Below are 576716 nucleotides of genomic sequence, written 5' to 3' on the forward strand. Positions count from 1 at the left end.
GTTGCTGGGGGTGGCTGTATGTGGAAGAGCGCTTTTGTGTCTTTGTAAATTCCATATAGTCTTTGCTATATATTTTTTAAAATTTCATCCAGACATAACTTAAAAATTTGTGTCTTTAGTTCTAATTCTTCTTCAAGAAAGCAGTACAATAGACCTACAGAACTTCCTGTACAAACAAAGAAAATTGTGTGTATTTAGTATCAACGCTTTACAAGATGCCTTCACCCACTTTCACTTGATATTAAGTGGTTTTAAATTACAGAATATGATTACATAGGTAGGCTTCTAATCTTCCTTCTTCACCAACTAAAGCAAAGATGTCTTTACACTTGGCAAATCAATTGTCCATGAATTCATTGCTTTGCATTTTTAATTTTTCCTTTTCCCACTATTTTGTCACCCTCTGACCTGACCTGCTTTGTCCCCCTGGGAGTATGTCTTATCTCCATGTTCATGAGCGACCTCATTTTTGTTTTTCATTTTTTAATGTTTTATAAAATTAAAAGAAGAACTATCATATTATCTGGCAACCCCACCTCTGGGTAACTACCAAAACAATGAGAATCAAGAGATAGCTGCACCCCCCCCAACCCCACCCTGTGCTCATGGCAGCATTGTTTATAATAGGCTAGATATGGAAATAACTCAAATATCCATCAACAGATGAGCACATGAAAGTGTGGTGTATCCATACAATGGATGAATATTAATTCATCTTAAAAAAAAATAAAGATACCCCACCATTGGCAGCAGCGTGGATGAACCTAGAAGACATTATGCTCAGTGAAATAAGCCAGACACAGGACACATGCTGTGTTAGTCCACTTATATGAGCTGTGTAAAATAGCCAAACACGATTACAGAATGGTTTCTCTCATCTGCGGGATATAAAGAACCAAAACAAACAAAACAGCATTGTTTAGACTCTATGAAAACTATAGTGGTTATTGAAGGGGTTGAGAGAGGGACAGCGGAATTGGCACTAGAACTCCATGTTGGGTGAAGTGAAGAGGAACCCCAGAAATTTGTAAAGAATCATACCATACAAATCCATAGTAATTCAACAAAACTTTATTTAAAAAATAGTCAAACACATAGAAGTAGAGAATAGGATGCTGATTTCCAGGCCTAGTGAGGGACTTGTCACTGAGGAATGTGACATTTCAGCCAGACAAGATGAACGTGTTGCAGAGAACAGCTGGACAACACATCACCTACAATCAGCAGTCAGTAATATATACTTTGATTTGTGTGAGGAGGGTAGACGCCAGGTTGTTTTCTTACCTAAAAGCAAATCAAAACAAGCAATAAAAATTAAAAAAAAAATAAAAGAAAATAATCCAGTCAAAAAATGGGCAGAAGTGCTAAAAAGAAACTTCTCTGAAGAGGAAATGCAAATGGCCAACAGGCATATGAAAAAATGTTCAACATCACTTGTCATCAGGGAAATGCAAATCAAAACTACCATGAGATACCATCTCACACCAGTGAGAATGGCACGTATTTAAAAAACTAGCAACAACAAATGTTGGCGAGGGTGTGGAGAAAAAGGAACTCTTCTGCGCTGTTGGTGGGAGTGCTAACTGGTCCAACCACTATGGAGAGCTGTGTGGAGATTTTTGGACCTACTAAACATAGAGCTTCCATATGATCCAGCAATTCCACTCCTAGGTATTTACCCAAAGGACACAGAAACATCAATTCCAAAGAGCACCTGCACCCCTATGTTTATAGCAGCACTATTTACAATAGCTAAGCTTTGGAAACAACCTAAATGCCCAAAAATAGATGACTGGATCAAGAAGATGTGGTATATATACACCATGGAATATTACTCAGCATTCAAAAAAGATAAACACATGCAATTTGCAGCAACATGAATGGCGCTGGAAGGGATCATGCTCAGCGCAATAAGCCAGAAAGAAAAAGAAAAATACTGGCTGGTCTCACTCATAGCAGGAATCTAGAAAACTTAAATAAGGGACCAGGAAAATGAATAACTATAAGAAAGTGAAAATCAAAATCAACAAAAAACTATGAACCAGAGACACTCTAAGGGGGGGTAGGGGCAGGAGGGGAGGGATTGGGGTCAAAATAAGGGGGTTGCAATTGTATGGGGAATATAAAAATAAAATTTATTATTAAAAAAATAAAAAAAACCTCAAAAGAGAAGAGGGAAGTTTGGGAGGTTGTGGTTTTAGCATGGTGGCTGTGTGCCTGTGTCCAGCCTCATCACAATGTATCGTCCAATATGCATGGTTTATTTTTTTAATCAATTACATGTCTATAAAGCTGAACAGTAAAATAAGAATCAACCTTTTCTCCATCCCCCCATCCTGGAGGAATATGTTCACCCTCTGGAATGTCCAAACAGAATCCCTTGGTTTCATAGTTTTCTGCAGAGAATTTGAACAGTCTCATCCTGAGATAAGTAATTTCTGTTTTATGTTGTGGAATCTTACCTGGGAATTTAGAAAAATTGTGAAAGCATGTGTTTTCTAGCTTTTTCATTATAGCATTTTTCAGTAGTGAAAAGTTGGAAATAACTTAAGCATATACCAGGGAAGATTATGATACTATGGTGTAGATGATGGTGTAGCCATAATGCTCTATTTACATAATGTGAAAGAGCAGATTGTAAACTAGTGTGAATTCAATCATGCAAAGTATATTTATGTGCTTTGGGAAAGGAGTGATTGGACATATAGAGGACAAAATGTTAGCAGAATTATATGAGGATGGCGAGACGATGTATTTTATGTGTAGTTTTTAACTTTGTATTTTATGTGTAGTTTTTAACTCATTTGTACACCTGTCTCTGATTTATAAAAAACACAATACCTGTATTTTTTGTCTTGCAGTTACAACAACTTATGTCCAAATGGAACAAAAAATCAGTTGCAAGTCACAGATTTTGCAGTTGCCTTGCATAGTACTTTGCTTTCCTTTGTGGGTTCTCATATATTACCCATAACCCCTCACATTTATTGTCATGTTATTCATAAGATTTGTCTGTTTTCACAGAAGTATTTTTCTTCTGAGAAGCATTCCCTTCTCTTAACATTTTAATGTAGTCAAATAGGTTTTTAAATTTTTTGCTGACTTACCATGATTGTTTGCCATATTAAAACCAGAAGCCATTCTGGAGTGGTAATTTCCAGGCTTACTTCTAGTGACAGCTAAAAGAATTTTCCATGTCTATAAGCCTGGCATGGATGACCTGTCGGTGAAATTATATACCCTCCAGTAGGAGGCAAACTTTCTATGACCATACTTTCTAAATTAAGTATTATTAAAACCCAAAAACTTTATATACCCCTAATTCTATAGACAATGGTATGGATTTTTTTGAAAACTGAAGGTGTCAGAAAATCTCTTGCTAATTATAATATATTGTCATAGAGATGATAGGATCCATTGAATAAAGATTTTCATATCTTAATGGGATTTTGTTTTTTAATTTTATATATTTTTTACATAAATTTTCATTTTTGCACTATAACCAAGATGCATTCATCTTGTTTATAGTCCCCATACAATTCCCACCCTCCTTGTTTTGATGCTACTCCTCCTGTAGTGTGTCGCGGGTTTATAGTTGCTTGTTGATTTTGATTTTTACTAATTTTGATTTTTACTAATCCAGGAAAACCAGCTCACTTGACAAATAACTCAGTTGCAGAAATGTAACCTATTTGGGATCTCATGACAATTATTATCATTTGACAAAGGATTATTTATGCGAGGTACTATGCTGGATAGTAGGGATATTTATTGTTTCCATTTAGTTTTAAATTAATTCCAGTTTCTTTATAGGAAATATTTCTTTGCACTGTAAGTCATCTCTTTATTCTCTGAAAACCTGTTGAATGTTTACACAGTAGTAGTTCACCTTCTGTTTGTTTGATATCGATGTTCTTTGTTACATACTACCTTCTGCTAGTTTCTTATGTAAATAAAATACCTCTCATTTGAAAATACATTTTGTTTCTAACGACAAAATCATTAAAGGAACACATTCCTACTGAATGTGTACATACACATGCACATACACACCAGCGCAACCACAAGTGTGTGCTCACTTCTTGGGGTAGCCCTTGCCATTGTTAACTTTGGCCTGCACTCTTCCTGACAGTTTTTCTATGCATTTAAATTTGCACACAGGGCTATGATGACTACACTTGAAGGGGGAGATCCTATACTTCCAAAATATTAACAATGACACTTTCAAAATTTTTTTTCAAAGATTTATTTATTTATTTTGTAGGGTGTAGGCCAGAGGTGTGGGTTTGAGAAGATTCCACAGAGACAGAGTGGGGAGCAGAACAGGTGAATCTGCTGAAATACACTGCTGAGGGAAGCAGTGGGTGAGACAGGAGAGGATGTGGATTAGCTGCGCCATGTGGATTAGCTCCTTGCCTGGGATAGAACGCAGGTCTTGGCAGTTATAGCAATGAGACTTAACCCCTAAGCCACCAGTAGGCCCTCCATAAAAAAAAAATTAAAGAAAGAGTAAACTTGCACAAAAATAAATACATAAGTATATATTTTACATGACTGCATTATCACATAATATTTTACTGTACAATCTGCTTGTCTTAAATCTTATAGATATTTCAGTGTCAAGCGCATAAGCCTATTTTTCTTCATAAGTGAATAATATTTCCTGGTCTGATTGGTAGAATAACATTTTGACTGCTTCTCATTAATAGGCATTTGGAACAACCCCAGTGTTCACTGTTGAGTGTATCTACCATGAACTCCTTATATGTATCAGCTTTGCACAGTATAGGGACTTTTGTATAAATGAATGCCAATGGAATGATAAGTGAATTAGACCACATTTTCAGAACTGATTTTTAAGGTCTGTTAAATTTACCTCAAATAAATTAGAAAGAAAAATGAAAAAAAGAGGTACCTCAGATTGTGACCGAATATATCCCTACTTCTTTATCTATGTAGCTTACTACCCACTGACCTACAACTTCCACAGGAAGATCTTGTAATCAGATACCTATAACTTACCTTTGCTGGTTGAAATGTGTATATAGAAAGACTATAGTAATTTCTTTTTTTATATAAATTTTTTTATTTTATATAATTCATACATCTTTTTTCATTTTTGCATAATGTATGTATTTTCATTTTGGTTATATTCCCCATGCAATTTCTACCCCTCTTATTCTGACCCTAATCCCTCTTCTCTTCCCTCTGACCCCCACTGACTACAGTAATTTCTTAATAAGTGGACATCAACTGTAAATTTGTGTAATGAAAAATGCTGTAGAGCCATTAAAACACTTCATATATTCGCCACATCTGTCAAATGGCTTTCAAGGTGGGGGGAGGTATCAGTTGACTAGGAAAACAGCATTGCCAGAGGTAATAGACAGGTAGCTTTATTTTCATTCCAAACTTGAGCTTTGATTGCCCATGTATAAGGAGCAGGACCCAAGAAGAGGGGTTGTCTATGTATTAGAACATATTATTAGCTGATACCACTTTGGGAAAAACTAGTAATTCATCCATTTGATGAAGTTCCTTAGAAATTTTAGTGATCAACACAAAGCTTTATTTTTATCAAGGGAGGCTTTTTTCCAAAGCTGCAGTCACACAATTTGCAACATTTTCTTCAGTGTTAATTTTGAACTCAGATTAAAAAAAAATGTTTTTTTCTCCTTAATTTGTTTCTGGGGGAAACTGTGCACACACACGCACACACACACACACACACTCACACACACATCTTCTATTCCAAATTAAATTTCTCACTATTTGCAATTTTCAGTTTTATAAGTAAGACTTTTTTATTTTTCTCTCACTTTGCCCTCAAAGTTCCTGCCAAGTGAGAGCTCACATGCAGATGTACCAAAATCATCCTACAAACCTGTCACTTCACCCATATTGTTTTCATAAATTTGCTACTTCCCTCTGTGCAAACATATGATTTTCTTCTTCAGTTCACCTGAACATTGCTTCTTCAAGCCTTCATTCGAAACGGTATAGATTTGGGTGTTGTCAGCAGTCCAGGGATATATTTGAATAAAGTTATACTCCCTGGATCTAGGGCAATGTCATCAATCACAGGCGTGCTGGGGATTCGTTTTGTGCCCCCACAAATCTTTGGTGCAAAATGAGCTACGTCCCTCACCTAGGAGCAGGGTCCACAGCTGCACTTGATGCAGTCTTTCTATCAATTTCTAGGTGACTGGAGCATAGTTTTTCTGAGATGAAGTTTGTACGTGTGGATGTGTTCATTGAATGTAAAGTTTTTTTTTTTTCTGAAAAGCTTTAAGTATTGCAGCTAAAGATAATTTTATCTGAGAACCATTTTTATAGGGAACTAAAAGTTAGGGTATAAGTTGATTATGGGAAGAATTTGTACTTCTCCCAAATTAGGCATTTGAAAGGACGCTGAAAGAACATTTCAAACAGACAGTAGTTTCTTATGACATAGATTTGTCCTAAGCAGAACAGTTTTTAGAGATGAAGGAAGGGGGCATCCCCAGTGGCGCAGTGGGCTGAGTGCAGCACTGTGAAGCTGTCTGCAGCCTCTGCAGCGCAGGTTTGATCCCGCTGGCCAGGGAGATTCCCACATGGTGGGGCAGACCTCTCCTGCCTCGCCCACTGCTCCCCTCAGCAGTGCATTTTGGTCAGTCTGCCTGTTCTGCTCCCCTCTCTGTCTCTGGCGAATTCTCTCACCCTCCCTCACCTCTGGCCTGTACCCCCATTCTTGTATAAATAAATAAATCTTTTAAAAAATATTATAAAGATGAAGGAAGGACCTCCCTGGTGGCGCAAGGGGTTAAGTTTCAGTGCTATCAAGCTATCACCAGCCACTGCACCATGAGTTCAACCTCCGGCCAGGGAGGAGACCCACATGGCACAGCAGACCTCTCCTGACTCACCCGCTGTTCCCCTCAGCAGCGTATTTAAGTCAGTTTGCCTGTTGCTGCTCCCCACTCTGTCTCTGGTGAATCCTCTCAGCCCTCGCACCTCTGGCCTATACCTCTGTTCTTGTATGCATAAATAAATAAAAATAAAATCTTTTAAAAAAGATGAAGGGAAACCACATTATCTAGGATCATCACTTTTTTATGTGTTTTTTAAATTTTATTTTTTATATTTTTTACATCATTTTTCATTTTTGCATAATGTATGCATTTTCATCTTGGTTCTAGTCCCCATACATAGTATCATCACTTTTTAAAGTATGAAGGCAATACAGTAGTCCACTCTATGAAAAATTGGAAAATGTAGAAAAGGGAAAATTCCTACTTCACCTGTGAAGTACATATCTGTCTTTATATTAGCCTGTTTCCCCCCAGTGTCATTTATATATTTATATATATGTCTGTTTTAAATTTCATTAGTATATTATGTATTAATACTAATAACTAATATCAAGCACTCAGATAATATGTTTTCCATTTACTTTCTCTTTCAGTTGTAGTGGAAATGTAGCATATATAATTTTATTGACTTCATGGAAATACAGACTAAAGCTTACAGTGGTAAATTTTCCAGGTCACAAATTTAGTGAATTTGGTCCTTTGCCTATGCCCAGTTTTGCAGCATTGTCCCTTTTAATCTTCATTTTGGAATCAACATAACCATTTACATTCATTTTCCAGCCATTGCTGCTGTGTAGTCTTTATTATTACAGTAAACTCTAATGTCTATTAGGTGGAAGTGCCGTTATTCTAGAGTTGAAAATTGTAATTACACTCTAAAAACTCAATAGAGCACATCGTTAAACATATTTGTACACGTGGTCTTTTCCATATGTTGGATTATTTTCTAGGATATATTGATAGGTCCATAATTAAAATGTACCCCCCAAAAGGAGAAAAGGTTCACATTTTCTGCACCTTCAGTGAGTATTTTTGAACTGTTTTCCAGAAAGGTTATACTACTTTAAGCTTTCATTTTTGACAGTAGTAGCTTCCCCCCACCTTTATCAGCATCAACATATACAATAATATATAATGAATTTAGTTTTTACAAAACATTTGAAGTAGAAATTTACTGAAATAATTACTCAACTATTGTAGTGATGATGTAACGCTTCTTACCTATTTTCCCTCTAAATCCACTCCCTCAAGCAGAAAATGCTGGTACCCTCACCCCTTCTCTCTGTCTCTCTCTCCCTCCTTCTCCACCCCCCTACCCTTGGGAACAGTGACATACATTCTTATTTGTTAGCCACTCAATTAATAGCTGTTAGACTTCTCAAAGTATGATATCGTTATCTCATAATCTGGTCTCTTTCCATGTTTTTGCATTTCCCTGAGCTGTAAATTGCTTCCACTGTTGCTTGTGTGGGGTAACCTCTTTGGGAAGGCAAAGGGAGTCTCTGATTTATTTATTTATTTATACAAGAACTGGGGTACAGACCAGATGTGCGGGAGGGTGAGAGGATTCACCAGAGCCAGAGCAGGGAACAGAACAGGCAGACTGTCGAAATACACTGCTGAGGGGAGCAGCGGGCGAGACAGGAGAGGTCTGCCACGCCATGTGGGACCCTCACCGGCTGGCTGGGATTGAACTGGCGCTGTAGAGGCTTTGAACAGCCTCACAGCGCTGTGCTCAACTGCCTGTGCCACCAGGGGAGGCCCAGGGAGTCTCTGATTTTTGAGTCAGCCTCAGTTTTACACGGATCCGAGTCCCTGGTTTGCAGGAGCGGGGTTCTCTCAACCATCCTGCCACTGCCCTGTAGGTGGCAGCATCTTGTGGTCTGAGTCCAGGATGGTTTCCTGACCCTCCCCAAGGTACTGAGATGCTTTTCCTTTCCCTTCTCACTTGTCCAGGGCACAGTGAAGCTTTGCCCTGTCCTCAGATGCAGGTTTGCTGCCCTTTTACGAAATGGGGAGCAGGCACGAGGTGTGCTTTGTGTATCTTCCCCTGGCTGACTTCAGTCCCACTTTGTCCTGTAGATTTCTCTCACACTTGGCGGGTCCAACGGACAGATTCTTTAGGTAGGTGCAGGTGGCCTTGTCCCTGCAACTCTTAGGGCTTCTAGTCTCAGACTAGCTCTCTAGGCTTTTCACAATTCACTGAACATTCAGCCTGATTCTCGTTTTCTCATGTGAAGAATTCCATCTTGCTCCTGCTCCAGCTGTGGTGAGGGCACGTGTTCCCTGGCTCCCTTTGCTATTGGAGTAGTTGGTCCTACTGCCTCAGCTTTTAGCTGTGTTCAAGAAACATTATAATTTTGTAGATTATCTTTTTCTTGTTATGGAGGGGGGCGGTGCAGTGAACCTCTAACTATGTCCCTACATCTTAGGTGAAAACTGGAAGGCAGCCCACATTTATGAAAAAATTTTGTGAAATGTAGACTTCTTGGTCAGTAGGTTCTGGCGCTGTTGGTGGTGGTTTGGTTTGGTTTGGTTTGGTTTGCCATGTGTTAAAGATGTTCCAAGGTTCTTTGCCCTCAGTCCTTTAGGATGAGAAGTCAGTGGTATTCAAACCTGGTTCCCTCTATGTAAAGTTAAATACTTTTTGTGTTCACTTGTTTTCTTTCTTTTCCTGACTGCTTTCCGTGTTTCCTCTGCAATTTTTGTTTTTGACTATTTCCCAGTGATCTTTTGGGAGTGCTTTTCCCTCCTGCCAAAGGTTGTCTCTTCTGTACCTGCTCAGTTTCCTCCACTGTGCCATTTTTTGATTTATCTTTAGCAATTTCTCCAGCTTTTGTAAATGTTACCCACAGGATAGATGGTAGGCGTTTTTGCAGTCATATCAGAACAATTTGCTTTGGCTCCAGTCTTCATTTTGTGCCCATGGGTGTCTATAGAGGGGGCTCGGACATGGTATAACCTTAGCTTTCTGCTTCGTCCTGTCTTGCTCTGTGCCCACAGATCTTAGTCCTGTGGGTCCCCCAAACCAGCGGAAGCCGTTGTTGAGCTGGTGCCACAGCAGCATCAGGGAGACTTTCTTTTAAAGTTCATAGGCTTCAGAAACACAAGCTCTGTTCTGTTAGGGCCTGAGGATATGATCCCCAGTATTGGTTAATTTTAATAGCTCCTTAGGTGATTCTAAGGCCTGATCAATTTTTTAAAAACCTCTTGATACAAGTTCTTATTCTACAGTTTTCATGACCTCACTCAGTAACAAAACCCTTTAAGACAAATTGAGTTTTAGATGTTGTAGAGGATTTAGGATTGTAGTAAAAAGGGGAAAAATCATTCAGGATGATGGGAATAGTACAGTCAAAGAAACAGGCAGAGAAATGAGGTGAACGTAATTACCAGTGCATTCTTGGAACTGAGCTGGGTTGTTGGAAATTAGTTTTGGGCTAGATTTTGAAAGACCTTGGAGGTCAAACTAAGGATAGCCTGGATTATTCACTAGATACTAAGAACTCAATGTTTTTGAAATGGAAAATAACATTATTAGTGCTGTCCACAAAAACGACTGTTCCACTAGCTTGCATAGCCCTTACTCACATCAAGAGACTAGCAGTGAAAGAGTGTTTGTAGTAAGCCAGAAGAGACTAATTGTGGACTTGAAGGAAAGGTTGGTCACTGTAATGTAAAGGTTGTGATAGATGTGAAAGCTAATAAGGCAAAAGGATCAATGGAATAGAGAGGGCAGTGCTGAGGGTAGCACTGAGGTTTTAAGTGAAAATGATCAGGGAACCAGGCTGTCATTTATACCAATGAGGAACAGAGAAACATAAACAGCTTTGGGGAAAAGATAAAATATTTAATTGGGGTTAAAATTATTGGAGGGTCTGGTGGTACTTCCATTTGGTGATAAGGGAAACTAGTCTAAGTTCATTATAATGCAAATATACAGTCCATCAGGCAGGCAAACTTTCTATTTTTAATAGTAAAATTCTATAATTGAGATTTTTCTCATTTAATCCAGAATACCCTGTGGATATATTGAATTAATACTCCAATTTATTCAGTTTGGATTTAATATGTAATATTTCATAATAATAATAATTTGATCTTTCAAAGTGTTTGCAAACTTTATTTAGATCACTTAAAGAATAAGTCAAGAAACTAGATTTTTCTTTGTAGTTCAGTCTTAACTCCATTCTGTTTTCTTTTGTGAATAATTTGACATTATATTTTAATTTTAACATCATTTTCATTATTTTAAACCTGTATGTAAAAATATTTTTACTACAGTTTTAATGTACATACAGAAAAGGACACAAATAAGTATAGACCTTGAAAAATTTTCAAAAATGTCCTTCTGTGTCATCTTGTTTCACTACCTCCCTCCTCCAAAGGAAGCTACTTTCACTGTAGATATTTTTGCCTGAGTGAAGTCATGCACTATATACTGGTAGGTGATTGGTTTCTTCCTTGCAAAGGTATGTGTGTTCTGTCTCTCCATTCCGTTGCATTATATTTATTCATTGGTACAAATACCACTAATCTTTACTAAAATTTGTATCACTTCTGGTTTGTAGATGTTCAAATAACGCTACTGTAATGTAGTTATGCAAACCTTTCCTATCATTTTTGGGTTTGTATTTAGATTCTTGTGCAACTATTTACATTTTTCTGGTTATTAAGGAGGCTGAACACTTTCTCATGCATTTATTGACCCAAGTTGACCTCTTTTGTGAAGAAGTTGCATACTCTTGGCCAATTATTATTAGTTGCCTTTGATATATTGTTTGGTATAAATTCTTCACATATTCTGACTACAAGCCTCTTGTTTGTCAAATGCATTGTGAATATATTCTGATCCTGGGGCTCATGTCTTTACTCCTAGTGGTCTCTTCTGACAGGGATTCTTTATTTGTATTTATGATTGTAAGAAAGCTTGACTTCTTTCAAAATGCCATGAAGATATCCTCTTATGTTAAGGTCAAAAAGTTTTATTGTATATCTTTTACATTTTATTCCTTTTATTCTTTTACACTTTCCTCTTTTATGTGATGTGAAATAAGTTGTCAAGTTTAATGATTTTTCATATGACCTGACCAAGCACATATCCTTCTGATAGTGACCAGACTCCATTTATTGAAGTATTTTCCAGCTGTCCTGGAACAATAGTCTGCCACTGAGAGTACATTTATATGTAGTTCTGAATCTTGACTATTCCATTTCATTCACTTGTTTTCCTGTGCTTGACTCATATAGCGACCTCTTACATAATGTATCTATAGTAAATGTTGATATCTGGCTGTGCAAATCCTTCAATTTTGTTTGGGCTTTTAAAAGATTGCTGTGACCTTATTAGTAATTTACATTTTCACAGAAATTCTAGAAAAACATTGTCAGTTAAAAAAATTAATGTACTGCATTTTTTTTGGCAGTACATGAAACCTATAGATCAATAAAAATATCCTTGCAGTGTTATCCTCCATAAAAAGGTTATTACCCTCATTACCTTAGGTCTTCTTTATTTTCTTTTTCTTGTTGTATATAATTTGCAATTACAAACCTAGATACATGATTTTTTTTAAAGATTTATTTATTTATTTATACAAGTACTGGGAACAGTCAGAAGCACGTGAGGGAGGGTGAGAGAATTCGCCAGAGCCAGAGCAGGGAACAGAACAGGCAGACTGATGGAATACACTACTGAGGGGAGAAGCAGGTGCGGCAGGAGAGGTCTGCGTGCCATGTGGGACCCTCGCTGGCAGCCAGGGATCGAACCGGCGCTTCAGTGCTCAACTGCTGCACCACTGGGGAGGCCCCTAGATACATGATATTTTTGATATTAATCCTAGTTGTGTTATTGTAGACATTTTCCAATTTGTTGCCTTTAAATAGAAATAAATTGCCTTATATTGACCTCTTACTCCATACAACTTCTAAAATTGATTATTAAGGTGAAAATTTGTCTTCAGATTTTTCTTACATGTTTAATATACATAATATGTTAATTTAAGAGAAAGTTTCATTTTCTTCTTTGAGATCATTGTCATTTAATTATTTTTCTTGCTTTATTTCTCTGACTTGGATCCTGAATGGAATTTTAAACAAAAATGATAATGGGCATTTTAGTCTCTCTTCCAATTCATGAAGAAATCTTTGACCATCCATCCACTATTTTATTTACATTTATTCTTTCTCTAAATATGCCTTTATATTTAGGTTATATGTTTCTGTCCTGGAATCTTTGAATGTGTCCCAGAAGATTCAATATGATTTATGTTTATTGATGTGATGGTTGAGGGGTCAAGGTTAGCTCGGCATGACTTGTGGAAGAATCCACAAAGACTGAAAGGTTAGAAGTAAAGCAAAGTTTTATTGAAAGTATTTTCCAAGGGAGGAGAGGGCAGAAGTCAGTCACTGTCTGCAGAAGTCAGGAGATGGAATTGCCTGTTTATACTTGAGTTTCCTTTGCCTTGTTGTTTCTTTTTGCTCACTTAACAGGAGCTGGGGTAGCAAATGCTGGGTACAAAGACTTTTTGTTAAGATCTTGGCACAGGAAATGTTGCAGGTGGTTAGGAAGTCGATGGTGCTGATGTGGGCAGCTGGCTAACAAGAAACATTGCTGGTGTCTGGAGTGTTGGTGGGGGCAACTAGGTCATAGGACCCAGTTTAATTTAATTTAACTTCATCATTTACTATTTTTCCATCAAACAGATTTTTAAAAAGTAACATTGCAACTTTAACTTTGTGTCAAACACTGGGAGATTTGTATTTATATTTGGGTCTGACTTAATTCCACTTGATCACAAATGCATGTAGAATTATTTCAATCCTTGTAAATTCATGGAACAGTATATTATCAATTTTGAAAAATACTCCATGTCATCTTGGGATACACATGCATTCTCCATTATTTGTGATGGTGTTTTATATGTTGATAGGATCAAAATTTTAAAAAGTTTGCTCCCCAAGACTGCTTTATCCTTCCCAATATTATTGATTTATTATTTTATTTATTATTGAGAGTAGTGTGTTAAAATCTACTTTGCTTATGTATTTCATATACTGTCTTTATGAGGTGCCTAGATCTGATGAATTATATACTCAGGATGAAGTATAGTATCTTACTTTTTTTCTCTAATACTCTTGTCTCGGAGCCAAGTTTTTCTGTTGTTGCAGCAACATATACAGTGTAGGAGCAGTGTTGGCATTATATATCATTTTTTCCTTTTTTCACGCTGAAGATCTCTTTATCTTATATTTAAAGCATATCTTGTTGTTGGACTCTTTAAATATTGGCCATTAGCTTCCTTTCAGGAAATATTGAGTGTGTTTATATACAGTTGAATTTCCTATATATTGTAGGTCCTATATAGTATCTTACCAATATTTTCTGAAGATGTTTTCATAGCATTTGGATGATTTTTCATTTGATGTGGTTTTGGAAGAATGCTTCCCACAAGGCACAGCTCTCTGAGTTGAAGTACTTTTCTTCCAACACTTTGGCGCTGCAGTTCCATTGCCTGCTGACTGTCATAGTTTCTGTCTGAGTGCTAACCATTAACATTATTGTTATGCCTTTGAGAGTAATGCATCTTTTAAGATATTAAAAGATATTAAGATTTACACCTCTGTGCATGTTTAACTTCCCAGTTCCCTGAAAATGTTAAAATCTCTGTAGCTTCCTTGGGGTATGTAGCTGATGTTGTTAGGGTTTACTGCTGTCCATCAGACTTATACCTCATTACAGGATTAGATCTGCATATCTTGTGGGATAATCCTGGGGAAGATGTTTGATACCATTTTTGTACCCTGAGTTTTTACCCTGTGGTTGTAGCTTGCTAGATGCGTCTTTCATTGCCCTTCCTTACCTGTACCACCTCCTTTAACTCATTTAATGCTCCTTTAACTCCCAAGTAAACCATGTGTCTTCAGCTCTTCATCTTGGGAACTGAGTTTACAGTAATCCTGGGAGACTGAAAAAGGTCTCTTTGTCCCTCCTGCCAGGGAGGGGAATGTGGATGTCTAAAGCATTGTTAACTGAGTGTGAGTCTTTTGAGTGTTACAAAAGGCAGGCCAAAGCAGACACTGTATCTCCACATTTTTCCATATCTGTGAGCTCTCGATAATCGACTTTATGCTTTATGAGCTCTTCTGGAAGACTACTCTGCTGTACCCATGGAAGGGTAAAAGTGTCTGGATTTAATTAACACCTTCAGGAATATCACTCTAACAATGCTTTATAAGAAAGGATGTACAAAATTCCTAGTCCCATCATCTCTTGGGTGGGTTATATCTGAAGTATTTGCTTTCCATTTTCCAGAGATACTCCAGGGTTAAGTGTCAACTGTCCTCTCTATCTTACTTAACAACTTGCTCCTTACTGGTTGCTTTACTTTTCTCCCATAGTTCCAATTTTCATCTGTATATTCCTTTCATTGAAAATAAATGATGTACACTAAGATCTACATCTCATGGTCTGCTGCTGGGAAAACTCAAACCAAGACAGATTTGTAGCCTCCACTTTTTGCTAGGTTCTTCTGCCTTTTGGCCACTGCTTGGAATGAGGAAATGCCTTGTGGGTAAAAGCACTTCTAAGTATCGAGTTTGATTCTCTGCACCTCTTTTCTCCCTGGGCTCTTGACCTTTCATGTCACTTCTGATTTGATAGCTCCCTCATGCCTTCAAGCAGACTTTAAAAAATGTGTCTAGCTATTACTGTTATTCTCAGTGGGACAGTTGGTCCGACATAACTTGATAAGAGAAATCAATTTTTTTCCATAAACCCATATGTGAATTAAAGGAACTTTAATGAGAACTAAAAAGCAGCTACTGTTTTCTTTTGTGACATTTTGAAAACCTGAGGAACATTTAAAAAATGTAACATCCAGTTTCATAGAAGTGAAAAAGTAACCATGTCAAGCTCAAGGCATTCCTACATTATAACTCTTTCAATCACCTTTGAATCTTTGCTTTCTGTCAATCTCCCATCTTTTTGTAGTTTCTTTTATTTTATGAAAAAGAAATAGACTTTCAGTTTTGCTATTGTTTTCTTATCTTGTTTAGGGAATAATTATTTGGCTTTTCAGGATCAATCTCCCATTCCTTTGGGGGCAAGGAAACAAGTATAAAATATTCGTTTTTCTCTTCATTTTATATCCACAAATATATTAAAGAGAGGTGCAGAGTAGTATTTTGAATGGAAAGAGAGGTTAAAAGAATGAAAGAGTGCTTGCTTGAAGAGTTCACCATTAAGACTCATTCTGTAGATTAATAGAGAGATCACCAGTCTCCAGGGTTAGCAAGTCAACAATTTCATAAACATTAAATTTACATGAAAATGTGGAGAAAATGAGTAACATTTCCATCTTTGTTGGCAGGAGGTCAAAAAGTCACATCCCCATTGAGTTTGGAACTTTCTTTACAGTGACTTTTACTCTGACCTACTTTCTACTTCTATTTATTGACTGACATAAGGTTTCTCAAACCAATTGGTTTATTTGTGATCTTCAGTTCTACATATTAAGGAAACTGTGCCTGTGAACTGGGTTGAAAATATCATGCTTTATGTGACTTGTCATTTAGTGAGTGCCATGATGTTTGATTATTTCCTGAAGGATGACAAATTTTTTCGAATTAGTCGTGTCTCTGTTCAAGAACTGGACACTGCCAATATTGTTTTCTGATGTAAGGAGTGTCTCTTGACAGCCTCTTGTTTGTTGGAGAAAAATAAAGAAGGTGAGGAGATTAATGTCTTATTGATCATAAGGATGTCACAATCTGAATATCCCATAATATCAAAAAAATAAAGATAAAGCATACCCAAATTTTCTCAACATGCCAACTAAATACATACACAAAAAGAGTTTATTCTTTCTAAAAAAGAATACGAGTTGTTACCTCAATATTTATTCCCTTTCCCAATGAGGTGCTACTCTGAAGTTGAGGGGTATGAAAGTATTAGCTTATTTCTCTGAGGTTAAGCATCAAAAATGCTTTTAGGTTAATATGTAATGTGTAAAAACAGAGTAAAGGAAGCTGAACTATTATCTTTTTTTTTTTTAAAGATCTATTTATTTATTTATTTATTTATTTATTTATTTATTTATTTATTTATTTATTTATATAAGCACTGGGCAGAGTCAGAAGCGCGGGAGGGTGAGAGAATTCACCAGAGCCAGAGCAGGGAGCAGAGCAGGCAGAAGGACCAAACTACACTGCTGAGGGGAGCAGCGGGTGGCAGGAGAGGTCTGCGCACCATGTGGGACCCTCCTCCAGTGGCAGGGAGCAGCCGGGGATCGAACCGGCGCTGCAGAAGCTGCGGGCAGCTTTGCAACCCAGTGCTCAACTGCTGCGCCACCAGGGAGGCCCTATTATCTTTTTTTTTTTAAATAATTTTTCACCATTTTTTTTAAAGTATTTATTTATTTATATATACAAGAAATGGGATACAGGCCAGATGCGCGGGAGGGTGAGAGGACTCACCAGAGACAGAGTGTGGAACAGAACAAGGAGACTGATGAAGTACACTGCTGAGGGGAGCAGCAGGCAAGACAGGAGAGGTCTGCCTCACCATGTGGGGCCCTCGCAGGCCAGCCGGGATCGAACCCACACTGCAGAGGCTGTGGACATCTTCACAGCGCGGCGCTCAACTGCCTGCACCACCAGGGGAGGCCCTGAACTATTATCTTTATGTTTCCTTTCCTTAGTGTTTTTGTAGACATCCTACCCAATCCTGCCTTGCTTCAACTTTATAATTCCTTGAGAAAAGATGTAAAGCAATTTTGATTATAGTTCTTACCACCACTGAATTGATGCATGCTTAATTGGCAAACAAAACCTGAAGCGATTTGAACTCTGAAGCACAGTTCAAACGAAGTGCTCTGGGGCATGGCAGTGATCTTGTCTAAACTTTTTCTTGGTGGTTGTGATGGTGGTGGGGTGGCTCTCCAAATGCAGCTTGTGGAGGTTTGATATGATCAGGACAGGTTTTAAAAAAATTCCCATATGGTTAGGTGATTTCAGGTATGTACTATATTTACCAACTGTTCTTTCTAAATGTCATGTAAAATTTTAATGTACTTGTTATCATTCATTCAGTGAAAATATACATGCTAAGAAAATTACTGGGGGTTGATTCAAAAATATTAAAAAAATAAATGATTAGCTTTCAAAGAACTGACCAGATACTGATCATTTTAACTTCTAAGTCATGCACTTATTGCATTAGCATTTGTCTTTCAAAAACAATCTCCAGATGAGGGCTAGATATTTGTGACTATATATGAATATCATGTTACCTAATTTCTTCAGACCAATATTTAATATTTATCTCAGGAACATGCCAGAAAAGAAAAACTAATGGCATTATCCTGAGATCAAGATGACATTTTGCTATTTTTATCCAGTGTGCACCTGGAAGCATCAGTCAATACAGGTTGCCACTCTCATCCCAATTTTTTTTTTTTCAGATTGTGAATTAAAATTTATTTTTTTAATTTCATTTTTATATTCCCCATACAATTACAACCCCCTTATTTTGACCCCAACCCCTCCTTTCCCCAACCTCCACCCCACATAGTGTGTCTCTGGTTCATAGTTTGTTGATTTTGATTTTTTCTTTCTTATATTCTTTTTCCTGGTCCCTTATTTAGGTTTTCTAGATTCCTGCTATGAGTGAGACCATCTGGTATTTTTCTTTTTCTTTCTGGCTTATTTTGTTGAGCATGATCCCTTCCAGCGCCATCCATGTTGCTGCAAATTGCATGTGTTTATCTTTTTTGGATGTTGAATAATATTCCATGGTATATATGTACCACATCTTCTTGATCCAGTCATCTATTTTTGGGCATTTAGGTTGTTTCCAAAGCTTAGCTATTGTAAATAGCGCTGCTAATAACATAGGGGTGCAGGTGCTCTTTGGAATTGATGTTTCTGTGTCCTTTGGGTAAATACCTAGGAGTGGAATTGCTGGATCATATGGGAGCTCTATCTTTAGTAGGTTGAGGAATCTCTATGCAGCTTTCCATAGTGGTTGGACCAGTTTGCACTCCTACCAGCAGTGCAGGAGAGTTCCTTTTTCTCCACATCCTCGCCAACATTTATTGTTGCTAGTTTTTTTAATATGTGCCATTCTCACTGGTGTAAGATGGTATCTCATGGTAGTTTTGATTTGCATTTCCCTGATTGCAAGTGACGTTGAACATTTTTTCATATGCCTGGTGGCCATTTGTATTTCCTCTTCAGAGACGTTTCTTTTTAGCTCTTCTGCCCATTTTTTGACTGGATTATTTTCTTTGTTTTTGTTGAGTCTCATCAGCTTTTTGTAGATTTTTGTGATCAGTCCTTTATCATTAGTGTTGGGTGCAAAAATGTTCTCCCAGTCGGTGGGGTTTCTCATTGTTTTGGTTATAGTCTCTTTTGCTGTGCGGAAGCTCTTTAATTTGATGTAGTCCCAGCTGTTTATCTTTGCCTTCACTATCACTGCTTTGTCATCCCAAATATTTTTTTTCTCCCTTACTAGTCATTAAATGCTGACAGCGTACTCTAACTATATTATTGCCTTTAAACTTCATGGTCCCTTTGGTGCTGCTGTTAATATTCCAATTTTACTCATCAGGACACAACCTGTGAGAGTCTTGGGTTACCTGGCTAGCCGTGTCAGAACCATCACTCAGCCTCTCCACCTTGAGTAACTGTGTTGTCTTATGATCAGGAATATTTGGAATTTGTGTGAGGACTTCTTTATTAATTTACATATTTTAGTTTTTTTGATGAGTTATAGTCAAGAAAACTATCATCGCTGACTCATGTGCCCATCAAAATGCTTAATCGCTTGGTGCATGGGAGAACACCCCATGTATTGACATTGCCCTATATCTGGTTCCTGCCTGATTCTTCTGTATCCACAGGAAGATGGAGTAAAAAAATGAGACCCCTGGCAAAAGTGAACAAGTACTTCAGGCCATCTGTGGGATCAGAGACATGTCCCTGTGTCCTCGAATCTCCTCGTAGCCATCTATTTGTCCTGAGTACCATGTGCAGGCATCAGTAGGATTTGTGATTCTTCTGATTTCGGGATTTGTCTTCTTACTGATTAGCCTGAGGTAGTAAAGAGGGGAAGTGACACAAGGTAAGGGAAGGAGTGAAATACCTTGGCAGGGAGAGTGATACTGGACAGGAAGGTGAACAAAAAGATGCATGTGGAGAGGAGCCATCTCCAACACCATCATGCTTGTTGGGCTGTTGGCAGCCAGCTGCCTGTTCTGTCAATTACTCCCTCCCGCTCTGGTGAGGAGGGATAGAATTCATCACTCGCTCCTTTCTTCTAACTTCCACATTTCTCTCTGGGGTTGGGAAAGGTGAGCAATTTGTTGCAAATGCATGATGAATTTCATTAAGTATTCACAACTGCTGTTAAAATCACTGGAGATCTGCAAAATAGAAACCCAACATGCCCAGAACAGGTTTGACACACGAAGCTAAGATGTGAAATTTGCTAGAAATTAAAAGCTGTGCTGGTAAATTCAGGTCCTTTATGATTCTTTTTTTTTTTTTTGCTGGGCATAACATGATTTTATTGAAATTATGACAGTTACATGTTTTATTAATGCGCTTTTTAGACAGGCTTCATAACATGATCTCATCATAAAATCCTGGAAGGTAATGGATTTATCATTCAAGGAGTTAATGCAGTAGAGTGCTTTGTAGCCTGGAAAGTGCTAAATAAATATTAGTTATTGCACTCATAATCTGTATGGCATTTTTTCATATAGATTTTTTAATTTAAAGTAAGCTTTTTATTTTAAAACAATTTTAGATTTATAGACAAATTACAAATAGTCTGAAGAGTTTCCATATACCCTCTCCTTAGTTTCTCCTAGTATTAACACCTTCAATTGTGTGGTATAATTTTTATATTAATGCACTAATGTTAATACATTCAAGTCCATATTTTATCCAGATGTCCTTTTTATTTTTTCTCTTTAAAAAAATCTATTGTGCTTTTTTTCTGTTCTGTGGACGATCTAAGATACACCGTACATTTCATTTTCACATTTTACTAGGATTCTTACGGCTGTGATAGTTATTCAGGCTTTCCTTGATTTTGATGACCTTGGCAGTTTTGAGAAATACTCCTCAGATATTTTGTACTTTGCCTGTCATCTGGGATGGGTCTAATGTTTTTCCTATGATTAGACTCGCGTTATTGCTCTTGAAAGCATGACCATAGAGGTAAATGCTATTTTCATCCCAGAGTGTCCGTGTCCATCCATTCAACGTGACTTACCTCTTAACACTCACCTCAGTGATCTGGCTGAGATTGTATCAGTTTCTCCTCTGTAAAGTGACTCTCTTTCTCCTGTCTCCATACTATCCTCTTTGGAAGGAGTGACTGAGCATGACCCACTCTTAAGGATTAGGACCTTCTTGGACATGGAGTACCTATTTAAATTAATTGAAATTCTTCAATTTGTCTCTCCTTCCTATCTATCTATCTATCTATCTATTTATTCATTTATTTATTTATTTATTAATTTATTTATTCAGTCATTCTTTTTTTTTTTAAGAATTTATTTATACAAGCACTGGGTACAGTCAGAAGCGCAGGAGGGTGAGAGAATTCACCAGAGCCAGAGCGGGGAGCAGAACAGGCAGACTGATGAAATACACTGCTGAGGGGAGCAGCGGGCGGCAAGAGAGGTCTGTGCGCCATGTGGGACCCTTGCCAGATGGCTGGGGATCGAACTGGTGCTGCAGAGGCTGCGGGCAGCTTTGCAACCCAGTGCTCAACTGCTGTGTACCGGGGAGGCCCTCAGTCATATACTTTAATGTGTCCACATGGGATTATAAGCTTTTATTTTATACTTTGCATTATAATCCACATCAAATCAATGTTGTCCCCCAAATTAGTCCATCTTTGGCCATTAGGAACCTTCAGATTTTTAAATGCTTTTGATATACCCCCATTGTGGGGTGTTTATTATTTTGTTTAGCTCTTTCTGGCACTACAAGATGCTCCAGGCAAATCTTTTAGATACCCTGCCCCAATGCTGGCATCAGCCTTTTCTTCAAGGAAACCTAGTTTCTTTTATGGAAGAATGACATTTGAAACCAAGATCTAAGAGTTAGGTGTACTCACTGCTGCTGAAATGTTTTCTTCTTGGTCTTCTCAGCTGACAAAGCAAGGAAATAAATGTGAGTATATGAACCCACATATACACACATATCTGTCAGTATTCCATTTGTAGCCCTCTCCATGTACATTCAGATAAATGCAATTTGATATTAATGTCTGTAATCCATTACCACATGGACTTTTTGGCCTCCCGCTCTTGCTCATCTGCAATCTCCCCTTCCAACAGGGAGAAACCAACTTTCAACATCGACATTAATTTACTTAATTGCTTTCTTATGGATTTTAGCATTTACTATTAATATGCTCCTTGGTTCCAAGAAGAGCCATCAAGTCAGAATTAGACATGAGCAAGATTTATTTAGGGGTAAGGTCTACATAGGAAAAAGGAGAGAGAGGGAGGGAGGGAGGAAGAAGAAAAGGGGGGGGAGAGAGAGAGAGAGAGAGAGAGAGAGAGAGAGATAGTGCAAGCGAGCTCGAGTGCCTCACACTATGGTTCAGGTCTGAGAAAGTCTCAACCAGGTCAATGAGGAGACAGAGAACTGTTACCACTCGGTGAAGGAGATCCATTGTAAGCAGAAATGATTTGACTCTAGTCCCCACTGAACTCAGTCTCTAAGTGGGAGCAGCTCTGAGACAGCTGGGCCTTGGGGTAAGCCCTGCTGCAGATCTCACAGGGGCTCCCATCCAGTGACAATTCACTGCAGGAGAGTTGTAAAGAGAGAGCCAATTCACACTTTTCCTTGGGCTCCCCAGCCCCTGTCTTTGTGTAGTTCTGTTGCGTGCTGATTAGTCTTCCCCAAATTATGTGGTAGCTCTAAGCTAGTACCTCATAATGTGCTTATAGTTGGAGATAGGACCTTTAAAGGGTAATTCTGGTAAAATGAGTCATGTGGGTAGGCCCAATTCCAGTGTGACTCATGTCATTAAAAAAAGAGGAAATTAGGGCACAGAGGGAAGACTCTGAGAGAGGATGGTCATCAACTTTATCAAGCAGAAAGGCCCCAGAAGAAGCCAACCCTGCCAGTGCTTTGAACTTGACAGATAGCCTCCAGAACTGTGAGAAAATTTCTGTTTTGGCTACTGAAGCTCTTGTACTTTGCTGTGGTAGCTCTAGCAGGCTAATATAAGGTCCTAACATTTAATTAAAAAAATCCATTTTAAGTATTTGCAGGCACAGTGCTATGATGTCTGGAATTGATTTTGGCATATTTGACTCCCCCCCCCACCAAAAAAAATACAAAAGGTGGATAGATGATAATGGCAAAATGATGACTGCAGAAGCTGTTTTGAGTACATAAGAATTCATCATCTTACTCTCTTTGCTTTACTGTATGATTGAAAATTGGCATAATAAATAGTTTCAAAATGTAACCAGCTCACTCTATTAATTATTGATGAATCTACTGGGTACAGCATGCCAGGATTTGTAGGGATTTTAAATTGTTAAATAACCACTACAATAGTAATAGCTACCCACGGAAAGTCACGAGTTTTACATTACCTTTTTTGTAAGGTATTCCAGTAAGTTAACTGTTATCAGCACTCTTTGACAAGCAGTAAATAACTTAAACTTAGTTTGGACTCAAATAGCTGACTGCTTTTATTTCCACTATGTTTTTTCATTAGTCCTTGCCTCCCATAATATAATAAAAACTACTTTTATTGAATGTATACTATGTGTCAAACATTTTGTTAGGAGTAATAGACAAAAAATTTGCATCTACTGACCTAGTCTTACGGTTATGCTGATTAAGTCTATTAGTGTGCTAAAATGTATTGATGTTTAATAATTTTATTGAGTATAGTTGATATATAATTGACTGTATATATTTATTAGCTTTAATGTTTTGTTAGATTTGCTAGACTTGAATGCTTTTGGATTATTGCATTCTTGGTTGACATGATTCCTTCCCCTCCACTGCACAAATGCTTCGAATATGTCATCCCACTACCTCCTGGCAGCTATAGCATCTTCTGGTAAGTCAGCTGTTAGTCATGGTGTCCTTCCTCTCTAGGTGATGTTTCTCTTACTGCTTTCAGGCTTTTGTCTTTGTCTTCTAGCAGTTTTGTTATTGTATTAGCTCCCAGTGCTTCTGTAACAAATTGCTACAAATTAGTGTTTCACAAAAATAGAAATCTTTTGTCTCCAAGTGCAGAGGCTGGAAGTCTGAGACCAGAGTGTCAGCGGGGCCATGTTCTCTCTGAAGACTTCACAAAGATCCTTCCTTGCCTCTCCCTAGCTTCTGGCAGTTGCTGTAATTACCCCACTTGTATCTTCAAATCTGCTGTCGTAGTCACCAGGCATTCTCCCTGTATGTCTCTGTGTCCAAATTTCTCTAATTTTACCAGGATGCCAGTCACTGAATTAAGGCCTACTCTGATCTAGTCTGATCTGTTTAACTTGATTATATCTTCAAAGATCTTATTTCCACATGAGGTCACAGTAGCTGGTACTGGGAGTTAGGCCTTTAACATATCTTTTTTTTTTGGTGGGGTGGGGGGACACAATTTAACCCTTAACTACCATGATGTGTTGAGGTGTGGCTCTCCTTGTGTTTATCCTAGTTGGAGATTTGTTGAGCCTTTTAGATGTGTGTATTAATGTTTTAAATCAAATTTAGGAAGTTTTGGCAATCATTTCTTCAAAAAATGTTATCGCTTTCTCTTTATTCTTTTTCCATTACTCCCACTATGCATATGTTGGTGCTATTTATTGTGTCACACGGCTGTCTGGGGCTCTGTTTAAGTCTTTCTTTAAATGTGGTTTCCTTTCACTCTTTCAATATTTTTATAATAGCTGTTTTGCAACCTTTATCCTCTTAGTCCAATATCTGTGCCACTGTAGACACAGTTTCTATGAACTGCTTTTGTTCTTGAATGTGGATCATAATTCCCTCTGTGTGTGTGTGCATATGTTTGCTTTTGTATTATCATGTAATTATCTTTTGAAAACTGGGGATATTAGATCACATATTGTGGCTACTCTGGCTTCTGACTGCCCCTCCCTACCTAGTGATTTCTGTTGTTGCTTATTTGTTGAGTGACTTAACTGGACCAATTTTGTGGGCCCTGCAGTGTGTGGCTGCTGACATTTTACTCATTTTTTGGCTCATTTTTAATTGTGGTTTCCTCAGGATTGCCTGTGTGTCAGATAGACTCACGGACAGACAGTTATTGGCTAGAGTTTGAACACTTTGAGCCCTTATAGCTTCCATCTTTGCCCATGGTTTTGTTTGATATAGTCATACAGTCATTGTGACTGGAGAATACAGCCAAAGTTTAGGTAATTTTGAGTCTACCTGGCTTTTTTACTTTCTGCTGGATCTCGGTGTATTTTCTCTGCCAATATGTAAGACCTTAGGATCCAAATAGTGATATTTGGATAGCTAGGCTCTCTCTAGTCTATCATGTCTGTACAGCTCTGCACATGCCCAGTCTTCCAGGAAGCTAGAGAGAAATCTGTGGGAGCTTATCAAAACTCACTAATACGCTCTCATTCCATGATCCTTATTAAAATTCTAGCTAATCAGTCAATCTGCTGTCTGAAGCAACCAGAATTGCAAACTCATGCTAGCTGTGAGTTTAGTCTCCCCATTTATTTGCCACCAGGAATGCTACTGTTTTGGACAATATCCAGGAGTCTGGATTTTTCTTCTTTCTGATCCAAATTAAGTCACTGGCCTCTAGCAGTGAAACTGCTGGTTCCTGCTGAGCAAACTGGTGGGCTAGGAGCCAGGTGGATGGAAGCAACCCTCAAGCTACAAGGCTCTAAATGCACACACTCCTAACCTCAGGTTTGGTAGTTTTTCTTGAATCAACTCTTCATTTTTTCATATGCCCTGATTGATCTCTCGAGTAACATTAAAATGGTTGTTTTGGTCAGCTTTATCCAGTTGTAGCACTGATTTTCAGAGGGCAGGTTTTATAGAGGTCTTTACACCACCACTGCAGAAATCCTGCCTCCTCAAAGCTGTCTGTGTTTTCATTTATTTAGAATTTTTTTTTTAATTAATAAATTTTTTAATTAAGCACTTTTTCTTTCTATTGAGGTAACATTATTTTACAACACTGTATAGGTTTCATCTCAGCAACTGTATATATCATACCATATCTGTCACCAAATGTTCAGGAACCATCCTTACCCCACCAGCCTGATGCCCTCTTTGTGTTATGATTGGCCTAAGAGATCCCTCATTCTCCCCACTAACTTCTCCCTTCTAGGGGATGTCCACTGTAATTTTAATTTTTTTTGGCAAAGTTAAAAAAATGTATGTGACTGTCTGAAAGGAGATAGGTTGCAAGATGAATGATGAGTCTGGTGTGTAATCTGGGGCAAGGGTGTTTCAGGAGAACTCCAAGGAGAAATATTTTCAAGTCGCCTTGTAATGCCATGTAAAATGATAGGCCTCAATTCAGATGGGTGAAAGTGGTAAGTAGAGGCAAAGGCAAAAAAAAAAAAAAAAGGTTAGAAATTGTTACAAGTATTAGAAAACTAATGAATGTTATTCATCCAAATTTGAGCATGTAGGTAACATTTGCTGCAGAGCGTTGTATATAATGAAATTACTTTTCCCTCTTTGGAGTTTCAAAAACACAATTTCATTTTACATTCCATCAATATGTTGAAGGTTTTTTATCTTAGTTTTAAACTAGATACTTGAACTATTGAGTTGGAGGGAAAAAGGACTCAGACATAATTTTAACATGTTAATTTGGATTGGCTAATATCTTTATTCCTCATGCTGTCTAGATCTTTCATGAACAAAGAACAAAGATGCATTGACACAAACACTAGCTTTGTTTTTTTCCTCTCCCCTACTGACTGAGTTAGGGAACCTAATGCAATCAAGGAGATTTTCTTATAACAAGTGTATTAGGGTCCTTGACACTGAAATCTGGTGAAAATTTACAGTCTCATGTCCTTATTTTTCAAAATGGGATTTTGTCCCAGCTGAACAATAGCCAGGGGATTTACATATTGTGTGGTGATGGCAGATGTCAAGAGCGATAGTTTTTAGAGCTGCAGCTTGATTTTAGTTTCAGTAAACATTAAAAAAAAAAAAGAAGAAAGCAATTCACTTTGAGATAGGAGAAATAAATATTTAAGCAAGGTCAGATAATGAACTGTTGTTTGGGATTGGACATTAGCAAATGCAGATTCAAGTAATGGCTTCTGACATGAGAATATTCTAGAACTTGCACACAGTGTCCCAGATAGCTAGAGAAGAGAAGAAATATTAAACTCTTTGAAACACAAAGAGACTTCTTAATACATGTGACTTCTTAAGAAGCATTATAATTTTTGACAATATGTGACACTTCATAGGTATCACACTTTTTAGATATTTGTGAAAAAATGGAAGCAGATTAACTTATTCTTCCTAGGATATGGATACATATTCTTCAAAGGATGAACATACTCTGTTTTAATACCCATTTCAGCAGAGAACTGAAATAAAACAAGTATTTGTCTTCCATAAAAATGATGAAAGCTGAAACATATGAAGTGTTAAAGGAATCTTTAGAAGAATACATTTTTAAAAATAAATGAAGATAATTATTAACAGATAAAAGTGTGCTATTTACATCTGCATTTCCCACCATTTTTACTTCTTTGTTTGTATCATACTATGAGCAGTAACTTTTCCATCTCATTAAAAAAATGAATTATGTGCCCACCTCAATCGAAAGCTAACATTTATAGATACGAGTGTCCTTTTTTAGATAAGCTCTGGGAACTAAGCAAATAAGTTATATTCAGATAAATAGGAAATGAAGGAAAGTATTTCAGAGTATTATACAGTGTTACAACAGACAGAAAAATATTACATTGCTCAATTAAGAAATTATCATTAGGTTTTAAAAACAACTACCATAGCATCATTAAATCAAAAACACTTAACATAATAATGTAAAAATTCCACTAACACCAAATGTATCATTTTTTTAATAAAATTTTTTTTAGAGCAGTTTTTTTAGTTTAAAAGCAAAATTGCTCCAAAAGTCCAGGGGATTTTCCTGCATACATGCCCCTTTATCAATAACCTCAACCTGAGCTGAGGACATTGATAAACCTATATGGAACCTGCATTTCTGCCCAGATCCCATAGTTTCATTAGGGGTCAGTCTTGGTGGTATATAATATGTAGGTTTTTGATAGAGGATTGTGACACATATCTACCCCCACAGGACAGGAAAACTTTCATTTTCCCAAATAGCCTTTGTGTTCCTCCTTTTCTCCCTTCCCTCCTCATTAATCCCTGACAACCTCTGATTTTTTACTCTGTAGCTTTGCTTTGTCCAAAATATCATTTAGTTGGAATCACACAGTATGTAGCTTTTCAGGTTGGCTTTTATCACTTAATAATTTGCATTTAAAGTTCCACCATATATTTTCATGGCTTGATATTTCATTTTGTTTTAGCACTGAATAATTTTCTATTGCTGGGATGTACCCACTTACTTATACATTCAGCTACTGTGAGGTATCTTTATTTTTTCTAAATGTGGCAGTTATGAATAAAGCTGGTATGAATGTCCATGTACAGGTTTTTGCATGGACATATTTTCAACTCACTTAGGTAAATACCAAGGAGCATGAATATGGATCATGTGATAAGACAATGTTTAGTTTTATGAGAAACTGTTAAACTGTCTTCTAAAGTGACCATCCCATTTTGCATTCCCATCAGAAATGAATGGGAGTTCCTGTTGCTCCACATTCTCACCAGCCTTTGGTGTTGTCAGGGTTCTGGCTTTTGACCATTTGAATAGATGTGTAGTGGTATGTCGCTACTGTTTTAATTTTCACTTCCCTAATGCCATATAGTTTTGAACATCTTTTTATATAACTGTTTCTCATCAGTGTATCTTCTTTGGTGAGGTGTCAAGATTTTTGTCTATTTTTAAGCTGAGTTGTTAACTTTCTTATTGTTGAGTTTTAAGAGTTCTTTGTATATTTTGAGTGACATTTGTTTATCAGAAATGCCTTTTGCAAATATTTTCTCCTAGTCTGTGGCTTGTCTTGTCTTTTCATTTGGTTGATATTGTCCTTAGTAGAGCAAAAAATTTTAATTTTAAGTAAGTCTAGATTATCACATTTCTTTCACAGATCATGCTTTTGATATGTCTAAATTGTCATCACCTCACTATATCCTTGAACAGCTAGAGTTTCTTTTATGTTATCTTCTAGGAATTTTATAGTTTTGCATGTTATATTTAGGTCTATCATTTTTTTATTATCATTATAGAGACTTTTTTTTTTACCGGGTAACATTGTTTACAACACTCTATATGATTCATAGATGTAGGCTGGCAACTCTTTAGATGTATGTCACCACACCACACCCACCACCAAGACACTTGTCCTCTGCCATAGTCCTATGGGCCTCCCTTCCCCTCTGATAGTCTCAATTCTACAGTCAGATTTTTAGGATTTGTTTTTGGTTTGATTTTATCTGACCCTTTGTCTTATTTCTCTATATTCCACAGATAAGTGAAATATCAGGTATTTTTCTTCCTCCTTCAGAATTATTTCACTCAGCACAATTCCCTCCAGTTCCATTAATGTTGTCTCAAAATGCAAGGGCTCATATATATATATATATATATATATATATATATATATATACACACACACATATATATACATATATGTATATATATGTGTGTAAATATACATATATGTGTGTGTGTATATATATATATATATATATGGATGAATAGTATTCTATTGTGTATATATGCCACATCTTAATCCACTTCTCTGTCATTGGGCTACTTAGGTTGTTTTTTATAACTTGGCTATTATAAATAGTGCTGCAATGAACAGGAGTGCATCTGTCCCTTTGAATTAGTGTTTTTGTCTTCTACAGATAGATACCTAGGAATGGAATTGCTGGATCACATGGTAGATTTGTTTTTAATGTTTTGAGAAACTACCATACTGTTTTCTAGAGGAACTGGACCAGCCTACATTCCTACCAATAGTGTAAAAGGGTTCCTTTTCCTCCACATTCTTTTTTTCTTTTTTTAAAAAGATTTATTTATTTATTTATACAAGCACTGGGTACAGTCAGAAGTGCGGAAGGATGAGAGAATTCAGAGCCAGAGTGGGGAGCCCAACAGGCAGACCAATGAAGTACACTGCTGAGGGGAGCAGTGGGCGTGGCAGGAGAGGTCTGCGTGCCATATGGGACCCTCACCCGGTGGCTGGGGATTGAACCGGCATTGCAGAGGCTGCAGGGCGGCTTTGCAACCCAGCACTCAACTGCTGCACCACTGGAGAGGCCCTTTCTCCACATTCTTGCCAACACTTGTTGTTTCTGAGAAGGTCCTATCATTTTATTTATGTGTGTCTTCCTAGGCTCTCTTTTTCACTGCTTTAGTGGCTTATCCTTTCAGTAATATCACACCATTTTGATTGCTATAACTTACAGTAGTAAGTCTTATAGCCAGGTACTGTCTGTCCTCCAACTCTGCTCTTGTCCTTCAATTGTGTTGATTATTCTGAGTCTTTTTCCTCTCCTTGTAAACTTTAGAATCAGTTCAATATTCACAAAATAGTTTCCTGGTTTTGACTGGGCCAATATATAATTTTCTAGCCTTTTTATATCAAGATCCAAATGAAATTCAAGTATTGCAAATTGTTTAAATATCTTTAATGATCTTATAATCTATGAGTTCTGCAGTTCTGCCCCCATGTGACATCCTTGTGGCTTATTTGCAAAAGGAGTCAGTCATTTTTCATGTAGAGTTTCCACAATCTGGATTTTGAATAGGCTTTCTTTCTGATGTATTCGACAGGTTCCTCTGCCTTCTGTGTTTTCAGTAAGTTGTAAGTTAAATTTATAGGTGTGATCAAATTTAAGTTTGCATTTTGGGCAAAATTGTTTCATAGATAGCCTGTGTACTTCGATTAGAAGGTACTAATCAGGGCCTCCCTGGTGGTGCAGTGGTTGAGCACTGGGTTGCAAAGCTGCCCGCAGCCTCTGCAGCACCAGTTCGATCCCCTGCCACCGGGCGAGGGTCCCACACAGTGTGCAGACCTCTCCTGCCGCCCTCTGCTCCCCTTAGCAGCGTACTTTATCAGTCTGTCTGTTCTGCTCCCTGCTCTGGCTCTGGTGAATTCTCTCACCATCTCCCACTTCTGACTGTACCCAGTGCTTGTATAAATAAATAAATCTTTAAAAAAAAAAAAATGAAGGTACTAATCATTCTCACTTTCATTCTCACTGTCTCTATCACTCTCTTTGGCCACATGTAAAATAGCAATACTCTAATTCTACTATTTACTCTTTAATTAGTTGGAGTGTTTCTAGAAAAAAAATTCTCTTCTGCTAACTATTTGGTTGCTTAAGGGTGTAGTTTATGTAGAAAAAATTGGATATTTTTTATTCATTTACCATAATAAACAGTTGGTTCCTTAGCACTCTTCAAGTTTATTAAGAGAGAATTCAGGACTAGTTATGGAAGTGCCTTTACTTTAATTAAAGGACAGTATGAATAAGCTTATGGCAATAAATTTTATAATGCCAATGAAGTAGGTTGTCTAGAATTTTCCCTACAAATATGTAATGCACAAAGCTAAAACAAAAACAAAGGGAAATACAAATATGCAATAGTGGCTGGAGACACTGATATTTATAAACCTGTGAAGAAGTTCAACAAACACTTTTCTAAATTCTTTGCATTAATTTACTACAGTAGGGAATGTATGGATTTTGTCCTCAATTCACAATCAGACATCAGTATGTCTTCTTTGTATATCTAAAATGCTCTTATAATATTTTATTTACCAGGCACAGGAACAAAATTCACCCTTTCCTTCTAAAGTTTGCAATTAGATTTTATGTGTAGTAGAAATGACCTGCCATAAACAGAGCTGGAAATGATGAAAATTAGTGCATCGTGGTGCAAGGATAAAAGAGCAAATAACATTTTGTCTCTCTTCAAGAACGTTGCTTGCTTCTGAAATTAAACCCAGCAGGTAGGAAGATTCTAAACAGACTTCAAATTGTTGAACATCTGCTCACCCTAGCACAATCTAAAGCAAGGAATGCATAACATTTTACAATGCTAAAATTCATGTGATCTAGTTAGAATCATTACACTATTAAATTTTTTGGAAGCATGTCTCAACCAGAATCCAAAATGTTTCCACTTCTCAAATTGTAAAATACTATTAAACTGACCCAAATAGCTTTCATTTCATTTATTATGTTAAAAATAGTTGAATATATTCTATTAATTTAGGTTTATATCGTTTTCTAAAATTTCTCAAAATGAAATGTGAAATTAATAAACCCCAGGGTCAATTATATTTAAATGAGATGGAAATGTGGATTTCAACTTTAAAAGGAAACTGCCTGATTTTCTTCTTTAATATCCATGTGGCACTAAAACATGCTTTGGATTGCTGCAGATAAGAGAGAACTCAGTTCATTTTGGGGTGATAAATGTTTCTAAAAGTTTATTGTACTTACCTAATGAAACATTTATTCAAAAGAGAACAGAGAGGTGCTTCTGGCCCTGCTGTCACAGCTCACAGCCGCTGCAGATTCTGAGTGCAGACTGCTCTGTCCAGACTCCCCCCATTTGAATTTGCCCAGTTCCCAATATATCCTCTGGTATATACCCTTTACTTGGCCTACTGAGTTTAAAGCACACTGGGTGAGCAACTGACTTCGATGGCTCAACAATTTTGTATTTCACATCTGATTTCTTTGCCTCCTTTCATCTTCTGCGCAGGATAAGTCATAAGTCACCCTTCAGCTCTCAAGTCGGTCATCTTCCTAGTCACAGACAAAGCATGTAGCACACTGTATGACAGTCTTGGAAAGACAATAGCATAGTGATGAATGGATCAGTGGTTCTTGGGGCTTCAGGGAAAGAAAGAGTATGTGATTACAAAGGGATAGTGCACGGATTTTTATGGGGTGGTGATAGAATTGTTCTGTAATCATAGATTTTACATGAATCTCTACACGTTAAAATTCATAGATGTGCACACCTCCAACATGTCAATTTTACTTTATGACAGTTTAAAAAATAAAATCGTCCTAAAAGAAAATGCAAAGTGTCTTTATCTGTAGAGAGGTTCTGTGGCTGACCTCAGATCCACACCCACACAATCCAGTTAAGTAAAAAGTTTTCTAAGCACGGGCTTCCATGCTACTGTGTGTCTTAAACAGAATGATTTAAAAGCATGCCAAGGCAATTATCCCCTGTTGATGCCTAAGGAGAAGAAAAAAGCTGCATTTTAAAAAGCTTTTAAACAACATTTAAAGCAATAAACAGCCTTTGAAAAAGCTATTTTCTTTTCTTAAAACAGCCCCCCTCTCCACCACCACCACAAATGGTGCTTTTGTTGGTACCTATATGAGGTTGTAAGGGAAAGCAATACTTGCAAAATTCTGTGCTTTAATGTAAAATTGATTTGAGATTGCCCTTTCCCCTTCCCTTTGTCTAATCATTGTAACGTGAAGATCACGTATCTTATCGTTATTCAACAAGTATTAGAACAAAGAACAATTCAGTCCTTGATTGCACAGCAAAATAGAAAAGGAAATTTAAGGTTCTTGTGACCGTGTTTAGTTGTACCGTGTCGGTTATATTTCGGTTACTTCAAAATTTTTTCAAGACATGAGAGTTACCAGATAATAGAAATGTAGAGACAAGCTGAAGCAGAGCTATGATTCTATGATTTGTCTAAGAGAAACAAAATTACAAGTTTATTAAATTCTGACAGTTATGTCTCTGAATGTTTTGTTTGTGAAAGGATAATTTGTAGAAGAATTTGTATGATAAAACTGCAAGCATGGCTATAAAATTTGAAGTTAATGGACAAACCAAATGTGTCTCAGGCCTTGTAGTGGGGACTTCAGCTGTGTTTTGCTGCTCTCAAACTTTGATCTTCGTGGAATCAAAGGAAAGTAATCAATTATCAAAAAAATAGCTAGATATAAAGAAATGTTTTTGTGTGTATGTAAATTTATTTCAGTGAAACGAATACTTGCGTTCCTTTCGTGAAAAATCATTTATGTCCTAGGTAGAAACGTGGCTTTTTACTGGGTTTGCCGTGAGCTTGTTCACTCAAGATAAATTGTTTCGAACGAGACACGAAACGTGCAGAACCATGTGTGGACCAGGTCATCCTGTTTCCTGGGGACCACCCTGTTATAATCCTTGGCTTGCATCTTTCATGGAGGTGCTACAACCCAAATTACTCCCTGCTTTTCCTTAGACTGATTTCCTTTATGAGTCAGAGAATTGAAAATTTAATGCACTGAGACTTAGTTTTAAATCCAATTGAGAGTATTAACATTCTGTGATTGCTTTTCTGCATTTCTTTGGGCAGCTCTTGGAAATATTTCTGTTGGCGCATTGCATTACCTGCCTCAGAACATTGCTTTCGAGATCGAATGGGGCCTATGTAGAGACAGAGGGACAGAGATAGAACTTTGCTGTTCCCACAGGCTAAGTGGTTCAACAAAAAGTTAAAAGACGGCAAAAGGTTTGACACCTGCTGCCATAAACTTCTTTGGCTCACTGTTTTTATTCCTAGTTTCTCCCTAGCCTGTGCATTCGTGGGCTATTTTTTAATAGTGTATAGAGTCCCTTGGCTATTGCAGAAAAAGGGATTTACAGACCCTGAGATCAGACCAGCTCAAACTGAAGCTGTGGGCATCTGCATGCACACAGTGCCCAGGAGATGCTCACAAGCCCTGTATGACCAGCAACTTGCTGCCGATTGGTGCCCACAATAAGCAACAATAAATGGATTTTGACCAAGTCTACTCTCCTTGCTTATTTAGGCAATAAAGTTTAATTTCTTTGTTCTCAAACCTCAGTCCTAAAAATCTATATAGACCTCTAAGCCCTGATACCTTGGAGAGCCTCTTATGTCCAGAGAAGTCTCCTCAGCACTCTTTGTCCTTGCTCTTTTGCTAATCAATAAATGCTGACTTCTTGTCTGCCCTCATCAGTGACTGTGGAGTCCTTTTTTTCTGTCTTGACCAGAGGGTCTCAAGAGCCCTTTTCCATGGCTGGGAGAGGGACCCGCCTTGGTCCATCTAAGTGGGTGGAGTAGCAGACATGGGCTTGTATGAGCTTATCCCACTGGTGTTATTGGGTGGGGGGGGTTGGACTGAGGGCTCTGAGCACCCTCTGTTGTCCAGTGCCACTGTCACATTTTTTTGCATTTATTATAAGTCAAATTTGGGTTGTAGCTTCTTCCAGACGTAGTACTAAATACTTTTCAGAATTAAAAAGCTAATGATTTATGTCATTTCAAGAAAACATTCGTGTAGGTTTATATTACTGTGGGTAATTTGTGACCCAAAGATAATCTTGGCATCCATGAAACCCGTGAACTCTTCGGTAAAGTCAGAACAAAAGGGATTTGAAAAATTAGTGAGATTTTCCTTATGGTGATTTTTCTTGGTGATGAGAAATCAGAATCAATTAGTAAAGAAAATTAGTAAAATATATTAAACTATATTTAGATCAGGGCAACAGAGAGAAGTCTTAAAACTAAGCAGATCAACGTGGAAACTGGGTTGTTTATCAAATGCCTGACTTCTCTTATAATATGATTTTGCCTGAATTAATTAATGCATTTAAGGCAAAATTTTCTCTCAGTAATAACTTTCAAATTTGCTGTGAAAATGAAGTGAAATTGCCTATTGCTGTTTTCCCTTACCTTTTCCTTTCTAGTGTCTCTTTATCATCTTTAGAATGCTACCATAATCCGTCAAACTGCATCTTTAAAATAAAGAAACCCAGGGTAGACATTTGAAATTTTGGCTTGTTTTCTGTCTATCAATTTTTAAACACATCTGTTTGTTTTTTATTGGTGACAGATGTTCTATGTTTAGGATCAATGGCCTTAACTCACACTTTATGAAATCAACTCTCTTGTGCCACTTGATTCTAGGTTATATTTTTTTCTCCAAAATTTCATTTTTGAAGAATTCAATTGCATATTTTCTTGCATATGTAAGAAAAGTGAGAATTCCAACTTCATATCATACTTCTCCAGGTTATTCTTGATTTTTTTTGTTGATTCTTGATTTTTTGTGTGTGTGATGTGCAAGATTACATCACAAAGATAATGTCTATGCATTCTTGGAAGGAAGCAAGTAATCGAATACCACCAATTATTCTGCCACCCTTAAATGTGTTTGGGGTTTCAGCTTAATGTGGTGATGGTGCACAGGTGCATCAGTGAAGGAAAGTCTATGAGGATTACACCTGAGTGGAGGGGGGTTGGGGAGGGAATTATTGTTTACAAATGAACAATGATGTAAAAAATAAACCAAACCTGCTATGTAATACGTAATTTTGGCATCTCATCTTTGATGGGTGATTAGGCCCTGTAAGCTTACTCAAGCAGATGTACTGTACTGGCCACAAGTAGGTTCTGGTCTCTACATCAATAGTTTTTTAGCTCAGGAGTCTGGGATTTGGTCAGTATATCTGCCTGGCCCCTGCTTCTCATCAGCCAGGATGGCTTGACATGGGAACAAGTTTCAATTTTAGCAAGTTTCCTTCACCTGGCTGTCAAGTTGGCACCTTCTTCTCCTCTATGTGCAGAGGCTTCGTAAAGGCTGCCCTGGCCTCCAGACAGCATGGTATTTGGGGATCCAAAAGTGAGAATACAGAGAAACAGGAAGTGGAAACTGCCAGTTTTCTAACCAGAAACCAGCACAGATATTTCTTGCCTTAGTCTACTTTTAAAACTCAGAGCCTAGATTCAAAGGGAAGGCATGTGGAGGTCATATGAGAGAGATCAAAAGGAGTTTGAGGTCATGTTTGAAAACTACCACATCGGTTTTTAAAAAATGTGTTTGAATTTGAATTATGATTCCTTCTTGACCTTTAAGTTAGTCAAATAGGAATTTGTTACTTTAAAGTATAAGAAACTCTTGTGCAGGGTTTTAACCGCCTATCATCAATTCTCAGAATGTTTACAACTTGTTTCATGTTTCAGGATATGAATTTTTTAATGGTTCTTTTGGGGGGAGAATTAATTTCTTTGAAATTATATATATTCAAAAGTTTTGGACATACTGTTCAGTATATGAGTAAGGTTAATACTTTTCTAATTATTGTTTAAGTCTTCTATAGCATTACCAATTTTTATTTGCTTCTTTAAGCAGATACTAGCCTCAATTAAAATCATATTAATGACATTTTTTCATTTCCCTCTCTATCAATTTGCAATTCATGTTTTGCTTTATATATTACTTATGTACAAATTTAGAGTCATAGTTTTTCTTGGGAACTAAAACATTTATCACATTGTGTTTCTCTTTAGATTATGAGAAAACATCTCCTAGCTTCTTTGTATTATTTTTGCATGTGTACATATATGTTTCTGTCCTTTTGTTTTAAGTGTCCTTATATTTAGACATGTTTCTTCTAAATAGTATGTAGTGATTTGTCCTCAATCTGATAATATATATTTAATGTATTACATCATTTAAAATTTACTATTCCAGGCACTTTATCATCTATTTAAAAGTTTGCAATGCCTTATTATTGTTGTTGTATTCTGTCATCATTCATTTTGATTCACCTATTTTACATTTTCTCTGAGAATACTATAGCTTATTGACATTTGTTTTTTTAAATATCACTTAGAGATTTCATTCTATGTCTCTTTGGTTCCATAATTTCTGTTGAGAAGTCTGTTGTCAGACTTAAACTTGGTTCTTTGACGTTACTGTGTTTTATTTTTTCTTTGTGCCTAAAATTGTTTTCTTTTTATTTGGTTTTCAAAAGTTTGCAATGATCTATTTATAATTTTTTAAGAAAGATTTATTTATTTATGCATACAAGAGCTGGGGTTAAGCCAGAGGTGTGGGGGAGAGAGGATCCACCAGAGACAGAGTGGGGAGCAGAACAGGCAGATGGACTGAAATACACTGGTGAGGGGAGCAGTGGGAAAGACAGGAGAGGTCTGCTGTGCCACATGGGTTAGCTCCCTGGCTAGGAATTGAACTCAGGCTGCAGTGGCTGGTGATAGCTTGATCTTGCTGTGTCTTTAAGCCCCGTGCCACCATGGTGGCCCTATTTATAATTGTTTGCTAAGACTTTCCCCCAGCCATTGGTTTCTAGAATTTGTGACTTGATGACTTTTGTCAGTTTTAGAAAATTTACAGCTAATCTGTTTTTTTTTTTTTACTCTTTTCTCTTTCTTCACCTTCAGCTCTTCAATAAGATATAAGTCCTTTTCACCCCTAAAGTAACCTATAGTCTAATTTTTTTCCTTAGTCTCTCTGCTATTTAGACCATTATATTTTCTGCTCTATTACAGGTTACTGATTTTTTCCTTTGCTGGTTATCATCTGCTGTTGAATAAATTGTTTTTAGTTTCTATAATTAATAATTTCCCATTATAGAAATTCTATTTATGTATTTTTATAGTTTGCTGTTATTTGCCAAAGTTGTCTATCTGGCTTTTTATCTTAATATTATACAGAGTTATTTTAAAATTCATATTCTATTATCTGAATCCTTTGGGTTTATGTGTGTTCTCTGTTGTTTCTTTAATTTTGTCATTCAGTATCACTCCTAGTAGTGATTTTTTTAAAAATTCAGTGCTTTATATTGTAAATGAGAAATTGTCAAAATAATTTGCATCCTAAAAGGATATACTTTTTCTCAGAGAGGGTTTAAATTTGCTTCAGATGAAAGGTAGGAGTCCTAGCAATCAGTGATCCTGTGAGGGCTGATGCCCAATGTATCCTTCTCTTATAGTATGATTCTTTTGGCTCCAAATCACAACCTTTGTGATTTACTAAGGATTTCTCTACTTTGGAATGCCTTAACCCTAATTTTGTACTTACAAATTTGTAAATCTGTCAAAAGCTTTGTCAGTCTTTTCAACCTCTTAGCCACTTTTTTTTTTAAAGAAACCATTTTTTTTTTTTTTTAATTTATATAGGCACTGGGGTACAGGCCAGAGGCATGGGAGTGTGAGAGAATTCACCAGAGAGACAGAGCATGGAGCAGAACAGGCAGAAGGACCAAAAAAACTGCTTAGGGGAGCAGCGGGTGAAACAGGAGAGGTCTGCTGCGCCATGTGGATATCTCCCTGGCCGGCTGTGAGTTGAACCGGTGCTGCAGAGGCTACAGACAGCTTCACAGAGCTGCACTCAACCTGCTGCACCACCGGGGAGGCCCTCTCTTAGCCACTTCTAACAACAGCATTAGTTTCCATGACAAACATTACCTGTCACAAAGAGTTTCATGAAGAGTCCATCGCACTGAGTTTCTTAAGCTGGTTGTTTGCCCTCCAGTTTTTCTTTATTGCCTCATTTGATGCCTTTACACATGTTTGTAATTCATTATTTTTTTCTTTAAGCTTGTCTGTTTGTTGTCTTAGAAGTTATTCTCAAGGGTAAGGTTGTCCAGTACCAAAGCCAGAATTCTTATTTCGTTTGTTTGCAAAGCAGAAATTTTACAGAATTGTTTCTTAACAAATATGTAAATCTGTAATTTTTAAGTTCTTATAGTTTAATCTGTGAAATATAGGCATTTTTTTATAACCCATGAACATTTTCATCAACTCATCTACCTGCTCTTGATCGAACTTCTGATGACTGTCCACTTCATTTTATGACTGTGCTTAAAATTGAGTTTTAAAACATTATTAAAACTTGGAGCTGAGGGGATCTTTAAATATGAGTAAATCTCTCTATTTCATAAATGTGGCTACTGAAATTCAGGGCAGTAGCAGCAGCAAGAATATGAGTTACACTGAATGCACAATACAGGGCCATATTGGTCCGTTACTGTGTACTTACGTAGTATGAGTGTATGTCACAAGAGCACTGTAGTTCTGCGGCCAGTAGGACTCTGTGAAATTCATATTACAATGTCCCCAATAAGTGTTCTGTGATGATATATACATAAACTACAGATCTTGCTATGCAGAAGGAAATAGTTCCCATTTTTCAAGCAAAATCTATTGGGTTAACCCTTGTATATAATCCAGAGACCATCACTCAGAGAGACCAACTTTTTGCTTAAGACAAGAAGTAGATCAAATGGGGAACAAATCCCATTCGATAGCCCAATCTTTTTTATTTAATACCTTAACACATCTGATTCAGAATCACAAAAAAACTTTAAAAATAATCTCTGAAAAATCATGTTACTGAAGACTTAGAGGATTGATAGTCGAGGTCCTTGTTAAAGATAATACAACATTTAGACGCCATATCAAGAAAGATTATTGTTGAAAGAAGTGTTAGTTCTACACTCCAGACATTTTATTTCATCTTCCAAAGTAATAAGAATCTAATAGGTTTTCCTCTTTTCTACACTTTACTATTATATGCTGTCTGGCAAATTTTATGAATTTCTATGACATTTTATACCACATTTATTTTTTGGTGTAAATATACACTACTAAAATGTTTACCATTTTATTTCCAAAATAACCTTATTTTGAGACATTAAACAAGATTTTCTCTGTCTTTAACCAAACTGATTTATATTTTAATTCTATAAAATTCTGTAAGTGAGATAGAGTAAGTCTAATTCAATTTGATGCTCTGATATCAAGTATTGTACATGATTTTTTTTATTGCATCTTGATTATTAAACATGAGTTGATTTAAAGGGAGATATATTTTTTAAAAGACTGAGAAACATATGCTGTACAATAGTTTCTGTTTTTAAAAAGCAGGTTTTCAGATCAACATAGGCAGTTGGCTTATAAGCACTAAACTAATTTCATTACCCATTGAATCAACAAAAAATGCGACTAGTTTATGAAAATAAGAGAAACATATCTCATGTAACATGATTTCAATATGTCTAGCTTTTGTCTTTATTACTAATATGCGTTGCTTGCAATTCACAGCCATTATATAATGCCATATAAATTTAATATGCCCTAAAGGGAATTTGCTCTAGGGACACATTAAGAAGGCTAAATATGATTTTGAAAGCTATAAACTATGCTTTCCAATTTAGTGTTATTCAATCAGACCTAATTTATATTTTCAGCATAAGCTAGAAATGGAGTTTGCCTGGTTAATGTCCAAGGCAAAGAAGAACTTCTAGCAAAGCCTCTGTTGTATATCTAATTGATACTTATATTGATAAAAGACTGACAAGGTTTATTAGTATCCCTCGGGAAAAAGAAATACTTCTAATAGCATAAGTGTGTTTGCAAAAATCACTCTGTGTTTTTTGCATTGGTGACCTTCAATCAGCCAACTTATTTCACTGGGCATCACTTCTTAATACAAGTTTATGAATCTGTTAATAATAAAAGTTTCTCCGTAAGTCTGATTCAGTAATTGTTCTTCCATCTCTGGCAGTGAGCCAGGAAATATGTACACCATACTCCTTTGTGCCACCATTAACACAGTCCTGGCTAACACAGTACACTTTCATAGACCTGCCCAGCAACAGAAACACAAAATCCTTCAGTTGAAAGAAAGCACTTTAGAGAACACCAAGCCAAAAATACATCTCATGGATCTTTGTTTGTTAGGAAAACCATAGAATGTAACCTTGACCATGAAGACAGAAATGTGTGCATTTGCAAGACATTGTATGTGCATTCCCTACACCTTTGTGTGTTTTAAAAACAGCACGGTTGAGGCATAACTTACATACTCTAACTTTTACCCATTTTAAGTGCACAGCATTTTCTTTTTCTTTTTTTTTTTTTAAGATTTATTTATTTCATTTATACAAGCACTGGGTACAGTCAGAATCGCAGGAGGGTGAGAGAATTCACCAGAGTCAGAGTGGGGAACAGAACAGGCAGACTGACAAAATACACTGCTGAGGGGAGCAGCGGGCGCGGCAGGAGGAGGTCTGCACGCCAGATGGGACCCTCACCGGTGGCCGGGGATCAAACCGGCGCTGCAGAGACTGTGGGCAGCTTTGCAGCCCAGCACTCAACCGCTGCGCCACCAGGGGATGCCCAGCATTTTCAAATAAATGTGCAGCTTCTCACAAATAGCCACATAATCTCCTATTTCTGTCTACCTAGAATGATTCCTTGTGCCCACTTGGTGTCAATCTTGGTTCCCACTCCCCAGCCTGATAGGACCTACCCTTTGTCTTTATACACTTTCCTTTTCTAGCTATTTCCCATAAATGGAAACATTTCCTGTAGATGGTAACATGCAATGTTTAGTCTTTTGTGTCTGACTTCTGTGTTTTCACTTAGCGTATTAGTTTTGAGGTTTATCTGTGATTTGCATGTAGAGGTAGTTGACTCATTTTCATTTCATCCCACTGCACAGATACTTTTTATTCATCCATTCATTAATAAATGGACATTGGATTGTTCTCACTGTTTGGCTACTATTAATAATGCTACTAGAAACATTCCCTTACACGTCTTTATGGGGATACATTTTCAGGTATCCTGAGAATTTATTAAGTATAATTGATGGATTGTATTTAATTTCTTTAAGGAACAACCAGAGTTTTCTAAAGCAATATCACTTTAAACATTCTTCAGAAATTGGTGAATATTCTGTTTGCTGCACCTTCTTTTTCAAACTTGGCTGTCCTCTGTTTTATCATTGTTTTTGGCTTTAACTGTGGCCCTTCTGAAAGTGGGAGTGACACATCACTGGGGTGCTGTTCACCTCTCTGATCATGACATTGACCCTTTAATATACTGATGGACCCTTTCATATACTGGTCATGATGTCAATCTACATTTTTTCTTAAAGATTTATTTATTTTGCATACAAGAGCTGGGGAACAGGCCAGAGATGCAGGGGGTGAGAGGATTCACTAGAGACAGAGTGAGGAACAGAACAGGCAGACTGAAATACACTGCTGAGGGGAGCAGCGGGTGAGACAGGAAAAGTCTGCTCTGCACTGTGGGTTTCTCTCTGGCTGGCCAGGGATTGAACTCATGCTCAGAGGCTGTTGGATTGCTTAATAGTGCAGTGCTTAACCCCTTGTGCCACCAGGGAGGCCCTCAATCTACATTTTTGTCCATTTTTAAATAGGTTGTTTTCTTATCCCTTAGTTTTAAGAATTCTTTATAGTTTTTGGATATGTCTTTAATGAAATATTTGATTTGCAAATGCTTTTTACTACTCTGAGACTTTTCTTCTACTAGCCTTCTAAATTTCTTAATGGAATCTTTGAAAACAGATGTTTTTAATTTAATCAAGTCCTATCCATTTTTTTTTTTTTCCAGTGATGGATGGTGTTTTGGGTACTGTATCTAAGGAGGCTTTGGGCAACCCAGATTATAGATATTTTCTCCTGTGTATTATTTTTAAAAACCTATAGTTTTAGCTCTTTCATTTAGGCTGGGATGCATTTTGGGCTAACTTGTTAGCTAGCCCCCTCCATCACCACAGCCTTCAGTAGAGATATGAATCTCTTTCTCTAGAAAGAACCTTGTCTATTTTTAGGACTTATCTGATTAGGTCAGGCCCAGGGAGGATCATCTCCCTTTTTAAAAGTCAACTGTGCCATATACCAAAAGTGAATGTCAGTCTGTCATATTCCCTGGTACCTTCCACACTCAACAGGAGAGAACAATGCAAGAGTGTAGACTACAGAGAGTAATTTGGAGCTGGCCTTCTATACTACTGATATGTCTATTAAGGCCTTATACGGGAAGGAAAAGCAGACTAATCACAGTTTCACTCACCGTTCCCAAGATGATTTTGAATATTTAACAGAAACAAAATGTTTACTTCAACTTTCATTTGGGTATTAAAATGGTCTCAAACTATGTTTTGGGATTAAAACATTCTTAAACCTATGAAATTTCAAACCTATTTTCTAACATCTGAGGGCTCAAACTAAAGTAGGTACAGTCATTTAATTGAATGTCAGTTTCAAATCTTATGATTTATGGAAGATGTGTTTATTTATAATATTTACTGTCTCATTTTCCATTAGCAGTCTCCTAAGATAAAGATGAACACAATGAGGTAACAGAAAATAAAAAGAGTTCCATGATAAATAAGAGTCAGTGTGCCTGCTGCCAGTGCTAATGTGCAGTTCGAACTAGTTTCTTTGAAATTCAAGCGCGTGATAAATTACATTGATTGCATTTTCATGAAGATACCTGTGCTCAGAATGATGGCCTCACAGGAACTATAAAATGCTGTACTTGAATGGCTTTGAAAAACCAAAACACAATTATTTGGAAACTGATGTGTGGAGGGGTTTAGAATACATTTGGCTTTAGAGGCCCTAACCTACTCTAATTCTTCATTAAGGAAAATCGGGAAAATCAATCACAGGATGATAACATGAATTAGATATCCCTAAATGTCATAACATTTATATATTGGATTTTATTTTTACTTCATTAAGAAACCAAATAGGACTGTAATTAAAGAAAACGATAGCATATGGTAGCGAGACAGTTCCTGGTTTCCCTGACTTTAAACACCATTAGAAATTCTATGCTGAGAAGGACAAGCCTGGTGAACTATATACATAATTGATTAGAAACTTACTCCACTTTTAAATCACAGGAAAATCTACTTTTATTTAATTTGAAATCTGTTACACAACCTTGTTTGAAATTGAATGCCCTAAAATTTCCCATGAAATTTGCAAGGGGATGAAAATGAATGAAGGAGCATGAGTTTGAAAAGTCCCCTAACAATATTATTTAATTTTATAGACTTCTTTGGAGTAGATATATCTTGAAATTACATTTTTATTACTTCCATAACAACAAGTTAATCTCCCTCTTCAAAGCTGTGATTCAATAAAAATTATTTGAATGCCTACTGTGTGCCAGATGTTGGGAAACTTTCTGAATGAATAAAATCCTTTTTAAAAATTTATTCCTGCTCTCATCAAGCAGGTTGGAAAATAAGACAAACAAAATAACATAGATAGTGTGTTAGTGAATCGGGGTTTTCAGGAGCAGGCCTGAAGTCCGAGGACCCCAGGCAACTCTTTATCAGTTCTTGTCTTCAGTGAAGAAATTCACCATGGAGACCAAAGTTACAGAAGAGTGGGAGATTTGTGGATAGACAGGAATAAGGCCAGGAAAGCTCTCTGAGCAGAGCAGGATCCCGAATGAGTAGCTGATTAATAGACGAGAGGAAGGACAGGAAAGCTCTCTGCACTGAAAGGGATCCTGAGTGGGTAGCCACTGAGTGGCTGAAAAGCAGTTTATGTTGGTATAGGGGGCAAGGAGTGGGGGTTCAGCTGTTGAGGGTCTCCAAGTTGTGTCTCTTGCTGATTGCCCTGGCCCATGGGGGTCTCCTAGGTTACCCAGGCCCACTGCGTTTTCCCACCTTACCCAGTGGGTTATTATTTTGGTGTTCTGAACATTCCATTTCTTAATCGAATTGGAGGTGGGGGAGCCTTCCTGGTCAGCAATTTTTTCTCAATCAGGCTGATAAATTGATTTGGCACTAGGGGCACTGGGTTCCTGACTGCCTGTACCCTTTTCCTAACTTCCTTCTTCATTATGATAAATACTACCTGGCTTAAGCAGAGTAATTGGGGGTCAGACCAACACATGATCTTAAAAGTCACTCTGATCACCCACAATTTTCTTGGATTCAACTTAATTTCCCTCCTTCTATCCCAGTTTTCTGGTTTGCTTGCATAACTACAGTTTTTGTTATAAGATTTCATGTACTTTTATAAACATGGGCATAAATCTCTCTGGAGTCCGTAATAATTTTTATTTAGGTCATCATTTTATATTCATGAAACAGTAAAACAACGAGACAGTCCTGCATCTCTGCTTACCCTGTTTTCACTTAGAATTTGCCAGTCCCAGATGCTCAGCATCTGGATAATTTAATATGTAGGTTTGGTGTGGGGTGGATGGTGTAGTAAGTACATGGCACATTACGACGGTTGAGTGCAGGGTGGTATGGGATGTGGTTTATTGGAAGTGACGTGCTGCATTATGTGCTCAGTGTCATGTGGTGTGCTGAGGATGGTAGATGTGGGGTGCATGGTGGAATGAGGGTGTAAATGTGTGTGTGTTCTGTGGTGTGGTGTGGTGTATTAGGATGTTAGGGGCATGCCGTGTGTGTGTGTGTGTGTGTGTGTGTATACATGTGCACACGCACACTGTGGGAAGTGGTATTCAGGGTGGCACCTAATATAGGATAGAGGTCCACGTGGTGTGCAGACAGGGATTCTGAGATGTGGCATGTCATGTGCAATGTGGTGCTTTGGAAATGTTGGGTGTGGGATGTGGTGTATAATATGGTGCTGATTTTATGCTACTTTTTGAAGCTCCATGATCCTAACATCCTGCAAATGTTGAAGGAAATATACATTTCTGAGAATTAGCAAGGAAACTGGATTACACTGAGATCCTATGTACTATGTGAATGTGCTCAGTTTCAGTGTGTGTGGCGTGATCAGTGCAGCAGCACGTACATACAGAAGGCTTGTAGGACACAAGGCAATGACCTGGGTGTGCTAGGATGAATAAGACAATTTGAGAATGTGTCGTCCAGGAGCTGTGGGCTAGGAAAGTATAAATGTGCCGTTGGTTTGTAACTTCTATTATCTTGACAGCAGACATGAGGCTTCTGTTTAGGGGAAGATATCTTTTTTTTTTAAGATTTATTTATTTATGCATACAAGAACTGGGGTGTAAGCCAGAGGTGTGGGAGTGAGGTGAGAGGATTCACCAGAGAGAGTGGGGAGCAGAACAGGTAGATTTACTGAAATACACTGCTGAGGTGAAGGTGTACTGCAGGTGCAGTTAAGGCCTAAGATCAGTTGATTTTGAGTTAGCCAGAAGGGAGGTGATCCTTGGTGGGCCTGGCTTAATCAGATGAAGGCCCGTAAAGACGGGACTGCACTCTGCCTGAGATGAAAGACTCTCTATCCCTGCTGTGAAGAGTTAAGCTCTGTGTTGTGAGGGGGCTCGGGCGACGGGCATGTAGCCAGGAGCCATGGTGGCTTCTTGAAGGTTAGAACGTTTCTTGGTTGACAGAAAGATTATGAACTCCTCAGTCCTACCACTGCCAGGGGGTCATTCAAACATCCTGAAAGTATTTAGGGGCAGATCTTTATCCATTTGTGTCTCTAAAGAAATCACAGCCTTGGAGGACACCTGGATTGTAGCCTGGTGAGATCCTGAAGCAGAGACCCCAGGTCACCTGTGATTGGACTTTTGACCCATGGAAACCAAGAAGTAACATGCATTAATGTAGTTTTAAGGGGCCAAATTTATGGTGATGTGCAATACAGCTCAGAAAACTAACATACTTGAAGGGGCGGAGCAACATGGCGGCGAGGAGACGCTGCGAGTAAGATCTCCCATTAAAAAAAGTGAATAGGGAGGAAAAGCGGCAGGTCCCAGTGAGAACTGGGACACGGAAGATAAACGGGTGACGCCAGCGAACTGCCCGAAGAAGAAAGTGGCCATAAAAGAGGACTAGAAGGGAGGGAAGCGCAGAACCCTGCTCCCTCCCCCGCCCACAGAGGCGGCACTCTCCGACCGGCAGAGAGGAGGAAACAACAAACCAAAACGGCCCACAAGAACAAACGACACAGCAAGCGGGACTGTGAGTGGAAAGGAACTATTGCAGCCACCACACCCCGTGAACGGGAGCTGAGGCGAACCCTGCAGGATCCGCCGCAGCGGTGAGCGAACGGCTCCTGGCGCCATTAGAGAAGAACAAAGACTCCGGGAGACGCGCACACAGCCCGGGCTGCCGGTAAGCTGGCGCGGAAACGCGGCGCTCTCGGGGAGCTTGAAAAGCAAGTGCAGACCTGGATCTCGGCTGCCCAGGTCCCCGCGCCTGCGACCTAGGCTTGAGGGGAGACGCACGGAGGTCCTCACTGAGGTGAAGGTCCCTCCCTGAGTGAGCAGGAACCAGGCGCCCAGGCAGGGGAGCGGGATTCAAAAGGCGCCATTCCCGCGCCACTGAACTGGGCTACAGCCGCGTCCTGGAACTGAGGGCTTTGAACTGAGACCCGGGGCACGAAAATTCGGGGCGTGGTTTCTCCACGACGGTGGGGCACAAGGCAGACACAGCACCCCAAAGCTGTTGAGGTGTACCCTACCATTCCCGCTCTGTTCTCTGTCCCACGGGTGGGGGGAGGTGAAAAACAGCCCCCCAAGGACAATAGGAGAGATCTCTGGCGCCACCTAGCGACCAGGAAAAAAAAAAGTCACTAACACCCTATAAACAGGACATTTCTTAAGACTGCTTGAAAAGGGCAGAAGGTTTCTGGAGGACCCAGTGGCCAGCCGGGAAGTTATTCCACGCCAGGCCCCTTCCGACCAGCAGTCTGAGCCCACAGAGGGAGCAGGCACCCACGTCCGGGGCAGACCGGGGGCGCAGAAGAGTGTGCCTGAAACCGGAGGCGCAGGGACTGCATCCCGCTTCGCCATTTGAGAACAGGGACATTTCTTCAGTAAAAACTGCCTAAAACCAGCAGAAAGCTCCCCCAGAAGACAGAGATGGCTCCTGGAAGAGCCAGAGGGGAGCGGAGAAGTTCACCCAAGATGTCAGTCAGTCCGAGCAACACAGTGTCCCAACGCATACGACAAATTAGAAAACAGACAGTAGGGAGTAGAAGAACCACACGCAACCTAACAACTCCTCAGGAAAGAAGCACACCACAAAAAGAAAACCACTCCCCAGATTGCAACGACAGCAACTTGGAAGAACTTCTGAGCCTTCCAGAAAGAGAATTTAAAATTGCCATGATTAAAAAAGTGATAGATCAGAAGAAGGAAATTGAGTCCCTAAAGAGGGAAGTAAGAGAAATGCAGGAGATCAAAGAATTAATGGAGGAACTAAAGAACTCTGGGAAAAGCAATGAAAGCAGAATAGATGAAATGGAAGAACGAATAAGTAATCTTGAAGACACAGAAATAAAAAGAACCAAAACAGAAAAGGAAAGAGAAGTACGAAGGAAAAAGAATGAAGAAAGACTTCGGGAACTATCTGACTCCATGAGGAAAGGAAATATAAGAGTTATAGGAATTCCAGAAGGAGAGGAGAGAGATGTAGGAACAGAGAAAATATTCATGGATATAATTGAAGAGAACTTCCCAAATGAGAAGAAGGAGCTGAAAATTGATATACAAGAAGCAAGAAGAACACCAAACTTCCACGACGAAAGGAAAAACACAGCAAGACACATAATAGTAAAGCTCCCAAGAATCCAGGACAAGGAAAAAATAATGAAGCTGACAAGAGGGAAGAAACAGATAACATTCAAAGGAAAACCAATCAGGCTGACATCAGACTTCTCTGAAGAAACACTACGGGCAAGGAGAGAGTGGAGGGACATAGTCAACAGACTCCAAGAAAACAGATGCCAACCAAGAATACTCTATCCCGCAAAGCTCTCTTTCCTCCATGAAGAAAGAATATGGACCTTCCCAGACAAAGAGAAACTCCGGAATTTCATTGCGACTAAACCCCCACTCCAAAAAATACTACAAGGAATCCTAAAGCCAGAACCTCAGAGGGACGAATAACAATGAAAGAAGACCAAAAAAAAAAAAAAGTTATTAAAAGAATAAATAAATAAAATCAAAGGAAAGACAAACATAATGGCAAATACAGATGCTAACATATCAATATTAACTCTAAATGTAAATGGACTAAACTCTTCAATAAAAAGACACAGAGTTGCAGCCTGGATTAAGAAACAAAACCCAACCTTTTGCTGTCTCCAGGAAACACATTTAGCTACAAAAGATAAAAATAGGCTCAAAGTCAAAGGATGGAAAACAATCCTACAAGCAAATGGGCCAAAAAAGAAAGCAGGAACAGCTATACTTATATCAGATAAAACAGACTTCAAACTCAAAAAAATAAAAAGAGACCCCAATGGTCACTACATTATGATTAAGGGGACAATACTTCAAGAAGAAATAACACTCATTAACATATACTCACCAAACGAAAGAGCACCAAAATATATCAGACAACTGTTGTCCTCTCTGAAAACAGACATCAGAGAAAACACATATGTAGTGGGAGACTTCAACACACCACTATCAACAATGGATAGATCAACAAGACAAAAAATAAGTAAAGAAACTAAAGCTCTAAATAAGGACCTAGAGCATTTGGGCTTAACAGACATCTATAGAACACTAAACCCAAAAAAAACGGAGTACACATTTTTCTCAAGCGCACACGGATCATTCTCCAGGATCGATCACATACTGGGGCACAAGACAAACATCAACAGATACACCAAGATTGAAATCATACCAACCATCTTTTCTGACCACGAAGGCATCAAACTAGAAATAAATCATAAAAAGAAGGCAAGGAACTATCCTACCTCATGGAGATTAAAAGCCACACTACTGGAAGACCACTGGACTAACGAGGAGATCAAAGAAGAAATTAAAAAATTCTTTGAATTGAATGACAAGGAGGACACCAATATCCTAAATGTATGGGATGCAGCAAAAGCAGTAATAAGAGGAAATATATAGCAATAGAAGCTCACATCAAAAAACAAGAAAGAACTCAAAGAAACAACCTAATCTCGAAGCTCAAAGATCTAGAAAAAGAACAACAAAAAAACCCCAGAACCAGTAGAAGAAAAGAAATAATAAAAACCAAAGCAGAAATAAATGAAATTGAAACTAAAAAAACAATCCAAAAGATCAATGAAACCAAGAGCTGGTTCTTTGAAAAAATAAATAAAATAGACAAACCCCTAGCCAGGCTCACAAAGGAAAAAAGGGAGAAAGCACAAATACACAGAATCATAAATGAAAGAGGAGAAATCACAACGGACACAGCAGAAATCAAAAGAATAATCAGTAACTACTATGAACAGTTATATGGAAACAAGTTCAACAATCTAGAGGAGATGGACAAATTCCTACAACTCTACAATCACCCAAAGCTAGATAAAGAAGAAATAGAACACCTAAACAGACCAATTACAAGCAGCGAAATTGAAATGGTAATTAAAAACCTCCCCAAAAACAAAAGCCCAGGACCTGATGGATTTACAAATGAATTCTACCAAACATTCAGAGACGAATTAGTGCCTATCCTTCACAAACTCTTCCAAAAAATTGAGAAGGAAGGGACAATACCAAACACGTTCTATGAAGCCAATATTACACTAATACCAAAACCGAATAAGGACAACACAAAAAAGGAAAACTATAGGCCAATCTCCCTAATGAACACTGATGCAAAAATCCTCAATAAAATTTTAGCTATCAGAATCCAACAATGTATCCATAAGATAATTCACCACGACCAAGTTGGATTCATTCCAGGGGCACAAGGATGGTTTAACATCCGAAAATCAATCAACGTTATCCAACACATCAACAAAAAGAAATATAAAAACCATATGATACTATCAATAGATGCTGAGAAAGCTTTCGACAAAGTGCAACACCCATTCATGATAAAAGCCCTTGAAATTCTTGGGATACAAGGAACATACCTCAACATCATAAAGGCCATCTATGACAAGCCAACAGCCAGTATCATTCTCAATGGTGAAAAGCTGAAAGCAATTCCATTAAGATCTGGAACAAGACAAGGATGTCCACTCTCACCACTGCTTTTCAATATAATACTGGAAGTCCTAGCCAGAGCAATAAGACAAGAGAAAGACATCCAAGGAATCCAAATAGGAAAAGAAGAAGTCAAACTATCACTATTTGCAGATGATATGATAATATACATAGAGAACCCCAAAATCTCCACAGAAAAACTAATTCAACTCATCAATCAATTCAGTAAAGTGGCAGGATACAAAATCAACACGCAAAAGTCAGTAGCCTTCCTATACACAAACAATAAATCTGAAGAAGAAGAAATCAAAAAAACCACCCCTTTATTATCGAAACAAAAAAAATCAAATATTTGGGAATAAATCTAACAAAAGAGGTAAAGGACCTATACAAAGAAAACTATAAAACACTGTTAAAAGAAATAGAAGAAGACACAAAGAAATGGAAAGACATCCCCTGCTCATGGATTGGAAGAATAAACATTATTAAAATGGCCATCCTACCAAAAGCAATATACAGATTCAATGCTATTCCAATCAAAATCTCAATGGCATTCTTCAAAGAAATAGAACAATTATTGATGAATTTCATATGGAATCACCAAAAACCCCGAATAGCCAAAGCTCTACTGAAAAAAAAAGAAGGAAATGGAGGCATCACACTCCCAGACTTCAAACTCTACTACAAAGCCATAATCATCAAAACTGCATGGTATTGGAACAAGAACAGACATACAGACCAATGGAATCGAATAGAAAATCCAGAAATAAACCCACAGATTTATGGTCAACTAATCTTTGACAAAGGAGCAAAGACTATGCATTGGAGCAAAGAAAGTTTGTTCAATAAATGGTGCTGGAAAACTGGGTCGCTACATGCAAAAGAATGAAGCTTGACCACTACCTCACACCATACACAAAAATCAACTCAAAATGGATTAAAGAACTAGACATAAGACCTGAAACCATAAAATACATAGAAGGAAATATAGGCGAAACACTACGGGATTTGCACATCAAAGACATCTTTACAGACACATCACCCAAAGCAGTGATAGTGAAGAGAAAGATAAACAGCTGGACTACATCAAATTAAAGAGCTTCTGCACAGCAAAAGAGACAATAACAAAAACAAAGAGAAACCCCACCAACTGGGAGAACATTTTTGCACCCAACACTAATGATAAAGGACTGATCACAAAAATCTGCAAAGAGCTGATGAGACTCAGCAACAACAAAGAAAATAATCCAGTCAAAAAATGGGCAGAAGAGCTAAAAAGAAACTTCTCTGAAGAGGAAATGCAAATGGCCAACAGACATATGAAAAAATGTTCAACATCACTTGTAATCAGGGAAATGCAAATCAAAACTACCATGAGATACCATCTCACACCAGTGAGAATGGCACATATTAAAAAAACTAGCAACAACAAATGTTGGCGAGGATGTGGAGAAAAAGGAACTCTTGTGCACTGTTGGTGGGAGTGCAAACTGGTCCAACCACTATGGAGAGCTGTGTGGAGATTTCTGGACCTACTAAACATAGAGCTTCCATATGATCCAGCAATTCCACTCCTAGGTATTTACCCAAAGGACACAGAAACATCAATTCCAAGAGCACCTGCACTCCTATGTTTATAGCAGCACTGTTTACAATAGCTAAGCTTTGGAAACAACCCAAATGCCCAAAAATAGATGACTGGATCAAGAAGATGTGGTACATATATACCATGGAATATTACTCAGCATTCAAAAAAGATAAACACATGCAATTTGCACCAACATGGATGGCGCTGGAAGGGATCATGCTCAGCGAAATAAGCCAAAAAGAAAAGAAAAATACCGGATGGTCTCACTCATAGCAGAATCTAGAAAACTTAAATAAGGGACCAGGAAAATGAATATAAGAAAGTGAAAATCAAAATCAAAAAACTATGAACCAGAGACACTTTTTGGGGGTGGGGGCGGGAGGGGAAGGATTGGGGTCAGAATGGGGCGTTTGCAATTGTATGGGGAATATAAAAATAAAATTTAATATTTAAAAAAAAAAAAAAAAAAAAAAAGAAATTATGTGGTAGAAACAAGTGTATAAATAACAAAAATAATACTGTTTGACCTTATTGAAAATTGTTACCTTAATACCACAATATTCATTAAAATTCATTAAATCTGCAAAAAAAAAAAAAAAAAAAAAAAAAAAGAAAACTAACATACTTATTAATTTTATGCAAAAAACAAAACTGTACTGAATTATCCAAAAATATCCCAGTGGTTTGAAATGATCAAATCCCAAATCTGGTCAAAATACCATATACTGCTGGCTTAAACAGCAGATATTTTTTCTCAGAGTCATGGAAGCTTGGAGGCCAACATCAAGGTGCTGGTCAGTTTATCTTTGATGAGGGGTCTTTTCCTGGTGCAGCCACCTACCTTCTCACCACATCCTCACAGGCCTTACTTCAAGCTTACACGGATTGATTGCTCTCTCTGCTATCTTTTCTGATGAGGACATTAATTCAAACAAATCAGGGTCCTAGCCTCCGACCTGATTAATCTTAATTACTCCCTTACTCCAAATAAGGCCTCACTGTGGCTTCAACATGAGTTATGGGGGTGGGGGGGAGACAGACATCCAGTCCAGAACAGTGCTTTTTCCTCATAGGATTTCATGTCCTCCATAAGTGATATATCACACACAAATCTATAATACATAAAAAAGCTCTTAGAAAATAAACAAAAGAATAAACAGAGCAATAGAAAAGCTTGGCAGAGAAATCCCTAACATTACCTAGAAAAAAAAAATCATTGATGTAAGAACATAAATGTAGAGGGAAACCAAAGCATTGTTTTGCCTATCAAACTTTGAAAGATGAGTTAACAGATCTCAGCGATGAAACAAATACACGCATCATGTTGCTGACTTGACAGTTTCTTGAAATTTGAAATGCACATGCAATGGGTGCATAGAGAAAGAGGTCTGGGAGAACCTCACCACATATTGGTGCTCATCAAAAGGGTCCATTGGGATGATAATAATTAAGTAAATGACTGACTGTTACTCTAGCAATTTGAAAAAGAGCAGGTGGATGTATATGCATTGGTTTTAAAATAAGGCCATCGTGTAGTATGAAGTAAGGGTGGGGTCGAGAGTCATTTCTTGTGTGCTTTCCTATGTGACCCTCCTGACAAAGGACCCAGCATTACACATAACACATCACTGACATAGTTAACAGTATCTGAATACAGAGATTTGGGCATTGTTTTTGTGTTTAAAAATTCTATCTATGATTGATTTTTTTATTAATAGAAACTTTTCAACCATAACCTTTTTACTTTTTAAAATGTTGGCTGAGTCAGGTTTCTTAAGAACTTCTATATAATTAAAAAGAAAGCATATATAGATATAGATATAGATACAGATATAGATATAGATATAGATTTTTGTTTTGTTTTTAACCAAATACAAGGAAATTCATTACTGATCTAGCAGTGCTAACGGTTGCCAGAAGAGCTGTACTAGATGATTCAGCTTCTCTGTTATTCACTTGGATGCAGTACTTTTTCATGTTTAACAATATCTGTGCAGTTTGTGATTCATTTCAATTGTTTGGGTGAGTTATGTTCTATTGCGCTGGCTACCTCTTTACAAAAAGGGAGGACAAACTTTAAGAGTTGTTGCTCGTTGAAATTAAACAAATCAGTCATTTTTTTTTTTTTTGCAAGTGGCCAAAACATCAGATATTATTTTGGTAATTTTGGGCTTGATTCTGTTGCTGCAGAGCTACAATTCTTGCATATGTAGAGGAATTCTGTCTATTTGATTATGCAGATAAGACCTAAATAACATTCCCTCTCTCATCTTAGCCATTATTCTTTTATCAGTGCATTCCTCTATTACTTCATTAAGAAACAAATTATTCCATGATTATGTTTAATGAACATGTTCAATCACTATGTGTGCAGTCACTGTGAATGTTCCACCCGATCAATCCTTTCTTCATCATTCTTTTTTTTTTCCTTTAAGGGCCGTCTCCTCTTTGAGAGTTTAATCATGATCTGTTGTTCATCACTACAAAATAATACAACTATCTGGCTCAAAAGGAAATCCTAAAAAGGCCATATGTTACTGGTCCTAAGTAAACATGATTTAGGATGGCACTATGTAGATGATCAGGCGAATGTGATAAGACAGCATGTGATGGCGTTGGGGAAACATCTCCAACACATATGAACCTCCCCACTAAGCGGGACACAGACTCTTCCGTGAGTCACGCTGAGTATGGCTCCTGCTCCTGCCCTCTTCCTCCTTGATGATGAAATGTTCACAGTTCTGCAGTGGACTGGATACAAATGACCTGTGACTTCGGTTTGAAGCTACACAAGCTTTGTCTAAATGTCTCAGCAAATAGAAATAGATATGATATTTAAGGCAATTGCTTAGATAACAAAGACACCAACACATTTTCTCTTAAAATATCGACACTCTAATGCCTGTGTTGACTAAATTGGTCTTTTTCTTTGCTGACTGAGAAAACAATTTATGTAGAAAACACTTAAGGAAAAAAAAAATATCTGAAGGTGGAATTTAATCTTGTGACCACAATCAGTATGTATCTCCCTTTGATCTCTTTCACATCATTAGTTATATTTTTAATTTAAAAAATTTGGGGGACTCTTTGAAAACGAGCCTCCATAGAATTTCCAATAAGTCACCAATGGCCTCTTCTAGTTATGAGCCTTTTCAATAACGAGAAAGAGTGCGCACCTCATCTTTCTCGTTCTGCTACCTCTCTTTACAAAGTAGCCCAAGATATAACCTAATTCCCAAAATGGTTGAGATAAATGGAGTTACTTTGCCCAACTTCCCATACTGAATTTAAAAAAAAATGCATTCTTTCAGCAATAAAATTTAACTTTGAAAATCACTATTCCTTTTTTATAGTTTAATGGATTTTAATAGCAAACTTACAGGAACAGCAGAGAAGACAGACAGCATTAAGGCATGTTTTTGCATGTAGGACAGCACAGTCAGAAAAATATAGTGAATGGATGGAACAGCATTTAGTTGCTGTGAATAAAAAATTTACTTGTTTTTAAAAAGTCCAAATGCTGGTGTTGTGGGGAAAAATTTACAAGTTTATTTATAATTGTAATAAAGTTGAGCAGTTGAAGCTTACTCATGAAAATATTTTGACTTGCACAAATGCTCTGTCCCAGCATTTATAGTAAAAATTCACACATACATAAAAATAGGAAAAACTGCCAGTATCTGAGTTCTATCCCTTATTTTTCCATTTGTCACTATATTCTTAGGTGCCTTTGACCCCATAGGGGAAAAAATACTCAACTTTCAGAACTACCAGTAACAGGAAGCAGAGATTTTTTTGGGGCGTGGGGCATGGACACAGAATGAAATGTTTCATCATAGTGGATCTTAACTATGTGGGCATAGTGCTAACTGGGTGTCATTTGGCATAGTTACACATTTGGCATGGGTAAACTCAGGTTGGTGCCTTCAAAATGGCTAAAAGAACTCAGCCACGTAGGTCTAGCTTGCCTCCTGCAAAGCACCAATAGCTGCAGGATCAGAAATTCAGTGGATGTGTGTAAGTTTTGGTTTCACCAAGTGCCACAGCACAGGCCTGTATTGATGAGTTCCTTCTCCCCTCCAGTAGGGGGCGCACTTCATCAGCAGCTTTGATAGCCATGGCTGCCCCGTGCTTTACATCCCAGTCCACTTGGCCTGTAGTCAGCTTTGTGCCAGCCTTGGTATAGAGACCTCACTTGCTTACTCACTCACCCCTTTCTCCTTCCCTGGAGTTCTGCGAGCTAGAGCTGTTCTTTCACTGATGGTGCCTGCCTTGACATAACAGTATATGTTGTTAAAATTGGTACTAGCAGAGTACAAACTGATGTTCCCCCTTAATTTGGATCCATCATTCAATTCCAGTCATATTTTATAACATTATCTCTGCTCTCAGTAAGATTCATCAACTCCTCTGAGGGTCACGTGTGACCTTGTTCACTGGATCTTTCTTTGAGACCTTGTAAATGAAATGACCATGTGTGCAGTAAAACACTCCATAAGACTATCGGAGTGTAAAGTTTGTTAATTAATAATAGTGGTAAGAACCTTAAAGTATGAAATCATAAGATGATAGTGGACAATTTTTGAGGTCCAAACAATGTATTTTGTATTTACTAAACTTAATCTTATTAGTGCTGACTTTTAGGACTCTACCACCCAGGTCCTTAATAATCATCCATCTAATAATTGATTCAGATATTTAATGAACATTTATTATATGTCACACAATACACTTAGCTCAGGGAACACAAAGACAAATAAGAGACCACACTGCTCTTGGGAACTCACAGCATTACTTGGAAACCAGCACAGAAGCTGGGTTTTAAGGAAGTGTGGCAGTTACCACCGTGGAAATGCAGCTAGGATATTAGTGGAGATCTGAGTAGAAGAGTGAGCCTACTGGGGCTGGCCTCCGAAGTCACAGACAGCCTGAACTCTGTAAGACAGTCAGCAAATGGGCTAGGACACTCTTAGTCCAGGTGAGCTTAGCACCTAGACTTAGCCCTGGTTTCCCTGGGGAGAAGCAGTCTAAGGTAGGGACAAGCAGAAGGGAAAACAGGTCTGTGCTGTCTCCTGAGAGGAGGTGCTGAGGCAAAGAGAAGCTTCTCAGTGTGCATAGAAAGGCACATTGTCCTAATAGAATAATAAACTCTTCACATCTGATGGCAAAACTGAAGCAACCAGAGGGAGAGAGAAGAGGCCTGGTGGAGGATTGTTGGAGTGAGCGTAGTGGCCAAGGTGTGAAAACATGCATTTGTAGAGAATGAACCTGTAACCCCCAGAGCAAAGGGGGTGACAGAGATTTAGACCTCCTTTGCCTCAATAGACGTAATTTGGAAACAAACAAGAATGCACAACTCTTGAGAATTCCCTTGGCTAAGAAAAACCGGTATTTCTGACACCAATCTTCTAGTTACTTTCTTTTGAAAACGTATCTTTTTCTGGGGAAGGTTCAACCTCATCAAGATAGAAGCTGAGCTGATCCACACTTGAGATTGCCTCAGCGCTGGTGCTGGCCCACTGCTCTCTCTCCGAGTGACCTGACATCAGAGCAGGACTAACAAGCAGCTTCAGCAAGAGGCCTGCAAAGAGAATGGGAAGGAATCCTCTCAGCACATCAGGACAGTTGCAAGAAGGGAGCCCGGGTTGTGAGGCAGAATTCCGAGGGAGAAGAAAACACACTGATTTTTTGGGGTGAGGGCTTGGGAGGAGCGTGTTATTTTCTTGGAGAGAAATTATAGAAGAACATCGCGACTCATATACAGATAAAAATCCAGTTTGCAGCCGTGTAGAGAAGCAGCACAGTGGTGACAGACGTGCACAATATTTAAAGCATCGAGAGTGCCTTGAAGCCCGAGCGAGCCTGAGAAAGGGTGGTGCGTGCATGCTTATGATTCATGGGGGTACGCGTGTTTCCCATTTTAATTTAAAGACTTTCTGGTGCTGCGTTGTGTTCGGGTTAGGATCAGAGGTAAATTCAAGCATCTGAAATGTTGTCATTTGTACCCCTGGAGTGATCTGTGTTCCATGTTCTCCCACTATGTGAAGTCTTCCCACACTGCTGGTCAAACTGTCTGGCTGCACAGCCCCGGCTTTACAGAGGATCTATTTCAAGTTGCCAGTGCTGGGTGAGGCAGCTGCCTCGCCAGAGCCACCAGCCTCCATCTCACAGAGCTTACAGATTCAGCTAAAAATAAGCCCAAGGAAACATAGGTTGGTGTTTATAAAAGAATTCTGGAAACATTCTACCGGGGACGTATTTAGGTTGGAAGATGTCACACTCCCCCAGAGTCAATGTGAACACCCATTTTCTTCCACTGTTACAGGAGGGATAGGAAGTGGATAAAATAAAACATCTTACACTGTGGGTTTTTTTTTTTTTTTTTTTTGTTAACTATTGTAGCCTTGGTTCCCATTCTTTTCTGGTAAATTCATGATTTCTTACTGTCTTTCCAGTACAAAAACCATTTGGTAAATATATTAGATCTGAACATTCTCGGCATAGAGGGGGGCAAGAGAAACATAAAACAGTGGTCTTATTCTCTGTGGACTTGAAGATTCCATGTATGTAAAATCCCTCCAAGTGCATTTAGGATTATTGCATATCAAGCCAAATAATATTACCTTCCAACTATTACATCAAAGAGGAACCATGTATTAACTTAGAAATGAAGTAATTTCTTTCTTTGAATGAGTAGAATTAAGTAAGAGGTGATTTTGATGTCACCGAGGAAACCTAAATCACACTGTCTGCTTATGTTGTTTATCTAGATCTTTTCATGAGAATTTCTAAGGATGCCTAAGGATACCCCCCCCAGCCCCCATTACTATACAATTGGGAAAATATTAGATCTTAATAGCAAGCCATGCTGGTACATTTTCTACGAGGATCTTTTTTTAATCTGGAATTTAATTTAAGGATTTAATCTAATTTTCTTTTGAATTGCTCATTTCTTTTCAACAGTGCTGAAATGTGGGCTGCCTCATTTAAGGAAACCTCCTAATTCTTCAGTACTGTGTGAATACATAAACCAACATTCAAATAAAAATTAAAAAGGAGTTTTGGGAACTGAGATTTCTCTTACCACATCACTTTTATTGAAGATAAAATTTAAGCCTGAATATAGCAGAAAATGTTTCCCATTTGCAAATATACTTAGAAAAGATAATAATAATCCCTGGGATTTAGTGAGCACACACCATCTGCCAGGGATTGTGCAAATAATTTGCATCTATTATATTAGCTATCTCCCCCAGAAACCATATAAAAAGTGAATGTTATGATCATCTAAACACAGTGAAGTTAAGTAAACTAAATAAAGTCACACAGCAGGTGAGAAGGGAGACCTGAATCCAAACTCAAGCGTCTGATTTCTGAGCTACTGCCGATTCTCAAAACATAGTCCCTGAATAGCATATTTCACTGCCCAACTTTTGCTAGAAACTAGAATTGGTCTTTAAATGTCATGTGAATTTTTGGGAATCAACAAAAATGGAGGAATAGTTGATTACCTAACCGTGGTGCTTTACTTAAAGCTTTCTCCAAATTTTGTTTTAGTAGATAAAGTTCCATATGTGAACTTTAATATATTTTTCTGTTTTCTCAAATGTTGTAAGCATTTTTCTTGATCTTAACTGAAATCATCAATAAGATGCTGAGTAGGACAGCTGTGGACAGAGTCCCCTACGGAAAATGTAAATGTCACTCATGATAGAAAGCAATCTGGCAACTTTGGCAAATGATAGATAAATTAAAATGAGAGTCACCGAAGAGTCCACGTGTCACTATTTTGCCAGTCCAAATGCAACGTTTTGTCAAAAGTCTTGGTGAAATTCAAATGCCCGTGTTACATTTCAAGAGTGAGCTTCTAATAGGGTCAAGACACCTCTTCTGCCAGGCACCTATAATCTCTATACTCCACCTTTGCCATGAGAAGATGCTCTAAGTGTAGAAAAATGAACGTGACACAGAAGCAAGTTTTTTATTTGAAGGTTGTTTTTTTTTTTCCTTTGAGTTGACAGTGGAAGGATTGTCCTTTTATTCATGACTTTCTGCTTAAACCATAAGAGAAGGCAGTGGTCTCTTCTCACTGTGCAAAAAGGCTATCAGCTGTCGGGGACAAAGTACAGATGACTGGGCTTTCAAGATATATACAGATGTATACAGACTTCAATTGGGATTCTATTAGGGGAAAAAAAATGTGAATTTTGTGTTGGAGAAACCTCAACAGAGAACATCAATTGATACATGCAGTGTCCCCTAAATACATTATTTACAGTAGGTTTCAGGAGCTCACTGAAAAGGCAAGAGAAGCAAAATTCACAGAGGAGGATGCAGAAAATATAAGGAAGGGGAGGTGCAGAAAAGAGACAGCTCTAAATAAATGACAGCTCCAGCACAGGAACAGGTGGAAGCGGCACGTGGTACCTTGCTGAGAAGCCAGCAGAGTGCTGATGCAGCCAGCCCGAGGAAGCGCTTCTTCTAGCCCCTAAATAAAATTCCCGTGAGTGGTTGCACTTTTCATTTAATTACCCAGTGCATTTGTTTAGAACTTTACCTAGAGGGTCATTAAGTAATTCTTTAAATAATGATCTTTGCTTAGAGTTCTGATTGAATTATTTGGTGGAAGCAAAAATACCTACATGGTAGAAAATTGTATATGGTGTTTCTAGTCCCAAACTGACGTCCAGCCCCAGAGCATTGTCAATCCCTGCATCTGTCTGGTCTCATACTTATAATGGGATGAAAAAACCCCAGAGCATAAAATCTGTGCTCATAAAGGGAAACATTAGAGAGATCTATGAGGTTATTTTACATTAGAACGTTTTCTCATATACATATTTTTCTATTCTTCAAACCTCCAGTGGCTCAAGCTAACAAGACTGGTAATAGGATTTTGCACACACACTTGTGCACACAAAGAAGTGTATTCTTGGATTTTTAAAAATAAATATAATTTAAAAGAGAATATTAAAATATTTCAGTGACTGATGGAAAATGCTGTTTCTATTTTGAAAAAATTTTCCAAATGCCATTTAAAATACTCTTCCAGTGACATGTTATATTTCCTTTCACTATCCACATAAAGCTCTAATGTCTCTTCAGTGGGAAGCTGTGGTCATGGAGCTTAATAATCTCACTTATGACTTCAGAAATAGGCAACTGATTTTAAATTGTCCTTTTGGAGATATTTTAATAAATAAAACTTTGCGATCAGTGTCAGAATCTGTCATGATAATAAATCATTATGTACTGCCTACCAGTTTTCCTTTAAGAACAATCAAAATTGAATGTGGAAACACACATCTACTGGTACATTTCAGTAATGAAACCCCTTTTAACGTGACAATCTGCATTTGTGATGTTGATGACAGCTGCTTTTTGCCACAAGAGCTGTCTCTAAAGTTGGTTGCATTTGACAGATCCTGCGAGTCAGGTGGGGTACCAATGAAGCCCTGAACAAATCATGAGAAGCTGGGTCTCTGCAGTGATGCTGGGTTTTATCTTTGTGATATGTAGTTTCAAGACCACCTTGAAATTTATATTTTAAATTCTTAGATGTATAATGATATATGGACAGCTAAAGAAAATGGCCATTTTATGCCTTCCACCCACCATTTTTTGAATATTTTGTGCCTAAGATAATTAGATCAGATAAAGGATTCTGTCAGTTGTATCCATCATTAATTCCTTGCCCCTACATTTTAGCCTATTCTCATGACATACACTGTTAATCAGAAGATGGTTCTTCCATCGAACCTTCGAAGGAAGTACTGTTTCCATAGCAGAAGCTTTTTAGACACCTGGTTTGGCTCTGCATCCTGTGAAGAGTTTTGGGGTCTTCTCCAGCACTGTGAGATCACACAACTCTCCAGGAGTCAGCTGAAGTATTGAGATGCATGCATCGAAGAACACCTAAATTGAGAAATATGGCCAAAGTCGTATGAAATAAAATCAATAAAATCAATCAGGAACTCACAAAGCATATATGCTGGGCTGTGAAGCAGAACATCTCCCCCTCAGCTGTAGAGAAATTGTCAGGAAGTGGCCCAGATTAAGAATAAAGCAAACAAGAGCCAACAATTCACAATATGCTGTGAAGAAATGACTTGGCATTCCTCCTCAGTGTTCAGCCACTTTGCAATGTGTTCTAGAGATAACACACTGAAGCTGGAAGAAGGAAATGCACCCTTACTGGGCACTCACAAAGAGTAGGTTTCGTGTTAGGTCCTCTGGATTTCACGGCCCCGCTCTGAGTTGTAATTATTCACACTTAGAATTAAAATGAACGATGCTCAGCCACAACAGTCATCGTGACACACTGAAGTCAGAGCTCACAGCCAGGGTTCTTCCCAAAACTCCATGCTCCCCAAGAAGCAGACACCCTCATCCATGTCAGCAGAAAGCAGCCAAGCTAAAATGTAAGTGAAAAATTATCTGGGAGCTGAACATGTTAGTCTATGACAGTGTTTTTAGTGTAACAAGTAATTACCTAGGAAGGCTCCAGCACGTGAGGACTTGTCTCCTGAGGTTCTTCCTCAGCTCTTCCTCTTGATACATCTCTTAGATGCTGTGCTCCTCAAGATTCTGTCTTAGAGCCTTTCCATCCATCCTATGTTGTGCTTTCTTCCAGGTGCTTGCCTTCCCTCCTGTGGATGCACTTAGAGTAATTCACAAAATAAGGAGTAGTGCAGGAGAGGCAAGGATGCAAGTGGGCAGAGACCTCAGCTTGTTTTGATATTGGATAGGATTTAATGATCCCCAGAAAGGATAGCATGTGATATAAAGCAAAGCTGAAATAGGAAGATTTTACTTTTTTGAGCCTCTCTAGACTTAACTGTTAGGAGCAAGGGGATGGAACAACTTCTAATGGAGGCTAATAGTAGGAAGAGAGCTACTTCTTTTCTTAACTACCAGTCCTCTATTAGAGAGAGCTTTACCTCTTTTCAGTGAAAAGAGAAGTGGGGGAGGCAAGACAGTCTTCCTCTTTTTGGTTCTTTGTTTTGCATGTACATGCCTGTGGGCGTATGTGTGCCTGCACAGGTGTGTGTGTGGATCTGTATATAGATATATGTCTAGGCATTTTTAAAAAAACAAACATTTTAATCAGTTTTGGAGCTCTCTAAATACTGAACAAAAAATAATGTGCATTCTTCAAGAGATATTGAGACATGAAGAAGAAATTCAAATAAAGAAGATTTCATTGATATATAGAAAACAATATGGGTTGATTATTGACACATGCTGAAAAATCTGTAGGAAAATATTTCATAGACTATCTAGAGTAATATGGAGAATTTTATTATGGATAATTGTAATCACTTCATAATTTCCCATATTTTTCTCTATCAAAACTCCTCTTTGGAGTGTGTTCTACATATACATATAGGAAAATACTCTCTAGGTATTTCATAGTTTGTAATTGTTTAATCAGAATATTTAATGTAGAAAATCATGAAAAAAAGAGCAGTGTCCTATGAAGACTGTTTCATAATGTAAATTATACTTCCATGAGAATCACTCCTGTAAAACTCTTTTCTGGAAAGATACACACACACACACACACACACACATTTTTAAAAATTGTGGATGGTTCAAGTTGACTTGAAAATTTAAATGCAAGACAGTCTTTGAAATAACCAAACACACTAGGCGTTGACTACAATTTGACCTAACGAGGCTGCTTCAGAACTGTGAGATCAATCAGTTCCTTGAGAATCGTTGCTGAATCTGATATATAGGATTGCACTTTTGATTTTACAGAATGAAATTTCTTGTTTTAATTACTCTGCATTGCTCAGGTTAGAAAAGCAGCCTGATGAGTTATTTTTATTTATAGTGCTCCCATTCAAGGTGCTTATAATTATATTTCAGTGCAATGGAAATATGCAATCATCTACTTCAGTGCCTTTAAGATTTTTGAAATTGAGTTTTTGCCAAAGGTTAAAGAACTGTTTTTAAAGATAAAATATTTGCTACGATGCTAAAGAAATTTGCATATATGTGTGTTACAAGATCATTACAAATGGATGAAGTTATCATTTCTATTTGCAAAGTCATTCCGTTTCAGAATCATTAAATGTTCACTGAGTACCTTCTGAGCGGTGCGATGCATTTTCACATGACACCTATACTGAGTGCTCAGAAATGTGTAAGTTTGATGTTTTTAAGGATAAAGAAGTCTCATCTTAGCAGATATCCGTGAACAGTGTAACCACTGGGCAGCGTAGATGCATTTGAGATTCTTTAGCTTGACTTTGAAGCTCTCACACTGGATCCGCTTCCAGCCCCTCTCTGTCCAATGCCCTGGACACAGCCCCTGGGACAATGAGCTGTCCTGATCTCACTCAGTTCCTCCAACTGCTTACCTGGGTGTCTGGTTTCCCTCCCTGCGCATGTCTCTGCCTGTCTTGTTCTCTGTTCTTGCTTTGTCACCTGTCCACTGAATTAAGTCCAAGTATCAGTCTCAATATCATCTTACTCATTTAATGATACCCAACAAATACTTGTTAATAACTTATCTGTCCCACCTTGACTCAATTAAGTGACATTGCTACATATTCTTTTAGCCCCTTCAAATTTGGCCATAGTACTCATCAACTATTCTTATACTTCCTTTTTTTTTTTAAAGATTTATTTATTTATGCATACAAGAACTGGGGTGTAATCCAGAGGTGGTGTGGGGTGGTGGAGGTGAGAAGATTCACAAGAGACAGAGTAGGGAGCAGAACAGGCAGATCTACTGAAATACACTGCTGAGGGGAGCAGCAGACGGGACAGAAGAGGTCTGCTGCACCATGTGGGTTATTCCCTGGCAGGCTGGAGATCAAACTCCTGCCGCAGTGGCTGGCAATAGCTTGATAACACTGTCTTTAACCTCTGTGCCACCACAGAGGCCTTATTCCCATACTTTCTTATTTAATAAACCTGTCTCTCTCACAGGATACTTAGCTCAGAGAAGACCAGGAAATGAATGTGTTGCTTCTTTAAATTCTGCCATCTGTCACCAAGACTTATTAGATGCGCATAAACATTTAGGTCAATGAATCATTGAACAAATCAGACCAATCATGGATCACAAAATACTTTAAGGAGTAGTATAGGAGAGGCAAGGAATGCAGGTGGGGCTGAGACCTCAGCTTGTTTTAGTAACACAGCATGTCCTGGCTCGTGGAGACGGTCAAAGCTGGTGAAGAAGCCAGGCCCTTATGTAATATGAGCCTGGTGCTGCCATTGGGCTCTTGAGACAGAAGACCTCAGCTCCTCACTCTTCTAAAGTGTGCACATGACACAAGGCTTCAGAGATGATGCATCAATTGGTTTTTGCGTGGAAAGAACTCCCACCAAGGCATTAGCAGTCTGCACAGCCCGTTCATGCGCACAGCTCGGGGGCTGCTGGAGCTCCTCTGCTTGGTTCACACACTTGATCTTTCTGCCTGGAAGTCACGGCAGTAAGTGTGTGGAGGACTTATTTTTTATACTAATGAAATCAAATATTATCAAGAGCCCTCAGGTCAGAAGTGACCCATGCAATGATGGAAATGCAGCAATGAGAGATCTATATGCGAGAGAAGTAATTGTCAATTTGGTAACTATAATTTCCCACTTGGTTTAAATGAGATTTTCCTCGCTCACTCGGTCAGCATGTGAACCAGGGCCCCTGCGGCGGGCACAGCCAGGCTGATCCATGCTGGCTGCACGTGCTACTCGGCATCCTTAAACATTCTTTTTCTTCCTTGCCCATGCCTTATGCCAAACTCTTTCATCTTTAAATCCAGTTGTTGCCGTCAATATTACAAGAACAAACCATACCCTGTCGATCGTCAAATTCATTTGCAAAAGACTTTGTAAAAGATCTCTAAAGTTTGGGGGTGGAAGAGACAGTTAAAGACTTGTCAGAAGAATAATTAATCAAGTTAAATCAGGTTTGGTAAGTCTTAATGAAGGTACCCAATCAAGTGATGCTGAGCGAGCTGTCACCTTCTGGCAGAGGGGAAGGCAGGGAGCAGGTTTCAAGACTTACCTACTTGTGAGTGGTTCAGGTAGTGAACTACCCCTCCCCCCCATCATGTTCATTTCCTTGTGAAAATTATCTATCGATGCTTTGAGGAACAGAATACCAATTAGAACATTGGGGCATGAAGGTAATTTAGTGGGTGAAGAAACAAAAATATCATCATCAATTCTGTTGCTTAGAGCAAATTAGCAGGTGGTCCAGAGCATGAGAGCTGACAAGCCCGTACATTCACCAGCCAGTTCCCCCAAGGTGGTACAGGGACCCACGTTCCTTTCTGAAAGCAGGCATAGCTTGTGGACATTTTGGTGCTCAGTTTTAAAAGTGTGAAAATAACTTGCTTTAATATGAGTCGGAGCTGAAGCTGGGTAATACTTTTCCTGCCTGATTTAAGTTGCCTTTACCTTGCAACTCAAGCTGTTAGGTTGACTATAAACATACAAAAATCAAATGATTTGTCATGTGCATTTTGTGACAGGTTAAAGCTACTTTCTGCTTTGCCTCAATGACGGCAATTTGAAGGCGTTTACAGTACATTTGATCTCCTTAGTCACTGGATACATGTGCTTGAGGAATAGGGGTTGATAAATTGAATAAGGTTTGAGTTTGCACAGAGAGTTCTTAAGATTGTTGGTATTTTTTTTCTTTTTTTTTTTTAAAGATTTATTTATTTATGCATACAAGAACTGGGGTACAGGCCAGAGGTGTGGGGGGGGGGTGAGAGAATTCACCAGAGACAGAGTGGGGAACAGAACAGGCAGACTGACTGAAATACACTGCTGAGGGGAGCAGCAGGTGAAACAGGAGAGGTCTGCTGCGCGATGTGGGTAGCTCCCTGGGTGGCCGGGGATTGAACTCATGCTGCAGTGGCTGCAGACAGATTCACAGGGCTGTGCTCAACCCCCTGCACCACCAGGGAGGCCCAGAGTGTCTTTATTTTCTTATTCTGCACCCCAGACTTCTCAGCTCAGTATCACTACTGGATTTCCTTTTTTGTGAGTGAGAAATGATAGACAGGAGTCAATGAAGGCCTCAGTGTAAAAGATAAGCATCAGTGGGCAAACCCATCTTCAAAGTGACTTGCCTTATCAGAAGCCAGAAAGGGTAAGTCTACAATAATTAAAACAGTGGGATGCTGGCATAAATAGATCAATTAAACAACTTACATAGTCCTTAAAAAAGACTCTTATGTGTTGCATATAATGAAATAAAAAGGATTAAAAATTTGGCATAATTAGTTATATAAATAAGCACACACAAAAACATCTTAGAATTTTTGTAAAATCTTACCTGAAAAAAATTGTTCTGAGTGGTTTAAAAATTTACATAACCTTTATATTTAAATCATAGACATCACAAAAAAATCTCCAAGTATATTAGGCTAATAAATAAGGATTTCTAATTAAAAAAATCTCTAGTAGAAATAATATAGTCAACCCTAGTAAAGTTAGGCCCACAAAATATACCTTTCCTACACCACAAGTACTGTGAAAGAGTAAAGATCAAATGACAAACTAGGAAATAAATTTACTCTCTCTTTCTATATATATATATTTAGAGAAAGAGAAAGTTTATTAGGGATAAAAGGAACAGAAATAAAGTGGACTCCCAGGCTGGTGGAACCAGGCCTGGAAGGAACAAGGAAGCTCTACAATATTTTTAAAAATTTTTTTTTCATAGAAGAACTGGGGTCTAGGCCAGAGGTACAGGGGTTGAGAGGCGTCAGCAGAGACAGAGTAGGGAGCAGAACAGGCAGATGGACTGAAATACACTGCTGAGGGGAGCAACAGGCCAGACAGGAGAGGTCTGCTGAGCCGTGTGGGTCAGCTCCCTGCCCGGGGATTGAACTCATGCTGCACTCATGTCGAGTGACTGGCGATATCTTGATAGCGCTGATACTTGAACCCCTGTGCCAGCAGGGATGCCCATGAGCAGATAAAATTAACTAGAGATAAGACCTGTATCAGTTAACACCAGGCTATATAGAACCCCCAGAATCTGCGTGTAGATTGTGTGTGTCATGAGATAGAAGGGCGAGGGGATACTGAGCACCCTGCTCACCTGGCTGACTGTATCCTTCTGTCCATAGCCACAGCTCCTGCTCATTTGTCAAGTTCCTCAGATGTCAGACAACCTGGTGGCCTTTTGCTGCTATAGAAAAAAGATGCTAGAGATTTTTTTATGTCACCATCCTCAGAGTACTGCACCACACTCTATTGGTTGTCTTTTATGTTTAATGTCTTTGGAAAGGGTGTCTCCATGATCCTCCTGAGTTTTGCATCCATTTCCTATTAGATGTATCAGGATGAATATGAAAGCCTGTTTGCTGTTGTTACTGGGACTTGATATTGGCCTATGAAAATTACTTTTTTGTCCCATATTCCAATTTGATTTCCTTCTCAGACTCTTTTTACTTATTTATAGAGTTTTAAACAGATATTAAACATTAAATGAACATAGACATTTATTTCCCATTACATCAGTTTCTTTTTATTGCAAACAGTAGAAAGGAACTTTTACTATCCATTACCTGCACTTTGTATTAATTTATTATTATTAAGCTTTTAATCTAATATTATTGCTAATTCAGAAAAATACAAGTAAACTAAGCATTAGTAATACATGCTTGGGGAATACACTTTTTATATAAAAATTTTAATTCATTTTCATGAACTCCATCAAATAAAACATGAATATCCACTAACTAGATGCTGCAATAATGATAGAGAAGAGCACCTTTAAATTAGAATACTTATATTCTATAATAGTTATGTAAAAACACTTCAATCCAACAAAAATGAGCAAGAAAAATATGAGGTCAACTTATATTTATTGCAGAAAGTTCCCCCTGAAAAATATAATAAAACATAAGTAACTGTACAATTAGAATTGAAATGGAATTAAATATATTCACAAAAGCAGTTAATATGAAGCAACAAACAAACAAGCTCAGGAAGGGAGAGAGTTGATTGAACAAGGAAAATAAATGAAAGAAAAAGAAAAAAAGAATATCAGAAATAGATAATATATTACAAGATAATATATTACAAGGTGTCTGAGTAAGAATAGACTGAAATTTATTTTAATTAAATCGTAGTTATGGACATTGAATAAAAAATACAAGACATCAACCAAAGAATAAAAATAATTTTTTAAATAACAGTCATAAGGGCAAAATAGAAAGCAGTAGGTATGGAAGATAGGAAAAGAATGACTTTTAGATTATTTTACTTTCAGAAGACTGAAACAATACAGCAACAAAAATGATATTTAAACTTTAAGAAAAATATCCACCCCATTTATTCATACACACAAATGTTTTGTGTATGTGTATATGTATAAACATTATGTATTTGCATTATATATACACATAGTATCACCTTATTTAATGGGAAATAGTAGTGATATTTCCACTAAGCACAGGTCAAGTATACCCACCAATCTCTGCTCCTGTTCAGCACTTAATGCAAATATTAGTCAATACATTTGTTCACAAGACATGACTTAGAGGCATAAGAATGTGGCACAACGTGTTGAACGCAGCGCTGTGGGGCTGTCTGCAGCCTCTGCAGCGAAGGTTCGATTCCCAGCTGGCCAGGGAGGTACCCACATGGCGTGGCAGACCTCTCCTGTCTCATCCGCTGCTCCCCTCAGCAGTGCTTTTGGTCCATCTGCCTGTTTTGCTCCCTGCTCTGTCTCTGGTGAATCCTCTCACCCTCCCTCACCTCTGGCCTGTACCCCAGCTCTTGTATGAATAAATAAATCTTAAAAAAAAGAATGGATAATTCAGTAAGGTATTAGGATATATAAATTAACTTAAAAATTAATAGAACCTTTTAGAAGAATGGTTGAGGAAAAATTTGAAGTATTTCTAAAAGGCACAAAAGTAGACTTGAATGGATGGGAAAAAAAATTCCCTATTCTTAAGGTAATGTTATATAGATGTTAGTACTGTCCAAGTTATTTTCTACGTTTTAACTCAATACCCGCCAAAGGAAAACTAATCATTTTTCATAGAGTTAGATTAATTAGTTAGAGAAAAGAAAATGTAAGAATGACAATGAAAATACTGGAAAACTATGAGGGGGACAAACCCTACCAGATATTGCTATAAATTCTCTGTGATTCAAATAGTTTGGTATTGTTTGGTGCATTGATGTACAAATAGAATTGTACACTAGAATAGAAAGTCAAGAAAGAGATCCAAATTCATATGGAAATTTAGCATATGGTAAAGGTAGCAGATGAACTTTATAACAAACAGCTTTAAAATTGAAGAGAGGGGCCTCCCTGGTGGCGCAGGGGATTAAGTCTTAGTACTATGAAGCTATAGGCAACCACTGTAGTACAAGTTCAATCCCAGGCCAGGGAGCTGACCCACATGGCGAGCAGACCTCTCCTGTCTTGCCTGTTGCTCCCATTAGCAGTGTATTTCAGTGGATCCACCAGTTCTGCTCCCCACTCTGTCTCTGGTGAATCCTCTCACGCCCCACACCTCTGGCCTATACCCCAGCTCTTGTATGCATAAATAAATAAATAAAATAAATCTTTAAAAGAAATAAAACTGAAGAGACATTTGCAAAAAGATAAAATTAATTTCATAATAGCCAAATGCATTATTCCCTAAAAATATGACTCAAAGAGCATATAAATTAAATTATAATGTCATATAAAATATAATTTAGAATAAAATGTCAGAAAGGACAGAGAATTATGTAGCTTGTTGAGAAATGTCATAGGAGCTTCAGAAGCAAGCCTGGATACATGACATTACAGAGACTGTGACATAGGCACATGGATGCAGATGTAAACTTAAACATATATAAATGACAGAGAAGTAAAGATATCTATTGTAGAATGCTATTAAGTAAGCATGGAAGGAAAAATCAGGTTGCAACCATCATCGTTACAGTTTGCTCAGGCAACATTGATCAGTTGAGACTAAAACTAATGGGTGAAAGATAGATAAGAAATAAGAAATTTCCATTCTTAGAAAATAGCTCCACACAAAAAAGAGTGCTCATTGAATGACAGAGACAAATGCTAACAATACTACAGAGGAGAAAGCTGATAAGCTATACCCTAATCAAGTGGCCAATTTAACATTAGCAGTGTAGAGAAAAACCATCACGTGATTCATGAGATGTGGCACTGAGTAGGATAGCACCACATCTGTGTCTTTTTCATTACAAATGCATGCACTTAATCTAATCATGAAGAACCATGAAACAAACCCAAGTGGAGAGCTACTATACATCCTGGCTGGCTTAAATCCTCCAACATGGCAATGCCATGAAAGACAAAGATTATCAATGAATAAAGAATGAAAGAAATGCATTGTGTGGTTCTGAATGGAACCTTGGACTGGAGAAAAGTTATTTATAGGACAGAATTGTGACCCATCATGAAATCAAAACATGGATGGGATATTAATTAGTAACATTTATCAGTGTTAAATTTCATGATTTTTATGATTTTCTGAGTTTATGTAAGAAAATATCTTTGTTCTTAGAAGGTAAACGTGGACGTATTTATAGGTAAAGGATAAGGATGTATACAAACACAAGTGGTTCAGGAAAAAACTGTGTGTGGAGTGTGGGGGTTCACATATGTACATATACAGAGAGAAGAACAGAAAAAGATGGTAAAGAAATGTTGCAATTATTAACATTTAGTGAATTTGGCTAGAGAGTGTATGGAGTGGCTCTGCCCAGTTAAATTCAGCATGCCCAGTTAAGCTGGAACAAAAATGTTTTTTTAGGATGAATATATCCTAAATATTGAAGTGGCATTATTATTCTAAATATATTATTTATTTATTTGAAACTCATCTTCATGTGATAGCTTTCTCTCCTCCTACTACCATCAGTTTGGATGGTGGCTTTGCCTTGTAAATAGAAAATACTAGCTGATGTGATCATCTCTGTACTCTCCTTATAGATTATCTGGTGTTCTAGATGATTTCAAAAGAAATTAAATATGAAAGCTATCTTTCAGGTCAAGCAGAATGAGTTTTGGTATCTGTAGCTAATAATTAAGAGATATTTCCGTCTACATTTATTGGAGTAATATTTATAAACTTTATATCAACAGAATAGAAACGAAGCAAAATTCCCAAATAAGAACTTTTCAGAAAGTACACTCCCAGGCTAGATAGGTGAATACTAAACAAAACTTTAATAAAATGGAATATGAAGAATTTCTTTACGTAATCTATATTTAAGTAGGACTTAATATGGACATCATGTTCTTTATGAAATTATATTAAATAATCATTTTGTTCTCAGAGAATATACTACCTACTGTTTCAACCCTTAAATGCTCATTTATAACTTAAGAAGTCAGACATTTGCCTGTGGCGAGGAACCCAATCTGCTAATTACTACTATTAATTTGATAGTGACTTTGCCTTTGTAAATATGAAATATTAGCAGATGGGATACACAATGCATTTTGAATCTAAAACAGCAACAATAAATATATAAATGCTTTTTACAATCTCATTTAAATATGCCTCTATATCAAAATGTCTATATACATTTGTAAGGAAATAAAATTTTCTCAGTGTTTCAAATAAAAAAATATAATTTATATATACAACATATAATATATACATATATAATGTATATACACTTATATGTGTATATATATAATAAGCACACACACACAGAGACATGCATGTATCTTCTCATTCTCACAGGGTAAAGTAGTGACATTCTCCTGAAATATCTTCAAAGATTTCAAAAATGGATTTATTGTTTTTACTGTTTAAAATTTATATACTTCAAAGCTTAAAGTTAAGAGTAAACCCATTCTCAACAGAACAAAAGCACACTCTAACAGGAAGAAACTTTTTGAGAGAACCGTTGAAGTTGCTCCCCATAGTCCCTTCCTCCCAGTGCTCCTGTCTCTTGTGATCCCTCGCCTTGAGTGTGAGCACAACTGTGTCTTGCTTCTAAGCAGGACAAATGTGATGGATATGATGTCCTACTGGGACTTCCCTCCCACTGTGAATTACATTTTACAAGACTCATCTTGCTGGCAAATTTGCTCTACAGTTTCTCCTCCTGATTGCTGGCTGAAGTAAGCCCCTATGTTGATAAATTCCACAAGGCAAAGAACTCTGGGTAATCTCTAGGAAGTAAGGGGGTTGCAACTGTATGGGGAATATAAAAATAAAATTTGTTTAAAAAAAAAAAAATAAGGGGGAGGGTGCAATTGTATGGGGAATACAACCAAAATGAAAATGCATACATTGTGCAAAAATGAAAAATGATGTAAGAATTATATAAAGTAAAATAAAATAAAAAAAGAAAGAACATCAAAAAAAAAAAAAAAAGATCAAATCTTGCCTGAGACAAAAATAGATAGGCCTTGAATGGACTATGCTAAATGAAAGTCATAAGGAAAAAGGAGAAAGAGTTAATAATTTCACTAATGTATAGAATATAAAGAAACAAAGCAAAAGAACAGACAAATCAAACCAAAACAAACCCTAGAAATCTGATGGCAGAACTGAGGCTAGCAGAGTGGGAGGATGTGGGATGGGGAGCAAAGAGGTCTATGGAGGAGGGATATTAGTGCAATGACCGGGGGCATGCTGTGGTAACACACATTTAAGAGCATAAGGGACCATGAAGATGGTTCACAGGTGAATGGTGGTAGGAATCTCACAGGGACTATAACCTAGATGAAAATGTGTACATTGTACAAAAATGAAAAATGATGTAAAAATATATATAATAAAATATAATAAAAAAAAATAAAAGGTGCGAACCTACACCCCTAAAACACTAAGTGCTGTAAACCCACGTTACCTCAGTAAAAATAATTTCATATTAAAAAAATAAAAATAAAAACTAAGGCAACTTCTAGGTGCTGAGGGAAGCCTGCAGCTGACAAGACACAAATAAATTAACTCAGTCTATAATCTGAGTGAATAGAAGTAAATTTTTTCCCATTCTAGCTTCCAGATGAGAATGCTGCCCAGTATGTACTTTGAATCAAGCTTTGTGAAACTGAGTAGTAGAGAACCTAGCTGAGCCACGCAGCAGGGGCGGGGAGAGAATTTTAACTGCTAACCTCATGGTAGTGTGTTGCTAGCAATAGACAATGAACACAGATAATTTTCATTTTCTATAATGTTCCTCAAAGAGTTTTGAAATTAGAGAATGCTTGTATGACTAAAAAGAAAATAAGGCAGACTTTAACTGTAAACTATCAATCTGAAAAGTTTTTGGGATTTGGAAACAGCAAATAAAAACAGACATTCATGTGTATTCGATTTCTGCTAAAAGATGAGGCAAAAACAAAAAGAGCTCATTCTAAAGTAATTTCAAAAAAGGGTTAGCTTCATTATAATTTTGGGAAAATTGTTAATTTAGTATTCAAACAGTGAATAGAATATTAGACAATCTCTGATATGGCTTTATGCAGAAACTCCTGTGAATGTTTAGTATTATCCAAGCACTGTGGGTGGTATGATAGATACTGCTCAGAAAGATAATGGTTTTGAGTGACTAGGTTTCACCTCATCCCACTATCATAAGCCAGGTGTCCCACCATCACAAAGTGAGTATAAATGTTCTTGACCATGGCACTGGCTAGCCAAGGTCCTTCAAAGCACAAGGAAGAGTATAAAATATTTTTGACTTTAAGTATTTTTTTTGCATGGTTTACAAACTTCTGCAAAGACACTTCTTTCAGTGTAGTATTGTAAATATTATGTCCTCTTTGGTGTTTATTCACAACCTAGATATATGATCTTAGAGCAAAAATGTATGTCAATAAGTCTTCCTAAAAATATAGGATTAGGGGGCCTCCCTCCTGTCCTAGACGTTAAGTCTCAGAGTTATCACTGCTGGGGGCCTGACTTTGATCCCTGGCCAGGGAGCTAACCCACATATGGCGTAGCAGACCTCTTTGTCTCACCCACTGCCCCCCTCAGTAGCGTATTTCAGACGATCCTCCTGTTCTGCTCCCCACTCTGTCTCTGGTGAATCCTCTCAATCCCCCCCGCCCCCACCTCTGACCTATACCCCAGTTCTATGCAAAAATAAATAAATAAACCTTAAAAAATATATATGCTTAGAAGACGATGACTAATTCTTATGAATAATTTCTCCCTTCAAACTTTACACCTCTCTGTAGGCATGTTAGAGATTTCACAGCAGATTTAGGTCACCATTTGCGTTTATGTTTCACATACTCTGTGATTGATTAGACTTTTTAAAGCTTCATCCAGTGAACTATTCTAAGGGGTCTGCGGTGTCCTCAAAGGGTGCAGCTTTTCCAGAGGAACCGTAAGATGTTACTGTGTGGCTCACCCCCTCTAGTGTGGAAATAAGACCACATTAGTTCAGACTATTCAGCTACTGAGACTCGGCCTTTGTAGTTCAGCACCGTGGTAGCAAATGAGCTCTTCAAGTATGAAGATCATCGACTCACAAGCGCTTGGGGGATAACCTAGTGAAGGTTACCCCATAGTCTGCCTACCCCAGACCTTGCAGCAAACTGAATGTTAATTAGCAGAAACCAAAGGGGAGTGTGACCCTCAGGACACTGACAATGTTAGTTTGTGTAGATATTGGTGATCCAGCTTCTCCCAGCACAATGTGTATAAGTGAGTGGATACTTTATCTCAGGCACCTCTGATGTGTCTGTGTGATTTTCTGTGATGCTTTTCTAGATGGAGATTGATGATGTGCAATCATGTCTCAAAAGCTTCTTGAGGTTATATTTGTAATTTGGCAGCTTGACTCTTGGAAAAGTAGCTGAAAAGTTATTCTGTTGTAAGTCTAAGAAAAGGAAGAATATGTTATAATTAGCTTATATTGGCCCTTTCAAAGAAATGACGCTAAATGTATTTTATGAAAGTTGAATCTTAGACTTGGCTGGCTAGATTCAATTTCAGCCCCTTTCCTTTCCAGTATCACTGTGCATCTTTTTCACATCTCCGTTTCTTAGAAATCACAGTATATTTTTAAAGATTGCCATATGTTCCTTGAGGTACAAAATATGTTCCATAAAAGAAAAGAAAAGCAAGAAAAGCCTGATGAAGTCATTCTAAGGATTTAGTAAATCTGCCATACCAGGAAAAAGAACGATGATGTTGAGGTACTTCATGTCAACCAAAACACTCATGTTGATGATATAAGCCAAAATTACTACGATAAGACACTTAAACCCTCATATCCCTGAGAATGCAGGTGGACAGATGTTTCCAGTAGCTAAAGCCACAAGGCTAAAGTGGATTTTACTAGTGATATTTCCCAGGAAATCAGTGTTAGACATCCAGCCTTTCATTCAAATCAAATTTGTAACTGAAATAAAATTTGCAAGTAGAGTCAGGTTGTTTTCTACTTTCATCAACAAATTCAGAGATTTTAAATGGGTATGTGATTTTATCAATGACAGGCAATGAATAGAACTAGAATATAATTAACTCAAACATCATATATGCTTGATTGTATTAATACATGTAATACTGCTAACATAATATTTGTTTATTCCTATGAAATTAAGAAATGCATTATTAAGCAGAAAATTATAAGATTCAAATTGTGTTGATAGCATCTTGTACTAACACGCGAAAGGTAAATCAGATAAAATTACTTTAAAAGAATAAGAAATCAAAAAAAAAAAAAAAAGAATAAGAAATCCCTCTATGTTCACATAGAGAAAAACACATATGTGCAATGTTTTATGTATTCCTAAAAGTTGACTTTATTATTTGCCCTCATTTGCAAAATATAAAACATGGCTTAAACACTTAACATATTTTTGGTACAAAATTCCTATGAGTTAACTCATTAAAATAGAGTAGTTTAAATCTTCTCCAAATATTTAATAACTTTGGAAGTAAAATCCCTTGCACAAACAGGGAGTTGACCAGTGCTGCCTGTAATATAATTAGTGTGTGGGTGTGTCCCCCATGTCAGTCTTAAATGGGTTCTGCTGTGGGTTCAATGACTATGTGGAATACATACTGATATGTACTTTTGTTTGTTTGCTAGAGAAATCACCAGTGACTCTTTCTAAAGTCTCTGTTCATTTATCTGTGTTTCCAGAAATTTCTACCATACTCTGGGTAGCTTTTATAATATGGAATAAGGCTATATCCTAATATAGCTATAGAAAGCTTTTGAAATCAAGAATAGAAGGCATAGAAAAGAAAATTTTACTTTTTACAGAATTAACATTTTCTTATTAAAATTTCAGGAAATGAATATTCTGGGAGATATTCTGGGAGAATGCTTGAAATCATAGGATGATAAATACATGTGATTACCCATGTAATATGAATTTAAGGCCATCGATATCTGTTCATTCAGTACGTGGAGCTTATGTTTCCTGTTATTATTTGAAAACATATTGGTAAGATCTGTGAGAACTCAGTGGAGATTTGTTTAGCTGAACCTGTTATTGTCATAAACTCATCAAATGGTCAAAGTCTTGAGATAGAAAGTGTCCCCATATTGCTGTTGTCACTTTTACCTCTAGCTGTTGAGATGATCTGTTCACAGCTAAGCTGACATGTCTCAACTATTTGGTCACGATAGCTGCTGCCTTTTGCCTCCCATGGTTTTTTCCATGTTTGGTCTAATACATTCGTTTATTTCTGATTCTCACAGTTTATCTAGGCAGAATCAACCTTTCCTCAAAGCTGAATGCATAGGTCATTCTCACCTATCTCGTAGAATGGTATTCATGCCCAGCGAGGTAAGCAACCCATCTCTCTCCCTAAGGATATTCTCGACTTCGGGTTGTCTACAAAGGGTCATTTTACTCCTTCCTGCCATCCCAGTGTCCTGCTCAGTGATTGACAGAAACCCTGCAATCATTACTGATTGAATTAATGAGCAAGACTTTTTTTAAATGGGCACAGATCTAGACATCTAAATTGAAATGATGCTAAGTTGTGTACCCAAGATCCTTCAGCTTGTGACAGAGAGTAGCCTCAAACCAATGTCTTCTGGCTCCAGACCTCACCTCATACCAGAAACAGATGGTCCTGGAGTCCTACAGGTCAGAGTCTCCAATGCCCCTGTGCTCTGCGGGTCAGAGGGGACCTTCTATCAAAGCTCTGAAGCAGGAGGTCAGAGCCTGTTTTGTAAATAAAAATTTTCAAGTGATAACACAGTGATCAGCTAAGTCGGGATACATTCATCCTGATCTAGAGAAGCCACACTTAGTCTTTGGCCTTTACTTACAAAAACATCATTTATTATTTGAAAACATATTGGTAAGATCTGTGAGAGCTCAGTGGAGATTTGTTTAGCTGAACCTGTTATCATCATAAACTCAGCAAGTGGTCAAAGTCTTGAGATAGAAAGGGTCTATCTTTCTAATAAATGATAAACATCATTTATTAATATTTTGATCTGAAAATAAGAATGGGGTTGGATCTTTTCTAATCTCTCCATTATTTTGCAAGTGATTTAAGTCTGGAGGTTGTTTTATATGTGAAAGCAGTTTCAGGGTTTGCATACAGTAGGTGCTCATTTTCTTTTTCAAGAGTAATATTCTACTGCAATAACTTCTTGCTGTTGGTGACAAGGACTGAAGCAAGCATGACCCTTTGGCCTGGCCAAAACATAAACATCGTTCCAAGGTATACACGTAAAAGTCGTCCTAAACACTGAACCTTTCAAAGGCATTTGTCCAAAATCAAATCAGTTGGACCTAAAAGTGAAATCAGTAAGAGATGAAAGTTTTTATGTCTATGTGGGTTATCACTAACATACAAGATGCTTTAAATATGTAAATAATAATGAAGATACAGCAAACAATTGAGGAATGTAAAGGAATCATTGCTGAAGAGGATGAGAATCAATGGTAAGGCAATTTTGGGTAAATTTTAAGGAGTGTGTATGAAGGTAAATACCAATGTATAGCATTAAAAGAAGGAAATGAAATACAACTACACAAAAAGATCAAGGAAAACCCAATTTTACAATTAAATATCCTTTCCCTCCCACAGTCAAAAGTCAGATTCTGTATACATTTTTTAATATAACATAAATGTAAAATATTTTTCCTACACTATCTTTTTGAATAGAGGATTTTAGTGAAAGATTAGCTCAGATCATGGGCAATTTTCATGGTGCAAATTCCCTTGTACTATTTTTCCCAGGCTCTCTTCCCATGTACAAAGTCCCTGTATGCTGTCCATTAAATTTATATCCCAAGGTGAATTGTGAACTTATCAAACATAAAGCAAATGCATCATGCTCCTTGTCACCAGCGGGCAGACTGGGAGGGGACCTGTTGATCACACAGAAACTGGCTTTGTGCCGCTCAGCTCTGCCGGAGGGCAGAGGACCGAGAGGGCCATCCAACTCCCAGCATCATGTTTTAGTTGTACAAAATCGCCACATTTTTTTTCCAGCCTTGAGAAAGTTAAAGACTGCACTTAACCCCATTTCCGGACATTAAGCACCCAAGTATGCATGTATATGTCCTCTTCCTGCTGATCCAGGTAAGAAGCAGCCATTTCAGAAATGCTCATTGCCTCTTTGCTGTAGACGAAATCCAGTGCAGTGTGAGTGACGCTTATGCTAAATTTGCTCTCTGGTTATAACACAGAAACTTCTTCCTACTGCTGGACAGTTTGTCCTTTCATTTCAAAGAATCCAATTTTCTTTTGTTTTTACTCTGCTGAATTGAATAAAGGATGAGTAGCTCTCATCATCATCATCATCGTCATCATCATCTGTTTGTACATTTCCCTTCTTGTATCTTGCATGATATTAAATAAGCACTTTCAGAAAAGACCAATCTCAATTAATTTCAATCACCTTTACTCCAAATTTTCTTATGAAGGACTAGCTGGAAATAAACAGGCCCCACAACAGGCCCCTTAAGCAAATTATACCTTTTTAAAATCAGTGTCATCAGATAATTCAAATAAAAAAGCAATTAATAAAAAAAAAAAGTCTACTTGGTTTTGAGTATGGGTTTCCTGTTTTCACTGCTCTATAAATCAGACAAGGGTTTCTAGTTAAAACCAGCACAATGGAGAACACATTGATCAGGGGGAAAAAATGTGCACTCAGAAAACTGTTCCTGGAGCAAAAGTGGTTTTGAACCACAGGCTATCTTGTGTTTAGTCTATTTCAATAACGCACTAACATTTAGCTCGTGACTCTGGTGCCCACAGCTTTTGTGTGTGGTAAGGTACTTCTTCCTGAGAAGTGATCCCTGCCATAGAAGTCAGTGCTACAGTAGTCACAGATCCAAGGTTTTCTCATCAAGAAGAGTTTGTCCATATCAGTGACGCTATTCTTGTCTCACACCGTATGCTAAATACACACAGTTATGAGTCATTTCATCTCATGAAGCTTTTATAGAAACAAATTCATTGCCAAAGGGAAAGAATTTTATGATCAAAAAGTCTTTGTGAAGACTAAGTTTTTCCTTCTGCCCTATTTCATAAAAACTTTTCCCCTTTATGTTTTCTATTAATAATCTACATTTATACACAAATATTAGTATGGATCAGAGTTTCTAAGTTAACATACATTTTAAAGCCATTTGAAAAAGCAGACTGTGGTTGCTCTTTTTATGAGAATGGAGATTGAAGGCAGCTTTTTTCCAAAACACTAATGTACTTCAAACAATGATGTAATAGCTAATGTACATAACCTTTTAAAGCCTTGTAATATAAAAGACATTTAGATTTACTATGGAAATATGTTTCAATTTTATTTCCTGCCCTCCCCCAAAATAATTCAGGGAGGCATGTCAAGTTTTGTTTTTCCATTTGGTGTCTAAATACTGTAGCCCATAAATAAACCAGTATACTATCCAGAACTGGGGTAAATTTAGAAATTATCATCTCAGTTTAACAAACTGTATAGAAATGTATTCAGCAGTCGCTTCAATATATATTTTTTGTAAGCCTGGCTTAATGGTGAGGAATTCTTTTAAATTTTTATCTGAAGAGTTTTTATTCTTCAAATTCTGAATAATAACTTCTGGGTAGAGTATTCTTGGTTGGATGTTTTTTTGTGTTCAGCACTTTGAATATATGATGCCATTCTTTTTTGGCCTGAAAGGTTTCTCTTGAGAAATCTGCTGATGGCTTTAGGAGGGTTCCCTGTATGTAACGTGTTTTTCTCTTACAGCTATATGATTCTACACCTTTAGTTTTTTCCATTTCAATTTAAATTATGTATTAGTGTGAGTCTTTTGGGGTTCATCTTGAACATAATTGTGGTTATTTGAAGGGGAAGGAGGGTGAGTACATGAAATGAAAGATCAATTGTATGGAGGTGGAATAAACTAGACTTTTGGTGGTGACCACAAGTTAGTACCTACAGATGTTGAATGATAATACTGTACACCTGAAACCTACATAATGTTATAAATCAATATTATGCTAATAATTGTATTAAAAATAATTACTGTGAAGGGCTAATCTTTTGAAGGGTTTATTTCCCAAGTGCACTTCTGGTCATTATTAGTGATATGTTATGGAAGGCAATGTTCAGGTTATTGAGTTGCCAGAACTACCCCATGCTAGACAAACATTAAAGTGAGATAATGACCACTCATAAAAATTAAAAAAAAAAGGACTGTTTTGGAGCATTTAACATCATAAATGGGATTACTTTCACAGGATTAAAGATAGATATCCTGTTCAAGTGGGGACTAATTAAACTGTTTTGCTCTCAAAGAGCCATCCTTTCTATAAATATTCATTGAACATCTAATTATTTCCAAAGAAGTCTGTGGGAAACAAAGTAGACTCAGCGCCATATTCCATCATTTTGGAGCTTCCTATGTGGAAGGGAGGACTTGTAATCAATATAAGATGTGTCAGCTCCCTATTGCAACCATTACAAACTGCCACAAACTTAGTGGCTTAAAGCAACACAAGTTTATTATCGTAATTTTCTGGAATTCAGGAGTATGAAACAGTCTGGTGGAGCAGTGTTGCATCTGGAAGCTTGAGGAGAGAATTCATTTCCTTGACATTTCTTGCCTCTAAGGTTCTGCATCTCCTGGATTATGGTTCCTTTTTTTTTCCTTCTTCAAGCCCACAGGATAACATCTTAAAATTACTCTGCCTTTTTGTCATCACATCTTATTTTCTGGGTCTGACCCTCCTGCCTCCCTCACCTAATGACCCTGTGATGACTTTGGGCCCACCCAAGTAATCCAAGGTCATTGCTCTCTTGAGATCCTTGATTTTGTCACATTTGGAAAGCCTCCTTTTGCTATGTAAGGTGATACATTCAGAGTGGGTGTCTTTTGTGGGGAGCGGTGGCATATTCTGCCTAGCTCACAATGCTGTGTTAAGTGCTAGAGCAGTGATAGAAAATGATATAGAAATGTATAATGGTGGGAAAGGGATTGGAGCAGGGTGAGAGTAGCTAATGTTCAAAGAGATGGTATCCTAGAATTTAGCATTTCTTGAATATTTAGAGCTTATTAGGGGCATATGAAGAGAGGCAGGTATACAGGAGGCAGTACTGATAGAACGAACTATATAATGTGTCTGTGAAGATGCTGAGCATGAGTTTGTCCTTCAGATTCCTCTTTGAGGGGTTCACTGTTGACAGTAATCTAGAATGATGTGGCATGTGCTCATCTTGGTGGAACACGGGGTTGCCAGATGATCAATTGGGGTGAAGGGAAAAAATGTATGAATTTTTACTTATTATGCTTGTTTTAATTTCAAATTATGTTTGTTTTATAAATCACAGAAAGTTAACTGTAGAAGAGTATAAATGACAGTGATGTCAATATTTAATATATGTGTGTTTACAGTGCGTGTACTTCCCCCTGTACTCAACAGTAGCAGTAAGAGTGACACCCTGCCCGAGGAGGGTGGAGAGATCTGGGTCAGGGCTTGTTGGACTAGGGGAGAAACAGGGTCTTGATCAGTCAGAATCTTCAACAGCAAAAGAGCCAGAAGTTAAAAATGCTGTCATTTGATATCTTCTACTACTGTGTAGAGGTAAAAGCTACAGAATTTTGTGAATCATTATATGTGAATTTTTGGGATTGTATATCTGGGTAATGTGGATCGGGAGACAATTTCAAAATTTTAGAACTTAATGACTGATGGCATAACCTGAATCAAGGCATGGGGTATGTAATAAAAGGAAATCAGGGGAGAAAATAATAAATCATAAAGTAAGGATCTTAAAAGAAATTTTGCTCTATATTCTCCTTTATCTGCTAACCACAAGGTTTTGGTGGATAAAAGGGTAATTTAGCTGAATGACATTATGTTCTAAGTTCTTGTAATCAAGAGATGGAAGTTACTAAAGAAGAGTAATTCACAGGGAAAGGTACACTTTCCAGTTTTGACATTTATTCATGTCTAAGCCTTAAATACTGCTGTTCACACAGCAGAGTTGCCTTGTCTATAAGGTATGGATTTCCCATCTTAGATTGTTTCTAGAAACCACGGAATCAATTCATATATAACATTTAATTACTAAACAGTAAATATTAGTCATTACATAACACTGTTTAAAAATAATTCTCACCTTAGTAGATGGTAAGCACTTGTAAATGTTCATTTATTCCAAAATGAGGGGAAAAGCAAAATATTAAAGCTAGTTAAAAACAATCAAGAGGGGGCCTCCCCGGTGGCGCAGTGGTTGAGCGCTGGGTTGCGATGCTGACTGCGGCCTCTGCGGCGCCGGTTCGATCCCTGGCTGCTCCCCGGCCACTGGAGGAGGGTCCCGCATGGCGCGCAGACCTCTCCTGCCGCCCGCTGCTCCCCTCAGCAGTGTACTTCGGTCCTTCTGCCTGCTCTGCTCCCAGCTCTGACTCTGGTGAATTCTCTCACCCTCCCGCGCTTCTGACTGTACCCAGTGCATGTATAAACAGAACAAACAAACAAACAAATAAATAAATAAATAACACATAAAAAAAAAAAAAAACAAAACAATCAAGAGGTAGTGATATATAAACAAAGAAACAAACATGTTGACATACTATCACTAACAATCATATGAGCTGGTCAGGACAATACAACCTCCAATTTAGGAGGTTATGTTTCCTACTACAAAGAAAATCATTGCATACAAAAATCTACAAGTTAACATGAGATTTCTTAGAACCTGGACTATAATAAATAACAACTACAAAGCAAAACAAAGGTGCATTCCTTTTAGCATCAGTAGTCACTGTGTTATGGAGGGAGCTCGCAGTGCACCAATAGGTCCTCCAGTAGGCTATTGACATGACACAGAGTCATCCTTGTGCCTTATTTTTAATTTTTATCTGCTCATATTTTTTTAAAGATTTATTTATTTATGCATACAAGAACTGGGGTACAGGCCAGAGTTGTGGGGGTTGGGAGGATTCACCAGAGACAGAGTGGGGAAGAGAACAGGCAGATTGACCAAAATACACTGCTGAGGGGAGCAGTGGGTGAGTCAGGAGACTTTTGCTGTGCCATGTGGGTAGCTCCCTACCCAGGGATCGAACTCGTGCTGCAGTGGCTGTGGATAGCTTCGTAGGTTGCGTCCTAACCACTTTCACCACCAGGGAGCCCCTTATATGCTCATATTTTATATTCGTTATGTAGTGAGGAAACTCAACTTTAAAAAGTTATCCTAGGTTTAAAAAAAAGGTATATAAATGAAGGAAACAGGATTTCAACACATGTAGTTTGGATGTAAATAATTGTGTAGAGCTGTTACTAAGATTCTTATTATATTGTGGACTAGCATAGATGTTTTAAGAATGTTATCTTTTCATTCTTGCATTAAACTTGAGGTAGGTTCTGATACTATCCCCATTTGCTAAAGAAAGCTACTTTTGCCTGCTCTGTATATTAATCAGAATGAGAAAATGTCGGAGCCACTGGAAGTTCTTATTGCTTTGAGTGCTGATACATCTCCATTCGGCTGTGTGACTTGTCTATGGATCTGGACCTTGGGTGGAAACATCACACTACTCGCAGAGCTCATGAAAGATTCTGTGTCCTGCAAATCACCATGAGGAAGAGACTAAAGAGAACATATGGGTCATTTGTTTTTTTGAGTGTTGATTTAGTGATTTCTATTGTCTCCCTGGATTTCCTTCCTTTTTTTTTTTGATTTTTTTTGTTGCTTATACATACCATAGCAATTTGATTCATGTCTAACCTCAATATCATCTCAAGTTTTCCACCTTTTCCACCTATTTAATTATATGTATTTATTGACCATATCTATTAGTTCAACATTTCCAAAGTAAAATAAGCTTGAGCTTAAATTGAAGCATTTCTCTAACTCATCCAGGCCCCATCTGTTCCTTTCCAAACCATCTTCTTTATCAGTTCACTATAATCTCAACTAAGACAAAAACTAGGGCTGTCTTTGGTATTGATGTTATTAATAATATGCTCGTTCTCAGGGTTAAAGTTTTTGGGAGAAAACAAAGAGTCAAAGATAGTCTATGTACTCTCGTACAAATACAAATTTATAATTTATCTACATAGTCTACTGCTCCGGAAATAGGTACATTATATAAAACATCAACACATTTGAAATTACCGATGTGACGTCAAATCACGTCTGGTTGATTTTCTCCCTCCCCTGCCCCTTCCTATCCAGCCTGTGTGCATTTCCCTTAGGATCTTTCTGATGCCTTTCCCCCCACCAACGGGATCTTTCTCAACTTGGTATCCGATGCCCTCTCAACACTCAACATCTTTAAACACAGGGCAAGAACCAAAGTACATGAATTCTGCCTTTCATTTTATAATGTTTCCCTCTGTCTGGATAGTCCTTTCCTTCCCTGATCTTTCTCCATTGCCATCTATCAACATTAATTAAACACGTGCAAGGTAACACAGACTCCTTCTTGATCTTTTGCCATCCTCCTGCTTTCACAATCTATCGTGCACTTATTTCTATATGAAGTGCTACCTTCGTTATAATAGTATGACAGCTGACACTGTGAGTCACCATCAAAGTGTGTTTACCTATAGGAGACACTCCAGTAAGACAGACTGTGGCCTGTTTTGTTTCTTTGTTTTCTTAGTAGTATTTTGTAAACAGTGGCTGTTCAATAATGGGATGTAAAATAAATAGCTTGTTTGGGAACAAAATAGTCAGGCTGAATTAGTTCCCACTTCAACAAGTATTTTTATATTTATTCCTGATGAAGTCCCAGAAATCACCCTTTATGTTTATATGCTGCTCCTGATTGGTTTGTCATATTTTTGCTCGATGGAGATAGTGACTTGCAGAGAGATTCATGCTGTTGCTAGCAGGTGGGTCTCTATAAATGAATCAAGATATTATTGAAGAAAGAGTTCACACAACTCTCAATTATTTTCTCCAGGAAATAGACTTGAAACATGGCCTCACACTCCATCTAAACAGTCTCTCACTATATTTGAAATTATTATGTTTGAAGCAGTTTAGTAATTTTTAAAGAATTTTCTTTTCTCTCCACTTACATAAAAAGAGCGGCCACAGTCTTTTTGTTTTTTCTAATGGTTTTAAAATTTAACCTAGACATTCTAATACACCGTCATGTTTTCATAACATGATAAATATTTAATGTAAATGGGAAAGAGTCATATATTTTGATCATAAATGTGCTAAAATCTTCAAAAAACAGAAAAAAGAACTTTGTTGCCAAAGATATTTTATTTTTCAAAATGCTCTGCTATTGCCAAATGAATCTGCTTTTAAAAACCTTTATGATACAAAATCACTAATGAATGTGTTTTTAGCACAGGAAGAAAGTAAAGATTAAGCACCTGTGTTTGAAAAATCTCTTTACAGAGCTAGGGGAACATGGTTTCCAATTCCATTTATGGCTGGAGCTCATGTGCAGTTTAAGAATTCACATGTGGGATTCCCTCAGTGGCACAGGATCATCTTTTACCTAAAAATGTTGAAATGTTAAACATTCATGATTTCAAGGCAAAGTCTTCCCTGGTACCAGGTCTCACAAAAGAATGAGCACATGTCCTCTGTTGGAAGGATATAATCCCCATGGTTCTTATGTCACTGAAAAGTGATGAAGGAGGCCAGCCTCTACCTCGCTTATGTCACAGAAGGCTTCATTAGACAAGACACACGGATTGAAATAAACTAGTGATTTTTATTTTATTTTTTATTTTTTTAAAGATGTATTTACTTATTTATGCATATCAGGACTGGGGTAGAGGCCAGAGGTGTAAGGGGTGAGAGGATTCACCAGAGACAGAGTGGGGAGCAGAACAAGTGGATTGACTGAAATACACTGCTGAGGGGCGAGACAGAAGAGGTCTGCTGCACCATGTGCATAGCTCCCTGGCCGGGGATCGAATTCATGTTACAGTGACTGCGGATAGCTTCATAGAGCTGTGTCTTAACCTCTTGCGCCACCAGGGAGGCCCCAGCAATTTTTATTTATTATTTAAAGTCTCACTATTCTGGAGAGAACACACAGAAGAAAGACAGTTCACTTGAAATGGAAGTTTAAACTTGCAAAGGATAAGTCATGGTGGTATAATCAGAGAGAAAAGGACTATTTCTGTCCCCATCCTAGATTACATTTGTGTGCCTCAAAAAGGCAGTGAACATTTTTTTTTTTCAGGCCCTGGACCTTACCTGCTTTCCCAGGGAGAGAATATATGTGTGGATTTATGAACTTCATGACTATAAAATATGGGGCCACATTCTGCTCAGGGGTACTGATACTGAAATATGTTGGGATAATTAAATGCATGATATCAGGAGCTTCGAGGGCCTTTCTTGTTCCTTTATCCTCATGCATATCCGAGAATCATTATATCACAGTAAGCACCATGGCCTGACTTGCTACCTCTGCTTTCCTACTGTGGTACCAGGACTGATTTCATGAACTTCACAGTGCACTTGTTCTGGTTCTGACAAATTTATAGCATACCTTGGGATATAAATTTAATTGACTATCATTTCAGGCTTTGTCATCAGAAAGGTCACTGGAGGAAAATACAGAGGGACATTCTCAAGTATGAAAATTGTCAGTTAATCTGAGCTTTTCTTTTAACTGAGTTTTTATTTTTAGGTCCATTTTTATAATACTTGCCAAAGGCCATTGTAAAATCGGTGGAGAAATAATTTTCTCTCAAAATGATACAACATTTAATTGTAATTCTAATTATATTCAATGTAATGGTAAGAAGGTATATTTTGAATGGAGGCCAAGAGTACTTTTTGCTTTCCTCCTTGGCAACTGTGGAATTGTGAAGCTACTGGAGTTCAATGGCATTTGGAATTACGTACTGACCACTGGATGCTAAATTCGCTGCCCTGACTTGTGTGAAAAAAATGTTTAAACATATGCACTTTAAAGATTCCTTGCATTTCAGATCATAGGAAGGAAAGATGTATAATTAGAAATGCGATGTTCTTGGACTCAACTATTTATTTTTATCTTAAGCTATTTTTATTGTTTATGGGTGGCATTTTCCTCCCTAATCATTCCCTAAAATTTATGCAAAATTATTGTCTATATTTATTTTTCCTCTTTTCTGCAGTGATTGCTTAACTCATATTCTTCAATAATTTTTCTTTTTATGAGTAACTAGAGGTAAATATTAATTTGCTGTCTCAAAAGAAAAGTCAACATAGCATTCAACTTACATTCACATGTTCATTGTTTTATTTTTCAATAACTACAGAATGCTTCTTGCATACACATAATTTGCTAAGTGCAAGAAAGAATTGAAATCAGCTATGTGTTTTAAAGAATGCCTGAAGAATGTAGATACTCCAGGGTTTGATTGCACATCAGATAACAAGAACAGAAAATAAGAGGTGAATAGTTTTTGTTAAAGGACAAGAGAGACTCAGACTGGAAAAGACTTTTTCATATGTTCATGGAGAAGGTTCCAGAAAGACAGGAATTTAACATGAGTTGAAGAATGAGAGGTCAGAAGAGTCAGAAGTCAAGTGGAAGGAATTACAGGAAATGGGATCAGCAGGAGGCAAGGCAGCAAGAAGAGCTTTTGTATGGAAGGAAGTTATTCAAATGGAAGAGAAGATTGGGGGTGATTTTGCAAGATTTTGATTCTGAGCTCCTTCTCTCATAGGGATAAGCAATGTTCCTAAAGGACAGTGATGCAAGACACTTCAGTCTCCTATTTAACAAACCTACCGAACTCTTGATTCGTTTGTACCACATTAAAGACCACTTGACATATTTTGAGAAATTGCATTATGCTTTCTTGAACAAGTTATCAACACAGAATCCACTGGGGAGTAGGGAACCTCCTATAATGTGCAGATAGACTTTCCTATCAATGCTTTTAATCATTTTTTATTTTATTTTTTTAAAGATTTATTTATTTTTATACAAGAGCTGCGGTACAGGCCAGAAGCGCAGGAGGGTGAGAGGATTCACCAGAGACAGAGTGGGGAACAGAACAGCCAGATGACAGAAATACACAGCTGAGGGTAGCAGCGGGCGAGACAGGAGAGGTCTGCCAAGCCCTGTGGGATTCTTGCCAGCCAGCTGGGATCGAAACTGCACTGCAAAGGCTGCGGACAGCTTCACATTGCAGCGCTCAACTCGCTGCGCCACCGGGGAGACCCTAATCATTTTTTAAAAACTACCAATTGTTGCTTCAGTCCAGAGGCTTTGTAAAGGAGCAGTGTGAGCTGCTACACCTAACTGTTCTTCCTTCTCTTTTATATAATTCCATTTTACATTTTAAAAATAAGTTTTTAAAACTTATTTTTTTTAAAGATTTATTTATTTATACAAGCACTTGGTGCAGTCAGAAGCATGGGAGGGTGAGAGAATTCACCAGAGCCAGAGCAGGGAGCAGAGCAGGCAGACTGATGAAGTACACTGCTGAGGGGAGCAGCGTGGTGGGCAGGAGAGGTCCGTGCACCATGTGGGACCCTCGCAGGTGGCCGGGGATTGAACTGGTGCTGCAGAGGCTGCTGGCAGCTTCACAGCCCAGCGCTCAACTGCTGCACCACCAGGGAGGCCCTTTAAAACTTAATTTTTTTAATTGTAAAAATGAGTCATTTGATTTTCTCATTTTCGAGGGGGAACTTCATTATGTTATTCTGCAATGCTCTCTTTTTTTTCTTACCTTTAAAGAGTTAAACAAAATGCTTATTGTACTTTAAAAATACAGCAAAGTTCATTTTGATGGCCTCTGGGTTTCTTCCTCTTTGACCTCCTGCTGGCTGTCCTGTAGTGACTGTCTCAGGAGGCAGCTACTAGAAATATAAAAGCACATGTGTTTTATTTATAGTCTTTTTAAGTCAGATTTCATCTGCTAATGGGTAGCCAAATTATCTGATGTATTTAAATACGACTGGTACTTTCAATGTTCCTTTGATAGATTTACTCATTGCCATCATTTAAGTGTCAGTAACAAGTGTCTCTGATTGAATTAGTCACCTTTGTCATTCAAATTATTAGTCTGTTCATTAAATCAACTTCAAACGGTGTTTTTTTTTCTATCCATACCTCTGAATCATATACAGTGTTGTAAAGCAATGTTACCTCAATAAAAAGAAACTGCTTTTAAATCCCTCTGAAATTTTTGAGATATATTTCTAGAAACTGACTGTGGATTGTGATCCAAATTATTGGTCATCTATTCCTACTCAAGAAACATATCATTGCTTCATATTTCTGAGATCAAGTACACATCAAGATCATGTGTAAATCAACCAGAGGAACAAATACAAGTCAATGATGAAAGGTCATTAAGATTCTCTCCTTGGGCCTCCCTGGTGGTGCAGGGATTAAAGTCTCAGCACTATCAAGCTATCACCAGCCACTGTAGCATGAGTTTGATCCCCCGGCCTGGGAGCTAACTCACATGGCACATCAGACCTCTCATGTACAGCCTGCTGCTCCCCTCAGCAGTGTATTTCAGTTGATTTGCCTGTTCTGCTCCCCGCTCTGTCTCTGGTGAATCCTCTTACTCGCTCCACCTCTGGCCTACACCCCAGTTCTTGTATACATAAATAAATAAAAAAATTCTTTAAAAAAAGGTTCTCTCCTTTAAGATAATAATTTTTCTGTAGACTAAAGGTGTAAATCAAACTAAAGAATTCATAAAGGATCACTTGCTGAGGGAGTGAAAGTGACAAATGAGGCCCACCCATTCTTAATGATTGGCAGTTATCTAAAACAAGAGATAGGGAGAAAATGGAAGTAGGAATAAAAGAGTACCTACTTGACTTTTTTAAGAAAGAGGAAGCTGTATTTCTATGTAGATGAGGAAAGGACCAATTAAAGAAGGGCACCTGTACCCCTATGTTTATAGCAGCACTATTTACAATAGCTAAGCTATAGAAACAACCCAAATGCCCAAAAATAGATGATTGGATCAAGAAGATGTGGTCCATATACACAATGGAATATTACTCAGCAATCAAAAAAGATAAACTCATGCAATTTGCAGCATCATGGATGGAACTAGAAGGGATCATGCTCAGCAAAGTAAGCCAGAAAGAAAAAGAAAAATATCAGATGATCTCACTCATAGAAGGAATCTAGAAAACCTAAATAAGGGGCCAGGAAAAAGACTAATTATAATAAAGTAAAAATCAAAATCAACAAGCAACCATAAACCAGAGACACACTAAGGGGCAAGGGAGAGAAGGGATTAGGGTCAAAATAAGGGGTGTGGGTATTGTACGGGGAATATAACCAAAATGAAGAAATATTCCAAGTATATTGAAAAATAGTTAATTATTACAGAAATAGTATAGGGAATGATGGAAGGTAATATAGGTCAGTGGTATAAAGAGAATGGAATGAAAGTTATTGAGAAAGTAGAAGTTAACAGAGAGAGAGAGAGATAAGATTATAATTAAAGGTGAAAATTATAATGCTCTTGAGAACTTATAGTTACAGACTAATATATATGAGTGAATAGCTGTTTGAGGGTACACCAGAGAATATAAAATAAGCTAATAAAAAAACTAGAGGGGAGATGAAGGCTCAGGGAATGTTAGATCATGCTTTTGTAATAATACACTATATGTGTGTGTCTATATATAAATGTATACACACTCAAATACATATGTGCATGAACACACATACATATAGTGATGAAAAGCACATAATATATACCCTCTTAACAAATTTGTAGGTACACAGTATAGTATTGTTAATTATACGTTCAATGTTTTACGGCAGATCTGTAGACCTTTTTCATCTTGCATGGCTGAAGCTCTGTACCAGTTTATCAGCAACTTGCCATTTTTCCCTTCTTCCAGCTCCTGGCATCAATCATTGTACTTTCTATTCCTATGAGTTTGGCTACTTTAGATACCTCATATCAATGGAATGATGAAATGTTTGTCCATCTGTGAATGATGAAGTGTTGTTCCAGTCATCTATATATCTGCCATTATGCTGATACCATGCTGTGTTGATTAATATAGCTTTGTACTATATTTTGAAATCAAAAAGAGTGAGGCCTTCAGTTTTATTCTTCCTTCTCATGATTGTTTTGACTGAGGTACTTCATGGTTCCATTTGAACTTTAGGTTTTTCTTTTAATGTAAAATGTTACTGGGATTTTAATAAGGATTGCATTGGTAGTATGTAATCTAGAGATTGCTTTGGTAGTATGAACATTTTAACAATATTAATTCTTAGGATCCATGAACACAGGATATCTTTCTATTTTTGCCTTACTCAATTCCTACCAAAGTCTTTGCACGGACCTTTTCCTTGTTTAAATATATTCCCAATCACTTCATTCTTTTTGATGCTATTGTAAATGGGATTGTTTTCTTAACTTCCCATTCAGATTGGTCATTGCTAGTGTATAGAAACACAACTTAATTTTGGATAGCTATATAATTTTTTACATTAAAAATACTTTGAGGCATAGAATCAAGGGAAGCGAATCAGCAAATTGCAAAGAACAGGTGGAGGATGTAGTGGAAATGAGTTATGGCAGAAAACCAGAGGAGATCAGGAGTCTAACAGGGTAATATAAGCTTCAGTGTCATTGATAATCAGATTCAGACCTTCAACAATGACTTCATTCATCTTCCCTGAGCCCCTGCCATCTACCAGGTGACAGGACCTGTGATGTGCACTAGAAACACAACAGTAAGAGCCTGAGCACAAGGTAAAACTGAATATCTGAATCTTTCAGGGACCAGAGAGAATTTCACTATAGCTGACATACAGGGTGTAAGGTCCAGGCAATAGAAAATTTGAAGGAGAGAGGGGTCAACCCTGCCACGTTGTGAAGAGATATCGGTTAAATTAAGGGAGTAGGGCCACTGTGTTGTGATAAGACAAACATTGGTGAATTTGACAAAGGCAGCTTAGGTGGATTTATTTTGGGCCAGGAGTTGTATTATAGGACATCGCAGGTAAATGAAAGAAAAGGAAATAAGAGGAGAAATGAATCGAAATCAGATGAAGACTTTAGTATCTATAAACATAAAGACAGTAGAGCCTGCTCTCTTAAGGGGTATTCTAAATGCACATTGTATATTTCAAAATGACACAAAATTTACGTGAGTTCTGGTTCAGAGCAGCTTTCTCGAACATGGTCTAATTGTACAGTTCTGCATGAATGCACTGTAATGGACTCTGGTATTTTTGTACCTTTCCTTTCTGATGCCTCACTGTTAACTGCTCAGCATGTGTGTGCTGGTCCAGCACTGATGGGGACTCATTTCAACTGGACTTCACAGGAGAGGGATTTAGATGGATTGAAAGTGAGTTTGGAAATTAGGACTAAATGGTTCGGTGGGAGGGAAAAATAAAGTGTCATTGTGTTTTTTTGTTCAGTGAATGCTCAAGAATACTTAAATGTTGAAGGAATGCAATGTGGATATGCATGAAAATGGTTCAATCGATGGAGCACAGTTTGCCGAAAAATTGTAAAGGATAAGATGAAGAGAAGAAAGAACTAGCATTAACTAGCAAAGCAACATACCATCCACAGGAAGTACAATAGGAACCTGAATTGTCCGCCTATGGTAGAGTGTGTTGGAGGTCAATCGGTGATGCAACGATATAGAACATACAGTAGTTTAACACATACGTTGTTACTACTTCATTCACTTCACAGAAGTGTGCTTTGTGTCTTCTGTGAAACACCTGCATTTATATTCATTCATTTTTAGTGAAATGCATTACATTTTTAGGAATTTGATCAGAGAAATCAGTTGAACTAGATCTTACATAGTGTTTAGAGTAACAGTAAGTTTTTAGTGCTCCATGTACCACACACTCTGCCAACTTCTTTATAAGCCTCCTCTTATTAACCTATGGGTTAACTACAATTAACCAAGGATCATGTATCCAGAGTGTAAACCAGAATTTGATTGTTAATCTCCGGCTCTTATCCACAGTGACATATTGTTGTCTATCCATTGCCGTATTTAAAGTGAGATGGAAGGTGTAGCATTTGTTTCTGTAACCAGTTCTATTATCATTGTGTATCAGAAACTTAGGTGCAGCTAGATTGGACCATGGAGGCAGAAGACCAATTGGAATTCAAGAATGATTAGGTCACACACATCCACACTCAGCCACTGAGTTGCAGCATTAGTTGAAGGGAAGCTTGATGAGCAACTGATATAGATCAGTATAAAAAGTGAGATTTTTAGGGTAAGCACAGATACATAAATATTAAAGTGAAATCTGCCACAAAAATATCTACTGATACTTGTGGAACTTGTTAGAAAGGGGCTCTGCAAAAACTCAATGACATATATTATCGATGGTTTCTTGTACCCATAGCTTCCTTCTGCCTCCTGGGGATCCACCTCAGTGATGCTGTTGCTTTCTCTCTGTCTTCTCGAAGGTGATGTGTCCCTGAGTTGTTTTTCATTGCCTCCTCCTGCCCAATATAGTCTCCAAAATCTCTACCCCTCTTACTTGGACAAGTCTGCATTTCAGGAGTGATTTCAATTCAACCTCCAGCTGGGGACCCTACTATATAATGATTTTATTTAGGCACATAACATTTCTAGGAAGTCCAGCCTACTGTTTTCATTTTCTACCTGAGAAAATGAAATGTGAGAGTTATTTTTTCAAGGTCCAACCAAGAATAACTAGTGTTGATGGGGTTTGCTTCCTAATGCCAGATGTCATCATACTGTAAGATAGTTCTACCTGGGTGTAGCATTCTCCCAGGATAGCTTGGCGACACGATGTAAATTGCTTTGTGGATCTCACTCATTCACATCATAATTCTTAGGTTTGACAGGTAAAGATGCTGAGCTGTAAAGAGTGATGGAAACAATGTGTGAGTATAAGGAAGGGCACAGATGGTGCTGAAAATTATAAAATCAAGGTGCCAGGGCTTATGAAGAATCATACTCAGAGAAAGCACATTCCTGACTGTTCTCAAAATGACAGAAATGTATGTTAAATATAAGAATGTGTGGTGGGCTTGACATTATTTTTTAAATATCATGTTATTAGTAAATGCTTTTAATGTCTGATTTATCACTATAAAATCTCAATGGATTTCAGTATTGTAGAATACATAAAGAAAAAATTTCTAATGCAAAACCACTATGACACAATGAAAAATCACTAATATAATAGCAAATTTCCTTAAGGAAGCAAAGAGCCCATTAGGAGCATTTGACTGTGCTTTTCTGTTGCTGTGTGTTTTCTATTTTTACTTTACTTTCTCTATAATTACAAAGAGAAGAAACTACTATTACCACCTACTTTAGAGGCGAGAAAGGAAATGAGTGACGGAGATTTGTATTCTTCTTTTTCCTCCACATGCAACACACCAACTTTATATGACTTCTGTTGTTTACTTAATAGGTGTTTTCCAATGACCTCACAATTGTGTTTTCCAATGAACTCAAAATTGTCACACAATTAACACAATAATTTTAAAAATAGAATGCATCCATGTGATGCTATCTATGAACTTGCTTATTGATAGCTTTCTATTCCTTTAAACAAATCCATGTTTCCCACCCCCCACCCCAATTTACTTTTCGGAATACTGTTCATTAGTCAGTCACATAGCTTGGCAAAGCTTCCTGGAATAACAACTCTCCCTGTGAATTTGATGCGCTGATTGTATGCACTGCTTGCCTTCCATCTGGCAGCTATTTAGATAACAATTTTCCATTCTAAGGCTTCATTTTGAATATTCAACATTTAAAGCAAACTTAATGTAAGGGAGTCCCTATTAATGCCTGCTTAAAATGGAAGGGCAAAATACGAGCTCAGTTATTAATTTGTAAACCCTAAGGAAGTTAGTTAACTCTGAGATTCAATTTTCTCCACAAGAACAGCATAATGATGTTTTTCATAAGGTCAAGTATTTTAATAATCCTTGTGACCTTGTATTAAGCAGGGTTTTCAGATATGACACCAAAAGCACAATCCATGGAGGGATAAATAGCAAAATCTGACTTCAACTTTTAAAAAGTTTTATGTTTCAAAAGACATCTTTAAGGAACAAGAGACTGGGATAAAATTTTTGCAAATGATCTGTCAAATAAATGATTTGTATCAAGATTTTAAAAAAGAACTCCTACAACTCAACAATTAAATAAATAAACCAGTAGCTCAGTTTTAAAACCTAGAGGGAAAGGGAAGTGGGGAGATATTCTTAATGGGTACAAGCTTTCTTTTGGGGATGACAAAAATTTCTAAAATTATGGTGATGGTAGTATAACCCTGTAAGTGTACTAAAAACAGTTGAGATGTTTATGGATGAAGTATATCATGTAAATAACATTTCAGCACACTTAAAAATGGGCAAGATATGGGAATAGATATTTCAGTAAAGATAGTATTGAGTGACTAATGGACACATGACAAGATGCCCAATGTCATTAGTTATTAGGAAATTTTGAATTAAAACCATAATGGGACACTACTTCAAAAACGAGAACTAACTTAATTTAAAAGATAGAAAGTTGGCAAACATGTATAGAAAAAGGGATCCTCAAACATTACTGTTTGAAATGGATAATGATACAGCTTTTGGAAAATTATAGAGAAAAAGTGGTGAGACTAAAACAATGTAGGAACTGGTGAATTGATAAAGTCAAGTGTGGTATATTTATATAATGGGATACAAGTCATTGGTTAAATAAACTACTGAACAAGAGTGAATCTCAAAAACTTCTGCTAATGATACTCCCAAAATAACCATAGACTTGAAAGAAGATTTGTGGTTACCTGGGTTTGGGGTGGAAACAGAACTGAATGCAAATGGGCAGGAGGAATCTTTCTGGTGTGATGGAAGTATTCTAAACCTGGATGATAATGATGGTTGTGCAAACTATGAATTACAAAATTGAATTTTACCTTCAAATTAAAAGAAATTAAATGGCACCTAAATGACACTTCAATCTAGATTAAAAAAATTAAACAATGGAAATAAAATAAATTGGAGGAGTAATTTAGGGCATTAAGAAATGCCAAGAAAATTATTCATTGTCCATGTATGTATTTCAGACAATCAGACTAACTATAACAAATCTATACATACGTATGTGTGTATGTATATAGTATGATATGCATATCTATATGCAGTGTTACATGTATGTATACATATACATATATGATTGATCCATAGTCTGATGTTAATATGCTATTACTTCTATATTTTGACAGGAGCACTGCTGGTTTAACAATGGAAAACTTCTTAAGAAAAATTATAAATGAGAGTAGTTTTCTTTAAAGTAATAAAATCAGGAGGTCTTGTAACACAGTATACAGCCAGTTACCATCTTTGCCATATGACTTAATGAAGGATCACTGTTGGTAGAATGATCAATTAAACAGTCTCCTGGGGTTCCCTTCAGGATTGCAAGTTAAGTAATTACGATGATTAAGAAAAGATGTCTGTTTATTGAAATAGCGAGGATTGCTCATTTTTCTTTTATTGTTCATTGCTAATGATGAGGGATAGGAAATTTGAAAGATATTGTATTTAAAACTAAGACTTCCTCCCCTTCCCTTGAGTTGTATTTTGCTTATTAATTGCAGTGAGATGTAAGAATAATAGCTAAGTGTTGGCCTGTATAGCAAAAATATAATCTTGTGATTTTCTAAGAACTAAAAGACATTTTGGCTCTTTGGAAAGCTCTAGAAGTCATTCACAAGGTGGTGAGGAAGAATCTGATGATGAGAGTCTCCATTGGGAGTCGGCTATGGATCAGAAGATGAGGGAGGACATAGACAATTTAGTATATCTCACAAATTATGTCTTTTGCCTACCTAATTTTTCCAAAAATGGAAATAACACATCCTAACAGGAACATTTCATCTTCCCTTGGGAAAAGAGTCCCACTGTTTAATAGAATGGTAACTCACTACCCACCGAAGAATTCCTAAGCCATTGAAGTGGTTCTGGGGCTGAGTATTCCAGACCACACAGTTCTCATCTCCATATGTGAGCAATTCTCCTGACCTCATTGTCTTATGATGATGAACTTGCTCATCAAGAGCATGCACATAGTTGACTTCCTGACACCAAATTACAAATTCCCCCAAAGATGATAGAAACACACTTAAACTCTATGCCGATAGGGTACTTCATCAAAATGGGGTAGAACATGCATTTTATAACATTTGCTAGAATTCTATGAGAGTAGAAGGACATTTTCTAAACTGAAACTATTGGTGTGTAATTTTCTGGCAATGTATAGACACACTATATAGTGTGAGTAGGAATCGCAGATTCAGCTAAATTGCTGGGATAACATAACAGGGCCCATCAGTCACTATGCTTTAATTGCTGAAGGTAACAGCCACCTAAGGCTGGAATAAATTATGCCCAATTGTTAAGGACAATTATGTGCCTTATCAGCTGGTCAGCAACAAGAGACTTGAATATATGGACCATTAATCTGTGTGTGAGCAGCTGTTCTAATGTCCCTTTCAGAGAAAAAGAGAGAGACCTCTTGGCCTCCCTTGTCAATCATTAGCAAATTAAAAACAACTTAACTGGCATCTTCTGTATCACAGGTCATTTTTTAAAGGAGACTATTAGCCTAGATAATAGATCTATATTACTTTTAAAATCACTCAAGATTTCAGAGCTTTTATCACTCCATACTTCATATTCTGTAAAATAAACATCTCAAGGAGCAAGAGATCGCCAACTGGGAGATTCTACAAGTCTTCATAAATCTTTATTCTCTATTTTCCTATATTTGCTTGTTTGCTTTTGTGTTTCAACCATGATCCTAAGATGATATGGAATCGATCAAGTATATAACTAGACAAATACATATTTTTAGAACAAGCAAAGATGGAAAAATATAGGTATAAAAAAGGGATGAAGCCAGGGAGGTTAATTGCTAAATTCATATACTCCAAAGTTTGGTATGTTTTTCTCAGTTGAAGTTTTAAAATGACACTTTAGAAAGCTTTACCACAAACTTACCTGATTTTATGGTCGCAAAGGCAAGGGGAGAAATGATTCACCCTGTCTTTATGACAGAAAGAACCAGATGATATGAAAAACACAATTCTTAATACTGCCACTGGAAAGAAATTCATCCTGAAGAGACCATTGTTATGTAGTGACTCACATCATCAACAGCCTCCTTAGCCATAAATACCCAGAGCATCATGATTGTCTTTTATTTTCGTTTCTTGTAACATCACTCAGTTGGGATGGCATCGTATCAAAAAGTTGTTAGGTAAAATAATGGGTTCTGGGGAATACTTGGAAAGCAGACCTTGTTTCTAATGAGTTCTAGGGGAAGGGATTGGCAAAAAAGAACCTTAATAATGCATGTTGGCTATGTATTATAGGAAAATCAGAACGTGAGGGCAGAGGGCTGTTTTATAAACAGGAAGGACTGTGCATTGCCTGGGTGGGAGCTGCAACCAGGGCCTGGGTGCCCTCTCTGTTGACCCCTTGGAGAGAATGTAAGTGTCTTTGAGGTTGGTGAGAGAGTGTCAAGTTACTGGAGCAATCCAGCTCATTGCAAAACAGTATCATCAGTGAAGAAATAAATGAGAGGCAGGATTTTACTTATCTTTTATTTTTACTGTCATTAAATCTAATAATATTTAGCACTTTCATTTAAGTGTAGTATAATTTCACACTTAAAATTTGCCTTTTGTTATGGTGAGAATTTTCTTTGCTTTCAATATAAGAAGATACAGATATATGAAGTGACCTATGCCAAACAGAGTCCATGAAATTAGACTTTTTGATGGAAATTTTTGCTTTTTGATGGAAAAAATTGCTTTTTGATGGAAATTTTTTTTTTTTTTTAGTACAGAATGATTTGGTAGTGTTTTCTGTTTATTATTTGGTAATATGTTTACATTATATATTTTATGGTGTCATTTGTAGGTTTTTTTTAAAAGATTTATTTATTTATACAAGCACTGGGTACAGTCAGAAGTGCGGGAGGGTGAGAGAATTCACTGAGCCAGAGCAGGGAGCAGAACAGGCAGACCAACGAAGTACACTGCTGAGGGGAGCAGTGGGCATGACAGGAGAGGTCTGCGTACCATGTGGAACCCTCGCCGGTGGCTGGGGATTGAACTGGTGCTGTAGAGGCTGTGGGCAGCTTTGCAGCCCAGTGCTCAATTGCTATGCCCCGGGGAGGCCCTGGTGTCATTTGTAGTTTTATTATATTACTGTTATGTTTTAATTATATTTTCCTAGATCACCATCCAGTTCATTAAAGTTTTTAAGTTTATTTCCATAGAAGTTAAGCATGTATTACAACATGGTACAAAAGTAAGCTGCTTGACCTGAATGGGCCTGTCTCCACCATTTAATACCTGTATTAAAATTGATAGGTCCCTAGAAATGACTAAAATCTCTCTGCTGTGCATTTTCTTTCTTTCTTTCTTTCTTTTTTTTAATAGAAAGGGTAATACTGGTGCCTAATATACACTCATTATGAGAATTAAATATATAAAGTCCTTTGAACCCACTAGGAGGTCAGTGAATATTAAGAGGTATTACTGTTCCTTGGTATCTCAAGCGGTTTTCCTATTTTCATGATTAGTTGTTTTCATTTGCTCTTTCTCTAACAATTGTTTATTTACTTCTTTTTGTTGTTGGTCTAAATGTAAGTCATTTCCCTAAATCCATATCCCCATACCCATTCTCTAGCCAGATGAGAAGTCCTTCTCTGTGGCAAATGGTGGATGCACTGAAAGCAGATATGGGGGAGTGAGGTGCAGAAAATACTATCATGGATTCGTTTTTGATAACCTGTGGTCTTTGAAACAATGAATATTCTTTTTGTTGAGCAGAGCAAAAAGATAAATAAAGAAAGCAATGGGAGAAGGTGACAAAGATGAATTAAACCTTTGTTTTGGAATCTCAGTAACAAATTCTTTTTTAAAATCTACATTGTGGAGAATGGGTAATTAGAGGGATGAGAGTATAAATATTAATTTCTAGGAGAAGGGGTTTGATTATTTACATTTGAAAAATAACAAATTTAATTCACTAACAGTCTTTGTCTTGGAATCTTAAAACAAAAATCAGTAACTTGTCTTAATTAGTAAGGATGCTTAAAACAGAGAAGGTATTTTAGGAAGTAAAGGTTTTTTTATAAAGGTTGGGAAAACCAACTCTCTATATTGGTAAAACAATATTATACATTGATTGAACTTTCCCAGCCCTGCTATTTATTAACTATATAACCTCAAGCAAATCCTCTGATATCTGTGCTTCAGTCTTTTCTTTAGTAAAACAGTAAATATAATAATTTTAATGGGATTTGGAGTCACAATATAAAAACACTATATATAGTACCTGGAGGAGAATAGGAGCTTAATGCATGTCAGTATTCTTTCTCTTTATTATTCCTTTCTTTTATAGATAGACTGACATAAGGTGAGGGTAATATAGAAAACTGAGCTTGGCTATATATTTTAGCAATGCATAAGAGAATAATATAAATAGTAAGCTATTAATGGAATTTTGATTCCAACTGAAATAGAGGTCGTGGCATAAACACTGAAAGGTAGAAACTCTAAAAAACAATTACGATATGGTTATGGGCAGAATTTTAATTTATGTTTTTTAGATTCAGAACGCATGATTATGCACAGGGCCCTCAATGTCTGAAAGTAAAGACAAACAAAAAATACTAGCTGAAGTATCTTTTCCATAAAGAAAGCAAATGCACTAATAGAATATATAGAATTCTTTTCTTTAGGGAGCATTCAAGGCAGAAGAAAAATCGGTTATTTGGAAACATTGTATAGACATGGAACTTTCAAAAAATGACAGTTCTTTTTAATATATAATTTTAAGAACTGTATTTTAGAAAACATATGCATACTCACAAAGTTAAAATACAGTCCTAAAATTAAAAGAAAATAAGCAAAATGTAACTGCTCCAAATCTTTTTTTTAAGATTTATTTTATTTATTTGTGCATAGAAGAACTGGGGTACAAGCCAGAGGTGCAGAGTGGGAGGATTCACCAGAGACAGAGTGGGGAGCAGAACAGGTAGATCTACTGAAATACACCACTGAGGGGGGCAGCGTGCAAGACAGGAGAGGTCTATTTTATGATGTCTTAGAAAGAATAAGTTTGCTTGTTTTCATGGTTTTTCTTTCAGTAAAATTCTCTTTAAAAAAACATTCTTTTTGAGGTAACATTGGTTTATGACATGACTTGTTCGGGTGTACAGCATTATGCTGCACCAGCATCCCCATAAAAGTCTTGTACCATCATCCTCCATATACTGAGCCCTTTGCCCCATTCACCCACATCCAACTTTTCCCCTCTGGGAACCATCATTTCTTCTCTGTAGTAGGACTTTGTTTTTGTTTTATTTTATTTGTTTATTTGCTCTGTGTTTGTATATTCCACAAATGCATGAAATCAGATAGTATTTGTTTTTCTCCTTCTGACTTATTTCACTTAGCATCATAACTGCAGGATCCACCCATGTTGTTGCAAATGGTGAGATTTCATTTTTTTATACCCAAATTGCATTCCATTGTATAGTATCCATCTCTACCATATCTTCTTTATCCATTCATGCATCAAAGGACACTTGGGTTGTCTCCCAGTTTTGGCTCTTGTAAATAATGATGCATTGTATTATAGGGGTGCATATATCTTTTTGAATTAGTTTTTAATTTCTTTGGATAAGTACTCAGAAGTAGAATTACTGATCATACAATATTTAAGTTTTTGAGGAATTTCCATACTAGTCTCTACAGTGGCTGCACCAATTTACATCCCTGCCAACACTGTAGGAAGTCCCCTTATTCTCCCCCACTGCTTGCTGGTTCTTGTCTTTTTGACAAGAGCCTTTCTGACAGGTGTGAGGTGGTATTTTTTTTCAGCCTGGTGTGCTGAAATTTTTTTATTGTGATAAAATATATGTAACAGTTATTTGACAGTTATCGTTTTAACCATTTTAAGTATGTAGTTCAGTGGTTAATTGCATACATACTGTTGTGTAACCATCACCATCATTGACCTTCATAACTTTTCATCTTATAAAACTGAAACTCTCTGTGGGTCAATAACCCTGCACAACTTCTTCTCCCAGCCCCTGATAACCATCCTTTTACTTTCTGCTATTTTGATTTTGACCACTCTGTGTATGTCATATAAGCGAATCACACAGTATTTATCTTCTCAGGATTGACTTACTTCATTTAGCATAATGTCTTCAAGGTTCATCTGTGTTGTAGCGAGCACCAGAATTTCCTTCCTTTTTAAGCCTGAAGAATATTTCACCATATAGTTCTGTTTATCCATTTATTTGTAAATGGACACTTGGGTTGGGAAGTGGTACTTTATTGTACCTAGTGTTACAAGTGAATAAAGGAAATCAAAGTAGAAGATGTTTGAAAGTAAACATGTAACTATCTTTATTTGCAAATGCCATAGTAATTTAAGTGAAAAATTGTAAACCATATATTGATAAAATAGGTAGAACCAGTAAGTGAATTTAGCAAATCCTAGCATATAATATCAACAGAAAAAAAATTGTTTCCATATACTAAAGCAGTTAGAAAATGAAACGATTTTACCTCATTCTTGAAAAATGTTTACTTAAAATGCAGGAGATAGTTTTTGTTTGTTTTCTGTTTAAATATACTTTCTATCATACTCTTGTCACCTGGTCTCTTTAATTTTTAATGAGAAGTTCATCATTATTTGCATTTTTATTCCTGTGTGTTATTTTCTCTGATTTCCAAATTTATTTCCTGTCATTGATTTTTGTTTAATTATAATGTACTCGGTGTGATGTTATCTTTATTTTGCTTTGGATTGGCAGAGTTTCTGGGATTTCTAAATTTATGTCTTTTACCCAATTGGGATGATTCTTAGTCACTGTTTCTTCATATTTTTATTTTCACTTTGTCTTTTCCCTCTTCTCATGAGAATCCAATTACACATGTTAGAACTTTTTATATTGTTTTCTAGGTTCCTGAATTTCTGCTTATTAAATTTTTTAAAGATCTCAGATTTTTGATTGGATAAATTCTATTCATCTTTTTTACAGGTCCATTAGCTATCATCTCTAATCACTATTAAGAACATGCAATAGATTTTTAAAATTTCAGATGTTATACTTTTCATTCTTGAAATTTATTCCTTTTAGTAACATATTTCTATGCTAGAATCTCCTGTTTATTCATTACTTATATATTTTCCTTGACATTTGTGCATTCTTATGATAGCTTAAAATCCTTGTCTGCTAAGACAACACACTGGTCTCATTTTCCACTTTCTTCATATCTGTAATAATTATAGAATATATTTTGTACAATGTGAATGCTAAGTTTTGGTTAGTCTCAGAATTTAGACTGGCAAAACTTTAGAAGTTTGATAGGCCAACTGTTGGTGAATTAAATCAGTAAGCACACTTCTATTCCATTAATGAAGGGATTTATTGAAATGTCCATTTCTGAAAACAATTTGTACTAACTTATAAAATTGAATTGTTCACATGCTTTCTGGCCCAGTAATTTCCATCCTGATGTATACTCACTAAAAATATTAATTTTATGCATTCGATAGGCTATATCAGAATTTCTATAATAGCATCATTCATTGTAGTCTCAAACTGAAAATAATTCAAACGTCTACATGTTCTAGAAAGACTAAATTATAATATATCTTTTTAGCTTATGATTCCATAAATCATAAATCTTATGATTTTACACAGTGAAATATTATGGAATGTGAAAATACATGAATGACTGCAATATAAATAATGCATGATTCTTTGAAATATAGCATGTCATTTAAAAAGCCACATAGTAATATGATGTCATGTAAAAACAAACATAACTGAGCAATGTATTAAATACAAGTGCATATGCAAAAAATTATTAAGAAAATAATGAAGGGAATAATAACATTCTGGGTGCTGGTTTCCTGGGGGGGGGCAGAGGACTAGAATAAGGAAGGACTATAAGTTGATATAATGACTTTGCTAATATTCTATTTTTTGTACTGTATTCTATTTCTTGTATTTCTTGTATTGATTTCTTGTATTACTGCTTCATAGTTCCCTGTTTGTGACATGCATTTTTCTACATATCAAATATCATATAGGATCCTTAGACTTTAAGGAAAAAATGAATTATAGAAGTTCTAACATTAAACTTTTATTTTTTGACTAAGATAAATGTAGAAGTAAAATACAAATAGGTCTGTCTACAATTTCATTCTATTAGTAAGTTCAATAGCAATTTAAAACCTTTCAATGTTCTCTAGTTATATTTGGAAATAAAGAGAAATGTGTTTTCTTAGCTGGGCCAGGGAACTGTATTGCTGGATGTTTTTTAAGCTCAGAAAAATATTACTGAGAGGGAAATAAATTCTGTGCCATTGGAATTGTTATTTACTCTTAAATATTTGGTGAGTTTGGTTTTAAGCAAGGCTAACATCATCGACCATTTTAAGAAAGGCAGGAATAAGGAAATCCATCCAGACAGTAAAGATGCCAGGGGGTGACTCCCATGGTCAATCCTGGAACATGAGCTCCTGTGGGAAAAGGATTTTCAGTAGGTGAAAGGTAAACTAAAACTACAACCAAATGTTCAAGTAACAGAGACTTCATATCATTGTTATTAGTTCAGATTAGAGCAAATATAAGAAATTGTTGCTGAGATACATTAGGCATGTTCCCACATCTTTGAAACCTAGCATGTTTTGCATACTTGTAAACACATGAATTTGGGCTAGTCACATGCTGAGCCCTCAGTGGCCACATGTGACTACCATATTAGATGCACATATATCGATAGAAATCTCGGTTAAACTGCAGGCAAACTATCAAGGTTGAAATACATATTTTTGTCAAATTAAAGATGAGATGAGACAAATGAGCTTACAATTTTGAAGTATTTACCTTTGTGTCTGCCTCAAAAATCCATTATGTTTTCCAGCTGTTTCTTTTGAGATAAGAGTTATAGATTAATAAGTGTGCTGACAGGGAGGTGGGTCCCTCAGGCTGTTGTTCTCTCTGGACTGACCTGTAGGTAAACATCATCAACTAAAAGGAAATCCACAAAGATAAATAAGATAGAAACCCCAAGAACAACTAGAGACAATTAATGCTGCAGGTTGGAGCAGTATCAATTTTGATGGGGGTTTGGGGGTGAATGTCAAACACAGAGAGAATTTAGCCACTGAGGAGAAGAGAACTAGACAGAAAGAGTGGATAGATTTTCACTACAAAGCTGGGGGTATTGTTGAGAATGATTCTGTATTATTTGGTGAGCAAATAATACATACCTTGTCCTTTTTCCGTCTTCAAATGATCTGTACATGGGACTCATTTCCTCAGTCTTTCTATTCTTGTTTATCAATATTTGATTTCCAGATAATGAGTGATTTTAATTAGAGTTAAATAGAAAATGGAATTAAGTGAATCTTTTAAATGTGTTGATTACTTATGGCTGCCAAGTGGGATTAGAATTTTGAATCTTATTCCTAAATTTTTAATAGGTCTATTTTCCTGTTTAGAATGTTGTCTAGATTATCTCCTGTTTGTATCTTATTATTTGAAATTAGATCACAGTGAGTGCTTTTTGCAGTGTTTCTATTCCCACACACTAATCAAGGTACATAAATCATAATAATTGACCTGCGCTTAGTTCTGTTCCTCCTTCTAGCTAATTAGAGATATAGTCATCATAACTAGATAAAAGAAGTGGAAAAGCACTAATCGAATGATTATTTTGAATATTAAAGACCCAGTATACAATCTTGGATGGGCTATAAAGTCTACTTTTACTTGAGCTTCAGAAATAGAATTTCAGAAACTTTTTATTTGAAGATTTAAAATAAATACCCTTAAAATCAACTCACATGATGAATCATGGACTTAGAATGACTTTCCCTTAACACTTTCTGAAAATAAAAGAAGGATACATGTTTCCAGGTAGAGTGATAAGGAGTAAAAAAGTAATTTAAATCAAAATCAGTTGAATAGGAGAAAGAAAGAGTTCTACTTTAATATATGCCATTTTCTCTCCAAATATGGATAATAGATTAGAATAACAGCTATTATTATTATCATGGTAAAAACCATGAAAGGGATGTTATATAACTGATTTCAAATGATATAAAACATAAAAATAGTTTGAAAATCAGAATAAACTGTTCAGTGAAAGGTTTTTTAAAAAGCTAAGCCATTTTTGCTTTGAGAATTCATAAACAAACATAATTAAATATATGTAAAATATTATGCAATATAGAAGGAGCATTACCTACAGAACTGGATGAACCTTTTCCTTCACTTTTGCAAACCCCTCTTTCTGTGATTGTAGAATCTGTTTCAATTATATCAATCAGATTAATGAGAATAAAAATATATTTAAATTTTCCTCTTCTTTAATTCAAATTGTTTATCTTGACATAATTATAGTTTCTTTTCAATTGTAAAATACTACTGCACAACTCTGTGCTGTCTTTCCTCACCTTTAAAAAAAGATTATTTATGCATAGAAGAACTGGGGTGTAAGCCAGAAGTGCAAGGGGTGAGAGGATTCACCAGAGACAGAGTGGGGAACAGAACAGGCAGATCTACTGAAACACACTGCTGAGAGGAACAGTGGGTGAGACAGGAGAGGTCCACTGCACCATGTGGGTCAGCTCCCTGGCTGGAGATCGAACTCAGGCTACAGCAGTGATAGCCTGAACTTTCTGCAGGTGTAGAAAATTAGAGATGGTGTGGACTTCTCCTTGAATTAACTTAACATGCAATTTACAATAGCTAAGCTATGGAAACAACCCAAATGCCCCAAAATAGATGAATGGATCAAGAAGTTGTGGTACATACACACAATGGAATATTACTCGGCAATCAAAAAAGATAAACTCATGCAATTTGCAGCAACATGGATGGAGCTGGAAGGAATCATGCTCAGAGAAATAAGCCAGTGAACTCTTAAGGAGCAGAACGAGCAGTCTCTTGGAGCATTTCCACACTGCCCTCCTCTGTCCAGGAGGACCAGGGCAGAGGGTCTAGCTCTGGCACCCTTAGTAAGTTTAATTATTCTCTTTCCTCCAAAAGGTGACTGAGGAATTGGCATGGGTTGATCCATTTCTTTGTGTTATCCTTGTGGAAGGAAATAATAACCAGAGTTAGAAATTATTGTTCCCTACCTCTCAATGAGCTCATAAAGCCAAACATTGCAATGCAGAATGAATACCATTTTGCTTTTTTTGTTTTCACTTTTTATCCTACAAACTAATACTTTTGTAAAATACAACAAAAAAATAAATTACTGGCAAGACTAAATTAAATAATACAAAGCACACAGCCATTAAAAGAAATAATTAGATTCAACAGACATAAAATTACAATTCAATGAATATGGTCAGAACAAACATGGGCAAAAGAAAAAAAAAATTACAAAAACTGTGAATGCTGTTCATTGAAAGAATAGGTAGATGTGATTAAAACAAAATTGCAATTACATTTACAAATTTGTTTTCTGCAATTTTAATAAAAAATTCATGAGTGAAATAACCCACATTAGACATTTATATGCACACTTAGAACAAATCCCATCTATATCAATGTTTAAAGGATTTTTTTGGTAAGCATTTTTAAAAATTAAAATAAATGTCATTTTGGTTCCCTTTAGAATTACTTAACAGTGTTTTTAAATACTGAAGAGTATGCCTCTGTTAGGCTAAGGGACCAGAATTCGCTAGGACTTAGCACTATTTACCAGAGACTCACAGTAAAATTGACATCTCTAGAACTTGGAGAAATGAGCATAGATGTTTTCAGAGCATTCCTTGTGTTGTTAATAGGTAAGGAACTCAGCAAACTAGTTGAATAAATAAAAGCATATTGCTCTCCTCAAAAAATAAACAAGCCACCCAGAGATGTGGCCTATTTCATTTTAAAATTTTTTTCCCAAAGTTTTATCCATTTACACAAGAATTGGGGTACAGGCCAGAGGTGTGGGGGCATGAGAGAACTCACGAGAGACAGAGTGGGGAGCAGAACAGGCAGACGGACCGAAATACACTGCTGAGGGGAGCAGCGGGTGAGACAGGAGACGTCTGCCATGCCATGTGGGTATCTCCCTGGCTGGCTGGGACTCAAACTCATGCCACAGAGGCTGCAGACAACCCCACAAAGCTGCACTCAACCTGCTGAGCCACCAGGGAGGCCCAGATGTGGCCTATTTTAAAAAGAAAGCAAAGTTAGAAACCACAAATTTTGTCGCCACCAACCATTTACTTCCTCAGGTAGCTGTATTTCTGCAGACCTACAAAGGAAGGGAAAACTGGAGCCTTCCACTGGCCCAGCTGCCCTCATGTTGTCAACCAGATGGACAACAGTAAGCACGTGTGTGCATCATCCCTTTTTCATTCCATTTGGAAAAGGAAGCGACCCCCCATCTCCCTGCCAGCCTGTGTGTCGGGGCTGATGTCCTAAGTTGCCCTTCAGAAGCGGGAACTGCGGGTCTTTGTGTTAAGGTCATTGAAGGCGCCAAACCCTGTGATTTCTCTCTTTCTGCAAATTAAACACACTCCCCGTTGAGTTGTAATAGATTTCAGTCCTTTGTAATTAAAGATCCAACTGTTCACCTCCTGAAACCAAGAGCTTTTTACCACTTTGTTGCTTCATTTATCTCTGGGGAAAGACACTGATCCACCCATTTGCTGTCGAGTGACGCTGCGCTCTCGCTGTGGCTGGCAGTAACGCAGTAATAAAAGTGAGCGGTAGACATTTTGGAAGAGAACCATTACCTTAACTCTCTAATGAGTTTTGTTTTTCAAGAGCTCCCCAGTAAAAAAAGATTGACAACCGAGGAAACCTCACAGCTAGATGACAGGCTCTTCAGCGTCTATCACAGCGACTCAGATATTTCCTCTTGGCTTCTTCCGCGGGACTGTGCCTGTCCTTGTCTTGTTCTTTCCTCTTCCATAGCAGAATTTCATTTCTTGCTTATTTCTTTCCTTCCACCTCTAACTCTTTCTATGGCTCCGTATTACCTGTGGCAATTTCCTCTTTTATCATGTCTTCCTTTTGTGTTCCTGCACCCAATTCCAAAGTGTGTACAGTGGGTGGGTGGCTTCCCCCCACCCGAGCGAGCAGCTCTCTGACACCTGCTAGGTGTCCTGACACTGTCTGCACTGGAGGTAGCCCTGGACTCCACAGGTAAAGGGTCACCCTCACAGGCTGCGGCCCACCCCAGCCCTTTACAAGCCAGTCCCGAGTCCAGGTTGTGATCTGTACTCCTCATGGAATTTCTGCAAGCTGGGCTCACCCCTGACACCCTCCTTCATTCATTTTATTTGTTAGCTCACTAGTTTACGACTCAAGTTATAACTTGGGAATAGCCAGATGGAAGAGATGTACAGGGCAAGGTGTGGGGGAGGAGCTCAGATCTCTCTCCAGCAGCTTCAGTCCCAGCGCCTTGGGTGCTCACCCACTGGGGAACTCCCTGAACTTGTCCTTTTGGGGTTTTGTGCAGGCTTCACAAAATGGCCATTTGTGACCGATTCGGCCTTGAGCCCCTCCCCACTTCCTTCCCCTGAATTCAGGGAGCTGAAAAAAATTTTTTAAATATATTTGATATATTTTTTACATCATTTTACATTTTTGTACAATGTATGCTTTTTCATCTTGGTTATAGTCCCCATACAATCCCTACACCCCTTATTTTGACTGTAATCCCTCCTAACCACCTCCCCCACTACCCCGTAGTGTGTCTCTGGCTTATAGTTGCTTCTTGATTTTTGATTTTTACTTTATTATAATTAGTCTTTCGCCTGGCCCCTTATTTAGGTTTTCTAGATTCCTGCTATGAGTGAGACCATCTGGTATTTTTCTTTTTCTTTCTGGCTTATTTCACTGAGCGTGATCCCTTCCAGCTCCATCCATGTTGCTGCAAATTGCATGAGTTTGTCTTTTTTGATAGCTGAGTAATATTCTACTGTGTATATGTACCCCATCTTCTTGATCCAGTCATCTATTTTTGGGCATTTGGGTTGTTTCCATAGCTTAGCTATTGTAAATAGTGCTGCTATAAACAGGGGTGCAGGTGCCCTTTTGAATGAATGATTCTGTGTCCTTTGGGTAAATACCTAGGAGTGGAATTGCTGGTCACATGGAAGCTCCATCTTTAGCAGGTTGAGCAGGGAGCTGAAAATTTTAGCCCTCTAATCAGGTGATTGGTATTTCTGTCCTGAGAGCTACTCCCCGACCCCATGTGATTCTGGTCATTCTAGACATTCTAAAGTCATCTCATTCACATAACAAAAGACATCTTCATACCTGTCATCACTTAGGAAATTCGAAGGGTTTAAGGAACTCAGTGTCAGAAATGAGGACAAAGACTAAATAAGTATTTGTTATTATAAGTCTCAAAATCATGGTCCCTTTTTGGGTCCCCCAGAAAGCATACCCTGGGCAGAGGCATATGTGCTCTTACTAAAGGAAGCATGAGCGCGTGAGGAGGAGGGAAGCAAAGGTGAAGATTCATTTTTATGTTGGTGCTGCTAAATTTGTCTAGTGTGATTGGTTAACAGATCCATGGTAACAAGCCTCCTTCCTGCTGCATCCACCCCCCCAAAGAAAAGTTGCCTTGCCCCATCTTTAAGGTTGTAGGAGGAAGAACACATTGATTGGATCCCATTTCTCACTGTTTGAAGGTTCAGCCTGTGGGATCTTGTGTTTCTGGTAGTGCAGATATGGATATGGGCATCCCATTGTTTCTCCTGGAGCAGTGACCTAGGAAGCCCACACCAAAGTGGAACTGCTGGGGTTGGGGGTAGAGGGGCATGGCTTAGAGAAGCCAGAGTCCATGCAGAACTATGTGTTATAGCAGCAGTTGAAATAGAAGACAGTGAAAGGGCGGCCTCCCTGGTGGCGCAAGGGGTTAAGACACAGCACTGTGAAGCTATCCACAGCTACTGTACCTTGAGTTCGATCCCCAGCCAAGGAGTTACCCACATGGTGCAGCAGAGCTCTCCTGTCTCACCCACTGCTTCCCTCAGCAGTATATTTCAATCAGTCCACTTGTTCTGTTGCCCACTCTATCTCTGGTGAATCCTTTCACCCCCTATTCCCTCCACACCTCTGGCCTGCACCCCAGCTCTTGTAAGCATAAATAAATATATCTTTAAAAAAGAAGACAATAAAAGCCTAGAGGATCTAAAATGCTGCCTCTGTGTGTCTAAGATACACAGCAATTGCTTCCTAAAGAATGTTGGTCCCTTGGGCCTCCCCGGTCGCACAGCAGTTGAGTGCTGGGTTGTGAAGCTGCCCACAGCCTCTGCAGTGCTGGTTTGATCCCGGCCGACGGGCGAGGGTCCCACATGGCGCGCAGACCTCTCCTGCCGCCCGCTGCTCCCCTCAGCAGTGTACTTCGTCAGTCTGCCTGCTCTGCTCTCCCCTCTGGCTCTGGTGGATTCTCTCACCCTCCTGCTCTTCTGACTGTCCCCAGTGCTTGTATAAATAAATGACATAAATCTTTTTTTTTTTAAAAAAAAAAAAAACAATGTTGGCCCATGTAGAAGCACATTGCACTTAAGAAGGATTGGAAATAGTCTTAGAAAAATGATCTTGGAATTATATTTCAAGAGATCATTAATTCAGTCCTCTCTGAGCAACTAGATAACAGGGATCATAGATGATTCATTCTGCACTGCTGAAATTAAGCATCGTTTGTCACAAAGCAGATGCTCAGTATAGTTTTGGCGAATAGTGAGTATTCAGGCATAGTTTGCCTTTTAGGAACACTTTGATTTACAAGTTGGTCATTAAAAGAATAATTTCATCATACATGTATGACGCTAATTGATATGGCCTGGACATTCGTAATCAGAAATTCAGGCTCTGACATGCTAAAGCTGTTTGAGAGGTCCGCTTTTAATAATCATCCTTTCAACTTAGTAATCTCTGGAGAACATAATGTGTCCATTTTCTTCTGACTAGCCTGGTCTGATACAAGAGCTTGAAAGCACTTCTGATAGTTCCAGTCACCACTTATATGCTTTTTTTGTATTGATGATGTCTTAAAAATTTTTAGTTAAGATGACTCACTTAGAACACTGGTCTACTACAAGCAAATAGATATTTAAAAATAATCATTTAAGTAAGTAAAGCTATATAGGAGTGGCCATGTTTATTTGACTTTCCTTTATTTTGTTTGTTGCAGTTGAATTTTATTTTGAAATGTAGGTGAATTATGTGCAGAGTGCATCTATATTTTAAAAAATCACCAAATCCCTATTGCTATAGAAGTATTAATTTGTATTCTAGATTAAAGTACAACCAAGTGATTTGCATCTCTTTCCAATACAATCCCAGCAACAGATTTTTTTTTTCAAATCTGATAATAACAGACTCTTTACTTACATGTTTGTGTTCTTTTAAAATTTTGGTTTGCAAAATACAACTCACACTCATTTAAAGGGATAGAAGGATTTTGAAATCATATTCTTTGGATAATGGTTAAGATGAAAGCCTTTTTGATTTGTCCAGTAGCAAAAATGAAAAAAATAAATTTGTACTCCCAGATCTTTGTTTCAAGACTTAATTGTCTATAACATATGCTGAATCCACCCATCCAGTTGATATGAAATTACTTTCTTCTTATTTCTGGTTAATTTGCTGTTTTAGAAATAAAGTAGTAGAATAAACAAGCACTCTGACGGAGCATTAGCACCCAGAGTGAGAAATGTGGATATTTATGTTTCTACTTCCTTACTTAACTAGCATCTACACCTCTTTAGTCAAGAGACTGCAGTTTCTCCTGCATTCATTCATTCATATTCTCTCTCTCTCTCTCTCTCTCTTACTTATTCTCCCCCACCCACTGCTCTTTCTCGCTCTAATTTTTTTCATATTTCTTGATCCAGAGTCAAGATCTCTAGAACACTATCAGAATCAGGAACTCTAGAACACTAATTTCCAGAGTGGGAAAGTTTCACTTTTGACTCAAACCAAATGCATATAAGCCGCAAGATGAATTTATTGGGGAAAATCTACATTACAATAATATAAGCTCACAATTTAGTTGGCAGCCAAAAAGAGAAGATAATGAATCTTTTGGCAAAGCTTTGGGAGGTGAGCAAGGCAGAGCAGGCAGGACATGTCTCATGGAGTTCCTTGCATCTGTCCATCTGCAGAGAGGGGAAGGTCTTAATTTTCCACAGGGCGCTCTGTGAATTTTCCCTCGTCTTTGTCCTGGTTGGGCTCATCAAGTTTGATTTTCTTTCTTGAATATCCTCCTTCCTAATAGTGTACTGCCTGGGGAATCAGCCCGCCCTCTATGGCTGTGGGTGTGTGTTTTCTTCCTGTCCTCTATCAAGTTCTCTTTTGCTAGTTAACAGCACACAGAGTCCACCTCCTTGTGGAAAGGCTGATGGGAATGTAAATAGCTTTCTGAGGAGGGAAGGAGGCCATGTGTGAGAAGAGGCAGGACACTGTCTCGGCATTTCCCTTGCAAATAACTTCACCACCTTAGACCCTCAGAGAGATCCGTTTGAGAATAGATGGCCTGAGAAAGCATCTAGTGCATTCTATGCCATAATTCAGCAGAAGAATCACAGAAACATTGCACTATCAATAGTAAATGTGACTTTCTTCACTGGTAGGGGACAGACTCTGGAGAGTCCTTTGAAAGCAAAGCGTAATTTACCTGGATACAGAATGCTCCTGTCTGCTTAGTTCCCTAAACACACCCCGTTTCCAACTCTTTTTTTTAAAGGTTATTTATTTATTTATACAAGAGCTGGGGTACAGGCCAGAGGCGCGGGAAGGTGAGAAGATTCACCAGAGACAGAGTGGGGAGCAGAACAGGCAGATGGACTGAGAGCACTGCTGAGGGGAGCAGCAGGTGAGACAGGAGAGGTCTGCCACGCCATGTGGGTAGCTCCCTGGCTGTGGAATCAAACCCATGCTGTAGAGGCTTTGGACAGCTTCAGAGTGCTGCGCTCAACCCGCTGCACCACCTGGGAGCCCCCCCGCCACTTCCAACTCTTCATTTGGTCACATCAGGGAAGAAAACGCAACTGTGAGCTGTTATGACTGGTGTGGTTTGTTCCTATTCTGCTCTCCTCCTGGGCCAGGGGACATTAGTGTCACCCCATGGATGTAGTAAGGATTCCTTTATGGGGCAGAATTCCCAAGGTCCAAATCCTAAATGTAAAAACAATGCATGGTTTTTATGTGCTCGGTTGACACAGAGATATATTCATAGTCAGTTGTCTTTTTTCTCATACCACCATGGGTTTGAGCTAAGTTTTTTCCTCTGCCTCACATCAGCAATGGTGACAGGACAGATCCTGAAGGTGCAGGTGGATCCTGTAGTGCTCCTGTGACGGGTCGCTCTCTGTTCCAAAATATGTTTCCTAGACAAGGGTTGAGGCCAGGAGAACCTAAGTAGCATGTTATTATTATTTTTTAAAGATTTATTTTTATTTATTTATGCAACAAGAAGTGGGGTGCAGGCCAGAGATGCGGGGTATGTGTGTGTGAGAGGATTCACCAGAGACAAAGTGGGGAGCAGAACAGGCAGACTGACTAAAATATACTGCTGAGGGGAGCAGCAGGCAAGACAGGAGAGTTCTGCTGCGCCATATGGCTTAGCTCCCTGGCTAGGGATCAAACTCTTGCCATAGTGGTTGGCGATAGCTTGATAGCGCTGAGACTTAATCCCTGCACCACCAGGGAGGCCCTCAGTAACATTTTTAAAAGTATTTTTTTTTCATAGAGGCATGTTTTATTTATTTATTTATTATTTGTTTGTTTGTTTGTTTATACAAGCACTGGGTACAGTCAGAAGCGGGGGAGGGTGAGAGAATTCACCAGAGCCAGAGCGGGGAGCAGAGCAGGCAGAAGGACGAAAGCACACCGCTGAGGGGAGCAGCGGGCGGCAGGAGAGGTCTGCGCGCCATGTGGGACCCTCACCGGCCAGCCGGGGACGAACCGGCGCTGCAGAGGCTGCAGGCAGCTTCGCAACCCAGCGTTCAACCATTGCACCACTGGGGAGGCCCTTAAAAGTATTTTTTAAACACAGGACATGTGAGAATCATATTTTTATAACCTGAGTGGATTTAATGAATGAATTTATAATGATTAGCTCCAAAGTGAAAAACATCAACAATGGATTATCATCACTTGGGCCTCAAGTGATTAACAGTTTGAGATCCAGAAACTTGTCTTTGCTGATGTGTATCTAAGGCATTTTACCTGGTGGATGGCCACAACCTCTATTACATTTTGTTACAGATCATAAAACGGGCCCGAGTGCCCTGTATCCACTACAAGAGGTGGATGGAGTGCATCAATGCAATAAAAATAACATCTGACAATTCCCTGCTTTGGTCCTACTCAGTATCACCAAATCTTACCACACTGCAGTGTATTCTTCATTCTTAAAATTTTGGTCAATGGTGTGAATCAAGATCTTGTGTCCTGATGAACCTGACCCCCACATGCACAGATGAACTCGCTCTATCATCCAGTTGCTTGCACTCCTTTGTTAGGATTTCACTCTCTTCTGTTCAAAACTGTGAAGAACAAATACGTTTTCTTTGATGAAAGAAGCATTGTGATAAATAAGAAAAATAAGTTTTGATGTCATTAACACTGATTTTTTAAAAAAGATTTATTTGTGCATACAAGAACTGGGTGTAAGCCAGCGGTACTGGGAGTGAGAGGATTCACCAGAGACAGAGCGGGGAGCAGAATAGGCAGATCTACTGAAATACAGTGCTGAGGGGAGCAGCAGGCGAGGCAGGAGAGGTCTGCAGTGCCATGTGTGTAAGCTACCTGGCCAGCTGGGGATCAAAGTCATGCTACAGTGGCTGGCGATAGCTGATAGCGCTGTGTCTTTAACCCCCGCACCACCAGTGAGGCTCCCAACACCGATTTTTAATGACTGAGAAATCATTTCACCTTTATTCCTTCAAAGAATTCGAACTTGGCCCTCAAATACAATGCCAGAAAAAGAGAGTGCACAGAGGCCTGTGCACTCACCAATTTTCATAACAGTTTGAATTTTAAAACATGAACCTAACATAGTCAATGTAAGTATAGTGTCGTTCTAATATTATAAAATTTGCAAGTCATCATGAAAATTTATCAGAGTAACTCAAAGATCATTGCAACATAGACATTCAGATAGATGTTTCACTATCTATTTGATATATGAGGAACAATCCCGAAATGTTTTAAGCCTGATAAAAAAGCTTCTATTATGTAGTTACTCATTTGCCAGAGCCCTGTATCTCATTACTTATAAGCATCTGCTAATGGGTTGACTCATCAGGATTGTTTGAGACAGAAAGAACACCCTTGTGAATTTAACCTGAGTTTCCTCTAAATAAGGTACCTTTTGTTACACTCCATTATGTCATTCTTGCAGATTCTCCTAACAGACTCATCTTTGAAGTCAATTAAATACAGGCACAAAACGGGTTGCTATGATGTTGGCTGCTAAGGAGACATTAGTGTGTGCAGTTATATAACATGCCCATCCATCCTTAATGGCACTGCTTTATCACAAATCCAAGAAAGGAAACAACAGTATTACAGCAAAGCCATGTCCAGTAAAATTTGATACTCTCTCCTCCTGAGAATTGAGTCACAAGTAAAAGACATGATTATTATTATATATAAATTAATAGATAAGGTAATATGTAAATTAACAGATAAGCTTTGGAAATGACTCAATCCTTAATTGAAAGAGCACATATAGAATTTAGTAAATTTATTTTTCTTCGAGTCAAATGCTCCTTAGTGTGTAATGCCAGGGGAGAGAAACTCAGCTAAACAAAAGAAGTAAGATTATACAGAGCTCTTAAGAAAAGGCAACATTTTATCAAAGCTGGATTCCCCAGGCTCCTGTTAGATACCTCCTGAAGTGGACTCATTATCTTACAGGAGTTACAGTTACCCATTTTGCAAAGGTCAGTCACTAAATGCATCTTGGAGACTGGAGAAGGGTAAGTAACATCAAACAGACTCTGTGCTGAGCAACTCAGAAAAAAGAGGAAACAGAAGCCGAGAGACTGACAAATCTGGCTCCAGATTCTAGTTTTTGGCTTGTAAGCCAAGGATATGAAATAATTCAAATCAAATAAATAATATTTTTTTTGTTTGAAAAACCCATTTTGGAAAGAATATGGCCTGGGTTTAATACATTCAAATGCCCTCTGCTGATTCTTGTGCCATTTTAACAAGATATAAAAGGCAAAAATGATTCAACTTACAATCAGATGGAACAGGGACCAGGAGTTACCCTCCTGGAAGCAAGGTCAGAGCAGAGTGGCTTAAAACAACACAGATTTGTTACAGTGCTGAAGGTCAAAATCTGAAATTGGTCTTACATAGTTAACATCAAAGTATCAGCAGAAATGCATTCATTCTGCAGGGTCGAAGGGAGACCACAATTTCCTTGCCTTTTCCAGCTTTTTGGTGCTACCTGCTTTTCCTGGCCCATGGTCTCTTCATCCACTTTCAAAGTTAATCATGCAGCATCATTTAAAAAAAATCTTTGTCTCTGTGCATCCCCCCTTTCTTCCCCCCCTCTAATACCCCCCTCCCCACCTCCCCAGGTATTATCACCTTTTCTGACTCTAACCCTCTTGAACCCTTCTTGTAATCACACTTGTCATGTTCTGGCTCCAATCTGGTAATCCAGAATAATTTCCCCAGGTCATGTTGCTTAATTATACTTTCAAAGTCCCTTTTGCCACGTATGATAACACATTAATAGGTTATTGAGATTTGGACATTGATGTCCTTCAGGAGACATTATTCAGTCACCTAGATCTATTTTCAGCTGGATTGAAGTGGGACTTTTGTCCGTTTGATACAGGAGAATCCTAATGAAGACACAATGATTCTGTTTTTTAAATTTCCCTTAGAAGTCAAGTTCCTGTTAGTAATATATCCTCTCCTACATTGAGTGCATATTGTAAATTCTAAAGAGCAGAGATGTGAATTATAAGTATTCTAACCCTTCCTAGATCAAGTTACATATTTACTTTCAGTCTTAGTTTATTCATTTATAGTATGCAGATAACTCCTAATTTGCCTGATTCACAAGGTAATTGTGAAAATCAAATGAGATTTAAAAAACCCAGTAAATTCATGCTGCATACATATCCAAATTACTTTTGTTATTTTATCTCCTGAATGTGTCAACTTTTAGGGTAAGTCATTCACTCAACAATATTAACTGGAGTTTTTGAACATGAATCTCACTGTAATTGCTTTTACATATTCCTCCTGCCTAATAAAAGATGTGCAGGTGCCCTCTAGTTAAAGAAAGCAGAGAATAGACAATTTTCTCCTGCCTCAACATCCACTGGAAAAGAAGCTATAAAATAAGAAAAAAGGGAGAAAAATATCAGTTTTAAAAAGGCAAGGAAATGACTACATCCCAGCTATAAGTCAGGAAGAAAATGCATTGAATATTGTGAAATATACTCAGAGACAAATGAAGGAACCAAAATATTCCTTTTCAGATAACAGGGAAGTTAAAGATTCTTTTGATAACCGGCGCCTTATTTGAGTTTAGCTATTCTTTGTTTAGGTCAGAGCAAGGATATAGGAATAAGAGTAGGCGATACTTCTGAATGTTTGAGAAAATACTAGAAGGAATGATGTAATATGCTATGTTTTTATCATTTACAACTTGGTTACAATCTAAGGGGGAGTGTTGATTAACCTATCAGAAGGTACTCAATGGTCACCAGGTCAAAAATATATATACACTTGCTGTGAGCTCACCGGCATTGTGGATATTAAAACTGAAAGGAGATATACCCCAAAGACAGAAGAAACAACAGTTTCAATGAGAGTGTGCTTGAAGTAGCATACCCGAAATTTCTATGAGTGTCTTATGAGATAGAAGAAGAGATGATCTGGTGAGAATCAATCACAAAAGCACCAGTATGATTTCTGAGAACAGTTACCCATCACCACCAATCAAAAGACAAAGAGAAATAAAATATAGGAAGAAAAAATATATACACACATACGTATATATGTACCCATAATGAACACACACACACACACACACACACCTCATAAAAGCTGTCTGGAGGTTCCTTAGTCTACTAAAAATGGAGTTATGTATGACCCGGCAATTCCACTCTTAGGGATCTACCCAAAGGACACAAAATCATTAATTCAAAAAAATACCTGTACCCCTATGTTTATTGCAGCACTATTGACAATAGCTGAAACCTGGAAACTACCCAAATGCCCAAAAATAGATGACTGGATCAAGAAGATGTGGTATATATACATAATGAAATGCTATTCAGCAGTCAAAAAAGATGAACTCATGCCATTCATAGCAACATGGATGGAGCTAGAAGGGATTATGCTCAGTGAGATAAGTCAGAAGGAAAAAGAAAAATATTGTATGGTTTCACTTACAGGAGGAATATAGGGGAACCAAATAAGACATCAGGGGAAAAATAATAACAGTACAAAACACAACAAAACAAACAAAAACAAAAGACAATTATAAACCAGAGACATCCTGCAGGGGAGGAGGTGGGAGAGAGATCAGAGGGAGGGAAGGAGGAGCCCAGGGGATTGAGGTGATAGTGCACGGGTGCATTGGTGAAGGAAATTCTATAGGGACTACACCTGGTTGGGGGGGGGGGTAAAAAAAGCAAACACTGTTTAAAAATGAACAATGATGTAAAATATATATAAATTAAAAAAATATATTACTGGCTTAAGTGTGAGAGCCTATTAGAATCAGGTTAGTGAGGTTATTGGAGTAAGGATTTGGCATGGTGGTTTTGCATATGAAAAGCATGTTTCTGGAGGAGTTGCTTGGTAGCTCTAGGAATTAACTCTGGTAGGAGCAATCTTTTCCAGTGTCAGCAAGTCCCAATATATCAAAGTATCAGGAAACACAGAGAGAGGGAAAAAATCATGATTAATGCAGTGGGTAGTTGGATTCTAAATAGATAATGAATTGCACTCTGAAAGAATGCTTTGCCATACTATGCCAAAATTGCATTTATTGTGTGTACTGTATATATTTATTTAATTAAAGCCTAATGAAATTACATTATATCAGATCATTAACAGGGGAATATATTTTTGATGATTTCATATTATGGTGTTCAACAGAAAGCTGTTTGTTTTTCCTTAAAATTGGATAGTCTATGAATGCTCTATTGAAACTTTTTATATTTTCAAGGCAGAACATCCGTAATGCCTATCCTGAAAATTTGTATTTCTCTTTATGTAAATGAATAGCTTAACAAAAAAGAAAGACTAATAAATTTTAACAACAAAAAAATACTAAAAGAAATACATAGATGGATGTATTTTATGCTTATGTCCACAGAGACTCCAGGATCACAGAGTCTGCATGTAATTGGCACCCGAGATGTGTGACTGTCTGGCTCCCAGCCACAAGGATAAAAAGGAATTTAGGATTCCAGACAAAAAGGTAAAAGACAAAGGGAAGGAATATTTAATAAGTCAGTGGGAGAACTTTTTGTCCAGACTCAGTAACATAAACACACTCACTCTGAAAATACAGACTTTTCCTTTTGTTAGAATAGATGCCTTTGGTACTGAAAATCTTGGAACTGTTCAGGTGCAGTATTAGAGAAGGGATTTGAAACTAAACTAATTTATAGTGCAGAAATGACTGGTCAGTTTATAGCACCATGTAGAGCATGTAAGGTTGCGGTAACTATCATAAGCTATCACTCAGATACTTGCCAACGAAGTGAAAACCATTCCTTGATATAGTTCCACAGGGGGCGAGTATTATTTCAAAAAGACTTAAAGGAACACATTGGGGATTTTTCTCATTAACATCACAAATAGCACCATGTTGGATGGTGTGGGGACATACATTCTGTATTAGAGAAATAAGATTCAAAATTTCCTTTATAAATTGGAGAAATGAAATGAACCATCAAAACAAAATGAAATTGAAGAGGGGCACCATTGGCTCATTGCCTGTGCACTTCCATCATTAAAGTTTCTCATCTGAAAAACAGACATCCAATCTGTAAACAGACAAAGGGTAGAATCCCTGCTCACAACCTAGCTACTAGTAGCATGAGAATTTTTGAAATAAAACCTATACATGCTTGACTCATAAATGCCATGTGCACTCAATTCTTTTGCAACCCCTTGGAGTCAGTTTGAACTCTTTAATTTTTGTGGAGGATAAAGACGGCTGTACTTTCAACAACCTTGCAAAACCTTACAAAACCTGTAAGACAATTAGCACGTCTTACTTTTAGATCTGCACATTTGTTTTGGAGAGGGGAAGAAAAAGATCATTCAAATGTCTAAAATAGTTGATAGCAGACATTTGCTTTTTCATGTACTCAATTACACTCTTGGTTTTACTTCAGCGAAGTCTCAATTCCATCAATTTACACTGAAATGCGATCAATAGACTAATATATGGAGGAACATTGGAATGTTCTCAAGAAGAAATGGATGGGATGTAAATGTAGGTCCTATGGGGGCGAGGCATACATTTCTATGTACATTTTAACCATGAATTCTGATGGTCATTTCTGTTGCTTAAGCAACTTCCAAAACTTATCTCATTTGCTCCTCATAGATCTCAAGTAAGGAAGACAAGGTAGGTATTGACATTCACTTAAAAATGAGGAATTTGGAACTTAACAGAGAAACTATGGACTGAAGCAGGATGGTATGAAAAAGAGGTCTAGGTCATTAACTGGGATGATATCTCACCTGTGTTTTGGCGCCAGCTGGGTGAATGGCTATCCTTGGTATCCCTTGGCCTTAGCTTTTGCTCGTGTGGATCTTAACCTACCAAGTATTTCTAAAATGTGTAATAAGGTGAGACTTCCTAGCTGTTTCCTTGCCTCTGGAGTACATCCTGTCCCATGTGCACTTCCCAGCTTCACTGTTCATGCGGATATTTAGAGGAATACCACACATACTGGAGGGTGTGATCAGTATCAGTGCTTAATGCTGTCAGTCATTGTTAGTACTAGTATTCATTCAACAAATACTTGCCAACAAGTATGTATGATTATTCTGTGCATCATAATTTAAAGGAGGAAAATTCATAAAACAGACATAGTTTCTGTCTTTATAGGCGTTATCCTGTAACAGAGCTATGAAAGACATCTATTTAAAATCCATTTCTCCCTTCATGCTGCAATGGGTGCTCATTTTTTACAAGATAAAGTCTGTTCCTCTGACATGTCACCCAAGGTCTTCCATGAGCTGACATTTCCCTACAACTTCAGCCTCACTTACTGCATTTGCTCTTTTTCAAATTTTAGCTTTCAAGGCCCCAACATTTTATAATTCTCTTATCCCATCTGCGCGTTAATCATGCAGAATCTCACCTCTGTGCCTATGATATTTCCCTTCAAGTTTTCTGGAAACAATATAAAATTGGCTCATGGATGTATGTCCTTTAAGATTTGGCTCAAATTCCACCTTTTCTACAGAACCCTCTCTGATCTTTTCTCATCTGCCAACCTGGGGCTGTGTGTTACCACTGAGTCTGGCACATTGCCTGTAACAGTGGTTCTCAGCCAGGGGCAGTCTTACTATCAAGGGGGCATTAAGCAATGTTGGGAAACATGTTGGTTGTCACAGTTGGGGCGATGCCACTGTCATCCAGTGGATATAGGCAGATAGTGCTAAATGTTCTACAATCCACTGAACAGCCTTCCACATCAAAGAACAATCTGATTCCCTGTGTCAGGAGACTTCATGTTAATGGTTCTGCCTCCACCAGTAGGTTGCTAGCTTCCATGCCAGGGGCCCTGTCTTAATGTCTTTATATCTTTGAAATCAACTCCAAAGCCTGTGGCATGCTTCGTTGATATTTACTGAATAAGTGAAAGAAGGCAGGGAGTAAAGTATGCATGACTATATGAGATAATTAGAAAACATTAATAATAAGGACATAGACTGGACTTAGACCATCAGCAGTGCTTCCCAACTTGGGAATAAAACTTTTGAATAGGGTAAGAGATGGCAAAGGAAATGGGGAGAAGGGCAGAGAAATCCCAGGAATTGAGGATTAAAATTTTAATGACAGAAAAGAATATCAAAGAGAAATTATCAGAGAATCATATATACAATGTCATTTCCAAAAGTTTCATCTCTTTCCTATATGGAAGAAAGTATTTGAATACTATTTATTATTACAGCCAATCAAGATTAATGATATGCATAGTTTCAATAAACAAGGTTATTTATCCTATTATTAAAACTTATCCTTTTATTAAAATTAGAGTTAATGTAATTTATCTAAATATGAACGCACCATCGATTATTTAAGATGTACTGTCTCAGTCATCTTTATCCCAGGTATGAAATTCTGTGTAAGCAAATGCTTCCTTTTTACGATATTAGTTGATGGTAGGTTAAAAAATTCTTATAAAATAAGAGTTACTTTATACTGAAATATAAAGTCAAAACTAAAATCAAATGGAAACAGCTCTGAAGTTTAAATAGTTCTTTAAATTTTCATGCTTTTCTGAAGTGTATTATTTCAATCAATATCAGTCAAGAAAGCATTAAATTACCACCAAAAGCAGTTCCAAGTTTTATAGGAAAAATCCCCCCAAAACTAAAAGGGCTAGAAATCTAATGGGAGACAGGTAGGAAGAGACGGTTAAAAAGTCACCAGGAAACAGAAGCTGAGATCCCCAAATGCCTTAAAAATCATTGACACTTGAATTTTAATAACAGTACATTTTTCAAAATAGGTTAACTAGAAGTCTTACAGGAGTTTCCCACTCTTGCTCATAGTTAATTAGAAAAACACATGTCAAAATATATTTTTATAACATCCATTCCAGAATTGAAGATCTTCTACTTCTGTCTTGTAGGTTCTTATACCTTTTTTAATCTCAAAAAAATCGTGACGTTTCTCCATATAAATATGGCATATGGAACCCTCTTTTTCCCTTCCCTTTGAAACACTTTAACTAAAAACTGTCCATCAGTGAAATGCTCTCCACAGAGGACTCCTACCGTCTTTTTTTCCTTCTTAGTTTTTTTAAATTGTATTTTAAATCACCATTTTTATCAGCACTAAATTTTTATAAACAAAATATTTTCTAAAGCTCTTTCTTTTTTGGTATAAAAGAACATGAGAGAATCTGACTACTGGTAATCACTTAATTGCAAATACATAGAAATTTCTGACCCAAAATTTGTACATGCCTGGATTATAGTTAAGACATACTGGCTTATGGTAATCTCCATTATGTCTGTAGGGGGCTGATTAAAGGTCCCATGGATATGAAGTTCTAATCCTCCAGAACCTTTAAGTAATACCATATAAGGAAAAAGGATCTCTTTTGAGATGTGATGAAGTTAGGAATTTGAGATGAGATTATTTGGTGTTATCAGTAGGAACCCTAAATGCAATCCCAAGAGCTCTTGTAGGACAAAGATGAAGATATTTGATAAAGACATTAGAGGAAAGACACGCACATAGAGGAGGAGGCAAAGCAATCATCAAATCAGAGATTACAATGATGTGACCACAAACTAAGGAATGCTGGCTGCTACCAGAAACTAGAAAAATTAGATTCTCTCTCTACCATCTGTGGAGGGAATATGGCCTGCTGACAACTTGATTTCAGTCCATTGATACTGATGTCAAACTTCTGGCTTACCAAAATCTGAGAGTATACATTTCTATTTTTTGGTATGCCCCTAAATTTATGACAACTTTTGACAGTGGTCACAGGAAATTAATATGTAGTACATAACATTAAGACATATCTTAAGGGTTAGTTTTTTAGTTTAGCTTAATCTGACCCTTTGGTTTTTCTATTTCCCACATATAAGTAATACCATCCAGTATTTGGATTTCTCTTTCTGACTTATTTCAATTAACATAATCCCTTTCATCTCCATCCATGTTGCCACAAATGGCAAGAGTTTGTCTTTTTGATGACTGAGTAGTATTCTATGGTGTGTGTGTGTGTGCATATATATATATCATATCTTCTTGACCCACTCATTCATTTTTGGGCACTCAGGTTGTTTCCATATCTTGGATATTGTATATAGCACTGCAGTGAATATAGGGAAAATAAATGGAAAAAAGGTAAAAAATTAATGTTCCATTCTTTGTTCCATGTATGAATATGAATGAAGACAATTCTGACATTATATTAGGAACTACAGAATCAGGCTTGAAGGTAATCTAAGAAATCATTTGGTCTAGGACCTCCCCTGGTGGCGCAGCAATTGAGCACTGGGCTGCGAAGCTGCCCGCAGCCTCTGCAGTGCCGGTTCCATCCCTGGCTGGCCGGCGAGGGTCCCACATGGTGCCACAGACCTCTCCTGTCTTGCCTGCTGCTCCCCTCAGCAGTGTATTTCATCAGTCTGCCTGTTCTGTTCCCTGCTCTGGCTCTGGTGAATTCTCTCACCCTTCCGCGCTTCTGACTATACCCAGTGCTTGTATAAATAAATAAATCTTAAAAAAAATAAAAGAAATCATTTGGTCTAAACTGATTCACAGTCTAGGAACTCTACAATAACCTTTCATTTTATCAATCTTCAAGCATTTACATGATCCCTTTTCTAGACAATGAGCTCATTATTTTTAAACCAGTATATTTATTGAGTGGTAAACCATAATTCCTTATGAAAAATATATGCTTCAGGATAAAAATAAAGACAAGACCCATTTTCTCATTTGGCAAACATTAATTGAGCATCTGCAATGTGCCTGGTAACCCTTCAAGACACTTGGGTAGGGCACAAATAAAGAAGAAAAAGAGAAGATCAATTTGTAATTTGTTACAGCAGCCACAGGAAACTAATACATGCCTGAGATAAATTAAGTGGAAATAAAGTAGTACATAGTGCACAAAGTAAAAAGCCAATATTGAGAATAGGAAATACTAAAAAAAATAAGGAAAGAAATAATGCAAGGTTATTGATAATAAAATGATGAACTTCATCCCTATAACAAGAAGTTGATGGAGCTTAAGTTTTTTTAAAAATGGAAAACCAGTCATAATATTAAAGCAGTGGCTTTGTCATTCATATTGAGAAGCCATTAATAACCTCTGGGCAATGGAGAGTAAATGGGTTTTTGTGCAACTGCAGTTGTTTTATAAGAGTGAATACAAATAACTGATGTTAGTTAATTATATCACTTTAGTTCTATGAAAGGAAAAAAAAAAACCTGAGCTCTATTTAATACATATTAATATAGTTCACTCATGTGTTTAATTTCCATATACCTATTATCTCCTTAGTTCAGCATAGTGCTGAATAAAGTTGCTTAGAGTCTCACATCATGGTCTCTGAAAATAATACAATAGAATTTTATAAATGGAAAGAGTGTGTAAGGAATTCATGGGGAGGGCCAGGAGGCATAAGGCTGACAAAGCAGGTGTTGTATTATTTGGAAAACCGTTAAAGCTATTTAAAGCTGCTTAGTTAAGGGTGAGGTATACATTCTACCCAAACTGGTTAAACTCTAAAGCAACATGCATTGAGAGGACCCTCAGTTACCTAAAATTATCTTAGTTATCAGTAACATCCATTTGTGTACTAGTTCCCACCCAAGGGTTGCATTTAGCCCCCTTTTCCTGAACATGCAGTCCATGCACTGGCATGACCTGGTCATAAATCTACACTTCCCCTGCAACCAAGATTCTGCATGTTCTACCCAATAGTCCTATAAAAATCCTAACTCTCTTTAGGAAAGAGAGACAGGGGACTCCCTGGTGGCCTAGGGGTTAAGTCTGAGCGCTATCACCGTGGCAAAACCCTGAGTTCGATCCCTGGCCAGGGAGCTAACCCACATCTGGCACAGCAGACCTCTCCTGTCTTGTCTGCTCCCCTCAGCAGTGTAGATCTGCCTGTTCTGCTCCCCACTCTGTCTCTGGTGAATCTTGTCACCCACCCCCTGCACCTCTGGCCTACACCCCAGTTCTTCTACATTAAAAAAAATATTTTAAAAAATATTAAAAAAAAGAAAGGAGAGACAGGGCTGTGAGAGCAATCTCCCTGTTTCCTTACTGGATTCAAGTCATAAAACTCTTTGCTGTGATTCTTCCCTGGTAGCGCAGCGGTTGAGCGCTGGGCTGCGAAGCTGCCTGCAGCCTCTGCAGCGCCGGTTCGATCCCTGGCTGCCAGCGAGGGTCCCACATGGCACAACGGGCCTCTCCTGCCACTCCCCTTAGCAGTGTATTTTGTCAATCTGTCTGTTCTGTTCCCTGCTCTAGCTCTGGTGAATTCTCTCACCTTCCCCCGCTTCTGACTGTACCCAGTGCTTGTATAAATGAGTAAACAAATCTTAAAAAAAAAAACCAAAAAACTCTTTGCTGTGAGAATCTCCAACTTGGCTTCGTCAGCTGGGTCATGCATGCCCAGTGGCGGACCCTTTGTGTTTGGTAATAGCTTTACCAGCAGAAAAATGAGAATACCTGTGCCTTATAGACTCAATAAGGTAGAGGTGAGATTTAATAATTGGGAGACTGAAAGAAACTTACATTGGAAACTAAGCAAGCAGAAGAAGGACAAAGCAACAGTGTCATTAACCAAAATATCTTAAGGCAGATGAGAAATAGACTGGGAGGGAGAAGGTTAATGAAGGAATTAGTCAGTGAGAACTTGAACTGTTTTGTCTAGAAAGGAACACAGGGAGAAAGAGACAGAGGCAGGAAAATACAAATGAAGAATCCACAGGCTTATTAACCTGGATAAAGGGGAATAAAGAAAGATTAAATCAGCATTTTCTAGAATTTTCATAGTAGATGATTGGGGAAAGCATGAGAGCAGGAAAAAAATTATGAAGGCAGGATATGGTAGGATGAAAAATAATGAATATGAATTTCCATATGGAAATATTCACTGGGTAATTAGTCATGCAGAAATGGAATAAAATAAGAAGCCAGATTTCTGAATTTCCCAATAGAAACACTCCTGGGGGCATCGATCAGTTTTATATTCTGACTTGTTATAGTTGATGGGTTTAAATTTCTTTCTGTCTCTCTTTCTCTGACACTGACTAATCGTGCAAAAGATGGACATATGAGACTGAGCACAGAAAAAAGACATGGTGTGGCTTTGGTGAAGTGTTCTGCTAGTCTATAGATGAGAAAGAATTCTAGCGAACTAAAACTGAGAAACAAAAAAAAAGTGCCTGTGATTGATGTGAGGAATAATGTTGGTAATGGTTAGACTCATTAGAGCAATCCCAGAAAAGGAGCTACTAGAATTGGTTTATTTGATCAGAGCTATGATTTCTATCAGCAGCCACCTGGGATGATAGAAAAGCAGAGGGGTTGCCTTGCTATTCGAATTCCAGGGCTCTGCCCACATGGTGTGGGTATTGGGCAACATACAACAACTGTCTGTATCTCAGTTTCCTTCTCTATAACAATAAATCTTTTCTTCCTAGGGATGTTGTAAGCCTGCAGTATCACTACTTTGGAAAAACAACATGACAACGTCAAGCAGAGTGTCTGGCCATTTACAGGTACTCAATATAAGTTCATTCCATTCTTTATGTCCTATCCGCCTGACTCCCCTCCACCTGCACCCACACACACCTAGAGAAAAAATACCTATTTTTAATAGGTAATTCCTAGTCAAGAAAAATGATTGTATTGCTTTGTGAACAAAGGTGCAGATCAATATATAGGTAATAAAACACTACCCTCCAGCGTACACTGTTGTGCCTTTGAATCTCATGGTATTGACTGAACATTTCTCAGATTGTACATTACATGGACACACAAAGAACTAGGAAAAATGTAACGTAATACAGAAGACTTTTTATTTGGAGATGTTGGGGTTTGATGTTCATATTTTAGCCTTTAGAATTTATTGAACTATAAACTTATTATAGGAACACTTCTCTGCATATAGGGCATCACTGAAGAGAAAATTTAAAAAATGTAAGCTTTCTTAATTCAAAAACTTAGCCAAATAATAGCTGCCATGTGCTAAGTCTTTAATATGTGTCAGTGATTGTGAATACATTATTGCAGTTAATCCTGTGAAAACAAACATTTCACCTTCAGGTTGATGAAATAGTCTAGTGTTGAAGCACACAGTGGAAAAGTTTATGTGTTAAGCCTTGGATAAAATAGCCTCAGGATGCCCACACACTTATCTAGGAACCATGGATGTATTAAAAATTGAAATATACCATAATAGACACTCAAGAGGGGAGACATGTTCGGAACCTGGAAGAGAACTCTTAACAAGTGGCACCATGAATAAGAATTATTTAAAATTGACTTTGAGTGGTTGGAATCAATCTGAATGGTCATTTTAATTTATTTAATCTAGACTTTCCTCTGGCATTTTATTCCAGGTAGATTTGGGGAGTCTAACTTCAAAGGGGCCATGGATTAGAATTCTCTAAAAGGGTACAGGCATGACTCACATTAAGAAGTGTAATGTAAGCTGTTCAGAAAGTGCTGTATGGCGGGTCCAGTTAGAGTTTATCTCTGTGTCAAAGACTCCCATCATAGGGAAATTGAGGCAGAGTGTGACTCCCAGATACAGCTTTAGCACATGAAGCCTGAATTCTTAGTAGGAATTGAAACATATGTCTGCCATGTTTGTGAAACAAACTGTATGCTTGCTTTTTGACTTGACAAAGAGTAAATCACATCTCCCTTTTGGTGGTCTCCTCTGTTTTGTTATTTAAACGTAATGGAGCAGAAGCATTTTATACCAGTTTTGAGTTGACCTTGGGATAGAGCTCGAGGCCAGGGTAATCAATTGGGATTCAAGTTGCTCTATGACTTCAGTGTTTGAAACATTCAAAGGCGAAAACAATTTGAAATCAGGTAAACTGGCACCATTCTTAACAGAGTTTGGTTACAACATTCATTAAGACAGACCATTAAGTCAATAATGTAGTGGCTCTGCGAACCTGTTTGGATCTCCAGCTTCTCACAAGCAGTTTTTTGCTTTGTAGTAATTTGACTATTTTTTTTTCTACAAACCAATACAGTAAATCAGCCAATTTGCAGATAATGAAAAATCAATGCAATCTGTCATATGCTCCTACCTCTCTTCAGATAATTCTCACTTTGGAACGAAACTAAAGTATGAGAATATTAAATTCTTAAAGAAATAAAAGAGCAAATCTAAGAAAAAAATCCACAGGATTTGAGGTCAATTCAGGAAATGTATTTGTCTCAGACCATTACTAATGTCTTCTCGTACACTGAAGTTATTTTTATCATTCTGATTTGCATTCCTCTTCATACTCTATTTTTTCCCCACATAGATGCATTCTATCTTTAAAATGATGTGGCTTAAAACTCACAGAAACTTTTTTTTTTAAATCTTCTTCCAGTTTAAAATTTTTCATTCAATAAAAGAGCTTTAAATTAAAATTTTTAAATTAAATCTTTATAACTTAGATCTTTAAATCTTCAGGGATCTGTCCTCCTAGCCAGATTTCTTTTATTCGTCTGTATAATCACTTTAGGAGTGTCACTAAGTACCTAACAGTTCACTTAGTGGATATTCTTATCGTGTTAGCTATTTGCGTTTAAATCTAATAGTTTAATTGAAAAGGACCCATCAGGAACAAGAAACCATGGAAAATCTTTCATCAGGAGTGTATAATGTGAAGTCTGTATCCCATAACGACTGACTCCCATAGGTAGGTGGAGGTTTCATGTAGCACTCAGCCAAAATACAATCTGAGGGCCTCCTTGGTGGCCTAGGGGTTAAATTTCAGCACTATCACTGTGATGGCCTGAGTTTGATCCCCACCCAGGGAGCTACCCACATGGCGCAGCAGACCTTTCCTCTATCACCCACTGCTCCCCTCAACAGTGTATTTCAGTCAGTCTGCCTGTTCTGCTCCCCACTCTATCTCTGGTGAATCCTCTTACCCCCTGCACCTCTGGCCTACACCCCACTTCTTCTGTGTATAAATAAATAAATAAATAAATAAATAAATCTTTAAACAAACAAACAAACAAAAAAACCCCAAATATAATCTGAATTTATTGGTGGGAATCCAAGTTACAACAACATAAGCTTACAGTTCAATTAGCAGCAAAAGGGAGAGGGATAGGAACCACTCAGTGGTGGGGGTGGGAGGTTGCGGGGGTGTGCAAAGACCAACCTGCCCCAACAGTAACTTGAGTCCAGAGAGTCCTTTGTCATGGATTCTGTGGCCAGGAGATCACCACCTCTCCGAAATCTGGAGAAAGCGCTGGAGGTCCCAGGGGCTTGGAGTCTAAGGCATCTTAAATTGACTTAATTTGGCTTCTATGTTTCTACCTCTTCAGACTGAAAGGTTCGGTGCAGTAGAGAAAAGGAGAGCCAGGCTAAATTTCTCAAAGGAAGGGAAAATTTATTGCGCCCCGGGCGGACCTCATGGACCCAAGGTGGGGGTCAGTGAAGCCACGCCTGTTATGGGGAGAGATGTCCCTTTTATAGGGTGAGGAGAAGTTAGGCAGGAAAACTGGGTTGGCAGTGGGGGAAACAGGTTTAGGCGGAACAAAGTTGTTTTTCATGGAGCTGAGTTGTTTTCTCATGTTTATGGCTTCAGTTTCGGTTTGATGGTATCAGTGGTACTAGTGTCAGGGCCATCTTGTTTTTTTCTATGTGGGCTTCCTCATTCCTGGCCCCTGCATCGACCTTTCACAGACCACCTGCTAATTTTAATTGGGGCTTGGCTTCTGGGCACAGCCAGGCATTTCTGTCCTTCCTTTGGCGTGTGTCTGTTTATCAGTGTCTCCTTAAACAAGTGGTTGTTTTTAAATTGATCATTCAGGACATTCCTTCTCAATTGCTCCTACCTCTCATTCAATCAGGATCATTACAATATCAATACATGTAACAGCTTAGTAAAATACAAACAAAATTGATTTCAATAATATGCCATGTTTATTTAAAATATGTGTGCACTCTCAGAGTTGATATATACCAAAAATAAAAAACAACCCATGTTCTTTTCTCACCTCTGTCTTATTTTCTAAACAAAAATCTGACAATGAGTTCTGGAGAAAAAGCGTTTGTGTTTCCACGAAGTAGAGAAAGCATCTTTCCTTTTTATAAAACGCCAGACTGTGTTCATTATTCTTGTGACTCAAAATTCTAGGATATATTTGAAAAGCTTTAAATTAACTTGATGAAAGAAGCATGAAAAGACTTTTTAAATTCTATGGCATGCGAAATTTCTAGAATACAATAACTGACTACTTGGAGATGCTTGACACCCACGAACTTCAGTGTTTATTTTAATATTAGACCATGCAGGAGGTAATAAGCTAACTTTTCAAGAAACTAAAACAGATACCCGTTACCCGGCTTTCCTTATGTATGCTGAAATTTTTAAAAAATACACATCTTGTGATTGTTGGGTCATATAAATAATCTTATGTTTCTTTACTAGAGACTTGGAAAAGATTAGTTCCTAATGATGTCTGTTCATACTCTTGCAAGTTCCCATCACTTTATTGTTTGGCTAGGCTAAATATCTTAATTTACATATCTTATATTTCACCTAACAGTGTTTTAAGACTGTTGTTATATAGAACTCTGCTTGCTTTGCTGAATTCATAACTGTGAGGAGCAACATATTTCTGATTAATGTTGGAAATATGCTTCCAGGATGTTTTTATTTGCATTTATAGATATAATTTGCTAAAGGATTTATGTGAGCACTACTCATAAATGTTCTGATCAGATGTTTGACTATAAAACATTGCTAAATGCCAACCTCCACAGGCTAATGATCTATTTATCTGAAATAGTATTCTGACTTGCGTAACTGACATATACTTTAGAATTTCCAGAGGTACCCTTTATATCCTCCTGTTGAGCACATACCTAGACCACGAATAAATTCTCTGGACAGTTAGGACAATTCAGAGGATACAGCTGATGATGAATCAAGATTTAATGGGAGCTCTGGGTGACTAGAGGTTAACCTCCATAGTCCATGTCACAGAGTTCAGGAAAGCTAAGAGCAGATCGAACATTCAAGTAAAAAGGAATGTAATGAGGAAATCACTTACAAGATGACAGAGTATTACATCTGATGAGGGACATCCATGAGAAAGTAAAAGCTATCCTATCCAGACAGATAAAAATGTGTGATATCCTGAACTATCTCAATTTATTCATAGGGTTGGTCACTTCAAGGAGCTATTTGTAAATTCATTATTGCCCAAATAAAGACTGTTACCTCAGACTAACTTGTAAAATCCTAATTTATCTTTCCTCAGTAGAACACCTCATTTTCTTTTCCTTCTTGGCCTCCTCTTCTTAACATTCCAAGGTGATTTGATCATCCTCTTTCTTTTTCCTTTTTCTTTTATCATACACCTCATGGTTCTTTAAAAAAAAAATTAAGTTTTACATTGAAGTAATGTTGTAACATTATATAGGTTTCAGGTGTATATATTATATTTAAATTTGTGTGTGTGTGTGTAGAAGATATGGGGTGTAGGCCAGAGATGCCTGGGGGTGAAAGAATTCACCAGCGACAGAGTGGGGAGCAGAACAGGCAGGTTTACTGAAATACACTGCTGAGGGGAGGAGCAAGAGAGACAGGAGAGGTCTGCTGAGCCATGTGGATCACCTCCCTGGCCAGGGCTCGAATTCAGGCCACAGCAGTGATAGCACTGAGACTTAACCCCCAGGCCACCAGTGACACCCATTGTACATCATGAATCAGCATCTATATATACTAGTTCAAGTTCACTACTTAAAGTCTAATTCCATCCTTCACTGTATAATTGACCCCTGGCACTGTTTAAGTGCCCCACCCTCTCCCTTTTCTTCTGGATGCACTTCATTTTTATTATTTAGTTTTACTTTATTGCTTCCACTATTTTTGGAGCTAGGAAAATTATGTGTTAAAAAACTGTCAAAGCATGTTGATTTTGGTTTTTTCTTATTATAATTAGTCTTTTTCCTGGTCCCTTATTTAGGTTGTTTGAATTCCTGCTATGAGTGAGACGATCTGGTATTTTTCTTTTTCTTTCTGGCTTATTTCACTGAGCATGATCCCTTCCAGCTCCATCCATGTTGCTGCAAATTGCATGAGTTTGCAACTATAAACCAGAGACACACTATGGGGGCGGGGTGGGAAGGAGAGGAGAGATTAGGGTCAAAATAAGGGGGGTGGAATTGTATGGGGAATATAACCAAAATGAAAATGCATACATTGTGCAAAAATGAAAAATGATGTAAGAATTATATAAAATAAAATATATGAAAAAAAAAAAGAAAAAAAAAAACTGTCAAGGCAAAAAGTACACCTGACAAAGGTAAGCAGGGAAGACTATTTGGGCTATTATAATTGGGGAGAGAGACTGACCTGAGCTGCGTAAACAAAGGCTCCTGGAAAAGTGCTTGAGGTCATGAAGCTGAAGGAGGAGATGTTCCTCAGCACATGAAGCTGTTCCCAGTTTACAAATGTTTTTGTCTGTGATTAGAACATTGTGTTTGCCAAGGGGGGCCCATCAAGTCTGCTTCTCATTTTCCCACAGAAACTACCAGATAGAGGTGCTGTCTCTCTATTTCAAAGAGATGGTTCCCATGTTCTGAGAACACATTTCCCAGGTTGTAAAACTAGGAAGAGACTAGGAGAAGATTTACATGCTTTCCAAAGGGGCAGGGAAAGAATTTACAATTGCAGGTTTTCTAAGTTAACCGTAAGGAAAAGGCAGACAGGACCCATAATCAGGAATAAACCTATTAAAGCTTAATGAAATGAAGGGACATTTGTCTTGTTTGAGTATTTATTAATTTTCAAACATTCGTGTTTCTAAACCCAGAGTGTATCAGTTGTGTATTTTATATTTGAGCATAAATTCTGTAACACAAATGAATGAAAGTAAATATTTCATGCCAGTCTTTGATCTTCTCTTTCTATTCTTAATTCCATTTCCTACTTGTAGCCCTCCATCACCATTTGTTATTTATTTATTTTAAATTTATTTTTTTCATATCACTGTTAACTTTTCGACAGTATTTGATTTCTCCCCTCGGGTGTAGTCCCCTTAGCTCTCCAACCACCACCTCTTTTGACCCCTCTCCCCTTTCTCCCCTGCTGTATGTCTCAGATCTATGGCCAACTTGCAAGTTTTGTTTTTTCCTGATCCTTTGTTCGATTTCTCTATATGCCACATGTAAGTGAAACCATCTGATATTTCTATTTTTTCCTTCTGACTTATTTCGCTGAGCATAATCCCTTCCAGGTCCATCCATGTTGCTGTAAATGGTGCAAGTTTATCTTTCGTGATTGCTGAGTAGTATTCCATTGTGTATATATACCACATCTTGATCCATTTGTCTGTTTTGGGACATTTGGGTCATTTTCATATCATCGCTATTGTAAATAGTGCTGCCACAAACATAGGGGTGCAGATTTCCTTTCAAATGAGTGTTTTTTGTGTTCTTTTGGTAGATTCCTAGGAGTGGAATCACTGAATACATGGTAGATCCAATTTTAGTGTTTTGAGGAACCTCTACACAGCTTTCCATAGTGGCTGGACCAGTTTACATCCCTACCAGCTGCATCACCATCTATTGAGCCAAAATTCACTCGGATACCCCTGGTACCCCACACTGAAATAGCTAAGACATAGCCCCTCTTCCCCAGGGCCTCTCTCCACAAGTTACTAAGTTGCTTAGACCTGTGTCACCGAGGGGTAGCTTTGGTCATAGAATATAGCTCTCCAGTGACTGCTGCCATCTGAATGAGGGCACATACACTTTGGGGAACACAAAGCAGTCATGCATCTGCTGCCCGTTTTGTATATTCTGGTGCAGTAGGCATCCTTAGTGGGGAAATGCATGTTCCTCCTTTACTGTGCTTGGCTATTCCTGGCTCCACATACCTGGGAAATCTCCCAAATGCTAGAGCTATACTGTCAATATGACTATTGAGCACTTGAATGTGAGTGCTCACATTCAAATAGAGAAGAGCTATAATTACACATTCCACACTGAATTTCAGACAATTGACATGTGAAATATAATGTAAGATATCTATGATTATTTCTATAGTTTTTTACTTCTTAACTAGATTTTGGAGATATTGGTTAAATGTGAATATGAGTTTTAATTTCTATAATGTGGGTCTTAGGAAATTTAAAAAAAAATTACATATGTGTCATGCATTCTAATTTCTTTTTAATGTGTTTATGTGTTTTTTTATTGTATTATTTTTATTGAGGTGACAGGGTTTGTAACAGTCTGTGATTTGGGGGAATATCTTCAGATATATGCTAAAACACCACACTACCACCAAAGCACCCATAATCCTTGACCATAGTCTTTCGGGCCCCCACTGAAATGATGCAGACCAGGTTAGTGTTTGTCAACAAGCATCTAGAGAGACAGTCTGTCCCCTCTTTCCAACACCTGGGATATTTCTCTCCTTCATTTTAGTCCCTATGAAAAGGCCTAGCCTCTTCCATTCCTGCCTATCTCTCTTGTTCAAATACCAGCTGAAATGCCACTTTCTCCCTAAAGCACTGGGTTATTTAAAACTAATTTATCATTTATAATGGTTATATATGTCTCATCTTACTCCTCACACTAAAATGTGTTTCTTTTTATATCTCCCCTCCCCCACTGGAGTTTATAATTAAACACATAGTAAAGCTCAGTAAATATCTACTTAATGTCCTAAATTCTGATCAAACAGCTAGTTGAATACCCACTGTCTGCAATTTCTCATGGCATTCCTATCATTTCACTGGGGGGAGGAGGAAAATGTAAATCAGACCTTTAAGTAAGTGCTGCTCTGAGCTCAAGAGCTTGAGAAATACCCAAACTTCCTCCCTTCCCACCCACCATGAGGCCTCTGTCAAGGTGTTGGAGCAAATTACCCTGTGGGGTCTGAACTCTTGCTTCTCTGAAGGTGCTAATGCTGAATTCAAGTTTAAAGTGAGTAGAATATTTTTTTACTGTGTAAAAGCAAGGAAATGATAATGAGAAATACATTTTTTTATTGATGTGCAAGTTTTTTTTTCTTCACAAAGAATCTTACTCAATGTTGTGATTTTCCTTTCTTATCAAAATGATGTCTACAGGCAGGCTTCTAGTCATACAAACTGTCAATAAGCATCCTTGATAAATGAGTGAAAGAAATCAGAGTATTTCACTGAAAAGAATTTCCACCCCATGCTGACTTCAAGCAAGTACAATTTAATGGAAACATCAATGACAAAATATTTTTATGGTCAATGTGCAGACCTATAAATTATTAAATTCTCCAAGGCTGTGAAGGAATGGTAAAACTTGGTTTTCAAAGTGTTTTAGGTAAATGTGTTTTAAAAGAGTTGCCGCTGGAGGCACACACAGAATAGCTTACTTTGTTCCATTGTAAAAGGCTAATCGAGTAGCTGAGACCATCCTAAGGATGATCTTCTCCCTGGGGAGCAGAAAGCACCACTTTATCTTTCATATTGTCCATTCTGGGCACACAGGGAATTATACTTGCCACTAATGCAGAAGATGAGTAAGCCCTTCCATAAACACACTGAGAACAAGGATTTATGGAGGCAGATTTTATAGTGGACTTTAGGATTAGGCTTTCGTTCACATTCACTATCTTCTAACAGTGGGAGCTGCAGCTCCGGACGTGGGGTCCTCCCTGTCCTGCACGTCCTATAGAACCTGCCCTGAGACTTAGTGAGATCCCTATATGAGGAGCAAAAGCCAGAGACACAGGCTGGAAAAATAAGTGTATTTCACTGTCCTCCAGTGTCAAGGATAACATTGACACTATCTGGATTGCAGCCTTTTGATGATGCTAAATATTTCAGTTCTAACGCAGGGAGCCAATACATTACTTGCTCCGAATAATGACAGAAAGGATCACACATTTTAACTCAGAAAAAAAAATTCATTACCCTGTTTCTGTGTTTAAAATGTAAAAGTTATGTTTTAAGTCAGGCTGTCTCACTCTCAGCATCATTAACATTTTGGGTTGAATAATTATTTTTTTTGAAGGGGTGGTGCCCTGTGCATTGTAGGATGTGTAGCGGCATCCCTGGCCCACTGGATGCCAGTAGCTCCCGTCTGGGGGTCATAACAACAACAATTATTTCCAGACATTGCCGAATGTCCCCTGAGGATGAAAGCAAAGTTGTCCCCATGAGAACCACTGATTTCAATTAATATCTTGAAGAGCTCATTAATTTATGTGTACATATTTGGATGCACACATATGGGCACTTTATCAGGGTGTGCAGAGTGCACATGATCACACAAAAATTACAACATATCTAAATATAAAATACATAAAATAAAACTTCAGTATCAAGGCAAATCAGGAGGAACAATTGCAATCTCAAATGATGCAGTCATACTACAAAAATATTAGCTCTACTATGTTATAATAAGAACTATAGTTGAAATACACAGATATAGACATATAAGATTTTAAATAACAGTTTTATTTGGTAAAAATATTATGTTTTTTGATTTATATATATTTTACATCATTAAGCTCAAGGATTTTAAAGTTCAGAGTGTAAAAGTTCCCGGTTAGCAAGATTGTTTATATAGTAGCTCTTAAACAGGAATGATTGGGGTGTGATCACATTTACCAAGTATCTTCTGAGTGAGTACCCAGATTCCCATGGAACAAATGTCATGACCATGATGAAGACTTTTCCTGGCATCTGGAAAGTATCTCTTACTCCTGCTGTAGTCCCATGCAGGTGAGGATTCGGTGGTTGGGGGAACACTGGTTCACATATTTGTCAGATGGAAACTCTACTGTCTTGTAACTGGACCTATGGGAACACAGACTCCTGGTTATCATGACAGGGCCAGGAAACCCAGGAGGATCAAATCCCAGCCTTTCACTGACCATTTTGCTAGATACTAGAGTCTCATGGTAATGCCTAACCACAGAAGGGGGAAATAAAATATTTGCAAATGTTGCTGTGCCTGCTACATATACCAGATACTATTTGCAGAAGTCTTTGGCACTTTATAGCAGTGTTTGTATTTAGTACTTTGGTGTCTGTCAGTGACAGAAACAGAAAAAATAGTACATAGATGATTAACAATGCAGAGAAGTGAAATGCAGCCATAAGTTGAAACGCTAGGGGGTGTGTGTCTTCCTGTGTTTACATGGAAAAAGCTGCAAGATGTATAGTTAAGAACAACAACAAAAAAAGAAAACCAACAGCAACTTTTATCATATGAAGTCTCTGTTAGTGAGATTTGTGAGTCGAAAGAAAGACTTTTTTTTTTTTTTTTCACTTGAGAGCCATCTGTACTCTTTGGCTTACTCACTTTTTGAATTTGTCATTTTACATATGCATTTAATCAAGCATGAATGAATTAATAGGTTAAGAAAATATAATAGTTACACTTTGACTACTCGAAAGAGAGACACATTATGAATGTAACGATATCACTAGAGCCCATTCAGAAATCACAGTGCATAAAGGAAGGAATCTTTGGAAGTAATAGAAGCTTGGAGCAATTTTACTGTGTTCTCTTTTTTGAGCCCAAAATTGTTCAATGAGCTCAAACCCCGACTGGCATTTTGACCATCAATTATCACTATATATTTATAGATATGCTCTTTCCCAGCAATTTCAGAAGGTTAAAGTAAATGTATATAATCAGTCTAGTTTTTGCCAGAAGATAAAGTGCCATAGAGGCTTGTATGATCACAGGAAAATGGTTCCAAAGATAACTTTAGCCCTGGCTGGTGTTAAAACGTTGAAAGAGAGAGCTTTTCAAATATAAGATAAATGTATATATTTACTTTCAAATCTAGCCATATTGGGACTTAAAAAATACAACCCTCATGTATGAATATGATATTATTGATGCATCATCACAGGAGTAAATTATTGAAATTATGTTTTGTAGACGTGATGGATTTGCTTTGAGCCAGCCTGGGGCTGCCTGGTATGCTCTGAGGTAATTCTCACCCCTAAGAGGTACTGCTTTTGCTCCCAGGGTTTCCTCTTTGACCTAATCAATACTTATGGTTTAGATAAAAATTCAGAGTCACTTCCCCTGGGACACCTTTGCTGACCCCAAGACTGAGCCAGGTCTCCTAAATGGACAATTTGAGCCTGCCTTACAATTTTCCTTCTCTTTGCTTATATTACACCACCCAGTTAAAGATTTGTGCTTGACATGATTTGTCTGCCTCATATGACCTGCTGTGCTCAGAATGGTAAACACATCTCTGATCACAGTGGCTGAGGCACAGGAGGTTTCCAACATTATCTACTGAATGAATGTGTGCAGGCAAATGTGTGTGTGTGTGTGTGTGTCCATCCATCCTGTCCAGAATAACCTAGAAGAAGCAACTGGGGATCCTGCTAGCAGAACAGACTTGTGTTTCTCCCTCTATGTGAAAAAAAAAAAAAAAAACCTCAGAGAATGACATGGTGTATTGGAACCTGCTCCAAGCCATTTTGCAGGACCTGGAGAGCTAAGGCAAACCCCATGGTGACTTTAATATAAGGGAGAGCAGACCATTAAATAACATGGAGGCAGAAAATTAGAATAGCAGTCGGGGTCATTTCTGTGGGGGTACCTGGAGAAAAACTTACTCTCGTGAATAGTTTCATGTGCTATCTCGTAATTTCTCCTGGACTTCCTTAAGCCATCCATAGAGTCTGCTCCTTGTATCTAGCCTTCCCCCCGGAGGTGGGCTGAGGAATTAAGGATAGCATGTAAAGCATATGTTCATGTTGGAGCTCCAGACTGGCATATATCAGAGTCATTGGGGAAGCTGGGAAGATGTTTACAGGTGACTTCAGGGCTGAGGACTGATCCTGGGGGGCAAGGGATAGCACAGGAATTGCAGGGATGTGATGACAAGAAATCACATGGCAAGAACAAATGGCACCAGGCTCTGCCCTCGGCATGGAGTTTGAATCATATTCTGCGAGCAAGGGGGGGTCATCTATACTTTCTGAGCAACTGAACCTTCTCATTCATCCAGAGCTCAGCAAGATGACTGGAATCAGTGTGGACGGCAGAATCAATGCACAAGTGTTAGAGCAGGAGAGTCATTTCTAAAACAGGGCGATCCTGATTTCTTACTTGCTATTTTGCTCATATGAAAAGTTAACTGTTTTTACTATTGAAATAAAAAATATTAGAATAACAGGAAAGTGATCAGCTTAGAAGAAATACAGTGGTCAGGAGGGGTTTATGACAGGTGTGAAGATCTAACTGAAACACACCTATTCCAATATTAGAGAACAGGAGAATAGAAAACCATCCAGTACAAGCATAGGACAAATGAAAAAACGCAGAGCCACACATTTCATCCATCAGCCAACACTGGTCTGTATTATTGAGTCAACTGGGTTCATGCAAAAAGATCTATTTGTATAGTTAAAGAATGAGGATTTATTATACCAGTGGAGGGTGAGTGTGTGTGTGTTGTGTTTGCATATGTGGATGTTGTATGCATTCATAAGACACACATGCATGCATTTCATGTGTCTCTACCAAATTCATCTCTTCACCAGAGATTTTTAAAATCTAAATACTGTGGCAATGTTAATTTTATTATCGGACAGAACTTCTTTTCCAAATAATTGCTCTGCAAGTATTAAATGCTAAATCAGCAAACTTCTAGAGTATTCAGTTGATCTGCTATTATGCAAGATTATGCAATTTCTGGTAAGTGGTTCCCAGAGGCTTACAAAGCAGGTTAACTTTATCCTAAATGTAGATTAATTTCTTTACTGTTTTCCAGCCTCATTTAACCTCTTTAGCATGTAACATGATTAGTTCACCTAACATTTTTGATTTAAATTACCAAGAAAATTAACTCTCAGAAAATGTTAATTCCTTTGATACATTTTAGGAGGTATAGCTATTAAGATTTAATATTGATTTTCATAATAGTTTTTTTGGGGGGTGGGTGGGAGGGATGAGTCTTTCACCTCCAAATACATTTTATTGGTATATACATGCACATTTGTATAATTTCTGATGACACTTAGGAAAGATTATTTCATGTTCCTATAGAGCTTCTGCTGTGAATAAAGGACATTTGTTCAAGGAAGTGAAGACAATAACTGCAAATCTGCAGTAACACATGTATTTTATTTGGCCTGTGTTTCCTTTTGGTATTTAAGTCCCTAAAAATATGGGACTATCCCAGCAGCGCTGCTTTCACTGGGATGGCCAGGGCAGTAGGCGAGGGTGGAGCAGTTCAGCAGAGAATGGAAACTTCCGTGGAGAGGATGTGACTGTGATGAGGGTTGAGGCACACGGCCTAGTTGCAACCTCAGGTTCCTCCACTCCAGACTGGAGTCCTTGGCTCCAGATGGTTTTGCTGCCTCTCTCTGTTCCTCTCCCCTTCCCAGAGCACTTTACCATCTTCCACAGCACACTTATTAAATACATTGTTTACCAAGTTGCCAAAATTGAGCTATGGACAAGAATGGTTTCATTTCACAAAAGACAAACACTTTAATTTTAAATCTACGTTACATCCATAACTTGTACGAAGTAAGACTAGTTTTTAAAACATTGTAATGTATTCTTCACACCTGTGTAACATCTTATAGTTTTATTTGAATACAAGAAACTTTAATAAACTGTAAATAATGGCTCCAAATCTCACCACCTAGATAAACCCTGGATCCCCCTTTGTAGGTGGCCTTGCCTTTGACTTACACCAGTGGGATGTGGGATATTATAAAGCCTTTTAGCTTTCTTGCCTTTGTAAAGTGGGGAAAATGGCGTCTCGTTTTAATTTGTCTCAATGTCAGTGACATTCTCTATTTGCGTTTGTTGGCTCTTGCCACAAATGCTTATTACATCTAATTTATGTTTAAACATAAAATTTAAATATGCATGTTGGATAGCAATATATTACATGCAACTTACAGGATATGGGATAATTTCAATCTTGTTTATACGTGTAATAATTAAGCTTTAATAGCTTATTCTTCATAATAATTGGTAAGAATCTGAGAAAACATGAATTGTATCAGTCATATCTATTATTCATCAAAACAGTGTTTTTAAATTTTATTTATTTTTATTGAGGTAGTATTGCATTATATATAACATTAAGTTTCACGTGTGCATCATTGAGAATCAACATGTGTATACACTATATTAAGCTCACTGCTAAAAGCCCTGTTCTTCACCACGCCACTGTTCCCTTGTCCCGATTTACTCAAACCCTATCCCTCTTTTCTTCTGGTTATCACTAATTGGCCTTATTTTCAAATATTTATTTTTGTGTTATTCAGTTCATCTGTTTGTTTTCTCTATATGCTACAGATGAGTGAGATTGTACTGTGTTTGTCTTTCTCTGGTTTATTTCACTAAGCATAATTCTCTTTCGATCCATCCATGTTGTTACAAATGGCAGGATTTCATCTCTTTTTTATAGCTGATGAGTATTCTCTAAAGTGTGTGTGTATTTACAACATCTTCCTTACCCATTCATCAGTTGATGGGTACTGAGATTGTTTGCAGGTATTAACTTATAAATAGTGCTATAATAAATATAAGGGTACATATATATCCTTGAATCAATGTTTTTATGTATTTTTGTTTAATCCACTTGAAATGGGGTAACTGGGTCATATGGAATTTCTATTTTTAACTTTTTGAGGAGTCTCCACACTGTTTTCCATAATGACTGCAACGGTTTACAATCCCAACACTGTACAAGGGTTCCCTTCTCTCTGTCCCTTCCCCTAACACCTATTGTTTCTTGTATTTTGGATTATAACCATTCTCAAAGCAGAGTGGCGATATAGTTCAATGTTGTTTTGGTTTGCATTTCTCTAATATTAAGAGAGGATGATCATCTTTTCTTGTGTCTCTTGACCATCTGTATAACTTCTGTCTGAGAAGACAACACTTATTTTATTTTTTTAATTAAAAATACTTTCTTGCTAAAAAATTTTAATCATCATTTGGACCTTCAGCAAGTGATAATATTTTAGCTGATGGACGGTCTTTCCTCTGTACTGATGCTGCTGACTGATCAGGGTAGTGGTGGCAGTAGCTTGGAGGTTGGGGTGACTGGGAACTTCTTAAAATATGACAACAATGAAGCCTGCCACCTTGATTTTCTCTACCTTGATTATAAGTGATGGTGAACAGTTTTTCATGTACCTGTTGGCCATCTGCATGTTTTCTTTGGCGAAGTGACTATTTAGCTCTTCTGCCCATTTTTCAAAAGATTATTTATTTTTGTGTAGAACAACTGGGGTGCAGGCCAGAGGTGTGTGTGGAGAGGAGGAAGAGGTGAAAGGATTCACCAGAGAGAGTGGGGAGCAGAACAGGCAGATGTACTGAAATACACTGCTGAGTGGAGCAGTGGGCGAGACAAGAGAGGTCTGCTGTACCATATGTGGGTCAGCTCCCTGGCTGGGCATCAAACTCAGGCTGTTGTGTTAGGCCTTCACAGTGGTAGCACTGAGACTTAAGCCCTAGGCCAACAGGGAGGTCCATTTCTGCCCATTTTTGATTGGATTATTTGGGATTTTTTTTTTGGTTGACTTGTATGAGTTCTTTATAAATCTTGGATATGACCCCCTTGTTAGATGTATGATGTGAAATATTTTCTTCCATTCAGTAGGTATATTATTGTTTCAATGATAACTTCTTTTGCTGTGCAGAAGCTTTATAGTTTGATGTAGTCCCATTTGTTTGTTTTTCTTTTGTTTCCTTTGCTATTGGAATGGAGTCCCCAAAGACATCTCTGAAGTCAGTGTCATATAGTAGTTTGCCTGTGGGTTCCTTAAAATATTTTATGGTTTCAGATCTTGTCCATTTTGAATTCATTGTTGTATATGGTGTGTGATAGTGGTCTAGTTACTTTTTTTTTTTTAACATGTGACTGTCCAGTTTTCCAATACCATCTTTCCTTTCTTCGTTGTGTACTCTTGTCTCCTTTGTCATAGAGTAACTGTCATGTAATTGTGCATTTATTTCTGGGCTCTCAATTCTACTCCACTGTTCTGTGTATCATACTGATGAAAAAGAAAACACTGTTTTAGATTTCCTTATGAAACAGACAAATGAAGGAACAGGCTGTCAATCTATTTTGAACTTGACCCATTGTTCACAAAGCGGAGTCCCCAGACTAACAGCGTGAGCATCAACCGAAAACTTGTTAGAAAAGCAAAACGTGGGGTCCCATGACAAATTACAAATCATAATGCAAAGGTGGGTTCCAGGAATTTGTGTTTAAACAAGTCTTCTAGAGGATTCTGATGAGCCATGTTGAAGTTTGAGAATAACTGGACTAGATCAGTATGGAATGTCATGCGAGATGCTGCTTGAATTACTTCTTCCACCCTCTGTGCCATGTCATTACCATGCACATTGTCTGATAAGACCTCTCCCTCCTCCCCCCACACACAAACATACACACACAAACACACATACATGCACATGTACGCCCTTCTTCCTTTTGTGTCTTTATTCTTTAATCTTTCCCAGATAATAGCTTTACTAATGCATTGCTACATGTGGAGAATCTATTAACTTTTAAGATAAAAAGTTCATTTGCTAAATTTTCCCCATATGTTCAAACTCATAAAGTGCTTACTCTGATTACTATGTATAAACAAGAAGCATATCACTCAATTTGGCATAACTTTAAGAATACTTTTGTGGTCTTGCATTAGCACAGAGTTTTGAACATGCTCTATTAAAATCTAAAATCTTCCATACTAGATGTCATTATAGAAGCCACAGAGTATGTCAAGTTTTATAGATTAAACATCTCAAAGTAAAACATATTTATTCCTACGGCAGTAAAGGGAATATAAGCACGATTACCGCCACCACTATTATTATTAAAATTGTGTATGTTAATATCTTTATATGCATCATTTCCTTCAGTCCTTTCAATAACTGTATTACTTTTGTTGTAACACAAGTCTGATTACAAAAATGTATTGGATAGACAGTTAAAATTTAATATTTGTATAATTAAGTTCTACTCATCAGAACATATTCTAAATAGACTTTAGATTAACCTCGAGACTTGTAGTGAAATAAAACCTTATTAAGCAATTTTCATGGTTAGTATTTACAAAATTTCCATATGATCTAATATTGTACCATTGAAAAAGGATTTTTTTCTAACAGGATTTTTAAAATTTCATAAATCTTTGAAATGCCAATTTTTCTTCCTATTTAAATACTTATTTGGAAAGATTTGTTTATGTCTAAGGAACTCTAACTATGGTGTTGTGAACTTGGGCAGCTTCTAGACTAGGGAGTTCTGGAAAATTCATGAAAATCTTTTTTTATAGTGCATCTGACTCATTTTCTAAATGTTGAGAATCTGTACATTCGTGACTTCAAAGAGTGGTATGTCAGGGAAAGTGCAATAAAGAATAAGAAAAGCATCTATTTTGGGGCATTTGGGTTGTTTCCAGGTTTTACCTATTGTAAATAATGCTGCAATAAACATAGGTGTACAGGTGATCTTTTGAATCAATGTTTTTGTGTCCTTTGGGTAGATCCCTAGGAGTGGAATTGTTGGGTCATATGGTAGCCCCATTTTTAGTAGACTGAGCAACCTCCAGACAGCTTTCCACAGTGGCTGGACCAGTTTGCACTCCCACCAGCAATGTAGCAGAGTTGCTTTTTCACCACATCCTCGCCAACATTTGTTGTTGCTTGTTTTTTTGATATGTGCCATTCTTACTGGTGTCAGTGATATCTCAGTGTGGTTTTGATTTGCATTTCCCTGATTATAAGGGATGTTGAACATTTTTTCATATGCCTGTTGGCCATTTGCATTTCCTCTTTGGAGAAATGTCTTTTGAATTCTACTGCCCATTTCTTGACTGGATTGTTTATTTTGTTTTTGTTGAGCCCTGTGAGTTCCTTGTATATCTTTTTGATCAGTTCCTTATCAGTTGGAGTGCAAAGATTTTTTTCCCAATCAGTGGGATGTCTCTGTTTTGGTTAATGTCTCTTTTGTTGTACAGAAGCTTTTCAGTTTGATGTAATCCCAGGCAAATAGATGACTGGATCAAGAAGATGTGGTATATATACACAATGGAATATTTTTCAGCAATCAAAAAAGATAAACTCATGCCACTCATGGCAACTTGGATGGAGCTAGAAGGAATTATGCTCAGTGAAATAAGCCAGAAGGAAAAAGAAAAATATCGGATGGTTTCACTTATAACAGGAATATAGGGGAACCCAATAAGGCATCAGTGTAAAAAAAATAACAGTACAAAACACAACAAAGCAAAAATAGACAATTATAAATCAGAAACTTCCTGCAGAGGAGGAGGAGGGAGAGGAATCAGAGGAAGGGAGGGGGGAGCACGGGGGACTGTGGTGATGGTGCATGGGTGCTGTGGGGAAGGAAATTCTATGGGGACTCAATCTGAGGGGGTGGGGGGAAGCAAATATTGTTTAAAAATTTAAAAAAATGATAAATGTCAAAACAAAAAGAAAAAAAGTATAGACCTAAAAAAAAAAATAAGAAAAGCAAATGGAGTCCATTTAAAATTTACTCTGCCATTGAAGCTAATCAGAATTTAAGAATAATGGAAGAACATAGCACCTATTCATTGTTATTTGATGAGTGACTCTTTTAGGCATAAACTTATAAAGAAATATGTTTACTTCTGTTGTGGAATCTTAACTATTCAAAAGTCAATGCAAAGAAAATTGTGAGCACTTGTTTGCTCATTTGCAAAAATGGAACAAAAAGGGAGTTTAGCAGAAAGTGTAATATAAGATGGCACTTTTCAGATCAAAGAGTGGAATTTGGGGGGCTTAACATTGAGATATTTTAAGCATAGATAACTAAGAAATGTAGATTTCTATAAGTTATTAAATGGAGAGAATACTGAGTTATATGAATCATCCTTCATGGGAAATTTAATTAACTAATATTCGAATGACAGAAAAACGGTGATTAGGCACAATGATTCATGATAGCAGTTCATGTTAAAAAATAAATTTCTGGGTTGGAAGTTTGAGGAAGTCATGCACAGATGAAATGGACATGATCCAGGGACCTTGGATTAATGGGAACTTGGGACATTTTGCACAGTTTTGTTGGCAAAAATATGTTTTACTACATTCAGGGAAGTATCCCTTATTTGAAATATAATGTGTGATAAGGTAGTGTGAGGTTATTGGACAGTCACATTTATTTATGCTGACTCAAAATGTACCCCATCCTGGTTTGGGGGATTCATTGACTGGAGAGAGGCAGATGGCTTCCTACTTTTATGGAAGCCAGAGGGGCTACACTTCCATCCCTGACACCCTGCAGCCAGTATTTGGATATGCATCTAAGAGCTGGCTGGGGCTGGCTTCCACCTCGGCCAGGTACTGGCCAGGCCAAGACAAAGGACAGCTGCTTCCTATCTCTTGATTTCTTGTGGCTGCCTTGGCTTCTGTGCAATGTCTCACCCTAATCCTTGAGAATCCCATAAATCAGCATTATCTTTCCACCACATTTCCTATTTTTGCTTATGGTTTCCAGCATCCATTTCTTTTACTTACAACCAGGATCTCTTATTTTGAAAAATATATTTGCATATATTTCTTAAGGGTTTGCTACAGTTTTAGTAATGTGCAGATGTTGCAGTTTTATTTACTAAGGAGAATCATGCTTTATGCCTCCAAAAATTTATAACCTCAAGCAGGAGGGGAATCAGTATGGAAAGCGCTAGGTACAGAGTCATAAAATAATCTGAGTGTTAATATGCATATTAAAAACCAAAGATATGAGATTTTGAGCAACCCCAAAGTACCAAGGACTTTTTCACACCTAGTAGCCCTACTTTGATGGGGGAAATCTGCACAATAATTTAGTGTGTGTGTTTGTGTGTGTGTGTGTGTGTGTGTGTGTGTGTGAGAGAGAGAGAGAGAGAGAGAGAGAGAGAGAGAGAGAGAGAGAGAGAGACTTAGTTTTAGGTTGTTATAAACGCCTATGTATGACTTCCTCAAAGCCACCCAATCCAGATAGGTATTTTTTTTTTAAAGATTTATTTTTATTTATTTATACAAGCACTGGGTATAGTCAGAAGAGCCAGAGGGTGAGAGAATTCACCAGAGCCAGAGCGGGGAGCAGAGCAGGCAGAAGCACTGAAGTACACTGCTGAGGGGAGCAGCGGGCGGCAGGAGAGGTCTGCGCACCATGTGGGACCCTCCTCCGGTGGCCGGGGAGCAGCCGGGACTTGAACCAGCACTGCAGAGGCTGTGGGCAGCTTCGCAACCCAGCGCTCAACCGCTGCGCCACCGGGGAGGCCCCAGATAGGTATTTTTTAACACAAACTCTTATCTCCAGAGACAAATATAACTTGCAAAAGAAATTTAAGATTAAGATCCAATGAGTGACTTCATCCATAAAAATAAAAGCCATCCACCTTTTCTCCTTCCTTCTCCTTTCTGGAAAAACTTCTCATTTTAAGTACTTATGACTCAGGTCTTTGGAACCTACTGAAATGTTGGACAATTTGTTTTGCAAATGTGCTGACAGCCAAGTGCGTAGGTGAGTGTACATAACCTACCTGATAGCAGTGGCCTAACCTTTAAATGGATATAAAGAAACTAGATATATTTTAGGCTCTGAACTTAACACTGTTCTTGTGCAAAGATAAAAGGGAGACAACTGTTTCTGGACACTTTCATCTAAAATAGATAAAGTTACAGCTGCCAACTTTGATCCCAGGCTCAGTAGAGAGACCTGGTTATAAGTTTACTAGTGTGAAGTTTTCTGGCAGCAAAACTTTCAAAGAAACAAGTACTTCATAGTTTTTCAGAATATGGCGTTGGGATAGTGGGGTAGGAACTGTTCAAACTTGATAAGGTTTAATCTATAACTAAATCTAGAAATGTATCATTTTCATCCCAAGCATACCATATCATATTTTATTCTTCAGTAGGAATAAGAAAATATCTTTGTCTTCAAAAATGTTATCCAGGAGTAGACAATAGGGTACCAAAGTATAAAGGTATTTTAAAATGTCTATTTTCTATAATGCAAAACCAAAAATGCTGACTTGAAGGTTGGAAAAAACTTAAAATTCAGATCTTGTAGCCACTGCCCAATTATCTAGTGTTAATATCTATAGCAAAACTATTTTCACACTACATCCATAGGGAGACAGAGTCACTAGGACTTTCCAGCAATGGGTGCTAGAATAGGTAGTTGGTTTTAGACAATATTTATGCCTTGGGCAGCCTGAAGTAGGGTTGGGGTTGGGGATGTTGCTCTCGTGACCACTACAACATCCTGACATACTGGCTATGTGGGCATCAAAGGGAGTTTTGTGATGTGCAACATACAGTCTCTCAGTATATTACCTAATAGTAGCACACCCCTCCTTTGGGGTTAACACCACAATTCTCTTCTTTTATCATTCATCTTGACTAGGTTGAGTCATTTTCAGAATCCACTTAAAACTGTTGCCTTGACTGTTCTGATTTATCTCTTCTTAAACTCCACTGCAGTGACAGAAATGTAACTCTAAAAATCATCAACACATAGGGAAAACAGAAGGAGTTCTGAGAGTCCACCAGCGAAGAAAGACATCAATAACTTCATAGGGAATCAAAAGGCAGCTGAGGAATGGCAACTAATTTAGGAAGCAGAGTCATTCAGACTCAGATGAGAGGCCAAACCATTAGCCCAGACAACCCCCAAGTAGCTCAGTGCCCAGGGGTTTCCAATACCCTTGGAGGCACAAGCCAAGCGCTGAGCTGGAAAGAGAAAAATTGGCTGGAATCCTGTTGACAGAGCACATGTATCAGAGGAAATCTCCTTTCACTCTAAACATGCAGGAGTTTGGTCTGGAGCTAGCTCAAGGATCTGGTTTCACCCTTTGTTTGCACTACCTTGCTTTCCTGAATGTCATATCTTTGTGAAGCAGAATCCTTAGTGGTTGATGCAATACATAGAAAGTACTGCATAGAAATCAGTATGGAAGAGGAAATCTGATTTTGGTGTCTCATCTGATTTTGCAATGAGAAGTTGTGCAGTGCCCAAGAGGCACACACTTGTCTTTATTAAAAATTATTAGTAGTAGTACCAATTTATGTATCACATTTACTGAAATGGTGACTAAGTGTTAAGCAATTAAGGACATGTAAGGAGATACATTGTTTAGTTTTAACTATTTAAAAAATGGGATCATTTGGCATTTCTTTTGCCTATGAGCATTGGGAAAATAATCACAGAAATGCCAATGGAGCTGTGAAGTGAGAAAGTCCAGGACCTTTGATCTAAGCTAATTAAAGTGATGCTATCTTTGCATGTGTTAGATTCTAACTACCTCAGTCTGCCTTGGAGTCAAGAGCCATTGTAGGATTCAGTGCTGGTCAATAAGATGTAGGAGGAATTGTACTGGGTAACTTCTTAGTTATTTCTCTCCCTAATGAGAACAGTCCATAGGAGATGAAAGGATGCTGCCCCCTGGCCAGCCCCTGCCACCTGCTGCCTGCTATAGAAGGTGGTCTTGTTGCCTGAAGCTGAGTCAGCGGTCGTCATGCAATGTGATTTGACAGCTCCAAATATACCAAGCAAAATACTGAGGACAGCAGGGAAGAACAGCAACCTTCTCCCTCCAAAATTCATGTTAGATAAAAATGTATCCTCTGCTTTTTAAAATCACTGTGGTTAGTTTTATTATTACTAGTGTCTGATGTTCCTGATATAACAAAAATGTGAACATGGATCTCAACCAAAACTAGTCTTTTATTTTTTTTAAAGATTTATTTATTTTTACATACAAGAACTGGGGTACAGGCCAGATGTGTGGGAAGTTGAGAGGACTCACCAGAGACAGAACAGGGAACAGAATAGGCAGACTGACTGAAATACACTGCTGAGGGGAGTAGTTGGCGAGACAGGAGAGGTCTGTTGCGCCATGTGCGTAGCTCCCTGGCTGGCTGGGTTTTGAACTCAAGCTGCAGAGGCTGCAGACAGCTTCACAGTGCTGCATTCAACAGCCTGTGCCATCTGGGAGGCCCCAAAACTAGCCTTGATCTAAAAAAATTAAACAGCCAGTTATGTTACCAGCAAAATGGGTGCACTCAGCAGTAGCAGAGCATTTGCAGCACAGGAATTGAACAGGACAGGTCAAATGGCAAATCCAAAGTATGAAGGAGAAAAGCTTGCTTCTGTAGACGAAATGGGGAGGGACTGTACTTAAGAGAGTTTATTGGTGAGGAAGAATGGTCCAGAATGGTAAGGGGTTCTTATTGGTTGGGCTGGGCTGCTTCTGATTGGTGAAGCTGTTGCTGTTGGGGACAGATCATCCCTGCAGTCAGTTTTAAAGCAAGCCATGACAATGTGTGCTAAGGGTGAGGGGACTACTGTGTACTTCCTTTCCCCACTCACCATGGGGCAGACAATGAGGACGAGTGCCTGCAAACAATGGGGAATGAGAGCCTTCTCCACACACCTTACTTACTTGAGAGCCTTCTCCACACACCTTCAAGACTCTAATTTTAATTAAGGTTTTCTTATTAAAAATTTCACACCAAAATAGCAGCTTAATGGACAGTTGGAGAGCATTGAGAAATGGTAAAGAAAGTTATCATCAGTCACAGTCAAGAGCAAGTGAACTGTGTACTAAAGTAGTCACTTCTTAAAATACAGAGGTAAATGCCAGGGGAGAGATTGAGGTTGTCTGCCAGGAGAATTAGTACAGAGAAGGGAGGGACAAAAATAAGAATAAGTCACCTTCATTTTGCACTCAGAATACTCCAGGCACCCTGCACATTGTTTTAGACATACCTGTTTACAGCAACTCTCTAAGGCAGGGATTTTTTATTATCTCCATTTTACAGATGAAGAAAGTGGAGTAGAAATAGAACAATTGTCTTGACCTAGGTCATAGAGTGAATAGAAGAGACGAAAGAAGGGAAGACTACCCTCGTTCATTGTGAACTTTTTTAATGAGATTTTGCTTTTTCGCAACGTACCTTTATTGAAGTAATGAAGATAAAGAACATTTACAGATTGTAACTGTTAAGGATTTATTCACTTCTCTTTTTCAATTTATTTTATTTTTTAAATTGCCAGTTTTATTCTTGCTATTAGATCTAGTGATTTTGTGAGTGATCAGAGAAGATGGTCCTTCTGTTGTAATATTATGCTCTTAAAATTTACCATTGGGAATGCTGGATCTGAGGAGATGACACAGGTATTTACGTGGATGTCAGTGGTCAGGCAACCGTTTTGGAAGGGGGTTTGTGTGGTGAACACTGTTTGGAAATTGTCAGGTGTCTTGAAAGAGCATCATGGGTCTGGGTTTGGCGAATTTTGTGTTTACACATGGCTTAGGTGATTGTTTCTACTTCTCTGTAGCCAAATAGATGGCCTTAATTTTAAATCAAAGTGAGATCAGATAAAATTAGGAACAGTGTAAAATAAATTAACTTCATTTTAATGTTTACCTCAGAGAAAACAGTGTTCTTTTTTTTAAGATAATTTCTCATCATTTTCTTCAAAAATACTCAAGAACACATGTACTTGGAAAGACAACCATTTATTCATTTCAGAAGAACCTAGAACCTTGGGTCTAAATGAGTCTTCCAGGAAAGTCCAACTTAGATGAGGTCTAAAGACATGTCTGCAGGGCCTCCCCAGTAGCGCAGTGGTTGAGCGCTGGACTGCAGAGCTGCCTGCAGCCTCTGCAGCGCCATTTCGATCCCTGGCCATCGGCAAGGGTCCCACATGGTGCGACAGACCTCTCCGGCCGCACCCGCTGCTCCTCTCAGCAGTGTGTTTCGTTAGTCTGCCTGTTTTGCTCCCTGCTCTGGCTCTGGTGAAGCCTCTCACCCTCCTGTGCTTCTGATTGTACCCAGTGCTTGTATAAATGAATAAATAAATCTTAAAAAAAAAAAAAAAACATGTCCGCAAATGTACAGAAAATGATTGACCAGGACCATGTACCAGGTACAAGGAAGTCAGATGTCTCCAGTTTATCCACAGGCCATGCAATGGTTTGTTAGGGACTCATACATAAGAATCACCTTTAAAAATTAATAATCTCGATTAATAAAGCTTGAAATAACATAATTCTTCAACTAACATATAAAGATAATCATATGAAAGTCATTATGGACTTTTTAAAGGCTCTTTCCTTTTCTATTAGAGTTATCCAAATCACAGTGGCTACTAGGTAGGGCTAATCACTGTACCTAGTAGAAAACTCTCTTGGCCAGGTGGGAAAAGGGCATCAGTCTTTGCTGTTGCTGTTCATGAATGAACTGGAGTAAATGAATTTGTTGTCATAACCTAACTCTTGATAATTTAACTATAACACCAAACTTTGTTATAATCATTTGAAAATTATTGTCATGAGGTCATTTTCTGGATCCGGTAATACCTTTTAATTCAGCAACATGTTTTACTCAGATTCTTGTCAGGAGTACAGCATAATCCATGGATATGCAATATCTAAATCTATTTTTTATGTGACATATCTTTTAGAATGATGAAGCCATCATGTCATGACCTTTGTTCTTGAGTATGTTCTTTGACTTTACTGACTGTGTCCAGTGTGATTATCTGATGACATTTTACTCACTCAAGAGAATGCAAAGGAAGGGAGAAAAGAGGAATTTAAAAAGTTTTATGTGGTATAAATGCCATGTATTAGACTTTCAAAAATAGACATTTGTACATGGGAAAGACTTGTCCTTTAGATTTTACATGGACTTTTTTTTCAGGAGCAGGAGAAATAACTTTATTCAATGAGCAAATAAAGCTTCATGATTCTTTCTTTTTTAAAAACTATATTTTGTTGAGGACACATTGGTTGACAACTCTGTATGTGCTTTAGGGGTATAAATTCACATTATTTCACCAGACCATAGCATCCACCAAAACACCAACAACTTACCATCATAGTCTGCCTCTGTCCTCAACCTCTGGTTTAGCTTCGATTCTGCAATCAGATTTTTTTTTAAAGATTTACTTATTTATTTATACAAGCACTGGGTACAGTCAGAAGTGCGGGAGGGTGAGAGAATCCACCAGAGCCAGAGAGGAATGCAGAACAGGCAGACTGACAAAGCACACTGCTAAGGGGAGCAGCAAGCGTGGCAGGAGAGGTCCGCGTGCCATGTAGGACCCTCACCAGTGGCAAGGGATCGAACCGGCACTGCAGAGACTGCGGCCCAGCGCTCAACTGCTGCGCCACCAGGGAGGCCCCCTGCAATCAGATTTATAGGGTTTGTTTTAATTTAGTTTTGTCTATTCCTTTGCTTTGCTGCTTTATATTCCATATATGAGTGAAATCATCTGGTATTTGTCTTTCTCTTTCTGGCTTATTTCACTTAAGTATAATCCCTCCCCTATAGACATGGTTTTTTACAAAATCTTTTAATCTGATAGAATGAAAATTTAGATCTAGAAGGAAAGATGACATTTGGGTCTGAAAGTGGTTTTCTATTTTCACACTTATTTTTCAAGCAGAATTATTCTTGTAAATGTAGTATGTTGAAAATTTTGTACTGTAAACTACATATATATTGTGCAATCATAATGCTGCTGGATAGTCAAAATTATAACAAAAATATCAACACAGTAAACCAACATAACACTAGAGTTCCTTTTCTATCATCTTCTTCCTCCTTGTGTCCATTTCTATAATTAGAAATATGCAGAATGACCTACAGTGTTGTACCATTTAATTGGCAGAAAATGAGGGAAAACATCCCATGATTGAGAACATGTGAACCAATGGAATTTATTCTTCATTACTGACAGTGATTTCAATGGACACAACTATGATGAAAACTAGTTTTATATTAGCTGATAAATTTGAACATTTATACAGTTCCATCCCTAGCTCTATATCTAATAGAAACTTTATACCTTGTACCGAAGTCAGAAAGAAGACAGTTCATAGCAGCAATGTTTATCATTTTTAAAATCCAGAGATGACCTCATCAATTTTTAACAAATTATAGTACATTCACGTAATAGATAGCAATGAAAATGAATGAACCACTCTCCCTGAGGGCAGAGGACAGCATAGATTATTCCTAGTATCAGCCTGTTGAATAAAAAATAAAAAGCCAGACTACAGGCAGTATGGCTCTTTTGATGTCTTCAAAACCAAGTGAAACTAGGACTCTTTTATGGGTATGCCTTATATTAATTATCTTCTGTTCATTTTTTTTAAATTAAGAAATAGACTAACAATCAAATTAAAGAGAGTCATGTGTGAACTTGGGAATCGTGAACCAAAAATGATGATTAATCCCATTCTCTAGAGCTGATTAAAAAAAGAAATTAGAGATCAGAGAAGTTAATTTATTTCTCCGATGTTACACAAGTACAAAACTACAGAGACTGAATCCAGTCAGTGGAATTTAAATCCAGTATTTTCCCACCCTGCCCACTTACCCCGAAGAACAGGGGACTAGAAAAGAGAAGCTCTTTTAGGCAATTTTGCATAAAAGTTCTAAGATTATAAAAGGTAATTCCTGTCAACTACTTAGCAACATAGTTCTCAGAGACCCGTCAGTCTAATGTATACGGACTTTGTCTCTTCTAATATTTTTCTAGCCTCCTTTGAAAATACTGCAAGAAGAAAATAGATACACAAAACTGCAGAGAAAAGCACCGACATTCTCATTATTTACAATCAACTGAAAGCAAATTTTGTAGCACTTTCTCCCCTGACCTTTGACTCACACATCTCTTCAAGCATTTTCATAACATCTTCCCTTATCAGAGTTGAACGGAGCATTTGAGATCATCTATTCAAATCTTGCTTTACAGATAAACTTCCCAAGGTTACAATTTTCAAAGCCCAGCCTGGACTCAAGGTCACTTCTCCTGGTGTCTCAATCCCATGGTGGTTTCTAGCCCTGATCCAGTGACCTGAGGAATTTCCAGCATTCTGGACAGAATGATGCTTTTAGGAGCAATTTGAGAAAGAGAGAGTGAATGCTAAATATTCTAGTGTATTCTTCACACTGGAGATAGCTCTACCACAAATGTATTATGCTTCTACATAGTGCAATCTCAGTGGGATTTAGCAGCTGCTCCCCACTGAGACAATCTCTCTGATGCTTCAGGTAAACTTCCTTAAAAGTTAGTGAGGACAGAGGAGAAAATCGGTGTTCTCTTACAGTATAACGGAATAAAATTCACGTGAGAACATGGGAAGTATCCTTAGTTATCCCTGTCTAGATAAAGTTTCAAAATGCTTTGTTGATAGATTTGAAAAGAATTGCCCCTTTTTGAAGAAATTCGAATTAAATCTAACTCCAACCTAGTCCAAGTTTTGTTATTCCTATTCATAAAAAGGGGAGGGGGGAAGCAAATATTGTTTAAAAATGAACAATGATGTAAAAAAATAAAGAAAGAAACAAAAACACCCCAAACTACTGAAAACTAAAAAAAAAAAAGACATGAAAAGAAAGTCCCTTGAATGCTATCCAATCCAAAAAACAGCTGAAAGGCAAACACATTTACATTTATAAACAAGCCAACCAGCAAAACCCCAAGAGTCATTTCTTCTATCTGGAAATCCCTCCTTGTGATGTACATTCCTTCATCAATGAAACCCAGTTTATGTTTTACCTCCTCCCATCTCCCAACTTACTATGTCTTTCCTGGACCCACCTTGTTTTCACCTTATCATAGCACTTGCTTTAGGGTTACTCATGTGCATACACACCCTGTCCTGCGACCCCTGAGGGCTGTGACTGTTTCTTACAGATCTAATCTGCCATTTTGATCTGAGTGCCATTTTTTTTTAAAGATTTATTTATTTATTTTTAAAGATTTATTTACTTATCTATTTATTTATGCATGCATACAGGAGCTGGGATATAGGCCACAGGTGTGGGGGGTGAGAGGATTCACCAGAGGCAGAGTGGGGAGCAGAACAGGCAGATTGACCGAAGTACACTGCTGAGGGGAGCAGCGGGCGAGGCAGGAGAGGTCTGCTGCGCCATATGTGGGTCAGCTCCCTGGCTGGGATCCAACTCATGCTGCTGTGGTGACATTGCTGACTCAACTCCTTTCTTACCTTACTATGTTCTGCCCTGTTTGTAGAAGGCTGGGGCAAGAGGGAGAACTATTCCTTTCTTGGACTTTCTGGTTAGAACAGCAATGACAGGGCCGGTTGGTTTGGGGGTGGTGCCGCAACAGCAGAAAAGCCTGCGAGAGCTGGTCCCTGCTCGCAGGCTCAGTTCCAGCTGAGGTTCCCCAGGGATGCAGGGCTCTGGATAAAACCATTGAGTCCTTCGCTGCTTCTTTCCCAGCGTGGAAGTGCTTTCCTGCAGTTATTAATCTTTGGATAACCTTTTCTTCTGTTCCCACAGGTCTTTCAATGCCCGTGTAAGAATATTTTGTATTAAACTCCTTGCTTTTGAAATTCATAGGAATAGTTCTATTTATTTATATTTGGAACTAGTGCAATGTTTTTAATACAAAATAAGGAACAGAAAAGTAGTTCGAATGACAGAGGGTCCTAACTAACTAAATATAACTTTAGATCTGCAAATACAAGGCTTGGTATGGACATAAGGCTTGGTAGTTGCAAAGCATTTGTTAATAAATATATTATTTATACAATTGGGCACCTCCCAACTAGCATTTTTACTTAACACTGGCATAGACCACCCCCCTCACTCATCTGTTAAATTGTTTGGAAGTTGAGTTTATTGTTGAGAATAAGATGTTGTCAACTATATGTACACAGCAAATTAAATGCAAATTTATTTCAAATTTCGAAAGGTAATGATTTGAATATCAAGAGACTCAGAAAGGCCCCTGGAAAACTGATGAAGACCTCAAATATTTCTGCAAATTTTTCCTTTTGTGTTTATGTTGTTAAAGTCAAACCAATGATGCCAGCAATGCATTACCACACTGGCCCACAGGTTTGTGAGAATTATGCAAAGATAAGGAAATAGAGGACTCAGCATGAGTTAGCTTGTTTAATAGATACAAACTTCTCCTGTCCCACTATGTCCCTCTCTTTGCACTGTGACATTACCACTCCTGCCATTGCTGAAGTGGCGTTTCTTTCTCCATCCATTTAACTCACCTCTGGATTTGAGACTTGGGGTGACCTGGTAGAAGTGATATATACCGTGTGACCTCCTGAGATTAGACCTTGCAGGTTATATCCTCATTTTTGGTCACTGTCCTGAAACCTCCATTTAAGGAAGCCAGTTTCCCCATGTGGAGGAGAATTGAAGGTCTCCATCTGCCCCTAACACTGGGGTGAGGCCAGCTTGGATTTTGGGCCCAGCTAACCATCCGAGATAGCAAATCAGTATTATCATCAGCCGCTAAATTCTGGGGGTGTTTTTTTCAAACTGAAACATAATACCTGCTTCAGGCTTAGATCATTTTAACTAAGCAGAGTTGCAGTTTTTCATAATTTTTACTGTTGTTTTTAAAGGTATTGTTAACTTTTCCAAATAAAACAATAAATAACTGGAGATTTTGCTAATCCCTAATAATTTTTCTTGCCACTTTTATATTTCCTTTGGACAGTATTTCTTTGGACAAGACAGCTGTGATTGTCTCCTAAGCCTCACTTTTTGAGAGGCGAGAGGAACTGGCAGGTTTTCAGGAACAATCAAATTACTTACCCTGACATCCGTTTATATCTGCAAGGGGAAAAATGACTTATTTAATAAGAAGCCAATTATTTTGAGAATATATATCATGCCTGAGATATTTTCAAGAGAATTTGTGATTTTCATAAACTCTCCCTTATGTGTTTAACAAAATCAGCAAGGTCATTGGTTAAAAGTACAGTTTACTAAAGAATGGGCTGCTTTATAATTTATATATATCCTTTTGAGGGAGATTCTGCAATACTAAAATTTCCTTCAAAATGAGTCAAGTGAAGAGATGGTAACTATAAAACCTCACACCCAACATCTGATGTCACAGATATGTTGTTAAACCATAATTATAATTTTACTACATATGTATGCATGTATAGTTATGCAACATATGTATCATAAACTGTGTTTTACTACTTACAAGAAACATGAAGTTAAGAGAAAACTACATATAAAATAAAATTAATAATTTGAGCCTGACAGTGGAATTGTATTCAGTGAGTGGTTTTTAAACGTGGGTCCTTTTGCAGGAAATGTTCGACTTTCTTAATTTAACCAAAAGCATTTCACAAGGACTTTATAACTTAAAATGGCTCATATCATTTTGTGGATTTTTTTTTTTTACAATAAAGGGATCATGAATATAATGGTTTTCAATAACATTTTTAAAGTGTGAAATATATCTGAGCAAGCATCATCTGACTATATAGCAGATAAATGCAGGAACTTGGAGGAGTTAAAACTAACATTCTTGGGCCTGCCCGGTGGCGCAGTGGGTAGAGCGCAGCACTGTGAAGCTGTCCGCAGCCTCCGCGGTGCCAGTTCGATTCCTGCCCAGCCAGGGATAGATTCCCACATGGTGCTGCAGACCTCTCCTGTCTCACCCACTGCTCCCCTCAGCCGTGTTTTCCTCGTCCACCTATTCGGTTCCCTGCTCTGTCTCTGGTGGATTCTCTCACCCTCCTGCGCCTCTGGCCTGTACCCCAGTGCTTGTATAAATAAATCTTAAATAAAAAAAACTAACATTCTACCTCACTGCTCTTTAACAAATATTCAATATATCTATGACATAGGTTTTAAAATTTCATGGTGAATATATTAAACCTTTGGCTTGGGCTGAGCACTCACATCAAATGCATTTAAAATTATTGGAGTTCTTGAAAATAGTTTTTTTAAAACAGTCTTGGATTTATTTGTTTTTCTTTGCAACTTTATTGAGGAATCATTGACATATATAAAGCTGTGAGTATTTGATATATACAACTTAATACTTTTTCTTGGGTTTATTTTTGTATTAATGATGGGGTCCATCTATATAACTTTCACTGTGTTACAAAAACTAGTTATTTTGTACTAATGGTTCTCATATAATATTCACAACCCATCTGGAAGGCAGGTCTAAATGCCAAGGGTTAGAGAAATCAGATGACTTGCTGATGCAGGGGAAGGAGTTGAAATTTTTGCTCTTGGCTTAATCCCTTCACAGTTTTGTTAACTGAGCCACACTGCTCTGTAATTTTAACTATAAATTTTATTATATTTTTAAGCCTCTTTTTTTTAAAGGTTTCTTTAATTTCCTTATATCCAAATTCCATTATTTTAAAATGTGAACCAGAGTACACAGACTATTTGGTATTAGAGGATATTATACTTCAGGAAATTATGCTTCATGTAATCTTTCACCTATTTTTTCATCACCTCAGTGGAATATTCAACATACACCACTAAAATATTATCTATGAGCACTCTGGTGGTTTTTTCAGGCAGCTGAGTTTACTTTCTATCCATAAAGAGCACAGAGACTTTCCCTCCACTTTTGAGACTTCACAATTTGAAATTTTAATGCACATAACTCCAGTTAGATTGGAAGGTAAATTGCTTTTAAATGCTTTTTATGAGAATACTAGGCACTGAAATACTGGCATCTTCTCAAAACCTTGCCCAGTTTTTGCATATACCCAGTGCAGCACGGTCCAGGATAACTCTGTGCTTCGATGGAAATGTTCCACATCTGCGTTGTCTGGACCTGCTGCTCCTCTGGCAGCCACTAGCTCACATATTGTCGAGCCCTTGAAATGTGGCTGCTACGACTGAGCAGTGGACGGATATTAATATGGCTCAAGGTCTTCCTATTGGACAGCAGGTCAGAATGAAACAACTTCATGCATCCATCTCTGGGGCGGATCCCCCACTCCTGTTCAGTTGGTGCACAGTGTGTGAAATAGTCTAAGTAAGCAGAGGAGCTATAAAGCTCGATTCTTTTATTCTGCTTCTGTAAAGGTGGCACCATTTCTGTTTGCAGAAGTAGCGACCAGTTTTACTTGTAGGAGATTAACCCCAGCTATCTCACTCTTCTATAAAGCTAGTTTTTTACTGAAGACTTGGAGAATTGCTCCCTTAAGGCACTTTAAGGCACATCAGCTGCTAGGCATGAAACTTGCCACATGTTGTGGATCTGAAGATCTAGGTAGTGGGTGGATTTGATTTTCCTGGACCTGCCCGAGGCCAAAATTGTTTCTGCTTCATTATTCTGAGAAATGGAAGCATGAGGCATGAGGCAGTCTAGAGTTCTGAAACAGAAATGCTGGTAGATAGAAAAAATTTTCAAAGTCCTTATCTACAGAATTCTTTGTTTTCTACGGTAACTGTTCCCTTGTGCTTAAATCAGTTCACTATGAAGATATCACAAGTCTAAGCATAGCATTTCCTAACACGATGCAGTCCTACAGGGATAAGCTTCTTGTATCACAGAGGTAAAACTGAATGCAGTAGTCACAGGGACAAAATTGGACGGATGGCAAAGCTGTCTTCCACATGTAATTATCCCTTTTCTCACTATCCCCTGTCCTACCACACTTTTCTGTTCAACCCTCTTGTGTCAGGTGACATTGGCCCCCTCCAAAATCATGGTCAGTTCCTAGGAAAAAGACTAAGATTTAGAGGAGGTGATCAAAGAACATCCACCTTTTTAGTGTACTTGAATTTCCAGCATGATATTATATCTTGTTTATGGAACTGAATATGTTGTTTTATGGCAAATATATTAAAACGATTTGATGGAGTCAAGGACATTTTTTTCTGGTTCTTCAAATTTCACCCTATTTTTTTGTGCCTAGTGTTTTTAAGTATAAAGATAGCTTTGCTCTAGGGTCAGACTAATATGTCCATATCATAGAAGACACTTACGTCAGGAATGATCACATGAGGAAAACTCTATGTTGTGTGGTTTAAATCCAGGCAGGCAAAGAAGTAGAAAGCACAACCATAATGCAGAAAATAATCAATATTAATCTAATATGATTGTAATCTAACAGATGCCGGAATGCTAAGAAGATAAGGTCATTATAACACTTAACACTTTATAACAATTAACACATTATAACACTTTGTATCCCATATCCTCACATGGTTAAATCATATAATGGAAGAAATAAAAAGGATGCAAATTGAAGTTCTTGAGATAAATTACAGTGCTTAAGATGAACAAATATGGTAGATGTAATAATAACACATTAAATATAGCAAAACAAGTAAACTTGAAGACATAGAAAATTAAGCTGTATAAAATAAAATATATAGAAAAAACTAAAAATGAAGAGTGCCTGCAAACTGCAGGACCACTTATAAGGGCACAAAATATGTGTAATTGGAGTCTTTTAAGGAAGGGGGATGCAAAAAATCTGAAGAAATGATGGGCATCATTGTGCAAATTTGACAAAAACAATAAAATGTAGACCAAATACACAATAGTCAGGGAATGGAATACTATATAGTTAAGATGTCATTCATTCCCATCTTGTACATGCAACACAATCCCAAATAAATTCTAGCCTCTTTGCAGATATTGGCAAACTCATTCTAAAGTATATAGAGAGACAAAAACCTAGAACAGGCCAGACTATGCTAAACAGGACCAGAATCAGAAATGAACACTCTGCAACTTCAAGGCTTACCATTAAGCATGGTCATCAAGTCAGCATGCTATTGGCAGAACAGATATATGGATTAATAGAACATAACAGAAAACCCAGAAATAGGCCCACACACATATCATTAGCATGAAAAGAAATAATCAGCAGAGTGAAAGGCAACATATAGAATGGCAGAAAGCCTTTGTGAATCATGTGTGATTTGGGTTAATATCTATGTAGACTATGTAAGCAATTTCTACAGCTCCAACAATGAATAACCAAATAACTTGATTAAAAATTGAACAAAGGTCTGAACTACACAGTTCTCCAGAGATGACATGCAAATAGCCAACACGTACACGAAAAGACACTCAACATCACTCATCCTAAAAGAAAGGCAAATCTAAACCAAAATGAGATGGTACCATACATTGATCAGGATTGCTCCTATAAAAAGAAAAGAAAATTCAGGCAAGAATGAACCCTTCTCTACTGTGGGTAGTAGTATAAAAATGTGTAGTCATTATGGAAGACAGTGGGAAAGTTCCTCAAAAAAAAAAAAAGAAAAAAAGAAAAAGATCGAAAAATCTCACTTCCGGGTCTATAGCCAAAGTATTCAAAGCATGATCTTGAAGAGATGCTTGCACACCCATGTTCGCTGCCGCATTATTTGTAATAGCACAGAAGAAAGTTATCCAAGTGTCCATTGACAAATGACTGGATCAACAAAATGTCACCTTAGAAAAGATTAATGCAATCTTGACAAACAGGGAAACGCTGCCCAATACAACAGCAGGATGAGCGTGGAGGACATCGCGCTAAGTCAAGTAAGCCAGTCAAGAGGACAAATGCTGCATAATTCCACCCCTATCAACTACCTAAAGTAATTGCCACCATACAATTAAAAATGAGGAAGACAACTCTTGCAAGTTATTCCAAAAGGAAATGGACAGTCTTATTTTACAAATTATAACATTTTAATTTGATCTATAATGATTTCCCACGCAGGTTCTGGTCCATAAGTTGCACATGCCAAACCGAGAGTCTCAGAGGTTGTTTTTCTTTTAATCGCTGGAAAATGTAATCACAAAAGCACACCAGGGAGCAGTGATTCTTGGCTCCTGAGTCAGCAGTAACGTGCAAAATTAGTTCTCTCCACCTTTCTAATTTTTCCTGTTCAACTTATTATTTTTTTTTTCTGACATTACACATCACTTGAGTGGAGACAGAGAAAAGAAACACAAGCAGGTAAATTATTGGTGACCAACACTTTTCTGCCACTTACGGGTCCTGTCCTTCTGGCAAGTGGTAATTGCTCTGCTAATTGGTAGAATCTGTGCAAAGGGGGCCATAGTAACACAATGATTACAAAAAATGGCAGTGATTGTGTAACTCCTAGACATAGTCTCAGCTGTGATGTGCATGTTCTACTTATCATTGATGCACCTCTGAGGAAACTAAGAATCACAGACCATGAGCTTGCCCAAGGGCATGTAGCTGGTTGGTGGAGGAGGCAAGTAGATGTTGAACCTGGGCTGCCAGAGTCCCACATCACCCACCCAGACCACTGTTTTGTTCAGTCAGACTGCAGAGATCTAAGGCTAGGAGGTGACTGAGGACTTAACTAAGCGCTAGGCGCTCAATAGGTGTTTGTCACAAAATATCGCAATGGCTCATTTGTCATAATTTATTTATTTTTGTAAGAAGTAAATGAAAGACCAGAACTATCGAGTGAGTCCCTGAATCAGAATCACAGTGGAAGCTAATCTCTCCCTAGACCTCTCTGTTTACATTGTCCATGGTTTCTCCACACTTCTACCTTGTCTGTGCAGCTCTGTTACCCTCTGTGGAGAGACTGCCCCACAGGAATTGTCATGCAGTGATTTGAAATGCTCGGTTCTTCTAATCAGTGCCAGCTTCCCACTCTGTTCTCTTAGCATAGCTCATGACCCTGGAAAGCTCCGTCAGGAATGAATGCTGTAATAATTGACGTTTTGTCCTAAAGCAATTATGATTGCCATGGAAGCTTCCGTTGTCTTTCATTTTAATGTGTGTACAGATTCTTTTAACATGTACTTTCTAATTCATTTTATGGAAACAAGTGTACAATTTTAATAGGAAGATACCTTTTCTCTTCCTGAGAGTCCGACATCCTATTTCTCACCGTGGGGTGTTTGAAAGTAATAGTTTCAGAGCTTTGTAGCCCAGAGTGCTAAGCCCAGCCCTCTCTCCAACTCACGCTAGGCCTTTGGACATGCTCCTTAACTTCACTGAGGTTCAGCCTCTCAGTCTGTTGAAAAGGCACAGGGTATTTCCCTCAAGGATTGCCATCATCATTTGGTTAGGCAACAAATGGTATATAGTGTGTGTTCAATACAACTGAATCCCCTTCAATAGTCCTTAACAAGAAGCTGTCCATTTTTATCTGCTTTCACTTAAGATGTCATGGTGGAAAATACAAAATCAGGAATGTAGGCAGAGGAGTAAGAGTAAAAAGTGAAGCTCTGGCGTCTCTGCTGCTTTTACTGATGCTTTTTCTAGGGTCACTCTCATAGGTCAGAGGGAGTTGAACTCTGGTCTGAGCAAGGGTCAGCGAGTCCCAGGGATGGAGCAGATTTGGCATCAGAAAGACCAAATCCAGCATTGTACTTAGTAACTCCATGATCTGCTCAAATAGTTTCAATTTCCTGTTCTTGTTTTCTCATCTGCAAAATAGGAGAAGCAAGAAAATCTTTTCTGCTTTGTTTAGAGACAAGAACTAAACATTTGTTTAGCTCTGAGGGTTATATCTGAGGAGGATGCTTCTGACATTTTCTCCCTCTTTATTCATTCCATGAATGAAAACTCGTCTCTGCTGCAAGCTTGGGTTTCTTCTAATTTGCCATCACCAATAGGTGTATAAGGACTTCAATATTCCCATTCAGATGAAAATCTAGCACAGTATCAACCGAATTATTTATTTCATCTTTTTTTATTTTTTACATTATTGCTCATTTTTTAAATTATATTTGTTTTAAAAAGATGATCCTCAATGACACTGTGTGATACAGTTAGCATTCTACATTAACTCCGTTATTGAAATATTTTAATATTCTGATGAGAAATAGTAGTATCTAGGGATCACCCACTGGAAGAGTGATTTTTTTGGTTGTTTTTGATCTTCTGAATTCAACTTTATATCTTTGCACTGTTTCGGTTTGGTGTGAGTGTGTGTGTGTGTGTGTGCGTGTGCGTGTGCATGTGCATGTGTGCACACGTGTGCACACGCGCCTTTTCTTCAGTGTCCCATCATTTTTCATTTGGGCCTTTTGGGAATTGTTATGAAGGAATTTGATGGTCGCCTGCTGCTGCGTGCTCACAGCATGATGTATTCATCAAAATAGATCCATCCACAGCATTCAATTTGTGCATTTGTACTCCTGATGCACTAAAATAGGAAATGCTAATTTCTTGCACACTATTCCTAGATGATTTGATCTATCTGCCAAGCAGGAATGTTTCTATGTGAGGCATTTCCATAATAAAATCCTGGCACCCTCGCTGAAGAGGGTAGTTTTATATAAATAGAGAAAAACAACAGCAAGCATTTTCCCTGGGGAGAGTTTCAGCCACAATTTACCAATGCTGCTTAGTTATTTCTGTCTTATTCCATGCTTTTGTTTTGAAACATAAGGCAGTTTTACCTGGATGCCCTCCCGGATATTCATGAATTAAGCTTAGTATTTTGACTGACTCTGCTAAAGGCAGGACCTACAGGAAATCAGAAGACTCCACCGCCTCGTGCCTTCCCCCACCCACATCTCCAAAGGGGAGAAAAGGGTTAAGGATTATTGGAGAACAGAGGAGAAGGGAGGGAGCCCCGAGGAGGCCCAGGAGCAGCAGGCCGCGCCTCCGGTCCAGCTTTCATCGGCAGCGGCGCAGCAGCGCAGTGGGGCTGAGAGCGGGCTGCGAATTTGCAGGAGAGGCTGCTGTCAATTTCTGGGATCGCTACTGCGAGGGGTGGGCGTGGCCTCGGCGGTGTGGATGCTTGTTAGGAAAGATGCGGGGTGCTTTTCAGTGGTATTTGTGAGGAGACAGGGCTGCGTGTTTGTGTGTGTGAGATTGAGAGGGAGAGAGAGAGGGAGAGAGAGGAGGGGAGCGAGAGACTCAGAGGTGCTGAAGATCCAGACAGAGCTGCAAGAGCTGGGAGAGGGACTAAGAACAGGACCGGACCACTCCTGAGAGCTACTGAAGATCTTTGGGGGAGCCCTATAAATGTGAACATGGGGTCTGTCACTGGAGCTGTCCTCAAGATGCTACTTCTGTTATCTACTCAAAATTGGACCAGAGTCGTAGCTGGGAATTCCTGTAAGTATACAGCAAAGGATTTAAAACTTGCAGGGGGGCTCTCTGCAAAACTTTAATTCTGTTGTTTTTATCATTGTTATTTGCATGTGGAATTGCTGCAAAGCATATTGCTATTAAGGAAGGATCACTTAGAAATCTTGCAGATAGGACTGGATTTACACATGTCTTTTCTCTTGGTCTAGTCAAAATATGCAAAGTGTCATTTCTCTTTTTGTCTATGAGCCGAGAGAATCTTCTCCTCTGGTCTTTGAATATTCATTGAAAAATCTCAAGTTCTAGTAAGACATTAAATTAGCATCTTAACCAGGAAAGAGCCTACGAATGTTTTCATTTTGCCCCTTTTTTTAGGATTACTGAATTTTATTGGAATTATGTTGAGCAGGAAAAACAACTGGCAGACTTTACATTCTGCTGCATTAGCTTGGATTCCTGAAGTTTGCCATTTGGCGGACCGATGGCTGGCTGCATCTTTCAAATGATGCCCAGCTAATAACTGAAAATGTACTGCAGAATTCAGGAGCAGAATTGGTGGAGATAAAGCTCAATGTGAAGGACTGTGTCCTCCCTGGTAAAAGAGTAAGAATTGTGCATTCCTAAAAGAAAGGACTTGATTCTACATTTTGCTGAAAGAAAAAGCATTCCGGCGATTTTTCAAAACTAGTCTTCAGTGGTTGGATTTTTTAACTTTATAAGTTTGTGATTGAATATTCTGAGTGAATGGATTCAGGGTAGATTTAGTAAGACCTTATATTTCATTTAAGAATCATCCAAAATAATGGGGAAGGAGTCCCTTGGTCCACTTTCCATTAAAGTTCTCAAAGTTACATTTGGGTGTTTGGGTTAAAATCTCTAAATGAGTGAATTTTCTCCTCCTTGATGAATGATAAATAAGCTTTGCAAATACAACTTTTTACTTCCTTCTTGGATTTTAATGGAAAAGCTCATTTGCTTTTCAAGAAAAGGCTGAGGCCTGTTCAGGAATCGATGTCACTGCTCTGTGACCAGGTTTTGGTTCTGGGGGGAGTCACAAATAAGCCAGGAGTCAGGAGTTCTCTGTGGCACATCCCTTGAAGACATTAAAGGGCCCCGATGTGGGGGGAACGCATTGATGACCTTGCTGGCACAAGTCAGATTTCCAGGGACACTGCAGGGCTCTGTGACTTTGTGCTTCCATTCAGTTTTAGCTCATTTAAAGCCATGGTGTAGCTCTCTCTCTCAGAGAGGGGACTCCACTCCACATGCTGCACCGTTGTTTCAGATTCCATCTTAATTTGGGTTTATGAGAATCCCATGAACCCATAAAACATGCCTCTCTTCACTGGGTCAACATCTGGGAATGCTGTAACGGTAGCATTGGACCAGCCTTTCAACAAATAGACAGCAATAGAGACACATATCCGCCAAGTTGGGTCGAAAAGGAATAAGTAATTCATCCTCCAACTACTGAAGTTCAACAAAAAAGGAAGGCACTAGAGGTCACTCTTACAATGTGAAGCACATCTCTGGAATTATCCTTGCCTTAGGAAAGCAGAGCTCAGTCTGCCCTGGAAGCACTTTTGTCTTTCTAATCCTCTGGCCAGAGTGTTTGGGTCTGCAGCATACTCAGAGGGTTGATTGGGCCTCTGGTGGTTTATGTTTGTTTTCTTAAAGTCCAAATAAAAGGCAGACTGACATTACATGGCTTTCTTTTGTAATATATGTTCTTAGTAAAGGAAAGGTGCACTGTTGAGCTCTCAGGAGAACTGAATACTCATGGCTCCTTGTCTGTGGCTGGACCTCTGTCATGAACACTTAAATTTTCCATCCATTTTTCTATATTCTTTCAGCCTTGGTTTGTTCAGGCAGTAATTTAATGTTCTCTGAAATATGATAAACATCAAGATCCTGTAAACTTTTAAATTACTTGACACATCTTGACGTATCAAAATGCAATGAAATGACTTCAGATGACTAAAGTGTCTAGTAATTTTCAACTAAAATCACTTTCTGTGGTTAAAAGAAGATGTCCATACCCTAATTTTTATTTTGTTTTTCAATATTTGGTAAGTTTCTTTCTTTATTATTTTAAGGAAGCAAGGTCTATTTATTACCAAGTCATGGTACTCCTTATGTTCTATCCTTTTTGGAAGAACAAGCATGTAAGTTTCCCAGCAAGGATGGAATTTAATGTATGGGCGTGCGACCACCAGCAAGCATTTGAAATTTTCAGGTGTTACTACTAACTACAATAATTCTTCTGGACAAGACTTTATATTAAAACTTGAATCAATCTGGAATGCCAATATTGAAGTCAGGGAGAACTGAATATAAATAAAGAAAATTAAAGGTTTGTATGTCAGATGAATACAAAGACCTTCTCTCTTTTCTGAACAGCTCGTTTACCAAGAGCTTGTCTATCACCCACTGAGTCAGCTCAAAGCTGCCAATGTAACAGCTTCCACAGGACAGGCCTCTGTCCCCTAGGGCCAGCTCAGGGACTCGGTGAACTGTAATTTGAATATTAGTTGATCTAATTAACCAATGGGGTTTCTGTGCAAGCACATCCCCATACATACACATACATACACACGTGTGTTCATATATGTGTGTGTGTATATGTATATACATAAGTATAAGCCACTAGACCCAGGCATGCACACATTTTTGGTGGCTTTGCTTACTCTACCTCTGTCTAAAGGTGAAATATATTAAATAGACCACATCCTTTGCCTACTCATACCCTTTCAAAAACTGTGAACCAGTTCTAGATCTGTTCTCTTTGTATATGTTGAGGTGTTCCTTTCACAAAAGTTTTAAGCCAATCCTCCTTGTAGGTCTTGGTCTTTGAGAAGGTGTAGAGTCTGTTGTTGACATTTTTACCTGCATCAAGAGAAATGCACAGAGAAGGGAGCCATCTCTTTATTTTAAAACTGCTCTTATCGATCTATAGTTTTTTTCCTAAACATTAGACGCTGCAGAAGGGGTTGACTCACCCCAAAAGATGGAACAGGTGTAAGCAGAAGGCAAATAAAGTTTTGCTTTTATTTTAACTCTTGCAGATCATGTGATGGAGGCTCCCAGGTCTCAGGTATGCTGAGCCTTGCTCAGAATTTTAATGCTCACCAAATGGCTTAGGAATGACTTAATTAGAAGTTAACTTCTCATTGGGTTCTTGCTTTTCTCTAATTGAAGCAAAGACTGCGTATGAAGTCTACCCTGAAAAAAGCATTAAAGATATCTTAAGGTCAGCAATAGATGAAGATAACTGCTTGAGTAGATGATCACTCTTGCGGGCTCTGGGTTGCAACTTGAAGGCTACTGGACAGATTCTGAAATTGTTAACGCAAAACCTTGCAATGCTGCCTAGAAGCTTCCTTTTTGTCCTCGTCTTTCCAGAGCAAAAAGTAACTAGAATACAACAGTAAAGCAGTGATAAAAGACAATTATATGATGCAAAACATAACTCACTAGCCTTTAGATATGAAAATGAGCATGCACTTTGGCTCACTTTTCTAGCAGCAATACTGATTTGTTCTCATCAATTTGGTGCATTCTGCCCACTCCTGACTGTCACCATCCCAACCCCTCCTGGTAAAGACAACACAGCTCAAAGCTAACATGGGGATGGAGATCAAACATTACTTCTACATGACACCCACTGCTTACTCTAGGTAATAAACTTTTAAATGTCTTCTAAGATTAATGTCAGAATTTGTATCATATATAAACAACTCCTTTATGGAAGCCAATCTCTATATCAAGATGGAGTGATTTACTTCTGCAGTGAAAACAGGCTAATGAAATTGTGTAACCTCAGTTATAAGGGGATATAATGTTTAGTTCAAAGGTTGGTAAAATGCTGGCCATGGGCCCAATCTGGGCCCCTGCCTATTTTGTAAATCTTGTGAATTAATAAAGGCCTTTATATTTTGAATTGTTTGAAAAGAATGAAAAGAATTATTTGCAGCTCAAAATAATTATATGAAATTTAAATTTAAGCTATCCATCCCTCTGAGAAGATCTATCTGACAAAAATTTATATTCAGTTTTTACTCTTATGTTTGCGACTTTGTCAATACAATTTTCTTAAAATTGATTTCCCTCTTGTTTTATAAGGGCCTACATGATATTCTTCACTATCTGACCCTTAATAAGAAAAGCTCATCAACCCCTGATTTAAATACAGTATAAATAATGGTGAGACTTGGAGATTGTATACATTATATTGCTATCACACAATTTTGTCTTAGTCAGCACATAAATGCACACTTGTGGGTTTTTGGACCCAAAGACAACACTGCTTTTGCCAGGAATGATACAGAAGAAATCTTCAATTTAGTATCTTTCTTCCTGTATTTGTTTTTAGAGACTTACTGTGCAGAATCCTTCTATTTCAGTGGTTATCAATTATTTGCAACTGTTTGTGAAGTGTCCGCAGTTATGGTTATGAGAGGGCCACTTTCAATCTCATGTAATCCCCATTAATATAAGAAGTTTAATGCAGTGTATAGGTAGTTGCAGCTGAGTTTTTGTTTTTTTTTTTTTAAAAATCCTATTGTGATTGTATGTTGCCATGAATGTAAAACATTCCAGTCCATACTAATCAGAAACTTGCATTTGGAACCTCTGTTTGTCCGAGGGAGGTGATCACACTGGAAGAATATACTGTCCTCCATCACTTTTATAGCAGCAGTGTCCTAAAAATTCTAAAATTGTTAAATTTTCTATAATAAATTAAAAACTGGCTTTTCACTTAAGCACTGCCCACTGAGAATTCATAATAATGAAGCAGGTGTCTTTCACTACTCATGCCAACATAATTAATTTTTATGTAAATACCGTGTCCATTTGGGATTGTGTTTATTTTTCATTTCCAAGAACTGATCACTGGCCTCATTTTATTTACACTACATTGTTAACTGCAGTATTTTTTAAAGTTATAAAATATACTGGACTATACATTTAAAAAATTCTTTTCAATCCAAAATTCATGGTTGCTTTTTTTTTTCAAACTAAATATCCATGTTAAAACAGTTGTTCATAATGTTTTTAGTGGTTCTACTCTAGTGAAGATTTCTGCCTTATCAAAAGACCAATTTTCAAATCAAAGCCAACCTGAAACTGTCCTATAGAGCTCACTGACTTGGCGTCAGCAAAAATTGTGACTATCTCATGACTGCCCCTGTAAACAAATGACTCCGGGCAGAGATGCTGGCATTACAATGCCTCTGATTTTCTTTTCTTTCTTCTTCTTCTTTATTTTTTTTTACAATAGAATATCAGTGTTATTTTACAAATCATCTATTTTTCTCATTTCCTTACTGTATTTAGACTTTGAATCTAACTTATCTCACATCAATCAATACTGGGGTGTGAGTATTGTCCACTAATGAGTCATATGACCTTTAGTTTGCCAGTTAGGTTTTCTAAGAAGTTCTTCATTACCCTTTTCGAAAATCTTTTCCTTTCCTTCTTAGTGATTACAAGTTTTCCTAATGGCCCAGCCTCTAAAAAACGGGAGGAAGAAAAAGTACAATTTATGTAATATGCTACTAAGTCTCAGACATGCATATTCAGATTGGTAGGTAAATGTTTCTGGTGAAATATTAATTAATGCCAACATTAATCTGATTTTCAGTGGCCTGGTTTTTCCTTATTGCTTACCTGATTTTTTTTTTCATTTTTATCAATTCAGAACTTTTGGTCTCAACTTCATATTTATTTAGAATAAATGGGTTTCTTCTAGCTGACTAGTATGCTGGGAAGGGGTGGAGTTTCACAGTGTACATGCTTAAAGTAAGTGTTTCCATAGTTCATCCTGTTTGTGAGATGAAGTGAACTTTTTTGGTGGTGGTGGCAATGGGGTGAATTTTCATAGAATATATGAATAATTGTTTTTAATGGGTATTTCAATAGGTACTTTTAGTAATATTCTTTAACAAGCAGATCTTTGAAAGCAGGTCTTGAATTGTGGTATCAAAGGCTAAGTAAGGTTAGTTCGATCTTGATCACTTTAAAAGTCTCAGAAAGAGAAATAAATACTTAAAACTAAAAGTAGACAGAAATTATGGAGTCTTAGGAGACCCTGTGACTCTCATTGGCAGGCCTTTTAAAGGAAGAATGAACTCATTAAAAAGCCTCAACTCACTGCATCTATTTAAATGAAGTGATTGAAGTTTAATATTGTCATTTCAGGATTTTGAGATTCCTTTTCAAAGAACAGGTTTAAAATTTGCCTGAACAGTAATAGTTTACCCATAACTCTCAATTATAATAAATTGCATTTCTAAATAACCAAGATGTCATCGACTATGATGACACCTTCCAAAATGTTGATCACTCTGGAACCTGGGGGCTTGGTATTGGTAAACACCCAAAATAAGAGGCGATTTTTGTTTCCCAATTGACTTTTAGAAGATAATGGTTTTGCCAGGATGCTGACATGCGTGTTAGTGAATGAAGCTATACTTTCTATAGTGGTAAAGAACATACATACAAAATTCATTACCAGGGATAGTTACGGCTTCAGCCCTCCGGTGGAAATTGGTATTTGGAAAAGGAAGAATGTGCTTGGTTGGGTGTTTTTTCTTCTCCCAATGAGTTTTTGTCATGGTTCATGGGAAAGTGGTACTCTGGTAATAAAATGGGAGAAATAGCATAACAGGAGGGAAAAATGAGCCTGTTTATGTTACACTTAATGAGTCATTCCAATGTAATAATTGGAAAAGTGAGTGAAGCCTGAAAACATTTGACATTTTAAGTAGTTTAAAATTAGTAACTATAAAATTTTTTAATGCCATAAGTATTTAATAGAGCAGTGATGAAATTTACCTCTAAGGATTTTAAATCACAAAGGGAAAAAAAAATGGTGTGATATGTATCAGTTGGCCTATAGCTCTAATTACTTTTTTTTATTAAATACCTCTCATTATTTGGCAATGCTATCGAATAAGATGTTATATGCTTTTAAATCATAAAAGACATATTTGTTTCTGTAACCATTTTATTTCCTGCAGGCAATTATGGTACTTACAAGGGAGGTCATAGGTTGATATTAGTTTAGAAGCAGTGTGTCAATATATAAATTCACCTGCCTTCCCAAATTACATTTATTGTATAGTTTTTAGACACCCCGTGACCTGTAATTCCATTACTTGACTTACTCTGCAGTTATAATCTGTTGGGAGTTATTTTTTTTTCATGTCCTTCGATTCAGGGCACTGATAAACTCCCTAAGAAATTGGTCACAAGCCTTAGAATTGGTAAATGCCTGGATGACATTGAATAAGTGTTTCAACCCTGTGGCTTACACTGAGGGTCCCACGTACTGTTAATATGAACCAATTACCTTTGCTGTTCTAGACCCAAGAGAGACTTCTTAGAAAATTTTAGAGTTAAATTTCTCTGTGGAATAATAGCTGCCCTACGAGATTGAATGTATAGTTGGCTCTTTAAGACTCATCTTTAGCTTTCAAATATAAAATATATTGGCAATTATGTCGATCAGCAGATAACCAAGAAGAAGGAGCTACATTGAAAATGATCTTTAAGGGAAATGAGTTGTTGAGATGAAACTGTCATTGTGTGTGTGAGAGAGGGAGAGGGAAGGAGAGAATGTGTGTGTACATGTGAGAAAATATTGTGTGTTTGGGAATTGGGGAAGAGCCTATGTTGGTTGTCGAGAAATGGAGACTTTGCTCCTCCTGGATGTTATATTTTTAATTAAGTACGGCTGGGAAATAGAATGAGATTGTTTCTTATTTGCTACCCATACCAAAATAGTCTCCAGTATAGTGTTAAAACAGAGGATGGAATTTAAAAAAATAGCAGGAGATCTTTCTGGATGCAGTTCAACTCATCCCAAAAAGAGGAATAATGTTGCCCTTTTGTGACCCCAAAGTGCTTTGTTTTCTAGGATGTGACACGAAGACCGCAGAGTCCCCACATATAACACAATCTCCAGTCACTTCCAGCATGCCTGTCTTTTTTTTTTTTTAAAGATTTATTTATTTATTTATACATGCACTGGGTACAGTCAGAAGCGTGGGAGGGTGAGAGAATTCACCAGAGCCAGAGCAGGGAACAGAACAGGCAGAAGGACCGAAGTACACTGCTGGGGGTAGCAGCAGGCACGGCAGGAGAGGTCTGCAGGGCTATGTGGGACCCTTGGCTGGCTGGGATTGAACCAGCACTGCAGACGCTGCGGGCAGCCTCATAGCCCAGTGCTCAATCGCTGCGCCACTGGGAAGCCCCCATGCTTGTCTTTCTCAACACGGCCATGGAGACAGAAAATGGCAGGAGAGGTTGGGTCTTCAAAGGCCACTCAGTAAATGGAAGCATATTTTAACTCTTGAAGACAATACAGTAAAGCGATACTAGCACCAAGAGAAGGGCATTATCAACAAAGTTTAACATTTTTCACATCATTCACTTTTATCTCTCTATTCTGGCTGATTTAAAACAAAAAGATTCTATCTCCCAGGCATAAGTCTGCATGAATGCTTCACGATCCTCATAATTAAGGATTTATAATTCATATTTACATTTGCCATGTTTTAGATGTTTAGGACTTAATTAAAAGAACATTGCTAAAATAAAAGCCATTCTCTCTAAAGTGGTGGTGAGGGAATTCTGTGCAAGGTTATAAAGCTGCTCAATTAGGCGCCTTTGTTCCACTGTGTGTATCATTTCTGTGCCACTTCAACACAGGTCCTGAGTCATGATCCCGTGAAGAAAACTTCATACACCTGTGAAGTGTCGGCATGCTGCCTCTTAAGTATCATAAGATGGGTAACCTTCCTGAAAACAAACAGAAGAGGGAGAGAGAACTTGGGACAGGCACTGGAATAGACATAAGAAAGAGATAACATTTTTGGTTGCTTGAACTCATAGCATCTTGTTGGAGCTTCTCACAAAATGGAACCTGAAAAAGTAAAGTAATTTCATAGTTAAATATCTATGAGAGAAATGGAAAACATAGGCTAATACAAAATTCAAAAATCTATGAATAGAATTGTGATCACAACACTATCTGTGCTTCCCCTGTCCATCTGAGCCCCTTCCTGGTGAGGCCAGTTTGTTTTTTGGAAGCTCTGTGTTCGCCTGTGGGGTGGTTTCTGTCTCCCTGTATACCTATACTTGCAACATGAAATAGATTAGCATGAAAAGAGTGTTTTTGGTCTCATTAATCACTGAAACGTTCTCTAGAGAAGATGCCGGCAGCTCTCTGTTTTTCTGAGTTAGCAAAATCGAGCCTCCCGTGATCATTTTCCTGTTTCATTTTCCTGGATGTGAGATGATCTGGCTGTGGCATCTGTCGTCTTAGTGATTGCCAGAGTTGATTTGGCTGATACGACTGGCGAAGCAGCTGTCCCCTCCCGCTCTCACTTCCTATGACTTTCACCCCTTCCATTCCATATCTCACAATATTTTTTAAGTACTATGGATATTATTGTGTTTTGGGGGAAGTCTCCCATTATGCCCTGATACCTATAACCCACCTTAACGTTTCTATAAACAAAGCACGTCTTGCCTAACATGATTAGGTGTTTTTAAGTTCAGAATTATTAGCCAAGCAAACAAATCTACCTACTGTGTGTGTATTTGCTGGTCTTTTCTCATTTGTCAGTTGTAACTGTTTTCTCTCTTTATAACTGTTTTCTCTCTTCTGTCCAATTCTTGAGTCCTCTAGACTCTGTCACAGGGCCTTTGCACCTGCTATTCTCATAGCCTAGTTGTCCTCAGTCACTTTTTTGAACCTTTCTGGAAACCGTCTACTAAAGGCAAAACCTCACCTCCTCCCTCTGTGGGGACTTAGCTGATCAAACCACTCAACTTTTACCATTCTTTCCAAAATTCCTTAAGACCTTAGGTGTTCTATTTCTTTCCTTTCCTGACCATGAATCAGAACTGATTTTTTTTTAAGTCTCCTTTACAAAACTATGAAATCTTTGATTCTTTTGATCATTTCTATGTCTACAACATCTGGTAGTTGCTGTAATAAAGAGGAGAGGCACTACAAGCGAAAAGAATACACCACTAGGTGGCTTATTCTTTTTTTTTTTCAATTAATTCACCAAGGAAAGTGGAAATGAACAGAATCAAGCCCAACAAAATGGAACGTTGTGCATGTTGGTAATGATACAATCCGTCATTTTTATTTAGGGGCTCATTGTTTTTGCTACCTTTTAAAAGCCTTTATTTGCCTTTGTATTTATCTCTATTATATTTTATTTAGTTAGGTCAAGCACTTGATTCTGGTCTGTCACAATCCATTACAAGGTGTATTATATCTTACTGTGTCTTGCTCTTTCTCTTTCCCTCTCTGCTCCCCTTTTATACTTAGAGAAAATGCAGGTTGATAGTCCACTAATGTAATCATTTTGCGATTGAGGACTCTCAGCGGGCAGGCATACAAAGAGTACATCCGGAGCATGAAGCTGGAAGGGAATCTGCCATCTTCCCTGCCATCTTCAGGCCCCCACACCTTTACTGACTCCTGGGCCTTCCCCTTCAGCTTGGTAAACTACAAAGTTCTCGCACATTCCAGGGAGAAATTTTCAATTCCTTTGTTTCTCTTGGGCTTCAGTTTTTTTTTTTTTTTTAGATTTTTTTATTTATACAAGAACCAGGGTATAGGCCAGATATGCGGGAGGGTGAGAGGATTCACCAGAGACAGAGCAGGGAACAGAACAGGCAGACTGACGAAATACACTGTTGAGGGGAGCAGTGGGCAAAATAAGAGAGGTCTGCTCGCCATGTGGTTATCTCCACGGCTGGTGGGGATCAAATTGGCACTGCAGAGGCTGCGGACAGCTTCACAGTGCTGTGCTCAACCACCTGCGCCACCAGGGAATTCCCTCAGTTTGTTTATATTGTTTTTATTTTACATTTTCCTGTTTGGAGACTTTTCCTCTTTACAGAGGGGAGAAGACAAACAAAATTCATTTTCTATATTTTCCTTTTCGTCATTAACTTTATAAAGTGTGGGCCCTCAGCTTGCTCTTTTGTGTATAAACGCTCACAGAACTTGTTCAACCTTTAGCATTTTTGTGACCATTGCTTTTTTTTATGTAAGAACTTGTATTTTCCTCTTCCTTTACACACATCTTCTTAAAATTATTTCTCTGTAAACCTTCATCACTTATTTAGATTCCTCTCCTGTTTCTTCCTGTTCATGTGTGATTTGGATTGCTAGAGTTGTCCATACATGTCGGCACGTGTTATTAACATTGGGAAATATTCCTTTGGATTGGGCTCTATGGACTCTTGGGTACCCCTCAGGGGGCTGTGAGGTAGACATCTTTATCACTATTTTATAAAGTAGGATATTGACATTTAGAAGGTGCTTTCAAAGTTAGGAGGAACTTATTCCATTGAGTAAGGAAGAATCAAGCTGAGACTTGAACGTTCAGCCACCTTTCATAGTGCAAATCCATTGTCTTTGGAATGGAACAAACATACATATCTTCTCCATGAATTTTGAAATCATCTCCCCTGAGTGTTAGAACCATATAGGTTTCTTCTCAGGATTTCCTCTCTTGGCAGGATTAATTCTAGAATAATATGCTCACTCTCTTCCAATGTCCACAGATTCTTCCTTAGCAGGCAGCGTGAAGGGTCAGATATCATTCACTGTGTGTGACTGTAAATCTTCTCTGAACATGCTCTCCTCCCTGATACCCCAAAACTTAATCACCCCATCCAAAGTCCTTTTTTGAGTCAACAATTCCAAGAATAGATTATAAGATTATAAGGGGCAGAAACAGCTCAAATCACAAAGCAAAAGCAACTCCTTTCTGCAAGATGGCCACACTGCCTGACCAAGACACTCCTCTAGTTTTGTTTCTCCACAAGACCTTCTCCTTCCCCATTTCAGGGTTATGCTCCCTCTGGGTATTCTATTAGGCTGCTAGAGCTGCTGTAATAAGACACCACAGACTGGGTGGGTATACAATAGAAATTAATTTTCTCAAAGTTCCAGAGACTAGAACTCAATGTGCAAGGACTAGTTTCTAGTGAGACTTCTCTTCCTGGCCTGTGCCGGGCCACATTATTGCCAGTCCTCAGCTGTCCTTTCCTCTGTGAGTGTCTTCAGAGAGAGCTCTGGTGACTCTTCCTCCTCTTCTCTGGACTCCTGTCCTAGGCTATCAGGACCCCTACTCTTAAGATCTCATTTAATCTTAGTTCCTTCTTTAAAGGCCTGTGTTGGTCAATTGAGACCAACTCCCAGTGGGGGTATGTGGAGGCTTCCCCCACATCAACAAGCAGTTCTCACACATCAGCAGAATATCTGCAAATTCAACTCATTTCCACCTCATTCTGATACTATCTACCTACCTGAGTAGACAGACTCAGTCTCTCCAGACTACCCTCCCCTTTAGCATAGTCACAAGCACCTCTGCTACTGTCCAACTGGCCGCAATTCGGGGATTCCCTGGGCACCATCCTCAGGTTTGATTCTTTTTGCTTGAACAACTCAGAGAATTCAAGAAACCTTTTAATTTGATGTAGTCCCAACTGTTTATCCTTTCCTTCACTATCGCTGCTTTGGGTGATGTGTCTTTAAAGATGCTACTGAGGTGTATGTCATGTAGTGTTTTGCCTGTATTTCCTTCTATACATTTTATGGTTTCACATCTTATGTCTAGTTCTTTAATCCATTTTGAGTTGGTTTTTGTGCATGGTGTGAGGTAGTAATCAAGCTTTCACATGGATGGAGCTGGAAGGGATCATGCTCAGTGAAATAAGCCAGAAAGAAAAGAAAAATACCGGATGGTCTCACTTATAGCAGGAATTTAGAAGACCCAAATAAGGGATTAGGAAAAAGACTAATTATAATAAAGTAAAAATCAAAATCAACAAGCAAGAGACAAACTATGGGGCGGGGGTGGGGAGAAGGGAGTAGGATCAAAACAAGGGGGGTGGCAATTTTACAGGGACTATAACCAAGATGAAAATACCTACATTGTGCAAAAAATGATGTAAAAAATATATGAAAAAAGAAAACCATTTATTCACTAGATCACTGATTTATTGCAAAGGCTGTAAGTCAGGAACAGCCAGGTGAAAAGATGGAAAAGCCATGAAGCTTCCATGCCCTCTCCACGGGGGCTCTTTTCCCCCAGATCTTCATGCAGTCACCAGCCTGGATGCTCTCTGGAGCCTCTCCTTTTGGGTTGTGATGGAGGCTTCCTTACATCGCTGGTCACTGACAGTAGGACTCAAATTCCCAGCCCCTCTCCTCTCCCTGGAGGTCAGGGTAGGGGTCACAGGTGGGGAATAGGGCCCTGAAGGTTCCAGTCCTCTAATCATATGTTGGTTCCCTGACAAACTGTCCTCCTACCTAGGTGCTTCCCCAAAAGCTTACGGTGTTAACATAACAAGAGACACCTTTGTCAGTCTCAACACTTAGGAGATGCCAGACCTTCTAGAGGCTATAGGCCAGGAACTATATAGATGAAGGCCAAATTTGTATGAGAAATGTATTTATTTGGCCACCTGAATAACCAAATATATAAATACATATATGTGTGTGTATATATAGATATATTTTTTTCCTTAGAAAGCTCACTATTCCAAAGATCTATCCCCAAGTAAGTCACGTTTAGAGTGATGGCTTCAATATATGAATTTGGGAGGGGTGGAGACACAATTCAGTTCACAATAAACGTGCTCTTTTTCAAAACTACCTGAATAAAGTGACTTTTCGCTTTGGTGTTTGATAGAATTTTTCAAAGTTCAACAGCAGAAATAATACTTTTACTGATTGAAACTTACCCGGTGAGTGATGTATCTTCCAACTGAATCCATCTTCCAGGGCGTCTTCTGTTCATCCATTAGCTCCTACCGCCTGGTGCCTGGGGTTGCTACCACCATCCAACCTTCCTCTTGTTCTTTCCTTTTCTCTGCACCTGGTCCTCTCCCCTAGAAAAACCATCTTAATAAAACAAACAAAAGAACCTTCCCATCATTTCACAAGTTTAATATCTTTGACAGAAGTCATTTCCTTTGTGCGCATGATTCTATTTTAAATCCTCCTTCCAACAAGACTTAGGGTCAAAAGTTACTACCTTTTATTAAAATCACCTCTTTATTTATCACCCACGTGCCCACAACTGTTGTCACAAATGTTACTTTTTTGCCCTTCAAATGACATTCTCCTTTGTGTCACCCAGTACTCTGTACTTCCCAAGAGTTGGTTTTGCCATTTGTTTTCTTTGACACTTTCCTTTTATGATCTGTAAATTCCAGGGCTCACAGATTTCCCCTTTTTCCCTGTGATGCTTTTTATGTCTAGCCAAAAGCAAGCAGACCCCCCCCCCGCCCCATCACACACACACACTCATTGTCTAATAATTTCTTTAGATTCAATTTGAAATTTGTCTAATCTGCCGAATGCCCTCCTAGCTTCGGGAACTGGGGCAGATGTTTGCCATACATTATTTCACTGCATCTCCACACAGCATCTGTTCACCACCAGTCTTCTCTCTCACGCATGCCTTTCCATCCTCTCCCGTGCATTCCCCTGCTGGCTAAATAGTCTTTGTATTTGTCCTTCTTAATCGCTCCTAGTAGCCCATTGGGTGGTGGTGCTCTTGTTTAAAATTCTTCCTTTTTGGGAACAATTGGTGGTACATTGATTTATTTTTTAAATTCTCTTAGTCTACCAGTATCTGCTTCTAGTAGCATATGGCCATCTTAAGATTCTTGTAATTCTCTAAGATCACGGTATCTTAAGCCATTTACAAATGTCAATGTCATGAAGTGTTCCATGTCTTTATACCACTTTGGGGGGAAGAAGGTATTTAAAGCAATAGCTGTCTCATACCCTCCCCTTTCTTGATCCAGAATTTATAACACTTAAAGATGGTTCTGTGTTTCTCCTAGCAGTATCATTTGTTCAAACATGAATCAGCGGTGGTGGGTAGAGATTGCCACATCTGACAGATCTCAGAAGCGCATCTGTCACCCTCCAGGAAACCAGCTCCCTCATCAATTGGTCTTGTCAGTTACACATAGTCATCTGGCCTCAGCCCTCAGCAGCTCACCCATCATCCCTACCCACGTTCCGCTCTGGAGTTCCGTGCCTGTGGCCTCTGAGGGCAGCTGCAAACATAGGTTTCACTTGTAACCATGAACCAAGTATCTTCTCCAGAAGGCAAGAGTCACTATTTATGGGAGAACTTCCTAACTGCCCTTGCACTCCCACCTTGGCCCTGGTTTTGATTTCTTCTGGTGTCCCAGAGTTTTGTCTCTTCTTTTAAGAAGAAAAAAAAAAAGTAATGTCTTCAACCTTTTGGAGAAAAATTTTAGCATCCCAGGGAAAATGGACTAGGATTCTTCCAAGTTTTTATTCTGTCCTTCAAAAGAGTAAGCAACCTACCTTTAATGAAAATCAACACGAAAAATAAATTACTTTGGATTGACAACTTTGAATGAGAATTGTTTCCCTTTTTAAACCAGCATCAATACTGCTGGAGCCAGTCTCTCAGAACAGAGATAAGATTTCTGGAAGAGATCGGATAGGCTTTTGAATGGTGTTCCTCATTAATCCCAACTCCTTTTTTAAAAAAGAAAATATCAGAGACATTCAGAGACTCTGTGCCTCTCACTCTCTTACACCAGATCCCTCTTATCTAGCCTGGCTCTCTTGATGCTGTGCCCCAGGCTCTTAATATTTCCTTCTTACTACACTACAGCTTTACATATTTGCTCTATCGAACAAAGCAATGAGATAATCATTTTAATATTTTCTTTGAAACGGCAGTATTGATGAGAGGCTTTCCAGTCCTCTTCCTGATTACACAAGTGAAAATTATGAAGAGAAAGTGATTTCATAGGGCATTAATTAATTGGTTCTAAAGTGGGTTTCTCCTTAATTTGTAAAATAAAAAATTTAAGGCAGGCTTCTGTGATGGCACAAAGGGCAACCTTTCATAAAGTATACCTTCCTAGTTTTATAGTTATTTGCTTGAAACAAATTGCATAGTGTTGAAAATGAATGTGCTTAATCACACATTTCATGTGCTAGGCAAAATACCAGGTGAAGCACTACTAGCAATTGGCTAATGAAGGACTTGACATTAATTGCATCTTTCAGAATGAACTTTTTTTTTTTAAATTAAAAGAGAGTTGATGCCCCAAAACTGAATGTAGCATGTTTAGTGGAGTGAACTGTTCAGTGGTTTAGCATGTTTAGTGGTTTGAACTGAGACTTGTGGGCAGCTTGTATACTGTATGTTCAACAGTTTTTAAACCATATATTCTTCTAAAAACCACTAGATACAGAGTAAGCTCATGTCTGTCTCCCCTCTTGCCATTTCAAGGGTTCTCTTTATTTTTCGAATGAGCTTTCCATGTAATGTATAGAAAAATAAGTATCACATTTACCTTAGAGTTTCCAGAATCTGGAGGGTGAGTGGAGTGGGCAAGGGAATTACCCTTCCTTCCTTCTCAACCTGTAAGCCAGTGACTAGTGATTTTCTTGTTCTACTCAGGCTAATAAGGTAAACTCAGAACCCCTGCCATTCAGGATCCCAAACCATATGAGGTTGAGAGAAAGACATGACTTAAAGTAACCCTAATAAAAATCAAACTATGTTATGTACCCCTCTTCAGTCTAGATTCCTGTTGCGTTACCATTTAGTAACCCATGTATTTCCTGTCATGTCCTTAAACAAGGGGGGTGGGAATTGCATGGGGACTATCAGCAAGATGAAAATGCATACATGGTGCAAAAATGAAAAAATGATATAGAAATATATAAAATAAAAAATTAAAGTATAGAGAAAAATGGAATAAAATAAATAAAAAAAGTCATAAAGGTATGAGAAAACAAAACCAAAAAAAAAAATCAATAAATTACCAATAATATTACTAGAGTTAAAGTCCAATGAGGTTTTTTTTTAAAAATTTTTCCCTGACTGAGAATTGACAGTTTGAAAATTTATCCCATGAATTATACTGAGTGAATCTGTTCCACGGTAGATGAACCCTGTAAATGTTCCTTTGGGACCCTGGCTATTTTTCAGTTGCACCTGAAAATGATGATGATTCAGAGAATTATGCCCCAAAAAGAAAAGAACACTTGCTAAGTTTGTCATGAAGATTCTTTGGGAAATATCATTTCCATTTTTTGCATTATTTGGATTCATTCAAACAATTCTTTGCTATCAACAACGACTCTTCTTTGGACAGACTATTGTTCATTCATTCCACGAAAGCATCCCTTACCCTTGCAAGGAAGGTTCTGGAGACTTCTGAGGATTTCACCTTACTCAGCTCATCTTATTCATTTATTCACTCAACAAATATTTAGTAAGCCTCCCAGTGTGCTCTCTATCATTACACATGTCTTCAGCATCAGTGGTTTTGAAATGTTGTAGTGCTTGGAATCACTAACTTCTCCCTAACAATTGAGAATGGAAGTTTTGACTCCCAGATGCATAATGCTTTTGTGGTCCTATTTTATGCCTAAGGTTTTTCTTTGCTTGAAAACAAAATGTACAGAAATATTCAGGGTGCTATGGGGTGGCTGCTCTTACTGCAGGCAAGATGCGGAATGGCTGCTTTGGACAGTTCTAACCAGTTCGCCCAGGACTTGCAGCAAAACTCTGCCACTTCCTTAGGAAAGCCCAGCACAGAGTGAGAGGCATGATGAGAGGCATTTGGGGTGGCTGTGGGCAGAGTACCAGAGAAAGCTATTACTTGGGCAGACAAATAGTGGGATGAACAGGGGAGCCACGGGGGGAATGCAGTGGGAGGAGCAGCCAGTCAAAAACAAACCACCCAAAAATGCACCCCGGGCCTCCCTAGTGGTGCAAGGGGTTAAGCTTCGGCACTATGACATAATCTGCAGCTACTGCAGCCCAGTTCAGCAGACCTCTCCTGTCTCCCCACTATTCCCCATAGCTGTGTATTTCAGTGAATCCACCTGTTCTGCTCCCCACTCTGTCGCTGGTGAATCCTCTCATTCCCTGCAACTCTGGCCTGTACCCCAGTTCTTGTATGCATAAATAAATAAATCTTTAAAAAAATGCACCCAAATAGTCCAGAAGAACTGGCTGGAGATAAAGACAAAGAAGTTGTCACAAATGAGGAGTCCTGGGTGTGAAGTGAAGGACTAAGTTGTTTATCCAGATTACACAAGGGGTCATCTTCATATTGTGTGTTCTGTGCCTTTGATTAGACTTGCATTTTATAAAGTTAAACCTCTTGGTCCTATCAAGGATGGGGGTGTTGAGGGACGGGGGAATCAGTCCCTCCTGTGAACACAGAAATCAATATTTAGCAGGTGAGTTAATTCATTCATGTGAGAAGTAACAAGAGCCACAGAATAACCAGACAGTGATAATGGCAACAGAGAATGAGCTGGCCCCAGACTCGGTCCATTGTGACCACATAGGATTGACTGGATGCCATTGACTGAGAACAAGAAGAGGTCAATTTCTATTGGTGACTTTTACTTTTGTGTTGAGATAAATGGGGTTAGAACCCCAAAAGTATCATAGGTTAATTTTATGTAGCTACTTTCCTTCTGAATAGGATTTGTAAGTGCTTTCATATTTATTTCTTTGTTTTTTGTTCTCTTCTCCAACCTCCCTACAAAGGGTATTTAAATCTATGAGGTGTGTGTGTGTGTGTGTGTGTGTGTGTGTGTGTATACAATGCAATATTTTATGGATTCAATGCATTGTGGTATGTTGAGTAAAATATTACTGACATAAAGCTCGTACAAAATATTTTCTGGGGTGACATATTAGATTTTAATGACATATCTTACTTTTTTAAAGTACATTTTTATAAACTGGTTTGACATTATGTAAGTTTCAGGTGTACAGCATTACAACTCAGCATCTGTGTACACCACCTCATGATCCCCACCAACTATTTAGCTTCCATCTGCCATTACACAATTGTTCCCTTTACCCATTTCACTCAGTCCCCAGCCTCCTTCCCATTCCATAACCTCCAGTCATCCTCTGTATCTAAGAGTTGTTTTTCTTTTGTTTGTTTGTACTGTTTCTTTATATTCCACATAGGACAGGTCTTGTTTTTGGCAGAAACAAGAACACCCAGAACTCAGGGTTTCATAGAATATTCTTCTCTATCACTCTGAGATTGTTGATTTTTTTTTTTTTTTTTTTTTTGGTCTCCTACTCAAATACCTACCCCTGCTCCACCCATTTATCTCAAATAGTAGAGATTCAGCTCTTGCCCCTTATAGCAAAAAGCAGAATTCCTATTGTCAGGTTGTTGAAATGTTTCAGGACAAATGTATTCTAGGTTGAAGTTATTTGTCACATACAGAAAAAAGACCTAGATGGGAAAAAGCAAAGTTTGATCACAATTTTGCAATGTGCTCTTCAGGTTATTTTCAGCATAATTAAACAAACATTGACCAGGTTCCTGTTATGCTGAGTCCTGTGTTGGAAAACGGTTCTGCTAAGCTGGAGAGACTAAGCCGCTAGAATGCAAGAGAGAGGGGGCAGGAGGAGAGAGAGGGCGCACAGGTCGTTATGATGGAACTCTTTGTGCTATTTGTGGAAATGCCACATCATTCTGAATCCATTTCTTTCGCTCCATCTAAGAATTCAGAAGCCCATAGATGAATGTTATTGAATTACTGACCATATCTGATATCTGGGTATTGAGAAGAGCTGAGGTAATTGATCCCCCAGAGAGCTGCAGCTCTCCAGTATGTTCTGTAGCCTGACACAAGCTCCCGAGATTTAAAAATCTGTGCCAGGAAACATTTGAGACTTTGGGTTGCTCTCCTGTTCAACTGTTACATTGTTAAAATGTGCCCCTGGACATATCCAGCCTTGAGGAAAAACCCGGAAGGTTTTTACTCAACAAAGTTGTGAAGAGATAACCTTTGCTAATTTATGAGTGAATTCAGGGAATTTATGAAAAATAAGGAGACTTCACCTTCAAGAATGTTCTAGTATTTTGAACATCAGAATTTCAATTGCAACAAACATAGCAACTAGTCTTTAGAAACCTGTTGTATTATTTATATTATACAAATAATAATGGTACAATATTATAATAAATACTACTACTACTACTACTACTACTACTAGTACTACTACTATAATGATATTACAGTATTATTTAGCTAACTGCTCTTCACCATTTAAGAGTTCCCTATTACTCCCTTTAGCTTTGGTTTAAAACCAGCAAACAAATATTCAAAATTCTATTAGGAACGAATATGCCCTACCAATACTTATTCTCGACATTGTAAATTACTAAAGGTATTGAATGAACAATAATAAAAGATGATTATTTTTATTTAACCACAATGTGGTACAGTTCTGTCCTGCCAGATGTGTATATGTGTTGTGGATTAATTTACAATGAAAATTAATTTCTTATTTTAAAAAAATGAGATAGTAATTCTATAGGAAAAATCTTAATCCTTTCTGTCACTTAAAATTCCCCTAAATTAATTGAAATGTATGTTCTTAGGCTGTGAAATAACTGGCTGTTATCCCTTCAACTTATCAACTTTTATTAAATGAAAAGAAGCACAGAAATTTGTGATAGCTGATAGACAGACAGACAGACAGACAGACAATCTTTCCTCTGCTGGTGTAAATCCTCCAGGATGCTCTTTTCAGATTGCTTTACCCAAGAACTCTGAATAACTTGCCCTTTCTGATTTTGTTTGGCATCTGCAAGATATAAAAATGTCTGCTTTAAATATTTCTTTTTTTAGTTTTATTCCTACTATAAATCAGATACTAAACTAACACCAGAAATCAGGTCTGCTCTTCTCTCGTCTCCTTTTTATATCGAATGCATTATCTTTTTCTGATAACTCATAACCTTTGGAACTGATAACTTTCAAAAACCCTAAGGGACACATCTATTTTTCTGTACCTCCACCTACCTATTTGAACCATCACAAGTTATGGGTACTTTCTCCTCCTGTGTCCCTACATCCACCCCTTCCTTTTCTTCCACTGCCTTAGTTGGGAATGTGAGACCTTTGCAACTACACTATGCATCTGAGCATTTAGACAGGGGCAGAAACACGTGGGTCTTAGTGTATTATTTCAGTCTCTGTGCAAGCATCTGACACAGGGTGCCATGAGGACAAAGAGGATGTCTGAGTTTGAGGAGATCAGCCAAAATTCCTTGTGTGGAGGCTGTGCCAAGCTGACTGTCTCAGCAGTGACCCAGAGCACTGGACCCAAGTTGTACTGCTGGTTTGATTAAAATGTGACCATCCAGGTGCCTCCCTGGTGGTACAAGGGGTTAAGACGCAACTTATAAAGCTATCCACAGCCTCTGCAGCATGAGTTCAATCCCCGGCTGGCCAGGAGGCTACCCACGTGGCTCAGCAGACCTCTCCTGACTCACCCGCTGCTCCCCTCAGCAGTGTATTTCAGTCAATCTGCCTGTTCTGTTCCCCACTCAGTCTCTGGTGAATCCTCTCACCCCCCACATCTCTTGTATGCATAAATAAATCTTTAAAAAAATAAAGAAAAAAATGTGACTGTCCAGTTTAACCAAAATGTCGTCATAACATAATATTCCCGGTGCCTTCATATGAAGGGGTGGTGGGTAGGGGGAGGCAGAATTGAAATGAGTTTAGAATGAATTTCACAGGTGGCGATTTGATGAAGATGATCCCATTTGTATGTGTAGGAATAAGACGGTGGGCAGTGCTGGGCAGCTGCCAGAGCCTCAGTTCCAGGGTTCACCTAAGGGGAGAAATTCAGTAGGATCTGGTAAGGGAGCAAGTGAGTAAATTTCAGCAACATAAGCTCTTCAAGAACCCAATTGCATGCAGAAATATTGGCCAACTGGATTGCAAACTCTCTCCAGGCCCACACTTCAGTCAATGCAGGCATTTTCTGATATGCAGATGGAGCAGAGGAATGGAGTAACAGTTTTGTGGGTGGTGGGCTTTTAATGCCATTAGTGGATTGAGGAAGGGTAGGTAGGGCAGAATTTGATGTCCAAGTGCAGTTTGTACTATACTAATTCCTTTTTACTGAGTGTGATTCAATGTCCTCTGGAATCTGGTAGAGATTTTTAATCTCACCAATTATAATGTTTTATCTTCCAAAAGTTAAATAAGCTAACCTTTTTGCGGGTGATGTCTGGAATATCACTGGTGCACTTTGAAAGAAATCTCACCATAGAGACTAGAGCCTACTGTTATCAGTTTTATAGGGAACCCTGCCCATCCCATATCCTTGTAGGATAATGTACTCAAGATACTTACTCAAATAACTGTTTAAAAGTTCAGACAATAAAGTAAGAGTTGTGCCGGTAGCATAACTTAGTCATTAAAAGTAAAGATATTAAATGGGAAAAAAATGCCTAAAGCCTTCAGCAAGAAATTTTAATTCTCTGACCTTCAATTGCCCCTCTAGAGGAATGGAGATCATATCTTCCTTGCAGAGTTGTTAGGATTTTACATGGCTGGGATGTAGCCTGCAATACATGTAACTATTATTGTTATTAGCATTTTTCTCTAGAGGGCTCCAGTTAAACTATCAGTGGTACATTGGCATGGATCAGTTCACCCTATTAATAACTTAATTGCTAAGCATGAAGTCGATTTGCAATAGATTAGATGCAATAGATCTCACATATGTGAGAGACACACCTGAGAGATGGGTCAAGGAGAGGGCATCTTTTATATTGGAGAACTGAGGGTACATTTAAGTATTTGGTCATCTCAATAGTATTTTATAAGGACTAATATAAAAATGATAACTTATAGTCACTAAAACAAAGTAAACTATATAACATTCTTCCTAATTCCAGAGAAGTGTAAATAGAAGTAGACAAAGAAAATTCGCACAAAAAAGAGAAAGGGATAATAAACGTTTTGAATGAGACTTCGAAATTTTATATTTTCCTATAGCAGTTACTAGCTTTTAAGTGTGGGATCTCAAAAAGGCAAAATGATATGGCTACTTTTAACACCATCATCATATTAAAAGCTCAAGGATTATTTTAAATGAATTACTTTAAGTTCTAAAGTCAAATGATAGGTATTTAAAGATTCTTCATGGTGGGATATGGAAAGGAGTCAAAACATGTTTTCTACTTTTAAGTAGTGGATGATCTAATGCAACATCAAGATTAACAACTAATAGACTGTAATTTGTAGGCCTCCCTGGTGGCACAGAGGTTTAAGTCTCAGCACTATCAAGCTACCTCCAGCCCCTACTGCCTGAGTTCAATCCCTGGCCAGGGAGCTGACCCACATGGCACAGCAGACCTCTCCTGCTGCTCCCCTCAGCAGTGTATTTCAGTAGATCCACCTGTTCTGCTCCCCACTCTGCCTCTGGTGAATTTCTCAACCCCCCCTCACCTTGGGCCTACACCCCAGTTCTTCTACGCAAAAATAAATAAATCTTAAACAAAAGAGAATGGAATTTGCAAATAGTAGGTAAACTCACACACACTATTGACTTAGGATAATCTCCTTTTTGAGCAAGGAAAAGTCAACTAAATGAGGAACTTATTAAAATTACATCTACAGAATCCCTTTTCCCATGTCATGTAACACAGTCACCAGAGGAATATCCCATCATATCATAGGTTTTGCCTGCGCTTAAGGATGGGTGCGGGGCTGGAGGCGTTCTACAAAGTGCCTGCAAGCAGGGGCTGGAATCTGGGGCTCCGTTTTCGAAGTCTGCCTACTGAGGGACTCAAGCCCTGGCTGAGGAGATCTGGGGGTGGAAACATCCACACATCCCTCTAATTAGGGTTCCCTGGTGGGGGTGTGGCCATGTTGGAAGAAGGAAGGCTACAGAGCTTAGAACCACTACAGTCTATTCTCCCATTGGGCTAACTCACACCTGCTCAGCCAGCTTTGTAACTAAGCTGCCAAAAAGCTGAATGGAAACGAGCCCCGGAGGCCAGCCAGGCCTGTCCCTTGCTTGATTATGAAACCAAACACAATAATCTTAGCCAATGAAATGGAAATATCCACCACCTCATTTCATGTTATTCCTCAGAGAGGTTCATTGTTTCTAGTTGGTTTAGTACCCCACCCCCTCTGGTTAGAAATAACTTTATTAAAATAGCTTTATGGGCTCACCTATTAAAATGCATTTATCTGCGGAAAAACTCCTTCTCACTAGAAAGCCTTTGTAGAGGGTGCTACTTGGAGAAACAGATAACAACACAAAATAATTTAGTAATGCAATGGAGGTTTTAATTCAGAAATGTTGAAATATTATCTAACACGACTAGAATGGGAATTGAATTGAGGCTTACCCAATTTTCCCTCCAGGAGCCAAAGTCTAAAACATGGCAGTTTCAGATTGGGAATATCAGTGAGTGGACCTAGCACATACCTAGGTGCCGTGGTTCCATGCAACATTCTAGCAACACCTTCAGATGCAACCAATAGAGAGGTGCCCAATAGAGGTGTGCCCAATAGAGACACGCCCACCAGGGACATGCCCACCAGGGACACGCCCCTTTCTGCTTTCCTGGTCAATCCTGGCCGCTCAATTTCTGCACCATACTCCATCTTGAATTCTGCTTTTCCCAGCAGATGAAACAAATAACTAAATCTCCAAGAGGGGGAAAAAATGGCCTCCTGAAACATTTTTGTATCTTAATAGGAAACATAATTGTTTCTTAATAGGAAAATGACAGATGAGAAGGATATTTTACTTCTAAGTTAATACCTCTGTGCCAATTTTTTAAAAATATTTTTCATTGCGTTAGTATTGGTTCACACCATTGTTTTCATAATAGCTGTGTAGGATCCCCCCTTTCCAGGGCCAATTTTTTTAAGAGGGAAGGATAACAGTGTGGCAAGACCCTTTACATGCTGCCCTCTCATTCCGGTAAACTCACCTGGGCATAATTCTTATAGTAAGATTTTGCAAGAGATAGCCAGCTAAATTTTATTCTGTTCCAACACTTGAAGTTTTTCAGTTTATTAAATAAACACAAGAAGGCAGCAATCAGACACTTACATAGTACTTACTACATACCAGCGACCAGGAATCTCTGTGCTGACTCATTTAATTCTCAGAAGGCCCTGCTTACCCTAGTACTATCATTAGTCCCACTTAGAGACAGGAGTGGGGAGGCAGTTTAAATAAAGTGCCTCAGATTGATCAGTAATTGGCACAGGCAGGATTTGAGCCCAGGGAGGATGGTTCTGGAATGACATTTATAATCACTATGTCACACCACATTTTGGCTTCTGTGTGAAGTGACAGGTAATTCATGATGCTGACCCTCCAGACACTTTCATCTCAGCAAGTAGAGACCCAGACCCCCTGAGAAGTGCCTTAATGGAAGGCTGTTCAGACTTAGGAGGAATTTTCCAGAAGATGGGAGGGTGTGGCAATGGAGGGACTAAGGACTGAGACTTGAAGAATAAGCAGGGCTTATGATGGGGGGACGAACATGTCTCAGTTTTGTGCATTGAGAGGATTGAGATAATCTCCCAAATGACTTTGTGAATCACTGTCTTGGCTCGCTCAAGTTATCACTGTACATCAGTTTCCCATTGTCAACCCTAGTGGCTGACTCAAAACGGGAGTTCTCGTCATGAAAGCAATAGGTGTGTGTCACTACAATAGACTTAGAACTCCCCTGTCACAATCAGTGAGCAATATTTTGAGCCACAGAATGGGAGAACTTTTTCATTCCTTGATTCTACAATCACAGTTTGGTAACTGTGGAAGGCAGAGTAATGTCCTCTCAAGGATGTTCGCATCCTAATCCTCACCATCTTTGAATTTGTTACCTGGCTAAATGGACTTTATAGGTGTGATGAGATGAGGCTCTTGAAGTGGGGAGGTTATCTGTTACAGCAGTGACGACAAACTAACACAAACTAGTACAAACTAGATATTTACTTCCCTGCCTTTCTTCTTGGGTTGTAAAAAACAAACCATTGTCAATAGAAATTCATCCAAAAATTTTTAAATAAATCTATTTAAAAAAGAAGGAAAAGAGGGCCTCCCTAGTGACCTAGGGGTTAAGTCTCAGTTCTTTCACCACTACAGCTTGAGTTCATTCCCAGCCAGGGAGCTAACCCACGTGGTAGAGCAGACCTCTCCTGTCTTGCCCACTGCTCCCCTCAGCAGTTTATTTCAGTAGATCTACCTGTTCTGCTCCACACTCTGTCTCTGGTGAGTCCTTTCACCCTTCACACCTCTGTCCTACACCCCAATTCTTCTATGCAACATAAATAAATATTAAAAAAAGATGGAAAAAGAGAAGACAAATTCCTCCTACTATACATTAAGCCTATTTGCTCTTAAAGCATAGCCTTTATTATTTCATTAATACTCAAAGAAGATAAAGAATTTAGCAATAGTTTGTACTCAGTTGGTAATTGAGTTGGAATGTTATTTATGGTAATGAGGAACATTAAGAACAGGATAGTCACATGTTATGGCACCTGCTCTTAGGAGGAAATTGAATTTAGCTGTTCTAGCATAGTTGCAAAGTTAAGTTAATTGGTGGTGTTCGCAACAAATGGAGAAGGAAGCATATAAACTCCTGTGCCTGACTCACGTGATGGACATTTCTGAATCTGCATGTGCGCTAATGTAGATGGAACCTCACTTCATCCTTTGGACATGGTTTTTCTATATCTTTCATCCTTTTTCTTGCTTGACTCTGTTATTATGTGTCTAGATTGTCAATGGCATAGATCCATTGATTAGCATAGCTATTAGTTTTAACCTCACCTTAATGCTTTCTTTAGACTAGACTTCATCTGTATTGATCTCAAGTGTACTTTTTGTTTTTCAAGTTACACACCTGTTAATGTTCTAAATGTCTCCCTACCCCTGCTGACCCCCATATCCTTACTTTGTAAGGGGACACTTTCTATCACTCTGTTAAACATCGTATATTCTATAATCTATTATTTGAATTACTTCAAGTTTGTCCTCATTTAAAGTTCCTCTTAAGTCCCTTTTAAATCAAAAGTCAGTTCTGAAATTTAGATTTGGTCATAAAAGGACCTGCTTTGAGATATGTGTACAAATCTTAAATCTACTCATCATTATGTCACATGGGGCCATCTTATCTGTCAGTAAAGTCTGGGATGTGTGTGGATTTCTAGAGTTTGGATCCTCTCTTGTTAATTACTTCTTCCACCCCTTTACCTTTGGTAGGTTTTGTTTGGCGGGTTTGTAGTTCTCCTTGTCCTAATATCTGGACTTTAAATAGTTGCTATTAAACCTCTAAAATCAATCAGCCTCTAGCTGTGCTGTCATTAAAAGTTAACTGCCTTCCCATTAATCCATTAATTGTGAAGATTAATTGGGAAAGCTATTTAAACCAAGGCTGTAACTTGGGGCACATAAGCCAGTGTTTGCCTCCGAGTGGAAGCTTATCCCATTAACATCGCATAGTATTAGCAATTATATATATGTGTGTGTATATTTATTTGTAATTTAGCCTTGACTTATGTGGCAGAAAATGCATAGAAACTTAAAGGCTGCTGCCAAAATGAAATCTTGACAACTTAGAAAATAATTCCCTGTCTTGGATGCAGCTTTAGGAAAAATAATGATAAATATTTACTTGTTTTAAATGGCTGCAATATGTTATTTTTTTAAGATTTAAGCCACTCATCGACAAAGTTAGAGGCTCATGTTTGTCTCTATCTGGGACTAGTATCCTCAGGTGAATGTGATTTCTCATGTCAAAGTCAAATTAATACTCAAAGAAGATAAAGAATTTAGCTATAGTCTGTACTCAATAGTATGTAATTGAGTTGGAATGTTGTTTAAAGTAATGATTGGTGTTAAGAACAGGGTAGGCCTGTATTATGGCACCTGTTACTATGAAACATTACAGCTTATTCATGTCTAGTTGTATCATAACTATTCCTTAAAACTTACTCTTGTTCTTACCAGAATATTGGGGTGTGGTAGCTTTCTCCAGTCAGTCAACATGGCTTCCTAGGGAGAAAGGGTGAAGTGTGAGACCAAACCTCTTTTGTTTCTGGTTTGAGAAGTCCTCAATTCTTGGCTAGGAAAGAATTCAAAGCCACGTCTCTCTGCTGACTCATTTAATTCTCAGAAGGCCCTGCTTACCTTAGTTAGGACCTCTTGGAGATAGGAATGGGGAGGCAGTTTAAATAAAGTGCCTCAGATTGATCAGTAATGGCACAGGTGGGATTTGAGCCCAGGGAGGATGGTTCTTTATAATCACTGTGTCACACCACATTCTGGCTCCTGTGTGAAGTGACAGGTAACTCATGATGCTGACCCTCCAGACACTTTCATCTCAGCAAGTGGAGACCCAGACCCCCTGAGAGGTTCCATAACGGAAGGCTGTTCAGACTTAGGAGGAATTTTCCAGAAAGGTAGGGGAGGTGGCAGCTCTCAGGTGGGGGACCATGGAGAAGGGGGACTAGGGCTGAGATGTGGAGAAGCAGCAGGGCTCACAATGGGGGGAAGAACGTGTGTCAGCCTTTGTGCTTTGAGGAGAGGGTTCGGATTCTTTCCCAAATGATGATGGGAATGATACTGTCTTGTTTGTCTCAAGTTATCTTTCTACATCTGTTTCCTACTGTTATTTCTAATCGTCAGCTCAAAATGGGAGCTCTCATCATGAAAGCAAAATGTGTGTGTCACTACATCAGACTTGTTTGACCTCATTTTGAAATAATTCAAATGCCAAAGAAACATGTTTTGGGGGGGCTTGTTTTAAACATCTTGGGCATGGGGAGGAGAACCTATTCTGAACATCTTAGAAAAGGCTAAATTTAGAATAAAATATTTTGTTTAAGGGGATGGATTTCTTGAAAGGAAGGTCATTCTTTAGTACTGAATCTGGCACTGGAATATTTGGATTAAGTCTTAACTATTTTTTTTTTTTTAGAAAATACTAAGATTTCAAAGTTTCCATGGCTTAATGTCAAAGGTCCCACCCCTACCTCTAGTGTATATGAATCTTTAAGGAATCTTAGCATGTTTGCTGGCTAGTCTATTCTTCCATAAATATGCCTATGGCGATTCATTAGCAGGCATGGAACTGAATTTGGTAGATCTTCCAAATAGCAGAGAAGGTTGTTTTGCTCAGTGGTAACAAAGGTGAATACTACTGAAAATTAATTTTTTTTTGGTTAAAGTATATTTTAGATTACCAATACTTATTTCATCATTGTACTGGTTCAGAATAGAAGCTGTGCCCCTGACTAAATTATTGAATCAGGTGTTCCTCTCTCAGTTGTCCGATGGACTTAATATTTTTTTTTTTTTTTTTTTTTTTTTTTTTTTTTTTTTTTATAGAGGCATGTTTTATTCATTATTTATTTATTTGTTTGTTCATTTGTTTTGTTTATACATGCACTGGGCACAGTCAGAAGTGCGGGAGGGTGAGAGAATTCACCAGAGCCAGAGTGGGGAGCAGAACAGGCAGAAGGACCGAAGTACACTGCTGAGGGGAGCAGCGGGTGGCAGGGGAGGTCTGCGCACCATGTGGGACCCTCCTCCGGTGGCCGGGAGCAGCCGGGAATCGAACCGGCGCCGCAGAGGCTGCGGGCAGCTTCGCAACCCAGCGCTCTACCGCTGCGCCACCGGGGAGGCCCATGGACTTAATATTGTCAAATAATATAAGGTATTGGTCAGGCTCAAATGACAAATATATGTAAAGCATTGAGAACATAAGCAGCCAATAATATATACCTATTATCTCAGTACAGGTAGTATTACACAGAGATTAGGAAAATTGAATTATTTTTATTAAAATCTGAGCAGCTTTTACTTACTCATGAGAATTATGCATTAAAGCCCTTTGTAAAATAAAATTAAATTACTTGCTATTGAGCTGTATTAAAATACTTTCAATACAGCGTGCATCTTTATTTTTAAGAGACTGAGTTTTTCATATACACAATTTGCCAGAGTTCTAATGTATCATTGTCTTTTGAGTGATAACTCTCAGTTTTCTCTCGAGTGAAGAGTAAATGGTGATTTTTCCTAGGTATTGACTGAAAGTTGTTGATTGTTTTCTCTCTGTGTGTGTGTGTGTGTGTGTGTGTGTGTGTGTGTGTAGTCATGCTCTAGTTTATTACTACTCACTGAACCCTAAGGCCTCACCACAAATTTCGCTAGTGGCTAGCGTCTTCACTCTCCTCCAAGCATCCTGTCCCACCTGCCGCCTGCTGTGTTTGGGTGCAGGGGACCACACTGGGACCTAGCTCTTGTGGGCGGGGCGTGGGCTGAGTCCCAGCATACATCACTGTAGCCCCACACCTGGATCCTGCAGGCCAGGCCAGCTGGGCCCCTGCGAAGAGGCAGGAGCTGTGGTGCTGGGAGTAGTCAACCCAGGGCACTGTCCAGCTTTGTGGGTCCCACATGCAGCTATGTAGGGGGGCTTACAGCAGCGCCTGAAGGGGTGTGGCGAGAGAGGAATGCCCCATTGTTCAAGGGGCCCAGTCTGAAAGTTGGAGTGGGCAACCTAGAATCCCCCTCCTGCTCCTGCACTTGAGAAACCTTATTGGTAAGAGTCAGGCGTGTGAGGGGCCTGGTGGCGAGGTCCTCCCAGCTGCAGAAGCAAAAGCTGAACAGGAGGGAGCCCTGCGGGCCTGACACCACAGAACAGAACCTGAACCTGGGGAGGGGCGCACACGTGCCAGCAACGGGCTGGAAGAGGAGAGGGGGCAGCCTGTACCCTGGGAAAATGGGGTGCAGTGAGGCCTCAGCCTCAGCTACTCATTCTTTCAGGTTGGAGAGCTGCAGGTCCGGGCCCAGCCTCCCCCTCCACCCTCGCCCTGCTTGGCAGCTACTGTGCAGACACTCATCTGAAGACCAGCTGGCCTGGGTGCAAGGGTACGTTGTTCTCACAGTACACTTTGGTGCACACGCGGTGTGTGTGTGTGTTGGGTGTGCAATGTACATGTGATACAGTATATTACATGTATATAAGGAAAGAGCTTGTAAGAGTTAGATCTTACAATAATTATATGTCTATACATATGGTATAGCATATTTACATGTAAATACATGTGTGTTAATGCATATATACACAATATTTATTTGCACATTTATTTCCTCAGCACACGAGGGCTTATAAATTATATTACTTGTCAGTCTATGTAAGTGAAATCATTCGTATTATATGCATATGTATACACAAAATCATCTTTTCTTACCAGCGTATTTATATGTATACAAGGACACTCTAAATGGATGCCATCATTTCCTGTCACTTATTTGTACGATTTCATTGCCAACTTAGATTTATGCAGTCACCTTATATGCACATTATACACATGTTCACATACACATCACACATGTCTATATGCACATGCATGTATTATATTTTTACATGCAATTATAATGCATGCATATTATGTATAAATGTACACATAAAGTATAATGTTTATGCATTATGTGTGTATACTGTTGTGTGTGTATATATATTGATATATATGTAATATATATCTATATGTATTTTACCCATTCCCTGGTGAAGAGACCAGGATGGTGTTATACAGTAACTGAAAAGCAATGTTTTGAGTGGAAGTAGTGTGCTATTTCAGACTTCTGAAACTCCTTAGATGTCGATATATTTTATGTACTGCAAATGCTTATATATTCTTTGGAAAACTGTTACATAGAGCTAATAAGCAAGGAAATTTGAGGGGCTGCTGAGAGTACTATTGATAGTTGAGGCATTAGTCCCAGAGACTAGTTTACTGGGTTGCTTTTTTATCAACCTCTGTACTGTTGACATTGGTGACTAGAGAATTCTGTCTGGAGGGCCACCCTGTGTGATGGTAGGACATTTAGCAGCATCTCTGGCCTTTAGATTCCAGTAGCACTCCTGTTGTGATGACCACATACTGTGGTCCACATACTGTGTGTCCACATACTGCTAAGTGACTGGTGGGGGCACCATCACCCCCAGTTGTGGTTCTCAGCTTTACAAGACCAGAACCCGAATCTTTGTTGCGTTCAGAGAAATTATTTTCTGGAATTAAATTCAAAGAAGACTGATAGTTCATCTAGATTTCCATTTCATGAATGTCTAGAGGGAAATACTTCTTTTATTCCAGACTCATTGCTATGTGAGACCCCTCACCCCATGTCAATACTATTGAAGATCAAATTGGTAATAAAAAAATAGCTTGGCCAATATGGAATTGAGTACACAACTTCTTGAGAGAGATTTTATTCATGTCATGGTACATGATGGAATTCCTACACTCCAAACCTACAGAAATAATAAATATGGTCAGGTGTTCTTACATACTTCATTTCTTTGTCAATATCATGGTCTTACCACAATAAAGACAGCAAATTAACCCAACTCAGTGTCTCAGTGATCTCCTTGTAACAGCAATTAATACCTTAAAGAGGAGTCCTAAATATTAGTAACTATGTGAAATGGTTGTAAGTTCTTAGCATAGTGACCACTGAATGTGTGTTGGTTATTAGAAATTTTATCTAAGAATCACTTAAAAATATTATACTGTAAAATGCAATTGTGGGGAAATGTAATTGCTCATGGTAAAGTATGCTAACTCCCTGTCACCACCCCTCAGGCCAACAACTAGAACTTTACCAAAACCCCAAACCCCCTATCTACCACTCCCTCATCCATTTCCTACATCACAGCTCCCTCTCCCCAGAAATGGAATGCACTCCTTCTCTTACTTTAATTCCATTCTTTTAAAGCTAAAGATAGAACGATATTGATTCTCAATTTATAGTGGCAAAAACAAATGAGCAATAAATAGATGCCCTCCAGATTTCTCTGGAGAGGCATTTTACATCTGAAACATCGATTAGAATCTGCATAATTGATTGTGAATTGCAGTTAAACATTCTTTTTTGTCACATTGACACCCAAATACTGATGATTCAAAAATGACTGTACTTCTGGTGAACTTACACCCACCCATGCACCCTTCCCACCCCCATAGTTAATGCACTTGTTCGTGGGATTGGTGCAAAAGCATTTTGGTTGTTGCTTGAGATGGGCAGCATCAGGATTTCCTTCAACACACCATGGATCGTATATCTTTTTGTGTTAGCTCCTTCGTACTTTAAGTTACCATTAAATTGGCAGTGTCAGTACTTAAGCCAATCAATAGACACGCGGGAACTGTGGGCCAGGTCTCAAGTAAGTTAGCTAAAGAATTGATGGGGTGAAAGAAGAAAAAGTGGACTTTAAATGAAAATGAGTCAGTCTTAAAAAATAAAATTTTCGGGCCTCCCCAGGTGGCGCAGGCGGTTGAGCGCAGTGCTGTGAAGCTGTCCGCAGCCTTTGCAGCGCCGGTTTGATCCCGGCTGGCCAGGGAGTAATCCACATGGCATGGCAGACCTCTCCTGTCTCCCCGCTGCTCCCCTCAGCAGTGTGTTTCGTCAGTCTGCCTGTTCTGTTTCCCACTCTGTCTCTGGTGAATCCTCTCACCCTCCTGCGCATCTGGCCTGTACCCCAGTTCTTGTATAAATAAATAACTCTTTCAAAAAAATAAAATAAAATTTTCTCCTGGACAAATTCTTGTTAAAGGCATTCAGGTGTTAAGTTGGCATATTTTTACTTATCACTTATACTTTAAACATTTAGCTGTAGAGAAAAACATGTATTTCAAATAATAACAGGACTGTAGAAAAATATTAGAATATTTAAGTAACAAAACTGCTAGTGACTATTTTTAAGTAAATGATGTTCAAGCAGAATAACTCATAAAATTTCAGATGAACCTAGATCATTCTAGATTAATTGATACTCAGTTGCTTATAGTTAATTGAAAACTTGGTTCAGTAACTGCCTGATTTTTATTACCAATACATATTAAGTCCTAAATGTGAGAGAAATACTTTTCTGATTAAAGCAAAAATGGAAACAATAATAATTGTATAAAATACAATACAAATCCTTTAAAGGTTATTTTGAATGAAGAAATAGCTGAATAAAATAAGTGTGTATAGATAGTATGGTCAATTTTATATCTTCCTCTCTCTCTGCCTTATTTTTCACTTTCTTGTGATAGACATAAAAGAATAAGTGATAGGTATGCCCTTTTGTATATATTCTTATGTACATATGTATATATTCTTGTATATGTGTGTGTACATATACTCCCTCCCTCCAGTTGTATGATTTTCATTTTTTGTTGTTTAAAAGTTAAAAATATTACATGTCCCTAAAGGACATAGTACTTATCTTTGCTTGTTTTTTAGATTCTCAAAATTATCAACAAGTGCTATATGGTCTTCTCTAACTTGAATTCTGTTCACCAAAAATTTTATTTCTAAGTTCCAACCAATACTTTGGAGGGGGGTAGCTCCTTTTTACTTCTCTATGTTATTCCATCGTGGACAGCACTCTGACTTACAGATGTGTTCTTTGGTCCTTGCTTATTTGGATTGTTCGTCATCTTTTGCTGAGTATGAGTAATGTCACCAGAAATTGCAGGTCTCCTGGGGCACAAATACAAGAGTTTTTCTAGGTTGGTGCTTTCCATCCGCCTTTTTCTTTTCTTGGGACACTGCCAACTACTAAGATTTGCATAGCACCTGGAGGTAAGAAGAGAAAGTTTCTTAAGACCAATGGTTGTCACGGAAATGCTATCCAGGAGGAACAGATGTATCCATGGAATTGGTGGAACCTGGGATAAGAAAGTTCACATATATAAACTAATGACAAAGTGTTTTTAAATGTAGTTGCTCACATTTACACTCCACCTGCAGTATGTTGCAGCCTCTCTTGGCCCACATTCTCTAGATGATCTGGTGTTCTCTGAAATCTTATTGTGGCCTATCAGTGAAACAGTATTTAATTGTAGTCCTAAATTACAGTTCATTTTACCAATGAGTTTGTATAGATTCTGCTTATATAGATTCTGTTCTGTGAATTCTCTGATCTTTTCTTGTGTCCCTTTTTTTTTTCCTAGTAGGTTTTCTGATAGATCATTTTTATTTTACTTTGTTTTCCTTAATTTGGAATACTAATTGTTACTGTTTTGTAAATGCTTTCTGTATTTTACTATGTTTTGCTGTGTTTTTCCTCATTTTGTGTAGCTCCTGGCAACTGTCATTCTTAGTCTTACTATAGTTAAATTTATAAACCTTATTTATATAAATTTATTTATAAACAGGGTATGCTGATTTGGTATTTTTATTTCTTGTTTAAGTAAACCTTCCTTCTTAAGATGCTCTTATAAGCTCTGTGAGCTTGTCTTCTCCATTTCTATGTTCTCTGCTCTTTAAGTTCCTTTCTTCTTGAACTTATCAGGCCTCCAGGGGACTATGGCGTGACCCCAGTGGGAGCACTGTGAGAGCTCCTGGCTTTTTTGTTTCATTTGGTTGATTGGTTCGTTTTATGTATCAGATCCAAGAATGCTGTCCTCCATCCACTGACCTGAATGTGGGGTGTTTCCTTTTGGCAGATGACTGTGATGCACCTCTGGTGTCTGCCTTGTCTCCGGCTTCATTCAGCAGCTCGTCCGACCTCTCCAGCAGCCATGGCCCTGGATTTGCAAGGCTAAATCGAAGAGATGGTGAGTCTGCTCTTCCATCTGATTGTTTTATGATGAATCTCATTAACTTCCCATCCTCCTGAAATAAAATCATTACACGCAGTACATTGAAAAAGGAAGTAACTTTCTAAATAAGCTAATGGCAGAAACTCGTGGGATGTGCATGACAGGTAGAGCTGGCTCCACCTTGGCCAAGGGATGCATCTCATTTCAAAATCCCATGTCATCTGTTCAGCACCCCATGAATTGAGTTCCTTCAGTGCTGCGAGCTTTTTATATAACTTACACAGTAAACTTTCTGACAACAAAATATGATCATTATGTATGCAGTAGCCATGAAAATTTAATTGGCCCTCTGTTTCAAGTTAAACAAGGAAGTCTGCAAGAAGAAGTAATTTTAAAAGATGCTGGTTATTTAAAAATAATAATCCCTCAGTTTGTTTAATTCTCAGTGTGGATGACATGATTTTCTCTCCTGCTAAGGAATGGGAATTTAATAAAGCTCTCATGATCCTTCAGGAATAGTCAGTTCATATTGTTGACTCTCTCTTAGGTAGGGTGTGTTTGATTGCTTGAATATGCTTAAAGGAAAGTGCAGATAATTAAATGATGACTTGCTGTGGAAATAAGGGAGAATTTAAAAACTGCAGTGAGAGAGCAGCATTGTGGTCCCTATTTTTTGTAATCGGCTGAGGCAATCGCCATCTGCATCTACATTCTACAGAGAGGGGCTTGGCAGTACTAACAGTGAAAATATTTTTAACAACCATAAAAATATAGACACCTACATCACATATTATCGAAACTGTGATTCACTCATTATTATCCCCGTCACACATGCCATATGTCAGCCACTTCTTTTAATTTTTCTCTCTTGATATCATTCTAGGTGCTGTTGTTTGAATACATTGGACATGGGACAGAACACATAGATCACGTGTGTGTGTGTGTGTGTGTGTGTGTGTGTGTGTGTCTGTATCTTACCATCTGGTATATAATATAAAGATTTAACACTGTCGTGATTTTACATTGAAGTTTATTTTTAAAATTGTGTCTCATGTTATTGGAGACAATCACTCATGTTTCTGGATATGAGAGTATCAGTGTGTTGGTCAAGTTTTGGTCACATTGGAATGTCTCTCCCCGTTTTCAATTCTGACTCCCTTATTGACCACAGACAAGAGGGCTTTCTACTTCCTGTGAGGGCCAGTTCCCCAGTCCCCATGGTCTTTCCAGCAGGAATTCCATTATCACAATACTGATCTAGAATGAGGTCTCTATCTTGTACCCATTTTTTGAAAGTAAGGCAGAGTTTTAATTTTTCCTGACTCCATTTCAGTAACAAAAGCTTTCATAGCATTTGGCCCATGGAAAGAAATACAAACTTTAACTGTTTATTTCATTTGCTGAGATTCAACAAGTCCACAAAAAATGTATGTTATTAATTGGATCAAATTGTATTTTTCATTAATTTATATACTCATCAGGCGCCTTCATCAGTGGGACTCATTTTCATTCTTAATTCCTTTCTGTGGCTCTTGGTGAAACATAGTATCAAACTTCATGAATCTCATTTCCATGTTAATGAAATAGAAACAAAACAGGATCATTTTAATTATCTTTTGCTCGTTGTCAACCTACTTGATTACATTTTTTCTTTTTTTATTTGTTTTTCTTTTTTTCCCTATTAATTACATGAAATGTTCACTAAGGAAATGTCAGGCATTGAGTGATTTACTAAAGGCAATATGTTATTTTTAGTATTGCAGCATTCCTTGTGGTAAATAAATAAAATCAGTAAATAAAGGCCTCAGTATCGTAGAAGCTCAGATTTAGTGACCTCTTTCCTGTGGAATCTGGAAATCCCAAAGATTAGAGAATCAGTCCATGAGGAATCAACAGCCCTCTGCTTAAATGGATGTCACTGGTGACATTGCAAAGAACCAGTCCCCTGCTGGACACAGCCAACAGGGAAAAACTGTTGTTTGCATAATGACTCCATTTTGACCAGTAGGGAGGAAGAAAAATTAATTTTTTTTAAGCTATGTTAGTTTCATTTTGCCATTTGAATACCGTTGTGGGTTGAACTGTATCCTTCAAAAGGACAGGTACGAAAGAAACAAAGCAAAGGAAAAGAGAAAATCCCAGCCAAAACAAACTCTTGAAATTTAACTGCAGAACTGAGGCTGCCAGACTGGGGATGGGGAGAAACAAACATGCCATGCAGTAAACCACTCAGTAAACACACACACGTGCACACACACACAGTGCAATTTGCAAAACCCACCCACCAACCAAGAATGCATGCAAGTCCTAATTCTGATACCAGTGAATGGGGCCACCTTTGGACCTTTGGACACAGAACTCCACAGATGAGATCCAGTTGAGATAAGGTCGAGGTAGGCTCAGAGTGGACTTCGTCTAAGACTTCATATGAGAAGAAAGTGAAGATGGAAGCAGAAACTGAAATGATGGAGCTAAAAACCAAGAGATGCCATGTTTTGCCAGCAACCCCAGAAGTTAGGGTGAGGCAAGGAGGGAGTCTGTGGAGGCGCCATGAGTACACTCACACCTCGATGTTGGGCTTCTGGCCCCCCAAAACTGAGAGAATAAATTGTGTGCTGTTAGGCTGCTCATTTTGTAGTATTTTGTTGCATCCATCCTGGCAAACTCACACAAGTGCTATTGAGTAAATGACTTCTTTTTCCTGCTTCCTCTGCACAGGGGGAGAGGCATCTCAATTTGAACCTGAAAGATTTCTTAGCTCAGAGGAATATAATCCAACCTTAGCTGTAAACAACACAAACAAACAAAAGCCAATCCCTGCTAATACTGCCTAGTTAACAGGATGGAAGCTCTTTCTGCCTTTATATAATATTCCCACTGCATAGCTTCAGTATAGTTTGAATTGTAATAGGCAATAGTAAACAGTCAATGTAAATAGATTCTCTTGTATCCTTTGAGAAGCCAGGTGTGTTCTTAGGGCAGGATGTGGGGAATCCAGGTTGGTAGAACTTTTCTCGAGGTTGCAATATAATCCACATGAAGACTTTTGTTTTCATGTAGTTGGGAAACCTTACAAATGGGTGAGTGATTGAAAACTGATGTAGTTGTACATTCAAGTAAAATAACAAAGCAGTAAATAAAACCAGAGTACACAGCAAAAATCAAATGTTTATATAGATGAGAGAAGGCACATATAAACACAAATTTATTTATGAAACAGATTGCTTCCTTAACTGGCAGATACTCTGAGTTTTCTCTCATTTATTCTGTAAGATCAAAATATTTCCTATGTAGCTAAAAAGTTGAATGTCTGTATTTTCCTATTGTGTTTTTTACTGAGTGGCTGCTATCCCTGTTCGTGCTAAATGATCATAGAGCAGTGCTTCCCTGTGTCTATAAGATTTGCTGTTAAAAATCAATCAACCTATCTGTAGAGAAATTAGCAATTTGGTTAATTATTAGAGCGAACTCCCATTCTTGAATGTACTTCTAATGAGAATAATTATGACACACTATACAGAATTATTTGGTGATTCTTGCTACCCAAAATCACCGTGCTTGTTTACACACAACTATTACGTTTAAATTAAATTCCCAAAGATAAATTCCCAGGGAGTGCACGCTGTCCGTCAGTGCTGGAGAGGACAGATAGCAGCAGGTTTCCTGCTGTTAAACAGATTGCTAAAATCTTTTGTCATTATCTCATTATAAACGATGATATCAATGTATTTAATAACCAATACTTTATAAGGAAAAGAGTAGGAGATGATTTCTGTATGGGGCTAAAAAAAATCAAGCCTAATGGGGAGCCTGCTGGGCACAGTAGGTGTGAGTTTGAAATGGACCTGAGAAGAATCTAGACAGAATTCACTGGTCTGGGGATGCCTCGGCCTTGTAGACTTGGGTAGGGACCCACAGACGTACAGCTCTTCCCATGGGGGTGGGGGTGGGAAATCACTGAGTCCAACTAAATCCCTGAATGGTCGGCGGTCTGGGCATCACCCTTACCGTCACAGAACCCAACCTTCCTTGACACTTTTCATCCTCAGCTCACCTACCTTCTTCTCTCTTTTGTATTCTCCCAGTGGGGCATAAAATTTTAGGTTAAGAGCAAGCATTTCAGTATGAGTCGTATCTGGTATGAGGTCCTGGCTTGCCTTTTAGTAAAGCAAAACACCTGCTGCCATCCATTAAACCCCCTCCACCCTCACTCCCATCCCCACGCTGTACCTCCCTGGTGACCTCAATTTTGTTGTCGACATCTATGGGTTTATTTTTATTTTATTTTGTCCATTCACAGCTTTGTTTCCTTATATATGTAGGTAAAATTATCCGATATTTGTCTTTCTCCTGACTTACCTCACTTCCCATAATCCCCTCAAGTTCTTTTCACCTTGCTGCAGATGTTAAAATTTCACCTATTTAAGTAGTGGAATAATGTTCCAGTGTGTGTGTGTGTGTGTGTGTGTGTGTATATATATATATATATATATATATATATATATATATATATATATATCTTTTTTTTTAATCTTATTATCCAAGATTGGCACTTAATTTGTTTCCACGTCTTAGCTCTTGCAAGTAATGCTGCAATAAACATGGTGGTGCATGTAACTCTTGGAGTTAGTGATTTCATATTTGTCAGATAGATACCTGCAGTGGAATTCTCTGGACTACAGGGTAGTTCTATTTTTAGTGTTTCGAGGGAGCTTCATCCTGTTTTTCAAAAGGATTACATCAATTTACATTTCCACTAACAGCATACAAGGATTTTTTTTTCTCCAATTACTGGGTTAAACCACTGCTTCTTCTTACTCAGGTAAGGAGGGGAGTGATATGTAACCTCTGTGTTATAATTCAACCCCTGATTTCCTGTTGGAAGAACCAGGAGAACACTGACATGGAATTGGCTTTTTTGAAAAAAGAATGTGTCACAAGTGTTGTGGCCACAAGAATCACAAAAACATAGATCCAGAAGAATGCGAACCAATTTCAAAGTGTTTCCTGTCAATTCACTCCACTTTAGCAACCTCACAGGACCAAATACATACGTTAATTTATACCCAGGTACTTTCAGGGAATTCAGGCTTCCACATAACTCAATAGGAAGAGTCGATTTATTCCTGATTAATTATAAAGGAAAGCAGGATCAAAGAATGATAGTTATATTTTATATGTTCATTATTGGCTTGAAGTCAAGATAATACATTCTCCTATATCCCTAGTCAAAGTCTGTGAACTAGAACTTGTGACCTAATGGTTTTATTTAAAAGAGTTTTACTTTTTTAGCCATTGGAAATTGGCTTATGGAGTTAAAGAAAGGCTTACTAGGAGATTAACATTTTGATAAAGGTTTGGAAATTGAAGTTCCAGATCAATTTTATGGTCAGTGGCATGTCACTTGTGCTTATAGATTATATTTTGTGTACTGGCCTTGAGAAGGTGAAATAAAAATGAGTCAAGATTTACATCTTATTTCTTGATATGACTAGATCCTCTATTCATTAAACCATAAGAGAGGTTGCTGTCACTTCTGGGATTAATATAGAATCACTTCTATTCTTCTATCGATTCATTTGATTTACCACCAGAGATGGTTGTCCTGCTGACCGTCTGGTTCTCTCTTGACTTTGAACGTTGCTCTCCCTTCCGTGAGGACACGTCATCCTTTCTCCTGACCTCTTGCCTGAGTGACACCACTCCCTCTCTCTTCCCCTTTATTGACCTTGTCTGCCCTGTAGCACACTTTTTTTCCAACCCTAAATCAACCTGATAGTGTGATCTGGGTGAATATGCTGAGTAGCTAATCCTAAAGAATTTATGGTGCTGAAAAATGCTAGGATCAGAATCAAAAACACTGTATTATAATATGAAATTGTGGGTAAACTTGCCTTCTTTTTTCCCTTCCCTATGAAAGTATGGGGTTGACTGTGAGGAGCTCTAACTTCTATGGCATTGCTCTCTTCTAAGGCAAGATAGCCATGCCTTCAGCATGAAGATCCTGGCAAGAAGAGAAATGCCATACAATGAGCCTGACATAGCTGCACCAAATAATAGTCTCAAAATATATAAAGAAAAATGGGCAGAAATAATAGGAGAACTAGGCAATGCAAATTGAGTCACAAAATAGAGAGGGGCTTAAAATGTCTCAGTAGCTTACTGAAGAAGTTGTCCCACATCAATAGAAATACAGAAGAGTTTAACAGCAAGATTACATTTGACAAAATGTGCAGGTATGTTACTTGTATTTACATAATGTCTAGCATACATAAAACTCTGCCTCCAACAATTGCAGCATGTACATCCTTAGCCAGTGTACCTAAAATATTTTCTTAAATTTATCCTGGGTCATAAAATTATTCTAGCAAATATCAAGGGATTTAAATCATAGAGAGTAAGTGTCCTGGGTACAGTTGAATTAAGCTAGAAATCAATAATTAAAAAATAGTTACAAACCCAGAAAGGTGTGGAATTTAATTAATATGCTTCTCAAAAAGAAATCTCAGTGGAAATTAGAGAACATTTTAACTCAGTGATAACAAAATATGATAGGTCACAATTTTGAGATGCAGTTTAGACCAAACTGATAGCTCTCTCAGTTGCACATATGACAAAAGAAGCGCCTACTTCTTCGATTTCTTAAGAAATTAGAAAAAGAACACAGATTAACCAAAAGTAAGAAAAAAAGAAAAGGGAAGGAAATGTGCATTAATTATTAGAAAAATGCTATACAGAAAATAAGGCCAAAATAGGATATTTTTAAAACTTCTTGCTAACAATTGTAGAAATTTAAATAAATTGAAAAAAAATCACTTGAAACACACAATCTAAAAACTGTAGCAAAGAAAACAAATAAAATTAAACATTCCTTTCTCTGTTGAAGAGAGTAAATCCATCATTCACATGTTTCCAACAGAGAAAATTCAAAGCTAAAATGCCTTCAAACATGAATTCTTCCAAATGATAATTCCTCTTTTAAGGGAAATACAACTCTAATCTTACACATTCTCATCCAGAGAACAGAAGAAAGTAAACTACTCCCCAACTCTTCATATGATGCCGGCATAACCTTGATAGCAACCTTGTCAAGGACAAACAAGAAAGGAAAATTAAAAGCCACTCTCTCATGAATATAAATGCAAAATTCTCTAAACAAAATATTAGCATACATGTGGGAAGGGACTCAGACTCGGCCTCAGAATGTGAATGTCCCGCTGAGCTGGGACGGATATGGGATCTGAAAGCAGCTTGGATTGTGTAAGCAAAGGATCAGTGGAGGCCTGGAGCTTTCTTTTCTGACAACACGCATCCCAGTACACTGAGCACCTTCCCCAAGAGAGAACAGAGCTAATGAGGGAGGACAACTAGCAGTGGAAAACCATATTTTTTGGTATCTATTCATCTTGGAGACTGTCATCATTAAAGATGTGCTGTTACATATTGGCCCTCTTGGGTGACACATACCTCCTCTTGGTCCCACCTCTTTCTCCAGTCATTATACTGAGGACCAAGTCCAGCTTTTCACAACATCTTGGGCTGTTCCATTTACTTTCCCTTCCTGCCTCATGACTCCTCAGACTTAACCCTCCACCCCCTAAAACATCATCAGTTCTGATGGTGGATCTGGGGACTGTTGGTCTGTGAGGCTGACTTAATAGTGATGGCTGCTATCTTCCTTCTTTTGTCCTTATGGTGGGAAGTTCAGAGATGCAGCTCATAAGCCTGCTCAGAAGTATTTAGCCTCTCATTTTCTGTAGATGTTGTATCCTGACTTGGTGTGGTTGTCAATTTCTGTTCTCTTGTATCAAATTGAGCCTCTTGAGGATGATTATTTTAAATTCTTCATAAGGCCTTTGGTAGTTCTCCATTTCTTTGGGGTTGGCCCATGGAAGTCTGTCATGGGCATTTGTGCTCTGTGCAGCTTTGTATTGTCTGTGCATTTGAAAGTACTCCATGGGTAAGTCTCTGGGCAGGCAAGACTGGTTTCACATATGTTAGAAGGAGCTGGAACCCATTCATAGGGCTGCTTTTGGATCCATAGCTGGGATCAACATGTGCAGGCTGACCTTGGGGGTGTGGGTGAGTGTGACCACTGCCAGGGGTCTGGTGGGCTGGGCTATCCTTAGACTGAGGCAGTATAGGCCAGGAGATGAATCACAAAGCTGCTTCAATTCAGAGTCCCACCGTGGCCAGCAGACCTGCCTTCAGAGGCTCAGAAGAACACGTCTCCATCTAGGTCCGGGATGGGCAGAACCACCCTCACTGTGGCCAAAAGGGGCTGGAGCCACATCACAGAGCCCCTTTAGTATGGGAGTGGGGTCAGTGTAGGCAGGTGTATCTCTAGAGGCACCCATGGGTGTGTCTCCCTTCTTCCCAGCCCCCGAGTAGGCAGGACTGCGCCTGACAGGGCTGGAGCTGGCTTACAGCACTGCTTCAGTATCCACATATTCAGTACCCACATTTTCAGATCAAGATTTGAGAGCTGCCCCTTAAGGGACTGGTATGTTTCCTTCCCAGTTTCCAGGCGGGCAGAACAGCTCCCAGCTGCCTCTGAGAGGGGCTGCAGACAAGTTACAGAGCTGTCCTGGATCTTCTTCCAGACTGAAATTGGAGGGCCTAATTCTGGGGGCAAGGTCATGTCTCCTAGGTCCCTGGGAGGCCAGGTGAGCTCCCGACTTACAGCTAGATCCCAAGTTCCCCCAAAGGCCTTTGGCCCGAGGCTGACTACTAATGGGGATGTGAGCAGAAGATTTTTATTCTGCCATCTTGCTAAAATCTCTTCATAGGATGTTATATGTCTGTCCATCCATCCATCCATCCACCCATCCATCCATCCATCCATCCATCCGAGTTTTGTAATTTAAAATATATTCCCATTAGTTATCTCACCTGAGCTGTAGCTGCAACCCTTTGAATCCTGCCCTGCAGATGTACTTCCACAAGAAAATACGTGGAAAAATTATGTGGTTTTGTAAGAACCTCTTTGTGTTTCTTCTTAAATGGGACTTTATATCAAAGACTTTCTTCCTCAGTGGGAATTGTCAGGGCCCTAAAGTTGTAATAATTTAGCCAGAAAATTAGCTTAAAATCATATTTATGTGATTTGAGGATTATTTATTATTTTTATCTTTTTCTTTGATACCTTTTTAAAAAGAGTAACATAATGGATATTAACAATAGAAAATAAAAGGGACACATACAGAATTGACTGTATAATTGGCCATAAAATATATAACTGACTTATTAGATTATATATCTGACTGTATACAAATGAGAAATAAGAGCAGAGACTGCATGCCAAAATGAGAATGTTTATGTGGCTTTTTCCAAAGCTTTATCCTTGACCTTGGCATTGTTCTTGCCCTTCCTGAATGAGCTGCTCTGCCACCAGAGCCTCAGGAGGAGGCCTGTGCAGACACTGCCCACATTAGTGTCGGAGCAGAAACATGCCTAACAATCTTCTTTCTTGTATTTTCAATTGCCTGCTGGAATTTTCCAGCTGTCTGCTACATAGATTGTCTAAGCAGGACAGCTCACATATCTAAAGTTAAATATATCACCTCTAGACCAGCTTCTGTGTGCAATTATTTTACTTTTCTGGTTCCTGGTGGTTATCTTAATCACCATGGCTTAAAATCCTTAGAATTGCCTTTTATTTCTCCCTTGATCTCTCCTCCTGAAGATGATAAGTTCTATGCATTCATGGTTTGAAATCTCTCTCTCTCTCATACTATTTTTTAAAGATTTCCATTGCTATTACCTTTATGCAAGTATTTAATTTCTAACCAAGGTTATTTTAATAGACCCATAAATAGTTATGCAATTTTGAGGCTTTCCTCAATAAATAAATTGAGAAGCAGAGTTTTGACCTGTTTTTTTTGCCTCCTTAAGACTATCAACCTCACTCCACAGCATGCATAGGCATTTCTGACTGAACTTTCCAAAATGCAGTTAATATTCTGCAGTGGTGGAGTAGATAATTTGGTAATTTCAAGGAAAAAGTAATTAAACATATTCAGAAATTTTCCACAAATTAAACTGTAGAATAATTTATGAGTTGTCTACCATTCACAAATAGAGTAGTTTCTCTTAACTAATTCATCATGACTTTGTTTGCTATTTTATTTGTTCCACAATTCTAATATATAAATAAATATAAACAAATCTATTATAAATCTAAATAAATGTAAATTAAATACTGTTTCACATTAAATCAATAATAGTACAAATACAAAAAGAGCTCATTGATGCATAAAAGTGTAAATAAATGGGTGAAATGGGCAAAAGGGGTCAAAAAATACAAACTTCCAGTTATAAAATAAATACATCATGTGCAAGGCTAATCTAATCTACTTAATAATTTTGTATTGTATATTTGCAAGTTGCTAAGAGAGTAGATCTTGAAAGTTCTCATCACAAGAAAAAAAAATCCTACAATGGATGGTGGCAGACTTATTTAACAATATACACCTGAAACTAATATGTTATATATGAGTTATGCCTCAAAACAAAACAAAAAACCAAAAACTTAAGGAAAAGCCAACGTATGCTTTAGAATCCCTAGCGCATAAATCCTGTATTTGAATACTTAACGTGTGACTGGAAAATCATCTAGCATACTTCAATCTTTTCCAACTGAAAATATAGGCTATATAATTTTCAGATTTGTACTAATTAGATTATTATGATAATATATCTTGTGAAGCACACTGTGTATATGCACTTATACATAAAGTTATTATTGACAAGTATTTATTATATACAAAGCTATATTTCCTTATATAAACACTTGTTTTCTTTCTAGTACTTAGGTAACAAAGTTTGCCTGTAATAATAAAAATATTTTTCTACTTTGAAAAATAGTATAAATGAAAATTTAAAAAGTAAGATACAGAAATTCAGAACATTATCAATAGCACAAGGGTTGACTATAATTTTAGCACAAAGAACAAACATATGATCTGGGATATGTGAATATTTGATTGTGTTGATTTCATATAAGCATCTAACTAAGAAAAGCACTGGATAGACAAAGTAAAGGCTTGGGACTTACTAGACAAAGACTTTAAATCAACTCTCTTAAATATGTTTGAAGAGTAAAAGGAAAGCATGGGCAAAGATTTAAAAGAAGCCAAGAAAATGATATCTCAACAAATAGAGACTGTCAATAAAGAGTTAGAAATTATAAAAAGGAGCTAAGGAAGTGTTATGAATTTTTTCATAATGGAAAAGAATAGAACTACATATTTATCAAAACTGTGCACTTAATAGCAAAATGTCATCTCACTATTAATGTGCTTGGAGAGCAAAGTAGAATAAACTGGAAAATACCTCCATGAAAAGACACTGTCAAAACTATGTTTTTTTTTTTTTTTGGTACCTCTGAATATGGAGGAGTAAATATGAGAAAATGTTAGTGGAGTTCTGTTTTTTGCAGTGAAAGAACCTGCTTGATTTCTACATTTTGATCTGCTCCTGCCTGTATAAAGCAAAATACCAATCCTTCAGTCTGTTCTGCTTGATGCCTCATATTCTTTGGAAACAAACACTTCTCCTTATGTCCTGGGTCATTTAGTATACCTTGTTTGTAGATTGGAAAATGCCTTAGATGCAGACTGGGGCAGCTCCTGATCGATACCAGGCGCCTTGTTCACAGAGGAGAGTTCACAGTTAGTAGCAGGTCTCTCTGTTACAGTCTTACCATACTGAGGTCACTGGCAAGAACAGGGTGGTGGGGAGTTCATTTCATTTTACTGTGCAAAAGTGTGGACAGTAGGGTTTTTTTTTCTGCTGGTTTGTATTGGAGTTCAATATTTTTTCTGTTGGTTGATACTGGAGTTCCTTGCATGAGCTCCTGTAAGAAAGGATGAAATAGAAACATTTCAGTGACAATAATTTCCTTAGAAATTATTTAAGAGACAACAGGTTTCCTTAGAGGTCTGTGTGTGGATAATGTGGGGAAATGGACATGATCCCGCCATTGATCCTTTGTTTCCTCTCCCAGCTCATGGGCATCAGTTACCAGGGTCTAAGGGCAAGGAGTCCCTGCATAGCCTGGGAACAGGGCTCAGTGGTGATCTTTTAGGTATAAAATTGAAACAATTAGAAAAGGGAAATGAATAGGCTGAAAGAACTCCTCTTCCCCATACTAGATGAGAAGAAAGTTTAGAAAAGAATAAAAAGGGTTAGACCTGAGCAAGCATGTGTGAGAATCACCTGCCCTGTAGTCTTGTCTTTAAGTTAAATCCACAGTGGGGAGCTTTTTGGACAGTTCATCCACTGTTGGGTGGAGCATGAGAAGGCTTGCTTGGAGAGGAGACTCGTCACTGTGTGGCTGTGGCGCCTCTGAGACTGGCTTGGCAAAGACCCCGTCTCAACCCCAGGTGAAAATGAGGACAACCAGGAGCCACCACGGGAACCAAGGATGGTGCAGAAATTAGGGAGGGGTGCAGTGGATGTGGGCAACGTGGCTCCTGATAGGAGGAAGAACATCAGCATGTTGTCAACAGCACCCTGGCCGCCCCCACAATCCTCACTGCAGAGCAGAGTGGTGTGTGATAGGGCCATTCACCCCCATGCAGAAGACCCACAAGCATGCCCACTCCCCTGCCCCTGAGCCAGCTCCAGGGTTGGCAAGGAGGGGAACCGTTCCCTGTGAGCATTTTGAAGCTGAAGGTGGCAGAAATAAAATCCTGAGTTGACTGTGTAAGCCTCGAACTGGACTGAGTCCTGAAATGGGGAGATTGATTTCCAACATTAGACAGAATAGGAACTCAAGAGAGAAAATTAGATTGAGTTAGGGGAAAAAAATGCATTTTTCATACCCGAGGCTGTAACTTAGAAATTCATAAGTGTGAGATGATTCCAGCTGCTCTGCTCTGGTAGCTCATCTAAGCTGTGGTCAGTAACCTGCTGGCTGGCGGGAGCCGACTGCGAGCAGCTCTTCCCCGCTCAGCACTATCTAGTGAGGACCTTGAAATCTGCCACAGAGGGAGCATTTACACCACAGGACTTGACAAATGCTCTAAAGCAGGACTTTCCCCCCACTAGAGAACAAGTTATTAAACACTTAGCAGCATGTCGTTACCTGAACTTCTCTCTCATGAGCCAAAATGTAATGACATTGGGGAAAAGGTCTATTAGCATTTTTTTCCCCTAAAAATTGGACTGTGATGCAAAAGACTTGAGCCAGAAGAGTTTGATATATTCCCAGTGCTCAATTGTTTCTTGCTTTAAAAAAACTGTAAGTATGTCATTTTACATGTTCACAGTGCACATCTGGGTTCTCTAGCATGGCATAAAAAAAAAGTCATTTCCAGAACCACATACATTAGGTCAGTGTATTAAGAATGCATATCCCAAGGTGAAACATTCAAACCACTCACTTAGGAGTTAGACATACTGATTGACAATGTGATCTCATGCTAAAAGGACAACATCTCTCTATTCAATGTCTATTTTTTGATCTAAATATCCAGAAATCTCTGACAGAACCACAAAACTGTTATTCTCAGTGCCCTATAAAAACATGTTAGGATTTTTTTATTTAGTGAGTATCTGGAGTGAGAGATGGAATATGCCCACACAGATCAAACTGCCCATCACCAAAGTAAGTCCAGCTTGGCAAAAGATTGCAAGTACTGTCTTCTGTAAAACAATATGAATATAAAAGAGTATGAATAATCATGAATGTTATTAGTGATCTTAAGTGTTCTTTATTCTGTGCATTTAAAATGGTATGCGCTCTCTCTCTTTCTTAATTTATGTATCTAACATTGGTGATCCACAAGTGTGCCCAACACAAGCACACACTCTCAGTGAGCCTCCGATATTTGAAGTCTGGCGGTAGTTTTCTTAGCTTCAAGTGAAAGGCTTTCTCCAGTCTGGCTCCACTCTCCTTACTTGTCTTAATGACCACTGCCCTCTCCACGCACCTCGCTCCCTCCAGTCCAATTACTGCCATGCTGAAAAATGTGCCTTGCATTTGTCCGTCCTCGTCATTCTTCTGCTTGGAAGACTCCAACCCTTCACTTTGACCTTTCGAAATCCCTTTCTAGAAGCTGAATGAAATGTTTCGGTTTCCTAAGTCACTCAGCCAGCAGTACTCTCCATGCCTTAAACTTCTTTAGTGTATTCTGTGTCAGTTCTTCATCCAATAGGTATCAGCAGCTGATGTGACATCTTATTCTTTCATAAAAGATAAAGCTCTGCGAAGGTGGAAGCAATAGCATAAGTGCAAAAGATCAGGCTCTGGAATCAGAGCTGACTTTACCGCAGTGCGGTGACCTTTCCCAAGTGCCTCTACCATCCTTGGCCTCAGCTTCTTCATGTCTAAATTAGGGAAGATGATAGTTCCATTCCTTAGGCTTATCGTGAGAATCCAGCTCATGTGTCGTTGAATATAGGTGATTTCTGTTATAGCTGGCAGATCGCAGTTATTCCTGGGATTTCCTTTGATTTTGTATGTGCTGATGGTTATGTTGATCACTTTTTTTTTTTTTTTTTTGTGGGACCCTTGCCAGCGGCCAGGGAACGAACTAGCGCTACAGAGGCTGCGGGCTTAACCACTGCGCCACCAGGGGAGGCCCTATGTTGATCACATTTTGTCTCAGGTTTTTAGGTTGTAAATTGTGGGTGTTAGTGATGGTGATTAGAATAATATTGATAATTCCACCTATATACTGGTTTCTGTGTTTGAAACACAGTTTGATTTTACACACACAGTTCGATTTTACAAAGTTGGATTCAAATGTGACAGTGATATTCTAATACGGAATTTGATTCTTATTAATTTAACAAACACAAATGAGACTCATCCTATGAGTTCTCATATGATCTGGCATTAACTTTTTCCAGTTTGTGATGGAGGAGACAAATTTTGTTCTCTCTTATGATGGATGGTATTTAGGGGTTTTTAAAGAGGGTGGTATTTCATAATCTTCTAGTTTCTTGTGCTTCCATAATTTTTATTAAGAATTAAGAATGTCTTGATTCAATATTTAACATCTCGTTTCTGCTTTCTTCCTAATTTGAAAAGGTATGAGGAGTTTGTTAATCGTGCAAATTTAAGATATTTAATTAGGTTGATGCTATTAATCAGTATTCAGCAAATATTCATTTCTTCATTAGAATTCAAGACACATTTCAGATATTCCAAAAGAGATTGCTGGGAATTAATCAGAACTATTTCTTAGAAAGGAAATGGCAAAACAGAAAATGTTTAAGACCCCTTGAAATTTTGACTTTGCTCATTTTATGTAGTTATTATACGTAGCTTGTCATTTTACGTAGTTATCATATAGAAAGCAACTCTTCTAGCCCTTGGATCTTCTGTGGTAATCTCAGAATCTGTCTATCTATTGCTGAGTTTGGTCATATTAGAACAGGAACAGCTCAGCTGATGATAAGCCTCACTTTTATATCTGGCCAGCTCAAAGTTTGATTTTGCAAAGTTGAATTCAAATGTGACAGTGATATTCTAATATGAAATTTGATTCTTATTAATTTAACAAACACAAATGAGACTCATCCTATGAGTTCTCATATGTAACAGGCTAGATTGGGGGAGAGGTGGTATTTGAGCTGCCTTTGAGAGCCGGAGGAAAGGAAGTCCTGCCCGAGTGAATAGCATGGGAAAGCTAAAATTCAGTAAAGTTGTGGAGAATAAGATTCCATAAAAAAATGCCCTGTGTTCAAGGCTTTAACACCAGATTGAAGTTGTATTTTGCTGTGCCAAAAAGGATGCCCTTTATCACCATGAGAAAAATTATTCAGCCTGCTTTTACCAAGCAGCTCTGGGAACAATGGTAAAAATAGATTGGTTATTTAAGAGGCAAGTATTGAAGATTTGAGGGAAGCCTCTGCCTTTCAGGTGGGAACACAATTTCCTGTTTTTCTGCCAAAGCTTGTAAACATATGCAAATCCTACTGGCCTGTGTTCTTAACTTTCATTATCCTAGAAGAGTTGCCTCTCCTTTTCAAAGTGAATCACCCCACAGCCTTCTCTACCTGTTGGGTTTCCTCAGGATTCCTATTCAGCTTGAAGTTACACATCTTTCAAATTTTATTCCAATTTACTGTTGGGACAACCATTCAGAAAGTTCTCCAGGCTGTCATCCTTCACTTTCCAAGTGTCTCCTTGTCCTCCCAGCATCTAACATTTGAAAGGTGATCCACAAATTACCAAGTCCTGCTGGTTCTAACTCACTATTAAGATCTCTCACATGGCCACAATCCAGCAATGAACTAAACACACAAAGCTTTTATTCCCATTGCCATGAGTTAGATAATAAACTGTCTATCCACCCACATACCTGCCTAGCAGAATAAGGTCTAGGGAATGATAGAAGAGAGAAAGGTAAGATAAACGTGTTATCTATGTACATATAGATGTAAATACACATATACACATACACCAATAAATATATATACACACAAAGATATGAATGTATAGTGTAGTTGGAGAAGTTCTCTCTGATGGATCGACATTTCATCAAAGACCTGAAAGAATGAACAAATAGATAGCCGAGGGTGGGGGTAGCAAGAGTGAGGGCTTGGGATCCTTTACCACAAGGAATAGGTTAGAAGCATGCATGGTTAGGATGCATTGATTTGGAAAGGAGAGAAGACAAAGAAGAAAAGTAGCATATCTTTCCATTCTTTCACTTACTCATCCCAAAATTATATCTGTACTCAGCAGCTCTCAAATAAGTACAGAAAATAGGTATTTAAAAAATATTTAACAAAACAAGGGCACACACTAAGGTAGGGATAATAAGAGGTAAAAGTTACAATGAAAATCACTTTGGAGGTAACACTGACCAGACCTGGTCATTTCTATACACACAGAAATATCTATTATGGAAAGAAGATAATTAGACACGATTATAAGATTTTAGTCTGAGTGACTTAAGATGGAATGATGGCCATCTGGTTTTGACAGGCAGTAAGGCTCTCATTTTTGGAATGTTGAGTTTGAGATAGGTATAGAGAGTCTATAAATAGATGTATAGGAAGCATTCAGGACTTGGGGTACAGATTTCAGAGGAAAGTCAGAGCTAAAAATAAAGATCTAGTCTTCAGCATTCAAAAAAACGTCATTGCAGCCCTAGGCATGAAAAATGTAGTCCACTAAGAATGTAAAGTAACATAGGAGAGGCAAGTTGTGTTAACTTTTAAACAAACATAAAGGAAGGGGCATCTATGAAGGATGCTGAAAAGGGCTCGTCAGATAAGTCGAGAAATAACCGAGTAGTTGCAGTGGCTGTGGCACTAAAGATGGGCTTGCGCTAAGTGACAAAATTTTGATCATGCTTCTGATTGCCTGTAGTGGAGTATTAATAAGTCCCTTTTAAGCGCGTGGGTGAGGACCCACAGCCAGGCAACCCATTCAATATCGGGGCTGCCCTATAACACCTGGTTATTTTTCCCACAGCCCATTTACTGAATTAGATGGGTATTCTAAAGATACAGGATGTCAACACAGCAAAATATTCAGCCAATATTCATTTATTGTTGTTCTTTTGCTTTGAAGGCATCGCCCCTCAAGAATTACATAAATCATTAATTCAATATTGAAACTCTACTTGTAGGTCATCTGGGAGTTTCCCTTAAGGGTAATGCTCATGCCATCATATTTTCCCTCCTGTTTGTATCCAGTCTTACATATAATTTTGCAAAAATGAAAGACTTTAAATATTTTATGAAGGGTGTATAATGCAACACAATTTTCTTCTCAGTTATGCATCCATTGAAAGAAAATTGTGCATTTAAATGAAAACACGAAGTTCTTGACATTTATATTTCACTATTAAGCTTAGCTGAATCTGGAAATATTACATTCATATTTCCTAAAATTACAAATTGCTAATTGTTAAAACCACTTTATTGAGGTATGATTGATATACAAAAAGCTGTTCATGTTTAATGTATACAACTCGATGAGTTTGGAGATGAGTGTGTACCCATGAAACCATCACTGTAATCAAGGTCATAAACTTATTCATCACCTCCAGAAATTTCTTTCCACTTCCTTTAAGTTTTTTCTTTTATGGTAATTAAGAAAAATTAAAACGCAAAATTCTGAATTCTGCAGGTCGATCCAAACAGCAACACAAACTGACTTTTAGAAAAAATTTCACCTTTGTCTTTTGGCTCAGAGGAGGCCCAGAATCTTGGTTCTTCTGACACCAGCTGCCTCCACCAGGCTGCTTAACTTTGACCCCAGTGAATCAAAGTCATATGCCTGAGGTGCACCAGTGGGGAAGTTGGTGCCATGTCTGTCCTGGCCTCCAAGATTGGCCCTGTGGGTCTGTTCTTCAAAAAGATATTACCAAGACAACCAGTGAATGGGAGTGAGGATTATGGGGAAACAGCATTCAGAACAGACTGACTGAGGTGGAGGTGGTACCAGCAGCCTCTGCCCTCATCCTCAAAGTTGTCAAGAGTCTGCCTAGTATCAGAAGGGAGCAGAAAACATTAAGCACAGTGGAAATAGCACATTTGATGAAATTGTCAACATAGCTTGACAGATGTGGCACAGATCTTTAGCTAGAGAACTCTCAGGCACCATTAAAGAGGTCCTGGGCCTGCTCAGTCTGTGGGCTACACTGCCAATGGCTGCCACCCTCATGACATCGTAGTTGATATCAGCAGTGGTGCGGTAGAGAGCTCAGCCAGTTAAGAGCTACAAAGGACAATATTTCAATAAAAGATCACTTAACAAACAATGGGAAACACATTTTTTTTTCCAGAAAATGATATAATAAAAGCAGTAACAATTTCAACATCATCATCCATGCTGGCAGTTGTTTTTTACTTTTTGCATATCAGAAGTATTTGCTTTTTACAGTGATTGTAGTTGTCACCATGAATTGAGATGCTTCTGCTAGGATGCTGTTTTCCAGTTGTTAACATCCTCCTCTGTAGTAACAGTGTGTGGGGAGATGCAGAGGTGTGGATGAGATTCACAGCGTTGCCAGAAGCAGTTTGAAATTGGCTAGTCAGATGCATGACCTATTTTTTTGGTCCATCTTTTCTGATCCAGAAAATGTTTGCATTAACTCTCATTCCCACTGGAAGCCCTACTTTATTATGACTCAATGGATCAATATCCACTGGGAACCATGAACTATGATAGGTGACCTGACAGTCGTGTGAAAGGCCTCATTGGTTTGAGTGGAAATGAGTTGCTTTGTGAGACTTTCTTTCTATCAAAAAAAAAAAAAAAGGACAATTCAGAACTTTCCATTATACATTACAAATAGACACAAGATGGAGATAAATAGCAAAATGATGTGTTTTTTCCCTCTTATGCTTGCATTTTCCCACCTTTCACATCCTGACGGAATAGATCACATACCCTTGAAATACTAGGTAAATTTTTATCTTGGTAAAGCCAGGGATATATTTGCTTAATCTTTCTTAAGCAGAAAAATTAGTGGCATACAACTTTAGAAGGTATTGATTCCTCAGTTTATGAGGTACAATGACAGAAGTACACGTTTATAACCACAGGTTAAAGTCAGATTAATAAGTAACAGAGCTTGTCTTGGAAAAATCATCCTGTGTTGTTCGTCACATTTGCATCTTCGCTGTTTGAGCCCAGTGAAATATTCCCAAATCAGGCATGTTGGAACCTGATTTTTTTATGTAACAAAATGAAGAAATCATTTAAAACACATGTAATAACTGAGGATAATCCAAAGACATCTACATGTATGTCAGTCACTGGCAAAATTAATGGTAGCCTATCACAATTTTGGTTTAAGCTGCATGTGTATTTTGTCTCACTATTTAAAAAAATAAAATGATAGCCCTTGTGTGCCCTGCTATTTGTACATAGGCCAGGAGCCAGATGGAGCTGGCTAGGGTGCTCAGATGTTAGAGGAAGCAATTCATTTGTGTAGCAAAAAGGTCTGCAACTGAAAGCATTTCCAGAATTGAATGTATGCACAGGGGAATATTGTACCTGCTGGCTTTAGCTCTAAATTCTCTTTGTGTCCCCATGCTACCATGCTACTGTACAGAGCACTGTATCTATTAAAGCCAGTATATAAAACATCTGTATCTATACATTTATATCTACTTCTGTGTATTTGTGTAAATATACATACATGCATGTATACATACACACATACATACATTATATATTCACATACATTTATTTCTGCCCAAGTCTGACGGAAATCACTATGATGTTCAAAGGATGTTGAGTGATTCTGTTCTAGAGTGAATGTGACCGTAGCCATGCTGCATGTATGAGAAAATACTTTTTGAACCAGAGAGCGGCATTGATTCGAATATTGAGCAGGGAACCAAAACTGATACTGGGAAAAACCACCGGGTACCCAGAGACCCCAAACAGCTAAGGATAAAAGCCCATGTTGCCCGTGAGAAGTTCAGTGAGAAGTTCAAAGACAATAGAGAGAGAGAAGAAGAGTAGGAGAGACCAGGATTTCAAAATACAGCCTCCTTACCAAACTCTGAAGTTAACCATCTCCTCAAGAGCCAAAGTTCAGCCAAACAGGCAGGACTCAAAGTGGAGCACCCAAGGCCCACAGCATTGCTGCCTGAGCCAATCAAGTTGTTTTCTACCAGGGAGAACAACCAAGAGGGTCTGCAGTTTCCAAAGGCCTGGGAGAGAGGGGAGAGAACTAAAGTTCAAATTGTGCCACCCAAGCTGAATCACCCATATGGTCGAGATGGTGGCCGCCATGGTCTCTCAGGAGAGCTGGATTGTCCTGCCTGCCAAAGCGCTAAAGCTGGAGGAGCGCGTGCGCGTGCGCGTGCACACACACACATACACACACACACACTCTCTTAGTGTTTCAGACTCCATATTGGCCCCTCAGCTCCACCACTTGCACCCAGAGACCCCCGTCCAGGAAGTCAGGTTCACAGCATGCCTGGATGCCTGGAGTTGTGGTGTGGTGATGGGAGTGGGGAACGTGGGGCTCATGCTTTCTGGGACTCCCACCACCAGGCTGCCACCTCTAGTAATTCTGGATGACCACCAGTGGATACCTGCAGTTAAAATTGCTCTTAATAATCCAAATATAGTTGTATAAAATGATTTATATAAAATGCGTAATTAGCAGCCTTTAATTTACAGGTTTAGAACCTGTAAGAAGATACAGTACATTAATCATTCTGATTTAAAACACTAGTTGGTATGATTTTCTTAGGCCAGTTTCAGACCGCTGAATCCAAAGGCTATGTTAATAGTTGAAGAATAACATGGAAGTCCCATGTATTTTTCAGTGTTGTCAAAACCATAGCAGCAGCGAGTATTGTTCTAAAGTGGAACAGATGCAATTTGCTATTCAATCCCAAGACTGTTTCTCTTATGTGCCCATGTATTAGATCACCTCAGACCTCTCCAGCCTTCACTGGGTAAAGTAGCCTCTTTTTGGTTATATCAGTTTCTTCCCAAATGCTCATACTTTTTGATTTCTTCATCTTTTCTCTATTCCTTTCCAAAATTCCTCCGGGCACATGAGGAATGCAGATGATACCGTGGCGCAGTTGGGTGGCAGGTTTCCCTGGAATATTTTGGTTTTATGTTGGTGTCTACCACAGATCATTGGTTGTATCCCTGTATTCTGGGTCAGTGAAATCTGCCAAGGTTGCTTGGGTTGGTTCTAACTCTGGATGTTTATGGACATGCACTGCCAAATGCAGTATCCAGTCTATCCCTTGGACTGTCCTCTTGGCAAAGGTGGTCACCCTTGGCTATATCTGGGTCCCCTGACACCTCATGTGCCGTTCAGATTCCCTGAAGCTGACGGGGACAGTCTTTGACTTCATATACAGAGCTGGTACACAGTAGTTGTTGGGTACTGCCTCTAACATGAAGAATCCCTCTGGTCAGCTTCCAGTCAGACCTTCATTCACTTCCAAGCTTTGTTCTTTACCTTCTTCTCTTAGACTCTGTAGAATGGTTTTGGGGGAGCATGATTCATAAGGCAGAAAAATGGAACATACTGTTCTAATGAAAAAAAAAATCTCTCTTGTCAAGAAAAAATTGCACTGGATTGAGTTAAATAGACAAGAAAGACTTTATTCAAAACTGGAGCAGTGGGGTCAAGCCTACTGCAAGAGGGATAAGAGACTGAACTCAACTCTGTTAAAACAAAAGGTGGGAGTGTTTTTTAAGAGCTGGGCTAAGCCTGTGGAAAAGTACGGTGAGAACATTAAGGGAGAAGTTGGTCAATGTGATTAGACCATTTGTGCTTGCTAATTGGCACTTATGGAAGTTAGTTCCTACCCTCCCACTGAGATGGGGGAGGTGGGGGCGCTATCTTTCTTGATGATTACACTTCAAAGGGATGACTCAGGCCCTTGAGAAAGACATTCTTGGATTGTAAAACTGAAAAGAAACTTGATGAAGATTTATGTTTCAAGGAGCGGAAATAAATTTACAATTGCAAGTTTCCTAAATTAAATGCTCGAAGAAAAGGGAGGTCAGAGACCTATGTCAGGAAGAAGGCTGTTTGAAGTTTAGTCAAACAGAAGAGATTGTTAAGGCCATCTTGGTCTCAAGCATCACTCATAATGTCTCCCATTGTCTGTGAAACAAAAGTTTCCATGATGAAGTAGCACTTAAATAAAATATGTATAGTCAAGACCGAATTGAAGAAGTAAACTAAACCTGGAGATAAACGTAATTCATTAATTGGAAGCATGATGTATGGTATAATATGTTTCATCATTTTTACAAATTAGGAAAATACTAAATGATTTTATCATCTAAATGCTTGGCATGGGTTTTGCACTTTTAACTTTCTGATATACTATGCCCTAGTAAAGCTGACTTTTCCAGTCATTTTGTGTAAATAATATATGTTGGGTGCAAGAGAGTGACTTCAGTTTCTTGACCCAGAAGGAGTGATAGGGGGACATTTGGCTCATGACAGCTTATCATCTCTGTCTGGCTGGGGAAGATAAAAAAATAAAGATAGGGAAGCAAAAAATGGTTTTTCAACCTCTGGGATTCTGTCAGTGTGCTCCTTCTGATGCATGATGTCATTTACTGAAATGACCTGCCTACTGTAATAGATCTAAATCGAAACTTTTAGAAAAGCATCGTAATGGGCTTAGGAAGCAAAACACAGGCAAGTCCTGATTCTCATTTGAATTTCTAGACATCATGTGTTGTTGAAAGTCATTTTTCTAGAAACTACTAATTGGAATAACATAAAACTTGCTGTGAAGAAAAAAAAAATAAAGGCACCAGACTTGGTGCTTCTGTAACTTTATTCTAACCTTCCCGAGTAAATTTGGCTGTCACAATTTGCAAATCAAATATACCAATCAAAATGCCCGAACAGAGTGAGAATGTAAATATTTACTTTTCAATCCACTGAATTATTAAAGATTTCAGAAATGTTTGATCTGGCAATACAAGAGGTAGGATTGAAAGTCAGTCTGCCAATTCGCCGTGAGGGAAAATTGATCAACAACAGAGAACTAAAACCTAAGAGAATTTAGTGAGGAATTATTAATTTAGAAACTTGCTGGGGAAATGAATTGAAAAGCACCTCTTTTTTCATTGCGTATATAAAAAATCCAAAACAAAGCAACAAATACATCTAGGAAATGTAGTTTATAAATGACTACACTGTATAACTTTGAGACAGTTGGTGTCAATGCTAGTGTGTGGAGGGTGTGTATGTTTGTGTGTGCGCACATCAGCCAAATGCCTGAATCTTCGGTTTGAGAACCTCATGAAAAATACTGTGCTAGAAAGGAAAGTGCCCTGCACTTTTATTTAGTTTCGTTCCAGCTCTAGCTTTGCCACTAGTTGGTGAATGAATTTACACAGACTTAGACACTACGGTTACAGATTTATTTCATTCTTTTATGCATTCTGTTAAGCACCTACTATGTGTCAAGTAATATGCTGGACACTAAGATTCTATCAGTGAACAAAACAGGTGAAGACTTCTGGCCTCGTGGAACAAAACAAAGGACAAACAAGAAATACAATAAGGAAGAAAGGTATATGCTATGTTTGATGATGTCAGTTTCTGTCGAAAAAACCAAAACCTGGTAAGAGTAAGACAAATGGGAGCAGGATTTCTGGGTGGAAGGAATTTTAAATATGGCAGACCAGGAGATGCCTCTATGAGAGGCATTGGTTTTGAGCAAAGACTTGAAAATGGTAAAGCAGTAGCCCCATGTGTCTCAGAGAAGAGAGTTCCAGGCAGAAAGGACAGGTTAATAAAGAGGGGAGGGGATGGGGAATGGAGGCTAGGGTTTGCTCAAAGAACCTCAAGGAGGCCATGTTAGTGGAGGGGCAGGAGGTCAAACATGGGGTGGGACTGACCTAGGGGGTGGGTCATCTGGGACTCCATAGATCATACAGTAACGATTTCATCTTTCACTCTGTAAAATCGAGATGTACTGCAGCGTTTTGAGCGCAGGTATTATAAACATATTGTGCGGAGACTAGAGTGTCAGTGAGCAAAGGTGGAAGACGGGAGACTTGTTAGGTGACTGTTGCAAGGATCTGGGCTAGAATGATGTGGGTTGAACCAAAGGATCTGAGGATGGGGGAGTACTGGGAAATAAATGCGCCAAAAACATTTCCTTGGTGAGAGAGAGAGAAAGTCAACCATGATTCCACCCCCCCCCTTTTTTTTTCTGTTCTGTGAAACTGAAAGAATGGAATTATAAACTGGGATGGGGAAAAGGGTGAACAAAACAGGATTTGGGGAGAAGAACAAGAGTTTGGTTTGGTAAATGTTAAAGAGATCCCGTAGGGAGTTGGATACTCAAGTCTGATGTTCATGGAAGAGGCCTCAGGTTATTGGCACGTAGTAAGATGAAATCCACAAGGCTAAAAGAGGCCACCACGGGGTGAATGTAGATCCAGAAAAAGCAGGGCAAGGCCCGAAGTCTTGGAGCATATCAAACTGGAGATGATTAGAGAGAAAAGGAAGCTCCAGCAATGGTGCCTGGGAAGGAGCAGCAATGAGCTAGGAAGAAAATCAAGAGAGTGACCTTAGGGGGACACTAAGAGAGCAGTCTGTCAGGCGCTGGGGGCAGTCTAAAGTAGCAGGTGATGGGAACTGTGGCTAAAAGCTGACCATTTATTCACGTGAAGATCATTGCTAATGTTGACAAGAGCAGTTTCAGTGGAGATGAGAAACCTTGGAGGTTTAAGCAGGACTTATTTGAAGAAGGCTGACTTACAAACAGAGTGGCGTCAAAAGAAGTCTTTATTTTAAAATAGGAAAAATAATCGTGCTTATCCTGGATGGAAATGAACCATTAAAGAGTAAAAAAAAAAAAAAAGAAGGTCATGGAACTGGAAATGCAGGTGTGTCGGCAGGCTCAGCCAGACGTGGGGTGCTGGCCATCTCGTCAGGACTTGGTCTTGCTTTATCTCCAAAATCCTAATGCCTAATGCTATCTTCCCAGCATTTGTAGCAGAAAGGAGGGCTCTTCTGTTATCCCAGCCAAATCTTGGAACTGCTCCCGCTGGCTTGGCTAGGTGACCTCTCCGTTGCCAGAACAGTCACCATGCGGTACCAGCGAAGGCCAAGACGGGAATCAGGGGCACTATGAGAAAGGACCCACATGCACACAGTACTGATAGAGTCATGTCTTCTTCTGGCAATAAGAAAAATACAAAGCAGTTAAAAGGTTCTAAATGATGACCCGGGGGCACCGTAAACCATTTAAGGGAGCCAAACAAATTTGGGCCCTGTGTTCTTTCTGTTTCCTTGCGTTGTTGTAATTTAATGTCAAGGTCAAAGCGATCTGGGCAGACTTAGACTCTTGAGGAAATCTGGATGAAATCACATGTGGAGAAAAATACAATTATCTTTGAGGGAGACTTTCTTATGACAATTTTAATTAAGCCAATTATTTTCTAGAAATGTAGATGCCCTCCTGGTGTCCAGGACTATCTTTCAACTGGGTTCACTTGTGCTTTGTGCTCTTGACCAGCTATGTCCTTCTGCTCTTTAAATCTCGAGGAAGAAATAGGACTCCCCATTCTGTAGTTTCAACCTTTTTTAAGTTGACGACCTTGATGACGCATCGCCTTTACCGAGGACCACCAGGAATGGCGATCTTGCCATTTTTAATGACTAGAGGATACAAGTGGTTCTTTTTCATTGTATTTTAAGTCTTCAACCAAGTGCATGTTCACTTCAATTTTTTTTTTTAAACTGCCCTGACATTGGAATTTCCCTGACTGGCCTGGCTTAAGTGACCGCCCCGTTCTACAGCCAGGACTCAATATTGCTGATAATCTAACTGGATAACCTCGTTCTTTAAGAAACATGGAAAAAATTCTTTGCATGTATTTTTGGGATAAAGTATAACACCATAAGCAATGATAGTTGTATGGTTATTTCAAGGATAAAGAATTGAAAAAGGGGTGATTTTAAAAATGAGATGTCTACACATTAAAATCATTTTAAAAATAAGTAATTTTTCATCTACATCAAAATAATCTGTGTAATATTGGGAAGGTTTACTTATCCTTTGTAAATCTTTTTTTTTTTTGGTTTTATTTGAAAGGATGTTGAAATATTTCATCTCACTAGGTAACTTTAATAAGTTTAATGCAGTACATAAAACAGCTAGCAGAGTTTTTGGCATTCAGTAGGCACTGGATAATTTTTAGTTTACTTTTTTATTTCCTTGCAGTTCACAGCAACATACATAATAGAAACAAGCTCTTCAGGCATCTGATGTTTAAAAGTGGTAGGTAACAGGTACACGATATACTGCATTTAGTGGTCATTCAGTAGCTAAATTTTTCAAAGCTCATCTTCACTGTGATCATCACTCTTACTTTGGAGTTAAGAAGAATCATACTTGTTTTATAATTCAAAAATAACACTACTGTACACTCACCTACTTGCGGTGTGTGAGAGAAATCAAGGGGCACTTAATATGCTTTTCGAGTTTGAGTCTCATAGCAGTAAGTATTACATTTCATTTAAAAGTCTCATAAATGGGGAGGATTTTTATTTGTAAGTGTGAATTTTCAGGCTGTGAGATGAAGGGTCAAGAAATGTTTCTGTTTGAAAGGATTTATGACACTTGATCGTGCTGGAGTCTTGGTAACGAGGCCAAGGCAGGAGAAAAAGGAGGAAAAGGAAGGCTGCACTAGGGGGAGAGAAAGCACGCGGGTGGGGGACAGGCTGGTTTTTTTTGTTCTGTGGGTCAGGTGTCAGCTCAGAGCGGATGGCGCGTGGTGACACACTCACTGGTCGCACAGCTTTTTCCAGTGATGTTGAATATATTGGCACACTAACAGCATCATTAAAGATGACCAGCAGCTGAAAGGTTTAGTTTAATAAATGAAAATTTTAACTATATTTTGTTTGGTAGCAATTCAGAGTGTACAATTTGCTGGAGTCAGCGGCCATTTTCTTCATTAAGAAAGTAAAATATGACAATAGCGTGTCTCTACGAGGTCAGGTGGGTTGGTGGTGGGGCTCTGTGGCCTGTGAAGTTTCACTTCAGCTGCTGTTACCATTTTCATTTCATGTCACTTTTGTCCCTACCTGTCGTTGAAGACGGGCGCTGTGAAAGTGTCCCAAATTCTTTATGTCTACATCGATGTATTTGCATTTTCCAGATTACTGTTCAACATTTGTTTTAAAATTAGAACAAGCATAACACTCCATCACATGCTTGTACTAAGTTTAACTGCAGAGTTTCACAGCTTAAAACCCAGTGGGCAACTTTGCATTCCCTGTGGCTGACTTAACCCACTGCAAGGACTGGTGAAGCCAAAGAACACCTGCATCTCCATTACTTTACTGGTGTACCTTGTTAATGACATAGCTTAATTTGCATATCAGTAGTACCTTTTCACCACAGGTGAGAAATTGAAATGTTCAAGGTCAATTAACTGCAAATGTTTCAAGCTGTAACAGTGGGCTATGCTGGGAAGAGGAGCAGTCAGTGAGAGGCCCCTCTTCCTCCTGATGAGAATTGATGGTCCAATTTTTAACTCAGTAGAATCACACTGATTTCTTTTTTCCTTACTGTGCTTCTCTTGTGCTCACTTTTTTAAACAGTGATCTTTATAGGAGTGTTACAATGGCTGGGAAATATGAAATTTCATATTAAAATGATGCATCCTTATTAACTACTGCCTTTAGACCATTCACATTCACTAGAGGAAGCAAAAAAAGCAAAATAATCAGTATTTTCTCAGAGGTATAAGCAAATATAGATACAAACTCCAAATGTAAATATGTCAGGACTTACGATCGTGACTGGCTGGGGCACTTCATTTACTCTTTCTCAATTTTTCTATGTTAAAAACACAGAGATAGGCAGTTGCAGCTATAAAATGACCACGGTGCTTGGTGTTTGTATTGGATTCTAGAGAACTTCAACTTCCAAACTTCTGACACCCTGCACTAGAGCAATGAAGCTGGCATTGGGACATAGAGTAGAGGGAGGTATTTACTCATTCAACCCCCGTCGTGTGCTTTTACTTCAGAAATGTGGTCTTGATAACTAGATAGATAAGGGATGGCCATGTTGCCTGGTGGTCAAATCCTGAAGTTCCCAGCCCCTATTAACACCATCTTTCCTACACCTACTGGGAGCTACCAATTCTGGTTTATGTATCGTAACAATCTGGAAGGCACTGTTGTGTCCCAGGTAAGAGCTCTCTGTGGATGAGGTCAAGGTATTCAGATTCTTGCTATGTGGCTGCCATCTATCTAGCAGGCTGCTTGGAGAATTAATAGCGGCGCCTTCACAGAGTGCCTGACACAAAGTACTCTCACTTGCTCAATAAATGTTAAGTAATAGAGTAGTGGAATAAGTGGAAGAGGATGGATGGGGTTTCTTTACATCTGAAGAAATGAAATATGCATGAAGAGTTGGCTGAGATTTAAAAAATAATGCTATGCAAGCAGTTCCCACTGAGGGCCCAAGAACTCCCCAAGTTCTTCGTGTCAAGGTACTATTTGAGGTGCTCTTCATAGCACATAAATTCTCTTCATTTGTGCAATATGGGTAATAAGCTGGGAGAGTATTAGGTCCTCCCCCCACCATCATGAACAGCCGAGCCTGCCTTAATTAATAAACAATACCAGGTCCCCAAATTCCCCAATGAGCTTAAAATATGACAATATTGTACTCTAACTTAGATGCAGTGGATGGTGTTGGTGGCCAAGAACACTCCACCTGTTCAGGTTACTGGCCCATCCATAGATTCTTCAAGGCAAATACAGAGAAAATTATGGATATCCCTGACAAGAAATTGCATATGTATAAATATTTTGGATCTAAAGAAAGGAAGAATATTGTACTTTTAAGGTAGGGAGTGGAAAACATTTTTAAACAATGACTGCCTCTGAGAAAAAAGGAAATTTCAGAGAGTATCTAGTAGTGCCCCATGGGGTGTCCCTGTAGGTCTCATGGACTTAATAGTGGATGTTTAGTGGGCTTGGCTTTGTATGGGGGACTGGTACTTGAGGTTTTATAAAGCAGGGCACAGATCAAGGAGAATGCTTGAGTAAAAACTATATATATTTTAAAGGTAACCTCTTTGAAATTTCATATCTTATTATCAGAACCTCAATTAGGGTGGCAAGAAAATGGGGGAGAGAAAACTTGATGTAATAATCTTATTTGGGGTGCATTTTAATAGCTATTAATGTTAGATAATTATGAATTCATGAGTGTGTTAAACCATATTTCATGACTTTTGGAATGATGATATATGGTTTACATAATCAGCAATGGCAATATTACCTTAAATAAATAACCCCTCAAATAAAGGAAGCATCATCATATTAAACTGAAGGAAGGAGACCCCTTAATGAGACACACAATGGGCACACCTATAATTTTCTGGGTTGTGTTAGACTGAAAAAAAATACGTGATAAATTCTGCTCTACCCATACTTGAATATTCAGCAGGCTCTTCCCTTTTCATTTATGAGTTCTCAAGCACAGCTTGCTCTGTGATTTCTTCTTAATTCTTCCCTCACTCTTCTCTTACTGACACTTCACCCCTAGAGGATAGGACCATGGTGTGTCTTGGTGAACTGACCGGAATGGAGGGCATGCTCATTTATGGAATTTGCCAGCTTCCATGGCTTAAATACTCTCACTGTGACCAATTGCAAGATGGCTGTATTTAATCAACAGCTTACAGAATTCCTTAAAATGTCATCACCTCTGACCCTCTGTAGATTTAGCTCCTTGCTGCTACTAGGTAGAACTCCCCGCCATTTGTGGTATTATCGCTGCCTGGCCTCACCATTAACATTTTTCACGGTGTGTTTCAAACATGTTTTTCAGTGTGTGTTCCTCCTAAAACATTGTAAATGCAGTGAGGGCTGGAAATCTTCCTTTACCTCCTTAGAATTCCGAGGCTTAATGCTTTATTTATTTCTCTAAGGAGTCTACACATGATGTGACATCACAGGTAGTTTTCTGCTTCCTCCATACTGTGAAGGGATTCCCTAATATCCAGGCTAGAAGTTACCCAGTCATGCATGTGAGCATGAACATGCCGGTTCCAAGTGCTGGCAAGAATTTCCACCTATCAAATTAAGTACTTGAAACATTCAGTGAGTTTAATCTTAATTGAATTGACCTCCCAGTGTCATGAGGTTATGACACTTTGAAATGAAGGTAATTAGCATAGGTTCCATCCATTCACACCCAATTCGCATCAAATTTGTGCTTTTCTATGAGAAGTTTCATGGTTAGGTAATTTGGTTTTCTAAAGTTCCACAGAAGAATGTGGTCTAACTAGCCTTTCTACTCCACTAACATAGATTTTTAACTAATTCTTCGTCATTTTTTTTTTCTTGTCTTCTATTTTCATAAAAGGAGCTGGTGGTTGGTCTCCACTTGTGTCCAACAAATACCAGTGGCTACAGATTGACCTCGGAGAAAGAATGGAGATCACTGCTGTGGCCACCCAAGGGGGCTATGGCAGCTCCAACTGGGTGACCAGCTACCTCCTGATGTTCAGTGATAGCGGCAGGAACTGGAAACAGTATCGGCAAGAGGACAGCATCTGGGTACGTTTTCTTACAAAGGACTTACTCTTTCAAGGCATCTTTGTTTACCAGTTTCTTAATCTAAGTTGAAAAACAGAATCTTCAGAATTACTTAAAAACATTTTCCAACAGAAAATACATTAATGTTTATTGTCTTATGTATTTCAAGGAATGATTTCTGAAAATGCTCAAGGTGAAGATCTCACAGAGATCTCAGAAGTTGAAAAAAATATTATTAGTCCACTAAATAGTGTGGAATTCTAAGAAATGAAACTGTATGAAGATTTTTAAATTTTATTCAATAGCACAATAGTATTACGTTATCTTGAAGGCTGGTCAAAAGAATTTATGCCTTTTATTTCCTCCAATGATGCTGAGATATCTCCCTCTCACTCTAGTATATGGAGGACTTTATATATAATATTTTCAGTATATACATACAGTAAGTCCTCATTTAAACCGTTGCCAGGGGGTTAGAAACTGAGACTTTACCAGAGGCTGATTGACATCTTTAGCATCTTTCTGGTCACAAAAACATCACCAAACTTCTAAATAAAGACCCCAGACACTTCTATTATTACACAATCATTTGTATTCATTCATTCATTCTTTTTCACAGCCCACTTATTCCAGGTCAGAGTCACAGGTGGTCAGTCTCCCCCTGCGGCTCAGGGCACAAGGTGGGCTCCAGCCCCGTCCAGGATGCCCTGCCACCCCAGGGACCATCACATATACCTCTCTCCTACTGAGACAGTTGAAATAGACCAATAAACCCCCATGCACATCTCTGGGATGTGGGAGGGGACTGGAGTGCTCGGAGGAAACCCACTAGACATGGAGACGGAGTGCGCACCCCACCCAGTGACATTGCTGTTTTTTTTTTTAATTCTCAATAATTGCATAAGGAAATCCTATTGAGCAAAACGATGTTGATTGAGGACCTGCTGTATATATATGCATATATCCATGATATATATTTAAATCATTCTTTACTCTTTTTAAAGTGTGTAAGTTTGTAAAAGGATGTGCAGTGTGCAGAGAAGCCCCACTCCGAGAGGAGAGGCTGTCAAGGAGGCGTGTTGTAGTACATGGTGGTATTTGTAGTTGATTGGTCGGGTTTAAAATCTGATGGAAGAAGGAAGCAAAAGGAAGTTTGCTGGGTGGTGAAAAAGTATTTCTTTGTTAGTGTAGAAAAGTATCGGTTTGGATCTTATGTGGGCCACAGACAATATACTGCAATCAAAGAACTATTTTATTTTATTTTTTTATTTTCCTCTGGCTGAGCTGCCGGAACCAGAGAAAATGAGTAACTTAATGAAGCATCATTCTTAGCACACAGATAATTTGGAAGCCTATTTGGGCACATAATGATAATTTTGTTTGATCAGTCAATTGCCTCTCTTTTGAAACTTGCTAGAACTCTGTTATACGTTAGAAACTCCTGAAGAAATGGACTGTGATTTAGTCACCTCTGGATTGCTAAAGCACTTGGTGGCCATTCAGTACATGTTTATTGATGTAAATTGAATTGAGAAGTAGTAGTCTTACCCTTTCTCTAGAGAGAACGGCAGTCAGTCTGGAAGAAGTTGCCTACAAGCATTTTTAAGAAAAGTTTCCTTAACATCCGAAGCAAGTTGCATCTAAGAGTGAGAAAAAGCTGCATATTGTGGTTGAATTAATTACATGAAAACCATTAAAACTAGGGATAAAATAAACAATACTTGTGAAGCAATAACAATAAAAACCTAATGAGGTAATTTATTTTTAACTAGGTGTTTAGACTATCTTTTACTCTTTTTCTAAATTAAGCATTGGATCTTACACCTGATAAGTAGTGGCTAATGCGTGTTTCTATTTAGCTCTGTTAAGTAAAACGTATGTTTTTGGCATTTAAAAAAATGAGAGCCCAACCAGGAAAGTTATTGTTTTTTCATTAATCAAGCTGGGGAAAAGCCACACATCAGCAGTGCCATTGGTCTTCTTGCTCACTTGTAAAAAAAGATGATACTCAGCATAAAATAGTGGCTTGAATGATATTCTTACCAATTCAGACTGATTAGAAGGCAAATGGCATCTATCACAATTACCTGTCAAGGTATTATTTTTTAGGTTTGCTGTGTTTTGTTACTTAACTTACTGTCTTCTCCTGAGTGTGAGAACCCTGAAAACACTGTACCTCTCAACCATTCACCTCAGCACCCCCAAATTCTAATGCTATCTTGTATGTTGCAGGGAAATGCTAAATGTTGGCTGCATGTATGTGGGAATGAATGAATAAGTAAATGAAAAGTACATTCTCCTAGGATACTTTTCTGAGTACAGTAACTAAAAGTGACTCCTCCTGTCCCCATCAACTCCTCTTAGTGCATTTATGTTGTACTGGTTAGAAGTAGCACACCTAGACTTAGGATGGGCCATTTCTCTCTCTCCCCTATAAATTTTGAAATTTTTTTTTATGGGGGACAGTTTATCTTTCCCATGTTTGGATTTATGGTATCCCATAATCAACGTGGCACACAACTTACTGAGTGAATTAGTGGGAAAAAATACTGCAATTGAATGAATAGATTTGAATACATTGCTATCCTAATCTGTAGCTAACTTCTTACAAATTTCTGGGAGGTATTAAAAGAGTGCATGTTAAGTCATTGAAACACTAGCGTACATCTGAACCCACCAAAGAGTGATTCAGAGGAGCATGCAAATGTGGGGCATAGATTCCTAGAGATTTAGAAGTTGGCCGAATATGGAAGTCACTTTAAAGTGAGCTTGTCAAAAAAGTATTACTTGGGTATGGAACAAAAAAGCATTACAACTTAGATTATGAAGGGGTTTACTTAGATATGGAAGGGTTATCCCATGAAACTGCAAAAGTGTGAACAAAAGCTTGGATATTTCCAGAGATATGGTTTCCCATGTAATAACCAGTAGACCACTAATCCGGATGGACTCATGTGTGGGGTGAACTGGGTGATAACTTTGGATATGGTAAAGAAAGTTGATGGGTAACTTTGAATGTGGAGATCAAAATTAAGACCTGGTGCAACTGGTACCATGACCACACATAAGACAGGTAAGATGTGTCGATCAGACTATCCCAAGTCCCCAAACCTTGGTGATGTTTCTCTCTCTATATATGTATATCTGTTTCTCTCTCTCTCTCCACACACACACACACACACACACACACACACACACACACACACACACGTTACCTGTTCTTTCCAGGTAGACTGCAAAATTATGTTCTGTTCCATTACTTAGCTCCCTTCTGAGGGCAACTCCTTGTCTCTGAAGGTACAATTGCTGAAGGAGGGACACTGAACCATGGTGAATTGGATGCTGGCTCTTGTTATTTTTGCCTGGAATATTATAGATCCTTTCAATTTGGAGGTTTTGCCAAAGAACAATTTATTTATTTATTTTTTTTAATAAGCTTTCTTTTTTTTTCCCTTTAAAGATTTATTTACTTATTTATGCAAGCACTGGGTACAGTCAGAAGCGAGGGAGGGTAAGAGAATTCACCAGAGCAGGGAGGGGAGCAGAGCAGGCAGAAGCACTGAAGTACACTGCTGAGGGGAGCAGCGGGTGTCAGGAGAGGTCTGCGCGCCATGTGGGACCCTCCTCCGGTGGCCAGGGAGCAGCCGGGGATCGAACCGGCGCCGCGGAGGCTTCGGGCATCTTCGCAACCCAGCGCTCAACTGCTGCGCCACCGGGGAGGCCCCAAAGAACAATTTTTAATTGATACACATAGTAAGGATTTTAATCCTTTGTTACATCTTAACTTTGTATTTACTGACTTTTTAGAAAATATTCTTTCCCCAGTTTTCCTAGATATTATGAGATGTATACAAATGATACATCATGCCAATTTCCTTTAAGAGATTCACAGTCTGCGCCAGATGATATCAATAAATCTATGAAAGAGAGTCAGGAAGCACAAAGCCTAGTCCTAGCTTGCAGTAGGGAGAGGAAGAAAAGACAACTACTGTCAGTTAATAAACAGATAGAACATCAGGTTGGCTGGAAATGCTGCAGTGAGATTCCCTTTCTAGCACTAGATGGGACAAGGATCCTGTCTACCCAAAAGAATTCTCACAAATAACCTTTAAAAACAAAGAAAAATATTTTATTTACTATCTATACAGGTCATTTACCTACTTAATAAATGTATGAAACTAACATACATATTTTTAAAAATTACACTTTATAACATTTATTTCCTTGAAATAAAATTTATGTTCCAGTGTTCATAAATGCAATTTATACAATGTAGACTACATATCTTATAAATACTTTATACAAAAAATCAAACAAGGCCAGCCACTAAAACTGCTGCACTCAAATGGAAGACAAATCAAACCCCTTAACATCTATGATCAAAAGACTTTTCAGCCAATTCATTGAAAGTGATTGAAAAAGTGCATGTAAGGTGTAATTTTCACCCATTTCAGAATAATTGCTGAAATAGCACAAAACTAATGTCTTAAGAACTGTTTTAAATATATCAATATATGCAGTAACTTTACAGCTAAATTACCCACATTGTCTCTGATACACGTCCAAGATTCTTTTCCACAGCAGACTATAGGACAAGGGATGAGATCATATCAGTTTCACAAATTATTTAAGCAGATGTGATTTATTTATTTATTTATTTATTTTAAAGATTTATTTATTTATACAAGAACCAGGGTACAGGCCAGATGCGCGGGAGGGTGAGAGGATTCACCAGAGACAGAGCGGGGAACAGAACAGGCAGACTGACAAAATACACTACTGAGGGGAGCAGTGGGCAAGACGAGAAGTCTGCTGTGCCTAAGCAGATGTGATTTAATAAGGAAACATAGTTTATTTCTTACAAACTTCATTTTACCTAATTAAAAAAAAACTTCAGCATATTTCTAAAGTTTGTATGTCTTGGTTTTTATTTTTTAATTAGGAGTGTCCCATGTCACATTTCTGGGTTTGGCTAGTGAAAAACTTAGAACCTCTGTGACTTAGTAGAAAGTCAGCTAGATAGAAGCGCCACCTGTCATAAAATATTCATACTACTTTTATCACTGTAGATGTTTGAGTTGTCAACTCTATAAGCCAGACAGGGCAGCACCGCTGCCAGCAAAGATTTTATTTATTTTTTTTTTAAGAACATCATTTTTCCCCACACAATATACACATACTTGGTTAGTATGAATACAATAAATACTTTTTTTCCCTACCACCATACCTTACACCCTTTGACCCTTTTTCCCTACCTTTTCCCTCGGAAACACAGAACTGACTTCATTTATTAGCTTTATGAGTGTGTTGTTTTGTACTCTGACTTGCTTTACTAAGCATTATCTCTTGAACTTGTTCCAGTTTGCTGTAAATGGCAAGATTTTGTCTTTCCTGTGGCTGAATAGTATTCCACTGTGTAGAGAGAACACATATTCTTTTTTTATTTATTTCTTAAAAATTTTTTTTTTGCATAGGTGAACTGGGGTGTAGGCCAGGGGTAAGATGTTTCACCAGAGATAGAGTGGGGAGCAAAACAGGTGGATCTACTGAAATACACTGCTGAGGGGAGCAGCGGGCGAGCCAGGAGAGGTCTGCTGCGCCATGTGGATAGCTCCCTGGCTGGGGTCAAATTCAGTGGCAGAGGTGACAGTGCTGAGACTTAACACCTAGGCCACCAGGGAGGTGCCCCATAGAACACATGTTCTTGATCCAGTCAACTTAGGTTGTTTCCATGTTCTATCTTGTAAGTAATGCTACGGTAAACATTGTCTAGTACATGATTTTTTTGAGTTAATTATTTCAGATTCTTTGGCTGGATGCCCAAGAGTGGGATCGTTTGGTCACACCATTTTCCTGAAAAGATTTTTTAACATGTATGTATTTCAAGTAAAATAAATGGAGGGGTGTGGGGGTGAGAGGGTTGGTTACTGGAACACCTGAGGAGGTCGAGGTGCAGGTATGCAGTCGCACTATGACCTTGATGGACTCCCCACCTTGCAAAGGGCATCTTTTGAGCCCTTTCCTGTGTTGAGCCCTTGTTCGAGTAGACTTAGCCTACAAAAATAAAGCACAACTGTGTCAATATCATGTATGTCAACATGTCATGTCATCAAGCTTAAGGCATTGCAATACTTGCCTCCCTACTTGGACAGATGCCTCGAACATGCCTCAAGCTGCTGTGGCCTTTCAAGACTGCCTCTATTCTCATGCCAAAAAGACAATTTTATTGAATGTCTACACTGTTTGTCTGTATACTCAGGGGATATCATGTTTATATTTCTGTCCTCTTTCATATGAATTCTCCACTTTTTGATAAATGATCCACCCAAAAGTGCATGGTTGAATGGTGGCAGCCTTTGGTTTTTAAGATGGCATTAGTTATGAATCAGAACAGCTAGTTTTCTGGGCACTTTATCAAGTCACATGGTTTACTTCACCTCATTGCCTCTGTGCCCATTCCATGGTATGTTGTGTCAGTCCCTTCCTGTAACTTTTCTAGGACACACTTTCATATCAAAACGTAACATACAAGAAAATAGACATGAACTCCCGTGAATACATGCACAGCAATGTAGGATAGTGGTATAGGATAGTGGCTTTATATTTTGCAAACTGACCTAAGCAAATGAAATAAAACCTACTTGAGGAGAGTGCTTAGAGCTAGCAGCAGGCTTGACTTGGTGCCTTCTTTGGAGTGCAAGCTCACGTTTAGGAGTGTTCTGAAATCCTCAACCAGAGAATAATGTGTTTTCAAAACACTTTGCAATTTGTCTCCCACATTCTACCATGTGGCAGCTCAGGGACGTCTCTGTCCCCTCCTTTCCATTCCCCCTTGTCACTACTGTGACGTGATGTATAGATGTCCACCTCTGCTTTTCTCACCCCCAGTCTCGGGGTGCTACAGTCGGAGTTCTCCTGTCGGTCATGAAAGGTTTCCTCATTGTTTTTTTTTTTTTTTTAAAGAGGCATGTATTATTTATTTATTTGTTTGTTTGTTTTGTTTATACATGCACTGGGTACAGTCAGAAGCGCGGGAGGGTGAGAGGATTCACCAGAGCCAGAGTGGGGAGCAGAGCAGGCAGAAGGACCGAAGTACACTGCTGAGGGGAGCAGCGGGCGGCAGGAGAGGTCTGCGCGCCATGTTGGACCCTCCTCTGGTGGCCGGGGAGCAGCCGGGGATTGAACCGGCGCCGCAGAGGCTGCGGGCAGCTTCGCAACCCAGCGCTCAACCGCTGCGCCACTGGGGAGGCCCTCCTCATTGTTTCTTAAGAGTTGGTGAGGTTTATCGGGGTTTATCGATTACAGAACAGGTCCTTTTTCATAAGTTTACATTTTTAATTCCTAAATATATCAAACATGTTTCAATCAGAGATGAGGATAGAAAAATACAGAAAGCCAGAGAGGAGGAGATAAGATTGGAGTGGATACAATTATATTCCTTAAAAATCTAAGAGAATCATTTTACCATTTTTTAAAAGGCCATTGTTATGTCTTCGTGACTTAATTTTTAAAATCAGTAATTTATCTTTCTATAAATACCTAGACAATATAAAAGCATACATAACCTAATATGTATATACTCTTAAACTAGAACCAAAATGAACAAATGTCAAGGGAAAAATTAAAATCTATTGTATGTAATTTAAAATATATACATAATATATGTGAAAGTAATACTTTGACTTACGGACATTAAGTGATGAATCACATATAGTAATTGATCATTTAGTCTTTTAATGTCCATTAGTCAAAATATTTTCATATATATTATGTATATATAAGATTTGGTACATATACACAAAGGAATATTACTCAGCAATTAAAAATGATAAACTCATGCAATTTGCAGCAACATGGATGGAGCTGGAAGGGATCATGCTCAGTGTAATAAGCCAGAAAGAAAAAGAAAAATACCGGATGGTCTCACTCAAAGCAGGAATCTAGAAAACCTAAGTAAGGGACCAGGAAAAAGAATAACTATAAGAAAGAAAAAAATCAAAATCAACAAACTATAAACCAGAGACACACTATGGGGGGGGGTGGGGAAAGGAGGGATTGGGACCCAAATAAGGGGGGTGCAATTGTATGGGGAATATAAAAATAAAAATAAAAAAATAAAAAAATAAAATGTTCTGAATAAAAAAAAAGACTAAATGAAAGGACATGTATTTTTGAATTGAAAATTATATTAAAAAGTATTCATTCTATGTAAAATAACCCCTAAAATGAAATTCTGAATTTCACATGTAAAAAGCAAGTATAAGAAAATAAGCTAATTAGCAGAAATAATGGAGAATCTGCATGTTAGAACAGTTTTATAAATCTGTATTGATTAAAACATGTCGATACTGGCAAATTAAAACCTCATAGAAGAACAAAACAGAACATCCATTCTAAGTCTAAATATATTTAGGACTTTGCCTAAGATAGATGTAGTATTGAAAATATGTGAGGAATGTAAATTAAGTCACTATGGAACTTGGTAAGCATAGCTTCTAGAAAAATAAATACGATTTTAATGGAAAAATAGGTTCTAGATGAATTGGATATTTAAAGCAATATGGACACAGGAAAAAAGTATTTAAAGAAAACCAGGACAATGTGTAAATAAATATATAATGTTTTTCAAAAGAACATGTCTTTTTAAGCAAGAGAAATAAATCCAGATGTCATAGAGGAAAAGATGAAAACTTAAATAATATTTAGAAAGCTGCATGAAAAAATAGCACAAACAACTTTAAAATAGAGTATAAACTGGGAGATACTTTTAGCTTCAAGGACCACAGTGTCCACTTTATGCACCAGCAGCAGAAATCTTGGATTAAGATCTCTGTTTAGCCCGATGACTGAACAGACTTCATTCTATAACAAATTTACTTAGATTTGAAGAAACGACAAAGGACAGACAACCACATGTACGAAAAGAGTGTATATATTATATATATATTTATTTTTTAAAGATTTATTTATGCATACAAGAGCTGGGGTACAGGCCAGAGATGCCGGGGGGTGAGAGGATTCACCAGAGACAGAGTGGGGAACAGAACAGGCAGATTGACTGAAATACACTGCTGAGGGGAGCAGCGTGCGAGTCAGGAAAGGTCTGCTGTGCCATGTGGGTTGCTCCCTGGCTGGCCGGGGATCGAACTCATGCTGCAGAGGCTGTGGATTGCTTCATAGTGCGGTGCTTAACCCCTTGAACCACCAGGGAGGCCAGAGAGTGTATATTCAGTTATGCTCAACTGCTGCTTAATATCCCAACGGTTTCATAAACATGATCACAGTGGACAAGACTGAGTGGATGCGACCATCATAGGTCAGCTTTTATACTCTGCTAGTGACTTGACTCTTTAGAGACACTTGCCAACCCCGTTCTCCAGTGTCCCTGTCCATCAGTGCCAGGTCACTCCCTGATCACAGGTTATGCTTGTGGTCCCTAACTTGTTGTTGCACTTTTGAATTCTGATGCCCAGGCAGCAACCATCCTAATTAAATAATATCTGGGGATGGGAGCCCAGGAGGGATTAAAAAAATAAAATAGTTCCCAGGTGAGTACAATTTGCTGCAAAGATCCATTAGCTCACTCAATAAACAAACTTGGCAACAAGTATAGGTTCAAAATATAATAGGGAATATGCCCATCATCTTAGATCCACTAAACTCTGTACATTTCTTGAGTTTGTGTTGGGAGAAAGACTTGACTAAAAGTCATGGTTAACTGGAACTTTGTTGATGGGGGCCATGAGATGTGAAGCCACAGTCCTAAAGCTTATACAGTATTATAAACCAATGGCAAATCATTAAAATTTCATTAAAATAAATACATGGTAGGTTAAAGAAAAAACTATAAACCACATGTTAACTCTTTTCTTCCAATGACAAAGACTCAGTTTCCTTAATATATAAAGTAGTGCTGTTCAATATGGTAGCCACTTGTTTTACAGAGCTATTTAAATTTAAAATTCAATTAATTAACATGGAATAAAATTAAAAATAAAATTTGTCAGTCATACTAGTCACACATCAAGTTCTCTATATCTATATTTAGCCAGTGGTTACTATATTAGATGATACATTCATAGAATGTTTCCATCATCACAAAAATTCTATAAGATGGCATACATGTAAGACATTCTTTAAAATTAGTAATAAAAAGGGAAACTTTTTTTTTAAAGGAGGCAGAAATGCAGCATATTATGACAGAATACAAAACCACCTTAGTTCTGACACTAAATTGGTCTCTGAGTCAGTGCCCAGACAGAAAATCAGAAATTACTTCTGGCATCCAGAACTCTGAAGTCATCAAAGGAAATTGGTCACAGGTGACAGAAAAGCCGACCAGCCAAATGGGAGTTGGTGAGGCAGCTCAGAGCTCAGCAAGAGCCAGAAGATCCTGCAGCTCCTGGTGCTGGAGGGACAGTGAGGAAGTGGAGTTTAAAGATCCTGGAGGCCGCCGTTGCCAGTTGTTGCTGTAGCTGTGTCATAGGTTGCCCTGTAGAGGTTTAGGTCCCCGGTGGGAGCAGGGGCTTGGTGGAAGACTTAGCTGCCATGAGAAGCCGTCTGAAGCAGATCAAAAGCAGAGAGATTTCTGGCTCTTCCTATACTTTTGCACACCTCTCCAAGCTGCAAGCTTGCTCCCACCAATGTATGAGTCATTTAACCTGCCGAAGTGTCAGGACTGAGAAGGGAAACAGCAACATGTAATTCTAGTAAAGTGAGCAGATGACCAGCACAGTCCTAAGAAGGAGTGTTAATAGCACCACTCACTGCTCTGAGCTACTTTTTCTTTGCTTACAGAATGAGGGTGCAAAGTGGAATGCAAGACTTAGTGATGTCTCATTCCCTTTCAGTTGTAAAACTGCCCGTTATATAAAGAAAGTAGATCAATAATAATCTGATCCTGAAGAAAATGAGATATAGATATTAAGTTCACGAGACTCACACCACATTTATAAGGTTTTATGTTTAGTTCTACTCCCCACTCCAATTCCCCTTCCCCCACTCCGTAGCCCCCCCCCTCCATGCTTATGAATCTGCAAAGCTAGCAAAGACCAGAACAGTCTTTGCTGTTTCCATGCTCCAGAAGAAGGGACTCCATGGCGAAGGTGGCCTGTAGTGTCATTTGAAATATAGATTAGTTTTTGACGTGGGAAAAGCAGCATTGCTTTGCTCTTCAGCAAACATTTTGCAGGTGAGTGCCAAGGCTCAGTGTAGAGGCCCAGGTGGAAGAGCATGTATATGGGTGAATCAATACACATCTGTTGTTGCTCTGGGGATGGGGTGCTTGACATACTTGGTGTCTAGAAAACAGCATGTTGCTGTATTTTATTGAAATGTTTTACTCAGCTGGTGGACCTGTTGGGCCCATTCAACTCTACAAATGTGGCACATTTTATTGACAGCTTCTCGTACGCCACTGATCCCACGTCAGATGCTTACTCATCCCTCGGAGGACATTCACAGGTTTCTTTTCCTTTCCCGCTTGTCTTCTGGGTCATGCTTTTCGTTTATCTAAGGCATGCTTGCAAGTATGCTTCAGCGCATACCTTCCAACTTAAGGCCTTCCAGCCAATTGCTTTCCAGTACCCCCTGCTCCGGCTCTTTTCCAATATTTACTAACTCATCCCCAGGGTCTTATTTCCAGTGACATCTACAACAGTGTTATTTCCAGGGCATCTTTCTCGATTAGTTTTCACGGTTTGTAGAAACTTAATCAACTGAATTTCAACTCATTCATCTATTTCTCATTCTTTTTCACTTCACTTATATATTTCTCCTTATTCCAAATTATACATTTGACACAAATAAATACCCAAATGTTACCAGCTAAAACACGTATTACATACACCGTCTTTATTAAAAAGCATAAGCATTTTTTAATGAAAGCCATGAATTTTTAGGAGGTAGAAACATCACACTTGTTGCTAATGTGTTGCAGAATAGCTATCAATACTATCCTGATGGTGTAAGGAAACACTTTTGTGCTTCCTTACTTCAAATCCAGAATACAATAATCTGGTGATATGTCTGCTGATTTACAATGCTGTGGCCTGGGTGTGTACAGAGACATGCATATCCTTTCTGATATTTTTGTATAAATACATAAAAGAAAAGCTCTTACTCACACATCGGGACTTGAACCACATGACTTTATCAGTCCAGGTTCCCAACTGCCTTTAGGCATCAAATATCTAAGTTGGCATTGTCTAAAATTTTCTCTTTATGTTGTTATCTGAATCTGACTCTTATCAGAAATGTTCACAAAGACTGTTTCGTGGTGTGATTTAGAAGAACCATGCTTTAGAAAACATTCAAGTGTTAGGTCCAGAAGTAGCTGTGAGGATGAAAGGAAGATGCAGGAAGGAAAAATGTGAGGCAATATTCCACGGAGCTGTGTCTATAAATCAGAGAGATGCATTTCCAAAGAAATCGTATTTGACTTGTATTCTGCAAATGAAATTTTTATTTGGCTTTGGATGCCTATCTTCCATTCTTATTTCTTATTGTTATTATTAATCTCTCATACTGAAAGGTTGTCTCCCTTTTGGAGTCTTGAACATTTTAAGTACTTAATAATAGGGTTCTTTTCCAATAAGAGCTAGAGAAGAGAAAAATTGTTGGAACAGTGAAAAGATATCTTCAGGGAGCAATGTCTTTATTGCAGTATGTCAGCATCATTGTGAGCTGGGATGGGTTGGGGAGTATCAGTTTCAGGAAGAAAAAAACTTTTATTTATTTTAGCAAGTTTGTGGAAAGTTGTAGAAAATTGTCCCAAGAGCCTCAAAGCTATTATGGTAATAGCAGTTCCATCTTTACACCCTGAAATAACAAAAAGTAAAAAAAAAAAAAAAATTCTATGTATCACTTGGGAAATAGATTTTCAATCCTTAGATCAGAATAAATAAATAAATAAGCAAGTTAACTTCACAGTGATACTTGTGGTCTTAAAAAATCTGCAAGTCAAAGATGACAGGTAAATACTGAAACTTCTCTAAATTGGAAAGAAATTGGTCTGCCAAATTTTCTTTGTCCTATAAAATCAGGCCCTTTGGATGTACAAACACACACACACACACACACACACACACACACACACACACTGAATTTCCATTTGAAATGCTCTCATTTTCTTACTTTGTACTTTGAAATTCTTAGCCTTTGAATATTTAATCCATCTTGGTTGAATAAAGTATACATTTGATTATAGCACATTTTTAAAAAAGAAATTTTCACCAACAACGAACTACATCTTGTGTGATTAGAACAAGCATATATTCATGAAGCATATTCCTCTTTCTCATCCAGCTTTGAACATTGCTACACATGGGAGTCTTTTGCCATGAGAGAGGCCAATGTGACTGCACCCCTGGACCACACCTACTGCTTTAGGGAAAGTCCCTATAAATCATTCCCTCCTTTTCTCTTCTCCATTGAAATTCACCATCCATAGGCGTCTGTGTTGAAAACATAGTAAACAGTTATGGATCTGAAAATCTGAGGCAGGGGTAGCAAACCCCACTGGCACACTCAGTTTCTGTATGCATGCTTACATTGGCTTTCTGGATATAATGGCCCTATTTCTCTTGTCGGAGTCAAGAGTGACTTAAATAATTGAAATGTCAAATCAAGTTCAGTTCAAAGCATTGGGGCACAGCACAAAAAGGAGGAAGAGATGGAGCTAGTGACTGGTAGTTAAGGCTGTCATCTCTGTTATGAGAGGCCGTCCCATGCAGACTCCATTTCTTCTAAGCAGTGTGATCCTGGACAACAAAGTTACATTGGCTTCCTCTGCAAAATGGGCATAACAGTAACACACGCCTGAAAAAATTTGTGTGAAACTTGGCATGCAAAATTTGTGTGGAAATTTGATACAGAAAATGATGACGAGGGCCTCCCCTCGTGGCGCAGCAGTTGAGCACTGGGCTGTGAAGCTGCCCGCAGCCTCTGCAGCAATGGTTTGATGGCGCGAAAGACCTCTCCTGCCTCGCCCACTGCTCCCCTCTGCAGTGTATTTCTTCAGTCTGCCTGTTCTGTTCCCCACTCTGGCTCTGGTGAATTCTCTCACCCTCCTGCGCTTCTGACTGTACCCAGTGCTTGTATAAATAAATTAATCTTTTCTTGTTTTAAAGAAAATTATGATGAGAAGGTGAGGAGGGGAACGAAGAGATAAAGGGAAGAAAGCAGTGGGGAGATGGATGTCCTGATTGGAACAAAGAGAAATAATTCACCTTTCCTCCACTTTTTTGCTCTACTGGGACCCTCTGGATTAGATGAAGGGCAAGGGCAAAGTTCTTCACCAAGTCCATTGGTTCTGATGCTGATCTCCTCAGGAAGCACCCTCACAAACAGCTAGAAACAGCGTCTTAGGGGTATTCCTTAGCCCAGGAGAGTTGACACATAAAATTAGCCATCACAGATGCCTTTTGCTCTGCCCCATTTTTCACCTAGTAGAGGACCTAATTAAATCTGAGCCCTACTTTCTGGTGCTCAACAAATCACCCCAGTTCACAGAAGAACTTGGGAAATGGGAGAAAAGAAGGCAAAATCATGATTTTTTTCAGAAGTGACTACAGAAGGCATTTCAGGGTATTTCACATCTCATGAAAGAGAATGAAATTAGCAGAAATGTTTATATCTCCCTTCACCTCATCACCATCCAGAGGTTAGTTTTCCCTCTACTTGTTCTCAGTCTATTTATAATTTTCTTTTCCATTACAATTTTCAGTTGTAAATTTTTTTTCTCATTTAACTTTTCTCTGGAGTTTGGAGTTGGCTTTGATTTTACTTTTATTTTTTCTGATTTTAGCCGAGTCAGTTCCAAAACATGCTGCTTAACAATTTTGTCTTATTGCCATTCTTCCTTGTACATTGCAGTCAGAGGTCACACCCTAAATACTCAGATGCTGCTTTATCATTCATGTGAAATGCTTCTATTAATCATGCTTTTCCTCCCGGGGAACTGTGACACTATCTTTTGAGTGACTTCTGATTCAGTAGTTATGTGCATACACATCTGTTTCAATCACTACTGACTGGTCTTACCTGGTTCTTACCAGGACAGAATTCCTCCTATTTTCTCTAAATTGATTCATGGATGTGTAATATTCTGGCTTTCTATTCTCTACTTGGGTTAATGATATGTGAAGGATTTCTTTATGCTTAACTTCAGATTTAAAAAGATATGCCTAACATCTAGATAATGGCGTACATCTCGATGCCCTCAGGGAGTGAAGTCCTTGACTGAATGTATTTGTCTCTCTCGTTTAATGACATCTGTTCAGATGTTTGATAGAGAAGGTCAGAATTAGGTAGGGAACGTTTTACATGTTTTTTGAGAAAAACATAAAACTCAACGTAGTTTTACTGTAGGATCTCGAAGTGTTCTAGCTCCATTATGTTATTCATAAACAAACATATTGTGTTTAGGACTAGATGACCTGCCCTGCAATGTCATTTAATATGATATAATGTCAAGAAGGTTTGTCACATCTTATGTGGGGAACAGGTGGGAATGAGGATGGTGACTGGCATCTCTGATTGTCAAGGGAAACTTGTTGTTTCTTATGTGAGCATTCAGGCCTAGAGTTTTTATGTCTCGATACACTCCAGTTTTCTCTGTATTACATAATCAGTCTTGGGGCTTATTGCTGAACATTATAAACTAAATTTCCACCCTTTCCTTCAGATTGCAAGATTACTTTGAAATCAGTGTTGCTACACTTTAAAGGAAAATGATAGGTGCTTTCTGTGATATGTAATTTGTCTACTTTTGTCATCTTTTAAAAAAAATGCTTACAATTATGTGAATAGACTCAAACAAAGTATAACAATAAGATGAGTAAGACATGACTTTGAAACTGAATGTGATTAGGGGATTTTTTTTTCCCTTGAAAACATTCATCCGTTGCTTATTTGTAGGTAGAGATGCAATTCTAGATAGCTGAAGAGCTGCGTTTTTACCACGAGACAGCACTTGGAGAGGAATGACATGTACTTAAGCCATCCATAAATATTTAAAGGGTCTGATGATGTAGCAGTTACCAAGGATCGAGCCAGCGGGGGCACAGGAAGTCTTCCACACCCCGACATCAATATGTGTGCCTTAGAATGCTAAGAGAAAATTATGACCCGTCCTGAACTCAGCTGCTTTCTTTTGAGTTAGACGTCTGGTCCTGTAATTATCATTGTATTTTTACTAGCTCTTATCACTCCTCGACCTTGTCTTCTATCATTTCCCTCAGTGCTCTGCAGATTTCTCAGGTTTTTCCATAGACCTTAAATGTCTTTCCTCTGTTGCCTATTATCATTTATTTATAATACTTTTACCTAAAAAAATGCTCAGAAAGTTAGCAATACTTCCGCACTGTCTTCCTCAAAATGCATTTCATCAGGTGGATTGAATTTTAAAATCTAAATAATCTTAACGAAAAGGAAATGTTTGGAGTGACTTTCTTCAAAATCCAGCAGCCCCTAACCAAAGACATTAGCATAGAGATCACTGATATGTCTTTGGAGAGACTCCCTACAGTTGTCATTTGACGTAAGACACAGTAGCTTCCCTGTCTCCCCAACTCAGTCTTTCCCTAGTTGAGAGATGTACACGCTCTCCATCAGAAACCTCAGAAGTGGTGGGAGGAGATAGCTGAAGAATCACCTGTGGTGGGAAAGCCTGGAATTTTACTGTAGGATGTTTTGGACTCTGTTTCCACTCCCTTCATGGGACCATCGCTTTCATCTGAATAACCCTTCAAGACTGATGGCCATTTTCAAAGATGAACTTCTTTGAACAACAGGACTTAGGAGTTAACTCAGAAAGGATTTCACTGGCCAAAATAAAACAACTGGAACATGAATGTGAAAAATACTAGAAGTGGATTGAAACACCAAGTAAGTTAAACATGTATGAATTCATTGTAATATTAAAAGTTCCTAGTCCTATCACAATCATGGAAAGGAATCATTCATTATTTTAGGGAATCAACATTGGCTCATAAAAAGAAAAACAAAAGATTGGGCCTCCCCTGGTTGTGCAGCGGTTGAGCACTGGGCTGCGAAGCTGCCCGCAGCCTCTGCAGCACCGGTTTGATCCCTGGCCGCCAGCAAGGGTCCCACATGGCTCGACAGACCTCTCCTGCCACGCCCGCTGCTCCCCTCAGCAGTGTATTTCCTCAGTCTGCCTGTTCTGTTCCCCGCTCTGGCTCTGGTGAATTCTCTCACCCTCCTGTGCTTCTGACTGTACCCAGTGCTTGTATAAATAAATAAATAAATCTTTAAAACAAAAAAAAAGAGAGAAAAAAGAAAAACCAAAGATTTTCCGATCTTTTTCTGATTAAGCTGCACCTCAGGGTAACCAAATATTTAATGAAATGAAGTTTCTTTTTACAGAAGCATTCTAGATTTTTTTTAAAAAAGAAGTGACTAAGAGGCAATAGAATATTTTTACCATTTTATAATGAACTATTGATAAATGCACTTAGAGAACATTATTAATTGCTAGTGTGGTGACAGGCGACACAACCAGGTACGGTGAATCTCCAGATGGATGTATTGAGTGTGTTCTTTAAAAGAGTCTTGCTAAAAAGTCAAGCTAAAGTCAAGTCAAGCCTCAAAATCCAACTACCAGTTTATAAGCAGTATAGCAACAGAAAGACACATTGCCCCACAGATTATTACTGAGAAGTAATCAGCATTTTTCAATAAACAGAGTGAAAGAAAATGAAAGGAGCATGATCTTGAGGTAAAAAGACATTTAGAATAAACCAAGTGCAGTCTACATAAGTTTTGTTATCCTGATTTGAAAATTATTTGCTGGACACGTCCCTACACAGGCACATACACTGGAAGAGAGAAGCTGTCAAGAGTGGGTGGTGACATTACAGAGCTACCGTAAACATTTCAGGGCTTGGAATTAAATTATGCTTTTGTTTAAAAAGGATCCTTATCCCTGAGAGATATAAATTTTGTGATATTTTTACGTGAAATAATATGTCTGGGACTGAATTTAAAGTGATCCGATAGGAAAGGTGTTGGTCCGGGAGGGGACGTGTGTATAGGTGAACAGAATTGGCCATGAGTTAGCAGTCTTTGAAACCAGATATATGACCTTAGGGTTCTGTCCTCCCTACTTGAACATGTTTGAAAATTTCCATAATGAAAATTTTATTGCCAGAGCCATGTTTTCTGCTTTTCAGCTTTTTAGTAAATTGTCCATTCTTGCACGATTTGATTGGGCTTGCAATAAGGATGACAATAATGAACGCCATTAACACTGAGTTGAATAGTCACAAGACTCGTGTGAATTTGGTTGCCTCCATCAGGAATGAAAGGAGGGGGTTCAGACCCAAGGGAAGCTAGTTCTTATCAAGGAACATTGAGAGTGGAGAGGGAGATAATGGGGGTTTGCTGTCGTCAAGAAATAGAGACATGGGCCTCCCCAGTGGCACAGCGGTTGAACACTGGGTTGCAAAGCTGCCAGAGTCCTCTGTGGTGCTGGTTGGATCCCCGGCTGCTCCCGGCTACTGGAGGAGGGTCCCGCATGGCGCGCAGAACTCTCCTGCCGCCCGCTGCTCCCCTTAGCAGTGTACTTCGTCAGTCTGCCTGTTCTGCTCCACGCTCTGGCTCTGGTGAATTCTCTCACCCTCCCGCGCTTCTGACTGTACCCAGTGCTTGTATAAATAAATAAAATCTTTAAAAAAAAAGTATTTTAAAAAAAAGAAAGAAATAGAGACAATTTAAGAAAGACAGATCCTACAGTCAAGAAAAAGGAGAGAAGTGGGGAGAAGAAATAAAACGAGGCCATATCATCTCTTTCTTCTCTATCCCCCCACCTGAGGCTCAGTGACACGGAGCCCATGGCTACATAGCTTAGGCTGTCTCTGGCTTGCTTTTTCCACTTTCCCTCACTTGGGGAGAGTAGGGCCAGAGAAGAGCTGATGAGAGAGACCTCTCTGGTGCCTCCCCTAACAGCAGGGTGGAGGATTCCTTCATCCCCTCACAGAAACAGTCATGGAAATTGATTGCTTGATTGGAAGTGGTCACATTAGCCATGCTTTATAACAATCCCGAAATCATTTAATCATTAAACTGTATTTGTCTGGACTTGTAAAATAATTTCAAAAGCTTGCAAATATACAGACATTTTCAACCAAGATTTTCCCTCATGATCATCAGCATCCCTATTTATAGTTCTGCTATTTTTCATCCCTGAAATACCTAGTATAAGGTAAAATCAGAAAATGGAGACAATGGGGAAAGCATTTATTTTCATGCCTGAACTACATTAGAAATGTTTATTTAAGAAATTTTTTTAAATCTATGCTTTTGTTAGCAGGCACCATTCAACCAGCTACAGTGTTTTTTTTTTTTTTTTTTTTTTTTTTTTTTTTTTGTGGGACCCTCCCCGGTGACCGGGGATCAAACTGGCGCTGTAGAGGCTGAGGGCAGCCTCGCAACCCAGCGCTCAACCGCTGCGCCACCAGGGGAGGCCCAAGCTACAGTGTTTTTTTAAGACAAACAGTCTAAGACATAAATATATGAACTTACACATGTGAATTATTCTGACACCTGACAGGTGCAACTTTTAAAGCATGAAACATATCTTAGGAGCATACTTATAAATGTCATTTTTATGATATATAATGTATTTTGTTGATTTGCCTTTAGGTTTACTTACTCTGGATTTTTCCAATTTACTTAAAGGAGAGTTATACAACAGACACAGTCAATTCCTGTTACTTGTGAGTTGTGTTTTATCAAGTCTGTGTGAATGCTGCATTAACGAATACTGAACCACTGCTCAGGAGCATGGGTTTGGGTTCCTGTGGGCCCTGGTCACAACATTTTCATCAACCCATCTGTATAGAATCTTGTTTCATAGGTGCTTCTGTTGTTTAATATTATTTTAAAATTTTTAGCATTGGACACCCTTTCTCCCCACCCCAACGTGCCTTCAGGAAGCTTCTCGATGATGTGTATTTTCTCTACAGCACCTCACAACCTCCTTAGCACTTGTTTGAGATCTGAATCCTGACACAAGAAACTAGAGCATTGCCCTGTAGGAATTCAGTTGGAAATCTGCACCTGTGGGAACTAGGGGTTCTCTCCACTCTGTGCATGTCCACAAGTGATCACAAAAGCACACTGTGAGGATTGATTTTGGGGATTACAGATAAATTTTAGCAAGTAGATGAATTTGTAAATACAAAATCTGTGCATATTTACTATTTGCAAAATATATAATATGGGTCAGTAGCTCTGGTATATTCTTTCTACACCTCTTATAATCTGTTTACAAAACCAGCCTCAAGCAAAATCATGAAGTGAGTACATTCCCCTCCCCCACCTTGGAAACAACCTCAATGGTATACTTACAGAAAAAAAAAAATCTCAATCTGTATATTGTTCACAGTTAGGAGTTAGTAAGGCTAAGATTGGAAAGCAAATTCCCCAAAACTTGTCTTGTTGACATTAATTTTCCAGAGCCTAACTCAGTCCTGGAAACATAATGGTGCTGAGGAAATATTTAGACAAAATAAGTGAATGTGTATTATTAATAATATGACTCCTACTGTAGTAAGAATAATGCTCTAGAGGGCCTTCCTGGTGGTGCAAGGGGTTAAACACTGCACTATGAAGCAATCTGCAGCCTCTGCAGCACGAGTTCAATCCCCAGCTGGCCAGGGAGAGACCTGCATGGCAAGGCAGACCTCTCCTGTCCCGCCCGCTGCGCCCCTCAGCAGTGTATTTCAGTCAATCTGCCTGTTTTGTTCCCCACTCTGTCTCTGGTGAATCCTCCCCCCCCACACACACACATGTCTCTGGCCTGCACCCCAGTTCTTGTATGCATAAATAAATAAATCTTTAAAAAAAAAAGAATAATGCTCTAGAGATCTTTACATCCTAAATCTCAGAACCTATGAGTATGTTAACTTATACGGCAAAGGGGATTTCAGGATGCTGATGGAATTAAGGTTGCTTATCAGCTGATCTGAGAACAGCAAGATTACCTTGGATTATACAGGTGGTTCCATTGTCATCACCAGGAGACTTAAAAGTCAGAGAATGCAGCAATAGAGAAGATTCAGGGAGAGATGTGGCTATGGCAGGAGGTAAGAGTTACACAGTGTGAAAAGGACTCAATCTCTGTTACTGATTTTGTAGAAGGAGGAAGGGGCAGCCATTAGAAGCTGGAAAAGGCAGGGAACTGGATTGTCTTCTAGAGCATGCAAAAAGGAAAGCACATCTTCATTTTAACCCAATAAGACCTGTGTCATATTTCTGCCCTACAGATCTGTAAAATAATAGATTTCTGGCAATTTGGAACATTACCATGCTGTAGAAAATGAACACACTTACCAAATGGTATTTGTGATTTAATAGGTGACATCACTTATGAAAAGCCATTCAGACCCATAGCAGTGAGTACACGGGTATCCACATCAGCCATCACAGTGGGAACTGAAACAGATATCTTGAGACACTCATTCCCTGTATTCAAGTATCACTGTAATTTGGAAGCTGTTTGTAAAATCGATTGATTGGTTTTTGTGAATCCTTTGGAACCAATAGTCTGTCTTGCTTTAGGGCTAAAATATTTGATTTTATCTCACTGTTTTGTCGTTTTTCAAGCCTGAGATAAATTATAGTTTTATTTACTTATGAATCACATGTACCTCTTTACTTCTAAAATATTTTACTTCTATAAAATTTTTATAATGAGACTTTGTGATAAAATATGGCTAAGATCAACTTCACAGTATGAAAAAAAATTGCCCTCTGAAACTTCAGAATTAATGTTCATGAAATAACCTAGCAAAGAAGTAATGAAAATTAATGTTGTTTTGAAAACCACTGAACATGGACGAACTCCTGATTGCCTATTGTCAGTCAATGTGATTTACTAGAAGCTTCGATAAGGATGATTATGTTGTCACGAGAATGAAATAGGATGATACGGAGGACTTATTTCTACTTCTTATATCCAGTGTGCAGGCTGTGCTCAGTGAGCATAAAGCTGTTGTTACTGTTGATAATGGTTATTATTATATAAACACGATTGGGATAGATCCCTCTCTTTTCTTGTTTTCTAGACTATTGAAAATGTTTCATTAAAAAAAAATATTTTTCTGAACCCCTAAGCTATGTAAATATGAGCCATGAAGAGATGTTTGCCTGTCTATTTTGCCCACAAGTGATAGGTTTTGTATTTCACTCTCTCACTGTCTAGAAAGTGTGCGAGTCAGGTGTAGGTGGGTAGCAATTACTTTTACAAGTCCCCACCCTGCGGATCGAGCTTAGTCAGCATGTCGTGGTGTCAGGAACATTACTGAGATGTTTGCCCGAGAGTTCATTACAGCGTGGCTGTTTATTCCATCCATCCTCGAAATGGCAGCCACATAGTTACCGCTCGAGTTCACCCTCCTAGAAAGTCAGCATTTTTCAAACATTGGTATAATAATTAAAACAGAAAAAAGACCTTTTCCTCTACACAGAAAATCACCATTCTTTCTTATTTGGGGCAGTGATGATATCTAGAAATGTACATTGAGTAGACTATTGATTAAGCTGTTTTGAAGCAAACGAAGGAGACAAGAGTTCTAACGTTTCCATAAATCAGTTCACATAAGGTGAAATGAACGCAAAATGAAAGGAAAAACTTAAGACACTGAAAGCCATCTCAAGTGTAATACTATTTATTTCAAATGTTGCCTCCTGGGTAATCCTGTCACTCCTGCAATGTATAAATATAGATATGTAGATAAATATGTATAGCTGTTCATTTAATGCCTGTCTATACCAGGAAAGTCTACAGACATATATAGTATATAATAATATAATATAATATAATATAATATAATATAATATAATATAATATAAAATTTAAACCTCCACTCACAGAAATATCATTTATTGACATTTTACATACAGGGAAAGTGAAATCAAAGAAGTTGAACAACTCTTTCCAGGTCACAGTATGTGGGGACACTCTGAATCCCAAGCACAGGTCTTTCCCACCATGCCCTGCCTCTGTGAGGGAGTCATTCATTTGTGATTCAACCACAATATTTAATATGTACTTCTGTGCTCTTGTAGCAATTCTAGAGAAAAGGGAAAGAAAATATAAGAGAAAAAAAGCTACATTCCTAATGAATAGTATGTATATATGTAAATTAAAATATTACATATTGATACGATGTAATATCGAAGACATAGTGATTAGTATATAACATGATATGTGTGCCCCAAACTATTTTCTCCAAAAGAAAGCCAGAAAATGGATATTGGTAGATATTAGAGAGTTCTAGTGCTAGGAAATTAATGAGTAGAATAGACCCTTCTCTGTGTGTGCTCAGGTGATGCAGATGCGTCACCTAAGCCTCTATAGATAGAGGTAGTGTCCTGACAATTACACACGCACACTTATACACACGCGCACACGCACGCACGCACATACACACAGCAGCTCAGGCTATTCGTCTGCTCTGTGCTTGCATCTACCTCTGAAACTAAATCAGTGTCGTAAGAGTTCTTTCTGCTTCATTGCTTGCAACTCTTCTTCATTCCAGTGCTTCAACAGATCAATTTATGGGCACCTCATTACCTCAGAATGGAGATCTGTCAGGTGCCCAGATACAAGATTTCTTTTTTCTAATATGCCCATCCAGACCAATGTGGTTTTGGTTTGTTTCCAAAAGATTTTTTTTTTTTTAAATTGAAGTAATGTTGGTTTACATTGTTGGCGTTTCACATTATGGGATCCTCCCCTTCCAGTGCAGTTACTGTAGTGTTCCCACCAACAATCTCCCCATAGTCCACACCACAGTCCACTGTGCTCCCTCCCCACTTTGTTCATGTCCCTCCCCTGCTCTTCTTTGTGCCTCAGATCTGTAGTCAGCTTTCAGGGAAAAGTGGTATTGTAATAATAAAGTGCCATTGGGGCAACTGGAGGTTAATCCTCTTAGCAGCTCATGAGGTCACATCTCAGTGTTACCCACTCAAGGGACAGGTTGTCCGCTGGCTGCTGTCAGTCACTGGTAGAGGTCTTAGCCTTCCTCTCTGGGACATGGCATTCAGGGAGACTTATGTGGTACAGGAAGCTGGAGCTTAGCAAGCTCTTGCTGGCCATAACGAGGACCCTGGTGTACAGTGGGTTATTGACAGCTCTCGCCACACTGGTCCTACCTTGTTTGTTGGAGCTAGGAGCTGTCAGCTTCTCTCCACCCTTGCACTTGAGGCCTTGAGGACCAGACCGCGGTCTGAAGACCAGGCTCAAAACTGTAGCCTTAGAACTCCCTCCTTAAAACCTTGGTGTGTGATTATTTCCTTTAGAGAAGCTGGGTGTTCTCTGTGTTTCATGGCTGGGGCTCTATTCATGGTTTGGAGCTCAAGTCTCCATCTTCTGCCTTATAAATGACAGGCACCCCAACGATCTACTTGCTGCTAGCCGTGTTGCTCCCACCCATCATCTTAGTCCAGATGGAAAACCTCCGGCATGGCCTGACCCGAAGGCCATCACTGTGACCCTGCTCTTGGTATAAAAATCTCCTTTCTGGGGAAACCAGACCAGTAGTTCATCAATAATACAGAGAATAAGGTGTTGACTCACGTGGTGGTGGGGGCTGAGAGTGCCCTGGCCTGCCGTGTGTGAGTGGCCAGCAAGGACAGCCAGTGGCCAGGTCAGAGGTGTGACCTCCAGCAACACCAAGGCAGATGGAGCATGAGTCTGAGCATTTTGGATGATGCTCACCCACACAAGGGAGGACTGTCTTCTTTACTCAACCCACCAGCTCAGGTGCTCCTCTCTTCCAGATGCACCCTCACTGACACACCCAGATTGGAGCCTCAGTCAGGTGCCTGGGCATCTGGAGGCCCAGTCAGGTTGACCCACAAAACTTACCACCACAGCTCTGTCCCCCTCATTTTTCATTCCAGCTCTACTCCTTGGCTGTTCTCTTTATCACTCCTGGGTTGAGCTATAGGACTTGCCTTCCTGACATCTGCAAAGTGTACAGTCTGGTATTTCTTTGGGTTCTCATTGGTCCATTAACATGAACAATATGTCACAGTGATTTTTGGCCAAAGTGTAAAGATTACTACTGTCCCCCTGCATGTGACAAAGAATCATATGTGGGGAACATTTCCAACATAAATGACCTCTCAAGTGTAACTTAATTTCATAACTGAAAAAAATCAACCCACCTCGTTTTCTTCACCACCCATGGCTATCTTTCCCATTCGTATCTGACTTGCAGGCATTGATTTCTTTTTATGGTGGGGATGTGCTGAGGCATGCTAACATTTACTCATCTAAAGTGTCCCATTAGGCCCACACTGTGTACTTGGCCGTGTGAGGGTCAGGCTCATGTGTCATGGATCAACCAGGTCACCTTATTTGATATTCAGAGTCTGAGCTATTAGCAAGCAGTACCAGCATCACTTAGGAGCTTGTTACAAATACAGACTATGAGATGGGAGCCCAGCCTATCTGATCGGAACCTCTGGGCATCGGGTCCAGGATTTGTGTTTTAAAAAGCCCTTTTGTGGTTCAGTAATGCAGCTCTCTAGCTTGGCACCTCAAAGTGTGATTCTGGGTCCAGCAGCTTCAGCTTCATCCAAAGGGGAGGGAGTTAGCAATGAGGCATCACCGGTGGCACACAGGGTCTGCTGAGTCAGAACCCATATTTAACAAGAATCCAAGCAACTCAGGTGCAGGTCAGTGTTAGAACAGCAGGGTTCTGCAGGGCTTAGCTTGTCTGTGTCAATGCATAGTAAGTTGTGTGAAAGTATTCAATAAATAGAGGGACAAAAGAATAACATAATTTAAGTGGGGAGTGATATTAAGGAGGCATCTCTAAACATAACTCATCCAAAGGGAGAACTAGAATTAACTCTGAAATCAAAAGTTCTCATTGGAAAGCCACGAACCAGAATACTAAGTATCTATGAGGCCTATAAAAAGACAGCAGGTAGAAAAAAGGGTAAAGAAAGTCACAACACAGACCTATTTCCTACTTCTTTTTTTTTTTTTAAACAAGACACTGTAAGCCTACTCAAAATGATTGGAACACATCAGTGAGGAAATAGGAAAAAATGTCTTCTCTCCGTGTGTAGTGCAGAGATTTATTTTCCAGCAAACACTGCCAGCTCTGCTCTGGCACATATTGTCATTCGGGAAATGTGCCTCTGTCAAACACAAAGAAAAAAAATCTTTTTTTTTTTTTGGAGTGTTGAGTCCTTAGGGAAGAACTCTTATTTGAAATAACAAATGGACATGGCATTTGAATTTTTAAAGCTTGCACATGGCTGCGGATATCTGGGCATAGATTCATTGTTTTTGCACAGACGCCCCCAAGTCTCCCAGCTGGGTGATGCCTGTCGACTTTAGCTGCAGAGGTGCTGCTCGGAGGAAGGGACCTGAAGTCTCTACTTCAAACCTGGTCACATTATTACCATTTTTGCTTCTTGGCCAGCCTGAGAAATGGGGGTCTTAGCATAATAGGCTTATCAGTTTTATCACAGAGATTTTAATCTCTATAAGCCTGTGAAATGGCTTTAACAACCAAGATCATCTAAATCTCATTCTGCTATCGAGCTCTTTATTCTTTTCTTCCTGGCACATCACACTCAAAGATTCTCTACAAGATTCACTCTCTTCATCAACTTCCTTACAACTTTTTCCATTAGCAAGAAAGAAAACTATAAATTGATTCTTTATTATTGCTATGGTTAGTCTCAGCAAAATTGAGAACTATTTTAATATCCACTGAAAAGTTCCAGAATATGCCCGAGATAAGAGAAGTAGTATTTCTCATATCACAAAATGAGGGGCGTGTCACCAAATCATCCCTGCTTTTACACTACAGCCAGATTTCACACTCTAATTTACCCCCTGACAATGGTAGTAACCCCGTTGTTTCGGGATGTCATTCAGAAATTACTAGACCTACTCAGCCAGCATATTCTATGTGCTGGGCACTTGCTACATGTTTCTGGATGAGTAAAGATGAATGAGACAGAATCCTGGGTGACCAGGTCATCACAGCCTAGCGGGATTGGAATATGGAAACAATGGAGAGAATGGAGATGCAGTGCAGGGGGACCCCACAACTGCTTTTGGGGCACAGGTGAGGTGGGAATGAGCAGAGAAGAGGAGAATGAGGGTTTCCCTGGCAGAGAGGAGTCATAGGCCAAGTGAAGGGGGAGAGAGATGGCGTATGCAGGCACCAGTGAGAGATTTCCCCAGGGGACTGGAGTGGCAAACGGGGAGACCCTAAAGGGAAGCTTGCAAACAGACCATCTTCTTGGAGTGCTGCATCCCCACCAACCTCCCCAGGAAAAGCCTTCAGTCCTCCATGCTGTGGGATCTGGCTCAAATCTAGAAGTCCTTGGTACCTCTTCAGGGGCCTATTGGATCTATCAAGGAGCTATAAAGTAGCTTCAACATTAGGAGCCTAAATGAATTTAGAGAAAAATAGAGTCGATACCAATGACTTATTTCATTCTTCCCTAACAGAAACAAACTCTATTAGACTGTGAGCACTTCAGTGTGTCTAATATTTCCCCTGATTGTTTTTCCTCTATTATACTTCTTCATGGGGATGAACATGCATGCCAAAGAGAAAAATGAAAGGGAGCAGACAGAAAAGTTACATCTATTATTATGGCAAGCTCTGATTTCTACACTGTCTGAAAATTCATGAGAAGATGCGTCCCTTTTAAAATTCATCTTATCACTTGACATTCATCCTAAGAAGTTCTGATCTTAGAGGTAGGATAGACTTGGTCAGGAATGTTTACTTATCTTACAAGTTGACCTTGAGCAAGTTATCTAAACAGTGTATATTTAAATGGAGTTTATTCTATAAATCACAGATGCAGTGTCCTTAACTGTCACTGAAATTGGCAAGGTTGGATTTGAAGTGCACCCACATGTACATTCCTTCCTAGTGTTGGGAAAGTGTGAAAAGAGCAAACATGTCTTCCAAATGCTAATTAGCCATAATAGAACTGAACCATATTTTATTTAGTGGCATTAAATCATAATTATCAAATGAGTTAATAGAGAAGACTATACCTTTAAACACAGCAAGAGGAAATTCGTTCCCTTTCCCACCAATTTTTAGAGTGATGAGAACGTGAGTAGGATTTTTTTACTTTTCCTTTTCCCCCAAAGTTCTAGAACACATTTAAATTACTTTCACAATGAAAGGCTTCACTATTGGAAACATAAGTTGTATGTTGAAATAAAATAGTGTCTCTGAAATTAAATTTAACCATCCTTGGTATCCACTTAAATATTTATTTGGTTCAATTAAAATGTTATCATTTTCCAAGAAGCCCTAGGCGATGTTCTTGAGCATGTGAGGACCCTCCAGGGCACGTGTAAAGAATTCAGCAGCCGTGAAGCTGTGGCCAGTGGCCAGTGTTGCGGCGGTCCTTTTATGTCTCCCCCTGAGCAGCACATAGATCCTGCTTACATAGGGCCACATTTGCTCCCCTTTTCCCGAAGGGGTGACTCGATAACATGATGAATACATTTCTGCTGTTCAGTAGAACAGCGAGGCAATGCAGTGTGGTTAGTGCCCTAAAGATTTCTTTTTTCAAAAAAAAGTTGCATGTTCCCTTTTGATACCACACATGATTCTCCTGGGATGATTTTGCCATCGTGATAGTGAATGGAAGCCCATTGGAAAGCACTAGAGTCACACCTTAGGGACTTCGTGACCTTTTAAAATGGCTCGAATCAGATTCTTTGAGGGCATCAGTGGACTTGGCATTACTCATTCCCCCCCCCCTTTCACTATTTCTTTTCCAGGTTAAAGTCTATTAAAATAGTGTGTGATAAATTGTTTCATTTGAAAAGAAATTATATTTTGAAGGTCTCTTGAGTAAAAAGTGAATGTTAAAGGAGAACCTTTTGGCAGTCTGTCCTGCTCACACAAACTAGCAACAGACACCAACAATTCAATGGCCCCCTGTAAAGATCTCTGCTTTTTATTAGCCTAGATGATGTTTCCCACTGAATCATCTTGATTCTAAGTACAGAAAGATCTCAACATCCACTAAAAAGAAGACTTACATATAAATGACTTGTGATGTTGAGTTCATTTATACATTTTACTTCCTCAAACTTTGTTTATTAATTTTGTGAATGTTTCTAGACAAGCAAAGAGACTTCACATCCCCTGAAACCTGTGTGGCTACTTGCCATTAATTCAACAGGTAACAACACACAGACTAAGCTCAAGAATAGCCACCCTTGCTGCCAACCAGCAAACACCCCAGACCAACCTGCAGTCCTTCAGAGTGGGGCTTACTACCCACGAGAGCAAGGGGTGTGGTGTGCGGTGTGAGGAGCCTGGTTTGTGTCTTGGGGGTGGAGGGATGGGACAGAGCTGCAGCACAAGTGGGTGAAGAAGGAGCAGTCATTCATGTTAGCAGAAGAGGTGGACACTCAGTCGCTTTTGTGGCTTAGATATTGTAGTTTGGTCAGCATTCAGATAGGGCTACAGGGCGGACTCGTTTTTGCTTCCCTCCGTCATAGTCACAGTGACCTTGTGTGATGTCTCAGTCCTGTGAAATTGCTTATGTTCAATAATAAAGAGCCTTTCCGGTTCTCAGTGGACAGCGGTCAAGGCCGCTTTTATGTTTCTCCGCATCCTTCACCTCTTGCATGCTGTGTATCCATCAGTGCTGCCTGATCTGTTCACACATCACTCGCTCTTCCAAACTACCCTGCGAGGAGCGGAGGTGTCATTCTTCCCAATTTACACATAAAACACTCACATCTCTCAGAAGTCCGGTAGCCCATGGACTCACAGTGTGGAAGTGAGCTCTTTATTGTAAAAGTTTAATTAGGGCAATAAGTAAACTCAAAAGAAACAATAAGAAGTTTCAAAGGAAGCAGAACCCAGTGATTGAGGGGGCCTGCAAGGATATGTGCACGGGGGATATCCGGGCAGGTGGAATTGTCCAGGTCTGGTGCTAGCAAAGGCAGAGAGGACATAGGTCAGAGGGAACAAAGAGCAGTCGAGCTGGAGTGACAGCATATGTAGAAAGAATTTGTGTCAGGAGGGAAGAATGTGGACGCAAGACCTCTGGGTAGGCACCTGAAAAGTGGACTTAATTCTTCACTAGATGCATTTGACCCAGGACTAAAGATTGTGTTATGTCTGGAATGCTGTGTGTAATTAGAGTAAATGTTTACGGAACTGTTAGCATCAACGATTCATTCATTTATTCTGCAAATGCGTATTGACTGCTGTGTCTTTGGCAATGAGATCTACGCAGGTGTATCAATCATGGTTAGGGCCTGTTCCCTTTCTTTAGAGAATATAACAACTAGATTTCAGTTGAGAATATATCAACTAGATGGCTTCTGTTTTAGTAGACACATGAACATTCGAGCATGTCCAGAGTCGGAACACAAGCTCCTCCTGGGCATGGGAAAAGACTTTGTGCAGTAGGTGATATTTGACCAGGCATCCAGAGAGTAGGGACAGTGTCCAGGCAGAGAAGCCACATATGATGTTGAGGGGCAGGGATGGCAGAAGACAAATAAACAATGAGAACTGAAGATATGACAGAAGAACACCCACAATCAGTGATCACTTATGTCAGTAGGATTAGGGGAAAGAGATTAAATCCTAAAGGGTTAAATATTAATATGAATAGTACAGGGGCTGACCTTTTGTCCTTTTTGCAAAGAGAGCAGGGCTGGGTATGTACTAGCAGAGAAAGAAACTTTGGAACATGTATACAACACACATCAGATGTGGATGGGGTAGGTTTGTTTCCATTATTATGTATGTCTAGGACTAGGATATACGGCAACTGTTGCATACTTAAGGGCAATAGTAAGTAGCCACAAATAAGGAGACCCAAACCATAAAACACGAGCATTACAGTCAATTCATAAATCTGTCTTTTCATGAATAAAATTTCATGGTTGTAATCACAGCATTATAAATGAATGAATGAATGTATAAACAAATATGTGATATATGAGAGACGGGAGCAGGGGAGTGGTTTTATGATAGAGGAAACTTTAGAGTAGTTGTAGTACAGAGGGGCTCAGACTGGTTTGGCAGCATCAGCGCCATCCTGATGACATGCTGACTGCCTCTTAATCCTGTGTGCTGGGTATCTTCCTTGCCTTGCTACTCAGCCTGTCACGGGCACTTGCAGGCACCATGTCACAGTCACTTGTGGGCACCATGCTACAGAGAGCGTCACATACACATCCCTTACAAGAGGGGACATGTAGGTAATACCTAAGAATTGTTTGACTGGATAACCAGAAAGAGAATCACTAGGTAATAAGGACATCCACACTTTTCAATGATTGTTTAAGGTTTGTGCACCATGATGCAAAGGTGCTCTCAAGAGTAGCTTTACCTGCCTCTACTGCCACCAGCAACACAAGTGTCCCTGTGTCCCCACGTTCCTGCCAACCGTGGCATTATGGGGTTTTCTGACTTTTGCCAGTCTTTTAAGCACAAAGTAGTAACCTCAGTGTCTTTTTAGGTGATGATATTTGGCTTCATAGGTCTTTTATTTTTTCTTTCTTGTTTACTGAGTGATCTTAGACAAGGGACACCACCTTTTTACCTTTCAATCCTTTTATTTATAAAATGAGGAAAAATTAGCAACCCCTCTCATAGGAAAATCATGAAATGAGATAATAAGTGGGAAGATTCTTAAAAGATCTGAAAAATAAAGCTCTGCAAAGGAGTTTTGGTTTTGTTTTAGTTTTTGTGATCCTTGGATTTGGTAAAGAATGTGACTAACAAATAGCAAATTTTGCCTGCATTTAGAAAATTCCCAATATTATCAGTGCTCAGTTTGGGGATATTCTTATGAATTCACTGGAATCCAGGGTACAAGGACACAGAGACAGCTTGAACAGCTGAACAGGAAGAAGGAATTTTGGTAAAGGAAAGGGACTAATGGTAGAGAGCAAAAGCATAATGTATTTTTATATTTCCTTTTTGGTTTATGCTTGTTTGTGTCAGTGTTACACTTGTACCCTCACATCATTAACAATTGCGCAATAGAGGAAGTTAAAAAAAGAAATCCACAATCTTATCACTTAACAAAACCCATATTAGAACTTTGATGTATTCTCTTTATTCTTATTATGCTTAACTTTGAACTAACTTATAAGTATGCTGATCACATAATCATGTATCATACTTAAGTAATGGGAGAGCATGCTAATTTTTCAATAGTCTGCAAAATCACCATTTTAATTGCTTCATAATGTTCCATCAAGTGCATGTGCCAGGGTAATTATATTTTAGTGCTTTGGACTTGAAAGCAATTCAGTATCTTCAAAAATGTATAGTATAAATTACAAATTATTTTAATCAAATGGATTTAGTGTAAGCCAATGTGCTTAATAATATCTTTTATTTGTACAACCCTTGTAGAGAGGGTTGTACATTCCTAATAGCATGATCTCCAGGCAGTGGTGCATTCTGGGCAGCCTGGGTGCTGTTACTGTGTTAAAGATGGAGGATCCAGCCAAGGCTGTGTTTTAGACTAAGCCTGGGATCTGCCCTGTGGAAGGACCAGTTCCGGGGCTTCATTCTCCACTGCATACTCTTTAATACAACAGAGTTCTGCTGCTTAAGCGAAACAGCCCACAGTAAGGTTAACTGAGGGACTGAACTGGAATCCCTCAGTACAGATGGGTGTTGGAAAGCTTCATTAATCTTCCTTAAGTTGCTCAATGTGTGGTGTCTTTATATAAGGCTCTGACAAAATTTTCCTGAGCATTAAATGCCTATATGAAGGTGATTAATTAGCACAGTCAGTAGACATATTGGGAATTTAAGATTAAATATAAGAATTGCATGTTACTTTATAGAAACTTTTATTTGTGTACTTCAGAACTTACAACAATAACCTGATAAAGAATTTGTGATAAATATGATAAAAACATGTATTTCAAATAAGAAAAATTTAATTTTTTGAATGCTGAAGAGAAAATGATCCAGAATTAGGAGAGTGCCCCAACGCAGTTGTTAATGACTTTTCATCAAAGAAATTGTGCTTTTTCAGTCTCTCTCTAAGAACACTTAACCCTTACTTATCAAAGATAGCATTGGTTGTCAACAGGAAACTTTGAATATCTGTTAGCTATGACAAGTAGAAAAATGTTACAAATGGAAATATTAGTTTGTAAATGTACTAAGCTTCTTAGATACACTAATTTATTTTATCTTCACACCTACTCCATACACCAAGTAAACAGAATAGCAGTGGGTCCTCTCAGACCCTTTCTGCACCCATCAGCCCATGGCAATTCCATCTCACATTGCCCCGCCTGCCATTGCTTTGTTTTGAAGCAAATCACAATCATCATAGCCTTTTGTTCTTAGTATTTCCATATGAATCTCTGAAAGGTAAAAGCCTTTCTCAAAATAGAATCTTAAAAATCAATAATTATTTGTAATATCTAGTTGGTTCTCAATTTCCAACAATTCACAGGAAAAATGTGTTTTATGATTGCTAGTGTACAATGAAAAGCATAACTTTTCCAAGACTTCAGCATAATACGAAAGAAAGTTTTGTGTTAAGGACTGCAGATGCCACAGCTTGTTCTCTGCACATATCCTCCATATAGTGTCACCTCATTTACGATCTGTGACTCAATCAGAATTTGAGTCCCTGGGGAATTGCAGAAGGTGTACATGTCCAGACAGACACTGATTCCTGCTCTTAGATCCCTGATTTTCGTTCCTGAGAGAACAAAGCCAGGAGAGGTCACTGTGTTTGTCTTGCCATTATTCATAATTGTTATATTTGTGGTCTAAGAGTTTGTGGCTTATTCTAGAAGAATTCAAAGGAAAGTTTGACATATAGGACAATAGACTCTACATTACATGTACATATCAGATAAACACTAATTAAATGTAAAATACTAAACCCCATACTGTGTCGTTGGAATTCTCTGAGAGGTTGCCCTTACAATTTTTGTTTATTTATAGAGAGCATTATGTTATTTTATATGGTTCCTTAAAGAAATACTTAGGGTTATTCTATATATGATAAATAATGTAGTTTCTTAAAATTCAAATAAGAATTTAAGAACTTACACAGTATCATTAAAACCACATGCTTCAAGGATGCATACAAATATCTATAAACTTTATCTACATTTAAATTTATTACATACTTTTTGAAATATTATTCAAATGTTCGTCAACTAATCTCAGTTGCATTGAAACAGAAATAATACGGGCATTTAGAAGCTTTTATTGCTGCATGGTGCTGTAATTACACTGACTGAAGTATAATTTCTAAAATTTATATTCAAATGCTAACTAGTTTTTAAAAAAACAAAGTTCCACATACAAGAAATTAAAACTATTTTTGTTTCAGTAACTTTTCTGGGAAGTATTAATATCTTTTGTCTTGAAGTTAAAATTATCAACTACATTCAAGGAATCACATGGTGGATGGTCCCCAATCAAAGGACATTTAGCTGGGACCCCAAAAATGTGACTCACAATAATAACCGTCATTGACATGTGTCATCTTTGAGGACTTGATTTCACAAGGCACAACCTCATCAGGAGCCAGGCATTGTTCATCTCTTTACTTTAATTAGTACTTCCAACTTTGGGAGCAATCTTTTCTTCCCCAGTTTATAAATGAATAAACTGAGGTTTTGGAATATATCTTGTTCAGATTTCTCAGCTGTTAAGTAACGGTCCCCCAGCGCGAATGCATGTCTCCGTGTCATGGGCATTCTGAGTTTTTCTTTATGGAGAGGGGTGAAGACATGGCTAATATTTCAGTTATTGTTGGTGCTTGAAAAAAAATTATCTCCAAAGATAAAGGGGATATTTGTTTGAACACAGAACAAATGAGTCTGTGTCATCTGCGTTGAATAGAAGAACTATTATTTCCTGCATCTCAGACATGTTTGCATTAACAAGGAACACGTGCATTCGGCATTAGGTTGTCTTTACTGTCTGTTCCATTTATCTATATGAAGGTGCCCATGGGTATCGGAGCCATTTACTGGTTTGTTTTGTTGTTTTGTTCCATCTGGCAGTGTTTCAAAAGGCGATGCTCGTAGGCAGGTGTTATTATTGATTGAAATAAAAACACTTTCATGCCTGTCTCGCTAACCCAGCGTCTGCTCCCTGCCTTTATTCACCCTGTGCTCCCAAGGGATGGGTGAATTTCTCTCTGTGGTGAAGAACAGGTTAAGAAAGTCTGCACATTTTTGCCCTCTGAGTATGTTATTCCTAAATAAAGTTGTCTCTCTTTTGACTTTCTGTGTAATGAAATTTTAATTGCGTGACCAAATTGTACAGAATCTGAAGGTCAAACAACCCAAAATTATACTGCATTGAAATTTGTCTATGCATTCTAAAAATATTTGGTAAAATTTAAAGTTGGCAGCAACTGGGGAAAAGAAAGAGTTAGACCATTAATCTTTGTATCTGCCCATATGCAGTGTTACAATTAGACACACCTCAAAGGTTACATAGTTTTTCAGTGTCAAGCTTCTGTGAAAATTTAGGGTATGATCTAAATGAAGATATACAGTATCACCAGTTAAATAATGTATGTAGTATTTAGTGCGCTTCACCATGTGCGTTATAATATGCATCAATAGTGTAATATATTTTATATATATTAAATAATGTATAGTTTCTGCCATTTTAGTCTGTGACTCCAAGACTGCATAGAACAATAAGGACTGATTGAGCCTCTGCCCAAGCTCTTGAAAACATTTCTGTTTTTGAATTAGCTATCATAAGGTGGCTATTTTATTTTAATCTCTTGGAAAGATTTATTGAATTATTAGTCTCTTCTAAAACACATATTTAAGTTTCTCCTTGGGAAATTATTAGCAATTCACTTAATAAATAAATGGTGTTCTGACGGACTAAAGACTAATCAATACGTTAGAAGACTATATAAAACATTAATGGACGATAGAGGTGAGGAATAATTTACTTTAAATATTATAATATCTCTAATAGAAAAACTCAGTCGTTTTCTTTCATCACTGAACAATAGTTATTTTAATGATAATGGTCATATAATGCTATTATCCTTTGTAATATTAATGGTAAAAGGAAAGATACTAATGGAGCTCTTTATGGTATAATGCATGATAAATTATATGATATCTGAAATCTGAAGTTGAAAGGTATTTCTCATGGTATTCTTAATGATCTATAGGAAAGCACAAAGGTGACAAATACAATTTTAATGAGGTATTCTTCAAAATCTTCTTTTACTTTTGGATAAATACAATGCAAATTTAAATCTTGATTGTCTTTACTGAACTAGCAAAGCGTTAAGAAGCTTTTCTTTTCCTTAGCTAGCGTGATTACTTTCATTTTACTTTTTATGTTGAAGTACAACACTCAGATAAATATGAAAGTCATATATGTACACAGCTCATTCAGTTATCAAAAAGTGAACACACCTATGGTAACATTATCCAGGCCATAAAGATCGTGGTATCTCAAACACGATCCATGCCCATCGTGATAACCACCACTCTCTCTTCTGAAAACTGCTGTCAAGACTTTGAATGTCTGTTTTGAATTAAATACAAAGAGTCCTATAAAATGTTCTTTTTCCTATCTGGTGTCTTTGGTTAACATTATGCTTGTGAAACAGGTCAAAACTGTTGTATACAGGTATATTTGATTTATTTGCATTATTTTACAATATTTGATATATGATCATACCCCAATTTGTTTATCCACTCTACAAATGGACATGGACAGTTTTATTTTGAGACTCTTACAAATAATGCTTCTTATGCCTATCTTTGGAACCCAGTGCCTGCTTTTGTCTTAGTACATTCTTCAGAATGGAATTGCTGGCTCATAAAATAAGTATATGTTTAACTTTCAAAAACTCCTCAAAGGCCTTTAATGGAGATTGTATGACTACACTCTCAATAGTAGGAAAATTCCATTTGTTCCACATTCCTGACAACATTTGTCAGTTTTCTTTTCTTGTGCTTCTCAATTGTATCTATTTTGGTTGTGTGCAGAACTCTCATACTGTGGTTTTAATTTGCAGTGTCCCCTATGACTGAGGTTCGACAATGGTTCATAGATTTTTTAGTCATTTTAATATTCTTTTGTCCATTTTTTTCATATTGCTTTGTAGTTCTCTGGATATGCTGGATATCCATATCCTGAAGACTGGTCCTTCCATTCTGTGGCTTCTCTGTTTTAGCAACAGAAGTTCTTAAATACAATATATTAATATTAAATATATTAGATTTAAAATATTCTTATTTATCAGTCTTTCCTCTTATGCTTAGTGCTTTTGGTGTCACGATTAAGAAATCTTCGAGCTCCTCAGATGTGAAGACACTCAGCTATGCTGTCATCTAGTGGCTTTCTTATTTTGCCTTTTACATGGAGGTCTGCTTTCTTCCTGGAATTCATTTCTGCATGTGATTTAAGATAGTGATCAACCTTCCATTAAAAATATTTTTATTTTACTGTTTTTTCCACTGTGAGTATTGATTTGCCCCAACAATGTGCTTTTAAAAGAGGTGGGATGTTTTTCTGAACTTCTCAGCATTGTAAATATTGTCAACAATCCACTCTCTGTATACATTGAGTTTGTTTCTGGTGTATCTGTCCTCTTCCATTTGCCTAGCTGACATTCTTTCATGGGGGGAGGTTTCACATTAGAAGAGTTGATAGCCAATAAAGAAAATCCTTCAGCTTTGTTTTTCTTCAAAAGTATCTTGGCTGCTTCCTGTCTCTTTATTTTTTGCTGACGGTATATGACAGTTCTTATTGTTCCACACCCTTGCCAGTATTGGTGTTGTCCGTGTTCTAGATTTGGGCCTTTCTAATGGTTAGGTAAATTCAATTATATTTACATATAGACTTCCATCCATCCAGTAGATTTGTTGAACACATTTATAGATTTAAAATATTTTTCTATATGTGCAATCAATGAATAATTAGTTTCATTTCTGCCTTTCCTATCCTTATTACAGCTAAATGTTTTTCTTACATTATTTCACTATCTAGAATATTCATGACATGTTGAATGAAAGGGTCTAGAAAACATGTTTTGCAACCTCGCAGCAGCTCTCAATACTTCCCATTACATGTGCTGCTTGCTGTAACATCTTTGTAGGTATCCTTTACAGATTCAGGAATTCCTACTTGGTTATACATTTTAATCATGTTTTGATGTTGAATTTAATCAAATGTTATTGTTTCATCTGTTTAGAAGATCTTTTCCCCTTCAGCTTGATTAATTTGAATGGTTTTAAAAATTAAACAATCCAGGTATTCCTGGAATAAACTTGATTGAAATATAATCTATTACTTTTTATGTATCTCTATATTCTGGAATAATTTTGCAACAATTTTTAAAGGATTATTAGATTCATGTTTTTGAATACAATTGTTTATTTTCCTTCTTGCAAGTTCCTCATCAGATTTCGATACCAGGGTTGGCTGGCCCCACAAAACAGGTTGGGAAACCATCTATTTTTGACTTTGTGAAGATGCTTACATAAGACTGGCAGTATTTTGTCCTTCAGTGTTTAGAAGAATTCACCACGAAAGACATAGGGGTCTGGAATTTTCTTCTAGGGAATGTTTTTAAATTGTCACTTTAATTTCTTTAGTAGATAAGCAACTCAGCTTTTCTGTGTCTCCTGTGTTTTGGTTAGCTGGTGTTTGCTTGCAGTCTTTCACTTCACCAAATTTTCAAAATTATTGGCATAAATTTTTCAAATATCCTTTACTGTCATTTTTATGTATATAGGTTCATAGTGAGATGCCCTTGCATTCCTGATGCTGGTTATGTGTATCCTTTTTTTCCTTTTCCCTGGCCAGTCTAACCTGGGTTTCATTAATTCATCTGTCCATTCAAAACCTTATTTTTTATCCTACACTTCTGTTTCCTTCTTGATTCTAGTTGGCTCTATTCCCCCCTGGTGTTCTAACATCCATTCTTTGCACATTTGCCTTCAGCTTTTCTTCTTTTGATGTCCTTGTGCTAGTGGCTTCTCTTCCACTTGTGACAGTGAAAATGTGGCTCTTCCCTCAACTTTTTTTCTGAACAGCATGACTAAAGATTCATGAACTTTAGCGAGCCTTTCAAGGAATCAACTTTTGGTTTGCTTGTTGTTTTGTTTTTTTTTTAAGATTTGTTTATTCATACAAGAACTGGGGTACAGGCCAGATGCACAGGAGGGTGAGAGGATTCACCAGAGACAGAGAGGGGGCCAGAACAGGAAGACTGAGTGAAATACACTGCTGAGGGGAGCAGCGGGTGGCAGGAGAGGTCTGCGCGCCTTGCGGGACCCTCCTCTAGTGGCTGGGGAGCAACCGGGGATTGAACCAGTGCTGCCGAGGCTGTGGGCAGCTTTGCATCAACCCAGCGCTCAACCGCTGCGCCACCGGGGAGGCTCTGTGCTTTTATTTTTATTATTTCTTTTCTTCTACTTAATATAAACTTAAGTTGCTCTGTATTTTCTTCTTTCCTAAGTTGGAAACTTACATTATTTATTTAGATCTTTGCTTTTTGCTAGTATATGCATGCAGTGCTGTCAGTGCTATTATATCCTACAGAATTCGACAAATTGTGTTTTCAGTTAGATAGATCAATTTTTAAGAATTTCACTTGAGACTTCTGCTTTAGCAATTGGGTTATTTCCAAGCATTTTGGGGCCTTCTAGCTATCTTTCTGTTACTAATTTAATTCCATCATTCTCATTTAATTCTGTTGTTACCACGAGCATCCTCTGTGTGATTTATTTTCTTATGACCTTGTGAGGTATATTTTAGGGTCCATAATTCAGACTGTCTGGGTGGATGTTTCATATGAGCTTGAGAAGACTATTGTTGTTTTTGGACGGAATATTTAAAATGTCAATTCAATTTATTTGAGTCATAGTGATATACAAGTTTATTCTTACTTTTTTCCCTGCCTTTTTGACATGTCAGTTACCCACTATAATAATGAATTGGTCTATTTCTTCTGGCAGTTTTGGCAGTTTTTGCCTCCTTTATTTTGATTCTCTGTTGTTAGGTGTTTACACATAGAGGATTATTACACCATCTTGGAAAATTGATCACTTTGTTATTACACAGTGTTCTTATTTATCTCTGATAATCCTCCTTGTTCTGCAGGCTGTTTTGTCTGAAATTAATATAGCTACTCCAGCTCTCTTTAGATTAATGTTAGAGTTAATGTAGAATGCAAAATGGAAACCAAACTGGAAAATTCCCTGAGCAGACAAAATAGTTTAAGCTGTGTAAGCAGAAATAGGTCTAGATTATTTCATGAACATAAATGAAACTTATCTTTGGTTATTTCTTGTAAATGCCTCTACTAATTATAAAAGAAACATAAATTATCATTCTACAAACAGTATTAGATAAACACTTTTTCCAATCCCCTGCCATCTGGAAACCTCCTTGATTGTAAAGGTTAGCAGTATCCTCATTTTAACTTTCTAGGTCATTCTGTCATGGCATGCCTCTGGGCATCTTACTGGTTTTGAGTTTGAAAGCTCCCAGTTCAAGAACTGACTCTTGCATAATAGACTCTCATCACTTAGTTTTATTAATCTGTTGGTTTTAATTTAGTTATTTCTGGATTTTTGACATTAATGCAGAATATCTTTCTCTATACCTTCACTTTTAATATAGCTTAGACTTTTATATTTAAGTATATTTCTTACCTACAACATATTGTTGGGTTTTCCTATTCTTTATCCTCTGCTGATCTCTGTCTTTAAATGGCATATTTAGATCATTCACTTTTTAAGTGATTTGTCATACCTGGATGGCTATCTACCTTGCTGGTAACCATATTCTATTTTTTGCATTTGTCTTTTGTTTCTGGCTCCCTGTTTTACTTGATTTTATCTGATCCTTTATCTGATTTTAACTGAAGGATTTCAGTGATTCCACTTTACCATGTCTCTTGTATTGATCATACATTTTAGTGTCTACTCTTAACTAATTGAAATCAATCTTCAAATAACATGATAATACTTGATAAGAAGTGCAGAGTATTCCTTATTCACCCCTCCCACCCCTTGAGACTGTACTGTCATTTATTTAATTTATCCATTTGCTGTAATCACCCAATACATTGTTACTTTTACTTCTTTACAGTTATCTTGAGACTAAGATCAAGAATAAAGGAATTGTTTTATCTTAACTCCTTTTATTCCTTCTCAAATGCTTCTCCTTTTTCTCTCCTTTTTTCTGTGTAGGCCCAAGTTTTGAGCTATGTCATTTTCCTTTTTCTAAAGAACATCTTTGAAATGTCCCTTGCAGAGCAGAACTCATAGCAATGAGTTTGGTGACATTTTGTCTGAGAAAGTCTTCATTTCTCTTTTATTTTCCCAGAATAATTTCCTTGGATATAAAACTCAAGGTTTATTTTTCCTTTTCCCAAGATTTTCAATATATTACCCCTCTCGTTTTGCTTACATGTCTTCTGATGAGAAGTCAAGTTCAATTATTTTTCATGTTTCTCTACAGGATAGGTATCTCTTTTTCTCAGACTAATTACAAAATACTCTTTTTTTTTTTTTTGTAATTTGAATAGAGTATAACTGTGTATATTTCAGTTTGACTTCTAACCTGCTTATTATCCTTTGACCTTACTGGAATTATACTTTATTATTCATTGTTTATTTTGGGAAGTTAATTGGCCATAATTATTTAAAAAATTTCTTCTGCTCCCATTTCTGCTCACCTCCTGGTATTCCTTTTAGGCACATTACAAGTAACCTTGCAGTTCTTAGATATTCTTGTGCTTTTTTGCCCTCCTTTGCATCATAGTTTGGGAAGTTTTTCTTTTCTTGACACTCACTTGACTGTGTTGAATCTATTCACATGCCCATGCCCACACAGTCTTCTGTTACAGTGTTTCTGGTTTCTGGTATTTCCCTTTGGTTCTTTGCTAGAATTTTCACCCCTCTGCTGACATTGCCCATCCGTTCTTACACGTGGTCCACTGTCCCCTTTAGAATCCTTAGCATAGCAGTCTTAGTTGTTTTAAACTCCTGCTCTGATAATTCCAGCATCTGTGACAATATGTGAATCTAATTCTGATGATTGTTTTGTTTCTGTACACTTTGGCATGCCTCACATTTTTTCTTGAAATCCGGACATGTTGTAGCTAGTAATGGGAATGTATATAAATAGGTTTTTTGTGTGTGTGCGTGTGTGTGAGGACTTATATTAATCTGGCCAGGAACTGGGCAGTCACTGATGTTTAGTACAGGTGAAAGACTTCAGACTCATCTAGTATCCTGGGTTCTCCTCTTCTGTTAACTTTGGATCTTCTTTAGCGATGATCTATATTTTGTCATTCTTTCAGCAGTTATCCAGTATTATATTGGACACCTACTGCTCGAGTGAGGGCATTGTATAAGATTTCAGTTACATGCCATGTGTTTAGAGGGACACTGCCTTGGAGCTGTGGCATGCACAGTGTTTCTCAGCTTGTTCCCTTGCACCCCATTTTCCCATCTACTGAGTTTTCAATTCATATTCTTGAATCCCGGGCTCCTGTGGACTTTTTACTTTAGTAGGACAGGAAGGCCAGGGCAGCTAGAATGAGGGGAATGTCTCCCTACTGCCTAATGCTGTGCAAAGCCATCCCCGGGACAGTGACCTTTGCTTTGGAGAACACCAGCCTGTCTCCCAGCGGTCGCCTTCTCCTCTGCCTGACAGAGCCAGGAGGGGATCCCCTGATCTTCACAGGGGGCATGGATACCCCAAAATGTGGGGCCTGCTAAGGCTGTTCCTGACGAGCTGCTCACCCCCAAGCTAGCCTCCATCAGCTCAGCAACACTGCCATCTCATTTCTTGTCATTTAGGGCACTCAATGCTAGGTGGACAGGTCTGGGCACTGACTCCTTTTGGCTCATCTCCCTTTCTAGATTCCATGGCAGTGGTTTGCTGTGTGTGTTCATCAGCTCGAGATGCTGTAAGAAAATGCCACATACATTGTGCAAAAATGAAAAGTGATGTAAGAATTATATAAAATAAAATATTAAGAAAAAAGAAAATGCCACAAACCAGTGACTTAAGCAACAGACATTTACTTCTCCCATTTCTGGGCATGCCAGAGTGAGGTGCCCACGGAGTCAGCTCCTGGTGAGGGGCCTTCTCACTGTATGAGCTCTGGACTCTTTTCCTCTCAGAGAGGCACTCATTCCACCATGGGCTCCGCCCTGGTGACTTCATCTAGACCTCCCAGAGACCCACGTCGAAACACCATCTCCTGGTTAAAGGCTCTGGCTTAGGAATTTTGGAGAGACACGTTTCAGTCCCTTCAGTTTTCTAATGGGGCTAAGAAAAGTGATTGATTTTCATTTTGTCCAGCTTTCTTGTTTCTAGAGTAGAGAGATGATTTATAAGCTCTTTAAATACAGAGCTGATGCCTTTCCTATCAACTGACATGTATGTGATTTCAAGACTAAGCATTCCCTTTAAGAACAGTGTTTGCTCCTACTTTATTTCTTTGTGTTTAGGACATTATATGAAAAACTTTATGAAATAGCGAACAGATAATTTAAGACCTAGAAGGGTACCTTTCTACAGAGTGAAATTGCATTTACTTCTGCAGGAAACAAAGAATACTAGAAATCTCGGACCACTTTCATTCCATTTCACAGACTGACAGGATGGGAAGCAGACTTTTAATCTCTGTGAGTTGTCTGTCTCTGACTTACTCTTTATTCTAAGTTGCAGACCCTCAGTGTTCTGACACAAAACCTGTAGAAATTTACAGGAGATTCCCATCCTTCAGGGGTCTAGAAATAAAATGTTGCCCCTATCCCTGTGAAGTTGTCTGGAGAGCTGTCTGGGTTCTCATTTTCTCCTCAGGAATCCTTTAGTTGCTGGTAAAAAGGAAAGGGCCTTAATGGTAGGACCCATCTCTTTGGGTTTTCTTCTCCCAGATCTTGGACACTTTCCTCCTCCATATTTCATTTCATATGGTTTTCCTAGCAGGAGGATTAGGGAGTTTTTCCCAGTCTATCACCACCATGATTATTTTTTAGTGAAAACTTATTTTCCATCTCATAATAATTTTAGTTCATATAAATTTCAATTTAGTGAGCTGTCCTTGAGTCTTCCATCAAACGATGGATTGCTCTGTCTCAAAATAGTTAAGGGCTGCAGTGAAGGTTGTGCCTGTCAGGTGCCTTTCCTTTCTTGATCTTTCTATCTTGGGAATCCTAAAGAATGTATTTGACAACTTTGTTTCTCCACAGATTGTAATATAATGACTGGTACATGGGACCTGTTAATAATTTGTTATTCCTTCAAATAAATATTTTGAAGATAATGTACATTTTCTGAGAGCAATGGTTGAAACGCCCTTGATATTAATAAAATTCTATACTCTTATTTTGAAAATTGAGATTTATTACATACACAAAGCAAGATGTAACTTTATAGTTTGGTCATCTGTACTCACCCCCAACTTGAAATGAACTCTAGTACACAGTTACCATGCCTTGCTCAGCGTGCCTTAAGGCTATTCTTTTTTACTTTTTTTTTTTTTTTTTATAGAGGCATGCTTTATTTATTTGTTTGTTTGTTTGTTTTGTTTATACATGCACTGGGTACAGTCAGAAGCGCGGGAGGGTGAGAGAATTCACCAGAGCCAGAGCGGGGAGCAGAGCAGGCAGAAGGAGCAAAGTACACTGCTGAGGGGAGCAGCGGGCGGCAGGAGAGGTCTGCGCGCCATGTGGGACCCTCCTCCAGTGGCCGGGGAGCAGCCGGGGATCGAACCGGCACCACAGAGGCTGCGGGCAGCTTCGCAACCCAGTGCTCAACCGCTGCGCCACCGGGGAGGCCCATTAAGGCTATTCTTATGTTAGTATATTTCCTGCTTTTCAGTAGTTCTTAGTTTTCGTTGGTTCTTAGTTTTCTTTTGTGTTTTCTAGACTGAGAGTCTCTTGGGAGGGTCACTGGTAAAGATTTAAGACTAACATCATAAAATAGAGAGCTGATTTCCACTAGGCAGCATGCTGCTGGGATAGGGTTAGTGTCTACCTGTTGACTGTCCAAAAAGTCCGTACTTGGATCCAGGTCATGGGTATGTCATTTGTGTTCTCATTGTAAGAGAGTTCAGGGACTTCCATCTTCACCTATCTGTTGTACTGAATCTCTGCTGGCATTGCTGTCTGTTTTGGTGGGAGTTGGACCAACTTAGGTGTAATTACAGTCTGCTCTATAGCCGCACAGAACTGGCCCCATGTCTCTGATTTACTACGTCGGAGCTTGGATCCTCTTATGAACTGCCATATGGACATCTCCCTTTATGTCTCTTGGCTTTCATAGATGAGTTACTCAGTTCATATTTGAAAAAGAAATTAATGCTATTATACCTCCTCATAAACTTTCAAGTCACTAATGGAAATATTTAAAATCCTGTGAAAAACTTTAATTCATTAACTCCATAAATAATCTTGGTTAGAATACATTTCTAAATAAGCTATGAACACCTCATTGAGTTTGCAAATCACCAAGTTGAAAAGAAAAGTACAATTAAAGCTTTTTGATTTTTATCGCATAAGCCTCATCACCTTAACTTATTTGTCGATATTTCATGTATGTGCTGATGTAATGGCAGCTTCCTTTATATTTTGTCTGTTAGGAGGTTGCCATTCACATACAAGCATCCTGTTAAGAAATGAACATTTATCTTATATTTCTATTCTACTACAAAAATATCGAGAAAATGTAAATTTTAATAGAACAATCTTTCTGTTTATAAAGTCAACTAGTAGTGCTGTGTCCCAGTTCAGCAATAATCTAAGTTGTATTACTCTCAAATGTGTCAAAGATTTTAAATATAAATTAGGAGAAAAATGGAAAAAAGCCTCAAATAAAATATCAAGTTTCCTCTAGGGTGAATTGTTTGTTTTCATGTTCTGTTAGAATGAGGCCTTTTGATGGTTTAGCTAAATTATGGGCTTTGGAGTTCGAAAAGTCTGGAATTAAATGCTTACTCTGCCACTTTCTAGCTGTGTGGCTTTAGGCACATAACCTCTATAATTTTCATTATCCTCAGTTTTACAGTAGCTACAGAAATGACAACTTCACAGGGTTGATGCAAATATTAAAGCTACTCAATACATTTCTGCTGTGTCTGACGCTGAGGCAAAGCCCCTCACAGAGAAGACATTTAGGTTGCTAATGTAGAACACGTTTGCCACTTATTACCCTATTTGGAAGTTAGCCCTCGTGGGCCCTTCTCCTAAAATTTGTTCTTTCTCTAAAAGTTTTGATATGACATAGTGGGGGAAGAAGTATAAGAATGTTCAGACACACAGCACAAATGACCTTGACATGCTTTAGAAATACATATTCCAAGATCTCACCTGCAGATTTAGTGTAGGAGATACAGGAACTCGCTATCTGTATTTCTTATCAGTACCGTAGGCAAACCTTATATACACTAATGTTCAAAATCTATGATGTAAGGGAATACATAAACAGTAACAAAGCATTTTCTTTTTAAAAGACAGATATTTAAATCCATGCATTCCTTTGTGAGTTGTTATGGCTTCAAAATAAATCTTCATGGCAAATTGAGGAACATCTCCTAGGTAAAGGAAATACATTTGAAATTGTTGTATGCATTAGACTTTTCATTTATAAAGTAACAAAGCACCAATTCCAGGCCTCATTCACAAATATTCTGAAAAAATCCAGTTACCAAAGCAGAGTTTTGGTTATCTTATATATCAATAAAATTTCACCAAACGGTGCAAGGTAATAAACTGTTATTTTTCATTTAGATATCTAATTAATAGTAATTGTGGATATTTTCCCAGTGACCTTGATATTAAAATTGATTTGCTCAGAGTGCTACTAAATGATGTTTCTACTCTGTCACTCTGTCACAATGATATTCTGTCACTCGGCACAATTTCTGTGTCTACAGCTTACTTTCTTTTACCGATTATTATAAAATTGATAGATACTCATTTAAAAAATGTCTGAAATATGCTGAGTGAAAGTCCATATTCCCTACCTCACAATTTCCTATACCCTTTGTAAGAAATAACTGCTGACAACATTTGAAGTTGCCAAGATATTTTTATTACTAAGTATCTTAATATTTCTTCTCTGTGTTCCCACATTCAAATAACTCGTAAATTGATCAGGTAAATTGTGAAAAGTTCCTATTCCACTTGCCTGTTGCCACTGCTACTGTACATCTTTCTTCCCCATCCCATAAGATGCTGAGGTCATTGTCATGGCATCTATCTAAAACCATGAATTTACATTAATTTTGGAAAATGTGAGATATTTTAGAGGGTTATCTAATTCATCATCTAGCTGTTCACTGCAAGAAATCTCAATTAAGAATTATATTAGCCTGCCAGTGGCACCCAGGAAGACAGAATTAGAAGTATGAGAAGCTCTGATTAGAATTGAATGTCTACCAACCCTGGATGTGCATCAGCCTGATTTGGAATGTGTGTAAAGATAGACAAACTGACAAACAGGAAGACTCTCTCTCTGTTTCTCTCTCCCTCACTCCCTCCCCAATGCTCAGGATTTAAGCACTGTGCATTTTAACCTATATTTCAAGTTTGGGAAGCATCGCCCTAAATGAAATGAGTGCCCTGCATCAGACATTGTAAAGAATGTTTGGATAAAGCCACATCAGATTTTCAGGCAAATGTTTATGGATTTTGATAGAAATGGAGACCATGGTGTTGTAGAGTAGAGTGGGGCTGGGGATTGGGTAGAATAATGTGGAATATAGTTAACCTTTCTTACACAAGCCTTCTGTATGAAATTTCAACCAGTGGAATCAGATGGAACTATAGAAAGGTCTGGATATCAGAATCCACATATCTGTGGAACTAGGTGCTGTTCTCTTTTATGTTTATTAGCCAAGATGTGGGCCTAATATGTTTGAATCAGCCTGGATAGCTCCTCCTGTTATGGAATCACTGGGCACATTTGCACATCTGCACTTGGCAAACTCAGAGATACTGGGACTGAGAAACCTGCTAACTTTGTAGTGTTTTGTTTTTAGCTGGGCCTTTCATACACATCCAACATGTATTGCATTGAGGAAATTCCTTGAACCAAGTCATGTTCTCGATACTGTGGTTGGATTGCATAGTATCTATTGTGCTTTAGTGGAGCTTGTCTTCTGGCAAGATAAAATAAATAATTGAAAAAAACATAGGGAAAAAATAAAACTCAATAATGAGTGACATGAAGAAAATAAAACAGGCAGATGTGATGAGAAGGGCCAGGTACACCTCTTTGCAAAGAACCCGTCTAGGGTGATACTATTGCGGCCAAGTCCTGAAATGACAAGTGGAGCTGGTTGTGCAAGTGTAGCTGGGGTGAGGAAACCAGAGCAGGAGGAACAGCTGGTGCAAAGGCCCTTAGCAGGACTGAGCTTGACTTAGGGAATGAGGATGTCCAGTAAGGCGGGAGCACCCTAGGGGACATTGCCAACCACCGAGTATGTCTGATAAGGAGACTGGATTTTGTTTGAATTGGTGAAGGAAGATGTGGGGTGAGATGGTTGAATTTGTCTTTAACAATCTTCCTATTGCTCCGAGGGAAAAAGATGAGGGATGGGGAGCGGGGTGATGACAGGGTCAGAAGAATAAAACAGACAGTAAGAGTCACTGAGTGGTGCTGGCCAGGCAATGCTTCATTGAGCAGTGGTCATAGATAAAGTGAAGAGTGACCCCCAGATTTTGGATATAATTTGAAGATATCATCAGAGAGTTCAACTGCTTGTGAGTGTGAGCCTGAGTATTGAGCGCCTGGGATACTGGGAGCAGGGAGAGAGAGCCGATGAAGAGAGACATCAAATCAAATTAATTTGACTATGAAACACCCAATCTTTTTAAAAAATGTCTTTGAAAAGATTTTGGTAAATGCTGGTAAAGGGATATTTGCCTTTGCCGTGTGTAATCTACGTGAGATTGACCTTATTTGCTGATCCCGTCCTGGTGAGGGCGCTGACCATGAGCCTGAATAGATTGTAGCATCATCATCCCCCATTTTGTTCCTCCATATGCTGTTGAGCAGGAGAAAGGAGGAAAGAGAAGGAAGAAGATACTGGAAAAGATGGAGGCAGAATGGAAGGCGGAAAGGAGGGGAAGAGGAAATGAAACTTAAATATAAATTGTATAAACTGTGGAGAACAACTTCTGCTTCATTTAACTTTTTCACATGTGAGGCCTTACCTCACGTCATTTAGGAGAAAATAACTGCTTAGCTGTTAGGTGGGACTATCGTGTGTGGGTTTTGCAGGTGAGCTCTGTTAGGTAAGATGCACTTGATATTGTGGAGGGAACATGGCTCCTGATCTTACCTTGTAATAGTTTTGCAAAAGCCAGAAGTTTCCCCCCGACCTTTCTGATCTTTAATTTCCTCTTTTTTACCGGACTCTGCTAGTTCCCAAAGTCTTTCTTGCTTTCAAACTCCAGATGAGTCTGTAAGTCTAATTACAGTTCTTTCCAAATTATTACCCCTTCCAATTTCCCTGAGCAATTTTTAATGTGTGTATCCTGCAGTTCCATGAAGTTTAACAGTCTGTTATTGGAGTGTAGTTCAGATTAAAATGTTGATGATACTTTTGTTGGGGTTAACGAGTAAAGTGAGAAAGTGAAACAGCAGAAATGTCATAACTTTTTCACTCATCAGCTATCTGAGCAACTTTGCTGAATCAGATCTGCAATGTTGGAAATTTTTTCTCAATTGTTTATGCTATTCACGGTGTTAGCTTTTACGTTTGATCTGCAGTTTATAGAAACAAATTTTAGGGAGGGTATTATAGTTGAGAGCTGGCTTAATGGGGATGATGGGCTTTAAACCCTTGACATAAAGGGCTCTTCATATAAAGAATATGTATTCTCTTACTATAAAGAAAGGCTTAAGCTATCGTAACTTTGGTGAATGGAGAGATGTTACAACATAACTGTTAATATGATTGTCTTAAAGAAGGTAGCCATTTTTATCGTAAAAAAGCCAATGAGACATTGCACATCACCATTACAGGAGACAGGTGATATGGATGTTCTCCAGATGTATTGATTCCTTCTTTCCCTTTTCTTCCAGGGTTTTTCTGGAAATGCAAATGCAGATAGTGTTGTGTACTGTAGACTCCAGCCTTCGATCAAAGCCAGGTTTCTACGCTTCATCCCCGTAGAGTGGAACCCCAAGGGCAGAATTGGAATGCGGATCGAGGCGTTTGGATGTGCTTATAGTAAGTGTTTGTTTACCCAACACACTGAAATAGGTATCAAAGGAGATGTTTTAAAAGCCAAACTGCACACTCAAACAGACGTACAGCTATGTAAAGATAGACAAAAACGGGAGTGACTTTTTGTGGAAAGACTTTTGTGTCCACCCATACCTGCCAATATTGACTTTCAGTGTTCAGCTTTTGTAGTTTGAGTCAGAAATAGAAGATTTTACAAATTGGTCGATAGAAAGATAGGTAGAGACAGATGTTTATAGACACAGGTGAGTGCATTTATACAAAGTGAATGTCATTGTTGAGATCTTAACTTTAAAATGAGAGCCTTCCCTCTGTGGACTCTACTTGATGAGGTTTCATTTAGGTACCCAGAATTTAATAAAAGAGACAGTGTACCATTTGGTGTAATCAATCATGTCTCATGAGACCAAAGACTATTTTTCTCCCTAGCCTAAAATAATATGCCATGTAACTAACTTATAAATATGCTATGCCCTCAGCATAAATTAATAGAAAAAGTAAAGAGCTCTGCCAACATATAAAGTGCGTTTGAAACACTTTCACATAAAAAAGATAGAAACCACAGATTTCACTTAGCCCCTGCTTAATGAAGTGTTTTATTATATCTTTTTGTGGGGAAGGGACGTAAGAGTTATTGATAGCACACCTCAAACCACACTATCCTGTTAGATGCTCTTTTATTATAAAATGATGAGTTTGTTAATATGATGTACAATTATCAGATGAGCAGTCTGAGGTTTGAAGAGTTTAGTAATTTGCTCAGTGTCTCCCAGCTAGTACACGGAAGACTCTGGTAAGGAAAAGAACTCTGGGTCGTTCAGATGCTCTTCATCATCATTCCTTAGCAGAGCTTTATTTTTTAGCCACGAAAGCTCTTTTCATGCATTTTTACCACTTTGTGATGTAGGTGAAGTTAGGTTTTGGTTCACTTCAATTACATAAAAAAAGGTGTGTCAGATGAAGGGAGGCAAGTTGTTGACATAGTGTACTCTGGGTCAGACAGAGAAAGTGTGTGATGCGCGCAGCACAGGTCCCCAGTGACCTCGGCTCCCACGGCCCACCTCCACCAGGAGCATAATTGACAAACCTTCTCTTCCTACTCAGGCCTAATGAACAAAAGTGCTATTGTTAATAGTATTCGTTTTTCTGAGGAAGCTGAAGCTTAGTCAACGTAACTTATCACAGGTAGGAAATGGCAAGCTGGTTTGAGCCACATCTGCCAGAATACAGACCCGCCTCACACTCACGCTGCTTCAGGTCCTGAAGGGAGATGAGCCGGGGCAGCTGACTTCTCCCCCTCTGCCACCCTTACCACTGACTTTCTTGACTTTAGCCGGGGAAAGCTCTTCCTGTTCTGTGCTAGCCCCTCCCTCCACACAGTCACACTTAACTAAACTCATCCTTTGAAAGGAACATCCCGTGCACATTTGATGCAGGACCGTCAGCCTTACCTGTGGGTAAATCATAGAGTCTAGCAAAGTCCTTGCCACGTGATGAACCCTTAGCAAAATAGACTCCAAAATGCTTCATATCTAAGTTACATTCTCAACTTCTTAGAACAACCACCTTGCAAAATATTTGTCAGGGCATAATAATAGCTAAGAGCCACTGAGCATTTAGTCTGTGTCAGATGCAGTTTTATAAACATTCACATTTCATTCTCAAAATCACCCATCTAATAGGGTCTTGGAAATATTAGGCAGTTTGACCCCCAGCACACGCCTAATACACATTTTCTCTAGAATGTAAATTCAGCACTTATTGAACAAGACATTGTTGCTGTTGTGCAGAAGCTAAAGCCCCACACATGATGTCCCCTGGGAAGGGATGCTGGGGATCAGCTCCTTTGAGGTCTCTGCTGTCCTATATTTGAGGACAACTCAAATCTCCCCCCATATTTGTTGATCTGTTGCCTTGTGGAACTTTGTTTTTACTGTGACTTCATTTTCTCTCTCTCTCTACACACCATCGTGTGTGTAGCCTTCTTTTTCCTGATCCCGCAGTTGAAGACATGTTGGGGACCAACATGATTTTAAACTCAAACATAACACATCTGGCAAATGATAAAATAGAAGTCAATGTAAAATGCGTAATTTTGGATAAAAGAGAAAAAAGATAAACCTACTAGAAAAATACTGTCATAGATTACCTAAAAATAACACTGAAATGACTTGGATATGAGCACTTTGGGGGAATGTGTTTGATCAAATTGAATTTAATTCCTCAATTACATCTTAGTCATACTCACATTCTCCCCCTATTCATGGCCTCAGCCTCACTGAATATTACTTAGCTAGAGCATGGTGCAATATAGCCATCATTTGTGGAACAGCTAATAGTGTCAGAGACTATTGTTTATTGGTGTTTTCTGATTAGTCCTAACAACACAGTGGGTAGGTGCTTGAATGTTAATGCTCCATTCAGGAGCAAGAGTTGATGAGAAGAATTGTCTGCTGAATGAAACCTAAGACTTGCATGAGCCAGGTTGTCTGGCACGGCAATACTTGAGGCCACACCTTCCCTGCCCTCAGAAGGGAGAGCTGCAGGAACTTCCAACACAGGAATCCAGCAGCAGTTCTGCTGGATTTGAGTAGCCCAGACCCAAGATCACGCTGGATTTTCTCCAGATATAGAAGGTCATTCTCCCACAATTCCTGTAGAGAGGAAAGTGGTGTTGGGGAGTGGGCAGACTGTCTCCCTGAATCACAGTCCTGGGACACTGGCCATGCTAGCAAGCAAGGGCACTTCCTGTGAGTTTGAGGAAGCCTGGAGAACTGCACGGCCCCACGAGCCCCTTTGTCTACACCAAGTTAATGTGATGTGGGTGAGCATTGCCTGAGCCACCCACACTGGTGTGGTATAGACCAGGGTGCGTCAAGTCTCCTGACATGGAGCATTGGGAACCGAACAAAATTAAGAACTTTGCCCAGGATTACACAGTCTGTGTTAGAGCTAAGATTTAAAATCCTGTTCATCACTTTCCAGACTCGTTGCTCCTGATGACTATATGAATCATACATGTATTCTCCATTTAAGTATTTATTGATGCTTACTGAAAGAGAATCTGTGAGAAATTAGGCACAGAGAGAAATTCTAAAGTAATATGTACTTTCTTAATAATAGTGGGAATGTGCAAACTCATAAAAATGGCAAAAACTCAGTGCAGAATATTAAGCATGAATGCAGGGTGTGAAGAATAAAGTGATGGATAAGTTGATATTAGTCTAAGAAAGTTGATAGCAATAGGTTTTGAAACTAAAGTGCAGGTATTTTCACACAGCAGGATAGTTCAAATAAGAGAAGGGCTGTGCCCCAATCAAGCAGAGGTATTGGGATTATCTGGAGGCACAGTCTGTCTTTCATCAGGCTGACTCTCACTGAAATGAGGGGCATGGGTTGGAGGCAGCAGCTCACTCCAGAGGTCTGTGACCTGGTCTGTACAAGTGGCAATGAAGCCTCCAGCTAGAGCAGAGGATTCTTTTGACTCGAATCAGATTCAGAATACACCGACGATAATTGAGTCAACAGAGCTTAGTGATGTGCCGGAAAGAGACCCGGAGGTATCAGAGTTGAACGCTGTTTGGAAGGCGGTGTCATTTACTGTGAAGTTCCAGAAGGGAATAGAAGAGAGAATTAATTCCATTGTTGACTCACTGAATTCAGATACCTGTAAAATACGGAAGGTTTGCAAGTCGGAACCCTCTGGGTTGAGGACATAGAATTGAAACCTGTGTAAATATCATTATTGTGATTAAATCATAACATTACTACTGATTGCACTTCTGTTATAGTAAAGCACACTTTTATGGTAAAAGATATGTTTGAACAACTCATGTCTTTGGAAAGCAGAAATGCATTTCAGCATAATCAAAGCAGGGCTTTTATGCTGTTTTTTAGGTAGTGTGCATGTTCAATGTCACCCCCCCCCACCTCCTCACCCAGTGCGTAGTATATGTGTTGACTGAGGATATAGATGCAGGTGGTCTTGTGAATATTTCAGGGAAAGTGGCCATTGTGAGAACCACACACAGTTTTATTGCCCTCTCTCCCAGAGAGTTAGAGCAATAACTTGTTATGAAGGAGCATCAAGTGAATGGAAAATCCATATCAAAGAGCGTGCTCTACTTTTATGTTGGTCCACTTGAAGTTGTTTCTTGAGTAATGAGAGAAGTAGAAACTAAATCTCACGGGTTCAGCGTGAAGTATACATTTCAGATGTCTTGGGCATAGCCCCTTGGAACATGTTTATAGATCTGGACATCCAGAGAAGAAATGTATGTAAGGGTGTACTTGTGAAAGAAAGAAAAGAGAAAGAATATGTTTGGTGATAGGGAAATACTTGCTACTTACTGAGTGTCCCAAAGAATAGAACCAATGTAAGCAAAGGCAGAGGAAAGAAAATAACTGAGAGCAATATGTCTTGAGTTGTCCATAGAAAGTGGCAATTAAGCCACAGGAGATAATGTTCTTTAATTGTGGATGAATTGCTGAGGCAATTGCCCTTAGTATAAATACTAAGTTCTTTTTCCATAGTTTTTGTGTCAACATCTTCATCTTGCAATCCCTGGTCTTCCTTTACTCACCCTCAACGGAAAAAGAACGCCCAGCTGCCCAGCCACCCTGAAGCAATTTCACTTTCTTTGACGTGGCTGCATGATTTCATATTTCAAGACATAGCGTCTTCACACCATGTCTAAGGCAGGCATCACACACTCAGCCTTCGTTCTACCACCTAGATAATTTTTCTATTCATTGTCTTTTCTTGGTATAGAAATCACTGTTTGTGACAACTTCTCTGACACCCGCATTTGGGTCAGGGGACATTTCCTCCTGCCAGGGTAGAGCTGTGCTGCTCCTGTCAGGCACACGTTATGCCATATTATAATGGGAAGTTCCTTTTTGTTATTCATTTTCTGGAGAGATGAGTGACTCAAAGGAGAAAGGAGGTAGCTTGGTGAGCTTGGGGAAGGCTTTTTCCATCACCTAAGAAGCATATTCAGCCTGTCAAAGAACATGCATAGAACACAGGGAGAACGGGGTGAGAACACTCCAAGAGAAAAAAATGTACAGAAATGGGGAGGGAGCACTGTGGGCCATGGTGGAGGACCGTGGGGGCTTTGGTGGTAGGTGTGGTATGGTAATAACACCTCAAGGGGGAGAGCCTTCCTAAATAACATTGTAAACCAATGTTACCTCAGTAAAAATAAAATGAGAAAAATGAAATAAAAGAGAAAACAATAAGGAGGAAAAAATGTATAGACATTTTGGACTGTTGTGCTTATTTGCTCAAGTGCAGACTGTTTAAGGGAAAATTATGGGATTCTGTTTAATCCATGATGATAAGTCAGTGTTATTAGACTCATGTTAGCTTTCTAAAAATAAGATGAGCACTTTAGAATGTCTAAAATAGCAATATAATTTTTTGAACATTGGGAAGTCAAAACTACTTTTATCTCTAGACTTCAGTTTAGAAAACATAAGTAGGAAATACAAGAAAGTAGCATGAGCAGTGTAATTATTCACACGAGTGAAAAAAAAAAAACACTGAGAAAATAAGATAAATAGTGTATTTAGGATGCTGATCTCATACCACTTGTCTGGTTATGGGAAAAATGGAAAGTAGTAAGTTATAAATATACTATAAGGAATATAGTTTTAATTAAGCAACTCTTACATGCTAAATTCTAGAAGCTTGACCAAGCTGAGTTTACAATCCCTCCTTTCAAGTTGTCTATCAGTTACTTCTATAGCTGGAGAATCCTATTTTATGTCAGAGTTTGAAAAGGTGATGGATTCTGGTTAGCCTAAAATCAAAGAAGATAAATGTTTATTCTTTGCAAACTTTATAGTCTTGAGATTTTATCTTAGTTTATTTTAGTCTTAAGACTTTAATTTGCTACATGACATTCACAGCAGTATGGATGGAGCTAGAAAGGATTATGCTCAGTGAAATCAGCCAGAAGGAAAAAGAAAAATATCAGATGGTTTCATTTATGGGAGGAATATAGGGGAACCAAATAAGGGATCAGAAAAAAAATACAAAAACAAAGTTAACAGGCAACTATAAATCAGAGACATTCTGCAAGAGAGGAGGAGGGATAGGGGTCCAAACAGGGGAGGGAAAAGCACAAGGGACTATGGTGATGGTGCAAAGGTGAATTGGTGGTGGGAATTTTATGGGGACTACACCTGAGAGGAAAAAGTAAACGTTGTATAAAAATGAACAACGGTGTAAATATATATATAAATTATAAAATGATTTTAATTTGATGATAGGTGAAATCATATTAAAATTAAAATAAGGTGTTAGCTATTATAATACCCCAAATAAGGATGAAAACCCAGCAGGATTATGTGGGAAATCAGAGCCAAATGAGGAGGCTTTCACTGTCATAAAGGAAAATCTCGTGGTATCAACGAGCATAGTAACTACAGTTTTGAAGCATGTTTAATATACTTATGTAAATGGGCTCATGATGATACTTTAAAAAGACCTCATTGGTCAAGAGATAGATATGTGGTTTTGAGAAGCCAACTCATTGTTTTGAAATTTAGTAAGTGAAGGGAAAACCTCAAGCAGTGATCCTACTTTTCTCATGTAGTCTGTATCTCCAGGTAACCATGTAGAAGATGAGAAGGAATTTCCCTTAAACTTATATTCCAGATAATTAAATAAAGCAGGAATAAATCAAATTAATGTGTGCCTATTTTGCAGTACTAAACCAGTTAATGGATCAAGTCAATTATTATGAGGGACCACATAGAGTCAGTTTGCTTTTTGGTACTAATCATAGCAGAATAACTTTTATTGAACTATTTTGCTTCCCATATCAATTATAATTGCTGAATTATATATTTGTTTTACATATAATAAAATATATATGTTGTATATGAGTAACACAGTGATATATATTAAGTTTCTATGTAGATACATATTTTTAAACTGCTTCAGGATTCTGAAGTTCCACTCAAAAAAGATAGAAATTTGAGAAGACTTGGTTCTTGAGAGAAGGAAAGTAAAGTACTAGAGACCCACATTTTAATTGACTTTTCCAAAGAACACATTCCAATGTGCAGGGCATTGCAATGCTGCAGCAGAAAATAGCCAGATTTTACTAAGCTGAGAAGACAGCAATCAGAGTTCAAGGTTGCAGAGTGACTAGAAATTTAGGTAGAATAGACATGGAGAACTTCAGCTCCTGCATATAAATTCCTCTTCAATTCTTGGCTGTTTCCTGAAATTCATGTGCCCAACATGAGACACTGAGGAGCCTGGGTGAAGGCAGGAGCAAGGAGATTAAAGTCATAAAGATTTCAGCATCTGCCACCTTTGGAGTTCAAGTCCTGCCTATTTAGAGGGACTTGTGAAACATTTTGGGCTTTTAACCAAAAAGCCAGAAGGGCATTGCCTTGGCAGTATAAACCATATCTGAGGACCCGTTGTTATGTTCTGGGGCGAAGAATGAAACCTAAGTCAACCTATCCCAGCAAAACTGGAACTACATCATTCAGTTCCCTGTGCATCTCTTCCTCTTACTTTCTGCCATCACCATCCATCCCTCCTCAATCTCTCCTACCTTCCCAACTCTCCTAACCTCCCTTATTTTTCTCATCTTCCTTCCTTCCTCCATCTTTCTTGCTTGACCCTAAGACATTGATCTAGGTCGTCATCTGCTCAACTGAAGCATCTCCTCCTCCTTGTATAAGAGTCCCTTATTGACAGCCTAACTTACCTCTTTCTGTTCAAAGCTCTCCTACAACCCTTGATGCTCCACAGTCAACTTTCCAATACATGCGTCCTCCTGGGATGAGTCTCTGAAGTCTTCCCTTCAGATTGGAGACTCCATGAGGACAGAATGTGTTCATGGTTGCACCTCCAGCTCCTGTGGCAGGAGTTGGCACAAGCACTGTTCAGTCACTGTTTATTCAATGGATGAATTAGGACAAACAACTGATTAGCTATGATATAAACAAATAAATGAATAAACATATAGATATCCCAAATGTATGGCACGCGCACAGTAGCAGTTGGTTACTCTGAGATGCACACAGATAATTCCAGCTGTTATTAATACTGAAATGATGACAACATCATATAAAATAATGAATGTCAAGGCATTCTGATACTTCCATTTGAAATCCACTGATTCTTTGTGGGGTTGGAGAGGTTGGGATTATTCTGTACCAACTCTAGAAAGGAAACTGAGAATCAGCATTTAAGCGACTTCTGAGAAGATATACAGGTTACAAATAAACATTAAGAACAGAAATGCAACTTATATCCTCCAGTGACACACTCAAGTGTCCTTGATAGAGTCAGTGTGGCCAATTTCAAATCTATTTGAAAGGTTAGCGTAGATTGATATTTACGTGGCAGTGATCAGGTTTTTTCTCATAACCTCCTGCTGCGTCATGACTGACCTTAGCTCAGGCTATTTAAAGCCAAGACATGCAGTCACCTTTCCCCTGTGGCTAGATGAGCAGTTCATCCTGTGCCTCCTTCCTTTGTACTGAATTAAATTTAGTTGTTTTAAACTTAAGAGTCCCTTAAATCATTCTCTGTTCTTTTACACTACTATGCAAAAATAGTACGACTTATTTCCTGTTGATTTCTCAAGTGCATGGTCTCTCCTGGCCATCTCTTTCAAACCCAGTTCAGTAATGCAGATCTCAAGTGCCAGTACATCATGGTGTGGCTTTCGTATTTCACTATGGAACAGTGTAATAGCGACTCGGTTTGATTTATGTTCATAGAAATCAAAATTGGATCTCTGTTGGTTTCATAATTCAGAGGAAATAATTTTCAAATAAAGAAACAGGATGATCCGTGTTTAAAGCTAACATCAGGTTTAGCCAAGAACAGTATGAGCCATAGCTCCCGTTCAGTGGGAACCCTCTTAACCAACCTCTATTTAATTTTGGGGTGATTCCCAAGTCATTTATAGGCAATGACTCTTGCATCATTTTCAAAATTCTTTCATGATCTTCCAATAACATCACTTTTGTCGGGATTTGTTCTCCAGTTCATGCATTTTCTGTTCCAGTTTTTCTCTTCAACGTTTCTTAGTCAACTGACCACATCAGTCCTGCGATGATTAATAGCTTAACTCATCAATCAGTTTCTCTCTGGAACATCTTTCAGAGTCAAATCCCAACTACCTCCACAAGATTCAGCAGGTATAACCTGTGGCATAAATAAATAAAACATTCATTTTCCATGGTACAATTCTGCATGCAATTTAGAGTCTTCATTCTCAGAGAATGGTTTCTGAACCTAGTTGTTCCTCTTGTCACATATCCCATGCAGTGGTCTGCTTCTGGATCACTCAAAACTGGTCTTCCTCAGAGTTTGGCATTTGAAGGACATGAGGCAGAGCTCAGGATGTAGGATATTGGTAGAGATCCTGAGATTCTCCTCAGCTCATCTTAAAACAACTGCACCACAGAACTCAATTGAAGAAACCAGGCTCTTTTATACGTTTTCCTTAGTAATCAACTTGTGGGGTGGGACGACATTGCCTTATTGAATGGTATCCTCTTATAATGTGAGAAACTGTAAAACTTCAGGAGCAGGGCCAGGGTACAGGGGTGAGTGGAAGATACTGGGTCAAATGGAAGGTTTCTTTCTTTCTATGAATGTCTTAAAATTTATTTTTTATTTATTTTATTACATCATTGTTCTCCCCTCAGGCATAGTCCCTTGTGCTCTACCTGCCCCTCTTCAAATTCCCCTGCCTCTCCATCCCTTGCTATTTGCCTCGGGTGTGTGGTCAGCTTGCAAATTTTGTCCTTTTTTCGTGACGCTTTGGTTTTCCCATGCTCCACCTTTAAGGGAAACCTTTCCATATTTTTCTTTTTCCTTCTGACTTATTTCACTTAGCCTGATCCCTTCCAGCTCCATCCTTGTTGCTGGAAATAGCAAGAGTTTATCTTTTTTGATCACTGAGTAGTATTCCTGTGTGTGTGTGTGTGTGTGTGTGTGTGTGTGTGTGTGTCACATCTTGATCTTCTCATTGATTTGGGGACATTTAGGTTTCCATACCTTAGCCATTGCAAGTAGTGCTGCAGAAAACATGGCTGCTTTCCTTTTGAATGAGTGTTTTTGTGTCCTCCAGGTAGATTCCTAGGAGTGGAATCTCTGGATCATAAAGTAGATCCATTTTTTTAGTGTTTTGTCAAGTGGAAGATATTATAATGAAGAATGTTTGTAGGCAAAATTTGCGGAGTGGAGCTGCTGGCTGCTGAGAAAGGTAAAGCTCTTCTGCTGTTCAGTGGACATGCTTCTCTGAGGCCCAGTGGACCGGTGCCTACACATATTAGCAGTCATTTGGGACTCAGCCCAGATGCAGAAGTGAGGAAGGACTGAGTATCCCCATGAATCCTCACATCTCAGAGATGTGTGTCTTCTGTGCTGGATTGGAAATGCCTTGAAAAAAAATGCTCTTTGTTTCTCTGCCTTGATGTCTTCCCCTGTGCTCACGGTGAGCTCTCCATAAATAAGGAGTACAGGAGGGAGAGCAGGATACATGTTTCAGCAATACCACTTCTGACACAGCTCCTGGAGAGAAATGTGACTATTTTCTATTGAGAAACTCCACATTCCAGGGGAGATTGTATTTCTGAATCAGGCAAATAAAGCAGACTACACCTCTTTCCTGGGGTCACAGGGAGAAATGATATGAGAGTAGGGCCTTCCATCTTGCTGCGTCTCTTCTTTCCTGGCTTCCTGATCTAAATGAGAAGATTTGAGATGGAGGTATTCACTGAGGAGGGTTCAGGTCACTGACAATTGCTGTGGTGAGTCAGCTCAGGCATCAGCTGACAGACGGGGAAAAAGCCACAGAACCCGCAGATGGCTCAGACCCTTTGGTGCAGTGTGACCTCAATACCTGAGCGTTTCTTGAGCACTTCAGAAATTCATTATTTTCTGGAGAGTCCACTTTTTAAAAATGAATGCCCCAAATGTATTCCTTGAACTACTTTTGCTGTATTCTAACACTAAATAGTAGCCTTAGCATTAGTAGTAGTTATTATTTTATGGAGTCCTAATTATGTGCCAGCAACTCTTCCAAAAATTACACATATAAATTTACATAGCATGCTGTAAGTAGTATGCTATTGTTATTTGCCAGTTATAGATGAGGAAACAGGACCAAGAGGTTAAGAAACCTGCTATGACAGAATACTGCCCTGTAACCTGAAATTATTACACAACAAAGACACTTTACAGATGTGAACGAGTGAAGGACTAACTCTGAGATGGGCAGATTATCCTGGATTATCCAGGAGGAACCAGATCAGCTTTTCAGAACCAATCAAGGGTCCTGAAAAGAGACTCAGAATCAGAGAAGGAGATTTTGAAGATGTCATGATATTTGCTGGTCTTGTACTTGAGGGAAGAAACCAGAAATCAAGGAATGCAGGCAGTCTTACCAGCTGGAAAACACAAGGAAAGGGATGATCTGTATATACATATTTCACAAGAAAAGCAACTTTGATTTTAGGACTTCTGAATTAAAAAACTGTAACATAATACATTTGTGTTACTTTATGCAGCCCAGTTTGTGGTCATTTGTTATAGGAACAGTAAGAAACTCCTACACTTGCCCAGGGTGGAGGGAAGACTTAAGCCCATCCAGATGACCATGACGATGAACTATTGTAGAACAAGACTACCGGTGCTTGTAAGGTAGTGACAGCGGCAGAACAATTTGCAGCTTGTTACTAGGAAATTATGTTCCATATCCTCCCTCCCGTGGTGAACCAGGATATGGTAGGGCCACATTATTAATATTGCTAGTAATCCAGTCATTAAAAATATAGTCCCAGCTGTTTATCTTTGCCTTCACTATCACTCATGCCATTCACAGCAACATGGATGGAGCTGGAAGGGATCATGCTCAGTGAAATAAGCCAGAAAGAAAAGAAAAATACCGGATGGTCTCACTCATAGCAGGAATTTAGAAAACCTGATTAAGGGACCAGGAAAAAGACTAATTATAATAAAGTAAAAATCAAAATCAACAAGCAACTATAAACCAGAGATATACTACAGGGGCTCGGACAGGAGGAAAGGAAGGATTAGGGTCAAAAAAAGGGGCAGAACTGTATGGGGAATATAACCAAAATGAAAATGCATACATTGTAAAAATGAAAAAGGATGTAAGAATTATATAAAATAAAATATATTTATAAAAAAATATAACCTCGGTTATTTAGTGCACTAGTTAACAAATCTAAGCTAGAGTAATTTTCCCTTTCTATCAGTAACGTGTCTCCTTTTCCACCTTTGGACTATAGATACTTTATTGTATCTATTTTGCTCTTTATCTATTTTGTTTCCTTCTGACTTACAGTCTTTTCTGTAGTCAGTTTTCTAATACCTCTGCTCTTCTTACTTGCACAGTTGAATTGTGTGCCTATTCTTTTCCCAAAAGTATCTGACAAAAGGTAGAAATAAATGTGATATGGTTGTCAATTTAAATATTAATATTACTTTGGAAACTTAATTTAGTTTCTAAACAGTTATTGAATTGGATTAATTTCATTAATGGTCTCATACTCGGTCTCTTTTTTAGGTTTGTTTCATTACAAAGAAATACTATTATGAGCCATCAGAACTTTTTCTTTTGTGTTTGCATTTGGCAGTACTCTTTTTTTTAGAGTCCAGAAATCTGAAAATCTTTGTGAAATTAATTCACCCTGAATATTACCCTTTTTGGCTAAAACATAAAATGTTGCTAAGTTGACCCTATCAGTGATGTGAAACCCACGTTCTTTTAAGTTCTAAAAGTAAGGTTTTCAAAAATGTAAAAAAACTGGTGTTATTCAAATATAGAATAAGTATGTATTATAGATGTAATTTAATTCACTGATGAAGGAACCAGGAACGGTGGTAAAACTACTTCAAAGAAATGTCAAGAGACTGTGTGGGACAGCCCAGCAGAGAATGTTGGGTTAATATTAGCAGATTAAGTGCACACTTGGTGACATCATGTCCAACCAGGAGACAAAACCATAACCTTCAGGAATATCTTTTCTACCAGACAGAAGTCCTCTGCATCTCTGTGGGGAGCAAACTTACAAATTCACATGGAGCCTAGGAGAGTCTGGCTCTAATCTGTAATAAATAGTAAAGCCAGACATTTGTAAACTCACCTGTGAGCGAATGAATCTTTGCAAAAGTCTGTTAGAAAATGCTGCACTCTGACATTGGAAGGATGTGAAGTTATTCCTTTGATTTATTTCTAGTTTTTCCAATTTTTCTTAAAAGTAGTAAGATCACTTTCAAGAGAGACTATATAACTATGTCTGCAGCAGCACCCTTGGAGAGCTAGCTGCTGAGGAGACACTGAATTCAAATGTGCTCTCTCACACACAAGGTTAGTTTTTTCAGAGTAGCTCCAGATTTTTATATTATTAACTTTATGTCATAACAGTGTTTTGTGATTATTATTTAAAATTGTCTGCTGTTAATAGATCAGATGTGCTGTATACAAGGCTTTTAATAACAGTGAGAGCTACCATACTTAATACTGTTAGAAATCATCCTGATTTTTTTTTTAATGAGAAATCTTATAGCTAGATTGTGTGTATGTAATTTGCAGTTTTCCTGTATAGATGCTGTGTACATTCTGAATTATATGAAGCTTATTCTGAATTCTGAATTATATGAGGCTTATTTCCCCTGAAGGTTATTGTTCACACACACACGAAGACTGTGATGTGATGGAGCCAATTTGTTGATGCCCCCACTTCATCACTTGTCCCTTTCAGGTCTGCTTTTCTTTTCTTTTTTTAAAGATTTATTTATTTGGGTCTCCCTGGTGGCGCAGCAGTTGAGCGCTGGGTTGCGAGGCTGCCCGCAGCCTCTCCAGCGCCGGTTCAATCCCTGGCTGCCAAGTGAGGGTCCCACATGGTGTGCAGACCGCTGCTCCCCTCAGCGGTGTCCTCCATCTGTCTGCCTGTTCTGTTCCCCAGTGTGGGTCTGGTGAATTCTCTCACCCTCCCATGCTTCTGACTGTACCTTGTGCTTGCATAGATAAATAAATAAATCTTAAAAAAAAGAAAAAGAAAGATTTATTTATTTATGCATACAAGAGGTGTAAGCATACAAGAGGTGTGGCAGGTGAGAGGATTCACCAGAGACAGAGTGGGGAGCAAAACAGGTGGATTCACTGAAATATACTGAGAGGAGCAGCAGGCATGACAGGAGAGGTCTGCTGTGCCATGTGGGTAGCTCCCTGGCTGGCTGGGGATCAAACTCATGCTGCAGGGGCTGCGGACAGCTTCATAGTGCTGTGCCTAACCCCTTGTGCCATCAGGGAGGCCCTCAGGTCTGCTTTTCAAGGTAAACCCCCTCACTCCTGCTTCCTCCTTCTGAGATCTAAGTTACTGGTCACCACTACAGTTTCTCACAACCTTTGGAGCGCTCCTTCATGCAAGGGAAGAGAGAATGTATTGGGACAGAGCCTGGGCCCCTTGGAATTAAGAGTTCTGAGAGTAATTCTAGTTTATGGGAACAAGTATGGTCTCAAGGACCGGAGAGTAGGAAGACTACTGATTGCCATCTGCTTTAACTGCAAGTTTGTAGGCCTGAAAACTGAGTTTTCCCAATTACCTTAACTCAAGTGCTGGGGTCTGGTTGTAACCTTGAGTGAGCAGAATGCCTGTGACAGTTTGTAATGGTTTCCTGAAGGTAATTATTCATTTGCTAATTCTTGCTAACACATTCATCTTCATTGAAAGTGAACTCCATGAGGGTGGGGCCGCATTTGTATCCATCATCCTTCATCTCTTAGTATCCAGCATCCTAAATAAATATTTATTTAGCTTCAAACATAAATATTTCTTTAGCTAAATATTTACTAAGTGAATGTGACAAATTATGTAGTGGTATACCTGAGAATTAAGAAGATAACATAAGAGAGAAAATGGCAAGTGGCTTCACTTTAAGAAATGAAGCAGTGAGCCATTGCTTGAGGTATATCAGTTGTCTGCTGTTTTTCACTACTCCATTTTACCAGTGGAAATATTCCAGACACAAAAGCTTTAGATGCTATCAAAGGCTAATATGACCATTTAAATGTCATGCTAACAATAGTGAAGAAGAAGAAGAAGAAAAAAGAAATAGTAGGCTAAAGTAACACAGACTAAACCTTTACTGGAAAAAAGTCCTCTTGGTAGCTAATTCCAAAAATAGACTTTATCTAAAATAAAATCATTATTATGATGGTTGCCTTTAAGCGATACATTAACTCAGAGATAACTGCATTGCTCCAAATGTGTCAGCAGTTAAAGTCTGTCTTATTGGAACTTGTCTTAATTTATAGTAATCTAATAATCATAGAACACATTATTTGTATTTGACACAGAGTTATGTTTTTACCATGCACATCCATTCAGCTATATAACAAGGAATAATTGTTCGGTTAACATTATTCTTTCTACAGAATGCAATGTTTATTCATGTGCACTTGGAAGGATGAATTCTTTATAAGCACATTAACAAGATGTGGGGGGAGAAAACCAAACCTTTGAATTTTCAAAAGATAGCTGTATCGAGTAGTTGAAAAAAATTGGGAGGAGAGGTTGATGCATATGAATGGTTCACGTTAAAAATGATGGATAATCTGAATGAAAAGCATATTGGGCATACAAGTAGCTGTAACAATTTTGTCAAATGGAAGAAGATGAGTAAATCCTAATGTCATGTTGTTAACTGGGAGAAGTTGGCTAACCAGTCGCAAAGCAGCTGCATATTTTGGGGCGGGGGGCTTACCTAGCCTCTTCATTTCGCTTACTACATAAATATACTCTGAAGGGTAATGGCCTTTTTTTAAAAAATAAAAGATCTTGTACTTGTCAGATGTGGAAAACACTGGTGGGCTTTTGGAGTGGTATCAGTTCTTTTGTTGTGTCTGCTGTTCGGGGTGCAACTGATCTTGACAGATGCACCGTTACGTTATTGGTGTAACATGACATCTTTTTTCAGATGAACTGAATTAAAGTGATCTTGACAATGAGTAGATAAGACACTGTCAGAAAGCTGAAAAAACATGTCAGTGTCATAGTCATGACACAAATGCAGCAGCACAGCCACACAGTGTCATTAAGTGAGTGTCTCTCGAACGGCGCCCTGGAGAAGACAGGAAGTGGCTCTGCTCTTAAATACCAGCACTTAGTCACAAAAAAATAATAAATAAAACAAAGCACAAAGTTCATCTTAATACTCATTTGAAGTGACTTTGATGAGTCTCTGAGGTGCATATGTTTGTATGGGGATCTCTACACACAGTGCATGTGAAAGAATTTTGAGGCCTCAAAACCACCTTCCTAGGAGCTAGAAAACCATTCAGCTTCAGCCTTTTGAGAATACCGTTAAAAGTATGGGTCATGAAATATGCAAAGTGGTTTTATGGATAGTGATTGTAACCTTTTTTCTGATTTGCTTTTTTCATGGAATGAGGGGAAGCAGTCTTTAATAATACGTGAAAAAGGAATACATTTAAATATGTATTTCTGAATCATGAATTTTGTAAATAGGTGAGTAAAGGCTGAACTGGAATCCATCCCAGGTATGAAGAGGGAAGCAGACATTTGGTGGCTCTCTTTTCTCTTATGATGATGGAAGCAACTCAGAGCTGAATTATACATGTATGTGTATGTGTATAGTGTGCTCTCTCTGTGTAAGCCATGCCCTGTCTACATTTAAAACACCTTTATGAAAAATATATTTATCCTTAGAATGACTTTTAATATCTTCATCTCTAGGATCAGAGGTGGTTGATCTCGATGGAAAAAGTTCCCTTCTCTACAGATTTGATCAAAAATCCCTGAGCCCAGTAAAGGATATTATTTCTTTGAAATTTAAAACCATGCAGAGTGAGGGGATCCTCCTTCATCGGGAAGGACGAAAAGGAGGTCACATCACCCTGGAACTAAGAAGGGGAAAACTCTTTTTACTTATTAATTCAGGTAAAACTATGATGTCTTTACAGTTTCTCTTATACCATCGAAAGGGCCTTATTTCCAAATCCAGAGGCATTTCTATTAACATATAAAATATCACACTTTCATGTAAAAACAGTTCATATTTTGCAATTTGTTTAAGACTCACTGATGTTTTCTGCACAGGGCAGATAGAATCACATAGCTATTTTCAAACATCATGAAGAGAGGGATGGGTCATTGAAAAATATGCAGGTAGTAAAACCGAGGTTGTAGCAAAGATAAAATTTACATTGAAAATGAGCGTGTGATGGATAATACTAATAAAGAGAATTAACAGTGGGAGAAATTACAACAAGGTTGAGAGGATATTATATTCAAACTTCAGGTGAATCCACCACGCTGGTGGTGTAGATGGAATGCATGCAAGGAGATTGCAATTATTATGAGTGATACTGGTCCACAAAAGAGAATCTTTCAGACTGATGCTGTTATTATTTTTTTCCCCACTTCTCAGGCGAGACAAAACTGCCCGCCACGCACACCTTGATCAACCTCACCCTGGGCAGCTTGCTAGATGACCAGCACTGGCACTCGGTACTTATCCAGCGCCTGGGCCAGCAAGTCAACTTCACAGTGGATGAGCACCGGCACCGCTTCCATGCCCAGGGAGAACTCAGCTACCTGGATCTGGACCATGAGGTGTGATGGTTATTTTTCAGTGCATACGGATTTTATGATGTGTCTGTGGTGGAGCCACACAAAACAAAATACACCGTAAAAAATCCTTTCAGTGTTTCCCAGAGTGAACTAACTCACAGTAGCAGATGTGGGCATAGGGCGATGCTCCATCATTCTTGCAATATGTGAATTTATTATTAGGGAGAGAGCGAGCATCTTCTGTATCTGAGCTGTGTAGTTACAGGGTGTCACATACAGGAAATCTCCACGAGGAGAACTCATTACCACAAGTAAATTTAGAATGCTCTGGATGATTTTTTGTGCCATAGGGCACCCCTGAGCCAAGATTTATGGAGAGTATGTGGCAACGAAGATTAATTCATTACCACTTGATTCAAGTGCACATAGCAATGTGTACCAGAAATGTATGCAAAATAAAATGTCATTATAATTGGTTTTATTATTAAACAGAGGTTTACCACGCATATAAAGATGTATTTATAACCCCCAACCAATATATATCAAATCCAAGGATGATTAATAAGTTAGAATGATCAAGCTCTAGTGAAAGTAAAAATCAAATGCATGTAATTTTTAAAGGTTTTGTATTGAGCTAATATGGGTTTATCCTATTATATAGACTTCAAATGTGCATCATTGCAAATCAACATCTGTGTCTACCACAACACATTCCCCACTACAAGTCTAACTCTGTTCACCATGTGATTTTTTAAAAATTTGCATCTTTTATTATTTTTTAATCTCTATTTGGAATTAAAATATGGAAGTGCAGGATAATGAAAAACAGACTTCTCCATGATGATTGCAGCTATAGTAACTGATCATAATTAAGCAGATCAGAAAATCACTAAACAATATTATTGATGCCATTTTTCTTTCTAAGATCAGCTTTGGAGGGATTCCAGCACCTGGAAAATCAGTGTCATTCCCCCATAAACATTTTCATGGATGTTTAGAAAACCTCTATTATAATGGAGTGGACATTATTGACTTGGCCAAGCGGCAAAAACCACAGGTCATCATGATGGTAAGAGACCTTCACATCTCGAGTAAAATTACAGCTTTTCCCCTCGATAAAGTTGCTCCCTTTTGGATTCCATTTGATACGACGTTTTAGGGTTTACTCTTATTCTTTTAAAAATGTTCTGTTTGGCAATATACATATAAGGGATTAATTCTATCTAAAGGAATTATAATTCACAGGGCGTGATTATTTTTATATGAACACCAACAGGTGGTTTTTCTTTTTACAGCTGATAATTTAATTTTGCTGTGCTATTATTACTCCCAGGAGACAAATTTCTTTTGCGCTGTAATTTCCTTAACAAGATATTCTCTGACAAACTCTCTAAATAAGCATACTGTGTTTCAGGAATCAGATAATATCCATGAGTATTAGCGAGGCATTAGAAAAACTTGTATTTTGCCATGGTCATTCATAATGAATAGAAAAAACTAATAGGCTGTTGGCACATTACATCTGCCACCCTGTCCCCATAGCAGTGTTGGTCACGCTACGTTCTCATCTCATTCTGGGGAAATGTCCAGGCCAGGGTTCAGGCAGGCAAGCAGCACCACGCTGGATTTTATGTATAAGGAATCTGTTTTGGGACTTGGATCTTAATGATGAGAGGAACTGGGAAGTGAATGCTAGTGGTCAGGAAGATGGAGCTCATTAAAGGAGAGCCATGGAGGCTGGAGCAGAGCAGCAGCTCTGTGACCATCCTTCTCTGTGAGCACACAGACATGGAGATGCATGGGGAGACACACACACACACACGTGCACATTGACACATACACATGGACACCACTTTGGAGGAAAAAGACCCATGTTCCATTTCTGATTCAAATGCTCAAATAGCACACATGTTTCCTTTCTGGCTAACTTTTAACCACCACCAGATAAGAAAGGGGATCCTGGAATCAGGGTTTTCAGCTTAATTTGGTGATTGAAAAACAGGACCCAAATATCACTTAGAATCCATCTCTTTAATTGTTCAAAAGGAAAAATACATAAGTTGAAGGTTGAAGCTCATGTGGCATCTGTAAATCTCAAAGCACTACATAAATTTATCATTTACACAATATTTTACTCCTGAATCTCAGTATAAGTTGTTAGTATTTATATGATTATACCATCCAGCAAGATCTTCAGTTATTTTGTTTTTTTTTTGATGAAAGGGGAAATATCAAGAGAAAAATATAAATATTATAATAGACAGATATGTGTGTTGGCAAAACAAGTTTCCAGACACTGCTCATAAACTGACACCCACTCTTCACTACAAGATGTGTCCTTCCAGGGCGGCAGGCAGCGGTCCAAATAAGCACAAGACCGAACTGCAGCTGGCAGAATGTTTCCATTTTTATGAGGCTTGGTAATCTTATAATTGCATTTACATTATGAGTTAGTGTAGCTTAATCTTCAGCTTTTGTTATTTCATTCACTGGGATGAGATATTTGTCTACAGTGCAAACTCCTTCACTTTTAACAGAATTGCAATATAACCCAATGTCTTTGTCTAACCAAGACTAAAATGGTTTAATCCCAAGGTGTACACTGTGTAATAAAGTTGACTTCATTGACTTTTCCATGGAAATATTTATTAAAACACAGAGATACTGTAGCCTGTGTTTAAAACCCTCCTCTGCAGAACCAAAGCTACATTGTCAGTAGCCACAAAACCTGAAAGCAGAGGGCCTGCACATTAACAGAGAGACAGCTGAGTAAAAAGGGGAAAATTCACATAGTTGATGATTATTGCAACCAATAAAAGACAGTAATTAGACTTATGCTGTGTCCCACAAAGGGGTTTCCATAAGAAATTTTTAAGTGATTTAAGTCATGATGCAGTAAATGGCATTGGGAACAGAGAAACATGGAAAAATATGGGAGGAAAACTAGTAGCTCATTAGTATTAGTTATGTGAGGGAGTTATAGAAAGAGAGTTGGTTTAAATCAATTTTTATTCAATTATATTGAGTAAGATGCTTTGTACAATTTGAGAGATGGGGAGAAAAGAATTTCACCTAGAAAGCTAAGCAAAGATTTGATTCACTGTATTATCACTGGATTTGAAGAGACTTTTAAGATCATGGCCAGGATTTGGGTTTTCATGTTCATAGCAGTTTCTGTTTTCAATCCAGAATAATTAGAGATTGATAACCAGCTCTGGTGAATATTTCAAAGTCTGTTACTGATGTGATGGGTCATCCTTGTAACTTTTTCTCTGGCTTTATTCTCAGGGCAATGTGTCATTCTCTTGTTCACAACCACAGTCTGTGCCTGTGACTTTTCTCAGCCCCAGGAGTTACTTAGCACTGCCTGGTGCCTCTGGGGACGACGAGATTTCTGCCACTTTCCAGTTTCGAACCTGGAATAAGGCAGGACTTTTGTTATTCAGTGAACTTCAGCTGGCTTCAGGGGGTCTCCTCCTCTTTCTTAGTGATGGGAAACTCAAGCTGCATCTCTACCAACCAGGAAAATTATCCAGTAATATCACAGCAGGTAATAAGTGTGTCCCTGCAGGCAGAGCATATGTATTAGAAAGATTTCATTATCTCTCTGTCCCTTCTCCTTAAATTTCTGTGCATAACCAAAAAATTAATATTTGTTTAATAAATGAAGACCTGCAATTAATGAGCTTATCAGTAATTGTCTGAGAGGAACTTGATTCCAATTTCATTTGAAATGTGGCTCCAACACCAGCAGCTCTTACTAACCAAAATGATAGTTGCGAGGCAAATAGAAATTTCTTTTCATGACCCTTTCACCCCTGCAGATAAATCAGCATATTGTGAGGAAATCTGTTTTGGGAAGAATGTGAAAAACTTAGAAATGGACCCAAAAGTATACTGGGCATCTTCAGTGGAGAACTGGACTTTGTAATATAGCTGCTGTTCTTACGGGCTCTTTGAAGGGTGGAATCTATATTGCCATATTTATATGGCCAGAAAACCTAAATATTCAGTCACACTGACTTCCCTTGCTGGTGATTCTGTACAAGAGTTGGATCTATTTTGGGAGAATGGTAAGATTTGTGCAGTTCCCCATTTGGATCCCAAACAGTTCTCTCTTCTCCCAGGCAATACGGTATCATTTTCATGATTTGAAGTAATATAATTAAGGAGACTATATGAGTGTCTGGAAAATTAATGTCTAATTTAGGTCAGTGCTTTGGGTGAGGGATATTTTTGTCTCTTCATTAAAATTATATAGTTCTTGACAACGGATCTCCATCACATTCTCATATATATGGAATAACACCCAAGCCAAGTAACCAGAGGTCACATTGTACAAATCGCTACATCAATTTAATAAATGATGTTTCAAAACAACTTAAAGGTGCCATTGGACTACTCCTCTATATTCACTGTGACCAAAATTAATAGACTATGACTGGGAAAGGAAGAAAATTCAATATAGCCAGGAACTAAATATAAGAAAAAACAAGTGTGCAAATGGATTCTCAAACACCTAGTCATTATAGAGCCTTCTTATTGTTCATATACCACTGCGGCTTCATGTGGGACCTGAAAGCTCAATATTAATTATAATTTTTTAAAAGGTACTATACACTTTTTAAAATATGATGTAATTGTATGGGGAATATAAAAATAAAATTTAAATAAAAAAATAAAATATGATGTTCAAAAATGTTGCGCATTTGCAGACCTGATGCAAGGAAATAAATTAATCAACGTCATATTAATAATAAATAGACTTCCTAAAATGAGGGCCTAAAATTGTGAGCTTACCATTAATGTGTAGTGTTTTGTGATACATCTGACAGCTTCAGATGTGGTTATATTCATAGCCCAATTTTCAGCCTCGTAAGGAAACTGCTTCAGTATAGTGTTCCTGTCCTGAGCCCCACCAAGCTCATTCATTTCAAAACAGGTTTATAATAAATCATCGGGCACAAGTGTACATAGAATACCCAGAATGATTGAAAAATCTCTAAATTGATGTTTAAGTTACCATACAGTAGGATCCATTATGACATCATAATGTTATAGGACAGGGAGAGGGGCAGCCCAAACCCCCGCAAACCTGCCTATTCTAAATGGGTTCTGCCATTCGCCGCATCAACACAAAACATAGGAGACTTTAATGGGAAGGAACTTTAATAAAACTAGGAAACAATACAGGTAAGGTAAAGAGTCTAGTTTCTAAATGAAGCACCCAAAGTTACCCGTCCCCTCGTGGGTAAAAGTCCATCCATATGGGATCGGCCCAGAGCAAGGCCCCACAGCCTGCCACAAGTCTAAAGCATCTTTCAGTGGGGACCCACAGAAAAGGGTCAGAAACAACCAGACAAGACCGGAAGGAAAAGAGCAAAATCAACATCAAGATAAAAGCTGTCATTGTCACCTCCCCACGGGTCTCACCCACATCTGTGTCACCCCGTCCACGACCAAAAGACAAGCACAGTTTCTTCACGTGTCTCTAGGCTCCATGCGCCTCCTCCAGGTCTCCTGGCTCCATCCTGCTTCCTTCCTCAGTCTCTTCTGCAGCTTCTCCTCTTCCTGCTCAGCTCCACCCTCCCTTGGGTGGGGCAGGGAACCTCCCCTTTCCTGGGGACCACCCTGTTACAATAAGACTTAGTGTGATTGTTGCCATTAGCTAATAATAAGGAGCCTGGAGTAAATATGGATGCCAGTACAGGAAAGTTCTCTCCCTTTCGGGACACAACAGGTCGTTGCTACAGCTACCCCACCCTTGTTTTTTCTAGTTTCTTTTAAACATTAATGTTTCTAGTTTCACTGAAGCAAATACACTTTGCATTTGAAGAAGACTGCTTTTTAAATTTTATATTGAGGCAGCATTACATGAAATCAGTATATAACTTTGAGTGGGACATCATCACACCTCAGCAACTACACGTTTTGTTCACCACTGAAAGTCCACGTCTAGACTGCTTAAATGGTATTTGGGTAGGTGGTCAGCTTGTTCTCACATATGTAAAATGTTCATTAATTAAGTCAATTGTCAGAATGTATTACAATGCCACTTAAAAAAGAATCAACATCAATTCTGATGGAGTAGTGTTAATTATACTAAACATTTCCATGATATAAAGATGATTCCATTTTCCATAGCTCCTGAAGATATAAATTACTAGTCTTACATGTTTTAAAAGCTCAAAATTTTTTACAACTTTTGTAGTGAAATAGGAAATAAATTCCATTGAGGAAGAACTGAATTGCACAAATGTTCAAATGGTCAGGCTATGATTTTAATGTTATGTGTAGTTTTGCAAATTGTCACTTGGACATATTTGAAAAGATGTCAGCCTATGTCATTTTTGAAATATGAAATTGAGTATAGTAGTCTAAGTCCTAAAATATATTAGCAGTCAGTAACAGAAAGTCCCTCATTACACCAATATTTCTATTCCTTATCGTCGTTAGAGGTATCAAAGCACAAACCGTTTAGTTGGCATCAAGAACCTAATAAAAGGTATAATTTCAGCTCCCTATTTACAAGGAATTCTTGATGGTCACATTTGAGATTTCAGTATTTCTGCTGCTGTTTTTGCCTGGGACTGAAAATCAGGCCCCTATGCAAGCCGCTGGCTGCCATGTGCAGGCCTGGGAGGTGCAGGCTGGTGGTGTATGAGATACCGCTGCATTTTTCATACGTGGCATTCATGATGCCTGTGGCCCTGGCTCTGGGACAGCTCTCTTGATTTGTCATGCCCAGCAGAAGGCTTTTCTTATCCCCCCTGTCCCTTTCACAGTTGGAGTAGTCCTGCATTACAGATTATAAACCTCTCAGTCCCTCATACTCCCACTTTCCCCTAAGTGATTGGCACCAATGACCTCCATATTTTCATCTTGACAAGAGCTATCGGGTGGCCAGATCCTGAATCCTGGTTAGTGTATCTAGTTAGTGAATATTGGAATTCCTGGCACTGGTTCAGGGCACCGACAGATGCTCGGAAACAAGCAAAACCCTGCAGCTGCTCCTTGAGCAGTGGCGTTTGTATGATTGCCTTTCACACTTAGGCAAAGAACCTCCCCTTTACAGCAGGCTTATTTTTAATTTATTCATCTTCTTTATGGATGCCTGTTACAGTCTTAAGAGATGGTAATGGTAGTTAAGCTGTTACAGTATTTCTGTGGCAGTTGGAGACTGATCCCTGATGCCATACAGGAAGAAGCTAGATCACTTTTTCCTCTTGCTCTGTTTGTGTGTGTGTATGTGGCTTAGGCCCAAAAGAGAGGGAGAGAGGGGGAGGAAAGGGAAGAAGGGAGGGCGGGAGAGAGGTAGAGAGAGAGAAAGAAGCAGGAGGAGGGGGGTGGTGTTGGGAGCAGTGTACTAGAATTAAGGTCTAGTTGTCTAATATCATGCATAAGGAAAAATACAAATTTTTCAATTGCTCGTCTCCTTCCCTGCTTTTACACTGAAGTGGCCTTTCTTTGATAGAGGCTCACTTCTCATCAGACCTAGAGTGGGAAGGAGTTGTATACCTAAAAAAAAGTAAATAAAATCTGATTTTAAGAGGATCGTTTTTACTACATAAAGTTAAATAAAATGAACTAAATGGGCCCTTCATTCATTAATTGGAATAATAAATCCTAGTAACGGGTAGTAAGTCTCCTCATCATAAACCTGTGATGGCTATCACAAAGGAAACGCGAGAATAGCTTTCTGAAGTTTCTCCCACGAAACACAGCACAATTTCATAATCTCCTAGCTGGGTAGATGGGGGCATTTAATTGTGTAAAATGGCAGAGTGAGCTGCTGGTCTTTTGTTCTTAATCTAAATTGGCTTCTATTGACAACTGTCTCAAGTCTCTGCCTTGCTCCTGCTGTCTGCCTAAGCCTGTGCTTACTTGGAGCAGTGCTCCCTCAGGTGTGGCCCCTGGACTAACACTGATTCAGTGAAAGACCTGTTAACCAAGATGACTATAAAAATTGAAAATTTCCTGAATATTTTCATATTTAATATATCACTCACTAGTTGTCAGTCTATGTAGCATACCCAGCAAATGGATGTTTAAGTTCCTATACAATAGAATCCATGATGACATTGTATGACTTAGTAAGACTAAGCTCTTAGAAACTGTTAGGACAATAAGTTAATTGCTGCAACAACTAAGCATATGGTTAGTGGATTTATTCTTTTTCTTTTTTATTTTTTTTTAAGATTTATTTACTTATGCATACAAGAACTGGGGTACAGGCCAGAGATGTGGGGGTGAGAGGATTCACCAGAGACAGAGTGGGGAACAGAACAGGCAGATTGACTGAAATACCCTGCTGAGGGGAGCAGCAGGCGAGACAGGAGTGGTCTGCCGCTCCATGTGGGTTGCTCCCTGGCTGCCCGGGGATTGAACTTGTGCTGCAGAGGCTGCGGATTGCTTCATAATGCGGTGCTTAACCCCTTGCACCACCAGGGAGGCCCTCTGTCTTTTTTATTTAACTTTTTTGGAATTCATCCTTACTGAAATTTATAAAAGTACCCATCTACAGTAGGTTGGAAAAGACCACTCATTCCCACCAGTAGTTGGGGAAGCAGATTCCTAGAATATGGAAAGCACAGAAGTCCAGTTGTGTGTTCAGGCGTATCCCATCTTTGAGGAAGAGCTTTTGGGAGACATGTGGTGGGGCAGGGGCACCAGCAAATGTGTGTGTGATGCAAGACTCGGAGCAAGGGTTTTTGCTTTAAATGTATTCTCTGATAGGGAGCCCTGGAAGACAAATCTGGGACTGGATTTATTTTAGCCCAATCTTGGAGTCAGGGATTATGCAATTCTATTCAGCCATCCATTTCCGAGGCTACTCAGAAAGTGTGTCTAAAAGTAATCTAACCTATCTTCTCCATTTTTCAGATTTCCAGTCTTTTTCATTAGCTTCCACAAACCAGCCCAGACTTGGATGCTTGGAAATCTTTTTTTGCTTTATGAATGTAATGTAAAAATGAGCTTTGGTGCCCAGAATGGAATTTTGTGTTCTACTAGATAAGTCGAGGGTGAAGGGCCCCCTCGCCTAAGGGAGCTTCCACACATTTTCTACCTAAAAGCTTGTAGATAATCTCCAGGGAAAGAAATTGCACATAATACCAGCCAAGAGGCTCAGGACCTCTCAGTTTAATAGAGTAATTACGTTTATGTTTACTGATTTGAACTGCAGAATCATACAGAGTTGAATATTCCCTGGCTGTAAACCCTCCTGGTAAATCCACAGCGGAGAGGCTTGGGTGCTACCTGTCTGAAGGATGGAGCTCAGAGTCCTTACAGACCTAACTCCTGTGGGAGAGAAAGGCTGTACCATGTCATGGTTTCCTGATGCTGGAACTGCCTTAAGGGGGATTAGATATTGATTCTTAGAGGTGATAAGAAAACTTTGATTTTCAATTATTAACAATTTTTGACTCTCTCTCTTTCTCTCTCTCTCTCTATATATATATGCACTTAGAAAATAAGGCAAAAAATCATAAAAATGAATAAAAACAACCCCAGCTTTCCTTCATGAAAAATTACTGTTTATATATTGGAATATTTCCTTTCAGTCTTTCCTATACTGATAGAATTAAAACTATAATCAGAATGGCATATACATGGTCCATTCTCATTATTTGTACTAGTTATCTTCTCTGAAATTGGGGTGAGCCCTGAATTAGAAAATACTCAACCATGGCTCCTAAGGGAGATGAAGGCTTGGATTCTTGTGAGCCACTGCTCACGGCATATTTATCAGCCAGTCAGTATGTAAACTTGTTTTATGTATGATGCTGTTTAAAGACTCCTTGTTTAATAGATGGTTCATTACTCTTGCACTCATCACCAGCAGCACAGTAATTCATGTCTGAAGGAAGTTCTCTAGCACATATGTGGTGATGTGATGGCACTAAGAAACACCCAGCAGCCTTCATCGCTGTGATTGGGAGGTCTTTTAAGCTGCAAGATCACCAAAGATGTGAAAAACGAGATTACATGTGAGACCTGAAACAAAGCAACACTTTGACTTCCGGTGCAGATATGTGTTCGTCACCATGAACTATCCTCTGCTCTGCACATTTTTGAGAATGATTCCCAAAGTTCCTCAAGTATTGATCTGGGGCTTGCAAATAATGTGGAACCTATAAATTATGAGGATCAACTATGTAGATGTGGTTTTACTTACTACTTAATTTTTTTAACTTTACATAATATAAATAGCCATAAACTTTCACTTTTCATTAGTCTCTTCAAATATTTTTATATACTTTGCGAAATATCCTCCTATAATATTATAAAAGATGTCTGCACAAAGCTGTTTTTAAAAGGCGGATGAATTGTTTTATCAGGTATAAACTTAAAATTCTAGAATATATCTATGTTCTTTTTAAGTCCCTCACCTTAAAAAATAATTTACATGACAGAAACTGGAAATTAGTTTTTACCAAATAATTTTAAAAATTAACAATTCAGGACTATCTGAAGTTGAGATGGTGTTCTCTCTACTGAGGCCCTGAGAAAGGGGGGTAGCTATACCCTTTTCCACATAAAGGGGGCCAGTTTCCATCTTGAGTCCCTTTCCCAGATGTGGGTACTGAACTTGGCTGTGCGGGTGATCTGTTGTGTTTCTAACCAAGCACTAACAGTGTTTACTGTTGAGTGACACCTCTCATCACTGGTTTTCTGCCCCCCCAGGTGGTGGATTAAATGATGGGCAGTGGCATTCCATCTCTGTAGCTGCCAGAAGGAACCACCTGAGTGTGGTGGTGGATGGCCAAGCGGCTTTTGCTGCTCCTTCCCTGGGGCCCGAGCAGCTTTCTTCCGGTGGCACCTACTATTTTGGAGGTGAGGCACGAGGTCAGGCCGGATGTACATTTGAACCGTGTTTGGGCTTACTACCCCCCATCTTGGGGAAGCCATTGTGGAGTCACCAATGTCAACAGGACAGAATAATTTCTCACTTTCTTAGAGCAGGGAAATGTTGAGTGAATCAAGATGACAGGGGTATATTTTTTCAAGGTAGATTTATTTATGTTTACGATTTCTATAAGATTCATTGTAAATAGTCCATTCCCTTGAGTTCTTCCTTTTAAACTTTGTTATGTTTTCCTAATGTTAAATGGCCCCTATATGTCTTTTTTGAATTTATGGGCTGGTTTTATTGCAGTGCTCATGCCTCCTGGCATCCCTGGAGCATCCTTATTACTTTTCCACGGCCCAACGAAGGGCAAGGTGGCAGTGGAAAAATAATCTAGCTTAATTAGCCACAGAAACCTCTTCTCCTTGCTAAGTAATAATGCACTGATACATTTGATAAAATTAGGGCATCACCCTTCAATACCAGGCCACCTCTGTAAGAGAACACATACGAATGAAGCCCTTATCTATCCAGTGGATGCTTGATTGAAATAAAAGCTTGAGAAAGGAAACCTTGGAAATAGAAGAGTCTTGAGTCATGGAAACTTAAAAAGAAAATGTTATTTACCATTAGGAAGGCAACATTGTGAAACTGTTAGTGATACAACTTCCAATTATGATTTGAGGAGTTTCTTCTTTTATTTTTAATTGTGATTGTTGCTTCTGTGTGGAATGGCTTTTGAATTTGGTGGAAGAGGTTCAATCTTTATTATTCATTAATAAGATACTGATTCCTTTCTACATTTGACAACATCCAGACCAAGAATCACTCATTTAATATTAAATGCAATTGCCCCATCCGCAAGCAAGCAAACAAACAAACAAAAAACCAAACCCTACCTAGTCTGTTACTGTCAAAGATGGCATTATACAATCTTAAAAGATGTAATTGCCTCCATTTGTGAAATTTATTCATTCCTGAACTGGGCTGTTTCTAAAACCTTCTGGAATATAGGACTGATTTAATGGCAATCCATAGGAATAAATTCCTTGAATAAATGGTAAGATATATTGAACTATTTAACCAAGAGTGTTCACTTTAAAGGAAAAGACTTAGCAGCGCTGAAAGAGAGAAGGGAAAAAATTGTTAAATGATGCAAAAAAAAAAAAAAACCAGACTATATAGAAGTAATAGACTGGGTAAAAGTGTAAGTCATGGAAATAGAATAATCATTCGAGAAGTATTTTATGTCCTTCATGTTCAGATTTAACAATACCTGCTTATTTTTGTAGATTTTCATTGCTTTTATTCATACTATAATATTTTGTAGTGAGATATGTCACATGTGCTCTCTGTAATTTTGCATGATTTTGTGCTGATGCATAGGACACACACCATTATGTTTAAGTCAACTTAGAATTTTTGAATAGGTTGAGGTCTTCTGAAAAATTACAGATAAAATTCCCATATACTTCACACCCAGTTTCCTCTATTGTTCATGTCTCAGAATCATAGATTCATTTTTAAAGAACACTTTAAAAAAAATACACATGCACATGTGCATTTCCAGGCTTAAGAGAGACAGGGTATTTAATAACAACTATTTGTCCCTCTGGAGTCATTTTGTTCTTTTCCCCCGAACTCTTTTAAATTTGGGTTTTACTCATTGCTTGTGTTCTTTATGACTTGACATCTATTACGGTGTAGCTAAATCCCTAAACAATAGGAAACATCATAGTAAAATTCCAACTTAAGCGCTTAAAAAAGGAGTGACCAATGTTAAGCTTATTTAGGTACCTCACTTTATTCGGTCTCAGTTGGTGTCCTTCAGGACCTGAATCTGTTTGATCTTGGCAAGAAATCTCCAATCATTAGCTCTTTTCTTATGTTTCAGTGCTTGGAGTAAGGGTCCAAAAGAAAGCAGAAGGTCCTCTGAGGTCCCATTTCTCCCTCTTCCCCCCAACCTGCTGTCTCCAGAACCTGCTAGAGGAGGTCCCTCCTTTTGGAAGACTGCGTAGGACTTTGGAGTAGGGAATTTCAGAAACTGGAGGTAGACTGAAGGGGAGAAGCTTCCAACTACTCACACCACCTGCTCCTGTGAGGCCCTCTGGGGCTGTGGACAAAAGTGTGGCAGGAGGAGGAGTAGAATAGGGTTCGTTGGGGTGTAGGGTTGGCATAGGGGTCCTGATCCTTTGAGTGGTATAGGCAGTGGGGTGACCAGCTCCTCCCAGTTTTAACCTTGAAAGTCTTGAATCTTGGACCATTCCCCTCCCCAAGGAGAACTCTGACAGTGGTTCACCCTACCTTGTGTCCTGTGTGGGTGAGTCCTCTCTAAGACTCAGATGTGTTTGAACTAGGTGGAAGATGGCTTAAGTAGTTCATTCTTCACCCAGTCTGTCTTCAGATAAATGAATCTCCTCTCTGTGGAACACTTTCCACTTCCCATCAGTTCTTTGCTGCTCTAGGAAGCCTGCTGCACGCCCCTGTTGATTTTCTCCTCAGATGTCCAGCCTCCCCAGGCTGTAATGACCCCTGCAAAGGAGCAGTATGTCCCCACAGCCCAGTTGTACCTGCATTCTGTACAAGTCTGGAGAGTGACATCACTTCTGGAGAGATAGGGCTCCTGAATCGCAGCATCAGCGCATGCCACATCCCCTATCCATTCATCATTTTCCCTTATTTCAGATGAATGCTTTTTACAAACCCAGACTGCCGGAAGGTGCTTTGTGATCAGTTTTTAGCTTTTACAAATTACACATTTTAAATATGGGTTCTCTAGGATGAGGATGGATGGTTGTCTAATTTCCATATACTCCTCTCTGCAACCTTTTTGCTCTTGAATAACACACAGCACCGCAAAGCTGGAGATACCAAATTTCATGTAGAGTTCTCACATCCCCGCTTGTGTAAATCAAACACTATCTGTCCAGCGAACTGGCTGCATCACCACGAAGCCAAAACCCGACATCTCACTTCTGGTACAGTGACACAGAGTGATAATTTATCTGTCATCCTCAGAGGTGCTTAACATGCTGACTGCCTCTAGTAATGGATCCATCCATTAATTCAGCATTAGGTATTCCCCAGAAATCTTCATAGTTTAGAACTTTCATCTTAAACGAGTTCAGTGCAGAACTTCTCTCTGCTGTGGCATTATATTAACTCGTGGATGCCTGTTATCTTAGACTAATGAGACTAACCTGGGCTGAACCTTTCTTTGTTCTCAGGATCTCTTGCTTATTAAACAAGGTAGTTAGAATATGAAGCACTTTCTGTAAAGTTCCATGACCTTGTCTTGTGACTATGAGTTTACTTAGTTTTCTTCCCTACAGGCACATTGCACAATTTGTTTTATTCTGAAATAGTTTGAAATGTGTCAGGAAACACCACCTGGAGAAAAGGAGATTAGCAGAGCTGTTTATATCCCTGACATGTTGTAGTTCCCCCCAAATAATATTGAACTATTATCCTCTCCGTTTGTGTTTTCACATTCTTAATTGGTTAATAAGTCATCTAGAAAACACATCGAGATTATAGTAACCACATCCTGTGCCTCCGAAGAATATCAACCACTGAAAATGCATTTAGTACCAAGTGTAAAAAATTGACACTCAAAAGTGTTTGACCCCATTATCTTCATATATTAAATTTGAAACTTCAAAGATTCCATTATGCTAAATGAAATATTTCCATTGTGTCCAGTAACAGTTTTAAATATAAATATTGGCCTTCACTTGCCATGTAAATGTATTTTGTTAGGAAAACAAAGCATTAAGGGCAAATACCTGCAGTCAAAATATTTAATTATAATGGTAATTCCCAATGGAAAACTAGCATGGATTGTAAGGAATTAAGAAGTTGCTGATTCATTTATTATTATTTGAAATTGTAATCGTGGTTGACAACCATAATGACAAAAAAAGATTAATGAAAACTATATAAGTATAATATATGTGTTCATACTCCATAAAATGATTTATTTCACTTGGGTGGAGAAACACTTAGTACATCATTAAACCTCAGACAATAATGGTTGCTATTATATTTCTTTATTATTTAAATGATTAGAAACAGTTTGGGGTAAATGTTAGGAAAAAAATCAATACAAATGGACATTCTTTTATGAGGGCAAAAAAAACAATCAAACTGAAATGTTTTTGACATTACATCAAGGTTTATTAAAATTCATATGTTGTAGCTCTCACGTGCCATGAAAATAAAGTAATTAAATAGTTGGTAATTTTATTGCAAGTCAATATAACTCTTTTCCCAAATAGTTAGCTTTAAATACAAAGCTTATTTCACCACTATTGATTTCTCTTTTCTTATCTGCAGTACACATTTTCATCCTTGATGCTCTTCTTCTTGCATTCCAGAAGACAGAGTCCCTGTGTTTTAAGCCGTACATAATTTATTATAGCTGGCTACATGTGTAGGATTCTGGAGCTAGTATTTTTAAATTGTAGATCAAGTTAGTATCCTTGCACATTATCATTGTAACAGTAGCAATTTGCTATGTCCTACAGTGATAAAGAGAAATGCTTTGTATTAATTGCAGTTTGTAGTATATATTAAACTAATGATGATGTAATGGGCTTTTTCTCCCTTTTTTAATTTCAAGAGAGCAATCAGTTTTCTTTTTTTCATAATGAAGTATTCTGTGATACTGAATCCTGATTCATTATAATGTATCCTGCTTTTACTTTGTTTTGTTTCATTTTTATTAGGTTGTCCTGACAACGGCTTTGGCTCCAAATGTAAAAATCCACTTGGTGGATTTCAGGGCTGTATGAGACTCATTTCTCTCAGTAACAAGGTGGTAGATCTGATTTCAGTTCAGCAGGAGGCCCTTGGGAACTTCAGCGACCTTCAGATAGATTCTTGTGGAATTACAGACAGGTGAGGACGGTCTCATTCCTTTCTTTTGACCTGCTTCATTTTCAATATTTTTGGCAGCAGATTAAAAATTATATAGGAAGTGAACATTTTTCTCTCTTTCCCACATCGTCTTTTCCACAGGTAGTGGATTATATTACCATGAGAACTATGAAAAACATGCCTTTAGTTTTATACTTAATATTCGGAGGGGTAAAAGTTAGCTATAACTAACCACATCGTTTATACGTACTCATGCTACCAGTTTACAAAAGATGATGTTGATGCTAGTATAATTTTAGGTGGGTATCAGTGTATCAAAAATACATCATTAAATCCAATAGTAATATTGCTCACCTGGCACCAGTACAGCAGAAACCAATGAGATCAGTCAAAAAAGGGCATTTTGCTTCCCCAACAGCTTCATGTTTTCAGAGACAGAGGGATTTAACTGCCTGCTATGCTCCTAATATGTACCTTTTACAGCCCACTACTATCTTCTCTGCCGAGGAAATGAAAGCTCTGGAGCTGTAGTATTGATCACGGTGTAAAGCTGGTCCAGAAGTTTCAGTAGGAATGCTAGTATAGAAAACGGAAGTACAAGATTTTGGCATTAATTGTAGCAGACAAACAACTCTTCCAGTAATAATTGATAGTCAATAATTTAAGAGTAGTTTGTGACTTGGGCAACAATAGCCCAATAATCACAATAATCTTGCCAGTCATGCTTTAATATCAGTCGTGTTCATTTTAATTATTGAGTTCAGAATAATGCTATGGTCATTAAAGATTAAAAAAATCAAACAGCGACGGCTTAGTAACTCTTTCCTTGTGCCTGGGTGGCGGTTAGTTCTTATCGATTTCATAGCTTTGAGATTTGAATTCAGGTGGTCACCATTATCCTAGAGTCTAAAGTTACCTAGCTTCATTTAATTTTCCTAAATGTGATCATGTTATATAGATTTTACTTCAATATCATTAATTCTAGCCGAGTTTTACATTGTGTGAAAGTCTTTTGAAATTTAAATTGGAATGGACAGGGAATCGGGGTAAACCAAAATTGTACATGTCACTTCTGTTTTGGGGATGTTGATGTATATATTTGTTCAGGTTCACAAGCAATGAAAATAGTGCTGGAAATGTCTAAGGAAAAGCTTTGGAGGCAAGAGAAAATGGGTTGATAGATTTTTTTTTTACTTTGCATTGAAATAACTAACATTAAGAAGAGTGTGAAATGCTATTGTTTAGGTCACTACTTCACTATACAATGTTATTTGCCTTAGGTTACTTACTAATAGTCAAACAGAACGACCATATGTTGAATTTAAATGAAATTCACAATCTAGGTTTTGACATTGCAATTTAAAAAATGTGATAAATCTAGTCTGATTAACAAAATCAAGGAAAATGTATTCAACATCTTTTAGTAGCAGATCAAGTAGAAAAAGTACATGTATTACAGTAATTAAAGATTCTTTCTTCAAAATTTTAGGCATAGCCACTTCTGTCTGTACCTTTTAGGTTGAGGCCCTTTAAAAATCATTCTACCCTGCCCTTGTCTTTTCTGATTACCAACTAGGATTGGTTTTTTTTTTTTTTAATTTTCCTTTTCTTCTAGAATATCACTGATTTGAAATGCTTTAAGAAATTAAACGCATTGTAAAACATTCTTTGAAGGCAGTTTTGTGAATCTACAAAAATGCTGGAATGTATATGCAAACTTAATTGGCATGGAGAGATGCCCATTTTATTTATTTTTTATTTTTTAAGGAGTTTGTAAAATAACTTGGGTATTATAAGTACACACACACACAAGCAAATAGAGAAAGAACTTATAATAGAAAGTCTTCTAAAAGAAATGACCTCAGGGAGATCAGGGGTTCGGGCCTTAAGTTTGGTCAAGCTGAGTGAAAGAGTAAGGCTGTCTTACACAGTCCTTATGCACAGAAAAAAAGTAATAAATAGCATTATATTGCGTCAAAAATGGAAAAATCCTATAAGCAAAACATGAAATTCTCATTGTTGGTATTTATAAGGGAGATGACCAAAATGCCTTTATTAATACATTCCTGCCATGTTTTGTTGTTTAATTTTTATTCTGGGGTGAATGAGAGCATGTCAAACCTTGGTCTCAATTGGTCTCAGTGTCTCTTTCATTCTAAATTCTAAAAAGCACCAAAATCTCACTCTCACTAGGACTGTTTGAGTTAATTCCTGAAACTTCCCAACATTTGTCAGTGCCAACTTATAGTAATTATTTTTAGGGTCCCAGGACAAACAGTATTGCTAACACTTTCATCTAAGACGTGGCTTTTGTCCAAACAAACTTTATGTCCAACAAACTTTAGAAGTGTATTTGTCCTAACAACCGAGGAATCATTTGAAAAAGTAATATATTTGAAAAATATTTTTATTTCATTGTTAATGAAACACAGTTACTTCATAATTGCGCTTGTTTACTCTTGGGTCCTGTTCAGTTTTTCAAAGCTTGGAATCAGATCAGATACCGCCACCCTCATTGTTAATTCAGCATTGATTTCCCTTGGAACTTGTTTGATATCAACTCCTGAAAGGCCACCTTCTCAAAGATAGGATGTTATTAAAAGGAATGCAATGCAATCTCATGTTGAAATTGAACTACTTCAAGCTAGTAAGTCCCACAGCTTGACAGATATTGAGTGTGTTGAATTTGCCTCTTGAAGAAATACATTGAGTAATTCTATGAAAAATTTAAAATATCCTGGGAACCCCTGGGAGTTTGATTCAGTACCTGGGGCACCATGACACCCTGCTTGGAATTTTTGTGTCTCGACAACTTCAGCAATTCTAGATTAAACACTGAGTGAATAAAGCTTATCCCGCCTTTTCACTTATTCCTCTGCTCCCCTCTTCTTGTTCCTTCTTCTTTTAAATATTCAAAGTCATTGCAAGTCAGTATGACTAAATGTTATTTTATGTAAGCAAGTAATGTTTCTGGAAGATACTGAATTAGTATTACATCATCTAGGGAAAATAAAGGGATCTGATACAGCAGGGCAGGATGAGAATTAAGCAGTCCCACCACCTGAGAATTGGTTGAAATTGAATGAATTTGTTGATCTAAGGTTTAGTCCTGGGACTAAAGGACCTTAACAAAACACTGGCTAACTGTTCATCAGGTTCAATTTGCTCTTTATGTTATGGCTGGTGTTCTTCTTTTACATGAAAGGAAGTATGAATTTCAGGTATAAATGATCTACATCTTATAATGTCTAACACTGAAAAGTGGTGATTGTATGTGCACCTTCTTTCAGGTGTTTGCCCAACTATTGTGAGCATGGCGGTGAATGCTCCCAGTCCTGGAACACCTTCCACTGCAACTGTGCAAACACTGGCTACCGGGGAGCCACCTGCCACAACTGTGAGCCCAGCACACCTGCTTGTTCTTGCCTCTGCTACTCCTTGTTCACTCCCTTTCGATTGCTCTGTGTGATTCTGTCCATGTGTTTGCAGATATGTTTTCGAAGTTGCAAGCCAGCATTTTAGCATTCTGTTGCGTTCTGATTTAATTTTAATCCACACCTCTTTTCAGAAAGCAGTTGAGGTAGCTTATAGATAGTAGGAAAGAGGGAAGAAAAGAGAAAGCTAACTGGCCAGAAGAGAAAATGTACAGAAAATGAGGTGTTCGAGGATAAAAAAAAAAATGCGGTGCAGAATAGGTCACCCTTAAATTTTCTTGTAACTTGATTAGTGAAGGTGATATAGATGGTAGGCGATGATTAAATTAACCATAATCGCTTTATTGATCACTTTCTAAATAGCCAGATGTTGGTCTAGCATTTTATATGTCCCAATTCATCTAATTCTGATGTATGTAGGAGTACTCTTATTATCCATAGTCTACTCATATGGTAACAGAGAGATTAACCAGCTTGCCCCAGCTCCTGAAATAATTGGGACAGAGTGAGGGTGTACACTTGTAGCCCTGCTCCAGAGCTTAGGGTCACAACCAGCACCCTTCTCTGCTATAAACCATGCATTGCTGTTTTGGTGTAATATTTGTGTGGGTTGTAAGATTCATGGCATTTTGTCATCCCCTTATTTAGTATGTGCAATGGGAAGACCCACATGTCTGGTTTTTTTCTTTCCCATTTTTGTATGTTTTACTGACATTTCTGAGTGCCCTAACTCCAAGTCCAATTTCCTATAGCCTGGACTTCAGGCAAGGACACTAGGGTAGGCATCATCCTCACTGCCCTTGCTGTCTCCACCTTAGATTGCTTTGTATTCTTGCCAGAATGGAGACTGAATCCTGCGCTCCCAACCCTGGGGCTTCCAGAAAGGATCCTCAGAAGGCCTGATTCATGGCTGGTGAGGGAAGGTACAGTAGGAGCTCCTGGGCCCCCTTCTGTGCCTCCAGAAGGATAGCCAAGTCATTTGTGGGTCTGATGTATTGGGGTGTCTCATAAGAGCATGAAGAATTCCTACACTGGCTAAAGCCACACCTCACTGTAATCTGAGACCAAATCACTCGTCCCAGGTCCCATAGATAGGCAGTGTATTTTCATTTTTATGCCTTCCATCATATGCTGTAATAACTAGCTCAAAACAGAAAGCTAGTGTTATGTGTTGTACTTGACTGATTATTTATTTTTAATTATAATCATTGGATGAATCTAAATATAAACACAAACAACTCAGAGGAAAATATGTGGATGATAAATAAATAAGATATTTTCGTCTGTGGCCCCAACTGGATCCAATCATTGAGTTCATTTATTAGATTCTTGTGCAGGTAGTATAAATAGAACTGAAGGGAGTCACTGTTTGAAACAGCAGGAGTGGCAGGGGTGGGGTCTTTTAAAAGGTGTCATTTGAAAATAGCGGTCATGTTAGAAAAACTCAGGCCACACACATAAAGCAGAAGTACTCCCAATCCAATGCCATGCCGCCTCCGCTGGCAGCCCTCGCTCCACAGTCACGCGTGTATCCTTCCAGCCTTGCTAAGGAATTGATGAGCAGATGCATGTGCATGCAGATAGAGATGGATAAATCAATCCTTTTTGCATGCCTGCTTCACTGCACAAAATACCAATGTGACTAGAAAACAATCCATGCTTATATATACAATTGAAGCAAAATAAAACCATCCGATTGTGGAAGAGTAAAGTAAATTGGTATGATTATCTAAAATTTCTGTAACTCTGAGCAAATCAGTTACATTATTTCCTATTGTCTATTGTCTAAAAACCCACTTAACATAATTTTCAAAAATTTAGAATAGATCAGCGAAGGGACATTCAGGGGATGTTTTCTCATTCCACAGAATAAGAAGCTTGATGGAAATTATCAGTACATTTAACCAAGTATTCAATAGATGTGTGCATTCTATGCCGTTGTTAACAGCAAACCTTGTACATGGCAAATATATAATCGTATAATGAACAAACATCCAATTACGGATCGCAACACATTTGAGACCACTTGGGGGCATGTTTCATATAAATATTTCTTCTGCTTTGAATTTTAATGATCTTAAATTCTCATTACAGAGCATTAGAGAAAGTTTCTTTGGCAAAGTACCTTTTAAAATATTGATGAGGGGCTTTGTAAATCATATTTGTTTTAGGAAGAAAGGACTTCATCTACAGATAATTTTATGTGAGAAAGGAAAATAGTTACAACATTATTTAAAGCTTTTCCATTGCATAATTATTTGGATAACAACAGATTAATTAAGGAGATTACACTATTGTGTTTCAGATGTTAGATTATTACAAGGCGATACTAGTATCAGAACCTTCTCGGAAGGCAACTCCATAAAATACAACCTCATTTTTTTTTTCTGTCCAGCCTACTTTCATCCATATTATTTTAATAAAAAGAATGAGTTTTGTTTTAAACTATGTTTCATCTTCTTCTGTGATGTACATATTAAATTTCAAGGCTTGGAATATTTTGTGTCCAAATTAAAATTTTAAGAGATTAATTTTACACTATTCCATTTATCATTTATGATTTTTTTAACAGCTATCTATGAACAGTCATGTGAAGCCTATAAGCACAGAGGAAACACTTCAGGGTTTTATTATATAGATTCAGATGGAAGTGGTCCCCTGAAGCCCTTTCTCCTGTATTGCAACATGACTGGTAAGTCAGTCGACTTTCTTTTAATAGTTAAATTCGCATGGATGCCTTAAGCATACAGAATTAAAGTGAAACAAGTTGGATGTTGATCTGATTAAAGTGGGTGTTGTGCAGTAGAGGAACTGAACATAAATGCTGTCATTCTTTTCTGTGCATGAAGTATCTTGAAGAACATCTAATAATAACTATGTCTTATGAAGTCCCCTTACAAAAGGGATAGACTTAATTTCTCCAACAAGATTAATAGATGTGAAAGCTTTGAAAAATATTTACTTTTTAAAGACAGGTAAACATGAAATTCATTCTTGAATCCTTTAGTTAATAAATTTATTTATTTTATTTTTTATAATAAATTTTATTTTTATATTCCCCATACAATTTCAACCCCCCCATTTTGACCCCAATGCCTCCCCTCCCTCCACCCACCCCCCCAAAAGTGTCTCTGGTTCATAGATTTTTGTTGATTTTGGTTTTCACTTTCTTATAGTTATTCATTTTCCTGGTCCCTTATTTAAGTTTTCTAGATTCCTGCTATGAGTGAGACCATCCGGTATTTTTCTTTTTCTTTCTGGCTTATTTTGCTGAGCATGATCCCTTCCAGCGCCATCCATGTTGCTGCAAATTGCATGTGTTTATCTTTTTTGAATGCTGAGTAATATTCCATGGTATATATGTACCACATCTTCTTGATCCACTCATCTATTTTTGGGCATTTGGGCTGTTTCCAAAGCTTAGCTATTGTAAACAGTGCTGCTATAAACATAGGGTGCAGGTGCTCTTTGGAATTGATGTTTCTGTGTCCTTTGGGTAAATACCTAGGAGTGGAATTGCTGGATCATATGGAAGCTCTATGTTTAGTAGGTCCAGAAATCTCCACACAGCTCTCCATAGTGGTTGGACCAGTTTGCACTCCCACCAACAGTGCAGAAGAGTTCCTTTTTCTCCACACCCTTGCCAACATTTGTTGTTGCTAGTTTTTTTAATATGTGCCATTCTTACTGGTGTAAGATGGTATCTCATGGTAGTTTTGATTTGCATTTCCCTGATGACAAGTGATGTTGAACATTTTTTCATATGCCTGTTGGCCATTTGCACTTCCTCTTCAGAGAAGTTTCTTTTTAGCTCTTCTGCCCATTTTTTGACTGGAGTATTTTCTTTGTTGTTGTTGAGTCTCATCAGCCTGATGCAGATTTTTGTGATCAATCCTTTATCATTAGTGTTGTGTGCAAAAATGTTCTCCCAGTTGGTGGGGTTTCTCTTTGTTTTTGTTATTGTCTCTTTTGCTGTGCAGAAGCTCTTTAATTTGATGTAGTCCCAGCTGTTTATCTTTGCCTTCACTATCACTGCTTTGGGTGATGTGTCTGTAAAGATGTCTTTGATGTGCATATCACGTAGTGTTTCGCCTTTATTTCCGTCTATGTATTTTATGGTTTCAGGTTTTATGTCTAGTTCTTTAATCCATTTTGAGTTGGTTTTTGTGTATGGTGTGAGGTAGTAGTCAAGCTTCATTCTTTTGCATGTAGCGGCCCAGTTTTCCCAGCACCATTTATTGAACAGACTTTCTTTGCTCCAATGCATAGTCTTTGCTCCTTTGTCAAATATTAGCTGACCATAAATCTGTGGGTTTATTTCTGGATTTTCTATTCGATTCCATTGGTCTGTGTGTCTGTTCTTGTTCCAATACCATGCAGTTTTGATGATTATGGCTTTGTAGTTTATCCTGAAATCTGGGAGTGTGATGCCTCCATTCCCCTCTTTTTTTTTCAGGAGAGCTTTGGCTATTCGGGGTTTTTGGTGATTCCATATGAATTTCATCAATAATTGTTCTATTTCTTTGAAGAATAACATTGAAATTTTTATTGGAATAGCATTGAATCGGTATATTGCTTTTGGTAGGATGGCCATTTTAATAATGTTTATTCTTCCAATCCATGAGCAGGGGATGGCTTTCCATTTCTTTGTATCTTCTTCTATTTCTTTTAACAGTATTTTATAGTTTTCTTTGTAAAGGTCCTTTACCTCTTTTGTTAGATTTATTCCCAAGTATTTGATTTTTTTTGTTTCGATAATAAATGGGATGGTTTTTTTCATTTCTTCTTCTTCAGATTTATTGTTAGTGTATAGGAAGGCTTCTGACTTTTGCATGTTGATTTTGTATCCTGCCACTTTGCTGAACTGATTGATGAGTTGAATTAGTTTTTCTATGGAGTTTTTGGGGTTCTCTATGTATATTATCATATCATCTGCAAATAGTGATAGTTTGACTTCTTCTTTTCCTATTTGTATTCCTTGTATGTCTTTCTCTTGTCTTATTGCTCTGGCTAGGACTTCCAGCATTATATTGAAAAGCAGTGGTGAGAGTGGACATCCTTGTCTTGTTCCAGATCTTAATGGAAATGCTTTCAGCTTTTCACCATTGAGAATGATACTGGCTGTTAGCTTGTCGTATATGCCCTTTATGATGCTGAGGTACGTTCCTTGTATCCCAAGAATTTCAAGGGCTTTTATCATGAATGGGTGTTGCACTTTGTCAAAAGCTTTCTCAGCATCTATTGATATTATCATATGGTTTTTATATTTCTTTTTGTTGATGTGTTGGATAACGTTGATTGATTTTCGGATGTTGAACCATCCTTGTGTCCCTGGAATGAATCCTACTTGGTCGTGGTGAACTACCTTATGGATACACTGTTGGATTCTGATAGCTAAAATTTTATTGAGGATTTTTGCATCAGTGTTCATTAGGGAGATTGGCCTATAGTTTTCTTTTTTTGTGTTGTCCTTGTTCGGTTTTGGTATTAATGTAATGTTGGCTTCATAGAACGTGTTAGGTATTATACCTTCCTTCTCAATTTTTTGGAAGAGTTTGTGAAGGATAGGCACCAATTCGTCTCTGAATGTTTGGTAGAATTCATTTGTAAATCCATCAGGTCCTGGGCTTTTGTTTTGGGGGAGGTTTTTGATTACCATTTCAATTGTGCTAATTGTAATTGGTCTGTTTAGGTGTTCTATTTCTTCTTTATCTAGCTTTAGGTGATTGTAGAGTTGTAGGAATTTGTCCATCTCCTCTAGATTGTTGAACTTGTTTCCATATAACTGTTCATAGTAGTTATTAATTATTCTTTTGATTTCTGCTGTGTCCGTTGTGATTTCTCCTCTTTCATTTATTATCCTATTTATTTGTGCTTTCTCCCTTTTTGCCCTTGTGAGCCTGGCTAGGGGTTTATCTATTTTATTTATTTTTTCGAAGAACCAGCTCTTGGTTTCATTGATCTTTTGGATTGTTTTTTTAGTTTCAATTTCATTTATTTCTGCTTTGGTTTTTATTATTTCTTTTCTTCTACTGGTTTTGGGGTTTTTTTGTTATTCTTTTTCTAGATCTTTGAGCTTCGAGATTAGGTTCTTTCTTTGAGTCCTTTCTTGTTTCTTGATGTGAGCATCTATTGCTATATATTTTCCTCTTATTACTGCTTTTGCTGCATCCCATACATTTAGGAAATTGGTGTCCTCCTTGTCATTCAATTCAAAGAATTTTTTAATTTCTTCTTTTATCTCCTTGTTAGTCCAGTGGACTTCCAGTAGTGTGGGTTTCAATCTCCACGAGGTAGGAGAGTACCTTGCCTTCTTTTTGTGGTTTATTTCTAGTTTGATGCCTTCATGGTCAGAAAAGATTGTTGATATGATTTCAATCTTGGTGTATCTGTTGATGTTTGTCTTGTGCCCCAGTATATGATCGATCCTAGAGAATGATCCGTGTGCGCTTAGAAAAATGTATACTCAGATTTTTTTGGGTTTAGTGTTCTATATATGTCTGTTAAGCCCAAGCACTCTAGATCCTTATTTAGAGCTTTAGTATCTTTACTTATTTTTTGTCTTGTTGATCTATCCATTGTTGATAGTGGTGTGTTGAAGTCTCCCACTACGTATGTGTTTTCTCTGATGTCTGTTTTCAGAGATGTCAATAGTTGTCTGATATATTTTGGTGCTCCTTCGTTTGGTGAATATATGTTAATGAGTGTTATTTCTTCTTGAAGTATTGTCCCCTTGATCATAATGTAATGACCACTGGGGTCTCTTTTTATCTTTTTAAGTTTGAAATCTGTTTTATCTGATATGAGTATAGCTGTTCCTGCCTTCTTTTTTGGTCCATTTGCTTGTAGAATTGTTTTCCATCCTTTAACTTTGATTCTATTTTTATCTTTTGCAGCTAAATGTGTTTCCTGGAGACAGCAAAAGGTTGGGTTTTGTTTCTTAATCCAGCCTGCAACTCTGTGTCTTTTTATTGAAGAGTTTAGTCCATTTACATTTAGAGTTAGTATTGATATGTTAGCATCTGTATTTGCCATTGTGTTTGTCTTTCCTTTGATTTTATTTATTTATTCTTTTAATAACTTTCTTTGGCCTTCTTTTGTTGTTATTCGTCCCTCTGAGGTTCTGGCTTTAGGACTCCTTGTAGTATTTTTTGGAGTGGGGGTTTAGTCGTAATAAAATTCCAGAGTTTCTGTTTGTCTGGGAAGGTCCTTATTCTTTCTTCAAAGAGGAAGGAGAGCTTTGCGGGATAGAGTATTCTTGGTTGGCATCTGTTTTCTTGGAGTCTGTTGACTATGTCCCTCCACTCTCTCCTTGCCCGTAGTGTTTCTTCAGAGAAGTCTGATGTCAGTCTGATTGGTTTCCCTTTGAATGTTATCTGTTTCTTCCCTCTTGTTAGTTTCATTATTTTTTCCTTGTCTTGGATTCTTGGGAGTTTTACTATTATGTGTCTTGCTGTATTTTTCCTTTCGTCATGGAAGTTTGGTGTTCTTCTTGCTTCTTGTATATAAATTTTCAGCTCCTTCTTCGCGTTTGGGAAGTTCTCTTCAATTATATCCATGAATATTTTCTCTGTTCCTACATCTCTCTCCTCTCCTTCTGGGATTCCTATAACTCTTATATTTCCTTTCCTCATGGAGTCAGATAGTTCCCGAAGTCTTTCTTCGGTCTTTTTCCTTCGTACTTCTCCTTCCTTTTCTGTTTTAGTTCTTTTTATTTCTGTGTCCTCAAGAGTACTTATTCGTTCTTCCATTTCATCTATTCTGCTTTCATTGCTTTTCCCAGAGTTCTTTAGCGTCTCCATTAATTCTTTGATCTCCTGCATTTCTTTTACTTCCCTCTTTAGGGACTCAATTTCATTCTTCTGGTCATTAATTATTTTCCTCTTATCATTGTTTTCCTTTATGACTTCTGTCAGTTTTTTAATCACAGCAATTTTAAATTCTCTATCTGGAAGGCTCAGAAGTTCTTCCAAGTTACTGTCATTGTAATCTGGTAGATGGTTTTCTTTTTGCGGTGTGCTTTTTTGCTGAGGAGTTGCTGGGTTGCATGTGTTTTTTCTACTCCCTTCTGCCTGTTTTCTAATTTGCCGTATTCCTTGTGACACTGTGTTGCTGGTACTGGCCGTCATCTTGGGCGACCTTCCTAGCTCACCACTGGCTCCTCTGGGGAACTTCTGCTGGGTTCACAAGTATCCAGCAAAGAAAGGTCCCTGCTGCAAAATGGCAATGTGGGAACGTGCTCCCCTGCATGCCCGGTATGCCCCAGTGGTGGGTGCTGCTCCCCTCTGGGCTGGAACTGCAGGCTAGAAGGCGCCCGGCATGGGCAAGCCTCCCAGCTTACCTCTCTCTCCTCGGTGAGCCTTCTGCTGGGTTTACACAGTCTCCAGCAAGAAAGGTCCCTGCTGCAAAATGGCGATGCGGGAACACGCTCCCCTGCACACCCGGTCTGCCCTAGTTATTAAATTTAAATAGGAATTAATAGTCATGGAAAATGTGTTTGATTAAATCCCAACATCCACTCAAGACAAAGGAAAAACTAAAAACTCAATAAATTAATAGTAGAAGGCAATTTCCTTAAGTTGTTAAAAAGGATCCATAAACAAATCCCATAGCTACATCGTAGTTTATGGTGAAATATTGAAAGCTTTTCCAACTGTTAGCAGCATGAACACAAGGATGCCTCTGTTCACATTAGAGGTCCTTGCCAGTGGAATAAAGCAAGAAAAGGAAATGAAAGAGATAAGTGATCATGTTTTGTATTGAGATTATTCTAAACAAACTAATAGTAAACTATTAAAAGTTAGGATGATCACCGGTTATCAAGTAAATAAAAAAATTATATTTTCCTGTATACCAGCAATGAGCAATTAGAAAATAAAATTTTAGAAAGTTTCTATTTCCAATAGCATCAAAAATCTCAAAAACATGATAATCTGATGAAAGATGTATATGGTTTCTACAGAGATAGGTATACAATGTTCTTAAGAAAATTAAAATCTTAAGGCCTCCCCTGGTGGCGCAGGCGGTTGAGCACAGCGCTGTGAAGCTGTCCACAGCCTTTGCAGCACCGGTTCATTTCTGGCCAGCCGGGCGAGCGTCCCACATGGTGCAACAGACCTCTCCTGTCTCACCCGCTGCTCCCCTCAGCAGTGTATTTCGTCAGTCTGCCTGTTCTGTTCCCCGCTCTGTCTCTGGTGAATCTTCTCACCCTCCCGTGCATCTGGCCTGTACCCCAGTTCTAGTATAATAAATACATAAATCTTAAAAAAAAAAAGAAAGAAAATTAAAATCTTTAATCAATGGAGAAATATTAATTTTTCATTGACTGGAAAGTTCCAGATGTTGTGTCTCTTCCCAACTAGTGCAAACCGAGATTAAAATTCCAACTGGGAGTTTATTGGTTTGTGTAATTGTTTTAATGAAAACTGACATGCAGATTCCAAAATTTACTAGCAAGTTTGAAGGCACAAGAAGAAACAAATTAATCTAGAATAATAAGGGACTTAACTCTCCCTGATATGAAGACATTATACTGATAGGCTAAGTAAAATAGTGTGTGTTTGGCACATGTATAAAGAAATAGACCAGTGAAATTAAGTAGCAAATCTGTCATCAGATGCACTCACAGGCAAATAGTTGATTTATTGCAAAGGTGACAGTGATGTACAACAAAGTAGAGATTGTCTTTTCAAACATTGGGGGGGGGGATTACATATAAATATTGCAAAAAGGGATCTTAATGACTTCCTTATCAAACACAAAAAATGAATTCTAGATGAATGTGCCAGAAACAAGTGCCTATTTAGATTCAATTTCAATTAAATGATTTAAAATAAATTTTACAAATTTTATAATTATTAAAATTACAGGAATTTCAGTGTCACCTCCTCTGTCTCATACTTGTTTTAAGATTTTTTTTTTTTTTTTGCATAAAAGAACTGAGGTATGGGCCAAAGTTGCAGAGGGTGAGAGGATTCACTAAAGACAGTGTAGGGAGCAGAACAGGTAGAATTACTGAAATACACTGCTAAAGGGAGCGGCGGGCGAGACAGGAGAGGTCTGCTGCACCATCTGTGGGTTATCAGCTCCCTGGCTGGGGATGGAACTCGGCTACAGCAGTGAAAGCACTGAGACTTAACCCCTATGCCACCAGCAGGCCTTCATACTTTGTTTTCACTGCTCAGTAGATCCTTGTGACTGGTAGTGAGTGTATTCAGCAGCACAGATGCATGACCCTTCTATCATCACAGAAAATTTACACTGGACATTGTTATATTAGAAAGTAAGTTTTATTCAAGAAAACAACCAAAAAAGGGGAAATAGTTGAGTAGGAGGTGTTGCAGAGGAGAATTCATTCCTTCAAATCAATCAGTGAGTATCTGGGCAGAAAGGAAACCACAGAGCCATGTCCTGAGAGAGGTGTGTTCAGAAAACAGCTACACATCCAGTGTGACTGGATGATGGGTAGTGATTTTGTATTTTACTTTATCTCAAGAGCTGCTTATCTGTGTAGGAGCCTTGCTCGTCTTTCATTAGATTTATATCAGTGCCACCTTTGCAGTAAATCAGCCATCCATACAAGAGTCAAGGAGAGCAGGAGAGGGAGAGCCATGAGGTCTTCACAGCAGTGCTATAAGGTTCAGCTCTCCACTCTGAATGAGACGGGAAAGAGTGAAGAGTTTTAAGCTGTGACGGGTGCAATCTGACTTCCTTTGATAGGATCATGATTGTTTCTATGGTAGCAGCCTGTTTCGGAGCAGGCGTAGGAAGGAGTTCGGAGACACATAGATACACATGTGGCATAAGACATATATAAATAATATCTATTTTGTATGTAATGTTATTAGGTTATATTATACATTATAATTGACACAGCATGTATAATTATATATCTACATCTATGTTTGTACCTATCTGCCTATAATAGGAGTTAGGAAACCTGTTTGGAGACCAGTTCAGGAAATGCAAGAATCCAGGCAAGAGCTGGGGATGCCCCTTGTGCTGGATAATAGTAGTGGGAAGGAGAATAATGTAGTGGGAAGGAGGCTGGATTTCCTCAGTGATTACCTAAGGATTACAAGTGGATCCAGAAGTACCGCTAAATCTGAGTAGTCACTTCTGAGATGTGACCACAGAAGTTTGAGGGGTGAGATCAGAAGCTCAGGTTTACACACTTTTACTCTGAGATGCTTGTTAAATATTCAGATGAGATGCTGAGAAGTCAATCGAGCATGGGAATAGGGCAGCGGCAGTTCCTTTGTGGTAGTGTGTGACTCTAACAACTGCAGGATGGTGGGTAAAACTTGGGTACTGGATATTTTTTTTAATAAAGATTTATTTATTTATTTACACAAGCACTGGGTACAGTCAGAAGCGCGGGAGGGTGAGCTAATTCACCAGAGCCAGAGCAGGGAACAGAACAGGCAGACTGATGGAATACACTGCTGAGGGGAGCAGCGGGCGGCAGGAGAGGTCTGCGCACCATGTGGGACCCTCGCTGGTGGCCGGGGATCGAACTGGTGCTACAGAGGCTGTGGGCAGCTTCACAGTCCAGGGCTCAACCACTGCGCCACTGGGGAGGCCTGGGATTTTTTTTTTACTTAATATACAATGTGTCTTTAGAGATTTTTTTCATAAAACACAACTACATTGGCTTCCACTTGTTCTCACAACCATTTTGGATACTCCCTGTCTTAAATCTGTTTCGGCTGCTATATATAACACAGTACCACAGACTGGGTGGCTTATAGGCAATAGGAATATATCTCTCTCAGTTTTAGAGGCTGGGAAGTCCAAGATCATGGTGCTGCTATAGTCAGACAAGATTCCTCTTCTGGGCTGCAGAAGAGGTGGAAGGGGCAAGGGAGCTCTGAGTGGCTCTCTTTTTTTAAGATTTATTTATTTATACACGCACTGGGGTACAGGCCAGAGTTGTGGGAGGGTAAGAGGATTCACCAGAGACAGAGCGGGGAGCAGAACAGGCAGAAGGACAGAAGCACACTGCTAAGGGGAGCAGCGGGCAAGGCAGGAGAGGTCTGCCTCGCCATGTGGGAATCTCCCTGGCCGGCCGGGAATCGAACCGGTACTGCAGAGGCTGCGGACAGATCCACAGGGCTGCACTCAACCCGCTGCGCCACCAGGGAGGCCCTGCAGGGCTCTTTTATAAGACCTCTAATTCCATTCATTAGGGCTCCACCCTCACAACCGTATCACCTCCCAGAGGTCCTATCTGCTAATAATATCACTTGAGGGGGTTAGGTGATTATATGATATGCATTAGAGCTTGTAGTGGGGCAACCAGGTGCAGGGCAGGCAGAAAGGGGGTACTGAGAGGCTTAGTAGGCAGCTGAGCCTCCCAGCCCCCTGTGAATCTTTCTGCATTTTCTCTGGGCCCACTCTGGTGTTCTCTTGTGGTCTTGCCTCCCGCAGCTCTTCTCTCATAGCCATCTTTTTCAGAGTGACCCCACCCTTATATCTGGGCCTCTAGGCTCAAGTGTGCTCAGATGACATGATGACATACATAGAAAACCCTGCAGATTCCATTAAAAAAACTAATTAAGCAAAAAATAAGTTCAGCAAAGTGGCAGCTTACAAAATTAACAAATTAACAAATAAAAAATTGTGGTGTTCCTATAAGCATACACTGAGTAGAAGAGGCAGAAATCATTACAGATAATCCCATTTACAACCACATCAAAAAGAATTAAATACCTAGGAGTATATTTAACAAAAGAGGTGAAGGATGTATACAATGAAAACTACAAACATTGTTAAAAGAAATAGATGAAGACACAAAGAAATGGAAAAGGATATATATTCCAGTGCTCATGGATTGGGAGAATTAACATTGTTAACAAATGATCATATTACTCAAAGCATTATACAGGTTCATACCTATCAAAGATTATACAGGTACAAACCCTATCAAAGTTTCAGTGGCATTCTTCAAAGAAACAGAGCAAACATTACTGAAATTCCTATGGAACCACAATAGACGACACTATGTCTTTTTACTATCTAAATAATAAGATTATTAGTTCATTTTATTGAATGAATCATTTCATCTATTAAGTCAACATATTTCATTTCCAGTTATTGTGCCTTGTTAGTCATGTAAGTCTAGCTACAATTCTAAGAACGTTGAAATAAAAGTATACACATGCATTCTCTTTAGACACACAGGTTAAAGATACTTTAGCAAAATTATTAAAAAGCATTGAAAAAGAGGACTCTCAAAAATTTAAAGCCTTTTGAAAAGCAAGCTGTTGAGGGCAAGTGTATAGATATTTCAGTCAGAAGCTAAGTGTCTTCACAAATTTAGAATACTGAAATATATACAAACAAAAAGTGACAATTCCAGAAAGCAGTAACCCAGAGAGAAATACAGGCTACAGTCTGAGGCTCTCCTGATGGATCTGGATTTGTAAATGAGGAATCTAAGACTCAGGGAAGCTCAAGGAAGCAGGTTGAAGAATAGAAAAACATCACAAGACTAAAACCTCTTAGCTCGAATATTTTTCCAGTAGGAAAGATTACCTTCTATCAATGTCTCATTGGTTATAGACAGTAACATATCCTGTGGCCATACCAACCAGGTATAACAATTATGACAACAAGAAAAAAATGCTCGGTTGGTTGGTAACTTACAGTTGTAAAACTTTACAAAAACAGTTGCTGATTAGAATTAGTAACAAACAAATTATTACACATGTATTTAAATTCCTTTAGACACTACAAGCCAAAAGACACTAACAAAAAGTCTCTTTTGAATGGGTATTTCCCTAAACTATGTTAGAGCCTGAAAATTCTCTCTAAATAGAATATTCTAAATATAATTTAAAAATAGGATAATATGAGTCCTAATGTGGCTGTCTCCCATGAAATACATAGGGTTGTTTTCATCTACACGAAATCCATTGTTTTTTTCTATAATGAAATCGTTTCATATTCAAGAAGTTTCTCACTATCAAACATTACATTATAAGGATGGTTGTTTCTGTGGGGGGGAATTGATGAGAGCTAGAGTAGTGGCTTTCAGACTTTTCTTTAAAATGTTAATTCTGTGGGGGCCTCCATGGTGGTGAAGTGGGTTGAGCGCAGCACTGTGAAGCTGTCCGCAGCCTCTGCAGCGTGAGTTCAATTCCCCGGCCAGCCAGAGAGATATCCACATGATGAAGCAGACCTCTCCTGCCTCACCCGCTGCTCCCCTCAGCAGTATCTTCGGTCCATCTGCCTGTTCTGTTCCCCGCTCTGTCTCTGGTGAATTCTCTCACCCCCCCCCCCCCGTGCCTCTGACTGTACCTCAGCTCTTGTATAAATAAATAAATCTTTAAAAAATATTAATTCTGTGGCTTAAATTCAGCCTTTCCCTCTGTACCATTCCCAAGATTTTGGATTTCATTTTGCTGACTCAGTGAGTTTAGAGACCAAGGCCTGCATCTCTGCTCTATTACCAAGCTCCCCATGTGGGTCTGAGATAGGAGCATCCTGACAGCATTCAGTGAGAAGGCTGGAGAATATGAGACTTAATATAGCAATTTTTTTTTTTTTACTTTGTGGATTTCCATAAAGAGGGCTGCCTTCCCAGCTGTGAGAGTTAATAAGGAACTAACATTATTCCCATGCAGCCTTGTTGGCTTCAAGTAGGACTCCAGAAGGCTTGCTCTTCTACCCTCTCATCTCCCCACTTCCCTTAACACAGCACTTCCTACCTGCTTTAGTCTTCTTCACATCCATCACCCTCAGCGGTGAAGCCTGAAGCAACTCTGCGGTAGTGTTGCTTAAACAGCATGTTTTTTTTTTCCCTTACACTGTTATCACACTAAAAAATAGCAGTCAACTAAGATAAATCAAGGTCTTAATTACTGAGTTGCTTTACATACAATCTATATATTAGAAGTCTCTTCAGGAAGAGAGATGGGTAGAAGCAAACTGTCTTTCCATTTCTTTTTTTAGTGAGTTATTGAATTTCATAGATTTTCTGCCTATTTCAGCTCTGTCTTCTTACTCATCTGCCTGTGTCTTCTTACTGTAAAAACTATCTTTGCATTTCATAAAGGGTAATTTAAAAAAAAATCATGACTCTCATACAGATACAAAAGTAGAAGCTAAAAAACCTGCTTGAAGGATTTTAACACATGATTAATGAAGAAGCTGGTAAGATGTTACAGCCAGTTCAAAGGAGAATCCAAAGAACAGACACCTCTGTCTCTCAGGAATAGTGAAATAAAATGTGCATGTGGATGCAAAACAGCTTCTTTCATAGCAGAGGAGAGAAGTCCCAGGGGAATTTGCTTGTCTATAGACATTGCTTGTAGTAAGAAAACAATGCCTTGCTGGCTAAACAAACCAACCTACCAGGAATCCTGTGTTAAAGGGTGAATGGAAATATGTCTTAGAAGTTACTGAATTTCTCTGGAGAGAGGAAAAGGCTTGCCTCCCCCGAGGCATCTGCCTCCATCCTAGGAGTGACGAAGACCTAAGGATTTATCCCTTCCCTCCTCAAGAACTCCAGAGCCACACTTCCTCTCGCACTCCATGGAGGGGACATATACCAGCCATCCTCTAAAAACTCCAAATTTCATAATATTGGGGCTTCTCACTTGTGCAACTCCAATGGGTGGCAGTGCAGGTAACACTCATTGTCTTAGCCTCAGAAACATGGGGCATGAGGAGAATGGATGCTGCAAAGATTATCTATAAGCTAATGTACCTGATCCAAGGTCTTGTATCTCTTAGTATACATTTTTATCTCTCACTTCTATAGTTACATCCGTATCTACATCTACAGTTTTAGCAAGAGAGAGATTTGTATATAAGGCAACATGTTAACTTCCAAGTAGGATAGCAACTCAGCCTTCCTGGTTTCAGACTTCGCCATCACCGATAATTTACAGTGTTCCACAGTAGAGGGCAGTGAATGTCCCAGAGCTACAGTCAGAATCAGATAGTCTAGCCAGGGCATTGTTCTTATTCATCTGTTCCCTCTTCTCTTTAACAAATGTCTCCTCCGGTGGTGGTGCCTTGCCTCTGAGCCAGATCCTGGAGGTTCATGGTTATCACATCAGAGATTCTTCTCATAGAGCTTACAGAACCATTGCAAAGACCGATAGCGTAATTAAGATGCTGAATTACAAATTGTGAAGTCTGTCTCGTTTACAGCTTCTAAGGTTTCTAAAGAGGTGTTTGTGGAAACATCAGATAACACTTAACTGAGGAAACAGTGAGCAGTGAGCGCTGTCGCAGCACAGGCTGCTGGTCCCTCATCTCCATAGCTTAGCATCAACTGCGAGGATTTCATTGTCTCTGCCTTGCCATGGAAATCACATCTAATAAGTGTGGCATCTGTTTAACATTATACTTGACAGCGATTTTCATTAGGAAATAAAATCGCTTTCAGAAACCAGCGTCATACTTTTAAATTTCTAAAGGAAACATTTATATGACCGGCCCTTGACAGGTTGTCATGTCCTGTGGCCTCATTCCTTAGGAGGCCTTAAAAGACCTTTAAAATCATGTGTTAATTGTGACCCAGTGGACACCAAACTATAGAGAAGTCCCTCTCAGTGGGACCCCAGAGGCAAAGAGACAAAGGTTTCAAGCAGGTTTATTGTCCTGTTCTTTTGGCAGCTACTCAGCCAGAGTTGAGCTTCTTCATGCATGCCATTGATTGACCACAAGAAAAGATGAATCGTTTTGCTGAAAATAAAAGCACAGTCCAGCAGAGGCTAGGCTACCCGATTTGCCTGGGTAATAATCTTAAACTTCTCATAACCCAGGTTGAGTTCGCTAAAATTCTAGAAATCCAGGCCTATGATATTGCTTACTATGTTCTGCCACTTTATTTTCAAAATTTTGAAATAAAGGCTCAAATTTTGCCTAGCTTTCTTCAGGGCACAGATCCATGCCAGGTCTGACCTCAGATCTCCTGACAGTGTCCATGCTGTCTGGCCATCCATAATAATTATCATTAGCTTATAAATCATGTCCTCTCAAGGAATGTGTCTCACTGCTAAAAGCGCGATAGTGACCTGCAGGGCAAGCTGGAAATGAAAGTAACGACTGTTGTTTCAGAGAAATACAGTGACCCACACATGGAAGGCAGCAAGGCCATGAGATTCATCACCTCTCTCTTTGATTTAACAGGCCTGTCTATTCCAACTTCTGATCACCAGGAAAGGGGTGGGGGTGAATTTTCTCCTATCTTGTGTTGAAATTGATCTAATTGACTATATTAGCCAAAAAAATGTGGGTGGGGGATTCTACTTAATGTTTTCCTCCAATCTGGAAAACTCTTCTGTATTACAGAAGAGGTATGTGATTTAACAACACACATATATAGCAGAGTTTTGACAACTTCCAATCTGTCTCCTTCCCATTAAATCAGAGGCTGTTGGATCAATCTGTTCTTACGCCTGCCTAAAACACAGAAACTGTAATGCAAAGTCTAATGATGGGGAATAATGAAGGATAGTTATGGTATGCTTATCTTCTGGTGCAAACATTGTAGGTTTTTACTTTAAATAATTTTGGTAATCATTATGATGGAAATGTTTGCAGACATTCAGTTGTTAATAGAGATAATTCTAGTAAATATTCAAGGATAGATTGTATTTTCATGCCGGTTGAAATGCCAATGCCGTGCCAAATGTGTTCAGTTCAAAAGAGTAACTTCCTCTTGCATCACCTTGTCATGTAGATCTCATGATTCCAAAGTGAACATTTCAAATTTCACTTAAAAGGAAGAGATGTGTACTCAGGTACTTATAATTAAATTTTGTCTGAAGAGCAATATATACAGGTCATAGAAATTTGACCTTTTTGTGGATAACCAAATGATTTTTTAAGAATACAAAAGTCATTGTGTTATAGAGCAACCCCGATATTAAACGGGTTCCTGGCTGTGGGTCCTCACCCGCGCGCTTTAAAGGGACTTATGAATACTCCACTACAGACACACGCAAAAGGGTTAATAAAAGGTTTATTTACAAGAGAAAAAGAAATAAGGAAAATATACAACTCAGGGAGAAAATAGGGAAATAAAGTCTTTAATGCGTCCTACCCGATCCGACGACCTGGAAACCCAAAGTCACTCTCAGAGCTGGCCGGACGCTGCGAGCTGGCGGAGAGCCAAAAATGGTGTCCCCCAAAGCCCCCGTGTCTGCCTTTTGTATCCACCTGGCTGCTTAACCCCACCCTCAGGTCCCAGCCACCTTCCCTTTGGTGGTGATGGGATTTGGAGTTCCCAGTGTCTTTGGCTTTGACCTGGGGTGGGGGTGGAGTCCACAAAGCCTATATGGAATTTGCTTTGGGACATCCTTTTCCCCCTAACAATTGTTTGCATTTAACATATTTTAGAAATTTAAGGTACTCATTTTATACATTCAGAGCTGTCACATCTCTGAGTTCACGATTTGTCCACATTGTTTTACAATTAGAATAGGAATCAATTTTTTTTCCTTGAAGGAAAAGAAAATAATCATGCATCATTAGAAAGTAGATGATCAGATGTGATGAAATGAAACATATCACAAAAATTTAATAGTCAGTTTTCTTAATGTTTTCCACCATAAATATTGCCTTGCTAAATTATACGAGGTAAAATCAAATCACTGCAAATGCATGGCAGTCGTATAAATTTTAGGGGCAAGAATCACATTAGTATAATTTTAAAAGTTTAAGCATCCATTTGTGTTGATTCTACCTCTCAGAGAGGTTTGATGACTAGAAAATTTGACTCAGATCAAAGGTGATTTTGATTTTCTTTATTTATTTTAACTTTTGCAGACTAGTGATGGTCTCCTCTCTTTCTTCCCCCATTTCTGCATACAAGAAACGGCATGGACCATCCTACAGCACAATGGCTCTGCCCTGACAAGAGTCAGAAATACTAATCCAGAGAACCCCTATGCTGGGTTTTTCGAGTACATGGCCAGCATGGAGCAACTGCAGGCCACAATTAACCACGCAGAGCGCTGTGAGCAGGAGCTTACCTACTACTGCAAGAGGTCACGGCTTGTCAGTAAGCAAGGTAGGTAAACTGAGGCCCCACTGTGCAGACTGCGGGGTGCGTTTTGCTCAACCAGCTGCGGAGGATTTTTATTCTGCCACGCTGGTGGCATGTGGCCATGAGGGCCTGCAAAACCCTGTATATTTAGCAAACATGTCACAGTCCAGAGGTCACCATGATGCTTTTGCCTGAAGAAAAGAACAAGGTCCATTTACATCGAGCTTTGTTCAGAGTCTCGATTGCCTTCAGAATCTCTTCCTGGCCTTCGTCGGATAACTGTACAGAAAAGGGCTTTGTCCTGATCCTCCAGGGGGTTTATCCCTTCTAAAGGGCAAGTGACACATATGATTCTTTTTCTCATGGAAAAGAGCTAATAAAAATATGACTTAGTTTTCTGAAGCGAATATTTGGTGTGACACTTTCATGGATAGTTGACAGCCTCTGGGTAGAGGGGAATATGAGAACAGGCAGCTGGGAACACACTTTATTCAGTAGCTGAAGTAAAAATCAGAAAACCATCTTTATACTCTCTTTTATCCTACTTTTAATAACCAGACTGCTCGCAAATTCTGCCTTGGGTTTTGTGTTTTCTTCCTTGAGAACACCTCATCATATGAGACTGTCTCCAATTCTGCCTTGGCGTGGGCCTTCGTGACCTTCTCCATGAAGTCACGGCGGGACCTTTCCAGCTGACCTCTCAGCCTGCCTTCTCTCCACATCTTCTAAGAGTCCAAGCATAATCCAAAATGTACATCTGTGTGGAGAAAGTGAACCCTTAAGGAACAGTGCTTTCATCATGGCACCATCTGCTTAGCAAGCCTGAGTGCCTTTCTGCCTGCTGGCTGTCAGACTCTCCTCTCTGGACAGTTCCCCTGAACATTCTGGACCCTTCCTCTTCGTGTAGCCCTCATGCTACTCCCCAGTGTGCTACTGGGAGCAGCCATGGGGAGCCATGTTTTTTTCTTTAGAAATTCGAGAAGTTTCTAAGACAGCTGTACAATAAAGCCACATTGTCAGTGTCCACTCCCCAGTGTTGACTTCAGAGAGTTGGTTTTCTAGATAGACTAACAAGAACTTGTGTTACATAAATACATAACTGTCATAGGTTGTATGGATCGTGTAGAAAAGTGTTGAGCCCTTGGTACTCTTTCATTTCTAGTGAAGCATGCCTCCTCTTTGCTCTCCCTCCACTGAATAGAACCAACTATTGTCTCCTGTGTGCCTGATTCCCACCCCTTACCCTCCTGTTCTTCTCCCACCTCTTTTTCAGACTATCCTTATTTGGCCATCTACCCCTCCAGCCCCTGCTGGTCTCACTGTGTCTTATCAGTGCAGAAGCTCAGCCCTATCTGCGAGTGACCTTCAGATAGTTGTGGTGCAAAGAGCTTGGGACTTAAAGGTGGAGAGAGGGCTAAGTGAAGTGTCAGGTCTCTCATTGACTGAATAGCGATTTTGGATCCTGAATCTTTCTTGGTCTTTGTTTTCTCTTCTCTGAAATGGGGCCAGTAATACAGCCTCACAGGGGTGGTCGAATGATGCATCTCATACAGTGAGCACAAAGTGAGCCCCTCTGGCTCCCGGCTCTCCAGGCATCCATCGTGGTTACACTTAACCTACCAGAGCAGTGTGCACCTGACATTCCCACTTAGCATGCAGCTGATTGTTTGTTGCTGCTGAATATTGATCTTAGAATTAAAAAGACATATAAACAATAATGGAAGTGTGTTCTAACAAGATTGAGAACCACGACTGTTGAAGGGTAAATGACCACTGTGAAATAAATGGGCTGAGTTACTTTACTAGGAGAGGAAAGACAGCCACCAAAGCCACCAATGAGTCAAACTCTAAAAGAACCAAAAGACAAAATCCTCAACAGGGTAGTGAGCAAGTGCCACACAAATTAAAGGGGTGACTCAGTGTAATAAGGAATCCCCTCTCCAGGGCCAGTGATGCACAGGTATCTTTTTGTAAGACACCCCAACTTTTTCAGCCAGGTGTAAGAGGCACTAATAAAGAAGGTGGTGTAACAGGGGGTGGTGGTCATTGTTAAACATTCACTTTTTCTCAGGCACCTGGCCTGAGAATTCATGAAGCGCAGATCTGAGATGGGGAGACTGAAAAGAAAAAGAATAATTTGGATTTTGAGGTCACAATAAGAAATAGATTGGGGAGAACATGAAGTTGGTAGTTGTTGTCAGCTTACATTTACAGTTTCAGATCTTGAAGATCTAGCAGTTTGATGTAATAATGGTGCTGTAATTGTGAATGAATAAAGGGGAATGTGTGTGAAAATGTGTTTTCAGCAAGCTGTGGTTCTGCGCCTCAGCGTTTTGGAGAGATGATCACTGCAAACATTCAAATCATTTGGGATTTTAGCCTTAGAGGAATGTCTTGCCATGCTCACTGATATTTTATTCTTCTCTCCTCATGATTTTCTTATACTGTTTGAAAATTTTAGGAAACTTTAAGGTCTTGAATGAAGGTATTTGGGAGGTTGAAAACATTGCATAGTTGACAGGGAAATTTAGATGTTAAAATATTATTCAACATTTAGGAATAATGGCTCATTTTCTCTGTAATCTATGAACACAATGTCTTAAGCTCCATTATCAAAGTGTATCTACTAAATGTTCCAAGTAGGTTTCACCTTCTGTTGATTCATCATGCAATTAAAAATGAAGATTTTTAATAGTAATGTCTTTTTGCATAACACAGCCTTTGATAACTCCTTGTTCTTTGGTACAACTGGACAATATATATAGTAACACCGGGAAAGTGGTTGTCAGCATTGATAGGGACCCAGTCTGCTAGTAAGCGCCAATGGGCATGGACATTTGTAAGTAAGGGGGACATTAGCAAAAGTCCTAGATTTTCAGTGGGGCTGATAGAAACAATTTAAAAGATTTCAAAGTCAACAAGAAAAAGATCAAGCATGTTTGAGAAGCTGACTAGTTGGATGTCACATTCTTCTCTTGCCCTGATTCTCAGATGGCTATAATTTTCCCTCTCTCCCTTTTTCCTCCTAAGACATTACTTTCATGCCTCACCTGTTTTTCTAAAAATCCCACCTAAATGTTCTTTCGCTTCTTTGTTTTAGTTCCTTGGCCTCATGTTAGTCTTAACTGTGAGAATAAGCTAGTAGCTAAACATTTATCATAGAAAGAAATGGATTTGGTTAACGGAGACTTTGTTTCTGAGTGTGATATTTGCTTCAGGCATAAAGATCTTTCAGTGTTATTTCTGTAGTCTACAAATAAATAGCCAAGCCATTTAATGGAAGAAAAAATACATGCTTTCAAATACATCTTAGCTTTTGACAAGGGATTGCCATACCATACCTAACATTTAATAAATAGCTAGTGTATTTTTAGTCAGTGAATATATTGAGATAAATCTCTGACTTTACAGAAGATTACATAATGTTTTAATGGGCATTTCGTGCTCTCAACTCAGTTTGGTTTCTGACCTGTTAATTATTGTGGTTTGTATTTTGATGCCTTCTTAAGAAGTTTCAAAATTATTTTTAAAGAAAATTACCTATGTGAACTGCTCTCAGTACATTTTTACTATCATGCCTGAATTAAATAGGAAATCCTGAATTAAATAGAAAATATTTATAACACAATATTTTTTTGAAAAAGCTTTCTTAGGGAAATGTCATTGATTATAATATTTTCATAATATTAATAGTAGATCACATCAATTTTTCTCTTTCTCTTTTAATCTAGTAAATGATTTGGGAAGGGAGGGACTTGTACTGGGATAGAGGACAGCGGATATAGCCACATTTCTCACATTTGTTTTTCAGATGGAATTCCTCTGAGCTGGTGGGTTGGAAGAACTAATGAAACACAGACTTATTGGGGAGGTTCTTTGCCGGATCCTCAGAAATGCACCTGTGGATTAGAGGGGAACTGCATTGATTCTCAATACTACTGCAACTGTGATGCTGACCGGAATGAATGGTGATTTCCATATGATTTTATTATGAGAAATAAGGTCTTTTTATTTTTTAATGAATTACTCAAAATATATAGAGATAGGCTGATACTGAACAGGTTCATAAAGTGAGAAAATACATAAAGATATGTTTTGTTGAGGTATGTTATAGTCAATCTGACTTCTGAATGTTAAGATCAACGTTTTTCTGATTTTGTAAGGAACTCTAAGTCATGTACATCTTATTTTTATAATATGATAAAATAGAGAATTTTGTGTCATGTTTTCTATTCATTTTAAGTCAATTTTCATTCTTTTTAAAATTCACTGTAGTTAAGCATTCTGTTATTCTCAAAATATATTTTCAACCAGTAATTACTACAGCATATTTCTTCAACAGTCTGCCTTTAGTAAACATGTAAACTTATATTTTTTTAAAGAATAAATCATGGCACAAAGAATTAATGTCGCATCAAATCTTGAAGGAAAACCTGTAACATTGTAGGAATTTGAAAATCAAACTTCAAGTATTCTCTAAATAGAAGACAAGTCTTATGTGTGTATTGGCCTTTGAAAAATCAAGAAAACATATTCATTATGTTTGAGACTTTTCAAATGTGTATTTCATTTTGTCTATGAAGAGAAAATATTTTTCAAATATTCATTCATGTTTCAATTTGAATACTACCAAACAACATGTCTGCATAGAAGAATCATTTTTTAAAATATATGGAATCATGATTATATTTTTAGTTTTGCATATTTAGTATGTAAATATGTAGTGACATATTAGTATACAGACAATTTTTAGAATACTGTCTGTCTTAAACTCCATATTTTTGAAATTGTCTACTTCCCTTGAAACATTATTTTTTTCTCACTACCTTTTCCAAAGAAAGTCCCACACAAATTGTACAATAATAGAAAGTAATATTGTATTTTAAAATGTGAATAAATATCAATAGCAGTGCTTAACAGGAAGAAAAACCTAACCTCATCACAAGGATTCTCCAATGTCTCTATAACATTAATCAAAAATAAATTTTAAAAACAAGATTTGAAACTTACAGTAAATTCTCCTTTTGGTAAAATAGCTTGCATAGAACTAACCTTCTCCAGATAATGTTTATAAGAGGAAATTATTTACAAGAATACCTACTTGATGTCAATTGAGAACCACTAAGTGTAAACAGACACTGCCAAGGTTGGGGCCTTTCATCCTTGAAAGAAGAGAACTCAAGTGGATGAGATACATGTTTATCTGACTTTTCTCTTGAGGATGCTGTGCAGAGCATATGCCATGGAATGACAAGGAATCAAAGAGAATGCTAGATTTTGTTTATTTGAAGTGACAGAAGACAGAGTTGGAGGCTGCAGAAAGGACTGGAAATTTAATGGGAAGCAGAAATTCCAGAAAAGAGAGAGACTCCTGGGTAGAGCCCACACTGTCAAGTCCTCTCAGATCCTCAGCAGATCCCTGAACAGCATATGCATAGGTGGGATTTCTAGGAACCAAGCAGAAGGCTACAGCTGGAAAGCTCAACAGGCTATCTAGATCTCTGGGGCTACTGCCAAAGGAGAGGTAGAATTAGAAGTATGTCTCACTAGTTGAGATGAGATTTGTAAACCTCTCAGCCTTTCATAAAAATGACAGTTGGTCAATGTCTTTACAGCAGACTACAGCCCAGAACTGAATAGGATTGAAAACTAAGAGCAAAACTGACACAGGTTCACCCCAATGAAGCATAAAACCAAACCTCTGCAAGTTACTGTGATAAGGTTGTGATATAACTGCCTGCAGGGGAAAAACAATGTCTTCAGAGACTAGCAGAGTCCAGAGTCTCTATATTGTTTCACCCATAATCTCCAAACATTGTAGCAAATTACTACATTCTCAAAAACTAAAAAAAAGTGAAATTTTATCCAAAGTCAAGAATATAAGTTGTCAAAAACAGACCCTTGAACACTGATGATTGATTAATCAGCAGAAATTTTAGAGCAACTATTATTTACATGTCTGAAGATTTAAATGATCACAATGAGTGATTGATGAGCTACCAACTCCACTAAGAGGGCAGTTGAATAGAGGTATTCAATTGTATTAAAGCAGAAAATGAGAACTGTATTAAAAAAATAAACATTAGTTTTCGAAAGCCCAACTTCTGAAATTAAAAATTTACTGGATGGCGTCGAAGTCATAGGAGATAGCAGAAGAAATCTTCAGTAACTTGAAGGACAAATCAATAGAAGTTATTCAATCTAAAGAACACAAGGGGGAAAAGATGGAAATAAAAATTAACAAAACTTTTGTAATTTGTGGGAAAATGCCAATAATTTAATAGACAAAAAAAGGTAGTGTCAGAAGGAAATAAAATGAAGCCAAAGAAATATTCATGAAATAAAGGCTGAAAAATCTCCAAGTTTGTTTATTATCTATGATAGTAAGTCTCCAAAGGTGACTCCCAAGGATCTCCTCTGCCTAGTGTCCATGCCATTATGTGATTTCCTCTTCCTCCTCTTTCTTGTATTGAGATAATACTGCTTTGCAACACTGTTTATGACTTAGTGGAATAGGTTCACAACCTCTTCAGATATACCTTATGATTCCCTACCCTTGGGTGGTGACTGGACCTTGTGACTTGCTTCTAAATAAATATAATGCGACAAAGTCAATGAGAAATCATCGGGGTGTGTGTGTGTGATAGGGAGTTGAGATTAGGCAACAAGCAACAGCCAGTGATTCACTGACCCTCACCCCTGCATCCAACATGAGTGAACTTGAAGGTGCTTCCTCCCCAGGCAAAGAGTGAGATGACTTCAGTCTTTGCCAAGGCATTGCAGCATTTGAGAGACCCTGAGCTAGAGGAGCTCCCTGTGCTTTGCCCAGATTCCTGACACATGGACCCTGCAGATCATAAATGTTGTTTTAACCATTTCATGATCATTTATCATGTCATAATTGATAATTGATACAATTTCAATGTACAGATTCCATAAACTCAGAGATTTTCAAGCAGAGTAAGAACAGAAAAATAAAAACAAAAACGATACGCCTTGGTTTATTACCCAAACTGTTAAAAACCAGCAAACAGATAAATATTTTGAAAGCTCTGTCCACAGAGCTGGTGGAACACAATCCAGACCAGGGAAAAAGGGTATGGAGGAAAAAAGGAAAAACGAAGGCCATCCTCTCATCAGAAACACACATCAGAAGACAATGGAATGACACATTTAATGTGCTCAAAGAGAAAGTAAGAATTGGTTCAGCCTAGAATTCTATATAGTTGTCCCTTGGCATCCACAGGGAATTGGTTCTAAGATCACTCCCTGCAAGATAGCAAGATCCACAGATGTGTGAGTCCTTTATGTAAAATGGCATAGAGAAACTGCACATAGGCTCTACACATCCTCGTGTATATTTTACATCACTGCTAGGTAACTTATTATACCTAGTACAGTGTAAATGTTCCATAAATAGTCTGTTATACTATATAATTTAGGGACAGTGACAGCAAATAAAGTCTGTACATGTTCAGTACAGACACAGCTGTCGTAGACTAACTACATAGTGTGTGGTTTTAGAACCCATAGATACAAATGGCCAACTGCGTTGAACAAATATGTTTCAAAAATGAAGGTCTTTTTGAAATAAAGTCTTTTTCAGATTAAATGTGTACTCGAAGAATTTGTCTCCAACAGAACTGAACCATCAGAAACTAACAATTTTTTTAGGCTGAAGAGAAGTAATACCAGATGAAAACTCAGATCTCCAAGATGAAATGAAGAACATGGGAAATTGTAAATATGTCAGCAAATATAAAATCCAGTGTTTAAATTCTTTTGATTAAAAAAATTAAACTTCTCTGTTTGAGGGTATTATAAAGCTTGTAACATCTGCATTTAAAATGTGTTACAACTATACCACAAAGAACAGGGGTGTGTGTGTGTGTGTGTGTGTGTGTGTGTGTGTGTGTGTGTAGAGGGATGTTAAAGAATTATCCTGTGATAAGCCTCTGACACATTAAGTAATACAGTGTAAAATCTAAGTATACTCTGATTAATTAAGGATTTGTTTTATAATCCATGAAGCAAACATTCAAATACAATATGTAGACAGGTAGCTAATAAGTGAATAAAAAAATAAAACTGAATACAAAAGAATATGGAGTAAGCCAAGAGGAGGTAGGAAAGGGAAAACAGAATTATGAGAAAGTCTAAGGGAGGAAAAAAAAAAAAGAAACAACTACCAAAATGATAGCTCTAAAAACACATTATCAGTCATCATACTATTAATGGGTGAAACCATTTCATTTAAGAAGTAGAAAATGGCCAACTGAATTTGAAAGTCACCAACAAAAGTAAACCTTTGGGGGAAAATAAAGTGACGTTTTTCCTCTACAAAACTAAAAAATAGAAACAAAATTACCAGCTCTGTTCTGTCTGCAAGAGACATTAAAATGTTGCCATATTTTTATATACTCAGATGAGCAATTTGATACTTACTCTTTTGTGTGTGCAAATTTAGCTCAGAACATCTTGGCTTGGAAATGCAATAAGGACTATTGTTTATTTTTGAAATATGTTAATCAGAGTAATTTTAGGAATTTTGTTATTGTTGCTGTTTTTTCAGGACCAATGATACTGGATTCCTTTCATATAAAGACCATCTGCCAGTTACGAAGATAGTGATCACGGACACGGGCCGGCCACATTCCGAAGCAGCTTATAAACTGGGGCCCCTGCTTTGCCAGGGAGACAGTAAGTGATAGCAACATGTTGTGACCATATCTGAGGAAAGTGTTGTCATTTAAGAATCCTGTCTCTAACAAGTCACAGAAGACGGTACATGATATGATTGCATTATACAAAATCTCCAGATGTGCAGACACACAGAGCAGTAAACAGATTGTCTGGGACCAGGGGCAGGAATGGGGCTAACCATGGGGCTAACCATGAATGGACACAAGTTTGGGGTTGATGGGATTTGGGTTTTTTTAAATAGTTTAAAAATTTATGGAATTGTATATTTTCAATGAGTGACTTTTAGGGTGTGTTCATTATACCTACAAAAAATTGTTAAAAATTAAATAGTCCATGAGAATTTTTCTACAGGACAGCACCCGGGCTGGAGAGACTCTCCCACAGGGTCAATCACAACAGAAATCTTTGAAATTGCTATAACTGATCACCCCAGATTCCCCTGAAGCTTTTTTTGGGGAATGGAATAGGATGCTCCATATGAAAAAGTGGGGGAGAACTCTTAGCCACCATATGAAGTGAGTTAGAGTGCCAAGTGCTGGTGGAACTTGTCTTAATTCCATCCCCTATAGGAAAAAAAGAAAGGACACACACACACAAACACACACACTCTGAGTAATTATGTTTCTATCATGTAATAATCAGACTTTCATTGTGAAAACTCACAAGGCTCCATCTGAAGTATTTTAGTCAGTCTGTAGATGAAGTACCTCCGTACAGCACAAGGTCCTGTGGTAAAGGCTTTGGTGGCAAACCTTGTTAAGATTCTAAAAGAAAGAAACCTTTCTTTGAGCTCAGCATCTCTATTTGATGGGTTCATAAACACATTCCAACCTTCCTAAATCTGCATGGCCATTATCCCTATGGGGAAGCCTCCTTGCTGAACAGAACTGTTAGGAATGTATGCGAGTTTCCTGCTGGTGGGTCTGGGCTGAAATTAGAACAATGGACTCGAGTGTCAGTTTAATCTAACATTTCAATTTGTAATCTCAGTTTCTTCTCTGTGTGTGCATGTGTGTGTATTGTGTTTAAATCAGTGGAACCAGGTGTTTTGTGGATCCAGTGTATTAACACTCTAAGCCAAAATTTTAAAATTCAGATACATTTTCACAGGAAAAAAAGTCATTTCATCAGGGAATGAAATGGGCATATGTATGCATTCATAACCTCTGTGAAATCAGATTACAGACAGATGGATTAATTATTTATACTTTTAGTTATTTCCAGAACTTAAAATGGAAATAGAAGAAATATTTATTTACATTTAAAGTATACCCTAAAATGAAATTTTATTCTAGGGTCTCAACAGAGGAAGAGATGATCTGACAATCCCATGAGTTTATGGAGATTCATAGCAGAAATTGCTTAGTTACAAAGCAAAGATGATATTGGCCTATAAAAATTTATATGTGGATTGTAAAAAACTTATCAGCCATTATTCCCACCATCCCCAGTCTTTTTCATCTCAGCTTCCTATTCTGCTAGGAGACCATCCACAGACACGTGAAGATGACATGGGATATTTCATGGAGAGGAAAATTATGTGCAAAGAGATGAGGCTGTAAACTCGGGGTGCACCCAAGAGAGCAGGGCAATTTTGTGTGACTATAGAGAAATTGTTCTAAATGTTATGTGCACTTTCCACTGCTGGCTCTGATCTTAACCCTTCAGGGGCCCCGACTGGCTTCCTTACCCCGCCCCCCCTTCTTATCCATAGATTTTCTTTTTTTCAAACTTTCTATCAGGAACTGATACACACAGCACCCCTTCATTTGAAGCAGGGATTCTCCATTCTAGCTGATGTGCCCTGCAGTGGACATTTGGGAATCCCTGGAGCCATTGTTGGTTGTCACTGTTGGCAGGGGATGTCCTGGCTAGGGGTGAAGGGGTGGTAGTTTGAATGCTGCTGGAGTCTAGGGGGAGAGGCCAGGCATGCTGTTCAACATCCTACAAATACAAGACAGCCTTCCACAGTGAAGACTTCTCTGGTCCAAAATGTCAGTTGGGCTGAAGCCGAGAAGCAAGCGTACTGAGCTGTTGTGGCCATGGGGATGAAGTGGGAGGACAACAACATTAGCAGCAAGAATTCACAACTAGTTTCAAGTAGTTAGAGGCCTGTTAATTAATCTCTAACTTATTAATGAAGCAGTAGTTGAGAGTTTTCCATGGACTTCTTGTCTCCTGCATCTGTTTGGAGGCTGAGGCTCATCCTCCCATAAGGTCCTGAGAATTTTTTTGCTGCATGAGGAACTTTTTATTTTCTCAATCAGAAGAGCTCTGGCTACAGAACAGTGACTGTCCCTTAAGGTGAAATGTCCTAAATTATTTTTGTTTTTCCACATGAACTAGACTGGGCAGACATGGGGTGTCCAGATGTGGGATCATGCACCGTGGGTCTTAGAAGCAAAGGAAAGGTATGTGAACGAGATCCTGAATGAACCAAAATGAGAATGAGACCTACTTGCACACACACTGAATTCTTCAAGGCTGAGCAATTCCTGAATTTTCTGGAGAGTTGGAAGCCTTCCAGGGAAAGCCTGAAGACCAATGACAAACCTGATGACCAGCAGAGTGACCTTTGACATCAGACAAGGACAAGTGATCAGGCCTTGAGCCAGGCAGTGGTTGGCATGGGACTTAATGAAGAGGCCCTGACAGGTGCCTTCGGTCTGATTTAACGGGAGTGTTGAGGCTGGAAGGGTGAGAGAATGATCATTCATTCACTCAGGATGCCAGTGCCCTTTATGGAGATGAGGGACTTTTAGATTCTCTTTGAATAGAAATTTGGAAAGATGAGAATCAAAAAAATTTTCATGTCTGAAATTTCGAAATTTTGTATCTAGTCATGCTGCTCGGCCTTGAGGAAGTAGGAAGAATAAAGCAAAATGAGAATGAGACCTACTTGTACACACGCTGTCTTACCCCTGATTAATAGGTGCTGTTTTTCCAAGTTCTTTGTCTTTCTTTTGTCAGTGTAGGTGGGTCTGAAATTTCATATTATTGCTGCAATTATTGTTTGATGTCAGAAATCATAGACATGAATTTTTATAGTGATTTATCCAATATCTAAAAGATAAGTGTGATAAAGCCGCCTTTAGAGCTGTGCTACAGACATAAAACTTAGTAAATATTGCTGTCCTTAGTGAGTCAACTTAACTGTAAATATGGAAATATCCTCTTTGAAAGGATATGTGAAATGTAAATGACAGAATTCAATTCCTGTCATAAAAACTAAGCAAACTAAAAGAACTTGCTCAGTGTTTTAAAGACATCTATGAAAATCTGGCAACTAGTGTCACACTGAAGAGTCAAATGCTTTCTCCCTGAGATCAGGGTCAAGACGAGGGTGTCTGCTCTCACTATCACACTGGTGGTCCTAGCCGCAGGTGTGAGTCAAGAAAAGGAACTCAAGGAATAGGGATAGGGAAGGCAGAAACAAAAAGTTTCTGCAGTTGGCATGATTTTCTATGTAGACAATCCCTAAGAATTTACTTTAAAGTTAAGTTTAGCAATGTCACAGCATTCAAGGTCAGTGTATCAAAATACATTATATTTCTGTGTGTTAATTATGAAGATCTATGAACTGAAATTTTTAAAGTGTTTTATTTTTAAAGATTTTATTTATTGTGTGAAGAGCTGGGGTGTAGGCCAGAGGTGCAAGGATTCACCAGAGATAGAGTGGGGAGCAAACAGGCAGTTCTACTGAAATACACTGCTGAGGGGAGCAGCAGGGGAAAGAGGAGAGGTCTGCTGCACTGTATGTGGGTCAGCTCCCTGGCCAGGGATTGAACTCAGGCCGTAGCAGTAATAGCAGTGAGACTAAACTCCTAGGCCCCAGGGAGGCTCTAGGGTCCTTCTTATAGTAACATCAAGAGTGTATAAGTAACACCAAAATATGAAAAATTTTGGTATAACTGTAACAAAAACTACAAAATATTCAGGGAAAATAATTAAAGAAGAACTAAATAGAAATACCATATTCATGGATTGGAAGATTTATATTATTAAAATTGGAAACCACCTAATTCCCATCAACTAGTGAATGGATAAACATTTCATTTCATAGTGTCATATCCACACTGTACAGTAGAAACTACTAAATAGTAAAAAGAAATGGACTCCTGATACATACAACAGCATGTATGATATATACAACATACTGGATATTCAATTTCTAAGGTATTTTGGCAAAGGCAAAAGCATAGGAACAGAAAAAGGATCTCTGTTGCAAACAGCTTGAAAGCAATAGGAATTTTGCTAAGGGGAACAGGATCCTAAGGTGTAGATCTTGAGTCTGGTGGTGGCTGTGTGGCTTAACGCATTTGTCAAAATTCCTAGAGTTATCCACTAAAATGCCTCACTTTTATTTCATGCAAACTATTCTTCCATGCATTGTATTAAAAAAACAAACAACTACATGATAGTGCAAATAGTGATAGAAAACTGAATTTTTATGACTGATTTTTTTGGAGCAGTTTTAGATTTACAACAAACGCAAATGGAAACCAGAATTTTTTTTTTTGTACGCCTCCTCTCCCCACACATCTATCACCATCTCTCACCAGAGTGGTGCTGTTTTTCCCCTCACCAAGAATGATGGTTGCTTCATTTTTAAGTCAAGTCATTTAAAAAAAAAAGAAGTAGGGCCTCCCCTGGTGGCGCAGGTGTTTGAGTGCCACGCTGTGGTGCTGCCCACAGCCTCTGCAGCACCTGTTCCATCCCCGCCGGCCAGCGAGGGTACCACATGGCACAGCAGACCTCTCCTGTCTCGCCCGCTGCTCCCTTCAGCAGTGTATTTCAATCAGTCTGCCTGTTCTGTTCCCCACCTCTGTCTCTGGTGAATCCTCTCACTCTCCCATGGTGCATCTGGCCTATACCCTGGTTCTTGTATAAATAAATAAATAAATCTTAAAAAAAAAAAAGTAAACTTATGAAACAGTAAAATTTTTAGTAACATACAAATTCTCCAGCACAGTCCTCGAACCCTGTTATTTATGTTTCTCATCTCAATTAACTTAAAATACAAGAGTCCAAGGGGATCAAGGACAAACCTCTGGGCTTCCCACTTAACAGAGAAGTCAGGAGTAGGAGGGCTCACTCATGGATTCTCCTTTCAACCCACTCTCCTGAGAGCTGCTTCACTTTTGAAATGCCATCAAAAGTCTTCCAGACAGTGATTCTGCAGGATGCATTAAAAGTATCAGGGAGAGCATGCTGGCCAGTCGCAATGTCTTCAGAACTCAGCCCAGGTGCCAAGGAGGAAAAACACAAGTCCATCCAGTATTGACATTCAGGGTGAGATGTTTTTTCGACTTCCATCAGGAAGCTATCTACAGGATCACCCCTGCCCCGCCATTTCAGCAGCAACTGCAACACAAAGAAAATGTGTTGTCCACAATATCTGGCTGGAGCCACTGCCTCTTTACTTTCCTTCCTCTGCAAATTCTCCCCATTCCTTTCACTGAAACCTTTCACTCAGATCCCACCCCTTCCTCCAAGAAGCCTTCTACAGGTCCCCAGTGGACTCCATCTTACACTGTCAAAGGAATATTGAACATATTACAAAGATATATTTCTCATACTGGGTTTTAATTATTTTTGAGTCTCTCAAGAACAGGGTCCACTGCTCATTTATTGTTGTGTTCCTGGCACCTAGTACATTACCTGTTACATGAAAGATAATCAATAAATGGCAGTTTATGAAAGAATTAGAATGATCCATCATATACAGCCAAGAAACCTATAACTTGGGAATTCTGTGTTAGAGACAGGATTAAGTTTTTGATTGTGTAAGCAATTAAGGGATATGCAAATATGCACTTTTAATGAAAGGAGCTTAGATTATATTGCAAGATTTATCAGATTTAAAAAATTACATAATTCCAAGGGCACTTACTTCTAGCTGAGTCATTTCTCAGCCATATTCTTGGGTTTGTGGCAGTGAAATTGCTTTCAAATAAGCACATGGACAATTTTATGCACATATACAGCTTTAGTCATTGTTTTAAATATTGAATATTAATGGCTTACTCGATACAGACTCATTGCAAATGTTAAAGACACAAAAATGTCAAAAAGCATAATAATTACCAAGACAGACAACTCAGAAACAGTGATTAATATCAGCAAGTATTATTCCAGAATGGCTAGGTACTGCTGGTACAGGTTTTCCCAACCTCCGCAACTCTTGACATCTGTCCCGGGTCCCTCCTGGATATGGCTGGGGACTGTCCTGTAAACTGTAAGTCATTTAGCAGGATCCCTGGCCTCTGCCCACCACATGCCAGCAGAACATACTTCCCCTGGTGGTGACAACCAGTATGTCCCCCAGAAATTGCCAGCGGGTATACCCCTTAGGGTGCACAGTGCCCAGCTTGAGATCCACAGCTCTAGACAGAAGGATTGAAAAAGGGATGTAGAAATAAATTTGCAACACTTTATTAATTAAAATTAAGGGAGAAAGAAGAAGCCAAATTGAAGCCCAAGATGCTGCTTCATATTATTTATATATTTAAGAAATATATATTCAACTTGAATCTTCCCATTAAACTTGAAAAAATAGATTTATGAAATTTTTAAAAGTCTGTCGAGTCACTTAGTTTTTTTTATTAAGCTCATTTTTTAATTTTAGACAGTATTGATCTGGAAAATGGAAAAATTAGCACCCATTTTTCTTCTCCCCCCCACCCTTTGCTATTTATGTTATTATTTGCCGAGTTATTTATTTTTTCTGGTATCCCTAGTTCTATTACCAGGGCTTTTCTGTTCTGGAATGATTTATATTCTGGTTCCTTTCTTCTGGATCGCATTGTAGAGTAGCTGATGTTTTTCTTTCTTTTTTTTTTTTCCTCTAGAAATTCTCATGAGTAGTACATATCCTCAGTTTGCATATGCATGAGAATATTTATTGCCTCAGAACTCTAAAATTGGCATGGTTGGTTGACCTTTATATTGTTTTTTGGTAATAGCTTTATGATTTACACATCCTACAATTTACTTGTTAAAACTGTGTGGTCTGAATCAGGTTTTGGCACATTTAATCATCATCACAATCAATTTCAATACATTTTCATAATCACCCCCTCCAAAAAAAATCTGTACCCATTTAGCAGACAGTGCTCATTTCCCTGTCAGCCCTCACCCCAACCCTAGACAATCAAGCACGTCTAGAACAAAGCAGGGAATGTGGCCTTTGTCTCTTGCGTCTTCCCCTTGGCGTGATACTGTGATACCGCCCAGGTGTATCCATGGCCTAGCAAATGTCAGGACTTCATTATTTTTTTATAAGCAGATGATATTATGTTTTATGGGCACACCACAATTTGTCTATCAGTTAATCAGCTGATGGACATTCAGGTTGGTGGCATTTTTGGGCCATCATGCATAAGGTGCTGTGGACATCCTTGTAGAACTTCTCTGTGGATGTGAGTTTCAGTCCTCTTGAGCATATATCTGGGAGTGGCATTTCCAGGTCATAATGAAAAACAACATTTAGTTTCTTTAGAATCTGGTGTGACATTTTTTGGGTCATGTATGTGACTTGCACCACGGTATGCATGTTAGCCCACTCTTGTCTGCTCTGAGACACAGGAATCTTTTGTATCTTTTCTACAGCTTTTCTTGAATCCTTTGTTTAACTCTATTTCATCATGAAGTAGGCTTTTTATTTTTATTTTTCCCCAAAAAGGCTTATTTGCTCATTATTCCCAAAGTTCTTTTAAATTTTAAAATGTCTGCCTGTTGCCTTCACACTTAAGAGGAATTTAGGCTGGATACATTGTCTTCCTCTCAGAAATGTGCTCCTTTATCTTCTGGTGCTGATGTTGCTAAGGGAGAATTTGAGGACAAATTGATTTTTCCACTTAGGGATGACTTGCTTTTCTGACTGATTATTTAAGAAATAATTATCCTTAAAGGTCAGTAACTTAACAAGGATGCATCCCAAGTGTCATGCAGGAGCGTTAATTTTTCCTGAAATAGGATGTGATATGATAAAAATGTAGACATATATTTTATAAGCTGTTAAAGGATTTGCTGCACATATCTCTGATATTTCTGCTCCTAGTTCATTAATTTGAACAAAGTAGTATTTTTTAACTCTTGGGCATTTGACTTTTCAACCTATTTTATTAAATGCATTTCTTCTCAGTTAATTCATTGTGTTGAAATTTTGTGTTTAATCAAAGCACTCCCAAAACCTACATAGTTAGAAAAGATTATTCAAGTTTCTTGTTCTAAGAAATTCTTGTCATTGAAATTAGTTTCTTCATTTTGTCTGCATCAACTCGCTCAGCTGTCTGAGAAATCACAGCTGCCCAGAATGCATTAAATAATCAGAAGTGCGTGTAGACAATAAATAACTTTGTAGAGGTTACACTCTCAGACTAGAAAAAGACTTTGACTTGTGATTTGGTTAATTTCTCTTCCACTGGATAGAGTTCTCTTCCATTTGGTAGAATACACACAAACCATTAGAAAGAGTGAAGATCAATTTAATTTTAAGATAATCATATAATTTTGCAAATTTCACTATGATTATCTTCAACTATGAGGAAATTATTTTTCTTTCAGTTTTTATGTATTTTTTTATCTTGACACATTTCTTTAATTTTCTTAAATTTTCTCCATCCTTACATGCCCTCTTTCTCTTCTTCCTTCTGCCTTTTTCCATTCCTCTTCTTCCTTTCCCTCTTTCTACTTCTTTATCAAAGTATTGGGGTAGACTTACTGAAATACATGCACAACCAAACTGGGAGCGATTACTCAAAGCTTTCTGATGGATACTGTGACGAAGAAAATCTTATAATTTCACTCAACCAAGATTTAAGGAACCCATATATTGTACACTGCTTTCTCCCAAATCATGCACCTGCATGCATGAGAGGAATGAGAGACAGAAAGATAACAGATCTGGGACAGTTAACTCACAGGAAGGAATTAGAAGATAAACAAATAAATAAAATAGATGGTGTAATAGATTCTTGTAAGTGTTGTCAAAAAATATAGTTGAGGCTCTTTGGAATTTTGTCTGTACTTTTTCTTGATTTCATAGCTCATTTCTTTTTATTGCTGAATAATATTCCACTGTCTGGATGTACCGTAAGTTATTCATTCACCTGCTGAAGACATCTTGGTTGCCTCAAGTTTTGGCAATTATGAAACAAGCTACTATAAATATTCTTATGGAGGTTTTTGGGTCAACAAAAGTTTTCAACTTTGGGTAATACCCAGGAGTTCCAGACCAGGTGTTTCTTGAACATATAATATGTTATTACTCTATGACAGTACAGCTGCGTATTAGATAAAGAATCAGTTGTTTACAATAAGATAGGGGTGTCACACTTAGAATGATCCCTTTGCTGGTGCCTAACTCAACTCCACAGAGCTTTCAGCTTCACTCTGACCCTCATAGGGATGGCTAATGGATAACCTCACAGCAGATGTACATAAATGTGAGTTGTCTCCTTTACTATTTTATATGTCCTCTTACACCCAGAGTAAAAGTAGTGGGATGCTTGTTCTAAACATCTAGTCTTTCCGCTTCTGAAATAAAAGTGTGTGTGTGTGTGTGTGTGTGTATGCATGTATGCACGCTTGAACTTGTGTGTATCTTTGGATAATTAAAGAATATACACACACCTCTGCCTTTGCTATTTATAACAAGGCTGTTTTGTACAAAACTAATATAAGAACCATCTTCTTTATAGATTGAAGTAGAATCCTTCGATTATGAAAACAACTTCTATGTTGCCTTCATAAGAAGAATTTTCACTTTCAGCTTGACACACCAACCTTATGAGTGTGTGTGGGAGGGGACCAGGTCATTTGCTGTGTGACACATGTATGGATTCTTTTGTTCTTTTTACTTACTGATCTGCAGACCACACACTGTAATTATCTTCAGCCAGATTTTATTTTCTTCCATTTTATTTTGCTTACATTGAGTCCTATCAAGGTTCATAGATAGTTAAAACAATAAAGGACGTACTGAGAAGAGGAGCCAGTAAATTATAAACTAATGCATAGGCTTTTTGTGTTCTGATAACATAGTTAATTTTATAATTTAATTTTTATCAAAAATATATTAACAATTTATTTTTAACAATTTGTACATGTTCAGAAAGTATAATTTTAGTACTAAAATACTTCTCACACCAACATTTCAATACTTTTTTAAAGTTTTATTTTTAAGAAAACCCTTGGCATTTTGTGTGCATAGTGGTCTAGAGCTAGACAGAAAGTTTAGACTCAGCATCAAAAAATGACTCAATAAAGGCAAAGTGGGTAAATTGGACATCAGCAAAATGATCTTTTAATCTGGAAGTTCCCATAAGGAGGATGCTGAGACAAACTGCAGATGGGGAGAAAATAATTGAAACCACACATCTGACAGTGGACTAGTATCTAGTATATAGAAAGAACTCTCAAAAGTTGGGCCTCCCTGGTGGCGCAGTGGGTAGAGCCCAGCACTGTAAAGCTGTCCGCAGCCTCTGCAGTGCGGGTTCAATTCCCGCCTGGCCAGGGAGATTCCTACATGGCGCAGCAGACCTCTCCTGTCACCCCCACTGCTCCCCTCAGCAGTGCTTCTGATCGTCTGCCTGTTCTGCTCCCTGCTCATTCTCTGGTGAATCCTCTCACCCTCCTGCACATCCAGCCCATAACCCAGCTCTTATATAAATAAAAAAAGAAAGAAAGAACTCTCAAAAGTCAAAAGTGAAAGAAAAGGGAAGCAATCCATTTAAATTCTGGATGGTGTGAATTGTTTCCTGCCTCCAAAATTCATGTCAAAAATTCAACTGTCAACGTAGCTGATGAGGCAATTGGTCCTTTAGAGAGGCCAAGTCATATGAGGTCATGAGGAGGACCCTGATCTATTGCACTGGTGTCCTTACTAGAAGAGACTCTAGAACTCGATAGTGCACCTGTCTGTGAGCTCACTCCTTCTCCATCTTCTTCTCTTCCCTTCTCTCTCTGCCCTCCCCTTCTCCATCTATGCACCGAGGAGGAGAGGCCTTGTGAGGACACAAAGGGAAGGTGACAATCTACAAGCTAGGAACACAATGGGTAAAAGACATGAAGAAGACCTCACCAAGACAGGAATACAGGTGGCAAAGGAGCACACAAAATGATAAAGTCATTAAACACAGAGCAATTGCTTATTAAAACCACTATAGGAGACCACTGTTAGAATGGCTAAACTTAGAGAAAACAAAAGTTCGTGCCAACACAGTTCTGGCTAGGGTCTGGAGAACCAGGACCATTGGCACGTTGCTGGTGGGGGGTAAAAGGAGTGTGATGCTCTCATGAAAAACAAAGCGTAACTCTCACAGCACCCCATGGTTGTACTCCTGGCGTCTCTCCCAGAGAACTGAAAGCTTCGGTTCATACCAAAACCTTACATGGTGTTAGTGGCAGCTTTATCTGTCATCGCTGAAAACTGAAAGCAACCCAGGTGTCTTTCAAAAGGTGAATGGTTAAGTAAATTCTGGCACAGCCTTATGTCCATACCATGGAACACTACTCAGCAATAAGATGAATGAATGAACTCTTGATACACACAGGCTGGGTGAATCTTCACAGAGTAATTCTGAGTGAAAAGGTCATTTTCAAAGGCTATATACTATAAGCCTTTATTCATTGGAAATTCCTCAAATGACAATGGAGAGCTGATCGTCAAGGGGTTCAAGTGAGGTGAGGGTAGGGAGGTAAGAGAGTGCAGCCATGGCAAGGAAGAATGAGGAATGCTGATTATAGTCGTGACCACAATTCAAAGGTTACTAGCAAGAAGAATTTTAAAAAGGAAAATAAATAAATAAAATAGCATGTTTCACAATCCATGCATATATTGCTCCATTATTTAGATTTTCTTTAATCTGTCACCAATGCCTTACAGTTTTAGTATAAAAGTTTTCTTCACCTTCTGTTAAATTTATTTCTAAGTATTTTTGTGTTTATGCCTTTGTAAATAAAAGTGTTTCCTATATTTAACAAAGAAACAATTTAAAACATTTTCATTGTGCCCTACCACTTGATTTCCACCGTCCTTCAATTGCTCCATCTCTCCAACCCAGTGAAACCACTAGTCTACTTTCTGTTTCTATTAATTCTGTTATTTTTAAAAGAATAGTAAGGATAAAAGTTTAGCAAAAACTGAAATTTTTGAAAGCTATGCATAATCTTAACGTTCTACTAATTTTCCCAAGTGGGCTGTTTTTATATGGAATTAAATATTTAGTACAATTTCCTCTTCTATATAAATAACGATAAAAATCTCTTTATCTTTTTCATTTAAAAAAATGCCAGATGAAAGGTAGCATTTCTGAGGGAATCTTTCTGAAGCTGTAGTATGCTATCTGTGGATTCAGCCACCCTCAGATCAAAAGCACCTACTCTGCAGTCAAATTGATGATGGTCACATTTGTGCTGAATCTGTAGGCTTTCTGTCCGGATATTATTTCTTCTGACAACTACTTACATATCATTTACTTTGCATTATTATAAGTCACCTAGAGGTGATTTGAAGTATAGGGGAAGATGTGCTTACAGTATATATCATTAATACACCATTTCATAGAAGGGACTTGAATACCCTTGGTTTTGGCATCTCCCAGGTTCCTGAAGCCAATCCCCCAAAGATAGTGAGGGACAATTGTATTGCGTTTAATTGAAATGTGTTGATTATTAATTATTTTGCTATTAGTAATTATTAATCACTTAGAAAAATACATCATGATTTGTTTTTGTTGACATGATAAAAGGGAGACTTATTCTCTTGATTAGAATTTACACAGCTAGTGATTGATTTAGGTGTGCTACCCATGCAGCTGAGGGATGCCTAAGCCACCTTAGCCAGGAATTCTTCTTCAAAAGACCTTCCACTCCCGCTGGTACCTGCCTGCTGGGCTCTGCTCTGCCTGCTTCTCCTCCTCTGAGCAGCCCACATTTCTCCTGGTGTTTCTGAGCACAGTCTGTAAAGAGCTGAAATCTCTTATGCCTTTCACATTATTTGATTATAGAAATATTGGCCTTTCTTTTCTTTATAATTGCTTTGAATTAGCAGCAATTCCATAATCCAATAAAATGTTCTTCATTTTTTCCCGATTGTGAGTCTGTAAAATAAGGCTTGCTAACTAAATGAAATCAGTACTGTTATGTATGTGAGAGTGTTTAAGCTACCTGAGGCAATAAATTGTTTTCATTACTGTAAAGCTTTCATTGTGGAGATGGGGCAATTCAAAGAATTGTTGCTCTGTTTCAGCCAGTTCCCTGAAGCCTTATGTGTGATACTTTATTGGGTTCGTTGGGATATAAAAATGACACAAATGAAGTATTACATCTTATAATAATATCATTTAATTTAGACTTTGAAGTAATTCTGAGTGTTCTTTCTAATCAGACCAAATAAGTAAGATTTAATAATATTCCATAATTTAAAGTTATAGTTTTATTTTCATATTCATCTATATAACATTTCAACAGGAAGGCATTTAATTCCTTCTGAAAATAGATCAGGTAACAACTTGAAGAACCCAAATGTAGTGTTATCCCTGACTTGGTACTTGGCATGTTCTTGCATTCTTCTCTCTAGATCTAAATGTCTAAGCATAGAAATAGCTGTAAAAATGAAATAAGAAATAAGCTCGACAATACTCAATATTGTAGAGGATTGGGGGCGGGGACAGGAAATGCCCTTAAAGTATATTCTCAGCTGAATAAATTCAGCTCTAAATTGTCCCATAGATGAGCTGAGAATTGACCTTTGAATCAGGTCCATAAGATAAATAGAAAAAAAAAAACAACAACAGATGTAAGTGCTGTTTCTTTGGTACAGAATTTATAGAACATTAATTTAAATCTGAAGATTTTACACAAGTCAGAGTTTGAGATTTTTAACTCTAGGAAGGTTTTCTCTTCTCTGCTAACATAATGAACTGCTGTTTTGAAATTGCTGTGTTCTAACTTCAGAGGATCAATACATCGTTCTTCCAGGAAGGTAATTTAGATCAGGGAATTTCATCCAGTGTTGTGAGTGCATAAGGAGACAGTTGCTTAAAAGTCAAGATGTATATTTACATTTGATGTGTCAAGAACCTGCTGGGGGCAGCAGCACTGCCTAGTTCAATTCTCTGATAATGTTATCAGCCACACGCTATCTAGTGGGATTTCACCCCTGTCACTCCATGCCACAGCATGTATAATTTCTTCTCTGTACTTTCTGCTATATAAGACTGCAGTATTTTTTCAAAAGGAAAGTTGGAGCTATAGTAGGAACGTAAAATGGAAAGTAACAATAAGTAGTTATATTTGGACAGAAAGTATTATTAACTTTTTAGTCCACATAATTTTTTTCCAGGCCCAAAATTTATACTACCCCCATCTTTTAAACATTTCTCCTTATTTTGAGTCTTTGAGAACTTTTCCAATTCTTTTTCCTACTGTTTCTCTACTTCACAATTATAAGCAAAGTAAAAGATAATTTGAAAGAAAAGGAGCATTTTGATGAGAATATCAACACGGCACAGAGTAAATAGTGTCTTGATCTTTAATTAGAGGAGACTATTTGGAATGACAGCCTCAGTTTAGAAAACTATAAGGCCCATTAATGAAAACATTTAGTTGGGAGTGTAACTCTGTGAAGTGTGTGTGTTAGAAGTGTTAGCAGAATAACCCTTTGAGCTTCTTAAGGGTTTTTGTTATTCAAAATAATGCAGGTGTTTAAAAATCAAGCTAAAAAAGATTGAACCCACTAATCGATGCTCCACAGATGCTTGTCATAGCACATGGTACATGATGGCATTTTGTCTGAGACTATTTTTCTTGTATAAAATAGAATATCTGGGCCGTTACTCTCCTGTTTCGGAAGGAATCCAAGATTGTAAAATCTCCAGTTATCATCTATGCTATATAGTGAATAGAAGAAAGAAAGGAGGGTTGTTTAAATTTGTAATATTTTAATAGTAAAAAATGCTAAAACTATGCAGTATAATTATGTCACTGATATTATTTGACAAATTGTTTTTCTTTTTTTCCTTTTTTTAAAAAAAAACACAGGGTCATTCTGGAATTCAGCTTCCTTCAATACTGAGGCATCGTACCTTCATTTTCCTACTTTTCACGGAGAACTTAGTGCTGATGTGTCTTTCTTTTTTAAGACAACAGCTTCATCGGGGGTGTTTTTAGAGAACCTGGGGATTACCGATTTTATACGCATAGAGCTCCGCTGTAAGTCTCCTTTTCCAGAGAATCCTGTGGGATTCTATTTAGAGGTAGATCCTTTAACTAATTTTTAAGTACTGTGCTTCTACTTGATCAGCTGAGTTTTTACACTCTGTTACTTTGAAAAAACTATGATATTAAGTTAATGTTTTTGCAAGAATTTAATTTGATACTTAATATGATAATTTGGGGAAATTACTAGTATTCTCTACAACCAGTTGAGGAGAATTTTTCATTCAAATAATTAAATTTTTTAATTATTTGATTTTTAATTACTTAATTCTCAGCTAATTGCAAAATTACTTAATTAAATTAACAGGCCATAGTATTATAACATAATCTTTAAACTGTATTCTTTGAATTGTACCTTAATATAAAAAAAAAACACTGTACACTTTCAAAATTACATAAACTTTGAATCACTACAAAATAATTTTTTATAAAAAACTGAATGTTATTGAATTTTCTCAGCCCAGCCAAATAACTTCATGATTCATGAAAATGAAAAACTAACTCTGAGACTAAATTTCTTAATATTTTTTTCTTTTTCAATATTTCAAATGTGTTTTACATCCCCCTCCATGTCCGTTCTGTATGGGTGTCATAGAATCCTTCCACACACTTCACACCTCCCCTCCATAGTTAGTGCTTCCTCCGCTGTGTGCTCTTCCTGAGGGTGTTGAAGACTCGGATCTCCACCACATGCCCTAACCTGGACAATCTTCATGTCCCATGTTTCCAGCTCCAGCAGTAGTGACCTTTTCATTTGATGTGGGGAATGGGCCTTTGGAAATCTCAGTGCAGTCACCTACCCACTTCAGTGACAACCAGTGGCACCACGTTCGTGTTGAAAGGAACACAAAGGAGGCATCTATTCAAGTGGATCAGCTCTCACCAAAGGCGCAGCCTGCCCCTGCCGATGGCCATGTCCTTTTACAGCTCAACAGTCAACTCTTTGTGGGTAAGTTCTGCCCTTAGGCAGCCTGTCATGTAATTGAATGATGGAAGTGCAGAGATGGGTCAAAATGAAGTAATGTCACCAGTACACATAATGATCAAACCCCTGTTTCCTGAGAGCGTGTGTCCTAGATTGTGCCACGTACTTCATCTCTTCCTTATAACCAGCCTGTGAAACAGGTATTATGTCTATTTTACAGATGAGATAATGGAGACTCAGATGGTCTAAAATGACTTACCTTCAGAAATTCACATAGTAAATGAGATTCAGATTTAAGTTTGACTAATTCCTAAGCCTACCTTTTTTTAATATTACAGCTTATATGATTTATTCCAGGTATTTTTTTCCATTTTCCCAAGATTAAATGATTATTAAAAAAGCACGCCACACTGTATATAAATCAGCATTCTCTCCAGTAATTCTGTGCTTCTGGGACTATAGAAATGTCACTGTCCCTGTCCCACATCTTCAAATTAACATTCTCAGGTCACAACAATAAGTCTTCCCAAAGGCGACTTTCCGGAAAAACAAGCTATTTCCTCGGCTCATATTTCCCTCTTTTTGTAGCATACACCAGCAATCTATCCAAAAGGTATATACTGTGGAGTAAGGAGGGCACCCTCCAGCGAGCCCACAGTTGTTGACAGCCATAAGATTAGAGACAAGCACAAAGGGATAGGTCAACATACTGGCAAAAAATCCTGTGACAGCTTGGGAATAACTCTTCATTTCATTCATGGTGGAAACCCCACTGTCCAGTGCATAGGTATTGACGAGGTAGGCCAGTGAGTTACAGAGTCACAAAGAAATGTCACCTAGGACGCAAGTATTAACTCATTTGGAGTTTATCTGTTCTTGAGCCAGTTGATGAACCCTCCTTGGAATTCGAGGCACTGGTAACCAGTGATCCTCTACAAAAACAGGAAATAATCACTAAAATAAAGAAGGCAGGAGCAACATATGTAAAAATCACAACTTGACCAGTTTCACTATTACTTCTCTGTGTGTCCATCATTAGGACCATTTTTTCTGAGGTTTCTGACCGCCTTCTTGATATTTATCTCTAAATATTGTTCCTTTTCCCCCTAAGTACATTTGTTTGGCATGTATAGCATGATAGTGGAATCCTTCATCTGTTTTATTTTGCATCTTTGCAAACTACTTTACAGGACTTACCGAACATGAAGTTCACGGTTTTCTCTCTTACTTGATCTTTCATACATTTTAACATAAATAAGATACTGTAATAGTATATCTCCAGATAAATTAAATTATCAGAAATCAGTTCCTTTTAAGAGTTATGTTTTAGAAAAAAAACTTCATCTGATCCCAGTTACACTTTCTGTTGCTTAACAGTCTTGTCTTACTAATGGTCTCTTCTTGCAAAGGATGAAGCTTACCTGTCACATGTTTGACAAAAACATATCTGGGATTTCTAATGAGTGTATATACTCATTTCTATCATTTACTCTTGTTTCACTCAATCAGTGTTTAATGAACAGCTAGCTTCTCTGAGAAGGCACTGGAATCAGCGACCTCATCTTGATCTTGTGCCACTTGACTGACTTATTTAAGGGCATGGAAGTAATAAAGAATATGTGAGAGGAAATACATAACTTTCCTTTTAATAACATGCTAGGGGCTCAGTCAGGAAATTGACGTAGATATTTCTTGAATTACAAAAAAAATGAGAAATGGCCACAACAAAAGGTATGGCAATTTAAAATCTGTCAGTACTTGGAAATAGCCTTACTATTCTTAGAAACTGAGAGGGCTGAAACAGTCTTTGAATTTTTCAGTGAAATCAACTGCAGTTTGCCTGCACATGACCTTTCATCCTTGGTGTGAATTTTAACTTCATAGAAATGGAAGTCATCTATATTGTTTCTGATAGAAATCCTGGCCTTAATTTGATTTCAGGTAGGTGCAGTGGAGAGAAGTTCTATTATGATATCAGAAAACTGTGTTAGAACAGGCTTCCGTCTTTTGCCATCAATCATGTGCTATAATTTTAATAAGGAGCTAAGAGGTTTCATATTTGTCAAGGCAATTGGTTAGGCTTTTGGGATTCCCATGTGTGGTCACATTCACAGATGACCATGTTCCTGGAAAATTTTAAAGACTGAAATTTTCATTAGATTTAAGTCAAGATTGAAAGTAAAAATAAAAGAAGGGCCTCTGAAAACATGTTACATCTACTGTTAGTAAAAACGTGCTTATATAGTTCTTTCCTTCCTGCTCACAGGGATCTGAGTTAATTGATATGGTTAATGTGATGATATAAAAGAAGGACTCATGTAAGGAAACAAGAAGAACAAGACTTGTTGCCTTAGGTAGAGGCGGATGGATCATTGCCTGGGGAGAGACCACAGGAGAGTCTTGTTTTATCTCTTACCTCTACTTGACCTCTACAAGAGCAGACCATTCTCTTAGGAACAGTCCCCAATCAAGATAAGGACATAATTCTTACAAGACAAAACACATAGTTGTCCAAAAAAAAAAAAAAAAAAATGGTCAATTTACAACTTTGCTAGCAAACAAATCAAAACTTTTTTAAAAATTCTGGGTGAAGATACTTTTTCCTTGTAGCAAGATTCAATGGAAGTTAAATTATTTTTTAAAAGATTACACTAAACCAGCACAAAGTGAAAAACTTGTAAAAAATTTGTAATAGAGCTAATTTAATGAGCAATTACCAAGTTCAAAAAGTAGTTCTCTGCTTCCTGAGAGTTCATTTCAGTGACAGGCAGCCAAAGAGTAAAAAGTAAACATGCTATATGTGTATGTGTTTACATATATACACACACGCATGCACACATATAGACACATATACATAGATCAAATTTCAGATAATGATAAATGCTGTAAGATAAAAGGCTTAGTAAGGAGTTAGACAATGATTTGGGTTGGGACCTTCTGTGGGTGGGTTGGGTGGTCAGGGATGCATATGAACACAGGACAGGTGGAGCAGAAGTGGGAACCCCCTGAGCATCTGAAGGAAGAGGGTTGCAGATGCAGGGAAGTTGCTAAAAGTAGGAATGAGCCCAAGGCAGCTGGGGAGTAATAGCAAGTCCTGGCTACCCAGGAGAGCCTCAGTGTGAGGGAGAACATGGGGAGAGAGGCGGTCAAGTTCTGCACAAGGATGGAAGGCCGCTCCAGGTACCTGGATTGTACTGAGGGGGTCAGAGGAGTGGCTTGAGCTCATTCACATTTTCGACTTTCTCTCTTGCTGCTGTGAGGATGTGGCTGGAGGGACTAGGCTGGAAGCAGGCGGCTTTGTCATTGGTCCTTATGAGAGATAATGGTTACGTGGGCCCGAGGGAGGTGGTTAGCAATAGAGGTGGCATTTTGATGTAGCTACACACAGCTTGCTAATGGATTGTTTTTTTGTTTTAAAGATTTTTATTTATTTACGCATATAAGAACTGGGGTACAGGCCAGAGGTGTGGGGGATGAGAGGATTCACCAGAGACAACAGAACAGGCAGATTGACTGAAATACACTGCTGAGGGGAGCAGCGGGCGCGACAGGAGAGGTCTGCTGTGCCATGTGGGTAGCTTGCTGGCCAGGGATCGAACTCATGCTGTAGTGGCTGAAGATAGCTTCAGAGGTTGCGTCTTAACCCCTTGCGCCACCAGGGAGGCCTGGGTTGCTTTTTTGTTGTTGTTGCTAGTGTTTTACTCACGCTCCTTTGTAGGTCTAGGGGTTCCACACATTCTTTCTCAGTTTTTAATTTCAACAGAAGCTGATGTTTCTTGTTTTCTTCATATCTCCTCACTTGTAGCATTGATGAAGGCTGTTCCCAGACCCTACAGGCTCTATTATTTACTACAAACCATGCTCTTGCCAGACAACAGAAGCCCAAAGCCCAGAGAAAGTAACTCATTGCCTTCCCGCTCTTCAGGGAGAGCCTGCCCGCCCCTCATCCCACTGTCCCCAGGCAGGTGCGCTTCTCTGTACCAATGTCTGTGCCAGTACATGCCAGGAGTGGAGGGGCCTTTCCTGGGAAGCTGTTGTATTTCCCCTCCTGGTAGTCACACCATCAAATACACAAGCAGTGAGGCTGCTCTGGGACTCAGTGACTCACTGGGTGGGATCTCTGCTTTAATCCAATATAATTGATTTTTGGTTAAAATTTTAAGGGATAATTTCATTCCTCTTACTTACAAGTTCAAGAGTTTCATTTGTAGTTCACCCATCCATCTTAAAGATAATTATGGCTAATCAGTATTTTCAAGTATGCATAACGACTGTCTGTATTTGGGTATTGGGATAAATGAATGAGATAAATGTAATTGCAAAGACTAAGTCTGTCATTTTCAGCACAACTTTTTTCTGCTAATAAAAATGTTTTGAATCCAGGCACTAACAATGACATTAATAATAATAACAATGTTTAAATTACATGAAAATAGTCTTTTTAAACACCAGTCAAAAGTGAAATAAGTTATTACTGTCAATCTAAGATAGATTTTGGTATCCAAGCATTTGGTAGCTTTTTTTAAAAGGATTTATTTATTTATGCATGCAAGAACTGGGGTGTAGCCAGAGGTGTGGGGCAAGAGAATTTACCAGAGACAGAGTGGAGAGCATAGCAGGAGGTTCTACTGAAATACACTGCTGAGGGGAGCAGTGGGAGAGACAGGAGAGGTCTGCTGCGCCATCTGAGTTAGCTCCCTGTCTGGGGATCGAACTCATACCACAGAGGCTGGCTATAGCTTGACATCACGGAGACTTTAACCCAAGAGCAACCAGGGAGGCCCAAGCATTTAGTAGCTTTTACCTAAAGAGCACCTCCTTGGGCCTCCCCGGTGGCGCAGTGGGTTGAGCGCGGCACCGTGAAGCTGTGTGCAGCCTCTGAAGTGCAGGTCCGATTCCCAGCCAGCCAGGGAGCTACCCACATGGCACAGCAGACCTCTCCTGTCGTGCCCGCTGCTCTCCTCAGCAGTGTATTTCAGTCAGTCTGCCTGTTCTGCTCCCTGCTCTGTCTCTAGTGAATCCTCTCACCCTCCCACGCCTCTGGCCTGTGTACCCCAGCTCTTGTGTAGAGATAAACAAATCTTTAAAAAAAAGAGATTTAATGAGAGAAAAACATCAATTAAAAATAAATAAAGCATACCTTCTTGTTTTTAAACAAACTTGCAGGAAATTTCATTGTTCTGGAATATTTAAAAACAATGGAAGTTATTTTACAAATACTACAAATCTGAAATCTTAGAAATTTTGATAATCTAGAATTATGTTCATTTGAAATACTATCTTTTACATTTTGCCTACAGATAATGTTGTGGATATTTACATATTTATATAAATTTTGAATAAATTATATTCTTCATCTCATGACCCAGCCTAGATTGGTGATATTTATTATATTAAGTTTCTGGCGGTCTTTCAGAAGTGACGGCTGCAACGGGAGTACACTAAATAATCCAGAGTGTTTTCCACATTGCTCACTCTCTCAGTCCACTAAAGATGGGTGATGAAGTGTGTTCACGTCTCAGAGTGAAAATCTGTGCCACACTAATGCTTTCACTTCTGAGCAAGATCCGTAAAAATAAATAGAAAGCATGATAAAAAACGTGATGCGCTGGTGGACAGTACATGCAGCGACTGAAATAGGAGTAAGGACAAGAAAGACAGATCCAGCGATTCCACTCATGTTAGCCCACACCAGAGGATTATAAAACAGAAGATTCTCACAGTCCCTGGAGTTCCAAATAGTAGAACAGTTATCTTCAGCTAATCTAAACTGTAGATGCGGTGCACAGTCCAAGAGTAATAAAATCATGATCCAAAAATGTGGTATGAAAAAGAGGAAAATTTTAACGTTAATGTAATTGAAGAGAATAGAAACAATGAGCATCAAGGCGATCCCTTCCCCAATAATCTCAACGACATCTGCCCTTTTCATGATGGCTGTGTCATGTCTGTGGCCCATCTTCCTCCACTCTTGTTCTTACAACCTGTCCCCTCCCTTCTAAAGTTCTTCGACTTTCTCCTCTTTTGTGATTTATGACATATCTTAGTTAAAAAGCTTTACTGAAAGGTGCTGTTTAGTGACATGTTGCTAAGTGATGCATTAAACATGCGCCCTTGACCTTGTTAACACTGAGAGCTCAATGTCAAGACTTGCTTCTGTTATCGTGTGCCCACAGATATCCTCCAGCCACGGAAATGATGAGGAGAAGAATCCATCATTTTGTAAGCTGAAAAGTGACAGTGGTCATTTTCTATTTTGGTTTGTAAACTCAGCATTTTTCTTAGAAGCTTCTTAAATTAGCCTTGAATTGATTTTCATTCAACCAGCTCTGCAATTTTTGTTTGCAGTCTAAATTCTTTTACTGACAGGTTTTTAAATGGGGCAACTCCATTTTGATGCTTTGTGACTGGGACCTGAAGGGGAAGTAAGGACTGCTGACATCGACTCAAAAGTCATTTGCATTGCATTTGAGTCACATCAAAGGTACAAATATTTTCTGAGTATCTAGAGCAAACAATTTCTTGATGCCATACACAGAGACTGGTGTTGACTGGAGCCTGTTGAATTCCTGAGGCTGTGGTGCACATTCTTAGTTGCACATTGGTATTCCCTGGGCATCTTGGGAAACTGACAGTACCCGTGCAGAGAGATGTATTTCCTGTGGATGGGCATTTCTGTCATTCCCAAGGAGGACATTGCAAGTCCTTTCTTGTGCTGTTTCACCTTCTGGTGAACATATGCTTGTATTTGTGTTGGGCGGAAACCTGGGAGAGGAATTTCTGGGTCATGGCGTGAGGGTGTGTTAAGCATGGCCAAATCTCAACTGACCATCTGGGCAGCCTCTTTTGTGAAGTGGCTGTTCATATCTCTTGCCCATTTTCTAGAGGCCTGTCTTCTTTAAAAAAAAAAAAAAGAAAAAAAGATTATAAGGATTTTCATGTAATCTGGATGAGTCCTTTTCTGATAAATCAGTCACAACTATCTCCTCTCTGTCTCTGAGGATTGCATTTTCATATTGCTCATGGTGTCTTTTGATGAACAGCAGTTCTTAATTATAATGCAGTCTAGATTTTTTTTAAACTTTCAGTTTGTTTTTGATAGGTTAAAATGTAGTTATAAGAATAGAATGTTGAATAATTTTTATTTCAGTTTCATTTCCTTTTGTATTAGTAAACATATTCCCCCAACTCTAAAGCACATTGTAAAACAAGTCAAATTTCTCTTTATTATTTATTTCCACAATGTCATTCTCCTCCTGTGAACTGTCTTTTTCATGATTAGCCTAGGAGGCTCCTGGTGGCCTATCTGTATCCACTGAGCAAATCTTCATGACTGTTGACTGAACTGAGAAGTCACATGGGAAATCGAGACTGGAGAATACGACTAATACCACCAAGTTCATTTCTTTAAATGAGGCCTCAGTATGGACAAACCACAGAGCAGCTATGGCTTTCACAGGTAGCAAGAAGTCAAAACAGACCCATTTTCCCTGATGTTCTTGCCACCAGGATATGTTCTCACCACTGGCTCTGGCTCAGGGAAAAGTGATTGACTGTTCTCCCCATGACACTGTTGCTTATACTGGCTGCCTCTTCAGCCATAATGGTCTTTAGACTTGAGGGAGAACAGCCCCCTCATTCCAGCCCTCCCAGAACTTTGCCCAATGAGGAGCACTCCATGCAACATTACAGCTAGATGCCCCATCTCATAGACCTTTACATAATTAATGCCACCATGTCTGCAAGATGGTGGGCAGGACAGGCCTGAAGGTCCAATGCAGGACACACAGAAAGCCTCTTTCAACTCCTTAGCTTGACCCCAGGCCCAGTTGGTGTACCCTGTCACTTTCCTGATCTGTGGTCAGGACTTTAGCTGCTTTTCTTAGCCATGGTACCACAGTCGGGGAGAGCCCCAACCTCTGACAGACAAGCCCCCATACTTGAATTCTAAAGAGAAGTGTGGAAATCTTGACTCCTTCCTTTCTCTCAGGCTCTGGGTGAATTATGCAGTTGTTCCCAATTACTCCTCAGTAATATTCAAAGACAGCACATAAATAATTTGTCATTTGAAAAATTAAAGGTCTTCCTGCCATAAAGTAGTGGAAAATTGGCAGAGGAAAGAGCCAGCTAGTACCCTATGAGAGTGGCATGCATCTGTCACTTATCCTTACTTCCTAAGAGTGATGAGTGTGATGAAGGGATTGGACTCAGCCTCGTCTCGGCACCTGGCACTGTTATTTAGGTGCGATATTTCAACACGCTTACGTAAGCCTGCAGATTCACTTAACATTCATTCACACAGAAAGGTTAGGCATCCGTTTCACAAGATACTCAGTGTTTGTGAAGTTCCAGAATTCATTATATCTGATAAAGTATGGCAGATAAATTGATAGAAAATTAATTGGAAGACAGCTCCAAACATAATAGCTCAGCAGAAACATCCAGAATCAATTAATCAAGCTGCAGCTCATTTTAATTGGACCTACTCTAACCCCGAAAAGGCATTGGAATCTTTAATTAAGCTTTTAAGCCCAATCCTATTTACATTTACCATGTTTTCCAGAATAATTACATCTTAAAATAAAAAGTTATTAACTTGAAACTTACTGGTAATGTAAAAATTTTCAGTACATGTATGACAAAAATGATTATGTAGGCATTATGCATTTTTGATGATTGAAATAACTATTTCATTAAGTAAACATTAACTCTTTGAAAGTACAGAATTAAGTTCTATTTACAAAGTTGATTTCCTTCTCATTATTGCAAATATGATGTAAGAAAGTATTTTGAGTATGGATGTTTTTTCCTGTTAACATTCCCCTCTTTTGACTTCTCCTCTTGGATTCTATTTCTACTGTGAACATCAGGTGGTAATCACATTTCCCTGCCTAAATCTGTTGCTAGACTGTGAACCCTTTGAAAGCAAGATCGCTTGCATATATCTCTGTATCTCCAGGGTCTCAGTATCTACAGTGCCCAGCCAAGTAGCTGCAAAATAAAGCTTGCAGAACTGAAATGCCCTTCAAACCAAAAATGAGCAGAGAGGTAGGAGCACAAGGAAGTCGTCTTTGAGCCTATTTTGCTGTGGAAAATAAAGAGACTTCCTTATAATAAATGACCAACTTCAGGTTCCAGTCCCACCTCTCTGCCTCCAGCTAAATGTGTTGTACTATTTCCTCAGCTGTGCCCATGGGTTAGCCCCTGAACTTCTCTATGTCTCCAGTTTATCATTCAAAACAAAAGAAAACAAGAATAAACAAGTCAGAACCGATGAAAATGGATTGTATCCGGTTGTTGGATTCCAAGTTATTTAGTTATTGTTATGTCACTGGCAGACTGAGATAAAGCCCTAAATCAGAGAGACTGAGGACGTTTCAGTGACAAATGCATAACCAACCGTGATTTAGCTTCACTGTGTACCATAAACTATACACCTTGATTTAAAGTACTCTCACATGAAGTAATGAAATGCACCAGGAATACACCTTGAATCCAGACTGTTCAGCCTCTGGCCCTCTCCAGAGTGTTCCTGAGCCAAGGTTGCAGGCTACCATAGCAGCAAAGAAACCTCCAGCAAAGATGCCAGAAGACTCTTGGTCAAACTTAACTCTGAGCCTTAGACAGTCCTATTGAGTTGAGTTAACAAAGCAAGATGATAGGGAAGTTGAATCTAAGGAGAGAAGTAACTTTGATTGGAAGGAGAATAGAGTCGTGAGGATAAAGGAGGGAGAGAGAGTGACTGGAGGACGAGTAACTGTAGGAGAATTGAACAAGATTGTCGCCTGTTTTGAAACTGGGGGATGAAATCACTGCCTATCCTGCCGTGCTCCGAAGAACTGGGCTATGTATGTCTGGCTCCAGCTACCTCTGGATTTATAAATAGAAACTCTGACCCGCATCCTGAATGTTGTATTATTCATCAAAGAAGCACAGATTCTGTAGACTGAAGCAATTTGAATATAGAAATTTAAATACAGACATTTGACTAGTCATGTATCTGTGAACCTGAATTCTCAATAGTGTTCACTGCAGGAGTCCAAAATTCTCAGGAATTCTTCTAGTTTCTTCTTTATGGTATTCATCGTCAAAAAAGTATATAATTAATTTATTTAGAAATACTCATTGGATTTTATCCACATTCTCAGTCTTAGGGACACAGCCATGCCTGTGAGACAGATTCCTTTAACTCTTGAGTCACCCCCCTTTGCTACTTCTAAAGTGTAATCCAATTTAATGAATGGGTGCATTAATTATTAATGATAGATTAATTGAGTATTAATGATTGGTTGATTTGAATTGCTAATTAGTTATTACAAATAGTTATTGCATGGCTTTCGTGTGCCAGGCATTCTTCCATGTCCTGGGGACACTGAGATTAGAGCAGCCCTTATCAGCTGGAGGGACCCCAGTGATGTACAAAGGGAACTGGTAAAATGTAACATCTGGTGGATGGTGAGAAAGAAATCTATTTAGGCTCTTTGTGGCTAGTTTTTGGTTCTGAAATACATGCAGGAAACCCTGTCTGATCTTTGCGCGTTAGGAGATTTTACATCCTTAAGGCTAGATGAGGAGCAAGCTAAACTGGGTGGGAGAGGAGTGCATGTGTCTTAGGGAGAAAGCGTATGCGGAGTGGGGAGAAGGCCAGGCTGGCGAGACAGCATCATCTATTCAAACACGAAGCCCCAAAGCCCCCCCTTTTTTTAAATCAATTTGTTTTAAAAATGTATTTTTTATTTATACAAGAGCTGGGGTACAGGCCAGATGCACGGGAGGTAGGAGGATTCATCAGAGACAGAGTGGAGAACAGAACAGGCAGACTGATGAAATACACTGCTGAGGGGAGCAGTGGGCAAGACAGGAGAGGTCTGCTCGCCATCTGGGTTGCTCTGAGGCCCGCGGGATTGAACCAGCACTGCAGAGGCTGTGGACAGCTTCACAGCGCTGCACTCAACCGCCTGCGCCACCAGGAGGCCCCAGCCCCCTTTTTATTTTTAAAGATTGATTTATTTATACAATAACTGGGGTATAGGTCAGAGGCGCAGGAGGATGAGAGAATTCACCAGAGAGAGTGGGGAGCAGAACAGGCATATGGACCGAAGACACTGCTGAGGGGAGCAGCAGGCTAGGCAGGGGAGGTCTGCCACGCTATGTGGGTTTCCTCCCTGGCCGGCCGGGGATTGAACTCATGCTGCAGAGGCTGTGGACAGCTACACAGCGCAGTGCTCTACCTGCTGTGCCACCGGGGAGGCCCCCAAAGCCCCTTTTTAGAGGCACAGTGACCATCTGCTCCCTCTCAGTAGAATGGGACACTGTGCCTTCGACTCCTATTGCCCCACATTGCATCCTGAACTCTGAGGGTATTCTGAACAGTATCTTTGTTATTATTATTATTTTAATTTTGTATATTTTTTACATCATTTTTCATTTTTGCACAATATATGCATTTTCATCTTGGTTATATTCCCCGTACAATTCCCACTTCCCCTTATTTGATCCTACTCCCTCTTCCCTCACCTCCCCGCTAGTATGACTCTGGTTGATAGTTGCTTGTTGATTTTGATTTTTACTTTATTATAATTAGTCTTTTTCCTGGCCCTAGATCCTTTATTTATATTTTCTAAATTCCTGCTATGAGTGAGAACATCTGGTATTTTTCTTTTTCTTTCTGGCTTATTTCGCTGAGCATGATCCCTTCCAGCTCCATCCATGTTGCTGCAAATTGCATGTGTTTATCTTTTTTGATTGCTGAGTAATATTCCATGGTGTATATGTACCACATCTTGTTTAATGAAGGTCCACCTGTGAGGATAATTACTTTCTGTTTGGCAGTGAAACGGCCTCTGTGTGAATGCCACATCCTGGATGCTTGCTGACCACTTAGAGTCATGCCACATTTCTGACCCACAGAATTACTGTTTCTTGGCACAGACACCTGAGTCTGTATTTTTAGGGAGCCTTGCATCTGGCACTCATAGTTTTTAAGTCTGAGAACCTCTGCCTTAGCATCATGGGGGCTGAGTCTACCCAAACATCCTAAACCTCTTTCAGGGGGACTTGATAAATGCATAATATTATGTGTTGTTCAACTCCTGGTAAACTGTTGTCTTTTCATCCCAATTTTTTGAGACTCTTTCCAAGCATAACACAGTGAACAACAGACCAACACTTAAAAAATTCCCTTGGAAACATGCCATACAAAAGTGAATAATCTGGTGCTCAGTGACTATATTTTTGGTGAAAGAACACCCTAGAGGCCATATCAAGAGAGTCAAGGTAGAAAGACTCAAAGATTCCTACTTGATCCTCATGAAATTTGAACTGTCAGGGCCAGGTGTTGATAAGAAGGACAAAACATACTTACCCACAAGTGTATGCTAATTTAAAATCGCTCCCAGAATAGTTGCTACATAAGAATATCAATGCATATCATGGTTATTTTGAAGGAGAGAAGATAGAGCCTTTATTTTATTCTTTGAAATCGAGAAACTAATGGGAGAAAAAAATTCCTAAGTTAAAGTTTAATGATTCATTTATAGAAAACAAGTATGTAATACAACTTTTGGAAAGAGCAGAAGCATTGTTCTGCCTTCTGGAAGTCTTTTAATATTTTGTCACAAAGTGTGTTTCCGAAGTCCCGTTTGCTCATCAAATTTTTGACAATTCTCTGTGAGGCCTCAGTCTTGCTTGGTCTTTAAATCCTGAATAAAACACCCAGGAACGTATTTCCATTTGCAGTATTTCCCTTTTAGGTGGAACGGCCACCCGGCAGAGGGGCTTCCTGGGCTGTATTCGCGCGCTGCAGTTGAACGGAATGGCCCTGGACCTGGAGGGACGAGCCAGGGTCACCCCTGGCGTGGAGCCAGGGTGCAGAGGGCACTGCAGCAGCTACGGAAAGCTGTGTCGAAATGGGGGCCAATGCAGAGAAAAGCCCAGCGGCTTCTCTTGTGACTGCACCTTCTCTGCCTATGCTGGGCCATTCTGCTCTGATGGTAAGTAGGCTGCAGGGAAGCTCTCCCGAGGAAGGTATCTGACACTCCTTTCCAGTATGCCCACTGGCCACAAAAATATTTCCATTTCAGATTTTCGTGTGTCTGCATTACTCATTTGAGGTAAGCATCTTCTCCAACTCACAGTCAACCACTGGCCCTTGGGCTCATGGATCCAAAAGTAATCACCCCTCATACTCTCTCTTCATTTTTACACACACATGTTTGGTTGTGTGCTTGTGTGTCAGATGTTTTTGTAAAATGATTTTAAAGAGGCTGGGTAGTAACAAGGATGATCACTGCTGCCCTCTCGCCTATGAGTGCTGGACTTGATTTACTTTATGTAGTGCACAATAAAAAGAAGATGTGTTTAGGTATAAAAGAAAACTCCTGCCTGTTGATTCTAGAAGATAAAAGAACCCTTAAAGTATCTTCCTTCCTAACTATTGAACTAAGACTAGTGTGTTCTATCTACAAAAGCATAAATGGGAGTGAAAATTCAAACAAGAAAATGGATGGTAAAGGAGGTGAAAGCCAAGAGTCCTAGTTTATGTCTGAAACCAGACAGGAAAGCATTAAACTTTCAATGATAAGGTTAACTGGTGAATTAATTATATATAATTCTGACATAAAGCCATTTCAAGGATCATCGTGAAAGTGCTATTAATTTACTGTGTTATTTAATTCAAGTTCAGGGCTATTTGTTTTAACTATACAATTCATTCTTTTTAATTACAAAAGTAGCAATATAACTGAAACAAGACCCATGTACTTAAATTTGGTAACAAAAATTTCTATGTCATTTCAGAGATTTCTGCATATTTTGGATCTGGCTCGTCCGTGACTTACAATTTTCAAGAAAATTATTCCTTAAGTAAAAACTCCAGCTCCCACGCTGCGTCATTTCATGGTGATATGAAGATGAGCAGAGAAATGATCAAATTTAGTTTCCGAACAACACGAGCACCAAGCCTACTGATCTATATGAGCTCCTTTTACAAAGAATACCTTTCCGTGATCATTGCCAAAAATGGTGAGTGCTTTTTAAATGAGAGACAAAATTGAATTAGAGCATTAGATCGGTAATAATATGAATTGTTTTCATTTTCTTACTTCTTCAACTACCAATGGGCAAAATGGCATGCCTGTTTTTTATATTCGTTGTATTTTTTCAGCACTATTCTATATAAGTTCAATCTAAATTGAAAATGGTTATCTAAAATAAGCAAGGTGCTTTGATCTCTTTATAATGTTGATAATCTTACATATCAATGTAAATTTTTAATTTATTTGTGAACAATATTTCTATTTCCTCCTTCCTAGAAGCTGCTCAGTCTTCCCCATGAATATCACTCTCAGTGATATGGTTCTTTTTTGAGATAGAATGCCTATTTGTACATAAAAATATCCCCTTCAATTCAAAGTAGGAAGTTTTGAGGAAATATTAGCAAACTAGTATTATGTATAAGAAAATGTCCACAAAATAAGCTCTTGGTTCTAATTCCAGGCAATAAAACAGTGATGGGAAATGCTGGTATGTGGATTTCAGGGTCTTGGCATGCACGTTAGGACAGGTCTGAGAGAACCACTGACTCCTGTTTTGCTCTCCCCTGTATCTAGAGTAATGATAACAAATTCTAAACACATTCTCAGGATGAGGAAAGTAAACCCATTTATAAACACTTGAACAGGTCATTTTAACTAAAACAATAATGGTCCCAAGGCCTGTGGACACCAAAATAAAATGAATATTGTTCAGTAATTATATTGACTCTCACTTTGTGTTTTGAGCAAGGAGCTTTCATACTATTAGGACATGTTCTTTCTTTCTTTCTTTTTTTTTTTTAAAAGATTTATTTATTTATTTATACAAGCACTGGGTACAGTCAGAAGCGCAGGAGGGTGAGATAGTTCACCAGAGTCAGAGCGGAGAGCAGAGCAGCCAGACTGACAAAGCACACTGCTGAGGGGAGCAGCGGGTAGCCGGAGAGATCTGTGCACACCATGTGGGACCCTCACCCGGTTGCCAGGGATCGAACTGGCGCTGCAGAAGCTGCGGGCTGCTTCGCAACCCAGCGCTCAACTGCTGCGCCACCGGGGAGGCTATTAGGACATTTTCTTTGTTAAATGAGAAGATGTCCCATAAAGTAAATTAAGTGACATCTTTGCAAACAATTGAGTTGTATTAATTGTAATTATCGGTTTGACTTAAAACCATTTATTTCACCCTGATTTCATTCCAAAATCTGTGACCAGCACCATCAGAAGGTATTTCTAATCTTTAGTAAAACTACATTTGCTTATGAAAACTTCTTTAATCAATTGCATTTCAGGAGTGGTAGATATATTTTGTAAAAAATGAGATTATAGAAACTGCTACAGTCCTCCACAGTAGTTTCACATAATATAGAGTCTTTTTTTTTTTTTTAAGTTAGAAGTTAATGCAGTGATTTGCATATGCTTAATTGCATGTTTGACTTTTAGGGAAAAACTAAAGACTCATGGGAAGACACTGCTTGTTAGCAACATACTTGGTCTTGATTTTGAAAGTAGTGCAGCTACACGTAGCCACCGGCTTCTAGGAATTACGATGAGAGGATGTATGCAAATGAACTATTGTGAATTTTTTCCTCAAATTTTATAAATAACAAAAATGAATTCTGAGTTTTTATAAGTAGTTCTTGAAGAGCAACTTTAACTAAAATATAACTTTCCCCTCCTATTTTAGGAAGTTTGCAGATCAGATACAAGCTAAATAGACATCAAGAGCCAGATGTCATTAACTTTGACTTTAAGAACATGGCTGATGGGCAGCTTCACCACATACAGATTAACAGAGAAGAAGGCATGGTCTTCGTCGAGGTAACAGAGGAAATCCCACAGGAGCAGGGTGACATGAAGGACCTAGAGCAGAAATCTGATAATGAAGGGAATCAACAGAGACATCCTTTCAGGACCTGTCTTGCCCAGATCTTAGACCATCAGATGTGGGCAGGGATTTTGAAGTGACAAGAATCTCTCTAAGATATTATTAAATATTTGGTACTTAAAATGTCAGACTTTTTTCATTTGTTTTGCTTTCCTCAGGAGGAAAGCACTGTCCGGTATCCCAAGGGCCAGTGTTCCATACTGGTAGGGCATTGCTGCCCCAGTGGGACCAGTTTACTTCAGATGGGTCTAAATGCAGCCATAATTCTAGCACAGATATTAATGATTGCACTATCAGAATAATTTTTTTAAACTGATGTGAGTCACAGCACAGAAAGTGGAATTATTCACTGTATCAGCTTTTGAAGAAAAGCACTAATATTTCAGTCTTCTACATAGGGCAAAAGCTCTCAGCTGAGACTTGAATAAAAATACCCAGCTGCGTAAAAGTGCCAAGGTGAAAATAACTCATATCTTTTTTGACTGGCTTTACCAATTTTGGATTTCTTTTACTGGGCAGAACAATAAATTGATATTAGAGGATCCAGAGAGGGGTGCAATGGTATCCAAGCACCATACAGAAATAGGTTAGAAAGTTATATTCACCTGTATAGGTAGCTAACTCTTTGAACTGTGTTTTTCTTAATCTTTGGAGCCATACTAACAGTTGCCTGTTTTGTGACCTCCTTTTGTCTTCCTTGGCTCCTCCTACAAAATGGCACCCACGTGGATGTTTGTCCTTTGTGTAACAATCTCATAGATTGACGAGAATACAAGGAGACAAGTTCACCTGTCATCAGGTACAGAGTTCAGTGCAGTCAAGTCTCTCGTTCTGGGCAGGATCTTAGGTAAGTAAAAGGGTGGGAGGGGGTTTCTCCTAATGGTGATGTGAACACACAAATATGCGCACACACACACACATATATACGTATCGTGTCACAAGAAACCTCTTGCCTTATTTTAACTGTGAAATGAGTGGTAGTCAAAGTGGAAATTGTCTGTTCTCAGAAGTATGTGTAACTGTGAGTAGGGACTTGGTGTGGGATGAACAATATCTTCCTGGGACAGAGCTGACACTGGTCTCTGCCCTGCCTGAGTCCCACATAAAGAAACATGACATTGTTGTCTGACTTTGAAAATATCAAATAACAGAGATAGAAATAACACGCTGTGTGTCAAATAGCTGCCAAGTATATGCAGATGTTCCTCTAATGATAAAACTAGGATTAGGTCTAAAAGAAAAGGAGGGAGAAAGCAACAGTTTTCCATGGGAATGTGCTTAGGATATAGCTGGGTCTGGTTTGCCTTGTGAGGTCACCAGTCACTCTTGCTAGAACCTGATCTAAATGCCTTATCTTATTTCTGTCCACTTCTGATAACAGCCCTGAAGTAGAAATATTCTTCCCATTTTAACACCAGAATAAGTGTACATTTCTTCATACTGCCCAACAAGCACTGAATTGCAAAGGGGACAGTAATTTCAAAAGGAATTTTCTTTTTAGTTACAAGTAAATTATCAAGAGTATTGATACCCCACCTTATTTGCTGGGAGTGAAGACTACCTATAGTCAGATTTTCATTCCTAGTTTGATATATGAAGCCAACCTGGAATATTGTGTCCAGGATCGTAAATGGAATCTTTTATTTCTTGACCTTTTCAGTTATTTGTACCTTGATTAATCATTCCTTGCATTCTCTGTACATAATCTCAGAATCTTGAGAATGTTTGATTAAACCCATGGGTGAATGATCAAAATATTGGCCCTTGAGAAGGTTAATAGTTAGGATTATAAATATTTATAGACTTTCTAGGACTGTAATGAGCACCAAAATTGTGTGCTCTTATTTTCCGAACAAACAGGGCAAATATCCTGAACCACAGGATTCTTCCCGCATGCTAGAGCAGGCAGAACTGATATGTACAGAGTACTACCTAGATATTTAGAAGCTTAACTAAAAAACTCCGCATTTCATGGTATAAATTATATAAATTCATCTATAGTAATAACAGTATCTAATAAATAAAACAAATCCTGATCTCCAGAGTTCCTCAAGCTGACAGGGTCTGAAAAGAGGCTTTACATAAAAATGTATCATACAAGATAGAAAACTATTATGCATTAAATTGATACAATGATATTTTTTACGAAATAACATCTTCAAATCTGATGGCAGCATGACTGAAAAAATATTTTTTTTTGTGAGTAAAAATGTTAAATATATTGTAAAACAATTGGGAAGCTGATCTGCATTCTCTGAAGAAGATTGCATTAATCAAACAGTAGAATAATGACATTCATTATATAAATGGGTTTCCCTTTTTGTAAGTGAATAGGGGAGATTAGTATGGAATTAAAGATGTTGGTGTTTTTATAAGAATAGCATATTATTAAAATGCATGTCACTCATGCTGAAAAATAAGCTCAATGTCCAAATTCAGCAATGAACTTTATAGTCTGAATCAACTGATTCTCCTAAAAGTATAAGTAGGAATTTATTTCCCATGTGCCTAAGGTGTGGATCTTGACTAAGGACTAATGGAAGTCATTTGTGATTCAAAGGAGACTAGAAATTTATGGTCAAATTTTGTGTGGTATGTAAATTTACAATAAAAATGTTATGTAGTATATGATTATATTTTAATAAGGCATACTAATTTGTAGTGAAATGATGGTAAAATGGAGCTATGAATTTTTCAGAGAACAGCTTGAAGTTTCTTATTATGTTAGTCCAGATCCTCTAAGAAGCAATGACCGACAAAACTAGCCATGTGAGGACTTTATTAAGATTTTAGGATTTTATTAAGGCAACACTTATTTTATTATTTTTTTTAGGATTTTATTAAGGCAACACTTGTGAAAGAGAAAATTGGGAGGGAGCGAGCCAAGACTGGCCCAGCCATCAAATGGCCATGGGCCTCTGCCGCCAAATGAAGGTGACAAGGAGGAAAAGCTACATAGGAGTATCCTAGGCCTCTGTGCTTCTAGGAAGTGCTGAACAGGCCTTGGGGAACCTAGAGTCAGAAGCAGCCACCAGAGGAGCCCCATGTTCTTCCAGAATGAGCCTGTCTTACAGTCCCTGCTGCCTTCAGCCATTGGCTGGAAGTAGCCCACAGGAACATGGCACCAGGAGTGACAGTGGATTTCAGAGTCTAGTAGCTAGGGCCGTTGGTCAGTTACTCTCCCAATAAGTAGACATCTGAAGGCATGTTCACATGGCCCCTGAGCTAATTAAATGTCCTTTTCATTTTTGTTAACCCATTTGGCTCACTGCTTGGTGGAGCCTGTACTTTCTGATGGCTGCTGTGTGCACAGGGAATGCCACTCAGCAAGGGAGACACTGTGTCCAGCCTCACAGAGCTCATGGCTAAAGGACATGGAGATAATCATTATGGAAAATATTCAGGTGCACCTAATTGAGTACAGTGTATGTACCCTGTGCCGCTTTAGATAAGATAGTTCCAAATTACCTTCCAAGTTATGCTGTATTAAAATGACTGTATCATTTTGTAGTTTTTGAATATTTCTTGTAAGAATGAAGAATATAAACATTGACCACTAATTATTTTGGGACTGTCATTTGCCTCCATTTGATCAAAGACGTGCGGATAGGCCAACCCACCGCCATTTCAGATGGAAACCCAGAAATAAAGGAAAGGCTTTTTCTCTCTTGACTTTCTCTTTTGCTCACTTCTGAAACTTAGGAAGAACCTTGAGATAATTTTCGATTACTGTCACCATTCATAAACATCACTAGCAGATACTGAGAAAGGAGGGAAGATTCTGAGAAACAATGTCACAGTGAACGATGATGACACGGAGTCCATCTCCAACCCCCTGTTACAGCTAAATTATTCTAGGACTCCATGACCTTGGCAATGATAACATACTAGTGACATGGTGAGAAGGTCAAAGTTTTTGAGATGCAACTCAGTTCAGATCCTCCTGTAATCAAGAGATTACATTAAATTTGCTTTTCATGGTCATAATTCACTGTAAAAGTAAGCTCTGAATTCTGTGTCTGGATACCTTTATGTAGTTTCCACGTGTATATATGCTTTCATGTAGACTAATTCTATGATTTATTTAAGGAGAAGTTGGATGATTGTTTTCACTTGTGAGTGGTAGCTCCTGCCCATTAGAAGTAATGATGGGTAGTGATCATTTGTCTCTTCTGAGACCACAGAGCCAGGAAGCACATCAAATTATTGCAGCAGAGATCTAGGCCAGAGGCAAATAAAGTCTGTGGTCAGCATGGAAGGGACATCTGCCCAATCTCCTCTGATGAGCTTTCAGAACAGTTTCTAATGTGTCAAGAACCCTTTATGTAAAACTTGCTTCAATGCCCAGAGGTGAGATAGTGACCCGGATAACCAAAGGCACTGTAATTTCAAAAATACATCACTAAATGACTCTTAAGGTTATGGTTATTTGTAAAGCAAGTTTTAAAAGAGAGGTGCAGGTTAGAGTGAGAAAAATAAGAAATCTAACATCATTTTTGAAGTCATCAGGTTGATTTTTGAGTATTTTAACAGCTGAAATGCTGTAGACTGTCTTCAGTGCTGAGAGTGATGTCATTCCTGGAGGCTTCAGTGGTCTTCAGGGAATAAACTATGTTACTTGAACTGGCCACACCTCGAAACTTCTGATCATGATACATGAGTGTAGATCAGAAGTGGTGTGTCCCAAACCCAAAGAATACTCAATGCTGAAACATGTGACCTGATTTAATGTATTAAATTGATATGTTAATTAAATCTATATTGTTAATATATATTTATATATATTTAATATAGAGAGCATATGATAAGGTGGACACTGGCATTTTGTCTGAGCACATATGATCGCAGGTGTGTGTTCCAAGTGGGGCCTTTGGTAGTGATGTCATCCTTATCACTTTCACCTGGCAGTCCAACATAGTGAATAAAACTGCCTCACTTCAAAAAACACCAAAGTAAAAGCAAAGACCTAAATTATATATTTATCAGCTATCAAATCTAGAAAACTTCAAACAATGGCAAAACTAGAATCACTTCTAAAATTTAAAATACAAAGCCATTGTTTATTTCTTAAATGGCTCACATGCCTTGAAATATGCTTGCATCAGAAATAAGTAAAAAATAAAGCCACGGCTGGGCTCATATTATCATATGAGTGAATTTATTAAGGAGCAGGCACTGAGGGGAGAGGCAGGAAGGGATCAGGGGTGTGGATATAGAACATTTGGGGTAGGGAGAGGACAGAGCCACTGCTAAGAGGAGCTGGGCAGCCACCCTAGTGACGATATACAGGCCTGGTCAGAATAAAAGCAGTGAACTCTAGATCCTGCCAGTGTTGTCTGCTAAGTATAAGAGAGTGGGGATGGTTTCCATGTGTCAGGACAGTAGAGTTTGATATTGTTACCCCGGAATTACTCTCCTTGCTTGATATCTGATAGTAATGCTCGTTGGTGAAGATCAGTGTCAACAAGTGTTCCTGTAGTCCATCCTCACTTGCGGACATGAGTACTGAAGGACAGAGAGGAAGCAATCCCTTTCTCTGGTCTTCCTTTGAGGAGGCAGACTGTTGGATGTCCTTTCCTTGAGTCTCCTGTTCACAGAATATGCAAGTACCGACCCCAAAGTGAATGATTCCTCTGCCTGCTCCCTTAAGAGGAAATGCCCACTTGAAAATTGTATAAAATGAGTTGCCTGTATATCATAATTAATCAAAAGAAATGTGCAGGGGGTAAGTTGTTTTGCTAGTTCATTAAGTTTCTATGGGGCTGCAGTTCCGCCATGTGAAAAAAAAACTCAGTTATGGTCATTACATAATCTGGAAATTGCATAGAACTTCTCTTGGGAAAATGTGGCCACAGTTTGAATAATGCTATAATTTAATCCCGTGTAAAAGGAATGGAAAGTCACTGTACAAAGACTGGGTGACGTTTGTAATGACTAGGTATGACCATTTTTATTTATTTATTTATTTATTTATTTATTTATTTATTTATTTATTTATTTTCCCCCTAAAGATTTATTTATTTATACAAGAACTGGGGTACAGGCCAGAGGCACAGGAAGGTGAGAGGATTCACCAGAGACAGAGCGGGGAACAGAACAGGCAGATGGACCACAATCACTGCTGAGGGGAGTGTCGGGCGAGACAGGAGAGGTCTGCTGTGCCATGTGGGTATCTCCCTGGCAGGCTGGGAATCAAACCCATGCTGCAGAGGCTGCGGACAGCTTCACAGCACAGCACTCAACCTGCTGTGCCATCAGGGGGGCCCTGTTTATTTTTATTTTGTACATTTTTAATATCATTTTTCATTTACTTACTGAGCAAGAACAGTGACAGCAAAAATACGTCGGTGCATCACGTTGGCTATGGGAAGGACCAGACTTCATCAGTCTTGGTTTGTGATTCTTCATCACTAAGAGGCTACATGGCATTTGCTTTTTATGTGCAAATCTCATGTTAAGATTAAGCTCTGAGTTCTGTTCGTGGATGGTATTTTTCTTTCCTCTTTATGTTAGAAGAGTTTTCTAAACACCTGAAGTTGGCTCTTGCTCCTGCCAGGCGGTAGTTCGGGTGTATTTAGAGGCAGTGACCCAGAGGGATCATTTATCTCTTCTGAGGCTGCAGAGCCAGGAAGTAACTTAGATTTCTGCAGTGGAGATTTCGGCCAGATGTAAATAAAGTGTGTGGTCGGAGGAAAGAGGATGTCTACTCCATCTCCTCAGAAGAGCATTTGGAGCAATCTTCAATCTCAGGAATAGTTTATGTAAAGCTGCTTTAAAGCCAAGAGGGTGCATAAGAAAGTTTAATTCGATTACTCTGGACACTGCTTTTGTAAATGTCTTGCTGCATGACACTTCGATGAGACAGGTAATGCAGAAAGCAGAAGAAAAGCGCAGGTTACCTGGAGATACCTCACTACAGGTGCCTTTTATATGAATCAGGTCTGCAAGGTCCTATCTCGAAGCAGTAGGTTCTATTGACTGATCCTTTTATGAAAAGCTGCTCCTTTAGCCACGTAGTATTTGTTTTTTGCTTTGCCATTTTCCTCCCTTTCTCTTTTTTGTTGTTGTGAAATCCTTGTAATTGCATATAATGGTGAACATGCTCCCTGGTTCCTAGCCCTGCTCCTCCTGGATTCAGGGCGCCATTTTCGGGCGAGATTTCTTTATCTTTGCATTAAAGATGCTGAGATCCTTTGTTAAGGGGGCCCTTTTCCATAAGTATGGCCAGTTTACTTCAGTTTGTTCTCTGGGGATTTTTGTTCTGTTTCCTGGTTATGAGTCACTAGAAATTTCCCAAAGCACACTCCTCATCAGTGTTCTTCCATTCACTTCATGTTCTTTCCAGAAAGAATCTGCTCCCTCAGTAACAGAATGGTGCATCCTGGAAGTTTCATCTCCTTGGTACTTAATTTTTCTTGTAGATCTTTTATTAAAAGATATACAACAACAGAAATGATTCCCTTTGTTGAAAGTTACAATTGAGGCTGTTTTTATTGTGTTTTTTTTTTTTAGAAGATATATTTGCTTTTTTTGGTGGTTAAATCTTAGTTTTTTTTTTTTATCTCTCCATTTGTGAATTTTATTATTTTTTCCATTTCTTTATTTTATATATTTTTTACATCATTTTTTCATTTTTGAGGTTGTTTTTAAATAGGCAAGGTCATCGCATAATCTGAGTCAGTTAACAACTTTTACCACCAGAAATATCCCAATCGGATGACATTTTGTTGGGATTTAGATAAGCAAGGGTCCCTTGTCTTTAGTCCCTCTTCCTTCTCTGTTCTAGCCCTTGCATGATATTAGCAGGGGTCAGATAATAGGAAGGGTGTGTGTTTGTGTTCACTGGCCTTGTCAGCATGACCACCAATGCCAAAAGCTGATGCCACATTCCAAGATCAACTTTGCTTATGGGCAGCTAAACACAGCCACAAATTTTGTTTTGACTCAGTTCTGGGAAAATGGCTGTGAAGTGCCTGCCATTCCCCTTCCCTCCTAATTCTAAATTCCAACCCATGGATTCTCCTGTAATAAGGAGTTGGTCCAGCCCAGCAGGCCAGAGGGTGCCTGAAGGTCACCGGTAAGAATGCTGTTGAGGGCCTCATGCCTTCTGATTGGAAGAGAGCCTGGGAGTCAGCTAGAAGAGGCTCAGCAGGAGCTCCTGAATGGGGCACAGCCCTCCAGACTGAGTTGCATGGCTCCCCCTCTTCACTTGGAGAAGCGATTCTTGAACGCCATGGGCAAAGGTCAGCAACGAGACTTCAGTGTGCCTGCTTTCCTCTTTGCCAAGGAGGAGATGACCTGAAATGTGAGGATTTTCTGAATACTGCTGAGGGTGACCTGAAACTTGTGACAAGTCTTCTCTGTCTGAGTTGGATAGGGTGGAAAGTGTCCTTAGTGTTTCATCCTACAACTTTGCAGACACAATGTTGACACTGTCTGCCTTCTCTGGCTTCCCTCCAAGGAAGTCAATGAATGAGACTTAGCTAGCTATGGGGTGAGATGAGATAAACAACAGCAGGCAGAAGCATTCCCTGTCAAAATAAAACTCCTCAAGGAGACAGACACAGTCCTGAATGAAACATGGTAGAATACTTGAAGGAAATACTAGCAAGGGAACAAACAGACCTCGAGGAACTAAAAAGTATCATTTTTTTCCCAGACTAAAAAAATTCATCATAAAAGAGTGATCTTTGCTGATATTTGAATTCATCACCTGGAAGGTGAAATGAATGATGCACTTGACTCACACAAAAATAAGTCCTAAAAGAAAGAAATTGGGAAGAGAAATCAAGTAGGTTAGAGGTAGGCAGAGGAGACCCAATATAAATAATTGGCAATCCAGTTGAATCAAAAGGACGAAGGTGAAATAATAGTTGCATGCATAATATACGAAATTTTCCAAGCTATTTAGCTTGTGTCTGCAGATTAAAAGGGCTCATGATGTTCTCAGCAGATGAGAGAAAACCCATACCTAAGGACCATCGGACAAAAATTTCTAAATCATAGGGAATCTTACAAATTTAGAAGTAATTGAGCCAGGAGCTGCTATTGAAGTAGTATCCATAGACTAAGAGAAGAAGGCGATGAAAAAGACTCATCCTCAAAATAGACCCAGCCCCTCACCCCAAATCACCTAATCTGTCGAGCTGTATTTCTGTCCCAGATGTGCTCCCACACATGTTCTGATTTATGTCTTCACAGCATTACCACTCTTCAACTTTTCGTTTGTTCCTGTTTCAGCAAGGAAATTGTTTCTTGTCTCTTTTGCTCTTAAAATAGTAAATACTAATTGACTATCTTTCCATTTTAAGTTTAAGACTTTAAAGTTTTCATACAATTATTTATAATGGGTAAAATATTTTCATTGTGAAGGTAAAGAGTTTTTAAAAGTTGCCTCATGTCAGACTTGCACCAGAGAATTGGATCTTATCTATTGCTATATCTTGGTTTTTTTCTTAATAATTATTATTTAAAAGGTAAACACTGGTTAAAGATTTACAGAGATTTTATTCAAAATTTTAACCGTGTGGAAGAAATGTTGAGAAATGTTGTCCCGATTGTGTTACCATTGAAATACATTTCCTTTTGATTTCTCGTTAAACAGCCCTCCAAAGCAAGCATGTTTTTTTCTAAAAATATGTGTTTGAATGCATCTCCACTCAAATGAGAGATCGCTGCTCTGTGGTGGCACGGGGTCTGGGTTTGGGCTTTGGTTCAGGCACCTGCGGGGTGGGAGGGCCTCCCATCTGCTCAGGGGGCAGCTACGATGCTCCTTGTGCCCCCTGTGCCTTGAGGCAGGATAACCTGGGGGGTGAGGACCCAGCCTCCAGATTAGACTGCCTGGGTCTGAATAGTATCCCTCTACCCCAGTAGGAAAGTGAAGTAATCTCTAGTTTTCAGATTTCTTTTTATAGAGAAGATACCCAGGATACTAAGCATTTAATTGGCATTTTTATTATGAGAAATAAAATGTGAATGAAAATGAAGTAAAAAAGGAAGTGATTTTAAAAACCTGGATATAACAAGACTCAATCAGAGGCGAGTTGCCCAAAGTTATTTCAAGAATAATTCTCTAAGCCAAAAAAAAAAGGCACTGCAGAAGGCCCAAGCTGAGCAAAAGAAAGAACGTGTCACTCAGAAAGTGTTTCACAAACAAAAGAAGCTGTGATTTGGGATCCAGCAGCCTGGAGTCCAGTACATCAGCCAGTGACTGCACAGCCATAGGCAACCACTGACGTCTGGGCCTCCGCCTCCATCTACGTGAGGTTTAGACACAAACATGCAAAACCCTTAGAGCAGCACCCAGCACAAAATAAACAATAAATACGCTCTTTCTATTACATTATTATTTTATAAAGACAGGGGAGAATGCCCATGTGTCCAGTACCGGGGGGAGCAGGCCTGCTCTGTCATGAGCCATTGGGTGGGTGGATGGTGTAGCCTGAAAATGTTTGAACTTTCTTTTCTTTTTTCTTTTTTTTTTTTTTACAGATTTATTTATTTAGGGCCTGCCTGGTGGTTCAAGGGGTTAAGCACAGCCCTGCGAAGCTATCCACAACCTCTGCAGCACGAGTTCAATCCCTGGCCGGCCAGGGAGCTACCCACATGGTGCAGCAGACCTCTCGTGTCTTTCCCACTGCTCCCCCCAGCAGTGTATTTCAGTCAGTCTGCCTGTTCTGCTCCCCACTCTGTCTCTGGTGAATGCTCTCACCCCTCCACCCCTAGAACCTCTAGCCTATACCCCAGTTTTTCTATGTATAAATAAACAAATCTTTACTTTTTTAAAGATTTATTTATTGATGCATATAGGAACTGTGGTACAGGCCAGAGGTTTGGGAGCTATGAGAGGATTCCCCAGAGACAGAGTGGGGAGCAGAACAGGCAGATTGACTGAAATACACTGCTGAGGGGAGCAGCGGGTGAGACAGGAGAGGTCTGCTGCACCATGTGGATCAGCTCCCTGGCCGGGAATCGAACTCAGGCCATAGAGGTGATAGCACTGAGACTTAACCCCTAGGCCACTAGGGAGGCACAACATTTGAACTTTCAAGCTTGACAGTCTCCCCTGTTTTGATTTCATGCTCACCATGCATGACATACAATATTTTCTTAACTGTGAAAGTATGAATTAATATTCTGGCATTGAAGTCAGTGCCTGTTCCAAGGCAGCCCCATATTCACCAAACTCCCCGTAGTATAGGAGGGAGGGGCTTCCAAGTACAGGAGGCACACAGATTTTTGACTGGATGACAGGTTGACAGTGAAACAGGGAAAAGACAGGGAGGTGTGCAAGTTTTGCTGCCCTACATGAGAAATTAAAGATCGTCCCCAAGCATTTTGGGGCATAGCTCCTCTCCATGGTAATTTCATGGCCCTGCATGTTTGGAAGGAGTCATAACATATGAGAAAACGTTCAGCCACTTGCACAATTGGTTGGACAATTGATAAGGGAACCCCAGAGATGTGATTTTCCCAATAGTGTTCATTATTTTCATGGCCTACATCTACAAAGCGGATCTGAATGCACTTGCAAATCAGGGAACACTTTCATCTCTGGAATGCTGGCTATAAGCTCTATCATCATAAATACTTCCTCTCTATTTTAAATTTAAAATATCATGGACCCATGTTAGTTCCTCACTTCATTCATTCTTATGGAGGCTTTCATCACTTCCAGAGTGTTTGCCATGTCATATTTAATTAGCCATGCTTAGAACTTGCCTCCAATCACCCAGGGAGTCTCACCAACAGTCGTGGAAAAAACTTAGGGGATCTGACTCGTTTAATGAAAACAAACCAAAAAGGAAACTTCGTAGCTGCATAGGCATTGCTCTTGCAGCATCAAACTAAATGTATTCCACTGTCATCCATATTCCCTTGCCCTTCTGCACCTGCACTGTTGCTCAATGTGGTATTTCTTTGGCTTTGCAGAGCAGAGTGATGTAGACCAGGAGACAGCACTGGCGGGCGCACACGGCTTCCTGGGTTGTCTTTCTGCAGTACAGTTCAGCCACGTGGTGCCTTTGAAGGCTGCCCTGCACCCCAGCCACCCAGCCCCCATCACTGTCTCAGGACACGTGTCAGAGTCCAGCTGTGTGGTCCCGGCTGGCACTGATGCCACATCAAGGGAGAGGACACACTCCTTTGCAGGTAACTTCTGGCTCCTCCTCTGTGACCCAGGCACAGACACAGCTTGTCTATTGGCTGCTGAAATCAAATGTCCCTGTTGCACTGTCTTCTTGAAATGGCTCTGGAGATTGGTTCTGTTTGAATTCAGTTCTCTTCCCCATTTCTTCTTGAGATTCTCACTTCCCTATGCAAGAGGGCCATTGCATTGACATTGTTCAAGTTTAAAATTAGAGAGATCCCACATACTTCCATAATTCAGTTCTGACTGGAAAATGTTCATGAACTTCAAATTTTCCCCCTCTTCCTTGCCTATATCACTCCCTCCCTCTTTTTTTGGGCTCTACCTGCAGATCATTCTGGAACAAGAGATGACAGAGAACCCCTCGCTAATGCAATCAGAAGTGATTCTGCAGTAATTGGAGGTAATAGAGAGCATGAAAGAGTTATTCTGGGGTATTCATCATTACTAATAAAGGTGAAAATTCAGCATTATAGAAACACTCTGAAGAATCTGCACCTTCTCTAAGGGTTAGGCACTGAATCCCAAGGTCAATGAGAATGGTCTGGTACGTTAGTGGTTTGTCTTAGGGTGTCATCTTGACTCACCAGCTTCTGTGGGGATTTTCAGTCTAAATCCATAATTTCACTGAAATACCACACTCAACGAATGGTTGCTGAACTGTGTAACAAAACTATTTAGCTTGTAAATCTACAGTCCCAATGGAATTCTGAATATATCTGAGGAAGTACCATTTTTGTTGTCTTCTTGGCTATCCCACTGCTTCTGCATGACTAATTTATGTAAAAAGTATGAAAAACAGATTAATATTAAAAGTGTATACTTTGTTGCTTTAAAAGTGGATGTTTCAATGGTTTAGATATTCCCATCAACAATTATCACACTATAATTTGCATTTTTATCAAACATTAGACTAATGGATTGAAAATGGTTCATAGTTATTTTAAATTGCACAATTAACACACAAAAAAATTTAAAGACTATCTTCCTGGCAGTGAAACAGCATATTTTCTGAGATAATTTATTCAAAACCAACCCCCCCAATAAACCTTTTTTCTTCCTGATTAATGGTCTTAAGAATGTTATTAATCAGATTATTTAAATGTTAAGTGGTTCACCTTTTATCCACACTTTGCAGATGATATGGACTTGCAAAAGTATTGATTACTTCTTATACCCTTATTCATCTAGACATCAGCTTCCTTTAAGTAAAGATTTTATTTAGACAGAGAATAGCACTGGTCAAATCTTTGTGAGGATAATACTATTTTAGTTCCTTTCCTTTTTTTTAATCAATTCAGTGATGTATAAATTAAAGGTACATAACATAGGTTCACCATTTAGTCACCTAACAAGCAAATAATCCACATGGCCCAGCAGACCTCCTGTCTCGCCTGCTGCTCCCCTCAGCAGTGTATTTCAGTCAATCTGTCTGTTCTGTTCCCCGCTCTGTCTCTGGTGAATCATCTCACCCCACACACACCTCTGGCCTGTACCCCAGTTCTTGTATGCATAAATAAATAAATCTTTTTTAAAAAAAGAAGTCAATTAACAGCTCTCCACAGTAAAGTCATTTAAAGCTCTAGCTTCCAAAATACATCCAACATTTTCAACTAGGATTCCCAGTATAGACCAGCTAATTGTTTCAATCTGATAATGGTGCTCTTTCCCTGAATTGGAAGAGTGAGTGTACGTCTAAGTGACTTTAAATACCAAGATAGATATATAGAACGAAAGAATAGTGAAGCCAAAATTAGACAAACTATTGTGTAGAATGTGGCAATGATCACTTCAGGCAATGATCATTGGCAAGATTTAAAGACTGGGGTGTTAATAGTCACCCTGTGTTATTCAAGAAGAGAAACAAGTTAAAAGTCACCACCTGTGAAGTTCTTACGTGGTTCAAATGCACCCAGCAGAGAAAGGCGCTTGGCAGGTTTACAGCTCAGGGACACACCAGGGTCTGCGGACCCATGTGTCTGTGTTTGATGGTTGCAGGAACTGAGTTTCCGAAGCAGAGCAGCTGTCAGCCATCTCAGCGCAGAAGGCCTTGTCTGGGCCACGGCAGTGTATCCCCGGAATCACAGAATACAATCCTCTAGTACGCTGCTCCATCGGGTAGCTCTGTGGTAGAACTCTTTGCCCCTTGTCTAGTTACTCCTAAATTTCACCCACTATGTAACAATAACTAATCCACTATAGGAGCTTCCAAACTGGCTAATCCTCCTGTGTTCTTCATTTTAGATGACCCTTTTCTTCATCTACTAATGGCAAATAGTATAAGACAGGAGAATTGATTTAATGAGGCATTTAAAACTGGTGACCCAGATATCGTAGAGATTTTCTGGTCTGTCTACACAGACATGGAAGGTCAGCATTAGACAGACAGGAAGCTACATAAACACACATCCACACGCAGCTTTGGATGCCAGTGTCAGAATTCGGTAGTTGGTCTTATTTCATTAGAATCTTTTCCTTTTTTTTTTTTTTTTTTTTGTATCACAGGTTAATCAGGGTTTGTTTTTGTTTTTGATGTAGCAAATCCTGATGTAGCATCTTCTCTAAATTAAAGGCATTAAATCATACCCATGGAGCAGACTAGTTCTAGAGTCCATCCATGAATTGATTCTCTGTGCCAATATAATGATGTTTATTTTATAATGCAGTAGTAGCTTAGCTCTGCCAAAAACTTCATCCCTTTTCCACATTGAAATTGTTGAGAATCTGTTTAAACTGGAGGCCCAGACAATAGAAATATTTATAGCAACTCAACTGATTATTTCTAAGATGAGAAGCAAAATAAATAACAACAAATGGATAGTCTGATTAAAATTATTTTTTTAAGGTACATTAGCTTACATCATTGCTCCCCCTTCAGGCCTAATCCCCACAGCACGCTCACTATCATAGCACCCACGAACCCTCACCATAGTCCTTGTGTTCCTCCTTCTCCTCTTTTGACCCCTTTTCTTCCCCCACCCTTGTTGTTTGCCTCAGATCTATGGTCTACTTGCAAGATTTGTCTTTTTCCTGACCTTTTGGCTTTCCTATGTTCCACCTATAAGTGAAACCATTTGATATTTATCTTTTTCCTTCTGGCTTATTTCACTGAGTATAATACCTTCCAGCTCCATCCATGTTACTGCGAACGGCATGAGTTTGTCATTTCCTTGTACTGATGTTGTCTAAAAGGGAAAAAAACCTGCATTACTTAATACCTCTGCTGATTTCACCAGACAAAGTTCCAAGTCTTAGGACAATAGTTTTCCAAGTTCTGTTTTGCACTTGAAAGCTTAAATTTTTTTATTGGCAACATAGGTAGGCAGTTGTTCTTGAAATGACAGACTTCATTCATTTTAGAAAAAATAGTCAGCCAAACACCTGAGTCAAAATAACTATAGTTTGTCTGTCAGTTGATCTTTCAAATAAGAACAGTGTGCCATGAGCCCAAAACCAACTACTCAGCTCACAACTGACACATTCATACAAGCAGTTTTCCTGGTGAAAGCCCTCATACGTGGGGATGCCAGATGCACTTTGTGGATGCTTCCCTTTCACCCCGTGCCTGCTGTTCAGCAGTGTGACAGTTTATTAAAAATCAGCTTCATTAGAATGTTTACATAAGTACAAAAATGTTTCATTATTTTATTGTGTTACTACTACTCCATAATTTCCAAATAGTTAAACTTATCTGTTTATTAATCTTAGAGACATTGTAAGTAATGCCTGTGTTGAATAGGAAAGACTAAAAACGCCAATGTAATGTGCCTTAGGAATACTGGGAGATGAACCCACAAGGTGGGTAGAATTCAGGAGTAAGCACAACCTATTATGAGACCACTTGATGCAGAAACAACCTGAAGTATAGATATTTCCCTTTTCTATATAGCAGATGCTTGACTGAAGTAGAAAATAATTCTATTATGACTGATTACACAATGAAGTCAATTACCATTTTTCCATTCAGACCAAAAGAATCTGACTTTGTATTTTCTTCTCTCTTCTCTCACCAGGTTTGATAGCTGTTGCGATCTTTATCTTGCTTTGCATCACTGCCATAGCCGTTCGCATTTATCAGCAGAAAAGGTTATACAAGAGAAATGAGGCAAAAAGGTCAGAGAATGTAGACAGTGCTGAGGCTGTTTTGAAAAGTGAGCTTAATATTCAAAATACAGTCACTGAAAATCAGAAAGAGTACTTCTTCTGATGGGCTGCTATGACTTAACTTATAGTCACAACTGTCTGCTTTAATAGCTGGGGGCTGCCCTGCTCTCACACTGGGGACCCAAGCAGGGGGTCTGTAGCACCGCCACCTCGCTGTGTCCCGTCTTGAGATGCCGAGATGGCTCCAGGAGACTCCTCCAGTGACACATCCCCCTTGGCAGCCATCCCATAGCACAAGAATTAGGTCTTGCTGTTAATTTCCAACTGTTCTGACATGATCTTAAATACATACATTTAGCTCGCCCCCAATGACTTTGGTTTTTAAATGTAAAAGCAGTAGCCCTGGTCTCCCAACCATGTGACACCTAAGTTTTGTTAGAGGTGAAAGTCGACACCGGGCTCTGATGATCTTGGTTCATTTGAGAACATGCTGTGTTTGTTTCGTCTTCCCATGTGTTATTCATAGACCTGGAGATGCTTCTGAGACCCCGTTTGGCTGATGTTTGCCTCTTCAGTGGCCCAAAGTATATAAACGCCTTTGCCTTTCTCTGTACTACATTCAATACAATCGATCAAGTCTCGAAAGATGTTCTGTTGTCATTGGTTGGTTTGTATTGCTCCTTTTCTCTTGGACTCTTAATGATTTTGAACACGTTCGGTTTTGAGTGTCACACGTCAGCTCTGAAGATCAAATTCCTGTGTAACAAGACTCCAGATACATTGCTTGTCAATATGTGATGTCTTTTAAACCTTTTCTACTAAATTTGCTAGCACTGTTTGGTAGAGGCAGTAGTTAAGATCCTGAGTCATGCCAATTTCCCACAGAATGTGAAATGTTTGCAACTGAACTTGTTGATGTAAAAAATACAATTCTCAGCACTGCAAAGGAATTATTTTTATTTACAACAGTAATATCTCGAATGAAATATACTTCAGAGTATGTTTTCCCCAAACCTTATGTCACTTTGCTTTATGGGTTTATATTTCTGTTTTCCTAAAGTTTATCACCGACTTTTCTTTGATCTCCCTTGATTATATTCCACAGAGCATGTTCTTTTGTGTGAGAAAAATAGAGACAATTTGAAGTCTGAGCTCCCTTCTATCTTCTAAAATATGTACCCCTTCAGGCATGCTGGCCTCCAGGACATGCTTTTTAAAATATGCTGCAACTGTGCCCACTTTCTGCAAAGCCAATAGCATGATTAAAGGGTGATCACACGGGGAGGTGACACATTATCTGATCTGTACTAAGTCTATCCTTCCATTGTTGTCACCTCTCGCCTGTGACACTGGGGTCTAGTTCTTAAAAAGTTCCATAACCCAACGTAACCCTACCAACTAGTACATGCTCGCTCTGCAAGGCTGCAGCTGTGGACCAGGAGAACACGCATTACCCGTAGTCGGATAAAACTGTCGCACTCGTTAATTTTGAGGCCATGTAAACAAGAGGCTTGCATGTAGCTGTCTTTGAATTCTCTATGCCAATTATATAATAAAGGCACTTGGCTGTTTATACTCACACTTTTCAAGGGTCTGCCAAGAAAAAATTGGATTCCTGAGTTTGTCTGCATCAGAAAAATTTGGAAATATGTTAATTCAGCATCTTCTTTGCTATACTTTTCTTCGTAACTCTCCTTGCAAAACCTGCTGTCTGTTCTCATAGCTTTGTATCCACATTGATGTTTCTGTAAATGCCTGACTACACCTCAAGGCTCCGGTTCAAGACAGTGTTTATGAAGGACCTATGTTGGTAAATGCTATGCTATTCTTTTTTTAATTAAAAGGCCTGTGTTGGCTAGGGATGAATCAAACACAGAATTTTTTTTTCATTTGATGCAGAGCTGAATACACACATGATAACAGCTCTGAATCTTTTGCAAGTGTTCATGTTATTTAGTAGCAGCTTTAGCCTGGGTTGGGAGCTGGGATGTAGACAGGTTTATAGATGGTGAAGCCTCATAGTACTCTGTGGTCTGCACCGCTAAAAGCCGCAACATCCTGGCATGAAAACGCATTGATACATCATATGCCTTGACACTCATTTCCTGATTTGTAACCTGTTCCTTCTTTTTTTCTTAATAAAATGCATTTTTGAAGTAAAATGCAGAATATATTTTGAGACGTTGTATAAAAGTTTAAAATTAGGGATTTACTGGATTTCTTTTCTTAAAACAGTAAAAGACATGTAGGTGTATGCCTTCTTTACTGGTGTGTCTGTGTGTTTTTAAACTTTTTGGTGCATCGTGATTGTTCAGAATTGTTGACAGAATCCACATTTGTCATGTGTTTTTCCTTTTAAAAGGACAGAAAAATGAAAGGAAAAAAAAAACAGAAAAATATTTTCTGATTGTATCAAGTAAACAAAGTCACTTAAAGCTTTGCCAAAAAAAAAAAAAAAAGGTCATTTAACTTGGTGGTAGTTTATTGAATGGTTATTATATATATTTAAATTAAACAATGTGCTTTTTAGCTCTTAAGGAACTTGTCCAGTGAGCCTGCATCTGTGGGATATACTGTGTGTGCCCCTCTCTAGACAAATGGACAGATACACAGAGAGAGAAAAGTTTGTGATTCCAAACTTCAAAAAATTAAAAGAAAACATCATTAATTAACATTGTATTGTAGTTATATGAAAGAAAATAAGGAAAATACAGTAAAACACCTCATTTCATCATACAAAAATTTCAGAAACTAAAACAACACTGAACAAAACTAAATTAAACTTAAGCAGATTCTCGTGTTAAGAACTATCGTGGTGATGATGCTGATGATGGTTTCTGAATAGCGTCACATTTTCTGTCCACCCATTCTATTCCTACCTGTAATTTGTATAAGAGAAAAAAAATCTCATTCTTTCTGTTCAACATTAGTCAGGCCATTATGGGAAGTTGAAAGCTGGTTTCTCAACTGTTAGCTGATAAAGAACTTGCTTTTGTTGAGTTTATGTGAGCTGTGTACAATGGTGCTCACGGTGACGCTGTTATGAATATGTGGATTAATTGAATAGAAAAAAAGATACTGTATGAGCATCATAGACAGAACGTTTGAATCAGGGTAAAAAGGAGCATTGTCAATATTGCAATGACCTTAGAAAAGTGGTCGGGTGGATTCTGTTTTCTAATAGACCTCTGCATGGTTTGAAAATTGTTTCCCTTGAAATCCACAGGGCTTGGGGCAGGAGAAAGCATTCTTGCGCTGGATGCTTCCAGTTGCTTCTGTGCACTGGCTTGAAGGGGCTGCTGCACACAGAGCAGGCGCATGTGGTTACAACAGAGTCTGCGTGGCTCCATTGTGAGTGACTGTGGCGTGCAGGATGATGGAGGGTGATTGCTTTCACTTACTTGATTCAAATGGGTAGAAACATACACAGTCCTCTCGTTATTTTTTTATGCAGCTTGCTGACTATTGTTTTTCTTTTTAAATGGACATTTACTACCTATTTAGAAGCATAAAATACCTCACAGCAAACATTAAGCAAAATGCAGCTTATCTATCACATGCCTGACTCCTCTTGATAGTAATAACCATGAATACAGTGTCCATTATGTGCTAGATGTTACATTTTTACAAGTTGCTTTATAGATTCATTTTGTGATCACTAATAAACCTATTTAGACAGTATCTAATTAAGGAAACCTTAATGAAAGCCAATTACTCAAAGCCCTAAATTTGCTAAATTTTATTTTTGAGGTACCAAAATGTGTTTTTAATGAGTCATATTATATACATTAGTGCTAAAAATGTTGCCCTTGTTCAATACCAATTTACCCACAATAACACTTAGGGCAATTAACATTTCATTTTGCATGCTATATTCATCAGTAATTTTCTTTTAGTTATTGTAATGTTTGGAGAGTGTAAGTACATTTATTGTCAATGCATTTTATTAGTCATCAAGCTGGACTTGCACTCATCAATAGACCTGGCAGGGCAGATGATTTGGGAACATAGTCCCATCATGCTCCAGCAGCAACTTTCAGAAGAATAAGTTCACTTGTGGACCAGGAAGACATTAAATGTCTTCAATGTCTCCATAGCATTTTACATTTAATTTGCAAATAGTGTAAGAAAAGATGGGTCTACAAGAAAAGGCTTTGTCTCTAACTTTTTAAAATCTTTCATTTGAAGTAACTTCAGAATGATAGAAAAGGTATAAAAGTGGTAGAGAGAATTCACATTTACTCTAGAAGCATCTTCCCTAATGCTAACAAATTATATAATCAATGTCAGCAATGAACACCAAGAAGTGAATGTTGGAGGTTAACCTGCAGATCTGGTGCAAGGTCCTCTAGGTACTCCCTAATCCCCTGGTTTTGTTCCAGCCCAGGCTCATTCATTCCCCTCTGTTTCTCTGTTTCTTCACTGTCACTCAGTCTGTGACCCTTCCTGGTCTTTCATGACCTTGACACTGCTGATTTTTTAAAAAGCAATGGATCATTTTGTTGACCATCACTCAATATCGGTTTGCCTGTTCTCTGGTGATTAAATTGAGTATTTGCATTTTTCAGCAAAAACATCACAGAACCAATGTTATATTCTTCTTAGTTCATAATATCACAGCATCCATGAGGTCAGCATGTTCTAATACTTGTGATACAGACCTTGAAGTCTTGGTTAATGTGCTGTTTGTAGTTAATGTGCTGTCTGTTGGGTCTCTCCTTTATAAAATTACTTTTTAAATTTTTAAATTTTATATGTTTTTACATCATTTTTCATTTTTGCACAAAGTATGCATTTTCATCTTGGTTATATTCCCCATACAATTCCCACCCCACCCTCCTTATTTTGACCCTAATCCCTCTTCCCTTCACCGCCCCCAACCAGTTTGTACTTTTAACCTGGCTGATCGTGTGCTGCTCCTCAAACTCTTCACTGATCTTAGCATCCATCAGTGGGTCTTGCCTGCTACTATTTATTATCTGCCGTATGCCCAATTGTGATTTTGAACATGCCTTCCTCCACCCCACATGTATTCATTTGAATTTTTCCATAAGACACAACTGCCCTTCTCTTCCACTAACTAGCATATGCAGTTACTCATTTACGTTGGTATGGACACAGGTTTATTTCACTCCATGAGTTAAGATCCGGTTCTCTAACAGTGGGCTTTGTGGATCAGATTGTTCCATAGTGGGTCTCCTGGGTGGTAGTCCCCAGGTGAGGTTCTGGAGGGCAGAGTAACGGGATCCAACCAACTGGGTTTTTGTTAAAGACATTAAAGTATCTATACGGATATTTAATCTTGAAGACAAATCTCTGCATTTCTAGGAGGAAAAGAACTGATGGAACAAGAATAACCATCTTGTCTCACTGAAACATGTTTCTCTCCACACCTCCACAGCTTTAAGCTCCAATCAAAGTCTGATCTCCTTCCCCTTTTCTATTTGAAGAGAAAACTTCTTTTGAGATGACTGTTTTAAAGAGTCCGCATTGCTGTTGTCAAAGATAAACAAAGCAGACTCAAGTTCAAAGCCCGAGGACAGATATTCATTGGAAACAGCTATTGCCATAGGGAAAAGAATTGTGACTCGAAACCTCTAGGGAGTGTCCTGCATGAAATGGGAACCCGGCCTTAGCCTGAAGGCTAGGAGAGAGGAAAAAGGATCATTCCATGTGGTAGCTGGTGGCTTACTGAGCCAGGAACGGGCATTCTCAGTTTGTCTTTGTTGCAAAACAAGTGGATCTCCGCACCCACCCGCCAAACTTCAGAATTACAAAGCAGACTTTATAGGGTTCAGGCTCTTGGTTCTCCCCAGTGACACACACCCCTCTCAAGGTTTCTCTTTGAAGTGGCCCCAGTGTGGGGAGTGTGCATTCCAAGGCCAGGGGCTGGGAAGTAAGGCACCTCCGGTCCTGCTCTCGGTTCAGCTAGAGATCACTGCCTCTCCGTGAGCACCGCCCACAACCAGGGGCCAGCTGAGCTCATCTGGGGTTTCTGCAGATGTGACTGTGGATTGCAAGGGAGCATGACGGTGTTGAGTGAAGGAGCGCGGTGAGTAGGGGCTCAGCGGAGAGGAGGAGGTGAAAAATGACAAAGGGTTGGTCCATGTGCATGTGCTGAGGCCAGTGTGCCTGCTAGGGCGCTGTGATGGGGTCGGGGTCTCTCCTCCCTGGCGCCCTCAGTGTTGGCTGGAGCAGATGGTGGTGTGTTCTGGCAGCCTTGAGTCTTCTCAAGCAGGGACTTTATGGGGCCAGGACCCTCTTTCAGACCTTAGAAACTAAGGCAGTCCATTCAGCGCTGTATAGGACCGTGTTGAACCAGGGCCTTGGAGGAGCCTGGCTAGAATTTAGTCAAGGACAGGATCTTAATGCCATGGCCTCTGAATCTTTGTCCTTTAGTTGGTGTTGGTGGTTTTGCTTTAATGGGCACAAAAACAGCGATGATTTTATTCTGCAGCACAGAGGTTTCAGAATCTGTCTTAAGAAGATCTTTGTGTCTTTGCACACAAAGGTCTTTGCCTCTTGCTCATACAGCCTGGCCTTGCCTGGGAACATGTGTCCTTCACAGTGCGAGCGCTGGGCCCTGCGTCCTGCCAGCCCCCCTGCTTCAGCTGCAGTTACCCACAGAGGCCCCTGGGGCTGGTGTTTCAGAGGACACAAGGTTTGTCGTGAACCTGCATTTTTAACTGGCCCCCAAATTCCCCTCCAGATATTTTAATACATATTTATGTAAAACAAAATCCATATATGTGTTTCCTGCATCATAACTATAGCTAGAGCACTAGCTATGTTTCTATACATGTATGTATATGCCCATGTGTTTCATGTGCTATATATGCTGTAGGGGCTGGAATGACACAGTGCAGGTTTTCTGATCCAGCAGACTGGGTAAAGGAGTCTTGGGGCCTTCAGTGGCTTTTCAGGTTTTTATTGGGATTTACCGCCTACATGGCAGGTAGGGGTGCTGGGGGCCGGGAGGCTGGCAGGCCTCCCAGCCCCTCGCAAGTCTGCACTCTGGGCTCTCCGGCCTTCTCTCACATTCTCTCTGCTCTTCTCATGGCTCTGCTTCTCTGGCATCCCTGTGACATCGCCCTTATAAGCCCAGTCTCAGCCCAGGTGAATCCCATCTACCTATGCCCACACCCTACTCCAGGTGCCCGCCATCAGGCATGCATTCCGGACCGCAGGGTTCCGTCATCTATACTGATGGCGGGAGGGCAGAAAAGCCTGATACTTTTTACCTTACCCTACAGATGCATGTGTGTGTTTTCCTTTATCGTCACTTGTCTAAATTATAAAAGACACTTTTTAAAATCTGCCCCGCTGGAAATTCATAAAGTCATTTAGATTATGGTTAAGTGAAGCGTTGTAAATATCTCTGCAGACTAACTTGGCCTGCAAAATTTTCTCTTCCAGATGAGCTTTATCTAGTTGACAACACATGCTCCCAGGCCATCTCCCCACAGCCTCTTGGCAGGTCGGGCTTATCTATCCTAACCCTGCAAGGAATTCTCCGTGTTACCTTTAGCTAGGTGCTCGGGTGCTGGGCCAAGCGGCGCTCCCAGTGTCTATATAAATTCAGCCTGTACTGAGTTTTCAGTTAGCTTCACTCCAAGCAAAGCATAAATTCTAAGAATCTTCTCCAAAGCAGCTTCCAGATCTCTTCCCAAGACAGGATAGGTGTAGGGGACAGGAAGACCAAGGTGCAGGTTTTCTATGATCCCGCAGACCAGGTAAAGGAGGAGTCAGAGCCCTCAGTGGCTTTTGCAGGCTTTTTTATTGGGATTTACCAGGTACATGGCAGACAGGGGTGCTGGGGGGCCAGGAGGCTGGCAGGCCTCCCAATCCCCAGTGAGTCCTCACTCTATCTGGGCTCTCCGGCCTTCTCTGCTTCTCTCTCGGCTTCTGTTGGCGTCCCCGTGACGCTGCCCTTAAAAGCCCAGTCTCAGCCCAGGTGAATCCCATCTACCTCTGCCCACACCCTACTCCAGGTGCCCGCCATCAGGCATGCATTCAGGACCGCAAGGATCCATCATCTATCCTGATGGCGGGAGGGCAGAAAAGCCTGATACTTTTTACCTTACCCTACAATAGGGTCAAGACAAAGGCCAGGCGTGTCTGTAACTTGGATCAGCATTCTCTGCGTTAGAGTCCAAAGTCTCAAATTCTAGTGCAATCAGCCAAAGCGACTGCGCAGCCAGGACCCCGCCAAGTGAGCAACAGGAATTTCCACCGTAAACACCATCTCCAGGCTGGGAGAGGGTCGAACTCAGGTTGGTGGCTTGAGAGCTCTTCTTTGGATTAGCTTGCTGGTCTGGAGGTCAGGGGTGCTGGAAATGGAACTGGGCATATTGATAAAAAGCAGCAGCCTGCGAGGACCCACCGGGCTCTGGGACTTCCAGGACATACTTGAGGCAGAATCGGTGTGGGCGAGCTGGGTGAGTGTCTGCATCCTCCTCCTCAGTAAGCCAGAAACCGCCCAACCTGTGCTTTTGACCTCATCTCCTTCAGTGTTGCATTTATTGGCAAGTAAGTCATCTCGGTATCGATTTCAGGAAAAGGAATAAACTTTAAATGTATTTTCAAAACCAGTCCCCACCTTGTAACAGTAACTTATGGCCTAAGAAAAAGCTCAGGCATGAATCTCTCTCTCTCTTTTGCTTTCTCACTCTCTTCCTCTCCCCCCCCCCCCGCCCCGCCGCCCCAAATTTTTCTCTGGTTGGGGGGGGGGATCAATTTCCTTCTTAATTTTTGTAAATATGAGTGACAGTTCTATTCATTCCTGGCTGGTGATGTGGACGGAAATCTGGGTTCATAGGATTTGTCTGTGATTTAAGTGATTTTATTACACACCTTCTTTCTCCATCCCCCTGTTTCTATTTCCAACCTTGAAGACCATACAGTAGCATCCAGCTTTCACTTCAAGGATAAAGTAACTCCTTTGAAGTTTTAGGAGTGAAGCCTGGTACGCTGAGTAGGCTGCTGTTCAGTCCATTGAGTATCTTCTGAACTGTAAAATGTTATCAGGTTCTTGAGTCTCTGGGAATTAAACCCAAGTAGCAATAATGTTCATGTAAACAAAGATTTTCACCTGGGGATATGAATGTGCTCTCGAAGTGGCGTAGTAACAAAATATTTGTTTTTCCGTTGTACTAAGTTTAGGTCCAATTTCCAATTGTGTTTTTCAAAGTTATTTGGTAGATTGGAATTCCCAGTAATGTAAATTATAGAGCTACTGATTTTTAATTCAGTAGTAAATCTATATGCTTATTATACTACCAGTAATAAATAGATAACCCCTCCAAAAAAACCCTCATAAATTTAGAATTTAAAATGACATTGCAAAGAATTAGGTTGAGATGTAATATGATTACACATAATTTATATTCCAAAAAGTTGGATGCCTGTTTCAAAAGGAAAGGCATTGCATATGTTCTTACATCAGAATTAATCAAAATGGTTTAATATTCAGAATCATATGGGAATTTATGGTAATTATTATTTTTTTTATCACTTGTCATGCTGAAACCAAAACACTTTCAAGGCTTCAGATAGATTTTGGATCCACTGGCGTTTTTGTTTTTTGTTTTTTCAGAGGAAAATAGAAACCATTTATTTCAGTGGAGGCTGAGATCTCAGATTGAAATTATCTCACCAATGTAATATGAAGAAGACATCTATATAATGACAGAAACATAGCAACTTTCAAATGGTCCATGAACTTGTTGCAAAGGTTTTATGACTAGTTATAGAATTGTATTAAATTATTTAAGATTATATTATATAATTAACACTAATGACTTAGGATCAATGTGATTGGTCTTTTTTTGAAAGTATAAAACACATTTATTTTTTAAAAATTAATCATTTATTTTTTCTTTTTTAATTATTTAATTTATTTTTTATTTTTTGCATCATTGTTTTTTTTTAATTTTTGTTTTATATGTTTTTTACATCATTTTTCAGTTTTGCACCATGTATGCATTGGATCCATTGGTTTTTAATCGCTAAGGGTAAATCCTGAGTTAAGGATCCAATAATCATGGTTTAAATGTAAAACTGGATATGGTGAGAAGTGAGAATGGACATATTAGATGGGGAAAATTGCATGTGAAGTATGGTTAAAGTCTAAGTGGGTCTGTGATAATCAGAAGATTCAACAGAAATAGAATAGCCAGGAAGTCACTTACTCATTTGCTTCTTTGTTTGCTTTGCCTATTGTGAACTCACAATTTGTAAAATTAAGATAAAGTGAACACGAAAAATATAAAATATATGAAATGCAAAGAGTAAGTATCCAGAGAAGCCTGAAGGCAAGTTAGGAGAGCAGTGAGTATTAATTTTAACCTGCAAACAAATCACCAGGGATCTTGTTAAGGCCTTTCTGATTCAGATGTTCTGGGGTTCACCCTGAGATTCTGCATTTCTAACAAGCTTCCAGGGATGCCAGCGCTGCTGGTCCATGGATCACACTTTGAATGGTGGGGTTTTGAAACTAAGCGTGTGTATATATACCCAGGAGTAGCTGTATTTTGAACAACCAGTTGGGGAAGAAACACAAAGAAATATCAGAGAATTATGTCAACATCCCTCAGATCTAGAGTTTTAGTGAAATAAATCCTTAATGATGCCCCACATCCTTTCTCCCATGAGGCTTTGCGGATTGCTGATTAACATCTAGATCTGGAAATACCAGGGAGACTTGTGCTTCAATGCTGAAGCAGATGTGTGGAAGTGGAGCTGGTCAGGTCGAATCTGGGGGGAAAAGAAATATTTAAACTAAATGTGTTAAAATATGTGAAGGGCTGAAAATCTCTGAGATTTTTAGATTGAAGATTCCCAGGTGGCATGAGCGTGTACCATTTCTCACAATGGGAATGTCTACTGTCGCCTTCTTTGTTTGCTTTTGCTTTACGTTTTCTCTGCTTTGGAGACAAAACACAGCGAATCTCCTCAGCAAACTGCCTGTTAGGGTTGAAGCGGGTGCAAAAGTCTTGACATTTTATTACACTTAAACTCTTTCGAAAGAACATGTTTAAATTGTTTCCACCAAAACTAAACCCATTTCAATTACACAGCTTCAAGCGCCCTGCAGTGAAGTCAGATGTTTACATTGGTCATTTCTGGGCACCTTCACAGACGTTCCTTCTTTGCGAAAAATTCATAAGTGCAAATGTGAATTAAAAAAAAAACATTTCTCTGGAGTGAAATAGTGTCTTCAAATGACATCACCTTTGTCCCCGTGGACTCAAACTCTGGCCACACAGTTCTTGCCATTTGTGTAATATTTCCCCTCTGGGATGGACAGTGCAATAGTTCTTGAATGCTGCTTTTCTGTGACCTTCCAGAAGATGCCCAGACTCAGGTACAGCTGGCTTAACCTATCTAAAAGGATTATTCAACTTAGGCGTTTGCAGCCTTACAAGTAATTAGCTAGGAGATACTTGATTTTAGTGGTAGGTGATAGGTTGGTATATTTGCTGACAAACCTGGGTAACACGTTTATCCCCATGGAGTCTGATCAAGTAGCGACCTTGTGTTACTACTGGTGCTGTCCTACCAGCACTGGCCATTTTTGTATCTGCATATTTCTGGGCAAATCCCATTCCGGCCCTCAGCTGAGCCACAGGGGTCTCGGACACCTTCTGTATTTCCTCCATGCCTGTCATCACTCTGTGTGGCTTTTTATTCCCCCTCCTTTAAAAGTCCGCTCTGACTTCCTCAACAATGCTCTGTTGCCAACCGAATATTCTTATGCCTCAATTTCCAGCAAGTTTGCTGTCCTGGGGGTTCTGGATTTGTGCTGCATTCTGGACCTGCTTTTGGGATTGTTTTGGTCAGTGGCACCTGATACTATGTCTAGAATCCTTTGTTCTTCTATAGCAGTGGTCGACTCTCGAGGTGCTTAGGCTAGATTCTTGACCACATTGTAGACCAATCAGATCAGAACCCCTGGGGTGGGGCCTACGTTGTTTTTGTTTTTTTTTTTTTCCCCCATTCCCTGAGTGATTCTAACATGCACCAAGCATGAGAGCCTGTGTTCTAAGGGACTCTTCCATTACATGCACATTGGTATCCTGCTCTCACCTGCATCATTCCTGTCTTCCGGGGAAGCCTGGAACTACAGGTGAGCCCGACCACGCTGGCTTTGCTGCGTGGCAGGCGCTCTGAACACTGGGGCAGGTGAGTTTCACTGCACTGAGGCCTTTCCCACAGCCCGTGCCCTCTGCTGCTTGATTGCTCTGCCTCCTCTTGTATTCCTCAAAGTCCTTAACCTAGTCCCAGAGGGAAGTTTCAAGTTTTCCATTAGATCCATGATGTTTAAACACATTTGGAAAGCTGTCTTCCCGAGAAAACCAAACAAATTTGATGTTGCTGGTCTTCTGTTTTCCTTAATAAGTTTTCCCTTTGGCCAAACCATTGGCAACCAATGGTTATCCCAAGCAAAACAAACTATTGAGCCCATAGGAAATTCTCCATAAATGCTTCTCATGATCATTTCTCCCAACCCAAACCTCTTCATTCCAGTGTCTTACACTAATTATTTGGTGGTTATCTTGGGCTAGACACTTGCTAGAAGATCAGTAACTCAGAGACTTTTGCTTCCCCAGCAGGGTCGCTGTGCACACCTGTCAGGTCTCTGGCAATCACATGATACATGATGGATGCCCAGTGAATGTGTTAGGCCAAAGGCCAGAAGATGACGAAAGAGGTGATCCTCTGACCCCACCTGTAGCTTCCATTCCAGCTCGACCCTGAAAGGTGGATGAGGTTTTGACAGGGAGAAAATGGTGGAAAGGGAGGGAGAATCATGAGTGAGTGTGAAGGTGGCAAGAGTGGGGGTGGGGGGTTGAGTCAGCTCCCCTTTCATTATGCACAGATGTGGAGAAATTGGATAAATGAAAAGGGAGATTAAAATTGTACAATTTCAGTCATTTCCTCAGCAGTCATCTCTCTGAAGGTTGGTTCTGTAGCTGCTGGCAGGTGGCCAACTTGCTAAGTCCTCTTAAATTGACAGAGAAGCCAGATAAATAGCCACTCTTGGCAGCATTTCCCTGACAGATGGGCTGGCATTCATGGCAGAATCCAAGACAACAATGGTGGCACTGAAAACTCTAGCCCAGCATCCCCTCCTTGCTGCGTGCGCTGGGTAGCTAGGATTTCAGTTTGTTAGCAGTTACCGCGGGGGAAACAAGAAAGATGAAACCTCATATAATAACCAAGAATTGCATCCGCATCTAAGGGGGTGAACGTGTTGGATGGGGTATAAAAAAAGCTGCCTTTCTAGCCTCAAGTGCAAAAATACAAGAAAGTAAGCATAATTTTCCCTAAGATGAATGCCAGCAACACGTGTGACCTCCACCCCTGAGTGAAATAAGAAATAAATGAGCTGCTAAGGAATTTCATTCAGTAGTTTTTCAAGTTGACTTGCAGTGCCAAGAGAAAATTCCAGCAGCTTGGAAGTGTCCTGGATGACTGTAATTACGGTACCTGACGCTCGCTGGGCCGTGTTCCAGAATAAAGGACAATGGCCACGTGTGATCTGGAGGAGTAGAAAGTGGTAGCAGATAGTACACTGTCACCTAATTTGGGTCCCCAGGCACGTCATCCACTCTTAGTTGCCATTTATCTAAATGGAACCTCTCCTTTGCTAAGCTAGCCCCTATTTTTGGAGAAATTACTGTGGTTTACCAAAATCCACTTATATCTATTTCCCACAGGATAACTTAGCAACTTAACACACAAAACTGAAGACCATCAGTTCAAATTATGTAGCTATAGATAAGGTGTTATTAAATGCCTTGAAATAATGAAGAAGTGAAGGCAGGTCTTGAAGACAGTAGAGCTGATGTCTAAATCAAGATGGTGAGGCAGAAGGTATGGGACATCATCTGAAATAAACTAGACTAAGGAGAAAGAACTCTTGATGCTTCCAAGCTCTGCAGAGGCATAAAGCGTCCTTCCCACAGATGTGGATACTAGCAGAGGGAACAGGTCAAAACTTACAGCCCCAGGATGAATATAGTCTTGTGCTTTCTGTCTGGAAGGAGGCCATGACAGATAGTGGAATCCCATAACTTTATTTTCATTTTAACTGGGAAATTCATTTTCCCTGTTTTGCCCTTTGAAATCCTAGTTACAGAGTGCATGCAGCAAGTAGGAGATGTTGCTAGAAATGGATGTTTGTTTCTACTGTATATTGATGAGAAGTTAAGGAAGTGATCCAATAAAGCAATAGCTTATACCTAAGAAGAAAATCCATCCTAGGTTCTCCATCTGTGAATGAAATCATGCAAAGCCACTCAGAAAAGGACCTGCCTTATCCTAAAGAGTTAAGGGGTGCTCCAGGGGAGACTCCAGGCTCTGCCCCCAATGATGACACCGTCCATGTTACTGGGGGTTGGGGGGGGCGAGGAGCATTATTGGGAAGGAGCCATTCTCTCAATGGCTGATCTCGGAACCCAAGTTACACTCTGTTTTAGGAAGTGGGACAGTTAACCAATAATGGAGTTACAATCTCAAGTAAAGCCAGTGCCCTCTAACTAAAGGTCCCCCCCAGAACGCTATTGGTTCAGTAAACTTGGATTAGTCATTGCAGCCAAGGACAACACACACTGTGGGAAAATGGGGTGTCCCGGTAACAAGGTTTATAAAGGAGTTTTAGAATTTATGTTTGCGTTAGGAAATTTAGGAGCAATTTTGAGAAAGCAGGGCTTTGCTCTGCACTGAATGCTGTCAGGACCTGGAGGTTAATTCCAAGATGGCACATCTTACCAGATCTCAGCTGGGAGTGAAGAACAGTGAGATACTCACTTCAGCTGGGAGAGAGGATTTTTTGGTTTGTGTAGTGTTTGCTGACCATACTGGTGCATAATTATAAAGGTGGGTAGACTGGGGTCTTGTGCTGCCACAGCCAGTGGTGGCTGCCTCTGCGGTCAGTGTTCTGTGAGATTGCTTAGGGTAGGCAAGCGACATCACATCACGGCTGTGTCAGACCAGTTCCTGGACATCGGGCTGCTCGCTCTTCGTCCTGATGAATGATGCAAATATGAGATAAGCAGGGGTCTTATTCATGGAGTGACAATGTTATTCAAGTTAGAGCAGTTAGAGAAGGCTTCCCTGAAGCGATGATGATTGTTGAACTGAAATCTGAGTAAAAAGAGACAATGTGTCATGTAGATAGCTGTGGGAAGACAGTGCTGTTTTATGGAACAGCAAATGCAAAGGTCCTGGGGCAGGAACGTTTGGCAGGGTGCACACAGTTGTGGTGGTAGTCATGCATCACCACTGTCGTAATGATTGTAACTGAGTAATTAGTGCAGTGCTAGGCTGGGGGTGGTGGAGGCCCTAGCAGAATTAACACTAACTAACTGCTCACGAAATAGCAGCTACTGTGTGGCGAATTTTGCATTCCTGTCATTTCCTCACTTATATCGCTTCTCTCTCACTAACTTGATAGATTACATAAGTGAAAGTAAAGAACAATACTTCTCATAGAAAATACTGGTTTATGTTAACGATATACATTGGAACTTTCACAATCTATTGCTGTGTAGTAAATGACCACAAACAGCAGTTATCTTGTTTTGTGGGTCAGGAATGTGGTGCACCTTCTCGGCCTCAGGTGTTGCAGCCTGGCATCTCCCTGGAAGGGTCAAGTGCGGGAGGAGCTCTGTCCAAGCCCAGGATCTACCCCCTCAGGGTGCTCTGGCTGGTCCAGGCTCCTCACTGGCTGCTGGCTGTGGAGGCTCTCAGTCACCCACCTGGTAGCTTTACCTGGTAATGCTGTGTCAGAACCAGTCAGAGCCCAATCACAGGAGGTGGCATCTTCTCAGGACTGACGTGCTCTGATTGTTAGATGCAAGAGAGTCAAGTGGAGGGGGTTACAGAAGGGGTTCTTGGATCACCAGAGGGTGGGGTTATTTGAGGCCATCTATGAGGCTGCCTTCTATGGTGTGTGTGTGTGATCACATGCAGATAACAGTTGTAGAAGGATAAAATATGAAATAATTCTTTGAGTGACAGTAGAAAGGTGAGGAACAGACGACTGTCAAATTCCTTACTCTCCCTTTGAGCGTGGATTGCCTGAGTTTGAGATGCCAGTTGGACATCCAGCTGGAGCTATCAGACAGTGGCGTGGATATGAGGAATGTGAATTTGGAGTTCAGAGAGAAGCCAGAACTGGATGTAATATTTCGATTCCGGAATCGGGAGATTTGAAGCCATGAAACTGGATAACTTCACCCAGGAAGGAGGATCCATAGAAATAAGCTCTGACATTTAAATTTGGAAGTACTTTTTTTTTTTTACCCCTTTTAAGGTAATATGTTGCTAAGTAAGAAAATTGCCACATAAAAACAAGTTGCTTGTAAACAAAAATGCTTAAAAACATAAAATGCTCATAAAGTAGAAAATGGTAAAGTGTTCTCATTTCTTGCATTTAGGATAATTGGACTGTGACTCACTTGAGTTTGGTTTATCACCCAGAGTTCACAGATCCAAATATCAAGAATGACAATTTAGGGTGGAAGTCAAGTTTCAGGAGTTCAAAACATGGGGAAGCGCCTCTCCTGGTGGCGCAGTGGTTGAGCACTGGGCTGTGAGGCTGCCTGCGGCCTCTGCATCACTGGTTCGATCTCCTGCCGCTGGGTGAGGGTCCCACATGGCGCGCAGACTTCTCCTGCCGCCCGCTGCTCCCCTCAGCAGTGTACTTCGTCAGTCTGCCTGTTCTGCTCTCCCCTCTGGCTCTGGTGAATTCTCTCACCCTCCCCGTGCTTCTATAAATAAATAAATAAATCTTAAAAAAAAAAAAAAACATGGGGCAGTCTGTGGAACAAAGCACAGATATAGATTAACATGCTTATAGAAGTTTCCTTCATTCAAAACAACATTGATATTTCATAAAATTTAAAGAATGATGACAGATGTGGCGTATTCAACAAGAGCCTTTGCTTGAATGGCCAACAGGCATACGAAAAAATGTTCAACATCACTAATTATCAGAAAAATACAAATCAAAATCACAATGAGATACCACCTCACTACAGTGAGAATGGCCCACATTAAAAAAAACAAGTTTGTTGTTGCTAGTTTTTTTAATATGGGCCATTCTCACTGGTGTAAGGTGGTATCTCATGGTAGTTTTGATTTGCATTTCTCAAATGTTCAGTGATGCTGAACATTTTTTCATATGCCTGTTGGCCATTTGCTTTTCTTCTTTAGAGAAGTTCCTTTCTAGCTCTTCTGCCCATTTTTTGACTGGATTATTTACTTTGTTTTTGTTGAGTCTCATCAGCTCTTTGTAGATTTTTTGTGATCAGTCCTTTATCATAAGTGTTGTGTGCAAAAATTTTCTCCCAGTCAGTGGGGTGTCCCTTTCTTTTGGTTACTGTCTCTTTTGCTGTATAGAAGCTCCAAGGATGTAGAGAAAAAGGAACTCTCCTGCACTGCTGGTGGGAGTGCAAACTGGTCCAACCACTATGGAGAGCTGTGTGGAGATTCCTCAACCTGGTAAAGATGGAGCTTCCATAAGGTCCAGCAATTCAACTCCTAGGTATTTACCCAGAGGACACAGAATCATTAATTCAAAAGGGCACCTGCAGCCCTATGTTTATAGCAGCACTATTTACAATAGCTAAGCTTTGGAAACAACCCAAATGCCCAAAAATAGATGACTGGATCAAGAAGATGTGGTACATATACACCATGGAATATTACTCAGCATTCAAAAAAGATAAACACATGCAATTTGCAGCAACATGGATGGCGCTGGAAGGGATCATGCTCAGCGAAATAAGCCAAAAAGAAAAAGAAAAATACCGGATGGTCTCACTCATAGCAGGAATCTAGAAAACCTAAATTAGGGACCAGGAAAAAGACTAATTATAATAAAGTAAAAATCAAAATCAACAGGCAACTATAAACTAGAGACACACTGCGAGGGTGGGGGGAAGGGAGGAGGGATTAGGGTCAAAACAAGGGGGGTGGGAATTGTATGGGAAATATAACCAAGATGAAAATGCATACATTGTGCAAAAATGAAAAAATGATGTAAAAAATATACAAAATAAAATATAAAATAAAATAAATTTTGAAAACTTAAACAAGAAATGCTGGCGAGGCTGTGGAGATGAGGAACCCTCTTACACTGCTGGGGGGAATGTAAACTGACTCAGGCACTATGGAAAAATGTGTGGAGTTTCCTCAGAACACTAAAAATGGAGCTACCATATGATCTAACGATTCCACGTGTAGGAATCTAACCAAAGGACACAAAACCACGAATTCAAAAAGATGCCTGCACCCCTATGTTTACGTCAGCACTATTTACAATACCCAAGATAAGGAAACAACCCAAAATGCCCCAAAATAGATGCATGTATCAAAAAGTTGTGCTATATTTACACAATGGAACATTACTCAGTGATCAAAAAAAGACAGACTCATGCTATTTGCGGCAACCTGGATGGAGCCGGAAGGGATTATGCTAGCCAAAATAAGTCAGAAGGAAAAAGATAAATAGTGGATGGTCTCACTTATATGTGAAATATAGAGGAACCAAACAAAAGGTCAAGAAAAAGTCAAAACAGCAAGATGACCATAGAACTGAGGCATATAGCAAAGGAGGGCAGGGAGGGGCTAAATCAGGGGAAGCAAGAACACAAGGGAATATGGTAATGATTTGAGGGTGACGTGGTGGCAGATGAAGTATGGTGAATTCAATGATGTATTAAAGAGTCCTTGCTTGGCTTTTACTTATTTTCGGCATTAGGCAGAAATGGTATGTTTGGTGTACATACCACATATTCAACAACACTAAGCTTCTCTAATATGCCTTTAAATTAATTAGCTTTTCAAGAACTTTGTTATTATTATTATGATTATTTTAAAGATTCATTCATTCATGCATACAAGAGCTGGGGTATAGGCCAGAGTTGTGGGGGGTGAGAGGATTCACCAGAGACAGAGTGGGGAGCAAAACAGGCAGATTGACCAAAGTACACTGCTGAAGGGAGCAGCGGGAAAGTGAGGAGAGGTCTGCTGTGCTATGTGGGTAGCTCCCTGGCCGGGGAATTGAACTCGTGCTGCAGAGGCTGCAGAATGCCCTATAGGTTGTGTCCCAACCCCTTGTGCCACCAGAGAGGCCCTAAATTAGCTTTTCAGTTTCATATCAAAATAAGAGCTTTACCTTGTTGGTGACAGTTTCATAGAATCCTTTGTGAGAAAGTTAAACTTGTTGCTCATTGGGTTGACATCTGGAGCTCATTTGATAGATGCATGTTCAGGTGAAATAGGTCTCAAGGGCTCAAGGGCTAGGTAACACTGATATACTAGTTGGATGGTTGGTAAATTTTTCATATAAATGAGATTATTTTAGTGATATAAGTACTGAAGGAGCAGCACTGGCAAATTAGGAAATCGAGACTGTAAAGATGATGTTTATTTTAAAAGACAAATAACCCTGTCACCTTGACTTGCATGTACTAAGATGCACGAGGCGGTATTAGCTACACTTATCATTTTGTGGTTACACCTATGTTCAGTTAATACATAAAGACAGGCTTGGTTTGTCTTAGAATATTGTGTTTATGTAAGGGTTTCCTGAATGGTGTTTATCCAATTCTCTAAGTGCCAGGTTTCTTACAATTTGCATAAAGCACAAGCTATTTCATCTCATATTCTTCCTAAAGACATCACCACTTGAAAATGGGAGTTTTTTGAAAAGCAGCAACTCCCTCACAAAGCATGGGTTCACCAAAATAGATAAAATTGAATGTCTTCTATTTTGTGGAGACTCCTATAGAATATTACACATCAAATCACACAAAGACACTGATTTCAGGAGACATCCTACTGAACTCTCCCAATATATTTATGGATAGGCTGAACAAAATTAAACTGACTTAAGGCTGATTTAATTGAAATCACGTAGCCTTTTCTTATAATTGTCAACAGCTAACCACAGAAGTATTAGTTGTATCTGTGATTTGCAAAATTGAAATCAGATAGTTACATATTACTTTACACTTCTTATAGCTATTTTAAAATAGTTTATATATTCATCCTTAGAAATTATAGGAGCTACTAGCCAAACACAAAGCTTGTTATTTAATGTAACATATTTTGTATATTATTTTGATATCTGTGTATCAATATTATTCTGAGTGGAGTCCATAGACTTCACCAGTCTGACCCAACATGGTCAGAAATCCATAGCCCAGCTGAATTTGCTGGAAGACTCTGTCATTAATTCAGCTGTTTTCAACACAAAGCTTGATTGAAATGTGGGGATTAATATTAAAGCAAATTGTGGAAGGGTTACTTATACGAGATAAAAATTTCATCGCAGAGAACAGAAAATGGATGGAGAGAGAAGTAAATAAGGTGCCCATGTAATGCACCTATAAAGATGTATGTTGACTAATGTAAGTAAGACTTAAAAGCATCCATCTTAGAGAAGACCTGGGTATTTCTGTTGTATGGGAGGAAAAATAGCTTTCCCTCTACCATTTTAGTTTCTTGACTGAAACTCCCCCATAACAAAAGACAGATTAACAGGAGAAACACTAGCAGAAGTTTAATCACAATAGGAATACATTGGAGAGCATCTAGAACAGGAGTAACTACTTTAAGGGACCCAAGTCACTCCCTTAAGTGCCATTTCCAGCTGTAGACAGAGGATGTGGGACGTGCTAGCCAGTTAGGCAGAGCACAGGTTGGAGTAATAATGCAGTCTAAGTCTACTTCTTATCCATTGATGAGTTTCTAGAGATTTAAGAGTCTTCCTTGTCTCCCAGGTACATAAAGGGAGACGCTTACAAGTGGAGATTTTCCTCATAAATGTAAATGTCTCTTACAAAAGGGCAACTTGCACTAGGTCTACAGAACTTCTCACTAGTCTGGAATGTCTTAAAATTATTCTGCTCAAGATCAACCTCTGCCAAAGAGTCATAATTTGGGATGGTCTATCTACTCCCCTCATCATTGCTAAATTATCCCAAATTCATCCTTAAATCATGATTTACACAGCTGGCAAGTCAGACCAGCAACTGCTTGAAAATTGGTTGAGAATATATAAAAAAAGAAGTGAAATATCAAAGTGGGATCTTAGTGTCATATATTGTACATTGTGTTGAAAATCACCATCCATCTGAATACATTTAGAGAGCCCTATTAAATGATTTCTACACCAAGCAGCATCCCATGTAGCAATTTTGGAAGATTCTGCTGGGAGCTGCATAGAATGGAAGGCTTTTATAATGAGAAGTGGTGTGGGACAAGGATGTTAACAAAAGAAAAGAAAGATCATTCCCAGCAAAGCCCCCTTTCCTTAGGGCAGGACCGGGGGTCTTATCCTGTAGATGGTCCTAGTGCTGATTCAGAAATTCAAGAGTCACTTAAAATTCCATCTCTGGGAGAAGCTGAGCGAGCAGTCAAGTTAGGTCTGAAATCTGGGCCTGCCTAGTCCTCCAAATGGAGTCCTCCATTTGGAGCCTGTTGTTTCTTGTTTTAATAGCAGTTTTAGCCTAAGTGGTATATAGTCACTCTGTAGAAAATGCAAAGAAATATAATCTTTGGGGGCACAAGATTTAACTCACACAGTGTTAACTTGATAGATGATTGTTTTCCCTATTGGTATTATCTGATGTCACAAGAAGAAAGGAAATAGACAATTTAAAATTGTTTTGAATAGCAAGTATCTGGTGCTGCAATTTTATGTGACTGCTGCTACTACGACACAGACAGAGACACACCATCACCTCCCTAGGACACCTTCGAGAAAACTTAGAAAAGGCACGACAGTCTCAGGATAATCAACTGCCAATCTAAGACAGGTTTTGGAAGTCAGGTGGTCTCAAATGCAGCTTTTTTAAATTGGATGTTAATGTTTTTATTGTGTTTTTGTTGAGGTAACATTGGTGTACAACACTGCTTATGACACAGAAGCACAGGGGATTCAGAGGCACAGGGGATACAGAGGTACGAGTTCACACCTCCTCAGGTGTATGTGGCCACACCACACCCACCACCAATGGCCCATACTCTTCCCCACAGCCCATTGGACCTGCTCCTCTTTTGTTCCCCACCTCCACCTTCTGGTAACCTCAGTTCAATAGTCATATTTTGCATTTGTTTTGGTTTAGTTTTATCTGTTGCTACGGTTTGTTTTTTCTATATTCTACTGACGAGTATAATCATCAAATGTTTGTCTTTCTCCTTCTGAAAAAAACAAATATGAAATGCTTGACAAATCTGCAGTCATCCTTGCAAGGGCCATGCTAATCACTCCAACTTTAGTGCATGTGCTGCTGAAGCAGGTACGCAAAGGCAGGTTTGAGGGGTGCCTTCCTACAGCCTCAGAGAACAGTGGGCTGAAAATCAGGTCGAGGCTCTGATTTATAAGACAGTAAAACTGCACACAGAACCAAATATGCCACCAAGTAGATTTCCTTGGTCAAAATCAGGCTCCTGGTGGGAAGAAATATTAGGTCCCTCAGACTGGGCTGAAGATACATGGGTGGATAAAACTTTCTATCTTCAGACTCCTCTCAGTCCCTCCTTGTTGATGTCCCTGCTGTCCCCCTTTTGCCTCCAAATCAGTGACCGGGCCAGGTCTCAATGTGCCCGGAATGATGAAACACTAGCGCTACTCTTGGGGAGCAGTGGGGGGCAAATCCAACAGAGCAAGACGGGCTCAGGACATTGCTAATATATGTCCACCAGAACCAGGGGTGCATGGGTAGGAGTGAATTTTTAAGGGGTTCATACTGATAGTGGCAGTGTGTGTGTGTGCGATATCAAACTGCATATGAAAGAATTCATTGGCATGGACGAAGTCTCATCATTTAAGAGGTAGCATTTTAATTAAAACACATGGAGCTTATAGTCCTGATAGTTTTTTGCTGTGGATTGTCTACCAAATAAATGGCATGTGTGCCTTGACAGAGTGAAGAGAAACTGGAAGATTCAAGCAGCCTGGTGTGTGGAAATGATTGCGATATACAGTCTGAGTCCCCACAACCTGGTTTCATTGGCCTGTCTCGTTCTAAAAAGCTCTCTTTCTCTGAATTATTTGACAAAAGGGAACAGGCAGAAGAGGGCCAACCAGCTTCTTCCAGAATGCAAAGAGTAATGGTGTCACAGATCCATTAAACAACCTAATGTCCACTGGGAGAGGGTTGAATCAAGATGATGTGGTCTCCCTGCACATGGAATACTCTTCGGCCATAAGGAAAAATAACATGTTGCCATTTGCAGCCACATGGAAGGTGTTGCAGGGAATGATGTGTAATAAAGCAAGTCAGAACCACAAATACAAATATTGGACCTTTGCATAGCTATTGGACAATGCAAAATACACATAAAAACTAGCTGACAGTAGTAAGCAAAGTTTCTGAGGTTAAGAGGAAAGGTTGAGGGAGAAAATGCTAAAGGTGTATAAAGGATGGTGGTGGGGAAAGAAAAAGAAAATTAAAACCAAGCAAAGCAAATATATTTTGTACTTGCAAGGCTGACACTCATTTCTGAATTCCAAAGTAACTTCATCTGGAGGTGGGCTGTGGGAGACAGAAGACTGAGATTATAAACCAATGAGTAGTTATGGCAAATGTATTGAAAAGTGAAAAACAATTTATAAAATGAGCATAAGTCATTAGCTTTCTTAAAGCGAGTTCATGACTAAGAATGATTTTATTTAAATTCCAGTGTTGGTTCTGCCATACAGTAGCCAAGCTGTGGGAACAACCCAGTGTCCAAATACAGATGGGCACATCAAAAAGTTGTGGTAAATATTATACACAATAGAATACTATATGGCTCCTCAAAAAGATGAACTTTTGCCTTTTGGAGCAACTTGGATGGAGCTGGCGGGGATTATATTAAGCAAAATAAGTCAGAAGGAGAAAGACAAATACCGGATGGTGTCACTCACATGTGGAATATAGAAAAGGGTCAGATAAAGCCAAGCCAAGAACTAACTCCAGAGAGCTGACTAGAGAACTAAGACCACGAGAGGGGGGTAGGAAAAGAAAGTTCCACAGCAAGGTGGGGCGTGAGCACGATGGCCATGGCAGTGGACTCTGGGTGTCTTGGCGGTGGGTGCAGTGTGGTAGGTAACCACACCTGAGGAGCGAGATCCCACACGTTCAATACACAATGATGTAAACCAATGTTACTGCAATAAAAAATAAATAAAAAGTAATGATCTGAGGCAAATTGTTTCACCAAGCTTGTTTGGAAAATTGAGTTAAGATTAAACTCTTTCAAAACTTCTTGATAAATGTCCCCTGGCATTGCATTTGTGCACTGTGATTCACGTTGAAGTGATTTGTGTGGGTGGAAAAATATTCCTGTCAGTCACTAGTAGATCAGGTTTTAAGGAGCACATCATAGAAACAAATGGCCTCTAAGATTCCCAAGGAGAAGATTACACAGTTCTCCAACTATACAAAATCAACACTTAAGATGTGTTTTGAAATGTTAGGTAAATGAATTGGGTCATTTACTGAGTGCTTTTATCAACAGAGCTGAGTTATTTCTTGCTGAGGCACAAAGTTCCCCCACCTTTCTGAGTTGTTTTGGACAGGACGGGTCATCAAAGTAGCACAGGAAAAATCAGCAGAGAAAAAAAATCAATGTAATAACATGCACATGGCAATGACTGTGCATTAAAAGGGGTATAAATCCCAAGGTAAAGGGCCTGGATCACTGAGTAGACGAGGAGGGATTTTTATTTTTTTTGGTGGGGGGTTTGGGGAGAGGGAAGGAAGACATTAGGTGACAAAGAGGTGTTGACTTCATTTGACAAAATCTTGCTGCTAGTTGTAAGCCCTGCCTTAAGTTTCTCTGATTAAAAAAAAAAAGAAACTTGTTTCTAGAGATACCTCTCAATCTATGTAATCTGCATCCTTTCAGCAATGGTAACAGTTTCTCCCCAAGTCTGGAGGACTTTAGTTCACCTTAGTTCCCCAGACCAAGATGACACATACTATAAAAAAGATTACTATGGACACCTTGGCCCTTTTGGGGGAGACTGAGTCCATATCCTCAAGGACAACTTTTTATGCTAATCATCCCTCTCCTAAACCTGGGTGGTATCAAATGCTACGAAAGTGGAAAAGACCACCTATGTTATTAACTAACCTTCCAATAAAATGATTGGCATCGTATTTAAACAACCTTCATCAATGATGTAATGCACTGGGGGACCAGTTCCCTGTAATAGTTTTAGATGCCCCAATACATATTGACCAAGTCCTAATGCCCACTGTACGCGGCTATACATCAAAATAATTAAGAATATTGCTGTCATCAGCAAGAATGAAAAATGAAGTTCATATCATTTCTAAGAATAAGAATGCAGTTATTATGCATCTCTGCATGAAGTGATCACTTAGTTCCTGAATCTTGCATTTATATTTATAAATACAATCATAATAATTCAATTTCCACCAGTGTTGACAGAATTTGTCAAGAAAAATATTTTCCTGAGCTACTTGTTAACGTAGTTTATTTCATTGATTGATATTCCATGGAGTGGTGTGAAATTGCTTCATTTTTTTTCCTTTTTGATTATATCTTGCTGAAAGTATTTTCATTAAGACCTTTTCTCTGTAGTTATGCCACAAATTGCATTCATAATGGAGAATTTTTATCAATATCAATTTTACGTGTACTGTTACTGGCCTGGCCAGTTTCTCCACCCTGATGAAGTGATCCATTTCAGATGCTCCAGTGCCCAGAGGGCAGCTGCACCATTTTTCCTCATCCCCTACTTGGTGTGCAGTCCAGCCAACTAGCTGTCCCTCCTCCCCCTTTTGTTTGAGTCTGTGCATTGAAGACAAGGACAGGTTCACAGGGAGAAAGCCTAGCAGAGATTTACATACCAGCCATTATTTATTTTTCCGTTCACTCTGTCATCGAAAGGAGATCAATGCCAGCCATTACTTTTATATTTCAGTCATCGTTCTGCCTTTCCATGGAAGTGATAAGGACAGCATATATATATGAGCCAACCATGTGGCGGAAAGTGTGTCTTGTTGGAGGGGAGGCAGCCATGGTGACACAGCTTGGTGGGGTGTGGAGGAATGTACAGAAATAGAAGGCACTGAAGGAACCACTATTTCTTTTGTTTTTAGAAAGTTATTTTATGCATACAAGAATTGGGGTGTAGGCCAGAAGTGTGGGTGGTGAAAGGACTCACCAGAGACAGGGTGGGGAACAGAACAGGCAGATTGACTGAAATACACTGCTGAGGGGAGCAGCGGGTGAGGCAGGAGAGGTCTGCTGCACCATGTGGGTAGCTCCCTGGCTGGGGATCAAACTCTGCTGCAGTGGCTGCGGACAGCTTCAGAGTGCTGTGACTTAACCCCTTGCACCACCAGGGAGGCCTGGAACCACTAATTCTTTTCTAACATTTGATGTTTTAAATCAACTGAAAATGTACTTAGGCTCTATGAATGACCTCCTGTTTCTTGAAATGATGCTTACAAATGGCATGGATAAAAGTTACTTATTTTTGAGACAATCTGCTATTTAAACTTGCCTCTCACAGGATTTTGTGTTTAGTAGAAATAGTTGTTGGTGTGGAACTTAGAGGTATAAAAAGGTTGGGGTGACCAACAAAATTGGGTTTTTCTAGAAAAAACAAGCAGTACCTTTGGGACCCCCAGGATCCATTAATTCTTTCAGAATTGGTTCCTGGAGATATGGTATTAGGGTCACCATGAATACAGAGATCTGCAAGACAGATGCTTCTCTTAATTTCATAGGCCTTAGAAATCAAAGGGGAGGAACAGTAGTGATAGGTACTAGAACTCAGAAAGTCCAGACACCCTGGAATATTTAACTCAGACCTGGGGACTTGCCCCAGGGAAAAATAACCCAAATTTGAGACAGAATGAGAACAAAGATTGTTCTAGACCTTGGCAATTCTGACAGAATTTTATACTCATAATTCTCTTGTGTATGACCCACAATCACTGAACTACAAATACCTGGCAAATGAAATAAAACCCCAGATACATGACTTACCCTGGGGCTCCAGATTTCTCTAAGCAGACCACTGGCTTTCCATTCTCAGGAACAACTTTTTTCCTGCCACTGATCTCAATGATAAATGTGAGTTTTTAATTAGACTGGAAACTAAATCATTTTTGTTGGAAGTTCAGCAAAGTCACAATGAACCCTGAAATATCATCTAGCACTCAAGGTGTGTGTCTGTTTTACTTAAATACCAAACTTCTTTCATTTTCTTCTTCTGGTTAGTTCGGCATAGATTGGTGCTTTTAAAGTGTAACAAAATACATCACCTTTTCTCAACTTCTGTGTTCTCCCTGAGATACTCTTCAGCCATGTGCAATTTGGGCATTAACACATCTCCTTAGTCATCTCACTGGAGATCGTGAAAACTGGAGGAAGTATAAGTAAGAACTGGGTTCACATCTCTATTCTGCCAGTTACTTGCTGTTTAACCTCATCATAGCTAAAACCCCATTTATATAGGTGCTTATTGGGATCCTTATAAGTTGCATAAGGCAGATGTGGAATGTACTGTCACTGCTCTTCTACCTGTGCTACTAATTTTCTCACGTACAACATGCTAAAGTTTTACACATCAAGCTCTTGTTGGGAAACCTGTTTTCCAACTTCTAGGGGAAGTTATATCTAATATATAGATATGTGTGTATACACACATATTATATATATATATTTCTACATATATCATAGCTATATCTAATATATACATAGAATATGTATCTCATGTACATATTGATTATGGGTGCTCATTGACAAGGAAAGAAGTATGTGTCAGAAGTATCATTTTTTGGAAAAAAATGATAAAAGTATAAAATATAATAGAGAACAGGAAAAAATGGAATCAAGAGAGAATACAACTTCCAGAATTCTAAATTGTAGGTGATAAGATAATGAATAAAATGAGAAAAATTGAAGGGATGATATAGTACCTTATTTAGATAATTGTTGCATTTATTTAGTAAATTTCTTTTTAATCCCAAAAATAGCTTTCTGGGATTTACTCTGCTTTAGGAACATTTTAAATTTGCCTTTTTATTTTATTTTATTTTAAGATTTATTTATTTATTTATATAAGCACTGGGTACAGTCAGGAGCGTGGGGGTGGTGGGGGATGAGAGGATTCATCAGAGACAGAGTGGGGAGCAGAACAGGCAGACTGACAAAACACACTGCTGAGGGGAGCAGCGGGCATGGCAGGAGAGGTCTGTTGCGCCATGTAGGACCCTCGCCCAGTGGCCAGGGATTGAACCGGTGCTGCAGAGGTTGCGGGCAGTTTCGCAGCCCATCGCTCAACTGCTGTGCCACCAGGGGAGGCCCTTAAATTTGCTTTTTTAAATTATGATATATTAGTGGAGAAAGAGAGAGAAGGAAAGGTGGGGGGGCGGTTTCGGGGCGGGTGGATACCCGGTCTCATTTGTCGCATTTGCCAATTTCCGTGGTGTAAATACCCTGCTATACTCCATTTCAAGTACTGACTTGAGGTTGCTGAATAGAGTTAAGAAGTGCACAGAATTGGCTTCCTTTAGAAGCCAGCTGGTAGAAGCTGGCTCCAGCCCACCTCTGCTTTTAAACCTTGTTTGAAAGTGAATGCTTATAGCATTGGATTTCTAATGGTGACCACAAAATGAGCCTTAGTCCCCATGCTAGGAGTCTAAGTAGATTCAATACCTATTGTGTTACTGTCGCTTTATAGGCTTTAAGGCTGCCTTTTAGGGGTTGCTCATTTCCTCCCAAGTTCCATGGTTTCAATTACAGTTAATTGTGACCATAAAAACTATTAATCATTTGGCAAAGGCTACTTCTGTGTGTGGGGAAATCAAGAGAATAGATTAACACATTAGGCAGGTAATAATGGCTTTTCCATTATAAAAGTTTTATCTGAAATAGCAAAACATAGCACAGAACTATCCACCAATTTATTTATTTATTTATTTAACATTCAGAAGCAGAATTTTTGAGGGGAGCAGCGGGCGGCTGGAGAGGTCTGCGCGCCATGTGGGACCCTCCTCCGGTGGCCGGGGAGCAGCCGGGGATCGAACCGGCGCTGCAGAGGCTGAGGGCAGCTTCGCAACCCAGTGCTAGGCCCAGAACTATCCACTTTTAATTTATATTAACATTAAGCAAATTTTAAAAGAATGCAAGCATAGAGGTCCAATTCAGCTCCTACTAAGCCTTCATCTGATTGACCTAAATAACAATTCATCTGAATTCATCTGAATAATGATAAATGTTATGGGCCTCCCTGGTGGTGCAAGGGTTAAAATCTCTGTGCTATCCAGCTATCACCAGTCACTGTGGCATGAGTTCTATCCCTGGCCAGGTTGCTGACTGACCCACATGGTGCAGCAGACCTCTCCCGTCTTGTCCCTGCTCCCCTCAGCAGTGTATTTCAGTCAACCCACCTGTTGTGCTCCCCACTCTGTCTCTGGATCCTCTCACTCCCCACCCTGTTTCTGGCCTACACCCCAGTTCTTGTATGCATAAATAAATAAAAATAAGTCTTTAAAAAATTGAACACTTTCCCCTTTAATCTCTTTGAAGATATTTTTTTTTCACTTCTTTGATGGTGCTTTTGGCATCAGAAAACTAAGACCTTGACATTTATATTTCCCTGAGTTAGCCACTTACAGTTCTCTTTTTTACTGTTGTAAATTTCCTCAGTGCTCATTCTAAACATGTCTTTTGGAAGACCTAAGAACTGGGTAGGTGCCAATCAGAGAGGAAAGAGGTGGTCCAGATGCTGAAATGCAGCATGAAGGGGATGGACCTGCCTCCTTGATCAGTATGCTGCTTTCTTTCATAAGGCACAGAAAAGGGGAGCAGGGGCAGCTGTTTAATGCACCCCGCCTATGCATCAACTTGGCCCTATACAGAGAGCCTCATCAGGTTCACCAAGAAGCATTTTTTGAAGAAATTCTGGCCTAGAATGTGTCATCAAACACTGGGGGTTCACCATGTGGAGGTGGCGGTCAGTAGGCCGACGCTAAGCTGATCAAAGAGCAGCTTTTACTTGAGATGAGTAAGGAGACGTGGGGGCAGGTCTCCAGAGTGCCTCCTAGGGTTGATGATCTGAAAGGTTTTATGAAGGGGAGAAGAACAAAAGTGGAATAAAGTAGTCTTGGGTGCTGGAGTACTGGGCAGCCCCGAGGCATCTGCACAGGAGCTGAGGACAGACACTTGCCTGCTCAGAAAATGGTAGTCGCTCCGCCCCCTGGGTGGAGATCTTAGTAGGTTCATGAGGCCAGTGACGAGTGCAGGTCACTCGGGGCTGGAACTGCATGCCTTGGGTCCTCTCATTGTGCTGCTCAAGCCAGATGGAGGTGATTGGAAACTGGTTAGCAAGATAAGTTGAGATATTGGTTAAAGTAAAGCAGGCAATTTAATTGCCTTCCCAGGAATAAATCATTCTAACAACTGACTGCCTTCACCAATGCTTCCTGGGTCTCTGGGGTCCTGGGTTGATAACAAAGTGTGCCTTGCCTCGGAAAGATAAGAGTTCACAACCCTTGGGAGGTGTGTTGAGAGGCAATAGAGAGATGTCAGTTCTCCTAAAAACCAAGCATTTTGGGGGTAAACATAGGATACCTGTCCTCCAGGGAATCTGTGCCATCAGAGGCCTGGGGAACTGCGGCAGCAGGGGCCAGTGAGACGTGATTGCAGGAGCCATGTGTCCCTGACTGCATCCACCATGCGCTGCCTTTACTGTCCCAGACGGTCCTTGGAGGGAGGGAGTTCTCTGCTGCCCAGACATCTGAGCCTGTTGGGCCTTCTTAGCTTCTCTGCCTTCCTTACACGGGGCATCTGCCTCCCTCGTCTGATCTTTCACATCTAAAGGGGACATGGAAAATATGGTCGTTTTTTACCCCCATCATGCACTTTCTCTTAAATGTGCACAAAAAACAATTTAAGCTTGGGAATACTGGGAGTAGTGGTGCCTAAGAGCTGATTTCAGAGACTCAGCTTAATTGATCAGAAGGAATGACTTGCGTCTTGGCCCCTGGGCGGTAGGAATTAGTGCTTACATTATCTCATGAGCTTTCAGCCCATGAAGTCCTTGAGTTCTATCACCTCTCTAGAGGTGGAGTTTAGACAGTAAGAGCCCTTTAAAAAAGAATGTTCGTGTGTATTTGGAAAGTGTCACTTCTATGCTATACTTATTTCTAGGGGCTTTATTGAGAATTCGACATGCATTATTCAAGTCAGGCCTCACAACCCTAAGGAACCTGGTATCATTAGGAGGTCAAAATGCAAAGTGGGGAACCTCAGTTTAAGAGAGAATATGCACTGTGCCTGCGGGTCTGGAGTTAGGTAGGGATCCCACAGGATTATGTGCGATGCCCAGGAGATGTATGTCATACTCCCTCTCATGCCTACTGAGTCTGTATGTCTTAGAACATTGAAGGAAGCCACCAACAGCATTTACAACTGATCAGGTTTCTCTATTTTATTGTTTCTCATCTATCAACTGTGGTTATCTGACAATTCTGCAATGTCATTTATAATGAAGTTTATTTTTTGTTTCGTTTTGTTTTTTTAAAGATTTATTTATTTATGTATACAACTGGGGTACAGACCAGAGGTGCTGGAGCGGGGAGTGAGAGGATTCACCAGAGACAGAGTGGGGAGCAGAATAGGCAGAATGGCTAAAATAAAAAAAGGAAGGAATTGTTATCTGGGTGAATCAGACCCACAGTACAGTTTTCCCATATGTAGTTGAATATTGGAAACTGATTTTTTGTTTTGCTTTAATGTGCTTGCAGCTTTGCTTATGTCTTTTTTTTTTTTTTTTTTTTTTTGGTTTGGTTGATTGACTAAAAAAGGAAAACTCAGTTTTGTCATCTGGGATGTGTGGGTGAGCCTAGGCTGATGAAGTTGGCCATCCTGGAGGGAAGATGTGGGGAAAAAACAGAGACGCACCAGTGAAGGGCTTGAAAGGGAAGTTCATTCACAAACAAGTGGATATTTATGTTTCATGTCTTGGCGAACCAGTTTTGAGGAACTGATTTAGTATTCCACCCTCAGAGAGGGAATCGATCCACATGCCCTTGCCTGAAGTCAGATGTAGTGAGATGAGATGAAGCTGATATTATTTGTCTGCAAACTCACATGAGCCAACTGTTAACCAGCTATTAAAAACTAAAATAATGATATTTCTCCCTTGTTTTTCAAACGACAGCCAGAGCACAGCCAAGAGCATCACCCAAGCATTCTCTGTCTCTGGAGAGTTTATTTAATTTACTTTATTCTTTCAAATGTATTTGCAACTGTAGCACCTATAAAAAGGATTACCATAATTGCTTTTGCCTATGGCGAGGTGTGAAGAATACTCAGGCTTTTGGGGTCCAGTTAATTTTTGGACATGCAAACACATCGGTTCCTTTTACATTTGACTACCAAGCAATTTACATAATATTTTCACAATTATATATTACATAAGTGCTTTCACTACATAATGAATATTTTTATTTCTTGATTCAATTTTATGGTAGGAAGATCATAATGACATTAAAATTGTGGAAAATTCCTCCTCTTTTTAAGGCCAGTTGGGTTTCTATAGTATATGCCAAATGGATATGTTTATTCTAAAAATTGCAGAAAACTTGCTAACTTCAGTTTTTGATCATTGCAAGGATTTGATGTGTAACTAGAGGATCCATTCTATTTCACCTTATAGGCTTGTCAATATCTACAGCCCTCCAAATTGTGGAAAAACCTGAACATTTGAAATTTTTCCATTTAATGAATGTCTGCCAGTACTTATTTTGTAAATGTGTGCAATTCAAGCAACAAAGAAAAATACACAAATAATAAAGCATTCCCCTAAATCTCATAATCCACAAATAGTCATTGTTTACATTTGGCAAAACTCATGTGGTTACTTTGAAAAGCACATGCTCAAAAAGAAGAGTAGATAGATGTAGAGGAAAAAAGTGCATTTTAAAAATGAATTGTGCTCTATATTTTGAAAGGAATTATTTTATTGAAAACAAATGTTACCCCTCACCAACACAGAACACACTCTTATGCTCCAGGAATAATGAAGCTGTAATAGGACTTGCTTTCAGGAAATTTTCAAATTAGATGATTACATAAACACTCTGTTTTCTATAAAACTTTTTTTTTTAATTTATTTTTTTTTATACAAAAGCTGGGGTACAGGCCAGAGGCACAGGAGGGTGAGAGGATTCACCAGAGACAGAGCAGGGAGTAGAACAGGCAGACTGATGAAATACACTGCTGAGGAGGGCAGCAGGTGCAACAGGAGAGGTCTGCTACACCATGTGGGATTGTCGCTGGCCGGGATCGACTGGCGCTACAGAGGCTGTGGACAGCTTCATAGCGTGGCACTCAACCCGCTGTGCCACCAGGGAGGCCCTATAAAACTTTTTATAGAGATTTTATTTTTTAAGTGAAAAATAAGTAGAGGATATTAATGAAGCTTTATATTTATACACAAATGTCTAAGAAGTAGTGCTTTAAAAATAAACTAAGTTTAAGAAAAAATAAAAACATAATTTCAGTCCTTTAAAAATCACACTTCAAGTAGATACTCAAATCTAAAGAATAATGAGGGTCATGATAAAAAGAGAATTCCAATATCATGACTGGTATTTGTGCTGTTTTCTCTCGCTGGAAATTTGTTGAACTAATGTTTTCACTCTTGAATATCAGAAATATTGTCTATCATTTTTCTGTGTAAACAGTCACTCCATTATTTATAAACACTTAGTGATTATTACTCACTGAATGCTTACTAAATGTCAAATACTGTTTCCATAATGAACAATTTGTCATTTGTTCTTTAGCACTGGAGAATGAAATAATAAGAAGGAGAATGAAATAAAATACTCCTATTTTTAACTTTTTAACAAAAAAAAATTCCCAGGAACTTAACTGGTCTAATTTTTTATCTTTACTGTATAATATACCCAACATGCTGACTAATAACTGGCACTACTGATTATTTACTAAATGTGAATACCATTGTAAGTTTTTATACTGATTCCACGACACAGTTCTTTGAGTCAAGTACTCATAAATTCACTTTATAAAATTGTTCCAACTTACACTGTAGGTGAAATAGATTCTGATTGACACAGCTTGATGACTGATTCCATGTGGTTAACTGCTTATATAGGCTCAATTTTAAGTTTTATTCTACATTAGAATAGAGATACAAAGCCAAAGATTCACCCTCCCCTTAAAAATCTCACAAAGATGAGACAGGATGGTAAAGCAGGCAGTTCTGTTCAATTTGGCATTTACAAAGTGCGAGGATGGAAAATGGGCAGGAGCAGTAAGAAGAGAAACAAAATACTTAGAAGAAAATGTTTGGGACTTAAAGAACAAGGAAGTGTTTGAGATAAGCAATGTGTGTATTTGCTTGTGTGTGTGTGTGTGTTTGTGTGTAAATGGAATGGTAAGTAGGGGTGAAGAAAGAGCACTTCCAGGTAGCCAGAACATCAGGTGCAACAGGATGAAGCTACAAAGCAGCATGAAATCATTGAGTAAATGCCAGGCTGTGGTCTAGATGCATTGTAAGATGCAAGCAATCTAATGAAAAGGAATGAATTTGGTGAGAAAATAAATACCAAGGTAATAGAGGGCTTTGGATGCCTTGAAAATACATCTCATTCGGTAGCTGCTTTTGTGTAATAGAAGATTTTAATCAACGAAGTCAACATTTATGTTGTATATAGATGACCTACTGTTATTTTAGATTATTAGAAACGAATGGTGGAAACACAAATACAGTCATAAGACTATCATCATTCTCCCAGTGAGAGATAATGTGATGCTTTGTTTTACCAGCATCCTTAGTATTGCTTTGGAAACACACAATATAGACAATACAGTGGAAAACAGTTAATGGTAACATAAAAGAAAATACAACCCCAAATGGAGAGAAATGTATTTCTGTTGGAGGAAGTTGGTACAGAAAGGATATGTATTTTTTCAACATGAAAAACAAAGGACAGAAATATGTCCTGAGAGCTAATAAGCAATCGCCAAAGTGGGGATGCTAGTAACAGGACTTCCCTATTGCAAAGAAAAGAAAGGCGTCCGCTCAGAATTTTCTAGATAATTGACTAAATTGTCTCTGTTGCAGGGAAGTTTTTAGGTATTGGTAAGATGTGCCACCTCTCAAAGACATATTTTGTTGATGAAATAGGTGAACCTAATTTCCAAATGATTTCCTCTGTCTCTGGTGAATCCTCTCACCCCTGAACCTCTAGCCTACACCCCAGCTCTTGTATGCATAATTAAATAAAAACAAATGTTTTAAAAACCAACAAATGTTTGAAGATAACTCAAGAGAAGTTGGAATTAAGCCTTTTGCGGTGTGATTCCAAGGGATGGGATTAGGACAGTAAGAAGAAACCCAAAGGAGATATATTTGGACTCAACAGAAGAAAAATACCCTCAACAACCTCATCCCAAATAATAGATTCCCTGCAGTTCCCCAGTTAAGACTGGATACTCTGTGGGAAATGAGAGGTGTGGGGTGTGTGATGGGTACCAGACAGTTCTAAACATTTTATCTATAGTAACTCATCTAATCCTTATAATGACGCAATAGGGAAGTCCTATTCCTAGCATTCCCACTTTCTGCATGAGGAAAATGAGGTGCGCGCAGATTAACTGGCCTCATGCCAAAAATAAGCAAGAGGAGAAGCTAAGATTAAACCCCATGCTGCCAACCTCCAGGGTCAGCCTCCCTCCGGAGATGCTTCCAGCATCAGAACATATGGTTGAACTAAGTGAGTTTTACATTTCCTTCTAACCTTGAAACTTGATGATCATAAGCACTCAGCTGGCTGACATGTTCCTGTAAAACACAGATACACAGCATCTCCTTGATGTTACTCTGCCTGTCACATTCGGAGGTGCTGGGGAAAAAAAACCTCTCTGTGAAGGTCATGCATGGGCAAGTGCTATAATGTGAAAGGAATTGAAATCCTAATTTGAAGAAATGCTCCATTTGCATCTACATGCGGCTTTATGATTTATGACAGGGAGACTTTTCAGCTATGATGGAAAGTTTTCCAGCGTGAGTGATTTTTCATCTTCCACTCTCAATAGGAACTGGGAAGTCAAAAATAAAAGTGAACCAAAACTTCCACTGATTTTTGCTAACGTTGCTTAAGATGGCATTGCCAAAGCTTGCTTATTGGTCACACCAGTTTACAGTGATCCTTTATTGCAATCACTTGATGGCAGGGGAATGAGGCCTCTCGAAATGACAGTACAGAAAAATTAAGAGAAAGAAACCACGCCCTTGTGTTGTGTTGGTGTGTGGAGTGTTTTGCCATTGTGGGAATCCCCACGAGCACGGAGTGGGCTATGAGACTTCACCAACCTACCGGGCAGTTGATCCTCATTACGTAACTGTCAAAATCATCCTTTTCTCTGTATTCCCTTAGTGGTCATGCATGGAAATACCACCTAGGAACACAGTTAAGCTTATTACCCACTCCCTTTATACCACGTGACAGAACAGTCACTCAGGAATGGACTCATTACAGGTATTTTTAAATTACCCTTCTTAGAGTAGATTTTATCTGAATGTAATAAATTTGAGATATTTTGCCATTCTCATGGAATAACATTTTTTTTTTATCTCCTTCTCCCCTCCATAAGCAGAGAATAGCAGCAGTAGTTATTGAAATGAAGGCAGTGCGATATCAGTGTGAAAGATAATGCACAACCTGCTTCATCTAAATAGGTTAGGAAATTTCATTTCCACTATATAACTCCTAGAGAGTCGACTTTTTATTTCAGCTGAAAAGTCTCCCTGTCATAAATCATAAAGCCGCATGTAGATGCAAATGGAGCATTTCTTCAAATTAGGGCTTCAATTCCTTTCATATCAAATGGAAGTTTTATGATTTTATTTCCATAGATCAGCATAACTTGTCAGATTTCGTTATAATCAGTGTTAATAACATATCCATTTACATATGTTCCCCCGAACTACACAGTTTTCCTTGAATAAAATAGAAGTTTAATAAGCCACTGACGGATACCTGATTTCAGCCAGGTCCCTCCATGTTGAGGTGGTTGTGGAATAGCCGCCCAGGGGAGTCCACATCCCTAGCCAAGTCTGCAGATAAGGTGGTTTCTCCCTTTTTGTTCTATATTTCAAGTCCAGGGTTTTTTTCCCTCTTAAAAGCTAAGGATTTGGGGCCTCCCTGGTGGTGCAGGGGATTAAGTCTCAGTGCTATGAAGCTGCGGCATGAGTTCTATCCACGGCCAGGGAGGTGACCCACATGGCACAGCAGACCTCTCTTGCCTCACCTGCTGCTCCCCTCAGCAGTGTATTTCAGTCGATCTGCCTGTTCTGTTCCCCACTCTGTGTCTGGTGAATCTTCTCACCTCTCTGCAACTCTGGCCTACACCCTAGCTCTTGTATGCATAAAAAATAAATCTTAAAAAAAAAAACAAAAACCTAGTGATTTTCCCAAATTGCTCTTTATCTTTCTCAGAGTTGACTGAGTGTTGTCACAAAGTGGGATTTGTGGGGGTGGGCTTCTAAAGAAGTGTGTTGAATGTGTTCAGACACAGGTTTCCAGCTAAGGGGTGGAGCTGCGCCCTACATGAAAATAACGAAGCACAAGCTTTTCCTCAGCCTAAAATATCTGCTGATGTGGAATTTATGTGTGTGCTCCTTTCAGAACTTCAGGCTAAATGATATGGAAAGTAGGACGGTGTAAGAAATTCCAAACTGGCATGTCTTCCAGAGGAAAAAATCTGTGCTAAATTTTCAAAATGGTAATTGGGTAGCTGGAGGTAGCCAGAAAAAGTGCTAAACTGTTTAAATTTTTTTTTACATGTGCATCTGACTGAAATTGGATGTTTCACCTGTATCCATCCAATCTCAAATTCCATCAACCAAAGCTTAGAATGCATTTCTAAATCTCTTTGACACAAATAAATAATGTAATAAAAATGATCATGGATTATTCATTATAATTGCACAAATAGACTCTTCATGGTGAGCGTCCAATAAATTTTACAACATATATCTGCGTTGGCAAAACCATTTAATAAAGATACATATGAGTATGTTTTGATGCCTAGAACATTGCACACATGTATGTAAGTGTAGGTATGTCAGTACGTTACATGCATACAGATCACACAACTGTAGAAAGGAAATCCCCCCATTTAAAAAATAGTGTTAGCAAGGAAAAGAAAATATTTACTGTGAGAATGGGTTGCTAGCGCTACTGAAACAATTTCTGCAAGAAAAGGTGATTAACAGCTCCATATCAATGTGGTTTTAAACCAAACTTTCCCCTGCCAGCTGTTTTATATTTGTCTCTTCCAGTTACCAGATGGATGCTGGGTGAGACAAAATTGTGTTTTACTGAACACTGTGGCACATACTGTATTCTTAGGGTAGTTTTTCAACAGTCAGAAGTAAGTGTGCTTAGCAAGTGTGCTTCATTTTCTCTTGTGACAGGAATGGCAGGTCTTTGATTGTGGGCCATTCAGTTCAAAGCACCAGCTGGCAAGAAAATCAAGATAATTTTTGTTTCTTTTCTTGGCGTGCTGCCTACCTGATGAATGCAAAAGAGATGCTTTTTAAATTATATCACCAAATAGAATCTTGGGTCCTAGCCTAGGAATTTATTAATAGTTATTGAGATATCAGATCCCAACATGGCGTGTGGTTCAAGTTCCAAATAGCAGGTGTCTATATTCTCTTTCCTGTGGTGATCATTGTTTTTAACTCTATAGGTTACTGCACTGATCAAGAAAGAACAGACCTGAAGGTAAGAGACTTTGCTTAATTACTATACATTTTTAGACAAAAAATAGCAGAATAGTAATTTGAATGTCTTATTGACTGAGTCCTCTAATGCTTTAGGAAAATGGAAATTTCAGAACGAGCTTTATATTAGGGACTGGGCTATTGAAACAAACCCACTGCAGTGCTGGTGTTAGGACATTTTGTGTGACTTGAGTTGAGATGGCCTTTCTGTGTGCCTGGCAGTGTTGCAGATAAGACTCAGAAAGTGCTGAGTGGGTTATTCTGTTCCTCTGAGGTTTGTGCACTCACCTATAATCAAGGTATCAGTCACATCAACCTTCCATGGTATGTGAGAGTTTGTAGCTTATGTGTGAAAAGCAGTTGGGCCATTTCCTGGGACAGGGTATGAAATATTGCACATATATATAGGCATGCAGAGAAAATTTCTCTGTAAGTTGAAAAGAAGCATCTTAACTGTCATGCCTCAAACATTGTGGTAAGCATTTATAAATATTTATTAATTGAATTGCACCATACTCCCAAATATATGTGTGTTTATATGTGTATACATATGTGTATATGTACAGTATATATAATGTATATATAATATACATATTAAGTAACATGTCCAGAGTCACATCACTGTTGGGTGGCAGATCTGGGATTCAAATATTTGTTGATTTCCAAACTTCATGCTTTCAATCAGGGTGTTCATTTAGCTAATCATCGTAAGTACCATCCACAGGGACATTTGTAAATATATACATAATATCATAGATATAAGAAATATAAAATAACTGCATGTATATATAAACATTGATTCAATTCCATTAATAATTTTCTTCTAATATATAGATATAAATATAGATAGAGATGTAAAAGGATAATACAGACATTGCCTGTATCTACATATAAGTTTGTATGTGTGTGTGTGTGTGTGTTTATGAATTACTTTAATTTCCCTGGATTGTCTCTACAGCAGAGTTTGTAATTACTCACATATTACCCAGAACTTGGTTCACTTCCTTGGAGACCACACTGGTCTATTGGGATGGTGACACAGGGTCCAGAGCCCTGTCTCAGACCATATGAAATGAGGGACTGAGCTCTCAGGACATTCGTGTTCTAAGATGACCTGATCCTAGGAGGGTACTGGTGACCTTCCAGTTCCATGCGGTGATAGGAGAAGAGAGGAAACAAGGGTCAACAGACATTTCAAGAAACATTACCATCTGCCATGACTTTTACACCAATTCAAAAAGAACAATAACAACCACAAAATTCCTGATCAAAGCCGTGGCTGAATTTACGAATTTGATTTTCATGCAAATTCAGCTCTGAACATGAAGTGAGTCGTGAAATGGAATTTGAAGGGGTCATGCTCCGTGCTCATGACTGACTTCAACTTCCATCTGTCCAACTCCCTCTCCAGCCCCCCATCCTCACACAAAAGAGATCGTCCAGGCTGATGTTTATCAGATGCTATAAAATGGAGTTAATCATTTGAGAATAGAAAAATGAAGTTGTCTTTAGGCTGATAATGAAACTCCTATTTGTTTCAGAGACTTTCCCTCCATTGGGAACATTAAAATATAAAATCTTACCTATTAAAACTATATGTAAATATATCTTAGAAATATATTTGATTGCCTACTGTAGAGAGAATCCATAAAATGTCTGATTTTATGCTAACTTATCATAAAAGTTTATGAAAAATAATAAGGAAAAAAGAGACCAGAGGGAAGGAACTAGAAATTCAACAGCTTTGATTCTAATGATGACAAAGCAGAAAACATCTATAGAATATCGTCATAATGTCACTACCAGCTTTACTTACATGGAACTTTTCATGACTGAGGAAAACTAAGCTTTCAAGTGTAGGGAGTGATTTGTAAGTTTTAAATGAGATGCTAAATCATACTAATAATTTTCACATCATCTATCCAAATGATTAGTGGTATTTTTTTTCTCGCCTAGGTAAACAAAATTCTCCAATTGAAAGAACACACAGCTGTAATGTTATTTTTGTTTAATGTTTCGTTTCCTATTTAGTGATTGAGACGTTTCAAGCAATAGCATTTATTCTGAAAGCTGATGACATCATTTTGACTTCTAAATTCAGGACTCAGGACTAGGTGTTCCTAGAAACAGACTGTGATCTGTTTACTGGCTTTGATAGTTTTCACCCATGAATGCATGTTATTATACCTCAAAAAAAAGGATTATGAAGAGGAAAAATGTGTATAAGTAATTCTAAGCTTCTGAAACTGAAATCAGTGTCACAGCTCTTTTGTATCTAGACGCCTGAGATAAAAATATCCACCCTGAGTATTTGCAAGGGGATCTCACAGTTACGAGAGGAGCATTCATACTTTAAATGTGCTTTGTAAAGCACAGGTTCTTACAGCAACTCTGTGTTCCTTTCCCCATCCAAACAGAGTAGCTTTCTCTTGTTGTCAACCTAACAACCAGAATAGAGCTTGTAATGTTGTATTTCAAGACATTGTTTATGTTTTTTAAAATTTCTTTTCTTTGCCATAGTTGTATTAACATCATTTAATCATAGGCCTGATGCTTCCTTTTCTAACAACAAGATATTATGTATTCAGAACACATACTTTTCGTATTAGCCAAGGCTTTCTGAAATCATTCTAGTGTGTCAGTTGAATGTATAATTAGGCATTTCTAAATACACAATAATTACCCAGCAGCAGATTCTACCATTTCTGTTCTTAGTTTTAACATACCCAGAGTGGTTAGTAACTCAAAAAAAAAAGAAAGAAAAAAAAAAGAAAGTCCCAAGCACTATTTGATTTTTAAGGTAAGTTTCCCATGGAGATGTAACGTCCATTAGGAAAGATGGCCAAGTCCTAACTGTCCAGTCCAGTGGATTTTTCGAGAAGCGAACACAGCCAGAGAGTCTCCATAGATTGCAGCTGGTCTAATTCTTTACAGCCATCACTCCTCCAGGTGTGACCTCCCTCCTGACTCCCACCACCATTTATCAGTTTTACTTCTTGCGTTCATGTTTTATGAATGAAATCCTGCAGTAAGTGCTCTTTTGCTTTTGGCTTGCTTCGCCTGACTTGTGTTCTGCGTTGCAGCCACCTTGTGACATGTGCCACAAATGGATTTTCCCGCGCTGCTCCGTCGTGCTGCATCACAGGGGTGTTCAGGGAAGCTTCAGCCACTCTGGGCTTGATGGGGAAGGACAACCTGAAGTGCAGGCAGCTCCGCGCCATGTGCAATCCACATATCAAATCCGAGTAGAAGTGTTGTGCGGGCAATGGACTGGAACAAGGCACTCAGTTCAGTTGGTGGCAACTGTTATAAGACGGGAGGACAGCAAGGAGGGAGAAAGTGGCATTGGGGGGAGAGCTGCGCGATGAAAAGATACTTCTGATGTGAGTGATGAGGGTGATCTGATTAGCCAGCTGCGGAGTTGAGAGTGAAAGAACTGTGAAGACTAACTCTGTTTTTTTGTTTTTGAAGCTTCCCAGAGGTGTGACTGACAGACAAGAGGCTGTATATGTTTAGCATATACAACTTGATGAGTTTGGAAATAGATACATATTCATGAAACCGTCAGTACACTTGCTTAAAAAAAGAGCAAGGCAAAACTTTTTTCTTTTTTTTAATTTGCACAATTAAGTGAATGGAAATTCAGCTTATTGAGATCAGTTCCAGAATATCAGGAATATAAGAGTGTCGGCCCTGGGCATGGGACTTGTGAGCTATGGGTGAGTTACCTAGCTGTTGACTAGGCCCTTGGCTGAATGAACTTGGAGGTCATCAGCTGGAAAGGCACAGCTGGGAACTACCAATAGAGAGGGGGTGGTTAGTATTTAAAGCCAGGGGAACAGTCACTACTATCTAGGTATGAAATGAAAGTGAGTGAAAAGAGAAGATTCTAGGCTCAGCCTTGAGTATGTATTAAATATGTAAGAGGCTGTAGAAAAAGCTAAACGTGAAAGAGATAGAAGCATTTCGGAATTCTGGGAGTAACCTGGGCTAGGGTGGTGGCATAAAAGCCAGGAGAGGAATAGGATGGGACCATTGACTCCAACAACAGTGAGCTACCTGGTAGGATCAGGGTGAAGCTGCTGGAGTTTGTGAAATGGTGTCCAATTTTGGCAACCAGGTTGGCGCGGGTTATGAATGTTGAGGATATGGAGACACTGCGTTCAGACCTCTCCTTGGGAAGTTATCAATATAAGGCAGTAGAGGGCAGAGTGGTCATACAGGGGTGAGGTTATAGGATTTCTTTAAAAAAAAAAAGATTTTTATTTATATGCATACAAGAGCTGGGGTGTAGGCCAGGGTTGTGGGAGTTGGGTTGAAAGGATTCACCAGAAACAGAGTGGGGAGCAGAACAGGTGGATCTACTGAAATACACTGCTGAGTGGGCAGCCGGCGAGACATGTATGGAAACATATGGAGCATATGAGAATAATCTAAGTAAATTTTAATTTTGTAATATTCATTGAAAAAGAAAAATTCACTTAGCAACAGGAACCCACTATCAAACATTTGCTGGAATGGAGGAACATTTCATAGGATTGTAACCAAAGACCCCACTAGAATTGCTCAAGAATTTATTTGCTGTTGTATGAATAGACATCAATTGGGGTCACAAAATAATCCAATTTAGTGCCTGGAAAAGGGTATTTTCTATTTTTTTTTTTGTTGTTGTTATTAGGATATATTGTTGTATGCAAATAAACCCAAAGGTAGATGTCTGGAGTCTTACATCTACTTCATAAATAACATGTTTAAGTGTATCAAAGGACCCCGCAGTCATTACCACCAACATTTTTCCTTAAGTAAAACTATCACCCACTCCCACACCCAATATGCTCTGCTGGGATGGTCCAACCATGGCAGTATTGGTCACAATGTGAGGCATTTCCTTGAACTTTCCCTCAAATTGTGTGTGATTTGAGGACAGAAACCACTACCAATTCATGCTTTCCACCCAGAACTTAACATAGCGTCTGGCCTTTAGGGATGCTATTTTTATTATGTGACTGGGAGCTGAACCAGGGTGAGAGGCTAATCCCCTCAGTCTTCTGAGAGAAGAAGGGGATAGGGACCCCTTGAGAAGGGTCCCATTCCCTCCTACCTGTGCACACCTTGCTGAAGCCCCATGTATGCAGCTCCTTTTAGCTGGTGTGGCATGTCTGGCCATCAAAACAAAATAAGACAAGAAAGTACAAGGCACACTGGAAGGCAAGAAAACTCCCCAAATCTGAAGAGCTAAAAGAAGCTTCAGAAAATAAGACATGGCAGGAACGGAACTAGTGGATGGGGACTGAGAACAGCTCTGCATGCAACGGGGCAGGTTGGTGGATGATTCCAAAAAGCTGGTGACAGATGGTGGTGGAGCAAGAAGCTGATGGTGGGAGTGCCGACAAGTGCTTTACTCTGAACATATTCTGAATGTACAGCTGAGCAGTTTTATGGATGGATCAGCCATGCATTGTGACAAAACAAACAAATAAAAAAAGGAATTGTAGGATCATGCTAAGTTTTTCACCAAAGCTAAGAGAGAATGGCAGGACCATTACTAAAGAGGAATTACTCCAACATGTCAATTTTTGTGTGAAGAGGGTAGAAGTTTTACCATTTTCCAGGCTGTCTCACCTAAATAACTAAGCAGGTAGTCTGAAAGGCAGAAGTCCCATTTTGTGTTTTTAAAAATAGCATTAGAAACCCTATCTAGGGCCTCCCCTGGGGGCACAGTGTTTGAGCGCTGGGCTGCGAAGCTGCCTGCAGCCTCTGCAGCACCGGTTCTATCCCCAGCCACTGGCAAGGGTCCCACATGGTGCACAGACCTCTCCTGCCACGCCCGCTGCTCCCCCCAGCAGTGTACTTCGTCAGTCTGCCTGTTCTGTTCCCCGCTCTGGCTCTGGTGAATTCTCTCACCCTCCTGTGCTTCTGACTATACCCAGTGCTTGTATAAATAAATAAAAATCTTTTAAAAATAAATAAATAAATCTTTTTTTAAAAAAAGAAACCCTATCTAATGAGAAGGGTATTTCTACTAATCGTTGTCTGTGTATGCCAATACACAAACACACACACACGTGTGCACATATGTACATGCACACCTGCTGACAAGAGGCAGTTTGGATAAGAGAATTTCTTGCTTTCATTTCAGCTAATAGCTGCTCCCCGCCCTGATTTGCTTGTTGACATCCTCACCATGGTGCTCGGTATGTCCTGTCCTTCAGCTTCTTCTCACTCGGGACTTTAAAGCTCAGAAGGGATGAGATGCCAAAAATAAATATTCTGCTACCTTAACATTTTTCTCTTGGCTTGAGGTTCCAAGGGAAAACAAGCGAGCTGCAGAGAGCAGCTGTGTTCCGCCCGCTGAGATGCCAGCATACCTAAGACAGCCCAGGTGAGGAGAGAGCTCTTGCTCCCCGGACGCCGCTGGGCCAGCATGCCAGCCAGGGGGAGCGTGTGCTTGGCCTGTTCTCAGGTTGGACTTGAATAATGAATGCCCAGACTTCTTGACCACGCATCCCCAAGTTTCCCCTTGCCATTGAGATGGAGAAATGCCAAATCAGATGGACCAGATGGTCCCTGGAAAACCTGCTTCAGTCCACTTTAGTCTTCTGTTGTGATTCCCCTAAGTGCTTCTACTTTGACTCTACCAACTACAGTTGTTGGTGATGATATGGAATCAGTTTATAGTGGTGACGTCGTCATCCAGTGCCTTGGGTCTAGATAATAGATTTTGAAAACTGCAGCATGAATACTTTATTTAAAGTCACATGTATAACCTCCAGAATAATTGAAAGCAGAAAACATGGTTACAATAGGTGGGATGGGGGACAAGAAATGCCAGGTTAGAAGAGTTTTGCTTTTCACAATTAGCATTTTGTCACTCTTTATTTTTCAGATGTGCATGGATCACTTTGATGGTTATGTATTTTTAAGTAAAGAAAATGGGAATTTTTAATTTGATCATTTCAATTAAATGAGTAGCCTAAGCTATGAATAGCTAATTTATAGGCATAACTCTACATAGAGTCAGGAATATAATGAGCTTCTCTCATCATGAGTGTCAACAGACCATTAACAACTGCAGAAAAGACCTACATGGTCCCCTTTAATGGAAATGTCTATATGCAATTATCTCCTGTTCCTTGATCTTTCATTCTTAGAGGGTGAACTAAGACTAATAGGTCAATAAATGTCTGTAGATTAAAAAAATCGAAAGGTTCTGAAGCTAAGATTCAATCCTCATTACAGACATTGAAAGGGCCACTTCAAAGTTAGAAAGCACAGGAAATGTTTGGTAAGTTTAAAATCACAAAGTTTACTTTCACAAGCTGATACTTTTAAAACTGCTGTGTTTAATCTACCAGTGCTTTTTTCAATGAACAGAGTTTTAAATTCCTGTGTCAATCCTACTGCCAAATGTACTCGCTGCTATTATGTAACGTTGAAGTGATATTTCTGGAGGGATTTGTAGGCATGTTTGTCATTGAGAAGAAAAATCTAGCCGGAATCATAGAGACTCTGAAGTTTGTGACAGGGCCACCATGGAATTCCAGGTGGTGGCCAGCGACCCGTCTCCCATGGTGCAAGGAATCAGCCGGGCCTCTGGCACTAGAAAGGACAAGGATTGCTGGGCTCCATCCATCAGCTACTCCACAGAGTAGGAGTTGAGAGCAGGACAGAATTACAAGGACAGTACAAGCATCAACATCATTAATGATTGTGCAGAGTGGCAGAGTCCAAAGAGTCTCCTCTCTTGGCTCTACCACGGCCCAGCCCTCTCTCAGATCCCACCCATCGACTGAGCCTCCTCCAATCTCCCGGCACTTCCGAAGGCTTCCAGGTGCCCTTCCGATGCATCCCTTTTCTGCAGAAGGTATCAGAGTAGCTTTCTATAGCTTGCAAGCAAGATGCCTCACTCACCAGACACTGTAATGACGAGATGCAGTCAGGACATGGCCTGTGCATGGGCAGGTCAATGACCAGGAAGTGGAGCTGCACATTGTCAGCTCTGGGCGTGTTTTCCAGGACCAGTCAGAGGGGAGTTTGAGCAAAAGGAAGAGCTAACAATGCTATTGAAAGGGACATCACGACTTCTTTTAAAATGAACTAGGAGATGTCAGGTACTCGACAGCCTTGGGTCTGGCGTGGGAGGGTTTATTAAGTAGAGAAGATGGAGGGCATAGAGCATGGGGATAGTCACTACTCATTTATTTCTCCTTTTCACTAGTACACTACACAGAGCAGCTCTGACACATGGAAATACAACGCAGACCACATATACCATCTGAAAGTGTGTAATTCCCCCGCCCCACGTAAAGTAATAAGAAATAGGTGAGAGGGGCTTTAGTAGTAGATTGTGTCTATCCCAAGATCTCCAACCTGCTGTCATTTCAATATATGATAAATACATAATGAATAAATACTAGTGAGGCATCATGCATTCTCTTAAAATCCGAAGTAGTGTTGACAACTCAGTGCATTTCTACTTCCAGCGCGTCACCATGTGCACGGGCATCATCCCTATCCCAGCAGCCATGTGCCCCTGGAGACTGAGGTGTCACACAGCACACAGAGCCACCGAGGGGAGTCACTGCCCCTACTTTTGGAGTCTCTTGATGTCCATGCTGTAAGAGACAAAGAATTTGGCTGAAGGAAAGAATCACTCTGACTTTTCCAGGCCCTGCAAACCACCAGTGTAGATAAAGTTGCTGGAGCGCCTGTCACTTTATGTGCACAGCTGCAATGAGGAGAAATGTGGCTTCTCCAGGCCACCTACGTTCTCTCTGCCTCTGGTCCAGCCATGGCTTGCACAAGAGCCCGAGTTCATAGATACCCGCACTACCCTCATGCCAACCAGTGACTTTGGTTCATTCTATCTGACTTCTTTGCAAGTCATTCAGTGTGGTAGAAAGCTGGGGGAAAGTCTGAATAAACCATTTGGGTAAAATTCTGTGGCACAACAGTGTCATCATCCGGTATGTAGAAATGGCCACAGAAACATGCAGAGTCATAACTGTCTGCAGGGTCTGTAAATGTGTCCTCTGTGGTCTGACCTCCAGCGATTGTGCCAGCTATGGGGACTGGCAGCCTCATGATGGGAGAGAAACCCAATGGCAGGCTCCCTGACCAGTCTTTCTGCTGCATTGGCCCAACGCTTTCAAATAAAAAGACAACAATGTAGATAACTCTTGGGAATTATGCATGAAATCTGTGATTTTTGAATAGTCTCTGGCCACTGAGGAGCTCAGTCTGAGTCCAACTGCACAGTATACAGTGCCCCAGACTGCTGGGCACTGACCTCGTCAGTGGACATCAGTGCCCCGGCCGACTGCCCTCTGCTTCCTCTTGCCTCTTCTTCCCACTGGTGCCAGTAAGGAGAAGACCAGGCATATGTGTAAGACCTAACTATGAGCATGAGGCAACACAGATGCCTTCTAGATGTTGTTTAGAACAAACAAAGGTTAATGATGTGTGGGTATTGTAACAGGCAGTTCATATCTCAATGTGTCACCGTCCACCTGGGTGGAGAGGTTTTGCTTATAACTCAAGCCAATGACATGTAATTACAATATGATTTATTAGGGGAAATCCTCATTATAATAATATACACATGCAGTTGAACTGACAGCAAGAAGGAGGGGTTACCAACCACTAAGGGACACCAGGGCAAGACTTCCCTCAAGGTGTCAGCTCCTGAGGGGACCGAGCCTGGGGCGGCAGATGCCAACCCAAACTGGAGAGAGCTGCAGAGATCCTGGGAGCACCGAAGCCGTAGCCTCTCAGAGTCGCTTCATCCAGCTTCTATACTTGTACTGCTTTTATTTTGTTATTGTTGATGTCGAAAAGTGATTTTTATTTTTATTTATTTTTATAAATATGTTTATTACATCATCCCTCATTTTTTTTTTCAATTTTTCAAGAACAATTTTATTAGCTGCTAAATTAAAGGGAGATAAATATGGTTCTTGCAAACACTGTGCTGTCATTTACGAGACTGGAAAAAAATCTCGAAATGATATTCTTTTGAAATTTAGGGTATGTGGGAATATAATACCACAGGGAAGAAAAACTGTCATTGCTTTTTAATATTCCTACCCTTGCATGTTTTTAATTATTAGTGCTTCTGTGTTAATGAACTTTAAGTTTTAGCATGAAGCAGAATTTAGAAATTCCAGGAGACCTATTTCTATCAGAACTTTCAGGACAATTATTTTTTTCTTTTTGTACAATGAATAGGTGTTATCACAGCCACCCATGTGTCCTCGTTCGCAAGTCAACTTTCCTTTTAAATTGCCAAGTCACTCCATTTCAATGATACCATCTCTTGATCAGATAGGATGGTTACAATATCAACACATAGGACGGGGACCAATTTTGGGAAATAAATACACAAAGTGTATATGAGCTATGCCTTTTAAAGAAGCAGGTCTTATTTTTAAAATGGTTTAAATTCTGTGTCGGATCTGTCTTCCCAACAGGGCTAGATACACTTTGCTCAGGAGACCCATAGGAAGCCTCTTGTCACCTTGATGCGGAAATTAGAGGTCAGTCAAAGCCCCATGAGTCTTGGAGTTCTGTCACCATTGCCTCCATGATGCAGATTGTTTTGTGTTGAAAGCAGCCAGGCTGGGGGAAGGCTGGGAGAAGCTTCTGTCCCTGCCTAGGACCTTTGCACTTCCTGAAGAGGAGCTTATCAAGTCCTAGGCGCCTGCCTAGGAAGCAATCACCACTCCCCCTTTTAGGCCCTGGACAATGTAGTCTGAGGGTCTCTTCCAGTTGCAGGCTAACCAGTAAACATGTTCTATCTAAGAATCTCATCTTTCAGAGTAAGGATGAAATCAACCCCTCCCGGTCTGTCATGTGACGTCTCCCCATCTCTGTCCTTGACGCCCCAGGTCCCAAAACACAGAATAAATATTCCTGGTCCTCTCCATTATCCTTTAGGATTTATAATCATGTAAATTCTCCAAATATACTTTATCAAATGACGTTATTAAACATGTTTTCCTTTGTTGGCCCATCTGTTTCAATAAGATTACTCCTTCAGCCCAAGAAGAAACCAAAGAGGTACGGGATGATTTCTTTTGCCCCAGAACACCTTTTAAATTCATGATTTCCATTTTCCTGAGGCATATTTAATATACAAGAGGTGTACATTTTGATGAGCTCGATACCCTCGATGCCATCAACACAATCAAGGTAGTAACCCATCACCCCCTAAAGCTTTCCTGTGTCCCTGTGCTTTTTGTGTGTGTGGCAAGAACACTTCACACGAGACCTAACCTCTTGCAAAATTATGTATTGCTTCCTGTATTCCTTCTGCAAATATTAACTGCCAAATTAGTTTCAGGCTTGAATCAAACACGCAGGGTGCTGAGAGTAAAGTGATAAGACACACACAGTCCCTACCCTCGGGACAGCCAGATGTGCTTTATTAGCTAGGCATGTGAGATAAATAAAATCTAGGGCATAATATGATTACGTGGGAGAATTCAGCCTCTGCTCAAAGGCTTTGCAAACTATTTTAAAAACTGGGCCGACAGAGTCACAGGCTTCATAGGCAATACCACCAGGCTGGAAGGCCAGGTGAGGGCAGGCAGTGGCAGCAGTGGTGCGGTGGTGGCAAGAAGTTGGCATTGCCAAAGGCGGGGAGATGATGTGCCTGAGCCAGGGCTCGGGAATATAAATGAAGTGGAAGAGTTTGAGAAGCATCGAGGATGCGAACTTGCCTGGTGCGGTGATTAGATATCGCCGAGATAAGAGAGAGCGATGAGAACTCTTTACAGCAAATTAATTAACTTGGGTACTAACGCTGAATGCAAAACGAACTCTTCAGATGCAGCCCAGGGAGGCCTGTTAGCCACCAACTCACATATGTTGTATCATAATGAGTCAACAGTTGTCACTGTTTAAGATTTAATTTTTATTTAAGAAATAGGAGACAATAGCTCATGGTAAGCAACTTTTCTCAGCTTTCACGAGCAAAACAGTTGGTTTAGAAACCAAGCATATTAGTTAGCTGTTGCTGAAAGTAGCACGCGCCTCTTAGCACAGGTTTTCCTGTGCCCTGTGGCCAGGAATGGCTTAGTTGGATCCTCCATGTAACTGGCCAGCAAGGAAATTGTCCACCTGTCAGCCAGGGTGTCTGTCTCATCAGAGGCTCTGCTAGGGCAGGAGCCTATTTCAAGCCCATGTGGTTGCTGTGGAATTAGGTCTCCTCATAGACTGTCAGAATGGGGGTTGTCATTTTTTTTTTTCTGGCTGGTGGATAGCGCCCGCCTGCAGGTGCTTCTTATATGGGTCTCTCCACCAAGACAATCATGGCAGGCTTATGTAACATGATCACACGTCTCTGTCACCTTGCTGTGTTCTATAGGTTAGAAGATTTTGCAGAAGCATGAGTACCAGGAGGAGGTGCTCAGGGGGGCCACACAGAGATGAATATGATTCTCCTGCGCCCCGAGTCTATTTTTCCTGACGACTCCTAGCATTTAAAGATAAAGGGAAACATTGGTATCTTATAAACATATCTTTCTTATTTTTGCCTGTCTTACATGCTGCTTAGCAATACTTCAAAAGCTGTGTTTGTAAACTTCAACTAAGTAATTATCCCAACCCAGTTGACTCCTGGAAAACCACAGCATCATTTTCCAAAGCGAGGAAAATTATGCTGCTGAAGCTCTAGGGAAGTCGTTGTGAGCAAAGAAAATAGAAGCTGAGGGGGAAAAATGTGTCTTGGTAACAGGGTTTCTAGTAATTCAACTCCTCCAGCCTCTTTCTATTCTAATATCCTTTGGTATAATCCCCGATGAGTAGTCTGTGCATGTGGAACGGGCACCGGCATCTATTTGGAACAATTTGGATACTGACTGGCAAGCAATTTATAGAGCAGATCACAGGACTTTTATTGCTGTGGGTTGTTCATCCTTCCTACTAGCCTTAATTGAGCAGAATGGGAGACAGAGAATAACTTCTAATATTTCCAATGCCACTCTTGCATCAGCCAGGAATGTAGATCTATGTTTCGGTGCCACACACATTCTGTCATTGATAAAATTCACTGCCAGCGCCCACCATGTCAGAAACCCAGCCAGTACACAGTGCAGCACATTTAGTCCCATGTGTGCTTGCCAGCCCTTGGTCACGACGGGCCTGATGCTGGCTTACCAGTGCCCAGTTACAACACATCAATTTCCTTTCCTCTTTATCATTTTCTCTTTACTTTAATTAGGGAGAGGGAGCTTTGTCCAGTGTCAGAATCTAAAGTGTGTTAAAATGCAGAGGGTTGCACTTTTATTCATTTCTATTTTAATTTATTCACACACACACACACACACACACACACCCAGAGGCATGTACCATGTACCAATTGTGAGACATCCGGCTAGCACTAGGTATTCCAAGATCGATGGTGATTGCCACCAAGAGTCATGCAATCGGTTTTGAGAAATACATCCATATAAAATTCATCGAGTGTTGTCAGTACTGTGATAGTGATAATGATGATAATAGAACTAATAATGGTAGGACTGTTAACAATTAAGTGGCAGGCTCTATACAAGTTTGCTTTTTTGGTGGATGATCTCATTTTAAATTGATGACAATTCTTTTTAAAGGAACTAGGAAGATTCCTGAGGATGCATCTACTAGATGAGTTTCACTTGCCGCCAAAACAAACTGACACAAACAGAAGCTGAAAACAAAATAGATTGATTGTTTTACAATCTGGTGATCAGAGACCCATATGGGTTTCACTGGGATAAAAGTGAGGTTTAGGTAGGGCTGTGACCCTTCTGGAGGCTCAAGGGGAGAATGGTCTTTTTTGCTCATTCAGATTGTTGGTGGAATTGGGTTCTTTGTGGTTGTAGGGCTGAGATCCTATTTCCTTGCAGATATTGGCTGGGGGTCATTCTTGTTTCTAGAGGCTGCCCACATTCTTGGCTCAAGCCCCTTCACCATCTTTAAAGCCAGCTAGAGTTGGTCGAGTCTTTCTCACGTTGTATCTCTCTGACATACCCATCTGTGTTGTTCTTCTACTTTCAGGGACCCATGTCCTTCCCTTGGATCCATTTTAATAATCTGGGAATAAACTTCTCATCTCAGAGTTCTTAACCGTACCCTCATCTGTAAACTCTCTTTGACAAGGTGAGGTAACACGTTTACAGGAGACTGAAGTGTGGACATTTTTGGTGGCCATTATTCTGGTCTCACGTTTCTCGGTGTATGCATTTTAAAGCTGGAGAAAGCCAATCCCGAAGCTAGAAAGTAAAGAGGACAGGCTTTCTACCCTTCCCATGTAACCTTCTCCTAGTCAGTAATTAGAAAGGCATGCTAAGAAGAGTGCAGACACAGAGGTGGACTTGAATGGTGGAGGGATGTTCCAGTCATTCCGTTTTAGGGCTCACCATCTCTGCAGTAAAGGCACTGGAAGCCAGACTGAAGAATACCCTTAAGTAGGGCATGGACTCATACCTGAGTATATAGACACTGGTCATATTTCTTTGTCTTTGAAAGTCTATTCTATTGCTCTTGCTGGTCTATGAGTGTGCAGTGACCATCTCCTGTATATCTGGAAATAGCATGTTTGCACATAGTACAGTTTACTTTATCTAACTCCCGTTCACCAATGTCCTGGAGTCAACTGGATTACCCCATTGGTTTTGTGCCACACACAGTGTTCTTTGTCGTGCCCTCACCCACCAGTTACACCAACTGAATTAGTTGCTTCTCAAGAATCACTTATGCCCCTTTCAAAACTATTTTTGCCTCTTGCAGTTGTTACTCTCCTTATCCTTTTTTCTCCTTTTTTCTTTTATTTTTTTTACATCATTGTTCATTTTTAAACAATATTTCCTTCCACCACCTAGGTGTAGTCCCCATAGAGTTTCCTTCACCAAGGCACCCGTGCACCATCACCACAGTCCCCTGTGCTCCTCCCTCTTCCCTCTGATCCCTCTCCCTCCTCCTCCCCTGCAGGATGTCTCTGATTTATAATTGTCTTTGTTTTGTTGTGTTTTGTACTGTTACTATTTTTTTACACTACTGTCTTATTTGGTTCCCTTATAGTCCTCCTATAAGTGAAGCCATCCTTATGTTTTTTAATTAAATAGCTAAAAATCTGATGAGATATAAGTTGAAAGCAGAGAAAGTTAGTGGTTCAATTTAAACTAAATTAGAGGCTTTAGAAAGACAATAATGAAGAGTATCTTTAAAATAGCTGTCAAATTAGGTGTTGATGAGGTAACTGTAAAAGACTGGGGAAATATTTAGACAGTTTCTGCCCTCAGAATGATCCCAAAATGTCTTTAATTTCTCACTCAGTTTGAAATAATCTAAAAGTAGATTTTCATAAAGATGCTTTATGGGTGTGAATTATGAGAAAATTACACAGATGGACAAATCATTGGATCACATGCACAAAAAGGACTCATTTCTCTTTCTAAACATTAGGAATACAAATGCATTTCTGAGTTTTAAGTTAAAAATATTAAGTTGCGATCAAACTGTATTTTTATTGACATTTGCAATTCATAAACCATAAAAGTAACCCTTGGAATGTGTACAATTCATGGTTTCAAGTATATTTACAAATGTCAACCATCACTACTAATTCTAGAACATGCCTATTAGAAGAAACCCCATGCCTATTAGAAGAAACCCCAGCCACTCTCTACTCTTCTTCTTCTCCTAGGTATAGTACCTACTGACTGACTTTCTTTTTCAGTGGATTCATATTAGCATTCACTATTTGAAATACACACACTATTTCCTGTGTATTTCATATAAATGGAACTGGGTAACGTGGCCTTTTGTGACTGGCTTCTTTCACTCAGTCTAATGCTTTCAAGGTTCTTCTGTGTTGTCACATGACTTGATACTCCTTTTTGTGGCTGAGTAATATTTCATCTCAGGGATATGCCAAAGTTTTTTATTCATCAGTAAATGGATATTTGAGATTTTCTATTTTTTGACTATTCTAAACAATGCTACTATGAATATTGAATGCATGCAAGTTCTTGTGTGGACATAGATTTTCACTTCTCTTTGGCGCGATAGAATTGCTCAGTCACTCGTGGCAAGTCTGTGGTTAACTTTCTAAAGGAATACCAAACTGTTTTCTGAGGCAGAAATGTACTGTTTTATATTCTCACCAGCAATGTGTCAAGATTCTCATTTTTCCACATTCTTGCTCACATTTGTTATTTTATGTAACATTATTCATAGTGGGTGTGCTGATTTATTCAACTATTCTTGAAGTATCTCTCTTTAAAATATATAAGTTTTTTCTTCGGGTATATTGGTCTTTGTTGTTTGATAAATATATTTTTTAAATGGTTATATTTTCTTGATAGGTTAATCCTTCATCATTTAAAATGATACTCTGCATCTAGTAACAAATTTAACTAAGTTTATTTTGTCTGCTATTACTATAGCCATTCCAATTCTCACCATTAATTTTGGTTGCTATATATATATATATAAAATTTACACAGATATTATACATATATAATCCTATTACTTCAACCTCTTTGTGTTTTTGAATATAAAATTTGTCTCATCGACAGGTTATAGTTGATAAATGTTATTCATTCTTCCAAGCTCTACCTTTAATTCAGTTTTTAATTCATTTATATTTAATGTAATTATGAATAATGTAGAGTTCACATCCTCCATGTTGATTTTCATTTTATATATGTCTTAGCACTTTTAATCCTCTTCCTCTATTACTGTCTTTTTTTGTGTTAAATAGAATTTTAAGTATACCATTTTAATTCCCTTGTTTTATTATTTTATTACTTTTTATCATGTTATTTTATTTTAATATCCTTTTGAGTTTTTTTTAGCAGTTGCTCTGGGTATTACAATTGACAGTATAAATATTATTATAACTAAATAATAAAAATCTAGTTGAGATTGCTACCAACTTAATTTCAATTGTATGCAATGACTTTGCTCTTTTATAGTCCATTTCCTCCCCTCTCGCTAGGCTGTTATTGCCATATACCCATCAACATAGATTTAGAAACATTACTTTATCCAGTTGCCTTCTAAATCAGCTATGAGAAGAAATAGTTGTAAACCACAAAATAGATTTATATTATTTTCCATTTATCTATGCAGTTACTATCTGCTCTTTATTTCTTCGTTTGGATTCCTGTTACTCTCTAGACTCCTTTAATTTTGACCTGGACTTCCTTTAGTTTCTTCTTATAGAGAAGATCTGCTCATGACCTTTATAATTTATTTCTGTCTATTCAAAATAAATTTATTTCTTGAATAAGCTGGGACACTTGTTCTGTAAGGTTTCCCACAGAATGCACATCAATTTATCATCAGTATGTTCCTTATTCTCTGTATTTCCTTGAGAATTTAGTGTAGGATCTAAGCTTTCATCAGATGCATGCTCTATTCCTTTGGAAAGACTAGGGCATGTGTGGTTAGTTGTCTAAAGTTTGGCTATGTGAACAGCCATTGATACTCAAACATCAGATTAATTAGTTACTTAATGCAAGATGGTGGCATCTTAGTGATGTCTTTTTTTAAAATTCACTTGCTGGGATATTTTCATAAAGAGACACTTTCCATGATCTATTTGTTGTTCACCCAAGGGTCCAGTGCATAGAGATAAGGCATAAATAGTAAGAAAAATGCTTGACTTTTCCCCCTTCACTTGCCATTTTTCAAGATAATGACTTTTTTCTTATGATCCTCTCAAGGGGATCAATCTGTTTCAGTTTGTTGTTGTTTTGTTTTTGCTTGTCTGATGGTTGGTTGTTATTTTTATTCCACCCCTCCCCCCCACCCCAGCCCAGTATTCTTTTAGGAGCCAGTAATTTAATGCTGGACAGGATGAGAGGCTCTACCTTCAAAACCCTCTCATTTCCCTTCCAGATGAAACACTTATTCTGCCATTTAGAAAAAGCATGTACTAAAAAAAAAATGGGATCTTTTCTTTATTTGAAAGCTTTGACTCTGTTTCCTCTGGGACCCAAAGGCATTGAGCAAATACCAACCAACAGCCACCCTGTGTACCAGAGAGGGATGGGGCTGTCCAGCTTAGGCTGCAGGAGAACCCACAGTAAGTCAAAAATAAAATCTGTTTACAAATACATAATATCCAAATGTTTCAGAATGTTTTGAAGGCGCAGAATGTGGTACAACAACTAAGTTTAATAAGAAAAAAACCACCTCATTGAAACAGAATGGTGACTCTGAAGGAGCAATTTTTAAATTGGGTCTGAAAGAATGAGTAGGAGCCAGCCAAGCAGAGATGAGGGAACAAAACTTCAGGCCCGGAAAACAACATGAGTGGGAAGAACTGAGGCGTGAAATAACTTGGCATAATTGGGGAAGAGACAGGAGGCTTCACCTCAGAATGCCAATTAACTGGACCTGGGATGCACCAGATCCACATTGAAATGCAATAATGGAATTACTTCTTCCCAGTTTATGAAGCATCGTTTTCTGTGCACAAGGTTGCTGTTAACATAGGAGAGAAAAGAAAAGATAATCCGTGACGTTAGCAAGTGCTTCATGTAGTAAGTTTTGGTGAAACTGTGCCAACTGCTCTGAGATTGACGACAAGTTTCCAAAGCACTGCACACAAAGCTAAACTGAGCTGATGATCATGTCAGAGGATCCTCAGATTCTCTTCAAATGTTACCAGGAACTGATAGGTCTGAAACAGTTCATGCAGCCAAGGCAGGGTCTCTTCCTCCTGCTGTCCCCAGAATGGAGAAAGGAGTTCACTTTTCTATCCAGTCCCTCTGCCAGAGTGTCTGCTGCCCTTTCCAGGCCCATTTGTAAACCACATCGACTGACGTATGACCTAAATCAAATGAAATGTACCAATTTTAAATATACACTTAGATGAGTTTTGACAAACTCTAAATGCAACATTTCTCTCACGCTAAATGTTCGTTGGCACCCTTTCAAAGACATCCCCTCAACTTGTGAGCCCAGGCAAGCCCTGATATTCTTGCTGTTGCTATAGGTTAATTTATGTTACTTTTCATTTTGATAGGACTAGAGCCATAAAGCATGGACTTGTGTGTGTATTTGTGCCTCTTTTGTCCAGCATTCTATGTTTTAATATTGATCTGTGTTATTGTATATGTCAATAGTCCATTGCCTTTGATTGCTAAATAGTATTTTATTGTGTAGACGAACTGGAATTTATTTATCCATTTACCAGTTGAAGGACGTTTGGGGTATTTCCAGTTGTGGACTATTTTGAATAAAGGTGCTGTGAGTAATATGTAGAGTCTTTGAGTAGAAATGCATTTTCATTTTTATTGTGTAAATTCCTAGAGGGAAAACTGCTGAGACATAGTAAGTATACATGTGAGGAATTTCCAAACTATTGTCCAAAGTAGTTGTCCAAGTTTATATCCCTAGAGAAAATATGACTTCCAATTGCTCCACATGCTTGCAAAACCCTTACTGTTTCTAACCTTCTCAATCTCAACAGCTCTAGAGAAGTTGTATTACATTAATAAGCATTTTCTTAGGCACTAATAATAAAGATAATTTTTCATGTGTTTGTTAGTCATTTACAAGTCTTATTATGTGAAGGATTTGTTCCAATATTTTTCACATTTTGAAGTTAGATTGTTTTACTGAGTAGGCAGGGTTACATATTTTTGATGAAAGCCCATATATATAATTTTTTATTGCATTATAGAAGATTTTTTAAATTATTATGAAATCTGATTTTTTATTTTTTATGATTTATGCATACAAGAACTGGGGTGTAGGCCAGAGGTACAGGGGTGAGAGGATTCATCAGAGACAGAATGGGGAACAGAACAGACAGATTGACTGAAACACTGCTGAGGGGAGCAGCAGGCAAGTCAGGGGAGGTCTGTTGCGCCATATGGGTAGCTCCCTGGCTAGGGATTGAACTAGAGCTGAGTGACTGGTGATAGCTGATAGTGTTAGGGGGAAATGATGTCTTGAGTTTTTATTAAACTTTCACGTGTGCCTGCAGTAGAGCATTGATAAGTCCTTTTAAGCGCGCGGGTGAGGACCCACAGTCAGGCACCATGTTTTGTATCCAGGTTGCTCTACAACAATAGCGCTGTGTCTTTAACTCCTAAATCCCCAGGGAGGCCCCTGATTTTTCATTTTGTGATTCATGAGTGAGCATTCACTTGCTCATTCATGTCTTTCTAGTATTTTTTTTTTTGTATTTTATTTTATTTTATTTTTTACATCATTTTTCATTTTTGCACAGTGCATGCATTTTCATCTTGGTTCTATTCCCCATACAATTCCCATCCCCCTTATTTTGACCCTAATCTCTCCTCCTTCCTCACCCCCCTCCCCCATTGTGTGTCTCTGGTTTATAGTATTGCTTGTTGATTTTGATTTTTACTTTATTATAATTAGCCTTTTTCCTGACTTTGTAATATTTTTAATGATGTGTGCGTTGTTCTATGTAAGAATTCATTTTGTTCCACAATGTCATGAAGATATTCTATGTTTTCTTCTGGAAGTTTATAATCTTATCTTGTAAGGATTCAACTCTACCCATTTTGATTCATTTTTGTGCATATGAAAATAAGGGATAAAGTTCTTTTTAAAAAGACAGATATCCTGTTGTTCTATCATTATTTACAAAAAAATCTTTTCCCCATTAAGTTATCTTGACCACTTTTATGAAAAACAGTTCTCTTTAGAGTCTGTTTCTAAACATTCTTTTTTCTTCCAATGATCCTTTTTCTAGCTTCACAACAATATTACACCATCTAGTAAGCTTTCTAGTAAAACTTGAAATTAGGTAGTGTGAACTTTTCCACTTTGATTTTTAAGTCTTTAGCTTTTGAGATCTTTTGAATATCTACCTAAATGTGAGAAAACCACGTCAATTTGTATTGTTGAATTTTTTGCATGGGGTTGCATTGAATGTAGAGATCAGTCTACAAAAAACTAAGGCCTCAGAACTGAGCCTTCAGTTTCACAAGGACTATATCTCCTCATTTATTTTTCATCTCTTTTAGTTTCTCTGTGCAGTATTCTTTTTCTAGTTTCTAAAGCACAGCTTTTCTTACCAACTTTAAATCCATTTCTAGTTATTTTGTGGTTTTAGATGCTATAAATTATTCTTTTAATTTCAAATTCTAGTTCTGGGTCTCTCACATATGGAAATATATTTGTCTTATATTTTGTAGTTTCAGTAACTTCACATATTAGTTCTAGCAGTCTTTTAAATGGCTTCCTTGGGGGTTTCTTTATGCGTAATCAACAGTCTTCATTTCTCTCTTACCTTCTAATGATGGAAACCATAACCTTATTGCCATGAAATTTTTATTAGGCATAAAAAGCCCCTAAGAAGCAAACTAAAGATAGGCAATAATCTACTTACTTTTTCTCATTTTCTGTTTTTTTTCCTCTTATTGCAATTGGCTAAGAACTTCCATAGAATGTTGAATAAGAGTTGTGAAAGAGAAATGTTTGCCTTGTTACTTATCTTAAGGAATATTCATTGATTTTTTTTTTTAATAGAAGAATGGGGGTATAGGCCTGAGGTGCCAGGGGTCAGAGGACCCACTAGCGGCAGACTGGGGAGCAGAACAGGCAGATCCACTGAAACACACTGATGAGGGGAGCAGCAGGCTGGACAGGAGAGGTCTGTTGCGCCATGTGTGGGTTCACTCCCTGGCTGGTATCAAACTGAGACAGCAGCGGTAACAGCATTGAGACCTAGGCCACCAGGAAAGCTCAGAATATTCATTTAGTTTGTCACTGCTGAGTGTGATGCTATTTGTAGAATTTTTATAGGTGCCTTTTTGGCAGCCTGAGGAAATTCCTTTTTGTTCCCAGTTAGCTGAGATTTTGTAACCTGATTGTTAAAAGACTTCAGATCCCCAAATGAAGCCCTATTGCCATCAACTACTATCAACAATCCTAGAATCTTATTCTAAAATTCTGTTAAGGAATTTCACTCGTATGTACATGAGGGATATTGGTCCACAGTTTGCTAGTGTAATTCTTTTTAAATGTTTTGGTATGACGTTCACAACTTAGAATTTGTTTATCAGTGGAAAAGAAAAATATAGAACAAAAATGGTTATAAATAGGCTAATTAGTGTTTACTGGGTAGGACAAATTCAATATCTTTTTTTAAAAAAGATTTATTTATCTATGCATACAAGAACTGGGGTACAAGCCATAGATGTGTGTGTCTGGGGAGGGGTGAGAGGATTCACCAGAGACAGCGTGGGGAGCATATCAGGCGGATTCACTGAAATACACTGCTGAGGGGAGCAGCAGGCAAGTCAGGAAAGGTCTGCTGTGCCATGTGGGTCACCTCCCTGGCCAGGGCTCGAACTTGGGGATTGAACTCGTGCTGCAGTGGCTGCGGATAGCTTCATAGTGCTGCAACTTAACCCCTTGGGCCACCAGGGAGGCCCTAAAATTTATCTTAATAGTACAAGCAACAGGTTTCTTGACTCTAAGCTAAAAAATTGGTGGTAGAAAAAATGCAGAAAAAGAGAGATAAATATTATTGACAGCTATTTAGGAAGATATATACTTAGTTGAACCAGGAATAGCAAATAATACTGAAAGTGACAATGTAATTATCATAGAGTGGAGTCATCTAAAAATCTTTCTAAATGAAAGATTTAGAAACTCATGAATTCTCATGAGTTCTGGAATACATAGTTTTGTAATAATTATCTTAATTGTCATATTCTCAACATCCTCCCCTTAGCTTGAAAGATTAAAAATGCCTTACTGTGCTCAAGTTTCTTTCTAAGAAGGGATTTGTTATGTGGGGAGTAACCTCTCCTAGGAGCTGTTGATTTTCTATGATGAGACCATGGACTCTTTGCCATGAAAATCTTACAAGAAATTAAAAACCTCTTGAGAAACTACCTGAAAAATCTATCTTGGCAATTATTCCTTGAGTTTTGTTACTATTAACAGGAAAATGTTTAGGAATATTTCAGAAGTATCTTGCATAATATCTTATGGTCAAATGAAGGACTAATTATTAACATTATTAACCAAAAAAAGACCCAGTTTTACCTCCACACAAATTATCTTCCAACTTCATATCCAGAATTTTTCACAAGTCAGCTCATCACCTCCTTTCTCTGTGTCAGTGAATCTGGTCTTGTCTGTAAAGCCTCACCTGACTCAACTAATAACGATTTAAAAATTGATGATACTTGACAATTTTTTCCTTAAAATACCATCTCACTTGGTAACTTCGTATCTTGGGTTTTCCCCTTTACTTACTGAATTTGTCTTTGACTAGTTGTTTTGCAACCATCCCAAGACAGGTAGCTCTGCCGTCACCTCTAGCAATGTGAAGGAGAATTTTGGAACCCATGGCATCATCGTCACAGGTTTTAATGGTAAGCGAGGGAAACAAGCCAGCAGGGAGACAGCAGCTTGCACCCTCCTCCATCTGGTCTCCCCACAGTGAATCTCTACATAGTCTTTTCTAGGTGCTTTCTCTGGCAATCTCTCGTGGCCCCTTCCTCTCATAGCCATTTGCTATCACCATGTCTGAATAATGCTGCCCTTATATCCCTGACCTCTACATTCAGATGTGCACACTTGCACCTGAGCAGAAGCGTGCACAAACATCCATGTGCACACATACATGTGCACACACACAAACACACATACACACCCACGTTCAGGTGTTCATAGTCAGGCAAGTGTGCCCCACACTCACACGCCCTCTAGTTAACAAGATCAAGGCTGCAGGTGATAGCCACAGAGGTCAATGGCATAAAAGTCTGACCAACTTCATTTCCCCTATGCTAGGAAACATTTTTTTTTTACATTCCTTAATAAAATTTTATTTTTAAATTTATATGTACTAAGTAAAATGTACACTCACAACCAAGGCTTCTTTTCTGTAATTTTTTAATAAATTAATATTTTATATAATTCTTACATCATTTTTCATTTTTGCACAATGTATGCATTTTCATTTTGGTTATATTCCCCACACAATTGCAACCCCCCCCCTTATTTTGACCCTAGTCCTTCCTCTCCAACCCCCCTCCCCTCCGTGTGTGTCTCTGGTTTATAGTTGCTTGTTGATTTTGATTTTTACTTTGTATTAATTAGTCTTTTTCCTGGTCCCTTATTTAGGTTTTCTAATTCCCTGCTATGAGTGAGGCCATCCGGTATTTTCCTTTTTCTTTCTGACTTATTTCGCTGAGCATGATCCCTTCCAGCTCCATCCATGTTGCTGTAAACTGCATGTGTTTCTCTTTTTTGAATGCTGAGTAATATTCCATGGTGTATATGTACCACATCTTCTTAATCCAGTCATCTATTTTTGGGCATTTGGGTTGTTTCCATAGCTTGGCTATTGTAAATAGTGCTTATGCTAGGAAACTCTTGATCATCTGCAGTCAAATCCTCTACCACTGAGCTAGACCTACTCTGGAAATTCTTGATTTTCTTACCCCTAGCCTAGTAGATGCACTGATGTGATTCAGAAGCCCTGAATTCCTCTTGTTTGAAACACTGAGATAGACACCTCTTTACGACAAATAGCTGTGTGTTTTTCTAATTCTTTGAATCTACTAATTATATTTATGCTTATTATATTACTATGTAACTTACATGATTATTATAAAAAGAGTTGTGTCAAAAGTGCAAGTCTTCTCTTATATCCCCCCTAATTCCCTGATCAGAGGTAATAATTAGTATGTGTGAGTTAAAATCAGTCACAGATCAATGAATAATTTATTTTAGTTCTTCATTATGATTCAACATTGAAATCATGTCCATTTATGACTTTATCATGTCTTCCCTCTAATGTGCTGTCAATATTATTCCATAGCTTCTGTTTTAGTGAAGAGAATGAAACTGTTCTGATTTTCATTCAATTAACTTACCCTAGTTTTCATAATTGGATACTTGTAAGTTTCTTTTTGTTTATTCCCTTGCGGTGTGAATGTTTTTCAAATCTTAGTATTTTATCTCATTTTTTCCCAACTACTTTTGGAGACTTTTCTAATTATCAGTCAAGTGCTAAATGTGTTTATGTGTCTTAATTCAAGAAATATTAGTTTTTTCTCACTTGGGTTATATCTGGTTCTCTGTCTTAAGGATTGCCTAGATTCAATCGATCACGTAGGCACTGCCTTGCTTCTATTTTTTTTTTTTTTTTTTGGTGGGACCCTCCCCCGTGGCCGGGGATCGAACTGGCGCAACCCAGCACTCAACCGCTGCGCCACCAGGGGAGGCCCTGCCTTGCTTCTTATTCCTGGTCAAGAACCAGTTACCCTAGATGGGAAATCAAAACAAATTTCCTTTCTAGAATTCTCAATCGAAATGCTTCAACCTGTGTTCCACTCTTACTGTTTGTAGTAAAGGTGGCATGAAGGGCTACTGGTGTTTGATGGTAAGAGTTCCTTTCCGCCCTTCAATTTCTCTCTTTACAGGACCACAGTTTTCCCCTGACATTTTCCTTTTAGATGCAGTCTTACAGGTATGAAGTAAAGATATTCCGATTTTGAAAAAAAACAGACAAACAAAAAAACCAAAAAAAAAAAAAACCCTTTACAATTCACATAAACTCCCATAAATCCTGACCACCTTCATCCTACTGATATAAATAATCCCACCCAGGAGGTGTTCCAGTACATAAGCATCAACACAAATCTTGGCTGGATCTATTATTGCCCTGACTGACACCCTGTAAATGTTTCATCCGTGCTGTGTTTTCTTTCAGAATCCTATTTTACAAAATCATAAGTATTTTCAGGAACAAGTAATACATAAATCTCCAATTATAAATAATGCATTGCTCTGAAGTTCTTTAATATTTGAGGATGGATCTTTTTCTCTCACATCTGTTTAAATTCTCTGTAACCACTTGTTAAAACCTTTCCAATGTTTTGAGATTCTCTATTTACAGAGATCAGAGAACCCCTTGGGTTTGGCCCTTCATGGAGGAGGTGTTGACCAGCTCTGAGGTTTGCGACAGCATCTCTTTCTCTGTTAGATTTCAGTTGTGTCCACATTGTGATGCTGCTGCTGCTGCTGATGATGATGAAACTATAAGACATGGCTGACTTTTATAGTATATTTCTATGAGCACGGGACCAGGCTGCATCTACCTCCCCTTTTCTACCTATCTTGGTTTTTAAGATCTAAACTTAAATCCTATCTTAAATCCTAGGATCGACCATTTTCATCTAGTTAATTCCGCCTGTCTTCTTAAGAACAATTTTTTAAAAAATTTGTTTCTTTTCAAATATCTACTTTCCTTTTAATGCCAGGCAGATGAAAGCTGGTGCTTTTCGAAGGTAGCCACGCCCTTCCATTCTGTCTTTTCAAGGAAACCTTTCTAGAAATTCTTTAGATTTCACAACCATGTTATCACTTTCTATTTCACTTTTTAAAATGTCCAATTATTTAAATATATGACCTCAATTCCTTTTTTTATTCTTTTTTTTAATAATAAATTGTCCTCCTCCTGATGGGAAACAGTTCCCTTAAGTGGAGACTTAGGTGTCTAGACACAACAGCTGTGCTCAGAGGCCATGCAGGCAGACTAGGGTCGCAGGAGGTGACTGCAGACAAGTCTCAGGACTTCAACGCCGGTCATTTCACAGACCTAGTTCAGTGGTGCTAAAGAGGAACATAACTCAGGTGGCCTTATCATTCTCCGCCCAGGCCTAGCACTCACTAGCAGTACCTGGCAGACTTTGATGAAAATATAAGGCATGGAGGACAAGCATTGTTTCAACCCTTGTGTCAGATTGTTAATTGGAGTCACTGGAAATATCTAGTGGGAAGATTTACTCAGAATCAATGAAGGACACAAAGCAGGTGCAATGCATGTAGCACGCCACTACCCAGGAGGTCCTAAACCCAAGAAATAGACTTCTCCTACTGCCCTTTTCCAAAGAAGACAATAGTTTTCTCTGACAGAGATGAGAGCTGGGCATCATTAGAACAGGTTAGCACTGGGACAAAGTAGTCAAATGGCGGGGGAGGTGAGGACTGGCAGTTTATATATCTTGAGCCACTTGTAACCCCATTCAAGCTTCACACACTTTCAGTTTTACAGCCCAGCTGAAGTCCATACATTGCAGGATTATTTAATAAGCAATCTAGAAGAATATTGTTCAGAGAAATAGAACACATGCCACATAGTTAATATTCAGATTTCTGGGGCCATCCTAAATAAAGTAAAAAAAAAAAAAAAAGAAGTTGAACCGAATCCTAATAATACATGTGTCCAAATATATCCATAATGATATTGACACAGCATGTAATCAAAGTAAACTAATCAGTGAGTTAATAACTCATCCTTTACAATCTTTTCTGAGCTGACTTTAAAATTACATATGTAGCTCCCTTGTCTGAGATGCACCATTTAGACTAGTCACAATGCACATGCTCAGTTTGCAGCTTTGGACCACACAGCTTTTGACATAGCCACTAGCACCGTTGTCTCTTAAATACATATGATTTCATTATCATTAAAACGTCCCCTGAGTAAGGGCAGATGCTCTTTTCCAGAGTAGCTAGCAAGATTGATGTTTGATGAGTAGTAATACAGACTGTCTCATCTCAGATTGCTGTACCATCTCTAAATTGATTGCCAGCTTGACCAGTCTCCTGAAAGGCAGCTCCCTCTAGTGTCTGCAGTTGGATTAGCAGGTCTTCAAACTGGTTCTCAAAGAGAGTCCGGTCAGTACACTTAGCTGCCATTTTGCATGGTTTAAAAGAGAATTTTAGGGTTCAGACCATCCAAAAGTCCTTAGGAGGATTTTACCACCAGCTCCAAAGGCAGTGAAGAAATCTGTACATAGAGCCAATGAGCTTCTTTTTCACCCTCAACTACAGGAACGCTCTGGAGTGTGCCATTGCCACTCAGCAATGAGGGCCATTGCAACTCTTCCCCAGTTGGAATGTTTCTCTCACATCCTTCACCCAAGTCACGAGGTTGGGTGCTTCTGGTTTCAGGATTGTCTGAAGTTTTCCTACCGTAGCAACAATTTCTACCAACGCCTAACAACAAGCTCACAATTATGCTTCTAAAGGGCTGTATTGAGCAGCTGCTTCAGACCACTTTCAAGTCCAAACTCCCTGCCGTCTCCACTGAGCAGCTGTATTGATTTCTGCCAAAGGCTCTCGTCTGCGTGTGTTCTAGTTACTGACACTTCTACAGTCATTTGTGCATCGGGGTCATAAGGCCCAAGAGGCGCTGCCTGATTGACAGCCCTTTATAAATCTTTTATTGGCTTGTTTCTGTCAGGGCACAATTCAATCTCAGCTTGCTTTCTGGTGACTTTGTGAATAGGACTAACAATATCCCCAAATGGCAGATGGGATGTTGCCATAACTCAAAAAGTTTCTCCAGTCTCTAGCCTGTTCAGTGGCAGGGTCAAGATCAGATCATAAATTATTTCTCACACCAGGAGGGAAGCCTCTCGTGGATCTAGCTTGCTATTCTCCCACGCCCCACACCCCCCAATTTCAGAAACATGGGCAGGTCTTGAATTTTAATGGGGTTTATCTACCATGCTCTGTTGGCAGGTGGGTGATCACGGGCTCCGATCCCCCAGTGCTGCTTTCTCTGATGAGGCGGTTATGTGTGTCATCAGTGTATATGACGTACCCGTGATGGTTCTTTAGACCAAATGCAGCCACACTTGATTGTGTGCACTGGTGAGTCCACAAGTCCTCTGTTAATCCACAAGCACTGTTAATACTGCCTTGCACGCTGACGGCTCTCGACAGGCTTCTGAAATAGGCATAGAAAGAAGGCACAGTCGCTATTGCACGCCAGTTTCCTTGGTGTAGTTTTTTATGAATCAGATCTGCAGCACCATGGGGTGCGTCTTCCCCAGATGAGTTCCCAGAGGTCCACCACCAGTGTCTGTGACTCATCTGCTCTGCCTTTTGACTGGAAGGGCTGTGGAGATCAGCAGCCGTGCTGAGCAGCTCACGCTAGCTTAAGTGTCAATCTCTGGCTATCCTGAGATTCTAATGTTGCATAATATTTTCTACAGAGGAGGGCTTGGAAATTGCAAAGATTCTCATTTCATCTTTAAGTTGAACCCAGGTAGAAGGTGGGCAGAGGAGCTTCACCTCCATCCTCCAGGTGCTGTCCGTTTCAGTACAGGAGACACAACCAGAGAACATTCTCTCGTCATGTGTTCTGAATTAGAACTTAACCTGTGTGCTGGTGTCACCTATCACTGCTCCTCCACGCCCTCTGGGTGTCGCCTTGCCTTTAAGTCCTGGAACGCACCCCTGCTGCCCTCAGTGGGGATTGTGGTAACTGGGAGCCAAGAGCTAATAGTTGCCTAGAGGTCTCTTCATCCTCACTGTTTTCTGGTGTCTTGGCTCCCTCTCTGAGGGCTAGGGGAGGTGCTCCTGAACACTTACTGAATTTATTTTTTAAATATCATGATTCCATTGGCGAGTATGAATTCCACCCCTTTTTTCTGTATTTCATGTTCTAGCTCGTGAGCTTTAAAGCTGGGCTTGTGCTGATCTATGCAGGCGGGAGTCAGTCAGTTGCAAGGGGCTTCTTCAGGTTGTGGGTCAGAGCCAGAGATGAAGGCAGGTTTCAGCTCTCAGCCCTGTGATTTTGCCACCGGCACCCAAGCCTGTTTGTTCCCTCCTTTTCCATCTGGCTTTCCAATCACCGTGAAACAGACCCGGGAGGACCGTCATTTATTACTCTCTTCCTTTCTTGGAATTGTCTCTTTTAGCTTCACTTTTGGATATTTACAAACATCTCATCACCATTTAATCCCCGACATCATAACTGAACTTACCATCTTTTGGGTGTTTTGTTTTGTTTTGTTTTTCCTCTCAAAGATTTATTTATTTATGCGTACAAAAACTGGGTGCGAGCCAGAGGTGCGGGGGCTGAGAGGATTCACCAGAGACAAGAGTGGGGAACAGAACAGGCAGATTGACCGAAGTACACTGCTGAGGGGAGCAGTGGGAGAGACAGGAGAAGTTTGCTGCGCCATGTGGGTTGCTCCCTAGCCAGGGATTGAACTCATGCTGCAGTGGCTGCCAGTAGCTTCAAAGTGCTGCAACTTAACCCCTGTACCCCCAGGGAGTCCCCTCTAGGGTGTATTCTTGACCACCTGCCCTACCTAGCAATCTAACACAGGGAGCCCAGATCTGGGGAGCCTCTAAATCATAGCACTTCTGATGATTTGTATCATCAGTGTCAAATTAGAAGTATCCATTAACTTCATTGTGCTAATGCTTTCTGGAGTGTGTCCATCTGCCAAAATGTCAAATATGTGCAGTTTGTTGTATGCCAACGGTAGATCCGTGAAGCTATTTTAAAAGCAGATGCACTGCTCCAACGGCTCTTGAATCCAGAGTTATCTTTACCCTTATTCCCGCTGCTTTAGAAACACGGTCTGAATTAGCCAGCACCAGGGTGGACGTGATGACCAGAGGCTGCAAGGCAGAAGCAACAACATGCAAAGCATCTGCAAGTCTCCCAACTTGCAGAGGCGGATTTCACAACCCCCTCTCCCTAGCCAGGATGTATCTTGTTTCGGGGTCTTGTCAAGAGCTGACTGCATGTGTGACCTGCTTGCTGGGACGTCCCCGTGCTGCATGGCCTGGCTCTGTCTCTGTGTACAACCTCCATGCCTCAGCCCATCATTTGCAGTGTAATTTAATATAAGCAGTCCAGATGGGCCAGGATATGATGCTAGAATCATTTCTAAATCAGTAATCAGGGCATAGCAAACCCATTCAGGACCCTCATTTATCTTTTAGGTAGTATTATTTGATCAGTCGAATTGTAAAGAATTCTGCTCAGGGTCAAACTTCTTCAGGGATCCCTGAGGAGGAAGAATAAATTACAGGCCCATGGTTACCCTCTCCCATAATAGCTGAAAGGCCATCATGTGAAAAGATTCTTGGAGCTTCCCTGGTGGCGCAAAGGGTTAAGTAGCAGCACCATGAAGCTATTTGCAGTCACTGCAGCATGAGTTTGATCCCCACCCAGGGAGAAGACGTCACCCACATGGCGCAGCAGAACTCTCCTGTCTCACCCACTGCTCCCCTCAGTAGTGTGTTTCAGTTAGTCTGCCTGTTCTGCTCCCCACGCTGTCTCTGGTGAGTCCCCTCATGCCCTGCATCTCAGGCCTACACCCTGGATATTGTATGTATAAATAAATAAATCTCAAAAAAAAAAAAGAAAGTTCCTCCCTGAAATCTAATTCTTGCCTCAGCCAGATCAGTGTGGGAAGGATGCACTGCCAGCAGCCACTCTCTAATGCTGCCCAAACAGATAAAAGCTTGTAGGTTTGAGTCAAGTCCAGGCTGTGCTTGCTGCCACCCTAGAAACATGTTATTTTGTGTGAAAACAGCCACTTGCCCATGGACAAAGTTCTCATGAGCTGCTGGTGGACTTGGATATCATTAACATTGTCTCCTCCCCCTACCCCCATGCTGAGGCGGCAATGGGCAGCCCCCGAGGTGACCCGATGACACCTTACGCCAGGGACAAGCCTTTGCGTCATCCCTCCTCCCAGGGTGTGTTTCTTGTCAATAGACTATGGCAAAGCTATAATGAGTTGTAATTTCCAGGGCTGGGTTATATAATAATGTCACTTCCTTAGCTGCAAATGCTTTCTCTCGCTGGCTTGGATGAAGCATGCCTCCATGTTGGGAGGCCTAGGTGACAAGGGCAACTTCGAGGCCGCAGCCAGCTGCACGCAGACCAGACACCTAAGGGGAGCTGGTCCCACTGGCCATCCCCTAAGTGAACTCAGAAGCCAGCTCCTTCCCGATCAGGACTTCAGTGAGGCCACCACCCTGGCTGACAACTTGATTGCCAGGTTTGTGAGACACGATTACCAGAGAACTCAGGCGAGCTGAATTCACATTGGATTTAAAGTCCAGCTTGGACTTAAAACATGGATTGCATGTGTGCCTGCTCTCTCTCATCTGACGCGAGCTCTTCAGCAGGAGGCACGATCCCCTGCTTGTGAGAGCCTGTGGCAGCCACCACCTCACCCCTCTGGTGGATCCCGCTGGGGGTCACATTTTGAGCTTCAGTTCTCTCCTCTCTCCTAGGCCTTCGGCCCCTGTGCAGCTCTTGCTCGTGTTCCCTGCCAGGGGGTGCCTTGGATTTGTTTTTCTGGTGGTTCTGTTCTTGGGTATTGGCCACTCCATTTTGGGTTCTGCTTATTTGGCTGAATGTTTGCCAAATGGTTAAGTCCAGAGTTAGACTAGGAGTTCATATTTTGAAATCCTCTCTATTCCTCTATTCCCTTTCTACTCCCTTAAATCTTTCACCAATTAAAAATCTTTGCACCAAAATCAACAAGCAACTATAAACCAGAGACACACTTACATGGGTGGGTGGGGAGGGGCTTGAGGGGGAAGGAAGAAGTAGGATCAAAACAAAGGGGGTGGGAATTGCATGGAGACTATAACCAAGATGAAAATGCATACATTGTGCAAAAATGAAAAATGATGTAAAAATATATATAAAATTAAAAAAAAATCTTTGCACACACACTAGAGTTTGATTACTTTGCTTTTATGTGCATGTGTGGGCACGAATCCTTAGAATGCGCAGCAGATGTTTTTCCCTTTAATAGTTTAGGATCCTGCCCTACCCCTCCTCAATTTTGCCTGGTGTCAGAAAGAGTAATCTGGGGTGTAAGTATAATTTAAGGTGAATCCTAATGGGAAACTTATGTTCATTGGAAGGATTTTGAAGTTTATAATTAAAAGCATAGATTCCATAGACTTGGCAGTTGAAAAACACCAGATGTTGCATTATGAGCCAGAGGTGAACTCAGAGCCCAAAAAATGCCCATTTTTTCCAGGAAGTGAGCTAAAAAAAATCCCTAAAGTGAATCACAAAAATATATATCCAAGAGACAAAGATGTCTAGGGAAAATGGAATGATTTTATGGCATGCTAGATGCACATTTTTATGTTATCAATTGTATAAGGAATAACAGTGGTCTCCACAAATGAATAAATAAGTCCATCAAAAACAAAGCCATCAATATTCCAATTATGGTATTCATTATTAAATACATAAAGATATAAAGATAGATAAATAGATGATCAATAGATAAGCCACTGAACTCACCTCCCAACACTAGATTATTTCTAATTTACAATGTCATGAAGTTCCCTGAGCTTTTAAATTTTAAGAATATTAACATCTTTTATTAACTATAATTCTCATATCTGAATATTTTTGTTGAATCAATTATGTTCTTTTTCGCACCTTTTTGGAGAATGTCGTTACCATGGGAATCTAATCTCCATCTTCTTTTTACCGCTTTTCATATCCTGATGTACATCACCAAAGCCTGTTCAGAATAAGATTAGGAATATAGGTGCATTTATACCAGTGCTAATAGGAAGTAAAATAACATAATTTTGAGACTTTAATGCTAGATAGAAGAGGCAGGAGCATTTTGAACTAAGAATGTAAGGGTAACCTAGCAACTATCTCCTTCTGATGAAGCCATGTCATGTCATCTCTGTTGGCTATTATGGAAGAGAGTTCTCTGAGACATTTAATGAGAAAAGAAAAAAAAAAAACACACATACCTTTCTAACCTGGAGGTTAGGTGAAGGCTGAGCTAAATAATAAGTGTGCCACCTACGAATCTGTCATTGAATATCAAAATCATTTGGAACAACTAATACTCCTAAGAATTTACTAGGTCCTCAAAATATATGTTTCACTCACTGTGAGTCTTATCAGATCACATAGCTATGGTGGGAAATGAGCGCGGCTCCTCCCTGTGCTGGGTGGCTTATCCAGAAGGTGGCCAACCAGATGACAAGTCCATGTTACAATTCCCATTGCACCTCAAGCTCCTCATCTATAGAACGTGACGAAAGTGAAGTCTCAGTGTCATTTGTGGAATGATCTGCTGAGAGTGTACCCCTCTCGATAGAAAGATAGCTAGTTTGTTGTTTTTATTTATTTTTTTATTTATTTTTGAGATCATCTTATATGTCTAACATGAATCTGTTGCCTGGCTGGCACGGGAAAATGATTAAGTGAATCCCATCCAGCAAATTCACTCCTCCAGTTATCTAAATCAGAGCTTCTTTTTCTTTCTTTTTTCTTTTTTTAAAGATTATTTATTTATTTATACAAGCGCTGGGTACAGTCAGAAGCACAGGAGGGTGAGAGAATTCACCAGAGCCAGAGCGGGGAGCAGAGCAGGCAGACTGATGAAATACACTGCTGAGAGGAGCAGCGGGTGGCAGGAGAGGTCTGCGCGCCATGTGGGACCCTCACCGGCGGCTGGAGATAGAACTGGCACTGCAGAGGCTGTCGGCAGCTTCACAGCCCAGCACTCAACCGCAGTGCCACTGGAGAGGCCCTCTTTTTTCTATGTATATATATATATATTTTTTATATCATTGTTCATTTTATTTATTTATTTGTTTGTTTGTTTGTTTATACAAGCACTGGGTACAGTCAGATGCTCGGGAGGGTGAGAGAATTCACCAGAGACACAGCGGGGAACAGAACAGGCAGACCGATGAAGTACACTGCTGAGGGGAGCAGCGGGCGGCAGGAGATGTCTGAGCACCATGTGGGTCCCTCACCCAGTGGTCGGGGATCGAACCAGCGCTGCAGAGGCTGCAGGCAGCTTCACAACCCAGTGCTCAATCGCTGTGCCACTGGGGAGGCCCACATTGTTCATTTTTAAACAATGTTTGCTGCCCCCCCTCAGGTGTAGTCCCCATAGAACTTCCTCCGCCAAATCAGAGCTTCTTAATGTTGCCCCAAACACTTGTCTTAGTCTATGACAAATCATTTATTTTATTTTTATTTATTTTCCATTTTTTAAACGTTATGCTTTTATCTCACATTGTTGATAATTTTTGGACAATGTATGATTTCTCCTCATCATAATTCTCCCACCACAAATCATTTGAACTGATCTGGGAAAAAAGAAAAAATTCACAACAGTTTTTCTCTTAGGGCTGAGTTCTTCTCTAGTAGGAAATTGATGTGGGTTTTTGGATTCATTACAAATAACCATATTTTTTTCATGAAAATGGGAGTCAGTATAAAATGTGTGTGGGCCTCTCTGGTGGTGCAAGGGGTTAATCACCACACTATGAAGCAATGCACAGCCTCTGTTGCACAAGTTTGATCCCTGGGAGAAACCCACATGGCATAGTGGATCTCTCCTGTCTCACTCACTGCTCCCCTCAGCAGTGTATTTCAGTCAGTCTGCCTGTTCTGGTGGATCTGCTCACCTCCCGCATCTCTGGCCTGTACCCCAGCTCTTGTATGCATAAATAAATAAATCTTAAATAAAATAAAATGTGTATTTGTGTGTGGGGGTGGGTGGGTGCTTTTTAGTGATTTTTGTAATCCAGGCTATAGGTCTCAGAAATGTTTTTCATAAAGTTAATCTTGGTTACACTAATATATTTATTTTCAAATTTTGCTATCACTTGGGCCCTTTTTTTTTTTATAGATGCATGACCTTTCTACATCTGCTGTAAATTTTCCAAGGCCATGCTTTATGGCATCGAATCTGTGTGTGTGTGTGTGTGTGTTTGTGTTTTAAACACTAGTAGACTCTATTGTTCTTCCATAGACAGATAGAAGCTTAATATGTACACAGCCTGTGACTTTGTCAATATCTTCTGACAAGGAATGGAATTCTACTTGTGATGGTCTGGTAGAATCTTGGCTTCAATAATAATCAGTGAACGGAGTATGATTCATTGAAACGTGACATAGATTCTAGTTGAGTGAAATGATAAATTTGCACCTGAAGTGTTTTGACCTGTTTGTCTCCCTGAGTGCTCTAAGTTCCATACTCACATTAACTCAGAGGAGGAATGAACCAGGAACCTGGTCTTCGCATACCATCATGAATGCTTTTCCTGAAGTGTGATTTTCCATCATGCATTACTATTTTGAAAGATGTTTAAACTCAGAACAAAGTGAAATTGTGTGATTTAGTATAAGATGCTGAAAAAGTAGGTGCCTTCCACACAAGGTCTTTGTGATGCTAATGGTCAGTTTTTCTCAGCAGAAGTGGGGATAACTGTGTTTCCTCTGAGCATTGCCTTTGATAATAGAATATTTATGGCCCTGCAAGCTGGCAGATGAAGGCTTTGCCATCACTGCAATGACTGTTGGAGAAAATGGAGTCAATTTACCTATTTTCCCCACTTAAGTTGCTTTTTTTTTATTATTTTAACTCCATTATACTCTATGTATTTTGAAAGAAGTCACAAACCAGTTTCTGGAAGAAACTAGGATAAATGATTAACTTTTAAAACATCAGGGAAAAACAGGTATGCATAAACTTTAGCCAATACTTTTAAAAGTATGTCACACTTAAAATATCAATAAATACAGATTTAGTTTTATGATAGCATGCTAAATATTTATTGTAATACCTTGATATATTAAGTATAAATAAATATGAACATACTTTAAATGAAATATACACATATTTAAGATACATAATTTTAAGCTTTGGACACAGCTATTCATATTTTTATGAAGTGGTCATAAAGACAAGGTTATAAAGAAGTAGGAATATTAAGAGGTTGGTATTTTAAATAAAACAAGGAAGAAGCATAATTTTATTAGAAAAATAATAGAGAAAAGCTCAGACAGAGGAAAATAAATGAGGTATTTACACATGTCTCTTCTGCTTCTACTTCTGTGCTTTTCTGTTAACTCTGAATACACCAAGGATAAATATTATTGAAGATAATTACTTGCCTTGGGAAATATCATGGGTGTTTTTTTTTTCCCCCTTCAAAGACAAACAATTGCCTGTTCTATTCCATCACATAATATCTGAGCTCAGTCTTGTGAGGAGACATCACAGTCTTCAGCAACAGAGTAGGATAGAGGACACTGATTAAATTAAACATTATGATGCCAGAGAGAAGTGCCTTGTGGGAGTGCAAAACCTGGAAGGTCAATAACCCTTTCTCCCCCATATGGAACACTTGCTCCAAAAAGTTGATTCATTTTCTCAACAAGGGAAAAGTAGATCAGATCTCAAGATAAGTATTTTCTTCCTGGATAGATGTATCTTTTATAATTATAGTTGTTTCCATGACAACTTCGATCACCCATCAGAGCAAGATATTCACTAAATGCAAATCTTTTAAAGTAAGGCTGCTGCACCTTCTTAGTGAAGACAAAACCAAACCCTTGCAAACATTGTCATGAAAAGGTGAATTATACTTCACCATGATATTGCATAATTATCTCTGCACATCCCAATCATTCATATATGACTGTTGATCTATGGACTGCCTTTTCTGTAATGGAGGGAGGGCATGGGTAGTCAAGTGATTTGAGTTGATCTGTTGATATTTGACTTTGTGTAATATTATCAGTATAGTAGTAACATGCTGTATATGTGTAGTATATATGCATTTCTTTAAAGTGGTATGATATTTTAAAGACATTTGCACAATTTTTAATGCTATAGGTACTATTTTTCATATATCTTATTAAAATACAGATTACTTCCAGTATATAAAGAGTGCAACTCTCAATCATAATATCAGTAAATTCAACTACACTGGAGTTAATCATTCCTGTTTATCACAAGAAGAACATTTTTAAAAATAAGACAAAATTGGGCAAAGTCAACTCTTTGTAGATGTTAAGCAACAGGAAGTCTTGTCTACTTCTCATGGGAGTGTTTTAGTTACGCATCTATTTTGGAAACAGTTTAATACTGAGATTAGAGAAAAACATGTCCAGATTATATTTGAAGAGACATAGCTGAAACACTGAAAAAAAAAGTAAGACTTTACTTAGTGATTAGTTTGTTTTGGGAAATAGCTTTCATTTTGTAGACACATGCAGATACTGATGTGATCACTTGAATTGTCCTTCTTGCCAGGATTACATCCAAGTATCCTATGGCACTTTGGATATTATTTTAGTCTTGAAATATAAAGCTTTACATAAAAGAGAGAAGGGTTAGAGGATAGAGCTAGATATCAGCCATTTCTCAGTAAAGTGTTACAACATCATCTTATCTATAATGTAGAACAAAGATCCATGAGTGACAGCAGAAAATAAATTAAACAATAAAAAGTGGACTCAGAATGTCCCAATACTGGAAGTCAAAGCTATATGATGGAGATGTATAAAAAGTAAATTATGTGGCTAAACTTTTAGCATAACATACCAGAATTTCAGAGGAAGGGAAAGCTGCTGAGAGCAGTAAAGAATGCAATGAATTGAAATTATGATTTTTTTTTTCATACTCAGATGACTACATTCTCTTTAATAAGTCTTGCTGGAAAAAAATAGGCATCCATATGCAAAAGAATGAAATTTGACCTCGATTTTATGCCACATAGGAAAATCAACTTCTAGTAGATTAGAGATTTAAACTTAAGACCTAAAACTGTAAAACTCCTGGAAGAAAAACATAGGGAAAAGGATTCTAGACATTATTGACAATAATTTCTTGATGATGACATCAAACAAGCAATATAAGTTAAACAAATGGGACTGCATTAAACTACAAAGCTGCAAGGAGAAAGAAATGACCATTAAAATTAAAAGAGGGGGCCTCCCCGGTGGTGCAGCGGTTGAGTGCTGGGCTGCGAAGCTGCCCGCAGCCTCTGCAGCGCCGGTTCGATCCCTGGTTGCTTCCTGGCCACCGGGAGGAGGCTCCCACATGGCGCGCAGACCTCTCCTGCTGCCCGCTGCTCCCCTCAGCAGTGTGCTTCGTCAGTCTGCCTGCTCTGTTCCCCGCTCTGGCTCTGGTGAATTCTCTTACTCTCCCGCACTTCTGACTGTACCCAGTGCTTGTATAAATAAATAAATAAATCTTTAAAAAAAAATTAAAAGAGGGCCTACCTGGTGGTGCAAGAGGTTAAGCATCACACAGTGAAGCAATCCGCAACCTCTGCAGCATGAGTTTGATCCCTGGCCAGCCAGAGAGAAACCCACATGGCAAAGCAGACCTCTCCTGTCTCCCCCACTGCTCCCCTCAGCAGTGTATTTCAGTCAGTCTGCCTGTTTTGTTCTCCACTCTCTCTCTGGTGAATCCTCTCACCTCCCGCATCTTGTATGCATAAATAAAAAACAATAAATCTTTTAAAAAAATAAAAGACATCCTATCAACTGGGAGAAAATATTTGTTCATCATAGATTTAATAAGTAGCTATTACCCAAGATCTACAAAGAACTCATACAGCTCTTCAAAAAGAAAACAAATTATACATCAGAAAATGGGCAGAACAACTAAGTAGATACTTCTCCAAAGATGACATAGAGATTGCCAACAGGTACATGAAAAAATGCTTGTCATCCCTTATCACCAGGGAAATGCAAGTCAAAATCACAGTGAGATACTATCTTACATCTCTGAGAATGACCCATGCCAAAAAGACCAGAAACAAGTATTAGAGACGATGTGGAGGAAAATGAACCCTTGTACATGGGTGGTGGGAATGTAGACTTGTCCAGCCCCTATGGAAAAACAGCATGGAGGATCCTCAAAATATTAAAAATGGCCGTACTGTATGAATACCATGGAATTCCACCCCTAGGTATTTATCCAATGTAAAAATCACTAATTCAGAGGGGTATCTGCAGTGTTACGGTCCTTGCAGCACTGTTTATAATAGCAAAGTGCTGGAAGCAATCTCAATGCCCAACAACAGATGAGTAGATAAGAAGATGTAGAATGTATACATGATTGAATTCTACTCAGCTGTAGGAAAGCAAATGACAAATCTTGTCATTTGTGACAACATGCATGGAACTGGAGGGGATCATGCTGAATGAAATATGTCAGAAGGAGAAAGACATACAGGATGATTTCACTCATATGTGGAATACAACGAAATACAGCAAAGGAACAGCAAAACAAATCCCAAACAAACCTAAAAATATAGCTGCAGAATTGTGACTCCTGGCAGGGGACAGTGGTTGAGGACAGCGAACAGGGCAGAGGCGATGACAGTGTTGGAGGATGCCTTGATGGTGGACAAGGTGTGGTAAAACACACCCACCGAGTTGTGAACCTGTTCCCCTAAATCATGACAGTGTTGTGGATCAGTGTTACCTCAATGAAATAATGTTATGGAGACGCACACATACACACTGCATTTTGGGTGTTTATATAAAAATAAAATACACAAGAACAATAGAAAAATAAAGAAGGAAATCCTGCCAAAAGAGACAACATGGATAAACACTGGAGGAGAGGATACTAAGTGAAAAGAACAAGTCACAGAAAGTCAAATACTGCCTGGTGCCCTTACAGAAGGCAAGTACAATGGTCAAACTCACGGAAATAGTAGAATGGTGGTTGCCGTGATGTGGAGGGAGGGATTGAAAAAGTGAATTGCTGTTCACTGATGTGAAGTTTCAGTCATACAGGATGACTAAATCCTGGAGACCTGCTGTACAGCACACACCTGTAGCGAATCATACTGTATTGTGCACTTAACATTTTGTTAATCAGGTAGATCTCATGTTAAGTATTCTTACCTCAAAGAAAGATAAAAATAAATAAAATATAGCAGGAATTTAGCAAATTTAAATAAGAGACCAGGAAAAAGACTAATCAATGCAAAGTAAAAACCAAAATCAACAAGCAACTATAAACCAGAGACACACTATGGGGGAGGGAGGGGCAGGGAGAGTTAGGACTAGAGTCAAAATAAGGGGGTGGGGGTGCAATTGTATGGGGAATATAACCAAAATGAAAATGCATACATTGTGCAAAGATGAAAAAATGATGTAAGAATTATATAAAATAAAATATTTAAAAATCTAAAAAAATAAATAAAATATAAATCTAGGGGCTAAATATTATAAAGCAGTTTTATTCATAGGAAAACCCCAGGATAGATTCGAGGAAAGAATCTGGTTTTGGAGTAGTCTGAATGAGAGATTACACAGCACAGTGAAAATGAATGACTGTAAGCCAGTTAAAAAATGAGTGATTGGTAATGAGCGCTAACATCACATAGGATGAGCTGGACATCATAGTCAACTATTCACTTGAAACACAAGAAGAAAATACTAAGAATTGTAATCAGAAGGAAACACACATTCTGCCGTCTTCTTTCCTTTCAGCACAGAAACCAACATTTATTTGACTTGAAGGAAAGCTGAGTCTGCCTGAGTGCCGCAAAACCAAGGATGACATTTCTTCAGACATGTATGGTTTTCAGACGATCGCTTAAGCCACTTGATTTCACAGAACTGATTTGATTCTTTAGAGGTGACAGACGTTCAGTGACTCAGATATCCTCTGAAAAAGCCAGAGGAGTAAATCTGCATGGAAGGCCTTATTTAGGGAGTACAGAGCTGACACCACCCCTTTCTCAGACTCCTGTTGGTGCTGGTTCCTCCCCATCATGCCTTGGGGAAAAAGCATAGAGTTGGTCCATCCCCTTATCACTATTATATTTAACACATGAAGTCGTTGGCTCTCCAGAATTACTCAGTGCTGTACTCTGGGGAGTGAAGAAATGTCATGGTTATATTGGGTGCGCAGTTGTCTCTCAAGATAACCACCTGCCATTCCTTCCTGTGCCCGTGTGGTCCCGTGTGACTCCCTTGAGTGGTGCAATGCAATGCTGTTCTGATGGCCTGGGATTTTGGAAGCTGGTTAGAAGCAGCTGGTGATTCCATCTCAGTCTTTTTCTGCCCTCTTCTTTCCTTTCAGAATTACTATTATATCTAACACATGAAAAACTGATCCATACAAGGCTTCCTGGGCATCCCTCAGCTGTTTGAGCCATCCTCACCGAGATGCTCGACCTGTGGGTCCCCAGCTCCAGCCACAGTCTGATGGCCACTATATATGAAACCTGCACTGTGAAGGGGCTGGTGGAGCCCAGGCAACTTGCACAATGACAAAAAAAATGGTCATCTTAAGCCCAGGGATTTGTGGGTGGGAGGTTATACGTCAATATCTAACCCAGCATCCTGACTTCCAGTGAGAATATTCAGCATTTTCTCCCATCCATTCAGCCTTGAAAAAATTCCCAAAAGTATCTTCTTGGCACGTTCCTTGTTTTTGTTCATCTAATTAGCACTCTGGTAAATTATATGCCAAGAGTGTCTTTACTTCGGGCTACATTTCTCATGTAGGTGTGTGTTTTCTGCAGAGCTGTCAACTCAATGATGCTACAAGCCTCTAAGTTCCTTTAAGACGACTGCACGTGTTTTTTCTGGCATGCTTTGATTCTACCCCCTTTGCTGTCTGTCCCTGAACTATTTATAGTAAAAATTGATGTCATGGAGGAAGCCCAAAAAGGAGCCTACAAGTAATATCAAAGCAGAATATATATTTTTCTCTCTCTCCCCCTGTCATATTAGCCATTAATAACACAATCTGTTGATTCTCTCCTAAGATCAATTTCCTCAAAATATACTACAGTTTCTCCTGCATGCGACTGAAATATTGGCTTCAATTTGCATTTTTCCTGATTACCAGTGAGGTTGAGCATTTTCTCTCCATGTGTTTATTGCTTTTCAGGTGAATTACTCATACATATTTTGTGCATTATTGATTTTTAGGATTTCTTTATACTGGCTGCTCGAATAAGCTATAAAGACACTCCTTGTCTGTGTCTTGTGCTTTGAAACTGTTTATGATTTATTTTATTGCACAGATGTAGCTGGATTTCCTTTATGATGGTGCTGCTTTGTTTAAGAAAATTGTCTTATCCAAAGGATAATTACCTATATATTTTCTAGACATTTTAGATTAGCTTTATTCATTGGGATGTTTAGTGTACTTGGGCTTGGCTTTGCTGTATAAGATGAGCAAGGTATATATATATATTTTTTTTTTTCCCTATGGGTGTTCAATTTTCCCATTAGCAGTTAATAAAAAGCTGTCATTCCCAGTGATTTGTAAGACCCCCTCTTTCATAAACCTGGTCTCTACACACACCTGAGAGTATGAGCTCAGCTCCCTCTTATTTTGTCTCCTTGACTATCTCTCTATTAATACTGTGCTCCTTTCAAAGGCAGTATTTTAAAATTTTTGTTTCTAGTCACTTCGCAGCATGTTTTCTTTTGCTATTGTGAATGGAAATCTTTGGATATTTTTAAATGACATTTTGATTTTGATTAATGAGCAATTCAGTTTTGCTCTTGACTTTTGTGTATCAAAGGCTAGAACATGTTACCAAGAACATTGAAGTTGATGCCGGCCTGGCTGATTTTTAACCCCAGCAGTACCACTTGGTGCTTGAACAACTTATAATTCTGTCCATTTTTTTACCTTATGTGATCTGAGGCTAAGTTAATAACAGCAATAATGTTTAGGGTTATACTGCTAAGTGACTTTGAAAGCCCTTTTAACTATATTATTTGCTAATTCTCGGTGTGGCAGACATGGCAAACTTGAGATAGCCAGCATTTCTGTTTAAATGAAAGGAAAATGTTATGATTAGTCTCGATTGGGGTAAGGGAGTTTTGCTCAATGACATAAGGTATTATTATATTGTGATTGCTCCAGCAGAGATACTAGGAAAAATAGTATATTGAAATTGGAATTGAAATATATTTTTCCACTGCAGGTGTCACTTAGCTTTCACTTCAGTTTTAGCACATTTAGCATAACGTTTCTCTCATGCCGTGCATATACATCAGCACACGTGTGCCCACTATGCTTGGATTTTATAAAAAAAGAATGGTTTCCCAGCTTAATTGCTATTCCTGAAATCCTGGTGAACCACTGTGGAAATCATTTACACTGGCCCTTCACCTTCAGAGCACATGTCAGGACTGCATTCCTCAAACCCTAGTGGTCGGCTAAATTCATGGGCCTCACGGTGACTGGAAGCAGAGGTGGCCTCCTGCCTCCCTTTGCCCAGAGAATTGAATTGTCAACTGAGACCCTCCCACCAAGTTTCTAGCTTTGGTTATATTTTTAAAGATGGCCGCCCCCATGGCCGGGGTCCTGTGGTGACTAACAGGGGAAGAGCCACCTGCTGCCTGGGTTGGGGAGAAAACAAAAGTAATCCCTGGAGATTTGGAGCTCTTTATTACCATACCTGGCCCATCTGATGGTTATAAATAATGATATCTAAAAGAACTGCCATCATGAAAGATAATACCTGCGGCTTGAGCATCCTGGGTCATTGGCAGGCTGGAAGTAAATGGATTTGGAAAACTCTAATAAGGTCCTATTCATCTCACTGCATGATGAAAATTTGGGTTAAACTGTGGTCTGAAATAATTTGGGAGGCAAAAGAGCATAGCGACCATTCAGGACATGTTGAGGAAGAGGCACTGCTCTTTATCATCGAACAGTGAAAGAGAAAATCCAGAAGGCTTTGTTCTGAAAAGGACCACTGAGTGGAGGCAGCAAGGAGACATCAAGTGCAGGGCTTTACCCACAATTAAAACTTCTCAATAGATGAAAAGATGCCTTGTGAATTTTTTAGGTTAAGTGTATGTGTGTGTGTGTGTGTGTGTGTGTGTTCCTGTTAGCACCATCACATACATCTTTTGACAAGCTTTTTGGATCAGGGCGGGCCTTTTTGAGATGAGTTATTCTTTTAGACTTCAAACTGATTTGGCAATATCTACAGCACATTCCTTTAGCAAATTTTCTCCACTTAAATGGATTCGAAAGAAGCCTCAATTTTTTACATGCTTAATTTATTGGGTTTTCTTCCTTCTAAACAAGCTGTCTTCTTTGTTGTTGGAAATATTTCTGTTAATTTCCCTTCCCATCTTGTGTGATTCCTTCTGGCAACAAATGGATTTCATTCAGTAGTTACCCAGAATTTCTCACCTAGCAAACACTTATTTTTGGAGACATTTGCATCATCTTAATAACAAAATCCATATTTAAAAAAGAATTTTACTGCCTTCTATGCCTAGAAGCCACTCATATTGGATATTGCAATTTCCTATAGTATCTTGGGTGAAAGAAAGTACTTTTGTTTTTCATAATTTCATTTTTTGATTGTTTGTTACTAGCACATAGAAATACAATTTGCTTTTGATATTATTCTAGTGTCCTGCTACCTTGTCGAATGAGTTTGTTTAATGTTTTTCATTATATATAAGATCATGCCACCTTTGAATAGAGTTGTCTTTATTTCTCTGGGAATGAATTGTATTTCTTTTTCTTTCCTAAATGTCCTGCTTAGTCTCTGGTACAATGTCAAAAGGTTATTTTTCTGGTGCAGTTTTAGGTTCACATCAACACTGAGAAGAAAGTATAGATTTTCCATATATCCTTGCCTCTCTATATACACAACTACCCCCATTATTAGCATCCTCACCAGAGTTGGATATTTATTACAATTGATGAAGTTATAACAACATCATCATCACCCAAAGTCCATAATTGGCATTAGGGCTCACTCCTGGTGCACACTGTATTGGTTTGGACATATGTGTACTAGCAACTATCCACCACTGTAGTCTCATACTGACTATTTTCACTGGCTTAAAACTCCTCTGTCTTCTACCTGTTCATCTCGCCCTACTCAAATCCCTGGGAACCACTGATCTTTTACAGTCGCTATCACTTATTGCTTTGTTTTCCAAAATGTCATGTGGCTGGAATCAAATAGAATGTAGCCTTTTCAGATTGGCTGCTGCCACTTGGTGATATGCATTTAGGTTCTTCCCTGCCTTTTCATGACTTGAGAGCTCACTTCTTTTTCCTCTGAATAATATTGCATGATCTGGGTGTCCCATGGTGTATTTATCCACTGCCTACTGAAAGACACATTGGTTGCTTCCAAGTTTTGGCAATAATGGATACAACTGTTATACACATACATGTGCTGGGGTTTGTGTAGGTGAAATTGTTCATGCCTTTGGGTAAATGGCAAGAAATATGATTACCTGATCAAACTGTATGCTGTTAGTCTTGTCAGCAGCTGTTGAACCGTTTTCCAAAGTGGCTTTGCCATTTCTGCATCAGCGTCAGAGTTGAGAGAGGGCCCTGCTCCTCCACATCATCATGAGCATTTGGAGCACGTGGTGTCAAAGCTCTGGGGCAGAACATTCTGGATGCTCATCTCCATGGGGACAAATGATGGAGAACATTTTTTAATTTGCCTTTTTGGTGCACATCTTCTCTGGTGAGATGTCTATGAATGTCTTCAGACTACTTTTTAATCAGATTGTTTGTTCTCTTGGTTGACTTTTAAGAGTTCTTTGCTATTTTGGTTAATTGTTCTCTGACAGATGTGGCTTTTACAAATATTATCTCCCAGGATGCGGCTTATCTAGTCATTCTCTTGACATGGTCTTTCCTCTGGTAACTCTGGTAACTTTTTAATGTCAGCTGTTGTACTTTCAACTTGAGTTTCCACTTCATTCTTTTTAATAACTTGTACCTTTTTAATGATTATTTTCAATTTGATGAAATAATGTCTTATCGTCCTTTAATTCTTCAAATGTGATTTTTGGTACATTTAACATAGATGAGGTCTAATATATTTATGACATCTAATATCTGTGCTCAGATTTTTTTTAATTTTCATATTTTAGTCCAAAAGATATTGGATTTTGTCAAATGCTGCCTGCACATTATTCCTGCATTGGCATAAGCCACATGTGGCTCAGCAGTTAGGCTTTAGGCTTCCTGGCTGGCTAGATTTTAACCTTTGCCATTTTGTGGGTGTGTGGCTTGAACACTACTCATTACAGTTCATATCTAGCTGTTTCCTTATATCGAATCAGGATTAGTAGCTTGAAATTCCTAGGCAATCACTCCTGAAGCAAACTAGCCTTTCACATGCGCACAGTATCCTGAATGCCCGGGATGGTCCTGACTTTAAGTTTAAGCCCAACTTCCTAAGAATTGTGCCTGGGTCAGAGGTACTTATTGTTCAGCCAATGTTTGGTCAGAGTTTCTCCTTAATCCCCTAGTGACAGGGAGGCTTCTGTCCACTGTTGACAGAGCTGTGTGATTTGGGGACTGTTTTTATGTCTACATTACATGTTCAAATTGCTCCTGAGTTGGTGTACCCCAGAATTCCTGCAAACCCTCTTCACCCTAGGGTCAACTGTGAAATCAGGGAAACTTTATTGGCTCTCTGCTAAACTTCAAAGTGTTGACTAAAAGATTTATCTATGCCTGTGCACATAATAGCACTGTCCACAGTTGCCAAGTTATGGAACCAATCTGTGTGCTCTTCAACAGATGAATGAATAAAAACATTGTTGAATATATATTCAGTGGAATACTACAAAGCAGTGAAAAAGATGAAATGGTGGCTTTTGGGACAAAATGGATAGACCTAGAGATGATTATTTTAAGTGAAATAATTCAGAAAGTGAAAGGTGGATATGGGATGGTTTCACTCATCTGTGGAATATAAATAACAACCAAAAAGTGCAATGACAAAATACAGTAGGAATAATTCTTAGACTTAGTGGAAGAAGCTAATTATTATCAGAGGGTACGGGGGGATGGAGGAGAAGATGGGGAGAGAGAGGCAAAGGGGATGTTGGCAGGTGGTTTGGTGGAGTATGAGTGCATTATATGTACATATGGAAAAACAAAAATGTAACCCCCAAAATGAAAATAAAAATTAAAAAATATATATAATTAAAAAAAGTAAACTTCAAAGTGCTCTGCATTTTGCTTTTTGCTACCACTTTGCTACCATTAGCCTGGAGCTGTGTGTTCCTTCTACTCATTCCCCACCAGGACTTCCTTTGTTTTTGTTCATTTCTTCAGGGCTGAACCTCTCCACATTCTTTTTCAAATAAAGTCAGTTCCCTCAGGCAGAACAGCAGAACCCTTCATCTACAGAACCCACCTTCCTCCTATGGCAGAACTTTGGTACCACCGTACTGCAGTTAGGGCTAACCACCAGTGCCCTCTTTTTCCAGGTGATACCTCTAAAAGGAGGTGCTGGGTGCAGCAGTATCATTTAAGCTTGGCTTTTCCCTCTAGCTTGAAATTTCCGCCTTGAGTCAGCCTGGGGCAAAGACCATTAGGGTCAGATGTTGTTGGGCTGCTGTGCTAGGAGTAGAATGTCTGTCTACTTGGAAGAAAAGAGCCTGATTATTTTAACCTCACCTTTCAGGAACAGAGCTTTGGCAAGCTGCAGTGAATGGAAATTAGCAATGCTACTGACTAGCCCATTTGCCATGGCCTGTAGTCTTAGCCTGTGAGCTGGGGAGGAGCCCTTTATTTTCAGTTGCATCACGCAAAGTTGTGTTACTCTCACACACAACATGAGGGACACCAGAGGGCACGGGTGGTGACTCAAATGCCACTGATTTTTACTGTTCAGATCAAGTACCCAGACTTTGGTTTTGATATATAAGAGTTCTTGAATTTCTTGAAGAAATGGCTGATTTCAGGATTAGTACAGGGGAAATATTAGATAACCCTGGGACATCTTGTGCGAAGAGGGTGCTTCTTGGCCTGACTGAGCATCTGGCAGGGTCTGGTTGCAGGAGAGGCCTTGGGCTGGGAAAGAGGCAACGAATCTGTAAGATCTGGGACTAAGTCTCTGCATTGTAGCTGTGCGACAGTCACCGCATTAAGGATGAAACTTAGTGGAGACCACCGAATGGAAGAGATCAACTCAGTGTCATCAGTACCTGGACAAACTGACATCTGAATCCTCTAAGACAATGTGATGGGAAACACAGCATTAGGTCCGTGGTGCTGCTGCTGAAAATGCTTAACCTGCATCTAGTTGTGAGTAACATTCTATAAAATAATTGACCCGTATTTTTCCAAAATCTTAAGATAATGAAAGACAAAAGCTGAAAATTTACTCAAGGAGAGTAAAGGCACGTAACCATTAACTGTCATTCTGAATAGGAGAAGGACCAAGAAAAAAAAAATGATTATGAAAGACATTATTAGGATCGTTAGTAAAAATTGAATATGAACTGCGAATACCTAATCGTATTGGCTTGGTATTAAGTGTCCTGATTTAGGGATAAATATACTATGATTGCATAAATGAAAATCCATATCCTCTGCTATGGGCACTGAATTTATTTGGGGGAAAAAAGAGTTGTGATGTCTTCAAATTATATTCAAGTCATTCAGAAATATCTATGTAGCAAGAATATATGCATGGCCAGAGTCATTTGAAAAGTACATAGTATTTGACCCAGAAATGCCAGCATACGAAATTTATTTGTTCTAAAATAAACGACAGTGGAGAAAAATCCATTTTCATCACTATTAAACAGCAGATTAATTTTAATCATTTGTTTTAAGTAGGAACAGCTTAGATTTCCACTACCCAGAATGAAAAAAATGGTTAAGGAAACTATGCTTAATTGACTTGATGTAATACTATGTAGCCACTAAATATCATTGCAAAATATATAGCCGTGGCAAAAGTACGATGTTAAGACAACTGTATAAAAACATTGCTGATAGCTGTATAAAATTAGTATGTGAGCTGGGAGTAGAAAGAAATTTGGCAATAATTTAATTTGAGATGGGATTCTGAGCATCTTTCTTTCCTGTCCTTATTCCTGTGTTAATATTCTTTAATGTGAATTTAAAAAGTGAAGAGATCAATCAAAGCCCAGCACAAATACCCTGCAAATGTGCAGAGCCTACAGCCATTGAACTCAAGTGAATTCATTTTCATGGGCATTAAATGAATTGGAAACAATGATGGTTGTAGCGTTCAGCCCGTGCGGCCTGAGGATGGATCACCATTTTGTTAAGAAAATAGAACTTCCCACCTTCCCACATTCTCACGCAGCCCTCAGGAGAGCCCACAGTGAGTCCGTGGAAAGGCTACTCCAACCTCTTTCTTTTGTGGGGGGAAAGAGGAGTAGACAGAAAACCTTTTGCAAGTTTTTTTTTTTTTTTTTTGCTTTGTTTAAGATACTAGAGCTCAGCTGGCTGCATTCATGGCATGTCTTCAGCACAGCAGAGGATGAAACAAAGGTTTTGGCAAGAAATTTTTCAAAAAGCTCAAACCACAACCAACCAACCAAAAACACACCTTACCTGCAAGCTACTGTTGTTACAGTTGTGAGCACAGAATATAGGAGGAAATAGAAAGGGAACAGTATTTTTGAATTTTGATGTAAAAACATCAGAGATAGGATAGTTCTAAGAAATTATGAAAAAAGGCATTGATGATAACAATTTTGCAACCCAAAGAGTTAATGTTAGATAAAACATGGACTAAATGTAACCTCAACTTTGTTCTCATAAGTATATTTTCAAATCTAAATAAATTTTATTTTATTTTTTAATTTTTATTTTTTAAGATTTATTTATTTATTTATACAAGCACTGGGTACAGTCAGAAGCCCGGGAGGATGAGAGAATTCACCAGAGCCAGAGCAGGGAGCAGAGCAGGCAGACTGATGAAACACACTGCTGAGGGGAGCAGCGGGCGCGGCAGGAGAGGTCTGCGCGCCATGTGGGACCCTCGCTGGTGGCCGGGGATCGAACCAGTGCTGCAGAAGCTGTGGGCAGCTTCGCAACCCAGCCCTCAACCACTACGCCACCGGGGAGGCCCTAAATAAATTTTAAATCAATATCCCGGACCTAGTTTTCAAAAGTACTGCAACTGACCAGAGCCATTGTAAAATGAAGCAAAACAACTTTTAATGCTAACTTTATTTATCTACCAGCTTCAAAAACATCCTGTGAAAGAATTTCATTGAGTATTTAAGGGAAAAATGGGGGGAAAGGGTGTCTCATCTCAGAAAGGATGACATCTTTTAAAGCAAATTTTTTTAAATATTTTATTTTATATAATTCTTACATCATTTTTCAGTTTTGCACAATGTATGCATTTTCATTTTGGTTATATTCCCCATACAGTTGCACTCCCCCTTATTTTGACCCTAATCCTTCCTTTCCACCCCCTCAGTGTGTCTCTGGATTATAGTTGCTTGTTGATTTTGATTTTTTTCTTTATTATAATTAGTCTTTTTCCTGGTCCCTTATTTAGGTTTTCTAAATTCCTGCTATGAGTGAGACCCATCTGGTATTTTTCTTTTTCTTTCTGACTTATTTTGCTGAGCATGATCCCTTCTAGCTCCATCCATGTTGCTGCAAACTGCAGGTGTTTAAATTTCTTGATTGCTAAGTAATATTCCATTGTGTATATGTATCACATCTTCTTGATCCAGTCATCTATATTTGGGCATTTGGGTTGTTTCCATAGCTTAGCTATTGTAAACAGTGCTGCTATAAACATAGGGGTGCAGGTGCCCTTTGGAATTAATGTTTCTGTGTCATTTGAGTAAATACCTAGAAGTGGAATTGCTGGATCATATGGAAGCTCCATCTTTAGCAGGTCAAGAAATCTCCACACAGCTCTCCATAGTGGTTAGACTAGTTTGCAAATTTTAAACCCAGGAAACACAATTCAAGATTCCTTTGGAGCCTCCAAGTTGCCTGGATGGGGTAGAGCTTATATCCACATAGACATTCTGGTCTTTTATGCAAATCAAGGTTAGAGATCTCTCAAATTCTGATTGGTGGCCCTCTGTTCAAATTAGGCTAGAAGTCAATTGAGGTCTGATTGGTCCAATCATATGCAAATCAAGTGAAAAGTTGGTTGAGTAATGATTAGTGGAGTTTCCATCTTGGGTGGACTATTCCAGCTCCATCCTCCAGGTGCACTTGTCTGAGCTTCCCTGGACATGCCAAGGCCCATGCTTAGCAACCTCCTGGCCCTGTTTTATGATCCCAAAATGTTTCCTGTTTCATTTTTTTAAGATTTATTTTTATTTATTTATGCATTTAAGAATTGGGGTGTAAGCCAGAGGTGTGGAGAGGCAAGAGGATTCACCAGAGACAGAGTGAGGAACGGAACAGGCAGACTGATGAAATACCCTGCTGAGGGGAGAAGCGGGCAAGACAGGAGAGGTCTGCTATGCCATGTGGGTTGCTCCCTGGCTAGGAATCAAACTCTTGCCTCAGTGGCTGGTGATTGATTGATAGCACTGTCTCTTTAACCCCTGCGCCACCAGGGAGGCCCTGTTTTCTGTTTCTGATCCTGGATTTCAGAGCTTGGGGAGGGGATTTCATGGTGGGTATTCCTATAGAAACCTAGCCCTCTGGATAGGCGTCCCAGCTTTGTTCACAAACAGTTTGAACAACTCATACTATTCCCTGGTGAGGAAAGAGTCTTCAGTCAAGTCCAGTGCCAATCTAGCTTATGGTGGGGAGGGGGCAGAAGTGCCACTTAAAGTTTATGATTCCTTGACAATGCTAGCTGATTAGAGTAATTTCAGTGGAACAGTTTTCATTTTGCTATCTCCAAGGCAAATGCTGCTGTAAGGGAAAATTTTTCCATGTATACGATTATAACTTAAAGAAAGTTTTCTAGTAGCTTGATCTTGAAGAAGTAATATTATATAATATTGTCAAAATTGTTTATTCCTAACTAAATTAAGTTGGAGAGAGTCCATTTCAGAAGCAATTCAATCCATGAGTTACATAAACAATGACTAAAAATGACTAAAGAAAGACATCTCAAGAGAGAGTAATAGCCATACTCAATCCAAATCAGAAATCAACCATCACAAATTGATGTCTTCACAAATTTTACACATATAAGTATGTATATACACACACATATGTGTATATATATATACACAAGAATCAGCATAACTTCATAAAATATATATTTCATTAAAATATAGTATAAATATGTAATTAGTAATTTGTAGGTAGCAATGATAAAAAACCTGGGCACCACCTCTCCAAGTCAAGAAATCATGCAGCACATACCTTTGAAGTCTATTTTCTTCCTTAACCCTCTTGTTTACCATTAACTTCATTACTTAAGTTTTATCATCTATGCATGAAGTATGAATTATATTCCTTTTAGTTTTGCATGTTTTGAACTTCATAAAAATGAAGCTATACTATCTGTGCACATTTTCTTCTGTGACTTACTATTGGAACTAATATTAAGCTTATGTTCTTTGTTGTGCAAAATTTGTTCATTTTCACTCCTGAAAAGAACTCATATTTTTCCAATCCCCTGATAATTAGTGTTTGGGTTGTACATGGTGCTTGTTTTTAGAATGTGGCTAATAGCGCTTCTTGTAGCATGTCTCTGGATGCTGATGTATAAGAGATTCCTGGAGATATTATTAAGCTCATGTAATGGAGCATCAAAAGTTGGCAAGATAAGAATTTTATGAAGATTTTAAGATTCTTAAATAGTGGCTTTTTCTCAAGGTCAGGTGACTGAGAACTTACCATAAATATTGTCAGGGAGACAATAAATTTTTACCTAACCCTACTAGGTTCTTCTTGGACTAGTTGAGTGATCTAATTAACACTGATGTAACAGGAGGTTCCTGATTAGAGTAACAAATTAATTGCTAACCTATGGGGAATCTACATAGATGAGGATTCCAAAACAAAGAGGCAAATGAGCTGGGGTTTGTGGGGGATGGTTTACATACTGAGCTAAGGAATGAGATAGGGGCCTGGGGTTTCAAGGAGAGAGAAGAGGGACACATATCATGACGAAATGGTGATGTATACAGTGAAATCAGATCCTCTATAGTTAGGCGTTTACCCTGCCATATAGGTAGGTACCTCCAATTGAAGTTGTTTCTGAAAAACCCTCCAATTCTAAGTATTTGTATTCTTCTAGCTGGTAAGAGAATGATAAAAATTTTTCCCAAGCATGCAAGGCTTGATCATCTCATCTTGAAATGATCCACATCCTGCCAAATTGACAGGGAGTACCTATTCTAAACACCTTGGGGAGGCCCATCCTTCAATATCAAACACCCCTGAATTCTATAGTAGGTTGAATGGTGCCCCCACCGAAATGAGATTATCCTGAATTATCAGGGTGGGCTCAAACTCTAATAAATTATACTGAAATCATTCAGAATATGTGTGTAACAAACATATATGCATGCCCAGAGTAATTTCAAAAGTACATAGTACTGACCCAGAAATGCTAACATATCTATTGTTTTAAGCCAATTTGTGGTAACTTGTTACAACAGCTGTAGGAAACTAATATACCTTCCTATGAGAGCAGTAATTGAAGGAGAAGGAATCAGGAAAGCAGGACATTTCAAAATAATACGGACAGCGTTTAATTAAACATGTTTTAAAGCTCACTTTGCATATAGAACTTGGACCCTTTTAAATGTGTGACCATGTACTGGCAGACTGGGCATGTCATGTAGTGGCGTGAGATATGTTGGGTGTGACATGACAGATGAGGGGAAGGCTGGTCAACTGGATCATCTGTGGTCAAGAAGGAAGGCTAGAGGGCTCTCTGGTGGTACAAGGGGTTAAGATGCAGCACTATGAAGCTACTGGCAGCCACTGCAGCACGAGTTCAACCTCTGGCCAGGAAGCTACCCACATGGCATAGCAGACCTCTCTTGCCTCGCCCGCTGCTCCCCTCAGCAGTGTGTTTCAGTCAATCCACCTGTTTTGTTCCCCACTCTGTCTCTGGTGAATTCTCTCACCCCCCCCATGCCTCTGGCCTGTACCCCAGTTCTTGTATGCATAAATAAATAAATCTTTAAAACTAAAAAAGAGGGAAGCCTAGACTTGCTCCAGCATGGCCAGTCTTTGTTGGGAGATCTGGAAATCTGGATTTATATACAGTTTCCTGACTTTTAATGTAAGCTACCCTTTGGAAAACAAATATATACCCTGGTTTTTAAGATCTTAAAGTCAGTTTTGTACCTACAATCTGCTTTTAGTTAATGGTCTATTATTTTTTTTTTTTCTGTAATAAATGTTCATCTATGTAGTATCCTACCACTGACGAGGTTTTAGAATTTAGAAAATATGGCAAACTAGTCACTCACTTTTATGCATTCCAAGAACTAATATTTAGCATTCTAAGGGAGGGGGGTGGAAGAATGTAATAATCATGAAAGCAAATTCTAGTATTGTAGGGGAGGAGTAGATCTCACATTTCCCTCTCCGCCCTCTTAGGTTCTCTGGCCGTGATCCTGCAAAAGACAAATTAACAAGAGCAAAACAAGCAGAAGTTTCTAAATGTGCACATCTCTCATTCGCATGGGAGAACTCAGAGATCACTCCAAGGGGTGGTTAAAACTTGAACTTATAATCGTATCTAGGTACAAGAACAATGCAGTTTTAGAGAAATGACAACACAAAGGAAAATGATTTGAGTTGCTTGAGTAACAGGCAAATTTACATTGTGGGCAGGTAAATATGTGGAGAACTAACAGTAGACAAAGTCTAGTTATTAATGTTTGTTTTGTAGGCGCCCCTGGCACCGTCTTTGGGCTAAGGTCAGTTTAGTGTCTCAGTGTTAACTTCTGTCCTTTCTGGTAGAGGAGGGAGAAAGGACACCGTTGCCAATTTATGTTCTGCTTTTAGCAAACAGGAGGAGGTAACAGAGCTCTTCTGTCTGCTTCTTTTCAATTGCCTTCAGCTCAAAATAGTCCTCCTGCCTGATATTATTTTCAGGTGGCCTATTCTGCTACTTTTCACTATTATTTTTTTTAAGATTTTTTTTATTTATGCATACAAGGGCTCCAGTACAGGCCAGAGGTGCAGGGTGGGGCGTTGAGAAGATTCACCAGAGACAGAGTGGGGAACAGAACAGGCAGATTGACCGAAGTACACTGCTGAGGGAAGCAGCGGGAGAGCCAGGAGAGGTCTGCTGCACTATGTGGGTAGCTCTCTGGAGGGGGATTAAACTCATGCTGCAGTGGCTATGGATAGCTTCATAGGCTGTGTCTTAACCCCTTGTGCCACCAGGGAGGCCCCTACTCTTCACAATTTAATGAAAATAAATAAGAGAGGACTGGAAAAAAGGAACATAGTGTATGGGCTCTGAAAACTATAGTAATTTAATCTTGTATGCAAATCATGAATCTTTGAGAAAAGATTAAAGAACTAGCAAATTTGTTTCCTTAAATGCATCTCAGAATGGTTTAATTCTGTAACTCCTAGATGATCTTCTTTAGTAGATCCTTTAGAGCTGAAGAGTACAGGATATTAATTCCAAGAGGAGGAGGAACCCATGGGAGCAGATTAAAATAACTCTCCCTTTCTATAAGACTTTGGAAGTTGAAAGGCAGGACCCTGGTAGAAAATCAAAATTATCTTCAGTCCTCTGAATAGAAAAAAAAAAAAAAAGCCAATATCTAGAAAGGAGCAATTTGCATTTTAAGGTGTATCCAATGATCTGAGAGATAGCAACACATCAGGTGAATAATAACTTCATCTTCTGGAAGCTTTTCTTAACATCTCTATTTAGTGCTTGAATGCATCTTTCTATTTTATTCTCCGATCTCCTACTCTCCCAAAGCACTGAGCACTACACAACATGTGAAGTTATCATTTCTAAGGCCAACTCCATCTAATTCGTATCATGGGTTGTAGGTTTGTAAACTAACTCTAAGAAAAGCTGTATTTCCACATCTCTCTGCCATATCACAGTGAAAATGCAAATCACAAATCTTTTTACTTCTCACACTGTGTGCTGGGTCCCCTGCAGTTACAGAAATAATACACCCTTATCATCACAGGGCTAGAGTCTTCTTACTATATATCTGGCCATGGAAAGTTCCTGCTTTCCAAATTGGATCCTTTTTTTAAAAAGCAGCTGCTTCTCCGCCTCAGGGCCCCCTTGTGATATTCATGTGTTTCGAAGCAAGCTTCCTTATCCAGAAAAGAAAAATTGTGATTGTTTCTGCTTTTCTGAAACAATAAAAACTCCCAAGAACTTGGTCTATATCAAGTTACACTATTTTCCCCCATTAGGGAACTGATTTATTCAATAATGGTGGTATGGGAATGTTCCTCAGAGACACTCTTCAGGAAGGTGTCATCATAATTTCATATAAACTTTGGGAGGTTTTTCTGTCTTCCAAGCTCACTGTTTGTGAAGATTAATTTTATGTGTCAGTTTGGTCAGGGTACCCAGATTTTGGGTTAAACATCAGTCTAGATGCGCCATGGGGGTATTTGTAAAAGATGAGATTAGCATTTAAATAACTAGAATTTGAATAAAGCAGATTATCTTCCATAATGTAGTGGGAAGGACTTAAGAGGCTTAAGTGGGGAGTGGAGATTCTGTCAGTGGGACTGCCTTCGGGGTTAACCTGCAATATCACCTTCTTTCCCAGTGCTCCAGCCTATCAGCCCTCCCTGAGAATTTCAGACTTATCAACCCCACAATCACATGAGTCAGTTCCTTTAAATCTTTTCCTTCCCATGATACCTTTTTCTGCATCTCTCTCTCTCTTTGCCAATAGATATGTTTCTCCTATTTCTGTTTTTCTGAACAACACTGGCTAATCTACTACCTCCTGTATGGTTGCTTCAGGCACCTCTTAAAGAAACAAGCATATGACCAGTATACCCTCATGTTACCCTTAGCTTGACCAAACTTTACAGGGCAAGGCAGTCTTCCTCATTCGATGCACCTTTCATTTTTAGAACATTTATGCTAGAAAACTTCTTTTATTTTTTTAAGATTGATTTATTTATGCATGTAAGAACTAGGTGTGGGCCTGAGGTGTGGGGATGAGAGGATTCACCAGAGACAGAGTGGGGAGCTGAACAGGCAGACTGATGAAATACATTGCTGAGGGGAGCAGCGGGTGGGACCAGGGAGGCCCCTCTGTTAGAAAACTTCTATTTATAAAATCTTACTTCTTTGGGATACACATTTTTAAAAAGCCTTTTGCCAATTTTACAAACCATCGATTTGATGGTGACATGAAGGGAGATAGTACCCCTACACTCCCAGTTTCTGGGAGAGGATTGAACCTAAATTGGTGGATCCCTTGATCCTGGTTGTGAAACTGCTGTCCCTCACAAAGACATGGTAATCTATATTTTTCCTTTGGGTCTGTTCACTTAATAAACACCAATGTCCTTTGTTCTCTCTTATGCCAGTACTTAAAAACCTTTCTGTCCTTCCAGTGAAATTGAGCTCAGACTGAGTTTTGGCCTCTCTCTCCTATCGCTTTGAATAAAGTCCTTGCCTGTTCAACGTTGGTACAATTTTGCTTTGGTAATAGCAAGAGGCTCCTCTTTTCTCTATTTGGTATTGAAATTACTGAGAGTTGGTCAAAATTCTCAAGCATTGGGGTTTCCATTATAGACTCAGATCTTTTTAATCCTCAGGAAATTGTGATCCTGCCTGAAAAGGAGCTTGAAATTTCTTATTAAAAACTACTGAAAGCACACTCTGCATGGGAGAAGGAAACTGCAGGTTCAATCTTATGAGTTCAAAGAACAAAGTTTTCGGTAAAACAATAAACCTAGAAAAAGTTTACTAGCCACGTATTGTGAATTGCAACTGTCTCTCTTTGTTCCATCTTCCTTGATTCACCTGACTTTGATTCACCTGGCTGGGCTACATCACTGATCAGAGCTTTTCAACTATCCCCTTTGAACAAAGATTAAGAGCAAGTGCATTAACCAGGTATCCAATGTCCAACATAGTCTTTCTTATCTTAATTTCCCCCCCAAATTATATAATTATAGGAAATGAAGACTAAAGTATCCTTCTGATATTGGAAGACACTGTGCTATTTGTGAATGCCTAATGTCAGTTTCTTTAGATTTTCTTTCCCTCTCAAGATAATCTAATTCCCTAGTGATGAATATTTAATTAAATTTTTTCTCTGCTGAGTTTAAACTTCACACATTAAGGATTTTGCAACACAGACCAGAGCCCTCCTTATATTGTGAGATAATGAAATACACATCACATTCCCAAGAACCTTCTGCTCTTACTCTCCACTTCTTAATTCTATTGGAGGTGCTAGTGCTAATGTCTGGACCACATGTTGGATGGTCAGTATATCCTGACCTCTTTTGATCTAGAATTTATTGTGTTAGAGAATGTCAAATTTTTTGGTGATACATACCCTTCCTGCACACGGTAGTAGCCACGACTTTCCAGAATCTGTCCATGTGGACAGAAATGTCAAACCCCACCATGACTGACCCAGGCTCTTAGAATTTCCACTTCCAGGATGATTTGATCAAGAGCTAGAATCAGAACATTTAAGTATTTAACCAATGAGCCACACTTACTTAGTATATGGCAGCTTCACACACCAGTCGTCACACAGCATGCACAGAACACAGCGGGGTCACTGTATTCACCAATCAGAACGCTTTGCTGAACTTGATGTCGAAAGTTTTTATTGGGCCTCCATCATGTAGGCATGACTGAGGCATTCACTGGACACAATCTGAAGGCCCTCTTCTCTTCCTGGAGGCCAGGTTGGCCCCATTTTGCAAACCTTTAATCACAAGGTACATTTGTCTGGGGACCAGCCCCCATTTTGAAGCCATCGCCAGGCTCATCACGAGTTACTGCATTAAGCCTCGTAAAGACGCTCAATCCGCTCAAGAAATTCCAAGGATTTTGAAGCCATGTGCCTAGTGCCTGAGACAGAGAACAAATGTGTTCTTTATTATGCCACAGATAATAGCTCTGAAAATTTAAGATGCATGAGAACTGCAAAGGGGACTGTTTAAAGATTCACCCTCTGTCAATCTGAACTGAGTTTCAGAACTTCTCAATTTTCCAGTTGCATAGAAAGAATTCCACGGGACTGACGAGTGAATGGATGGGCACAGTCACTGGGAAGCAAATATCTGTCACAAGCCACTAAACCTGACCATAGGAGAGAGAACCCCCAATTCAGAAACCCACTTCAGCTAAATACCTGGAATTTTGTAAAATTCACTTTATAAACATGAACCAGCACAGAGTGCTAAGTTCCCACTTCACCCCACTGTACCCACAGGACATTTAGAAAATGCAGAAAACAAGCTGACCTTCGGAGGTGCATCTGGAAAGAGGCAAAACGAGGACTCTGCTTATGCGGTCAGAGCATTTTATAACAATTCAGGCAAATACCTGATAAAAGTGTCCGCTGTCAGGAAAAATGGTGAAACATTTTGAAATATGCACACGCCCACACAGAAGATTACCTGGTTTCTATCTTGCCTACCCTTCTGGGTTTTCTAATTCATTGTTTTGGAACTGTTTTATAACTCTGTAGGTGGCATTAAAGGTGTGATTCCGTAAATTATTATTTTTCCATAGAAATGCTAATAAATTGAATCTTGTGGGAAGCAACTGATGATCCTCCTATACATGTTGACTAGTTTGGAATTCATTTTCAATTCATTTCAGCATTCCTCATCGCTAGATAATGGGTGCATTGTTTAAATTCTCCTTTGCATCATTGGAACATTTTGCTGGTTTGTTAATGAATGAATGAGTTCTATAAAATCTTTGGCATGTGTTCCTTTTATATATGTGTGACAGACATGATTTTGCCCTTCAGAAAAGAACACTATCACCAAAAACAAATGCCAGACAGTACATGGAAGCATTATTGACAGTCCACGAGGGCAAGAAAGGGTTACCAGTGGGTCTGCAACTCTTTGTCATCCTCCTGGGGGACACCTTAGGCAGTTTTGTCCTCCTTTAAACATACTGATGGAATTTACTAGCTGGAAGATAGATGAGGGTCTTCTAGGGCTGCTGTATTACTGATTTCTTGCCTAAGAAATCCTTTCAGCATGCTCTGCCTGGTCTGTTCGTATTGTACATTGTAAATAAACCTCTAGTGAGTGTGCGGGGTTAGGAGTTATCATGTCATCCCTCTGAACCCAAAAGGCTTCTTCATGTAGAAAACAAGGTGACCTGTGGAGCTACATCTGGAAAGAGACAGAATAGTGATTGCTGTTGCTGTCACCTCAGAGCATTTTATAACAATTCAGCTGGATTCTCATCTGTTACTCTTGAAGGTGTCACATTGTGGTTACGGTATATTTGACTAACAATCCACAACTGATAAATGTGCAAGTAGTTTAGAGCTCTATAAAGTTAGAGGTTAACCAGAAAATATTGATAATGTAATTTATTGGCCTTTAGACAGCCAGTCTTATACATAATTTAGCAATCCTACTCAGACATATTTAGACATTCCTTTCTTGATGGATCAAAAACCTCCTTCCCAATTGTTCTCGAAGTGAGTTCCCTTAGATTCTCGATGGCTCCTTCACTGATGAATTAAACAAATTTTGAGAATTATGTTTTATATTCTGTTAACATAAAAGTCTAAGAAAAAGAAAGCATTCCAGTATACTCTCTTGGAAATGGAGGTGATCTGTTCCATTCTTAAATATTTTAATTTTTTTTTTTTTTTCATATAGAGGCATGTTTTATTTTATGTATTTGTTTGTTTTGTTTTTTGTTTTTATACATGCACTGGGTACAGTCAGAAGCGCGGGAGGGTGAGAGAATTCACCAGAGCCAGAGCGGGGAGCAGAGCAGGCAGAAGGACCGAAGTACACTGCTGAGGGGAGCAGCGGGCGGCAGGAGAGGTCTGCGCGCCATGTGGGACCCTCCTCCGGTGGCCGGGGAACAGCCGGGGATCGAACCGGCGCTGCAGAGGCCATGGGCAGCTTCGCAACCCAGCGCTCAACCGCTGCGCCACCAGGGAGGCCCAAATATTTTAATTTTAAATATTTAAATGCCAGTAGTTTTAACATTTGATGCAGTAGTTCTTCAACTGAAAAGCTTAGCCAGTCAAGAAACATTCTTATTTCTATGGACAAATTCACCAAATGAGATGTTTTCAGGATATTTGTGGCAAAGACCCCCACCCCACCCCACTGAAGTTTGGAGACTTCAGGAAACATACCCAGGTCTCAGTCCATCCCTCATAGTCCACTCATGTTTGTGAATTTCAGCTCATCCTTGATCACCCCATTTTATGTTTATCTTACCTCTTTAAGTTTTTGTCTTGTTGACTTCAACCATCTGCCTCGGATACAAGGAATAGCCTTAAAGAGACTGCCTACCTAGTTCCCACAGCTACTGCTATACCCACTTGAATCCCTGTGACTGGGCAGGGCAGGGCAGGCTAGGCTAGGCTAGGACAGGACAGGACAGGACAGGACAGGATAGGACAGGACAGGACAGAGAGGTGGGTAAATAGGCAACCTACAAATAACTTCATGCTTCATGATGAAAGATGGGATATTTGCATTTAATTTCAAGAATGAGGCAAGATGTTCACTCTTCTCATTTCTGTTCAGTGTTGTTCTGGAGCTTCTAGCCAAAGAATTAGGACTACGTAAGGACATTTTTCAATCTTCATTGAAATGAAGATCTAGAACAGTCTTTATTTACAAATGGTCTGATCATCTACATAGAAATTCCTAAATAATACATAAAAGCTACTAAAAATAAACAAACAAATGACTTTAGAAAGTATACAGGATATAAACCAAACAGGATGGATGGATGGATGGATGGATGGATGGATGGATGGATGGATGGATGGAGAGAGAGAGAAAGAGAGAGAGAGAGAGAGAGAGGACATTTTTGAACTGTAGAAAATAGAAATATCATTTTCCCTGACAGAGAGCATGTTGGAAATTACCTGGACTGCACCTTGGTATGGGTTTGTTTGGAAAGGATCAGGAGGGAACTTCTTTGGGTGATGAAATGTTCTATATCTTAAGATGTTAGTGTTCATATTAGCTTATGCATATATTTTAGTTTGTGGAATTCTATATGTAAAATGTATTTTCTTATGTAAATTACATATCAGTTCATTTAAAAAAAAAGTTAAAGATCACTGATACATATCTAAATTTCATTTTAAGACACTGACAATTCCCAATGATCTTATACCCACATTCAAGAATATATACACTCGCACCAATATACACACAGCCCAACTCCTCTTAAATCTAGTAATGAAGGGATATAAGCTTGAACAAATCATCTGAAGCCTTTGAACAAAGCTACATTTGAAAAAGCAGACTTTTGGCTATTTGGTCACCATATACCTTGGGATCTCATTTAGGAAGGAGTGGATCTATACGGCTGTCCACTAAAACTCTTAGAGATGATGTAAATGTTCTGTATCTACACTAATACAATAGCCACAATCTTCCTGGGAAGGATGATACTGAACTGAGAAACTAATGATTTAGCATTATTTCATTCAAACAACCATGTAATTAGGAACTACTGTATTTGACACCCTAAAATACTCTTCATGTGAATCTACTGTTCCATAAGCATTTAACAATCTCAGGAATAAAAAAGAAAGTCACCCCTTAAGTAACCTCAAAGCTTTATTATCTGCAGCTTGAGTTAACAATGTGTGAAACAGTGTGAATTGCAGAAGATACAATGCAACTGCAGAGATAGGCAGCAAATATATTTACTATAAATAAGCTATTTAATTGGTGTGTGTTTGATTTCTGACTCTTGTATGTGCCATCACACATACAACCTGCTGGTTGGATCAATTTCACCAACGGTAGCCTGGGGTGCATTTCAAATGGTAATCACTGCAAGTAAACAAGAACAATGGTATTAAATTATTTTCAAAGAAACAAGATATGAAATGACTTGCATTTGGAGAACACCACCCACTGAGCTTAGTGGCATATTTTTGACAGCTCCCGAATTTTGCTCATTCGTAGAAGTTGGCTCATTAAGGTATTTCCCCCACAACTTTTCTCCTTCCCTACAATGTTTGAAGGTGTGTGCCATGTTCTTAAAAGTAATTGCTAATTTTCATTTTGATATTCCCATAAGAAACAATGTTGGGAAAAAGTATTCTGTTTTTTCTTGAAGTGTGAAATTAGGACCTCACCGTATAAATAATCAATTGGCTTACCTTTAATCCACCTATAAATCTTTACCTTGTAGTGAAAACAGTAATAATAAAAGAGTCCCTAGCATAATCTGTACTAGTTTATGATCAGATTCATTCTTAAAAAAATATCTGTCATGGACCTAGGGCAAATTGAAATTATATTCTCATTGTTAAGTCTGTACTCAAGATTTTTTACTATGGAAGAAAGTAAAGGTTCTTTCTAAAATCCATGCCTACTTATGCATATAGCACCTCTTTCAAGGTCTTATGGAATTAAGTGCACACATCACCTGTTATAAATGACAGGTAAGGACAATATAACAGGGAAGGACAAAAAAGCTTTTTGAACAGCTCTCCCAAGGAACACAACTCTGGGGACACCCTCCGTTGCAGATCCACCCCTCTAGGAGATGCCACAACCCCTGAGTTCACATATAAAGGTGGAAACTGATAATGTCATTGAACCAAAAATCTCCCAGATGAATTTGACCAAATTGCCCTTTTCCACTGGAACATTTATTAAACTCCTCTGAAAGTGATGATACAAAAACACCATTTGGAGAAACCACCATAGAAAACTCTATCCATTTTCATCGTGGATTATGCTGTTCATCTTAGTTTTCATTCAAATTTAATTGCCATAACTTATGATGCTTAGCCTATTTGCGTAAGTTGGCAGCAGCTTTATACAAGATGTTTCTTGATAATATTTATCAAGATGGGCTCCAATATCGTAATCTCATGTGGTTTTTTTCCTTATTATTTGTGTGCACCTGGACGTATGCATTTAACCTAAGTCCCGTATCCAAACACGTTGTGCATTGCTTGTGACTTTATCTCATAGCTGAAAAAATTCTACGCATACTTAATTAGCTGAAATTTCCTACTGACCGACATGTGCCAATGAACAGAAGATAAACTGTGTGGTAAGATCCCAGCCTCAGGGGCTTCTCCTGATTTCTAATTGTCCAACTGTGTGCTTGGCTTAGTCAGATGCACTTTCTAAGCTTCATCTTCATATGCCAAACAGGGAAAGAAGACATTCAATTAATTAATTGATATATTGCCTTGTTTCAAAATGAGTCTTGGGTGTTTTCTAGAAATAGGTAGGCTTATACATAAGAATTTGTGTCTTACACAAAAGACATAAATACAAAAGGGAGAAGGGAAAATATCAGTACAAAGATAAAAATAAATGCAAGTCTGAGGAAGATTGGATCAGTCCATCCTTTAAAATATGTTTAGGTCCAATATTCTGGGATTCTGTCTTTGAAAATGAGTATATTATTTATTTTATTTGAGTTTTACTGGTTCTCTGCTTCCATGCTTTTTTTTTCATGTAATGTCTTGCAACTAGATGAATGTGCTGTAAAAATGCATTCTTAAAGGAAATTATATTCTGAATGTATTTAAGTTACAATATATTTTACAAGAATTGCTTTCAGGACTTGAGGAAAATTAAATTAAACTGCAATATCTAGGAATTTACTTTATATTTTTGAATATTAAATACATTTATTCCACCCTGGTTATAAATTTATATGCACATTCAAATTCTGCATGTGAGTAATATGTGTGTTATTGAGTCTTCATTGCTTCATAATTTTTCTGTTTTTGTGGAAGTTTTTCTTTTAAATCATAGATTTTAAAAAGAAGTTCAATATCTCCTTTATTTTCCCTTCTTCTCCCTTCATTAGATTGACTATTCATCTGAGGATTATTTTCCTAAAGATGTCTCCATTGTCTGAGCATGCTTCAGCTTACTACTTGTTGCCTTTGTACTTTATTTTTATTTGGAGAAATACATTCATTGACTTTTTAAGTGTATTTTTTTCAAAGATTTATTTATTTATTTATACAAGTACTGGGTACAGTCAGAAGCGCAGGAGGGTGAGAGGATTCACCAGAGACAGAGCGGGAAACAGAACAGGCAGACTGATGAAGTACACTGCTGAGGGGAGCAGCGGGCACAGCAGGAGATGTCTGTGCGCCATGTGGGACCCTTGCCGGCAGGCCGGGGATCGAACCGGCGCTGCACAGGCGGTGGAGAGCTTCGCAGCCCAGCGCTCAACCGCTTCGCCACCGTGGAGGCCCTTTTAAGTGTATTTTTGATCCCCTTTCACAGCATCACATTAGATGGGAGTGATCAATAGGATATATCCAGGAACCGTTTCTGTTCACTTGGTGGTGGTGTCTGGAGTGTGTGCTGTGCATGAGAAGATAATGCAGCAGATTTGAAAAGAGAGACACTGTCCATTCAGCAGCATCTGCATTAGGATGGGAAAGGTGAAATTCAGCTCTCACCTGACCCAGTACTTGCTTCCTTTGCTTTAATGTTTGAAAAGAACTATATTGTCTGTTTCGTGGGGCTCTCTGTTTTGATATTATTTTATTTGCATTTTCTGCTATTAGACAGTAAGAAACATGTATTTCAGAGTTTCTAGTCATCTTCTGTCAATACTTATAATAAAGTTTAATATAGGGACACATATATATTATAAAGTTGGCACTGTGCTGACATGGTGGAAGCATACCAGTCCCTGTCATTGGTTATTTGCCACTTACTCCGTGTTTTGTACTATGACCATTGACTAGCACATAACCTATAGCAATTAACTCTCATAATTTTAGATATTCTGGGGGGGAAAGTATATAGAGATTAATTAATTTGTCCAAACCATAGTTGCAGCAAGACAAGGAGCTCCTCCCCCTCCTGCCTCCACCATATCCCACAGCGCACACACACACACACACACACACACAGAGCCAGAATATTCAGCTATTTGTATTCTTGGTAATTATCCTGGCTATGATTTTCCCTACCATCTCTACTCTACTTCTAGCACAACCAGAAGTAATTATAGACTAAATATAGAAATTTAGCTGTGGAGTTTTGAGCCAGTAGATTTCCCTGATTTGGAGAAATTAATCTTGCTTGGAAGGTAGAGTGGGTTGGAAATAGTTGGTAGAAAAAGGAACATAGATTTTCCAAAGCAGATATGAGTTTTTGCAGAGATGAAAATGCACTCCAAGTATGAAATGTTTCAAATACATTTGCTTTTTGATTGAATACAAATATCAGATTAAAAGCAGATGAGTGTGCTGGTAGGTAGAGAATCGTCCAGATTTTCCATATTTTTATATGAAAATAAATGTAAATTAGGACTTGACTTAAGTGAAATTTGGCAAGGGCACAGATATTTTGTCTGATTCATGAAGCAAGAGATTCTATATTACCACTTGGGAGGCGTTGATATAGAAATTACTTACTCTAGTGAGTTTCTGTGTTTTGTTGAGGGATCAAGTCCTGTATTAGGTAAAAGTCAAAACAAAACGGCATCTTTGTGTGTAAACTATGAGCAAGCTTCCTTTCATATCTTCTTGCTTGCACAAATGTCATTCTAAAACTGCCCCAAAGAACCTCGGGGCTCACCACAAAGCATGAGGGCCATCAATGCCTCCCTGGCCCACTTTATAGATAAGAAGAAGGTCTTTTTTAAAAAAGATTTATTTATTTATGCATACAAGAACTGGGGTGTGGATCAGAGGTGCAGGGGGTGAGAGGATTCACCAGACAGTGGGGAACAGAACAGGAGGATCTACTGAAATACACTGAGGGGAGAGGCGGGCAAGACAGGAGAGGTCTACTGTGCCTTGTGGGTCAGCTTCTTGGCCGGGGATCAAACTCTTGCTGCAGTGGCTGGTGCGATAGCTTGACAGTGCTGTGTCTTTAACCCCTGCATCACTGGGGCGGGGGGGGGGGCTTTTATCAGAGATGGCCAAACTCTGCAGGGGCTGAGACACCAGGACTGGGCCTGTGGCAGTGCCCTTGCTGGGGATGACCCTGTGTACAAGACAGAAATGCAGAAATGCTACAGATGCTAAAGATAAAACAGCAAGTGACTTTCGTGAAAACCTGCTTAGCGACAGGAAGAGAGGGCATGAGAACTTGGCTGACAGATCCAGTAGAGCTGTGCAGAAGACCATAGATAAGGAGGCCAGAAGCCAAAGGCAGGCAGCAGAACAGAGGATGGTGTATCGAGGGAGGTTTCAGAAGGAGGGACCGGCAGTTGGCTGCAACGATTCACTTTCCTTGAGAAGAGACTATTAACAAAAACAAAAAGAGAAAGAAGAAGAAAAATATAATCTATTAAGAATACGTCTAAAAGACTTTCTGATTCATGTACAGAAAGCTTTCAAACTCTGCTAATATAACTGAGAAATATGAAATAGATTCTGAAATAGTGGAAGACTTCTTCTTCCTAGAAAGGTGCATTAAGGATCATAAAGATGTAAATGTTTCCTAACCAAACTGTGTCATCTCAGAGCAGTGATAGGGGGTGCCCCGTGCTGCAGAACAGTCTAGATTTTTGCCCTAATTGTTTAACATGTGCATATGCCTGCATTAAAAAAATATGTCCTATACCTCCCTTTTGGCATAGGAGTTAAATCTCAGTGCTATCACCACTAAGGCCTGAGTTTGATCCCTGGCCAGGAAGCTAACCCACATGGCTCAGCAGACCTCTCCTGTCTCACCGGCTGCTCCCCTCAGCAGTGTGTTTCAGTAGATCCACCTGTTCTGCTCCCCATTCTGTCTCTGGTGAATCCTCTCATCCCCCACACCTCTGATCTGCACCCAGTTCTTCTACGGAAAAAAAAAAAAAATAGCTGGAAAGGTACCCACTGAATATTAACTGTGGTTATATTTAAGAATTGGGATTAAAATAAAGAACCGTGGGGATTTGTGAAGTACTATTTAATGCATTCCTCTTAATCTTGTCCTGAACCTCCCAACCTATCAGGCTGATTTAGGTGCCTCCTCTGAGCTCTCACCTCTACCCTGTGTTGATTTCTATTAGTGTAATGGTTAGAGAGGAGTTTAAGGATAAATCTCCCCTGCTTGAGACTCCATCCTTTATCTCCTGAATCTCTGAATCTCTGTGATGATTGCACCTCTAGTTAGTGGGTGCTGTGAAAATGCATGAAGTACAACAAGTGATTACTGTGTGCAAACAGGTTTATTTTGGCAATGTAATTTTACAACAACCTGCTTGAAAGTAACATAGTAGTGAATGTAGTGTGTTTGCCATGTTCTGGACTTTGTCATGCATTTTATACAGATTAATTTCATGTAATATTTGATTGAATCTTGTCATTATCATCTGCATCATCACATCGTCATCATCATCATCATCTTCATCCCTGATTTTATTCATTAGGAAACTAAGCTAAATCACAGAGAAGTTGCTGACAGACTCCAAGTTGGTGTGCTTTACCATCTTGTTTTCACCCTTGGCAGTTCGCCTCTTAAGCCTGAGTACTTAATCAACACAATCTGACAGCTCTTCAATATGTCCATATAAAAAAGTCTACTCCCATAAATCACCTGTGATGCTGAAAGAGGAGGCTTTAGCTAAAAATATTAAGGCTCTCGTACCCAGAGTGACAGGCCCAGCCAGGGGAGTGGACAAAGCTGAAATCACGTCACAGTGTGGTGCAGTACTCCGGATGGCCTCCCAAGTCCAGCATCTTCATGGGGTTGTGTCAGGAAAAGTAGAGGGTTGAAGACAAACCACCCTGTCCTCTACACATTCAGCAAAAACTCAGAGTTCGGGCCTCCCCGGTAGCGCGGGGGTTAAAGACACAGCGCTGTCAAGGTATTGCCAGCCACTGCAGCCTGAGTTCCATCCCCAGCCAGGGAGGTGATCCAGATGGTGCAGCAGACCTCTCCTGTCTCCCAGCTGCTCCCCTCAGCAGTGTATTTCAGTCCATCTGCCTGTTCTGCTCCCCGCTCTGTCTCTGGTGAATCCTCTTACCCCCATCTAACTCTGGTCTATACCGCAGTTCTTGTATGCATAAGTAAATAAATCTTTAATAAAATACAAAGAATTCTCAATGCATGCTGCAAGGGATAGCAAAATGCCTCTAGAAAAATATTGACTTGTTTTTGGCTATCGTGGTTCCAGGGCCACAGAAATGGGAGGACTTTTCAGGTACTTACTCTACAGCCAGGCGCCCACATCTCAGCTCTTGGATAATGCTGGCTGCCCCCAGCTCACAGTGCACCCCTCTGCTTCCCAGGCTTAGCTCAGATCCCATTGTACTCTTTACTTGTTTTTCTGTACCAGCAATATTTTGCCCCCATAAAAACTTATTAATTGGCCATCAGCTCCTTTTTCACCATCTTTATATACCATTATATACCTCACTATCAAGGAACAAGAAAGAGATAAGAAAAGATTTCTCCAAACATAAAGAAAAATCCATTCCTCTTTTGCCCTTGCACTTCCCAATACTTTCAGGGCAATTCAGAAGGCAAACAGTTTTATAAACTTAAGTGGCAAAGAGATTCCGAAAAGGTTCTTAATTGAGGGGCATCACGATTATGTATATTTGCACCACAATGAAAAGTTCCTGGTGAGAAAATAGTACCACGATCCACTCTGACTGTGAAATCAATTTAACCTTTCTATGAAAAGTGAACATATGAAAATTTTTGCCTGAGCTAGTCTGAAAAATAAAAACAAAACACAAAGTACCCGTAAAGGTTATGAGCATTTCATATTGCTTTTTCTTCAGAGACACTCAGCCATCGACGATGCATTTTCATAAGACAAATTCTTGGAAGGAGACTCCAAATATGAGAGTGAAGGTTGTCTCAGTTCACTGGATGTGAACAGAAAAGAACTGTTATAATATTCATCAGCCAAAGTTACACTGAAAAGGATATTTTTTTTCCCAAAAAAGCAAAGCACAGCATTTTATAGTGCATCAAACTACAGAATGTATTCATATTCAATAAGCCAAGTTGTGTTTTATGATTAGAGATAATATAAGGCTGTGTATGGATGACATTCTGATATATTTGAGGAAAATAAATGTTTAATGGCATGAAAGCATACAATTTAAGGACACATTTTTTCAAAAGCAGCTTTTTCTTAGAGAATTCAAATTGAATGTCATAAAAAGGCACGCTGTTTATGCAGGTAAGACATTCCCAATACCTTTCATTTGGCTATTTAATGTCAGTTGTCTGTCTCTTGTAATCTCCCACTTCTTTCAAGAGGAAAGGAGACCATATGTCCGTAATCACTAAAGCCTCCAGAAGGGATTGGAAGAGCCCCCAGGCCTTCTAGAACACAGGTGTTTTCAGCCAGTACAGAGAGGTACTGCAGAAACAACAATCACAAAGAAGGAAACTTTCAAAGTTTACCTAGAAGCTATAGAAATCTTAACAGTTTCTGCAAATAAAAAAAAAAAAAAAAAGAAGAAGAAGATTCAAATACTCAGCTACGCTATGTAGACTATCCTGGAGGTAAACAGGAGCCCCTGTCCCTGCCTGTGGTTATTTCTCTCTTTGGATCTAAGACATTAAATCTTCTCCATATAAAAGGACATGAATTTCTGCATGGTTTTTCACATTTAATTAAAAATCCCTTAATTGCTGACAGAACCAAAACACCAAGGTGTGGAGGGTAGAGGAGGGTGAAGAATAGAGAGGGAAGGAAGCAAATGGTCTGTGATGGTGGAATATGGGTGAGTTGGTGGTGGGTTCACTATGCTGGTAATCCCTGACAGGGGTCCCCCATTATTAACTCACTTTTAAATAATTTTTTTTAATGTGGACCTTTTTTAGAAATAGAATAGAGAAAAATCTTCATTAAGATAATGAAATGTTAAGCAAGAGGTGGAGGAAACTTCTTTAAATTTACTTACATTGATATTGTCTCTGAATCTGCAGAATTCATTAATAATAATTTACACTTAAGAAAACACTGCAAAGTCCAAACAGCAGAGACCTGAGTATCTGTAGGACGTAGTCAGATTCCATGCTAGCTCGTATTTTTATTTTATTTTACATATTTTTACATTGTTTTTCATTTTTTGCACAATGTATGCATTTTCATCTTGGTTATATTTCCCATACAATTCCCACCCCGTTTATTTTGACCCTAATCCCTCTTTCCCTTCCTCCCTCCCTCCCCAGTGTGTCTCTGGATGGTGTCATTCATAGCAGGAATTTAAAAAACCTAAATAAGGGACCAGGAAAAAGACTAATTATAATAGCTCGTGTTTTATTTTATTTTATTTTACTTTACTTTATTTTATTTTATTTTATTTTAGCTTTATTTATTTTATTTATACAAGCACTTGGTACAGTAGGAAGCGCGGGAGGGTGAGAGAATTCACCAGAGCCAGTGTGGGGAGCAAAACAGGCAGACTAATGAAGTACACTGCTGAGGGGAGCAGCGGGCATGGCAGAAGAGGTCTGCGCGCCATGTGGGACCCTCTTGGGCACTGCAGAGGCTGCGGGCAGCTTCGCAACCCAGCGCTCAACTGCTGCGCCACTGGGGAGGCCCCCAATAGCTCGTATTTTAAAAGCTTGTCCCCTCTATCAGAATATTATAAAATATGGCTTCTAACTACCCAGGGCAGCTGTATGTGGCACTAAATCATGGACAAATAATCCCAAAATTCACAGGGGTTTACCTTCTATCTCATGACCTCTCACAGAGGTGAAGCCAAAGCTTCAATGATCTTAGGTTTTAGTTAGTTAATTAAATGATCTCAGTTAACTGCTACCTTTTTCCTTGTCATTCTCTGATTTGAAAACCAAAGATTGGTGTGATAGTTACTGGGAAAACTTTGGATACTTAAACATCCACTTTATAACAGTATCAAAAATTCAGTCCCTGGATAAACAAAAGCCAGTCTGATTTTTGCACAATTATCATGGAAAAAGTTGTCAAGAAGAGACCACCAAATGAAAGCTCATCTTAATTATTTAGTTGACTAATAAACAGAACTTGAAGCAACATGTAAGCCCCAATTTCAAATGTGCCCCCCACAGATGGAAATAGCCTACGTCACCATCTGCGAAGTGTTCATAAAACTGCCCTGGACAAGACTCTCAGTTGCATTTCCTCAGATGCATGGTGGTGGTGGTGGGGGGTATATACCCGTGTGTCCTACTCTTGGGCATGAGTGTAGGTATTTGCATGCCCTCCGTTGCCCCAAGCTAATGTTCAAACAGCATCATCAGTGACTCAAGAGTGAGAGTTTAAACAAGACACATGACAGAGATTAAAGCACAGAGGCCTGCGGGCAGGCAGGATTTCTGATAGCCATCGGGGTCTCTAAAAGGAATGGACACGAAGCTAGCGAGGCTCAAAGAAGTTTACAAATAGTTCCCTTCTCAGTGATTGCACAATTTTGTGCTTGTCAAAAGGAAAGCAAGACTACTAATTCTGTTCTTTTTGCTTTGTGGTGAAATAGTACCTAGCAAAGGTTTTGTTGTTGTTGTTTGTTTCTTTCTTGGGTGGTATTTCTAAATGAAGTGCCTGATAATTTCTTTTAATATATTTGTAAAGTTGGATTCAGCCCCGTGATTCATTGTAACTACTTCAGGACATCACCTGAGAGTAAGAAATGAATAAAAACGTAGGAGAAAGGGAAATTCAAAGCAAGCCATTTGTCAGAATCAATTTTGTGTTTTTCTTTTACAAGCATAGAGCTTTCATCTCCCTGGTGTGCCAAGCCTCCAAGGCTATAATGGTGGGGAGGCACATATTTTTTTCTCTGAAACACAGGCCAAGAGATAATGAAGCCGTAATTTCAAAATACCGCACCTGATATAAAATGGCCACGTGTGGTTTGGAAACACTCTATACAAGTACTGTCTGGAAAAATAATCTCATGTTAAACTCAAAGAGTCAGAGAAAAAAGTCATTCTAAAAGAGTGAAGGAGAAGCAAGGAAATACCAAATATTGTGGGAAATAACTATTCAAATCAGTGTGTATTAATCCAACTTGAATAAACTCAGTTCCCTCCTACGTCTTCATCAAGGCACCTTGAAATGACAGTCAGAGACAGAGTTAGAAGTCAGTGAATGCACCAAAGATAATCTGTTCTTTTATCTAAATAATGTCAGCAGTTTCAAAGGTCTCTTCCAACCCTCACACAGGTGTGCAGTGTAAAACATTTTTTAATGTACTCATTTGATGTTTGTGGGAAAACCACATGCAGCCATTGACACTGCACCCCAGTGAAGACGACAGTCGCTATGTTTACTAGTAGTTGGCTTATATTGGGGAGCAGGAGGAACTCTGCTCTGAGTTCGATTTGAAGTTTCTTTTTATGCCTCAGCTGTCAAAGAGTTGACCTGTTATTCTCGAAATAAATACTGTTGAGGGAAAGCTTCTGTTTTGCTCTGCAGACCCGTTCAGTGTTTTTCTAAGCTCTAGAGTCTTCTTGACATTGCAGGAAAATCAGCAGGATAATTGTGCTCTCTTGTTTTATTAGCAGGAAAATAAGAACCATAGAAGAGAAGGGATTTATTTAAAATTATGGAATTGCTAGGTGAGCTTCTGAGATCCAGCAACACTTTCTACTTTGCCACTAAAAACATTTTGACCTTGCTGTATTTCACTATTTCTATTTCATCTTGCAGGATGGGTACCTACCTTTTAAGATTTGGATTTATTTTTAGATATGAAATTTTATAATTTCAAAAACGAGTATCTTCATGGAGTTCAGGCTTTTGTTTCATTTCCTTTTTAATATCTATCTCGAATCATTTCATAGTGGTGCATTTCAAGCTAAAAAACACTTTCCATTACATAATTAGTTTACATATAAAGACTTATTCAAAATTCCAAAATACTCAGGAATGTACAAGCACCCACACTCAGAAGAAGCAAAAGTTATACAATTTTTTAAAAAAAATCCAAATCCATGTATACACTTTGTTTTCTATACACACTTATATTAAATGGCAAATTAGAAAATTTTAAGTGATAATAAAATGGGAAAATTTTGCAACACATATGACAAAAGAATTATCTCCTAAAGTCGCCAAGAGATTAAACAAGGCAGTAAGAAAAATATTATGCAGAAAAATAAACATTAATGGCAATACCATAATGAAAAGATATGATCGCATTAACTCACTGACTTGAGTGGCTCTACATTATAGATTAAACCATTTGATATCATTTGCTATCAAAGTTCCCATAATCCCTACTCCATAATGACGAATGTAAAAATATATGTCAAGTTCCTAATAACAGAGTTAGAAATGACCCAGTAGATGGAACTATGATGAGGTTTGGAAATACTGCAATGGGATATGCAAAGACTTCACATAGCAATGCCTTTGCATAGAGATGTCAAGATATAGAATGGCTTTTCCTAGAAATTGCTCTGAAAAGTTTTAAGAGGTTGAAAAGGGGAAAGTGGAGTTGAGATGTCTAAAGATCACATGCATTGAGAGAAATAATTTTAGGAATTCTAAAAATAGGATGCTTTTATCAGCTCAAGTGTGTGGAATGCCCTGCCCTGCAAAGTATCCCCTTTGTGATGAGTTCTATTCTATCTAAAATATTTAGAGTTTTAATACATGCTCTCTGTCTTTCACCTCTAAACACCCAATGCTGATGTACTGATTATTTATATGTTTACAATGTCGCATATTCCATGTGATATATTTATTTGTTATTATTTTAGTGTCTGTCTTGCTCTTTTACAATAGATACTATCATGATGAAAGGAATCACCAACATATGCTAAGCACTTAGGTAGTGACAGGCATGGAGTATGTGCTTAGCAGATACTTGAATAAATGAATTTCAATGACTTTATCTTACTTAATATGTATAGGAAATTCTATTAGTAACAACACCCTGGACACCGACATGATAAGACTCAGTACAGCCAAATGACTTTGACTGTTAAAAGGAAACATCTTAATCTTCTCTTCATTGAACTGGGGTGGAATAATTATTCAATACCAATTGCAATATTAAGGGCAGCTGACAACTTCAAAATGGTCAGCCCTCTTTTTTTCGTTTAAAATAAAAGATTATTTATGCATACAAGACTGGGGTGTAGGCCAGAGGTGCAGGGGGTGAGAGGATGCACCAGAGTCAGAGTGGGGAGCAGAACAGGAAGATATACTGAAATACATTGCAGAGGGCAGCAGCTGGCGATACAGTTGAGGTCTGTTGTGCCATGTAGGTACCTCACCAGGGATCAAACTCATGCTGCAGTGGCTGGTGATAGCTTGGTAGTACTGAGACTTAACCCCTTGTGCCACCAGGAAGGCCCTATTCAGCCCTCCGTATAAACACAGAGGCCTGTCCTCCAACAAAAGAGCTGGGAGAACTCACCAGGGTGAACTGTGGATCACATCATCAGTCCTCACTTCCCATCATTCCTAAGTACTTGGAAACTGTGACTTTAAGCCAAGCAGCCTATCAGGAAACCAATGCTACAATAGGCCAATGGATGTAAGCAAGGTTTAAGTTCCTCCGGCATATTTCTGGCGACAAAAGCATCACCAACTTCTAAATAAAATCCCAAAGCACTTCAAGCATTAGATAGTCATTTGTGGACATTCATTCATTTTCCAACCCGCTTATTCCAGTTTGGGGTCACAGGTGGCTGGAGTCTCTCCTAGCAGCTCAGGGGAAGTTGGGACCCATGGTGGACAGGGCTCCTTCCATGCAAGGGCGTGTCACCCCCTCCCCCAACACACACACTCACTCAGGCCAGTGCAACTGAGACACACCCAGGAACCTCCCTTGCTCATCTTGGGGGTGTGGGAGGAAATCCACACAGGAAGGGGGTGGATGCTCCACCCCGACAGTGGGACTGGCTGGGAATCCATTTTTTTTTTTCATATAAGTGATAATGAAACAATATTGAATGAAACAGCATCATTTAAGAACCTGCTGTCTTAGGAGATTTTTCCATAGATTTAGAGGCACCACAGGAAAATTTCTTTGGATTAACCTTGATGTCAAAGGTGAAATTTGTTTACTTAGCATTTACAGAAGAGGTGGGATTTGTAAAGCAGTGATTGTGATTCTCTCAGGCAGGGCCAGACTTTATGAAAACACACAAGAAGGAAAACTCCAGAGCTCTTCAGTAATCGGTGAGGACTCAAATATGAGAGAAAATGGTGAGTTTGTAATACACTTTTTCAGCCGTGACCAGGAAATTTTTCCTGATGTGTTTAGAAACCGTGAACACTAATGTTGAAACAGTTACCGAGTAAAGTAATTGGAAAAAAAAAAAGCACCTAATTCTTAGGTATAATTATACTCTCATGTTTTGGCAAATGTTTCTGAACCAAATTGATATTAATGAGTTAAAGTGCCATAATCGTAAGAATAATTTCTTAGACTGAATATTTTAATACGCTTGAGTTAAAATACTTCTGGAATAAATAATTCCATCAGCGTAACATTATTATATCAATAAAGTTAAATTCATGCTTGTAGCCTAAGAACAAGGATTTGTAGTTGAGATTTATTTAAATTACCTGTGTGTCATCTTATATTAGTGATAAATCTCATACCTCAATAAAATAATTTTAGAGGAAAGTAAAATCATTACCCTACTTGCATTTCTAAATATGAATCCGACTTAGAGGGAAAACAGATGTCATTTTGAATTGATTTGGGTACAGTGGCTTTTTTTTAACCTGGGGTAGATGAAAGCATCCAGTGACTACATCGTCACTGTTATGAGAAAAAAGTGAACCTGAATTTATTATTCATATGGCGTGACAATAGCCTCTGTGATACAATCTTTTTCTTTAGAATATTGGAAAAATAAAGCAGTACATCTCTTTCTGAACACAAAATAGGAGTTTCATTCGAAACTGGCAGTCATCAGTTCTATTGAGAGCAAATTTCCCACAGATAAAACTCTATATTAAAACTTTCAACATTAAAAGCCAGCTTACCGACAGAGGTCAGTGAATATTAAGATGGCGGAACAGGAAGTAGGCCACATCGCCTCATGGAAACCTGACAGTTTCAGATGTTGTCCCTGTTTATATTTTGGGGTTCATTTTGGTTCATTTCCTCTTCTGCTTTTAGAGGCATTTGACATTTGCCATCAACAGAAAGTAGACAGACATTGGTATCATCAATGAATGTGTGGATGGTTTTATTTGTTTGTTTTTGCCTCCAAGGGTAAGATCAGCATATTTGGAATGGGGTGGAGAAAGCAGAGCTAAATAACATGCCGGGTGTTTTCCTCCGAATTGCAGTTGCGAGAAATAAAATAGAAATTCACTTGAATGCATGGTCTTGAGCCTTTTTAGGTCAGCTCTGGTAGCAGCGCTGTTAAAAAGTAATGGTTTGGTTTTGCTGGCTGTGAATAAGGTTTGGCTTAGATTTTGAACTTCTTGTAATAGTAATACAATTACTAAAATGAGCTAATTTCAGGCTTGAGACATAGTATTTGTGCAAATTTGTTATTTGCTGCTATCCTACATCGTTCCTACTTGATAAGTAAAATCCATATGAATATGTACTGCAAGGACTCACTTCTCTGCAGTTGCTAAGGAGCAGTTTCAATTCCCTTAAAACCAGTTTCCTTTAAAACCAGCTCATCTCAAGCATGTGAATGTCATGAGGAATAAGAGAAAGATGTGTAAGTCACAAATAGTGGATTCCCTTTCTCTTGCCACCTACTAAATGCAGGCTCAGGCTGTCTTTTGTAGATGTAAATATTAATTGTCATGGAATAGAAGATTACTCTATCAATATCTATTTCTATTAAGTATATTAATGTAGATATCTTTTTTGTCTCTCAGTGGTTTTCAGTCATGATCAAAATTTTCAGTTCCGATGAATCTGTATTATACAACAATAAAAAACAATGTAAGAAATAAATGACCTATCCTTAAGAAATAAAATATTCTTATCTTTGCTAGATTTAAAAAAAGAAAAAGACTCACTGGGAAGTAGTACCTCAATATCTGAAAAAAAGGACCCTCCTCAAGGTGTAAGATCACATGCTTCAGGTGCACGTTACCAACCCCACGCACACCATGAAGGGCCCAGAGTCCTCTACAGTCCATTGTGCCATGCCCACTTTGCTGTCTCCCCGTCCCACCCACCTGTGGTAGTCTCAATTTTTTTTAAGATTTATTTATTTATGCATATAAGAACTGGGGTGCAGGCCAGAGGTGTGGGGTGGAGGATTCACCAGAGACAGAGTGGGGAACAGAACAGGCAGACTGACTGAAATACACTGCTGAGGGGAGCAGCAGGCATGTCAAGAGAGGTCTGCTACGCATGTGGGTAGCTCCCTGGTTGGCTGGGGATCGAACTCTTCCTGCAGAGGCTGCGGACAGCTTCACAGCATTGTGCTTAGCCCCTTGCACCACCAGGGAGGCCCTGGTAGTCTCAATTCTATAGTCAGATTCCTAGGATTTGTTATTATTGGCTTGGTTTTATCTGACCCTTTGTTTTGTTTCTCTGTGTATCACATATAAATGACACCCTCTGGTATTTGTCTTATGCTGTCTTCACATAGCATAATCCCTTCCAGATCCATCTTTGTGGTTGCAATGGCAAGAGTCTGTACTGTCGCACAGCTGAGCCATACTCCACTGTATATACATTCCACCTCCTCTTTGTCCACTCATCTGTTGTTTCCAACAACAGATGGCTATGTTAATTCATGCTGCAATGAGCAGGGGCATTTCAAATTCATGAATTTCTGTTCCTAGGTAGATACCTAGGAGTAGAAATGTTGGCTCCCATGCTAGATCTATTATTACTGTTTAGAGACCTCCATACTGTTTTCCATAGGGACCGGACTAGCGTACATCCCCACCAACAGTGTATGAGGGTTCCTTTTCTCCATACTTTAACAACACTTGTTTCTGATCTTTTTTTTTTTTAAGATTTTATTTATTTATACAAGAACCAGGGTACAGGCCAGATGCGCGGGAGGGTGAGAGGATTCACCAGAGACAGAGTGGGGAACAGAACAGGCAGACTGACAAACTACACTGCTGAGGGGAGCAGCAGGTGAGACAGGAGAGGTCTGTCACACCATGTGGGACCCTCGCCAGCCAGCTGGGATCAAACCAGCACTGCAGAGGCTGCGAGCAGCTTCACAATGCGGCGCTCAACCACCTGCTCCACCTGGGAAGGTCCCGTTTCTGATCTTTTTGATGAAGGCCATTCTCACAGGTGTGTGGTGCTTTTGATTGCATTTCCCTGATAAGTGATGATGAGCATTTTTTTTTATGAGCCTATTGGTCATTTGTATTTCTTCTTTGGAGAAGTAGCTATTCAGCTCTTGTGTCTATTTATCACTTGGGATTTTTGTTTTCTTGATGAGTTTGTGTAGATTATGACTATTAGCCCTTGTTGGATATATAATAGGCAAATGTTTTCTCCCATTTGGTAGCGTGACTTTTTGTCTTAATCATCATTTCTTTGTCCAGAAGCGCTTTAGTTTGATGTAGTCACAATTGTTTATTTTTGCTGTAGTGCCATTAATTTTGGCTTTGGGTCCACTTACTGGTGGAGTTAAGTCCCCAAAGACATCCCTGAGTCTTTTACCTACATTTTATTCTATGTATTTTATGGTCTCAGGTCTTACATCCAAGTTTTCAATCAATTTTGTTAATGAAATTTGTGTGTGGTTAGAGAAGATGGTTGGTATGATTTCAAAACAAGAAGCATCTATAAACCAGAGACACACTATGGGGGAGGGTAGGGAAAGGAAGTAGGATCAAAACAAGGGTGGTGGGAATTGTATGGGGACTACAACCAAGATGAAAATGCATACATTGTGCAAAAATGAAAAATGATGTAAAAATATATAGAATTAAAAAATTTAAAAAAATTGTGTATGGTGAGAGATATATTGCTAGAGTTTTATTTTTTGATTTTTGTTGTTTTTTTTTTATTTCTGCATGTGACTGTCCAATTTTCCCAACACTATTTGTCCATTAGGCTTTCTTTTCTCCATTGTATGTTCTTGGCTCCTTGCCATGGATTAACTGTCCATGTAAGTGTGAATTTATTTCTGAACTTTCAGTTCTATTCCATTGATCCATGTGTCTGTCTTTATTGTAATACCATACTGTTTTGATTACTATTGCTTTGTGTAATTCGAAGTCTGGGAGCTTAATACCTCTTAATACCTCTGTTCTTCTCAAAATTTCATTTTTAAAACATTTTTTCTTGAGATAAATATGAAGATCGAGTTGCGTTGGGGAATCCTGCTAAGAATTTCTTACTGGGGAGCAGCTAGAGGAAATATTTACTGGGTTGGATCATGAAAGGTACAGGTTAACATCATAACATTTAACAGAAAAAAAATCAATGTTTCCTAATAATGAGCCAGTTCTATTTACACAGCTTAATCCGTTGTTACTCTTTTTCAGTCTAGGTAGGCTTTATTGTCATCCCACCCCCAGGGAGAATGTTGATCCATGCCACTTTAGCCCATGTGAGATAATATTTAATTTGAAAAACTTTCTTTAAAGTCTAAAGTTCCAATTTGCCATGTGCTTCTCAGGAGAGTAATTTAGGTGTGCATGCAGAGTTTTAATAAATTAAACCAAAACACATGCTTGTTTAAGTTTCTTAAACAAATGAATTTTTTTAAAGATTTATTTATTTATTTATACGAGAACTGGAGTATAGTCCAGAGGTGCGGGAGGGTGAGAGGATTCACCAGAGACAGAGCAGGGAGCAGAAAAGACAAACTAACAAATGCATTTTTAAAAATCCAGCAGCTGTGTTCGATCATGCTTAGAAAAAGATGTGTACTATTTTATTATATTGATGTAACTTAAAATTCAATGAAACTTCAAAGATGAGATGAATCCAATGGAGGTTAAGATCAAAACCAAACATCATATCTTACCCTTTTTATGGTCAATACTGGAATATATTAATGGTCATATTTTAAATATTAAATTCCCAAGTCTTATTATATTCTTTTTCTATATTAAGAGATGTATCTGGTTAACTTTACTAGTCAATTAATGAGATTGACACATAGTCGTTAGATTTTACTGCCTGAATCAATTCAGTTTTTAAAACAATATGCCTATAGATGTTAAAGAAAAGCTCAGTGTAATAACACAGTGTTGGAAAGTAAAAATAATGAATCCCATTGGATAGATGAATGAAATATCTGATCATTCTTGGAAACGACACAATTTAAAAACTTTACCTTATTGTAAGTGTAACGAATAATAACAAATATCTTGCATGGAATAGTGGTTTATCATCTCTAGCAGGGTAAATTACCTCTCTTTATTTTAGTTCATTTTCTTTTAAAATAGTAACAATGGTAATGCTTACCTGATAGGATTAAGGAAAAGGTTAACAAGAATAAAACATATTCAGCACATTGAACTGTGCCAGGCATGGGGTAGACACTCAATAAATATTGCCATCACTAGGAAACTCTTAATAAATTCTGGCTTTTTTTTACTTTTATTTATTTTTTAAATATATAGAGATATATGTATCTCCATATATCTATATTTTACATCATTGTTCATTTTTGTACAATGCTTGATTTCTCCTCTCAGGTGTTGTCCCCTTAGAATTCCCACCACCACGCCTCCCTTGAGCCAACACCATAGTCCCTTGAGCTCTTCCTGCCCCTGTTTTAATCCCTCTCCCTCCACCTCCCCTGTTGAATGTCTCCAGTTTATACTTGCCTGCTAGTCTTATCTTGTCTGATGTTTACTGCAGCACTGTTTACAATAGGTAAGATATGGAAACAGCCTAAATGCCCAAAAATAGATGACTGGACCAGGAAGATGTGGTAATAGTACAATGGAATACTATTCAGCAATCAAAAAAGATAAACTCATGCCATTTGCAGCCACATGGATGGAGCTGGGGGGGATTGTGCTCAGTGAAATAAGTCAGAAGCATAAAGTATCAGATGGTTTCACTTATAGGAGGAACATAGGGGAAACAAATATGGGATCAAGAAAAATGAATAAATAAATGTTGACTTTCAGGGGTGTGTTCTGAGACCTATCCTAGCTAATTGTGGAAATTTAGTACAAATAGTAATTTGAGTATATTAAAGAAAGTATTTCTTGTATTTTCTTTATCTCCCTACTTGTTTATGAAACATATACTAATTTGGCTAATTTTTAAAACCCACAGGGCCTATTATTAGTTATACCACCGAATAGGTGTGGAGGCCCCTGTTAGTACAAGTGGATGCATTGACCTAGAATACTAAGCATTCCACATCCTTTAGTGAACCATCTCATACTCTCACCTTATAATTTATCCTACATGGTTTTATAGCTGCTGACCTTCATAGCCCACACTGCAGACGCTGAGGATGAATGTACTACATCCCAATCATTATGTGACTAGAAAGAATCAGATCATCTTGAGATGCTGTGGTGTCAATTATTTACAGTCATTTTCTTGATGATACAAAATAAAAATTATGTCTGATTTCTAACGTAATTAGGAAGTATGAGATGACAATTTATGTGATGATTGTATCATACCAGTGAGAAAATATGTTTTGGCCTATATTATTAATAAGACACCACCCTTCTATCAAACTTCCTGCAATTAGAGAGAGAAATAGCATCTCTCAGCCTTCACACATACTTTTGCTCACGGTTAACACAAAACCGAAGCATCGTGAGAACGCTTAATCCGAGAAAGTTTAGTTCCCTGGTGACTAGCAAGATGGAGAGTCTCAGGGGTCTTTTCTCTTTCTGGAAACCCCTTGATCTGCGCAAACAACAGGGAAGACTCCCAAGCTCCATCCGAGCTAGCTCATTCTCAGTAATCAATGGCTGCTCCTTTTTCTGTGTGGGAATCTTACTGTTGCTCCTCAGACTATTGGGAGAAGTGTCTGCAATGATGACTACAGCAAACTGCAATAGGAGGTAAAGCAAAGTTGTTTTAAGACAATAAATTCTAAGTGTTCTCATCACTAGGAGAAGATGTTTTCTTTTTCTTGTGAAGGTGATATAAGAAGATGGTTGTTAGTAGAAGCTATTGGGTCTTTATTTCACAATGAATGCAAATCAGTCTGTCACCATATGCCTTGGACTTTCACAGTGATGTGTGCCAGTTATTTCTCAACTGAACTGTGTAAAAACATTAAAATTAAAAAAGATTTAAATGCTAGGAAATTCAAAAACTAGAAAATAAATGCAAGAAAGTCAGCCTGGAAAAGATTCCCTAGATAGATCATGTTTACAGTAAAATCCTGGGATTGCTTGATGAGGATGAAATCGACCCCTTAGCAGGGAAGGAACCCACGGTTGTCTAGTGAGTTGAGGGCATCACACCCCTCTCCTGGGAGCTGCAAGTTATCCGATCTGGGTGCTTCCCCTCCACTGATAAAGGACTAATCCCCAGCTCCCCCTTCGGCCCCCCATGTCACTGAAGTTGCATAAGACTTAAAAATTTTTGTCCCATTTTCCTACCCAAACTTCTACTCTCTCAACTCTGAATTGGTGCCGTCTTCCACCTTTTCTGGCTCCTGCAGGCTGTTAGATGACATCACCCATTTGAGCAGATGGGTGGCTGTGCACTTTCTGGGGCTGGAGGGTCTGAGGACACATTCAGTGATATTCTGAATGCCCACTGGGCAGAGATAGGTGCTGCTCACTGTCACAGCAAGTTACATTCTTCACTGTCCCCCTCAAAACACCCACCCTGCCATCAGCCTTTTTGCTCTGCTGATAATGGCCTGTCCTTCACAGAGAACAGTGAGGCTTTTAACCTATTATATACTCTGGTTTCTCTTCAGATCCCATAAATCTTTCGCTTTTAACCTATTATAGCTTCAAAACTTTTGCCTTGCCTTTCTGCTGACTCCCACCTGTCCCCCTAAGAATCTTCTAATCTTGTTGAGAGAGACACAGACAGACAGAGACAGAGAGATTGAAATTTTCTTTTCTAACCTAATGTCCTTCTTTAGCTACTGCTTTCCCCATCTCCCTCCTTCTATAGCCACGCTGCTTGGAGTTGAAATTCACTAGCACATTTAGCTTCCCATTTAAAATTTTAATCTACAGCAAACTGACTCCTCCCCGCATCAACCTCGCTGGAAGTAGCTCTTCCACTGCCTTCTAAATACCAAAGCTAAGGAAATCTCGCCAACCCTTATGTTACTTGAAATCTCTACAGCATTCCTCTTTGTTCTTAGACTATACATTCTATATTTCTATATTCAGTGTATTTCTACTGTAAAGAATATCCTTTTCCATTGTAAAAACTCTAGACTATACAAAGAGGAGGGGGCAGGGGAGACAGACGTATCCTCACCACTCATGTTGCGCGTTTAGTGGGCTTATATATTCCTTTTCAGGATTTGTACATGGTGCAAGTGAACACACTTGGGTTTTTTTTTGTTTCCTTTTTGCTTCAGCTTAAAATTTTCCCCTTGTTATTAAGTAATCCTCAAAAACAGTATTTTAAGAGTATTGTGAAATTTTCCATCATATAGAAAAATATAGTTTACTTAATCTCTCTTGGTTGTTGGACATTTAATTAAAATATTTTTTTTCTTTGGCCAATGAAACAGGGGTAAATTGTGCCTCAAAAGGAAATGAACAAAAGCCCCACTCTGCAGTATTTGCCAGTATATAGAATCCTACCTTGGTCAGTTTCAAACTCCAATAGTGTGTCAGGAAATGCAGAGATGGGAAGAAAATACACCTAGACTCTGTCAATAAAAGCTGGGTCCAGGACCTCCCTGGTAGCACAGTGGTTGAGCACTGGGCTGCGAAGCTGCCCGCAGCCTCTGCAGCGCCAGTTCGATCCCCGGCCTCCGGTGAGGGTTCCACATGGCGCACAGACCTCTCCTGCCATGCCCGCTGCTCCCCTCAGCAGTGTACTTCATCAGTCTGCCTGTTCTGCTCCCTGCTCTGGCTCTGGTGAATTGTCTCACCCTCCTGTGCTTCTGACTGTACCCAGTACTTGTATAAATAAATAAATAAATCTTAAAAATTTAGCTGGGTCCAGCAAGCACACCACTGCTGTGATCCTTCTGCATCTCTCCAGGCACTAGAGCTTTTTAGGTTTACAGTCTCAAAATTAGGACCAAAAAAATAAAAATAAAACAAACAACAACAAAAGAAATTTGGGGTTTGGACTTGGAAGATTAGGACCTGGTTAAAAAAAAAAAAAGAACAAGTCTTTAGGACCAGAAATGGTGCTGTGGTCTGGTGTGTGTGCTGGCAGGGCTTAATGGGGCTGATAGATTTTCTAGCAGCCTTGAATGATATGCAGCAAGAATAATTTCCAATGTGCCCTTGAGGTCAAAGACAGAGAGCTGGTGACATTGAAATGGCCCTGTGGGGAATTAGGGAAAATAGCAGTGCTCTAGATTAGTGACTGTTGACTAGAATGGAATGAGGGCATCTCAGAAGGAATAGGTGGTAATGACTCCTGCTAGGAAACTTCTCTTCCCAATATCTTGGTGCATAAAACTTAGATGCATCACTAAGAAAGTTGTAAGGGTGAGGGCTACAGGGAGGCAAGATTCAATTAAATTAGGTTTGCAATGCCTGGCAGAATAGTAGCTCAAAAAAGAAATAAAGTTCAATTTCAGAAAAATAAAGTTGAATTGCTAGTGCACCTGAGTTTATGAAATGAGATTTGTACCTGCCAATTTCTAGATATAATGCTGCTATGTATACCCTGGCACATGCATTTCCTCTGCATCACTAATTAATTCAAAAGAATGAATTTCTAGGTAACAAACTGTGGGGTCAAAGGAAGTGAACGGTATTAAAAATCTAGAAATGTATAGAAAATTGCTTCACAGAAATCCCATATCAATTTACTCTTGTACAGGGTGAACAATCCTGTATAGACTTACCAATCTTCTAAATCATACTTCACCAACCCCTACCCAAGAGCAATTGGGAAATGCCAATGCTGAAATATATGGTCCGAGATAGTCGACCATCTTTTGGAAGACTTGCATTTGAATTATTCTTTTATGCATATGCAGTCAGAAGTAGATTTTTTTTTTGAGCAAACAATAAAAAGTCTTCTTACTAGAACTTTCTGTATATTTCTTTTGATGATATCTGGTGTGAAATCTGCTTCAGGAAATTGTCAGTGTCTTTTAACATCGAGCTGATGATAGTTGCATTAAATAATCCTAGCAACTAATGTTCAAATATGGTTATAACTTTGCAATTCAGAAACTGTCAGATCGTTTTTGGTGTGAACTATTTTGATTCCCTTCTCATTTTCTTTTGTGTAGGTATAGTTCTCTGTGATTACCATAGGGATCATTATATTTAACATCTTAAACTTATAAAAAGAAAACTAGTTTGCGTGGATATTAACTTAAATAGCATACAGAAAAAAAAAATCTGATCTTACTTAGCTGTATCCCTTTTAGGTTGTCACATATTACATCTTTACACATCGTATTTCCAGTAATATATATTTACACCTGTTTTAATGAATGTGTCTTTTAAATTCAGTATAAAATTTTGAAAGGAATTACAATCTTAAAATGAAATAATACTGGCTGTTTTGTTTACCTGTTTAGCTGCTACTCCTGGGTATATTTATTTCTTTATAGCTTCAAATTATGGTCTAGTACCTTTTATTTCCATTTGGAAGACTCCCTTTAACACTTGTTATCTTCTGTTTTTTTCTTTTTTTTTAATTGCAACAATCCTAGCTGGTATGAAGTAGAATCTCATTATATTAGCTCTAGTGGCAACAAATTCTGTTTTTGTTTATCTTTGAATTTCTTAATTCCCTTTATGAGATGTAGAATTCTGTATGGAGTTTTTTTCCTTCAGTACTTAAATATGCCATGATTTTCTAGAATTCCTGGCTTCTGATGAGAAATCAACTACTAATCTTATTCAGGAACTCTTACATATAAAAGTTACTTCTCTCTGTTGCTGCCTTTTTGATGTTCTCTTTGACTTTGAACAGTTTGATTATATGTCTTATGTGAATTCCTTTGAATTCATACTACTTGGAATTAATTCATATGTAGGTATATTTCATTAAATTTTGAAATTTTATGGCCATTACTTTTTTCAGAAATTTTTGCTGCCTATTTATCTGTTCTCCTTTTGGGATGCCCATAATGTGTGTGTTGGTCCATTTGATAGTGTCCCACATGGTCCTTACACTCTGTTCTCTTTGCTTTATTTTTTCTTTCTGCTCTTCAGACTGGATGATTTCAATTGATTTAGCTTCAAGTTTGCTGACTCATTCTTCTGCCTATTCAATTCTGCTGTTGAATCCTTCTAATAAATATTTTGATTCAGGTACTATACTTTTCAGCTCCAGAATCTGTTCTTGTTTCTTTTGTATAATTTTTATCTTTTCATTGGTATTCTTACTTTTTCCTGCTTTGTTTCTGATTTCTTTTAATTCTTTGTCATTTCCTTTAGCTCTTTGAACACATGTTAGTCATTTCAAAGTCCTTGTGTAATTATTCCAATGTCTGGAATTCCTTGGGTATGGATTATTTATTGTTTGTCATTTATTTTGTTACTTAGAATGAACCACATTTGCCTGTTTATTTTGCATACCTGTGATTTGTTCTGTAAGCTGGGTATTTGGATATTAATGTTGTAATTCTGGAAATTAGCTCTCCCCCATTATCCAGGGCCTCTATTGTTGCTATTATGATTATTGTCAAGGGTTATAGTAACACATTCATTTAGCAAGCTTTCTAAACTCTTTTTACAATGATCATATTCCTTGTCGTGTGTTATCACTGTCCCTTTAGATTATATTCATGTATTGTTTTCATAGGGATTGCCTTGAACTCCAAGAACTAAAATGCAAAAATAACAAAAATAAATTCTCCTGTTTCTTGCAGATTGGATGAATGTGGGACTTTTTTTTTTGTAAACAACTTAGCCAATCTTGCTCTGAACCAAAGTATCAGTCTTTATACAGTCTTTATACCCTGTAAGATCTTTTTAGTACTTTCTAAATTCTCCCATATAAGTGACTTTTGTAAATCCCCTAATTTCCCAAAGAAATGGTATTAATCACATTCTCTAAAGAGATATAATAAGTATGAGGGAGCAAGAGGGGGTGGAAAAGGGCGAGGGAGTGGGAGAGAGAAAGTGGGCGGGGGAGAGAGAGAGAGAGAGAGAGAGAGAGAGATTGATTATGGGAATTGTCACTTTCAATTAGGGAGACTGAAATGTCTTATGGCATGCCATCTGCAAATTGGAAACAAGACAAGCCATTGGTAATTCAGTCCAAGTCTGAAGACTTCAGAACCAAGGGAACTGATAGTTAATCCCCAGTCAATGGCCAGAAACTGGGGATCTGCTGGTGTAAGTGTAGGAGTTTGAAGGCCCAAGACCTGGAGACCCAATCTGTAAGAACAGAAGATGAGTCATCTCACCTCAAAAAGAGAGTGTGTGAATCCATTTCTCTACTGAGGCTCTAAAGGAATTGGATGATTTCCACCATATTGGTGAGGGCAGATCTTGTTTATACTCTATTGACTCAAATGCTAATCTCTTCCAGAAACTTCCTTAGACACCCTCCCTGAGATAAAGGTTTTATCAGCTGTCTGGGCATAACCCAGTCAAATTGATACATAAAATTCATCATCACAGAAACTATCCAAGTTTTCCTCCTAGACTTTAGATGGGTTATTATGTGACTCTCCATAAATTCCCCCCTGGTATCTGTGGGTTATTTCTTTGACTTAGAATTTTTCAAGTAATTCCTTCTATATTTCTAGCCTTAATGAGTTCCAAGCTCAGCGAGGCCAAGGTGAGCACCATGCATTATTCTTTCAGGTAGTCCCCAGACATCTTAGAGCAGACATAGAAAATACTTTGTATAGCAAATAGCATCTGCTCTGTTCTGTCCATTATTAGGGGCCATCTTTCCACACTGTACTGCCAGCCGCTATTGTTCACACCACCACCAAATGGCAGAGTGATTAGAACAAGGGCAAGTCAAAACAGCATAAAATCAACTTACTATCTTTAAATGACATTTTTCCTGATTCAGTTTTCATTTGTTGCTCTTTCACTATTTCCCAGAGTCCATATAAAGTTTGTTCTGATAGTTTTTGCTTATTTTGCAATGTTTTTTTCCAGGGGCGTGGGAGAGGGAGTTTGGAGTTGCCTACTCCATCATGTTACTGATAATAACTCCCATAAATATTTTGCTCCATATTTATGAGCACAGTGGAAAAATAGGTATGTGCATGAAGATATGATAAAGAATCTGTAATGTAAGCCAGTAAGGTAAATGATAGTTTCTAAAGAAGGACTAAGGAGAGATCAGTCCTTTATTAACAATGTCTCTCCAATAAACATGGGTTCCTGACCTTAGGTTAGCTGATTAAATGATGGGTAGGTAAATGTATTTTAAAGTTTGTGCTACAAGTTTCATTAAAACATTCCCAGTGCATAAGAAGGAATATTTTGGATAATTTAATGTAATTCATTAAGCATGTAAACAATGAGATACCTTGCTACATTTTAAGTATCCTTGAAAAAGTGGCTTTCAATGATAGCAGAGAGTTTTGTACTGTTTGTATAATTTAGTGAATGAGCTCCTGCTATATTTTAGGCTGCTTTCAAGTTTTTGCTATTATAAATAGTGCTGCAATGAATACCGAGTATCAATCTTACATTTAGGTATTGGCTACATCTTCCAAAATTAGAATATAGAATTTCCCATTGAAAATATTTGCTGGAATTTTCATCCAGAATTTCTTCTTACATCTCATGTCAGATGGAGTTCACAAGAGGTCAGGAAAAGTGTTAGTGACAGTGAGCACAGCTAAACATTGGAGTCTATTGTAAGAAATGTAAGAAATAAGAGGACAAATGTTGGGAGCAAGTAATCAGTTTACATACAACTCACATGTAAACTATGCGATGTAGTTTACTCCAGAAAATAATTTATATAAGAATGAAACAAACTCATGGGGAAAAATTTTTGGGGGGTGAAAAGAGTTAGAGAGAGAAGAGAGATTCTTGGAAGACTCTTTTCTAAGAGATAGTGTCTAGATTTGGGGAGTTACAGAGATATTATATTAGCAGAAGCTACATATTTGAATTATTTTTATCTTATACATAAGTGACGACCATTGGTGACAGTAATTTAAGATAAATTAGTTTAGATTGAGGAGAAAACAGGAAAATACTGAAAATAACAAAACCTTTCCTGACTTAAGGTATTGCAAACAAAACCGGCTCTTCTACTTAATCTTTTAAAGATTCACAAAAGGCTGGAAATGACTGTTTTCTTTAGTGTTGTTCATGACTATTACTAATTAAGTCTGCCTTCTCTGCTATTGTAGAGAAAGCTGATTGTCAAAGGTACATAGGGATACAGATCATTTAGTTTCTGTCTTTGTTTTTAAGGATTTATTTATTTATGCATACAAGAACTGGGGTGTACACCAGAGGTGCAGGGTGTGTGTGTGTGTGTGTGTGTGTGTGTGTGTGTGTGTGTGTGTGTGTGTGTGTAAGAGAGGATTCTAGAGAGAGTGGGGAGCAGAATAGGCAGATCTACTGAAATACACCATTGAGGGGAGCAGTGGGCAAGACAGGAGAGGTCTGCTGCGCCATGTGGGTCACTTCCTTGGCTGGGGATCAAACAGTGGCTAGCAATAGCTTAATAGTGCTGTGTCTTTAGCCCTTGCACCACCAGGGAGGTCCCTAGTTTCTGTCTTGCTCTGAATCTTACCCAAATAATTAGCAGTCTTCGTAGTTGAAATAGCCCACCATAAGAAAGGAGAGTCTCTCTGTGTTTGGAAGAATTAAATGGAAATGAGAGATGGGAAGAGGAAAAACCTATTTGAACATTAAGTAAAATTTCATACCTGATGTAGTTACTGAAGTTATGCTGATTTAAACTGTGAGAAAGCTACAAAAATGGTAGGTTTTAATTTTCTAATTATGTTTGTTGGAAGACAGTTTAGGAAGATGAAGTCTGATTGATTGATTGATTGGTGGATTGATTGATTGAAGGACCTCAGCTTCATAACCAGCATTTTCAAATTCAATAATTGATGAAAGTCCAGGTTTGATCTGCTAGAGCCTACATTTTTTGAAATATTGCCAACTAAATAAGCATAACTAGGTAGATTTCCTGAAACAGTTATTTTAAAGTTCTCCCCAAATAAATGGTGCTATTGATTGAGACACCCACATATAAAAGACATTGCACAATAGTGTCCTATGAGTCAGACCAAAATTTAAATATGAAAAGAAAATGCTAAGAGAGAGAGAGAGAGAGAAAAGAAACCTATTGTGAAGGCAGGGCAAAAAATAAAAAATTTGAAATTTAAAATAAGGGCCACACAGGAATCACACTGCACTTTCCTCAAGTGGTGACAGAGGACATATGATTGTGGATCATGAGTCAGATGTGGTCCTTGGGGTATTGAAAGTCAGTCTCCATGTATTTTGACACCTGAACAAGTACTTCACCTGGGAAGATGGGATTCTGATAGTCTGTGTGACTTGAATTTCCTGAGTACTGGAGGTCTAGAGAGAGGCAGCACATATTTGGGTGTTGTCACACACAGGTGGCTACTGATATTTTTCAACCATATCAATCACACCAAAATTCAAAGCAAACCATGAAGTTAAGCCATAGAGAAAGATAAGGTGGATTCAACACTATTCCATGAAAATATTTTGTTTTCTTTTTTTTTTTTAAATCATGTTCCCAATAATATTTACAGACTATCCAAGAGAATATATGCAATGAACAAGAGAGATTTCTGAGGTACTTTTTGGAAAGTTACACTGTTACGAGAATAGCCTATTTCCTGACTAACAGCTGCAAATAATATTTTGTTTGTAAGCTGTTTTCAAAAAGACAGAAATCATTTTGTATCAATTGGGTTCTAAGCCTGGATGCCTATCGTAAGAATGTTCAGAAGCCACGAAGAGACCGTAGACTAAAAAAAGGTAGGTTTACTTGACATAAATATAACATGCACAGATCGAACCAGTGTTTTGAAGTAAAGACAAAAGAGAATATTCAGTATTATTTTGAGATGTTTAAAGATTACAGTCTTTCAATTCTCAGAGAAAGAGTCTTACCCTTTGGAGGTCATGGTGACAAGAAGCACTTTTGAAATAATAGACATGTCATAAAAATCTTGGAACGAATTGCAGAATTTGATTCACCGTTGCACAGCATTTAAGGAAAAAATTAAAATGAAAACAAACAGAGCTGCGTCCACTTAAAAAATTCACAGTTAAATCCTAGTCCAATGTTATAGGCTCTTCATGTAAAAATACCGAACCGCTGGTGATTTTTGTATGCTCCTGTAAAAACGGAAAATAATAGAAATATGTTTTTTTGGTTTATTTCACAAACAAAGCCATCTGTCAGTTTATTCAACAACGTGAAACTAGCGTGGACAATTGTAACCTCTGGTTGAACCACAAACAGCCTTCAGAATAGTGAAGACAAAGTGTGCAATACTGCTCTTACTAAGAGCGTATGATCTGGTGACGTCAGCAGGAAGAGTGTTGTAAATGTATTCAAAAATCCTCTTCTCCATGAAAGAATAAGAGCACGGGCAATAATCGACAAAAGCAAGTTTCAGGACTCTGGACATGAACCAAAGCGGTCATTCCAGGGGACATTATTCCAAAATACAGTTGAATCTCAGGAAGAACAATCAGCCCTTTCTCTTTTGAACTTCTCCTATTCCTATTGCCAGATGGAGGCAGAAAGGCCAATGCCCCGTGGGCGCAGAGGCACTTCTGCTGGCACAGAAGACATTAGAATTTTGAGGTTCAGTATCCCCACCTTCATCGGGATCTTCCCACGTGTCCCCTCCCCACTTACAGCATGCTTTTCCCTGTCAGTGTCCTCACTTACCAGCAGAGGAGGAGGTCATCTTGTGTGGCAGTTCATCCTGTTGCGGGGTGGGGTTCTGTGTGGGCAGTGCAACGACTTCAGGCCTGAGGCTGCAGCAGGGGAGGGTCTCCATGCAGACACTCATGAAGCTCGCTGATGTGGTGTTTCAGTTGGGAATGCCAATCTCTGAGCTTGTTTTTTTTTTTTTTTAAGATTTATCGATTTATTTATACAAGCACTGGGTACAGTCAGAAGTGTGGGAGGGTGAGAGAATTCACCAGAGCCAGAGAGGGGAACAGAACAGGCAGACTGAGGAAATAGACTGCTGAGGGGAGCAGCGGGCGCAGCAGGAGAGGTCTGTGCGCCATGTGGGACCCTCGCCAGTGGCCAGGGATCGAACCGGTGCTGCAGAGGCTGCGGGCAGCTTTGCAACCCAGCGCTCAACCACTGCGCCACCTGGGGAGGCTCTCGGAGCTCATTCTTTCCTTTACCACTTTGTCTGCTGGGATGTCATGTCAATACTTTGCCATTAGGAGTGACTAATCGGTGTCATATCTGTTCATTTCCAAAAAAAGAAACACAAAAAACCTTTGTAAGCATTGTATACCAGAGTGAGTCACTTGACTATTTGATTAGGAATATCCCATATAGATGTTTTGCATATTATATAATATGCAAATATATAATATAAACAGCCAACACTGTGAGCTACCAGTGTTCTCTGTACTACTAGAACTATTGTCATTAGCATCTTGAAAGTTGATCAGATAGAAAGCCAACTCCAGAAACCTCAGGACCAATTCAGAAAACTCATCCCTAAAATTTTGTCCGTCTAGAGCCATATGTGGTACAAAAATTGTTTCAGGTTTGTCAGAGGAACCAAACCAATAGGAAATATATATACATACATATGCATGGCGAGAGAATGAGATTTATTATGAGGGCTTGGGGTCGGCTCCCATGATTATGGAAACTGAGAGACCTACAACTTGCTACCTGCAAGCTGAAGGCCTAGGAAAGCCAGTGGTAGTGTCTGGTCCAGAGCTGAGGGCCTGGAACCCTGCATCCCCTGGTCCCAGTCCAAATCTGAGAACTGGAACCACCAATGACCAAGGACAGGAGAAGATGGATGTCCCACTTCCAAAGGAGTGCTAATCTGCCCTTCCCCCACATTCTCATCCTGTTGGGGCACTCAGTGGGTAGGGCAGTGCCCATCCTCGCTGGTGAAGGGGTCTCCTTCATTACACCTTTGGATTTGCACACTGATCTCCTCCACCAGCCATTTGGACAGCCCTTGGCCCAGTGGAGGTGACACATAAGTTAACCTACATGTTATGGTGACAGTGTTCTTGTTAATACAGCTGAGGGGAGTATGGCTGGTCCCAAGGAGGTGGGTAGGAGGACATCCTGCGGGGCCAGATTCCACCCCCTCTGTCCCCAGGTATTACTGGGATGGTGGTGCATGAGGCCACCAGGTAGACAGTGCCTTCTAGAAGCCTGTATTTAGTGAACTGCAGAAGGATCAGGAGGACACCTCTCCTGCTGAGTGATAGGACCCACTGGTGTTTTGAAGGGGAGAGCGGGACCATCCCAGCCCATGTGAGTAGAGTTGGGATCTGGCTCTCAGACCTTGCTCTCCATAGGCACCCAATGGGCCTTCCTGCATGAGGGTATGGAAGGTCAGGTCTGGAGGGTACCAGCAGCCTCAGGCACATCAGAAATTTCCTAGGAGAGCTGGCTGATTGCTCTGCTCATGGAGGCTGCCAGGAGGGCGTTCTCGATGGTCTGTGAGGAGGTCCTTCAGGCAGTCAGTCAGCAATGCTAGTATGCAGAGTCCCCTTCGCGTGGGCAGGCACGGCAGCATTGTACCCACTCACTGTCCCTTCTGTCACTGAATTGGCACTGGAGTACACCTGGCCCTGTTTGCGCAGGTGATGCCAGCCTCGTTGCAAGGAAGAGAGAGGAAGATGTGAGTTAGCAGCATCCTGTGGCCCCTTCCTTCTTGGGGTACAGTTTCTCTCAGGTTGTAGGCTCTGCACTCCCAAGAAGACAATGGGAGTGCCCTCAAAGTACTGAATGCTGAGACCTCCTGGTAGGTCATTCAGTGACGGGGCCGGGGCTGGCTGAGTGGCCAAGACCTCAACTCTTGGTATAGATGTCTCAGCTTGGGTGTGCAAAGTCCCACCACATGCAGTGTTTGCTCTCTGGAGCCAGCTATCCCAACTGCATGGCACAGTGAACCCTCCAGAATGCAGAGTGCCACAGCCCCAGTCCCGTAGCAAGATTTAAAGTTATAGGAGCCAGGTCTCCCACATAGGCCACCTCATGAACCAGACCCAGGCTGTGAGGAGCACACGAGAACCCATTCTGCTAAGAGCCAGGACGACAACAACGACCATGATATTTCCAATGTGAGTAAATTGGAAAGGTGCGCCTCTAAATTGCCTGCAATTTCTATCATCCATTATTCATTTCTCCATTGATTATTAATGTGTGTCTTACATAGATGCGAGGATATACTTATTTAGGGATAAGATGTCCGTTTCCTAAAGAGTTTTTCTGTGCCTGCTGCTCGTTTTCTGTTTGGAAACACAACCCACAGCAGTGAGGGAAGCGTCATTTTTCACAGCAATGAACGCTGGGAATATTTCCCTCCCACAAACAAGGACATGAAGGATAATAATGGAACCCAGGAGTGGCGGTTTCCTGGTTCAGCCTTAAAATGTGGCTGTTGGGTTCACAAGGAGAACTGTTACTCATCACACTCCTTTTAGCATCTTTCTGTTGACAAGGGCGTCCTCGTTGCTGGACTTCCCAGGTCTCATATGTAAACCTTTTTGCACCTACAAGCTAACAGTCCATCACCACACGCATCTAACAAATCGTAAAGTCTAGCTCTGTGGAATTTTGCTCAAGGTTATACAATATATAAATAGTCTGTATGGGGATCAGACCCCCCCCCCCTGGCTCCTTCTCCTAGGTGTTGAAGGTTAAGGATCACTGCAAACAACAGAGAGTAAATGGAGGAAATTGAGCGACTGCTCATTAACAAAAAGAAATGAGCCGATGATGGACATAATACGGATGGGTCTCCAAAAAATCGTGCAGAACAAAAGCAGGCTGACACACAGGCATATAATTCAGTTTCCTTGAAATTCTACAAAAGGCTAAAGTAACCTATAGCGACAGAAATATCTGTTACTGCCTACTCCTGGGGTCGAGGGAATTGACTGCCGATGAGCGTGAGGGGGCTGTTAGGGATGATAAAAATACTCTATGTCTGAGAAGTGGTCATGGTTACTGGGTGTATACATTTGTGAAAACCCATCGAGCTGTGTGCTTAGCATAAGTACGTCTGTCAGGACACCTCAATACAATTGATTTTAAGGGAATCACACCTCTGAGGCTGGCTTGTAGCACAGCATTGCCCCTCATCCATAAAATTTGACTGCATGAGAATAATAAAATCTGGAAAAAATTAAACACAGACACAGAAAGCAAATGAGCAAGACACTTGAATGAACAGTCATTCAATCCACATTCTACGAGGAAATTAATTTGAGTCAATGTAACTTGTAATATAAATGGCATATAGATCATCTAAGTGCAAACAAAAAATTATTGTTGGGGCATATTCCTTTTGGAGCATGGATCTTCGTTATTTGCCAAGTAAATGGTAAACTGAAAATGAGACTATTTGTAAAATCTTGCTCTAAGTTTGTAATGTTTCATCATCACAGAAGTTTCAGCTGCATAGTAATATCTGAAATGATCTTTATTTTTGTTTTGTGAGGGCTGAATCAAATTGTTTTTCTCCTCCGATCATTTTTCACATGCACACAAGCACCACCAGTTGATCACACCAATAAAACATCAACACACAAAAAAGATGCACTTATCATAAAAAATCATTACTCCCTAAACCACTCAAAAAATTTTTCCCAAGAAGTAAAGTGAAGAGAAATCCACCTCTAAACTGTCATCATCACACATTTGCTGAAAGGAAACCAAGCTTGACATTCATTGTAAAAGCCTGACATTCATTGTAAAAGCCACGTGGTGAGAGGTGGACACAGTCCCTTGCAGTCCACTCTGGATTTAACTCTGCCTTTCTGCTGGGTGAAGAATCAAGTTGATGCCATTGTTTCCAGACACTCTTAGATAATAAAAATCCTTCATAAATCTAACTGCACCCAATCTCACCTTAGGCATGAAAACATCAGTAAGAGTAAAATAAACCTTGAACAAAGTTGAAGTTTCTTTCTTCCGTGGCCTCTCTGCTTGGCTGATGGCCCCTAAGTTCAGTCTTCTCCCTGTGTCTTCTCCCTTGGTCTTCCCTCCATGCATGTCTAATCTCTTCTTATACAGACGCCACCCTTATTGGATGAGGGTGCACCTAAAGACCTGACTTTACTTAATCAACTCTTGAAAGGCCCTGTTTTCAATTACAGTCATTTCTGAAGTTCTGGGGGTTAGGACTCCAACTTACAAATCTTGCAGGGACGCCATTCTGCCCACAGCCTGCACCTGCTCCATTCACTGCAAGTGCTTGGGCAGCTTAGCACCAGGCCCAGCAAGGTCCACCGCTGGCCTTAGAGCAGCTCCTCTCTCCTCTGTTGGTTGTATTGGTCTGCGTGCAAGTTTTGTCTTTTTCTTGACCTTTTGTTCAGTTTCTCTATATGCTGCATATAAGTGAAACCATCCAATATTTCTCTTTTTCCTTCTGGCTTATTTCATTGAGCACAATCCCTTCCGGCCCCATCCATGTTCCTGCAAATGACGTGAGTTTATCTCTTTTGATTGCTGAGTAGTATTCCATTGTGTGTCTACTTTTTGATCCATTCACCTATTAGGAGACATTTAGGTTGTTTCCACATCTTAGCTATTGTAAATAGTGCTGCAATAAACATAGGCGTGCAGGTTCCCTTTCCAATTAGTGTTTTTGTGTTCTTTGGGGAGATTCTAAAGGACAGTTTCATTTGAACATCACTGCTGGCACTGTGATTTTCCCCAAATAATCTCATCAATCTTTTTATCTGCCCTCACTCTCCCTGTCTGACAGACATAGTGGTTCCCATTCATTAACCTGGCTGCATGACAGTAGGGGGAGCAAACAGTGACCTATGGATCACCTCGTAAAATATCACGTGTTTCTATGTGCATGAGGCAGTGTGGAGGGCAGGACAGGGATGACGGTGCCTGTCAATATCTTTTGAGTCCTAAATTTTGAGACCAGAAACAAAGTGAAGTCAAAGAAGCAAACCTTCTCAGACTCCTGACCGATGCATCTATACCACCTCTGGCTGGAAACCACATTTGGTTTTCTCAGTTTGTTTCCTACCCTCCTGTAAAAGAAATCTGTACTGGCAAATTTAGAAGATTCTAGTTTTAAATGGAACCAAAACATTTTAGATCAATTATAATGATTGTTCCTGAGCCAGGAGAGGGATGCATTTAAGAAATTATGCTGTCCCTTAGCAGTGGCACCTGAGGACACATTTTAATGTTTCTACAATATCTCGCTCTCTAAATGTGGTCTCTCGATAACAGCTTTCACAATGGCTGGCTGAGGTCGTCTCTACTCAAATGAATTCCAAAGTGTTTCAGGGAGCTAGGCAATCAAAATTGACCAATTCAAAAGATGTGAAGGGTCGTTATTGATTTTTTAAATGCTATTTTCAAGGGTTTTCTGACAGGTTTAGTGGTAGTTGGAAGAATGTCAAATTTACCCTTTAGTAGAATGGATTTTATGCAAGAGTGCAGACTAATATTGTTTTCTTAATTCCCAAACATCCTGAACTGCATTTTTTCCCTCCTCTGTTTTTTTTTTTAATTGAAAGGAGTCTGCTTAAGAAAAAGATGATTGTGTATCACCATATAATTTTTATATTTTCCTACTTTAAGTGGTATAAAAGATAAAATATCATGATACTGTTGAAAAACCAAGTAGTTTTTGTATTAATTAGCAGTCTGTGTTAGGTAATTAATACAAAGTTTTGGGTTTTGCTATGGGGGCTTCTTGATTCAACACCAGCCTTCAACTTTCCATCTTAGGCTTCTATTAGTGAGATGAGATTTATGCCAAATTCTAGAATATTGACAGAAGAAGGAAAACACCATGATATAAATTCATATTTTCTAAATAGAACACTATAATTATTTTTATGAAATTTAAGAAATTCATGTAATTATCTAATCCCATCACAGATTTCTGCTAATCGTATTCGTAAGATCAAAATTACATGTTCTGTCATCTAGTTGTCAGAACCCTGTATGCTTATTAGATACTAAAATACAAAGAAATTCGCTGTGTTTTCCTTGCAACAGAAATCACACCTTTGTGTGGCTCAGCAGACTCTCTTTCAGGTTCCATACAGACCTATGTATATTTCTAAATGTTATTTGCTCAATGTTAATATGTTGTATTATGTCTCTACGTATAAAGTAGGAGACTGGGCATTATGTAAATCTTAGACTTGCTGTGGCCCCTGTAGGAGTGATTCTTAAATGGTAACATACTTTGTTGCTTTTTGACTATATTTATTTTTGGTTGTAATGTTTTCAGAGTAAGCCATCTACCATGGAAAAATATCTCTTCTCATATTCCATGAGGAATGTGAGACTTGACAGTGAAAAATTGTTCTGCTACCTTTGACTTACAACACTCATTAATAGAAATATATGGAGTCACTCCAATTAGTCCATATTTGTTTATCACATGCTAAAATAACCACGTTAAGAGATTATTTGATTTTTTTAATTTAGAAGCACTGTTATTTATTTTTTTTAAAAATAACACACTTCCTGGGCTTCTCTGGTGGCCTACGAGTTAAATCTCAGCGCTATCACCGCTATGGCCTGAGTTCGATCCCTAACCAGGGAACTGACCCACATGGCACAGCAGACCTCTCCTGTCTCTCCCACTGCTCCCCTTAGGAGTGTATTTCAGTAGATCTGCCTTTCTGCTCAACAATCTGTCTCTGGTGAATCCTCTCACCCCCTGCACCTCTGGCCTACACCCCAGTTCTTCTACACAAAATTAATTAATCAAATATTGAGCTTTAAAAGAGTTTCCTTTAAGATAAGTAAATTAATTAAAATTAAGGAAATAAGCTTCCTGCGTCAGAATATTGTTACTATGTACAGCAGAGTTGCAAATATAGTGTGCTTAGCTTTCATATACCACACAGTTTCCACCATTAATTTCATCTTACACTATTGTGGTACATTTATCAAAACTGAAAAGTTGAGGTTTGCACATTACTACTAACTGAAGTACTGACTTCATTAAAATTCTACCAGTCTTTCCATTGATGCTCCTTTTCTGTTCCAGGAACATTGGATTAGAGTTGTCATGTGTCCTCTAGTTTCCTCCCACATGCCATGTTTCCCAATCTTTCTGTTTTTTATGACCTTTGTGGTCTCCAGGAGTGCTTCCAGGCAGCCTGTTAGAATGTTCCCCAGTCTGAGATAGTCTCATGTTTGCTCATGATTACTGTGGAGTCAATGACTTGGGGAAGAGTACCGCAGAGGCGACACACCTTTTGTCCCAACTCATAACAGTGACTACATGCTATCAATATAACATCATCCATGATGTTGACCGTGGCCATTTCATTAAGGTAGGGCTTGCCAGAGTCCTCCACTCTAAAGTTATTGTTTTAGTTTGCTCTATTCTTTGGCAGCAAGTTTTAAGTCCAACTCATGTTCAGTAGAATTAGAAATGAGGACGAGGTTGACCTACTGCAAGGGGGGTTATTTAAATGTACTATTGGAGGAGCCTCCCTGGTGGCACAGGCAGTCTACCACAGTGCTGTGAAGCTGTCTGCAGCATGGGTTCGATTCCTGGCTGGCCAGGGAGATACCCACATGGTGTGGCAGACCTCTCCTGTCTCATCTGCTGCTCCCCTCCGCAGTGCTTTTGGCATATCTGCCTGTTCTGCTCCCCACTCTGTCTCTGGTGAATCCTCTCACCCTCCTGGATGTCTGGCCCGTACCCCAGTTCCTGTATAAATCTTTAAAAATAAATAAATGTACTATTGGAATATTTCATATTTCTTGCACATTTATTTATTTGATCATTTATGTCTATCAGTATGAAACATGTATATTTATTTTATACTTTGGGTTATAATGCATCACAATGTTATTTATATTGTTACTCAAAATTATTTCAGATTTGACCATGGGGGAGTGTTTCAGGTTGACTCTATTGTCCCTTGATGTAACTCCATCCTTTTGGTTTTTTGAAGGTTTCTTTACTTTCTGGTCTAGGGGACTCTCCCAGCTCCCCCTCCACCAGATTCATCTATTTTCTCTGCCCATTACTAGAATCCAAGGGTCCCAGTTTCCTTGTAAAGGAGACTGGTCTACACATAAAGTAGCTTCTTTGCAAAGAGTGAGATATGGAAAGGGAGGAGGAAGAAGAGTGACTTTAAGCAATGAAATCTGTTGACACTTTCTTAGCCAGAGGAACAACATCAGTATCACCCGTGATAAGTCATATTGGTAGGGTATACCCTCCATAGGCTGTAATGAAAGTAGCATCTTACCTCGATGGCCTTCCTTTCCCAAACACATAATCCTCATCTAATCCCATGAAAGCATAAAATAAATCCCAAAATATCTATAAAATATGGACCAGTAAACTGAAATATTGACTCTGAAAGTTGTTAATGCCACCAGAAAACAAGGAAAATATGAGAAATTGTTGCAGTCAAAAGGAGTCTCAGGAGGCCTGATGGAATCCTGCATGGGCCCTGGAACAGAAAAAGTACATACAGTAAAATTAAAGGAATCCAACTTCACTTTATAAAATGTGTCAATATTGGTTTAGTAATTTAACAAAGAGCCTATGTTAATAGGCTAAGATGTTCATCTTAGGGGAAACTAAATGTGGGCTTGATGGCAATTCTGTGTATGATCTTCACAATTTTTTTGACTCTTCAATTGTTCTAGAAATAAAGTTTATTAGAAAATAGTCACATAATGCACATGATTGACTTGAGAACAAAAACTGAAGAACTTGACATTTACTCATTTGAATCAATGTCTGTGCTCATTAATCAGCAGATGGATGGGTCTGAGTCCTGTGGAATGACTTGCCCATGAATACACTCAACTCAAGGTTTTCCTAGAAGTTTCTCCAAATGACATTTATAATTCTCTTATTAAGAGTATAAGTACATAAATAAATAAATAAGCAAGCCAAAAAAAAAAAGAAATAAATAGAATCAATTCCATTCATTTATTTGTTTTTTTTTTTCAAATTCTAGAAAGACTGCTATTCAGATGTGAAACATAGGATTACGTACTGCTAGGCAGAATGAAATCCAATGGTGTTGTTCCCTCACCCCTCAAGAATGACTTCAGAGGGCCTCCCCGGTGGCGCAGTGGTTGAGCGTTGGATTGTGAAGCTGCCTGCAGCCTCTGCAGTGCTGGTTTCATCCCCGGCCACGTGTGAGGGTCCCACATGGCGCGCAGACCTCTCCTGCTGTGCCCACTGCTCCCCTCAGCAGTGTATTTCATCAGTCTGCCTGTTCTGCTCCCCACTCTGGCTCTGGTGAATCCTCTCACCCTCCCACACTTCTGACTGTACCCAGTGCTTGTATTTAAAAAAAAAAATGTTTTGGGAAAAAAAAAAAATGACTTCAGAAAGAAGAAGGGAGAAGAGTCCCCAGGAGTCAGTGAACACAAGAAAATGCCCCAGAGCCCAGAGGCACCTGGGAGCAGGAAGGAGATTGGCAATTAAGAAAATACTGCAAAGTAAAACTGCACTTCTAGGTGGAGACCTCAATCCCCAACAGGAATAATTACAATGACGTTATTCTTACTCATTGTTTCATCTAAGTGCGGGTAGGAGTCTTTATGCTGCACATTAAAGAAGAACAAGAAGGTTATTTCCATGAAGCCGGTTGGCTAATGCCCAGCCATTCTGAAGCGGCAGGATTACAGTTATGTGAGCGTTGCTTTATGTGAACGTTTAACTACTCTGAAAATTGCAAGAAACATAATGTCTTTCAAAAGGCCCCATATTAGAATTGTCCACACTTTGAAAAGTGGCTCATTGCCATTTTGTGACAGTCGTCTGGAGTGGAGACACCAGGCCCCCTGCCGGGAGGGAGCCTGGTGGAGAGGAGCAGTAGCCTGCAGGACTCCCGCCCCAGCCAGCTCCCCTCGCCTGCGTCACTGATGCTGCCTGAGGCCCGAAGGATCTCTGAGACATGTTCCAAACCGTGGATAACTCTAATTCCTTGGACCAGATAGCAGGTGATGGATGCAGAGAAAATTCTAGAACTGACAAATCTTAGCGGGAATAGGTCCAACAGAGCACAATCTTCAAAGAAGAATGGCAGGCCCACAGGCTTGGCCAGACCTCTCCTGCCTACCTATACTTCCTATGAGGAGTTGGGCAGCCGTCCTTATGTCCCCAAGAGAAAGAATGGGCTTCAAGGAAGGGGTTCTGGGGGCCTCATGCCAACAGTCCAGTCCCATTGCTTATGTGTAGTCCATAGTCCTTTCAAGGAAGATTGAGGTAGGACTAGACAGGAGCAGGAGGGCAGGAGGGGCATGATTTGCAAAGCACTGTGACAGCAGGAAACTGAGGGAAGTGGCAATGCTCAGCCAGCGGAGCACCTCCCCCTTACTCCGCCACATTCTCTCCCCATGTGTGTCCCCATCTCCTGCCTCCTGCTACATTGCAGCTGACTTCCTGATGTTCTCCTCCCTCACCAGATGACTGAGTAAGTCACTGCTTCTAGGCTGCTGTCCCCCCAAGCGCTGGCTTGGATGCAAGTCCCTTCCACTCTATAGTCTGGGCTGCCAGTAACCAGTCTCATCTTGGTTTGAATGGCCCCACTTTATCATGCAAGCCGCTCTTCTGTTAACCACTTCCTCTGTAACCTGAATGCCAGCTGCTGCCTTCCTGCCAGAAAATCTGGTTTGAAGCAGAAAAGCCCATTTTGTGTATATACAAAACACAACCCCAAATTGTGTGCTGCCTCCAGAGTGACAACTATTGTCTTTGGCCCCTCCGGCTGAACACTCTTCTTGACATGTTTAGATGGTGTTACTGTCCTGAGTACACCTGTGTCTGTTCCACAGGGAGTCAACTTAGAAAAATGTCTCCATTTCCACAAAATCACTAACACACAACAGAATGTCATGTATAGCAGTTGTGTATTTAGTCATCTTAGTTGAAGATTAGAATTTGGGGGAGACAGAGACAGAGTTTTCTTTCTAGAAAACAAACACAACTGAGCACAAGTCACCCACGTTCTCAAAACATTTTTAACATTGGTTACTAGGATTTTCCCTGACTTTTCCTCACTATCTACTTCTCCAGTCTCCAGCCAGATGGGTGCCTTCTCACAATTCATTTATCTTTCATTATTTCTCTTCACCTCCTAATTGACCCTGATAATTTTGAATGACTGGCAGTGACTTAATGGCCGCCATCTTGTGTTCCCCAAACCTGACAAACACACTCACGGCTCCCCACACAGCTATCTATAGAAGGAAGCTTGGCCCTTGTTGACCTTTGAGAACGTTCACTGCAAATAGGTTTCCTTGGCACTCCAGTATTGCTTTTAGGAGCTGCAGCTCTTAGACACTAAATGTGAAGAAACCCTTGGCAGGCTCGCTGTCCAAAACTGCAGTTGGCTGGAGGACACCGATAGTCCTAATGTGGTTGAGTTTCTTTTGAGTCCACAAGGATGGTAAAGTCTTCACCAGTCTTTGCCAGTGCTTTAAACTTCTTTTCTGTGCCATTTCCATTCATTTTAGAAATGCACACTCGTTGAGGACTTTTTACTTAGCAATTGAAGATAAAAATGAAGTCTGTGTGACGATAGAGAAAGCACAAAGTCCTGTCATTTGCGACAACATGGATGGACCTTGAGGGGATTATGCTGAGTGAACTAAGTGGGACGGAGAAAGACAAACACCAAGTGATTTCACTCCTGTGGCAGATAAAGAAACAAAACTCATGAACAAACACAATAAAACTAATGAACAAACAAAACAAACCATAAGCAAACTCTTAGACTATTAAAAACACAACAGTGGTTACCAGAGGGGAGGAGAGGGAAGAATCAGGTAAAAAAGGTCAAATGTATGGTGATGGATGGAAACTAGGTGTTTGGTGGCAAACATAAGACAATAGATACAGATGTTGAGTCATAATGCTGTGCACTGAAGCCTGACTAAAGTTATAAATCAATGTTACTTCAATAAAAGTTTTTTAATTAAATATGGAAAAATTAAGTCTGCTTGGAGGAAGGTAGTAAAAGAAACATTGTATTATTATGTGTGGGAGGGGATTTAATATATACCAACTGGAATCTTTCTGGCTCTGTGTCACACACACACACACACACACACACACACACACACACACACACGCCTCTGCCCTCCCCCAAATTTCACCATTTTCCTGCTGAGGAAAACTTCACACCTCATTTCAGTCCCATCTATGTGATGCTATGTTCCTAACACAATTAATTCTTTTGGTTCTTCTTTCTCTAACTGGATTCCTTTGCTTGCAGATTCACATAAATCTTGTGCCAGCCACACAGATATGTATATCCCATAAAGCAAAGTGATCATCAGTCAACAAAACCTAAAGCAAAAGGAAGGAATATGGTCCCAAAATGTTATATTGGAGCCAAGGATAGATGGCACTTTCTAAACCAAGGTCATCCCTGATTTTAAAGGACTTTGTATTGTCAAACACTGTGTGTGTGTGTGTGTGTATTAAGAATTATACAAACACCATATATAAATATATATATATAAGAATTATACAAAATGAGTAGATAAAAATGTGTGCTGGGGATACAGGTACTGATATGGAATGCAAAGGTAAAAAGTAGGTGTGGATAGGAGGGAATACAACAACCTCACTGAACTAGGCAGGAGACTGTGTTGCATTGCATGACAGGAGCTTCTGGGGTGTGGCCTCTCTGGGGTTCCTTGCACTGATCCCTAACAATCCATCCAGACTAACTGATCACTCAGGGCATCATTCTGTCCAACTAAAGATGGAGAACTTTTCAATGACCCCTTTTTCAAGTCCTAACCCCTCCCCACTGTCCAGACAAAGACTGTTACCCTCCCTGCTTCTCCTGGAGAAGTGCTGTCCTTTCAACCTCAGTCCCCACTTGAATATGTCCTTGATTAAGAAATTCAAAGAGAATATCAAGACTGGCCAAACACTCTCCATTTTTCTAAAATATAAATAGTTGATGATCTCTTAACATGGTGGTAAAATAAAATTTTTATTTTAAAGAGAGGATGGACTACGAAACTGTATCCCATGGCTAAATCATAATGTCATTTTCCGCTCTCATTTGAAGGGGAGTTAGGAAAAAATGTGTAGATAATAATGAAACTACATATTCACTCATACGGTTCTTAGAACAAAATAAAAACCCAATCAGCAATGACTCCATTTAAATTAAAATGTAAAGATGCAAATTCTTCTATTCCCTGAAATTTATTTGTGAATATTTTGTGATTTTTAAAGCATGTTCATAACATGAAATAGCTCTTTGTACCTTTTTCTGTGAAGTAGACTATGTATAATTATTAGAAAATAAATATTTCAATGAGGTATATAAGTTCAGTAGAAAAATTACCAATTCATCTCTTTAAAAATGCATTTGGCATATTTCTCTAGCACAAAGAAATGTCTGCTAGAATATCAGTCAATTTATTTGTGATTGGTAATTTATTTGACCTATTATTAACATTCTGTGTAAAGGATCTCAGAACACATGTTGAGTCGTCAGATAACCAAAGACGGGCTCCTGATTTTTCTTGCCTCCTGTCAGAAGCAACTAGAATTGCAACATCAGTTATGTTGACTGTTTTAGGCCAAAATCCATTGGAATGATTCCAGTTTGAAACTAAATGATTTTTTATGGCTCCAGAAAGGTTGTTTTTCTGATTCAAGTTCATTGTTCACATTCTCCATAATAGACCTACCGTCTTTATTGGAAGGAACTCACAAAAATCCTTGATGAAAGCACTTGGCACGTAACTGTTAGACACAGGCAGTTGACTGGTAAGGGGCAGCGTCTAACGTGTGGGAAGCATTTGCCTCCTTTATTACTAAAACTTTGGCGTAGTATAAAAAAATGCCATTTTTTTATTACTGGGACTAAGCCTTTATGTGACACATGCAGGCAATTTTAAAGGCTATTGTGTATGAATTTTCAAACTACATTTTAATTGTTTCATTTCATTCAGTACCTTTCTATACTTCTGTGTTTTGTCCAGTGCCTCATTTCTGTACTTTTAATCATACCTGAGCTTTCTGTCAATACCAAGTTACAGTGAAATTTAAAATGAAACTGAAGAGAAGGACCACTTAATTTTGAGTATATTCATAAAAACTGTCAAGGTCAATGGATAAATGTTATTTTAAAATATCAGGTAATACAGAGTACTGCTCCTTTTTATCTTTATATCTAAAAATATATGATCCATGTAGTAGCTGCTGATTGAGAGTTTGGAAAGAACAGGTGCAGAGGCCAAGACGTGTAACTGGTTGATAAATCACCTGATTTATCAAGAGACTATGGTTCTCTAACCAAGGGTAGCAAAGCTAAATATTCACGTTTACAAGTAAAAGTTTCCAGCAGGGCCTCCCCAGTGACGCAAAGGGTTGGGACGTGGCCTGTGGGACTGTCAGAGCCCGCTGCAGCATGAGTTCGATCCCCGAGCAGCCCACATGGCACAGAAGACCTCTCCTGGCTCATCCGCTGCTCCCCTCAGCAGTGTACTTTGGTTGATCTGCCTGTTCTATTCCCCACTCTGTCTCTGGTGGGTACCCTCACCCCCCACACACACTTCTGGCCTGTACCCCGCTCTTGTATCATAGATGGGGGGTGAATCTTTGAAAAAAAAAGTTTCCAGCAAAGTTCCTGACAACTTCATTCAACAGAATCACTAGTAAGATGTGTTTGGTGACTGAATAATATCATTCATTCACAAGGATTAAGTAATTTTTATTTCTGTAGCAGAATCTTTTGTTCAGAGTTGAACAAGTTTTGTTTGACTCTGTGACCTGCCATGAATGAAAGCAGTGGAATTAACTGTGGTCTTTATGAGAAAAGCAAAATATAAGAGAGAAGAGGTATAGGCATCGGACAGGTCAATTAACCATTAGAGTAGTTTGTCATACATTCCACCATAAGCTGGTAGTGGAGTGTGAAATGGGTAAAATATGAAAATAATGTTCAAGGGCATAAATCCTAACATAATAGATTGCCCAAATGATGATTTAGATATGGATACCCCCAAATCACGTGCCCTTAGCACAACTCTGCCCATCATTTCTCCTGATGGAACTATAAACCCATGTTGACAGGACCATGGAGTTGCCAGGGAGCACGTAAGAACTCACTGATCAAATTCACCTTCTCCCTGAACCCCTTCTCTGGGATGACTGGAAGGAGTATTCCTGTGTGTGCGTGATGTGCTTAGGATATTCTCCAGCACCTTGCAGACAGACTTGGAAGATTTCACACCAGAATTTCCTCTGAGGTGTGAAAATCCCCAGTAACTAAAAGTTGGTGTCTCTAGCTGATAAATATTACCGTAGTATCTTAGCTATTCAAATGTCATTGAAGTGACATTTAAATGATGAATGTAGAATAACAGGTGTTTTAGTTTTTGCTTTACATTTTTTAGTTCTAAAATGCCCATTGTTGATTATACTCCATGAAATAAGCCAGAGGGAAGAAGAAAAATATCGGATGTTTTCCCTTGCAGGAGGACTATAGGGGAACCGAATAAGGGATCAGGAAAAAGAAAAATAACAATAATAATAAATAAAAAAACAAAATTAACAGACAACTGTAAATCTGAGACATTCTGCAAGGCAGGGGAGGCAGAGGGATCAAAACAGGGGCAGGAAGAACACAAGGGACTATGGTGATGGTGCACAGGTGACTTGGTGGTGGGAATTTTAAGGGGATTACACCCGAGAGGAAAAACCATATATTGTACAAAAATTAACAATGGTGTAATATGTGTATTACACATAAAAAATAAGTATTTTTTAAATAAAAATAAATAACTAAATGATGAATGAATGCATGATGGAAAGGAAAAACTACATAGATTCAGGGGAAATGCATTCGAAGTGAAGGAAACAGCCTCCAGGATGAGCCCCCAGACTTGGAAGTTTGGTGTGTTCAGAGAACTGAAAGGCAGTCAGTAGAGATGGGGAATTCTGAGTACCCAGGATGGTGCAGCAATTCAGGAGGAACTTGTGAATTGCTTCTAACCTTGTAGGTCTTGAATTTCATGATCTATAACCAAGATACAATTAATGTCTCCTCTCTCTGATTTTAAGGTGCAATTTTTAAAATGAAAAAAAAAATCGAAACCCACCCTAAGGTGAATGAAATAACCCCAACGAAAATCGTAAAAACTTTAAGTCATTAACAGTAATTAATTCCTCGTTTACAAATGACCATGCCAGGCTGTGCGTGACCTGCATGTCTAATCTGGACTGTTGATGCTAGAATTAATTAGGCAGCATACTTTTCCTCTAGTCTCGCAATGTGTGTTTTGTAGAATGCTGACTTTCAAAGTTGTTAATTAGAAATTTTGGCAAGAATTCCAAGGCCAAAATTTGCCCAGCATATGCTGTGGTAACCAAAAACATCTTCAGATCTTTAAAAATGGAAATACGTATTATGCATAAACAATTTATATAGCTACTGTCCCCTGACTCTCCCCCCATTTTTCCTGAACTACCTCAGAGTCCTAGAGCTTCAGGGAACAAAATTGGGTCATTGCTGCTACTGAAGACTCCCTTGATTCTTGGTAGCATAAAATGTAACACTATTTCTTTTTATGTGTTTTTCCTCAAAATAATTGGGAAGTTTTAATCGTAAAGTACATAAAATGGACTATTTAGTCCCTCAGACAAAGGAGAGTGACTTGATGACTTGATTTCATATTTATTTCCTGCTGAGGTTGTATACGTGGGTGGTGAAAGGTTATAATCTGGCCAAAAGCAAATTAGGAATGTAAACAGGAAAATCTTCTCTAACAACTTTCAGAAATGTATCTGTGAGCTAAGACCTTCCCAATTAATTTTGGGTCCACCAGCCTGGTAGTACTTGAACTATATAAAATGCTACATAAACTTGGCCTTATTTCAAGGAACCAATTATTGTCTAAAATAATCACTGTAACCTCAAAAGAGAAAGTAGGCAATAAAAATAACTTGTAATTCTGAAAGATTTACATGCATTTGAATGACATTTTATTTTGAATTGTGTGATACTCACAAGAAGTTGCAAAGGAATTACAGAGTTCATGTTCTCTTCACCCAGCTCCCCCCAATGATAATATATAAATGCAATATCTTGTCAAAACCATGAATCTAATGGTGTAACAACACTATTTACTCAGCTATCGACTTTATTTGGATTTCAGTAACTTATATACATTCCTTGTGTGGGGGTGAAGGAGTGGGGGTGGATAGTCTTCAAGGAAGGACTTTATCTAGGGAATTTTCAAAAAAAGATCGCTGCTGTAAGCAAGTTAATTAGACATCCACTGCTAACAATCTTGACCTCAATTAGGTGAAGGATTCCTAATTAAATTGTTACAGGCTTTTGTGTTAAATGGTAATTGAATGCCTAAAAGTTCTTCACAATTATATCATATTAACAAGAATGTATTTGCATTTTTAATGCTTTATTGATTTCCAATTCATGACAGGGCTGTTAGTTTTATCTTACCATGCCATTGAAAGCTTTCCAAATTGTTCTTTAGGGTTGACAAGCTTGGGGAGCAGGTTGAATAAACAGCAGAGTTTGTGTCCCTCTCAGGGACTGCAGACTAATTCATTTTAGCAACTCTTTCCCACAAATACTACCATCTCCTTAAATATAAATGTGCGCATAGGAAGACAGAGGACAGAGTGAAACTGAAGACATGTGGCCAATCCTCTTTGCTTAACATTCTCATGCTAGTTCATCACTTAGGGATTACTCAGGGACTCCAAACTTTTTTTTTTTTAAAGATTTATTTATTTATTTATACAAGCACTAGGTACAGTCAGAAGCATGGGAGGGTGAGATGATTCACCAGAGCCAGAGCGGGGAACAGAACAGGCAGACTGACGAAATACACTGCTGAGGGGAGCAGTGGGTGGCAGGAGAGGTCTGCGCGCCATGTGGGACCCTTGCCAGCGGCCAAGGATTGAACCGGCACTGCAGAGGCTGCGGGCAGTTTTGCAGCCCAGTGCTCAACCACTGTGTCACCAGGGGCGGCCCGAGACTCCAAATTTTAAGGGTGTATGCTCTCAAATGGGTCCAGTAATCCACTGCGCAAAGGCAAAGGAAGCAAACTCGGTGTGAAAGATCTTTAATAGTATTTGGGTGCATAGAGAAAGAGAAGAAAGGCTATTCCTAATAGTATCTTCCCAATAAAACAACCAAAATTACCTCTCCCTTCATTGGTAAATCCCTAGCCAAACAGGGTTGGCCTGAAGCAGTGCCACTGAGGCCTGAAAGCTTGAGCCACAAGAAAGGGATTAAACAAGTTTGGGACAGAAGGAGTGAAATCTAAGTACAAATCAAGATAACAACTGCCATTGTCTCTGTCAAACACAGCCTCCCCACACCTCTCACCCTACATCCATGCATCTCCCCCAATTCCTGTAAGCAGTATCAGGGTACAGTCAGGCCACAGAAACAAGATCCTGAACCCACATGTATTCAGTTATATACCAGGCCTGGCTGCTTAACTCTACCCCAAGCTCCCAGAGAAGCTTCCCTGATCAGGAAGTCTTTTTCGTGGCACACTGGGACTTGGAATCCAAGATGGCTGCCAGTAAATTTGGGCAGGAAAAATGGCACCTCCCCTTAACACTTCAGCCATGGAGCGTGGTCTTTCTTTGATTCAGGCCTGTTTTTCAGTGGCCGTTATTAGTTGACTTGACTAATTTAATTGTGTACACAAATCTTTTAGGTGTCAGTATGCTCATACTTATTTGACATGTATGTTTGCTCTTTAACGATGACCTGTGTTCCCCCAGAACATGTAGCATGTGACCCTGAATATCATCTGTTAAAAAGCAAAATTTACCCAAATAAATAAAGAGATCAAATTTACTTTATTCATGTATTCATTGGCAGCAATTAGCAAGTAGATAGATCCTATAAGATAGATTCTGGTAGAAAGTGGAAGGTTCTTATAGTCAGAAAGAGGGTGGGCCAAGGTTATTGGCAAAGAAAACAAAGGTCATTTCAGGCAGAGCCTTCTGCCCTCAGGGAGGATGCAGGGTCTCCGTCATGGGTCATGCAGATATCCTCACAGTGCATTGACTGGAAACTCCAGATTGACTGTATTTCCCCTGTGAGGAGAGGTTGAAAAACTGTAGTTAGGTTAGGTGTGATGTAGTCTTGGTGGTGTCCAGAGAAACAATTGCATCTTGGGTCTTTGGTTTTTATAAAAAGCATTTTATTCATTAATCTCTAAAATATCTAATCAGATCTATTAACAGCACTTGTTTTCATCTATCGATTCATCTCTCAAGCTTTTTCCCACCCTCTGAAATAAACTAGTACAATGTCATAAAACTTTGTTTTGTTTTTTTGTTTTTTTAAATCAGTGTCCACTTACTTTACAATCAACCATGGGCCAGAATCTGTCTTTCGAAACTTAGGTTTCATTCATAATTTACAATGACAGAATTAATTCCAGAAGGCCTAGATAGATTTAAATAAATTGGACAGAAGAGACATATGAGTCTATGCCTCACATTCAGACTATTTTCTCTAGCAGTAATTGATAGTATATTTTAATGTTTTATGTAAAAAGCAATTTTGGAAAAAAATATTTTGACAAAATATGTCATCTCTCAAAAATAATCTCCATGCCTCATCTTCTATCTTCTTTCGTGCCTGTGACACACTACTTCCAGATTCAGAGTCTTTTCAAGTTGATTTTAGGGAGAGTATTTTCACGGAGTGTGCCTTGTGGATATGGCTTGTGCAATACTTGGTGTATGTTTAATAGAAATGAGATACCTATACACTAGAATACATTAGCACACACAAATAAAACATTTTTCTTAATCTGTTTTGATGAATATCTCTTAGGAGTTTGTTAGATGATGAAGGTTACTTTAAAAACAATCATTAGAGAGTCTCTAAAAAGAATATCTGGGCAAATATGACATGGAGAAAATATTTGTTTGAAATCAGCAATCATTCTTCCATAACATTTCATTTAGTTGAAAATACACCTTAATAATCAACCACAAAGGTAATGTTATTTTTTTATGCTGTCAGCCACACAATATCAAAGATAGGAATGATATAATACCTGAATTAAATGTTTGCCTTAGGTTATGTATTTCAATTCCCTGGTATTATTTAGGAGAATACTAAGTTATTTGTTTTTTTTCTTTTCCTCAATGTAGTCAGGTATGATTAGATTAGAAGTGAATAATTATCTGGGTGTAATTAGAAAGGAATTATAATAAAATAAAGCAGCCAACATAATTCCTCCAGAAGGATATCATAGCATAAGGGTCTGAGAGTTCAACTATTCAATAAGTCGATCCTACCTGGCTTCTCCCACAGAAGAATAGAACATGCTTTCTGATTAGAAAATGCTTAAATTTGTACATATTTTTATTTCTTTCTTTCTTTCATAGTACCAGATGCTCGAATAATATTCCTTTACAAATTCAAATCCTTGAAAAAAAAATTTCATACTGCTAGTAAAGTTTGAAATAGTCATTGATAATTGGTAGTAATTTACCAAAAAAAAAAAAACCAACATGGCTCTTGGTATTCTTTGTTTCACTTTAGAGAGCAAAAAATCCATCATAAAATCCTTAGAGTGTTTGCATTCGTCTGTATTAGGAATGAGTTCATTTCAATCATCCTGAGCATGGAATGAAAGGATTGAAATATTTCAGACGTCATATACCTGAACCCCAGGGAACCATAATACAGAAGGTGGTATTTTTTCTTCAAGTTTTTTTAAAGTTTTTTTTTTTCCATTCCACATTCTCTTTATTTATTTTTTTACTTTTATATATTTTTTACATCATTCTTCATTTTTGTTTTTATTTTTACAATGTATGCTTTCTCATCTTGGTTATAGTCCCCATGAAATTCCCACCACCCATTCACCGGTGTCCCATCACCAAAACACCCTTGTGTTCTTCCCACCCCTGTTTTGATCCTACGCCCCTCTCCCCCCATGCAGAATGTCTCTGGTTTATAGTTGCCTGTGTATTTTGATTTTCACTTTATTATCATTACTTTTTTGGTGAAATAAGGCAGAAAGAAAAGGAAAAATACCAGATGGTTTCATTTATAGGAGGAATGTAGGGGATTCAAATAAATGATTGGGGTGGAGGGCGGGAAGGTAAGTAATTTTTCTTCAAGTTTTATCATAATTTGGGTGTACATATTTAGGCATATATATATATATATATACACACACAGCTATATACATATATATGTGTGTGTGTCTTCCAAATATTTTCTTTTTTCACCAATTTATCAGGCATAAAATTGAGCTGTTACTACTAGAGGTTTCACACCATCATTTTCTTTTTGAGGGGGGCATGCAGCATTTTATTTTATTTATTTTTTGTTAAAACCAATTTTTTTATTTAAATTTAATTTTTTTATTTAATAGATACTGACAGAGTATCTATTAACGACTAACAGATTGTTTAACTATCTAAAGATATGTGTGAAGTGAGCTATCTTTTCTTTTTTTCTTTTCTTTTCTTTTTTATTTTATATATTTTCACACCATCATTTTCAACTGAGCGATGACCTGAGTGAGGTCTATCCAAAGTTACCCTTGTTCATGAACCTCCTCAGATCTGGCCAGCTCCTCTGGTGTGTAGTATGGTTTATAATAAGAAATATACATTTGGTCTTTGTCCAAATTTTTCTGGCAGAGAGCTCCTAAAAGCCCTTGGAATCAGCTGAATGATGAGAGTGTGAAGTGTCTTTTGTTAGGCTGTGAGGAGACGGGCTGGTTGTCAATGTGACTAGAGGGTTGGACCTTTCATTTACATCCCTCAGGCTCCCTGGAGTGGGGCCTGATGGAGGGTGAACCAATCATGGGAGCCAATGAGTTCATCAGTCACGACTGCTTCATGAAGTCTCTGTAAAACTCCACTAGTGCAGGGTTTAGAAGCCTTCCTGGTTGGTGAACTCATGGCCTGAAGAGGGTGTAGAGATTGTGCCCATCCATCATGCTTTACCCGAGCCATCTCTTCTGCTTGACTGTTGCTGCATTACATTCTTTTATAACAAACCAGTAATCTAGTAGGTAAACAGGGTCCTTGAGTTCTTTGAGCTGCCCTAGCAAATTAGTGGAGCCCAAGCAGGGATTTTGAGAACCTCTGGTATATAAACCATCAGTCAGAAGCAACTGCAACTGGGGTTGCAGTTAACATCTGAAATGGTAGGGAGCGTTGTGGTCCTGTAGGACTGAACCCCTTAATCTGTGGCATCTGATACTATTGCTGGGTAGTTAGTACTAGAACTGAGTCAAAATCTCAGATGTCCTGCTGGTGTTTGGCACTTGCGTGTGTGTGGGGGGGGGGGGTCCCCCTACACTCACACAGCACATGCAGAGGGATAGGGTGCAGGAGCCCAAAACACCCGAGCTTGTCTTTTTGTCTTGTTTTTGAAGCCAAAAGGGCTTCAGAAATTGCTTGTCTCATTCTTGTGCCTTAAATGTCATCCTGTCCTCAGCTGCAGGCCATGTGGTCTTCCGCAGAGGTAAATCCTGGATTCATTCATACCTGCATGCTGTCTGCATCTGTCATGTTTCTAAGCTTTGAATCTCTAGACTACCCCTGCATGATTTCTTCATATTTTTATCCCCCCAAATGCTTGTTTTCATCTGTATCTAATCTCCCCCTCCCAACCCATCCATTTAGTTTTGCATTTCAGTGATATATATATATTTTTTAAAGATTTATTTTATTTATTTATACAAGCACTGGGTACAGTCAGAAGCACGGGAGGATGAGAGAATTCACCAGAGCCAAAGCAGGGAACAGAACAAGCAGACTGATGAAATACACTGCTGAGGGGAGCATCGGGCATGGCAGGAGAGGTCTGTCACGCCTTTTGGGACCCTCGCCAGTGGCCGGGGATTGAACCAGCACTGCAGAGGCTATGGGCAGCTTTGCAGCCCAGTGCTCAACTGCTGTGCCACCAGGGGAGGCCTTCAGTGATATATTTTTAATAGATTTCATTTCTAAGTTCATTTTTCCAAATGTGCTTTATCCCAAACATTTTTTCAGTGGTTGCTCTAGAATTAATAGTATACATTTACGGCTAATTATAATATACATTTACAAGTACTGAGTATACTTTCAAAGAACACTACATTGTTTCATGTACAGTTACCTTATAAAATATTATTCCCCTTTCCTTCCTTCCATCCCTTATCACACTGCTGTCACTCCTTTCATTTCATTTCTCCATAGCTAGCTATTAGATCAATTGAATAAGACAAGATTTTATTTTAGCTACATTTATTCTTTATCCAGCGTTTTTTCTGTATGTAGGTCTGAATTTCTGAAAAATTTCTTTTAACTTTTCTCCAAGAGTAGGTTTGCTGGCATTCTCTGTTTTAACTTGGCTGAGAGAATCTTTATTTCTCTTTGACTCTCAGAGGATAATTTCATTGGATATTGAATTGTAGGTTGGTGTGGTCTGGTCTTGTTTTTTTCTTTCAACACTTAATTATTTCACTTGACTCTCCTCTTGCTTGCACAACGTCTGACAAAAAGTCCAGTGGAATCCTTGTTCTGTAGAGATAAGGTAATATCTTTCTTCTCCCAGCTTCTTTTACAATTTTATCTTTTTAGATTTTCTGTACTTTAATGTGGATTTTATATGTAGATTTTAGTGTTCTCTGAGCTCCCTGGAACTGTGGGTTTGTCTCATAAATTTTAGCAATGTCTTGGTTATTTTTACATTGTCTTTGTTTATTCATCTTTTCTGCCTTCTGGTATTCTAATTAATCATATATTTGCTTTCAAAATTATCCCACAGCTCTTCTGAGGTGGGATTTTTTTATCATCATTTTTTTCCTTTTGCTTTTTAGTTTAGGAAGTTTCTATTGACATAGTCTAACAGGATGGTGCCCAGTAAACAAGGAGGTTCCAGGTTCCCTGCCCTACCCAAAGGAGGGTGGAGCTGAGCAGGGAGAAGAAGAAGCTGGAGAGGAAACTGGAGAAGGAAGGAAGTAGGATGGAGAGAAAGAAGGAGACCTGGAGGAGGCACGTGGAGGAGAGAGACATTTGAAGAAACTGTGCTTGTTTCTTGGCCTTGGACTGGGTGAAACAGATGTGGTTGAGAGGCCATGGGATGAGTAACAATGACAGCATTTATCTTGATTTTGATTTTGCTCTTATCCACCCAGACTTGCCTGGATGTTTCTGACCATTTTCTATGGGTACCTTCCAGAAGGTGCTTTAGACTGGTGGCAGGTTTTCAGGCCTTGATTTGGGCCAATCCTGTTTGGCTGGACTTTTACCCATGATGGGATGGGTAACCTCAGATACTTGATTCAGAAACTATATTCTTTGTCATTTTGTATTGTTCACTCATTGTATTAAAGTTTCTTTCCATTTGTCTTGTGTGGTGGATGGCACAACCAATTTACAGCAGGCAGGTTTGGGGGTTCTTGGGTCCTCCTCTCCTTACCTTCTAACAGTAGTTTTAGCAGGTAGACTGGAGCACCTCAGTACCCACAAACCTGCCTGCTCTAAATGGGTTCTGCCATCTGCTGCATAAAGATAAACATACTCTTAGTGAATAAAACCTTCAATAGAAAAGAACTTTAATAGAATCAGTGTGCAATAGAAAGAAGAGCAGAGAAAGATTATAGTTTCCCAATAAAACACCTGAAGTCACCCATCCCCTCATGGTAAATGCCCAAACAGGGTTAGCCCAAAGCAGGGCCACTGAGGCCTGAAAAGCCTGCCACAAATCTAAGACACCTTCTGATGGAGACCCATAGGAAAGGGACAGAAGAGGCCACGCAAGTCTGGGAGGAAAGTATCAAAACCAAAATACAAGGAAAAGGGCTGCAGCTGTAAACCTCCCCATGGATTTTTCACATCTCTTCCAAATACCCCAAGTTCCTGGAGCAAGATCAAGTTTGAGAAATAGGCATGGCCTCTTCTTCACATTCTCTCTGTTCCACATGCCTCTTCCAGGTCTTTGCCATTCTTTGCTTTCTCTTGACCCTCAGCTCCACCCTTCATTGAGTGGGGCAGGGAATCTGGAAACTCCTCCTTTTAGATGACACTGGTTTTTTTCTGTTTTGTTTTATTTTTAAGATTTATTTATTTATGCATATAAGATCTGGGGTATAGGCCAGAGGTGTGGGGGGTGACAGGATTCACCAGAGACAGAGTGGGGAACAGAACAGGCAGACTGACTGAAATACACTGCTGAGGGGAGCAGCGGGCGAGACAGGAGAGGTCTGCTGCGCCAAGTGGGTTAGCTCCCTGGCCAGAGATCGGACTCGTGCTGCAGTAGCAGCATATAGCTTCATAGTGCTGATGCTTAACCCCTTGCACCAACAGGGAGGCCCCTCAATGACAGTGTTAAAATAGCTTCAAGCCTCTTGATTCTCTGCTTAGCTGTACCTAGTCAACTGATGAGCTTATCAGAGGCATTCTTCATTTCTCTTACAGGTGTATGTTTCTAGCAATTCCCTTTGATTCTTTCTTAGTGTTTCTATTACTCATCTTTTCTTACATGTTGCCTGTTTTCTTTGTTTGTTTGTTTTTTTCATCTGAGCCTCATTTATAGCTCAGAGGTAACCAGAGCTCATTGTGATCCTCAAGTCTTGAAGGGGGTGATGTTTATCCTGCCTCCTCAATATTCTCATGTATCCAAACTCCTTTTTTTCCCAGACTCTTTTCTTTTTTTAGGGGCAGCAGTTTCGTTTCTAAGCTCTTTTCATATCAAGTCTATATTCATAAATCCCAAGCCTACTCTGCTTTATCTTGTTGGTAACATTTTTTTTCCCTTTCTCACATTTTGACCCACTCTTTTTTAGACATTTATACACATTTTGTTTCCACAGTACATCTTGGGTTCTGACATTAGTTTGCTTCCCTGACCATGCTTGCAAATTATGCCCCTTTGCCTCCCTAGTTTTTCCCTTTTGAATGATGAGTTCGTCCTTAGTGGGTCTACTGGGAAAATCAACCTCTTGTGTTGATGGAGTACCTCTTCTTTGGTAAATATGTTACTGGCTTCTGAAAGGTAGCAGCCATGATAGCTACGCTGTGGACAACTTTAAATTTATTTCTCAGACTGAGTTTTCCCCAATTGCAACAGGATCGTGGATCTAAACCTCAAACACATGTAAGAACAGACTAGGCTTATTAATAACTAATCATAAACAGAATTTAAGGAAATATTAGTTATTTCATTAAGTTTAATGAAAGGAAGCGCACTAAATAGGACGTATAAGAGAGGTAAATATGGAATCATTATAATTATTTAGTAAAGTAGAGGGTGGATATGCCCTCAACAAATATCATCACATTATAACCAATCAACACCCTCAAGAGTTAGTGCATTAAGTGCTATTTGCTGTAATAATTTAAAACCACAGGCTTTAAACCATCTAGAGAAATTCCTATCAGGCCTTGTATTGGCCTTATAAGCCAACTCAAAAAAAAAAACCCTAAAAATTAATTACCACTGTTTAAATATTTTATAATTTCTTCACAGTGTAATGTCAACATCTCAATATAGAGTCCTCTGAGCATGATTCCTGAAGATGAGTCTCTAATGTGGTAAGTTATTTGCTATGTTGAGATAATTTCACCCATGAAGAAAATTGGGTTCTCTTAAAATAATTACTAATTTTTTATTTACCTGCTTAGTCCACTCACCTGTGTATACACATACATGCACACACATACATGCACACATAAACACACACATATACACACACATACACACATGTGTGCACACACACACATACACACACGCACCTCAGCTCTCCTCTCTCCAGGATGGTAGTTCTCCTAAAATGGCTCGAGCTAAAATCCTGGGGTCATTTCTGTACACCCCACCCCTTCTTTCACAAATCCCATGTACTCTGGCAAATCCTAGAAGCTCTCGGTTCAAAATCGATCTAGAATCCAAGCATCTCTCTCCTGCGTGTTCACGGCAACCTGCTAACTCATCTACATGCTCCTGGCTTTTCCTTGATAACGTGTGTACTGTATGGAGCGACCAGAGTGAGCCTTTATTATGTATTCGGAGCACATCTCTTTATTTACTGAGTCAGACCACATCTCACCCTGCTCATAACTCTCCACTGACTTCTCATCTCACTCAGAATAAAATTCAAAGTTCTAAAGCAACAGGCCTGCCAGAGCCTACGTGCTGTGGCCAGAAAGCAGCACATCCGGCATCTCAGGCCATGGCAGGCCCTTCTCTAACGTCATTTCCTCAGAGAATTACATCCCATCTGACAGGGCATGTAAGATTACACCCGCCTCCCTGCCACGCTGTCCCCTGCTCTGTTTTAATCTGCTGTATTCTTAGCCAGGGAACGAATACAGCATTTGGACAGATTTCCTGACATGTTATTTGTTGTTCATTTTCAATTAATGGTGTGTTTCTAAGGCACTTCATCTTATTTTTAAAGGGGCCTGATCACTGTCAGCAACAATGTAGGTGCTTCATCAGTATTTATTCATGCATCAGATGATTTGATTCACTGTATTTAGTGTTTAGGGTAAAATGTTGTCTGTGTTTTCAGTACATTACTAAACATCCAGCAATAAAACATGTGCATTGATATTATAAAGAAAGAGTATATAAACAGGGTCTGTTGTCTACTCTAGGGACCCCGGAAAACTGTACTCTGTGGGTTTGTGAAAAATGTCTGAGTGACAAAGGCATTTCAGGGTAAGAGTCAGCTTGTGCAAAGGCCCTGTGGTGAGTCATATAACCTGGCAGAAGCCCAATGTTCTGTTGAGCACAGAAAAGGGAGAGACTGTGAGTAAGCCTGAAATTATGTTCAAAATCCACACAGACCTTGACAAAAAATGCCCTTTATCCTTTGGGCAATTAGGCAGTGAGTATAGTTATAAGCAGATAGATCTGATGATCAGTTTCCATTGTAAGAAGACAATTATGATAAGAAATTCAGAGACTTTTGCAGTTATCTAGGGACAAGGTGATAATATGAACTAGGAGGTTGATTATAGTTACAAATGTGTAGAGATTTTTCTAGAGCTATTTGGAGGTTAAAATTGGTGACTAATTAGACTTAAAGAAAATAGGGAGTTACCAAAAATACATGTTAGATTAATTGTTTGCTCAAGTGTAAGGAAAGGGAAGATGCACATTTTTAAATTTGGAGTCACACATTGTTCTCTTTGGCACCGAAATTTAGAGACTTTCATTGTTATTTTGCAAACTACATTCGTGCGAAAGCTGCTCATTTTAAGGTTCCCCTCATATGTGTGAATGCATCTGAGCTGTGTCAAAGTCCAGGAATGTCCTAGCCAATACCCTTCATGTGTCCCTAAGTGACCTTCATCTTCTCTGCTCTGCCACTGTGTAGTGATTTACTCAGGCTTGTTTGCAGGACAAGGTGGGAGAGTTTGAACCTGCAGTATATTTTTAAAAGTAATTCTTGTCTCCAAATAATTTTAAGTTTGAAATATGCAATAAATAATATCTAAATAATAAAGTAATATATCTTCTAGGAGCAGTTCTGTCTAAGAAGCAGGGCTCATGGATTATCTTCATTGCCAATAACAAGAATCTTAAATCAGAGGCAAAATATCAGCTGTTGAAATATTAGTGTCAGTAGAAAAATACAGAGCGGGTTCATCATTTTAGTTCAGTATAGATTACTTGAGTATTTTTAAATAAATGAAAGAATCTCGACAGAACATTTTTTTTTAAATTAAAAGTTGGCAAAAAGCGGGTTGGCAAAAATAGAAATAATAATTCTATTTTACTCAAACAGTATGAAAATATGTCTTTAAGGCAACAATCCTGTTTGAATTATGAGCTATTTAATCATTACTTAGATGTTTTAATGTAACAAAGAAAATATATAAATAATTATATTTATGTTTCACTTTTTATATAAATGGCTGCTCCACTAGAAACACAACCAGATTATAAATATATCATTATTAAAGAAACAAATGCAATATATTATTTTTTTGTTGTGGTTGAGCATAGTATTAAAAGTAACAAAATACATTTGATCTACTTCTGGAAGAGAGAAATAAAAATAACACACCACCATGCATCTAAACATTTTCCATGCGTGCAAAGTATTTTCTGACTTAGAAAGTCAGTTCAATGTCCCATGGAAAAGAAAAATTGTAGCTAACTCCCTTTGAAGTAGAGCTCATTTGAACTACCTAGAGGTGGTAAGTATATTGTACAAGAATCTTACTTTTTGTAATTTAGAAGAAGCTGTCTCACCATTACTGACCATGACTAGATAATCAGAATTGGAGTGGAAATCTCTAAGGAGAAATTATTTTAAAATAGATGGGTTAGCCTTGAGCAGATAGCATAAATGATCACAAATCTACCACAAAGCATGGGATCATTCTCTTTGTGTTTATATAACATTTGTCTTGATATTCTGGAAGCAATGCGTAGAGCCGAGCAAAATTATTAGAGAATTACATGTAAGGATTTTGCTAGGGAACACAATTTGTTTATAAGCAACTTCTCACTGATTTCCAGGGTAAGCACTTATGAAGAAAGCCGCTCTGCACCTCTGTGAGCATGGCCCCGTGTGGACACGTTTCCCCTCCACTGAGTAAATATCTAGGAGTTGAAATGTGAATAATAGGGAAATGGATGTTTAACATTTTATTTACTTTTTAAAGATTTATTTTATTTATGCATATAAGAGCCAGGATGCAAGGCAGAGGTGTGGGGGGGTGTGTGTGAGAGGATTCACCAGAGACAGAGTGGGGAGCAGAACAGTTGAATCTACTGAAATACACTGCTGAGGGGAGCAGCGGGTGAGACAGTAGAGGTGCCGTGCCATGTGTGTTACTCCCTAGTCGGGGATCGAACTTGTGCTGCAGTGGCTGTGGATAGCTTGATAGTGCTGAGACTTAAACCCTGCGCCATCAGGGAGGCCCTGTTTAACATTTTAAAAGCAAACTTCAAGCCGTGTTTGTCACTTTACAGCATGCCCAGCAGTGTGGGGAGTTTCCGTTGCAGCAAATCCTCACTGACCTTGGGTGTCACTGGGTGTCATATCTGGGTGGCATTAAATCGCAGGTGCCTGATGACTGATGAACTGAGTCTTTCTTTATGTGCCTAAGAGCCATTCGCATAGTGTATTCTGTAACTTGGGTGTTCAAAGGTTTTTCTTTGTATTTATTTGAAAAGCAAGTTTTTATTTTAGCGACTTTTTATTTTTAAGTTTATTTATATTTTAAATGCTTGTTCATTTCTGTACAATGTTTGCTTTCTTCTCTCAGGTGTAGTCCCGGTAAAATTCCCACCACCAAGTCACCCGTGCACCATCCCATGGTCCCATGTGCTCTTGCCTCCCCTGTTCTGATCCTTCCCCCTCTGCCTCCCCTGTCTCTGATTGTTAATTTTGTTAATTATTGTTGATTGTTAATTGCCTGTTAATTTTGTTTTTATCATTTTTTTCCTGATCCCTGACTTGGTTCCCCTATATTCCTCCTATAAGTGAAACCATCTGATATTTTTATTTTTTCCTTCTGACTTGTTTCACTGAGCATAATCCAAAGTTTTTGATTTACAAAAAAATTGTGGACGCACTGTAACCCCGCCCCCAGGGTCCCCTATTAACATTTTGCCTCATAGTGGTGCATTTGTTAATTTCCAGAACAGATACTGATATGTTACTAATAACTAAAATCTGTACATTAGTGAGAATGGCACATATTAAAAAAACTAGCAACAACAAATGTTGGCGAGGATGTGGAGAAAAAGGAACTCTCCTGCACTGCTGGTGGGAGTGTAACTGGTCCAACCACTATGGAGAGCTGTGTGGAGATTTCTGGACCTACTAAACATAGAGCTTCCATATGATCCAGCAATTCCACTCCTAGGTATTTACCCGAAGGACACAGAAACATCAATTCCAAAGAACACCTGCACCCCTATGTTTATAGCAGCACTGTTTACAATAGCTAAGCTATGGAAACAACCCAAATGCCCCAAAGTACATGACTAGATCAAAAAGATGTGGTACATATACACAGATTTTCTTACTTTTTACCTTATTGGCCTTTCTGTTCTGTTCTTGATAATGCAGCACATGCAGCTGTCAAGCCTCCTTAGTCTCTGCCTGACTCTGAGACTTTTATTGACATATCTTGTTTTTTATGACCTTGAAAGGTTTGCAATTTGAGATTTTGTCAAATGTCCCTCTATTGGGGCTTTTCTGATGTGTTTCTTGTACAGCTAGGCTTATGGGTTGAGAGAGGAAGAACACTGGCATAGTGTCATTTTTATCACATTTTATCAAGGGTATATATCACATCTTATCGAGGGTGCAATGTGACTTATCAGTATTGATGTTAACCTTGCTCTCCAGTTGAGGTGGTGTTTTGTGAGCTTCCTCCATCATAAAATGACTGCTCTGTTTTGTCCCCTTCCCATACCATCTTCCAGGGAGGAGGTCCCTATATATCCAGCCCACACTGAAGTAGGGGGATTTATACTTCACTCGCTTGAAGCCAAATGTCTGCAGAAGACATTTGGAATTTCTCTGTAGGGCAGATTTTTCTCTTTCATTCATTTATTTACTCAATCATTTATTGATATCAGCATGGACTTCTGGATATTTCTTTTAGGCTTAGTGTTGTAAACCAAGACTACTTGATTTATTTTCTTGCTTAAATCCTCCCCATCTTAGCCTCTGGAATCTCAGCTGTGGCCTGTGTGCCTTTGACATGTCCCTTCAACACAGCTTGTTGGCTTGTTATTTTTAGTACGCCCTTACTCTTGGGTCCTACAAGAAGCACCAGTTCACCTTGACTATTTTCTGGCCTGGTCTAGAATGGGCATTTCTCCAAAGATCCCTGAATCCTCACATTGGATGTGTGGATGCTTCAGAAAAATAATCTTCCTTGAAATGTTTTAAGTGAGCAGAGCAAAGAGTTTTCATGTTGCTTTGGCAGAGCAGGATAATCCAAAAGATCTCTCTTGATTAGACGACTCCTTTGGAATTGAATGCAGATTTGGGAATCTAGGATCCCTCCAATGAAACTTTACAAAAAGCCACTACACTTTCTAGATGCTATAAATATTAAAAAAAAAAAAAAAACCCTGTCTATCACAGCAGGATTTTATGACAAGTGTAAAATTGACAGAAGTGCCCTTTTCTAAGTGTCGTTTCCAGGCCTAACATCCTCCAGGAGAATAACCTGAAGTACAATTCCTTCCTGGGGGGGGGCGGGGGGTGGCACAGAGGCCCTCACCATCTGCTTTGGGAGACAAGAGTATTTAATTTTAAAGCTGGCAAATACCTGCACCAAACATCGATACATTTCAAGTCTTATTTCAAATCTGTTCTATGTTAAGTGCATACAATAGATACTGTAAAAATTGCTGATGATTTTGGGTCACTTTCTGTTTGATAAGGAGGTTAGATGAGAAGGTTGGCAAGGTTCGGTCAAGTGTTCTCGTTCTGTTCAGCAAAGGCTAGGTGGCAGGTAATTAAGAACTGAAGTACTGAGTGTAATTACTGCAGGAGTTCAGACAACAGAAAGAATGATGTTTGCTAAAACTACGGGGGAGGGAATGATGAAAGATGTATGATCAAGGATTCCAGGTGACTGCGGAATATTTAGTGCCTGAATTTATAGCCAAAGTCAAATGCTTGTGACCTGGTAATCACCTTTATGTTTTATCTCAGGTGACAACAGTGATGCTAATCTGAGCTACTTTCAATCAAATCGGTCAGTAGTTTTATTAAGTGGTTTATTGCTTATCGTTGGATGAGATTGAAGAGAAATGTAGGACATGTGTTACCTTTAAGAATGAAGCATGGAGGTTATTTGAAACCCAACTTATTTCCAGGAGTAAAAGTCCTAAGACTTCAGTTGTCTTTCATTAATGAACTGTTTCTCGTGCCCATCACATCCCTGCTAACTGGAAAATAAGATGGTTTATGGACTGGTCCCAGATGTTGAAGAGTTCTGGTCATGTATTCTACTTGAGTTATTGCTTCTGTCCCCCAAAATAGTGCATATCCCCCCCCTTGCAATCACAGAGCAGCATGGAGAAGGAGCTAGCAAGTGTGCAAAATAGTATTCACTACCAGCGGCTGCTCATCCTTCCCTTTGACAGAATGGGCGCATGATTAGAGAGTAAGGCAATGTCCCCCATGGTGTTGTGACCCTGAATTCAGGAAAATAGCTGCCATTGGTCACCATCTTACATGTTGAGACAGCCATCTCCTTCCAGCCCCAGGGGAAAAGACACAACGTGTAATGAGAATAATAAAAATTATGTGTTTCCTGGATTTCGATTCCATTTTACTAGGGCACAGGGGGATTCACGTGATTGGGAAGAGAAGGTGTGAGAGAAAATTTCATTTTTTTTCTGATTCCTTAAAAAGTAAAATGCTCCCAAATGAAAGATTTGGGTTATGTTAAGGACATTTCAAAATCATTTGGATGATAAAGTTATGATGCTAAAACTTTTTTTTTAATCAATGAAAATCTGCTCTTGGTGATTATTGCATTATTTAAAAAAATACATTTTCACTGATTATAACTCAATTACAGTCCTCACGTGTGCTTTTTACTCTTTCTGCTAGATTTGTTAATTGCTGATTGAAGGGTACTTTGTCTGTTCATGTAGCGAAAAATAAAAGCAGATTATAGGAGGAATACAGCAAAATGTGAACGAAATCCTACATAACAAACTTGGCTCTGTTGAGCCCGCACAACAGAATGAAAGAGTTCCCTCTTAGCCTCAAGTCAGAAAACCCAGAATTCCAGCTTTACCACCAATTGGATATGGAATTTAAAAAAAATCCCTGCTATGTGTCAGAATGTCAGTTCTCATATAAAATGAGTAAATAGGAAAGGATCGTCTGCAAGATTTCTTCCAGACAAGATAACTGATATTTCTGGTTACAGGAACACCATTCCCCGGGCATAATCTTCAAATAAGAGAAAGAATCCACATGAGTAAATGAGAGAAATCAAAAAAAAGTTTAAAAAGAAAAAAAAGACCAACAAGATGGCTAGACTCCAACATAAAATTCTGACAAGAATCACATTTGTGGGCCTCCCCGGTGGCGCAGCGGTTGAGCGCTGGGTTGCGAAGCTGCCCGCGGCCTTTGCGGCGCCGGTTCGATCCCCGGCTGCTCCCCGGCCACTGGAAGAGGGTCCGGCATGGCGCGCAGACCTCCCCTGCCGCCCGCTGCTCCCCTCAGCAGTGTACTTCGGTCCTTCTGCCTGTTCTGCTCCCCGCTCTGGCTCTGGTGAATTCTCTCACCCTCCCGCGCTTCTGACTGTACCCATTACATGTATAAACAAAACAAACAAACAAATAAATAAAAACATGCCTCTATTAAAAAAATAATAAAATAAAAAAAAAGAATCACATTTGTAAGGCAGTATATAACACCAAATTCAGATAGTGTTTGCATGTTGAAGTTCAACATTTTTTTAAAGATTTATTTTATTTACTTAAGCATGCAAGAGCTGGGGTGTAGGCCAGAGATACCGGGGGTTGAGAGGATCTACCAGAGACAGAGTGGGGAGCAGAACAAGCAGATCTACTGAAATACACTGCTGAGGGGAGCAGCGGGTGAGTCAGGAGGGGTCTGCTGCACCATATGGGTACCTCCCTGGCCAGGGATCGAACTCATTGCTGCAGTGGCTGCGGATAGCTTCAGTGCTGAGACTTGACTCCCGCGCCACCAGGGAGGCCCTGAAGTTTGACCTTCTTAATACAAATGAGCAGGCTGAGGCTCAAATGTTTAAAGTGACTGGTTCAAAGTCTGCCATGACCGCCATGGAGGTCCATGAATCCATGACCTCCATGGAGGATTCAGGGACGAGAAGAGTGTGTCTAGTGCAGCAGCTGCCAGGGTTCCCTTCACTGTGCTCACATCTTTAATGTTCTTATACCTTCTTTTTTTCCCTCCCAGCTGTGGGAGATGAGATGTTTCTCTCTAATCATTCATTTATCAGCTACTTACCGGGAACATATTATGTGTCAGCTAAGGAAATAATGTTGTGATTTTTTTTTTTTTTTTGTCCTTAGCACCCAAAACAAATATGGTGCAAAAATACCTAAGAGAAAACTTCAGATTCTCTAGCCTTCTGAAACAGAAGTGAAACATCTTATCAGTTCAGCTTATCTGCCTTATTTTTTTTTTGCAAACAAAGACTGAATGTGGACAGCATCAAGAGTGACATGATTTAAACCCAACGCTTCGGATAGATACCAGCTTGAAATGGAATCATCATCAAGGCAGCTCTTTCTTATTTCTTAAGAATAGTCAAAAAATGCCGTCAGCACACATCTATAGTGTGTACAGCAGGGAAATCACCCACTCTGACAGGAATTCATCATTCTCAGGAGCACAGATTGGTGTCAGGGAAATTTTTTAATTTTTAATAAATTATATTTTTGGTAACATTTTCAAATAGACTCACTGTAGAGGGCAGGAAGGACACTGAGCAAGTTTTCTGATCCAGCAGACCGCGTAAAGGAGGAGTCCTGGCGCCCTCAGTGGCTTTTGCAGGCTCTTATTGGGATCACCAGGTACACAGCAGGCAGGGGCGCTGGGGGGCCGGGAGGCTGGCAGGCCTCTCAGCCCCCAGCAAGTCTTCACTCTGGGCTCTCTGGCCTTCTCTCACCTTCTCTCTTCTCTTCTCATGGCTCTGCTTCTCTCTCAGCTTCTCTGCTCCTGCTAGTGTTCAGCCAGCCCAGGTGAATCCCATCTACCTATGCCCACACCCTACTCCCCTACTCCAGGTGCCCGCCATCAGGCATGCATTCAGGACCGCAGAGTTCCGTCATCTATCCTAATGGGGGAGGGCAGAAAAGCCTGATACTTTTTACCTTACCCTACACTCACCTTCTCTGTTTAAATATTTGAATAGTGTATTGGAATTATAGATATTTAATTTTTTGATTTGGATAAGCCTGTTGTAGAAATAATGGTCCTGCAAATAAACGAGTTCGTTAGTGTGTTCCTTGCTGTACAACAGATATCTGGCGGTGACAGAGATAAATAGACATGGTGAAACCACTACAAAGGATGGTTTTGAGATTTGCATTGTTTATTTTTCCCTATCCTTAGCCTGAGACGCTATGTTTACCATTTGGGGGGATGTTGATTTGACTTCTACAATATGTAAAAACATTGACTGTACATGCAATAAAAATTGAGTCTGCATTTTCTTTAGGTTTCTTCTAGCACCAGACTAGTTCTGTGTTAATTCCAAGGTTCCTTGGGATAATTTTATAAAGAAACAATGAAGGATTGCCTGGGAAGATGCTACAATTTAAACCGTTTCTAAATCAGCAAAGCACAAATCAGCAAGCCAACTTAAACCCCCAATGTGATGATCTTCATAGAGCAAGGAAGCACCCCAAAGCTCCAGTTCAAGAAATGGATGGGATTGTTAAAATAAGTTTGAAGATGAAAGCATAAAGAGCGGCACACGTGTATGACATTTTAAAAAAGCGTGTCAAATAAATTTGCCTGTTTTATGGATAATTATCAAAAGATTAGAGTGTAAAATGAAAGGATTTTTTTGAATCTCACAGTTGGCAACCACGATTGATGAGATACTGAAATTAAACCAATGCAGTCAATTTGATCATTTAGATTCTCCCTAGCAAAGCCCGTCAGCTGTGATTGATCACTATTGGAATCTCTAGCTATGAATTTCTTTTCCTTCAGACGTGCTTCACGCAACTCCAGCTCATCCCACTCTTGCTCTACCTTATCATAGTCAGCCAAGAAAACCAGGAAACTTTACTCTCCGCCTGGAAAGTACAGAGCCCACAATTCGTTAGACCCTTAGTTTCTATTTTGTGTTTTCTGACTGTTCTGTGCAGTCATTATAACCACAGGTCAACATTGTCCCACTAGCTAATAAAAATGTTCTCACCATTCCCAAGCCACTGCCAAGCAAGGTTCTTGCAATTTGTTGTTGATGATCTCTCGTTACTATTCTCTTCTTTCCCAAGGCCACCTCCTTCCCAGTTCCAGTTTCTGGGTTTCTGTCCCTATGGAGCAGACCACCTCAAAACTTACTGATTTAAAATGCTAATGCCTTGTTATTGCTGACTTAGTCTGTGGACCCGGTGGGCAATACTCTGGCTCAGCTGAACTCTCTCACCTCTTTTCAGTGGCTGGGCTCGGCCGTTGCCTCTCCTCCCAGGGTCATCTAGCTAGTTCTCTCTGCGCTGCCTCTTATCCTGCAGCAGTCTCGCTGAAAGATTAAAAGCCCCCAAGCCTTCTTGAATCCTAGACTGAGAACTGGTATGCATCCTTCCTTTGACATCCATAGGGCAACATAGGTCATAAGATCAGCCCAGATCAAGCAATGGAGCAATAACTCTCTTTCTCTCTCCCTCTCAAGGGGAGCCTGGATCCCAGGGGCACAACAATGGGAGGAAATGAGGTCAAGTCAAATCAACATTTCCCTGAGAGCCCCTATATTCTGAATTAACTATTGAGCTAATGAACTACTTCGGCATTTGAGCATGTGCCAGAAAGAGCCAGTAGAGGCCTGTGTCGTAAAAGAGAAAGATCTCTCCATGGCAATGATCAAAATCAGTATATGTTTGTAAATACTCATCATGATCCATTTGCCAGCGTAAATGATTCTGACTGTATCGGGTCTGCTCTAGAGAGTGAGCCTTTATAAGATCTATGAAATGATTCCTTTCATCCTTTTCATCCTGTCCACCAAACAGTGGGCATGAAATAAATATCAGGACTGGAATTTTAACGTCATCTGCAGAAATCAGGTGATCTGCTTTTGTTTGCATTCATGTTTTTGGCATGGCATAAATAAGACTAAGCATGTATGTTATTTAAATTCTCTTTTGTCGTCAAATCATAATATTAGTTTCCCATGGCAATCTTTGTATCTATGGTTTTTGATAAGGAAATGAGTAACCAAAAAGTAGCAAACTTCTCTGGATTAAAAGCAAAGTAAGAAGACCAGAATCCACATTTCTTCTGCCAGGTAGCTCCCAGGTAGATGCCCTAACAGTATTATGACCCCTCTTACACAATTTTCATTGCTGCAACCTCAGATCCCTTCTGTTAGTAGTCATCCTCTGCTTTATAAGCTGAAATCACCCCCATGATTAAGAGTTAGTGTTTTTTGCTTTTGTTCAAAATAACAGATTTCCCATGAGCAACCATATTATGGAATACGTCTATGTTAGAGGTTAATTGTTTATAAATTAGGGCTTTTTACTGACCTTTGTTAGGTTGTGTTAAAAAATGTTGGGAATGTAAAGACAAAGGATTATGGCAAAAAGAAAAATAGCTCTACTTTTACTGTTTTCTTTTGAAACTTTAAGAAAGTTCATACATTTCTTTCAGTATTTGATGACATTCAGAAAACCCACATAGATTCCGCTGGCTTGAACAAGTCAGACAGACAAGTCACAGAGGCAAACAGGCTGTAGTTTTTCTTCCTCACACCTAAATGCATGGGTGTAAATCCCTTTAGTGCAGATATATTAGGGCATGTGATACATATTTGGCACTTTTCTGCCATATACTTCAAAGTACTGTTCCTACTCACGTATGTCCTAGGCTCTCAAGCTGGTCACTCCTATCCCCACTCCTTAGCTCAGTGTCTAAGGAGTCTACCTCTGTGTTGCCTCATTGTCTTTAGAATCCACATTTTATGTGGATTCCCCATAGGTATGCAATAGGCGTCAGGTGTCTAATGATAATTTTATTGCTTGACCAGTTCAAGAAGAACCTAGAGGTGTAGAGGAAAATTTCTTCCTCCTGACAGGGAAGAGTAGAACCACCTTGACATAATTTAGAAATGGATATATTTCCATTTAATATGGAAATATTATGGTAGATGTTCTGAAATATCCTGATGCCTGAGTCTTAAGAACTTCCACTAACCATTCAACGCTGCTCAGTTAATCCTAGTTGGATTACATTGTATTTAATGTTTAAAAACCTCAATTCTATTTCTGAATTTACTGACACATTGTGAAGCACCATTTTATTCATTGTTCTCACATGTGCACAGATTATCCTTCCTGATATTGGTTATTAAGTCGGGTTATATGAGCTAAGCAACCACGTATCGAAGATGTAAGGGCATTATATGACCAGCTGTGCTTTGCATACAAATTGCTTTAACTAATCATATTTTGAAACTATAATTAGTAGCCTGGGGAAAAATAAACAAAGATGCAGCGTCTTCAGGCCTTAATCACTCTGGCATGAGAAATCCGAAGAACTGTATATTCCTTGGGGACTGGTCAAATTGGATGTTGGCATATATTGTTATTCAGCACCTTTGATGAGTTACAATATTAATTAAATGTTACCACTAAAGGACATTCTATGCAAATGAGGATAATATTATAATGTGAGTTTTAATCTGACCATCCAGTTCACAAACAAGAAGTGAATTTTGCTGGCTTTCACATTTTCCCATTGTAGGGTAAAGAAAATACCAGGCTTTTCTGCCCTTCCGCCATCAGAATAGATGATGGATCCTTGTCCTGAATGCATGCCTGATGGCGGGCACCTGGAATAGGGTGTGGGCATAGGTAAATGGGATTCAGCTGAGTTAAGACTGTGCTTTTAAGGGCGGCGTCACGGGGACAGCAGCAGCAGCAGCAGCAGCAGCATCCCAGCCCCCCAGCCAGCACCCCTGCCTGCCACGTACCCGCTGAACCCCAATAAAAAACCTGCAAAACTACTGAGGACTCTGACTCCTCCTTTACCCGGTCTGCATGGGATATGAAAACCTGCACTGTGCCCAGGCCGGCCCTTACACCCATACAGTAGAACTACGTGGGCCCACACATCACTGAAATATGCATGTATTAGAAATTATAGTTAATTCAAAAAATTTATATTGTGCCCCTATATTGTTGGGCGCTGTGAGCTCATCTAATGATGACACTGAAAATCTCACAAATACTGAAATTCTCTGATCTATGACATCATTGATTATAAGGAGATTATTTCTTGGATATGCCTCTGAGAAAAAGTTGCCGATTAAAGCACAATTGTCATCACTAATAAATGTGAAGATTAGTCAAAAAACAGTAAAATGCAGTGAACACTTGCTGTGTACCAGGTATTATGCCAATTTCTAGAAACCCAACAACCAAAGGAAATATCATTTTATTTATTTTTTTTTTTGGCGGGGGGGAACTTTTTAATTTTTTTTTTTTTTAATTCAGGTAACGATTTACCCACTGCATACTTATTAGGTGTATAGCTTCTCCCCTGACAACTGTAAATTTCTCACACTCCCACTACCCAAAGTCCAGTCATAATCCTCCACCAAGCTATTCTCATTTTAATTCCTAACCTGTGATGGGGGATATTAGGGCTAGAGAAGTTAAATCAACTTCCTGAGGTCACAGAAAAGTCACTAAGATTCAGGGTGTTATCTTTTAGCCACATGGCGAACTACCGCTTAGGAGTCTGTTAGAGAAAAAACAAACTTTATTTTCAAAATGATGTCATGTGTAAGTTTTTGCCTCATGATACCTCACAGAAGGACATTAGATCAAATACTGAGTTCCTAGAAAGCATCTAGGAGCAGACCCATCTGGTTTTTCAAATAGCTTAAACTCTAGGACTGTCAGAATGCAATGCTAAGCCAGTGTCTGCAAATTTCCATGGGTAACTGACTTCTATAAAGAATCTGGAATTTGAGAATGAAGACAATATTATAAATCATTTAGCCTAACTTTTATTTTATTGCTATTTTTAGTTTATTTATTTCATTTTAATCAAGGTAATATTGGGGTACCCCCATCAGATTTTACCACCATAGTGCATCCATCAATTCACCCCATTCCAGCACCGCAGACCATTTTGCTTCATCCCCTCTTTGTTGTTTCCCCTTCCCCTACCCCTTCCCCCACTTGGTGCTTCAGTTCTGTAGTCAGCTACCTAGGTTAGTTTTTCAGCTTGTTTTTATATAACTATTCATTTAGTTACCTTATATTGCACATATTAGTGACACCATCTGGTATTTATCTTTTTCCTTCTGACTTATTCACTTAGCATTATCCTTCCAAGCTCCATCCATGCAAATGGCATGAGTTTATCTCTTTTTGATTGCTGAGTAGTATTCCATTGTGCATATGTACCACATCTTCTTGACCCCCCTCCTCTGTTCTGGATGCTTAGGTTGTTTCCTTAGCTTAGCTATAGAAGATAGCACTGCAATAAGCATGGGAGTGCCAATTTCCTTTCAAATTAGTATTTTTTTAATTTGGGGGGTTGATGCCAAGGAGCAGAATTATTGGGTTGAAGGGCAGATCCATTGTTAATGTGTTGTGATATCCCCATACTGCTTTCTGCAAGGGCTGGGCCAGCTTACATTCCTACAAGCAGTGTAGGAAGATTCCATTTTCTCCACAGCTTTGCCCACTTGTTTCTGGTTGTTTCAATATAGGCCATTCTCACAGGTGTGAGACAGTGTCTCATTGTGGTCTTGATTTGCATTTCTCTAATAATAAGTGATTGTGAACATTTTTTCGTGTGCTTGCTGGCCATTTTAACATCTTCCTTAGAGAAGTGTCTGTTTAGTTCTTTTGCACATTTTTGATTGGGCTATTTGTATTGTTTCTGTACAGATTTTTGAGTTCTTTGCATATCTTTGATATCAGTCCCTTATCATATATATGATGTACAAATATTTTCTCCCACTCAGTATCTTTTCATGTTAGTTATGGTTTCTTTCTCTGTACAGAAGCTTTTAAATTTGTTGTAGTCCCAGCTGTTTATTTTCTCTTGTTTTATTGCTGTTAGGGACAAATCCCTAAAGGCATCACTAAAGTTTATGTCATGAAATATTTTGCCTATATTTTCGTCTATGTATTTTATGGTTTCAGGCTTTACAGCCAAGTCTTTGATCCATTTTCAACTTTTAGAGTAAAGACCTTGGAAACCAGGGATGTGGCTGTACTTGCTAAGGTCAGAGTAGCAATTCCTGGTGGAGACAGCACACTACCACAATTCCTCAGGACCTGCTCTCAACCCTCAGGACCTGCTCTCAAACGTGCCATTATCTGCAGCACAAATCCTGTAGACATGGGAGCCCAGTCAAAAGTATTAAGGCAAAGAATAATCACAGTTGGAATTTTTATTCTAGAAAGATTTTATTATTGGCCATGTGACAGATTTGGGCAGAAGAATAAAAGGATCACATTATCACATAAGTCTCCTCGTTCAAGGGGGCAAATCTTGACACCCAAGACCACATATGTGACTTCCAGAGACATCTGTGATTGTCGGGACTTGGGGGATACAATTTATGGATGCTGCTAAACATCCTACAGTGAAAGGGGCAGCCCCTCTCCTGAAACACACATACACACACTCACACACACACATACATATGCATGCTCTTGCACACACCAAATAATTATCTAGTCCAAATGTCAATAGTGTCATTGATAGCAGAGTCATCCAGTCATCCAACATAACATCATTAAGCCCTGAACTACCGCAGTTACAGGGAGGGAGAGGTCGGACATTCAAGTCTCATACGTTCATTATGTGTTCATTGTAGATCTTCTTTTGTGCCCATCACTGCAATATACTCCAAATAAAAAGATGAAGGTATTCACGGCACAGCTCTGGCCTCCTGTGGCTCACAGCTTCAGGGGATATTGATGAGCTGATGAGATGCAGTGGAAGAGGTTGATGTGGTGGGAAGATGTGGTGACAGGGTACAGGGGTTAGCCTCCTACAATGGGCTGCCATTCTGTCCGTGGAGGAGGACCGTCAAATGTTTAAGTTAATTGTTAATTAATGTAATTGTATTTAACTACAATTGAGCTGTAGTAATGAAAGAGAAGGTGCCTGCCTCACATTCGGTGTTGCAGGAGCAAAGAGAGAGGCTACATGTAACTTCACGGTCTGTGTTACACTCCATGGAGGAAGCAACATCCAAGGAACCATTCCAATACAGAGAGTAGGAGGGAGGTCCTCCAGGTGGACAGGACCCCACGGGCAGATATACTGAACCAAGAGCGGGGAAGGGAATGGTGGGGACCAGCGTACTGGAGATGTGGGTGGGAAACAAGAGACTGACAGGGTCAAAAGGGCAGGCTCCTGAAATACAAAATTGGGGATAAATTGGGAATAAATTGGGTAGTTCAGGGCTTAGGGATGTTATATTGGACCACTGGGATTTCTCTGTTATCAATGGCACTATTGACATTTGGGCTAGATGCTGATCCGCCATGGAACAATGTTCCCTGGTCCTCATGGAAACCTGAGACAGTTGTGCTTTCTGCATGGGCCATGCTATGCCTGGGGTTTTCCTTGCATTTACTTGCTCTCAGGCGCTGGGCATAGTCGCTGTTTAGAATGGGCCTGTGAACTTCTGAATGTGACCTCAGTATGGCCATCAGAACACACACATACGTCCAGTTCCATGATTTATTTAAGTATCCCATACATTTTTAGAGAAACTATCAGTGGTGAAAAAAAGCATCTCTGAAAGTGGCATTTCATGGGATTGTGGCCTTTTCTAGGGGAATTTTAAATTTCAAATGAGGCTTTGTAGCTTTTTAAAAGAAAAATAGAAATGGTAACTGACAGCAAGAGAAGAGGTGTTTTTTGGTTGTTGTGTTTTTGTTTTGTTTTGCAGTCAGCCTTGTATTTTCTTCTGAGTGAAAATTGGGTTTGGAGAGCAATGCTCTCCCTCAGAGTTCATGGTATTTATTTGAAAGATCATGTCTTTCCTGGGGGGCCATGATTAAATAACAGGATAAAATTAAGATGAGCAGGAACTCGTGGCACATGGGGAATAGAGCTGTCTTCCTGAAAAATACATTTGTGAGGTTTCAGGCAGTCACTGTGTTTTGCAATGGTGAATCTATGTTTGAAGTATTTACACAAATACAGGTGAGCACAGCTCACCTGTACCATGATTCAATGATATAAAATTAGCATATTTTCTACAGCCACAAGAAGGCACAGAGGAGCCCGCCCACACACAGGACATGAACAGCCCAACTCTCAGCTCTGGCCTCTTGATCAGTGATCAGGTAGGTTTGTGGGAAAGTTGGATTTCATTGCTGTAGTGAAAACTGGTACTTCATTATTACTCAAAAGCTGAATATTTCTGGGAAAAAATGCATTTCCAAAATAAAAAGCAAGGCAAGAGGTGAGAAGTATGTGAAATGGATGCTACCCTGAGGGGGTTCCTATCTCCTCTCAGAAAGGTGTTCCTATGTGGGGCATCCCTAGTCGCACATGGCAGGTAAAATCCAGACATCTCATCTGTTTTCATGCTTTCAGTTTCCTTGAGAATGTTCATCTGGATTCAGTGCAAGTAGAAAGACAGACTTGTACATTGGGATGTGACTTCCTTATATGTTTATTTCTTGCCTTTAACATTTCCATCACTTGAAGTCATTTGACTGCTGAGTGGCTACACCTATGATTTAAAATAGTGTTGTGAGTCAGTGGAATACTACTCAGCAATCAAAAAGATAAACTTGTGCCATTTGCAGTAACATGGATGGAGTGGAAGGGATCATGCTCAGTTAAAAAGTCAGAAGGAAAAAGAAAAATATCAGATGGTTTCACTTATAGGAGATATATAGGGAAACTGAAAAAAAAGGGTAAAAAAAAGACAAAACTTGCAGGCAAATTATAGCTCTGAGACATACATCTGGGTAAAGGAGAGAGAGGGGTCAAAACAGGGGAGG

General features: G+C 38.9%; 1 protein-coding gene and 1 pseudogene across 6 annotated transcripts; both read left to right on the forward strand.

Annotated features, from left to right (window-relative positions):
- Window positions 1–130835: 130835 nt before the first annotated feature.
- Window positions 130836–402046, forward strand: CNTNAP4 (contactin associated protein family member 4). Of its 6 annotated transcripts, XM_054697005.1 has the most exons (26): window positions 170072–170191; window positions 200869–200973; window positions 205545–205655; window positions 236478–236671; window positions 286762–286909; window positions 303698–303901; window positions 304392–304576; window positions 305460–305603; window positions 307823–308084; window positions 315221–315370; window positions 320111–320282; window positions 323552–323658; window positions 326268–326387; window positions 342528–342725; window positions 346513–346669; window positions 351274–351401; window positions 366453–366623; window positions 367360–367578; window positions 380307–380546; window positions 381352–381576; window positions 383272–383405; window positions 384232–384319; window positions 395404–395622; window positions 395952–396023; window positions 399634–399733; window positions 400251–402046. In XM_054697005.1, exons 1-26 carry the CDS (start codon window positions 170107–170109, stop codon window positions 400282–400284), a joined length of 3972 nt encoding a protein of 1323 aa, XP_054552980.1. In that variant the 5' UTR covers window positions 170072–170106; the 3' UTR covers window positions 400285–402046. The 6 variants fall into 6 exon arrangements, with proteins under 6 accessions (XP_054552981.1, XP_037372083.1, XP_037372081.1 ...); XM_054697006.1 differs by lacking the exon at window positions 170072–170191 and adding an exon at window positions 130836–130893 and having other exon boundaries at window positions 399634–402046; XM_037516184.2 differs by having other exon boundaries at window positions 169891–170191; window positions 399634–402046.
- LOC119250274 (60S ribosomal protein L12-like) lies at window positions 219220–224407 on the forward strand (annotated as a pseudogene).
- Window positions 402047–576716: the final 174670 nt, after the last annotated feature.

This window comes from Talpa occidentalis, unplaced genomic scaffold (genome assembly GCF_014898055.3).
Source record: "Talpa occidentalis isolate TD23 unplaced genomic scaffold, MPIMG_talOcc4v2.1 talOcc4.17, whole genome shotgun sequence".
Classification (NCBI taxonomy): domain Eukaryota; kingdom Metazoa; phylum Chordata; class Mammalia; order Eulipotyphla; family Talpidae; genus Talpa; species Talpa occidentalis.

What these genes read in the sequence shown, in the direction of transcription:
- CNTNAP4 (XM_037516184.2), top strand. Translation starts at nt 170,107, where the DNA reads ATGGGGTCTGTCACTGGAGCTGTCCTCAAGATGCTACTTCTGTTATCT. An exon ending in CCTGTATTGCAACATGACTG is followed by an intron (nt 326,388 to 342,527) that starts GTAAGTCAGTCG and finishes TCTGCATACAAG; the next exon opens with AAACGGCATGGACCATCCTA. An exon ending in ACGGCTTGTCAGTAAGCAAG is followed by an intron (nt 342,726 to 346,512) that starts GTAGGTAAACTG and finishes TTTGTTTTTCAG; the next exon opens with ATGGAATTCCTCTGAGCTGG.